Here is a 576716-nt window from a genome sequence, read left to right as displayed (position 1 = left end):
TACAATAGTGTCGCTTCCCCCTCCCTGACCACCTACCCTTTCAACATGCAAATTCTTCTGTGCCTCCATGATCCCCATGCGAACAGCAGGAAGGAACTGTATGCTGGCATCATATAATTGTAGAGTTGGAAGGTACCCTGAGGGTCAACAACTCTAACCTCTGCAATTCAGGAATTGCAACTGAAGCAAGTATACCACCCAAAATTTTGTCACCTTTGTCCTGTGATTTCTGGGGTAAGGGGCCTTCAAACAGATTTTTAATAGAATCAAAACACAGAAAGGAGCACTAAATATGTACTATATGCCATTAGTTTTCCAGAAATGGCTTTTATATTGTGTGAATATAATGCAGAAAATAACAGTTAGGGAAACATGAGGGAAATGATATTAACTGCCATATGAATGCAAGCTTAGTGAATACACTTGTGGGTGGCTCACCTATGAATCCTCTGAAAGAGACCATTCCACATTTAATACGATCAACAAACTAGTTTTCCAATAGCCTCTGTGCCTGATTTGTTTTGCACATTTTCAATTTGTCCCTGCAAATGTATATTGAGCAAGATGGCTTGAATAATACTGCACAGCAAATAAACATGTCATTATTAATGACAGACATGATGTAGCTTTCACAGATCATGTGCTTAATTTAACGTGCAAGCATTTTCTACTGAAATCAATGAACTGGCTATTGTATGAGGTTTGTATGGGCCAGCATTCCATAAACAAACACCCTGGACTGTAAAACATTTTCTCTTGCAACACTCTGATAGTTAAAAACGTTGATTGCTCAGATACACAAGAAAAACAACAACACGTGGGACTTTATTGGGCCAGATCATTCATATGCTTTTCAATATACAAATTAAAGAAATCTTTCTACCTTCAATGCAGGCATCTTTGCAACCAAGAGCCAAGATACTAGCCTCTTACTGCTCACATTAGGCAGATGTTGACCCCACCACAATTCCAAACACTGGATCAGTTATATATGTGCATTTTGAGTTTCACTGTCAGCATAGATGTCATGGGCTTTGAAGACATTCGAACTCAGGACGCAAGGGAGAAACGTGCTAAGAGGAAGGCACGCTTGGCAAATCCACACCGTGATCAACTCCTGCCTGGAAACCAATGTCCCCACTGTGGAAGGATGTATGGATGTATGGATCCAGAACTGGCCTCCACAATCAGGACTCATTGTTAAAACCATGTTTATGGAAGACAATCTTACTTGGCTACGAGTGATTGCTGAAAAGAAGAAAGAAGAAGAAGATGTTAACAATATTGACCATCCCATATGGTAACAAGGCTGTCAGGACTCCAGGGGTGACTCCCTGCCCCAGTCCTGAGCCAGTAAGCCATGAGAGTTTGGTGTGGGTAAGCCATTCCAGTGTCTTGCATTGGTCACAGTCTACTATGCCTTTGCTTTCCAGTCTCAGGCAGTGAGCCTTCAGTTGTGGCCTATTTATGAAACAAAAGGCAGAAACCAAATATTGCTAGCCAAGGGCCCTTACTACCTGAGAGAGCAAAGCAGACAAAGAAGGTCCCAGCCAATTCTGTAAAGAAACCACCTTCTAGAGAGGCACAGAAACTTTTTCCCTGCTGAGAATTAAAACAGGAGTCATCTTAAGTTGGCATCATCACCAATGTCCATGCTTGCAGGTTGCACAAGGTAATTCATCCCCTCTGGGCCGCTGGCACATTCTTCACCCCTCTAAGAGGCAGACTCAAAGCTGATTCACTCACATGTGTGTACAGGGAGCATACAGGGGTTGAGGAGGGTCAGTTGGTGGGGAGTTAGAAATGACCCCCGTTTTCATCTGAGGAACGTTGGAGGGTATGGTATTGCAATTGTTTTTAAGAAATGTTTCATCACTTGTTGTTTGGCTCCCTGGGCTACTTTGGGAGGAAGGGCGGGATATAACGGCATAGGCGCCGACTCCATGGGGCTTGAGGGGGCCCGAGCCCCCTCAAAAATTCGTTTGGGGGGGCTCCGCCCCCCCAATAATCTCCGGCGCCCCTCCAGCAGAGCGCCATCGCCGCCCCTCCCCCAGCCCAAAATGCACAGGGAGGGGCGGGCTGCATGCCTCCTGCCCTCCCTCCCGAGCAAAAGCTCCACCCAATTTCCTTTGGAGCTGATTAATAGGCGCAGCACGCTCTCCCCTATTCGCTCACGAGGAGGCGGCGCCACTTTATTTGCATATTCATGAGCTTATTTATTATTCATGAGCTTTCCCGGGCCCCCCCAATATTTTTTATAAGTCCGCGTCCCTGTATAACGGTAAATGACAGTATTCCTCCCCCAACCCACAATGCATAGCAGCTTCCAGCAGGAATTTAAACTCTGATTCCAAGCATATTTACTTGGAGGTATAATTATTACACTGGAATTTACTTCCTAGTAGATTTGGCTTCATATTAAGCTTCCCAGCTCATGGGACAGTTACACTTCATGGTACAATCCACATGGTATAGCAATTTCTTATAGAATAATAGAATTTTAGATTTGGAAGGGACTTTAGAGACTCCCCGTGTTGGCTAGGCTCATTTGACAGCAACAAGAAAACCAAGCATTTTGTGTCATCGGCCTATTATCATGGAATACTATGCCAACAGAGATTCAGCAGGCACCTTCTGTTTTAACTTTTCAACACCTGCTGAAAACTTTTCTATTCTGTCAGGCTTTTGCAGGCAATTATCTTTCTATCATGGCTGGCCAGTTTCTGATTTTGACATTTTAAAATGCATTTTATTGTATGATTTTACTTATAATTGTAAATCATTCTATTTTTTTTAATGAACAGTGACCTATAAATACGTTTTTATATAAATAAAAGCAAAACAAAATAATATAGACTAGCCCAAGGCCACGATCTCCAGTTACAGCCTTCCTTTCACATGGGGCCATCCAGCCTCTCCTTGAATAGCCACCCTTGGGGGCAATCCGTTCCACAGCCAAAGAACTCTTCCAGACAACACGATTGGGTGAAATCCGCTTCTTTGCCATTTCCACCCATTTGTTCTAGTTGTCTCCTCTAGAGTAACAGAAAACAAGTCTGTTCCATTGTCTTTGTTCCAGCCCTTCAGACATTTGAATTGTGACAGTATGCCCCCTAGAAGTACAATGATGAAAGGAAGAACTGCAGTCCTTTCCACAGCAAATCAAAGAGCCAGCGCTTTTTTGGGGGGGAAAACTTGAAGAAGAAGAGTTTGGATTTGATATCCCGCTTTATCACTACCCGAAGGAGTCTCAAAGCGGCTAACATTCTCCTTTCCCTTCCTCCCCTACAACAAACACTCTGTGAGGTGAGTGGGCCTGAGAGACTTCAGAGAAGTGTGACTAGCCCAGGGTCACCCAGCAGCTGCATGTGGAGGAGCGGAGACGCAAACCCAGTTGACCAGATTACAAGACTACCGCTCTTAACCACTACACCACACTGGCTCTCTTCAAAAGCCATCTTCAAAAATCTACCCAGCACCACACTCAGAGGTCATACCAATCCCAAAGAGTTAACAAAAAGCAAGAGGAATACAGCCAAGGTTCCCAATCATGCTTTCCCTCCTTTCTCTATGAGGACTAGGGATGGTCAAATCTCTCAGTTTCAGTTCACTCACTTTCTCATTTTTCCAAGGTTAAATTTAGTTCTCCACATTACAGCAGCAGTATGTATGTGAAAATCATCGGCATTTTAGTGTGAATTTATCCCAATAAACACATTTTTGTATGCAGATTTGACTGGCACATCCATTTTTGCAAACAGTTTTCCCTAACATAATGCATTTTTGTAAGTTATTTTCAGTAATATGTTCATTTTTATGCACGGTTTTCATAACGTAATTTATTTTTTGTACATTTTACTTGGATGTAAACTGCATCATAAATTTCAGTTAAGTGCAGATTTTAAAGGATCGGTGTGCTTCAGGTCATGTATTGGTGGATTAGGTAGTTTCTCATCAAAATGTGAGCAAAGTTGAATTTATTCCCCATTCCTCATGAGGACCAAGTTACCCTCTGGTAAATTCAGATAAATGCTCATGTACACACATCATCAACATCTGCATGGATATGCATCTTCTCAGAGAATGTGTGCAAAAGTAAACACTCCCCTAAACACCTGCCTGGACTAGGAGGGTCTATTTTAGCCTTCTGGAGTTCTCAGTACCAAAATACATTTCATATCAAGCAAAACAAATCTATTGGTTTTAGCTGATGTGAGAGTTCAACTCTGTCTCTGGGAAAGATGGGTTTTAAATATTTATCCTTTGCTTTCTCCCAAACAATGAAAATGGCTTTACAGGTCACTTCCAGCATGAGTGCCAGCTCTAAGATTCTTCAGGGACTCAGCGAAATCCAGAGGAGAGGTCTAAGCAAGATATGGGTTTATTACAACAACTTTCATACCGATCAAGAACTTAAGTTGAAGTCTACCAAAAGCTTCCGTGGCTGCCTTGACCAGCTCTGAGTACTTGATGTCTTTGGGTTGCATACTTGGTACTGAAGCAATTCCAACCCATGAAGATTCCAGGGTGGGGTACATCTATCCATAAAAATGTTACTATAAGATAATGAGAGCAATAAAATAAACAGCTCATACATAACACTACAGTGGTACCTTGGTTCTCAAACATAATCCGTTCTGGAAGTCCATTCCAAAACCAAGGTAAAGTTTCCCATAGAAAGTAATGCAAAGTGGATTCATCTGTTCCAGACTTAAAAACAACCCCTAAAACAGCAATTTAACAATGAGACCATTGATCCATAAAATGAAAGCAATAAACAATGTACTGCAGTCACGCAATCAATCAATCAATCAATCAATCAGTAGCTGAACTAGGTTTTACAAAAACAAAACAAAATGAGCTGCAAAAACAAAAATGCAAAATAAATAACAAAAACAGACAGACCTCAGCGTAACACTCAAAATGGAAGTGTAACATTCAAAACGGAAGTATGGCACTCAAAACGGAAGTGTGACACTCAAAACGGAGCGCGTTTGGCTTCCAAAAAAAGTTTACAAACTGGAACACTTACTTCCGGGTTTGCAATGTTTGGGTTCCAAGTTGTTTGAGTACCAAGGCGTTTGAGAACCAAGGTGCCACTGTAATTGCATCACAACTAATGGATAGCAAAAGGCTGAGCAGACATGCGAGTTTTCAGTTGGTACCAGAATACAGAACTATGGTGCCAACCAGGCTTCAATGGGAAGAGCATTCAAAAGGCAAGACACATAAGCACATAAAAGGCCCTTCCTTGCATTGCTACATAACAAATATCACCCAGTGGTGCTAAATAGTGCTGTGGAAATGTAAATACATGAATTCAAGATGGGGGGGGGGATTATGCAAGCCCACCCAGAAGATGCCATCTACCTAATTCCTAGGCCAGAGATCCACTTATCCATAGCACCTCCATTTTGCCAGGATGCAGATTGACTTTACTAGCCCTCCTCCAGCCTATTACAGCTGCCAGGCACTGGTTTGGTCCCTGCAGAGCATCACCTGATGAAGATGATGGGGAGAGGTATTATCATTACTATTATTCATTTCATTTCTACAACGCCTTATATTTTTAAGGGGGGGAAATCTCAAAGTGGTTTATAAACTAAATTAAAACATATAAAGCAATCCAGAAAAAAATTACCAAAGAAAGTCAAATATAAAGTATACATTCAAAGCAACATAATTAACAGGAAACTAAAATATTATCTTAAAGATTTCAAAATAAAACAATACAATGGAGGTCAACTACAGAGTGCACACAGCAAAGTTAACAAAAATATTATCTTAAAACATTTCAAAAGAAAACATTATTAACGGAAGTCAAATATAAAATGAACATTTAAAACAGCATAATTAGTAAGAGAATAAAATATTATCATAAGCATAGAACATCTCTGCTGCTGTTGCTGCCACTCCTGCCAATGGTGGTTCATGGTGGGTGGCAGTAGCTGGAGTCAGTCGGGGCCCCACCCTCCCAGGCCTGCAAGACAGGGAGCAGGTCTTCCAGCCAAGAATAAGAAAAACTAGATCCTCTCTTCTTTCTTCTTTCGTGAAGAAACAAACACTTGCTGACCTTGCTTGGGTTAAGCAGCACCATGTAGCTATGTATTGGGTTGTGTGGTCATAACCAGGGGCAGAAGTGGAGCAGAATATCACTTACATATTTCCCATTTGCTGGCAAGCAAGAACAGGAGATAGATAGATAGATAGATAGATAGATAGATAGATAGATAGATAGATAGATAATACTTTATTCGGCTATAAGCACACAAGGTAAAACCAATCAATAAATAAAATAACATTTTACATTCTAAAATATCAACTAAAATATTTCAGCACATAATCTCCTTCACATTACATACAATCTCTAGATGTACCATATTGTGGCCTTGAATATAAAGATGGTGGATAGAGTTTACTAGATTTTTAATAGTCATGCAGCATTCCATGAAGTCTTTTATATGAAAGAACTGAATTCAGGAATCTGGCAACCTGCTTGTGGGCCTCCTGCTTGTGGGCTTCCCATAGACCAGTGGTGACCAAACTTGGCCCCTCAGCTGTTTTTGGACTACAACTCTCATCATCCCTAGCTAACAGGACCAGTGGCCAGGGATGATGGGAACTGTAGTCCAAAAACTGCTGGAGGGCCAAGTTTGGCCACCACCAGGGACGCGGACTTATAAAAAATATTGGGGGGGCCCGGGAAAGCTCATGAATAATAAATAAGCTCATGAATATGCAAATAAAGTGGCGCCGCCTCCTCGTGAGCGAATAGGGGAGAGCGTGCTGCGCCTATTAATCAGCTCCAAAGGAAATTGGGTGGAGCTTTTGCTCGGGAGGGAGGGCAGGAGGCATGCAGCCCGCCCCTCCCTGTGCATTTTGGGCTGGGGGAGGGGCGGCGATGGCGCTCTGCTGGAGGGGCGCCGGAGATTATTGGGGGGGCGGAGCCCCCCCAAACGAATTTTTGAGGGGGCTCGGGCCCCCTCAAGCCCCATGGAGTCGGCGCCTATGGCCACCACTGCCATAGACATCTGGCTGACCACTGATGGAAATAGGAACTGGACTAGCATACCCCTCAACTTTCCTGATTAAATTGGGACATCTCATTTTGGGGAACCATGTTCTCTCATGAGAGCACAGAGCCCAAAAATGTGGGAGAGCAAAACACAAAAAAGTATGACTCACTCAGGACACATACCCCAGTTTTCATCCTAGGCATGTTAGACGGATAAGCTCTTTTTAAGATCTTCTGTTCTTTGTCATGGAAAGTAACTCGTTTTCAGCCCAATGAGTTTTCAGCCTCATGGGAAATTTTCCAGGGGCCTTGCAGTGGCAGTGGGCAGAGCAAAAGTGGGAGAGGCCAGAAGCTACATTCCAGACACACATAAGTCAGAGGTTTCTTCATCTCCAGCCAAGCAAGCAAGAAGCATTTATCACACTTCAAGGACCCCTTCTAGCCTGGCAAATGCAGTTGAGTGAGGCTGTAGCCTCAGGAGAATCCCAAGTGGTTTAATGGAGATACCTTACACACCACATTTGACCAGTGGGCCTGCGTTTCCCCAGCCCATTTCTATGGGAAACCAAAACAATGACTCAGACCTAGCACTCCTAACCACTCCCTCGCTACTCATTCAATAATCCAGTTCTACCTGCTTGGCTAGCCCTTTTCCCTATCCATTGCTGTGAAAGAATGATTCAGGACACCCATGGGAGTTGTGTCCCCTTGCTGCTTAGTGCCAGGAACCATGCACACTGAACACCAATTTGCAAAGGGGTGCTTGAAAAAAACACCAGCATATGGGAAGGAAGGCAGAAAACACATGCAAAGAATAATGAAGCAATCTGGATAAAAGAGGCCTGGTTAAACGATTGCTGCTTCATACACCTGGTCTTTGATGCTACAATAACTGAATGCCTTCAATGCTTTCTGCATGGCTGGAGGATGCACAGAAGCATGCCGAATTAACCTCTAATTTAGCAAAGCAGAGTGATTTGCAGGAGGAAAAAACACAGATGTTTGTTTGTTCTATTCTTCTGCCACATTAAAAAGAAGAAGAAGTAAATCATTGCTACTTTGGCATATCCCTGAACTCACAAACACTGACTGTCCCATGGGATATTATCAATCCTGCATAAGTTTCTTTCACTGTTTACCAGCTTCATCCTGGTTTGCCTTGGCAATTCCATTTGTGAGAGCACTCAAATGTATGTCTCAAAAACATGTTCGCAGATACATAATGATCCTGATCTCTCTGTGAATAAATGAGCCCATTAATGCACAAACAGTCACAGTGTTTGTCTTTTCTGATGAGGTGTACAGCTGTGTGCTAGCCTGGGGTTAAATAAAAGAATACAATATCCGAGCACTGAAACTTGGCATGGTCTCAGTACATTTGGAAGGGATTTGTTTTAATGATCATTTCAGAGGTGGCGGGGTTTCTCCACCACCCTATTCATACGTCATTCAACTGTTATCTATGGATACCATGAATTAAAAAAAGAAAATGATTTCATAGGAGAAGCCATTGCACTGGAATGTACTGAGGGAACACTGAATAACAGCATATGCATAAAGCTTAGAAGCATCAATGATGTTTTGTTCTCATTATCACTCTATTAAAGGCTTCAGGCATAATGAAGGAGAGAATGGATGGAATCCAATCAATATCCTGGCGCTAGGGCTTTTGATCTAGCAGGTGTCTCCACTAATGGAAAAGGAGAGGGAGAGGTTTGGGGGAGATTCCCCCTGCAGCCACTGAAAATCAGCTCCACGGAGTTGGGGGGTTCTTCAGAACGGGTTGAATGGTGGATTGCTAGTGAAGAGGGACTGCAGGGGGAGAGCGGAACTGGCCAAAATGGCCCATTTCCTATTCCATTAGCAGAGGTGAATGCTGGATCAAGAGTCTTTCTGTGAATGAAGGGTAGCAACTGGATTTCACTCAGTGTCAGCAGTCCTTTCCACAATTAGTTTTCATGGATAGATTGGGAACCATTTTGTGACCATCTATGGTCAAAAGTGGTCCATAAATACCAGAAAGAAATAAAATAAATACAAATTAATTTATTGAGCTCTGAGAGGAAGGGATCAGGACCATGTCTGCTGTCCCTGCTTTGAGCCTCCACACATTCAACCAAAATTGTGAAAAGAATCCATGTAAAACAGAGACATCACCTTGCCAACAAAGGTCCATATTGTTAAAGCTATGGTTTCCCCAGTAGTGATGTATGGAAGTGAGAACCAGACCATAAAGAAGGCTGATCACTGAAGAACTGATGCTTTAGAATTATGGTGCTGGAGGAGACTCTTGAGAGTCCCATGGACTGCAAGAAGTTCAAAGATATCCATTCTTAAGGAAATCAGCCCTGAGTGCTCACTGGAAGGACAGATCCTGAAGCTGAGGCTCCAATACTTTGGCCACCTCATGAGAAGAGAAGACTCCTTGGGAAAGACCCTGATGTTGGGAAAGGTTGAGGGCACAAGGAGAAGGGGACGACAGAGGACGAGATGGTTGGACAGTGTTCTTGAAGCTACCAACATGAGTTTGACCAAGCTGAGGGAGGCAGTGGAAGACAGGAATACCTGGCGTGCTCTGGTCCATGGGGTCACGAAGAGTCGGACACGACTAAACGACTAAACAACAACAACAACATATGATTGCGAATAGTAAATCATCATCATCACCATCCTGAAAAACCACAGTCACAATTGCACACAGCTTCTCCCTTAGTTACCATAGGATTCTTACATAGGTGGTATAAGGATTTCAAGATGTAATAGGTTAACTGGATTCCTCAGGTCTAGGTTTCAGGCTGCAATTCTTGCTCTCGGCATGTGTTGTTGCCCGAAACTTTCTGCCTAATGAGCTCATGAAAACAAACAAAACTTTCCCCCCCCACCCCAGCCAGTTTGCTCAGCCCTGATACTCTTTCCGAACATGATTAGTGAGCTGAAGGACAGGGAGATCTCTTTCGCTAAGTTCCAGGGCTATGAGTCTCAGGAGAGTGAATGTCATGTGTTGCATGTGTTTGTATCTGTGGGCCCGCTCTCTCTCTCTCTCTCTCTGTTTTGGGGCCTCCAGCACACTAGTAGCATTAAACTACATCGCTTCAGAGCAGAATGTGGCATACAAGAGGAGGTTGTTGTACCTAATTTTTTCTCCACTGTCATTGCTCATTGAGAAAAGAGGAAGAAGAAAAAAAACAATGCCCGCCACATAAAATTCCTTTGTATCACATTGAGTTTTAAAATGCATTTTACTTATTTCAAAGTATGAGTTTATGCTGCTAGGGGCATTTTATTTTCCCATCAGGAAACTAAAATGTCAGGAAGACCTAACCAGACCCCAGAGCTTTCTTCAAAAGAAGGAAAATTGAGTTTAGGGTTCCCCACAGGACTCCCATAGCATTTGCACATGGCAACTGTCAGAAACAGTATTTTCTTCTCCTGCCACCGCCCCCACCCCTTTCCCAAAGAATTGCTGGCACTGTGCTTTATACTAACTGCTGTGCAGTGAGAGAGCTGAAAGACTCTAGTTAAAACAGCTTCAATGGTGAGTAGTCTGTCCATGTTTACCGATCTGTGAGTAATCAAATTTTGGTACAGGGTCTGTTCCAAATGCTCTGGTTTGCCTTCCTGGGATGCCAAAATGCTATTCTAAGAAACGTAAGAGCTAAAATAAACAAAATAAATAAATTAAAATGTATTGGCTGTAAGCTTCGTCAAGCTTTCAGTGTAATCACTTCCATAGGCATGGAGGATAAATTCAAATTTCTTTGCCTTTTAATGAGAAATTACTTAATTTGCACTTTTCAAACCAATACACAACCTGAAGCTTAGTTATGCTTTCGAAATTCACATTTCTCCAAATTTTGCAATGTAATTCTCCAACCAATGTGTACGGAAATACATGTATTAGGGGAAAGTGTGCATAAATATGCATTGTACCAAGGGAAAATATTGCTGAAATGTTAATCAAAATTGCAAACAAAAATAAGCACATTAGGAGAAATTTTCACTAAAGTGGTGATTAACTTTCACGAGGAACTTTCCCCCAAAAAAATAAATAGCAAATTGCGCTGGAAATGTAAAGACCTGAATTTAAGATGGGAAAAATGAGAAACAGATAGAAAAATCCAAAACTCACAGAATTCTTGAGACACTTCAAGAATCGCTCCTTAAGATTCTAGGCAAGATGTAAACTGAAATAAATCATCTTTTAAAATGCACACATCTCTGAATTTTGCAGTTCAGTTCTTCAGCCAAGTAATTCATACAAAAATGCAATCACTAGTGTGAATGGTACATAAAATGCCTATATTAGTGAGCATGACATGAACAAACAAATGCATTATATAACGAGAAATTCCTTGCAAAAGCTTGAATATTAGTCAAAACTGCATACAGTAATAGGTTTATTAGAAGAAATTCACAATGACCAATGAAGAATTTTCATGGTTGGTTGTTTTTTTAAAAAAGAAATCACATATTGTGGGATGTGCAAAACTGAATTAAATATTGAAAAAATGAAAAACTCAGAGAACCTAAACTGACAGGTTTGCCCATCAGAGTAGACCTGGTTAAGAGTGTGCTATTGGACTCTCTCTTTTTTTGGCTTCTGGTGAATTTTATTTTGTGTTTTTTGGGAGGGAGGGTTGAGCTGCTCCTCTTTTAAATGCTTATGAAAGAGGGTGGTACTACATCTTGTCACAATCTTCTTACAAATACAGTGGTACCTCGGGTTAAGTACTTAATTCGTTCCGGAGGTCTGTTCTTAACCTGATACTGTTCTTAACCTGAAGCACCATTTTAGCTAATGGGGCCTTCTGCTGCCGCCACGCTGCCGGAGCCCGATTTCTGTTCTTATCCTGAAGCAAAGTTCTTAACCTGAAGCACTATTTCTGGGTTAGCGGAGTGTGTAACCTGAAGAGTATGTAACCCGAGGTACCACTGTAGAGCTAGCAGTGCAATCCTATATTCAGAAGTAAGCTTTATTGTTCAGAAGTAAGTACTGCTGAATTCAATGAGATTTACTCTCAGGAAAGTGGGTGTAAGATTGCAGCCTTGTTTATTTGATAAAGCTTAACGGAAGCACACACTTATCAAGACTTCTTTTTTTAAAAAATAACCATTATAATTGTTATAAATAAATAGTTATTGTCCTACACGTATACACCTGACCAGAAATATTTCCATTTTTTCAGGTTTAACATAATAATGCCAAACTGGGAGAGTGAGAAGCTTGCATGCCCTAATTGTGTGAAAACTGGCTGACACAAGTACAGCATGGCAATGCAAAGATGCTGCCCTAAGGAACTGCAAGATAGCAATTTAACTCCTGCCTTTGAAATGGCTTTTATATATATATGGTTCTTTTTGTAAACATTCACATTTGGGATGAAAACCTCACTCCTTTCCCCCCTTCCCACTATTTGTCTTTGCCTGTTCAAGCTTGCCACCCCAAGGCACATTGTTAGCAAAGCTCACAAAACATTTAATTTCATCTGTTTGTGCCAGTCAGGAAGCACAAAGGTTAGAGAGAAGGCAGATCATTTCTTTTATGTGGTATCTTCCCATCAGCACTCTGTAGCATAAAACACAACATGCTAGCAGAATGGGATCTGACCTCCCTGTCTGTTGCTGTAGCTCTTTCTTCCCATTAAAAGTTTGCCTGGAGATTAAATTCAGGACAATTCAAATACTTTGAAGACCAAAAATTCTTGCAGAGAAGCACACAGGACCATGCAGAATCATTTGTGCTAGTTGCAAATTCAGGTGGTGAGGTGCCAACAGGACTGGAGCTGAAACAGGGCCATGGAGAAACAAGAGGAAGGAATTGGTGTATATGGGTAAACCCCAAGCTATGGAGGAATACAACATATTAAAAAGAAGGAAGAACCATCACCCTAAAAACAAACAAATAAAAACAATACAGTGGTACCTCGGGTTACATGCGCTTCAGGTTACATACGCTTCAGGTAACCCAGAAATAGTGCTTCTGGTTAAGAACTTTGCTTCAGGATGAGAACAGAAATCGGACTCCGGCGGCACGGCAGCAGCAGGAGGCCCCATTAGTTAAAGTGGTGCTTCAGGTTAAGAACAGTTTCAGGTTAAGAACGGACCTCCGGAACAAATTAAGTACTTAACCTGAGGTACCACTGTAGTCTAGTGAGGACTGAACTTGCCAATCTTCCAGAAACTATCAAATGTTAAATGTCACTGAAACCTGGGGACGGGGGGGGGGGGGGGAGAGAGAATAAATTGACCATCTTGGACCTTTTGCTAATTGTATCTTTGCTTATATAGGAGAGGGTATAGCTGTCTGGCTCAAAGCCTTGAGCAGGAGTACTAGGATACTAATACTCTTCTGCGTATGGTTGCCTGCTATAAAATAGAAATGAATTGTTGCACATTTCAAACTTAAGGGAATCAGGTATCCAACAACAAAGCATGATTTTTTTAAAAAAACAACAGAGATGGTATATTACATCTCCACCCCCATCATTCAGCCCGGACACTGAGATCCAGTGCCGAGGGCCTTCTGGTGGTTCCCTCATTGCGAGAAGTGAGGTTGCAGGGAACCAGACAGAGGGCCTTCTCAGTAGTGGCGCTCACCCTGGGAAACACCCTTCCATCAGATGTCAAGGAAATAAGCAGCAATCCTATTTTTAAAAGACATCTAAAGGCAGCCCTGTTTAGGGAAGTTTTTAATATTTAATACTGTATTGTTTTTAACACTCGATTGCGAGCCATCCAGAGTGGCTGGGGAAACTCGACCAGATGGGCGGGGTATAAATAAATTGTTGTTGTTGTTGTTGTTATAGCAAAAATGTATAGAACAGGTTCCAATAAGTGTTGGAAATGTAAAGAAAAGGAAGGCACTTATTTCCATATGTGGTGGAATTGCAAATTGATTAAAATTATTGGGATATGATTTATAATGAAATTTAAAAAATGTTTAAGCTGACTTTTATTAAAAGATCAGAAGCTTTCTTATTAGGCATTTCAGGTCAAGAATTACCAAGAGAAAAGAAGAAATTATTTATGTATGCTACGATTGTGACTAGGATGTTATTAGCCCAAAGATGGAAAAGTGAAGAAATACCAACTAAAGAAGAATGGCTACAAAAACTTATGGAATATGCTGAAATGGCGAAACGAACAGAAAGACTCAGAGATAAAGACAATGGAACCATTCATGGTGTATCTACAGAAACAATGTAAAGAACTGAACTCACTAGCAGGGTTTAAGTAAACATAATGAATAAAAAATTATTATAAAAATTAGAAAAATGAGGATAGTAGGATGAGAGATAACAACACTTGATACAAGAATTTAATATGAAGATATAATATAGCAAGCAGGGGAAGTTATTATGTTAAAACCAGAAGAAGAAGTTGAGGGAGGTCATGGGGGGGGGGGCGAATTGGGGAATTGTATTCTTTTTATGTTACAGTAATACCTCCGCAAACATCCACCTTGTCTAGCGTCCCTTCCGGCAAACGTCCTCAGCAAACTCAGAAGTACCGGAACACGCTTCGTGCATGCGCAGAAATCCAAACCACTCTGCGTGCATGCCCAGACATGGCGCTTTGCCCTGCATCCTTTTTGGCTAGCGGCCGGGGCTCCGGAACAGATCCCAGCCGCAAAATGAGGTACGACTGTATATGAAATGTTATTATCATGATTAAAATGTAAAACTTAATAAACATTATTTTTTTAAAAAGATCAGAATTGTTGCCCAGTATTCATGATTTGTACATGCACAGCAGAACTTCCCTACCTGTCTCCTCCACCCATAATCTGTTCTGGTGTTTCTCACCATCCTATGGAGTAGATACCAGGAGTGTGTGTATGAGGAGGTGGGGAATAGTTCCACTCTACATGATTTACATCAATCTCCCCAAATCTGCTACAGGGGGAGTGCACAAGGGGTGGAAAAGGAGATAAAGTTCCATTGTGCACCCACATGTCCTTGAGCTAATGGAACTACTTCTGCCCTTTATATCCTGTCTTTCTTGCAGTATGGATTGCAGGGTATACAGTGGTACCTCGGGTTAAGTACTTAATTCGTTCTGGAGGTCCGTTCTTAACCTGAAACTGTTCTTAACCTGAAGCACCACTTTAGCTAATGGGGCCTCCCACTGCCGCCGCTCTGCGATTTCTGTGCTCATCCTGAAGCAAAGTTCTTAACCCGAGGTACTATTTCTGGGTTAGCGGAGTCTGTAACCTGAAGCGTATGTAACCTGAAGCGTATGTAACCTGAGATACCACTGTATTGTGTTTTTAATATTCAGTTGGAAGCCACCCAGCGTGGCTGGGGAAACCCAGCCAGATGGGCGGGGTATAAATAATATATTATTATTATTATTATTATTATTATTATTATTATTATTATTATTATTACAGTAGTGAATCAAATACAATAGTCACAATGAAACAACTATAATTCAAGAGATCAGACAAAATATAGTAAGTAGCAGAGATTAAAAAAAAAAACTAGCCCGTGTTAGCCTAAATACAACCCAGCAGGGTATAACAGTGATTCTCCAAGCTGTTTTCCAGGGAAGACTGGTCCTTTGGAGAATCTTTGACAACCTTCTAATGAGAAAAACAGCTTACTTAGCACTACTGATCTTTTCGTACCATGTATAACCACAGGAGAACTATGGGTGCTTGGTACGACTCAGTTTTTGATTGCCAATGCTAAGGTCTGGCACTGCTCCTTCTGTGCTAAGTACACACCCTACAAACGTCTCCAAGTCTCCTGCAACCTGTAGGGGGTCTGTGATAGGTATATGCAGAAGGGATGGCATTCCCTGTCAGCAGAAAGTCTGCAAACCACTCTGATGTATTTATGTCAACTATACAGTACTGCATAAGGCTAAATACCACTGTATGCCAACTATCAAATTCTGCAGAATAGCCACTGTCAGGCATCAAGTATTGAAATCTAATATGACTGGATGTCAAATACAGATATTGGATATATAGAGAATATCCAAGCACGTAGAAAACACTGGGAGAAAGTTCAACAGCTAAGGAGGATTTTGAGAATTTGTGGCTGTGCATTTGTTTTGAAGCACATTTGTTTCAACATGAATTTCAGGTTTGTTGTTTTGCAGATCTTCCATCTGCAGGCAGCTAATGGTTTTAGGCACCTGTGAAAGACGTTACACATCCATGGTCCCCAATTCCTCCTGAAGAGCAGCCAATTCCCTTTGAAAGAACACCAGTTTAATTACCGCAGTTTAGTATTCATGTCAGCCCAGAAAAGAAGGCAATTTCCTGGGTATGCGAATACCATATTGTTGGAGATAAGACAGCTGTAAAGAAGAGCCATGTTAATCGCATTAGATGATATTATCGTGGTGGGTTTTTTAAAAAAAACAACAGTTCTAGGATTAGTGCATAGAACTTTTTCAGTTCCGTTTGGCATAATGTGCATACATAAGGCATGCACACTTATGCATAAAACTGCCTCACAGCACATCTGCAACATCCATCTCTTTCCCTACTGTCAAGTTCCTCTCAATTGCCACCTTTCATGAAGCCCTTGGAGTAACATCCTAGTCTCTGCACTTAAGTGTAACTAAGCCTAATTACATGGAACTAAACAAAGCACATATTCTTCTGTTTTCCTGTATCTCTTCCCCTTAACTCTCTCTCTCTCTCTCTCTCTCTCTCTCTCTATCTATCTCTCTGGCACAGCTCTTTTTGTACTCTGCAAAATGTTATATGACTGGATGGTAATAAATAATCATTATTTATACTTCTGTAGCCCTAAACATAAAGGTAAAGGGACCCCTGACCATTAGGTCCAGTTGTGACCGACTCTGGGATTGTGGCGCTCATCTCGCTTTATTAGCCGAGGGAGCCAGCAGACAGCTTCCAGGTCATGTGTCCAGCATGACTAAGCCGCTTCTGGCGAACCAGAGCAGCGCACGGAAACGCCGTTTCCCTTCCCGCCAGAGCGGTACCTATTTATCTATTTGCACTTTGACATGCTTTCAAACTGCTAGGTTGGCAGAAGCAAGGACCAAGCAACGGGAGCTCACCCCGTCACGAGGATTTGAACTGCCGACCTTCTGATCGGCAAGTCCTAGACTCTGTGGTTTAACCCACAGCGCCACCCGCGTCCCTTAGGTAAAGGTAAAGGTACCCCTCCCTGTACGGGCCAGTCTTGACAGACTCTAGGGTTGTGCGCTCATCTCACTCTAGAGGCCGGGAGCCAGCGCTGTCCACAGACACTTCCGGGTCACGTGGTCAGCGTGACGAAGCTGCTCTGGCGAACCGGCACCAGAGCAGCACATGGAAATGCCATTTACCTTCCCGCTATAAAGCGGTACCTATTTATCTACTTGCAATTAAGGGTGCTTTTGAACTGCTTGGTGGGCAGGAGCTGGGCCCGAACGACAGGAGCTCACCCCGCCGTGGGGATTCGAACCGCCGACCATGCGATCGGCAAGTCCTAGGCGCTGAGGTTTTACCCACAGCGCCACCCGTGTCCCTTAGCCCTAAACATATTGGGTCCTAAATACCCGAAGGAATGCCTTTCCCAGTAACTGTGAATCTCGTCTTTGAGAACTACAGAGGAGACCCCTCTCATGACCCCATCTATGGATGTTGCCAATTGTGAGGCAACACAGGATATGGTCTTCTTTGCTATGGCGCCCCACTTGTGGAACTTCCTGCCACTGCAGGTGCATAAAGTGACTTTGGTATTCTCTTTTTGACATCAGTTGCCCACCTTTGAGGACCAATGGGCACCGCTAGAATTATGGTGAAATATTGTGGGGGCAAGCCACAAAATGGCTGCTGTTATGTGTCTGGGGTACCCCAAAATGGTGATTATAGGAGCCATATCTAAATGAGTAGAAAAATAAATAGGAACGTAAAATGGTGTTGGCATGTACTCCCATGGAAAAAAGAAACCTACATCAACAACTGCCATGTTTAATCACAGACAGAAGTTCTTTTCACCTCTCTGTTCAGAAAGGAAAGGGGCACCCAATGAATTGTGGGCATGTTTAATGCAAGCAGGTGCAGACAGAAACAGAGCAGGAAGAGCAAATGTCTCACGGACTGTGGGCCTCTGAGGGGATATTTGCTGAGACCTTTTGTGGGTGCCATAGGAAGTCCTGGTTGGTGACCCGCATTCTAAATAAATTTTGCAAGTGCCCCCAAACTGCATAAAAATGGAAGTCTCCTTCACTGAGGATCAAGCCTTTCAAGAAACTGAAGGGCAGATTTTGTAACAGTAAGAATGACTAGTGTGGCTTCTGTTGCATTTTGATTATGAACTGTAATTTTGATTTTAATGCAAATTGTAGGTTTCATTATATAGCGAAATCTTTGCATTTTTGAATAAGGGACTGTCATTCTCATCATTGACTTTGATGGATGGCTCAGTTAATGTTTGAATAAGGCAGAGTGTGAAGGGCTAAGATCACATTCCAAAGCTCAGTAGGGTTCCAATATGAATACAGATCTCCCAGTGAGCAAGGGCTGCCCCATTTACTTCAAGGCTATAAAAACGTTGAGTGCAGTGCACAGCCCATCTGAGCATGAAGAACATTCTTTGACAGTCAGGTGAATAGGATAGCTCTTGTTTATATGGCAGTGTCCATGCACATCAGAGCTGCAAGCCTTCGCCAGATATACAGAAAATTTATCCATTTTTTCCAGATCATGTAACCCTGAAGACTTTTCACTTCCTGGTGCTCTATTTATATTCACAAACTACAATTAGAGCCACTATCTCCATGTAGGAAAAGGGGCTAGGAATTGTACTCTGGGCATGTCCAGCCTCTCAATTTAGTCAGTGCTCACCACGGGCTTCTATGGAGTCTTTATATTCAACACACACAAAATGTATATTCTTGTCTTCAAGTTCACTTCATAGACTTGTTCCTATCCTACCTTTTGGATCTCACTTCTTTCTGAATCCCTGCCTGAGGCACTTGCGCTTGTCATTCATTTGCCTCAAGGTCTATGTGTTGCCTCTTCGCCTTGCTTCTTATGTCTGTGGTGTCTGACTGAAGTTTCCGTACTTCTCTGCCTTCTCCTTCCATATTACTCCTCAAGCTCACGTCTTCAAATTGTTTATTATTACTTTTAGGGAGGGGGGGAATGTCCCTCTTGCCTTTAATTTGTAATATTGATCAGCTCCATAAGAAAGTTCATGGCATCTAACCAGGGCTGGATTTAGTTTTGATGAGGCCCTCAGCTACTGAAGGCAATGGGGCCCTTTATATGTCCAGCTGTCCTATGTCAATAACAAATTGTTTTTTGTGTGTGTGTTGAATATATGCTGTATGGCAATTTATGGACCTAATAGGTCCATACACAAAACAATGTTGCTGTATGTGGGTTTTATTTTATTTGTTTTTATCTTATATTTTGGACATGTACATCCAGTTATTTTTCCTTTAAATTTTTTTGGGGTCCCCAAAAGAGTGGGGCCCTAAGCTATAGCTTGTTTAGCTTATATGCAAATCTGGCACTGCATCTAACAGTAAGGCCTTCACAAGGATGTAGCATGTTTGTGCTCTGCACTGCTATTGCCTAAGCATGCAGGAAGCAGAATTGGTCTGATACATTTTTCTACCGGAAGTACAGTGGTGCCCCGCAAGACGAATGCCTCGCAAGACGGAAAACCCGCTAGACAAAAGGGTTTTCCATTTTGGAGGCGCTTCGCAAAACGAATTTCCCTATGGGCTTCCTTCGCAAGACGAAAGCCCATAGGGAAATCTCCGGGACAGCGGGGAAGCGCAGTGCGTCTTCCCCACTGTCCTCGGACCTCCTCCAAAGGCTGGCGGCGGGCGGAGAGACCTCCTCCCGCCGCCAGCCTTCGTTTCTCCGCTATCCCAGACGGCTTTTGAAGGCAGGCCGGCGGGGGGCGAAAGTCTTTGCTCCCCCCTGCCTGCCTTCCCGGGAGAGCGGAGAAACGCAGCGTGTTTCTCCGCTGTCCCGGACGGCTTTTGAAGGCAGGCGGGGGGGAGCAAAGACTTTCGCACCCCGCCCGCCTTCAGAAGAGGTCCTGGACCTCTTCTGAAAGCCGGCGGGGGGCAAAAGTCTTTGTCCCCCCTGCCTGCCTTCCCGGGGGCTTTTAAATCGCCCCGGGACAGCGGAGAAGTCCCCCGCTGTCCCGGGGCTTTTTAAAATGCTGGGGGTGGGAAGAAAAGCCCTTGGTCCCCCCCCCCAGCCTTCAGAAGAGGTTGGGGGACAGACTGTCCCCGGACCTGGTCTGAAGTCGGTTTCCATAGGAACGCATTAATTGATTTTCAATGCATTCCTATGGGAAACCGTGCTTCACAAGACGGAAAAATCGCAAGACGACAAAACTTGCGGAATGAATTAATTTCGTCTTGCGAGGCACCACTGTAAAACGCTAGATGGTGCCCCCTCCACTTTCCTCACACTGGCAGAAAAAACAACACTGGCAGATAAAACTTGTTTTAACACTTATTATGGGACAGTACCCTCCATCACACCTGAGGCAGTAAGTCATGGCAACCAAAGTGAATGATGGGCAATGTTGCTTTTGCTCCCAGAATTTGCCAGCTGCCTCACTCTGCCTAATGGTAGTATCAGCCCTCATAGTGAGCAGTTTTGCAAGAATGGCCATTTCTGTTGGAATAGATCAGGCTCACTAAATGCATTAGAAGTTCTTTCTCTTTCTCTTTCTCTTTCTCTTTCTCTTTCTCTTTCTCTTTCTCAGGTTGGTAACTTCTAGGTGCCTTCTTATGCAATGCTCTCCCTAGAGAGATTTGGGTGTACCTGTGCTAGTACCATATAAAGTCATCTTATTTTCCCCATGCCTTTTAATTATCGACCATAAAGTACCTCAGTTTCCCACCAAACTTCTTGCTGCATTTTATGCTATGTGAACAGGTGTGTTTTATACTGGTTTTAGTTGCTTTTTGGCTTCACTTTTTGTGAATTGTATTTTCATGTAAACCACTCAGAGAATTTGGAACTTGGAAGACAGAGAGGGACCAATTAGTCCTCACTCCTACTTATCTTTTGGAATGAATCAGAGAAACTGGACAAAGAGTCGATGGGGAAGATTCACAACACAATTTCCTACATTTAGTCATAAGAAAGTCCTGCTCTGTTTCATAGAACTTACTCCGTAGAAAGCAGTAGCAGTCAGCAAGATGGCAGACTTCCATAATCATGGTTGTTTTGGCTTTCCAGGAGATGGAGGGCCAAGGCTGGCATGGTGCAAATGTTTCATTAGTGGGTTTGCACCATCTTACCTCACAGCTCACTTTACCCCTCCCAGTCAGTTACACCGATGGAAAGTCAGGCTGCAGCCTTTTAAAACTTAGTCAGTCTGACCTGTTTTTTCCAAGATGAAGTTACTGTATTTGTGTCCTCTATTTTTTTTTATCCTTCTTCATGTTTCTATAGAAGGAACCTGTTTCAGTCTGCTAACTTTTTCTCTCTGTGCTTTTATTCAACACAATCTAGTACATATTTACCATTCACAAAAGTTGTTACAGCAACGTTTGTTCCCAGACACAATAGATGCTAGCCATAAAAGCAGTTGAGGATTCTGATTTGTTAAAAAGGAAAGAGGCTCCCACAAGACAGCGCAGAAAATTAGAACAGTCCCTAAAATTGATGAACAATGGCTGATAAAATCTATCTCACAAAAAGAATGACAATGCAGTCTTAACAATGAAGCCGAACATAGAATGCCAAGTACAGTTAAAGAGTCGCTGGTGAAAAAAGGAAAGGAAAGGAAGCACATTAAAACAAAGTCACAAGAAAATGAGAAAAAGGAATGATTCTTCAAAATATTAACTTATTAAATAATTTTAAAATATCCACCAATTGCAGTTCAGCAGTCCAAACATCATAAACTCCATAGTTCCATCATGGGAGCCCAGTAGGGATGGACCAATATGTCAATTTCCATTTCTCTGTTTATAACTGTTCCAATGTTAACTTCAGTTCTTTACTTTTTTGTATGCAATTTTGCCTAATATACATTGAAGAACTGCACAGCAAAATTCAGACATGTGGATTTTGAAGTATGGCTCTGTTTTCTGTTTCAGAAACTATGAATTTGATGTGTTTGCCCTTATTTGAGACATGAATGAGGTTTTACCCCCATTCCTAAAGACTGGTTATCTGTCCATTTCATGAGCTCTTTTTAGATGATGTATTGTATGCATGTATCTGCAAGTTCCTAGTTCTCAAAATCCTAGCTTTTTGGCCTCACATGCTAGATAACGATCATGCAATAAAGTTTGTGTCAGCTATTGCAAGAGGGTCAGATTCCTTGGCAATTGTCATTGTCCAGTGGCCTCTTTTTTTAAGCAACCCATAGTGTCTTAAACAAACAAACAAATGTACTAGGATTGGTTTATCCAAGTCTTCCTCATTTGCATATCAGATTGTACAATGAGATCCCCTGAATTAGTTTTTGCATCTTTCATTTAGGATTAAGGAAGACAATTACACACACACACACACTGCTCAGAATGATTTTCCTGATACCCCCCCAACAGATTTGTAAACTCCAGGCTACAACAATAATTGTCAAACAGTGTCCTGCTCAGATTTTTCAGTTAAGTTTGTCTGTCTGTTAAATCAGACATGGACATCTTCTTGTTTTGCATTGTGCTTTCACATCCTCAAGCAATTCGCCTCAGTCCTGCTTGGCTGTTTTATTACGCATAAATTGATTTTATGTCATCTGTCATTGAACAAAGTACACCCATGTGGTAGGATTTTAAGGACTAGAAACTGTCAATCTAGAGAAATAGATCTATCATACAAGTTGATGATGGACGAGCACATGTTTTAAATCTCTAACTACAGTTAAGTGTATCTAGAATCAGACAGTACATTTCTGTTGTCAGGTTTCATAAGATTTTTTTCTTCTTCTGGTAGCAGCAGTTGTGACATAGAAACACTAAATATGATTACATTGGATAGCTTTTTTTAAAAAAAGAAATAGTAAGCTTAAAAAAACCAGTATTATAAAGGGAAACAGTATTATAAAATACATATGGCTGTGGACTCATTTGTAAAACCTCTTGTGGCATTCGTACAGAGCCCCCGGTCGTCTCGCGGACTATTGACCCGTACACCACTAATTTGCTGCCACCAACCAGGTCTTCCCCGGTAAATCACTTAGTCTCAGTCAGGTTCTTAAGTTAACAATGAAGATTGTAGTTTATTGCAAACACAAATAAACTTTAAATGCATTCAAAATGCTGTTACCCTTTACCCTCTTAGTCTTATTTTATTCTGTCTCTAACTCTTCTACCTCCCCTCACACAAGAACCAACTGCACTAACTGTGTCTCTATTTCCATCTGTCTGCCAACTGCTTTCCCAACTGTCTTTTCCCAACCAACCAACAACTAACCAACTAAACCTTGGGCTAAGCCCTTTTATAAACAGGTAGGCTCTGCCTCTGGCTTTTTTATTGGTCTACCTATTAACTCTTTCTCTCCCCCTGTACAGACATTTTCAAAAGAACGGGCAAACGCCACACCTCTGTTCTTATGTACATATGCAGCTGAATCCACAGAATTGTGGGTGTAACAGTGCCAGTGAAAGTTGAGTTACAGATAGGTAGCCGTGTTGGTCTGCCATAGTCAAAACAAAACAAAATTCCTTCCAGTAGCAGTGTGTATCTGAAGAAGTGTGCATGCACACGAAAGCTCATACCAAGAACTAACTTAGTTGGTCTTTAAGGTGCTACTGGAAGGAATTTTTTTTGTAGTGAAAGTTGAGTTATCCAACTCTTCCCTTTAAAAAGCCCTTCTGAAGTTTGGAGGACCCTGCTGAATGGGCTGGGCTGGGTTGGGTTGGGTGGGAACAGAAAGAAGCCCCATCCCTGAAAATAGGAAGGAGGTGGTAGCATTGGTGAAGAGAGCTCCAACTCACATAGGTTGCCTCAACACAATTTTCTAGGGTCTCCCCTTTTTTTTAGGGGGGAGCCAGGGTTGCTAGTGCTCAGCCCCATTCCTGGTGCTTTTCTCTGGATTCAACCCATGGCTAAAGAGTCTCCCTTCCATAATCATGAGTATTTTGGTAGCCAAACAAGCTTCTGTGATTTTATATCATCTTCCCAAGCCAGAGTTATTTTTTCATCCCTTCAGTTTTGGTTCTGGGGTTATTATTTTCTACTTTCTGTCAAGTGGAGAAAATTGTATTTCTCAAGATATTTATCTAATCTCTCTTGGATTGGATCAGGCATAGGCAAACTCGGCCCTCCAGACATTTTGGTACTACAACTTCCATCATCCCTAGCTAACAGGATCAATGATCAGAGATGATGGGAGTTGTAGTCCCAAAACATCTGGAACGCCGAGTTTGCCTATGCCTGGATTGGATCCTTGGGCTCTATGATAGAAGAAAAGCAGGGTATAAATGTAAAATAATAAATTAATAAAGTGTAACAATATTGTATTCACATTTCCAGTAGTATTATTTTTAGTCCCATATATAGATCCCATTCCACTTATTTCTGCTATCTTTGAATAGTCTCCTCATACTAATAGCTCTTGCTCTATATGTCTATTTAGTGTCATCTGTAGACTTAATTAATGTGTTGTTTACTTCCTTTCCTAGATCATTAATAATCCTGCTAAATAAAAGCAAGCCAAAATAACAATCCCCTTGGTGCATGCCAATGGACACCTTGTCTCAGCCCTGATGCATCGTCCATTATCTCCTGTCTTCATTTAAGCACCTTTAGCCAGTTTTCAGTCAATGTGACAGCTTTTGCACTGGGACCAAGTGTTGATTGATTTCAATTCAAAGCAAACAAAAACATGAAGATTAAAGGAATGCACCTCTCTGAATTTGACTTCCTTCCTATCAAATTTCTAATGCAAACAATACAGTCACAAACATTTAGGAAAGACTCTCCTCCCTGGAAGAGAGGGGAGTGGTTGTGGGTGAGAGACCGAGCTCCGCCCCTGGTAGGGGGCCTTAGCCCCCTCCCCTCCTTACCTGGCTGGTGCCCACGCCCACCGGAGGCAGCCAACCAGGTGCCTCCGGGGGGCGTGTGTAGCAGCTTAATGCTGTGGTGCCAGCTCCGCCTCCTCCTCATTCGTCGTCGTCCCTCAGCGAGTCACCCACCCTCCACTCCCATTTAGCTCAGGGTCTAGGTTTTTGGCCTTGCTATGGACCTTAGGTTGGTCGCCCCGGTTGTCTGGGGGGCCTGGTAGGAATTTTTCCATTTGGCATTAGGCTTTTTGGTTTTTTCGCCTACCTCGTAGCAATCGTCACAACTTTTGTGGTATTGGTGGGTAGGTTAGGCATTGGATTCATGTGTTGTGCTGTGTCAAGGGCTAGGTGTGGCCATCGCCTATGCTATCTACCGTGGGTTATTCCGTTAAAGGAATCTGGCGGTCGTGTATTCCGTCCGATGCCTGCTTGGCGGGAGGCCATGGCACGACCCTCGGTGACATCAGGGGGTGAGCCTATAGTTGGATTAGCATCAACAGGCTCCACCTACTGTTGAATAAACCCACCTCCTATAGTCATCCAATGCCTAAGCCAATACCTTTTCACTGCTGTAATCAATAAAGTTGTGGCCTTTCCTTGCCCATTAACCTTATATCACGTGTCCTTGTGTATTTATTTCACATAGCGGGGGTCGGGCCCTCGATCCACAACTGGGGGTTAATAAAACAACAGCAACAACAACACCACCACCACCACCAATCCCTCAGTATTATTAACATGAATATTCCTCTATTACACACATATTTACAGGCATTAATTTGATTCTCCAGAGTATTGTGATGTATCTGGGGACTTCCTTAAAGGCCCCATTTTTCAAACAAAACAAAACAAAACAAAAGAAGCCAATCCAGCCAGTGTGAGATCTAAATACATCTCTCAGTTTCCTTCAGAATTGTAGATTTCTAGAGTGTATTGCTGTAGAGAGCTACTGCTACCCAGAGCAGACAATACTAGGGCAGAAAAACAGTGTGATCTGATGTACAATAGCTCCCTTTGCTGGAATTATTTCTGCACATCTCCCTAAGCACACACACACACACACACACACACACCCAAATCAAAATGATGTGGAAATGAGAAACATAATGCCTAAGGTTCCCAAGAAATGCTGGGCAAGAGAGGTCTCTTTCTCACCAACACCAATAGTTAAAGCAGTGAAAAGCATCCCATTTTGAATGTTGTAAAACTCACATATAATAGTCACCCAAATTTTTTTAATTTTTTTTTTGTGATGAATAGGAAACATATCTATTGTTAAGGCATGAGCTTACAACAGAAAAGCATTCCAGAACACTATTCCCATAGGCAAGGTTGATACACACTATTGACTGTCATGAAAGACACAGATAGCTAACTTGTATTATCCGGTCCTAAGTGAGCTCTTAAGTTTTGGGATTAATTTATAGGTGTGCCCATTTATTGTTTATTTTTTAAGGGGTGGCATAGGAAGCTGCCATAATGAACAAAGTTGCTAATGGCGAAAAAATGTTTCCTTGTTTCTCATAATTTTACCTCAGGCTACATGCCTCTCAATATCAAATCAGACATATTTCATTCTCACCTATCTTTCCCCTCACCCCAGTAGCAGTGCTATGCTTTTGGCAAACTGTGTTCAAATTAATATGCAATTAGTCAAAATGCACAGCAGTTCAGGCAACAGCATTTGGAATTCAGGGCATTTCCTAGGATTAATAACTGGGGAGGAAGAACTGTTGGCCATTTGTAATCCCTACAGAATGATCAGCATCGAATGCTTTGCTGCTGACAATGGGGCGTGGGGAGGAAACACGAGGTTACCACTATGGATTGTTTTTCCAGTAGTCATTTTTAATTACACAAATACAGCATTGCTATAGGATTAATATCTGACATCAATCAGCTTGATTAAAAAACAGCATATGATAAGAGGGACAAAAGAATTAAGGCATGAGGAATAAGTTATTATTGTAATTTTTAAAGTGGCTTCTCCTGTATATCTAGGCTTCTGTTCCTCTTTGTTATCCACAAATACTTTTATGGAACATATGCATATACAACCGTGCACAAGCTAGTGCATAGCTCAGTTAGGGATCAAGCAAATAGCCGCCCATGTTCCTAAGATTCTAGCTCAATTACCTCACACTTGTATCCACCCTCAAAAAAGGTTTCCAAAGCCTGGCTCCTGGTAAATAATGTCACATCACCAAAGATTACTTGTTTTGTTCCTTAAGTCGTCTTTCTTTCTGCGGTGTACAGCCAAGAAGGAGAAGGAGGAGGATATGGCAGATTTACAATTAAACCTAACAATCCTAGATAGTATTCGTCTTCTTCTTCTTTGGCGATCACTCATAGCCGAGTAAGATTGCCTTCCATAAACATGGTTTTAACAGTGAGTCCGTAAGTAACTATGGAGGCCAATTCTAGATCCACATGTCCTTAGGTTTCTGGGCAGGAGTTGATCATGGTGAGGGTTTGCCAAGTGTGCCTTCCTCTTAGCATGTTTCTCCCTTTTGTCCTGAGTTGGAGCATCTTCAAAACCCATGACCCCTTTGGTAAAGGCTGTTCTCCAATTGGAGCACTCGCAGGCCAGTGTTTCCCAGTTGTCCGTCCGCTCTTCTCCTGAGAGGGAGGAAGTAAGTCTTGTTTTCTGTTTCTGTTCTCTCTCTCCCCCCGTGTTGTATGTATGGAGGCAAACATGCCTTAATGTAGATGCTAGCATCAGACATAGGTCTGAGGCTGCTTTTGCTGAATTTTCAACTAAGGATATTTTACCTGCATTTCTTATTGTTGCTAAGGACAATACATGACTGTAAGTAAGGTATATTTTGAGTATAACAATCATATTCAGTAGAGATTTGTGGTGTGAATGGCGGAATGAGTGTAGGCCTGTTTTTAGGCTGAATAACACCCTTCTAAAATGGAGTCTCATTAAGACTTGTGGGACTGATAAGGTTGGCAAGTGGTGAGGAAGAAGTGCTGAGCTCAAGAGAGGTGGCATACAAACAGGCTGATAACAAAGGATGGGTGTTGAGCAAGATTGACTAGTGAGAATGTGATGAACTATGTGATGAACAACTTTGGCAAGGAACAGATGGCGGTGAATCACCAGAGCTGGAATATCTGATTGAAAGTATATAAAGGGACTTTCCAGTGAAAAGGTATGGCAGGTTCCCAGCGCCACAACACCTGCCACTCGTCCTCTTGTCAATAGCCTGTTCAGCTACTGGTGTAGAGTTGGTGAGTATGATTGAGAATGTGCATGTGTGTGTTAGGGACTGAAGCTTTAATGTATACAATAAAATGTTTTGCTGAGTTGCAACTACCTGGGTCTCCTTGTGTTTCTTTCTCCTAAAGAACCAGCTAAAAATGGATTCAAAAAGAACCATTAATTTGTAATTTGTAATACTTACTTCAGTATGTGGTCTGTTTCTCTGCAGGAGGGGTAAAGGGGGGCAGTTGCCTCAAGTAGCTGGAACCTATTAAAAGGTTTAAAAGCCTATTCCTATACTTCAATAAATCTGCCTAACAATGGAATTTAAACTCCTACAGGGGCTCTTTATGTGCAAGTCCTGCTTTGTTAAAAACTGGTACCAGCCATTTTTCTTCACTTTGCTAGCCCACATACATGGGTCTATAGAGGTTTAACTATAATCAGTGTATCCTCTTACCGATCAGAGGAGACATCCTCATGTACCTTCAAGACAAAATCACAACATTCCAGATTCTGTGCTAAAGGCCATGATGTGTAGATTTCTGCTCTAGGATTGTGATGAATCAGAATCCCAATAAAAACTACACAGCATTTTCTCCAGAGTGAAAGGGAAGTCTTCTTTTGCTCTTACCCACTAAGGTGGTTATAAGCTGCCAATGGAGGAAATCAGTGAGCAGAGGTATTCTACTGGGACAAATTAAGAAAACCTGGAGAAGTAGAGGCGAGGATAATACATTTCCTGACTCTTGCTGGTGGTTTGCCAGTGCTGGATTCGACACAAAATGGAGGGCCCTGAGCACAGAGAACATGGAAGCAGGGAAGAAAAGAACCAGCCAGAACAAGAAATTTTGTGATTCACTCTTGTGTTTTGAAGCTACTCCTTTAATGACCTGGCCATAAATAACCAAAAAATAGCTTTAAAGATTACCTGGAGTTTCCATCACACACTTTCATTTGCCTCATCTAAGCCAAGCAGGGAGAATGTTTTCTGACTCTACTTGATGGCCAGCTGACCAAATGCTCAGAGGGCACTATAGCTTCACTTTGATTCACCCTCTCCTCAGGCTGTTCAGATCTCAATTAGCTTTTAAGTTGCATTATAGATCTGCTAACAGTTGTGCAGTTAAATCATTAATTACTTTCCTAAGTCAGCTGGGAACTCAATTTCACTTTGGTTTGCAGTTTGTGCTTCATACTAGATTACTTAGCTAATCCATATAAAACATCTTCAGACACTATAATTTAAGAGAGTTAATGATGAGGAAGCTTAGATAAGTTTATCACAAAATAATTCTTAGTTAGGGATTTGAAGTACAAAGCACCTCAAAAGTAAAGGCCTATAGTAGATAAACAAATCTCTTGCCATACATACATGCAAACATTATTGAATTCACAGTCAAATTTTTTTAAAAAAAAATTCCTTCCAGTAGCACCTTAGAGACCAACTAAGTTTGTTACTGGTATGAGCTTTTGTGTGCATACACACTTCTTCAGATACACTGAAACAGAAATCACCAGACCCTTATATATAGTGAGAGGGTGGGGAGGGGTATTACTCAGAAGGATGGCGGAAATGGGTGCCAATCTGTTTCAGTGCATCTGAAGAAGTGTGCATGCACACAAAAGCTCATACCAATAACAAACTTAGTTGGTCTCTAAGGTGCTACTGGAAGGAATTTTTTGTTAGCTTTGACTACGGCAGACCAACACGGCTACCTACCTGTAACTTGAATTCACAGATCAGAGAGTAAAACTGTGAACCTCATTTAGGAGGAACTGATGATTTCTTAAACTTTTCAAAAACTAGTTCTACTTTGAAGATGGTTGCTGATTGGTTCAATAAAAAGCAGCATGTCTGAAAGCCAGAACCACTAAGCATTAAAGTAAATTTTCAGTGAGACCTTTGCTGATTCTCTTGTTGCATAGGACAGGCTGTTGTACTGGTTAGAGTGTTAGATTGGGGAGGCCCAGGTTTGAATCTCTGCTCATCCAGAAAGCTAACTGGGTGACCTTGGACTCTCAGTATAGCCTACCTGACAGTGTGATGCTAGGATAAAAGGTGGGTATTGCTGTTGTGACAGAACCAAGCTGCCTGCATTTTGGGTCTCCACACTATCACAAGTCTCCATTTTATCTAGAAATGTTAGCAAGCAAAGGCTAATAGCTTAGGACAGGATTCATTTTGCTAGTCATATCAGTGCCTTCTATTGAGTGGGAAAGAGTGCCCTAGCACTAAATACACTGTCGTGGGAACTCTTGAAAGAATGAAAGCCAAATCTCCTCTGCTTCCCAATTCAATCAACACAACACCGTGCAACTTAGCAATTGACTATTAGACAGGAAGTTCCATCAAACCCAGCCATCGTGGCCAATGGTCAGGGATGGGGAGAGTTGGAGTGCTACAACATATGGTGAGCACCATGTTGGCTACTCTTGTATCAAAGCATCACCATGCACTTGGCTCACTGCCACGTCATCTTTCTTTCTTTGTATCCATCTCTCTCACCCTCCCTCCTGGGAGAAACCTCCATAATTTAATTTGCAACTTGACTTTTATTTTATCAATAAAACATTATTTCCCCCTTTTTGTTCCCCCTCCTTTTTAAGAAAAAGCTTTGACCATTTCTCTGTTCTCCTCAGTACCCTGCAACAGCACGCCACTAATTAGTCTTACTGTGTCTTTTAGTAAATGTGCTGGTTTCTGGGCCAGATGTTATTAAGCTGACAGTAGCCTATCATCCAGCATAATAGAGCCAGGATCACAAATAGGTCTTCTAGCACCACCCAGTCATTTGTGTTCTGTAAGGGCTTATTCCCTGTAAAATGAAAAGCAGGTTTCATAGGTACATAGAGACACATGTCCCCAGCAATCTCAGTAAGAGTATCATGAGCTTCTTTGAGGAAGAATGAGAAAACGAAAATGACAACAATAATAGCGGTAGATTTTAAGAGTGCACATATGTTAATGCTAAATTTGCTATTGAAGTAATGGCACCAGACAAGCTTGCAGCTTCCAGCTAAAATTACTTTATAGGTCAGGTTATTAGTAGTTGGGCAGCACCTCGCATCATAACAACTACCAGTTTCTTTCTTTTTCTTTCTTTCATATTTTCAATCATAAGAAGCCATTGGAAATTAACAAGAAATGCTATTTAAGCTTCCTACAAAGCGAATGAAATATGTGAGCAGGATAGCCATTATATTGTCTTTAAATCTAAACTGATGACATTGCAATGACAGAAGTGGTAGAAAATGTAGAACAGCAACAAATCTTTGGATCTTAAATCAATACTGTAGCCATGCTTAAATGCATCTCTTAAAGATTACACACAGGAAATTTCTACCTCACTGCAAGTTGGACATGAGTTTAGTCCTGGGCATGTCTACTTGGAAATAAATCCCATTGAGTTCACTGGGCTTGTTCCTAGGTAGGTTTGCAGAGGATCCTTGCCTTATTGATTGTCTGGAACACTATACCTACATTTATCTCAATAATCCTTCAAATAACCCTGTAAGGTAGGACACTTATCACCCTTACATTGCACATGAGAGATTGAGGCTGACAAAGGTTGTCGTCAAAGGCAACCTAGTGAGTTCACAGCAGAGAAAACATTCAGCTCTGAACTTCCTGATTTGTAGCTCAGTCTCTTACCTGCTTTATGAGGATTGACTAAAGGAGAAGACCTGATCAATATGCAAGCCTTATAATGTCATTTTAATAGCTATGTGTATTTTGCTTGAGTGCCTATAGTTTTTCCTTGCTGCAGTCAGCCACCTAATCTGTGGCATCTTCTGGTTCTAGCTATGTTTCCTAGGCTGCAATCATATTAGTCATTCCCATGGGTGGATGAATCTGTCAATCTCAGATTCTCTCAGTTTCTCATTTTTCCACTCTTAACCTGATGTAGAAATGTGAGGGATTGATTTTTTTAAAGACACAAAACAAGTCCCCGCGAAATATTTTAGTGTGAATTTCACCTCCTAAAGACCTAAGCACAGCTGTTTTGCAACTGCAGATCGATTTTCCCTTAATGAATTTTCTATGTTATCTACATTAATTTAGGAATTTAAGCACACTTTAATATATGCATTTTTGTACACATTACTTTGCTGGAGAACTGCATTGCAGAATTCGCACAGGTGCGAATTTCAAAGGATGGCTGTGTTTTGGTTTGTGTCTGGTTTCAAGAAGTGTAAATTAGGTAGGTTTGCCTAAATATGCAAACTGAATTGAATTCCCCCATCCTCATTTGCTACTCATTGGGTGACTTTGCCAGTGGGGAATCTTTCTGAGTGCCCATTTTTAACCTTTTCCTCAGGCATTGCTATAATTTTAAGTCCTTTATTGTAAAGCTTTTCTTATCCCCCCCCCCATTAGGTAAAGGTAAAGGGGCCCCTGACTATTAGGTCCAGTCTTGGCCGACTGGGGTTGCGGCGCTCATCTCGCTTTATTGGCTGAAGGAGCCGGTGTACAGCTTCCGGGTCATGTGGCCAGCATGACTAAGCCGCTTCTGGCGAACCAGAGCAGCTCACAGAAACGCTGTTTACCTTCCCACAGGAGTGGTACCTATTTATCTACTTGCACTTTGACATGCTTTTGAACTGCTAGGTTGGCAGGAGCAGGGACCGAGCAACGGGAGCTCACCCCGTTGTGGGGATTCAAACCACGGACCTTCTGATCGGCAAGTCCTAGGCTCTGTGGCTTAACCCATAGCACCACCCGCATCCCCCCCCCCCAATTAAACAGGGTCTAATAAAAGAAATTGCCATTCCATTGATCATCTGTTTGGAAGAGAAGTAGGAGTGGGTGGAGGGTTAATGAATGCAATCCCTTCCCATTTCACCACCTGACCAGGGGATTAGTAGGATTTCGGTTTGGTTTAGCTGTCACATATGAAGCAGCTATACAGCTAGGGCAGCAGTGGGGAATGTTTTTCACTTGGAGGGCCAGTGGTGAGCAGGGCCATAGGCAAAATGTGGGTGGAGCCAGAGGCAAAGATGGGTAGAACAACAGATGTGATAGTTACTTTTGAACAATAGGCTAAATTCCAGGATATAAAATAAAACCCAGTCATGCAAAAGTGAGAAATTTCTATACACATGCACCATACAATTCTTTCCATGTTCCATTCAAGTAAGCAGATTTTATCCTACTTCAAGGGACAATCTAGCAGGAAGACATGGAACAGGTTTGGTGGGGGTTGTGGTCCTGGGAGAGGGATATGGCCCAGATGTCTATGACCTGGGGAGAATCCCAAGGGCTGGACAGAAATAAATGGAGGGCTGCATTTGCCCTGCCCAGGCCTCATGTGCCCCACTCCTGACCTAGGAACAAGGATGCATACTGTTTCTAGTTAGATTAGGTTCAGCAAATCAAAGATGCGCCACTGTTTATGCAGTCTGATCTTCCGCTGTGCCACAAAACTTAACTTGCAGTGTATTTACTAATCTGCAATACAGAACATTGACTAATATTTGACATCTAAACCCATATTTAAAACATTAAAAGTACTAGATAAGTATTTGTGTGATATTGAGTGTACATTGGTGAATCAAAAAGCAAGAAAAACAATTTTAAAACATAGAACTGAAATGATTGTGAACATGACTTCTCCATAATTCATGGATGATTTGCTTCAAAGTATATTTTCTCTTAATGAGCCTCCTCTAAATGCAGTGATTGTAATTTTTCTAAGCATTTTCCTTTGAGAAAGCCATAAAATGTAAGTGATAACATTAAAAAAAAAACCTATTTCAGTGATAGTGCATAGTGCATCTGGTTGTAAGTTAATGGTTTACATATTAATTTGCTCATCTCTCTGATGGGCAGAAAATTGCTTTAATATAAATGCAGTTAAATTTGTCATTTTACATCTACACAGCTTATGCTGTGAAATTTATTATGGGCCCTGACAAATTGTTCCAGAGCAATTTAGCAGACTTTTGCGAATGGGGGGACAAATTTTATATGTCAAGTATGGAGGATGGTATAAATATTCCACCTTCCAGTATAAATCATGTATGGTTTTATCTTGATTGTCTAATTGGTTTTTTTAAAAGACATCTGAGATAATGATGGAAGGGTATGACTTGATCTGTGAGACAACCAATAAAGCATTTATTCACAGAGAATTCACTTCCACAAGGTGTGACAATGGTCACCAACTTAGACAGCTTTGAAAGGGGATTAGACCAACTCTTAAGACTGTCAGTGGCGACTGGATGGTGGTACCCAGAGTACTAGTTGCTGGGTAGCGACAGTAGAAGAGGGCTACTATGTCATCCTGCCTGTAAACTTCTCAGGCGCATCTGGTTGACCATTATGGGAATCGGAATGCTGAACTAGACAGGCCTTTGATCTGACTGAGCAGAGCTCCTCTTATAGCCTTATGTTTGAAGGAGGAAATTTCCACACAGTTTGAAAAGGAGGGGACCCTTAGAATACTTTATTTTTGAAATAGGTAAATGTAACCACAGCACATGCTAAACACAAACAAGCTGAGTGTGTATGGAGCACACCTTGTCCTCACTGCAATTTGCCCTTTCCCTGCTTACAATCATTTTTACAAAATGCTTTTTATTAGTTTTTCATTTAGTTCCAACAAATAAAGTACAATAATATTCAACAGTCATTTACCCACATTCTTTCCCAACACTCTGCCGAGCATTGACTTGCCTCCCTCCCTTCAACAGGTTTTCTTGCTTCAGTCCTCTTTCCACAGTTTCTTATTATATCCAGTCCAGTCTACATTGTATCCCTGCTTACAATCAGAGAAAGCTTCAAGAGGGTCTCATGTAACCTTAAAAAGGTAAAGGTAAAGGACCCCTGACAGGTCCAGTCGCAGACAATTCTGCAGTTGCGGCACTCATCTCACTTTACAGGCCGAGGGAGCCGGCGTTTGTCCACAGACAGTTTTTCCAGGTCATGTGGCTAGCATGACTAAGCCGCTTCTGGTGCAATGGAACACCGAAACCAGAGAAGCATGGAAATGCTATTTATCTACTTGCACTTTTTGGCATGCTTTCGAAGGTTAGCAGGAGCTGGGACCGAGCAACGGGAGCTCACCCCGTCACGGGGATTCAAACCTCCGACTTTCTGATCAGCAAGCCCAAGAGGCTCAGTGGTGTAGATCACAGCGCCACCCGCATCCCATTTCATGTAACTTTATTGAGACCCTGTTTAAGCTTAGCTCAGTTTGACTGAGGGACTTCATTCTAGTTGCTGTGCCCTGTAGGCTAACTCAGTGACTGCACCACTCCCTGTTCTGCTTCAGCTGGGATTGGTGTCGAGGAGTTGTTGTTTTCTTAAAACACCTTGGAGCAACACTTTCAGTTTTCATGACTTGCTTAGCTGTCTCTCACAGAACATGCAAATCTTGATAGGAAAATGGAAACTTGCAAGAATTTGACACCTCAGGTATGATGCATTACTTAACTAAATGACTAAATGCTTTTAACTTGAAAGGCACTTGCATGCCATGAGATCTGAGACAACTAATGATTTCCTCTCTGTCTGTCTAGCACCAGGTGCATTTAGACCCAATGTAGTCTCTTTTCATGACAGCAACATCCTTCTTGAGTGTCTCCTTATCCATCTTCTGTAATCTTCGCCTTCTTAATCATACGCTCAGTGGTTTCTATGTAGAGGTGTTTAAATCACAAGAGATGTTGAGGGTCCTGCATATCCTCCCAGTTTGTCCAATCTAGTCTTTCTGAATTCATTCTCTGTAATATAGTTCTCTGTGTTTATTATAACAGGCTTGTACTAATTGTTCCTTTCCATCACAGAAAACACTTCTGTATACAGAATCCTACTTGAAGGTGGCACAATATCTAAAATATCTCACAATCGTGACATGATTTTTCACTTGTCTATATATAACAATCCAGATGCTTTTGAAGAATGAAATACAGTGGTACCTGTACTTTACCGGAAGTCTGTACTGGAAGTTTGTTCTTAAACCAAAGCATTCTTAAACCAAGACGCGCTTTCGCATAGCAGCGGGGGACTCAATTTACAAATGGAACACACTCAACAGGAAGCAAAACATGTTCAAGGCATGTTCAAGGCAAAGTTCACAAAACAAAACACCTATTTCTGGGTTTGCAGCGTTCTTAATCCAAGTTGTTCATAAACTAAGCTGTTCTTAAACCAAGGTACCACTGTAGCATTCTTTTCTGTAACAGAATTTACTATATTCACTTTCCCATTTTATTCTATTTTATTTACGGGGTAGAAAAGGACAGGCTTAAATATCAGCTGCTCATTTCAAAATTTTCTGTCTTTTGGTAAATAAATATCATTAATATGAACACTCAGTGAATGCTTGAAGATCAGATATGCTCATTTTAATGGAAAATATTAAAATGGAAGTAATGTGGTTTGGTGTGAGAAGGGTGATGTTTTGTGAGAATGTACACATTACAAAGAATGTTCATACAAATATGTGTGACTGGGTGAAATTATGGTGAATTTGGGAATCTCCACCAGAATTTGAATCGGGGACTGAAAACAAATCCATAATATTTAGCCCATTCCCCTCCCCCCCCCAAATATTTTGGGTGAACACTGTCACTCACTTTACAATTGTCTTTTGCCTAATCAAAAGGATCAATGAGATTAGAATTGCAATCTTATAAATATCCATTTAGAAGAAAGCCCCATTCAATTCAATGGAACTTTCTCCCATTTAACTGTGTATAGAATTGCAGCCTAAGAGGCCAAATAATTGGGCTATGACAATTTAATCTTCTACATGTCAGTATGCTAAGCATTCTGAAAAAATAAAAACAAAAACTAAAGACTGCGAGGAGCCTCTTCTTCTGGGCTCTACAAAGCTAACCCAGCAAACAAACATATTTCTACAATTTCTACAAAAAACAATAGAGGTATCCTGAGGCAAAGCCCCCTATAAGGAGCAGTGATTGTAATTCAGCCTAAAGAAAATCAGTAGCTTATCTGACATTTGTATAACAAAAGAAAGGATGGTGAAGGAACCAGTAATATTTTTGAAGAGTGGAGTTAGAGGGCAGCCCAGCTGCATCCCTTTCCATCTCCCTTTGCACCAAAGTTTTTTCTACAGAGAAGCATCCCCCCTCCCATTTGCCTTCCAATAGATGATTTATAAAATATCCATGAAAGACTAAGTGAATTGCAGCTCCTTAAAGAGATGAAGTGATCCAGTCATTAAGTGATTCAGTGAACTGTCTCATCAAACTACTGTTTACAGGTTAGGGAATGAATTCTTCCAGAGCATCCCTTCTCTAGGAGGAATTATATATTAGCCTAACAAGAGCAAAAAAAATCTTGCTCTGCTGCTCAGTGGAGGCAGGCAATCACAAGGAATCAAAGGAAAGGGGATGCCTGTAAGATCTCTCTGCTGATGACATCTTTAATCTCAGCAATTGTTGGGCTACAGGGAAACTATTCATACTCGATGGACTACAGAGTGGCTTTTGAGCGAGCCAATTAGCTTTAGTCTGAGTTAAGGTTGGTTGTTCACTGGAAGGCAAACATGCCTCTCCCTACATAATTACCCATGAATATGTCCCATTAAGTTTATTGGAGGGTGTGTGCATGTGATTTTTTCTGAGTAAACAAGCACTGGGTTGCACGGTTAGTGACCAGCACTGGAGTTGTTTTCCAAGGAGCAGGGCCTATGTCATTTCCATATGGCCACAATTTTCAGAACTGATTTTGCTGCACCCATGCACTAGTCCACACCCATTGGGTCCTTTAATATCTATATATCAAACTTCTTTTGCAAGCCTTCTAAGTTCAGATATGTTTTGCTGTGTGACAGCACAAGACATTGAGGTCCAGTGCCGAGGGCCTTCTGGCAGTTCCCTCGCTGCAAGAAGCCAAGTTACAGGGAACCAGGCAGAGGGCCTTCTCGGTAGTGGCGCCCGCCCTGTGGAACGCCCTCCCACCAGATGTCAAAGAGAAAAATAACTACCAAACTTTTAGAAGACATCTAAAGGCAGCCCTGTTTAGGGAAGCTTTTAATGTTTAATAGGTTATTGTATTTTAGTGTTTTGTTGGAAGCCTCCCAGAGTGGCTGGGGGGACCCAGCCAGATGGGCGGGGTATAAATAATAAATTTATTATTATTATTATTATTATTATTATTATTATTATTATTATTATTGACTCTTCTGTCCAATTTCCAGTGATTCCTTCCTCTCATTGCTGCCTCACCCTACAACACAGTCCAATGGTTGAATTAGTTCCCTTTGGGTATCATGATATAGTGGGCAATATAAGAGAACATGCCCAATGGATTCAATCTCATCAGAATTACATGGACATAATCTCTGTTGGGCTGACACAGTCTAACTGTTCAAGAGGGGTTACAGGGGGCTGCAGCAGCAGGAGGAAACATGAAAAATCCATTCTGTGAATTTACAATCTGCTCATGCAGTGTATCTATATTACCTGACTTTTTTCTTGAAGCATTACACTTAAAGGTCTAAGCGTGCCTTTACACTTACACACACACAAACACAAACACACTCATTCAGCAGATCAGCTGAATAGTAGCAACAACACTCCAAGTAACTAATTAATATAAGGTGCTACTTACATAGCAATCCTAAACATATCTGCTCAAAAGGAAGCATCATTGTTTTCAATGAGTTTTATTTCCAAGTGAGCCTGTATAAGATTGAAGCCTATATTTCTTTTCCCTTCCCCACAAATTCAGTTATATTTTCTGTTTATATAAGTAATGAGGGAGGGGGAAAGGAACTTAAATGTCTGAAACATTCCATTGACAAGGATGTGGCAGAGGGCATTTAAAAAAAATAAAAATGGCACCGTTTTATAATTTAATTTGAAACCAATTAAAATACTTGTATTAACACCCAGAAAAAGGCGAAGTTTTTGTCAGACATGAGACAGTTATTGGAAAAGCAAAAGCCACACATTTTCCTCAACCAGCTGCAACTTCCTCAGAGGTCTTAGAAAGCAAATGCGATCTTTACAGTTTTGTTCTTAACCATCTGTGTGAATTTAAAAGCTTCACCTGTCATCACATCAGATGTGAATGTATTTATAATGAAGAAGACTAGAGCAAGACTAAGGAGTCAGCTTTCGGATGCTTGGAGTGTATCCAATACTACCAACTAAACATCAGGAGGAACTTTCTCACGGTAAGAGCTGTTAGGCAGTGGAACAGACTCCCTTGGGAGGTTGTGGACTCTCCTTCCTTGGAGGTTTTTAAGCAGAGGTTGGATGGCCATCTGTCATGGATGCTTGAGTTGAGATTCCTGCATTGCAGGTGTTTGGCCCCTTCCAACTCTAGAATTCTATGCTATTTTATAAATGGGGTTGTATACTTGAGTACCATAAACTTCATATGACAATCTTCAGCGCTTTGAGCAGTAAAAGGAGATTTTACTCCAGAATTTAACATTATTGCCTCATAAGTCCAAGACAAAGATGGGGTATCTCTGACCCTACACCACAGCTTGTGTGTCTGAGATTGCTGTCTTGGCATTTTTTGGTTAACCCATTCATAGGATAAAAAAAAACAATTCCATCTGGAATTGTTCGTAGTTGTCCTCAACATACTGCTTTCAATCTAGATTGATTCCTAAATCCTCTTGTCCACAAGGGTGTGCGTGGTTAATTGATACACACTTGAAACCCTACCCTTCAGTACAGTGGTACCTCGGGTTACATACGCTTCAGGTTACATACGCTTCAGGTTACACACTCCGCTAACCCAGAAATAATGCTTCAGGTTAAGAACTTTGCTTCAGGATAGGAACAGAAATTGGGGTCCGGTGGCATGGCAGCAGCAGGAGGCCCCATTAGCTAAAGTGGTGCTTCAGGTTAAGAACAGCTTCAGGTTAAGAACGGACCTCCGGAACAAATTAAGTACTTAACCCGAGGTACCACTGTATATTACTTAGGCCTTTTCCTCCCTAGACAAACTGCAGGTATATGAAGAAAGAAGTGGTGATTGTCATTCTGCTATACCCTCGCCCACATCATTGGGCAGGTGTGGATACACTCCCCCCACCCCCATTGTCAGACCCACCTATACCTCTGTTTACCTGTTTTCAAATGGACACACTTCAGGGTAATATAGAATGAGCTTTTATTTTCTGAATAAAACTAGTCTCAAGAAGTGTTTTCAGGAGCCAAAACAAACAAACAAACAAACAAACAAACAAACAAACAAACAAACAGACAAACAAATGCAATAGATCTAGATTGTGTGTAGACCATTTAGGGGAAAAAAACCCCAAGTACCCAAACACCATCGCTTCTAGAATAAAATGCTGTGTGTATATAGTCTCCCGCCGCCGACACATTATTTTGAAATACATCTCTCGACTTACCAAGGAGCCACTATGTTGAATGGCAGCATTGCATGCAACATTTTAAAGGAGAAGCTACAGCAGTAGGTACACTTTGTAGTCAAAATGTGACTCAAGTCTGAAACAGCACAAGGCTAAATAGGCAGTACTTCATCATTCTTCTCTTGACAAAAATAAAATAAAATCTGCCTCCCCTTGCAGAATAGCATATCTATGTTTGGAATATTTTCCATGCCTGACTCTTTGATGAAGGCAGAATGAGATTTGAAAAACAGCTGGAGGACACCAATCTACACATCCCAATTTGTTTATGTATAAAACATGCATACATAGTATTAAATGCTACTTTAACTGGCTGTCTGCTTCTGCATGCCTCTGCCCTACTGTGGCAGCACTCCGTGTCAAGAAGGTGCCCTGAGGATCCTACAAATCATAAATAAGTTATTTTTGGAGAATGCTATTATTCTTTCCAAAAATAATTCTTATAATTGGCATAGGAAATGGCAAACAATATGCCCTTCCTCCCTACTTTATTGGCAGCCATCGAACTGCTTAACGCAAGGTGATAGGATGGAGGCAATCTCTGCCCGGAGCTGGGGGACTGACATCAGTTTAAATTAATTGCTCATGCATTTATGTATCAGAACAAAGAGATGCTAGCACGCTTATAAAAAGTATGAATAATATATCAGGGAGTCATTTAAAAGTCTCACTGTCATACCTGGCAAATACACTGATCAAGCCATTTCACTGATTTCATTTCAACACGTCAATTCATCTGTCATTATGGAGTAGCACTTTAACCATGTTTTTCAAATGCATCAAGATTTTTAATGTATGCTGCTGAACGACAAAGGTTACCTGACCGATGCTGCTTTCAATACTGCCACTTAGGTGTACTTTCAGTATGACTATTTGCCCTGTGAGCATCTTAAGACCTGTCATAAAGCATGCGTAGACATCACTTAGTCAGGAATCTCTTCATGTATAATTGATTGCAAACTTGCAGATTGGGCAATCTCTGGGTAGTCATAAAATAATACACCTATGCTAACCTTTATTAAGTGACATCTGCAAACCAACAGCTTCTTATACACGGAGAGTTAGGAGGAATATAGAATGTTGCTTTAGACAAGTTCAGAGACTGCTGGTTCATCTAGCTCAGTATTGTCTACATAGACTCAGGGTGTAGGAAGGGTGGACCATCCTGAGTGCCATCAGGAGGGGGGTTACAAAATGCCAGCTGAACTTGACGCTGCCTGTGTAGTGGAACTGAGCGGAGTTGAGTTGCATCATGATGCCAACGTGTCCCCTTCCCACCTCTGTGGCCAGGCGCATACACGGTTGGCCAGTCCCTGCTCTCCCTGTCCGTCCATGTCCTGCCCTCACTCAGGAGCTCTGTGTGTGTCTGTACGGCCATGCACGCCATGGTGGAAGTTGTGCTGCTCATTGGGCAAGGCATGCTTTTGCCTTTCATTTAAGGGGCAAGACACTCTGGTTTGGGGGTGGGAGGAGGAGAAGCAGCACCTAAGAGAGCTCCACAGCCCAACTGGTTTGAAGGGGAGAGAGAGAGATCCACATCCCAACTGGTTTGAGGGGAGAGAAGAGGAGGAGGAGTTTGGATTTGATATCCCACTTTATCACTACCCTAAGGAGTCTCAAAGCGGCTAACAATCTCCTTTTCCTTCCTCCCCCACAACAAACACTCTGTGAGGTGAGTGGGGCTGAGAGACTTCAGAGAAGTGTGACTGGCCCAAGGTCACCCAGCAGCTGCATGTGGAGGAGCGGAGACGCGAACCCAGTTCACCAGATTATGAGTCTACTGTTCTTAACTACTACACCACACCAGATCACGTGCTGGTTTAGGGATGGAGAGGGGAGGAGGGAGGCGAGAAGGAGCCATGTCTCTGATGAGGCAAGGCGGGATCAGGACCAGCAACAGTATCGCCTGCACGACTTTTTTTTGACTGGGGGGAGGGGGAGAAGGCGGGATCTGCATAGGGATCTCCTGCATGGCTCTCTTTGACAGATTTCAATTTCAATGGGGGGGGGGTGACAAAAAAAAATCCGCACCAAATACCACCTGACCTTGCTACGCCACTGCATGGACTAGTAGACTTCTCCAGGGGTTTCATATAGGAGTCCTTCCAGCCCTACCTGGAGATGCCAAAGGACTTAAACCATGTGACCTACTGCTCAGCTATAGCATTTCCTCAGAAAGCATTGTGATGTTACATAAGTATGGTTTAACAGTATATATCCCCCTAGCAGTGCAAATGGAAATGAATGTAAAATGTGGCAACTATGCTTGCTGAAAACAATCACATCATCTTGCAATACTTCCTGGGTGTACATGGGTGTACCAGTTATCTACTCAGCACCAAATATCAGAGCCCTAACCCTGTTCAGACATTCAAAGATTGTATGGGGGAATAAAGGGAACAGAGGCACATCCACCTTGCCTCCAAATATCCTATCCCTTTCAGCTCCACACTATAGTTCATGCATTGTGCTGGAAGTTCTGAAGCAATTGTTTGTGTTCAGAACCTTCCCTGCAATCAGAAACCCAACACAAACCAGATCCAGTCAATCACACCAGGAATGTCCCTTTAGACCTTCCCATTCAATGAGTGAAGCTTGGAGTGAAGCTGGCAGGGATAAGGATATTGGCCTCAGGGCTGGCACATGCTTTACTCTCCCCAGGCATTCTTTGAAATACTGGAATAAAACTCTCTTGTGTGCTGTGTAATGATGTGTCCCCCCCCCCCCACATTTTCCTCTTACATATCTGCATTGCAGGCAGTTGGACTAGATGTTCCTTGATGTCCCTTCCAACTCTACAATTCTACTATTCTATGATTCTATATAAAAAGTTTTTTGTTGTTTCATCACTACAGAAATCCTGCTTCATATTCTGAAGGCTGTAGAACTAACTGGTATCCTTAGGAACCTCTTCATAATTTCTCTCGGGAGCTGCTTTGAATGTTACACCTAGTTTGAGTGGGGGAGATAGAAAGTTCAAATGACACAAATTTCCTGTTTGCTTTGAATTCCATTAACAGGTGTGGGAAATCTAGATCAGGGGCGGATTTTGGTAATACGGCACCCTGAGCAAGGATAAAATTTGGTGCCCCTCCTAAATATTTCTTATTTTCACAACAAATCATTATTTATTATTTTGCGCCCCCTCATCTTGGTGCCCTGTGCACCACATCACACTAAAAACAGTGTTGTATAGATGTTGTTGGGTTCTAGCTTCCATCAGCTCCACTAATTTCCATGAGCTCCAACCAGAATGGCCAACATCAGGAACAATGGGAGTTGTTGTTCAACAACATCTTGAGAGCCACAGCTTAGCCACCCCTGCCCTATAACATCTGAAGAACTTGTGCATTTCTACTTCCATTCTCCACCACCACCCACTCAAACTTGTGTGAAAGACTTGTGCCTAAATTTAAATATGTTGATTTCAGTTGTGGTTACTCAGAGGTATAGAAATGGCCTACTCCAAGCGCTCAGGACTCTCCTGTCAGTAATAATTCATACCTCAGGGCCCAGGACTGAGTATTTAGGTTGAAAACAGATTCTGGGGCTAATATCTGGCTCAGATGAAGCTCTAGGAAGCATGGAATCACCCACATTCATCACCAAACTCAGATAAATGTGGCAAATTAGGTAGTGATTCCAATTCTGAAGCCTTTCATTGTAGTGATACTTGAAAATCCATTTTCCACCTCCCTCCAGAGTCATCTTGTTGAGTTGACTTTCATTAGGCAGATGCCTGGTAGGAAAATCTATCAATGGCTAAGAGCTCTGTTGAGCTTAATATGCATGGAGAGGAATAAAAGAAAGCTAGTTTGGAGGGTCAGGAGTGTCAAAGATCATTATTAGGGGATTTAATTCGTGTTATATATTGCATGGGTGAGGAACCTGTGGCTCTCCAGATGTTGGTGGGCTACAACTCCCATCAATCTGGCCAATGCTCAGCAATGATGGGAGTTGCAATATTTGGAGAGCCACAAGTTTTCTGTGGTATATATGACCACACAGTTAAGTTCTTAATGTTTAGGCATCACATTTCTACTCTCATGGATGCTTCAGTTCAGGTAGACAGAAATGTTAATATCTATCCAAAAATTGGTCTTTGAGGAAAGGTGAGTGGTGTAAAGAGTCGCCTTGATGAGATGAGTCTGCCCGAGAGATGGGTGAATCTGCCAGTTTTGTTACTCCAGTTTCTCACTTTTCTGAAGTTCAGTTCTGCACATATCAGTTTGCAATTTTAAAAAACAACCCCTCATGAAAATTCATCAGCATTTTAGTACATATCCCTCCTAAAGTACACATTTTTTTGCAAGCAATTTTCCTCAATTTGATGCATTTTGCAAGTTATTTTCATGAATAATGCAATTTTATGCACACCTTCTATTAATATATGCATTTTTGTACATATTATTTGATTGGAGAAATACTTCTCAAAATTACGAGAAGGGAACAAATTGGAGGATCCCTTTGGCTTCAGTCTGTGAAATATATCGGGAAGTGTACATTAGGGAGATTAACACTGAAATGTGAACCAGACCAAGTGTCTCCTGTGTCCCTGCTCTACACTGGAATTTTCTTGCCTAATGTTGGTGTAGCATATTGTGGCTACACATTGATAAATGAGCACCTGGCTGGAATGTCAAAAAGAGTAATAAAACCTTGAGGGGAGGAACAAAACAAAAAAAATAAAGGAAAGGAAAGGGAAAGAGCACACATTGCAATGTCGTTTGCATTTTGGCTCCTCTATGTAGAATGTATTCTGCTGCCTGGAGAACAAAATTACAGATATAAAAATAAACTCCATTCAAGGCATATTATCTGGAGTTACCCAACAGTTGCCAGAATGAGGTACTTAGTGATCTAAAGAACAAATATTTTGCAATATGCTGCCTGATACAAATGCAAAAACAGGCTTGAAATGGCAGATATATGAAGATAGGAAGCTCAAGAAGAACCTAATTTGCCTATGGAGGAAGAAGGAAAGTTGGAAGTTTTATTAAGAGGTGTGGGCAGAAAGTAGTTCAGTCTCTATGGTCGATCTTTGGGTGGCTTGCAATAGATCAGCAAAGTTCACTGGGTAGAGAGATTGTAGTTTCTGAGGGGAATAGGGGTTCTCTTAACAATCCATATTTGGATTAAGTTCCACTGAACACAGTAAGACAGAGGAAACATACCTGGAATGTGGCTGTTACAGTAGTTTGGGACTGGGCTGTATGAACAGTGAACGGAAAGTATTTTCTGTTCCCCAAACATTTTTGCAATGTATGCATCTCGACTTTATAGTGAGATGTTCACCCTCCTGATCACACTGCCTTATACTGAGCTAGTCCATCTAGACTAGTTTCCTTTATTATTATTGGTAGCAGCTTCTTTAGGTAGCAGTATTTTACAGTTCTTCTGCCTAAGATTATTTAACAGGATTCAGCATGGATTGAACTTAAAACCCTCTTCATGATAACTGTGTGCTGTGCCACTGAGTTCTGTACCTTTTCTTTAGAAATGCAGTGGAATAAGCATGGATCTTGGTCTATTCATTTGCAGTGGTACTTGAACCCAAGTGGGGGAGGATGTGACTGCTTCCCATCACAGCCACACCATCTAAGGCAGCCTTTCTCAACCTGTGGTCCCCAGATGTTGCTGAACTACAACTCCCATCACCCCTAGCTAGCAAGGCCAGAGCTCAGGGATGATGGGAGTTGTAGTCCAACAACATCTGGGGACCCACAGGTTGAGAACCGCAAGGTCTCTCTTACTTACAGTTTCTTCCATGTCTGCTTACTGTCATCAGTGAGTTGGTTTTTGCTTTCTGCATGGTCTCAACAAGGTAAAGCTTTCCCACTCATGTTTTAAGTAGGCAATTTGACTCCCCCATCACTTACTTCCTGTTTTCCCATTTTCTGTCCTAAATGAATCAAAATACTTTTTAAACATTTTGCATATATTTGTAAGCATGGGTGTAAATTTGCATGTTGATTGGTTTTGTTATGTTATTTCATTTTCCTCTTTATTATAAATGAATTGTTATGAAGGAAATAAGTTTCCTTGCCAAGAGTGATAAGCAGTGCTAATTCATTGTAATGCAGCCGTGTTACTGGAACAGAGTTTTGCTCCTTAGCATATGCTGCTGTCACTTTGATCACCAGCATGTGACATCATGACCCACTGAATTTGGAGATTATAGAAATGTGGTGCCATGTGGGAAAAGAGAAGATGTCAATCTTCCAGTGACTGAGCTTTGATCCTTCTATTGGACATCGTTCTATTGAAACACATTATGGAGCTGGTTCAAATTTGCTGAATGGTTGCTTGGAGAACAGTGAGAAAATGTTTGTGTGCAGTGGATGAAACATAAAAGCTGGAAAATATTACACTGCCCATCTGGTTTGGTGGCCATTCTGGTAAATATAGTCCCCTAGATAGGAAACATTTCCCATACCATAAGCATTTCATAGCTGGTTAGCAAGACTGAAATATGCAAGATAGTCTTCTCCAGCCAGGCAACTGCTGTTGGAACTGCTATCCACCTCTATGAGATCTGGTGACAGCTGATGGCACATTTGGGGTTTAACGAGAACTGGACAAATTCATAGAAATTAGGGACATCAGTTGAACTTTGACTGTAACAGACAGCACACCTGCCCTTTTGCTTTCCCACTCATGAAGCAAAAAATAAAATAAAAATGTGATTGACAGGTACAACAGCTGTCAGAGACAGAAGTCTAGGTGGACCATCCATCTGATTTATGGATAACCCAGCAATGGACTGCAGCCATTAGATTTATTTTGGCCCTGATGACCATCTTTTGCCCATTGACCTTCATTGCTTCAAAAAACAATCCAGGTCCTGAAACCTAATCCATATCCCAAAACAACCTAGAGTACCTTCATTTTCAGAGTTCTGAACTCTCTGTTGGAGTTGGAGAACTCAAAACAGACTCAGAGCTTTCTATGGAGGGGAAAAAGCTAAGTCTCAAGCCCTTCTAGAAAGAAAGCTATGAAGCTTAATGTGGAGTCAGCCTTCCAAGTTGGGGTTCACTAACCAAACACAAGCAAAGAAACAAATAGAATGCTTCTTCTGATTCTGCAACACTTGATGGAAACGCAACACCGCTCTAAGATGAGGCAGAGAAATGGAAACTTCATTTGCTGGGGAAGAAAACTTTTGAGAAATGGGAGGGTAGATTGGGGCACAGCACAGGGCACAGGTTGGTGGTTCAAGCCTGCCCAGGGACAGCTGTGGGAAGGACTGAGGTAAATGAACCTTGGGGGTACCTTCCAACTCTACAATTCTATGAGGATCCTACATGCTGATTATCTTTCTGATGTTCATTAAACTGGGTCCACCTAAATATCAGAAGAGAGGAGTGACCTGCTTTGTTTTTTCCTATTCCTTGTGGTGTGATGTATCTCAAGGACAAAATTTAAGAGATTCTATTACACAGTGGTTGGACCCAAAGCGAGGACTGTTACTGATTCCCGCCCCATCCCTGCTGGAATCTGAAGTCTCCATCATCACCAAAAGCTGGTACTTGATGATACCATTGAGAGCAGCTTTTACAAATTGCAGGAGGCTAGAGATGGTGGAAATTGGTCTGCCCCCCCCCCAAGGAAATTGACTTTCTTTTGCCTAGTGAAATCTTTGGCTTTACACCTGTGTTATTTAGATAACACAACCTTATGACAATTATATGTAATAATGGTTGCCTCTTTTAAATATTGTGTGCTTCATCGTGGCACCAACCTTGAAAAATAGGGGGAAAACATATTTTGTACTTTGCAGAAATTCTGGTAGTAAAAATAATATATTAAAACAACATTCTGGCCCTCCAGAGGATGGGGGAAGCAAGCCTAGAAGGCCCCTTTTCATGGTTTCATCACAACTCATAGTGCTCGGGGACCATTTAGAGAAATAATCATCCAGAAACTGGATACATTTGGCATTTCTCTACAAATAAACAAACAGGAGAAATGAGTTTTCTTATTAATGGGCTACGGCTGAGCTGCAATGAAAGAAAACTACTGCTGTTACTGTTGTCTGGGGCTGTGTTCCGAAACAAGAAATTTCCATTCCTGCAATGCATGATGTGATACAAGCATACAGAAAAGAAAAGAAAAGAAAAATGATGTTAGAAATGCCATTACGGTAAAATATCTAACAGCTAATCTCAGATATGCTGTAATGCACATTATAGCTGGTTCCCTTTATCATAGTCCTATATCTGTGCATTTGTGAGTAGGCGCATGTGCAAGATATATTCTTCACTGTATGTATTCAGTGGAGTGATGAATGCTGTTTAAGTCTAAAGGCTTCTTGATGTTTTCCTAATTATTACTATAGTGAAGAGTCCTAGGAAGGCTTGCTGAGGCCACCTCATTAACCTTCTCTCTCATTACCAGGACTTGCTTCTTTTCCCTTGCTGCCAGAATTGTGCCAGAGAGTAAGTGGAGAAGCATAGATGATATCCCATCCTGGAGAGACTGAACTAATAAAATGTAGGAGCTCATGGTCATGGTCCAAAATTACCTGTCAAATCAGGAAACACAACAATCAAACTAGTATTGACTGGTTCTTCATTATGTGGATTCTGTTGTTCTCTTTTCTAGAATCTCCTGAGGAGAAAAATGGTTGCACCTAGATCAATTCAAATGTCCTTATGTTAACAGTGGCGGACTAATGGCTTTGTGTTATTTCGGTCATTCTAGTGTCTTGGTGCAATTCTCACATGTGTGTTTGATATAATTTCCAAAAAAAATGTAATATTAAAATAAATTAGTCTAGAATAGTCTTAAATGTTATTCCATTCCACCCACTTCAGAGACAAAGCTAAGGTTATCCCTCCCTATCTGTGATAAAACTGTGCCAACTGTTTTCCTATTTCAATATTAACATTTAGAATGCAATGCTGCTGTGAAATGCCTCCTGGATGACTGCCATGGGAAGCAGTATGCTAGACTAGATGGATGTCTGGTCTGATCCAGCAGGACTATTGTTAGATTCATTTGATTTGGCTAAGAACTTCCTGTATGAGCTTCTTGGGTGGCATTTTAGACTTCTGAAGCTAGTTAAAGGTGCTGTTGCTTACCTTTAAGGTCCTAAACATACTGGGTCACAACTACCTGAAGGAGCATTTCCTCCAATGTTCTCCAGCCAATGTCATAAGGTCTTCAAAGGAGGTCATTCTCCAAGTGCCATCACTTGCTTGCGTGAAGGCAGTAGTGGCCTATGTGGTAGGATAGAACCATCCTTTCAATAGGAAAGAACCACCCTTCTAAAACAGCAGCTTCAAGGCAAAACCTTTATACGTTGGGGACACAGACATTATCTCCATTTTTGCTATATCTCTGCGTTTTTCTTCTCTTGACATCTTCTCCATCCCACCACCTTCTCCTTGCTTACTTGTATTTCCAAATTGTGATGTGGGCAAGCACAAAGACCCAATTTTTATTCAACGTATCAAACTCAGAATTGTAATCTGTAAATTAATCCCCCATCCTCCAAAAAAAATCCTTTCTGTAGCTTCTTTCCTCGTGAACCATTGCCAATGAGCGTTAATCCTATGGTCTTTTTTGTATTGCCTCTGAGGGCAAAAGAGTAATTTAATTTCCACAGTTGTCCATTTTTTTGTACCTTTCTGCTGAGACAGCTGTCATTCTAGCATTGAATTCAATTTAAATGTTGAAGAGGTCAGACAAGAGGAATCACCTCTTGCCCCCAACCTCAACCCCATTCCACAAAATTCACAAAAATGAAGATTTTGAATTTATTTTATTATTATTTTTTTAAGATGGTGGTGTACCTGCAATGCTAGGAGAATGGACGTTTCTTTTCTGGAGCACTGGGGGAGGGGGCAAAGGATTTCACAACCACTGAAACCGTCATGTGAGGGACATTTCACACAAATGAAGAATGCTCTGTTTGAGGTTCCTAAAGGCTTCATGAATTGGCCCAAGTCAATTCTTCTGCATAGATACATGTGGAAAAGGATGATATGTATAGCCTTCTTCTTCTATTCTTTAGGTCAGGGGTGAGCAACCTTTGTCCTGAGGACTAGATATGGCTGTTAGCCTAGGTTCATGCAGGTGTCAAAGAGAGGAGGAAGTGGGGTAAATGTGTGAAAAGAGAGAGAAAAGAAAAAGCTAAACTCACTTTTAGCTTTGGCCCTACACTTTGGGCTTCAGTCCTTGTCCATATCAAGCCCCCCCCCCCCCCCAAAAAAAAATAGATTGACCCTGAGGGAATGTGGCCCTCAGCAGAAAAATGTTTTCCCACCACTGCTATAGAGAATAGTTAAGCTCTGGCAAGCCTACCTAGTTCTGTAACAACTTGTTGACTTACGTAACTGATAATGTCACAGCTGTTATGATGATGGTCTATGAATATTGTTGCATCCTCCAGATATAGGAACATAGGAAGCTGGCTTATACTGAGTCAACCAGACCTATCTGGAGACACAGGGACACACACACACACACACACACACACACACACACACACACACACTGTATCTCCCTTTTGATTTTCCATTTCATCACCAGCTGTTTAGTATTCCATGGCCACTGAGGTATGGGTTTTCTGAAGTTTCGTTGTACTTTTGCAAATCTTGGGGTTTGCTAAGTATATGGGAAAGACTTCTAGGAGAAGGACACAACCGTGACTTAACTGTAGGTTCTAGACTGCAATACCTCAAAGATACCTCTCTCCGTGTGAACCTACCTGGATCATCTTGGACATCCTTGACCCCACCCATTCTAAAATGTGCATGCTATCACCCTTTCTCAAACAAAATATGTAACAAGTCTGTCAAGAGCAGGGGTATTTCACAGTGGGGAGGGTGTTGATTTGCAGGCATTCTGATTTCAGCTCTTTCTGCCTAGCTATTGAATTGAACCACTTCTCATCTGCCTTATAAGCAAGAACATAGATAAAAGTTGGGAACTCCATCTGCCAATGCATTGCTGCTTTCCCTCCAGAAGGCCTGTCAAGAAAACAGTGGCAATAAGCATGGCTTTTTAGCAGTCTTGGCAGTTGCCAGCTTGGCCTTTGGATAATCATAGGTTTATTGTTGCTTGGAGACAACGTTAACCTGATGGCGCTGCTGTTCTTCCGTCTAGAAAAAAGGTTCACTTTCTTGGCATGCCAAACCCTTCATTAGATTAGAAAACATGCCAACAAAGGAGGTGTTTTGTGAAATGGGATAATCAAATAATATAGGAAGGTCCTGAAATCATGGGCAGGAGGATGATACTGCCAGCAATAAATGCAACGGGGATCTCTGGGGTTCCTACGAAAGAGGAAAGTGCTTTTTAATAACAGGGGTGGGGGTGATGTCAGCTAGAGCAAGGAGAAATGCAACACATCTCACATCTGTCTGCTCCTCTGTTATTTACTGTAATTAATGTCAGTTGGTATTGGTTTTCACCAGAGAATACCCTTGTGTGTATTCCAAATCATTGTCAAAGTCTTTCTCTGAAATCAGCACATGTACCTGATAGCCTTAGGTAGATTATGGGCATTACATCTCATCACTGCAAGTCATAGATGTTGCACTATCCCAGCACTAACATCCCAGTAGTCCACATGGTTGATGGGCAAATGAAACATGACACACATCACATACAAAATGCCATACAACATCCTACCATCGTATCATGCACCAACAGCCTATAAACCTGTGAGAGTTGATCACTTGCTCAAGAATCGCTAGGGAGTTTACAGCTCAGAAGGGCATTGAGCAGAGAGGCCCAAACCCAACGGTTTATATACTCAGTCATTGTTTATTATAAATTAGTAGATAAACTCAAGACAAATTTCTTGTTTTGGAATTTTTTTAATAGTTACCCTACAATCAAGTATATTTTTTAAAAAATGCTTTTGGAACAGCAGTTAAAATAATGCTCAAGGCATCAACAATTAGCCTTATCTTGCTGCTATTTGTATAGATTAGGAATGCATGTTTTTCTTTTTAAAAAAGAAAACCAAAAACCAAAATGTGCTCATATCCCATTACCATTTTGTGCTCTGCAGATAGGGTTCTGCTGTTTCTAGCTGATAACTCAGTGCAGCCGGCATTAATCTAATGCTATATTAATTAAAATGAACTTAATTTGATAGGGCTTGTAAAATTACTGGGTTCTTCTTGAAAAAGATTTAAAGGAACATCATAATTCAATTATAGTGTCAGAAAGATACAAGCTTCTCTCCATGAAATGTCTTTGAAGTGCCAGACCAGGGTGATTGGGGATTGCCAGCACAATACTTTCCACTGAGTTCAGTGGAATTTAAACCTTGATAATTCTATATGGGATTGTGGTCTAGATTGTAGCCAAGATCTATGATCTGGAGCATGGAAGGTTAAAGTATACAGGTAAAAACTGTAGGAGAGGGAAACAACAGTGACCATGCTATGGGTGTCTGCTGTAGACTGACACGCCAGACTAAAAACCTGAATTATGGTATCCTAGAGCAGATTACCAAACATTCAAAAAGGAGAGATCTAGTAGTGACAGGAGACTTCAAGTGCCCCAGTATTTGCTGGGACTGAAACTCTGCGAAGAATGTAAGGTCTAGCAAGTTTCTCAATTGCCTCACTGACCATTTATAATTACCCATAAAATGAAAGAAGCAGCAAGGGGATAATCTAAAATGGGTCTGGTCCTCACCAACAGGGAGGAACGGATTGATGAGGTGGAAGTACTATAAACTTGGGAGGAAGTGACCATGTCCTCCTGGGTTTCATGATACAGAAGCAAGGGAGGGTTGAATGTATTCGGACATGCACTTTGAACTTTAAGAAAGCTGGTTACAAAAAACTTAAGGACCTACCGGGTGAGATCAGAAATGATCAGAAATATGCAAAGAGAAGGGAGTCCAAGATGGATGGGAGTTTCTTAAAGGTGAAATATTGGAGGCATGATTGCAGACAATTCAAACAAATAAATAAAAGTGGGAGACATCTAAAGAACCCAGTGTGGTTGTATAGGGAACTTACAGATGAGCTAGAATTTAAGAAGGAGAATGCCATTGGTTCAGCCTCCACTGTCAGAGATAGTATGCCTCTGAATACTACCTGCTAGAGATAATGAGAAGAACATGATTGCACTCATGTCCTTTTTGCCAACTTCCCATAGACATCTTGTTGCCCACGGTAAGAACTTCATACTCTCTTCATTCTCTCTCCACTGCAGCGATAACATTGGATCAAATGGTCCATATCATGATTCAATATGGAGGGCATTGTTTTCATGGTTGCTAGACAAATGCTATTTTAACTTTTGAATACTGCTTCACACAAAGTCAGCTTTGCTGAGCAGGTAGAAATGCAAACCAGATAGCCTTCTTCCTCAGCAGAAGAAGTGGTTGTAGGTGACTTGCATAGCTACAACTCTATCACAATGTGGGGTAGCGGTCAGAGTGTTGAACCATAACATGGAAGATCAGAGTTCAAATTCCCGCACTGCCATAAACCTAACTGGATAAGCTTGGACTAGTCACTCTTTCTCCATCTAAACTACCTCACAGGGTTGTTGAGAAGAAAAATAATGTAAATAATGGGAAGTCAGCGAAAAGGACAAAGAGAAGGAGCAACTGCTCAACACCTACTTTGCCTCTGTCTTCACCCAAAAGGAGACAATATCCAACATGGTGATAATGACATAAATGATGCAGGGAGAGAGTTGCAGCTCAACATAGGAAAAGAGGTAGTAAGGGAACACCAAGCTACTTTAAATGAATTTGAACATCCAGGGCCTGATGAACTGCATACAAGGGTACTAAACAAATGTGCACATATAATTGCCCTTTGGTTAAGTGACATCTGCTCCTAAGGAACTTAAACTTGAATGGAGTGTTACCTTGACTTTCCCTCGTTTGTAAACCTGACCATCAGCTTAGAAATAAATTACTGTGGATCACAAGACCCACTAAGCTTAACCATTAGGGAAATAAGTCACTGTTAGAGAAGCAAGATTTATTTACAAGTTTTGCCATCTAAAGCAACATCAGCCTCTAATAATCAGGGTGTTTTGGTGAGGGGAGAGAAATACTGGGGTCTAATCAGCCTAAGGAAAAGAAACATAATCAACAGAGTGATTAAACAAGGAAAAGATGGGGACAATCTAAATTTTAATTTGTCAAGTGGCGATAATCCAAAAGCTTGATATTTAAAACTCTCCATGGAGGATGATGAGCTGCTGATAGACCTACTTGTTCTCAGTTATCAAAATGAGTTAATTAGGAATTACAAATTTAGTGCTTAGCATATCAACTTTGTTTTTAGTGCTATGGCTCAGCAGGTTGAGGGTGGGGGGAGAAACACAAGGTGAAATAGAGAGTGTTCTAGGAAGCTTTACACTGAATAGCTTTGGCTTGAGTCCATCTCTCTTGGATCAGTTGTGCAGTCTTTTTTAGCATATACTATAGGACATTTGTGTTAGCTTTCAGGAGCTATCTACCATCCTGGATGTCATCTTCATGTTCAGCTGATGCTGATGCAAAGGGACATTTGGGTATGGATGTGGCTCCACATGATTCCTGCTCTTTTGGGTGCCATTGAATTGGCTGGATGGTGGGGATGTGTTTCCATATTTGGCCTCTATATTTTTCTCTGATCTACCCTGGTCCATGTTTTGTGAGCCAATTCATTGTGGGGAGGATGATGCGCAAGGTAGGAAAGATTCCACATGATACGCTTAAAGATAAATTGGTTTATCGAAATAAATGGATAGAGAGATCTTGGACTCCTTATCTAAGTATTACCTCTCTGTATTTCTTTTCAATCATCCTAAAATGTGGTTTTTCCTGGAATTTGTAACCCTTGTCCTTAGCCTAAACCATGGGGAACTCTGTAGTACAATCAACTTCTTCCCAAACAGTAAGTTCAAGGTCTGCTTAGCTGAGCTCAGATTTTCTTTTGCCACACTACCAAAATAATAATAATTAAAAAAATGGATCATCTGAAATCATAGGGATGTTATATGATAGATAGGTGGAAAAGCTTCCACCTACCTGTTAAAGTGCCACAGCAGTGGTTTGTGAATCTCACCAGCTAGATCCAGTACCCAACTCTTGGTCTAAGATATAACTGATGTGAACTTTTCTCTTGGGCTAAGGACCCTGAGTTAAACATCCTGGAAATGCTGATAACATGTAAAGAGACGTTCAGTCCCTTTCGCCCCTGGACTAACTTCAGCTGGAAGGTTTTATTTCCATTTTCTGTTGTGTATAACTAACGCAATGCATCCCTCCATATATAATGTGCAATACATGGACAGCTGCTTGTTCTAGAAATAATCTAGTCCAGTGCCTGCAACAGATGAGATCTCTGGATGTACATTTTTCATGTCAGAGTATATCATTTGGTATGTGTCACGCTTGATGGGCTCCTTTTTTGTGTGGTTTGTTGTACAATCAGGGTTCTAGAATTTAGGACAAGTATGCACTTCAGACAAATCTATTAAAAATGTACTGCAATCTAGTAAATACATATCTGAAATGGGGTGGGTGAGAAATTCAGAAAGTTTGAACTGAATCAAACAATGCACAAATCAAAAGATAGCCATCCTTCAAAATCTGCGCTTCTCTGAATTTTGCAATATGGTTCTCTAAGATATCTGAGCAAAAATGCATCTTCTAGGGTAAAGTATGCCTCGAAGTCCATACATTAGTGAAAATAACATATAAGAATGCATTGTCTTGCAAAAAAAATGTATATTATGCAAAATTCTATACTAACGTTTATACTAGGAGAAAATCACACTAAAATGCTGGTGAATTTTCATGAGGAGTTTTCACAAAGTAATGTGGAGAACTGAATTTAAGACAAAGGGAAAAATTGAAATTGACAGATTTATCCATCCTTAATCTGAAGCCATCCGATAGTTTATATCTGTCACTTGGAGCATATATTTGCTAAACATCAAATGAGTGTGGTGTGGCAATTTAAATTCCAAGCTTGTATAAGAAAGACTAGGTCCAAATTCCTGCTCATCTCTGAAGCTAAATGCATGCTGCACTCTCTCAACCCATTTTGTCCCACAGAATGGTTATGGGGATAAAAACCCATTTACGGTATGCCCCCTTGTAGGAAGGTTAGGAGGCAAGAGCAGTATGTCAACCATTTAAAGCCATTGCAATTAAGTATGATGGCTTCATAAGAAAGAACCCTAATAGTGGTAAGTTTATGAGACTGAGGCTTGAATCCAATGTAGTGCTATACAAATTATTTCACTGGTGTAAGGATTCAATCTGATGCAACAGAAATTTCCACCTCTTCTCCCCCATGTTCCCCTATCTCTGTTATCAGGTTTCCCCCAACCCTCCAGAGCAGATTCAGGCGGTGTGTGTGTGTGTGTGTGTGTGTGTGTAGGAGGATAGGGGGCAGTTATGTTGCATGAATATTATTTTTTGTGCTAAAAGAATGAATGCATCAGATACCTGTCTAAGTCTGAGAATTGTCTGCTTCCATTTTGTGCATGAAGCATTCCTAGATTTGCATGAAAGAGCATGTTCTTTGCTTCCTGAAGGTCACCAATATGTGCCTGAGTGTGCGTGGCTGGATATTTATGAATGCAAAGTTGGACTTTCAAGTTTCTGCAGCCAATATTCTGTCATGCCTTGCAAAAACTTTTTCTATCTAAATTGGAAAATTATTATAGTGAAACTTAGATTTTATTATTATGATTTTCCTGCTCTCTGGGGTTTTCTTCCTTACTAAGACCTGGACTTTTCTTTTTAGTAATATTTGTTTATGCAAAAGTTGTCACAAAGTACAAGTTATTAAATGCTTGCTGGGTTTAGAAAAGTGTGGATCTCTCAAAATTAAATAGATATGCCACTAGCAAAAAGACATATTGAATAATAAAATACTCAGTGTGCCTTGCACTGCATTGTTGTGTAACTCTACATTTATTTATAGATTCTGAGTTTATAATGGGTTTCGGTGTATCGCTGCTTTATGGTTTGCCAATGCACCCGGAGGGAAAGTTCATTCTAATCAAATTTAGTATCACAGAAATAAGCGCTGAGACAAATCAACAAACCTCTGGCATTGTAAACATTGTAAAAAAAAGGGGGGGGGGGAAGACAGATGATTATGTTGCTAAGTTGTTTCTACCTTGAAACAAATTCTCTATGGTTCTGCTGTTGCTTCCTTAACTATGGATTCCTGCTCTCTGTGTGCAGAGAGTTGTACTTCAAGGAAGGCACAGAGCCAGGCTAATGCTAAAGGAACATAGAATAATCAGTGTCTAGATTGCTGTGTTATGACTATGATTATACTTTGGGGGATGATGGGTTTGGTTAGAACTGTAGTTCTTAAGCTAGTTGGGGACAAGCAGATTTCAGGATTAGAAAGATTATGTATTTTTTTATTAAAAAAAAAAACAAGCAAGCAAGCAAACAAAAACAAAACAAAACAAAACTATCCTGTCTTATTCTTTGAAAAGACTCAAGGTGGAGAACAGATCAATAACCAAAACAGTAAAACCAAATACACATCCAAAACAGATACCACACCATTAAAATAATCAGATAACCAGCATAATAATCCCAGCTGCACAAAATAGATGCCAGGTGCCCCTCAATGTATTTTGTCTGTGGCAGAACTCTGACACTGGGTAGCAACTCGCACAGGAGTCCACAGGGTGTCCCTATTTGATTGAAGTGGAAGAAGTAATGATTGAATCATCATGGCCATGGATACATCCAGCGTTTTCTTTTGAGGGCGGTCCAGGGTACATAGTACTGGCACCTTTCCCCCCAAAATGTTAAAAGTGTGGCACTTACTGTAACAACTTCATTGTGAGTACCAACACCCCTTTTTTCTTTTTCTTTTCTTTTTTAAAAACAGGATGCAGATGTATCCTGGCAATAATTTGCGTGGAAATGGTAGCGCATATTTAGATGCCATAAGTCCAGTGAATTGCCACCAGAAATCCTCTATATGGCTAAATCCCGTGCTCTGGCTACTCTGTGCAAAATGATGTATTAGCACTCGCATTTCCTCACTATTATTCGCACTGCCTTGTGCTACCATGCTTTCGCTTCCACATTCCAAAGTTTAACTACATTTCCTGGGCTGTATTCTCAGCTGGTGTTAGACAGCCACTCTCTAATTGCTCTCCAGAAGGTATGTTGATTTACTCCAGCTGGCAAATTGGCATACATTCTGTAATAATCTCGAAGAATTTCTCATTTGGTTTCATACGCACTCAAGATGTGTGGTTATTATTTGTAACAACTTACTGCATTCCCACTGTGATTCAGTCATTAGTTAAACGGGCAGGTGATTCTGAGTTACCTACACGGAGAAATATTTACAGTATTTCCCCACTGTTAACAATCACCTGATGAAAAAGAAATTGTCAACATCAGAAGCTGAGGGCTGAGGCTGAGATGAAAACCATCTGTGTTATAAAGATAAGGAAGGATGAACACAGGCAGGCGAGATGCCTTCGCCTTTGGGAATCCAATTGAGTTTTATTAACTCTGAAGGACCTACCATTCATTTGCAGATAAATAGTTTAGCCCACCATCTACATAAACTGTGCACAAATAGAGGGGAGGCCCATTTTAAATACCAGCACTGAAGAGAAGAAGTCCAGTGCATTCTACACTGCTCACTCCACAGATCAATGGCTTGATGCAGCCTCCACAAGTTGACCATATTGTGTGAAGAGCCCCTTGAACACATTTCCATTAGGGTTAACCAATAAAATGGAACCTATCCCTGTAACTCTATGCTTTGGTCCATCCCCATGCCTGATTCTCATCTTGCATTGGTGCCTTTAGTATTGCTCCCATCCTCCAACCACCATTCAGCTAGTTCTTAAAAAGAATTCTCAACCTTTACGCATTAAACTTCCAAGGCAGTTAATAGAGACCAAAGCCACACTTCCAATTTATGCCAGGGCTAAGCTATAACTGTGGGTACCCTAAGATTCAGCCTTACGGTTAAGTGTTTTGACAATAGGGGTGGGAGGGAAAGGTGGCAAATTGGGAGGTGGAGGCATTTTGTTGAAGCAAGGCAAGAGCTCAGGATCTGGACAGGGCTGTGTGTAGTTCAGGTTGGTGATGTCATAAAAGCAAGAGTCCAGCGTTTCAGCACTAGTCTCCTTTGGACAGCATCTTAAGTAAGAGCTTCCTGCAGGCATATGGCTGGCCATTATGGGAACAGAATGCTGGACTAGATGAACCTTTTGTTCAATCCAGAAGGGCTCTTCATATGTTCTTATGAGATGTAGCTTCATCTGTGTAGCTTGTTCTGCATTTGGTGAAAGAAGCCTGCTCATTAAAAGTGGCCTTGAAAGCCTCAACTAACAGTTTCAATTTGGGGTAGAGTAGGGAGAGTGACTGTAGTTTTTTTCTATAACTACTGAGCTAGGAATCAGAAGAGGAGAATATTATTTCTGTAGGGTGGAGAAAGTCTACCACAACTAGGGCTAGCTTTGAGGATAATTTCTTCTCCTAATCTTCTGTTCTCATTCCTCACAACCATGGACAAAGAAGCAGGGACAGAGAGTATGGAACTGTCCACCAAACTATGCAAGCAGCCTGGACAGCTTTGAAAACTGTGGCTCCCACACCTGAATTTTGTTGACACCCCCCAAAAAACAGTTGACATCCTGTGGATGGGATGGTGAATTGAGGGAAGGAATTTGGCAAGAGCATGGATGTTTCTCTATGCCAGATGAATTGCAAGGACTGGGTTTCAGCTGGAATTAGGAGATGGAATTGTGGGATGGGGCCCAGCGTGCAGAAGAAAAATGTTACTGCACTGCTGACCAGGCAAGGGCCAATGGTCAGGCTCTGATATCAATAATTATACATGAGGCCATCCTCCTTCAGCTTTGCTCACTGTGGAGAGGTAGCTAGGAAAAGCCCTGACTCAGACACAGACCTGACACAACTGATCTGTAGATCATGAACAGGGCTGCCTTAAGCATATGCAGTGCCAGGGTGCAAAGATCCGCCCAGTCCCCCCCCCCCCAGTTGCCCAGGCCCAGGCGAGCAGGAGGGTGGAGCCGGCTTGCCGCCTCAGCGTCTCACTGGCTCAGTTGCCACCAAACTTGCGGCACAAAGCTGCTTGCAGTAGAAGAGCCCACCGTGGTGCTCTGACCGACAGGCAGGCTCTTCCCCGGACTCAAATCTTGGGCCCCGGACTCTTGGCCTGGTCCCCTGAGAGCCTGGTGCCCAGGTGCCCCACACCCCTAGTGCCTATGGGTAAGACGGCCCTGATCATGAAGCTTGGCTGCCAGAATAGCATGAAGAAGCTAACTCAACCACAGACTGCCTATAAGGCAGGGGCCAGAACAGAGAAAAGGGACCAGAAGAGCTAGCAGCACATGCAGCAGCATTAGATGAAGGAGCTCCAAGCCAGCAGAGAACGACAAGATGGGGTATGCCTGAGGCAGTGGTGGACATCGGTGCTATGGCACCCAGTCCTTGTGCTGCCTTTCCAAAGGTGAGTAAGGAGGTGCCCAGCTTTGGGAAGAAGACATGAGGGCTCTGAAAGGGTCCTAGAGCCTTGGCATCTCCTTCCCAAAGCTGGGACAATGCTAAATAGACTTAATGGACTATGAGAAGGTACGCCTCAGCCACTTGCACCACCTTAAATGTTCCCCTGCCTGAGATGGGGAGTGCCAGCATTGAAGACTGTATGTAATTGAAACTGTGCCATTAAGCCTCACAGGAACCTGTATGATTAAGATAATAGACCCGGAGTTTGTCTAATAAAGAAGTAAGAGTCCCAACAAGCTTTGAAAGTGGATTCAAAAGACTTCTAGCATTTAGCACCATCCAAACTCTTGACCCCAAAAGCAACTACAGTACCTCACACAACTTGGTTGCATTTATCTACAAGGCAACCTAGCAAATCTTCCCTCAAATAGATTTATTGGGTTATGTTATTTCTGTTTTCTTGCAAAGAAATGACACTGTTGTAAATAATGGGCACCCTCTTCCCCAATATAAAATATAGATACAGCCAGTCTGAAATGATTGCTGTCACCAATCTGGAGGATGAACCTTACAACCCTTGGCTGGCTTTATTTTAGCCTCTGCTCCGTATTGATCAAACCATAAAATGGGTATATTAATATCAAAGGAAAACAGTACCTGAATCATTGGGGAGGTGTTTAATAGGGTTGAAAGTCCATAAATTCAAAAGTAGCTCATAACTCATGTGGACAAATTCTACAGGGAAACATCACAATGGGCAGAATAAGGGGCATTCTATCATCATGCTATACAAAATAATCCACTCTGTTGTTTATCAATACATCTCTGGCATTAAAACAAATTATGTCATCTAATGGCGATGGCTGAAGCACAGCCTTAGCATTTATGTAAGACTTCAGATCGTTCAAAGAATTTCACACACACACACACACACACACACACACACACACACACACACACACATTATATGAGTGATCCTTATAACAACCCAGCAGAGTAGATCAATACTATCCATGATTCTGATAAGTTCTCTCCAGGTTTATCCTAGCAACAATGCTGTGAAATAGGTTAGACTGGGAGGCAGTGGCCCAAGATGAACAAGTGAGCCACTCCAGGTAATTTTAAAAGCCCATGCCTTGCCAGATTCAGCTGGGGAAAGAGTTTGCCAGGAATCTGTGCTTACATGCTCATTTGGGGTTGTTTGTTCTTCTTCCCCTACAGGTAACTTTAAAAGTTTGTGCCTTGCTAGTGGTGTGAGGAGAAAGAAAAGAGGTAAAGGGCTTTTGTCTTGGGGCTCTTTGCCTGGGGCTAGTGAGAGCCCAGCACACTCCTCCAAAAGGAAGGTGGAAAGGAGTTATCTTAAATCGGGAAGTTTTTAATGTTTAATGTTTCATTATGTTTTTATATTCTGCTGGAAGCCGTCCAGAGTGGCTGGGGAATTATCATCATCATCTTCATCATCATCATCTCACATGGAGAAAAGCCATCAGGTCCAATTCAACCAGTGGGAGCCAGTGTAAAGGCTCCTGCTAGGGCAACAGGGCTTTCTCCCTCTTCTTCCCTTGCATGCCCCCACAACAAATAAGCTCTTGGGAGGGGAACAACACACAGGAGGAGGGGAGGGGAGGGGATGCTTCTTTTAACATGATGCTGAGCTCTTCTTTTCATAGATATCTGGGTTTCCCATGGAATTTCCCCATCTCCCCATTATTATTGTGAGCTGCTCTTGAGCTCAATGCAATTGTTGGGAAAGTGGAATACTACTACTACTACTACTACTACTACTACTACTACTACTACTAATTTATTACTTATACCCCACCCATCTGACTAGGTTTCCCCAGCCACTCTGGGCAGCTCCCAACAAAATACTAAAAATACATTAAAACACCAGTCATTAAAAACTTCCCTAAACAGGGCTGCCTTCAGATGGCTTTTAAAAATAGGATAGCTGCTTATTTCTTTGACATCTGATGGGAGGGCGTTCCACAGGGCGGGCGCCACTACCGAGAAGGCGCTCTGCCTGGTTCCCTGTAACCTCACTTCTTGCAGTGAGGGAACTGCCAGAAAGCCCTCGGAGGTGGACCTCAGTGTCCAGGCCGAACAATGGGGGTGGAGACGCTCGGAAACGAATCAAAATTCAAAAGGGGAGGGTTACATGGCTGAGTGGAGATTGAACCTGCACCTCCTAGGCCCTACTCTTACCTTGAAGTGGCGCCTTTCAGGAATGTCAACCTGCCAGGGAGGAAACAGGAAAGCAAATAAGTTAAAGAGGATTAGTTAGCAGGTACGATGTTAGACTTGCATGGCTGATTTGCAACATCATCATCAACAGAATAGGATTCTCCTCAAATATTTCATTTAGAACATTCAGAATGATGTAAAATCCTGTTATGAGATGACCACAATGTTTCCAGGAAAAGTGTCTATTTTTTTAAAAAAAGGTTCCAAAGCAGCCTCCAGTCAGAGGATGGGAGCAGGGGACAGGATGTAGGCATGAGTGGGTGGCAATATGTGACCACAGTATGAACACTACAGTGGTACCTGAGGTTACATACGCTTCAGGTTACATATGCTTCAGGTTACATACGCTTCAGGTTACAGACTCTGCTGACCCAGAAATAGTACCTCGGGTTAAGAACTTTGCTTCAGGATGAGAACAGAAATCGTGCTCCGGTGGTGCAGTGGCAGCAGGAGGCCCCATTAGCTAAAGTGATACCTCAGGTTAAGAACAGTTTCAGGTTAAGAACAGACCTCCAGAATGAATTAAGTTCTTAACCCGAGGTACCACTGTATAACCTACTTCCACACATGCAAGATAAACAAAATTAGGACTTGCTTTGTGTGTAATGTAAAAGTTAATGAAACTTCTACCCTCCCCACAATTTGGTGACACGTTAATCAGGATCCTTGCAAGATGACCTGAGAAAGGAAGAACGAATCATTTGGCCTGTGTCCATGAGATTAGCAAAACATCCTGCTTTGCAGATAAACTCATGTAATGAAATGTATAATGTCATCTGCTTTATCGGAGTTGGCGGATTCCCTCATTTGTGTTCTTATTTACAATGGGAGGCTGAGCTTTGGATACAGACATTTTAATCTTTTATTTTTATTATTATGATTATTTGTGCAAAGCAAGAGAAACTTCATTGCTCAAACTGCACCACTAATCTCTTCCCATTCTGTCCTCAAAGAAATAGTAATTTACGAGGGTTCTATCTTATTTTATGGAACCACTAAAGGGAGGGGGGCTGGACATTCGACTGGAGAGAGAAAAATGTGTTATTCTTGTTGTTTGAAAATCCAAGCATGCGACATGATCCCTGCATGGTTTTAAAAACTAGCATGAAGAAAACATTATGAAAATGCAGCGGTAGCTAAGATGGTTCAAATATGCAAAATGTACATACCAATTAAATCCAATTGTGTGTGACTTTTAAAAAAAGAAAGCCATACGCAAACAGAAAGGGCCCATTAATTTCTGCAAGCTGGAAAACACACATCTAATTTCATTTTATTATTTTTATTCCTTCTTTTCAACAATACTCATTTTTGTTGTGTTTGTCTATAAACTGCTCCCTTCAAGGAAAAAGAAAATAAGAGTCCAAACAGCAAAATGAGAAAACACAGTCTACTGTCTTGGATGTAGCCAGCTAAATTATGTTAGCTTAAGCAGACATTTTGGCGTGATTAGTCTTATGTAAATTGATGCGGAAGTAAACCAGGATGGATGAGTGACAGAAATGCTACCTTCGACTTTTTGTGCACTGTCGTCACACTGGAGGATTGGATGGGAGAGTGTTAACAGGTCAGAAGGCCTGCTTAAAGCTGGTTAAGCCTGGCACACGGTTTTGTTAGGTAAAGTGCAGGCAATGTGTTGTCATGGAAACTAAATGGTTAGAGAGTAGCTTCTTGATACTGGCCATGGGGGGGGGGGTGATCAGAGAAGAGGGGTAAGCCTCCCTCCCTCGCAGCTAAGGATGAGGTAATTGAGTTTTTACTGTGTGAAGAGACACAACATTCTGACCCAGAGATCAAGAGAGCTACATGAAACTTAAGCACAGTAGGCTGTTACCTGTCTCCCTGGAGTTCTGATGAGTGCCGTGGAGTTTGGCTGCCTGCTAAATAAGCTCATATGTTATAAAACATTGATCAGCTTCTAGTGCACTCCTTACAAGGCAAACTGAACCTGTGAAATTTCTGCAGTCTTGGAACTTCTCATAACTCAGAGTGGGAGTATGTGCTCTCCGTCAGAAGAGTGCAAAGAATCCAAAGCTGACAGCTCAACAGGAGTGGTCTCAAGCATATGGCAGAATAGTACTTATAGTTTACAGCACAGTTTGGTGTGCATTAAGTATCTGTTTTAATTTCCCCTTTTCACCCTTACTCCCTATAAATGCCTATAAATCCCCATAAATTAAGATGGTTATAAATGTCTCAAACTGACAGTAATTGATTTGTATGAAGGATGCTAAGCCTTAAAAATGGAGGCAATGAAAGTACTTTTGTTACCTATGGAAAATATTTCAATTAAAAGAATGTTATTGATACAAAAAACTTTTATTAATGATCAACAATCTAAGCATACACATAATTATGCATAATGTCATATCCATACTAATTATGCTATATATACTTTAACACAACTTTGTTTATATATTCAGAAATGTTTATCTGAGTATATACTGTTGTTTCATTTTAACTCATTTTATGTAATTGTTGCATGTCATATGTCTAAATATAGCCTAATAACTTAATTTTTTAAAAAGGAGTGCTCTCAGAGATCACTCTAAATCTCGTTGACTAGCTGGAGGAATGTGTGTTATTAGAACATTAGAATTATACACACACACAGTATTCAAGAGTTCTGTTTGAGGTCAACTAAGCTGCACGTACTGGAGAGCAAAGGAGACTGTGGAAGGCATCTTCAGTAAACTGGCATGCAACTGGAACATATTTTTTCTCCTGTGCTTGGTTGTGATAATGGCAAAATGTATTATAGCTGAGGTAACAATGAACAATTGTTTTCTACCTAGAGACCATGATTTCAACTCCATCCATTTCTTAAGCCTGAAAAACTAGTATCAAATATATATTTTGACAAATACCTATTCCCCAATCTACATTATTGTCGCCATCCCTTTTTTACCACTGCAAAATGTAGCTGATTCCAGGGCCCCTCCACATCTCACCAGTTTTACATTCTTTGCAACACCTTCTCATTATATCGCAATCAAAACAACTGCAAAATAATGCTCATTATGAAGAAATAATGAACTAGCAAAAAACAAACATCTGCTTTGTAGAATTTCAAAGGGTAGTCTTTTGACTGTAGATAATGCATTTTCCAGATTGGAATATGTGAACATTGTGAGTTTTGGGAAAGAACAGCTGGCTTTGCTATTTTCTAGACATTCTCCCCCCTCTTTTTATAGGAAAGAAAGAGAGAAAGAGTCCTGCTGAGCCAAGCCAAAGGTCTAGCTCACTATTCTGCTTCTAACAGTGGTCAGCCAGAAGTCTCTGGGAAGTCAAAAGAAGGCATAAAGTGACCCCTGACTCTAATAATCAGACTAACGTGTCTCTGAACATGGAAGCATGCAATACTAGATTTCTATTTCCACTTCACACATTTTGCCTTTCTGTTAAAGTATCCCTGCTCCTTCCCCCCAAGCCGTCCATGGGGAGGTAGCATTACCCTGGCCCCAGAGAGAAGGCAGACACAAAAATAGGCAACTACGCATGTGCCAGCCAAACTTGCACAACAACTGCTCCAGTGCCCCTTGTGGGCTTTGTTAAAAATTATTGACAACTATTGATTATTAGTTTCCCCCTCTCTTTGTACTGCTTGACACAGAGTGGGCTTGGTTGTTAGCAGGGCTGTCTTAAGCATAGATCCGCCTGGTGTCGTCCCCCCAGGTTGCCCAGTCCCATATACTAATAATAATTTTTTATTTATACCCTGCCCATCCCAGTCCCAGGTGCGCAGAAGGGCAGAGCTGACCAGCTGCCTCTGCATCTAACTGACTCAGTCACCCCCCAACTCGCAGCGCAGAGCCCATCGCGGCACTCTGACCGTCTGGCAGGCTCTTCCCCAGACTCAACTCTTGGATCCTGGACTCTTGGCCTGGCGCCCCTGAGAGCCCAGCACCCGGGTGCCCCTCACCCCTAGCGCCTATGGGTAAGATGGCCCTGGTTGTTAGTCTGGTGGCTGGTGCAGAAGCAGTTGGTGCAGCACTTCACTGACCTCCCATCACTCACATTGCTATGGCAGTCCAAGAAGGGGTGGGGTGAAGTGTGACACCCCCCCCTCTCTCTGTGTGTGTGTGTCTCACCTCATATTGCCATTTCATAGCTTCAACACCTGAAGTTATTGAGCTCCATCTTTGCAAACCACCCTTGATGTTTCCCTCTGAAGGTGATGGCAAGCAACCAGAAGACAGCCTTGCCTTCAACGGTACTAATTCACTGGTGTTAATCAAAGAAATAGCAGCTAGGTGTACCCACTGTGGCTAATTTTCTTGCTGAAGTCGCCTGAAAATTATATTCATCGGCTTGTTAAAGAGGTTCACAAGAGGAAACCCTGTAAGCACAAGCAATGCATGTACACGTAGTCAAACTTTTTAAGCTGACTTTCTCTCCACCACCTGCCCTGTCTAGAGGGGAAGCGGCCATTTCATGTAAAGAAATGGAGTCGTGGGACCACTGCTGCTTTTCATGTAGAACGATGGAGTGACATGTGAGTCGCCGCTTTATGATTATGAAATGTATCCATATTATCAAGTAACCCACCTGCCTGTTGTTAAGAGGTGATTACCAGGAAAACGACTCATTGTGTCAGCAAAACGCCTGAGCACAGCTCCCAGCTGAAGTTCCACTGACCTTAAGATGCAGAAAATGGTAAATGCCCTTGAAACAATGCTTTTTGTTCTAGCCTCTTTTGAAGCAGACCCAGTCTTCACTGCTACAAGTCGTGCTGGTTTTTTTGAGTTGCGGAACTCTGCAAAGATTATTTTTTAAAAGGCAAAAATAAAACAAGAGTATCAATAGAGAGGAGAGGAACATTGTCTGCTTTTTGAAATCCCTGTTGCTCCTTTTGAGCATGCAACAGCATGAAACTCGGAGAAGACACATTTTGAACATTTCTAACTGTTCTCAGCTGCTGAGAGAGCAAAATGGTGACACTGGTTAGGCGAGAACATAATGTAAGGGCTTTATTGGAAGTAGCTGGGCCTCTTGAGAGCCTCTTCTTAGTTAAACCCATTTATATATAAAAAAGATGAGTTTGTATTTTTCTCTCCCACACTGGGAACTTTGATGATCAAGGACCATCCATGTTTTGAAAGTTGAGGTCAAGGACATTACAATTGGTTTGAAAGAGGGACGTGTCTGTTGGAAACGCTGAAAGCCACTTGTCCATCAACTTGGTTCCTCTCTTTTCTTCAGAGATCTATCGCAGACAAATTGCATTTCCCCCTTGTTATAACTTTGGGCAATAAGCAGTGGCAAAAATAGAAAGAAAGGAGAGGAAAAAAACCCACTTCTGACAGTGCTGGTTCCTTTTGAACAACAGAGATACAGTGAAATAAACAAACCTTTTAAGTATATGACCAGCTGCAGTAAAAGGGACAGCATGTGTGATTTAGAAGAGGACTTCTGCATGGACGAAAGGGCTTCTGAAGGTCCCCGCCTCCGCCATCATTAGCAGAGCAGGGCCCTATTTGAGAAAGCACCTTTAAATCTCACTAGATTTTAATCAGGAGTGGGTTTCCAGAATCTGTCACTTTTGCATGTTGTTCACCTGGAAGCCCATTTCATCTGCAAACCCACATTTTATCATGATGTATAATGGACCAGAGCCTGGAGTGCTCTGGTCCCTGTGGTCACAAAGAGTTGGACACGACTAAATGACTAAACAACAACAATAATCAAAATGCCTGGTGCCATGAATGAAAGCAGTATATAAAGTTGTGTCTTATCTTGGAAATTCATTTTCTATTAACAAATGCCATTTTTCAATAAACTTGTTTGGTGCATGTCTTTCACTATCTCTTTTGCAATAGGCATGTTTCATTAACAGTGCTCTTGTTCCATAGTTTCTAACCAAAAACCAATCCTGGGAGATATTCAGTCCAGCTCTGTTTACATCCCACTGACTTCAGTGTGGTGTGAGCAGCCTTTATATATGATTTCTTCTTCTCTGAGCATCTTTCACAATAAATTGTATTTTAGAGCTGTTTTCCTTTTACTCTGGCACCCCACACCATGGGGCTGTTGTGAAGTGCATTGAGGCCAATTCTCTTACACATTAGCTTCCCTCTTTCTGCTTCTTGTGGAAATGCTTAATTGTGGGGCCATTTATCAAACCTGTGATTTCCAAAGCTCCTTCTTAAAACTGCCTCCCAGGAGAAGCCTTCAGTTCCTCAGGTCTGACAACCACATAAATTATTTTTAGGTGTTAGAGTCCTCTGTTATTTGTAGGTGAGTTATGCTGTTCACTTAGGGAAGCTCTTGGGCCCCTGAAGAAATCTCCTGTGTGATTGCTTTCCAACACCATGCATTATGAAAAGTAGCCTCAGCTCCTGGCCCTGAATCTTGAGCCTGTCTCATAACAAATGGTCTCAATTAATGAAAACCCTGCAAAGGCTATGGTAATGCCAGCCTGAAAGAACTGCACTGGTCAAAACTGGAGGTAAGAAATTTTGTTGGAATGAATTCTTTGAGGTGAAAGAGATAGGGTGCCACACACCCCTTCTGAATGTCAACTTCACTTGCACCTGATCCAGACAATGTTTCGGGAACAATGTCTCCAGAATGCAGCCCACACAATTATGTTTTTGGGTTAACATGGGTTTATAGAAGCATCTTCATCCCCATCATTCAGCCTGGACACTGAGGTCCAGCTCCCGGGGCCTTGTGGCAGGCCCCTCACTGCAAGAAGTAAATTGACAGGGAACTAGGCAGAGGGCCTTCTTAGCAGTGGCCTCCCTGTAGAATGCCCTCCCATCAGATGTCAAGGAGATCAAGAACTATACAACTTTTAGAAGACATCTGAGGGCAGCCCTGTATTGGGAAGTTTTTAATGTTTTTATATGTGCTGGAAGTCGCAACCAAGGTAGGTGGGATATACAGAATACCATTATTTTTATATTTTTATTATCAACAAAGATATAAGTTTGCTGCTGCCCACAAAAAAGATGATGGCTCCTTCACCTGGGTTCACCCTAGAAAGTATGTGTATTATGGAAGAAGATGGGGAAAGTTGGTCCAGCATGCAGCTGTAGCAATAGTGGCAAGGTGTGCAAAGGTGAATAGCTCTAGCAATGGCAGTGAGGTGTGCAAAGAGGTGTACAATGAAAAGGTGTGTTGTGTTCAGACCAGGGATAGGACAAGTCTGAGAAGGTAAATCCAGATTAAAGAGGGGGATATGGGGTGGCATTTTTGATAAGGATTACATTGTGTAGGCGTGGCAGAAAGAAAAGAAAAAAACACCCTTGCCTGCATGAGGGCCACAGAGTTCCCAATTAGGTGCCCACTGGTAGTGCAAAAGTTACAGCTGCACAAGGAGTCTATGGGTTGCACACATCCTCTTGTGATTCATCTGTTTAGGTATGTCAGTTCAAGGCAGTAAATATTTTGCTTATCTCTCTCACACAAACTGTTTGACTCTGTAACAGTTAGGGGATAATCTTCAAAAAAGAATAATAAATGCAAAGCTGCAGATGAATAATATCACCCAATTAATTCAGGAAACTCTGAGGTCGGGGGAGGCGGGGAACCGTCTCAACATCGCAGGTGACAGAAAAGGTCACAGAACTGCATATGTATTGTTTTGCCCTTTGCTATTTAAGAAGTTAATTAAGTTGCAGTTTCTGTGTTTGTACATTTATTAATGCATGTATTTAATCAGTCTAGTAATTAGTTCCGCAGTTAAGCTAAGAACAGCAGCCTACTACCTGAGGCTCCGAGGATCAGTCTCATTTGTCCATAGCCATGGCAGCAGAGAAACGGAAGGAGCTAGATGATTTCCAGTCCGGGGTGGGGGTGGGGGTGGGAAATGCACAATAGGCTGATCTTTATAGTATTTCTGAAATTGACTACCTCATCTAAACAAAACACCCAGGACCCATACACCAATCTGCATAACCACACGCACACATGGCTAAACTAGACCTCAATAATAGAGCCAAACTTGGTTGGCCGTTTTGCTTCCTGATTCCTTCAGCCCTGTATTGAAACCAGGCAGGCAAATGGCGATCAGCTGATTGGTGCCACTTGCAAACCTCACTTTCATCTGGAAGTGATGTCTTTACCTGCCCTACACCTGATGTTATATATGATGTCAGGTCATGGGCAGCCGGAGGGAAGGAGCAGCACCAGACCTCCCATCAGCTGTGGGGCTGGGCTTACGTGGAAGGATGGAGAGAGATGAAGGGAATTTGAAGCAGTGTGGGCACAGCAGCAGCACTGGCTTGGCTCAATTGCTGCACTTACACTGTGCCTTGCAAGCAGAAGGCCCAATCCCACTGCTCCCTACGCCCCAGAGCCCACCATGTCCATGGAAACAGGGGCCTCTCTGGCTCTGGTGATGGGTCCTGCTGCTCTGGTTCCTGTGCACTGACCCCCATCCTCTCGTCATCCTCCATCACTTTGTGAGTACTTCCTATACCGACCTCTCCTTCCCCATCCCCAGCTTGCCCCAATGTGTCCCTGTTCCAGCTACACCCCCACCAGGATCCTCTTCCCCCTTCCTGTTGTCCTGCCACTTCATGATATATATTTTTTTTAATTAAAATTTTTATTGGGTTTTACACAGTTTATATAGACACACACAATACACAACACAAACATACACTTATGATATCAAGGCTCAGGGAACACCCTCATATAGTGAAAGATTTGACTGCAGGGGCAGGGGCCCACTCACAAACATACAGCTGACATGAAATCATTTAAAGAAGTACTAATTTAAAAAAAATATCCAGGAAAAGAAGACAATAAAAAATATTAAATGATCAGTTTGTGCCGCCCTCCCAAACAATAATGAATAAAAATGGCGGTAGTCATTGTGGTTCTGCCTTGGCTATTTGTTCCCATTTCTGGCCTTCCATAGCAACACAAAACAAGAAAAACCTCTTAAATCAGCCAGGAAGTTCTTTAGATAAAGGTCTTGATCAACCTAACCAAAATGCTTTCACTTGTCTTTTTAAAACAAAAAACAAAAACAAAACAGAAACCATTGACAGCTGGACGTTCAAAATAGCCGAGATCCCAGTTTCACATTATTTTTCTCCTCTGTCCAATTACATCCAGCTATTTCCCCCCCAGCCATTACTAAGGATCTGTGTGCACAAAATTTACAGAAGTGTGTCAAATGAGAAAAGTAAAAGGCTGTGTGAAATCTTCTTTTTTATCTGCTAGATGGGAACAAAAGCGATGGCAGGAGATTACACAGAAAGGAGATTTCAGTCGCCTGAGTACAATCTACATAACAAATCCTAAAATAACACATTGGATGTACAAGGGGAGACAATTGAAACCCTGCTTGAATAATCAGGTGTTCTTTTTAAAGCTGGGAAATTGTTGTCTGATGTATTTTTAAAAGACTTTTTTTTTGGGGGGGGGAGCTCTCTAAGTAGTTTTTCTGCCCGCTGCAAGTGAAGCACCTTCCATTTCTTTGCCTGGCTGAATATGCAGATAAGAAAGGTGCCTTCATTTGCTAATTTTCTCCAAGCATTAGATAAAATTACACAGCAGGGCAAGTCTAGGATTAGATGTAGGTCGGGTAATGTGAGGTCTACTAGAGCTAAAGTGCCATTCCACTCCTATTAAACACAGCATTGTTAACTTCATGTGCCAAATGGAACATTTCAGAAGATAGCACGAAGCCAGCATGAATGGCTTTGTAGCACCCTGCTTGTGGTTAACGCTTAGCTGGAATGAAATATTCAACGCAGCAATAGAGAAATTAAAATAATAATTTATTTGTCAGACAAATAAATGAGAGGCACAGTGGTATATGGTTACCAAGCTCTGGCCTGGCCTCCTGCCATTATGGCCAGCACTTATATTCCCTTAATCCAGCCCCCTTTGCTCCTCCTTGGCTGCATCTGTCCAATCAGCCTGGTTGGATTTCCTATTGGCTGCCTGCTATATCCAATCACAAAAGATACACCCACATCCTCCTGTCCTTATATGGAGCACAAAGAGCTATATATTGTTACATCTATAAATGACAAATAAGTAGTAATATATCTTACATGTGTCTCAACAAGGAATATTAATTACCAGCTCACCTCTTGCCCTCTTCGCCCTATTGCCTTCTAAAACAAATGGTTAATCTTAAATTTTTATCTTAAACATATGTCAAGGATCTTGAGTTTCACATCAACATTGAAAGATCTCCTTCATTTGAGAGTTTCTAAACAAATGTCTGACAGCCATATATCAGGACTGCTTGGATGGCTGCTTGGATGGCGTCTTCTTGTCTGACAGGGGGCTGGGCTCAATGGCCCCTGTGGTCTATTCCAACTCTAGGACTCTATGAAATAAGAATCTAACATCTAAATTTGTTACTTTCTAAATCCTTTGCATAGTTACATTTAAGCCAATATATTTAAGCTAATATATTTCATACATTATCATAGGTAACCTTTTAAAAGAATAAAGCTTCTCAAAATAGAAAGGAAGGAACTCAGTAAAAAACAGGTTTTAAAAGGAACCCCTTCAGTTTACCCCCCCTTCAGCCATCTGCTCTCCTCTTTAGCTGTTCCCAATATTTATTACCCTTAAACTCTCTCAGTTTAAGAAAGAAACTGCCTTTAAAAAGGACTTCCCAAAAATGCTTTCTTTCTGCCAGCCAGATGCTTCTCCATTTGGTCTTTAACCTTGGAAAGAAGATCTAGCTCATTTTACTGGGAGGCACATTGGTATAATTTTACTATTTACTCATTCCTAATTATATTTATCTCTGCTTTTTTTATCTTCTGTAACATGTAGGTCAGTGTCCGTTCTCAGCCTGTAATTTCAGCTTTTACGACTTTGAAAGTTATTTTCCTGCTATAAATCAAGGGGGCCCCTTGTCTAGGAGGAAAACATTGCCAGTGTTTTCTTAAGCAGCTGGTCTGCCTGGCATGAAACTTTTGAAAATCTAAGCCCTCTTTAATATACAAGTCCTGATCAAACATTAATAAAATGCAGGCTTATGCCTGATGCCTCATTCCCCCCTTTCAAGCTCAAGGACCTTCGTCCCAAGTGTCCTTGATAGCTTGACCTTCATCATATTCCTGAGGTAAAGCTCTGTATAGGGCCATGATATGAGGTAGAGTTTCATTTGAAACCATCTTGCTAATTGTACTTCTAAAACATGAAATGATACATGGCATCATACATAAAACCATTACCACTACTGTCAAGAAAAACAAGCAAGACAATAGTATCCCTTTGAGTCCTGTGACATTAGGTAACCAATTGGTGAGCCATCCCATATCCCATCCTTCCCATGTTTGTACTGGGACATGTGCTATATTCTCCATCTTTGTAGCCAACACACGGATTGCCTCACCATTATCAGAAATGTTAAAGCAACAGGCATTCCCTGTCAAGTTCAAGACTCCACATAGGCCTCCCTGCCTGGCAAGTACATAATCCATTCCCATTTTCAGCTGCAAAATGGCGGCTCTACTTTCATCCAACTGTTGTGCAATAAGTCTCAAACTCTGGGCCGTTGCATTGGTTACCAGTTCCACTACTGCTTGCAATCGAATTATTCTGTTTAGATTATAAATAGGATCCCGTGCCCCTTGTATGAGCTCACCAGGATTCCAGGAGGCAGGATCATAATAAGCTATAATGCGCTCTGGTGGCCAATCATCAGTACCGCTCCAACTTTGGGTACTTCCTCCTGCTATACGAGAAATATCAGCATTCCTTCGTGTTCGCTTGGCCGAACTAGTGGGCATAATCCACATTGGTGGTAATACCCATCCCAGGAAACAAGTCCCACTCCATTTGGAAGGGAGTTTCTTGTATGCCCATTCTCCACATATCCACCACAACCATCGGGTCTGAGGTTTTTGGTACGTGGAGTACAGAAGGCGAAATATCAAAAGAGGTAGAGAGTTCACAGTGCAGTATGTTAGATTGCCTTTTTCTGTCACAGTTATGTTCCATACCGCTTTCCATGCATGAATAAAAGGAGGTGCACAGGGCAAGGTATTCCGAGTTCGATAGGTAGTACCGTGTGCCCAGGTATGACTATTCTTAAAATAATCCCAAGTATAGTGACAATGAGAAGAGCCTATCATGGTAGAATCAGCTGCATCTGATGATTTATGTACACAGAATTCCCCTTGTACAGGTATAACTCGTAATGGTTTAGTTGAGTTCCATCCGGGGAAATTCTGTATTTCTGTTTGGTGTGGCATTTCGCTTACCATACCAATGGCATCTAATGGTATCGGTAATAAGGGCATACCTCCCTCTGAATCATCTGGCCCAAGAGAGCAAACAAGGCAATTGGTCCTATTTGCAACATTGGCTACCATTTCAGCTAAACCTACCCACATATTGTGGTCATGGCTGAATCCATATTTAGCAAATTTGGTCAGATTCAAGGACCCTTCCCCTTCCCAAGGGATCAGGATTAATAATAAAATCATGTTGATGTCTAGCATATGCATTCCTTCCACAAAAGATTACCTTATTGTGATAGCATAAAACTATTAGTCCCAATATAATTCCCCCAGTGACAGAAATGGGGAACCACCAAGACCAAAACATATATCCCGAGGATCCCCAGTGAGTAATATCTCTGATAATTGTTCCACAAGGGGGGGCCAGTCAATTAATTGTATAAGAGAATCTTCCCGTTCACAGTCGCTGGTTCAGACGCTCCTCAAGCTTCAGGCGTGCGCAGGTCAGCCAGCTTCCAGGTTGTGGCTGCAGCAGGCCGGTCGTCTAATGTTGCCCGTGACCTAGCCCGTTCCCGGTAGGGCTAGATACAGGGGTTTTTGGAGAGAGTCAGTTTTAAAGGATTAGAGGGGTCACCTTTGCACGTCCAACTGCCTTCGGACTTCTTCAAACGAGAGTGATGAATCCAGGGGGTCACCTCAGCTACCTTCACCGCTGTTGGAGTAGAGAGCAAGACGGTGTAAGGTCCACGCCACTTAGGTGCAAGTGGATCACGTTTCCACTCTTTCACCCATACGCTATCGCCAGCCTGGAACTGATGAATCGGCTCGGCAATGCTGCACGGCGTGCGCTCGAGGACCCACCTGTTAAGAGAAACAAAAACACGGGAGAGAGATTGCACTTGTCCCTGTGTCACATAGTCTCCTATTTGTTTAAGGTCAGCTGGAATATCCTGAACAAAGGAGGGCGGTCTCCCATACAGGAGCTCAAAAGGTGACAACTTAAGTCTTTTTGTGGGTGCACACCGAACACGAAACAGTGTTATGGGTAACACATCTACCCATCCCAATCCCGTTTCCTGGGTTAATTTTGCCAATTGGGTTTTCAGAGTCCGATTCATTCTTTCAGTTTTCCCTGAACTCTGAGGCCTATATGCTGCATGCAGTCTCCATTTCACTTGTAGGACTCGACATACTTCTTGTACTACTTGATCAATGAACGCTGGCCCATTATCACTTCCAATGCATCTAGGTAATCCAAACCTCGGGATCAATTCAGTGAGGAGTCTCTTAGTTACCTCTCGTGCCTTTTCAGTTCGGGTGGGAAAGGCTTCAACCCATCCGGTAAGAGTGTCTACAAACACAAGGAGATACTTGAATCCCTTAGAAGGGACCAGCTCTGTGAAGTCCACAATTAGACTTTCCATGGGGACATATCCCACATGTTGGATTCCAGGAGGTTGTACCGGTCCCTGCCTGGGATTGTTTTTAGCACAAAGAACACATTTCTGTGAAATGCAAGTTGCTAATTGTGATAGGTTAATAATATACAACTTCCGACTGAGACTCTCTCTGGTTGCAGTACCGCCAAGGTGAGTAGATTCATGATAATTTCTTACAATTGTGCCTGCTAGATGATGAGGTACATAAATCCTATTGTCCGGCAGAATCATCCAACCGTCCTTCACAACTGCTCCTTCCTGTTCAGCCCACTTCCTCTCTTCTGGGGTATAGTGAGGTTTAACTTCTTCTGGAGCTACCTCTGGTATGAGGGCTGCTATAAATCCTCCCACAGGCTTTTGGGCTGCCTCTCGGGCTGCTTTGTCAGCCGCATGATTTCCTCTGGTTATTGGATCCCTTCCTCGTCCATGACCTTTGCAATGCATTACAGCAATCTGTTCTGGAGCCCATACTGCTTCTAACAGGATTTCTACTTCAGGTCCATATTTCAAGGCCTTCCCGTGGGCTCCTATTAGACCTCTTTCTTTCCATAGAGCTCCATGTGCATGCAGGGTTAAGAAGGCATATTTAGAATCAGTATAGATGTTTGCCTTACATCCGGCTGCCAATTGCAGAGCTCTAGTTAAACCTATAAGTTCAGCTTTTTGTGCTGAGGTGCCGGCAGGCAAAGCTTCAGCTTCCACAACTTCCTCATTGGTGACCACAGCATATCCTGCTCGTCTGGCACCTTCATGCAGGTAACTGCTACCATCAGTATAATATACAACATCTGGATTTTTCAATGGTTCATCTTTCAGATCGGGTCTACTGGAATAAACTTCATCCATTACTTGGAGACAATCATGTGATTCCTCATCATCTACCTCTGGTAGGGGCAGCAAAGTCGCTGGATTGAGCATATTCACTACTCGTAGATGAATCCTAGGATTTTCACACAATAGGCCTTGGTATCTAGCCATCCTTGGGTTCGTTAGCCAATAACTACCCTTATATTCCATGAGTGTCAGAACAGCATGAGGTACATTCACATACATCGTCTGGCCGAAGGTAAATTTATCAGCTTCTTTGACAAGGCTTGCAGTGGCCGCTACTGCCCTTAGGCATGGAGGCCATCCTTTTGCTACTGAGTCCAATTGTTTTGACAAATAAGCTACTGGACGGTTCCAACTTCCTAATCTCTGGGTCAGGACTGCCGCTGCAATCCCATTCTGTTCATGTACATACAGCTGAAAGGGTTTTTCCGAATTAGGCAGTCCAAGGGCTGGGGCCTCCATAAGTCGTTGTTTGATAACTAAAAAGGCTTGTTGCTGCTCAGGTCCCCATACGAATGGGTCCTTCTCTGCACCTCGAGTGCTTTCATGTAAGGGCTTGGCCAGACTGCTGAAATCAGGTATCCATAGTCTACAAAACCCTGCTGTTCCCAGGAATCCTCTAAGTTGTTTCCTTGTGGTAGGTTCCTTGATAAGGCAAATAGCTTCTTTCCTCTCTGGTCTCAATGCTCGTTGTTGGTGTGAGATGTCAAAGCCCAAATATTTGACCTTTTCTAAACATAACTGTGCCTTTTTCTGGGAAACTCGGTAGCCAGCTTGCCAGAGCAAGTGGAGCAGTTCCTCTGTCCCTTCTTTACAGGTATCAAAATCCTTTGCTGCTAGTATAAGGTCATCTACATATTGCAGAACCACCTTTTCTCCAGGTATTGAAGGGTAACTTGTTAGATCCTTCGCCAAGGCAGTGCCAAATAAAGTTGGGGAATTTTTGAATCCCTGGGGCAATCTTGTCCAGGTTAGCTGGCCTTTTGTTCCTGTTAAAGGGTCTTCCCACTGGAAGGCAAATATAGGTTGGCTCTGTGGTGCCAGCCGGCAACAGAAGAATGCATCTTTCAAGTCCAATACAGTAAAAAATGTTGCTTCTGGTGGGATCAAACTCAGCAAGGTATATGGGTTTGGTACATTTGGGTGCAAGGTCTCGATAGCCTGGTTTACGAGCCTCAAGTCCTGCACTGGCCTGTATTCATCTGTCCCAGGTTTTCGAACAGGCAAAAGGGGTGTGTTCCATTCTGATTGGCAGGGCTTAAGCAGACCATATTTTAATAGGCGGTCCAAATGTTTCTGGATGCCCTCTGCTGCTCGCCGGGGTAAAGGATATTGCTTTACAGATACAGGGGTAGCCATAGGTTTTAAGGTTACTACAATTGGAGCTATATTCTTGGCCATTCCTGGTGGGCTATTTTCGGCCCATACTCCTGGTGGCACCTGTAGGGTTCGGAGGAGCTTGTTTAATTCTGTATCCAATGTGGGTTGGACTTGCAAGGCTGACATTAGGCGCCATGATTGTTCCTTAGGTACTGAGAGGGTAATTATTCCTGCTGCCTTTGATGGCAGTTTCATTTCTGGACCTCGAGGAGTGAAGGTGATTTGGGCCTGCAGTTTGGACAGCATATCTCTACCTAAGAGAGGTATTGGACACTCAGGTATATACAAAAACTGATGGGTTAAACGATGTCCCCCAATCTGGCATTCCAAAGGTTGGAGGAAAGACCTCTTAGCTGACTGACCAGTGGCACTTTTAATGACTACACTTTTGGATGCCTTTTTCTGCAATAGTTCTGGGAGTACTGAGTATTCAGCCCCAGTATCAATCATAAAGTCTATTAAATGGCTCCCTAATTGAATCGTGACCGTGGGCTCCTGGAAGCCTAACTTTATGGAGTCCGGTCGTTCCTAGTCTTGGGTAAAATCCTCCTCTGCCAGTCCAATGAAATTGTCTCTACTCTGTCCTTGTCCAGGTCTCTGATATCTTCCATTTCGGATCATTCCCCGTCCCCGTCCCTGGTTTCTTGGGCCGGAGCCTGGGCCTGGGCCTGGGCCTGGGCGTACTTCTTCCAACCTCAGGGGTTCAGGACACTCCCGCTTCCAATGACCCTCCTTCTTGCAATTCGCACATTGATTCCTTCCCAGTGGTGGATTCCTTCCCCGCCCTCTTCCTCCATTTAAGGGGCGGTAGTCTTGCTTCACTGCTGTGGCTAGCATTACCATCTTTTCCTTCTGCCACTTCTTCTTCTCTTGCTTCTCAGCCTCATCCCTATTCCGATAAACTCGGCGTGCAATGGCCATAATTTGGCTCATCAGCATCCCTTCCCATCCTTCTGATTTCTGAATTTTCTTACGAATGTCAGAAGCGCACTGGGCCACAAATGTAGCAGTAATCATTCTGCTGTTTTCAGGGGCTTCAGGGTCAAAAGGAGTCCATATACGATAGGCTTCTTGCAGCCTCTCTAAAAAGTCTCCCGGACTCTCATTTGGTTTCTGTTCTACTTCTGAGACTTTAGACATATTAGTGGGCTTCTGGCATGCCCTGCGAATACCTTGCACAAGCGTCTGGCGGTAGGTGGTAAGTCTGGCCAGATGAATTGCATTGTTTGGATCCCAATTAGGATCTTCCAAGGGAAAGTTATCTTGGAGATGACGGTCAATATTAAAAATATTTCCCACTCTGGCCTGCTCACGCAAATATATCTGTGCCTTTTCAATTATGTCTCTTCTTTCCTCAGTGGTGAACAGAGTATTCAGAAGCTGGCGACAATCTGTCCAAGTAGGACTATGAGTATTTATTATTGAAGTCACCAAGTCCATCATAGCCTGAGGTTTTTCTGCAAAAGATGGGGTGTGTGTTTTCCAATTCATCAGATCCGTAGTTGTGAATGGAATGTACTGCAGGGTCGAAGTTCGAGGTGGCCTTGGTCCGAGTTGCCCGTTAACCAGCACAGGCTCCTCAAGTGCATCAAATACTCTTCTGAGAGGGGCTACTACGTGATCTTTTTCTTCACTTTGCTCTAGGGGCCTCAAATCATAGGGGATGGTATTTGTCCCAAGGCGTTCTTTTAGCAGCTTAATACGCCTGGCTGTATTGCTTGCTGACCGATTAAGGTCTCCCTGTAACTTCTGTAATAATTCTCTAGGACTTGGATGTACAGGGGTTTGGGGTAGGCAATCAGTTGTTCCACTAAAAGAGACTGTAGATGGAGTTCTACTGGGACTCACAGATGGAATAACCACTTCTGCTTGGGCTTCATTATAGGACTCCAATGCCTCCTGAAGATATTTATCATAATCTATCAAGGAGTCAAGTTCTGTGTCTCTACCCCCATTATTCGTTCCACTTTCTTGCCTTGGGGTTACAACTGGTGGAGGGTTTGGATTATGCTCCCTTCGATGTGGAGCATAGGGTGGAGGTGGAAGCACCTCTTCCTCTGGTCCCTCAAAAATGGGTTTGAGTTTATTTGGCAAGATTCCTTTCCTAGCTTCGGCTTTTACAGCCAATAATTTGCATCGTTGGACTTTGCATTCTCTTATCCATGGAGGATTTTTATTTAATGTGCTCAGCCAGGAATCTATATATGAAAATTGTTCTGGGCACCCTCCAGTTTCTTTGGTGATGTTAGACCAAAGTTTGCTTACTAAATTTATATCAAAAGTTCCCTGAGATGGCCATCCAGTATTTTGTTTTGGCCATTCTAATTCACATAACGTTCTCAAGCGCTCTGGCGTCATTTTGACTCCATATGCCCCTGAGAAGGCTTTCTTAAAATTATTTAACATACATTCAAGAGGTGTATTTCCCCCCTTTGAACCCCCAACTCCCATTGTATGGCCCTGTGAAGTATCCACTCAGTCACTCACACACACGCTTCGTGGGTTTCCTTGCCCAGATGGAGTCGCCTCACTGGGAACCGAAGTACTACCCACTCCACACTCAGGTCAGCTACAGATTGCTCTGTACTTTCTCACACATACAATGCGCAAGATACTTCACCACACTCTACCTCCCATTCTTCCCTTTCCCCCCACCAGACCACCATCTGATATACCCAACCACCTAGCGTACTCAGTTCCCACTTACTGAGACGCAGAAGTTTGATCAAGACTTCTCTTCCTCCCAATTAATTGGAGGGCCAAAAATCCCTTTGTGCACTTACCCCTTGGTTGGTTCCGTTTCCCCCCGGTCCGTCGCCGCCAGTGAGCAGGGTATCAGACAGACGAGACTGCTGCGTTCCCCTGGAAAAAATTTTTCCATGCGCGCTGGGTAGGCAGTTTAGAGATCCTCTCTCTTGTACCCTGCTCAGTAGAGCGAAGGGGCTGCGTTCCAGCAGACCACTTATCCGAGTCACAGGAGCACCATAAAATGTAGCACCCTGCTTGTGGTTAACGCTTAGCTGGAATGAAATATTCAACGCAGCAATAGAGAAATTAAAATAATAATTTATTTGTCAGACAAATAAATGAGAGGCACAGTGGTATATGGTTACCAAGCTCTGGCCTGGCCTCCTGCCATTATGGCCAGCACTTATATTCCCTTAATCCAGCCCCCTTTGCTCCTCCTTGGCTGCATCTGTCCAATCAGCCTGGTTGGATTTCCTATTGGCTGCCTGCTATATCCAATCACAAAAGATACACCCACATCCTCCTGTCCTTATATGGAGCACAAAGAGCTATATATTGTTACATCTATAAATGACAAATAAGTAGTAATATATCTTACATGTGTCTCAACAAGGAATATTAATTACCAGCTCACCTCTTGCCCTCTTCGCCCTATTGCCTTCTAAAACAAATGGTTAATCTTAAATTTTTATCTTAAACATATGTCAAGGATCTTGAGTTTCACATCAACATTGAAAGATCTCCTTCATTTGAGAGTTTCTAAACAAATGTCTGACAGCCATATATCAGGACTGCTTGGATGGCTGCTTGGATGGCGTCTTCTTGTCTGACAGGGGGCTGGGCTCAATGGCCCCTGTGGTCTATTCCAACTCTAGGACTCTATGAAATAAGAATCTAACATCTAAATTTGTTACTTTCTAAATCCTTTGCATAGTTACATTTAAGCCAATATATTTAAGCTAATATATTTCATACATTATCATAGGTAACCTTTTAAAAGAATAAAGCTTCTCAAAATAGAAAGGAAGGAACTCAGTAAAAAACAGGTTTTAAAAGGAACCCCTTCAGTTTACCCCCCCTTCAGCCATCTGCTCTCCTCTTTAGCTGTTCCCAATATTTATTACCCTTAAACTCTCTCAGTTTAAGAAAGAAACTGCCTTTAAAAAGGACTTCCCAAAAATGCTTTCTTTCTGCCAGCCAGATGCTTCTCCATTTGGTCTTTAACCTTGGAAAGAAGATCTAGCTCATTTTACTGGGAGGCACATTGGTATAATTTTACTATTTACTCATTCCTAATTATATTTATCTCTGCTTTTTTTATCTTCTGTAACATGTAGGTCAGTGTCCGTTCTCAGCCTGTAATTTCAGCTTTTACGACTTTGAAAGTTATTTTCCTGCTATAAATCAAGGGGGCCCCTTGTCTAGGAGGAAAACATTGCCAGTGTTTTCTTAAGCAGCTGGTCTGCCTGGCATGAAACTTTTGAAAATCTAAGCCCTCTTTAATATACAAGTCCTGATCAAACATTAATAAAATGCAGGCTTATGCCTGATGCCTCAGCTTCATATTCCTCAATGAAGTCCTTGCATATAAACCAAGGATGAGGATACTGCAGACCCCCAGATGTGGATAGACTCATGCTCCCATCAGCCCCAGCCAGCATGTCCAACATTCATTCATTCGTTTGTTTGTTCATTTAAATTTATATACTGCTTGAGTGTAGTAAAACCTCTAAGCAGTTTGCAGGACACATTAAAATTATCAATAAAAAATGTTAATTTGAGGCTCAGATTGCAAGGGGATGTTGTCAAAAATATATGGTGCACTGGCTGGAAAATTAATTGGCATGCTATTGAGATTGCACTGAATATAGGTCAGTTGGTTGGAACATGGTGCTTATAATACCAAGGTTGCAGGTTCGCTCCCCATATGGGACAGCTGCATGTCTCTACATTGCAGGGGGTGGACTGGATGGCCGTTAGGGTCCCTTCTAACTCTACTATTCTTTGATCTACAGGAGATGGACTTGGCTGAGTAGTACACAACAACCCTGCAGTGCACTGTTCAAGGAGAGCTGTTGCTTTTTTCTCTGTGTATTTTTGACTCAGGGTAAGAGATCTCTTGCAGTCCTCGTTTCCAGTTTGAGTGTTAGAGCTTTGTGGTCTTTTTGGCTCTGACATTGTTAGGATTATTGACAACTTAGGTCCTCATTAGCTGGTGGGTGGTGTACAGCTCCAAATCCTCCAAGTGTCCTTGTTTTCCAGGAACAGTCCTGGATTTACAGAAGCTGTCCCGGTTTCTGATTTGATCCCAGAATGTCCCACTTTTCCTTAAAGGTAAAGGTAAAGGGACCCCTGACAGTTACGTCCAGTCGTGAATGACTCTGGGGTTGCGACACTCATCTCGCTTTACAGGCCGAGAGAGCCGGCGTTTGTCTGCTATTGCAGACAGTTTTTTCCGGGTCATGTGGCCAGCATGACTAAGCTGCTTCTGGTGAAGCCAGAGCAGTGCACAGAAATGCCATTTACCCTCCCGCCAGAGAAGGTATCTATTTTTCTACTTGAACTGCATGCTTTCAAACTGCTAGGTTGGCGGGAGCTCACCCCGTCGCAGGGATTTGAACTGCCAACCTTCCGATCGGCAAGTCCAAGCAGCACAGTGGTTTAAACCATAGTGCCACAATAGGTTGTCCCTATTTTTATCGGAGAAATGTTGGAGGGTATGGAGCTATGCAGTGCTATTTTCCTAGAAAAAAAGGTGCCAGAACTCACCATGAATACCTCCCTTGTTCTCTTATAATGGCAATGGCACCCACCTGAGAGGTGCCAGAACTGTGTTCTGGTAAGTTCCAGCTGAAAAAAGCTGGAAGTGTTTAATGTTTTATTATGTTTTTATATATGTTGGAAGCCACCCAGAGTGGCTGGGGCAACCCAGCCAGATGGGTAGGGTATAATAATAATAATAATAATAATAATAATAATAATAATAATGGAATAGGATGTCCCTATTTTCATCAGAGAAACGCTGGAGGGTATGCAGGTAATGGAGGGTGTGCAGAATAAAAATATTGTCTAAATGGTCACTCCCCTGAGTTGCCAAGGTCTGGTGGGGGGGACTTCCAATGATCAGCTTCCCATGGCTAATTAGATAGATTGCTTTTGGCCAGGGCTGTCTCTCTCACAGCTATTGCTTAACAGCCTGGGGTGGGTGACCAAGACAGACCCTCCCTTGGATGTCTGGAAACATGTGGGAAGTAACAAGGAAAGGTCGGCTTGAGTCAGAGAGTGATGTCATCCTACTAGGGGAGGCAGCAAGAGATTTTGCTCTCCTAAGAGTCTCACTAAGCTTCAGTAACTTACACCGGAGGCAAGTTACTTAGTTTACTGCTCTGATATGTCTTCTTTTTGGCTAAGGTGACATTTCCCATAAAGTTTGTTTATCCTTTTGGATAAATGAGAGTGTAAGTGTTCACTGACTGGGCAGGGATTAGGGGAGGGAGGAATTGCATCCTCACATTGATGAGCCACAGGAAGAGAGGGTGTTCCCTCACCAATTCTCTACTATTGAAGCTCAGCAGAAGCAGATCTCTTTTCTCCCACTCAAGAGAACCCCCCCCCCCAGTTTAAACACTTTCTCGACTCCTTCTCAAATACAAGGGGTGGCATTCAACTAATTTTTATTCAGTGTAGGCCCACTGGAATTAATGAATGTGACTAAGTTAGGCCAACTCATTATAAAAGGTCTACTCTGAGTAAAGTTAAGACCATGAAAGGTTATTGTACGTGTCAGGGGCTCAGGAGCAGAGGCGCAGGAGAGAGAGGAAATGGAGAGTGAAGGGGAAGAATCTGAGGGCAGCGGAGGGCAGAATGACAGTGACCCGAGAGATTCCATAAGCCTCTCCAGTGAATCAGAAGATTCCCAGAAGGGGGCGCTGATGGCCAGGGCAAGGGGGGTCCCAGGGGGGACACACCAGAAACAGGGGGCCAGCGGAGACTCCCAAAGCAGTAGCTGGAAATCAGGGCCAGCTTCCCCACCAAAGAGTAGTGAGGGGGAAAAGCCCCATAGGTCAGAGTCAGCGTCTCCTCCGGCAAGCAGGGAGGCGGAGTTAAGCCCAGCTGGCATCCCCGAAGAGGGAAGCAGCGGCAGGAGCAGTATAACGGTCAGAAGGAAGGTGGCAGGCTGGGCGCGCGCGCCAAGTTCAAATGTACAGGCGCGCGGGACAGCAGAAAGCACGGATTGGGAACCAGGTCCTAAAGCTCGCCGGAGGAAGGGGGAAGACACAGGGGATTCAGCCTCAGAAGAGTCTAGGAAGGGCAAGACCTCGGCGGACAAGCGGACCCAGAGGAAGAGGGAGCAGAGGAAGAGGTGGAGCAAGGCTAGGGTCTTAAACTGGTGTCTGGGGGAAGGAGACTCAGACGGAGCTTCGACGGTCTAGGGTTTCATACGTAGGGCTGCGCGCCACGGCTGTCAAACCAATAATGAACTTCAATAAAGACTTCTGTATATAAAGAGGAACTGGCGTTGGTCCTTTGTGAGCTGGGACCAGGGGCAGCTCTGACAGTACGGTTTGCATACAATGGGTAATGATAAATATTAGCATATTCCTCCTGATCAGTCTTCTTTTTCCTGAATCTAAAATATGAAATTCCACTCTTATAGTCTCAGCCATTTGTCATGTTCCAAAATCAAGTCTAGATTTATGCACAAATGGCCTCTCAAAATTTTCCGCACTACTTGTGAGCAGAGAAATTCAGGTGGACCATTTCGCCATATTTCTCTAGGAGGAGGAGAAAATTTTCCAACAGTAGTAGTGACAGATCCAAGCTTGACCAGAAAATTCTATGAGTTGAACTCAGCCTAGGGATCCTAGACCCAAGGGACTGTGCAAAATATCCAAATTCTTATGACTTGGTGATGATGTTGGTTAGATTTCAAACTTCCTCTCTTTTCTTTTAAATGGAATGTAAACCCCAAGTCCATTTAAGGACTTTACTATTAATGTGTTATGCAACAAGAGAGTCAGCAACACCAAGGAAGAAATTGGGATCTTTCCCCCCTCACAAAAGTGTAAGGCCTAACCTAATTTCACAGGGAAAACATTTCTAAATCTAGAGCTCTGAAAGCTTTAATTTTTCCATTAGAGAAATGAATTAAACGTTTAGAACCGAAACCTATTTAATCAGGCAGAAAAAACTTAATTCATATTAAACAGGAGCACTGCAATGATGCTGTAATTCAGGATTCTTTTTTAAAGAATGAAATGGCAAATGATTCTGTTGGGTATCAAGAATGTTAAATGCTCAACTTATTGATTCTTCGGGTAGCTATAGGCCCACACAAGATTCTGCACAGGTGGATGGCTAATTAGAAAAGAATTCCAGTGAAGAAGTGACATTATCTGTCTGTCGGTACATAATAGGGCTGTGCCTATGTTAATTCAGATGTTTTTCATTTTGACTATTGAGAGTGGTAGCCAAGGCAGTGTTGCTTCTGAAAAAGGTAGGCAGGCAGAACTTCATTTTTTAAGAGAAAAGCTAGCCCTGCTAGCCCTGATGCTAGCAGTCAGCCAGATGGTCCACTGACCTAGATTCATAGAATTGTAGAATTGAAGGGAGCACAAGGGTCATCTAGTCCAATGCCCTGCAATGCAGGAATCTTTTGCCCAATGTGGGGCTCGAAGTCATGAGCCTGAGATTAAAGGGTCTTGTGCTCTGCCAACTGAGTTCCCCCAACCTCTTACTGGCCCTCCCCAGCTGTGCAGCCACTCAACACCCTTCCCACCATGCCACTGGACAATTCTTTTGGTGACGGGCTGCTTTCCAATGACTTTCAAACTCAACTGATATCCACACTCAGCTCCCATCCATAGGGCCCACCTTCATTTAAGCAATGCTCCAGCCTATAGGTCTGGATTCTATAGATGGATTGGTTGGGAGATTGCCTTCTGAGTAAATTAAGTTGGTGGGTGGCCACAGAAGATTGAAACCAAGCTTGGCTCCCATTCAGAAGTGGCTGTGGCACCTGGTCACTGCTATACAGAAAGCAGTAATTCATAGAATTGTAGAGTTGGAAGGGACCTTGAGGGTCATCTAGTTCAACCCCTTGCAATGCAGGAATCACAACTAGATCATACATGACAGATGGCCATCCAACCTCTGCTTAAATACCCACAACGAAGGAGAGTAAACAACCTCCTGAGGAAGACCATCCCACTGTTGAACAACTCTTACTGTCAGAAAGTTCTTCTTCATGTTTGGTCAGAATCTCATTTCTTAGTCAAATGATAGCTCAATTTTTCTTCAACAATTTTGTTCTTCCCATGAAAATAAAACTCAAACAGACGTTTTTAAAGCAAGTCCCAAAGGGCTGTGCAAATCAGCCCTCAGCAGCCAATAAAGTTAAGTGTTCAGACATAACCAGGAACTTCAGATTATGAAACATCAGTGTTTTTTTAAGCTGTACTTTATAAAATCTGAATGTTTAATGATTTGGAGACACTGTTAACAAGTTCTAAAATATAGAAAAGCCAGAAAAGATGCGTAATAATGAAAGCATACATATTTAATCGGAATATTTATCTCTAATTGTTCTCTGCTCTTTTCCCTTCTTATTTGCTTTCAGGGTTTTTTTTTTGTAATGAATCAATGATGAAGTTGTATTGTGATCTAAATGTACATTGCTGAGGCAAATTCCACATTAATTCTAAGTATACCAGTCAGCTAGATGGCTTAATATGCCCTTACATCTCTGCTGAAGCACTCAAGAAATGGCATTCTAGATTTGGAGAGTCAGGGACTACGCCATACTCTGTGGGTGAGGACATACATAATATAAAAGGCACATCATTGAACTGTACTTCTTCCACAACTGAACTAGCAGTAAGCATACAATAGTAGCACTGGATAAAGCCACTGCTATGTCCATTTCTAGCTGGGGAGACAATATATGCCCACATCTGAGTAATTGTGATGGACCATTGCAGCCTTCTTGTATCTTTGTCTGCTGGCTGTGGGGGATATTTGCTAACATTCTCCAGCTGGAAGGGGAGGAGGAAGGAGCATCAGTGGGATGGAGAAGCAAGGGAATTAAAGGACAGGGAGCAGCAAAACTGATTGCTTTGGGCCATTCTTTCAGTTGTGAACATGGCTTCTCAATTGAGATTGCACTGTAAGTTCTCCTCTTACATTGGTCTTCCCCCTTATTTTGAGAATTTTTCCATCAGTTCATCCAGCTGCCATGAGGAAGCACTCAGGCAGCACTCAGGAGGCCCTGAGCTATTCCTTTTCTCACTGTTTTTTATAGGATTGCTGAGCTAGTGGTATGTTTTGAAGTGCTGGTGCTCATCCTGACAACTTCATAGGCACGCTTGCAAGGAGAGTCCCAAAATGCAATTATCAGTGCTGATCAATTATTATTATGCACATAAACACACATACCAAAGAGCAACAGTACACAGTCGAATCCGTTCTGGAAGTCTGTTTGATTCCTGAAACCATTCGAAAACCAAGGTGCAGCTTCTGATTGGCTGCAGGAGCTTCCTGCAATCAATTGGAAGCCGCGGAAGCCCCGTCGGATGTTCGGGTTCCAAAGAACATTCGCAAACCGGAACACTCCTGGGTTTGCGTCGTTCAGAAGCCAAAATGTTTGAGTCGCAAGGCGTTCAACAACCAAGGTACAACTGCATAGCAGGATACACAGTTACAGTGGTACCTCAGGTTAAGTGCTTAATTCGTTCCGGAGGTCCGTTCTTAACCTGAAACTGTTCTTAACCTGAAGCACCACTTTAGCTAATGGGGCCTCCTGCTGCCACCGCGCCGCCAAAGCACAATTTCTGTTCTCATCTTGAAGCAAAGTTCTTAATCTGAGGTACTATTTCTGGGTTAGCGGAGTCTGTAACCTGAAGCGTATTTAACCTGAAGCGTATGTAACCCGAGGTACCACTGTACTTGAACGCCTCATCCCCTCATTCACCTGCCAGAGCAAAGAGAACCAACCAATTACCTTGGTTCTCTCACAGGTGATGTCATTACTCCTGCTGTCAGGCAGTTGGGGGAAGGGACACCATTGGTCAGGACTCATGTATCCTGACCAGTGGATAGGAAAAGGAAAGAAAAAAGTGGGTAAGGGATGAGAACAAGAGTGATGGAAATGAAGAATAAGGCCCAACCTCCTTGACAAAGAGCAAAGGAAGGGCAAGGACACCTCCCTGCAAAGATCAGCTACTCCATCAATAGCTGAAGGTGCCTTCAGATGCAAAGGAATAATTGAGATGAGAAATTGAAAGAAGGCCCAACACAAAAGAACAAGACAAAATGATCCCTTTAGTGGGGGAGAAAGGTTATTACTAATCTGACAATGCAGCGAAGAATTCATGGCACATTGTAGTGGATGACAAAGGAGATAATGGCAATTAGCTGAACAATATCAGAGAAGTGATCCTTAATGCTAAATTACTAGGTGTTCCTGACATGCTACAAATTATTATATGATAAAGAGGAGGGAGTTTGCCCATAATGCATGAGAGTAATATGCATAATTGAGATGATTTTTTTTTTTTAATGTTTAAACATAGCAAAGGCTTTAAATAGGGAAGATCTGGGATGGAAGACACTGATCTGGGTTGATTCAAATTTCAATTTTTGTGAAGGATATGACAACATCCATGAAGAGCAGTGTGCTTTTCTCATGGCTGCAGTTCCATGGGTTAAACAGATCTGGTTGAAATGGCACGTCGAAATGTCATTTCAGAGAACCGCAGCAAGAATACAGTGTACATTGGGATGGATAAAATGTTGTAGTGTATCCTTAGGGTGTGCATGTGTGTTTCCTGAACCCCTTCACCCAAAGAAATAAGAAACTGTGCCATCAGGCTCTATCCCTGAGTCATTCAGATTATCAATAAATTTATGGTACCGCAAAAGATACTATTGTACTAGTTCATGTTCTTATACAGACTGTTATGCAGGTATTGCTATATGGACATTCTGGCCTTGTTTAGAGGGTAACACTGTAAAGGAAAGTAGAAGGATATTAATATTCCTTAACCTGGCAAGTTATGGGGAGGGAGCAGGGAGTATACAATATGGCACATCTGTATTTCAGCTTTGGCTATATGTCAGTAAGAACCTATATTTTAAATAAACAGATTAATTAGTGTTGGCAGTACTGTGGTACCTCAGATTAAGAACTTAATTCATTCTGGAGGTCCATTCTTAACCTGAAATTGTTCTTAACCTGAGGTACCACTTTAGCTAATGGGGCATCCCACCACTGAACAATTTCTGTTCTCATCCTGAAGCAAAGTTCTTAACCCGAGGTACTATTTCTGGGTTAGCGGAGTCTGTAACCTGAAGCGTCTGTAGCCTGAGGTACCACTGTATTAAGAGAGAAATCCTGTGCTCCCTGAGAGGGACTGTAGGATGCTATGGATGTGAACAGACCCCTCCCCAGTACAGCAGGGGAAAACTACTGCCATTAACCTCCTCCTAGCAGTGCTCAGCAGGAGCTGCTCAGAAAAAAGCATGTTGGGGCAGATCAAGGGAAGGTTTGGATGTGCAAGAATCAATAACCTCTCATCTCCCACCCAATACAGTGGTACCTCGGGTTAAGAACTTAATTCGTTCTGGAGGTCCATTCTTAACCTGAAACTGTTCTTAACCTGAAGTACCACTTTAGCTAATGGGGCCTCCTGCTGCCACCGTGCCACTGGAGCACGGTTTCTGTTCTCATCCTGAAGCAAAGTTCTTAACCTCAGGTACTATTTCTGGGTTAGCGGAGTCTGTAACCTGAAGCGTATGTAACCTGAAGCGTATGTAACCCGAAGTACCACTGTACATCCCATTTCCCCAAAGAGTAAAAAAAACAACAACCACGTAGTCCCTGGAGGAATAGTTCTCTCACTGGTGTGTCAGCATGAGGGATTTTTTAAAAGAAAATGGGGGGGGGGGCGAAAAAAGCTGCCCCTCTCCACTCCTGTCTTGGCTGCAGCAAACATCAGGGCTTAGGCACTTTCCAGATCTTCCACCTCAGAATCTGTTCTCCCTGCTGCCTAGGATTGTTGTTTTAGTTACCTCTATTCTTATCCTTCATCCTGTGTTCCCATCAACTCTCCAAAGAGAACAAAAAGAAAATGACAGGGGACTCTGTTGCAAAGCTGGCGTAAAGATAATCCTTTGGAAGCAATGATGAGCATTCTGGTTTTGGACACATTTATAACATTATTCAGGTGTCAATTCTCTTTGCGTCCAAGTCTAATTTTAATCGCATTCAAAACTGCAGGCAGAGATGTTTGCTTTATCTTTATGCAGGATGGGGAATAAATATAAAGCCACCAGAACTAAATGGATCTGGAATAAAAATGCAGCAAGGTAAAGATTCTCAAGGGAATTATTACAGATTATCACAACAGCTATTTAGTCACTGACAGTGGATTTACAGAGATTTTTTCATTCAACAAATATTTTCAGAGTTAAACCTTCCTGTAAAACTGATATGTGTTCCCTCCCCCCTTTGTGGGTTATTATTATGTTTCCTGCTTTTCAGAAAAATTGTGGAAACCAATTCTCCTAGGTTCAGGGGACCCATCAGGCTCGAAGGTGCTCTTAAATCCCACACAACCAAAACCTAGTCGTAAAATTCTTTCTACTTCCCATATGAAGAAGCTATCATGCTTACAGCTTCAAGAACCTTGGTACATGACATTTGAAGAAGGCTAATGCACACACAACATTTATTTGTTGTTTGATCATTAGTTTTATTTGTATTGGCATTCCTCCAGCTTTTCAAGGTGCTGCTGTTTACACAGGCATTCTGAAGATCACTCAACCTGAATCTCCTGTTTTAATCACTGTGTTTCTTGGCATTTTTGTGTGTGTTTATTATGGATGTTTTTATTGTAATGTTTTAATTAGATTGCTTCATTGTGTAACTTGGTATTGCACTTTATAAACCACTTAGAAGCCGCTTTTGGCATTAAGCAATATATTAACAACAACAACAATTTTCCTTCATAATTCAGTAAGTTGGTGCAAATCACAGCAATGTAAAAGCAAGTACATAAAATAATGATAAAATGCCCAGATAAAGCTCCCAGTACTATGCCTTTCTCCATCAATGGCAGCATAATCCAAGCTTCCAGAAACCAGCCCAAATAAGGTGTTGGAGCCTTTTTCCAGAAGACGAAAACATTTATCAGTCCAAAGTGTGATAATTGTGTGGGAGAACTAGCCAATAAGAATTCCTTTGTGTGTATCCTTGGTCATTCAGACCTGAGTACAAGGGAAATAGACTTGAGGGTGTTTTGAGGAGATGTCATCCAAACATTGCACAGAGTTTTAATTATCTCAGGTTGCAATCCTAACAGTGTCTACTCAGAAATAAGTCCCTTTGAATTCTTTAGGACTTACTCCCAGGTAAATATTGGTGGAAGTCTTGAGTGCAGCCCCAATTGCAAATCCAGATTATAAATTCAGTAATCTGGCATTGCCCATTGTCCAAATGTATATGGAACTGAAGAATGAAATTCAGTTCCACTGTCTTTCCCAAAATGAGGGATGGAGAATAATGTGTGTATGTGTGTTGCCATTGCCACATCCTTTTAAAAAAAGAAAAAGAAAGAAAGATCTATGCTACTATCAGTTGTGCTGGCCTGACTCAAATACCATTGGCATTCTAGTTATCTTCTGTCTCATATCACCTGCCTAAGGCCTACCATAAACCAGAGACAACAAAACCATAAGAGAAGATTCCTGAGAACTGCTGCATTGATACCCAAGGTTAATCTGCTGTTCAGCTGCTGTTCATTTGCAACAATAACAGATGCTGTCAAGCTCAGTGTGTATATACTGACCTTTTACAGAATTCTGGAATCCAATTGGTTTCATAAATCTCGGAGGATAGGATGGCCTGATTTGTCTGTTACCCCCAACAGCAATTCATGGGAATTTATGTTTTCAAAAAGTAGTCATTTGAACAACAACAAAGTATTTGAGCAAGACAGAAATGTTATTTTGATCCCTCTCATAACTGAAGCAGCCGAGCCGAGCCTTGTACAAAGCATCCCATTCAGTGTTTGATCCACTACTTAATTTGGCTAGTGAATGTTTTAACCACATATTTGCCAAAGTAATCCAGTAGAAATCACCTCAGAATGTATCTTTAATTTGCCCAAACTGAGACTGGATAGTCTCAGTACCACCAATGGATCTGATTCATCTGCCTTATTCAGTGAGTTCATTTCTGACTGCTTGTTGCTCTTTAGAATTGATATAACAATATTAGGGTTTTCTGTTCAAGGCCAAAGATCCTAGGAAAGTTGCATACGAGTACAGTGGTGCCTTGCAAGACGAAATTAATTCGTTCCGCGAGTTTTTTTGTCTTGCGATTTTTTTCGTCTTGCGAAGCACGGTTTCGGAAAAGTTTTGGAAAAGCTTCAAAAATCACCAGTCTTCAAAAACCTCAAAAAAGGCTACCACACTGCGTGCTATGAGTTGCTCCTCGAAGTCAAGTTGCAACTGTATTAACGGTTTTAAGAAAAAGGAAACAAACTTGCAAGACGTTTCCATCTTGCGAAGCAAGCCCATAGGGAAAATCGTCTTGCGAAGCAACTCAAAAAACCAAAAACCCTTTTGTCTTGCGAGTTTTCCGTCTTGCAAGGCATTCGTCTTGCGAGGTACCACTGTACTGAGATTGGCTACATAATTCATCTCATTACCAGGTAGATTCAGTGATCAACAAGCAGGAAGGCACTATTGGTCATATGTCTAAGACACCACATGAAATATCATGGTCCTGAGGAGAATATTGAGTAGTGCAAGGAAGACTAGGACTGGTCAGCAATACATTGCTCTGAGGGAAAATAACTTGAACTATTGCTTTGGCACTGGCCAGAAGTCTACTGAGTGCTTACATTGGTGTAGAAAACACTATGATCAATGGTCAGGCATGATGGGAGCTATATTCCAATAACATCTGAAGGGTACCATGCTGGCCACCACATTTTATACACTGGTGAAGGTGCGTATGTGTTCCTGAAGGAAGTCCTGTTGCTGAAACATGCATTCTGACAACACTGGCATGCCATATCTTCCTCCAGCTCTAGTACTAGCATTATAGTGAACAGTGGCGTGAAGTGAAATTTTTCATAGGGGGACAGTTAGGGCCCACCTTGTGAGGGTAATTGAGTGGGCAATGTCACATATGATGCCACCGTGTCCTAAGCGTGCTTTGGGAAGGAAGTACCAGGTCTCTGACAAGATGCTGGAGCCCTCCTGCCTCCTTCCCAAAGATGGGCAGGCTTTGGGAAGGTGGTGGTGGGGTTATTGGACCCATCAGAGCATCATGCCTTCTTCCCTAAGCCGTGCAGAAGCTTCCTGGACTTTGGGAAGGAGACACCAGGGAAACATTTAGGGGACTAGCCTTGTCTCCCTAGTCCACTGACCACACAGCACTGATAGTGAAGGATGTTCCACAGCCAGTGAGCATTTCTGAAGAGGAATCATCTGAGGATGTTGGCAGGTGATGGAGGAAGCACTGAACCTGGAGTGTTTCTTCGTTATCTGTTGAGGTCTTTCAAAATGCGACCCTTTGTGGTAACTTCCTGAAATCATCCACAAATAAGGCTTCCAGCTGTAGTACAGCCCTTTGAGTCTCCAGATTCTTCCTTTGCTACAAAGCAACTCAAGTCAAATCCTAGATGCTGGCCTAGGCAAATATTTGAATTGGCCTTTAGTGGTTAAGGTATGTTTTCAGCTTTAAGCACTATATTGTTCCAGCCCTGAACTGAGACATATAAATACCAGTTTTTGAAGTACAGTCTAATCAATGAATTACTATATCCTTGACTTGACTATGCCAAGCTATTTTTAAATATTTGAGCATGAGATATTGGTATTGCTTGGGTACATGAATTACCATGAATACGGAATTTGATATCATAGGATACAAATGTGACTCAATGATATATGCACAGAAAATGGAACTCAACTGCCTCTTAATCAAATCTTGCATTGGGGGGAGCCCTCTTCAATTATTTCTGCCCTCCATCTCCTTATCCTTTCTATATCTGAATGCTACTATTTACCATGCTATTTAAAGGAAAGAAGAGGATCAGATGAGATGCAGGGTTTGGGGTTTTTTTCCCATGTGGCTGTGCAAGAAGATAAGATCTCTTAATAATGTGTTGTTATCAAAGAAGAAAATGAAAAACAGCAGAAACATTGATTTAGGTCTTCTGATCATTCCATTTCTGATTAGTTTTTACATCTATCAAGATCTGCATAGTTTGAAGTTTTTTTCCTTCTCCTCTGAATTCAGCATTATATGGAACAGATTGGAATTAGCTTTTATACATTATGCTATGTTAGGCCTTCATCCTGAAAAGACATGGGTAGGTGCTTAACTTCAAAGTTCTGTTCATAAATATTGGCTGTAACGGTGCTATTAGTGGAGACATCCATTTTTTTGCAAACGAAATATACCGCAAAATGTCTCTTGCCATTTCAGCCTCTTTCAGGCTGTACAGAAGGGTCACTAAACACATGCTGCTGTATGTTGAGTCATATCACTGAGCCATCTAGCCTGCTCTGCACTGGCTGGCAACAGCTTTCCAAGATGTGAGGCAGACATTGCTCAACCCAGCCACCTAAGAAGACAAAGACTGCGTCTGTTGTGTTCTGACTCATTTATTTTCTGTAATGAACCCTTCTTTTCTGCAAGTCCAAATATTGATATGTTGGCCACCACGATACTTGTTCTTGCTTCTATCACTTCTCAAAACTTTGTTGGCATCTGTCTCAAGAGGCAATGGAGTGTGCCTTGGGGGTGAAGTGAACCTGCTGCAGAATCACAGCGCCTGCTGTGGTCGCAGAGACAGGTAACTCGTAACTGTTGCTTCCCACATTGTTTTTGCTGCATTAGCAGCACTGAAGTGACCTCCCTGGGGTGCAGACCTAGACAGTGTATAGGAAGGTCTTGGGCTGCCCAGACAACAAGACCATCCTTCTGGCCTCAGGAATGCAGAGCAACACATTTGGCACAAGCTGGGCTGCAGGAATTGCTGGAAGAAGGCGTACATTGCATTGCAGGTGCCCTTTTCCCTGCCTTCCAATTCATATGAATATATAAAAATGTTTCAGAGGCTCAGGCATGATTTAAGCCTTACTTATGAATGTTGACAATTAGAAGCATGAAAAAAATGTTTCTGTCTTCTGAAACGATAGTGGAATATAGCACAAATTTAGTATCCATATCCATGTTATTTGCTTCCAAGAAAAAAAATAGGTTTGCAAATAATATAGAAATGAGTGCTAAACTGGTGTCATATTCCACTACAGTTCTGGAAGTTGCGTCTGTATCACGTGGAAGCTCAAATATAATGTGGAAATTAACAGTTAGGGAAACGTGAAAATGGAATAAACTGTCATGTGAATGTAGCACAATCATGTAAGCTGTGGGTGTGGATCAATACAATATCAAAGGAAGACTAAGGAGGAGAAGGTCATAGAAGGACCCTTTTGTCTAACTAACATGATCACAGAAAATCTCCTTTATTTCAGTAGCAGTAATAGGCGCCATTGGTATGATAACAGAATAACTGTGCATCTGAGAGGCAGTTGTATGTAGAGCATATTTCAAAAGTATCCTCTGCCTCTAGTGAAATGCCTATAGTGGGAACCCACAGATGTCACCACAATGCTTAGGGGACATCTCAGCAGCACACAGATTTCATTGTAGGCGTGAGGATGGCATGCCTCTGCTTGGAGCATTATATTCTAAGTAGGGAAATTTCATAGCAAACATTATCTTGGAATGGACCCAACAATGTGCAAACAGATCGGCTTCCAAAATAACATAATAATGTGGAAAAGCAAAGCTGAAGAGCTCAAGGGGGGGGGGCATTCCTTTCCTTTCCTACCAACCATGGCAGTTTTCAGTTTAGCTCCCAATTATGGGGGGAAATGACAATGAAAATCAGAGCTGGGTGGGCTTACAAGAAAGAAAGAGAAAGAAAGGGATGTGAAAAAGGGAAAGGAAAGGAAGTAGAAGAGTGTTTTTCTTAAAGAAGAAAGAAAATAACACTCTGCCTGTTATTTCTAAACAGAAAAAAGACTGAACATTTTGCTGTCAAGGCAACATCTCTAGAACCATGTTTCTTTGGAGGTCAATGAGCTTGCTGAGTTACATCTTATAATTACAATTGTGTTTGTGCACCAACAAGCTGGGTGTGTTGCTCTTTAGGTGCCCCAGACTCCAGGCATGCCTCTGAAAAGCCCCATGCTGGCGCCAAAAAATAAAAAATTAACATGAGTCTTAATTAACATTAGAACTTAGTACTGAGATATCTGCTTTCCATCACACCCCCACCCAAGGAAGTTGACTGTGCTCCTCCAAATGAAATTCACCTCGTAAATATTGCAGCAGCTTTTCTAGTTCTAACATCCAAAAGAGTATGTCTATTAACTGATTCATTTAGATTTCATTTTTGGAGGTGGGCGTGCGGAAACTATCGGACTGGCTTTGTTTATTAAAATAGTTACACAGCAGGTCTTTCAGTGATCAGAGCAACAATGATGACAACAAAACCATCCGCTGTTGCCTGAGCACCGGAACAACAGAACAACATTGGAAAGAACACCCCAGTTAAATTGGAGGTGTCAGAAGAAAACCACAAGGGTATACAGAGGTCTATTAAGGCCTAGACTTCTATAAGGTTTTCTAATAACTTGAAAGAGCTTGCCATTTTCCAGTATATAATGGTTGTTCAGACAACAATTTCCCCCCTTTTTCTTCAGAAAGGACTCCCACTGGCATGAGGACCCAAGTCATTTCCCCTTTCTTCAAACGTCAATAAAAAGCTACTTTATTCTTGCATTGTATTTCTCATCCAGACTTATTTTCAATAGGGAACATACAGAAGACTGCCGAAAGCTGCAGTAATATGAAAGTTGTTGTTCCCTGTAAAGAACCTTGTATTTTTTTTATTCCAGGTTCAAGAACTTAAGAAGAAGAGGTTAACTACTGGATGAGACCCAAGGCCCTTCTGGTCCTATATTGTATTATGAAACTTGAGGAAGCCCTGATGTTTCATGCCAAAAGCTTCTCTAGTCCTCTTCTGACAGTGGCCAACCAGATGCAGCTTCTGGGAGCTTGTGACCAGGACTGCTATCGTTGGTTAACATACCCCTAGCTTCCATTTTGTTCTATACTTGTTTAACTAGATACAATGAAAGACTGGGCTCCTGCGGCATTAAGAGTTGTCTGGGAAACAGAATTTCAGTCAGTGCAGGCTTCCATACCCCACACATGACAAGCTACACCCGCAGCAAGCAGCACCTCTGTCCTTGTTTATATCAGGTCCCCCACTTCTTACATACCAATAGTGAATAAACAATTCATGTAAGATTTGTGTTGTTTGGGAAGTGGGTAGCAAGGTATGGACAAGAAATACAACAGCTGATGCTGATAGTCTCCTTATTTTGAATCCTGATATGACTGCTTGTCAGTGGCGTAGCGTGGGGGGTGCAGGGGGGGCGGCCGCACCAGGCGCAACATCTGGGGTTAGGGCAAATCCACAGGTTAGGGGGCGCAAATCCACGGGTTAGGGGGCGCAAATTACTTGCCTTGGCCCGGGTGCTGACAACCCACGCTACGCCACTGCTGCTTGTCATCCACTGCATAGTAGCAGCTACTCAGGCGAGGGAGAAAATGCCTGCTTAGGAAAAACCAGAGGCTGTCTGTCACCAGTCCCCTAGCCAATAACAAGAAGAAGCAATAAAATGGGCTGAAGTTGCTAGCAGGAAGTCTTTCCATTTGCTGAATGGGACTTATTTCTGTGTAAACACAAAAGGATATTGACCACAGGGAAGCACCTCTCTAAATTTCTAGTGTTTGGAAATTATAGGCACCCACCCTACCTCCACTAGGCTAAAGCATTACTGAACTTCTTGGCTCTCGGTGAATCTTACTGCTTGTATCAAACACTTCATTCGGAGTTGACTGGAGTAGCATGAATGAACAGGGCTTTCCAATTTGAAAACCAAATTGGTGTATTCATCTCCCTTCAGGGACACTTGCATTAGTTTTCTCCCAGCATCTCCAGTATGAGCACTGTGTGCTGCATGTTTTGTTTTCCCAAGAGAACAGGAGAAAAAAGATTATTGTTTTTTAAGGAGATGGGAGAGAAGCTCTGTCCCCTAATGAACAGCATGTTGCATCTTGTGCAGCCATCTGCTGTAACGGAACACTGGGAATAGTATGGCTTATTATAAATGAAATGGTGTAGGCAGCACTAACACAGGTGTAGCATGTGTCAATAGTTTCTTTTGTCTACATGCTTGCTTGGGAATAACTCCTATCAGGAGCTATAACCCACATTTCACCCATCCGTTTGAACCTGTCTACCCATTTCTTTGTAATAAGCAGGTCTGAGACTCTGCCTTTAATGGATCCCTCAGCATCACTGCTGCTCTCCTTTGCCTCCCCTCTTTCTACTTTGTTTTGTTTGGGGTCCTTTTGCTAGACTCTCATAGACTTTTCTCTAATCCACTACACTAAAGTCCCTCTTCCTCAGTTCGACCAGCAATCTTGTGCATATAAATATGGGCTTCCTTCCTCACATGTTACTTTGTCATTGTTCTTAATGAATTTAAGGCTTCCTGTCTATGGATTGGCTTTAAAATTAAACAAGGTATGGCAACTGAAACATGATCTAGCTTAGGTCTGGCTGGGTGGACAGACCCAATGGAAACCCACACTCTTAGTTGACCCAAAGGATAGGAAAAGTCTACAGAAGGCAGCACAAAGGGACCAGAGAAGATGCATCTCCTGCACACTGCAACGCTGCACAGTCAGGGGCAGCATCTGACACAGGAGAACCTCCTTGGGCTGATTCACACATGCATGTACATCGCTCAGTTCATTTGTATCGTTTGATATATATATATATGATATCACTCACTGCATGATGAATCATAGTTGAATATGAAAGTTCTCCTTATGATAGGTGCTACCATAGATAGCTATTCAACTGCACATGCAAGTGATCAAATGATGCTATAGTCGTCAGGTTATGAGTATTCATGCGTAAACTAGCCCTCTTTCTTCCTTGATGTCTTACACTGGGTTGGGTTGAAGTGCCAACACATACATGAGGGATGACAGCTGGGATAGCTCAGTTGGTAGAGCATGAGACTCCTATTCTCAAGGTGATTGGTTCAAGACCCACACTGGGCAGAAGATTCCTGCATTGGAAGGGAAGGGTCCATTAGGAGCATGAGACTCCTAATCTCAAGGTGATTGGTTCAAGACCCACACTGGGCAGAAGATTCCTCCATTGGAAGGGTCTAGATGACCCTTGTGGTCCTTTCAAATTCAACAGTTCTATGATTCTATGGTTCTATGAAAATGGCAATCTGGCTCATCATAAGGTCCCTGCTCCTGCCAACCTAGCAGTTTGAAAGCATGTCAAAGTGCAAGTAGATAAATAGGCACCACTCCGGTGGGAAGGAAAATGGTGTTTCCGTGTGCTGCTCAGTTCGCCAGAAACAGTCATGCTGGCTACATGACCCGGAAGCTGTACGCCGACTCCCTTGACCAGTAAAGTGAGATGAGTGCCGCAACCCCAGAGTTGTCCATGACTGGACCTAATGGTCAGGGGTCCCTTTATCTTTAAGGACCTTGTGAACAGTCTTTTGAGACATGGATTAGTCTATTCGGACCTCTCCTCTAGCTATTAAAGCTGCTGCTCCCAATAATAATTGTATTAGTAGTAATATTAACAGTAATAATAATAATAATCCTTTAATGTGTGAGAGTCACTGAGTGTTAGAAATAACAAGACATGAAAATGATATCGAAAATCTCAACCATGGATACTTCCAAAATTGAAATCATTCATCTTGCAGTATATTGCAGGGCTGCCACAGTTAATGAAGCTGTAGGTTTGAAGTTGGGAAAGAATGAAATAGGAGCCAATGTTAATAGTCTTCAAAACAGGAATTGGTAAAATTACAGTATACGTGAATTTCCACAGAAAAGCATTTTTCATTAACTCTAGAATGGGAAAAGCTTAATATCAAGTCTGGTACAAGTAATTTTATGGCATCACTTATGGATCACCTTAATACACAGAAGCAGGAATTGAAATAGAGCACAGCTCATGGGGCTGTAAGAGTTGCACATGCAAACAGGAACAACTTATATAGTGCCTGTCAAAAACAATTCCACAGAAAATGGAAAACAAGGGACAAAAACAGAACCATGGCAAGCCCCCTTCATACATGAGTCTAATAAAGTCAACACTGCATGCTTAACCAGGAATGGGACTACACTGCTGGATCTGTCCCCAGGCATCCATGAATTGATGTGGCCTGTCTGCTCATAGGTTTTCATGCAATTGGGGTGCCTGTGCTGTGTTTGGGAGTCCTGGTCACATTATTTATCGGACTTTCAGATTTTGTTGGCAGCTGCTCATTCATAGGCTTCTTCACTGCAAAGAGTCTTTATCAATGCATAAATACCAATGATACATTAATGGAAGAAGTAATTGAAGATGAAGTTTAAAAAGTACAAAATGGAAAAGGCCAATTTAGGGGAGGGGGGATGCAAAAATACAGAATAATACAAAATAATTATTATGGGATAATGCAGAATTTTTGGCATAAATATTTTTAAAGTACGTATAGACATATAATAATTATTGTTATCAGTTAGTCATTGCTCTAGATTAGATCTCTTGAAGTTAATTCTCCATGTCCTACTCCATCAGTATGGTGATTCCTAATGAAAATAACTATTCTATGTCCATTTAATTCCCTATCCCTTGAGTACTGTCAACACAAGTACAAAGAAACAGAAGAGATGTAAAAAGAGGAACATCTATGCATGCCATTATACTGATGGCTATTTCATGGAATTCAGGAGTACAAAGGAAATCAGTTACATTCTTTTCTTGTTCATTTCTGACCATTTCATTTCTATACCAATATATTAAAAATATCTCTAAGCAGTGTACAAAAAAGAAGCAACAACAGACAACATAAACAAAATATTTAAAAATACACAGTTGCATATAAAAATGTTGCATTATATCAAAATTACACACACACACGTATAATCACTATCAATTCATTTTCCTTCTGACCTGGGCTTCTTTTCTGCTGGAACTTTCTGGCGCCTCTCAGGTGGGTGCCATTGTGTTCATGGCGAATTCTAGCCCCTCTTTTTCTAGAAAAATAGCACTGCTTCTGACAGACCCTACCTCTAAGGCTTCAGGTTCTCACCCACACAAAAAATCACAACAAAAAGAAGCAGCAGACATCACCCTAGTCTTGCTTGCTTTTCATGGGCAAGCCCCAGGTAGATGGTACTTCCTCAGGCATCCCACAATTGTGTCCCACTCAGCTGCACTCTCCACATGCAGTTCCAGGTGCAGCAGGTTTGCTGAGTTTCTTGGGGGTCCCAGGGATAGGAAAAGGGCCCCCTCCACTCATGGCTTCACCCTGTCCTCTCTTCCTTCTCCTCCTCCTTCTCCAGGTGCTTGAACTACTCCACACTGCGGCAAGTCTTGATAGCACAAGGATGGAAGAATGAGGAAACCCCGACAAAAGAACAGTGGCAAGAGAAATTGATGAACTATGCAGAACTGGCGAAACTGACATGCAAATTGTGAGATAAGGACAACTGTGACTTTAAAGAAGAATGGGAGCTTTTTACAAATTATTTAAAAAGACAACAGAATGAACTGGACTCCTTGGCAGGTTTTGAATAAACATACACAAATTTATTGAGGGTTAATATACTAGATACGGGACGCGGGTGGCGCTGTGGGTTAAAGCCTCAGCACCTAGGACTTGCCGATTGAAAGGCCGGCGGTTTGAATCCCCGCGACGGGGTGCGCTCCCGTCGTTCAGTCCCAGCGCCTGCCAACCTAGCAGTTCGAAAAGCACCTTCGAGTGCAAGTAGATAAGTAGGGACCGCTTACCAGCGGGAAGGTAAACGGCGTTCCGTGTGCTGTGCTGGCTCGCCAGATGCAGCTTGTCACGCTGGCCACGTGACCCGGAAGTGTCTGCAGACAGCGCTGGCTCCCGGCCTATAGAGTGAGATGAGCGCACAACCCTAGTTGTGGCCCGTATGGGCAGGGGTACCTTTACCTTTAATATAGTAGATAGATAATACAAGGTTGTATACAATTTTACAATATGCAGAGAATAAGATGAGTTGAGAAATAAGAGAGAGGAGCTGAGGGAAGTCTTGGGGGGTAGGGTTTGCTGGGGAAGTGGGAAGGGAAAAAAGGGGGGAAATAATGAAGATGATTTGTTTTGATAATTTGTTATGTTAAAATTGTTAATAAAAAAATTAAAAAGAACTACTCCACACCAACTTGTCACCCTCCAGATGTTTTGCGCTATAACTCCCATCAGCCCCAGCCAGTATGGCACCAGTTTGGCAAAAGCTGCATTATACAGATAGGATTGTGCAGTGGATGGTGGTGCTTAGAAACCAAAATAGCAGAACGCAAATAAACAAACTGACAGATTTTCCAGTGAGGATGGGGGGGAGAATGTTGTTGAGCCTGGAAAGATAAAAGCAAAGATGTGGAGTGACAGGAACATGTTGTAAACACCCATATGTTACCTATGCTTGATATATACCCAGCAGCCCCTTGGGATCAGCCATGTAGCCTTCCCCACTTTAGAATCCTCTTAACAGCAACTCTATAGACAGAGACTCCTCAAAAGGCTGGAAACTGATCTTACAGCTAAAAGCAATTAGCACTTGGGCAGCCTGGAAACTGACTTATGCCATGAATATAATTAAGTGGTCTAATGCTGATTTGAATGAGCTTGATGGATTAACCTACAAACCCATAAGAATGCATTATCAAATGCTTTGGTGGAAAGGATAGACATCCCGAGACATGAATAAAACAGAGAGCTAATATTCATATGTGCCGTCTGAACAAATCGGGAGGGAAAGCATTATGAAATTTCATACCTCAGAGTAAGTCCTATAGAATTCAGTAGGACTTACTTTTTGTATGCATGCACAAGACTACATGGTAAACCTCAGCAATGAATCACTCCACTTTAGTCACTATCAGGAAGAAATAAGGGTATTCAAACCCATATATGAGAAATATCCTGAAAACAGGAACCAGAGGTTTGGAGTACGTGGTCAGCAATATACTGATGACACAATACTCTACTGATCCTTTACATCTGCAGGTGTGGCAGTGGTAGTGCTGGACTGTTATCTTGCCTTGGTAATGGACTGGATGAGTGCCAATAAAATGATGTTCAATCTAGATAAGACTGGGGGGAGGGCCCCGTAGCCCTCCAAATGTTGGGCTATAGTTCCTTCCATCCTGACCACGGGCCATGCTGGCTGGGCCTGCCAACAACATCTGGAGGGCCACAGGTTCTCTACCCCTATGCTGGTGGAAGAAACTCTGTCAGCCATACTGTTCTGTGAGCAGTTTTGCAAGAGGTAGCATCAGACTTCAGTCACTTTCAGGCAAGCTGGTCATTGAACATTCATCCTGATTTATTGGCACAAAGTTTGCAGGGAGGTTAGACAATGCTGCCTTTTTATGGAGCATTCCTTCTGCGTTGCTTTCCAGTACATTTCTCTATACTCTCTTTATGGAACAGCATCCAGTTTCAGAAGGAAGCAAGTTTGTTGCACAAGCAAATCAACTGTAATTGTGTAATCTGAATTTGCCAGCGTGTTCTTGAACTATTCCTGTTCATAAAATAGGAGTGGAAGTACTCATTGTGTGACAATGACATATATGTGACATATTATATGTGGCATATTATATGTGACATATTATATAACAGCACACTGAAAGTTGTGCAAGACATTCTGCAACTTCAATGTGCAAGCAGAGGCATGGCTCTGAATTTTAATTCACTTTTCTCTCACAAGGATCTTGAGCTAAATCTGGCGCACCACACAGGAGAAGCTCTCCTATACATGGAAGAGACATTTTGAATCCAATCCTTCATGGTTTTGCAAGGGATTTGTTGCTGTTGTTATAATGTATGGTTGAAATATAGGTTATTTGAAGAGTAAAGTATAGCATGAACTGACTGAGAAAAGCAGATCAAAATCACCATAATTTTACTGCACTTTCTATTCCCAGCTAGGATTTTTCAGTTATAGTTTTTTATCTGTACAAGGGATTCATTAACCTTAGCATAATTTGGAGACCAAACACTGTCTACCTTGTCCACCTTTCAAGTTAGTTCTTATCAAAGAATAGAGGCAAACTGAGTAGATTTGGCTGAAGCCTTAATGTGTATCATCAGCCTAACCATAGAATGAAAATCACCAGGCTTCCAAAATAGGGTGGGAAAGCAGGATTTATCCATTAGCATGTAAAAAGACACTATACTCTCAGGTAAGTTGGAAACCAAACTGCGGGAGGCAGTGGAAGACAGGAGTGCCTGGCGTGCTCTGGTCCATGGGGTCACAAAGAGTCAGACACGACTAAATGACTAAACAACAACAACAAAGTTGGAAACTATACTTTGCAAAACCCAGGAGTCTCCTCTAAATACCCCACTCACCATGTGGCACTTTCCTTAAGGGAAGGGCCCAAGCTCAGCTGCAGAGCACATGAGGCCCGCATTCAATCCTCAGAGAGCATCTCCCTGTAGGCTTGGAAAAGACTCCTGTCCAAAACCTTGAATAACTGCTGACAGTCAGTGTAATAGATGGGCCAATAGTCTCTTTCAACATAAGACAGTTTCCTTATGTTCATTTTTTTTTGGGGGGGGGGGGATTGTCATCAGCTCAGGGGGTTGTGGCACTTCAAAAGCCCAGTTCTTCACCTGCCCTATCCATACCTGCGAAGTGCCCCGAGAAAAAAATGGGAAATCCTGTTTTCTTCTGCAAAATCCCAGCGGCCATTTTGGGTGCTATGGGCTCGCACAATCTAGAGCTGCCCTCTCACCTGCCCAAAGTGCTTTGTTCAGGGAGAGAGTGAGGCGTGGGTCATGTGACTCTCTCAGGAATGTGTCCCGGAAGACGTATGTCCAGGTTTGGAGCTTGAAAAGGTTGGTGGTATCCCTATCCAGTGGCAAAAGGAACAGTTAAGCAGGAAATATTTTATTTAAAATATTGAAGAATAGCCTGTTCCCTTTTGAGTATCTCAGGAAGCTTTGCCTAAGGCTGCTCATCAGTTCCTTGTGGGGATGGGGGCAGCTTAAAAGGGGAGAGAAAGGTTACTAAGGACTGAGTATAGTGTACACCAGGCTTCCTCAACCTCGGCCCTCCAGATGTTTTGAAACTACAGTTCCCATCATCCCTGACCACTGGTCCTGCTAGCTAGGATCATGGGAGTTGTCAGCCAAAAACATCTGGAGGGCTGAGGTTGAGGAAGCCTGGTGTACACAGAATGCTGGCTGACTGTTGTGGGGGTGGAAAACTGGGTGGAAGGGGGAGCAGAATGGAGTCTCATTGAAAAGAACATGTCTGATTGGCTGAAACATGGAGCAGGAACATTTTGTTTCAGGCCCCACCTGTATTTTCTACCTGCACATTCCAAAGAATCATCAAAGGTAGACACACGTGGCACAATCCTGCTTTGTTAAGAGCCTAATCTGGTGTTCCCACTGCTGCCCCATCCAGGTAAGCAATTGTCATCTGTGGCACCACCACCCCAGCCACAACGGCTTGCAAGTGGGTAATGGTTTCTTCTTCTTTCTGCCTCCAAGCTATTCCTCCAAAGCTCACCTCTTTGATAACTCATTTGGCCCAACCTCTTAGAGGTTAACTCCTGCCAGCACTAAGTACAGTCATCTCTGCTCAGTGAACATAAAGAGAGGGAAGCAGCATCATGATCTCCTAGGCCCAGCACCATGATGGGATGCCTGCAGAACCCTGCAGAACATGCAACACCAAATATGCACATTCAACTTAAGGTGCGTAAAGAGATTCTTTCACGTGCATAGCTGAACCTCCATAGAGGTCCTTTCCACATGTTCATCTGAATATGCATGGTTTGAGGGTATAGTAAATGGGAATAGCCCCAATTCTGCCCCCTCCACTCATGCATTCAAGGAAATGGATGCCACGAGCTTCTGGATTTATTCTTCCTCTGTTCCTTTTGCCAGCCTTTATCTTCACCAGTGTTCCCTCTGTTGTGTTCCTTTCTGTCAAACTTTTGATTGTGAGGTTGGCAGTTGTTGTTTCCCCCGCTGTCCTTCTCTGTCACTCTGCAAAGTGCCATGACTGTACATTGGTGATACTATATGGGCATAATTAATAATAATAAATGGTATTTATTTTATAAATCATGAGATTTCAAGGAATCCAATGAGATTCATGCTTTGTTGTTGGTTGTTTTCATCACTTTGGGGGTGTTAGCACTTGGCCATGTGCTTATCTTTCCTCTGCAACTGAAAACATTAGAAACTTAACCAATTTTCCCTACCTCATCACAGGACTTTGATTTCTATTGCCTCTCTCCTCTCTTTCATATAAAGTTATCATAAGGAATCCTTGTAGCAGCATTTTGTCCTTTCTTTCTTTCTTTCAAAAAAATCCCATAGAGAAGTGCGATTTAGCTTTTGTTTGATTGTCCATTTAAAGCTCAAAATCCCGTTTGCTGTTGCTTATTAATTCTCCAGGCTATCTAATCACTAAGCAAGCAGTTTCCCACACAAAACAGCCCAAGTGTGTGTTTTCTCTCACCGCCTTCTTTCTTTCAACATGCCAGCAATTTAGAGCTCCATTCTCCATGGGCCCATCATAAGAATATGGGCAAGTGATCTAAAAAACCGCTAATTATTTCTGACCCTTCTCTGGTTTGTTTATTATGGCTGTAGACCAGCAAATTACTTCCAACAAAGACCTTAATGCTCCAAATAAATTCTCTCCTCAAGGATTAAAGTTGGGATCACTAATGTAATTTTTATCCATCTTTGATACAGCCTGCAATTGACGAGATCCAAAGCATTTCCCCCCACCTGGAATCACTGATCCAAAAGAAGAAAAAAAGAAAAGGGGGGGGGGACTCAGTCTGACACTTCCTCCTTTCCTACATAATAGCAAAACGGTTCTGACAGTTGTCAGAAATGAATCAAGCCGTCAAACAGAAACTTGGCTCCAATAACTGCCTCGGTTTCCAGCTCAGGAACTGACTTTCACTGGTGCTGTGGTTTGGTTGCAATGAATGGCTTGATGTGCTTTTCTGTATTTGCACGGGTAGATTATCAACACATGAAAATATATGGTAACCCTGCTTCCAGTCAGTAGATCGGCATTCATTCGTTCCCCTCACTCATTTTCAAATCTCATCTTGTGCTAAAGACGCCCCCTCCCTCTCTCTGTGTGTAGAAAGAGCCTCATCAGCGGTATCCTTCCTCCCCCCACCCCGCTTCCCTCTATGTGTGAGAAAGAGAGAGAAAGCAGAATGATCAACGCTGTCCATTTCACGCAGCCTATGAAATGAGCTACAGAAACTCCTGCCACAATAAATTTCCTAGTTTTCAACTTGCAATAAATAAACAGAATGCAGTGCGGTGTGGAAAAAGAAAGAAATATTAAAATAGATAAATAGAGGGGGGAGAGAGAGGTTTTTCTTTCCTGCACCTTTCATCTTCTAAGATCTCCCTTCTCCTTCCTTTGCAGACAGGGCCACACAGAGATTTGCAAATCGCCCCCCCCCCCGCCTTTCCTCCGTTCCATCCCCACCTTCATTTGGGTGCTATCCTTCTCCCCCACCCCTTGCCGTCGCGGCTGATACACTAGCTAGCCCCCCTAACTAAGAGTGAGTGAGAGAGAAAGATGCTCTGGGCAGCCAAGTTCCCCTGTAACTCCGACGCTTATCATCAGGGCTTGATAATAGTAATGAGAAAGGATCCTCCCTAGCAGGCGGGAGGTGTGACGGGGAGGAGGAGGCTGAGCAGGAGGTGGAGTGAGCGCGCACGGCTCCTCGCGCCTATAAGGAGCTGTTCAGCTCCAGGCTGGCTGAATCCCTATCGCAGCTCCTGGAGGTGGATTTCAGGACCTGCCTTATGAGTGCCTTTTGGCGTTGAGGCGCAGTTGCTTTCTCTCTCTGTGTCTCTTTGGACCTGCTGCTGCTGCTGCTTTCGAGAAGATCTGGGTAAGGAGGGGCAGAGGTGTCTTTCTCATTCTCCCTCTCCGGCGTCTTCCAAAAGGGTGCCTGGATGCCGGATGGAGTAAGGGAGCCAAGGCACAGCAGCCACTCTCTGAAATTGGAGATTACGCAGGCAGAGACGGCACGAGAAAATGGATCCTATCCCCCAACTCTTCAGCGTTTTGACTTTGCTGCTGTTCAGCTTCTGGCATCTTGGATTAGCAGCTACCAACTGTAAGTATCAAAGGAAGCCCTGTATCTCGCAGCCACCCGGTGCCTACACAACATTTGACGGGGAGGTCTGGAGCGGGGGGATGCTCTTTGGAGTAGTAGTGGGAGGGGAGGGAAAGAGAGAGAGGGAGCGAGAGCGCAAGGTGCGTGGCTCCCGCGTCTAAAGTTCGCTTAAGTGCATTCCCTGCAAATCGGCCTCTCTGTATCACTGAGGAACTAAGGTGATGGGGGCCTTCCATCCTGGAATGGCAGGAAATCTGCACATCCTTTCCCCTCTGCGATAGATATATGTGCCTCGGGCTTCTTTCTAAAAAAGTGCCTCCCCTACCTCCCCCTGCTACTTGCATTTAAACTGCCGTTTATTTATACTCCTGCGTTAAGATTTCATTTTTCATGCCGCTGATGATATCAAGGAAATGCCTTTAGTCACCTCGGTTGCCTTCTCCTGCTGAGTGTTTAACGATTCATAACTACACGCCCCTGCTTGCCAAACTAGATTGCGCCCCACTTAATTCTGTGTAACCCTACCTTCATGGAACGACCTCTCCATCCCTTACTGGAATCCTTTTGGGTTTGGTTTGTTTTGGGAGTTTTTTAGGCAGGGCATGGGAAAATATCTGAACCATCCTAACTGCATCTTGCTGCTTCACCTATCAGTCCTGGTGTCTATTTTCCCCACAGCCAGGGCAGATTAACTATATTTTGGAATGTAGAAAGCCAGATCTTGTCACAGCATGGCATTTAGACTTAGGAAGCCCATGTGACTGAACGAGTCCATAACATGAAGGGGTTGGTGTGGATTTTAAAAGAAAGAAAGAAAAACAACAGTGGTGCAAATCTGATGATAGGACTAAGACACTGGTACTTTTTATACATTTTTGCTTTTAAAAGCTGTTTGGCATACCGTTTGGCTCCTTGTGTCCTCCATTTGATAAGAAATCCCCATAACATCTGTCCTCCCCATGCACCCCCCTCAGCTTAAGTGTTGTGGGGGAATTGACCCCCTTTTGATGTTGTACAAGGCATTAGGAGGCAATTATTGTGATAAGATGTTCTGTGAAGTGCAGTGTCACTGCAAAAGGGAGAAACAGGGAGGCAAGCATGGATATATACCTTTCTTCAGATTCAGCCTTGGCGCTTTTGCCATGATGATCGTTTAGCATGACTGTGGATAGCTAACCATGCAATTAGCATGCTGAGTCCCATTGAGCCAAATGGGCATCAATCCCCTGGAAGTCTGCTGAGAATTGTAGCCCAAGAGTGTCATATATGCCAATGTTTTGCTTTAGAAGATGAAGGGAACAGGAGGATACAGTGGCAGTGTTTAAAATTCAGGATTTAAATGGAATTGTTCAGAAAACACTGCTAGGTATGAGTTAGTTTGTGCAAGTGCTTCTATGCCAGGGGAAATGACAGAGGTCATATCTGTCCTTTGAAGTAGCTGAGGATCCAAACTGTACTCCAGGAATTACTCTAGAATATGAAACCTGTTTTTAAAGAGATGCATTTTGCTAGACTTTTTAAAAAAATGTTGCTTGGCTGTGTGTTCCCTGGATGCAATTTATAGGAGTTTAAAATGGTGGGGATATATTTAAAACAAATGACATTCTTCATGCAGTGATGGGAGAGAACTAGCTGTTTCTCAAGTTCTAATGGGCTTGTGAACACTAGAGGTCACTCTTGCCTTTTGATTCCATACCTTAAAAGCTGGTGGGGGGCGGAGGCATTAAAAGAAGGATATTTCACACATCTACACAAGTGAAGAAATAGAAGGCTTTAAATACAGAGGAAAAAGCAAATGCAGTAAGCATTGTGAATTGGTATCAGCCTTCCCAGTGGATGTGCCTTCAGGTTTGATTTTAATAAATAAAAAAATGAAGCAGGAAGTAAAGTTTTTCCTTGTTCCAATCACATTTGGTTAATATGGTTTGATAATGTTCAGGGATGCCAAAAGAAAGTGGATTTAAGCAAGCAGACTTGCTATCACCAAGCTGGTAATAAAGTTAATCCGTAACTTTTAAAAGGATACTCTGCTTTAATGAGTTTTACAATTTCATGGGTGACACTTTTAATTTCCCAGTGCCAATGAACATTCACATTGAACACACAAATTTATCCCTATATATTTGGAATTCAATCTTTATAAAGCACAATAATTGACTATTTTACTACACTGTACAGTTTTTACTTAGTCACTGAGCAATGAATTAGACTGGATGTTCTTTCCCAGGAGCTCAGTTAAAGATTCTTCCATGAAGCACCAAGAGTTGCATGTTTCTTCTGTTTCCTAATGGTTTGAGAGCATGAACAAATGCTGCAGTGAAATTCACTTCAGCCATTAGGAAAAGTTTTCACTGTTCAGTAAGACAGGCCTTGGCATGTTGGTCAAAACCCAGAACTGAAATCAGACAGCTATAGCAAATTTAAATCATTTTTAAAAATTATTTCCTTTAAAATATCTGAATCACCACCCTTTGTAAGTTTTCTTCAGATGTTAACATAATTGGTGATACTTCCTTGCCCCCAGTATTTAGGAATATGTACTGGATTAGATCCAGAACTGCCATTCTGCAAATGGAAAGACTCTTTATTTTTACCAAATAGACTCTGTTCCAATGGAGGTTCCCACTAAATGGAGGTGGGAGCACTGTCTCACTGTTCTTAAAGGTTCCCAACCCTCTGGAGCAGATTTTGGATGGCACTGGAGGCTGAAAGGGCAATGACGGGTTTGTGAAAATTGCCTTTCAATCAACAACAGGGTAATTATTTCAGTGGAACTCTGCTCAGAGGAAATTTGGACTCAACCCAGTAATTATAGTACTGCTAATTTTTCTTGGGGTTTAGCTTAACAGTCATGCACAAAATTAAGTTAGGAGTGGGTGACACTGGCTTGGTGGCTTTACAACAAATGCTATGCCTGTTTGCTTGGCGGTAAGTTTCATTGTGTTCACTGGAGCTTGCCCATGAGTGCAGCCACAAATGATGTGGCTGTAAGTCTAGTTTCAGCAGTGCCACAGGAAGAGGACACAGCCCACAAAGAAAGATGCCAAATTTGATTACCCAGAGCTGAACTTTTAATGCACAAATTACTAGTTGCGGTAAGAGTGTGAATTTGTGCCCTGCAAATCTGAGATGCTTTAAGCTTTGCTTCAGTGATTGATTGAAACACTAGTCAGCTCCAAATGGATAGCAGCAATTTCCATGGAACAAAAAAAACCTCCACTTCCATGAATGCAGTATACGTCCCAATACTATAATAAATGATAACATCCACATCAAAACTGCCATCAATTTATCTGTTCTCTGTCAATCATACTAGTTTATAGTAGCAATCAATTAGAACAGTCCAGTTTCCCAAAGCACAAATTGGAACTGGAAGTCAAGTTCTCTTGCTGGAGAAACTGAACTCTAGTCAGTGTAGAAACAGGGAATCGCAGGATTGAAAGGATCAGAAGGAGGTCACTCAGATCCAGCCTTTGCACTAAGGCAGGATTTACCAGACTCCTACTAGATTAGCCCCATGTCAATCCAAATCATAATGTACCCTAGGCAAGGTGTTTGAAAACAGAGGTTCTTGCAGAATAAGGAATAGCTTTAACAAAATCCCTGGGGATTCCTTCCTTTTCTCTTATGTATTTCTGCATGGCTGACATTCAGCGTAAGATTACTATTTTCTTATTTCTTGTTAGCACATGGCAGTATTCCCACACTCTTTGTATTTTCGTAATTGAATCATGAAAGTGTGCCTGCGGTTATTTTCTTGATGAGGATATACAAGATTGCAAAGAAAACATCTCAAGAAATATTGTAATTCCAGCTACAGGATCTGAGGTCAGGGTCAATGGATATTCTTACAGACATTAAAGTTACTTCATTCTAATATAGTTCCAGAAATACCTCAAGGCTGGTTTCATAACAACACTTTATTAGATTAAATAACTACAGTAGCAGTGAAATTCCTCCCCAGGATACTAATTACTGGGAAATAGATACAACACACACACACGTAATTGCAATATCATATATGCAATGAACAGCATTTTAATCCAAGTGAATATAAAGGTAAGCTTGCAAGAAGAAACCCTGGGAAAGTTCTGAGTTTTTGTCCTCATTCAGTGCTTCTCACAGTTGCCATTATACACACATGCTCCTCTTTTAGTATTTAGTAGTCTATCCTGTGATTATTTGGGGGGAGGGGATTATGGTTGTTTTTTAAATGAACAACGATGTTTGTGTGTGTTGATTTACACATGCACACAATGGGTTGTATCCAACTAAATCAATGGACTTACTTTAGTCATCTCCATTGAATTCAGTGGGTTTACTCAAAGTATGACTTACCTGGATATATTCCATAGTTTATTTTGTACACTCTTAGGTATCTGCTTATTCTGAACAAATTAAAATAACATATGAGAGGAAGAAATCTCAGGCTCCATAGGACAGTAAAATAACAGTGAGTGACCAAACTGCGGGAGGCAGTGGAAGACAGGAGTGCCTGGCGTGCTCTGGTCCATGGGATCAAGAAGAGTCGGACACGACTAAATGACTAAACAACAAAAAAGTGAGCAGAAACCAGGGTGCAACTGAGTTGAATCTTCTTCTGCTATGCCCCCTAAATCTGCTCTGGAGAGTCAGCAGAACTCCCAGAACAGGTTTAGCTGGCATATGGGGGCAAGAGAGGGACTTATATTGTCAAAATGGAGGAGAAGTTGGGAGGGGTTGTGTATTGCAGAAACTACTAGGATTGTATATCAGAGCACATGATGCAGGAGGAGGAAACAATTGGTCCATCCATATAGAACTATAGATTCTCTTCCCCTTACTGTGGCTCTGTTGTTCCCTGGAAATGGCAGACTGAGGAAGATTTCAAACTATTAACTTTTATTGGATCAAAGGGTCATATCTGATACTACAATATATCTGACAGTGAGGAATACTGCTGAAGTGATAACAGACAGATTCAGGACCAGTTCAGCTGGCATTTTTCTGTTTATGAAAATTTGGCCTCATTTTCTTCAAAAGATCTCAACACTGATATTCCATTTTAACTGGAATGATAATCTTGTGACACCTTGTAACATGTTTCCTAAATTGCACAGTTATTATGTATTGATCTCACAGTTTCTGCAATAAATTAAGGAGATATCCAAGTAGGAGGCAAATAGGTTTATTGTATTAAAAACAACCCAGCATTCTCTCTGCCATTAAAGTGATGGCAGCAGTAACTTCTCCACGGAGAAAGTCTTTTACAACCATCTGTGTGCTTAGGAGTTCTCTTTTTGAACAAAATAGTTTTTTTAGCTTTGGTTTAGGTTTATTTTATTTGTACATTGTCTCCAACTAAGGAAGTCCTGAAGTGATTTACAATAAAAATAAAATACAATAATAGAATCATTAGACATGATTAAAAGCAGATTTCACAATGCAGTCGTATCACTGGTGCTGCCAAAATGCCCTGTAAAACAGAAATGTCCTTGCTTGGTGCCAACATGATGACAAGGTTGGTGACAGGCAGGCCTGCCTGGGGAGAGCATTCCATAAATTCTTGGGGGGAGGGGCTACTACTGAAAAGGCCCATTTTCTTATTGCCCCCTTTTGGACCTCTCACAAAGGTGGCATGCAGAGAAGGGCCTCAGATGATGAAATCAGGGTCCAGGAAGGTCTGAAAGGGGAAAGTTTGTCCTTTGGCTATAGGGGTTCTGAGCTGCATAAGGCTTTAAAGGTTAAAACCAGCATTTTGAATTGGGTACAGGAGAAGCCAGTACTGTCAGACCTTAACAGCCTTTTGTTCATGCCTTATTGTTCTAATTAGCAGTCTACGTAAGCTTTCATGATACCTGGATGTCTAATGGACACCAGTTTAGTACTTCAACAAGACATTTTGCTTTCTGAGATAAAGAATGAGATAGCTTCCCTTGTACAAAGCTGACCAGACTTGCATCTTACTTTAATTCTAGCAATGAGATTGCCTAATGGTAAGGCTGGCCTTGCACCATTTGTCTTCCGTTGTGGTCGCATCACATTAAATCTGCCTACACACACACACACACACACACACACACACACCAGACTTCACAAATCCCAATTCAAAATGTATTTCCTTCCTAACCATTGACCAGTTGTGATTCCAAAGTGTGCAAACTGGATCTGATCTAGAGACCAATGTGGGGATCTGGGCAGGGATTCACTCTAGAATCCATGCATTGCTGGATCCCTGCTCTCTTAAGGATTTGCACAAGCTGGTCTCTGGGATGCCTGTCTGTGTTCTTCAACAAGTGATTTGAGCTGACTAAGACTGCCTGTCCAGGATGTTTCTGTCACCACATGGGTTGAAATAGACCTTGCAGTTCCCACTGGGAGCATTGAGACTTGATGACATGCTGTTGCTCTCAAGTGAAATTTTAGATACATTTTACATCTTTTACATTCAATTCCCCCTAAGACTCTAAAGGAGAATTAAGTCTTCAATATGTCACCACTGCCTATTGCTTCCAGTGGAACTTACTTGCTCAGGGCTCTCAATGTGCTCCCTAGCCACTCTTAGGTGACTGAAATTCCATTTTTATAAAGTGGGATGATAGTCTATCACATGCATGAGCATTATAGATGCATTCAGTAGAATATGGCCTAAAGTGACTGTGGCTTGATCGTTATGGTATTTGAGTAATTCATATTTCTATATAACAACCAAATTTGACAAGATCCAGGAGGCTAATGTTTTTTGTCTATATTTAAAAGCAACTGCAGAGAACCACAAATGGGCCACTGCAACAACACTGTGTTTTAACCCCAGAGATGTCCCAAGATTAGACTTGTATCTGTAATTATAGCATTGAGAAGTAGTGCTTCTGTGGATCTTTCCAGTTTGACTTGTTACTCGGGACCAAATGAGATCTGTTAAAGACAAAGGTCTATTGCTTCCCATTTAGTGGTAGTGGCACCCACCCTGTGGAACGCGCTCCCATCAGATGCCAAAGAGATAAACAACTATCTGACGTTTAGAAGACATCTGAAGGCAGCTCTGTTTAGGGAAGGTTTTAATGACTGAGGTTTTAATGTATTTTTAATCTTTGTTGGAAGCCACCCAGAGTGGCTGGGGAAACCCAGCCACCCAGCCAGATGGGTGGGGTACAAATAATAAATTATTATTATTATTATATTTACTAATCTAAAGATAGCTATAATGTCTTCCCCTTTTTCAGGCACGGCATTTGTAGCCATAGCAGCTCCTACAGGGTGGATTAAGACTGCCAAATTGTAGGGAAATACACCCAAAGGTTTTTGTGCAAGGCACCTTCATTTGTTTTTAAGCGAAGGAATTTTCTGCCGTAAGCGAAAACAATTTGCAAGCATGGTGCCCCTTTCTGAGAGGACGAAGCCCACCAAGTTTCAGAATGAGAGCTGTATTAGTTCTTCTACAAGGGCAGGCATTTAACATGTTTGGGTACAGACAGTAGGAATCATTGGGACGGAGTGTTGAAAAAAGAGCATGGATCCTCAGGAAAGAATGGGGTGTGGAAAATCTCACCTCCATCAAGGATCCTGTTACCCCAAGAGTTATTGATCCCCTCATCGGTTATTTGGCCATGCTACTAATTACTGTAAATGTGCCTAAAAATGCAACTCTAGCTTGTGGGTTTACATCCATGGACAACAGCAGGGAGAAAACAATGCCTCTATCATGTTGGCATTGGTGGTCCTCCTCATAATACATTTTTTACTCATTTAATATAAATAGTTTTTGTTTCTCTGATACTTCTCTCAAACTGGAACTTACTTTGAAATGTTATTTTAGGCAAACTCAACACCCCCTTTAGTGGGTACGGATGTACATATGGTGTTATGGAAGTGCGTTATCTGTTCATAGCGTAACACCCCTCAGAGGAAAACAAAATTATCTATTGTGTTTTCCCTTCTATAGATTGTTTTTATTTTTGACACTTTTGACACTTGGTTGTAATCTGAGAAAAGTTCAGCCATCCTTCTTCATAAACAAGGAATCCAGAATGGAAACTTCTGTTTACAAGTAAGCACTGATGTATGTGAAACTTTTTCTTTCTTTCTAACAAGAGCAATCCACCCACACATATCTCAGTTCACTAAGATCTCCATTGTTTAAGGAGCAGTAGTTTGTGATTTGTTATGATTGTTGTCATAAAAATAGAATAGAGAACTTCCCTTCATCTGTGCACACATGTGATGCCCATTTACTTAAACATTGATGCTGTGGGAAGATGTTTTACAGAAGAGGTACCCAGTGTGGTGCTCTCCAACTCCCATTAGACTCAGAAAATATTGGTCAATGGGCAGGGATGATGGGAGTCCAGCAACATCTGGGGAGCAATATGTTGACTACCCCTAGTTTAGATTTGATTTTTTTTAAAAAAAGAGCTGAGCAGAGAACAGAACCTCTGGGGAATCTTAGAAAGCACAATCCTGGGAAGCATTGTTATTATTCATAGTATTCTCTTCATAGGGTAAATTTTATCTGGCCATAGTCCAGTGTACTGTCAAACACACTACAATCTCACTGAAATGAGTGCGGGGTTTAAGCATGCATACCATTGCCCTAGAATGTGACCAATCTGTTCCCACATTTTGGTTCATGGGAGAGCAAATACGATTCCACACACATCAGTGATGAAGCAATGTATATAAGCTTGTTTTATTATCCCATGAATAGCCTGGTGAGATCTCCTTAGTGTAACTGTGTAATGTCTGAAAACAATAAGCATAATTTTTGAAAGTAACACATAATAGGTTTTTTCCCCTTGATGTAGCTCTAGTAATATGTGAAAGTTCCTAAATTATTTATTTAGGAAAACAATGATGGCTTTGTAAAAAGGCCATGCAGTCTGAGTTTGGTAGACTATCCCTCAGATCTCATGGGAGGGCGGACTATATTTTTGGGGGGCGGGAATGAACGAATTCCAATGCCCCACAAATAACCCAGAGATGCATTTTAAATAAAAGGACAAATTCTACTCATGTAAAAACACGCTGATTCCCGGACCGTCCGCGGGCCGGATTTAGAAGGCAATTGGGCCGAATCTGGTCCCTGGGCCTTAGTTTGCCTACCCATGGAGTAGACTTTTTTCAGTGCACACAGAATGACTTCTGATTGTACCTTTTATCCCATTTATTTCACTGCTCTTAATTTGATTGGCTGTGGTAGTTTACTTTTTATTTGGCTGTTTTGGTTCATTTAGTGCAGGCAGTTAAGTGGTTTGGAGCATAGACGGCTCTGAGGACAGGGGGACGCTTCACCAATCACCTCCTATTATTGATCAGCTTGGTGGGCTGCTTAGTTACATTCTCTCAGGACTTATAATGTGCCACCTCCTGGAAGTTGAACATCTGTCGGGTCATACCCTCATGGCTTCCTTTTATAGAAAGGTGGTATCCAGACATGTCAGCTTAGGTGCTGGAATTGATCTTCATTTGCAGAAGGCTGTAGATTTTTTTACCTGTACCACTTGTGTGAGATTGGTACAATTTTTCCCCAATTCTTCAATACACACACACACACACACACACACACACACACACACACAAACACACACAACCATTTACCAATTCCTCTCTTGTCAAGCCTTTCCTCCAGTTGTGGGACAATGAGTATGCACATCTGAATGTGCATCAGCAGCTACTTCTAGGGTTAATCTGGGGGCAATTTTGATTCTGGACCAATTTTGTAATGCACTCTTTTAAAGATGCGTCTTGTTATCTTCTAAGCAAACAAACATTTTCTGAACTCTTCATCTGGCCTTTTCACAACATAAATAAGAAGCCCCAGAGGGGTTTATCCCCATATAATTAAACTCTGCTTTCCCAGTTAAATCTCAGAGGCCCTGGCAGTTAAAGAAGGGAGCATCATTGCAGTGATCAACATGTCTACCTAGTATCTGAGAAACAGGCAGATTTCTGTATATACAGTGCTTGGGAGATGTCACTGATAATTAATTCCCTTGTATTAATTTTATATTTGCATTTTCTAATTGCCCTGTGCAGATTCTTATGGGCCGGTCTTGCCATCTGCTCAGTAGTTCAGTAGAATTGATTGAGTTTTAAATGATGACAACAGTGCAATATAGAACCCAGAGAAAGAAGTGGGTGCCAAAATACTGCTGTATTTTATTTTTAACAATCCTAGCTGTTATGCAGTTTAAAAAGAATAAGCACCAGGATCTGAGGAGCCTGATAACAAAATTGCCATGACAGACAGATGTTCAGTAGGTGTTTCAATATTTACTCTTTAAAACAAAGGCAATTTATTAGAAATGAGTGGAATGCCTGAAATCATTTAGGAGCTGTTTCTTATTTTGCCATCAGGAACTGCTTCTGCCTTTTATTTCTTTTTATTTTCACCAGGAAGGTAGCAATATTCTCTTTCACTCAAGCGCATTATCTGAATAAGATTACAGTGGTACCTCATGTTAAGAACTTAATTCGTTCCGGAGGTCCATTCTTAACCTGAAACTGTTCTTAACCTGAGGTACCACATTTGCCAATGGGGCCTCCTGCTGCTGCTGCACCACTGCCACACAATTTCTGTCCTCATCTTGAAGCAAAGTTCTTAACCCGAGGTACTATTTCTGGGTTAGCGGAGTCTGTAACCTGAAGCGTCTGTAACCTGAAGCATCTGTGACCTGAAGCATCTGTAACCTGAGGTACCACTGTATTATAATTCACATGCCTTATCTAGAAATTACTGTTATAAGAATTCTGTAAATTAAGTTAGCATTATAATTCCCCATGTTGCAGGTGAAAGAAGTTGGTTTGCTTAGAGTTAAACAAAGAAGCAAGATTTGCATTGAGGACTTCCTGATCTGAAGCTCAGTGGCTTTCCAACCACTTGATGTAAATAGAGCTGTATCCGTTAGATTTTCAGGGGAAACAGGGCAGGCAAGAAAGTGGAACCTTCACCCCTTTACCCCCAATAAACTCTCCTCAGGTCCATGTTCTCATGATTGAGAGTTTTTCCATCTCAGAGCCTGATGGGGGAGATGTTCTGGGTGTTGGGATTTTTATTTCTCACCAGCTGCAAAGAGCAGCACAATGGTTGTTGACATCATGTGATGTCTGTGAGCGTGAGACAGGAAGTCTCTGCTTGTTCTCATGTAACTGGAGAGTTACTTCTGAGTAAAGCTAGTGTCGAGTTGTACTTCTGTGCTTGCTGCTCAGGAGAGCACACATGTCGGATGAGAGCTGCATGTACAGTCTGTAAATAAAGTAGTGAGTAGACTACTGACTGTCTCTTTCTTCTGTGATGGGATACCAGAAGACGAGTGTGCTCCTCTCAGCATGGAGGGGTCACATATTACCGGTCTCTCTGGACTGAGGGCAATTTCCAGCCAGAGAGTGACCAGGAGAGAAGCCTCGGTGTCTTGGGAAGTTGGCACCCTTCCCAGGGGTGTTTTTCCAACACTGGGGAGAAGGGTTTGAAATTAGAAATCAGTGGGTAGGAAATGAGTTAAATAGCCTTCTGGCCCAACCATTTCACTTCTACAAATGTCCTTTGATCCTATATACACATTAAATGGCAAATCAAGGCTAGGGATACCATTTTACCATGTATCTCTAGTTCCAGCCTTTAGTTGAATGATCCCACCAACAGTGTGGCCTTGGGAATACTCTGACACAGTGATCCTCGAAAGGGATCCCAGTGGGGATTAGTGAAAGTGCTGAGTAAAAGAGGGATAAAGAAACACCTATGAAACAGAAAGTACTCTCTCACTCAGCCTTGCATTCTCAGTCTTTTTAGGCAAGCTAAGCAGCTCTAATTAGCCCCACACTGAGTGACCCACACCTGGAAATCCTCCATAGGCCTATCAGAGCTCTGCCCATAGAGGTTCCAAAACTTGGGATTGATATAGTTATAACAGCAGAAAACTGGGGCTCATGAATGGATTTTTAGAGGAGTCAGTGATTTATGCTTTTTCCTTCAATGTCCCTTTCCAACAATTTATCACCATCATTGTCACATTGCACAGCAGAACAGAAAGTACCAAGTGACTTAGGCCAGTTATTTTTTTTTTCCAGAATCATGGTTCAAAAAGAAGAAATACATTACAAGTTTTAGATCATTTATTATCTTAGGGATGGAACTTATACTATGTTTGCTGTAGGCCTGCCACCCCAAAGGACATGTTCTGGGGGTGTCTGCCCAACTGTGGTGTTTAGAGGTGTGCCACCATCACATTCTAAATCTCTACTCTTCTGCCAATGTTCTCAAGGAGTGTAGAGCTGGAATGTTGATATTCTTAGAATGGATGGCACTGCTCCTCATTCTCACGTACAGGTGTAACACTGGTGATTTATTCAGAGATGTGACCCCCCCCCAACATTGTTGTGGCACCTCAGAAATAATACTAGCATGATAGGAACATTCTTGTACACACCTTTCCCACCTGCTTCTTCTTTGCAAATTCTTCTCTATCAAATGAAAGAAGTTATAATGGCAATTGAAGACAGGTGGCTATAGCATATCCCAATTTGGAAATGAACTTGCAGAGACAAATTCTGAAGGTGAACCCAAGGCTCCATTTAAGGACATATAAAGAGCCAATATAATTAACTATTTAAAAGCCTTATTCAGCTTTCCTCTGTACCTTTTACCTGCATTCTGCAGATCGGGGAAGAGATAATACAACTTTTAACAATTTGCACAAGGTCATCTCAAAGGTCAATGGTTGGTAAAAAGCCAGCTCCATCTCTAATTTATTTAAAGATCCCTGCATTATCAACAGGAGTGCACTAATTAACTCAATTAGGTTCTGCACCCTGTGGATCTTTTGAGTGGTCTCAGAGACCCAGAGCACTCACATGTTTATCCAAAGTCACTCTCTAACAGAAGCAGTGCTCATTAAATAACTCCACCTCATACACAGTTTCAGATATTGTATCCTGTGTGTGAACATTTTCAGACTTTTCAGAATGGTTTAGGGACAACTCATACAACCACCACAGAACCTTTTCATATCAATTAATCCTCCTGCCACTGCCCAAGCTTGAACTGAAGATGACTGCTTTGCCACCTGTGCACCTGAATAAGAAAATAACCCCAGAAGACCAAATCAGAAATTATGACAAGACAGCATCGCCCTGCAGCCATTTTCTCCAGTTGCCACTGTTGCTCTATTGCCCTGTTTTTGATTCACTGAAAAGCCACTGATGTGACTATTTTTATGGTTATTTTTATTTCATCATAGTTTTTTTCTGGTTTTGCTGTAGCTAGGTGGTTTGTTTTTTTTTAAAAAAGTGAACCGTCTTTGCTTATTCTTTTGGAATATATAGAATATAGAAATACATATTTGCTTAAATGAAGATCTTCAACAAGGTGCAGTGCTCACTGGCATCAACTGTAAATCCTCATAGTTATCAGTCCAAGCCTAAACACTGTAAAGTTGGTCTAAAATGAAGACTTGCTAATAAAAATTATGGCTCTTCTCCAACAGTTGACATTTCAGAGGTTGTGAAAATGGTTAGCACAAGCTGCAATTGGCCAGTCTGTGCTGGCTATATAGAGTTGTTAAGCTGCAACACAAACATACAAAGGGTGCATTAAAGTTATAAAAATATGCTTTGCTACCGCTGGAGTGTGCCATGAGAAAAAGGTAAAAGGTAAAGGACCCCAGGATGGTTAAGTCCAGTCAAAGGCAACTTTGGGGAGTGGTGCTCATCTTGCTTTCAGGCCAAGGGAGTTGGCATTTGTCCACAGACAGTTTTCTGGGTCATGTCGCCAGCATGACTAAACTGTTGGAGATTCATTCCCCATGTCTGCAGTCATGGGATTGTTGTCTATCACATGACGGTGTATATTCCACAATGTGGGAAAAAGGAAGGAACTAAGTCAGAATGCTCTGAGTGTATTATATGTAAATAAACGTAGATTAGCCAAATGCTGAGCTACTGAGTTCTGTTACGTGAACTGCAAAATACTCTGTGGATCCCTGAGTGTGCTGATGTCTGTTGACATCAGTCACTGTGATGTTTGGGCAGAAGAAAGCTTTTGAAGCTCCCAAATGATCGACCAGAAGGGAGAGAACATGCCAGTCGGGCACGTGTCTCTGCCAGGGTCCTACATGAGAGTAGGACAATCCTAACATAAACTGCTTCTGGTGCAACGGAACATCGTGACGGAAACCAGAGTGCATGGAAACACGGTTTACCTTCCTGCCACAGTGGTACCTATTTGTGATGGCCTGGGAATCGGATTCAGAGGCTGAACCTGAGGAATCCCAGCCTGCTGAGCCAGGGCTGGGGCTTGAACCTGAAGGGCCCTCACCTGTGCCGGATCCTCAGAAGCAGACACCAGCTGAATCCGCTCTGGCTCCAGAGGTGATTGAGGACCCATTGCCTGCAGGTGCACCTCTCTCAGCCTGTCAGGGGAAGGTGAGGTTGCCTCTGGGTCCAGTAACCCTCCAGCCTCTCCAGAGCTGCAGAGGCTCAGGGCAGAGAGGCGGAGGGAACTAAGTTCTCGCAGGAGGAGTGCTCGTCTTGAGGCCAGGAGAGGCGAGTCACCTGTGGACCGGGGCCGCTCTATGCCTCAGAGGAGGTAAAGGTCAGCCAGCCCAGTCCCAGGTTGCTCGAGCAACATTGTGGGTAACCTGTTCCTACCGGCACCCTGACCTGCTCTCCTGCCAGAGTTCCTGACCACGCCCGACTCCTCGCTTTGGACCTCGCTTCACCCCTGACGGACAGCCTCCATAACCTCGACCTAGGACCAAACTCAGACCACGCCACACAGTACCCCCCCCCGGGACCAGCACACTATGTATCTACTTGCACTGGCATGCTTTAAAACTGCTAGGTAGGCAGGAGCAGGGACAGAGCAACGGGAGCTCACCCCGTTGTGTGGATTTGAACTGCCAACCTTCTGATCAGCAAGCCCAAGAGGCTCAGTGGTTTAGACCACAGCTCACAGCACCCTGCAAGCCCAGCACTGCTTTTGTGAGTATCTTCCAGGGTGCTGTGAGTGCGCCCCACAAAGCAGCACCGTGTTGGATGGCTGGACTCCTCACTGATCTAACCAAGGAGTGTAGTCCAAGAGACTGGGCTTTGAAAACAAATGGAATTTGAGAATATGTCACATAGCCCCACAACTGACCAATAGGCGCCCCCACCCCAGTGTCTGTGAATACAGCATGAACATCTGTATGGAGATGGCCCTCATGAGTATAGCTGTAACTGTGATGCCTCCCCTGCAGCCTAGAACACTGATTGTATGGGGTTCCAGGCCACATGAAGGCCTCTGTGCACACAGCTGTCCACGCAAAGGCTTCCTCCCTGCAGATATTTGTCCCATACACATTGGCACCTGAGTGAGGGGCTACTCAACTTGTGCAATGCCAGGAGCACAGTCCCACCCCCTGCTCCTGTATTGCTCTATAAGCGAGAAATACTTACTGAAGAGGTCTCTAGAAATGTAGCCTTAGTAACGTGGTTTTTCTGATCATATGGTTTTCAAGACGAGATTTCCAAACTTCCTGTCTAAAAGATTGTCATGTTTTGTTTCATTGTATCCCTGACAGAGGCTCACCTTCACAAAATGGGCATAGAAACCTAAGGAGAGCCTTGCTAGATCAGGCCATCTAGTTGACCAGCATCCTATTTCCAATAGCAGCCAAGCAGATGCCTTCAGAAAGTCCACATCTAGGACTTGAAGTCAGGCCTTTGGTCTGGAGCCAGTCTGACCCCCTTCTTTTTATGGGACCATGTATGTAAGTGGCCTCCTTGGCTCTTTCTATCGGCCCATATGGGACCAGCATGGGTGGCCGGGCCTGGTGAACATTTAATTCCTTACCCGTACAATTATGATTTGTGGGTTCCCATTTAATTTGATTTTGATTTTAAATGTGATTTTGAATTGTATTTTAAACAAATCGTTTTATTTTGTGTTTTTAATGTATTATATATTTGGAGTTAGCTGCCCTGAGCCCGATCTCGGCAGGGGAGGACGGGGTATAAATAAAATTTATTATTATTATTATTATTATTATTATTATTATTATTATTATTATTATTATTATAGTTCTCTCTCCTGCTGTTGCTTCCTAGCAAATGATAATCTCTAGGATATGCCAGAGACGGATATTTCATGTGGCTAATCGTCATAGATAGGATTATCTTCCATGAATATTTCAAATCCCCCATTAAAGCTGCCTAATTGAAATGGGGATGGAGAGGCTCCATTGCCTTTACCTCTTGGTGATGGGCTCCCTTACTTACTGGTTTTAGAAGAGGGCATTCATTGACTAAATGTGAAGAGGGAGAGTCAAGGTTTGGGGACTATGGATTTCATGAAGGTCATGCACACCTCATCTTTCCTGCCATAATCTGAGCAATGCTTCTGGCTCTTGCAGTACAGCATATTTCTGAGAGGAAAAAGAGGTGTGTGTGTGTGGGGGGGAGTAATCCTATATAAAGAGAATCAAATTAAGCTCCACCATTAATAAAAAAAATTCCCTTCATTCTTGATGTAAAAAAAAAATATGACTACATTCCCTTTACTCCAAACTGGTACTATGTGCTCTCTATAAATCGTACAGTTGAGCTACTCCAGCAAAACAAATTCTTCTGTCAAAAAATGAAAGTATTCCTGTGACCAGAAAAAAAGGGGGGTGAATTTGCAATGAGTTTCTTTTATTGTTGTTTTTTGCTTTTGGGAGTCATGAATAATTCATCCTGCTCTACTAGCCTGGAAAACAAACAAACAAACAAACAAAACCTGTGTGCACATAAGAACTCATTAGAAAAGTTAATCCCACAAATGGCTGAATGCAGAGAAAATCGGCTTTTTTCGTTGGTGGCTTCTTTTTTTAAGTCAGATTTGCTCCAATCTGCTCTTAATGTGATTTTGCTAGTGGGGGTACAATTTAAGCCAAACAGCTTGAGGAGGGGCACACAATAAATGAAGCTCTCAATATTTAATAGAGGGCAAGTCACAATCTTTCACACAGGGAGGCAAGCAAAGAATAAATTGCACTTTTACATGTTGTTACCAGAGGGGTTGAGGTAAAAAGTTGAGGCATATGTTCATTGTGGCTTCCAATAACATCCGTGAACTTTTCCAGTGGAACAAGAAGTATTATTTGTATTCGCCTAATTAAGACATGAAGGCGAGATCACGTGTACAAATGTACTCAGATGTCTTTCCAACCTGAGAATTGTCCCAACTCAAACTGGCTGCAGAATTGTTAAAACCTGACACATTCAGTCAGGGAAGGTATAAAAGTACAATTTTCATTGCTAGAAGAAGCTTCAGACATTTAATAAAGCATGGTAGAGGATGTTCAAGAGGTGGCATTTAAAGAAAGAAAGCTCCCACAGCAGCTCTGACCCACCTTGTGAGGTGACTTCATCATAGTTAGGTTGTGATTTTGGTTGTGTATATTGTAGCGAATTTGTTATTTGTTTTAGTTAAGGGACTAGCTTGTTTCAGATGCTTTATCTGGGTCAGTGTTGCTGAACTCTTGACTAATGTAAGTGGAGCTATACAGTGGCACCTCGGGTTAAGAACTTAATTCGTTCTGGAGGTCCGTTCTTCACCTGAAACTGTTCTTAACCTGAGGTACCACTTTAGCTAATGGGGCCTCCTGCTGCCACCGCGCCACCGGAGCACGATTTCTGTTCTTATCCTGAAGCAAAGTTTGTAACCCGAGGTACTATTTCTGGGTTAGCGGAGTCTGTAACCCGAGGTACCACTGTATAAAGATACAGTGCTACCTCTAGTTACAAACTTAATTCATTCTGGAGGTCTGAGGCCTCTTGCTGCCGCTGCGCCGCTGGCACACAATTTCCGTTCTCATCCTGGAGCTAAGTTCTCAACGCGAGGTAAATCTTCCAGGTTAGCGGAGTTTGTAACCTGAAGCGTTTGTAAGCTGAGGCATTTGTAACTTGAGGTACCACTGTAGTTGGAAACTGGTGGTTTTCAGTTAGCTTCTGTTGTCATGTAATTGAGCACAAAGGAGGGGGGAAATGTTAACATAACATATTCCTATGTAGTTTTAAAGTAAATTATATATGATAATACAGGCTATTTGTATAAACTATTCTCAAAGTGAGCAGCTAGTGGATGGTTCTATTTCCCCATGGCTTCCTAGAGGAAAACTGCAGATCAGCAGAAATAATATTTACTGGTTTGGATTGCAATACACCCTTGAACACCCAGACTTATCAGTTCGCATTTGCAGAAGGCCCAGAGACCTTCGTAGACAAGTGACAGAACAGATCCGTTTGCTGTCAATCACAGTCCATCACTTCAAAAAAAGAGCCTGCATTTAAAAATAACAATATGGAGCAGGGAAGAATCCGTTGGTGTTTAAATGGGGAACTCAAGACTGCTGGATTTATTTGAACAGAGGGTGGGGGGAGGCTATAGGCCAGTGAATGGAAAATGGTGGGAGGGGGGAGTTAGCAAAGGAGAGTACCGCTCAATCTTTAAACTTCCTGTCTTTGTTCATCCATTTGAAATATAGGTTTCGAACCATGGTGGTTTTGGGTGTGGCAACCCGTTCATTTATAGGGCCTTTACTTTCAATTTTTATATTTAATCAGACCAAAAAGCAACTGAAAACAACTTCAATGGAAAACAAATGTACTTATGTATGTATGTATTCTGAGATTTGTGTCCCATCCTTCTAGTTCTAATGCACGATGCAGTGTGGCTTATAAAAAGTTAAAGCCACAATGCCATATAAAATGATAAAAAAATAAAGTGAAATGCATTGAGAATACAACAAAGGCGGGTACTACATGTAAAGCACAACCTTTACATAAAACAGCAGATGCTTAGCAGGAAAAAACCTGCTGAGATAAAAAAAAAACCACACGTATTTGCCAATGAGTTCATATAATACTATGTTAACTAGAAGAAATCAGAACCACCTACTGGCTTCTGACACTTTAAGATAAACTGCAAATTGCAAGTGTAAAGATTAAAGCTTCCATCATAACCAGCTCATTTCCCACTGATTTCGATGGGGCTTATTCCCAGGTAAATGGAGTTAGGATTGCAGCCTATGATTTTCAAGAAGATTAAGATGTAAGGAAGGGGGGCATGATTCCCCATATATATATTCCCATATAAGATTAATGTAAGATGTGGAAACAGTTGGCAGAACAAAATGACTGTAAAATGGCAGGCACTTGCAGGGGAAATCCTGAGGAAAGTAGTTTCTAGATAATCCATTTGTTTAGGATTCATCCCGATTTGTTTGCATGAAGCTTGTGTGGAGGTTAGGCTATGCACAGTCTTTACTAAGCATCCATTGTGTTTTTATTGATAAGGAGGTGACATAACAATGAGTACCCATCCTAATTTGCCCGCAGGATGTTTATATGGCTTTCTGATAATAACTAGCTCATCCTAGAATGATGATGATGATGATGATGATGATTTATACCCCGCCCATCTGACTGGGCTTCCCCAGCCACTCTGGGAGGCTTCCCCAAAAAATATTAAAATACTGTAATACATCAAACATTAAAAGCTTCCCTGCATGTCTTGGTGCATTTTCTCATCACTTTCCCAACTGCAGAAGCCTGTTTTTAGTAAAAGTGGATTTGTTGCACTAGTGTGACAGAGCAGAGTAACAGCATTACGCGTAAAGGATTCCCACATCTGTGCAGAGAGCACAAAATACAGGAAGTCATTCCTTTGCCCAAGTATCTGTTATCGCCTCTTACGCTAAACAAACAAACAAACAAAACCCCATAAAGCAAGGTGACACACTGATATGTGAAATATCTTGGATGGGATGTCTGATTTTCTATCGAAAAACGCGCACATAATGGAAGCTGTCAGCTCTTGCTATTATCTTACATAAGATATTCACTGCAAAAAAACATTTCATTAAGGTACTTTGGGTAAAGGACCCACCCCTGTGTTTGTCAAAGGTAGGCACAATGGGGATCTCATACCTCTGGCTGCTTTTGCAGCATGGTTAGTAATAATGAGGCTCCTTTCAGATTCTTTTTAATGGTTCATCTGAGATGGATCTCTGCCTCTTGACTTTCAGTTCTGGAGGATGACTGACTATAGGCAAAAACATCTTGATGAAAGATCCCCTTCGGAGACTGATCTGCCATCAAAAGAGCAAACATCTATGTGCTTGTAATGGGCTTAAGGAAAGACACAGGAAACACTACTCATGCATAATTCTGAAATGAAATAAGCTTATCAGGGGTTATCCTGGAATTCTTCTTTAACTAGACCAGAAGCCACATGCATACATGCAAAGCAAGGTTGAAGCAGAAGAAAATCCCAGGAGGCCTCAAAATTGAAGTGAGGATTGGATCAAATATATTCTTTTGTGGCATTTAATGTTGCCTTTTTTACTGAAGGCACTTGAGGCTATGCACAACATTAAACACCAACAATGCAATTTAATTGAATAGTAACTTGATCAAAATTGAATGCCACCAAATATTAAGGACAAATCAAAAGTGAAGCCCTGCAATAAACCCCAGTGCTAACAGTCCCTTTATCTTCCTGAACAGCACTTTACTGGATGGAGTAGTGTTGGCAGCAGCAGATGGCAGCTTTACCATCAAATTGCTGCTTCTATAACCTCTGTTTCATTCAAACCTATTGAGTACTCATTGATGTGACTTAGGCATTTGAATGGACTGAACTTACAGATATGGTTCTCAGGTTGTGAGTCTCTATATCTGCATTTTACTGCAGCTGAGGAGGAGGGCATGGAAATCTGCAACATAGTCACTTTCAGCCGCATAAATGCTACAATCCCATCCACACTTACTTGGGTATATTGTATGCTCTACTGAAAAGAATGAGACTGACTGGCCTCTGAGTAGACATGTCTAGAAGCTTCTGAAAACGTAAGATAGCTGCATTTATACATGAGAAGTGTTAGATCTGTGAAAGGTTTTTTAAAAAGTGTCAGATAACCATGCCTAATGACCATGACATTTGCACACAGCATATTTTGACTCCAGATCCTCCAGCTATGATTGCTGCCTGAAGGAAGGGCAGAAATGTCCTTCATACTCCCCTTACAGTACTCACGTGACCCTTTCCCTATAGATTTAGAGAGTGTGACTCTCTTGTGTATTTACTCAGTAGTGTCCTGGAGTGATGTATTATGGTTGGTATGACGTCTTGCATCCCCAGGTGCCGTGAACCACCCTCATCAGGGCATCCCAGTAAAATCAAATACCACAGAACGTTTTATGGGGTTAAAATCAGGCCACAACTTTATCGATTACAGATGTCAGTGTGTTTGGCATGGCCCTGGAATAGCTGCTATCACCTCCAGCCTGCCTACTGAGAGCCAGTGTGGTGTAGTGGTTAAGAGCGGTAGTCTCGTAATCTGGGGAACCGGGTTCGCGTCTCCGCTCCTCCACATGCAGCTGCTGGGTGACCTTGGGCTAGTCACACTTTTCTGAAGTCTCTCAGCCCCACTCACCTCACAGAGTGTTTGTTGTGGGGGAGATATCAAATCCAAACTACTACTACTACTACTACTACTACTACTACTACTACTACTATTCTTCTTCTTCTTCTTCTTCTTCTTCTTCTTCTTCTTCTTCTTCTTCTTCTTCTTCTTCTTCTTCTTCTTCTTCTTCTTCTTCTGGAGGGATACCAGGGGTCAGGACCAATTTTGGGATTAACTCATGCCATGTATCGAGTGGGTACAGCCTCCATGGACTTGCTGTGTCAGAGAAGTCCTATGGCCTTCAGCTCCCACCTGACCTCTAGATCAGTTTCTCCCCAAACAACCCAATGAGTTCAGAGCATGTTCAGTGGCCCTGGAATGCTGCCTAACTGTTGAGAGGAGGAACCCGAAAAACCAGCCGGGGGGGGGGGGGCATAATGGAATGGGGTATTGCAGAGAAGGGCACATGGATGCCTGTCTTCAAGCAGTAAACAGGAGCACTCCATTCCATAACTTTTTATTGCAAGCCACATCTATATAATTAATAGGAGGAAAGTGCTTTTAGAAGCAAACAACTTTAGTCACTTTCCTGGTTTCTATTTTGCTCAGCTCTGCGAGCGCTTTATTGTCAAAACCATCAACCTCACTTGCAAGGAAGAAAAATGAGGCAAGTTTGTTTCAACAGTCATATTTCCAGAGCTGTGAGTCCCATTGCTGACGTTCCAGTCTTCCAGCTGTTGTACCAAAGATACCGTGGGAAATCAGTTTGTCCTCTTGAACTTAACATTTGACCATGTGTGGCCCTGATATGGAGACATCAAAGGGGGAGCCTTAAACTAGCATTGCAAGAAAGCTTGCCAAAGAACTTCTTAGCAGAATGCAGCTCTCTGTATTTATGCATGCTGCTTGCAAACATCCTGAGGCTTTCTTTGCTTTTCAGAAATTATTCTTTGCCAATGCACAGTTGTCAGTTAAATGACCCACAGCTACTGCCAGCTCCGTTTCTTTCCCTCCCTCTCTCTTGCATGCTTTTCTCTGCTTCCACAGTGGCTTATTTTTCATCACTAACCTCATTACTCTATTTGCTCTGGGGAGTTATACAAGACTCCTACCTGCCACCAAGACAAATCTGCCTGCATCACTCGGTTTTGATTGTAAGCTTTTCTGCTCATTCCTCCTCCCCCCTTGTTTCATCAAGAAAAATACTGGTATGCGATGAACCAGGATATACTTTCAGTTCAGCATGTGGGGGAAAGGTGCCATCTAACTCTTCTCCTTTGGAGTGTCTGTTGCTTAGCTGTTGTGATTTCTTGCAGTTCAGTCATTCTTGTTTTTGGATGTGATCATTTTCAATATGGCCTCTGTCTGGTCATGCTCAGTGCACTGTACAAAATATACAGAGCCAGTAACCAAATATTTGCTACCCCCAAGGCCTCTGATGGGGATCTCCTCCTTTATTATGTATCCTGCCCAATGCAGAAAGATATATCCAATAAAAAGATGTGGCAGTTCAATGTGTCATGCTTCTTCTTCTTCTTCTTCTTCTTCTTCTTCTTCTTCTTCTTCTTCTTCTTCTTCTTCTTCTTCTTCCTAGTCAAGAAGAAGAGAAGAAGAAGAGTTTGGATTTGATATCCCGCCTTTCACTCCCTTTAAGGAGTCTCAAAGCGGCTAACAATCTCCTTTCCCTTCCTCCCCCACACTCTGTGAGGTGAGTGGGGCTGAGAGACTTCAAAGAAGTGTGACTGGCCCAAGGTCACCCAGCAGCTGCATGTGGAGGAGCGGAGACGCGAACCCGGTTCACCAGATTACGTGACTACCGCTCTTAACCACTACACCACACTGGCTGTCAAGGAGACAGCCCTGACCTGTGCTGCCCATACTGTATAGATGTTTGCACGTTGCTGGTTTGTTTGGGTTTGTGTATGTGTGTGTGTTTTTAGTATATGTGAAAATCTACATCAGTGCTCGTTCCACAAGCAGCATGTATTGGAGTGTTTGTGAGCAGGTCCACGTGTGTAAATTTATGTTCTTTTATTAACAAGGATACATCATGCATACAGAACAAGCATCAAAGTCATGAAATGGCCTACAAATGCAGTAACATATAAGCTGTTCAAATCAAATAATCTTAGTGCCATTTATGAAATTCTGAGAGCGAGTAAACCTCCCCAAAAGTCAACAAAGGAGGGCAACAAAAACCTGAGATGGGGGCCCTCATTGGGCCTGATCCCCTCCTCACAATTATGAGACCTATGTGCATGTGTGCATAGAGCCTTTTGCCATGCTAGGTAAATGCAGGGATGATGAGAAAGGACTTCCAATGTGGGAGCAGAGTGAGGGGGCATGATGTACATCATTGGCAAGGGGCAAGACTAGCCCACACGGCCCTGTGATCTCCTTCATGAATTCTTTCAGTGCTTGGGAAGTGGGTGTCATGAAACCTCTCTAGAACAATGTACTGTAGATCAGGGGAGATAAATCAGGTGATAATATATGTATATGTAGCCATGGCTATGAATGTGTGGACAAGAAAGGGGAGGAGCACAACCACTGGCACAACCATAGTAGAAGTTCTGAACAGAGTGTATGGTTGTACAAGTTGTACATTGATAAAGGTAAAGGTAAAGGTACCCCTGCCCATACGGGCCAGTCTTGCCAGACTCTGGGGTTGTGCGCCCATCTCACTCAAGAGGCCGGGGGCCAGCGCTGTCCGGAGACACTTCTGGGTCACATGGCCAGCGTGACATCGCTGCTCTGGCGAGCCAGAGCCGCACACAGAAACGCTGTTTACCTTCCCGCTAGTAAGCGGTCCCTATTTATCTACTTGCACCCGGGGGTGCTTTCGAACTGCTAGGTTGGCAGGCGCTGGGACTGAACGGCGGGAGCGCACCCCGCCGCGGGGATTCGAACCGCCGACCTTTCGATCGGCAAGCCCTAGGCGCTGAGGCTTTTACCCACAGCGCCACCCGCGTCCCGTCTGTACATTGATAGGCTGCATTTAAACTGTTGAAAGCACATAAGTTGATGAGAATCAGCAGGTGCAAATCCTTCTCCCTCTGAACACATGGTCATTTATACAGACATGTGATACAGTCATACCTTGGTTTTTGAATTTAATCCATTCTGGGAGTCAGTTCGACTCCTGAAATGGTTCGAAAACCAAGGCGTACCTTCTGATTGGCTGCAGGAGCTTCCTGCAGCCAATCAGAAGCCACAGAAACCATGTCGGACGTTCAGCTTCCAAAAAAATGTTTGCAACCCAGAACACTCACTTCCGGGTTTGCGATGTTCAGGAGACAATTTGTTCAACAACTAAGGCATTTGACTACCAAGATGCCACTGTATTATGATTCAGGCCTCAGGAATATTTTACAACTAGTACAAATATACATATTATTTTGTCATGAAAAATAATATTTTGGGGGATTAACTTTTATTTCTGATTTTTGCTGCCCTTAATATATATATATTTAGGCCTTCAGGTTCTCATTTCAGCTCCCTCCTACATGCAATATTACATGTCCTCTAATGCATGCCAGACTATAGTTCCCCTAAGGCATCAGAATATATTAATGGATTCTTGCTTCTTCTTCTTTGCTTCTTCTATGAATGAATAGCTTAAAGGAGGGGAAAAAATACCTGCATATCCAGACTGTCATTTGTTCAATATGCAGCTACATGAATAATTTACTCGGCACATTAACTGCTAGGTAAGACTGATAAATTTGATCAGATGCTTGGCTCTAGAACACTAAGAAAAAAATACAGCACAATTCTGTAAAAAGTCTACCTGTTTGGTCAGCAAATGTTTCAATTCACAGATAATTTTGTCTGAATTGGGAAGGGCAGAACCCCTGCTAACAAGCCCAGCTACAACTCTCTGAAACTTCCCTGCTACAACTGTTTTGGGCTCCAACTCCCTTCAGCCCCAAACAGCATAGGGAATGGTCAGAGAATTGTAGGAATTGTAGTCCCAAACACGAGGAGCAGGTATGATGAATTTCTGGCTCTCTGAATGTTGCAAAACAGTGTGATGTTACACCTGCACAAGTGATGCCTGTATTTCAGATCAGCCTTTCCCAAACTAAAGCTTTTCAGATGAGGTTGACCAGCACTGCCAATGATATGGGATGACTGGAATTATAGTCCTGCCATACCTGAAGACCACCAGTTTGTGAGGAGCCTGTGGCTGTAGGAATTATTTGCTGTCCTTCTTACCATGGATTGTTTCTGGCAGAAGGGGCAGAGTCTTCCTGGAAGCCTGATTGTATATTTCTGTGTGGAAGGGGCTGTAGATAGGGTAGGATGACATCACCCATGTTCAACTTGTGCCTTTGCTATATGGTTAGCATGGGGGGGGGGAAATCAGCAAGCAACATCATGATTGGTGAATGGTTCATGGTTACTTTAGGAGCACTGCAAAACTGGCTTTTTGTGTTGCAACATTGTATTTTGCTTCTTAAACAGTTATTGCCCTACCCAGTGCTTTTTTCTCTCTCATTTTCCTACTCATATTGAAATACTGCCCCTCAATGAGGCCAAACTTAGATTCACAAAATGTTTAGGGGTAGGCGTACCCCTGTGTACCAACAATAAAAAAGCACTGGCCCCGCCAACTTTGTGTATGGGAGTGCAGATCAGAATGCAACTATGTTATTTTAGCATCAGTCATGGTACAGCTGTAAAAAAGGTAAAGGGACCCCTGACCATTAGGTCCAGGCATGGCCGACTCTGGGGTTGCGGCGCTCATCTCACTTTATTGGCCGAGGGAACCGGTGTACAGCTTCCAAGTCATGTGGCCAGGATGACTAAGCTGCTTCTGGCGAACCAGAGCAGCGCACGGAAACGCCGTTTACCTTTCTGCCAGAGCGGTACCTATTTATCTACTTGCACTTTGACGTGCTTTCGAACTGCTAGGTTGGTACAGCTGTAGTAGGACCATAGAACTGGCCTACCTGTCTTTCTTTATCAATACTCTTTGTCTTTTGGACCTGAGAACGATATGCTCAAGCCTGCTTCTGCTTTGTTGTTCCAAAACTTACTGTTTACATTATGGACTACCAAATGGCTCATGCAATCCTTCTTTTGGAAATAATTCCCTCCTGGATCACATGAAAGTTCAGTGGGCAAAGGAGGCAGCAGAAATGGTGGCACTTTGATTGATTGTACCCTTTTTGCTCATCTTACAGAAAAATCGTTGCGAGCCCTCTTTATCCTAGCTGAGTGTCAAGCTATTCTTTGCACGTGAAGCTTGCCTCTAGTTAGTTCTATAAATTTTAAGCTCTGTTGTTTGGAGGATTTGACAGTGTGTGATGGCTTAAATATGGCCCCTCTGCTGATAAATATGTGTCTGTAACAGGACAGATTCTAAAATGCATGGCACATAAAATTATCGATCCCACTGACGGACCCAAATGATTATATTTATTTTTTACCTTCACCTCAGGCTCTATTAGCAATGTGGAAAATTGAAAAGGGTTCTCGGGAAGGAAGTGGCATAAGACTGAAATGACAGCTGAAGGGCTGTCAAGAGCAGAAGTCCTGATGAATGATAATGAGCACAGGCCAAAGATGGAATTACACTTTGGGGGTTTAAGGAAATCAATGCTGACACAGTAGATGCAAGAGCAAACTTCCTAGGGAGAATGTGTGGCGTATATGTGTAAGGGTAAACATACACACAGGAAATGCCCTTTTCTGTGTTTGAGTTGGGTTCTCAGCCCATGAGGTTGGCGATGTCATGCTAGCAGAGATAGCAAGTGCATGGTTGAAATATCTCTTTAGCAAATCTAAAAACAACAAGCCCACATCCTAATGCTGACCATGTTCTTGCCCCATTAGAAATTCCATCCAGGCGAGTTCAATTTCTTCTATGGATTATAGGGCTGTCAACCAATTAGAAGCGTTATATTAAATTAACTCTCTTCCCTTTAACATACTAATCAATGCACCGACTGAGTGCAATAAACACTACAGTATCCCCAGCCAGGAAATATAATGGAAGATCTTCAATAAAGGGAGCATTCTCTTAGCTAAATGCCACAGGCAAATCATTTTTGATTGGAGGATATCATTACTTCAGAGAGAGAAAACAGTATGCTAGATAATAAGAAAGGGGCGAAGTGGTGGAAACAGGAAGGAGCAATTTTTATCTCTTTATTGATTAGTAGGTTCATTCTGACCTGCATTTCATTCTTCCTGAGTTCTGGTTTCAGCAGGAGCATTTTCAGACTTTATTCTGGAATTGGACCAGCTTCAATCTGCTGTAAGCTCAGTTCATTTGTATCTTACTTTTACAGATAAAACACTTCAACAAAGCAATCATGATGTGACCACGTTTACAATTACATAAAGATTATTCTTGTGTGGTGGTCTCCTGGTGTGCATATGTGTTTTGTCCAGTGCATTGGGCAGAACACCAAACAAAATGAACCTTGATGCTATTAAAAGTACAATAACTGAGGTCTTTTCTGTATTGTATTTTGTGTATCCTGCTTAGATTATTGTAGCTAAGTGCTATATAAATTATTTAAATTAAAATAAATAAATACATGTCAGAGGCAAGTTGAGGAAACCTTCTAACCACAAGTGATTGGTCTATAACACTCCTCATGATCATGATCTTTCTTCTGGATTCAACCTGTATCCCATACTTCTTAATTCGTAGTGGTTCTCAAGGTTTAAAAATCTCAAAAATCAGCTAGACTTCCCATATTACAATGAACACTGAAGTCCACTCATTTTATATTTTCACTGTGAGTGTTACAGGTACTAATTATATTGCTTTCTGGATGCTTCACATTTATTTTGCTGGTCTTCTTCAATGCCTTTGAATGGCTGCCATATTACTAAAATTCTACTGCCATTTCAATTTTCAAGATGTAGAGCTTTGAAGTACAGCATGGAATCTGGTGTGGCATTCAACTATTTGAGGATCTAATTTTGAGGAAAATACAAAAGCAACTTCTGTGCTTTGCTCCTTCAGAACATCTAGACAGCTCCAGTCTCAGAGAACAGGCACATAAAGTTTTTCCTTGGTTCCTCTCACTCTAAAACTTGTTTAAATTATTTCTTCTGTTATTCTCATTATGCATTTGATCAAAAGTCTAAATTTAAAACTAGTATCACAAATCTGCTGTGGGAAGAAATCCAGACTTAATTTTATTATACTCTCTGTGGGATAGAAATGTAGATGGATAAGTTGTATACTACTTCAAAATTTGCACGGTCAAATATTTTTAATGTTGGTGTTGGAATTTTGGTAAAAGTAAAAATAGGTGTAAAAATAATTCCTATTTTTATAGGTATAAAAAATAATGCCTAGATCCCATTTGGGGCAAGACTCTTTGGTGAGAGAACCCCAGGAAAGATTTAAAATCAAAAATATGTAGCAAAGTAAAGCACAGAAATATAGACCTTTAAAACATCCCCTTCTAAGTTGATTCCAAAGTTCCCCATTTTACCTTAGCATAGAAAGAGACCACACATCAGTTAACTTTACTTACAAACTCTACAAAGGTCAGATTCATGTGCTTTTCCATACAGCTGTCTGAAAACATAGGAAGTAAAATTTAGGTTCCAAAGTGGTGAATATTCCTAAATTATTTGTACAGAAACACAAAGATGGCTTGCATAAGCCACAGTCTTAGCTTTGAGCAACCAGCTCAGACCTCTTTATTGGTAGGAGGTCACATGGTGGAATGGGAGAACAAAGAGCTTGATAATGTTTCCTCCCAAGGTGAGGGGGAGTAACACAGCTAAGCTTGGCAAGACAGCTTACTCTATGATCTTAACCCCTTCATGCATTAATTAGTCTTAAACATGTTGGTTATGTGAGGTTGGAATTTTCTCACATGATTCTAAAGAAATGGAACAGGATGAAAAAATATGCGAATTATATGTATACTTGATCCTTAGAAGTATGTAATGAAATCCTCTGCATGTTACTCCAAAGCAAATCCTACTGTGCACAATGGGATATATTCGAAGTCCAGTGTTTATAGAATTGCAGCCTAAGGTGGCAATGTTATGGACACTTATTTTTTTATTTTTTTTATACCTGACCTTCCCAGTTTAAAAAACGAGCTCAGGGCGGCTAACAGCAAATATAAAACATTGATTAAAATGTGACTTAAAAACAGCATAAAACAGCATAAAATGCAACATATAATGCAGCATCAATATCAATAAAATTCTAAAATTCAGGGGTCATTTTGGGAAAAAACAAAATAAAAAACCAGTCAGTAGACATCAAATGATCACCAGGGCTAACTGGCCAAGTTGGTCTTACTAGGGCCAGCAAGGAGACCAGGGAAGAATTTAAATGTGGGGTCCCAGAAAGAGTTTCTTCAGAGAAGAGGAAAGGGAAAAGGGAATAGAGGATCAGGCTAATTCAAGTTGGAGGCCAGGTGGAATAGTTCTGTCTTACAGGCCCTGCGAAAGGAGATCAAGTCCTGCAGGGCCCTAGTCTTGTGGGACAGAGCATTCCACCAGGTTGGAGCTGTCACTGAAAAGGCCCTGGTCCTGGTGGAGGATAGTCTGACTTCCTTAGGGCCCGGGACCTTCAAACTATTATTCTTCATGGACCTTAGGGTCCTCTGCGGGACATACCAGGAGAGGCGGTCCCGTAAGTACGAGGGTCCTAGGCCGTATAGGGCTTTAAAGGTCAAAACCAGCACCTTAAACCTGACCCTATACTCCACTGGGAGCCAGTGCAGCTGGTAGAGCACTGGGTGAATATGCTTCCATGGCAGGGACCTCGTGAGGAGCCTCGCTGCAGCATTCTGCATCCGCTGGAGTTTCTGGGACAGTTTCAAGGGCAGCCCCACGTAGAGCAAGTTACAGTAGTCAAGCCTGGAGGTGACCGTCACATGGATCACTGTGGTCCTGGTGGGACTTGCTTCTGAGTAAGCATACATACAGTATTCGGTGTTAGATCCTCTGCCTTGCAAGCAGAAAGTCCCAGGTTCAACATCTCCAGGTAGGGTTTGGAGAGCAGTATCAAGACTTGGGCAGAGCAGGAAAGAAAAGGAACCCATTGCAAAATTGACAAAGGATTTGCTGAGAGAGCATTAAACTATATACTAAAAATGTATGCCTTTAAATACTCGCTTTTCTGCTCAGTTTCGAGGGGCAGTTGAAATTGCTTATTTTCTGAAATCTCCATTCCCTACCAACTTTTTATAGGGAGGCAATAGATTGACTCATCAAAGCATCCATATTTAGACAGCTATAAACTTACGTTAACCGCACCATGATTGATAGCTCTCAGCCTGGGGAAATGATATTACTAATTAAAGTATGAGACATTAGGCACGCTGTAAAAGCACAATTTCATGTAAATGAAGTGGCCAAATCCAAACTTCTACCAGTGATTGCATATGAAGATGCATCTGTACACACACACACACACACACACACACACACACACACACACGAAGCATTGAAATACCTCCAATTTCATGTTAGCGTGGACTGAACTGGATAAAACTTAAAAGGCAGCCAATATAAGTTGAATGGGTTTGTTGATGAAAAAGGAAAATAGAAGTCTCCAGTAGCTGTGTGCTGACTCTAGAGTTTGTAATCTTACATTTTGTTGTTAGCTGACTGCAGCTTTTCCTACCTTATGCCTCATTTTGGTGTGTATAAAATCAGGGCCATGTCATATGAGAGAGAGAGATTATATGGTGTATACACTTTAAAGTGGAAAGTGTAAATGCAACACATGTATGTTGTTTATGCATGGGGAATACTAGTCAGGAAGGTGTAGTCAGAGGCAGCTATCTATCTGTTCATTTCAGATGCTTGCATACTGTCTTTCATTAAATAAATAAAAACACCTGCAATTCAATCCTAGGCAAATATACTAGATTCAGTGGAATTAACTGACCAATATTGTCTAAATACTCCAAAGTATTCTGGGGAAATCCCTAATATGTGATATGAACCAAAATGGAATAAATGCTCAAAGTCATGGAGTACGGCCAGAGGATGAAAATGGGGAGGAGAGAGGAAATTGCACACTGACAGAAGGTTGTGGCCACCCCAAATTTGAGAACCTGCACAGCAAATGAATACAACGAAGGTAGCACATTGCTAAATGATTGCACATATCGTTTTGACTCTCCATGATGCTACTGGGTAATCAAGTACAACTTCCTGTTCTGAATGGGATCCTCCCCAATACCACATGGGGGGGGGGGGAGCAAACATAATTCCAACTATATTGAACCACAAGCACCAAGCAGCGAAGAACAGTGTACCCAATGGCAGAGTAACTTGGGGGAGGAGGCAGTAAAACAAAATGAATGGCTCCAACAAGTGAGCCAAGCCAGGTACTATAGCTAAAAGCACAACACTCCCATGATAGAGATAACAAAGATACCTTCACCAAGGATTCAAAACTCTGTTTGTTATTTGGAACCTCTCCTTCCAGATGTGCAAACTGCATGTGTAGAGAAATTTAGTGGGTGTTTCCTGCCAAATGTTTTGCCTCTTTCTTTTTTTTTTGGCAAGAGTTCATCTGAGTATTGACATAAACTTTGAAAGAATTCATCTGCCAACTTGCAAGTGGAATTTTTTTAAAGTGGTGGAATATCATTCTACTGACTAGCATAAGCAGTGATCTGAATACTGCTAATATACTCCTGAATATTTCTAACTGTCTAATGTACAGTTGGGCATGTATCACATGAATATAAATATCTATACAGCTGAACAAACTAGTGTTTTCGGTTTTGCTTAATTGACAAGTATCTGCAGGCATGAGTGCTAAACGGACTCTGCTGGTAGTATGTAGTTTCTTGTTTCCTTTTGTTTCCCAAAAAGATTACAAGTCCAACAATGTGATTATTATTTTTTTCTTTCTTAAATCCAATGCAAGGTTGTGATCATAACAGCACAGGCAGAACAGAGAGAGAGAGGGAGGGAGATATCTCCTGGTTGGGTGTTATCAGTTCTGAAGCCCTTATCAGGGCCAACCAATATCGTTGTAATTATATTTCTAAAGCCTTTTCCCTGATACAGAATTACTTCCCCCTGATTAAACCCTGGGAGTCCTGATATAGTGTGGCTGAGCAAAACTAATTTCAAACGGGCTGCCATCTTTCATTATCTGCCTGTTTTAAATTGTACCCCCCTCTTCTGATTCTTTTTTTAATATTCATTTTGTATAACTTGTCAAAACAATGGGCTTTAAAATCGGGCATGATCACCACTCCAACAGTGATTAATTGTTGTTTTTTCTTTCTCTCCTGGCTATGCTTAAGTTTGTGCATGCAAATATGTATGTTACACAGTTATTGTGAGCTGAGTTGAATGAAGAATGTGCAAAAGCACGGGCCACAATGCACAGTCATGTGAAGGGAAGCATTACCACAGTTAGATACCTCCCAGCCAGGGGACACAAGGGGTATATGAGAGGGATGGCATGGGGAGGGGTGTGGCCTACCACACCTTAGGTTCCTCCCCAACCTGTCCTGTTCTATGGACTGCATGAATCAAAAGACAATTACAGCTACAATGCTGGAATGGGGTATCTGGTAAATATTCATCAGATTGGGCTGCTGGTTAGATACACAGACACCTCGCTATTTCTGTGAATGTTCAGGTCTTCATTTCATTCCCTTCCTGCCACTGACCTAAGCCATAAATATTAATTATGGGGAGTTTCATCTGGCTTCTCCCTGGGTGAATTTGGCTAATTCATAAAAGCTAAAGCCCATATACTGGTGTGTGTTTCTCCTTGGGATGCCTCAGCAAGTTTATGGGACTCTTCAAATGAAAGACTCATTGGAGACTTAATCCATCTCACACTATGCTACTGAAATGGAAGCTGGAATCGCAAGGACAAGGGGACATTCTCTCGCTTGGGGAAAACCAGAACAAGTATCATGAAGGCACACTCACAATCCTAAATTAAATTGAGGAGAAAATCTAACAAAGCCAGACTGCCATGCATTTCTTAATTGGACTGAGGACATATTAATAACTTTTAAAATTGTAATTTGTGAAAAATTGTTTGTAAATAAGTTTCTGTTATCTGAGATGTCATCTGAATGAGCTTCTTTTCATTTTTTTTGAATAAAGTATGGTTTTCATACTGACAGACTTGGTGTGTGTGTGGAGATAGAGAGATCATTTGTAAGTCCTAGTAGGAAGGCTCTTACTCCATCTGCTGTTATGAGGCCTGTCCATCACAGCCACTACAGCAGATATGGGAAGAGTCAGGACTGAGTTTATATTACTATGGATTTGTCTTGAATTGTATTAACCATTTGATGATTTCTGTTGTTGTTTCCTGTCATATTTATATGATATTGCATTTTTGCTGTTATACTTATTTAATATTTGCTTATTGTTAGTATTATGAACCACCTTGAGCTCAGAACTGTTGTTAGAAAAGCAGAATACAATAAATCAATTATTATTAAATTGAACTGTTGAATTGCAATACTGCAACACAATCAGCATGGTTTCCATATGGTCTCACATCCTGGCATGACTAGACCCAGGCATGCTTAACTTCAGTAAGGGGGTAACCTCATGGGCCTTCAAACCATACCCTGGGAACATTCCCCTTTGACATAAGTTTGGGGGCATGCGGGAAAATGGGGGGGGAGGATAGGAAAATGAGGGAAGGCTAGTGAAGGTGGAAGAGAATGACTTCCATGAGCTTTTTCACAAGATTCTCCAGAAAGGCTCAAAAAGACCAACCATTGTGGATGGAAATGGGCAATTTTAATTAATGATCACTACTCTGAATGTCCTGGGACACGGGTGGCACTGTGGGTAAAACCTCAGTGCCTAGGACTTGCTGATCGCAAGGTCGGCGGTTGGAATCCCTGAGGTGGGGTGAGCTCCCGTCGTTCGGTCCCAGCTCCTGCCCACCTAGCAGTTTGAAAGCACCCCTAAGTGCAAGTAGATAAATAGGTACCGCTTTATAGTGGGAAGGTAAACAGCATTTCCGTGTGCGGTGCTGGTGCTGGCTCGCCAGCTGCAGCTTCATCACGCTGGCCTCGTAACCCGGAAGTGTCTTCGGACGGCGCCGGCTCCCGGCCTCTTGAGCGAGATGAGCGCGCAACCCTAGAGTCGGACACGACTGGCCCGTACGGGCAGGGGTACCTTTACCTTTTTACTCTGAATGCACATAAAGGATCCAGCCTCCAGACTAGCTTTTGGGGATAGCTTCTGTATCTTGGCTAGTGTTTTCCCTGCACCAAACAGCTTGCAGAAGAATTTGTACATCCAGCTATCAATTATTTTTGTTCCCCAGCTGAAAGTAAATGGGATAATAGATTCAGACTTCAGGTTTGGCATAATTGTCTAACACTGGCAGAACTACAATACCTCAGAGAAAAGCAGAATCTGTCCAGTTCTACCAGGTATCCCTAATGCATGTCAAAATTCTCAGATCTTCAGAGGGAGCAGTTTCCCAAGCACAGCCTTCAATCTTTTGCAAAAGGCTTGCATGGGAATCCACATGAATCCTAACAAAAATGAGTGGCTCTTGTGATTAATTAGGATTCAATTGTCAAATTAAGGGGGGAATGACTTGTTTCAGCACTGCTCTTTTGAAGCTCCTGAAAATATTGTTTTCACTCCTTTTTAGCTAAGTGAAAAGACTTGGCTCTCCCATTTAAACTCTTGCTATTCATCTCTGCAAACTGTCCAACTCCAAGTTAAATGGACCACATTTGTCTTCCTTGTCCATGTGTTGTGCTTTCAGGGGCCTATTAATGTGAGTCTAACAGACTTATTCCACTATAGGGATCTCTCTAAGAGTCTGAAGGAGGCAAAGGAATGAGGGATGGAGAGAAGTGTCTTCATGGAACCAGAACAGAAGTCTTTTAAGTACATTGATAGCCATGTGATCGGAGGGGGCAGGGGTTTCTGAGTAAATTCTAATTCTACAAGAATTTTACAAACTCAGTAACCCATGTTTCCTTTCAAAAGAATCGAATTGTCAATTTCCCCCTCCAAATGTCATTTATCCGCAGAGACATGCAAGCCATTTAGCAATTATGTCTTGCAACTCCTAAGGCAAGCAAGTTGTACTTGCTTCACACAATCCATGTCAGCTGAAGCCAAGGGGGACCATTTAAAGATGATCAACTTGTTCAGATCACAAGTTACATCTTGTGGCTGAAAATATGTTTGTGTGTGTTCTATGTTCTTGACAACAATGCCTGCATCTGTCTGAAAGTATCCTCAAAATTATTGTCCTATAAAGAATACACTGTTTATATTTATGATTATCTCCTTAAATAGCAGTGTTGCTTATTCTGACCGTAGAAATATTTATTATTTTGTTTATTCCAAACGTTTTTTTTAAAAAAATCCCACCTTTCCCCAGTTCAAGGCAACTTACATAACAATAGATCAACAATAAAGCAGTTTAACACAACAGAAGTAATGCTGAAAAGCTAGCTAAATAAAAATATGATTATTATGATGGATGCATGTATGTATGTAAAACCAGCAATACCAATCCAGAAGGTATTAAAGGTATTAAATTTAAAATCAGCCACCCTTAACTTGGATTGAAGCTAGCAAGGAATAATAATAAAAATAATGGTCACTATTATTATTATTTATGAAATTTGTCAGTCACCTTATCTTGCTCAGAGCAACTTATAACTAAACAATTGTGCCTTCTTCAACTATACCTTGCCTGTGAGAAAAAGTGAACCCCTCCCTTGTTTTGTATGCAACAAAAAGAAATAAATAACTGTCAAGTACTTGCCTGCTGATTGCAGCATCTGGGCTTGATGAGGCATGTGACCCTCACCTGTTCCAATTCCACTTCAGCTGAGGAACCACACACCTCCTCCCAGAGCTAGCGAGCCCCAGCTGGCCAGCTAGGGAGCTGGGCTGTAGGCCCTTGCCTGCCTTAGCCTCCTGGAGCGTGCGCCCTGCCCACTGCTCCTTACGCCTCTCCTACTTGTGCAGACAGGGGCCCCTCTGGCTCTGGAGATGGGTCCTGCTGGTCTGGTTCCTGTGCACTGACGCCCACCTCTCATCACCCTGCATTATTTGGTGAGTACTTCCTACAACAACCTCTCCTTCTCCACCCCCAGCTTGCCCTGGTGTGTCCCAGTCCTGGCTTTAACCCTTGCCCAGATCCTCTTCCTCCTCCTCGTTGTCCTCCTGCCAGCTCATGACACTAACAAGTGGAGTAAGATAATGGTTAAAGTCTGACTCTGGTACGCTGGTGGATGGCCAAGATTTGTTTTGAGGAACTTGTGCCTTCTCCTGCGCCAACCATCTCTACTGTGTGAGGCCAAACTGATTGGCACCATGGCACTGTGACATCTCGTGTTCACTGTGTCATCCTTCCTCAACTTTGTGCACTTCAGAGGTTTTGGACCAATACTCGCTTCACCCCAAGCAGCATTACTTTATATATTTTAACATATAAATTATAAAATGTACCACAAAACTTATCACTTATACAATCTTTTTTAGACTTCCATCAGCACCTCTGATGATCCACCGTTTTAACCACTTCTTATGCATTTCTTAACTTTATATTGCCTTTACATCTCTTAACAAATCACCCTTCCCCTTCTCCATTTTTGCAATACTTCCAATAATACTCCTCACAAAACTTCTTGCAAACCTACAAACGTCATCTGATTTTCACAAATACTTTTCAAGTAGTCCATAAATTTTCTCCAGTCTTCCGTGAAATTCCGTGAATTTATGGTCCCACCGATTTCAAATCTTTCCTGTTAGTTTATCTAGTTAACCCAAGCAGCACTACAAAGTGTCAGTGATGATGGGAGCTGCAGGGTGGTTGATCATTGAGATCTCTTGTGAAGTGCTTCATGTAAGCTATACAGGCCATGATAATTATTATTTTGAATGTTATTAATTTCCTTCAATAAAGTCCCCATTTCAGTTCTATAGAGCTATCTGCTCAACCCTGTATTGGAATAATTTGACAAAGTGCAGACACCTGTTCTTTCTCTATATAGCATTCTACTCCCCAAAACCAGGTGCTTTATTTGTGTTTAAGGTTAGCCACACACTAAAATGTGTCTTTTTCTCTCTCCAAGTGTTTGACTTGGGCTTATTGGAAGGCTCTTCCACAACCCAATTGCTCACCGATAAGTGTAATTCTCCCCTAATGAGTTTCCAAAACCTCACATTACCTGTAATTAACAGACATATTAGCAGATACAATTATCAAACATTTCAATCCATTTAATGAAGAGGAACAGCTACATGTTGAGCATCTCTTTACAATCGTATTCACCTCCCCCCCCAAAAAAACAAAAACAAAACACACACACACACATTCTAGACAGACACAAGTTACCTGTTTACTTCTGCTGGAGATTATTTTATATGCCAATGAAATCACAGGGCTGAGCCATAACAGCTATTGTAATGATAGGGTCTGCTGCCCAAGTGCCAACCCAGTATAGTAGCTTACCAGCCCCGGATAACTCTTCCTAGTCCTTTCTTCTGCTGCCGCTACCCACCTCAGGCAATGGGTGCAAGATTCCCACTGTTTTACAGTGGCCTCCTCAAGAGTAGGGGAACAGGCAGCTGAATTCACCTGCCTGGCAGCTTCAGCCTGTCTCTCCTCCTGGTCTCCTAGGCATATAAAAACCTAGTAGCATAAGCTCCCAGTTAATCACATTCGGAAGGAGGCAAGAGGACTCCAGCTCTCATTTCCCCTTCCCAATGCCACTGCTGCTGCAGGAGCTGCTTCCGCAGCCCCCATCCACCGGTCACATGAAATCAGGGCATCCTGGGAAGAGCATCCTTCAAAGGAAGCAGGTCCACCTCCACTTAAAACGGGGCAATTGAAAGGTATGATACCTTTCCCTTGGTGTGCTGCTTCTGCTGTCAAAGAATACTCACATGTGGTTTGAAAAGTATAATGGGTGTTTGGAACTAACCCTCCCCCAAATCAGGTCTTTCATTCCTAAATGTCACCTTGATTTCCCTTCACCCCAATCACTTTTGTTTACTTATTACCTACTATACTCTACCAAAGAAACTGTATGTGTAAATGTGTCAGAAAAGGTGTTCAATAACTTAACAGTGTCCTGTTTACTGGGAAAGTGATTTTCAGAAATATAAATAGAATCCATTTCATTTCAGTGCAGACAATGAAAAAATAACATGTAAAGGAAAAGAAACACAGTTAGTGAGTAAATAATACATCTTTACCTGATACTACATTCTTGTGTGTTTTGGGAGCAATTACTGTCTGTTTCATGGATATATATTGAAGTTCTCTTTATATCTGGATGTTTCTCTTTAATGGCTCTTGATCTAAGAGTCACCCAATATAAACCACTGTAAAAACCTCAGTGTAAGAGTCACAAAATGATGCCCCAGTAACCTCCATGTAATACTACATCGCAAATAATTATTACATTACTCAGCGCACACTTTGAATTAGTAAAAGATTAGTGAAGACATTACCCTAATTCAATTCATGCATATGAATAGTTGATGCAATATTAATTGTCTGTTGGCTTGGTTGACATTTCTTATTAAATTTCTTCCCTATCAGAAAATAGATTTTCACATTTTGTTTTTTGTTTTTTTAAAAAAAAATTCCACTATTTCCTCCAGAGACACCATTCAGATTTTAAGAGTTTCTCTTCAATATGTTTGGAAGGAAATTGATATACTTGGGGATGATGTTAAAAACATACTTCATTTCACTGAGACTTGGTTTCCTTGAGTTCTATATTCTTCCTCTGAACAATGAGCAAAACCCAACTCTCACAGGGCTCTTATGAGATCCTTACCTAAGTGCAGAACACACGTCTTTTGAAGTGATGGTGTCTTTTGAAGTTGTCTGAAATGTATTGCATATGCTGCAAACATCAGCCCAAAGAGCAGCCTGTACCTATGTTATATATAAATAATGCTGGGAGCCCCCAGATACATCAAATAGTGACTGATATTCACAGGTATGCCTGTAAGAGTTGATCAACAAGATAGTGTTGATGAGTGAAGTATGCGTTTCATGGAGCAGGTGGCATGACTTCCTAGGACAAATATATTAGCTTCCCCACTGGACTGTGATTCTTCCCATAAAACATCTTGCACCAAAGTCACGTGGAATCTAGTATGCAATCATAGCTAAGTTAAACTTTCATCTCCACACAAGGAATGTAGAGATCCAGACAATTTTTAAGACACTGCTGAGTTAGATCCAAGAGCATCTGGTTTGATTTGGATGAGATCCTAGTATGTAAATTTATATCGGAACTATGCAAGTCTCTAGAGATAGAAGAACAGGCAGGAAAAAACTCTGAGAATTACAGTCATTAATTCTGTCAAAAGATTCATTAGGCGCTCTCTCTCTCTCTCTCTCTCTCTCACACACACACACACACACACACACACACACCGTTTTAGAATGCTGTGCCTTCACTATTTTCGGTCCTTTGTTTTTATTCTGGAACCTACTCTAGCTCTAAGACTCAGGAACACACCACATTTTCTCTTATGTTTTTTTTTTTAAAAAAAATAATTTTTATTAATTTTCCAAACATGTAATAAAAACAAACAACAAAACAAAACAAAACATACACACAAATAAACATGTATAATTTCATAAACTCGTTTTCCTTCACCTTATTTCCCGGACTTCCCCATACCTCCCTTTTTCTGCATCCTTATTTTTCCCTTTTGACAGCAACCCTCCATTCAATTAATTAGCTCATCTTCATTATAATTCCCTTAAATTTATGATATACAGCTGCAATTCTCTGTTTCTTAACACCATAGCATCTCAACACTCCTCAATGTTACAACAATTTTTAAGGTATATTTTAAATTTCTTCCAATCTTCTTCCACTGTCTCACTCCCCTGGTCACGGATTCTGCCGGTCATCTCTGCCATTCCCATGTAGTCAATCACCTTCGCTTGCCATTCTTCCAGAGTGGGTAGCTGCTGCGTCTTCCAATACTTTGCCAAAAGAATTCTTGCTGCTGTGGTAGCATACATAAAGAAAGTTCTGTCCCTCCTTGGCACCAATTGGCCCACCATGCCCAGGAGAAAAGCCTCTGGTTTTTTAGAAAATGTCCATTTAAGGACCTTTTTAATTTCATTATAGATCATTTCCCAGTAGACTTTAATCTTCGGGCAGGTCCACCAAAGGTGATAGAAAGTACCTTCAGTTTCATTACATTTCCAACATTTATTATTGGGCAAATGGTAAATTTTTGCAAGTTTGACTGGGGTCATATACCACCTATAGATCATTTTCATTATGTTTTCTCTCAAAGCATTACAAGCCGTAAATCTAACACCAGTATTCCATAACCTTTCCCAGTCATCAAACATAATGTCATGGCCTATGTCTTGTGCCCATTTAATCATAGCTGATTTTACAGTTTCATCTTGTGTATTCCATTTCAGCAGCAAATTATACATTCTTGACAAGTTCTTAGTATTGGGTTCTAACAATTCTGTTTCCAATTTCGACCTCTCCATCTGAAAACCTATTTTCCTGTCCTGTTTGAATACCTCGTTTATCTGAAGGTAATGCAACCAATCTCGTACTTTAGACTTTAATTTGTCATAACTCTGTAATTTGACCCTTTCACCATCTTGCTCTAAAATTTCACAATATTTTGGCCATTTGGGCTCCATATTAAGTTTTTTTGTCTCTTTAGCTTCCATTGGTGATAGCCACCTGGGAGTTTTACTTTCCAATAGATCTTTATATCTTATCCAAACATTGTATAGTGCTTTCCTGACAATATGGTTTTTAAAACCTTTGTGTATTTTTACCTTGTCATACCATATATATGCATGCCAACCAAATCTATTGTCATACCCTTCCAGATCCAAAATGTCTGTGTTCTCAAGAAGCAGCCATTGTTTCAGCCAGCAGAACGCTGCCGATTCATAATAAAGTCTCAAGTCCGGCAGGGCAAACCCCCCTCTGTCTTTTGCATCAGTTAAGATCTTAAAGTTTATTCTGGGCTTTTTGCCCTGCCAGACAAATTTTGATATGTCTTTTTGCCACCTCTTGAAACAGTCCATTTTGTCCAGGATCTGGAGTGTCTGGAATAAAAACAACATTCTAGGCAATACATTCATCTTGATGACAGCAATTCGGCCTAAGAAGGAAAGTCTCAACCTTGACCATATTTCTAGATCTTTCTTCACCTCTGTCCAACATTTGTCATAGTTGTCTTTAAATAAATTCACATTTTTAGAAGTCAGATTCACACCCAGGTACTTCACTTTTTTTGTTATTACTAAACCTGTTTCCACATTTTCTCTTATGATGCCTTATCACAATATACATTTTGCGCACATTTTATGGATTGGGTAAGTGAGGACGGGGGTGGTTGGGAGGGCAAATACAAGACTGCTGGGTACTCTTGTAGTTGTAGCTATTGAATTCCATTGCATCTGTCTCATGAAAAAGTCTAAAGCTGTAGCCTATGCACAGTAACATGGAAGTGAGCTCTACTGAACTTACTTATTTCTGACAAGATTTGCATAGGATTGCACTGTGATTTTTTTTAATAAAAAAAATCCTTTGAGATGTGCTTTCCCATCTTGGATGATAACAGTGATGATGGGTGAATCTCGCAGCAGTTCCCAGATGTTTTCACACATTTGGTTTCGCTGAAGATGAACAAAGCATGTGAATATTTGCTGCAGCAGAACATATTGTAAGGAATTTCAAAGGAAGCTGAGAATATTGCAGTATGGCCTTTGTTCTAAGAGTCAAGATAGAGAATTTACAATGGCCAAGCCTGGGTTCAGAACAACATTAAAGGTGTGTTGTTCATCCCTGGATGAAATAACTAGGAATGAAGTGTGAAAGAGAACACTTGGCAGTTTCCACCTTGTGACCTAGGACTAAGCTAGACTGGTAAAGAAAAAGCGATATATATGCATTGTTTGTGTGATATAACATTGTGCCACCAGATGGCACTATGGAGCCCCATTTTTCTCTACCTGTTTTCCCTGTTTAAATTTACAACACTTTAAACCAAAACACTTCTTCAATGTGTCTAGATTCTGTATTATGAAAACATATGAAGCTTCTTGGCCATGTATTCTCTGAAGCAGAGTACATAAGACTACCTCTCTGTAGCATGCTTTCACCAACTCTGTGACTGGCTGCACTTCAGGAACAATGTTTTGTTGTGTGTCTTGTGTTCAAGATGTTGCATAAAAAGATCCCATCTGAATTAAGGCAGGTGCCAACACTGGTGGCATTTCATCATTTCCTAAAACTTGTTTTATTCTTGCAGACCTTAACTGGACATTGATACCAGTCAACCATAATGACTTACTATGTTGGGTTTGGCTCAGAGTTGGCTCAGAGTTATTTATTCTGTGGGTTAAAGTAAATTCCATGGGTGGGTTTTCATTTTCTTTTTTCTTTTTTGCTTATTGTAAACTGTCTTGTGATGTTTACATGAAAGGCAGGATTGAAATAGTTTTAACTAATAGAATAAGAATAAGGATGTAATAATGATGCTAATTTTCTATGATGTTGGTGGTGGTGTTGGCAGGTGATGGTGAAGATTTATTTTTCATATTTAATTTCCAAGCATTGCCAGTTTAAAGCACTGGGTGGTCTGTTGAGGGAAAGGGAAACAGCTGGTAGCTAAATGGATTTCAGTTCTCATTCTGTATGGACAGATTGTCCAACAACAAAAAACAAATGTTGTGGGTATAAGATAACCTGCAAAGTAGTGAAAATTCCTTTGGAATGGCTTTACCTATTGCTGTTCAAACAGCAGTTTGCGTCGTGTGGACCTAAAATAGTATCCATTGTTTGACAAATGGGATTCAGAACCATGACTGTATCACACAGAGATGAATAGTGAAAGACAAATACAGGCCAAGCTGAGTCCAAGCAGTCATTTGTCTTCAGGAAAAAATAAGTATGTATATATTCAGCACACTTTCAGTTAGCATCACTAAACACCTTTCTGCAAGTACATAGTGCCTATTTCAATACAAATACTTGTTTTGCTCTGCCCATTGGGATTCCATTTTCTCAGGGAAGCCACACACCCCATGGATTTCTGCAGGGATATTCCATGCGAAGGGGCAACGTAAAACACCGGGAAGCAAGTGGGAAGCAGGCTAGTTTAACATACAAGACGAGAAGAATGGTGCTTATACATTTTGTCTCATATTGCAGGCTCTATAAATGCTGGAAACTTACTTAAAAAGAAAAAAGAAAGCTGGGAATCTGGGGTTTATGGTTCATCTGGTAGGTGGCAACTTCTCCCTTGCATGCTACATTTTCAAGAGCCTTCTTCTGGAGCATCTGGAGTTTAGAAGGCCAAAGATTGGTTAATTCAACAAAGGCCTGGGAGAAGATGAATGTTTTTGCTTAGCTTATATGCGAGCCTCCCTGGGAAGAGCATTCCAGAAGTAGGGAACCACTGCAGAAAAGGCTTGTTTTTGTGTTGCCACCCACCCTCTGGACCTCTTATGGAGGAGGCATGTGAAGGAGGGCCTCAGGTGATGATTGCAGGGCCCAGGTCAGTTCATATGGGGAGAGGGATCCTTGAGTTGCACAAGAATGTTGTGCAACAAGTTCATGAGCAAGTGTACCTCAAACACTTCCTGTAGCTGGAAAATGACAAATGTCACACCCTGTGTGTATGCTGAGTAAAGTGTAGCAGGCAGAGCATGGAAAGCATGGAGAAAGGGAAGGGTATGAACTAAATAGGTGGGTTCAATTCAGTCTTCACTGGTGTGGGTGAGATACCACACTGGCGTGGACACTGCTGCCTTGTCCTGTATTCTATTAAAAGTAGAATGAGAGAGAAAAATAAATCAGCAGAAAGCTTCCATGTGGAGGCAATTCTTCTGTATCAGGTAAGTAAATGTACTTTAATGAAATTTAATTTCTCTTCCCTTCAGCAGCTCTCCTTATCCCCAAACAACAGTGTGAAAACCAGCTACTGAGGAAATATTTCATCCTGTTGCTTATAATCAGACTATTGACTGGCTAAATAAAATTGGAAAGAAAAAAATAAATGTTGGACAACAGTGGCAACAGAATCTACCTTCATTCAGGCTGTAACTTTCTCTGTGGTGTATCTTTTATCCTCTTTTACAATGCCTACATAGAACTGTTTGGAAGGAAGCACATCTATTGTTTACAATCCTTTGGAAGTGGCACAGCCTTCTTTAGTTCCTCCTCTGTGCAAACCCCTTATTAGGCAAGAGTGAAGCTGCTTGTGTTTAGTTCTGCTTTTGTTATCCCAGTTTGACTTTTCAGGTGCCTTTTCACCCTTAAGTATTATTATTATTATTATCATTTTTCCAATCTCCAGTTTCCTCAAGTGCCGATAGTGCTTGAAGCGTCGGAATGCAATTGTTCCTTTTTTTACATCTTGCCCACAAGGCGGTCCTTTTCTTTAGAGAAGTAGAACATAACTTCTATTACGCATTTCCTTCATTGCTTTGAAAATAATCAAGGTGAATTTCAGTTGAGGGGGACTGGTGGAACTAGTATGATCTGCACACAGCTGGTAAATAAAATAAAGCTTATTTGTTGCTTGTCACTGTGTATGCCCAGATGATGGCTTTCTGCAGAAAGCTTGCTTTTTGTTTGCTGACAGGGTGAAGGCCAGTTGATTCATTTCTGTTAGGGTTGTCAACTTCTTTCCTGACACAACTGCATGAGAGAAGTGAAGTGGAGCTGATCTATATGTTATGCATGAACTCTGGTTTGTGTGAACGATACCTCGTGCGCATTGTCTGTTTCCTTATTTATTTTAAAGTGCATGCACTGCTAGACCTTCAAAGCATCTCAGTTTTAAATCCCCAGATAAGCCCTGATAAAATGTCAAAAGCAGCCATTCATATACTGAACATACTTATACTGCATTGCAACATCAAAAGCGCACATAGATTACATCAAGGACTCCGCAAAACAAAAGGACAATAAGGCAAACATTTAAATCGCCAAAATGCAAACACTAAAATCTTGGCCGCTGGTTGATCATTCATAATCTTCCTCACATCCAACACATGCTTTTGTGAAGAAAGATGAGGAGGGGGCTTGAAGTACATACCTTGGAAGAAAGCTCAGTAACCACCAGTAAAGCCTATATAATTTACTGCTTGGTCACTAATATTTTAATGGTGGGGGCATAGAGTGAAAGTACATGATGTTAAGGCAAATGGAAGGACGTATGGTAGGAGGTGCCTATTTGGGTTCCTTGAGCCCAAACTGTTCTTATGAGGATAGTACACAGAAGCTACCATATGTGGGATACTCTGTGGATGTGGAAATTCCTTCTTTCCAACCTTCCTGCTCATCCATGAGCACTCTTCTCTCACACTATGCTTTTCATATAAGCAAGTGATTTGTGTTAGCAATTTCATATACAAGTCAGAGATACTTCATAATATTTAGAATGATTTTGCATAGATCTTTCTCTTCCTGTCAGGGAAAATGCTGAAAAAATCAGGACTTTAGAAAAACATTGTTCCTTTTTATAGCAGGGGTGGTGAACCACCAACCACTGGACCAGGTCTGGACCATAATAATTCCCATCCAGCCCATGGTGTCTCCTGCTTAGCTTTCCCCCCAGCTCCTCAACAGCCCAGCTCATGAGCTGCAAATCTCCAACCCACTGCAGTTCTGTGCAGAATGGGGGGAGAATAGAAGCCTCTTCCTTCCCAGCACAGAAGGTGAGCAAGCTCCTGCAAGAGGAGCAGACCACTCTCTTCCTTCCCTGAGGAGCCCCTTGCAGTGTTGTGTCTCAGCATGGAAGCCCTGTTGGTTTTTGTTGTTCAATTCTCCGAGGAACTTTTGACTATGGAAAGAGGCTCAGCTTATGTGGTTGACAAAATATACACAGAGCGTACACAGGATAAGGAAGGATGCTCAGTGCTTTTCACACTTGAGATTTTAATGCAGGTATGACTACCCAAAGGTGGGAGAGACACTGAGAGACATAGGAGGAGGAAGAGTGGGAGGGGGATATTGCTTTTCAAGGGTTCTGATCCCACCTATTACAACTCTGCCCCTGCAGTGATCCGTATGGAACCTCCTCCTGATTGCTCCTGAATGAATGGCATCTTTCACCATTTTTTTAAAAAAAGAATCTTACGCTTGCTTTATAGAAAGTGTGAATGTATTTTAAAGGTATACACAGGTGCACACAGCCTTAGATTGTAAATCTGTGGGCAGGCACTGTCCTGTTTGCTTCTGATCTTATGTAAGGCACTCTGGGAGCCCTTTTTGTTGGGGGAAGCAAAAATGTTTCAAAGAAATAGATAAATCTCCTTTAAAAGCCAGGATCTGGGTTAAGGTTGTGAGAATGCAGATTACATCTGAGAAATAAAATTTATTCATACCCATTAGTGCTTCCTTTTTCTGCAAAAGATCTAAATGCTGGATCCCTCAGGAAAGGCGCCTCTTCTTATCATTGTCTTTTTTAGGACAGCGCTTCATTTGCATAGCTAAACTCTCCCGGAGCTGGGTAATATCTTTTAATAACACCTTTGTTCAGCTTCCCATGCAAAGATGGCTCACCAAGGACCATTCCCGCCCCTCTCCCCAGAATAGCCCTTGGGGAGATGGATATTGTCAGTGCTGATCCTGCAAATGTGCAGAAACTACAATAATACTTGGATTACAGCAATACAGAAAAGAGGGACAATAGCATATGCATAGCAAAGCTCTTGTGGATGAAAGTACTGAACGCCTTTTGTGCCTCTGTTAACATTCTCTTTTTCAATGTTACAGGACCATACAGGGGGGAGGCACCTGAAGGTCATTTTCAGCCTGTGTTCACTAACTTGGAAGCAGGCTAAAATGAATTCAGTGGCACTTATTTCCAAGTAAGGGTGGGTTGTAGACTCTTTATGTGCTTAGGAGGAATTATTCCTCAAAGATCTCTGATGAGTTAGACTGCAGAAACTAGATGAACACCTCCTGAATACAAAGGTATGGCATTGCACTGCCTGGACCATAAAGAAGGCTGATCGCCGAAGAATTGATGCTTTTGAATTATGGTGCTGGAGGAGACTCTTGAGAGTCCCATGGACTGCAAGAAGATCAAACCTATCCATTCTTAAGGAAATCAGCCCTGAGTGCTCACTGGAAGGACAGATCCTGAAGCTGAGATTCCAATACTTTGGCCACCTCATGAGAAGAGAAGACTCCCTGGAAAAGACCCTGATGTTGGGAAAGATGGAGGGCACAAGGAGAAGGGGATGACAGAGGACAAGATGGTTGGACAGTGTTCTCAAAGCTACCAGCATGAGTTTGACCAAACTGCGGGAGGCAGTGGAAGACAGGAGTGCCTGGCGTGCTCTGGTCCATGGGGTCACGAAGAGTCGGACATGACTAAACAACTAAACAACAACAGCAATGGGATAGGGAATGTCTTCTAAACCCTGGATTTGTTTGTTTGTTGAAGAAGTGAACTTTTAGGGGCAAGGAAATATGTCAAAGCATCCGTCAGTTGATAGAACGTGCACGTGGAACTAGTACCATAACACTAGTTCTTTTTCCGTCTTCACTGTTCTGTCCTATATGGCCTCCTGGAAAGTTCAACACATCAGTTGTAGCTAAAAAGTTCATTGTTCACAGTGTTTCCTTCCCCAGAATCTTGCTGCAACTCCTGAAACTGTAACCCTTTGGCCTATGCAACAAAGAAGCAACATTTATTTGAGATTAATAACTTAACCTAGCAGCAGCCAGAGCATGGAGGCCAAGGCAAGGATTTATTTATTTATTTATTTATTTATTTGCTGTTCGTGGAGTAGCACTCAATTTTGTGGCACCTCTGTCCTATGCAGTCTGAAGGGGTGCAGCTGAGAGTGCAACTAGGCTGCCACCTCATCTGCTATTTGTAGCTACATTGATGCTGGAAGATTCATTGCACCCAAATCCTCAAGAAAATCCATTCATGCTCATTTATTTTGCTGCAGTAACATGTCCCATAGACTAGTAGCCATAGAAAATAACTCTAACTCCCTGTTCCCCTAACTATCAAGAGGAGGAGCAGGAAAACTATCACATTTCTCAGAATTGTGGCACATGGTAGCCGTGGCATAAGGGTGGAGAGGCAGATATATAGCTGAGCCAGCCTAGAATTGGATTGGGACTGAAATGGACTTGATGCCATCACATGGTGGAAGCAAGGGTGGCTTGGGAGACGATGGGCTGGAGAGCTACTTTGCACAATTCATAGAAATGCACATTTCAAATGAAGGGTCCATTTCAGCTCACATATTATTTTGGAAAGTTTTAATTAGGTAGTTTTCCCATTAAATGCAAAGTTAAATTGAATTCATCCTTCATCCTTAACTATTAATACTATTGGTACTAGTAATGATGGCAAGGTAGGGTCATTGGCAATGGGAGAGACAATACCAATGGAACAAATGAACCAAGATTTTACAAAACATTACTTTTTTCTGAGGTTTATAGTAGAGGACTGACAACCTCCCCCTGCGCGCGCACACACCAATTTTACACTTGCTTCGTCTCAGGATCTTGCAGCATGATGCTGCTGCATCTAATCTGGAAGGGAGCAAAGTTGAGTGACAGAGGAAATGATTTGCACACACAAAAAACCCCCACTTTCAATCCCTGGCATCTCTGGTTAAAAAAATCTGGGGAGAGACTAAGACCCTGGAGGGTTACTGTCAGTCAAAGAAGACAAGACTGGGCTAGATGGGCACTTGCAGTAAAACACCATTTTGCCCATGCAGTTCTAACCATTTATTTATCCCTTCTCCAATCTGTTGATGCAGGGTTTTTTTAAAGTACACTTTCAATATTTAATCTCCGCCAGGCCTTCCAGATTTTCAGAGTTGCGGAGTCTTTAGCAGATGGTTGAAAAATGAAATGCTTTCTCCCTCAACAGAGGGAGGAGGCTTGCTGAGTTTGGACCCTGAACACACTTAATCAAGTCACTGAAAGCAAGACAAACAGCGGGAACAGTTGGGAACTGGCTTTATTATTGTTGAGAGCCTTAGGCAGTAAATGACCTCATCAACCTGAGCCTCATGCTAATATACCTAAGCCGGAGTCTGGAAGTGGCGGATACTGCCTCATTCAAATGCAGAACTGATGAACCCCAAGTCCCTTTACAGGTTGCAGGAGGCAGCTGTTCCAGTTTTTTCAAGGTTTAACACCTTGTTTGCTCCTCCTAGCCTTTAAATCCTTTCCACTGCTGATGCCTTTTTGGTGGCTTGTATCGCAAACGGGGAAATGGCCCTAGGTCTGTGGTGAAGCATCTACATTGCATGCAGAAGGTCTCTGTTTCAATCCATGGCATCGTGGTGGAGCTGGGAGTGATGCTTGTCTGAAATCCTGGAGGTCCACAGCCAGCAGTGGTGAAGTTGCATTCTTCACTACCGGGGGTAGAAAGGCGGGGGTGTGGCTGGCACCCCCTCAGGGGCCTGGCACCCGGGGCACGGGGAGGTGCATGGTCTGTGTCCGGAGGCAAGGCACGATGGCACCCTACTGGAATAGTGGTGACGGGGGCGGTCCGCTCCCTCCGTCATCCTTTTCCTCCGCCAGTGACAGCCAGTCAGGGTAGATGGGCCAATCATCTGATCAGGCATAAAGTAGTTTCCAACGTTCCCAAAAGACTTACCCACCAGCACCACTATGTGATTGGAGGCGGGGCTTTGTGGTATAAATAGCAAGAACAAGTCAAGTAGCACTGCTGGCAAACTCTTTGAATGATGGAGTTGGCAGGGAACTCATGGGTCATGCAGTCTAACCCCTGAATCAGCAAGATCCCCCCAGATTTAAGAGTTTGAAGCTTTTCCCTTGAAAAATGCATACTTCTTTTTTAAAAAAAGGAATGAATTCTAATAGCTCCAAGCAAGAACTTATATTGATCCAACCTTAAACAGCTCAGGACTGCAATACCTCAAGGACGGCTTCTTTCCATATTGACCTGCCTGGACCCTGAGATCATCTTCTGAGGCCCTTTTTCATATGCCTCTTCCACTAGAGGTCTGGAGGGTGGCAACACAAGAACAGGCCTTTTATGCTGTTGCTCCCCCTTTGTGGAACACTCTCCTAGTGTATTCATTATACAGTGTGAGGTGTCAGGCAAAAATGTTCCTCTTCAAGCAGGCCTCTTTAACCAGGCCTGAGGGCACGGGATGTCAATCAGCCATTTTAAACATTGCGGGAGTGGGTGGGTTATTGGGTTGTTTTTGTTTTGATTTCTGTTTTTGCAGTGATTCTCAGCCTTGTGTCCCTAGATATGGCTGGACCACAATTCCCATTCCCATGCTGCCTGGGCATGATGAGGGATGTCATCCAAAAGCACCTGTGGGCTCAAGCTTGGGGAAAACAGCTCTACATTGTCATTTCAGTCCCCATTTGACATTCCAGAGGAAGCTCACAGAATCATAGGACCAGAAGATATCCTCTATCTATGAGAGATGCACCTTCAAGTATCTGGATCCTATAGTACATAAACACCTTGAATTTCCTCAAAAGCAAATTGGCAACAGTGCAATGCTTTCTGCATAGATGTCGTATGTTTCCAGTGGACTGTGCCATGCAGGGAGCTTCCCACCATATTTTGCACCAGCTGCAGCTTTGGGACAATGTTCAAGGGCAGCCTAACATAGATTATATTAGTTGTGATCCAATTTTGAGATTACCGGTGCATGGGTTACTGTAGCCAAGCTATCACTGCACAAGAACAGTCACAGCTGGTGAATTGGCCAAAGCTAATCAACACACTCCTAAACATGGCCACCTGTGCCCCAGTGACAATAATGGATCCAGGAGCACTCCTAGATTGTGCACCTGGTCTTTCAGAGGGAGTGTGGCTTTTTTGGAATAGCTAGCCTCCTGCTCACAGGGTCCCCAACTTGTTAGGATTAAGTCTCATCTTATTGGCCCTTGTCCAGTCCACCACCATGTCCAAGCACTAGTCCATGTTCTCCACAGAGAATATAGAGTTGGGTGTCATTGGCACACCTCACTTTAAATTGCTTAATGACTACTTCCAGTGGCTTCATATAGTTGTTCAATAGCATCAGGACAAGAGGTACCCTTGAATCACCTTACAACATAAATACTCTGGGGCTGAGGTGTAGAACCCCAGTGTTAATTTCTGAAAACCGTCCACGAGGTAAGAGTGAACCCAGCATAACACAGTGCCTTCCACTCTCAACCTATAGCCGGATATCATGGTTGAAGGCATGGGAAGTATGGAGTATTAATAGGCCATACTCCTATGGCCTTCTCTTGATGAAGGCCATCCATCACAGCAGCCAAGAGAAATTCACTGCCCAAACCTCCTCTGAACCCAGAATGGAATGGGTTCAGGTGGTCAGTTTTCTCCAAGCGCACATGGTTTTCTTTTTAGTTGTTCCATTGTGGAGTGATCTGTCTAGGCACACCAGTGGCTGACCCATATGTCCCAACTAATAGATATTCATCAATCTCTCCATATGCTATGTACATTGCACAGAAGAAGAAGAAGAAGAAGAAGAAGAAGAAGAAGAAGAAGAAGAAGAAGAAGAAGAAGAAGAAGAAGAAAGTTACTTTCAGCTTACATGAGGGACTTGGCAGGACAGGAGGCTGGGAGATCTGTAGCATGCTACCCCAGGCAGATGACTGTTAGTTTTCTTTTTCCTGTTTGCCAAACACCACAGAGTTCTGGCAATGGATCTCATTAGAACCTTTTCTAGGTTCCTTTGATCAACAGGGCCATCACAGATAGCGACTCTCTTCACCATAAAGGGGTGTCACTTTATCCTTCAGAATGTTGTGCATGGCTTTCAACCATGTGACTCTATTAAAAGTTAATATGCATTTTCTGTGACAAGCCTCAAGGCAAGTGTGGGCTCTTTGATCTTTAAAAGGCTTTGCCAAGCCAGAGAATATGTTTGAATAGTATACTTATTCGTGCAAACATTTGCAGGTAATTAGATTTTGAGTCTCAAGGCTTCAGGAGTTTGCAGGAATGATTCACATTTCAAAGAGCTCAAAATAAATACCAGCTCTAGGTGCATCTCCAGAGATTTGGGAGTGCATGAACCAAAAGATTAATGACTCACACCAGGCTTTGTTAATTGTTTAACTGAGGAAAGGAGTCCTGTATGGGGTCATGTTTTAAAATGGGACACGGGCTAATGGATAAACCTTGGGGAACATGAGAAAACAAGTTCAAAGGGGTTTGAGATTAAACAAAATTATATGCCTCCCATGTTGAGTAGATGTTAACATTGAATTCTGTTCTTTGTTATTTTAACTTAATATGCACTGATAAATATATAGCATTATAATTATGTATGTGACATTTGATTTAGTAACTCACTGTGGAGGGAGGGGGAGAAATCTGTCTATACAATATGTTGACAAGCAATTAGGAAGGAAGGCTAAGCTGTCGGTTTGTCATCTCTCAAAATAAATTAATCAAATTAGTCCCCAAGTTATTCTAAATTTAGCTCCTGTGGTTGGAAATGACATCAGCTCCCACATTAAACTGAACAAATACCATTTTCTATAGCACTGAAAGATGGTGATTATGATTTTCTTGCATGTGTGTGTGTGTGTGTGTGTGTGTGCGCGTGTGCGCAAACACTCCAAAGTTGCCAAAGTGGTTCAAAAGTCAATCCCTCTTCCCTGGGATTTCTGGGAAATTTAGCTTTGTGAGGGGAAAGGGGTGCCCTAATAACTCTCCGTGCCCTTTGCAAACTACAGCTCCCAGGATCCTTTGGGGGAAGCCACGACAGTTGTATGATGTGGTATGATGCAGTTTTAAATGTATAGTGCAGATAGGTCCTATCTGAAGCAAGGAGCCTGCATCAACTTATGTACACTGATATACCATATATCATGCAAGGAACCTGCAAGCGTATAGGATGCTTCCTGCTTCAGACAATTGCCATTCAACTCATAGAGGATGACAAAGTATGATGGATGGAATAGTGCCCCCAAGTGCCTGCCTTACATATGGAATTTCCCAATTAGGAACAGGGTGCCAATCTTGTCCCAAATCTAAATTTTAGGTGGAATTTGATGTCAAGCTTAGCATCTCAGGTGTTTTATTCCATTACATGAACCTGCAATGACAACCTTGTGACAGGAAAAAACCATTCCAAGAATATGTCCTGAAAACATAGCTTTAGTGATAGTCTCCACATAAAAGGCCACTAACATATTCCAGTTTCTTGTTCAATTTAGAGGAAATGTAAGAGATAATAAAAGTCAATGAACTGTGATGATTCATCATGTGCCTGTCTACAGACATGCCAGACATTCAGATGACCAATATATGTCCAATAATTATAGATTAGTGAGAATTCCCTTGCTTCAGGGTTTCTCTAGAACACGGCTATGAAATTGCAAATGGCATTTCAGTGAAATTGAACCCAGAATAAAATAAGTGGTTTGTGGTTTGCAGACTGTCTAATGTTTTATCTCAATTTACTTTGCCCTAGCATAAAGAGATTGTACTTACTGCCGATCACTTTTTTACTTATCGCCTGCTTTGGGGTCAATTTTCCTGCTTCCTGTAGTATGAACAGTATGAATATGGATGAGGAAAGCCCAGAGGTTGCTGTGAACAATTGTTTGCACATGTTCTTCACAGTATTTGCTTAGCACTTGCTGTTGAACAACCTAACATTGGGGGGGGGGGTGTATTTTGTCATAAGGTTGATCAGGCTGTGATCAGCAAGTTAAGAGTAAGTACATAATCTCTCCTATGACATGTATGGTACAGTTCTCTAGCCAACCAAATAACATGCATAAAGTGTGTATCTTTTGAAAAAGATACTACAGCTAAGTCATCAGGAGTTTTTGAGTTTGTTGTCAGCAATAATGCTGATGACACACAGCTTTATTTCTTTATATCTGCAGGTGTGGCAGACTGTTGTCTTGCCTCAGTGATGGGCTGAACAAGAGTCAACAAACAAGCTTAATCCAGATAAGGCTGAGGCACTGTTAGTGGGTGGTTCTCTAGACTGGATGGATGGGAGACGGGGTTACATTGCACGCCCTCTGAAGGAGCAGGTATGTAGCTTGGGGGTCCTTCTGGGTTCTTTGCTGTGGTTTGAGCCTCAGGTGGCCTTAGTGGCCCAGAGTGCCTTCCAACAGCTTTGGCTGGTGGCCCAGCTGAACTCCTTTCTAGACAGGGATAGCCTAACTTCTGTTGTCTGTGCTCTAGCAAGCTCTAGGATAGATTACTGCAAAATATTCTATGTTGCCTTTGAAGATGGTTTGGAAACTTCAGCTGGTCAGAATTCAGCAGCCATGTTGCTCACAAGAGCAAGATGGTTTGAGCATGTTATATACCAAACCTGGCCTGACTACACTGCCATGCCAAGTGCTGGTTTTGACCTATAAAGCCTTAAATGGCTCAGGTCTTAGAGACCTCTTCTATCCATATGAACCAATCCAGACCTTGCATTAGTCATCTAAGGCCCCCCTTTGTGTTCCTCCTCCATGAGATATCCAGAGAGTGGCAACTTTGCTATGGCTCCCCTCTTGTGGAATGCTCTCCCCTGAGAAGCAGCAGAGAGGCTGTACAGTGGGGGATATGAATGCTAAATAGAAAAAAAAAGAGAAGCACACCATCTTCAACCACCTCACAATGACTAGGTAACCCTCAAACTAGAAGGAAAAAGAAAAGGGGCTTTCACAAATGGGAAATTGAAAGGCAGATTTCAGTACAGCTCTTGTAGGAAGTATTCACATCCCACAGCCTCACAACCCTCCAGGTTGTGTCAGTTACATGCCCTAGCTGCAAAGCCTAGAAGCTAAGAATAATACCACATGTCTTTCTTCTTATCACCTACAGAGGAGAACAAGAGCTCCACTGCAATTGAAATCTTGTGCTTCCGTGACAAGATCCAAAGCCCTATTGGGTGCTGTTACAGGTCATTGGATTCTATGTTAAAGTAATCAATACTGTTAGGAGCTTGCTGCCATTACATTGCTGACAAGCACCGGCAATCCTAAAGGAATATATTTGCAAGCGTTTAAAATGTAATCTAAAGGGAGATGTGTCAATAGGCAAGATCACACCAAGCCAACACAAATTAGTCAGCTATAATAACAGACTTCCACAGCAGCTTCTAAAAAGTGACACCATGACAGATAAAAAGAGCACTGCCCCGGGGAAACAACCCACAGGCAATATTCACACACACACACACACACTGCTTTTTTCTTTAAAAATGTTAAGGGGTATTCTCATTTTGACTCAAGAAAATCGCCATTTTATAGTTCAAATTGGGAAAAATAAATATAGTACCGGTAAATGGACAAAAGTACAAAGATTCACAAAATGTTTAAGGGTATCCGTACCCCTGCGTCCCCCCAGAAAATAGCAATGTATGTGTGTGTGTATCCACTCAACATCAAAGCAATGTTACCCTTGCATAACAATGGAAACCTTAACTTCCAGCCTGTCTCCTTATCTAAAGTATTCAGTTGCATACTACAGCCTCCTTTTTTTCAGAGGGGAAAATGGATTTTTCCCTTAAGAAGTGCAATTTTTTGTTTGAGGTTACTGAGACATGAAATGATTACTTATCATCCCATGAAATGACATTACATTTTAAATGCAATGGTACATGGGCACTTACTACTGCCTTCATCTCTGCTAATCCGCACTCACTCAGTCTGCAAACAGCCTCTCTCAGCCCTATGGAAAGCAGTCAAGCTCCATCCGAATTATAATTGCTTTTTAGTGTGCCTTTTCTGCATGTTACTTGGTTTGAAAAGATTCCTTTCCACATATATATATATATATATATATATATATATATATATATATGAAATAGGAAGCACCACTCAGTGTGTGCCTCTTCTATTTTTAATCGTCTGCAGTCATAATTTGAAGGATTGAGTGAAGAAGCAGAGAAAGATGAAAGCGGAGCTCATCTGACCATGATGAATTTGAAAATTCAGCATGCGGTTCAAACTTTATTGATGTTTTAAAATTACTCCTCATAACGCATGGACATGTCTATGGAATACTTATGCCATTTTATGTCTTTATCACGATTTCCAATGCTTGCTTTAGTGTTGAGGGTTGCAGATTTACAGTGTGCAAAAAATAGATTTAGCAAGGAAAGGATGAAAGATTGATACCCAACCAGACAGTTGCCTCCTTGGATTTCAGTCCGTCTAATGATTAGATATATGAATGGAAGAAAATGTCATTACAGCATGGTCTGTGGGGAAACGCAGGAATAATAGAGTGGTCAGGACTAATAGAGTGATCATGGAAGCAAGACATGTTTTGCTTGAGAAGGTTATACTTACAGTCCTTATATTAAACCTAGTTGCAGTGTCTGAGTACACAAGCACTGACCATTAGCTATTTTAATCCCAACCTGGGGACAGATGGTCCTTTTTCTGGTGGAAGGTATGTGTAAGGTTTCATTTAGACATTGCCATAAGAACATAAACATTGGAAGTTGCCTCATACCAGTTCAAACCATGAGCTCTCCAGGCTTTCATACCTAAGTTTTTCCCATCTCACCGTAGAGATGTCACAGATCAAGGCTTGGTCAAATCTTTTGCTTGCAAAATGTGTGTTGTCCTGCTAAGCTATGGCTCTTGCCTTAAAGAGGGTGCACTTGGCACTCACACATCCTATTTATCCCAACTTTTTTCACATCTGACCATGTTTAGATGTGGCTTCCAGCTTGACACCTCAAATGACATGCTAAGCAGAGAGAATTCATCCATTGGCTTGTTTTTGTTTTCTTCACTTTGCTGCCAGGATTCTTCCCTAACTCCCCTAGTATCAGAGCTGGCACTGTACAATTAAATAAAGGGACTAATGTAGCACTGACGGCTTGCTAATGGCATCTGGCGTAAGCATTCCAGTCTCAAAAAATGGCTTAATCTGGACAATATTTGATCCTTGGGCATACCAAATTTTTCCTAAAACCAAGCGGGGCTTCTCTCTCTTTCCCCTACTCATATATGCAAACATTACTTCTCTGATTCTGCTATTTTCCAGTACAACAGATATGCATCAAGTTGTACAGGTTGTGCAGAAGTGGTGTGAGTTAGAGCTAATAGTCTGAAGCTATAGGGTGCCAGGGACGCGGGTGGCGCTGTGGGTTAAACCACAGAGCCTAGGACTTGACAATCAGAAGGTCGGTGGTTTGAATCCCCGCGATGGGGTGAGCTCCCGTTGCTTGGTCCCTGCTCCTGCCAACCTAGCAGTTTGAAAGCACGTCAAAGTGCAGGTAGATAAATAGGTACCACTGCGGCGGGAAGGTAAACGGCGTTTCTGTGCGCTGCTCTGGTTTGCCAGAAGCGGCTTAGTCATGCTGGCCACATGACCTGGAAGCTGTACTCCGGCTCCCTCAGCCAATAAAGCGAGATGAGCGCTACAACCCCAGAGTCGGTCACGACTGGACCTAATGGTCAGGGGTCCCTTTACCCTTTACCTATAGGGTGCCAACCAAAGGCAGTTAGGGCCTGCTTCAGCACTGTGCAAAGGGAGAACATGTGATCTTGTCCTGATGATGGTCCCAATCTTCCTTTCTGGAGTTCTGCCTCTGGTGCTTCCTGTCCAGACCCACAGAAGCTGCCACACAGCACTGCTGGTCATAATTCAAACAATTGCTGAATGCTATGTAGTTCTGCCCAAAGTTACAGGCACAGAGTTTTAATTCACCAAACACTGATGCAGCTGCAACTTTAGCAGAATCATAGGACATATATATATAATGGAAGACAAGTATTGTGTGTGTGCGCGTGCGTGCGTGTGTGTTTCCTTTGACTGGATGTTTTAGGAGAGGCTGAGAGGAGGCTGAGGAGTTTGGATTCATGCTGCCCGAAGGCACTGCTCAGTGTGTAATTTCAGTATTTGGAGAATGTCAGAATCTTTCATAATGCAAAGATCATTGACGGCAGCAAAAAAGATCCTGTTACAGACAGAAGCTAAATCCAAGTTTCCTTTTCTGTCTTGAAAAACCAGGGACGTTTCCTTCCTCTCTGTGACAAGGGCTGTCATGTGTTTCTAAGACTGAGTCACTTAGGTCCCTTGCCAGTTGCAGTCTGCTGCCATTGCTGTTCCATGAGAACTAAATGCTGCCAGGCTGTAATGAAGTCTCTTTCTTATGCAAAGATGGCCTGTGTTCTCTGCAGAGATGATGGCTGGCAAATGAGCTCCTAGATCACAGTCTCATTCAAGAGGGGTGCTGCACAATTGGCAGTGAGGTGTGCACATTCTGGGCCACTTCCATATACCTCTCTTCAATTATTTGAATATGTTCTCCACTTCACTCATTTTGATATATATTCCGACTGAACAGAATGTTGTTACTTTCTGTCAGTATGGATGAACTGTGGGGCATGGGAAGAAATGGAAACTAGTTTCCAGGAGATAAAAAGAGAAGTATTTTATATAGGTGGAGACATAAATTCTGCAGTAAAAGTGTGCAATCCTGAAACCAGAAACCCACTCAAATCTTGCAGTTCTAACAAGCTATAAAAATCAGGAGAATTGGCAAGGATTTAGTAAGTATACATAGACTAAAACTGCAATGCTGTGAGGGCACTTCAGGGCAAGTGAACTCTACTGGGTTTACTCCTAAGTAAAAATTAATAGGATTTTGTTGCAACTTCTTCATATTCTGGTTACTTAGTATGAGTTCTTGATTTCTCCCCTTTCCATTGTTTGTAACTGAAATTAGAATTAAGGAGAAAGACATAAAGCATTGAAGGGAAATAGGAGAACTGAATACACAAAATATGGGATAAAGGTGGCATTGAAAATTAGACTTGGTAAAGATTGTCCTATCTGCAACTACCAAAAGTTCTTCCAAAGACCCTTCTGCTTTGAGGTCATGAAAACTGTGTGTATTTCTCTATTTATGTACCTTTGTGGGGATGCCGTGGGGGTGGGGTGGGGGTGGAGCAACCTTCAACTTTTGCCATTTCAATTTTGTTTGCAAAGTCTACTCAGTTTTCTTCTTCACACCAGTGCAGATTCCTAGATTGCATACACACCACACATTGAAAGCTGATGACTTCCCCCCAACAAGCCAAGGAATTGTAGCTCACCTCTCACAGAACTACAATTTTCAGCACCCTTTCCAGGAAGTCTGGTGGTTTGGTAGTTACAGTGACTTGGATGTGGGAAACCAGGGTTTAAGTCCCTACTCAGCCATGAAGCTCACTGGGTGATGTTGGGCCGGTCATTGCCTCTCAGCTTAACCTGCCCCACAGGGCTGTTGTGTGAATTAATTGAGTAGGGGGAGAAACATGTGTGCAAACTTGAGCTCCTTGGGAGGAAAAGTGGGGCATAAATGTGACAGATAAATAAATAATATTTGCAGCTCTAGAGTTCCCATTTAGTTGAACTATGCAAATACGCTGTGTAAACTATATATGGAATCACTTCAAAGCAAGATCATGTACTAGTCTGAAAATTAGAATTGTAAGTAGTGGGACTGATAACAAAATGTTGCTGTGTGGAATGCTCCTCTTCAGGGTTCCAACCAGCTGTAGCCTCTTCCAGGATTAGGGATGGGGTAGAAATTTGATTCAATACGCATGTAAAGCCAAAGCTATCATAGTGGCATTTTCCCCAAACGGTATGTGAACCAAATCACAGCTATCCTTCAGCACTTAAATTAGTTTTGTAAGTAATGCATGTTTACAGAAATGTATATATTAGGGCAAAGTGTGCATAAAAATTAACAAATTACTGAGAATAACATACAACTTTGCAAAAATTAATCAGAAGTGCAAGTAAAAATGTGCTTATTGAGGGAAATTTGCACTAAATTTCTTAAGAATTTTCACGAGGAGCTTTTCTTTAAAAAAATGGCTGCAGAAATGTGGAAAGCTGAATTTGAGAGTGCAGCTAACTTGTGTTGCTAGTGAAAGCCTGTGCAAAGACTTCCACTAGTGTAATGGGACTTCCCCCTCTCCTCCTTGCACTGTGCTCCTTGTAATTAGCTCTAGTGGGGGGAGGAAGTTGTGAGAACGCCCAGTACAGCAAACGGTGGAAGGGAGGGGAGGTCTTTCCATCTCACAAGCTGACAATCTTGCACTAATGGAGCAAACATCACAGCACTTACACAGATTGGGAAAGTGAGAAACTGTGAGAACTGCAATTGTCAGTCTCCCCATTTCCATCACCCTCCTACCTAGTTTTCTGTTCTTCTCCTCCAACAGGCATCCAGCATACTCTTGCCCAATGAGCCATCCTACTCTCAAGTAGGACCCTAGTAGAGACACATGCCCAACTGGCATGTTCTCTCCCTTCTGGTTCAGGAGCTTCAAAAGCTTTCTTCTGCCTGAACATCACAGCGACTGATACCTTGGAGACACCAGCACACTTAGGGATCCTCAGAGTTTTTCGCGGATCCCTAAGAACTCAGTAGCTCAGTATTTGGTTAATTTTCTATTTACATATAAAACACTCAGAGCACTCTGACTTAGCTCCTTCCTCTTTCTCATCAGACAGCAAAGAGAAAGAACAATAGTCCCACTTCACGGAACACAGTAACACAAACATCCTGTCTCTGTCACTTCCCACTCTGTGGAATGAAAACATACACCGTCATGTGATAGACAACAATCTCATGACTGCAATCATGGAGCAGGAATCTTAAAAGCTCAGTCTTCATTGAGTCTGGTTTTTTTGAGGGGTGTGTGTGTGTGTGTCCAATTTAGGGTTACTAGGTTGTTTTTACTATTTTTGTGCTTCTACAAAGCTTGGGGTGCCTGCTCGTGCCTCCCTCTTGGCACCTTGGCATGGATGGCACCTTGGACTCCACAAGGATCCACACTAAGAAGATGAGTGCACTATTAGTATATATAAAAGATTCCAGGCAGTTGTAACAGCCATGAAATTCATGTTTGTGCTAATCAAATATACTATTGATTTTTGTCTAAAGTGAAATCTGAGGCATGTTTAAAAATCCTGTTTAGACAAAATAAAATGTGTAAGACTTTGGAGGGAAGTTAAAGTGGTTGCAATAAGATTAGTAAAATGTCTCAGAGATGTGTGGAGTCATACATCTCTAGCTGTTATTTAAATATCACTCACAATAAATGAGGACTTAAATGCTCTTCAGTGCATGAGAATTACTTCATACAATCATCCTAGTTTGTATAAAAATGAAGCCTTACTTGGAATATTTATTCCAACTCCCATTTATAATCTGTAGTTCCTACATGCTTCCCCCTTTTTTCTTTCATAAGTTTCAAACCATCATCTCCAGTCTGCAAGTGAATATATCCATCTCCTGATTTATCAATCCCTCATCCTGAGTGGTGATCCATTATCTGACTATTATGCCTGATACGAAGAACACTTCATCAATAAAAATAAGGCAAGCTTTTTAATTAGACTTTTTATTTTATTTTTCAGCTCTGCCAGACTTGCTCATACATATGGATTGCACTATTTGTTCATAATAAGAAAGCACAGACAAAAGAAGAGTATATGAGATGCTGTAGAAATAAGTGGGTCAGCCGAGTTACATTCATACGTCAAAGTCTAAAAGATATGAAGCTAATTCATACCAAGTCAGATTGTTGGTCCATCTAGCTCAATGTTGTTTCAATGTTGTTCAGGACACATAAAGGAAGTACTTTTTAATGTAGTGCATAGATAACTGTGGAACTTGCTCCCATAGGAGGCAGCAATGGTCACCAACTTAGATGGCTTTAAAAGAGCATTAGATAAGTTCATGGAAGAGAGGGCTATCAATGGCTACTGGCCATGATGGCTATGCTCTGCCTCCGCAGCTGGTGGCACAAATGTGTCTGAATACCAGTTGCGCACCAAGACCCCATAACCACACAATTCCCTAGGGAGTGAAATAACCAGGCAAGACAACAGCATATAGATTTATGGGTTCAAATAAGCCACAACTTTGTGTAACCTAGTACCTCAGGTTACACACACCTCAGGTTACAAACACTTTGGGTTACAGAACTCCACTAACCTAGAAGTAGTACCTCGGGTTAAGAACTTTGCCTCAGGATGAGAACAGAAATTGCACACCGGCAGCAGGAGGCCCCATTAGCTAAAGTGGTACCTGTTGATGGATCTCAACCATAACTCCTGCTACTAGCTGCCAAATCAATGAATTCCAGGACGACAAACAGGAACAAAACTTACTAATGAGTAACTTGATTTTAGTTAGCTTTATTATATACGGCAGAGTAAAGCACAGCTTTGTACAAGTTACTGTATACACAGACGAGAGTCACACTCTTACTCCAAACTCAACACTCCAACAACAAAACTGCTGTGTCATACTGCTTATAAGGAAGAATTTAGCCAATCACCACCTGTTGCTAGGCTTCCCTGTCTCCAAGCAGACTTTCTCACGTACTCTGTTTAACTTGGCTTGTTGTCAACCCACTAATTGTCTACTCCAAAAGCTGCACAAACTCAATGTCTCAACAGTACCTCAGGTTAAGAACAGTTTCAGGTTAAGAACGAACCTCTGGAATGAATTAAGTTTGTAACCAGAGGTACCACTGTTGATGAAAAGGCTGGGGAGGAGAGACCAGACAGGCCACAATTTAGTCCCCCTGGGAGCAAGCCCAAGAGGTGCCCATTGGCCAGTTGGGCCTGCCCCACTCCCAGGGGCACCCTCACCCTAAACTTTCCAGCATTGGCCAATCACCAGCAGGCAGGCCATCCGACCCAGCCATTTGCTGGATCATGGGCACAGCTGTGGCCTGGCCACAACACCGTCTACCATTGAAGGTGAGCGGACTTAACAGGAAACCACAGGAGGGAACAGTGCTCTTGTGCTCAAGTGCTGCTTGATGGTTTCCCACAAACATCTGGTCAGCCACAGGATGCTGAACTAGATGGGCTATTGGCCTGATCCAGCAAACTCTTCCTATGTTCTTGCTTACACAGAGGGCTCATCCACACTTACCTTTGCTCTGCATTTCTAGGCAAAGCTTCTTTTCCCAACACTCCCCCCCCCCCACGTTCCCTGCAAAAAACCCACTCTCTACCACTGAATAGGAGCAAATGCAATCTTCAGAAATCCTGAATTGCTGTTTGCTGTAAAGACTGGCTTTTCCTGGAGAAAGCAGTGTGGGGAACCCCAAAACAACTCAAACATGGAGCTTTAAAATTTGGACCTGTGCCTAGATAGCACAGGACAAAAGTTAACTGTGAATGAGCCCTGACTTGCAGAAGTATCTAGGGTTGCAAACAGGAGTGTTTCCCAGCCCTGTCTGGGAATGCCAGAGATTGAATTTTGCACCCTTTGCATGTAAAGCCTGTGCCTTGTCACTAAGCCATGGCCATTCCCATCAGTAGAAGCCACTGCAAAGAAAGTTAACTAGTTAATAACTGAAGGTTTATTGCATTGCAGCAGGAGAAACAGAATGCTGTTTATCAGTAAGTGCCTCCTGTTTGATTGCTCTACAAAGAGTACTAGGTCAGTTTCCAGCTGCAATGTATTATTTCTCTTGCTAGTAAATTCAAATCGCTGGTAGCGAAGGTAGGAAACCATTGATGCTAAAAGTGGGAGTTATCACACTCCTAAGTAATGTCGAAAGCATTGTAGAAAAATGCAACATTTATGTCTTTAAAACAAAGTGGGGCATTAAGCATGCAATGCTAAGAGGGATTTTATCTCACCTAAAATAAAATAAAAATATGAATCTTGCCTACTATATGGAAACAATTTACAGTTTCAATCAAAGCTATGCATGCCGCATGATCACAACATTATGTGCAAAATTTACTAGGATTTTAACAATGAATAAAATGATACGTTGGAAGCCAGAATCCAGAAGAGTCAATAATGAAAGCCAGCTAGCTGCACTGTATGTTTCTTCATCCATAGTGGCATCAATTTCCTTTATTTTTGCAGATTATATGGTGTTTGCTTCTGCTTCTCTTGGTTGTGATTGGTTCAGCACCCCTTTTCATTAGTTAGTTGTCAATATACATCTGACTTAAAAGGGAAATACTTTCTATCTAGGATTTTTAAGATTCTCTCATTAGAAATGAATCAATTTATTATTTGAGCTGTGTGCCATATTTACTTAAGGAATTTGAAGAATAGCCTACACTGTATTAAGAAGTTGAGTCTTAATAAATGACAAAGGATAGGCTTCAAAGTCATGTATAAGTTGCAAAAATCATGACACCAGAATATTACCCGATCCCTTCAGAAGAATCATAGGATGTAAGCTCTTGATTCATGCTGGTGGGAAATTCACATACGTTCCACTGCTGGGTCCTTGACAGTGAAAGATAATTGATTTCCTAGTTCTGACTACTTCATCGTGGAGAAACCGATTGTGACAACTGAGAAGCTGTGGTGGCAACTCACCAAAATATGTATATTCTGAGAGTCAGCAAAGTGTATTAGATGACAGGCTGCACTGTGACCACCTTGGTTTGATTTTTCAATTATTGCTTTATTACATTTCATTTCCCACCTTTCCTCCAATAAGATAAAGGCAACACACATGGTTCACCCCCTCCTCATTTTAGCCTCATAACAACCCTGTGAGGTAGGGTGGGCTAAAAGAAAATGACTGGTCAAAGATAATCCAGTGAATTTCATGGCAATGTTAGGATTTGAATCTGGGTCTTTCAGGTCCTAGCCTAACATTCTAACTGCTACCCATCTCTCTGCTTTGCTATGAATTCCTGAGGAGCACTGAAGCAGGTGTCTCTGTCTCTGACTGAACCCCTCCTTGAAATATAATACTGGCCCACTTTCTAGCATTTTTGTAAAGATTACTGAGAGAATGATTGTATTTAATGAATTTACAAGAACCTGGGATTCTCTTCCATTGCCCAAACAATGGAGTATTGAGGGTAGCTTTTTCAACATCCAGGTGGTGAACATTATAGCTGTGCTATGTCTTTGTAACGTATGTGTTTGGAAGAAAGAGTCGTAGCTTTGATGCTTGTGATTTATTTTTTTCAGTCCCCACAGACTGATGCTCTGTAAAGACACATACACCAGATATCCGCTATAACGTTTTGTTGTGAGGGCCATTCGAAGCTGAATATTTGCATTCTAAGCTGAATATTTCATAACTCATTCCCCTCAGGAATATGCCACTTTCTTTGAGATTAAGGATGTGCAGCACTTACTTCCTTCTGCGGGTGCTTAGGTAATCATAAATTTTAACAATCCCAGCATGTTTCTTTTCCCTAGAATAAACCTTTAAGTGAAACCATTTTGACTATTCACTGGTATTAAGTCCTTTCTTCTCATGCTTGAGTATGCTATTTGTGCAACATATGTATGTAAAGTCATGTAAGACAAATGCATGAACATGGGTATAAAAAAAAACACTTTATGTGGGGATGCCCTATCTTTAACTAGTGTAGAATGCAGTGGCCAGATTGCTTACAGAAGCAGGGTAGTGGCAACATATTACTTCTTTGTTGAGAGAACTGCACTCCTTGCTGATTTGAGGTAGACCATTTTCCAGATTCTTGTGTTGATCCACAAAGCCCAAAGCAACTTGGGCCCAAAGTATTTCAATGACTTTTTGATTTCTTATGCTTCACCTCACCCACTGAGATGGGGCACTTCTGGTTCCCCTCATTTCCCTCAAGTTCAGTCAGCTTTCACCAGGAACTGAACCTTGAGTGTGGCAGGCCCTGCACTGTGGAACTCCTTGCCAATAGAAGTCAGCTAGCAGTCACCCCTGGTTTCTTTGCGGAACTGTACTTTTGAAACAGTCCTTTGGAACTTTTTGCTATCCAGTTTTATTGAGATGGTATTGATGTTCTTGTACTATTAGGGGCTGCACATCATCTCACACCGCTTGCCAACCCTCCCTCCCTCCCTCATCAAATTCTCCCCACCCCCACCCCTTTTCAACTCCCACTCCCCTCATACTAACCCCTTAGAACAGGGGTGGGAGGCAGCAGAAGCAGCAAATCCCTAAGCTGGCCAGGGAGGTGGAATTTGATCACTAGTGGTTCTAACTGGTCTGAGGTTCTGGATCCTGAGGCATGGGCCCCCAAGCTGGCCGGCAGAGGTTGGGGTTTGGTGCAGCCTATTTTGGTTATCCCATGGTTTGTCTGGGCTGCCTATCCACTGCCCCTTAACACACTGTTGTTCACAGCACCACTTGTCTGTGGCTAAGAGAACTGCAGTGTGATGACATAGTTACATTTTTATTATAGATATAGAGGGATGTATTATGCTTTCATGTTGTAGAGCACCTTGTTAAATTTTCTATGAAAATGTGATTTATAAATATTTAAATAAATAAAATCAAAACAAGTATTTATTAGATGCTGGGAGTGTACCAGTTTAGCAAATGAAGTTGAAAGTATTTATTTTTTAAAAAAACAAACCCCAAAAAAACCAAAAGAGGTGGGCTCATATTTTGTTAGCAAGGGGACCAGCACCAGCAGAAGGAGACATTTCCAAAATGTTCAAAGGAGAAGACTTACTAGGCAGTGAAGACTCTATTTATGCTGAGCACCAGTTTTACAGGCTTGTCAGTGTGCAGAGCACCATCTTGGAGGGGGTGAGGACAATGCTGAATAAGTTGTAATAGTAAAAGCTGCTGTATTCCTTGAAACATATGCTGTGGTTATAAATGTTAGAACTGCAAGTGAATTCAAATTCTACAAGTAAGATAAAGCATGCCACTTTTGAGCATCTGACATCTTTGTAAATTCTGGAACTAGCTTCTGGCATAATTGTTGTGAAAACCCATGCAAAGGGCTCATTTTGTAAGAACCACAGTAAGGGAAAGCTACTGTTGATTCACTGCCTTGAACCAACCCCGTTTCTCCTGCTTGAAGTGTCCTGGTTTTGCCAGGTTACTCATAGATGTGTGTGCAAAGGTCCAGCATTTATAATCTATTGATGGATTAATGGTCTTCAGAGAGAAGGATTACCTTTTGGAAGATTGCTCGGCACAACTCAGGAGATCTATCCCTGAAAAAACACACCCAGTTCCTCTATTTTACATTTTAATTTAAAATATGCAGTGAATTAATGTTATTGTGAGAGCCTGAAGCTTTCCATTCCTTGACTCTCCTAACCTTAATGCAGCATTAACACATTTTAAAATGTATTTAGCCATATTTATAAGAGCTGGAAGATGCTTGTGAAGTCTGAGATTTTGCTAACCTGCAGGATTTCCCCACTAATTATATACTCAAGTTTCCCTCCAAGGGAGATTCAGTGAATATCTGTGGGTTTATGCTTGAGTGAAATTCACGGCTGTATATACTAACTAGGACAGTAGGCATGCAGTAGAATAGGAAATGAGCAAAGCATTTTTATATTTTTGTCACTAGCTTCATTTGCATTGTGGGTTCAAAAGTATATGGAAATCTGTGGCTCAGTGATGATGTTTTTAGACCAAATTATCCAATATTCTCATTGATTATCTTATAGGAGCAATAGAAATTTCATGGTTTAAGTCAATCATTAAAAAAAACAACCCACACAACATGACTAACATTCCAAAATCCACACTCTCTACAAAATAAAATTGAATTATTTGGTTCTTGATGCATATTTGGGCCTCATATACTGTGGAGAAGACCTGTACAACTTGTGGCATACACTAATTAAGTCTTAAAGATTTTCTCTTTGCCATCTTAAAACAAGGGCTTAGCACTGGGCTCTTCCTGAGAAAGAGTTTTGCCCGACTCAGAATCTTGATTATGGACTATGAAGATTGGTTGGAGGCCTAATATAAACATTATTTTACTGTGAATTCTGTCCTCTTCTTTACCCATCCTTACTTATGCAGTGAGGCAGCTGTCTGTAGATGCCTCAGCAGATGTGCTTCTGAAGAGGTTGTGAGTGCTGGAACAGGACTTGCAGAAAGCTCCATCCACTTGGAAAGGCATGCCATGCTATTTGGCATGGTATACACATCCTGGTTGCACAAAGTGGTGTCCAGCCTTCCAGACATAGCATTGTGGATACAGTGTTTTGAACTGAAACCACTTGCTAAAATGGATCCTTTCCCCTCCATTCTAACAAGCCACTCCAACAAAAAAACTGCTCTGTGCTGATGGAGTCAGCCTCTTTGAAGGCAGACTCTTATCTCCAATTTGCTGATTTGCACTGGGACTGCACCTTCAAAGAATGCTGCTGTAAGTTCTCTTCAGTTGAACTTCGGCAGATGTCCATCACCCGATGTCATTATGACTGCCAAAGTTAACCTGTCAAAGTTAACCTGTGGAGGGTGGGAGATGGAGGGATCCAGCCCACTGGCTACATCCAATGCCTTACCCCTGATACAACCGTCTGAAATAATTTCAAGCATCCAGGTTTGTACCAAGGGTGTGGGGAGTGTACAGCCCATCACTGGCTTTCATAAGCTACCACAAGAACTCTTGAAAGCTCATGTGAACAGCATAAAATATAAATGCAGCCTGTTTATGCTCTTATTCACAAATGTGTCATCAACAGCATCATCTCTTCTAGGGGCAGCTCATTAATGGTGACCAGACAGCTTTGCAAGGGAAAGAAAGAAAGAGACTGAAAGTGGGAGGGAAACCCTGATAGGCTAAAGGTGCACTACTTTTATATTTGATGCCTGCTATACTTTCTCTTGTTCTGTAGATAATTGTGAGGAGCCACTGGTATTCTCGTTACCTGCGACATCCTTTGACAGCTCCTCTGAGCTCTCCAGCAGTCACAGCCCCATCTTTGCAAAGCTCATCAGACGGGATGGTAAGATCACTGACAGTCGTAATATTGCTGTGATGCATAATTCATTGGAGCTGCTCTGTGTAGAGCCTTCAGTCAGCCTGCGCAGAAGCCTCCCTTAATATCCCACAGGTAGCACGACTTCAAGGCAACTTAGGAAATTATAGTGGGAAGTGGCAGACGCTCCTGCATGGAAGTGATCTGAACTCCTTTGCACTTCTTTGGAGGAAACAATAGCGTTTAGCAATTATAGGAGAAGTCTGCTCCCTTTTAGCATTCAGTTGCATACAAGTGGGAGAAAAGGATAATCTGGGATTCCTAGAGCCTGGCCTAACATTCCCTCGGTGGGTTTCCTTCCCACACTGCCCCAGGTCAGCAACACAGGCACTTCCCTCCTGGGAGCTTAGCTAATGCTAGCAAGGAAGAGCCAAGTCTCAAACTTGTCCCACATGATTTAAGACCTGACATTGGTGAAGGAGTGCTAGACAGAGTAATATGAGAAAGAGATGTATTGCATCAGCTCTGATGTGACCGAAGCAACCTTAAGGATTCAGTCCACATTTCTAGGTGGCTGTGTAAAAGAACATCCTCAAAGCCATAGGGGTATTCCTGTTCATTTTTATTTTGAACTCCTCCAAAGTCATTCCTTTATTGGCCCTTTGCCTGGTGAAACTAAGCACCTTTGGCTTCTATATAACATTGCCATTAAATGCATGCTAAATATTAAAAATAAGAGCCGATTTTCAGGGCTTCAACATACAGCCAAAGATTGCTGTAGGTTGGCTGCAGACTATCTAGAGGCATTATGCCTGGATGAACACAGAGGAACTATTTGATGGAGCCTGGATATTGGAGTGACAACCTAAGCTCTAGGGAAATGAATTGAGTTGTGGTTCTGTGCTTATTTGATGGGAAAAGGGCCATCTTCTCTCAGCCAGTATCAGCTGAGAGTAATCCAACATTGGATTGCTCCAAGTCTGATTTCATGCTCTGCATTCACTTACCAGCTGGCAAACATGTCAAAATAGTGATCCAGAGTATGGAGTGGCCACCCACACCTGCTCGCGCAGTTGCCATCCATGTTTTCTCTGTGCTTAGTGAGTTTGCAAAGCCCATGTTGTGACAAACTACAGCTAATTTTCTGGAACCTTAAGTTGTTTTTATTGATGCCCTAAATTATTTGGTATTTGACTTCACTGGGCCCATTAAGTAGATGCTCCCAGTAATAGGCGCACAATTTCCAGACATCACAAAATTGTTCCAAAGCTGTTGCATATTTAGCTGGAGACAGCAGGCTGTCTTTTTCTTGTACTGGAAAGAGTCTGAGTTGATTCTGAACTGTAGCTGCAATCAGCAAATTGAAAGGTGCTGTAACAAACTGAGGCAACACTGCTATCTACAGGACTGCCTCACCCATGTATACCTCCTAGGCAACTGCACTTCTCAGATGGAACACTGCTGAAGGTACCACATGCCACAGAGGCATGCTTAGTTTGTACTAGAAACCAGGTTTTCAGTTTTGCGGCTCCAGGCCTCTGGAATCAATTACTAACCCAAATTAAACACGTACATGGCATCATTGCATTTAGATGCCCACTGAAGATAAGTTTTGCTTAACAACATTTTCCCTGAGATGTGATCCAATCATTAACAATACATCTGAATATGGTTTTTTTTGGTGGGGGGAGTGTTAAAATAACTTGTACTTAATTGTATATTCTTTCATGTTAATCTTGATATATAGATGGCTTCAGGCTGTGATTTTGAAACTTGTTGATAACAATAACTACAAAGAAGCCAAGTCTAGTAGTACTAACAGATAGTTTTCCATGACTGGCATTTGCCATGTAGCTTTGATCTGCAATGGTCACATGATCAAGGTTCTTACTCTGTTCCTGCTTAGCTCAGATCAAAGTGGCTTTCGATACAGTCCCAAGACATGCATTGTGGCAAAAATTGGAAAAGACAAATGTAGACCTCCGTCTATTATTTCTCATCAAAACATTATATACTGACACATCAATACAAGTAAAGGTGGATTTGGCTGGCCATCTCACCACTAGAATTAAGACCATTACTGAAGTCAAACAGGGATGCATTTGGGCGCCTTTCCTGTTTAATTTTTATATTAATGACAGGGTTAAAGAACTGGAGGGCCTACAGTTTGCCCCTGTCACAATTCTTGACCAAAAACTCTCAGTCCTAATGTATGCTGATGACCTAGTACTTGTATCTAGAACCCAGGTGGGCCTGAGATGGCTGCCTGCGAAATTAAGTTCATAGTGCATGAGGAATGCTTTATCTATAAACTACAATGACCTGCATTCATATGCATGCCTCATCATCAGCTCTTTTGGGTGTCTTCCATATTCAGAGGCAGCATGCCACCAAGTACTAGGAGTGGGCATCGCCTCTGTGTAGGGTCCTCAGTCTGATTAGGTCCCACACTCTTTCTGTGCCAATACAGATCTATGTTTCTTATATAATATCTCTATGGTTCTTTGGATAGGCTTTGCAAGAAGCAAGGCTGTTGAAAATATTACTTGTGGAACTCTGGATTGTGGTGTTTTGTTTTGTTTTTGTTGTTAATGTACAGCAGTGGAGGATTTTTAAAACAGTGTTAAAAGCCTCATTTAAGGTACTGTACTATAAAAATCCCCGCGGCGGGGTGCGCTCCCATCGTTCGGTCCCAGCGCCTGCCAACCTAGCAGTTCGAAAGCGCCCCTGGGCACAAGTAGATAAATAGGGACCGCTGACTAGCGGGAAGGTAAATGGCCTTTCCGTGTGCTGCGCTGGCTCGCCAGATGCAGCTTGTCACGCTGGCCACGTGACCCGGAAGTGTCTTCGGACAGCGCTGGCCCCCAGCCTCTTAAGTGAGATGGGTGCACAACCCTAGAGTCGGACACGACTGGCCCGTACAGGCAGGGGTACCTTTACCTTACTATAAAAATACCCACCTATGTTCCTCCTCTTTAACTAACAAAGCATGGAGCTCTTCAGAACATGACAGGCAGCATTCAAGACAGCGTCATATTGTTAGGCCTTTACAGGTCTCTGACAGGTTGATCAGAAGATGTAAACAATCATTGGGGGGTGGGGGGGAAGGCTGGTGGGAAGTCACAAATATTTTATTTTTAAAAATGCAAGAAAGTAAACAAAGCACTTGACCATCTCTGGAAGGGCATTCCACAACAGTGTCCCTAGTAATTCATAATGGTGTTGTGGAACAGCTGGGTGATCACTGGAAGACAATCTAATGAAGACTGCGGATGTTAAGGAGGGTGAAGGGCTCTGAGACCTCTGGTGCCTCCTCAGTTCTCACACAATCTGTCAGATGTTTAACCAATGGATTCATGATGGAGCTTGCATCATGGGAATAAGGTTGCCTTGCTAAAGCCAGCCAGCAGTGGATTCCTATGACAGCACTTGAAAGCTTGGAGGGCAGAAGACTCACACTGCCCTCCTTTCACCCTTGTCTGTAACTGTTGGGACAGACCAGTTCTATCACTGACTCACCTCCATGGTTGTAGGCAAAGTTGCACAACATAGTGCAATGATTTGGAGTAAAAATGGTCAAGTTCCAAGCGGAAGATTTCATTCTGAGTTGGTCAACTTTCTAGAGACATGTCCTGCTCAGCACTACAAACATGAATTATAATGTCAAATTTCTGGATACCTATAGCCATTTAGCAGCAGCCCAGAGAAAAACAGGAAAGTATTTAAGTAGACTGGTGTGTGGGGGGGGGGGTGGATATTCATAAAGATAAATCAAGTCTGACCTACTTCTGGATTAGCGGAAAGTTTATTAGCCAAATTTGCACTGCCCCACACAATACAATATCAGCTTTTGAATAAATAATGAATGGTTGCATTTTAAGAAGTTTACAGACCTGAGTTGTTCAAGGAAAGAATAATTAATACTCAGGGGAGTCTGCCTAAACAAGCCTCATTATGCTTCTGCAAGGGGTTTTCTTGTGCAGGTGGGCCTTTAATTTTTCTTTTAGAAATGGCATCCTTCCATGCTTATGAGGTGCAACAGGGGAGCTTCTGTGCAAGAAAACAAAAAGAAATAACAAAGTAAGAGAACAACTTAGAAACCCAGCTCTATCTGGAGTTTCTCAGTAAATACCTTTGAATCATCGTCTTAATTTGCAGGTGTCAAATTTGGCTCAGTGCTACTGTGTTTTATTTGACTTTTGAAGATTGGCATTTTAAAAAGTCTCATCATTTTTTAAAAATAAAAAGCATTCATAGCTGTTATTCAGAATGGGGAATTGTTGCTGCGACTTTAAAATTAAAAATTATATGTAAGATGCAAACATTGAATGAAAAAGGAAATGTTTGGCTCAGATTTACTAAATATAATAGATTCAAATGAAAATAATCAGAAAATCAGGCATGTTAAGACCATTAATTTTCCAAACTTAATCATGCTTTTCTCCTCACATGCAATATTTTCATCTTCACTCTTCAGAAGACCCCAACCTTCTCCTAGCACCCTAAATAGATGATGTAATCCTGAGGCAGGTTACCCTTGGCATATGTGGCCCAACACATATTTGTTGAAGCCTAATTTGCTTCAACAAATTTTCTGTGGTGGTTATGTCTCTTCAATCTGACTCTTCCTGTCAAGCCTCATCCCTTTTGGTGGGTGAACATTAGCCACTACACTACACGTCAGTGGAGCCTGGAGGAAGTTTGGGCAAAGGAAGGCTGGACCTTTTAAACAGCCTGGTGTGACAGCTGGGAGAGAGATGGCATGTATCTCAGGAATATGGTTGTGGAGGAATAAGGGAATCACTAAATGGACTGTGGAACTCCATGGAGCAAGGGAAGAAGCCTGGGATGCAGAAAGGAATTCACTGTAACCCCTGTGAAGACCAGGGAGATCCTTGAGCCCAAATGGATGGCTGAGAGCAGAGCCTGGGAGACATGGGGAGGGAGCATTAGGAACAGTGCATGGTGATCTTGAGGTTTCTCCTGCCTTAGCATAGCTGCCAAGTGTCTTGATTTTCTAGGGACCATCCTAGAATTATGAAAGACATCCTGGCTGCTGATTTGATCTTGGAATGTCCCTATTTCCCCTGTCGGTGCCACACTGCTGAGCTTGGAAGGAAGATGAGCCACTGCTTCTCCCCAACAATGACAACTGTGGCTGCAAGGCAGCATCTCGTTGTCTCTCCATGGCTGTGTCTGTCAGCTTCCTCTCTTGGGAAGCTGATAGCAACTGCTGGAGAGTGGGAGAGGAGGAGAACAGGCTGTTGCTGCCAAGGCCCAGGCCTGTATGACTTGCCGACTCTGAGGGGGAAGGCAGAGGGCAGGGCCAGTCGTCCTGGGTGGGAAGAAAGGGAGAGCAAAGTGGTGTACAAGGAGTCTTGATTATTTTTATTTTTATAATGCTTTGTGCATCTGTGCCTAATCTTGCCACTTAATGAAATTGATTTATTTGTGTGTGTTTTACTTTTTTGTAAATCTACCAAAGAATAGAATAGAATAGAATAGAATAGAAGATTAATGGGTTTTCTCAGGACAGTGGAAGGCATGTGTGCTGTGTCCTGTTGGTATAGTGGTGGCAGCAATTGCCCTTCTTCTGACAGGAAATGCTTGGGAGGGGGTGTACAAAAGTGGGGGGTGGAGGAGGGTCAGTTGAAGGGAAGGAGTGAGAAATGTCTCTGTTTTCATCCAAGGAATGGGATAAAATAATCTCTGGCAGAATGACTGCACCCTTGGCTGAGCTCCTATTTCCATGCCACCTGCCAGTCATGGCTCAAGGCTACGTAGAGCTGCTGGTGGATCACTTTCTCTTCTGGTTCAAGTATGGTAGCTACTGGGCTTCGACAAAAGAGATGTGGCTGCTGCCTGGCCAGATATTCCATGGATGCTGGCATTTGGCCTGGTAGCAGCTGGAGCACTAGACGAGGTAGCAGCCACCCACAGACTGAAGGAGTGAGCCCTAGTGTAAGCCTTCAGCAAGTCTTGCCAAGCCAAGACTCATGGCATGAGACTTAGTGATGTTTTATTATATTTCAACCCAAGCTTGGTGAAGCTGCATGAGACTTGGAGCAATTTAGCGGCGGCAGATGCTGTTAAGTAGAGGCTGCCAGCAAGGTGGCCCCTGTCTTAGTCGGCAGAAACAATTGAGTCAACCTTGTATCCATATCTGCTATAGTCTAATCTAATTCTTACTTATTTGTTTGTTTGTTTTTGTTGTGGGGAGGTGTACATATTAATTTCAGAGTTGATTTCAATCTGCTCTATTATTATTTGGCGTTTGGATTAGGGAAGGAGATGGAAGTAAGACTGCCAATATCATAATGCTTTTATAAAAAGATCTATGATGGGGTTACATTTGGAGCAATGTGTGCTCAGTGATCCATGTTAGAAATGGTGTCCAGTGTTGTGGTCCTATGCCAGATACCATAGGGAAAGTGGCAAGGTTGCCGGGTGAGAAACTGGCTCCAGCAAAGGCTGGGAGCAGACTGAAGCCTTTTATGCCTCTTTTATGCATACCTTCTCTAGGCGTCAGCCAGTTGAGAGGACTTTGGAGCCTTATAGGGAAAATCCTCTGGCCTGAAGATAGCCTTTCTCCAATAGCCTCCCCGAGACTGCTGATATGAAAATGGGAGGCATTTCTTTGGGTGCCAAGCAGAAATCCTCATGTTCACCTTGAATTTTGCTTTGGGTAGAATTTGGCAGAATTTGTACTTGAGTCAAAAGAGATGTGTTACACTGCAGTCAGCACAATGGTTTCCAGAATTATCGCTGCTGCATTTGTCAGAGGTGAGAGAATTGCAATAGAAGTTTATTACGTCTATAGAGGAAGAGTGGGTGCTAATTCAACAGAACCTTTAAATAAAGGGGAATTCATTCATGCATATTCATGAATTAAAGCAAACATTGTTCTAGTTCCCGTTTCTCAAATGCAACTGAGACATATGCATTCCCACATGCCCCAGCTAGTTCAATCACACTGAGTTCTTCTTAAATTGTCATACAACAAATTTTATTCATTTTTTGTGTGTGATCTGTACCTTTGTCTTACATAGATTCTTCTTGTTTAAGCTGAAAAAAGTTGAAAAACGTCACTTTCTCTTGGCCTATCTTGTACCACATGTTGTTGCCTTGGAGAATATAAGGTCACACGTAATATCGCATATTTGGCTCACAGCTCAAATAAAAGACATTTTCCTTTCCATCACCTATCCCAGCCTGTAGTGAAAAAGAAGCACACTTGTTGAGCGGAATTTAATTCATCTTTGTGACGATATACCGTACATCTTTCCCAGGAATGTCAGTGGATTATGGGCAAATGGAAGGGTGGACGGACAAGACCCCAAATGGCCTTGTTTTTTAAACTGTTGAATTAGAAAGAAACACCATTCACTACCCTATTCTTTCAATTTTATTATGAATGCTGGGAGAGTGTGGATATTTCTGACAGCAGTGGTGGGAAATCTAAACAGATGCAACAAAACCACATATTTGGCTGAGATGCTATTAATAACAGAGTAATATCATTGAAATATATCCGCAATGCACTTTAGCCCTATGGCTGGGTTTTTAACCTGTTCCTATTTCATCTCTGTGCTACTGCAGATGCTGTAGCAATAAACTTTCATTTTCCTGGCCCTCAACGACTAGCATATGCTCCCTGGAGTATAGATGTCACAAGAGGATGGTAGAACAGATGGCAGGAAAGAAATCATCACATTCTAAACATGCCAAAATATGCACATACATTATTATTATTATTTCAAATGAAGAAGATGAAAGAAAATATGAGAATGAAATAGTGAGGAGAGGTGAAGAGGAGGCTTTATTACAGATACAAACCTGTCTTCAGCTTTCTTTGCATTAATTGTGCAAAATACATGTATTGTGTTCAGCAAAATGAGAAATATCTACTTTGGCACCTTATACAACACCTCACATCCAGGCTGCTTCTGCAGAGCTGAGATTTTCTTGTAGGAGATCTGGATGGATCAAAAAGGCACCTTATGACAAACCTGCACTCCCAATTAATTCTGTCAAACAAAAGCTTTGTGAATTTGTGTTTGTGCCAGCTTATTGTCAGCACCTGCCCAAGGTAGCTTAGAACAAGTAAAAGCTTTGAAATAATTGACAATGCACTCATGCTTGGAAGTAAAACCCACTAAGTGCAATATGGCTTACTAGAAAGTGTATTTGGGATTGCAGCCTGAGACAATGAAACAATCCTGCTCAAAAATAGCAAACAATACTGCTTCAGTAGTCTTCCATTACATATGGATAGTATATGATGAAATTTTAGAATATTATGTTCTCAATGTGTGGTCATATTCCCCCTTCCCCTTAGAATGTAGATGACAGCAAGTAGCCTGATTTCAAAAGAGAGTAAGGAAATCACCATGTGACTGACATCTGTCAAGTCCAAGTGGGAGTGTCAAGGATGCACTGACAAAAATGTCTGCACTGAGGTGCCAGTAGCTAAAGTTGCACCCTCACTTGCCATGGCTGAAACAAGCTCATAGTCTTTGCCTGGTATTTGGTCAGGTGAAATTGATGTCGTTCTGCCAAACCTGTAATATTTGCTTTAAAGATGAGGCCTTGTGCTGTGTGTGGCTAGCAGCAGCTAGCTGGGAGCAGAAGGATGGAGAGTTTAGAGCATGGGTAGGCAAACTAAGGCTCATGGGCCGGATTTGGCCCAATCGCCTTCTCAATCCGGCCCGTGGACAGTCTGGGAATCAGCGTGTTTTTACATGAGTAGAATGTGTCCATTTATTTAAAGTGCATCTCTGGGTTATTTGTGGGGCCTGACTGGTGTTTTTACATTAGGAGAATGTGTGCTTTTATTTAAAATGCATCTCTGGGTTATTTGTGGGGCATAGGAATTGGTTCATTTTCTTTTTTCAAAATATAGTCTGGCCCCCACAAGGTCTGAGGGATGGTGGACTGGCCCCCTGCTGAAAAAGGTTGCTGACCCCTGGCTTAGAGTGTTGCTGTGTTTTAGCAGAGTAGCAGCTCCAATCATATACTCACTGGGCAACCCCCATCTGCCTCTCTTCCTTCACCCTGTGCACTTACATTGGATTTGCTCAGATTAGCAATAGCCCTTTAATTACAGGAGCCTCATTTTCTGGCCTGTGACCAGGGCTGGATCTAAACACATAAAGAAGCATTTCAGTTTAAAGCATTGCAAATTTAAACAGGGAAAACAGGTAGAGAAAAACAGGACTCCACATCGCCATCAGGTGGCACAATGTTATATCGTACATTCAACACATATACAGTGGTACCTCGGGTTACAAACGCTTCAGGTTACAGACTCAGCTAACCCAGAAATAGTACCTCGGGTTAAGAACTTTGCTTCAGGATGAGAACAGAAATCATGCTCCGGTGGCGCAGCAGCAGCAGGAGGCCCCATTAGCTAAAGTGGTGCTTCAGGTTAAGAACAGTTTCAGGTCAAGAACAGAATTCCGGAACGAATTAAGTACTTAACCCGAGGTACCACTGTAAATCACTGTTTCTTTACCATGCTAGGTAAGGAGGGACAGATGAGATTTCTTTTCTTCCTTCTTTTCTATAGCCAACTCTGGCTCTATATCAGCCTAGTAAGCCTCGCTCAAAAGGAAGGAAGAAGTGGCTTTGGGGAGAGCTGAAAGGGCTGGGAAATTGAGTGATATTCTTTGCCTTGAATTTTAATCTGAGCTGGAGAAGATGCCAGGATCCTTGTATTGCCTACCTCTCCTCTGAGAGGTGCCAGCTCCATAAGCATCTCTGTGCAGAGTCAGTGTATTCCCCTGGGAGAGTACTAGCAGTAAACCTCATCCCAGGCTAGAGTGAACAATGAGTGATATTTCAAAATAGAGGACAACTGCAATGCAGCAAGTCTGGGAATGAATGCTGGGCAAAAGGTTACACATTATTAATATGCAAATTGAACATGTTAAAATAGCATTATTAATTAGAGCTATTCCAACAGGTCCTTTAACTCTGTAACACATAGAGTGCATACATATCAGACTGGTAAATGATTGCAGAGACAGAAGTAAGATGGATGGGAAGAGATGAGAGGGAGGGGGGCTAAAATGTGTGAAGAAAAAGGAAGAAGAAGAAGAAGAAAAGGAGGAGGAGGAGGAGGAGGAGGAAGAAGAGGAAGAAAGTGGTAGAGGGAGTGCAGATGAGTAGCATAGCTCTCTTCCTGGATCTTCTGTCAAAGGCCTTGTGTGTCTTTACAGTCCATCCCCCTCTGTGTCTGGAAAATGCGTTTCTTTGTAGGATTCTGTGTGCAGTGATAGAGCAGTTCTGGGACTCAATCTTACCTGTAAATAATGCCATCTGCTCTGTAAACCCTGCTGCCAGGTGTGTGTTTTTTGGGGGGTGCAGGGATGGAAAAGTTATAGCTAGTCTCACAGTCTCACAGTCTTCATCTTGTCTGGACAAAGATGTGGGATAACCAGGATCAATCCTCTTGTGTCCTATCCCTGCACATCTCCTGCATCCTAATTTAATCAGGGCAACAATCCATCACCCATTAATTCACAATGTCAATAGCCTGGCAATCTCATGTACCCTTCCATCCACCAAACATGAAGCACCTACCTTTTCAAAGAGAAATGTTAGCACCTCCGTCCTTTTATTTCCTTGGCAAATCATTTTTGCACAGAATATTCATTTTCTATGACTACTTAGAATCATAGAATTGTAGCATTGGAAGGGACCATTCAGGAATCTTTTGTCTGACATGCAGCTGAAGCCCACGGCCCTGAGATTAAAAGTCTCGTGCTGTACCTGATGAGCTATCAGATACTTATATTTCATGAGTAAAAGGTAAAGGTACCCCTGCCCGTACGGGCTAGTCGTGTCCGACTCTAGGGTTGTACGCCCATCTCACTTAAGAGGCCGGGAGCCAGCGCTGTCCGGAGACACTTCTGGGTCACGTGGCCAGCGTGACGAAGCTGCTCTGGCAAGCCAGCACCAGCGCAGCACACGGAAACACCGTTTACCTTCCCGCTAGAAAGCGGTACCTATTTATCTACTTGCACTTTAGGGGTGCTTTCGAACTGCTAGGTGGGCAGGAGCTGGGACCGAAGACGGGAGCTCACCCCGCTGCGGGGATTCAAACCGCCGACCATGCAATCGGCAAGCCCTAGGCGCTGAGGTTTTACCCACAGCGCCACCCGCGTCATGAGTACCTGACTTCAAATTTTCTTTTCTTTTCTTTCTTTGGAACCTTTCTCATGGACATCATATTTGTACTACTCCTGTTTCTCTCTAGCTTCCTTGCTATATATTTGGTTTCATTTCTTTGCCCCCATTTTGCCTACTAGCCCCTGCTGTGGTTTGGGAACATCAGAGCATCCCTCCTCTGCCTCCTCCCCCTTCCCCATTCTTTTCATCCTTTCTCTATCTCTCCACACATACTCACACTCTCTCTGTCTGACAGAATGCCTTGGCTCACTATGACACTATATGGCTCTCTTGCTCTCTCCTCCACCCTCCTCCTATCTGAGGCAGCCCTCAGTTGAAACTAGCAAATTTCTAGGCCAGCTCTTGCCTTCCTCCCCAGCAGAAATGGGAAAGTAATACCTAGAACCAAAATAAAATTCCCCTCAAGCACCCATTGTTTCTGAAGGGCTGTTCCTTGAACACTGAAGCAGATTTGAAACATGTATATAGATGTGGTCCTCAGATAGCATGGAACCACAAGACATTCTGCAGATGCTTAGACAAGCTTTTATTGTTATGAGTTCACTTGCTCTAAAGCTGAGACCTGCCCTTTAAGATTAGTTCTAGAACTTGATGTGTCTTGATTACAATTAAGCATTGCCTTGTGTGACTTTATTTATAACAGCATTCTGTTACTGTGGATTCAATACAATTTTTTGCCTCAGTGAATATTGCTGCTCCCATTAAGAACCATGGTCTTATTATCCGAGTTCCCTATGCCCTAGCATTATTATCTCTTCCCACCAGTTAGAGCCGTGCGATTGTTGGTAGTTTCAGCCACTTACACAGAGCTGAGCCTTTGGGGAATCCAAAGTCAACATGACAGGCAAAATATGGCATCCTAAAGACTCATGGGATAATATGTTTTTCATAACACATCCTGAATATTTTCTTCCAGTTCCAGTGAGATGTCAGGCCCTCATTCGGGTATAATGCGATCATCATTTATCAAAATGTGTTAATATAAAATTTATTTTGGGAGTTACTCAGGAGAACTCTGATTCTTCTCTTCTAGGAGCTGGTGGCTGGTCCCCATTGGATTCTAGCAGGGAACAATGGCTCCAGATCGATTTAGGGGACAGAGTGGAAATTACAGGTGTTGCTACTCAAGGAAGGTACGGAAGCTCAGACTGGACAACAAGCTACATTCTAATGTTCAGTGACACAGGTCGCAATTGGAAGCAGTACAGAGAAGAAGACATCATCTGGGTAGGTCTGAAGGTTTTGGATTAATGCTATGGTATAATTAGCAACCTGCAGAAAACAGATGTAGCATTCTAAACCAAAATGCATGTTTTCCATCTCCAAAGTTGTTGAGGATGTACTGTTGTATGGAAACAATTGCATCTTTTCGAGTTTCAGTAGGGATACAGTTGGGAGTTTGTGTGGAATTACTGAAATCTTTAAAAAGGCTATTGCTAGTTTTATGGCTATGAAGAAAGGATCAAAGAATTCATGTGGTATTATAGACCCAAAATCTCCAAAAAAACAAGATGGTAAATAAAGAGCGTGTCTCAATGTGCAACTTATTGTTTGGTAAATCTCATGGATTGTTTTTTGGTGAAATAGCAGTTGTGGCATCCTTCATCATTCCACTTCACACTCCTGTTCCTCATCCATATTTTTTGATGTTGGGTATTAGTGATTTCCACAGGCCATTCTTTGTTCACATGAAAAAAAGAACCACCTTCAGCTCTTGTAATTGTATGCAATAATAATATGTGAATTATTTTGTGAATTATTGCTATATGTAGACCAGCCATGCTAAGTTCTTATTTAGTTTGATTCTTTCATTATATATATAGCCTACCATTCTGTGTATCTGAAGAAGTGTGCATGCACACGAAAGCTCATACCAAGAACTAACTTAGTTGGTCTTTAAGGTGCTACTGGAAGGAATTTTTTTTGTTTTGACTATGGCAGACCAACACGGCTACCTATCTGTAACATTTCTAGTGAGATAAGGATGCGAGATTGTGTGGTATTGTGGTTCAGCATATGAGTAGTAGACAGGAATGCATCTCATTCAAATCACAAATCTTGCATAAATTTCCTCAATGGCTTTATGCAAGCCACCAGCATTCTAAGGTGTCAACCTTTAATGTGTTCATAATAATGCAAGCATACATTACAGAGCTGTTGTAAGGATTCCTGGAGGTATGTGAAACACTCAAGAAATTGATGCTAAGTATTGCTATAGTTTCACCCAACACTATCCTCATAGGGCTGACAATTGAAATGTAGTTTGTCAAGCTATCTCTCTCCCAAGAATGAGTTCATCTTTTAATTTAACTCATAATAACATGAAAGATGAATCAGCATGAGTTCCATTGGGATTAATTAATGTTAACTGATGACTGTGGGCTAAGTCAACTCTTTCTGTATTATAGGTTACATACAGAGATGTCCACCCACTTGCACAATGTAAATCTGCTTGTGCAATGGGACGTTTGGTTTTCCTCTGCCCTGTGCTCCAAAATCTGTATGCAGAGCGGATGCAGGGCCATTGGAGCTCGCACTATTCTATTCATTTATTCCAGAGTTGATATGTTCACCATCCTTGTATATATTTAGGTGCCAGTCAAAAACTTTCCTCTTTAATCAGGCCTTTGGCCTTTATCTGTGGCCTTTTAGGATGTTTTCAATGTATTTTTTCCTCTGTTTTAATGTGGGATGGTTTTTTTGTTTGTTTTCGTTGTAAATTGCTTTGAGTTGCCTTGGCAAGAAAAAGTGATGAACAAATTTATTAAATATATAATGATAATACTGCTATTCCTAGGATAGCTGATAAACTAGCAGATATCTGCATGATAATAGAAACACGTACTGTTCAATCAATGAAATAAATATGACTGGCAGGAAAAGCAACAGTGTGGTTGTTAACCTGCAAACCCCACAAAACTCAGATAAAATTAAAAGGCCGTGGGAAGTAAAATGGTTTTAATCTGGTACCAAAAAATACATTATGAGGAGGCACCTGGGAAGGTGGTTCAAATGTAGGCCATCACAACCAACGAAGTCCTCTCCATAGTTATCACCTGTGCATGATGCAAATTATATTGGGTTGTTATTTATTCAGATACCCACAAAGTGCATTTTGAGGGCAAACTAATTTCAAATGAAAATTAAGGATGATCAGATAAGTGGACAGCAAGTTTCCATTCAACATGTTTTATCATTATTAGGTATGCCAATACAGTACCCTGTATTTTTTTTCTTTCCATTTCCTATCAGTTGATGAGAAAATAAATTGCATATGAGGATTATCAAAAGGGAGAGGAAATTTCAATGAAATTCTCATTGGTGGGTGCAAAGATTTCTTTGTGTGTGTGTGTGTGTGTGTGTGTTTGCGCGCGCGCACGTGTGCGCGTGCCCTTATCTTACTTTCAAGGTAGCCAAGGGCTGGTTGTGAGTGTCCTTTATTTCAATAAAATAATAATAATGTTTCTGTACTTTGCAACCTTCCTGGGTGACCAGTTTTCCTGAAAATCCCACAGTATTTTGAGTGGGACTTTCCTCTAAGGCTAGCAAAAGAACGTGGGCAATTGTGATTTTCCCATGGTTTTCATGCCCAGCATACTTTTCTTTCCCACCATATAAAATTCAGCATGAAATGGCAGTATATCAGCTAAAAAGCCACAGTTCCATACAACAACAGGTAAAGCAGTGTTAGTGGAACATTCAAAATTGGAACAGAAGTACTTACTAATCAGGAAAATTATTACAACCAAAATCATCCCCACGTCTGACCTACCCAATGATATATATTTGATTGATGACATATCTGAACATCATTTCTTAGTATGGTTAGCAAACAAAGCAGCAGTTATAAACAATGGACTGGTACCCTCCCACAATCAAGAAGGCTTGTCAGTCAGTGCAGTGAATAAAACACGCCAAAATAAATCATTGTGACCCCTCAGGATAGTTTGAGACTCTGGAGTTTCAAAATGGAGATGGAATTTCATATTATATTCCTCTTCCATGGACAAAGTAGAAGTTTCACATGAACTCTACCTTTCTGCATTCGAATCGTCATCTTGCAGTGCTGCTGCTTTGATGTAACAAGATGAACACAAGAGAAGGGGTTCTAAATGTATTTTTTTGAAAATGATAAGGTTATGACACTGGCTGTCCTTGCATCAAGACGGGATGAGAGAAAGCCTTTCCTGAGGGTTGAGGAAACCTCACAAAAGGCTTAAGAATTAGTGTGGAGCTATAGTGGAAAGGAAAATTGGTCAAAATTGGAGAGAGGTACCTGCATGAACATTTTTTTGAAACTGCTGCAATCTCACAATTCTGTTAATGCCACTTTGAATCCAATCCACTGACACCGGATCATGTGGTATGGTAGCTTCAGTTGCACAATAGCGTCCTTTGAAAATATTCCAGGTGTCTATTCCAGTGGCCCTATAATCAAACAGGTCAGCTGGTTGATCCTAATAAGGTCCAAGGACAAATCTGTGTTTGATTTATGCAATTTCCTGGTAGGTAGAATATGTGTATTTCCACCTTATTAGCAACTGACTGGGCCAGATTCAGCTAACCAGTCTTGCTACCGGAAGCCTGTTCACTGGCCTCTATTATCTCGAGGGTATCCCCCACTTTCTTCTCCCCATACATCCTGCACAGCCCCCAAATTTGTTCAGAGGGTTGGGATAACCCCCAGAACAGTGCACAGGAGGGGAAAGGGAGAGATCATTTCATCAGGCAAATAGAAATGTTTGCCTTGAAGGCGCAATCTGTTCAGTACTATGTTGAATTCTTCCCTTTTTTAAGGTTTAGGTTTTAGGTTTGCTCACAACAAACATATGCGGTCCATTAGACTGAGAAAAAATAAGACAAGAGGATGAATGACTGGCATGTCTTCTATTGTACACCACCCCGGCTCTTCTCAGGCAATGTCTTCAACTCTGTTCCCAGTACTATTGCATAGCCCTTAAGCATTTCTTTCCCTGATCAACATTCCTGAAAGTATCTAGTTACAATTGCAATTGCTGGGAGATGCTGTAATCTGAGCAGTTTAGATGCTATCAGGTGAATAATGAAATCTTATCACAAAAAGGGTCATAAAATACTATACATGGCTTTGTTTTTTGTTTTAAAAAAAGCTGGAAGGAGGTCAGGCAAAGTTACACTTTCAAGTAATTCTGTAACACTGTGTGATTCCTTATTTCTATTACTGTTCACCATGGGAATAGATGGCCTGCAGATAACGGCAGTTTCTGCTAATGCTGACAATGGAAAAATAAGTTTCTTGTGGACAACACAATTATAGAATAGTGAGGCCTTCAAAGAGCTCAAGGTCATCAAGCCTAGCACCCCTATCCCACACATTGACTTCATGTATTCCATATTCTTCCAGTTGGAACAGATTAAACCAATTAAAAAATAGAATACAACTTGTGGTCACCCATATTATAGAACCACACACAACGCAGAAGATAAGAGCAAGAGTTTGTTTGTTTTTAAAAACCCAGTCATGTTGGAATTGCTTAACAAATATAGTTATTACAAGTTTACTCAGGTCATTCCAGAAAGTAATATGTTCCACACGATATCACAGGAGAAGAGGGAGATGGGAAATGAAGTTTTGCCATTCACGACTCTTCTAGAATTATTTCCCTGATGTTAAAGGTTGTGATGCAATAAGATTTTCAGCCATTTTGTATTTGGTTTTTGTTAGAATCAGGGAAGTAAAATGATTGATTTTCCTTTAGAGGGGATCAAAAGTTCACAGGAAGGTGCAAGGGAATTTTGAAGAAGCAGGTATTGGGCACAGGAGAGTCAAAAGTTTGAGACAGTGTGTTTAAGCTTGACCTTAGCTCAACTGCAAATAAAATTAAGAATTTGTCTCATGGCCCTTACACACACTCGAGTGTAATGATTCCTATAAATTTATTGAGGATAGAAGAATTTAATTAAATAATGTTTACTAAGGGAAATTTTTTTAAAAAAAATGCATGAATGGAAGTGCATTCCCATAACGTTGTTGAGGCATATTGCAGGAGGAATCCAGGGACAATGGGAGAACCTGGTTGATAGTCTGCATATGTCAGAAGCAGGGATGTGATCTAAATCAAGATGAGGTCAAGTTCCAGAGCAACAATCAAAGTTTGGGAAGAGATACTTAGGTTGACCCTAAGACGAGTCTCTCAGGCTGTGGAGCAAACTCTGTGGCCAAGCTTTATAAAACCTGATGGATAGGGATTGACTAGAAGTCAGCTGACATGCTCAGGAAGGATAGCACTGCAGCTTAGATACAGCCCAGGGCCTAGCTACATATGTTAAATATGTACAGTACATCATCATCATTAGAAGACTTTTAAAAATAATTCTGAGTGTGAGCAGTCTATTTTTTTATTGGGTTCATAACACATGAGGAGGGAGAGTTTTGTCATTCCCCTCTGCGGCCATGACCCCATATGATCACTCCCTACCATAAAAATTACTCTTAGAGTCAAAAACATCCTATTGCTGCCAATAAGAAATTTTCCCCTAAGGTAATTACTGAGCTGTGGTGAGATCTTTGTGGAGATTGCAGCTGGAAAGAGAAGGATTAAACTCCCATTTCCCATGTGCTGTGGTCCCATTGAATATCAGAAACACATGCAGACACACACAGAGAGACAATGTGACAGAACCATGGGAGCTGGCTTTTGTGTATATCAGTGATGAGCCATATTGTAATGTACACGCCAAACTTTCACCCCACTTAGTAGTAGTGAGAAAACCATGCTGGTCATATGCAAGTTGCATTCAAATAAGCCTTTATATGTATTCATTCAGCTTGCATTTGTAATGTTAGTAAATTCTGCAGCTGGGGTGTAAGATAAAACAGATTAAACATTTAAAACCAATTTTCCAAACCTATTTGTATTTAAGTAATCTGTTACAAAAGAATGTTGTTGTATACAGTACGCCAGGCTTATAATTATATTTTCAATAGGGATGTCGGCTGTGCCTGGACTTGCTGACAATTGATTGGGAGACAGAAAGCTTTGGACTTAGTACTTGAATCAGTAAATGATCTTATTCAGTGTTTTAAGTACTGAATTATTCAACATGTTATTTATGCTATGCAGGAATTCCTCTTTGATGTGCACATTACTGAGACACTTGTGCAAAAGATTGGTTGCCACCTTCTTTTCAAAACTTCTAATGTCCTTGTGTCACATGTCAGACTTTGGCTTTTAAGAGTGTTTTCCAGTATTTAGAATGCTATGTTACATAGAGGAAACCATGTATGATTGCAACTCTTTGCCTATAGACTCGCTCACTCACACACAGAGCTATCTCTGTAGCAGTTACCCCATCATGACTGAGGCTTGTTCACACAGGCAGAGACCACATTCAATCCTAAACATAACCTTGCCAGTTGTTCCGAGAGATACAGATTGCACAGCGAATGTACTGGATGAATCATTCACATGTTTCCAGCTGTAGATTTCTGTGCTTGTGGCAGGCAGCATTTTTGCAATCCCACATACCAGAAGTGTATCTGTGGATCAGTTGCTAATGCAGATTGCCTCATTATAAAGATGACATTTGTCTATGTGTAGTAGCCTTGAAACTGCAGAACTGCTCTCTCCCTATCATCACTGCCTCATGCATCATATGTCTAATGGCAGCTGGATTGCTCATTCCTAGACCATTGACATGTTTTAGGAACCTAGTTGTTTCTTTAAGTACTGTAGCTTCATATTCTCATTAGGACCTACATATGAGGAGGTGATGGTGCAAGTGATTTAAAGTGCTAATGTTTCAGCTTTCAAGACAAGAGCTTAATCTTTAAGTACAGCCTGAAAAGTGCCACGTCCAGCCAATAGCTAAGTTATTTTAACCATATTTTGATAACCAGTGGTCACAGATCCAGCAAATATTGTGTCACTTGTATATCACATACATGTATCTTATGGCTGTATTCAAATAGCACAATAAGCAATGGTTTATCGCAATGAGATTCAGTCTAGCCTCTTCCAAGCTCTCCCCCTCTCTCATGCCCTGGGCTTGTCACGAGAAGGTGTTTAGAAGCCCCCCTTTCCAGTTTTGATTAACCATAGTAAGTTTATCGATACATTTGAATCCCCAACTCATTATGGTTTGTTGAAACAAGCCAGCTCCGTATACCATGGTTTGAATATGGCTTATTTCAAACAAACCACAGTCAAGTTGAACCACAGCTTGTCAGGTTCAGAGAAGAGAATAAGATTCATTTTATCAAGAATGAAAGCATGAGCTGCCATTGCAGTCATGCCAGAGGAGAAATATGTATGTATGTATGTTAAAACAGAGTCTAACCATTAACCAGTGAGACTTGAGTGGAACACATGGAAATCCTATTTTATACTCACAAGTCTTCACTATATGGAAGACAGTGAAGGTTGAAGGCCACCAGTGAGCTTCATAACTGAGTATGGATCTTAGAAAAGCTCAGTATAACACTTGCTGTATGACTATATTTCAAATATAATCATGAGTTACTTTATTTAAGATTGGATTATACGGCAGGAGTTTATACTTGATAAATTTTAAATATATATACAGTGGGGAATATTTCTCTCTAGTCGCATATTATTTTGAGCTCTGTTGAGCAAATGACCATTTACAAATGAATTAAATTGAGGAAATGTTACAAAGCACAGACTGTAAAGTAATTTTTCCAGGGAGAGATGGGGGGGGGGGAAGGAATGCATCATTAATTTGTTCTTAGCAAACAATTTACAATGATTAGACAAATAAATGCATCTATGAGATACACATTCCTTAAATGGGTAAACTTGCTACATGCACCACAAGCAGTCAGTTTGAAATGACAATACAGGGTTTTAGAAATGGGGGTAGATTGCACCCAAATTGCTCCCTCAGCCACTGGAGCTCTGGGCAAAAGTTAGCTAAGCAAATTTAACCTATCCCCACCCCCAACAAACTAGCCAATTAGATTTTGAGTTGTTAAGAGGTACTGCAAGCAGAATCCCTGATCTGTACCATGTGCAAAGCAGAAATAAATTTGCTCTCCAGTCACAAGAATGTGTTTCAAACCTATACTGGAAACAGTTATAATGTGTCACTTGGTATTTTAATTGTAACACATTTTTTTGCTGTTTAAGAGCAATGTGTTACAAATAAACAATGCAAGATATAAAGCAGCTATCGTAAAGGCTCCGCTTGTCCAAGGAGTGATAAAAATTCAGTATTGTCCAACCAAAGAAATGCTTGCAGATATTATGGCAAAAGCATTGCCAGTACATAAATGTATAGAGTTTACATTCAACGTGGCTTTTGTTTGCTAACTACCTAACAGGGTATAAATAATGTAAGCTATATCAGAGACCTTTTTTGTGCTAAATTTAAATAAAGAGTGTTAAAGATATAAATTTAATATGCATAAAACACAGTGCTTGAATTCATTGTATCTAAAATGCCAAGCAGAGAGGTTTGCATTAGGCAAGAGAAGTTTATCTCTAGCTAAATGCGACAAAGAAAAGGGTGGAGGTTTCCATTCAGGTTAATTCATGATTCATCTTGGAAACCCAAGCAGAGATCTCTCTCACATGAGATGAAACCAGAGAACTCAGTGTCTTAGTTGGTCGTTGAAGCTCTGCAATGATGTTTCAAGCAAGTTGCCTGGACAGGATCTCTCTCTGAGATCAGTGAGATGAAAGTTATTGAACTGTATTAAGAACTAAAAAGATTGGACTGCATTGATTGCTTGTTTAAGAGCAATGTGTTATTTTGTATTTTGTAGCATTTACTTGTAACTAGTTTCAGACTGTTTCCAGTAAGGCCGCTCCACTTCTAGGTGGGGCGGTATTGCGGTCAGGCCGCGTGGCCTCTGCACTCAGCGGGGGGCGGGGCTAAGCCCCGCGTCATTGGGGAGATCCTGGCCGCATCACAGTCCCCGGCCACCCAATCCGGTTGTATGGGGGGCATGGCTTACCCCTTTTAAGCAGCTGCACAGCCAGGGGATCTCCCCTTTCTGGTTTGGGGGAGGTCTCGGGGTCTAGACACCAAAGCTTTGACACTCTTTATTGTGGTGGAGAGCACTTTCATTTCTCCTCTGCAATAGGTCTGGATCAGGGATTCCGTTTACAGTGTTGGCAGCTATAACTAGTATTATTCATTTAATTTTTATGCTACCTTATATTTTTAAGGGGGGAAATGCATGCATTAAAATATCAAATAAAACATTCTAGAATAAAATGTTACTGAAGAAAGTCAAATATAAAATATACATTCAAAGCAACATAATTAACAGGAAACCAAAATATTACCTTAAAGATTTCAAAATGAAACATTATAAAGGAGGTCAACTACAGAATGCACATCTAACGCAGAGAAGTTAAAAAAGCATTTCAAAAGAAAACATTACTAAAGGAAGTCAAATATAAAATAAAATGCACATTTAAAACAGGATAATTAGCAAGAGAATAAAATGTTATCATAGGGACACGGATGGCACTGTGGGTTAAACCACAGAGCCTAGGACTTGCCAATCAGAAGGTTGACGGTTCAAATCCCCGTGACGGGGTGAGCTTCTGTTGCTCAGTTCCAGCCCCTGTTAACCTAGCAATTTGAAAGCATGTCAAAGTGCAAGTAGATAAATAGGTACCACTCTGATGGGAAGGTAAACGGTGTTTCCGTGTGCTGCTCTGGTTCGCCAGAAGTGGCTTAGTCATGCTGGCCACATGACCTGGAAGCTGTATGCCGGCTCCCTCGGCCAATAAAGCGAGATGAGCGCCGCAACCCCAGAGTCGGTCACGACTGGACCTAATGGTCAGGGGTCCCTTTACCTAAAATATTATCGTAAGCACAGAACATTGCTGCTGCTGCTGCCAATCCTGCCAGTAGTGGTTTATGGCCAGCAGCAGCTGTGGAAGCTCAGGCTCGCTGACCTGGGTCTGCAGTAAGAGACAGTGAATATGGCCCCTGCCTCTTCAGCAACCTCAGCTTTTGTAGCTGAAATTAGTCAAGGACCTAACCTCCCAGGCCAGGTAGAAAGGCAAGGAGCAGGTCTTCCAGGAATCAAATCCAAGATGGCAATGAGAGAGCCACTGTAACTGCATGTAATACTAGATCATCCTTCCTCAAATACAGCACCCATAATCTTGTTGGCTAGGGGCTGATGTGAGTTGTAGTTCAACAACATCTACAGGCTACTAGGTTTGCAAGACATACCTTGGACTAATGAGCTAATGTCCTTTCTCCTCCTCTGGTGTGGGCAGATGACAAATGTGGTTTCCTCTCATAAATTTTACTTGGTCCAAATAAAAGTTATGCATTTTTATCAAAGTTCATCAAATGTAGGTAAGACTGTTGAGACCTATTTTAATTTCAAACCAGGACTGAAATGAGAGAAAGACATCTCTCCACAAGTAGGATAGAGATTATTATGTGTTCCATAAGTAGAAGGGAGATTATTAAATGTTCTGTAAGTAAATTTACATCTTGAAAGTTTTGCAGAAAGTTACCCTCCAAAGCTACTGCTACAGAATAGCTGAGAATGAAAGTCAGTCCAGCTAGATAAAAGGTATTGTAAATTCTGTGGGTTCAGTTTGGGATATAGTCATATTATTTTCTATCGATGATCTGCCTGGGTAAGCCATCAGAAAAGATAACTAAGCCCTTTTAAGTCTTAGGTGGCAGTCTCATTACCAAGTCCCACTACAAACAGTGAGTGTGTGTGTGGAGGTTTGAACTGCATGTAGGGTTGGGAAATACACTGGCTGTTGCAAAGGTGATGACAATTGCCCAAGCTATTGGTCTTTAGCCAATCCTATCAGGTTTATACCAGCTAATAACATCCATAATGTGCTTATGTTTGAGCACTGCTACCAACAATATTGGCTTTTAGTAACATAGGCTTTTACTATTCACTAACTCCATTTCCAGGGCTGGGTTTTTAATCCGTATTCACACATTGTTATCTAAACTGCATGTGTTTCTTGTAGTTTGTTATAAAATACTACTGTTTAAGGTGTTGTTTCTCAAGCCAGCTTCACACCGATTGGAATCCTTAAGGCAATCCAAATTTATCTCTGAGATATGAATGCCTTTGCATATGGTGAAGAAATTCACACCCCCTGGTGTGTACACAAACAGAAATGAATCTGACACTAATGAAGCCATGCTGATATGAACCACTAGGAAGGAAGATGTGAAGCACTCAGAAAAACATCATCTTTATTGTATACTAAGGCAGTAATGTGAACACTCCCATTAACTGTGTGTGGAATCTGTGTGTTTTGATTCTGGTTGTGTATGCAGGTGACAGTGAAATAGTATACAGTCACAGTGAGGAGTTAAAATAGCAGATCTCCCTAATCCAGTGAGATTTCAGTGTAGTGTATGATATGGTAGCCTGGCTAAAACGCTACAGTCACTGGGCCACTGAAATATCTTGTAAGGTTAGATTTTTTAGCTTCTTGTTGTGACCCAAATCTTTTTTGATAGGGAAAAGCTTCCCTTTGCCTTATCAGAATTACCGGCTTGAGTCAGTGTCAAAAATATAGGTTGACATCAGCTAGCTGGACACTGGCTATGGATTTAAATGTTAGTCTTCAAAATAAAGGCTGCATTTCTCTGTTCTGAAATGTTCACCACAACAAAAAAGAGACCTTTTGCCAGAGGACATAGATACTGTGATTTATTATAAAAATAGATGTTTTTAATAACAGGGGATATGTATATATACACACAGAACACTAAGAAGTTCATTGATTTTTTTTTTACATTTAAAATCTAAAAGCCAGCCACTGAAACCTGCTTATATTAGAAAGGTTATTACAAGTAAGGGGCATAGACATTATACAGATACATGCAAGAATGTAGACTTTATGCACCTGGATAAATAGACCTTTTTATGTATACAGATTGCTGAATCTGACCCTTTGTGCTGATGGAGATAATAAAATTAAATATAAGGCTGATTTTCAATGCCATCATTTGCATTATCCTTGAAAATAATGCATTGACTGGGTATTAATGGAGTGTGTCTGTATATCCTCAATACAACAAGAGTATTTCATGACCTTGTGTCAATAAAGGAGATTAAGCATGAAAACTATAAAGAAGGACTGAGAGCAAGCGACCTTTAAAAGCGATAAGAAAATGAGGAGATGAAACATAACACACACACACAAATTTGTCAGGCTTCACAGCAATCAGATTGTAGAATGCTGCAATGTGTGAAGGTTTTGAGAACAATGGAAACTCTGTGTTGGTAGGTTTTGTTGAAATAAATGTGGAAATGCTCTTGTTTAATTGAAGTGTATTTAGCCTGGTCAATGTAAAATGAAAGTGATTTTTCTTCTTCAGAGTTTCTCATTCATATGCAAGCTACTACAATTAACACTTGCTGTGACTGGCAAAGGTTTCAAGTATGAAGGACAGTGAATCTAGATAGGACCCACATGTGTGTTCCTCTCTACACATGGGAGAAGAATTGGAGTTGTGTCTACTGGCCCTATCCTTCACCCCATCTTTTCAATTCTAGAGTCAAAATGATGTCTGTGCACGTACAAATTGTATGTGAATAGGCTGTCTCCATACATTTTGGGAGACTGCATTTTGTATGGTTCTCAGTTTATGTACACATGGGATAAGATTGATTATTGTGGTGGAAAGACATCTATTATTTTGGTATGCTTGGTTTTACCCATTTTCACTTATCTGCTGAATCCCCACATGGAATCGTTAAGCAGTGTATATCACATGACTTTGACTGTGAGTCATGAAGCTGGGAGGAACTATGACAATCATGAAAGGACATCAGATTTGAAATAATATCTAGGGTATATTATTTCCCAGGGAATAAGTAGTGCAATGGCAGCTAAATGACCCATTGCTATTTCAGAAGAGGGAAATGTTATTTCAAAGGATATTGGCACCTGTGGATTTCAGACATACGAAAACCAATAATCTATACCAAATTAGTCCCATTCAAATAAATATATATCAACTTAAATGTTTCTTCCTGAAACTGTGGACTGGGTTGTAAATGTGTAGAAATGATGTGTTAGAAAGTTTACTATGAAACCTAGAGCTCTTTAGTAATAAATTTTGGATCAGACTAAAGCTAGGCATAGCAAAATGAAAAGAATTTCCTGAGACTTTGTTCCGACAAGGCTAGAAAGAGAATGACAATGATGATTTATAATTACCTTGATGAAAGTAATGATGATTTCACTGCCATGTTTTAACAGTAGCCTCAGGGGTATCACTTCTAAGTGATTATGCTACAGTCAGGTGATTCATAGGTATTCACAGATTTAGCTATTTATCATAATTGGTTTCATCCCTTGGACTTAGTCCAGATCTTTTATTTTGGCTAATTGACTGCAGAATAGGAAAATGCACCCAAGCAATTTTGCTTCACAAAATATGTCATTTTTTTTAGTCAATACATTTTTTGTCCTGTTCAAAGATACCCTTTTACAGCTGAAGTGAAATATAAGCCAACAGGTCACTTGTTGACTCATAAAGTGAGGACTCTGCTGTTACTACAGTGGTACCTCTGGTTATGAACTTAATTCGTTACAGAGGTCCGTTCTTAACCTGAGGTACCACTTTAGCTAATGGGGCCTCCCGCTGCCACGCGATTTCCGTTCTCATCCTGGGGCAAAGTTCTTAACCCAAGGTACTACTTCTAGGTTAGCGGAGTCTGTAACCCAAAGTGTTTGTAACCCGAGGTGTTTGTAACCCGAGGTACCACTGTGCTAGATCAGCTCCTCAGTGACTGACTAGAGGCGGTTATTCAGGGCAGAAGTGTGGGCTGATTGTCTGAATGTAAGGAAAGCCTACTGGATCAGGTCAACGGCCCATCTAGTTGAGCATCAAGTTCTCACAGTGGCCACCCAAATGCCTATGGGAAACCAAAAAACAGGGCCAGCACTCTCCCACTTGTGATTCCCAGCAAGTGGTATGCAGAAGCCTACTGATTCCAGCCATGGAGGCAGAACATGTCCATCAGAGTTAGTAGTCACTGATAACTTCATCATTCATGAATTTGTCCAATCCTCTTTTAAGGCCATCCAAGGTGGTGGCCATCATTACTTCTTGTGGGAGTGAATACGATAGTTTAACTATGCACTGAGTGAAGACGTACTTTAGTTTGCCTGGCTTGTATCTTTCAGTGTTCAACTTAATTGGATATCTCCAAGTTCTAGTGTTATGAAAAAGGAAGAGAAACTTTTCTCTGTCAACTTTCTTCATGCCATGCATAATTTCACACACCTCCATCAAGTCACCTCTTACTTGTCATTTCTCTCAGCTAAAATGCCCCAAACCTTTCGCTCACATGGGAGTTGTTCAGTTCCCTTGATCATTTATGTTTCCCTTTTCCAAACTTCTTCCGAGTGAGAAAGTGCTGTGGGGAGATGGAGAACTGGCAAGGTCGTATTTGGCTTAAGAATAAAGGAATAAGTTTGCTTTAGCTGATCAAACTCCGGGGGATAATGACATTCTTCCTTCAACAATGCAGCCATTGTTGAATATTTTAACCCACTCTATATCCCCAATATGCTTTCAGAACAGCTTATAAAAGCTGTTGTATGCCTAATAGAATCAAGTTTAAAAAATATATTCACATATAATCAGAAATAACATGGTGACAGATGTATTTGGGCAGCATTCCCTCCACATTCTTGGTCTTCCTTGGGTTGTGAGGTGAGAGACCCAATAAGGACCTGTGAGGCAAGTGGGGTGGGGGTGGGGTGGACTCCACTCAGCCCAGGATGAACCCACATCTTCCTTTATTGTTAGTCAGAAGATCCCAGAGACTAGTTCCCACTGAGGGCTTTGGATGGAAGTCCATGGTGGAAGCAAGTCTTCCTTTGAATGCTCTTGGAAGCTGACAAAGGAGAATGTAATGTTCAATCCCTGTTATGTATATCAAACTTCCAGTACTGAGAGCTGTACAGCCTTATACAGTAGCTGCTGCTGCTGCTGCTGCTGCTTCTTCTTCTTCTTCTCCTCCTCCTCCTCCTCCTTCTCCTCCTCCTCCTCCTCCTCCACTAAGGCTTCCCAGGACAGTACTTAAAAATATATTAAAACACATAAATCAGTGCAAAAACTTTAAAACCAACAATATAAAGCAGATGCAAAAACAAAATATCAGTGATAACATATTTTAATATGAGAAAAGAATATCAGGTGAGTGTGTATAAATATGCAAGCATCCCTGTGTTGGATCTTTATGTTTTCGATATGTTTGGAGTTGGTGCACTCAAAACGCATGTGAACACTCCCTCTGCCTGCCTTCTGCTTTTCCTACTGCTCCAAGACCCACCAAAATTCTGTTGGGCAAAGCAAATGGCGGAGTCATGTATTTCAATATTTTGATGGAGTGTCCCTTCCTACTAAGCAGGAAAGTGAGGACACACTTCCCGCCATCTACTGGCAAAACTGTGGTGCTATCCACAATCCGTTTCCACTTGTAGAGAAGGACAGGAATTAGTGGGCTCCAATGAATTGCCTTCTTGTCCAGGAGCAGTCCCTGTACTATAGGTAATCATCAGTATGCTTAGGTATTCAGAGCATCAGCTAATTGCCTGAACCCCAGACATTCCCCCTCCCTCCCTTCCTCCCTCCCTCCCTCCCTTCCCATCTCTTCCCTTCCCTTCCCTTCTGCATGGGTTTTCCAAAGTTATTTGGAAGCCATTTTCAAGTCAGCTTCCAATTGTTTGTATACTAGAGCACCCAACCTCTTTGTTGCACACTGTATGCCTTTCCATGTTGTCATCCAATATATAATAACTGTGTGAATCAAGCAGACCTCAACCTGCTGCCTTTGTGCCTGACATTGGTGCATCAATCAATGTCTGCACATTGAACAGAAGGTATCAAAAAGAGCACAGGCACGAATGCAGTTGCTGTTGTGCCCCTTGATCATGCAGAGCTCTTAACTGTGTGGAGCATCTATGCATTTGTAATTGTAGGCATTGGTCTTCATTCACCCAACTCAATCTTGCAGAGGACCAGTGGGAACTGACCTTACACCCATGCTGAGGGATGTGGGGTCCTACCATTAGATGGGAAACTGAGGGATGACAATCCATAGCCAGTACCAGTATTCCATGTAGCTTCATCTTCCTGGAGGTAGCAGCTTTATTTCTCAGCTTTCATTCCTCTACAGTTAGGTTCTTAAAGTATTTAAAAATAATGACTTATTAAGCTTCCATATCCATTCTGCTGCTATCGTTTGAAGCATTTCTTTATGAATTTACCTGTATATTAAGAAAGTGGGGGAATGTGCTTGAACAAAAATAGAAATGAAAATTTCATCCCAAGTCCCAGTACAGTTTTCATGCGCTGTTTTGTTTTCGTCAGTGTATAACACAGTGCTATAAAATTCAATCAGTTTTAGCTTTTGGATTTAGGTAATACTTGTATATATTACAGACCTCTGGAGACAGAAAGCAAATCAGCAAAGTGATAAGAGGATGAAGCCTTCTAGAATAGATTAATAAAGGGGATGGCTGAATATCCCTTGGGCTGAGAATACAGCCTTAAGAATTTCCAACCAGATTAATCATCTATGTAAAATAACCAGAGCACCAAGAGTTCTTCAAATGTTTCTTCTATAAGGCACAACTTGAATGGGGGCTTGTTTCCAATTTGCAAATTAAAAAGCGACTATTTATTTCTTTTATGTTACATTTAGAATTGGATTCATCTCCTTTGAGAACTTTCTCTCCTTTCATTTGTGATATATTTATCTCTGTGCTTGTTTGAGTCACCTTTGTTTTGTTTGAGAAGATACTATTTGCCATGATTTGGTTTCTGCTCAATATACCATTTCATAGACTTGTATTCCTGGGAGGAAGTTAGTATTTAAGGCATAGGAAACAACAGTGCAGTTCTGTTCCAAATCTGAGTTGAGGCCTGGCAAGTACGGAATCGAGCATAGGGTGCTTCACTTTGGGGTTCAAGAAGTACAGGGATACCTAAGAATGGAATGGCAGTGGCAGTTATGCAGAACTAGGCAGTAAATCATACAATAAAACTATTTGGTTTGGGAGCTGATAGTGTGTCTTCTACAAAAGAATTGTAGTTTTCTGTAGGTGCTAAAACTTATTTAGAGCCAGTGTGGTGTAGTGGTTAAGAGCGGTAGTCTGCTAATCTGGGGAACCTGGTTCGCGTCTCCGCTCCGCCACATGCAGCTGCTGGGTGACCTTGGGTCAGTCACACTTCTTTGAAGTCTCTCAGCCCCACTCACCTCACAGAGTGTTTGTTGTGGGGGAGGAAGGGAAAGGAGAATGTTAGCCGCTTTGAGACTCCTTAAAGGGAGTGAAAGGCGGGATATCAAATCCAAACTCCTCTTCTTCTTCTTCTTCTTCTTCTTCTTCTTCTTCTTCTTCTTCTTCTTCTTCTTCTTCTTATTTGGTAGAAATCTCCTTGCAAGAGTTACAATTCTCAGGATATTTTAGAAGAAACAATGAAAACTGTGGTTAACATTTTAAGTTTAGACATGCCTTTAAAGCAGACATGGGACGCTTCTGACAGGTGTATGGGGCATCAGTCTCTCAGTCACCTGACATTGTATGGCTGCAGTTGATTCAAACATCAAAGAAAGAATCAGTCACACATTCAAAGTGCATCAATAGTTCTTCCTTTTCAACCAAATGTTGAATTCAAGCTACAGCTGCAAAAATTCCAGCAGAAAGCAGCACTAAAATTCATTGTTAAACGAAACCCCTACTCCAATCAGGGATTTGCTTTGCGCAGAAGCTCAGATCCTAGTGAGCTGTGTATTTGGCACTGAATTTAAAACCGTCTTGGCTTGGCATTTGACAGGGATTTGGCCACACTCTGATCAGGAGCTCCTGTGTGAAACTTATTCCAGCAGAATTTGCACTTGCACATTTAAAAGGCGCTGAATGCAAGCCCTGCTTGCAGAGGAACAATCAGGAATACATTCTAAGGTTTAGAGGTGTTCCTCTATTAGCTGTGATTTTACCTGCCTCCACACGCGTACCTTGCCCCCATGATTTAGGGAGTTCAGGGCTGTGTGATGTCAGTGTGCCGTGTATACATGCCCCACAGCATGTGCGCATGATGTCAGCATGCCCTGTGGCATGTGTGCATGGCTGCCATAGAAGCTGGGGGGCCTGGCCCTCTGAATTAGAATTTTGTGGCATCCCCGGCTGCCTCACACTGGTCATCTTATGTCAACACCTGTGGGGCAGGTGGCTGTGGCATCATCATCATCATTTTTTATTTGTATGCTGCCTTTCCACAGTTAAAAAACAATGCTCAAGGCGGTTTACAGCATAACAAGATTTACATAGTTACAAAAGTCATAAACAATAAATAAACCACATAAAAAAAAAACCCAACACCAAATGGGAAACAATTTCCACATAAATCAAATCTAAAACTAAGAATACAGCATTAGTATCAGTTTAAAATGACATAGGTAAAAAATAACAGCAATTTAAACAAAAAACAAAACAAAATGGAGCCCTCTCTGCCCAGCAGCAGCAGTGGCAGCAGTCTTTTATAGATCCCATCAGGCCCTGCCCTGGGCCAGGTGGTGAGTGGCAGGACTGGGGCCCTCAGGCACTGAGCAGGGGAGTCTTCCTGGGTGGTAGCAGCTGCAGCAGTTCTTATAGACCTGTCAGGGAAATATTGCCTCACAGGTCTAATTAGAAAACTTGGTGAGGCTAGTTTGGCTCATGAGCTGGAGGTTCCCCATCCCTGCTTTAAATGAATGAAGTTCAAACAGGGTCTGAAGGCAGCTTTGGTTATTGCTTCCCCATATTCATGCCTTGGAGGTGTAAGGACATAGGACAGAAAAGAGGACTGCAAAATGTATCTTTATGGGACATAAAAGAAGCTGTGTGTTAACAGATGCATTATTTTTGTGGTGTCAAGCATACAAGGAACATCTGCAACGTCTTTATGACAGATATCTTCCAGGGCATTACAATAATGTCTCTCTCTCTCTCTCTCTCTCTCTCTCTCTCTCTCTCTCTCTCACACACACACACACACACACACACACACACACACGGGAGATAGTATTTTTAAAGCATCAAACAGCACTTCAGGCGTGTTTGCTCTAGATCTTGGAAGGATGCTGTTAACCACTAAAACTAAACATTTATTGCATTGACTAATAAAACAGAGATATATTTGAAAAGGAAAACATATATATTCTTAAGGCTTCCACCTTCTTTAGCTGCTCTGATGTGAATCAAATGGTGCAGTGAGGAGGGAATATTTAGATGTGTTGTATTTGCTGTAGTATATATGCAGACTGTTTTGTACTGTTTTAATGATGTTTTATTGTATATATTGTCATACACTGTCATGTTGTATTGTACAAATTAGCAGTATCTAATACTTTTATAACCAGATAAATCAATAAAATAGATGGTTTTTCTTGTTACCAATGTTCTTGGATCAGATTGCATATTTATTGCAATAATTGTTCAATCAGATGGACTGTTATTATCTAAATTAAAGTGTTTTGCAACCAGTAGTTCCACTGATTGATTGATTGATTGATTGTCAATCTTGTGGATTTATGGTCCTTAAAATGTTTGTGCATAGGTCAGTTGTTGTTTTACCCACATGCTGAATGAATGTGGCCCCGTCCATTTGCACTCAATTGGACATTGCATGCTTTGCAGGTGCTGTTTTGTTTGATAAGTTCAGGATTGGCAGACTTTACTGTAACAGCCTCCATGAGCACAACAGAGGCAATTTAGTGATTGGTTCATAGGTATATGATTCAGAGATTGCTGATTGGTGGTCTGGGTACAGTTTTCACTACTAATCTGCATGGATTTGGAGGCTGGGGGAATGTTGCAACAGGAGGGTTGCTGATTACTTTAACGAGTCATCCAGAGTTTTTGTTAACACTAGGTCGCTTCCTCCAATTGCCAGGTGATATTTAGAAAATGCTGGCTGGGATCCATGTGGAAAAGGATTTCTACATGGAAAGGAAACACAAAGCAAGGTCCAAACGTAGGGCAACTTTACCTAGAATTGTAGAGCTGGAAGCCACCCTGAGTTCTATCTAGTCTATCTATCTGTCCTTGCAGTGCAGGAATATGCAGCTGTCCCACACAGGGATCAATCCTGCAAACTTGGCATTATCAGCACCACACTCTAACCAACTGAGCTATCCAAGTTGACATGGGGGCGTTGCTAGATGACCCTTGAGTCCCATAGATTCTACGTTAAGTATTTAAGATGTGTATACAATATATTCCACAACATATAGTCTTAGACATAATGAGCACACACAAGAAAGGTTAGGCTGCTACCCAAGGATTGTCCTAGGTTCCTCTGTGCATGTAAATATGGCTTTTCATATGGGCATTGAATTGGAAGTGGGAAAGTGTTAGAAACTGAGATATGAAAGGTAGGAGCTAAATGGCACCTTAAACCTAGGTTATGGGTGTAACAATGGAATGCCTAGGTGCACTTTTTATAACAAGAATACAATGCTGGAAATGAATGAACTGCAGCTAAAATATTATATTCATTTTTCACATGGTCTAGTCCAGGTATCCCCAGACTTCCTCCAGATGTTTTGGGACTAAAACTCCCATTATCCCTAGTTAACAGGACCAGTGGTCAGGGATGATGGGAACTGTAGTCCCAAAACATCTGGAGAGGTGAGTTTGGGGTTGCCCAGTCTAGTCCTTCTCCTGGCCACCCTCCTAATATTTTTAAGAAGGTCTCTTCTCCTGTCTTCATAGAGTAGCTGGAAGTGGGGAGGCAGAAAAAGGTCATCCTTTCCTTCTACTCTGCAGTTTTAGTCTGAAATCTTAGGCGCAGTACTGTGCCTAGAGCTCAGAAACTGCTTGTGCTAATGAAATTCCCTGTCACAAAATGTGCCTAGAACAGTGGGAGTTTTGAACATTGAAGTGGGATGGAAAGTCACACTCCTGTCCCTTTGCATGCAAGCTGCGTGTATGATCCCTGTGCATGGAAGCTGGCCACACAATGATCATGTGAAGAGTGCTCTAGTGAAGAGCAGCCCTTAATGTCTAAACTGAAAATATCAGATCTCAGAAGCCTCTGCTTTCGAATATGCTAGGCCATTATATGTTCCAGGCCATTATATGTTCCAGTCAACAAAAACATATGGATAGGTGATTAATGAATGGCAACAATTCATTGAAACATCTTGCAGTTTTATATCAGTTTTAAATCAGCGCTGAATTTATGTCCTGTTGTGAAGACCAATGTTACAATGGAAAGACAGAGCATTTCTGACAATATTTAATGTTTTCATATGAAACATTCGGAACCTGGGACTTTGAATGGAATTATTGTCTTGCACGGTGCAGTGATATATCCCTATTGCCCTTCCAAATGATGCACCCAGGGAGTTGAAGGAGTCCTCTGGACCCTTTCACACCATATGCTAACAAGCCTTATTGATTACACTTGTCATAACTCTTCTAAAAGAAGAGCCCAGTGGAGTTGTATTTTATAGCCAGAGCGGTTAAGGTTTTAAAAGTGCTGCACTGCCCCATTCTATTAAACAATCTATGCTGCAGAGGCCAGGATAATCTGAGTGTTCATCTATGGCTTTCTTTACCTCTAGCATCTCTCATAATGTTTCTGCCATCCTACACTGAAATCCTTTAAAATTGCACAGGTAACATGACAGTGTGTAGAACCAGACTGGCAGAGAACCTGGAAGAGGATCAGGAGCTGGTGGGCACATAAGATTGATATCAGTGCCCCCTGGCACACACAACCCGAAAGGGGGATGGCCTCCTTGCAGTCTATAGGAGTGGTGTGGAACCTCTGGTCGGCTGGCATAGGTCCATAAATTTTAGCAGCCCCTCCTTGTACGACTCCCAGGCAGCAGGGTGGCGAGGTAGAGACAGCGAAGTTTGTCCATTTGTTTGCTTGTTTGTTTGTTTGTTTGTTTGTTTGTTTGTTTATGGCGTCCTCTCTGCTGTAGCCAATATAATAGCAGTATATTAATTCTGTTCCAACTAGACTATCCCCTCCCCACACAGGGCCACCAACTGCCCTATGACAAATACAGTGGTACCTTGGTTCTCGAACTTAATCAGTTCTGGGAGTCTGTTTGACTCCCAAAACCATTCAAAAACCAAGGCACAGCTTTCAATTGGCTGCAGCAGCTTCCTGCACTCAAGTGGAAGCCACGTCGGACGTTCACCTTCCAAAAAACGTTTGCAAACCAGAACACTTACTTCCGAGTTTGCGGTGTTCAGGAGCCGATTTGTTTGACAACTAAGCCACTCGAGAACCAAGGTACCACTGTATGTTAGTGTGTAAGGGTTTATGTATGCAGGGGGGGGGGGGAGACAAGAAAGGGTTAAACCAGGTGTGCTGCTTAATTTGGGGTGTGTCTGTCCTGCACCTGCAGCTAGTTAAGCATGAGAGAGTGACTCAGCACAATCTAAAGTATAAATACAATTTGAAGCAAGTTTCAATTTGAAGCCCTTGCCCTGAGCCTAGTATGTGTTCAAACATTGCAAGGAGACTATATGCTCCTAGAAGGTCTGTATATTACAACTGTATGTAATTTACAAGCTGTGCAACTGCATTACAGTGTAAGTAAACCTAGAACTGTCTGGTGTATTTCCGTTCCATTGGCACACTCTGCTGGTGTGTTGAATAGGCACTCTATGTGACTATACCACCTTAAGAACTGTACCTATGTTACTATTTATTTCAGGAGCAAGTAAATTACACCCCCAAGCCTACTATTCCGTATTACGGGAGGACGGGGAGAACCCTGTAAACTAATCTGGCTTCCTTCTAGCGGCTTTCAAGTGAAAAAGAGACAAAGCATATTAAGAAGAGTACACTTCAGATGCTTCCCTTTAGCGCATTCATTACAGAGACCTAGGCTGTGAATTCTGTGTTACCTAATGTCTGCCTGCCAGCTTATAATGTGCCTATTGCCTTCATTGTTAACCGGCAGTGTCACTAGTCTTATTAAAATAGAAACCAAGAACATTTGCATCATAGCCTGGTGTTATATGATGTGTTTGCATTGGTTAGTAGTTATTTAATTGCAGTGCCATTTCTCTGACTGCGTGCATCTGTAACCACAAATGTCAGAGAGAGAGTTAACGATTGCAGCCTGAGGAAGTTTGCTGTCTGTGTCAAATTATTAAGGGGGAAAGCACAATGGTCTGGATGCAAAGTACTGGGCCCAGATCGTTCTTTGTGCTGCTGTGAATGTGGGTGGTGAAGAGAAAAAACTGTATCAAGAACAATTGTTACCATATAATGAGCCACGCTTCAGTTTTAAGGTCATGTCAGTCTGTGTGCCTGAAAAGAATCAATGTGCTTTTCAATTAAATTAGGTGGGTGCCAAGGGAATTGTGATGGGGGAGTGCAAAAATGACTGTATTTTGGGTTGGCATTGATCAGTTTGCAATATTATCATTATTATTTTTAAATGCACTGTTATGAGTATTACTGTTATTATCATTGCGCGGACAGGCAGAGACCCCCCCAACCCAAGGCTGGCTCCCTCATGGAATAAAGACACACGACACTGTGTTATGGGATGAAAATTGGCCACAACTTTATTTAAGATTCAGGTGTAGGGAGACCTTGGATTAGGCCTTGGGCGTTTATCCCTCCCAGTTCCCAGGCGGGGATCTGGGGAACATTAGGGCTATCCAGATTGAGTGGGGATTGGACTGGCTCTGGAGAACGTCTGTTCAAACAGACAGCCCGCCCCCCCCATTCACCGCAACGTGGGGGAGACCAATGACAGCCTCTCGGCGTATGGCCAATGACTCCCCTCAGAACAACCCCTTTAACGGGGAACCCTGGGATTGCCACCACGGGGGGGGGGGGGGCGTGGGTCACCGCTTCATGGTCCCCCTTCCCCATTTTAGGGAAGAAAGACTAAAGGATTCCACCCAAGGCCTGAAACCGCCAAAGTCGTGATGTTTTGCTTAGGGGGAAGGTAAAACCTGCCAATGCAGGAAAATTCCTTTCCGGCCCTTTAACAGTGACCAATACATAGCAGCGCCAGCACACCTGTGAAGAAGATGTTAACCTGCAAAGGAAAGCTTAACTGAGGGAGGGCGGGGTGGGAGAAGCTGTGGAGTCGACTGTGATCCCCCAGGTAAGTTCCACCGTCTATTGTGTGAGTAGGGAAGTCCCACCCCCTACCTGGCCAACTCCCCTGGCAATGCCTCCCCCACTGGGATTGGTCCAAGGTTGGGTGGGAACCTCCAGGTACCCAGCCGGGGGCAGGGTATGCCAGGCAATACTGTTAGGAGCCGTGTAGGATCAGGGGTGCTGTGCACGTCCACACAAAGTATGCCCCCCATTTGATGTGGGGAGTGGCCATAATTAATCAGCACCTAGAAATATCTGTGCTCTGCATATTCATTAAAAGATAAGGTTCACAATCTGATAGACAAGATATAAAAGAAAAACAAAATGGGAAGGGAAGAGGAAAGCAATCGACATCAGAGAGGTCTGGAGGGTGGCAATATGAAAACAGGCCTTTTCTATGGTGGCTCCACCTTTGTGGAATGCTCTCCCCAGGAAGGCTCGCCTGGCACCTTCATTGCATATCTTGAGGTGCCAAGGGAAAATGTTTCTTTTTAACCAGGCTTTGGGCTGATGAACGTTCTATGTCCTTATAAATGTGCTTGTGGGGGGCAGTTATTGGTTTGTTTTTGTTTTTCTTATGTCTTTTGTGTTCACATTTTGGAATTTGTGTTGGAAGCCACCCTATGATCTTCAGATGAAATGCAGTGCACTGGCTAAACCTATAGCTGAGGAAGCCTTTACCTTAATTTTGTGTGGCAGAGTTTTGTTCCTGACTACCTGAGTAACACTATTAGTCTGTGCAAGTGAGATCTATAACAACATGCTGAACTGTGTCCATAATGTGCTGCTGGATCTGATCTTCTACTCTCTCTCCCCCCCCCCCCGTGTTCTGTTGTTTATTCTGCTACTTTTGTCTCCCCCTCTTGTCCTTGCTTAATGATCTCCTCCACCTCCCATCTTGCAACAGATATTGAGAGGGGCTCCATTAAGAACAAATATAATTTTTGATGAAAGAAGTGGTCTCTGTGGCAGGAGCGCCTATGCTTTCCTTTGGTTGGTTCACCAGTTATGGACAGGGAGAGCCAAGCCATGGTCACACACACTCTGGTAATCTCCATGTTCATTCAGGGGGAGGGGGGAGGGGTGCTTGACTGACTCCTCCCTGCAGCTTACTTTCCTCTGCCACATGAGTATATACATGCACAGATTTTTGTGGGCACCTTTTAATTTTTTTGTAGTTCTGTAAACATCTGGGTTCAGCTGAGTATGCAGAGATAGTTTTGCTTCTCAGTGGGGCCACTTTGCCTACAAAGCTGTCAGCCTGGCATTGATGAAAGATCCCCAACTCCTCTATCTATCACTGGCTCACAATTTAACTGCCTTCCAGCAACCCCTTCCAAATTATACCATATGTCACTTCCCACTTCACAAATCTGTATGCGCTCTGTAGAATAGTTCAGCATTGCCATCTTAGGAAGACTCTGTTATGCACCCTTCAGTAGCGGGACAGATAGGCAACTTTAGAGGATCTTGCAGGCTCCATTTTTAGATGGCAAAATGTATTTCTTTGCGTATGTCAAAATGTGGCTAGCTGGCAATCCTGCATTTGGTGTCCCTCCTGATCATTTTAAAACGTTGGTTTCTTTCTCTTCTTTCTGACAGTGTTGCATTCAGTTTGTACAAACACTACACACACACACTCACACACGATATACGTGACGTTTCTGTTATAAATTCATAGTAAATCAACCATACACCGGATTTACACCGGTCCACTTTTATTTTGCTCCAGGAAGGAAGGACTATCAAAGGGGATGGTTTGATACAGGACAGCCATAATCCCTTAACCGTGCCAACAGGTACGCAGGAGCCCTGCCCAGTTGGCATGGCAACCTTGATGGTCCCAGACAGAAGACCATCAAGGGCACAACGGACTTGCATATGGGAGTGGATTCAACACAGACTGGAACAAAGGACAATGATCAGATCTTCCCTCTGGGGGCAGGAAACTGCCAACCCCCATTTGTCTCCTGGAAGTGACTCATAGGGAGGGAGGAAAGGAGGAACCAGCCAGGTGACAAGTTACTTGAGTTACCTCCTCAACTCCCCCGTCCCTCCTTTCTGTGATGTATCAATGATGTAGTTGTGACGTAGTTTGGGGGTGTAGTTTGGGGGATTAGTAGCTAATAAAAGTTGGGGTCTTCTTTTGTTCAGGGCTTCCATTTTGCTTCATCTTGTTGTGGGTGGGAGTCTTGTCACAACAGTTTCCAATAAAGGCCAAGCCTACAGGCTGCTGTTTTGCTCCAAATTGTCCTGGTTGGTGTCTTTGTTTTTTTGCCCAAGGGAGCCCTCAAATTCCTCCATTAACAACAGTAACGGTGGTGGTGACAGGGGGATGGTGAAGGGGGAACAGAAAATCAACCAACCCCATGCCTGCCCTGCAACCTCCCTTTCAGCTTTCCTGTGTTGCAGATTGGAAGGGGTTTTGTGAGCCTCCCCAGTGTCAGAGGAGCAAAGGGAAAGCACAGGGAGGGTAGCAAAAGGTTTTGCAAGCATTCCACAGGCTGTGGGGGGCGGGCTCCATTCTATCTCCTTTGTTGGTGGTAGAAGGGAGACACATGGGGCAGCTTAAAAAATCAGAGGTGGGAGGGAGAAGCAATGGGAGCCATTTCCCCCCTCTTTGAGCAAGGCACACTCCTACTGCCTATCAGCTGATGGGCAGCTAACAGTGTGTGTTGCTACAGCAGATGAATAACCAGGACTCCACTTTCAGCTCCTGGTTGTTCCTTTAAAGCCCTGCCCTTACTTGCTCAGCCCAATATCATGTATGGCATCAGATAAAGGGCAGGAGGATGTGGCTTCCCTGATAATACCTGGCCCACAGATTGGAAGTTCCCCACCCCAGCTTGTCTGCATCATGTTGTTCTTGTTGTAAAGATCCCTAGTGAATCATTCTGCATTCGTAAGGTTTGCTTTGGCTTCCCTTCAAATTGGCGGGGGTGGGGGAAGCTCAAAATAGAAATCTGCATCCTGTTAAAAATCACACTTCCCCACTCTCCCTCCTGAAAGTCAAGCACTATCACTTGTTAGTTTTAAGTACAGGGGAGAGAGATTTGGGAGAGGGGGCAGAGAGAGAACAGAAAACATATTGATTTAAATGCTAAGAGATGGCTGTGGGTGATGGAAGTTTAGGAGTCTTGAGAAAAGCACAGCATCAAATGGATTCTAGGTGCAAATCCTTGTTTGATGCATGACAATTTCATAACATAACAAAATTGTCCCCTTCAGTGACAAAAGCAGCATCCATGTTATCATCAACAACTAGTTGAATAGGAAGAGACTATTAATTGTGATTTTATTTATCAAGTACGGTAACTACAAAAAATAGGTGCTCTGCGTAAAACTGGAATAATGGAGAAGCATAGCTCCATTGCTCAGACTTACAAACCAAGGCTAGCTCCTTGAGTTGCCTGTGCATAGGGGTGCAAAATACCGTATTTTTCGCACCATAGGACGCACTTTTTCCCTCCTAAAAAGCAAGGGAAATGTGTGTGCGTCCTATGGAGCGAATGCAGGCTTTCGCTGAAGCCTGGAGAGTGAGAGGGGTCGGTGCGCACCGACCCCTCTCGCTCTCCAGGCTTCAGGAAGCTATCCGCTAGCCGTGGGAGACCCAGCTCTCCCATGGCTAGCGGAGCGCTGCATTAATCCCGAAGCTTGGGGCGTGCGGAGCTCAGCGCGCCCCAAGCTTCTGGGTGCCGGCAAGGTCTCGCTAGCCCTGGGAGAGCCCCGCGACGTTGCGTGGCTCTCCCAGGGCTAGCGAAGCGCCGCGCTAATCCCGAAGCTTGGGGCGCGCAGAGCTCAGCGCGCCCCAAGCTTCTGGGTGCCGGCAAGGTCTCGCTAGCCCTGGGAGAGCCCTGCGACGTTGCGTGGCTCTCCCAGGGCTAGCGAAGCGCCGCGCTAATCCCGAAGCTTGGGGCGCGCGGAGCTCAGCGTGCCCCAAGCTTCTGGGTGCCGGCAAGGTCTCACTAGCCCTGGGCTAGCGAAGCGCCGCGCTATTCCCGAAGTTTGGGGCTTCGGGATTAGCGCTCCGCTAGCCGTGTCTAGGCTGCGGATAGCAGCCTGCTTCCCGGAGCGCCGGGCGCCCTGAAAGCAGAGCTCCAGGCGCTTCGGGAACACATCCGCAGCGTGGGGAGCCTTGCAGGAATTCCCCACAGGGCTCCCCACACTGCGGATAGCAGCCTGCTGCCTGGCGGGTGGGGCGCCCTGAAGCAGAGCACCCCTCGCGCCAGGCATACATCCGCAGAGTGGGGAGCCTTGCAGGAGTTCCCCACAGGGCTCCCCACGCTGCGGATAGCAGCCTGCTGCCTGGCGGGTGGGGCGCCCTGAAGCAGAGCTCCCCGCCCGCCGGACAGACATCGGCCAGCCCCACAAGCTTGGGGGACAGCAGGGAGGCGCAGCGCCACTATCCCGCTGTTCCTCGACCTGGTTCGGTTTCCCTGACCTGCTTTTGGGGGGGAAATAAAGGGGAATTTTTTTCCCTTTATTTCCCCCCAAAAAAACTAGGTGCGTCCTATGGTCCGGTGCGTCCAATCGTGCGAAAAATACGGTAAACTGAAGTTGAATCCTGATAAGGCAGGCACAGTGAGTGGGAAATTCCTGGGTCTGGGAACAGGGAATTCAGAATGTGGTTGCACTCTCTCTCAAAAGGCAGGTTTGTGTGCTCTTGGGTCTGTCTTTGTCAATGGAAGCTCTAGTGACCTAAGTGACAAGGAGAACTTACTTCCAGCTCTGGCCAAGCTATTGTTGGCAATTTTATAATTGGATGTCTAGAAGCCACTGATAGTGCAGGATGATGCAGCTATGTGGGGCTTCCTACACACCTGCATATTGCTAGTGGTGAGGATCTGCAACGGCTGCTGATTAGTCAAGGTTAAGGTGTTGGTTTTTAGACCTATAAATCTCTAGAGAGTTTGGGATTGGGTTATCTCTGAGACTCCCCATATAATCTGTCCAGGTCAGTGTGATCTACCAGTGACTTGCTCCCAACAGTAGCATGACCTAGTGAGGTTTGATTGGCTGGGGCTCAAAGGAGGGTACAATTTTTTAATATGAAAAGTGGTATATAAATAAATTAATAAAATGGGCACGGTCACTGGTCCTTCTTGATTACCTGGAATAGTGTGCCTTGTCTTTGCAGGTTGTGTGTGCTGCCTTAAGTAGCAGCAGTGGTGCTGAGTTTCATTAGGAGTGTTAGTCTGTGGAGTCCTGTGGTCTCATGCCTATAGGAGATCGTGAGAAAACTCATGTTTGCAATCTACCCTTCTCCTTTATTTTTAGCTTTGCATCAGCGGTTGTCAAGTTGGGGTCATCATTATGGTGGAATCACAGTGCAACAATGGCATAGATCCATTAGTATTAATCTGTAGTGTAATGAGAGATGGAGAAAAACTGTTATTTATCTGCTTTCTTCACACCATGCATAATTTTAACACTTTGAAAAAGACACATAATCTCCCTTTCTACCTTTGTAGCTACACTTGGTTTCATAAAGAGATCAAATTCTAATCTAAATCTTTTTCAGTTATCTACTGGATATTTGAATGCAGCGAAGAGTACTGGAAGACTGAGCTGTCCCAGCTGGTTTCATTTGACAGTATTTTTCCTGCAAACTTTTTTTCCATACCAACTTTCCTTGATACTCCCTCCGTGCAATTACTCTAACCTGTGTTGGACTTACATCAGCTATCCATTTGATAATGCCATGCCATCATATTTTTCTAAGGGCCCAAGATCCTTGGATCTCAGGAACCAAGTTGCCGAAAACAACTTGCCGAAAACAAACATTTGTAACACTCTCATTCTAATAACAAACTTAGAATGGTCTTCAACTAAGTTTCACCTAGATTAGACCTATTAAAATTAATGGATCTTTGGACCTATCTACTCTGAATAACCAGCAGGAACTGAGCCAAAACAAGAGGGCGTTATCAGAATGTCAGGGGATCCCTGACATTTCTAGAAGTTTGAAATATCTTTTAAAAGCTAAAAAGGGCCAGCCACCTCAAAAACAACTATCCAACGAGGACTTAGTATTCCCAGTGGTAACTAGAAGCCACATGATTGGTGATGGTGGGGAATAAAATGAAGGAAAGAGAGTGAATCAGCTTGCTTCAGCCCCAGGAGTCATCGACCTTTTGGGGCCAGTGGGTACATTCGGAATATTGTGAAAGTTATGTGGGCACCAGTCATAAAATGGCCGTCATGGGTATGGGGCATAACACAAAATGGCTACTGTGGGGACAACAAAACAGTGTACATACGTTACCTCATCAGGAACCCTATCTGTGTGCTGAAAAGAACCTATGTCACCCCCCACCACCACACTCACTCAGAGAGGTAAGCTTTTTGCACCTCTTCTCTCTTCCCAGCTGAAGGGGGAGAGTTTCTAATCCTGGCATCCAGAGTAAAGAGGAACTGAGCACAAGGTTTTTGTGTGTGTGTGGGGGGGGGTATACAGCAGCATTTTGTTGGTGGTCCTACTTCTCAATATCTAAAACCTATTTACAATGATTTATAACTATTAAAACAAGTTATAAGTATTGTATGGAAAGAAAGCATGTAAGTGACTGCTTATTCTGTAAACTCAGCTCCAACTGAAAGTCTCTCTTGGTTTACACAGTAAAATACAACCATCTTAAAGAGGTAATATCCACACAGCCATATTTCAGGGGAGCTTTTGCTGAGATTATTACCTGCGGAAATGCTGAAGACAGCTTTTCTAACGCCTCTTGAAAGTGTTGTGTTATACCTGCTTCTCTTTTTTCCGTTAGCCAAATGTCATTTGTAGATCCCACTTCACATGTCTCCCACTCTCACTTACGCTTAGGAGCATAATGAGAAATGGACATTTCTCATTTTAAAAAGATTGTCTGAAAACTTCTACACAGCTTCCTGTTGTTAAAAATTCAGCTATTGACAGGCATCAATAGGCACCTTGCAAGGTTTTGTGTTGATGCCTGGTGGTTACGTAATTAAAACTGTGCAGATGGAAGGAAGCAACAAAGCTTAAAATAATTCAAGAGGGAAAGAGTCTGGAGAAGAAAATGTGCCCACATGCCACCTTAAATAGGAGTACTTCAGTCTTTAATACCATACAATGTACTTAACACAGGATTTTATTGCTTATGGTATTTGTTATAACACAAAGAACTTCCAGCTCAGGCTCATCCATGTGGCAGTTCCCTCCCGTGTAACAGGAAGTCCTCCTGAGTCCCTGAAAGGCTGCATAAGCACTGCCTGGGACTTAGACCTTATTGAGTGGACTCTGTCGCCTCAACACCCAGGGAGGCAGGATGTTTCTGGAAGGGAAGAGCAATATATTTTAAACTCCTGCAAGAAGGTTGACGTAAAGTTGCCAGAATAAACTGCTGGACTATTCATTCTGTACCAAGGTGCTCTTGAGTGGGAGCATGGGCTCACTGTTGTGGGGTATTGTCTGTGAATCCAGGAAGGCTGCCTTAACGCACAGAGAGAGAGGCATCTTTGTCATTCTTGGGGGTGATGAAGAGTGTGCAGTAACACTGACTTAATCGCTAATATAAGATGGGAATTGAACATCCCAGTGGCTGTGGCCACTTGTGCAAAGGAAGAGGAAGGTGGTGGGAATGAACAGAGGGGTCTTTGGATGTACCCCCGCCCATGGAAGTCCAAAACACACCTTCTTATTGCCCCCCCCATGAACATATATAAGGTGAAAATGAGATTTCTTCTGGGGTCAAAATATTTCATAAGCACTTCATTATAATTCACTTTTCTTAAAGAGAATTTGGAATGCCAAGGATTTTAGCTCATTAAGTAGAGATGGATTCTCCTGAGGGAAATTGACCCTTCTACCCCATATTCACTGCTATGGTGTTACTTTAGAGGTCTGACTAGAGGTGCTATCATACTGTTACCTGTGAAATGCAGTAAGATAATGAAATCATATTTTTTTCTCATTTGAATTCACTATAGTGTGGAATAAGAGAGATCTCCCTGGAGTCATCTCATTGGACAAAGCTGGCCAATTAATTTAAAAGTATAGGAATAAGAAATACAGTGGTAGCTGGTTAACCTCTTACTGATGAGACTAATATGCAAAGGCTTTAAGCATTGCTCCCCACTGCTAGACACTAAACATATTCACCACATTCTTAAGAATACAATTGGCTCACACAAGGTTTATGTATAGACAGAGACCTGCCTTGTCTTGTTTACACAATGTAACAATAAGTTGGGGGACACTCAAATAGCCTCTTAGCTCCCAAAAATGTGTTAAGGGGTTCCTGATAGTGTTCCACCACCAGCCCCACTAACATACTAGCTATGCTACTGATATCATGTTTTTTGCAACTGTGTAAGGCACCCTTTGAGAGTATCTATGAATGAACTTAAGAGTCCTTCTGGAAGATCCTGGGCTAACCAGTATCCAAAGAATGTGCTGAGTATCTTTACATGGTCACTGAACCTATGGCTTGATTGAGTGATCCCCCTAAATATTGTGTGTGTGCTCTGACGGTTCTTAAGGCACTGATGGCACAAATGTTGCTGGTAAAGGTGACTGTGGTGTTTAATGTATTATAATAGGCCAGACCTAGATTGAGAATAGCCCGAGTCCAGTCCTTTAATATAGGAAGCTGTTTTAAACCAAGTCAGGCCATTGGTCAATCTATTTAGCTCAGTAGTGTTGACAGTGGCTTTCCGGGGTCTCAGACAGCAGACCTTACCCACTCTACCTGAAGATGTCAGGGATTGAACCTGAACTCTCTGTATTCAAAGCAGATGCTTGACTACTAAGCAAAGGATGAATGTTTGTCTCCAACTAAGCACCTGCCCTGCTAGTTTGTAAACTCAAAGTAAGAGTTGAAGCCAGCTGAGAAGCCTAGCTGTCTGGGGGCCACCAAGTCAAGGTGGAATATTCTGCTTAATCTGAGTTGTGCTCCTATATCACACAAAATGCTCTCAGCCATGATTGCTTGAAACCATGTTCCATTGATTTCAATACAGTTTACTTCCAGCAAAGTACATTCTGGAATTTCAGTCTAAATCTGTGGTCATGCCTGGGTATCATAACAAATAAAAAAAATAATTATTTCATATGAGTATTACAAACTTTGGTGGTGCTAAAGAGAATTTGCTTTGCAGCAAAAACTTATATTGTTAGTATTTTGCTTGGGATTTGAAGCAGAGAAGTTGTGTTATTTAGCAGCTCATAATGGGTGTTTCTGCTTGAGTGAATCATGTAATCAAAACACATTGAGATGGAGGGTAGTATCTTAGTGTAACCTTGTCAACTGGGGAAAATACTCCATTTTCTCTGCTTACGTTTTTAAAATGCCCAGACCTGTATGTATGGCTCCAAATAAACAACCTAATTAACTAATTTAACAGCTACATATATTTGGCAAGCTTTCCAAACAACAAAGTTTTTTTGTGTTTTTTTTAAGATATACTAGGCTTGTTATCCAATGCTATTTAGTGGTGGGTTGTGGTTTTAATTACGTTATCTGTATTGCATGATATTTTTGACAGAATTTGGGTAGGAGGAAGGAGACTATTTTCATTTTAGTGTAGATTAGATAATTTGTCAGGTTCTTTCTCACAGTCTTATAAGAATGTATATAAAATGTCAGGGAGCATTATTCCCAAGGTCCTACTCGAGTGTAGGACAAGCTTCCTGACAGATTCTCCAAAGACCAAGAATTATCCCTAAAGCTGCGAGGAACATAGCTGCAGGAAGATAGAGCATAGCTTTTGGCATACTTAATTTCCATATCTTTTCCCCAGTCCGTACATCTCCTTCTTGCTTCACATACATTTCCTTAGAATGGCCAGAGGCCCAGGATCCTACATCACAGAGAGGGGGACTATTAACAGCATGCAGGACACATTCTCTTCCAAGAAAGATTTCAGAGCCACATGTCAAATGCTGGCAGGGACAGAGCCAAATGTGGGTGGAGCAATGACTATAAATGTTATTGTTGTATAGTAAGCTATTCTACCCACCCACCCACACCACTGTATTCCGTCTAGGAAAGAAAGAGTCTATATCAAAGCTCAAGGACACATTTCAGCCATGGAGAATGGGAAGTGAGGCCAATGAGGTACCGGGCATAGGGAAAAAGAGTGTGGCTGAAGAAGTTGTGTGGCTTGGAGAGTGTCCTAAGGGAAAGGTAGAGATGGGGCAGAGCAAGGTGAGTGCGGTGGGTGCGGGCTGCCCTGAGTGTCACCTCTGAGAGGGGTGACAAAATGCTGTGCGGCAGTCAACGTCTGTGAGAGATGGTGTGGTTTTGGCATCCACAGGCTTCCCACTGCCAAAAGAGTCCGCCTGCCTTGTTGCAAGGCATGCAATATCCGCAAAAAAAGGCTCAACCACTCTGGCTCTCCCCCCCCCCCCCCCCCATGAAAGCAAGTCAAACTATTTTTGCAGGCAATATATTTTAAAAAAAACACCAGTGTGTGTGTGGGGGGGGGGACAAGATTTTTTTTGTCCCAGGTACCACCTGATCTTGCTACGCCACTGGGTAGAGAAGCTTGGATGATTACAATTGGACCCTGGGCCTGAGGTTCCCCACCTCTGTTTTTAGGATTATCCTGTATGATAAAACTAAAGTTTAAAAGCAGGTGTAACTTAAGCAGGAATAGCTTGATTTTAAAAAGGGGAACATCTAGCATGAACATCTGCTAGCATGAAAAATCTTCTACACAAATATGAAAGTTACACGAGTTGTGTCCTCCTTTGCCTCTGTTCATCCTACTTGTTGTCGTCATGGCTGGCTGAAGCACCTTTTCAGGGTCAGATCAAATTAGGAACTCTTCAATCTGGCCCCTACCAGGGCCTGAGTGTCAGAGGGATAGGCCTGTAGCAACCTTAGAGGTGAAGAAAAGGTGAGGCAGCAATGTTCAGAATTAAGCAATGTGACTTGCTTGGATGATAAGAAGTCCCAAGAAATCCCAGACTTTTATACCTAGGTAGATGACAGATCATGACTGTCAGCATTAAGGATTCCTGGTACCCACTCATCATCAATCACAGCTCTGAATTCACTCAATGACTATAAACACAGAGCAGCCAGGCTGGCTCATTTTGCAGAAATTGCAAGAATTGCAAGAAAAAAATGCATTTTTCTTTCTTTCTTTCTAAACCTTGTAGGCACTTAGTTTTTTAAAAAAACAAAAGTTAAGAATTTGAGCTCAGAAATTATTTATCCTTCCTACCTGCCTTTCCATACCCCACCCCACCCAACCCAACCCTGTCCAATACCTATCCTGAAGCTCAGGATATTTATCAGTATCTATCCAGCCTTGCTTGGAAAGTGATTCTGAACTCAGGGTGTCACCATTCTGCCTTTAAAGCCCTGAACTTGTAGCCAGCTTTGTCTTACGAGTTATATAGCTGTAAGATATGAAGTAATAAACCAAATATACTACTTCACAAGGTGCAAAGAGTTTGGTAGGCCTGCTTCTTAAAGTCAATGATCCCAGCATAGTCAAATGGATCGTAGAATTTTGCATATGCACTAAATCTCATTGGAATTAATTACACTTTTCACGTGCAGCATTTCAGCCTCAATTAGTGGGTGTGAAGTGGCCTGTTTGTTCAGTGGAAGGAGGTGGGCAGAGTTATGCCTCTGCACTTTCTTGCATTAGGAATGCAACAGTGCAAATTAAAAGACATCTGTGATGTGGGCATCTGCACCTCCCTAGTCTTTCCTTTTCCTTTGGTTCAGCTCACCTCTGTGACTTTGGCAGGAGAGAAAGCATTAGCAGCCGCTTGAAATAACTCCCTGGGAAAGCAGTTAACCTCCAGTCTGTTGACGCACCATTCGTGTTGGTGTGCCAACTCTCCTTCCTTCCATTTACAGTTCAGACCTGTCCCATTACCTGCCTAATAAAGTGAGAGGGAAGATAATCACCATAGTCATTATGGTAGCCAGCTTGTGCAGATCTGTGAAGATGCCATGACTTTGGCATCCTGGGGCTTGTGCTATCAAGTGAGATAGACACATCAGCCAGTGCCTGATGCTGCCACTTAATTTATTATGCCTTGATGAGTGGACAGTCTTTTTTTCCAAGGGAACCTTTTCTCCCCTCATGTATAGCTGCAATGTTCTTTCTGCTTTTTACAGATGCTTTGCCAAAGGTTGAGGAATTGAGGAGATTGTATATTTCCTATCATCATCATTGCAGACACACATTAATCCCAGTTTAAAGACAAAAAATGTTTCACACAGCAGCACACCCCCTTTTAATGGATTCTGATATTAACAGGTTAAAGCGTAGCTAAATGAACAGCATCCTAATAGCTTTTGACTTGTGATCACAACTATTGTGTGGGGCAAGGCTATATGTTACCTTAAGACTATTGCTATAGGCCTAAGTCTATCTACCTGCCATCTTCAATTTTAGGTAATATGTAGTCTAGCCATATTATGTAACTTCCAAATGAAGCAATCACAGAACTATATAATTGTAGGGTTGGAAGGGATCCTGAGAGTCATCTAATCTAAGCCCCTGCAATGTAAAAATCACAACAAAAGCATCCATGACAGATCCAACCTCTGCTTAAAAACCTCTAAGGAAGAAGAGTTCATCACATTCTGAGTGATTCCATTCCACACAACAGTTCTTACTGTCAGAAAGTTATTCCTGGTGTTTAGTCAGAATCTCCTTTCTTGTAACTTGAAGCCTCACCTTCCTTGTGACCGCCCTTTAGATGTTTGAAGACAGCTGTCATATCTCCTCTCAGTCTCCTCTCTTCCAGGTTACAAATACCCAGCTCCTTCAACAATTCTTCATAAGGCTTGGTTTCTAAACCCTTTATCAGCGCATGTTCCAGCTTGTCAAAATCCTTCTTAAATTGTGGTTCACAGAACTGGAGACAGTACTCCAGGTGACGAAGGCAGACTAGAGTGGTACTATTGCTTCCCTTGATCGGGACACTATACTTCTGTTGATGCAGCCTAGAATAGCATTAGCTTCTTTTGCTGCTATGTCACACTGTAGGCTCATGTTAACCTTGTGGTATACTGAGATCCCTAGATCCTTTTCACATGTATCAGCATGACTTATTTTTTAGAAACCCATGCTGGGTCTTAGTAATCAAAGCATCCTTTTCTGAGGGCTGACAGGCTGACCATTTAGTTATATATCCTAGGACCTTTCCTGATATCGACTGGTCAGTACTTACAAGTAGGGTCTGTATTGTGGAAGACCCTCCATGAATATTCTCCCCTGGCAGCTACATCACAATATTTCTTTTTTACCCAGGAATTTTAATCTGCTGTAATTCTTAGTTTTGTTTTTAATATATTCCATTGGATTTTAAAAAATATATATATAATATGATGTTGGCTTGTACATTATCCTGAAATCCCCCAAAGGCGAAGGATGGTAGATAAATGTTTTAAATAAGGAAAAAATCCATAATTTAACCAATTCTGTTTCTTTGCAGGTCTTCCAAGGGAACAGCAATGCTGACAGTGTCATGCAGCATAAGTTTCTGCACTCAGTGAAAGCTCGTTTTGTGCGCTTCATTCCTTTGAAATGGAGTCAAAGTGGGAATATTGGCCTGCGGGTTGAAGTTTTTGGGTGTACATACAGTAAGTATTTCCTATGATTTGGCAGAAATGCCACATTTCTACTGAACTGCTGGGTACCACATTGTAAACTTCCCTCTGTTTACAACCTCTGTTGCTAGACCATTGCACTCACTGCATAGCTACAAACTGAACCTGTCACCAGATGTCTACTCAGTAGGAAACTGTAGTCACTGCCACTCTCTGACAAACAGTGTAATGCCACCCACGAAACAGCTGCTTGTCTCATTTGCCCTTTTAGCAATGTGCAGAATGGCCTACAATGTTGCGGAATTATAATATATGCAAGCACAACCATTTTTAAAGTTTAATTTCTTCTGCTGCAGATGGGCGAATCAGCCTTAAATTAATTTTTAATAATGGAGAAACATGTGCCTGTGATTGCCTTTTATTATATTCTAGTCATGACTATTTAAAAACACAGCAAAATGCCAGCGTAGCAAGTTGTTACTGAAATAGTTTTATTCTAGAAAGAAATGTTTTCTTAATAAGCAATCAACTGAAGTTTTATTTGCATAAGCGTATTGTAGAAGCTGGAGCTTTAAGATAGATGCCCATTAAAATGCCAGATGAAGATGAAAGTTTCGAGGGTCCCAAAGACTGGGGAAAACAGAAATACCATTTAGTTAGGAGTGCCCTGAGTTGGGGAAAGGTGGGTAAATATGAAAGTCAAATAATATGAAAGTTTTGTTGTTGTTTAGTCGTTTAGTCGTGTCCGACTCTTTGTGACCCCATGGACCAGAGCACGCCAGGCACTTCTGTCTTCCACTGCCTCCCGCAGTTTGGTCAGACTCATGTTTGTAGCTTCAAGAACACCGTCCAACCATCTCGTCCTCTGTCGTCCCCTTCTCCTTGTGCCCTCCATCTTTCCCAACATCAGGGTCTTTTCCAGGGAGTCTTCTCTTCTCATGAGGTGGCCAAAGTATTGGAGTCTCAATATGAAAGTTTAACTCTTATCAAATAATGTGAAAGTTTAACTCTTATCTTGTACAGTGGTACCTCGGGTTACATACGCTTCAGGTTACATATGCTTCAGGTTACAGACTCCGCTAACCCAGAAATAGTACCTCAGGTTAAGAACTTTGCTTCAGGATAAGAACAGAAATCGTGCTCTGGCGGTGCAGCTGCAGCAGGAGGCCCCATTAGCTAAAGTGGTGCTTCATTTTAAGAACAGTTTCAGGTTAAGAACGGACCTCCAGAATGAATTAAGTACTTAACCTGAGGTACCACTGTATAATTAAAAGGTTCCAAATTGCACTGAGGATTCTTAATATGTTAACCTGAATGCACATAAAATCCATTCTGCTGAATGTGAGACGGTTGAAGTGGAGTTGGTACATGCAAGGATATTGTGAGCAAGGCTTGTGGAAGTGTCTGCAACCCTCTCCCTCCTCTAAGATCATACATGTTCAACTTGAACGCCTGAATAGAGCCATTGTCGCCAGTGATGAAATAATGTGTGTTTCCCTCTGAATAGCTCAGCACATAGAGATTGTTTCAGTTACCTTTGCTCTGTACTCAGAAGTGACAGCTGAACAAGGGGAAGTGGTACAAACTGCGGGGGGGGGGGGGGAGTCAGTCACCATCAGCTCTTAAAAACTGGGCCTGGGAGAAAAAACAGCTTCCTGAAGACAATGAAAAATAGGTTATGAAAATGCCTTAGTAGTCTTGAGTTCTTGTCTCCCCCAGGGTCCATTGTTGACAGGCTCTTTGGGAAGGGAAAGACTGCACTGTACCAAGTGTGCATGTGTGGGGTACAGGGAAGCCAACTTGAACAGTTTTAAAAGAGGATTAGACAAATTCACAGAGGCTATGGCCATCATTGACTACTAGCCATGATGGTTATGCCCTGCCTCCATGGTTAGAGGCAGTAATGTTTCTGAAAACCAGTTTCTTGAAAGCCCCAGGAGGGGAGAGGGCTCTCATGCTTAGACTCTCCTTGCAGGTTTCCTGCAGGCATCAGGTTGGCCGCTGTGAGAACAGGATGCTGTACTAGATGTTGATGATTAAGATTAAAATTTGTATACTGCTCTATACCCCCAGGTCTCAGGTCAGTTTACATTGTCCTGATCCAGCTCTTTATATGATCCTTTTATGTCCTGCTTTTTTTGTGAAGAGACTGTGTTGTGCTGAGCAGCAGAGAATAATCTGCTTCAACATACTCCTATTGCCTGTTCCCTTTCCTCTTCGCCTTCTTCAAAGGAAGGATTTTTACAAAAGGTCAGTCAGGCTATGCTAAAGGGATAGGTATTTTTTTTTTTTACTTAGAGGACTAATGATTCTTGATCTCCACATATACTTTATTGTTGCTTTCAGGGCTAAAATAAGAGGAAAGTCTTGTATCTGACAGCCTAATGTTGTCAAAGAAGAGGAAATAGAAGGGGAAACAAGGGCAGAAGGATTGTGGATGAGCAAATAATATTACTGCAGAGTGCAAATATTTGGTAACATTAGCAGGAGGTGAAAGGTTTGAGGCAAGCTTTGCAAAAAAATCCCCCAATAATAACAGAAGTAAGTCCTTTGGCCGGAGGCAAGCTGCAAGTACATCTAGAATCTTTCTGTATTCCAGTGTTTCCTGGTAGAACAGGACTAGTGACATATCTAGTGCATTAAAGTGCCTCTCTCTCTCTTTTTTTAAAGGTGACCCGTGGTGTGCCCACCCAAAAAAGTGTCTGATGTTGTCAGAGACTAACAGGATTCTTAAGTGTGTGGTGGGGGCAGGGGACCAAGAGAGTGACCCAAGAGAAGGGACCAACAATTTATGGGATTTGATGCCGCTCACAAGGCAGGAGCCAGGACAGGGTTGGAGAGAAAGAGTCAGGTCAGTTTGAGGTGGAGGAAGACGCTCTAGATGTGGCAGAAGAAGAAGAGGCTTTTCAGCCTGCAGATGGGTCAGTACACTCCCCACATCCTCCTCCCTACTGTCCCCTAGAACCAGGAGGAGCTTGAAGCAGAAATAGCAGCAGTGACTTCCGAGCAGGAGAAGTCAGGGAAGGGTATATAAAACATCAGGGGGCAGATGTCTCCTGTTGCTGCAACTACTCCTCAGGGTTAGACAGGTGTCATACATAATGTCAGGTTTGGGGCAAGTATGGACATGACTGTCAAGGAACAATCCGAGTCTTAGCACACTCCTGATGCCTTCCTGGCAAGCAGGACTTGCTGTCAACGCAATGAGAAGTCTCTGGAATCATCTCTGCAAATGAGTTCCTCATGGTGAACTGCATAGTGCAGCCACTCACTACCTAAAGTGGGCTTGATCTCAGTACCCATAGCTGATCAGTGCTAACAACAAGCAGACTGGGATTGGTGTTTACAAGCCAACAATACAAAAGTAGTTCTCCTCAAGCAGCATCTACAAAGGGGGGAAAAATTACTTTGGGCACCATTGTGCTGTCAGGTGGCTGATAGCTTTGTTCGCCTATCAAAATAGCCCACGGGGGTAGCGGATAGGGGTAGTTGGAAGATATTCCCCACCCCTGCTCTATAACATGCCCCAAACCTTTTCTATATCTAGATGGCAATTGTGACAAAACTGTACATAACCTTAGTATGGACTGCAGGAACTGTGTGGTCTCTCCCACTAGAGATATTTCAGAGTCTGCTGGCTTTTTCCTTTCTTTAAATCTCAAGTGCACAGAAAATGAAAAGTGATGAGCTGGACAAGGGAATAAAAGGGAACCTGATTGTGAATTAATTAGAAGAGCAGTTGGGTGACTGCCAAGCTGTTACCGTTTGTTTAGGAGCAAAGCCAGGAGAACAGGGCTTTGAGTTAAGTGTCTCATTAGAACACCAAGGGTAAAATCAAAGCATGTGTTTCATTAGATGCACCCTCTCCCCATCATGTCATGTCTTGTTGCTTAAAAAGCCCTATATACTTATGCAGTATATAATATATTATATTATATACAGTATATTATGCAGTATATATATCCTCCTTCATGGATCACTGCCTTGCCGTGGCGAAGGGGCTTGAATAACTCAGAGAAGCTATGAGCTATGCCGTGCAGGGCCACCCAAGATGGACAGGTCATAGTGGAGAGTTTTGACCAAACGTGATCCACCTGGAGCAGGAACTGGCAAGCCACTCCAGTATCCCTGCCAAGAAAACTCCATGGACAAAGACAGCAAGGTTATGCTTAAAATTCTACAAGGCAGGCTTAAGCAGTATGTGGACCGAGAACTCCCAGAAGTGCAAGCTGGATTTAGAAGAGGCAGAGGAACCAGAGACCAAATTGCAAACATGCGCTGGATTATGGAGAAAGCTAGAGAGTTCCAGAAAGACATCTACTTCTGCTTCATTGACTATGCAAAAGCCTTTGACTGTGTTGACCACAGCAAACTATGGCAAGTTCTTAAAGAAATGGGAGTGCCTGATCACCTCATCTGTCTCCTGAGAAATCTCTATGTGGGACAAGAAGCTACAGTTAGAACTGGATATGGAACAACTGATTGGTTCAAAATTGGGAAAGGAGTACGACAAGGCTGTATATTGTCCCCCTGCTTATTTAACTTATATGCAGAATTCATCATGCGAAAGGCTGGGCTGGATGAATCCCAAGCCGGAATTAAGATCGCCGGAAGAAATATCAACAACCTCAGATATGCAGATGACACAACCTTGATGGCAGAAAGTGAGGAGGAATTAAAGAACCTTTTAATGAGGGTGAAAGAGGAGAGCGCAAAATATGGTCTGAAGCTCAACATCAAAAAAACGAAGATCATGGCCACTGGTCCCATCACCTCCTGGCAAATAGAAGGGGAAGAAATGGAGGCAGTGAGAGATTTTATTTTCTTGGGCTCCATGATCACTGCAGATGGTGACAGCAGTCACGAAATTAAAAGACGCCTGCTCCTTGGGAGAAAGGCGATGGCAAATCTAGACAACATCTTAAAAAGTAGAGACATCACCTTACCAACAAAGGTCCGTATAGTTAAAGCCATGGTTTTCCCAGTAGTGATGTATGGAAGTGAGAGCTGGACCATAAAGAAGGCTGATCGCCGAAGAATTGATGCTTTTGAATTATGGTGCTGGAGGAGACTCTTGAGAGTCTCATGGACTGCAAGAAGATCAAACGCATCCATTCTTAAGGAAATCAGACCTGAGTGCTCACTGGAAGGACAGATCGTGAAGTTGAGGCTCCAATACTTTGGCCACCTCATGAGAAGAGAAGACTCCCTGGAAAAGACCCTGATGTTGGGAAAGATGGAGGGCACAAGGAGAAGGGGACGACAGAGGATGAGATGGTTGGATAGTGTTCTCGAAGCTACAAACTTGAGCCTGACCAAACTGCGGGAGGCGGTGGAAGACAGGAGTGCCTGGCGTGCTCTGGTCCATGGGGTCACGAAGAGTCGGACACGACTAAACGACTAAACAACAACAACAACAACTTATGCAGTAGACAACCAATCTTAAATGTATTGAAATGTGTTGATCAAGATGAACAGTGATCGAAACCACAAGTATTGATCTGACATTTTTGCATGGATCTGTCATCGGAATCTCAAGATCAATATGACCAACACCAAAATTATAATCTTTCCTTCCAAGTTTTGATTTTCTTATTCACTCTCTTCAACCATTGGCAACATCACCACCCACTTTGTTAACCAGGCACGAAGCCTTGCTTGTATCCTTTCTCTCCTTTGCTTCCATATTATGACCATTACCGAATCACATTACTTCTATTACAAAAATGTAGCTCACCTCTCTGTACTCTCAGCAAAAACTACCACCAATGTCCTTTTAGCTTTCTGACATTTTTTCTTCCTAGTCTTCCATTATCTCACCTTAATCTGTTCACTCACCTCTTTTCAACAGTTCCATGCAAAAATTGTGGACCTCTCCCATTGTTCTGACCACATGACACCCTTTCTTTAAAAATGTACACAGGTTTCCTTTGTCAAACTCTCTGTGGTCTTGCCCCCCTTTACTCTCTGCACTTAAACCATATCCCCAACATTATTTGCCTATTACTTTCATCCATCCAACTCTATCAGTTCCCCTAGGGTCTCATGAAACAAACTCTGCCCTTATGCATGAAATTGTTTCTCACAAGCCCTCTGTACAATTGTTCCCCTTATTTCCTTCAAATGCTTCTTCAACGCTTCCTTTTTTTCAATGGAGCTTTTGATTACTTGGTTCAAACACTAATCTGCCAGTAAGAGTAAATACATACAGTTGATATCAGTATGTGTCTCCTTTCCCTCCCTTTCCTGTCTTTTCCTATATTCGTTTTTAGGTTGTAGGCTCCTTGCAACATGAACCTTTCAAATCAGTTATTTGTAAAGTGTCATGTACACAGATGGTGCTGTAATAATAATAATAAGTATTATAATAAGTATAATGCAGTAGTAGTAGCAGTAATAGTAGTAGTATTGCACTATAGTTGTCTTAGAATGGAGCATCTCATCCAGAGTTCAGCTGCTTATCTGAGGGACAGTTGCAAAATTTGCTCATGTTGCTTTCCTTCCTTCCTTCCTTCCTTCCTTCCTTCCTTCCTTCCTTCCTTCCTTCCTTCCTTCCTGCAACGCCCTTTGGTGTTATTCCCAACACTCAATTAAGATTAACTAAAGAGAGAGGGGAGCCATATGCACTAGGTCTACCCACTCACCCTGGCCCCAATACTCTCCTTGTTATTTTGGTTCACAGGGGGGAGCCTGCATGCATTCAGGAGGCTTCCCATTCATTGACAGCAGATGGATAATGCGGAAGGAGGGCTGGCAGAACTTTTGGGGTGGGGCCAGCGTGCCTTGCATGCACTCTATTTATTGCTCCATACAATCTTGAATTGCCTGAACAAGGCTATAGATTTTCCAGGGTAACATATCGTTTTGTTTTCTGTGTTAGAGTAAAAAGAAAAGAAAAGAAAACCTGGCCAACAAGACTATATACAGAACAAATGCAGAAACCATTTACTCCCTAATCCCAAACAGCAATCTGATCATGATGACAAGACAAACAACCAGAGTTATATCAGAGGACAAGTGGAGACAAATGGCAAGCTGATTGTTTGGGATGCCTGGAGGGAAAACAGGTTATCATTACATTTCAGAAAGGTCTTGTTAGCTTTATCACTGGCAAATTCTGCTGACCAATGGCAGCATTTTTTTTTAATGGGAAGAGATTGATGGCCACACTTCAAATGCTGATTGTATTCTACAACTTACATAGTAGTCTAAAAGCATCAGCACAATCCAGCATAAATTCTGCTAACTGACTAGGAAGAAGTGTATGTAAGGGAGAGAGAGAAAGAGAAGGGGAGGGGAAGAGCATTACAATTCAATGAGTGCAGGAAACGCTTTGCTTTCAGAAGTTAGGAAGCCTGACTTCACCTTGTGCTTTCATATTATGCTTTTGGAGAAAATGATTGTGCAAACCTCCCTTATCCTACCTCTTCTTTTCCTGCACTGATTGTGTCTTTCATGCCATAAGATAAAATTAATGTACTGGAGAGAAATGCTTATGAACTGAAAGGAGTGATAGCTGAAGTCTTCATAGCAGAGTAAGAGAAAATGGATAAAGTAACTATTGGGATCAGCCTGGCTGAACAAGAAATCTATGGCAATACCTTTAGGGATGCCAGAAATCTGAGTATCCTCTGTGACATTGCAGGGATCCTGGAGTGTGACCTGGAGTGTTCATGAAGTACAGCTACTTTGTGGGGGGAATGACAAAATATCACAGACCATCATTAGTATCAAACTCATGCCTTAGTTGCAGTAGAACTCCTGAGACCTGTGATCATCCCACCATGTTGGCTGCTAATGCTAGGTCTGAAAAGCCTGAGGGGAACTCTCAACTCCACACCCAAAAATCCCCAGCGAGGTCTGAGCATCCTCAGTGGCCACAAAATGTTGAGTTCCAGTTGGAAAATAAAAATTAGGGAAGGGGGACTAGAATGTGCTTATAATATATGTGAGGAAGACACAGTTGGCTGGCTGTCAACCTGAAAAGGAACACTCCTGCTAGGAGGTGAGTATATTCTGACACGCACACATATATCTTGCAGGTCACACTTGTTTCTACTTCTGTACACTTTGCCTAAGTGTTCCAGTGGCCCTCCCTGCTTTGTCACAATAAATTTCTGATTTCGACTCCCTTAATGGGAGTTGATGCCATTTTTTTTCTTTTCAGAAAGTCATCTTTTTAAGCTTTGCTTCATCTCCAAACTGCATGAAGTGTATGGTTTTTGACATGTAAGAAGTTCTTATTATGCTTAAGCAGAAGCCAGTGATTTGTTGTCATGCAAACTGTCACTGATGACTTCTGAATGTCATGAGTGCTAGCTTTGTAGGTGTCATCTGTTTGTTTTGCTTAGGGTTCTTCATTCCCCCACAGATTTCATGTCAACAGTGGAGCAGAAGTCTGACATAATATACTCCCCCACCACATGACAATGCTGCTCTACTGAATCCATGTATACAGAAGGATGAGAACATACACAATATGCCGTTGCCAAGTAACAACAAACCATTAAAACTTGTAGTAGAGTTAACCCCACTCCAACTTTGGTTTATAGGAAGCTCTTCTCTGCCTTGTCATTGGGCAGACATTGCATTCCTGCATTTAATTTCCCACTACCCCTTAGTAGGGATGGGCAAATCGGACAGTTTTGGTTTCTCTTAGGGCTCATCCAGACTGCCTTTTGTGCCACGTTTCTAGGCACAGGTCCAGGATTTAAAGCTGAGTGTCTGAATGTTTTGGTTTTTTTCGTTTTGTCCTGGCACTTTCCCTGGGAAACCCCATATTTTACCACTGAATCAGAGCAAACAGCAATTGGATTTTCTGTGGATTGTCATTTGCTCTGATTCAGCAGTAAAAAATGGGTTTTCCCAGAGAAAGTACTGGGACAAACAACAATGATAACAACAACACTAGGACCCCCATCATGCAGCCTGGACACTGAGGTCCAGCTCCGATGGCCTTCCCTCACTGCGAGAAGTGAAGCTACAGGGAACCAGATAGAGGGCCTTCTCGGTAGTGGTGCCCGCCCTATGGAACACCCTCCCATCAGATGTCAAGGAAATAAACAACTATCTGACTTTTAGAAGACAGCTGAAGGAAGCCTTGTTTAGCCAGCATGGGTAGGTAAGCTAAGGTCCAGGGGCCAGATCTGGCCCAATCGCCTTCTAAATCCGGCCCGCGGACAGTACGGGAATCAGCGTGTTTTTACATGAGTAGAATGTGCCCTTTTATTTAAAATGCATCTCTGGGTTATTTGTGGGGCATAGGAAATCGTTCAATTCCCCCCACAAAATATAGTCCAACCCCCCACAAGGTCTGAGGGACAGTGGACTGGTCCTCTGCTGAAAAAGTTTGCTGACCCCTGCCCTAGTTATATGCAGACATTATTTGGCTGGAGATTTGCAGAAGTGCGAATTTCAATGGGTGGTTGTGTTTTGGTACACATGGTGCAGTTTAGGTAAGCTCACTTTTAAATGTGAATTGATTTTCTCCCGCAGTAAGTCAGGCTGGTGCCATTCACCTTATTTTGAATCAGAATCGGCTCACTAAAACCCTTTTTCTGCCTTAAATGAAAAATGGCAATTCTCACTGGTATGGTGCAGAAAAACCACAACTCATTCCTTGCAAGTATCAGGGGGATTATTTTCATTTCCCCTCTCATTTGGAAATAACCAGTCACCAACTGATGGATTTTATTTTATCTTTTTGCTGGAGTGAGGGGGTGGGTAAGCAGAGCGTTAAGAAAAACAAATAGGGAATAGGCACCAGAAGATTGAATGTGATGCAAAAAGCACAAAGATTGTACTGGTTAATATCATAATTGCATCTTAAAAGAGCAAGAAGGCAGTCTGAAAAAAAGATGTGGATGTATTGTTTCAAAGCAGTAAGAATTTAGATTGTGAGCACCTTTAAAGCACATTCACAGCCCTCATTCCCTCAAAGAATCTGGGACACCGTGGTTTAAGCATTGCTGGGAACTGTAACTACTGATCCAGAACTCATTGAGGGAAATAATATGCTTCAAGTGTGTTTTAAAGGTACAGTATTTACACAGTCATAGGCTGGGTGAGACCTGCCATGCAAGGGGAGGATGCATCCTTTTTCAGGTGCCACCATGAGTGGGAAATAAAAAAAGGCCAGAATTTGTATCTGAATGGTGCAGGATGACTTTTTAAAGAGATGGACCTCTTTGCATAGGTCGAGGGATGGTCACCATTTGGTCTCTGCTTCAGGCAGCAGAATATACTGATTTGACACTGAACTTGAATGCACAAATATTTCCAAAGACTATGGAATCCCTAAAGATTTGTAGGCTTGACCATGTAGTATTGAAATTATTTTATTCTAGATGGCTGCTGTGCCTCAGTTCAACCAAATCAGTTAATAGGATCAAGGTTTTGTATCTTTACAAATTCTGAGAAGTTGATGTCAAATATAGCTGCTAAAGGGAGAAGGCTGGGGCATTATGTGACTTGATGTGGCTGCAGCTTTCATTGCAAAGAAATGCTTTTGTGCAGAAGTTCACACAGTTTTGCACGTGCCACCACAAACATCAGAAGAAAAAGTTGGTGGAGACATGGCCTGTCCAATTTGTGCAGTGAGCCACTGTGCATTAACAATTCACCCATGTGAAGATAATGATTTTTAGCATTGTAGAGTATTCAAGGACCTTTGCCAAACATGAGCTCGTGATCTATACATGAGAAAGGCAGGAGAAGTCCACATACTGCAGATTGGGACTGGGAGTGAGAGGTAGCATGTTGCCTAAGGCTATGTATTAAGTTGGTGGACAGGCAAGATTTTAATTTAGGGATTTCTTACTTAAGAACTACAGTGGAACCTTGATTCTTGAACTTAATCCATTTCCAGAGTCCGTTCAACACTCAAAACCATTTGAAAACCAAGGTGCTGCTTCCGATTGGCTGCAGAAACTTCCTGCACTCAATCAGAAGCTGGGTTCGAAAACCAGAACACTTACTTCTGGGTTTTCGGCTTTCAAAAGCCAAAACATCTTAGTGCCAAGGCGTTCGAGAACCAAGGTACGACAGTAATGAAGATACAAGAGCTGGGCTCAGACCATACACTCATTTAGTTCAGCAGTTCTGTCTCCAATTTCGATTTTTCCACTTGGAAACCGACTTTTTTATCCATCTTAAAAACCTCTTGAATTTGAGCATAATGTAACCAGTCTCGCACCTTATTTTTTAGTTTGTCTTGGCTCTGCAGCTTCCAATTGTCTCCAATTTTTTCAATTATTTCCCAATATTTCGGCCATTGGGCCTCCATACTGGGCCTTTTTCGAGCCTTGGCCTCCATCGGTGATAGCCACCTCGGGGTTTTACTCTCTAATAAGTCTTTGTATTTCATCCAGACTGCAAAAATTGCTTTTCTCACAATATGGTTTTTAAACAATTTATGAACTTTAACCTTGTCGTACCATAGGTATGCATGCCAGCCAAAAGCATTATCAAAACCTTCCAGATCTAGGACATCAGTGTTTTCTAACAGGAACCAATCTTTCAACCAGCAGAAGGCTGCAGATTCATAATATAACCTCAAGTCCGGCAGGGCAAACCCCCCTCTTTCTTTCGAGTCAGTTAATATTTTAAACTTTATTCGGGGCTTTTTGCCCTGCCAGACAAACTTAGATATGTCCTTCTGCCATTTTCCGAAGCATTCCACTCTGTCCACGATCTGTAGGGTTTGGAATAAAAATAACATTTTCGGCAGTACATTCATTTTTATAGCTGCAATTCTACCTAACAAGGAAAGTTTCAATCTTGACCAAATTTCTAAATCCTTTTTAATTTCCAGCCAACATTTTTCATAATTATCTTTAAATAAATTCAAGTTTTTGGAAGACAAATAAATCCCTAGGTATTTCACTTTTTTAACCACACTTAATTCTGTTTCTCTCTGGAACCCCTCTGTTTCTGTAGATGTCAAATTTTTGGTCAAAACCTTAGTTTTTTGTTTGTTCAACTTAAATCCCGCAACCCGACCAAACTCTGCTATAAGTTCTAACACTCTTTTTGTACTGGGTTCTGGCTCCTGTAATGTCAAAACTAAGTCGTCTGCAAAAGCTTTCAATTTATATTGTTTCACTCCGACCTCTATCCCTTGTACCAACCGGTCCTCCCTAATCATGTTCAGCAACACCTCCAGGACTGATATAAATAAGAGAGGGGATAGAGGGCACCCTTGTCGTGTTCCTTTTTCAATTTTAAACTCTTCTGTCACCACATTATTAACTATCAGTTTAGCTTTTTGCTCTGAATAGATTGCCTCTATTCCATTCTCAAACCCCCGTCCCACTCCCATCCCTTCCAAATTTTTTTTCATAAACATCCAAGAAATGTTGTCAAAGGCCTTCTCCGCATCAATAAAAATTAACACTGCTCTTGTATTAAGGTTAGTTTGCAAGAGTTCCAAAATGTCAATAATGTTTCTAGTGTTTTCATATAAATGTCTACCAGGGAGAAAGCCTGCTTGGTCCTTGTGAATTACTTCATTTAGGACCTTTTTAAGTCTACTTGCCAAAATGTCTGCAAATATTTTGTAATCCACATTCAGGAGTGAGATGGGACGGTAGTTCTTGAGCTGGGTCTTTTCAGATTCTGACTTAGGTATCAATGTGATGAAAGCTTCCTTCCACGTTTCTGGTGCCCTCTTCCCATCCATAATCTGGTTACATACCTCCAACAAAGGTTGTATCAAGTAGTCCTTCAGAGTCTTATAATATTTGGAGGTAAGCCCATCCGGGCCTGGAGATTTGCCTAGCTGCATACTTTGAATGGCACCTTCAATTTCCTGTGAAGTTATTTTAGAGTTCAAGATTGATCTTTTGTCTTGAGTTATTTTTGATAATCCATTTGTCTTTAAGAATTGGTCTATCTCAAATTCTTTCTGAGGCCCCTGTGCGTAAAGTTCTTTAAAATATCTGTGGAAACACTTCATAATTTCTTCTGGTTTCTGAACCATTCTCCCTTCAATCTCTAGATTTGTAACTGTGTTTAACTTTTGTCTTTTTTTCAGCTGCCAAGCTAGCAGCTTTCCACATTTATTTGCTGATTCAAACGATCTTTGCTTCATCTGTTTAATTTTCCATTCGATTTCTTGATTTATCAATTTAGAATATTGTGCTTGATGGAATTTGATTTCTCTCAGCACTTATTTTGACTTTGGGTTGGTTCTCAATTTTTTCTCTCCCTGATGAATCTTCTCCATTATTTTGTCCTTCTTTCCATTCCAGAGCTTTTTCTTGATTGAGTTTTGTTGTATAAGAAACCCTCTCATGACAGCTTTGCTAGCGTCCCAGATCATTCTTTTTTCTACTGTAGTGTTCAAATTTATCTCAAAGTAGTCCTTTAACGTTTTTTGGGCCTTTTTCACAATCTTTTGATCTCTTAAAAGGGTGTCATTCATCCTCCATCTGAAGGAACCGGTTTGAGTAAGTCTGAATTCTAATTTCAAAGCGTTGTGGTCGGAGCATGTTTTTGGGCAGATTTCCACCTTTCTGGTCTTGGGTGCCAGCCCTCTAGACGTCCAAATTTGGTCGATCCTTGTCCAGGACAGGTGGGCCTCAGAGAAGAAAGTTCCTTCTTTACCTAGGGGATTCTTTGTCCTCCATATGTCAATCAGATCCAAATTGTCAATCAGTTCAAAAAAGGTTTCCGGCAGTCTGCCATCAGATGTTAGGTTTTGATTTTGAGACTTATCCATATGTGTAGACACCACTCCATTCATATCTCCCATCATTATGATGTTGTTGTAGTCCAAATAGTCCAGCATAGTCTCATGCAGCTTCTTGAAAAATTCTGATTTCCCGTCGTTTGGCGCATATATTCCTAATATCAAAATTTTTTCTCCTTGTGTCTGAATTTCAATCGCCAGAATTCTTCCTTGTTCATCTTTAAATACAAATTTTGGTGCCAGGCTCTCCTTGGCATATATCACCATGCCTCTTTTCTTGACCTTGTCTGATGAGATAAATTCTTGGCCTAGTCTTTTGTTGACTAAGACTTTCCTGTGGAGCCTGGTCACATGAGTTTCTTGTAAACAAATAATGTCCAATTGTTCTTTCTTCAATATGTGAAATATTTTCCTTCTTTTTTCCGGGGAATTTCCGCCGTTTATATTCCAACTGAGTAGCTGCAGAGACATCCTGTACTATTTTGTTGCACCTAGAGTGGTGTATCTTCTTTATCCTCTGATCCCGAGGGTGTTGGGCCTGGTCCGCCTCCAGGCGGTATCCCAGATTGTGGTAGAGGCCAATGTGTTGCTGCTTCTTTTTGGAGATCTTCTCCGTGGTCGTGCAGGAACTTTTGTAAGTCCTCTGGTGTTCTTATTTTTACCTTCTTCTGCTTATAAGTAAATGATAATCCTTGTGGAAACTCCCACCTGTAACGAATTGTGTTGAGTCTCAACAATCTTGCCAGTTCTGAGTAGGTGGCTCTCAAGTCCAATAACTGTTTTGGTATATCTCTGTAAATTTCGACCCTTCTGTCCTGTATCTCCAGTGAATTTGCAAAGTGTAGGCCTAATATTTTGTCTCTCTCTTCCCTTGATCTCAAAATTATCAAACAATCTCTGGATCTGTCCTTCCTTACCAATCTTCCCAGTCGAAAAGCTGAAACTATTTTAAAATCACTTTCTTCCTTTATGTCCCAGAATTTTGAGAATTCTGTTGTCAAGAATCCAATCAAATCTTCTTGTTCAATTTCTGGAACTGCCCTCAATCTGAGGTTATTCTGATGATTTTTCAGTTCCACCATAGAAAGATAGGCTTGCTGTTCACCAATTTGTTTGTGCAGAGGCTTGACTTCTCCTTTAACTTCCTCGACCTCTTTTTTAGCTGCCGTTGCTATTTGAATAGCTTCCCCAGCTAAATTACGGTTTTCTTCTGTTGCTCCTTGCAATTTTTCAATTGCTTGAGTATGCTGGGAAACCTGGTCAGTCAATTTCTGGATCGAAGATGTAGCTTGGTCAATTTTTAGTGATTGGTTGTCAGCCTTTTGATTTAAAGCTGCCAGTTGCTCCAAAATTTGTTTCAGAACTCCCTCAGATCCTCCTGCTGCCATATCTTCCTCTGCAGGATTTTTGGGCTTTTCGGCTTCTGCCTTTTGTTCGCCCAGCACAGCTGGGACCGAAGATCTGCGTCCCTGAATCAAAGTTGTTTGTACAAGCTGTGCCTGCTTTTTTTCTTTTTCCTTCTCCTTAGCTTCCTTTGCTTTGGCTGCTCTTGTCTTTCCTGTACCACTCATCAGTCAATGTTCAAGGTCAAATTATTGTTGTCCCATGGGAAAGACAGATCCAGTTTAAAAACAATCCAATGAGAGAGAATAAACATAAAGCAGTTCCCAGGCCTTTATATTTCCAAAATCCTCTAGGGGGAGTGCCACCAAAGTTCAGAAAGAAGAAGGCAACTATTCCGCCATTAAAGTCCCTGTTATGTTAAAAAGAACACAATAGTCCCAGAACAGTAATAATAATAAAAAAAGTCCTGCAGAGTGTTTTTAACTTTTAACAAAGTTTCAGAAAGGTGCCTGTAACTTGTATCCAATCCAACTTGTTTAAGCTCAAAAGTATCACTTACATCTCTAAAAGTTTGTAACAGTTCCGCAGTTAAACAGTTTCCCCTCCGGCAGTCCGACGATTTGGAATTTAACTTTCAATAGCCCCCAACCGAGGGGAGTCAGTCCAGTTTTTCTTTTAAAAATTTACTCACAAGAAAGTCTGTCTTTCCTCTTTATCAGTCACTTCTGAAAGTGCATGAAAGTCCCTCTTTAGCGCTTCCCTTTTCAGCTGCTTTCCGCTTCTCAGGTCCTTTGCTTTGATCTTAAAAGCAGTACCGGAAGGCGGACTTCCTTTTTATCGTCTCCCGGTTTCAGCCAATTTAAAGTAAAATTTGTTCCCCGCATTTAACGTCCTTACTCACGGGTTTGTTGTTTCAGCCAGATCTTTTAAGGAAGAAAGGTCGACGCTCATCTGTGACAGCCGCGCGGCTTCGCTTCCGCAGAAAGAGCGATGAACTCACAGCACCGCTACCCCTCCTTCACTCCGGAGCCCCTTACGGGGTTCCTTCCGTGATTTCAGGGTCGCTCCAGGTGCCCGCCGAGTCCCACGGCCACGGGCTCACTCTGCCCGTGGTTTTTCTTAGTGGGTCGTCGCTGTGCCGTAGCGAACCGACCCTTTCCTGCGGAGCCCCTCTTCAGAGATCGAAGAGGACCGCCATCACAGTTTCGCGCCGCCTCCGGAAGTCCTCCACATGGCCTAATTCTTTTAAATGACTTTGTTTCAAATTACGTTTTGCTACAAATGCTGTGAGTCTTCCCCCCCCCCAACTGGTTCATTTCATTTGCATTTCAAACATTGATTTAAAGTTTTTAATTATCTTTTGTAAGCTGCCAGGGGAGGGCTTTGCTCTGGACACCTGTACATATATATTGATCCTTCCTGCTTAATGTTTATTTGCTTTCTTTCCCCTGTAGAATCGGATATTGCCGACTTTGATGGGAGGAGCTCCCTCCTTTACAGGTTCAACCAAAAACTGATGAGCACCTTCAAAGATGTTGTTTCCCTGAAGTTCAAGAGCATGCAGGGAGATGGGGTCCTATTTCATGGAGAAGGGCAGCGTGGAGATTATATTACACTGGAGCTGCAGAAAGGGAAGCTCTCTTTGCACATCAACCTGGGTATGTTCAAACATTTCGGCATATTTTTCAGCATGGTGGTGGTTGTTATCTTCTTCATCATCCTTTCCTTAAATCTGCATATTCTAAGGACAGGTTAGTCAAAAAGAGTTGGGAGAAGGAGAGTAATCTATTGACATACATATTATGTTGTTGTTTTTTAAACAATTTGTTAAAATATAGTTCTGAGTTTTGAAGGAGTATGTCCTAAGCACTCTTGCTGTACAGATGGCATATCTATACATAAGCACTGTGGCAGGTAACATGCTAACTGACCCAGCCCCCTGAGCTTCAGCACAGAGCCAGTTCTTTACTAGTTATACATCTATTGGCTCCCTACATGATCTGCACTCTGCAGATGCTATAAAATAATGCTACAGCTGCCATTAATTGAGCTTTTGGGTGTGCAGTGTTAGCCTACTGCATTTTGACATCTGTTTATGCCCAGGAACATAACATGCATGTTAACTACCTAGAACTAACATTTGCAAATTACCTGCAATGTTCTGGCCATCAGTTATTTCTGATATCTTCAAGATGTTCTCATCAATCTATGTGCTATGTTCAAATCAAATTCCTTGGCTGAAGTTCTTTGCCTGATTGTGTAGTTGGTGTCCCATGGAAATCAGTAAGATGAGCAGTATGTTAATGTAATACTCTGAAATAAGTATCCCTATTCACTTAGGGATGGGGGCGGGATTTGAGGGTGGTATGCTATGCAATCTGGAACTAAGCTGCCGAGTCCATACTTCCTGAAGCAATGTGTGGGTTGGCATGCTCCAGAATTTATACCCCTTCAGAATATGAATGATGTGATCTGCTCTTTATTATTTCTGTTAACTTTACAATTTCCCAGCTGCTAGGCGCAACCAAAAAGCACAGTGACTTTAGTGCAGTTCAGTGGTCCAAGAAGCAACTGCATGTCATTCTAATTGATAAGTATGGAAGTATTGCACTGGCTGCCAGAAGTGACCTGACTCAACTCAGTATCTTAGTCCTTGTGTTACAGATAGGTAGCCGTGTTGGTCTGCCATAGTCAAAACAATGTATCTGAAGAAGTGTGCATGCACATGAAAGCTCATACCAATAACTAACTTAGTTGGTCTTTAAGGTGCTACTGGAAGGAATTTTTTTTGTTTAGTCCTTGTGTGTAAAGCTCTAAATAGCTCTAGACACACCAACCTAAGAAACTACTTTTTTTCAATATTAAACATCTTGGGTCTTGTGACACTTGGTGCCACTGCTGCTGTGTAATGTCCATTTGGAGTTGACTCATGATAGAGCCTTCTGGGTGGTGGTAAAACATTAATGTTTACCTAGGCATAAAATGACAGATACGTGCTGTTCCTTGACATTTTCAGCTGTCAGGAGTATGTGATTTTTAAGATGCTTTTAATTGTCTCTGAATATTTTAAATAAGTTTGTGTGGCTTTTTAATTGCATTTTATCATGTTTGTGTTTGCTGCTCCTGGGAGCCTTTGGATACAAAAGTTGGATACAAATTTACTAAATAATGCCTATGGGGGAAAAGATGGCTGTGGCCATCTACTAAGCCAAAGCATGCAAGGATGTATCGTTACTTCCTAGACCATTTTAGGAGCAATTTTCAACCTGCTTTCTAGCTGCTGTAAGCATGGAAACCACAAACCGAAAGATAAATACAAAATAAAAAGCAGCCCTAGGACCACTGTATGGAATTGTAAGCAGTTTTTAAAATGAAATTCTGTATGTGTTTCTTTAAATCACACATTAAGTTGCAAATGGGGAATTAACAGGTTTTCAGAGGGCTGTGTGTGAGATAGACATGAGCAAATTAAGGCAGTTCTACCCCTCGCTAGGCTTTCTCCGAAATAAGTGTGCATAGGACTTCAGCCTTGGAAGAACAGATAACAAGTGCATGATAAGTAGTTTCTGGGAAAATCCAGCACACAGTTGAGGATTGAAAGATCTCTTTTATTCAGTGTGACATGGAGCACAGTCCTAAAACATGTTTATTCAACAGTTCCATGAGATTGAATCCTGCTGCGCAAAGACGGCAACCTTAAATGTGCTTAACTATGTGCTGGATTACCTATTTAGAGGTGTTTTCTTTCAGTCCTGCTGCCTGAATGACGTTAATCTGGAGGCAGACACAGATTTCATTTGACTCCACTTAGCTGTGCCTTCTCCATAGGTACCTGGCTGATTCCTTACCTATCCACTGCTTCTTAACCTACACGTGGTATGCTTTCTCTTTGATGCAGGTTGATTTGCTTAGATTGTATCATTGCAAATCTTCTCAGCTGCTTTTATACATGGTCTGCTTCAGCGTGTGTTCATTACAGAAAATCAATAAAAATTGGCTTGTTGGCCTGTCAGCTTGTTAGGAAATATGATTTCTTTAAGGCTTTGATCATTTGATTCATTTTGAGATTGTTCTGCAAACAGCAGAAGCACAGGGAAACTAGTATTTTAGAAAGGCAATAATGATTTATGTGACATTCTGGAGGCAATAGCAGTATTATTTATTCAATAGGATCAGTTTTCCCTCTCTAAAATTTGCAGTGGAACCTCATTCTAGCCTTGCCTTTAGAAATCCCAAAGATTTCAATAAAAAGTATGCATGCCACAGTCATTTGATTAACAAATCCACCACCTCAGTGTGCTAGATATATATAGAGAATTATGTCTAGGGACTAGGTGGTGCCAAGGATTTAAGGAGGTAATAGTAGGGTTGTCTTTTTTTCTTTTTTCTTTAGTTTTGCTCAAACTTGTTGAGCTTTTTTGCCAAAATCACCAAAAAAAAAAAAAAAAAAAAGGTTTCTGAGCTATTTTGAAGGTAAATCAGCAAGAACGACACTGCTGACTTGGGCTGCCATACATTCAGATATTCCCGGACATTTTGCCGAATTTTGGTAATAGATGACAGGAAGGCATTTCTCCCAAATGATGTCATACTTCCAAGGACATCAAATGCAATATGCCACACCCAAAAGTGGCTCTCCTGGTGTGGCAGAAATGGAATGCTAGCTTTGCAGCAGAAGGGGCACTGTTGCTTACTGGGAAGGACAATGGAGACCAAAAAGCAACCATTTTTGGTGTGTCCAATATGTTCACAACTGTGCATGCTCACATCGTGAAAAACTCGTAAGTGACCCAAAAACATCACCAAAAGGGGCAGAACGGGGAAGTGGATGGAACAGGGTGTTTGCAGGCTTTTTCAAAGATGTTTCAGATATACACAATTTCACTTAAACACACAGTGCCTTGGAACATAACCCCCTGTGTAAATTGGGAGTTGCCTGTATAGAGCATTCCTCCTGCTACAGATGTGGTTACATAGCCATAATTGGTGATTCCTTGTGCTTGGTATTCATCCAGTTCTATTTGTTATATATTCTTAGAGTCAGGTTTGGGCAACTCTTATTTATTCTCATTAATTAGCTATCAGATTAATCTGTTAAGAGGCAAATAGTTAATGAACTAAAGCCACTAACAGCTGGTAAACTTGCTTCTGTTCCCTACTCTTTAAAACAGACAAGTTTGCAAGGATTCAATTGTGTTGCCTACCAAAGCTTTTTCCTTCCCTCCCTCCTTTTGGTTAGAAGATGATTCTTTTCTCAGATGATCATTTCAGGGCTGAGGTTGTGCTCCTGCCCATCTGTCCACTTCAAGGATTCATTTCACAGCTGCTGCAGCTCTTCACTGCGCTGGGTCATCTCTGTCCACGCAGAAAACAGGTCTTTGATTCCCTGTAATTGAAGCCCTGCCTTGGGCGAGGTGCGTTAGCTGTGTGTGCTGCATTCAGCTATCGGTATGCAATCAAGCAAGGAAAATAAGAAAGCCTGGAGTAAATGTCTGGAGTGTATAGAAAAAGAGTTCATGTGAAGCATAAAGACAGCATCAGGTTCCCCAAGGAGAAACAATAACAATAACAACAATAATAATAAACCCGTCCTATTTTCCTATTTCTGGTTCTTGTTTCTTCCTTCCTTTTGAAATGTAAACCTAGTGCAACTGTTCATTATTGTCAGCTAAGAGAGCTGTCTCTTGTGGTTAAATCATAATAATTCAGTATCATGTGATATTTCCTGAGCCACATTCTCCTACTTCAGAAATAGAGGATTTTGTCTTCTGCAATGGTTTCCCTGATCTGTTATACTATATCCCAGGGGCATGGACATTTTTCAGGCTGAGGACCTCATTTGCTTCTCTCTCTCTCTCTCTCTCTCTCTCTCTCTCTCTCTCTCTCACACACACACACACACACACACACACACTCTGTGCCTGTGTGTTTGTGTACAAACCATTGGTGGGTGGGATCAGAGGCAAAAGTTGGCATAATAACAAATGCGAATTTAACATCTTTGAAATAGACTAGTTTCTTCACACTGACACATCCCTATCTATCTTCCATCCGGGCAAGCGAGAAGTGTTATCAGAGCTCAAGGACAGCCTGGCAAAAGAAACCCCCAAAAAGCTAAGGATGCAAAGCAGGGCTAGTGAGGGATATTGCTCAGAGAAGAGGGAGTGTGGCCTGAGGAGAGTCCCAAGGTCCATTAAGGATGCATTTGACCCCCAGGCCTAAAATTCCCTTAATCAGAGACATGGATGGAAATTATTTTAAAACAACATTGCATAGCAATCTCTCTCTCTCTCCCCCCCCTTAGGAAACAGATCAAAATTCTAAAATGACAAAATGAATAAGGGGCATCAGGCAAGTAGGAGGAAGATTGTGGGTGGCAAAAGAGCACCAGACAGATTGTAACAATACATAGCAAGAACCAAGGCAGTATATGTTAGAGAGACATTTGAAAATAACAAAATGAATTTCATCATATTAGTTCTTCTGCACAATAGTGCTTTCTCATAAGAAGTTTCCTTACCGGAAGACACACATCTTGCATAGTGACAAGCTTCCTAAAGTTAAGGCAGCAACTAATAATATTTCTCAATCTGTATTTTTAGATGGGTGAATTTTAGGCATGCCTACATAACTAGTGATTCATACAGCCAAATTCAGCCCACCAACCTTGTCTTGTGACCTGTTGAGTGCTTGATAGCCCCCAATGCCTACTTATCCAATTTGGTAGCTAGACAGCGGAACAAGGCTTTTCCTTTTGCAGTTTTACTTCTGCAGTTTAGCATGGTAGCCTCAAGTTCTGAAGGCCTGCTCTGGGGCCTTTTTTATGTACATTATTTTTTTGCCACTTATAAATTAGTGGTGAATGCTTCACCAACAGCATGGGCACATGTAACCTATCATCCCACCATTAGAAATTTCTTCTCAAAGTTCCAATTATTTCTCATGAAATTTTTCAGATGTTTCGCTTAAGAAAGAGTCTAATAGTTTTCTGTGAAATTTCACGTTAAGCAAAAGAAACAACAGACAAAACAAAAACATTAAAAAACAGGCATTTTCAACTCTCAAACAGTAGTAATAGCAAAACTGCAACAATGCTATGATTTGAGAGAAGATAATCCCTGTACGAATTAGCACCTATTCCATCACAAAGAACCAGGTTAGATCCTCACCCTCATCCTTGCCCTAGTGTGAAGTTTTGCAAAGATGGTAAACCAGGCATCCCCAACCTTTGGCCCTCCAGATGTTTTGGACTACAATTCCCATCATTCCTGACTACTGGTCCCATTAGCTAGGGATCATGGGAGTTGTAGGCCAAAACATCTGCAGGTTGGGGATGCCTGTAGAACACTCTTAAATTCAATAAAAGAAATTCTATTAAAAGAAATAGAATCCCAATCGTTACCAAAGTTTATTAAATTTTTAAAGAGGGGATTAACAGGCCAACTCCATTTAAGTATCCTGAAAATGGTCTCTAGATTGAGAACATTAAGTGTTTTGCCACCTCAACTAGCATTATTTGCAATAAACTCAACAACTACCGTATTTACTCAAATGTAATGCATTCCTTTTTTGGCCAAATTATATCTTGAAAATTAGAGTGTGTATTAGATTGGATGGTGCCAGAAAATACTTTTTTGGCTTCAAGGTTTTGAAAATTGAGGTGTGCATTATATTCAATGGTGCATTGAATTCGTGTAAATATGGTATGTAGTCTACCAGAAATTGGTTAATGGTTCATCAATGGACCACAGTCTACCCTATGCCCACCCTGATCTATACTTGTGTATATTTACTCAGAAGTGAGTCCCACTATGTTCAGTGTGGCTTACTCCAGTTGTGTATATAAGATTTGAACCTTTAGATGCAATCTAACACATCCCATTCAGAGTGACTGACTCACTGTTAGTGTGTGTAGGATTGCAACCCTAGTCTAGGTTAAAATGATTCTATGATCAGTTGATATGTGCTATATTTAAGTAGATTTTATTTTCATCTGAAGAGACTGAGCTAAAAGCATTAAAAAGAGAATTAGTTTTTTTTAAGCCTTTTCTCATCTTCCCTTTTCTGATTAATTATGTTTGTGACAACTTTCGAGAGCTTTCCCCTTGTTACATAAACCCATTAACATGCTTTGTCCTCAGCTAATCTCTTTCTTTCTTATTTTTTCATTGGAAACGATGCCTATTATTCCTATACCTAAAGGAGATTAGTGCATTACAATTGTAAAATATCCATTGTTGAAAGGAAGTTTTAAACAGAGTTCTTTGACACTATTAGTCACTCTGCTTTTCATGAGAGAGTTCAGAATATCCCATTGATTTTACAAGGAGAGGGAGGCCATTTAGGTTGAAGTTCTGTGCATTAGGACTGAAGGAATGGACAAACATTTTGAAGTCAAGAGCCACCAATATTTCCTTGGAAGAAAAGTGCCCAGAGACTGCACATACATACTCCAATCATACAGCTACATTGAATACAACACTAAGTTTTGTAATTTCTCTATCAGCTGTGTGTGTGTGTGTGTGTGTGTGTGTAATGCAAAACATGTTGAACATTTCACAACACATATTGGTTCAGAAAGTGTGAATTAGGGTCTGTTTCCCATTCCTTAGTCCTGTGGCAGCACCAGGTCATTCTGCTTTTTTGCTCTTACGTGTCAGGAATGTGGAAGCAATGTAAAGCATGTAACAGTGATGGTGAGGGAGTACAAAATAGAAATGCTGATTGGCTTGTCACAACTGAACCAATATACATGGTCAATTTATTGATGGGGACTGACCGCAGTAATCATATTTTGCTGGTTCTTCAAGATCTCTACTGGTTGCCAGTATGTTTGTCACCACAATAAAAGCTCTAGATTGGCCTATAAAACTGTACATGATTTGGGGCTGGAATACCCAAAGGACTTATTCCCCTGTGCTAATCTGCTTGTAGGATCCTACCATGTGAGAGAAAATGGCACACTTTTCCAGGAAGTCATGGGGACCCAACCAGTCTATTCATCCATGATTTCTGCACTACATGAACATTTTAATTCTTCTGTAATGGTTCTGTTGATTATTGGCTACTTCTTAAAATGCAGTTTTAGGTTCTCTCTCTGTGTGTGTGTGCATATATTGTAGGCATGAGTGGAATTTTTGTAAGGTGCCCTGAACACTATTTTAGAACAAAGATGGGGTATATCACAAGTGGACTTTTTATTACTGCATTTGCAATTGTTTAAGATAAAACCTATTTTGGAAAGAAACTACTTTTGCCATTTTTATAGATGTTTATTGTTTGCTTACCGATAGTTGCCTTGGTGATATTATCTTGTGCTGTTGATAATGATATTGCTGCTGCTTCTCTGCATGGGGTGGTGGCAAAGTCAAGGCTGCGTACAGGTACCAGTCAAAACGTATTAGCTGCTAATCATTTCGGAAGCATGGTACCGGAAACTTAGAATCAATGGGTCAGTTGCAATTTGTGTCTTTTCACTGCCCCTGCAGGAGATGCCAAGCTGCGTTTCAGCAACAGTCACACGTCCGTCACCTTGGGCAGCCTCCTGGATGACCAGCACTGGCACTCGGTCCTCATCGAGAGATTCAATAAGCAGGTGAACTTCACGGTGGACAAGTATATGCAGCATTTCCGAACCAAGGGAGATTCGGATGACTTGAACATTGATTATGAGGTGCGTCAGACTTTTTTTGTGTAGCGTATGCTGTCCTAAGAGAAATGATGCAGGGAGATGAGCTTTCCAATCCAACCTGGCTTTTTTAGTGATAGCAGGGGTGCTATTTTATCAAACAATGATTGACTTACTCCATTACTGCAGAAGGAGTGCACACATGAAATTAGAGGAAGGGCTGTAGCTCTGTGGTAGAGCAGCTGCTTTCCATGCAGAAGACCCTAGAGTGGGCATCCCCAAACTCGGCCCTCCAGATGTTTTATGACTGCAATTCCCATCATCCCTGACCACTAGTCCTGTTAGCTAGGGATGATGGCAGTTGTAGTCCCAAAACATCTGGAGGGCCGAGTTTGGAGATGCCTGCCCTAGAGTGTCCACTGCCTGTAACCAGAGAAAGCTGATGCCAATCAATGCAAACAGTCAATGCAAACAGAGAGCCAGTGTGGTGTAGTGATTAAGAGCAGTAGACTCGTAATCTGGGGAACCAGGTTCGCGTCTCCACTCCTCCACATGCAGCTGCTGGGTGACCTTGGGCCACTCACACTTCTCTGAAGTCTCTCAGCCCCACTCACCTCACAGAGTGTTTGTTGTGGGGGAAGAAGGGAAAGGGGAATGTTAGCCGCTTTGAGACTCCTTCGGGTAGTGATAAAGCGGGATATCAAATCCAAACTCTTCTTCTTCTTCTTCTACTGAGCTAGATGAACCAATAGAGTGACTCAGTATAAGACAGTTTTCTATTCTCCTATCATGAAAGTTTGTGCCAAGAAAGCTAATCGCACACAAGAATAGCAACTCTTGCACTGTCTCCAAGCCACATTGAAAGGGGGGGGGGGGTTAAACTCTCCTAAACACCACATCTGGTATGATGCAGTTCAGTTATTAATTACTGCTAGAAGAGAGGAACAGCTCCCTTCCTTGCTGCAGTGTTAGGATGCGGGGGTTGCCATCCTCACAATGTGCACAGGATGACAGCCAAGGTCAGCCAAGCACCTGTAATTTGCCACTGGTAAGCCATCTGCTCTTGAATTAAAAGTGAACCGGGAACAAATCCTTTAAAGAGGAAAGGAGCCAAAAGTGTGGATTGAAAGTCCGCCCCCCGCTCTCTCTCTTCACAACATCAAGCAACATCAGCATTTGGCTACAGCATCTAAGCATCCAAGGAACATCATGCTCGCTTAATGTGACTCCTCACAAAACCTACTTAGCAAAAGCACAGCAGAAGGAGCAGCAGACTGATCTAAACTGCTAGGGAAAGGGGCAGAGAAAGAGGAAAGCAAGCAGCCTACAGATACAGAGGAGTCTCATTAGTCCAAGTGGCTTGGCAGACATGAGCAAGCAAATGCAACACAGCAAAGGTGTGAATTGCATCATTCTGCGCCAAGATGGATCCCTGTCTTGGAACAGAAATGTGTACCATTTTAGGAGGATTATACAGCTCTCAAGCTCACACTCTCTTCACCTCTCTCTTTCGCTGCCTCTCCACCCCCTTTAGCTAACTTTTTATTTTATTTTGCCCTTGAGTTAGAACATTTGACAAGTTAGGCTTGAATGCATGACTCTCACTCATGCAACATAAAACCATCATTTGGTATTACATGTGAACTGGGTCATAGTGAAGCTCCACTGATTTGGTGGAACTTGACCATGTGTAACTTTGCAACGGTGATATACTTTGATTTATTCTGTTTCACGGGTGCTTGGAAAAATCTAATTTGAACTGACTTGGCCTGCTATCAATGTACTTTCATGCTTCAAAAATTTTCAAACACAGTTCTTCATTCAAAGAATGTATCACAATATATTTTGCATACACGCTATGGGAGAAATATGTTTAGAAGTGCTTATTTAAATTATGAATTTCCATCATATTATATATTTAAATATTAATGAAGAAATGGGAAAGGATCAGACAAGAGTGAACACATATGGAAGTGACATGGAAATGCACCCATGCTTATTGCAGTCCGTTGAATTCTCCCATGAATTTCTTTGAGTTAAGTTCTAAGCATAATACAAATCAGTTTGATCCCAATATGCATTAGGTCAATTTATACCTAAAGACCAGTTCAGAAAAAGAAACTAGGTTTGTTCCTTAGCTTTAATATCTCCATTGCTTCACCCCAGCAACTACTAGACTAATGAAACTTTATCTTAGCACACTTAAGGGATTAAAGACCTAGCTAAGGGAACTAAAACAATTAGTCTGGTAATTAAAAATATTACTGATCACTAAGGAAACTGTTTTTTTCCAATAAGGTGCAGTGTAATTGATATTGATTGCCCTGGTTTTTTTTGGTTTTTTGTTTTAAAAAAATCCACAGAAAGGGATCCCTGAGCTAGAGACTTTTTAAAAATAATAATAATAAAAAAACCCTCAGGAAGAAAGAGCAGAGGTTGCAAAGTGTCTGAAGTAAGAAATAATGAGCCCCAGCTAAAGAGCTAGTCTTTAAATAGAATTCCTTCTGCCAGTGCTACATTTAATATGGGCCTTAAAATTACACATGACTATCATAGTGCAGAGGTACTTGAAACAAGGTTTTGTTGCCTTCTTCCTCAAATATGACCTTACCATATGCATTTCAAATGAGTTTCAGACTTGGGTTACTTATGGGCGGGTTACTTATTTGTAACCCGCCCATCTGGCTGGGTTTCCCCAGCCACTCTGGGCGGCTTCCAACAAAGATTAAAGATACATTAAAATGTCACACATTAAAAATTTCCCTAAACAGGGCTGTCTTCAGATGTCTTCTAAATGAACTTCACTCCAAACATTCTCCAGTATTGCTTGTCATTGCCAGTCTGGTTCTTAATTTCATTTTAGGATTCATCCTGTCCTATCAGGCATACTGATGATTAGCCAAACTTCTTTCTGAGCATGAAGTTGCTTTACAGCAAAGCTGCAAAATAAATACACCATAAAAGTGTGGCAGGCAATGAAAAGTCTTCATCTACTGAAATTTGTCCTTCTAAATCTTGTCCTCTTTTTGTCATTTAGTATTTGACAATGAAGGACATTGGAATAAAACAACTTCTTTATTCTGTTTTCTATGGTCTGTTTTTCCCTGTGTAACCACAAGCAAGAACTTTCTCTCTCTCCCTCCCTCTCTCTTTCTCCATGTTATGGCTATTAGAGGTTTTTTTTATAAGAGTGTTGAATTTGTTCTTGTCCCAAAGCTCAGTTTTGGAGGAATCCCAGTCCCAGGCAAACCAGGAACTTTTCTGAAGAAAAATTTTCATGGCTGCATTGAGAACCTTTATTACAATGGAGTCAATATCATTGACCTGGCAAAAAGACGAAAGCCACAGATCTACATCGTGGTAAGAACCCAATACATATTTGCTGACTTGTTCTTTTCTTGAAGTTGTCGCTGTTGACAGGTACCAAGCAAAAGGCTCTTATCTTACATCTGGCAAGTCATGCACACAATTTGCTTCTTCAAAAGATGTGCTTGAAGGCTGGGGCAAAGCTAAGAGTTATTGAAAGGCATGTTTGAAAGCTTCAGGGATCCTGATTTAAGTGGACTCAGAATTGTTAGAGGAAGCTACACAAGATGGAGGGAATAGAAGAGGGGGAAGAAGGTTTATAATCATAGGTACTACATGTCATAAAACAGATAAGATTCTGAGAAAAACCTCTTGAAAATGGATTTTCAGGTCCATGGTTAATGCATTGGATTGCCTCCTGAGTTTCAGGTTCTCTCTCATACACAGATTGCCTAATGGTGTATTCCTCTGCATGTCCACTGATAAGTAAGTCCCACTTTCAATGGAGCTCACCAAGTCCCATTGAGTTCAATGGGATTTACTCCTAGGCTAATGCGTATAGGATCATAATTTTCTAAACTTATCCCTTGACTCTGCCCTTTCCTAGTCCAGCATCCCATTCTAACAGTGGCCAACCAAATTCAAAGTTCTAGCAAGAATTCAAACCCAATAGCTTCCTACTATCTTATGGCGGAAATCTCACAATCTGCATATGCAGCTATAAAAAGAATAGGTTCATAGGCTTGGAATGGTTCCAGCTTTTTCTGTGAAAAAACATGCTTCCAATATATATGACAATCTCAGGGAATGCCTCCTCCCATATGAGGCTTTTGTCATCTTGCCACTTAAGATAATCTGACAAGGTCCTGCTACAGATCCTATTTTAGGGGGATGCTAGATGAGCATCCACCAGGAGCAGGAGCCCTCTGCAGGAAAGATTGTGCTGCCTCTTCCCTGCTACCCTTTCAAAGTTGGCTTTAAAAAAGTCCTCTTGAAAACCAACCATTTCTGTGTTGTATGCTTTGCTTTGTTTACTGGCTGTTATTGCATCTCTTTATACCCTAAATCGTTTGAGTTTCTGCCTTGTTGTTGTTGTATCATGTAATTGGTACTCCTGTATGTGTTTTTAATTTGGAAACCACTATGAAATTTCAAAGCAGTGTCTTTCTTTCTTTCTTTCTTTCTTTCTTTCTTTCTTTCTTTCTTTCTTTCTTTCAAAATAAGGCTGGGGTCACCAATCTTTATGGACTAGAGGGTGCATTTCAGATGCAGAAACTGAGAGAGTGTTAGGGGTCACATAAAGGCTGCCATGGAGCGGGTGTGGCATAAACCAAAATGGCTGCCATGGAGAGTATAGTGTAACACAAAAATAGATAACCACTGCTGAGAACTTTATGTTTTACATGGGAAGTCGGCCTTGTCCTGCTGGTCCTAATTATGGATCTCTCTCTCTCTCTCTCTCTCTCTCTCTCTCTCTCTCTCTCTCTCTCACACACACACACACACACACACACTTACAATTGTTGGATAATAACAAAACAGAGCTTCCCCCCAGAAAAAAAGATGCAAGGTAGCTGCACCATTTATTTCACATAAATCACTTAGAATGATTTTGCCACCTAACTTTCTTTCTGGGGGGGGGGGTAGGGACTCTTTATGTATTAAATGAAAGCTGAGAGTGGAGTACCTACCCTGGAGAACCATTGGAAGCCTTCATGGGTGTCATGGTGTCCATGGGCACTAGGCTGGCAACCTCTGAAATCAGGGATGGCCCATCCCATTTCACCACCTGAGGTAAAACAGGAAGGTGTTGTCCCCTTCCACCACCTCTCTGCCAAAGTCTTGCTTACCTGGATCATGCACCAGCTTCTCCTCACTTCTCCAATGGGGACGGTGGCAAGGTCAGGCAGGGTGCCCCCATGGGATTCTACTGCCCAAGGCCTTAGTTCGCCTCATGGGCAGGCTGGCCCTATCTGAAATAAGTTGTTATCCTGATAATATAAGCACAGCAGCATTATGTACACCACTTTAGATATTTTATAGTATGTTGTTATTGTTGTTATCATTTAATCAATAAATAGGCTTTTATGTCGCAATGCAATTTACAAACATACCACCAACATAAAAAGATTCTTGAAACCTTTCAAGGTTTCTCCTCCTCCTCCTCCTCCTCCTCCTTCTTCTTCTATTTCTTCTTCAACCATTTAGCTTGAATCTTGAAATGCCATGGAGAGCTTCAGGTGTTGGTGAGATGTAACAGCAAAATGAAATGACTTTTTGTTTTTCTTTAACAAGCAGGCATGTGTTTTTCCCTCATGCAACGTTGAGGCTTCAGGGTCAGGCACCAGCGCAGACTGTGGGAATGACAATTCTGAATAATGGGTCATTTTGGCAACAAAATGGGCTGTCTGGGGAAATGAATCCAAATGGGTAGTATCAAAAGCGTAAAGAAAAATTCTCAGTGACAGTTGAATATAAGCTAATAATGCATTCTCTTTCTGTGAATTCTAAACACCATCAGTAAAGTGCTTTGAACCACCTTAAATCTCACGTAGATGTTAATCTCACTTTTAAGGAAATATTGAGTACCTTTGATCTCAAAACTCTTATTATTATCAAAGCACATCAGATGGATAGCAGTACACAGAGGACATTTTCAGGTCAGAAGCAAGGAAACAAAAGGTTATATCCAACGGTGCCAGTTTTTTGAACAGGAGGAGCCATTCTGGTTGTGAAAGAGTATTTACTTCAGTGAAGGACTGGAGTGTTGTTGTTGTTTAGTCGTTTAGTCGTGTCCAACTCTTTGTGACCCCATGGACCAGAGCACACCAGGCACTCCTGTCTTCCACTGCCTCCCGCAGTTTGGTCAAACTCATGCTGGTAGCTTCAAAAACACTGTCCAACCATCTCATCCTCTGTCATCCCCTTCTCCTTGTGCCCTCAATCTTTCCCAACATCAGAGTCTTTTCCAGGGAGTCTTCTCTTCTTATGAGGTGGCCAAAGTATTGGAGCCTCAGCTTCACGTTCTGTCCTTCCAGGGAGCACTCAGGGCTGATTTGCTTAAGAATGGATAGGTTTGATCTTCTTGCAGTCCATGGGACTCTCAAGAGTCTCCTCCAGCACCATAATTCAAAAGCATCAATTCTTCGGTGATCAGCCTTCTTTATGGTCCAGCTCTCCCTTCCATACATCACTAGGAGGACTGGAGTACTAAATGCTAAATCTCCCATGCCGTGCAACCCTCTGCAGCAAATATTCAAGGGTGCAGGGGTTATCCTCAGAAATTGCCTACTCTTCCATTAGTGGAATCTTCTCCTAGATCAAATATTCCTCTATGAATGGAAGAAGACTATTCAATTCATCCCCTTTTGCCTGGAGTCAGACAGGCTTAAAATATAACCAGCTATGTTTTGAGGTGGTTGTGGTATGCGTTGCTGAACAGACACTGGCAGAAAACTTTCCTAGTTGTTGGCCACTGATGAAGCTAAGAAATTGACTGAACGTTGATGTTTATTTTTGGATAATGGGACAGAATGCTGATCTGCTAAATTATTGTTCATTTACGATCTGGTGGGGAATCTTTGGTGGGCTGATGACCCATTACCCCATTAGAAAGCTGCCAGGGCCTATTTTTCTATAGCCAGATGCAGAGGTTGGTGAGGTCAAACCAAATCCTATATCTTTATAGCACATTCACAGCTATTTAACATGGCAACAAAAACATTTACTTCTTATTAACTCCAGTCATGTTTCAGCTTTGATTTTCTTCACAAATGCTCCCCCAGTTTTTTAAAAAGCTATTGAACACCTTTTATCTCTCCTAACAGTACAAAAGACAATTAATTCTAACAGAAGAATGCAAATAAAAGTCAATGGACAGTTGAACGGCAAGCCTCACAGCTATTCAAGTCCTCTAACTTAAAAATGTAATTGCATCCCCCAAGTCCAATTTTGTTCAAGTAGAAAAGTAGCACAGGAAGACTGGTGTGCTGGGGTATTGCTTGCAGGGATTATTTAAAAAAAAGGTGTCCTCTACCTGTAAAGGTACCCCTGCCCGTACGGGCCAGTCGTGTCCGACTCTAGGGTTGTGTGCCCATCTCACTTAAGAGGCCGGGGCCCAGCGCTGTCCGGAGACACTTCCGGGTCACGTGGCCAGCGTTTCCGTGTGCTGCTCTGGTGAGCCGGCACCAGCGCAGCACACGGAAACGCCATTTACCTTCCCGCTATAAAGCGGTACCTATTTATCTACTTGCACTTAGGGGTGCTTTCGAACTGCTAGGTGGGCAGGAGCTGGGACCGAAAGACGGGAGCTCACCCCGCCGCGGGGATTCGAACCGCCGACCATGCGATCGGCAAGCCCTAGGCGCTGAGTTTTTTCCCACAGCGCCACCTGCGTCTCTACCTGTAGTCCATAGTAATATAGCCTACTTTACTCTTGCATTCTGTAAACCAGCCATCTGTGGCCATGACCCAATGAGCTATTTCGGATACACCCAATGACTTGGGAATGCCCAGTAGGATGTAAAAAGGCAGATCCCAATCATTTGAAAAGGACTGGTTTTTAGAAATGAACATGGAAGGCAAACAGAATTCAAGGCTGCATACACACCACACATTTAAAGCATATTTAAAACACCCCTCCCAAAGAAACCTGGGAACTGTGGTTTAGCCCACTCCACAGAGCTACAGTTCCCAGCACCCATAACAAACCCTAAGATTCTTTGTGTGGGGAAAATGTGTTTTAAATGTCTGGTATGAATGCAGCCCTAGTGCATTCAATTTTAATGATGTGTTTTAATGAAAGTATTAAAACATTTTAGTCCTAGTGAATAAAACTGGATAGGTTTTAGGTCACTGTACCCCTGACTCGGCACAAAGTGTTAAATCTGCATTTGTGCTATTTCACCACTTTTAGTTCTCCTGTCTGGCAAGGTGAATTTGAAAGACAAGCCTTTGGTTCTGCTTTCTTCTCTACTGAAAAGAGGGAAATATCAAGCTATCTATATTATGTTTGTCTATTATTCCCTTTTCTGTTTTTACCTTTGTTTCTTAGTAGAATGATTTATGATTTTTAAAATTGGCTGCTGCTGTCCTCTGCAGTTGCGTCTCAGCTACTGGACCAGGTAATGAAGTGATAATGCTCGGTTACTGCAAGCGTGAAGGCAGTAAAATCTTTTGTTGCGCTGTTGGCCAGTGACCTAAAAGCTTAGGAGACTCAGATAAAGAAAATTCAGAATTGCTTAGCCAAGCATATGATCCTCAAAGTCTCTCAAAGGGATGAAATATCATTCTGTTGAGCCCTTTCAGTTCTGTTATCTGATACTTTTCTGAGCAGGGACATAAAAGTTTCCCAAGAAAGGAATTCAAGTATATGAGAACCTCTGCTCTTTAATGACAATCAGTGACTTCACCTCTTTCCTCCTGAAAATATTAGCTTAGTTATGTACAGTAGAGCTTCTGTATTAAGAGCATCCCAATAATTGAAGTGTCCTCTCTGCTGACAAAAGACCCCATTATCCTCTTTATATGACCATTAAGTAAGTACAGGCCTTCCTTAAGGAGATTTTTCTTCTTCTCTGACTTCTACTCTCAAAGCAAGGCAAAAATTATCTCTGAAACAATTTCTAATAATCAGCATGAATAGCTACGTTCTTCTTCACTTTTTGCCTGCATAATGAGAGCATCATGATTATTTCTTATGAAATTGTTACATACTCAAGTACTCAGATACTGAATGAAAAATGCATGTGTGTATCACATCACTTATGGAGAGGACTTTTGCATATCAATTGTGGCCTTTCCTATTAAAGTGTGAGTAATTTGAGGCCAAGAAAGAAATGACCATTTCTCCCAAATATATTAAAGAAGGAAATGGTATTTTTACATGTGAACACCCTTCATAACTGCTCCAATATGGACGTATTTTGTAACTCCATGTGCATAACAAAAAGTATTATAATTAAGAAATCCCAACCCTGCTTCAAGTTTATTTGGGTTAACTGGAGGCCTTGTGCTTCACCTTTCACTTTCAGCAAATTTGAAGCACATGGCTTCCCTCAAAGAAATATGGCAGCTGTAGTTTTATGTACCATGGTGCTACAATCCCCATCACCCTTAAACTATAGCTCCCATGATTTTTGGGAGGAAGCAGTGTGCTTTAAATGATTGCTGTGCATGAGACTTTACACAAAGAATTTCTGTGACATCCTAACTGTGGTATTCCAACACAATGCTTGTATTATCCATACACTTTTTATTAATATGTTTAGAAATGCTTCCTTCTGGAAGACCCAAGATGATAAGTTTAAGGAGCTGAAGATCCAGACTAACTGAAAGGCACCCTCAGCACTCACCCAGGTGTTAAATCTAGCAGCATCAGCGTAGGATGGGACACTGAGCTGAGAGATTACTTTTATGTCTCCTGGGTTTGTAACTGCGGGAGTTTAATTATCCTCATCACCCGCACTCACATACTTCAACTTTCTTCTGATAAAATAGTAATCCACGCTTGAGTAATCAGCAAAATAGGCAAGAAATAGAGAATTAAGTTTCACTCATTGATGCTATACACAGAGACAGTCTCAGGATGATTGCTAAGACCTCCTCTTAGTCATATTACATAGCATTTCCTTAGGGTTCTGTTAGGTGATTTCTTTTTAAAGGCGATATTGCATGCCAAGACATGCTCCAAATATGCACTGCCTCTCGCTTAATGCTTTTAACTAAACAATTTGTATCTGCTTTGATAGCTTCTACAATGGCCTGTTTGCAACAAAGAAAATTCCCTTGCTTGCCATGTTACTCCTGAAAATAGATAGTGACAGACCTCTTTCCCAAGTGGATGAGGGTCAAGGCAGTATCTACCAAGGAAATGTTAAATATCTCTGTTTAATTGCCTGAATTTAGGAAGTTCAAATTGTAATAACAGCAGCAGAAGCCCCTTTGGAGTACATTTCAGTACCTGTTAAAGGAATCGTTAATCAGACTGGAAACATTGGACTCGATGGAGTTCGTAAATGCCAGATGAGTGCTAGATGGAGTTTTTAGCAGCTAGACATGTCTGATCTTCTAGTTTCCCTCTGGAGGCTAGAAACTTCTTATTCTATTTCACAGCTAGGGAAAAGTTTGAGGGGGTATTTTATCCTTTTCTTATTCAGTTAAAGTGAGTTCAGCTGTAATAGCAACTGTTCCAGGGAAGGCGCTAGGGACAAGCTAAGATCTAGTGTCATTTTTTCACGTGGTTTTGACCCTCATTCATGCTAATCTCACCAAATCCATCAGTGAGAAGTGCTGAAAAGGAAGCTGGCTAGCTAGCACGGCCCCTACTGTATGTATTCAGTTGTGCAGAAGCAGTGGCTGTACTGTGTTCCATTTATAATATACATTCAGTCACCTCAAAAATTTCATCTGTCTTGGATATGGGTGTGCAAATGTACCAGTAGGGTTGCACAATTAGTTACCAGATGAAAAGGAGGACAAAGTTCCTGTATCTTTACTTTGTTCCTTAGAAAAAGGAAAGTCAACAGTTTTTGGACATTCATTTAGGGAATGTTGGGTAACCTGTAGCAAAGACCAAGGTCACTAAAGTACCCACAGAGATGACAAACTACTTGCCATTCCATCCTGTGCAACCTCCTGAACTGAGAACAGGCCACAATATATCTGCCATCCAGAACCAAAATGGGGCATTAAGTTGACAGGCAAAGTTGTTAAGCCTCAAGACTAGCCCTGGAAACATCTACCCCTGCCATGTTTAGTTGCACACTTTTATTAAGGAAGATTCCTAGGAAACAGGCTGACCAGCTCAGTCCAGATGTGCCTGGTGATGTTCGTTCTAAGAGCTGCATAGACCCTCTGCTGGCACAAATCTGCAATGGCTGCAGGATAACCATCTGCACTCCCAAATTCCAAAGAAAGCAAAATTCAGTTATGAAGAAGGAGGGTGTATAAAGTGTTATCAAACAGTGATATCTGACAAACAATGATATCTTGTAAGTCTGATCTACAAATGAAGGATCTGTCTGCTTACCACAACCATGTTCCTTTAGGATCCAGATCCAGGGAGATTAATGTCTGGGCTAAGGCCATTTAGGGCTTTAAAGGTCAGCACCAACACTTTGAATTGTGCTCGTACTCGTACTGGGAACCATGGCTGCTATCAACTGCCCTATCACTACCCTATTCACTTCAAATTTGTGTTGGCTCCGCATCTTGACATGATACATCAAAATTCCCAAAATAAGAAAAAGTGGGGGGAAGCCCACAGTAGCAATTTGGCCATCTGTTGTACAAACTTTAACAGAGTTCTTGCCGTTCTGACATATGGAATGAATATCATGTTCTGCAAGGCTGGATGTACTGGAACAAAAGACAGTCTTTGCACTAAACAACCATCACATTCAATAAGTGACATCTGGCAATCTTATCTGGACCTCAGCCAGCATTGGATTATGATAAAGTGAAGCACTGCCCATGGCATCTTCTCATCAGATGAAACAATAAGGCAATCATATTTTTAAGGGTCAATTTGAAATTGCCTCACAACCTTCAGAGCCCCATTATTGGGCTGTGAACGTTCTGTGCTTTCTGCACATTCCAGGGAAGACTTAACATGTTTTTATGACTTGTGTGAGCAGGGAACAAATGGAGAACTTAAATCTTTAGCAGCTCAAGAATCACTAGCTTTTTTGGGGGGGGAGCAGGGGGAGGTTCAGCTGACACCTTCATCACACACCTTTAGGCTTCAGATGAAAACATTTCTCTTCACCCAGGCTGTTGGCTGATTAACATCTAATAATACCAGGCTTCAGGGAATCAGCTCCCCGCCTCTCCCACCAACCTGGCAGTAAATAAGTAGAACCAAGGAAAATGTGTCTTCTTACCAGTTAGAAACTTTAATAATCACAGTGAGAGAACAAAGAACATATCTCCTAGCAATGGCGGTGCTCCCAATTAAGAATCACACCCCCTCCTGTCCCTATTAATCTATGTCACTCCTACATTTTTTAATCTGAGCTTGGAGCCACTGTGTTTTCTGTTCTGCCATTTTCTGAGCTCTCCTGGACTTTGGGAGAGAGGAGTGGATACTATCCAGAGACTGTGAATCTGTTAACTCACTCTCTTCTAGTGTTTCTTCTGCTAGCTGTTCCCCATCCAGTATTTCCCAGCTTCTGCCTTCTGAACTATGCCCCTCTGCAAACCACTGTTCCAAATCTATACTGTCCTCTGGCTCCTGGGAAGATTCAGGATCAGGAGGAGGGGGCGGCTCCCATCATTCTTCATCAGTGAAGCCCTTCTCAGCACGGTCCCTGACTAATAACATCCAATATATTGTGGGAATGGGGTTGGGTTATTCTAGGTCTGGAAGGACACACATGGCCAGGATTGCTTCACAGGTTATGCAGAAAGCCTTGTCTCCTCCTCTTGGATCTTCTCCACTAAGAACTAAGACACACACACACACACACACACACACACACACACACACACACACAAGTTTATGAAACTTGTGGCTGTTTTTGGTAAAGACATAGAGGTTTCTGATGGGATGGGGAATGCTACAGACCAAAGCTTCCAATCCTAACTTCAGTTGGCTGGGAGTGAGTAGCACTGAAATCACTTGGGCTTACTTCTGAGTGGACATAATTAGGATTGCACTACAACTAGCCTTTATTCAACTGTGGAAGACGGTATGCATGTGTAGGATGAGCGACTGGGGTGAGGGGAGGAGTGGTGTGGTCAAGAGGGAAAGGAGTAAGCAACTTTCAGATATGTAATCATCAAGCCATGCCCACACCTTGAGGTGTGGTTCTTGTGGACATTGCAATGGAAAATCACAATGGTGTGAATACAACTTTGAAACTCATTCAACAAGAAAGCATGGGAAAGTCGCCCAATAAATATTATGTCTGAATACACTCACTGTAAAGCCCCCACATTTGAAAGTCCCTTAAATGTGTTGAGAATACCCATTCCCCACCAAGGTCGTTCCACCCTTCCCACTCCCTAGAAATGTGGCAGATGTTTTATTGAGAAAATGTTTGGCATAGTTTGGCATTTATATGGTTTTTGATTAGGTTTTCACTCCACCTTCTGGCTGAAATCATTTTGGAGGTGTTAAAGATAAGAAGTCATTCAAACTGGACTTATTGAAATGCATTTATTCCTTGTTCCGGTGTACTTTTGTCTTGTAATCTAGGAAAAGAGAGAAAGATCCCATTGAAGCTTTTGTTTCAGTTAGCAGCAAATTAAACATCTTTCCAGAACTTTGTTTAATTTCCCCTTGTCAACTAAGAATTGTTCAAAGCTATTGAAAGTGATAAGAAGCTATTCCATCATTTTGTCCTAGCTTTTCAATAAGGGAATCCCCAAGCGCCATATAGCTTCCTGCAAATCACTCATCTTTTGTTCATTCTAATAATACTGTTAGAATGAGATATAATTTCTAATGAGAGACCGCACCACACGGAGGGCCTTTTACTTGAATGGGTTTATCAGATTTCAGTTGATATTTCACAACGTGCCTTGGTTCAAAAGCAAGTGAGTTGCAGCTCTCCCCCTGTCCACAAAACCCTGTGTACTATCTTTGAAAGCTGTGAATGCACTTCTCTTCCTTTATTCTTAATTGCTTGATATATTCCTTGCTTGAATTAATTTACAATGGAATTGCCAATAATAAAGGCACTGGGAGTCCAGCTGCCATTCAGGAGAGCGTTTAGATCTGAACCAATGTTGAGATCAAGCTCCGAGAGCTCCGACGCTCACTGGAATAGAACTCATCAGAAAGTTAGTCAGAAAAATAAATGGTAGGATTTGTCCCGCCACACTAAACTTAAAGTCATCTGGAAGCAGTGTGCTCTGGAAGTGAGAGTTTGTTTAGTTTTGGTTTTGAAGTGAAAGTGAGCAAAGATCAGTTCAAGGTGAAGATTAAAGACCTGTCTTTGCTGCCCAATGTCGAAAGAGAGATATCCTTTAGAACATCTAAATTTCTTGTAACAAAACTTGAGGGGGGAACAGAAAATGATTTATCCACTAGGGGTAAGGGAGTAGAAATGTAAACCATTATTAGTAGCAGTATTCCTGTTAGGTTTGCCATACGTCTGGAATTTCCTGGACATAGCCAGCAATCGGCAGTCGTAAATAGTGTCTGGAAGGAAATCACTTAAATGTCCAGAGAAATCCATACATATGGCAACCCATGTTGACGGTGTCTTTTTTGGAGATTTCCTTTAAAAATAGCTCAAAAATGTCTCTTTTTTTGAGATTTTGCAAAAATAGTTTAACAACTTTGGCCAACAACAGCTCAACAATTTTTCTGTCCAGATTTTCACTTTTTGAAATAAGGCAACCCTAATTCATGTTGTTATTATTTTCTGTGTGTAATGGCTGTTTGCTAAACCCAATAAACCAAACTGACTGACCAAGAAGATTCATGTACAAAGTTAACGTGGATACACCTCCACAATGCTGTGATCATCCTGCCCCACTGAGCTTGATGGAGGCACATGCTGTGTAGGGCAGCTTATAGGACTAACATTGGACTCCTATACATCAGGAGGTAGGGAACAGTTGGCTCTTCAGCCCCGGGAAACCTAGCCAATGGTCCCAGCAAGTTTTTCCCCTCCTTCCTCTTAAGTTGTGAAGAGTTTTTCTTCTCATGGTTTACTGGGCTGCATGTCCAACAAGTCCAGTAATGATGCTGATTGTGGTGTCCCAGGGTCTCATGTGGAGATATTTCCCAACCCTGTTGTTAAATGAGCCTGACCCTGGTATCTTCTCTATGCAAAGCATGGAGTCGGCTCCTGTTCTATGGCCACCAACCCAGTCAAGGCATGTAGAAGGATGTCCACCTCACCCCACTGCCAAGTCTAAGCTCTGTTTTCCAGCCAGTGCAACACTATGTATGTGTATTTCCTTGGCCCAGGGCATGAATGTGCAAATGCAGTCCTATTCCTATTTAAAACTGCAGCAAAGCACTCATTCTCTACACAAATAGGATGGAAATCAGCAAGGAAGTGTCTGTATAACTGAGAAACTGTCTGGTTCTATATGTTGCACACACACACACACACACACACACACAATCCTAAAGGTACATTATATTCCTGTCCTCCTTTTGTGATAACTGCAGCATATTCAGAGCCACTGAATGGGAAAACAGCTTGATGGTTGCCTGTCATTGTCTCCTTCCCCTCCCCACCCTCCCCTTGTTTTTATTACTTTCCAGGGTAATGTGACTTTTGCCTGCTCAGAACCACAAATCACTCCCATCACCTTTGACAGCTCCAACAACAGTTACTTGCTGTTACCAGGCACTCCCCAGCTTGATGGCTTGTCAGTTAGCTTCCAGTTTCGGACGTGGAACAAGGATGGTTTGCTGCTATCCACGGAGCTGTCAGAAGATTCCGGTTTACTCTTGTTATACCTCCAGCATGGAAGGATGTCGCTCATCATCCAGAAAGGAGCAGAGAAATATGTAGGCGTTAGTGCAGGTATTGCACATCTAATAGAAACATTTTCTTTCTTTCGGATTCTTTGTTTCTATACTGGCTTTCCAAATTAAGCAGCTCAAAAGAACAGTAAACATATCAATATGTTATTGTACCTACATACAATGAAAACATAGCCATAGATCTATCAAACACATGCCATGATACAAGTGTTTGTCTCCACATTAGGAAGCTAACAAAAAACATCACAATTAAAGTTCCTCTAAGCACATGATTTGCCCTTTGGAATGAGTTCCCAGTGAAAGTCAGCCGGTTCCTACCATGTTGACATTTAGATGCCTGCTTGAAACTCATCTGTTCACCCAGGGTTTCCTTGATACAGTGCTGTTGATGCATTTTTTTAAAATCATAGAATCAGTGCTTTTTTCTGGGGGTACGCAGGGGTACGCATACCCCTAAACATTTTGTGAATCTAAGTTTGGTCTCATTGAGGGGCAGTATTTCAATATGAGTAGGGAAATGAGAGTCCCCCTAAACATTTTTTAAGGGGAAAAAACACTGCATAGAATCATAGAATTGCTGAGCTTGGAAGGACTCCAAGGGTCAACAAGTCCAACACCTTGCAATGCAGGAAGCACAGCTAAAGAATCCACAACAGGTGGCCATCCAACCTCTGTCTAAAAACCTCCCACATTGGTGGTATAGATTTTCTTTTTTTTGGGGGGGGGTGAATGAATGAATAATAAATACAGCCTCCAAAAATACCATTTTATTTAATAAACTCTTCAATAAGGTCAGTAACAGAAAACTACATCAATATCAAACTGTTTGATATTGAAGTATCACAGCAGAAGTTGAACTGAAGTATCACAGCAGAAGTGTTGTAGAATGCTGCAGAAAACAGAGATGTGTTGATCTCCCGTCCATGCCAAATTCTCCCCATTATGCACCAAATGGAGTAGTGCTTTACAAACATCTTTCAGCAGCCTTTATAACTGGAGTCAGACAGGGTGCCACCCACCCAGGTCAGGTGGAAATGAGCCAAAGAGAGAAGCAGGGAACAGATCTTCTAGGCCTCATAGGTGGCCAATCCCTGGCTTTCCAACATGAAACACGACATCAAAACAGTATCCTTTGTTTTAAAGGGAAGTGAACATTGGGCAACTCAAGCTGAGAAGAACCATCTTTTATTCCCTCTGCCAAATCCAGCGAGAGGGAAAATCCCAACAGTATGCTGGCTTGTGGTTGACATGACAGCATGCCCTTGGCTTGATAATAGGCTGAAGGTTATTGCATGCTGATATAGCAACTCAAAAGACAAGAAGTAGTAAAAGCACAGCAACAAATCTAGCCCCTTAAAATCTAGAGCAGTAACTGCTGCAGCAAAAATAGACAAAGTTCTATGAACAAGATAAGCATTTATATGCATGAACTTCCTTGCATCCAATGGAGTAAGTTTACAATACCAAGGAAAATAAGTAGTCTTTAAGATGCCATAGAATTATTTGGCAGCAGTCCTAAGTAGAGCCAAACCAAAATTCTTTTAGCTTTTGCTCTCCTTGTTTTGGTAAGCAACCCCCCCCCAATTTTTTTATCCTTTTATCTTTGTAATAGTTATATTCAAGCTTATAAACCCCAGCCTACTTTATGCAGTCACATAGACTGGTGGAAGGGTGTAAAGAAATTGAGTCGTATCCAACAAAGGACATGATCCGCCTTCTCTAACTTGGCTGGGGCTGATGGGAGCTTCAGTCCAGTTTGGGGAATGCTTCTCCTCAGCATGCATTTAGAACAGTGTTTCTCAAACTTGGGTCCCCAGCTGCTATTGGACTACAACTCCCATCATCCCTGGCTGCTGGTCCTGCTAGCTAGGAATGATGGAAGTTGTAGCCCAACAACAACTAGGAACCCAAAGCAGAAGACAAAAGTCTAAAATTCAACAATTCTTTAGTGGGACAAAGAGGGAACAGAGGATTTACAGTGCCTCTAAATCGAAGGCTTCCTTCTTTAGTTCAGTGGGGTGCAAGGATATACACTGGTATCCATCCCCTTCATTGAAATGAATAGAGATATTTATATATGTAACAGCTTCATGTAGTGTATGAGGACTCTGGCTCTGGGGACAAGTTTCATGAATATTAGCTTGTTTATACCTGGTGTGTGTGTGCTCCCCCTGACATTGCCTGAGTGACAGTTTTGTTATTTCCCTAAAGGACAGTAATTACTCACAAGCTTCCCCTCCTCCTCCACTTCCTTCTTGTCCCCCATGAGTAGTTGATCTCTTTTCCACTCCTTGTTTCCCAGGCAGCAATCTGTATGATGGTCTGTGGCATGCAGTTAACATCAATGCTAGAAGACATCGCATCACCCTAACTCTCGATAATGATGTAGCATCTACAGTTCATGCAACCACTGTTTCACAGATTTATTCAGGGCACAGCTACTATTTTGGAGGTATGTTGCTTTCCAGTGCTGTTGCGGTGACTAAAAATGATGAATCTGTCCATTTTTGTTAGTTGTTATTCTTAAAAGAACCAATGTTGTTATCTATTATGTTTTATGTATGTATGTTTGTATGTGTGTGTTTCCTTATTTTAAAAAGAGGATCTGTTAGTAAACAATTATCACATGTCTCCCAAACCATTGGAAAGCTACATGTTTTGGGGGTTAGCTGTCAAAATAGATAAGTCACAACATACTGAGAAACCAAAATACACAGACGCCTCTGAAATGAAAATGTGTCAGCCCTGTATGCAGCCTGATGAATTTGATATAAGTAAGATGGTAGAAAGTTTTGGGAAGGCAGATAATAATGGTTAGGAGTGGATTGCACCTTTTCACGTCAATGATGGATGTATCTATATAGGGTTTTGTCATGCTGAGTTCCAATTGAAACCCACAGTGGAGAAGTGCAGGGATAAGTGCTTATTTTTTCATTACTTTCAGTCAGAACTAATCATACCTAAACTGCTCTGGATTGCACTTTAAACATTTCCTGTAAATGATATCCAGACCATGTGATAAGTTTTCTTTTGTTTGTTTTGGTGAGTGACCTCCACTTAGTTTTATATTGCTGGAGAAGGAGAAATAGCAGAAGAGAGTATGTCCTCTTCACTTTCTTCAGTCTTCATATCATCTATATAAAAAGGTAAAGGTACCCCTGCCCGTACGGGCCAGTCTTGACAGACTCTGGGGTTGTGCGCCCATCTCACTTAAGAGGCCAGGGGCCAGCGCTGTACGGAGACACTTCCGGGTCACGTGGCCAGCGTGACAAAGCTGCATCTGGCGAGCCAGCGCAGCACACGGAAACGCCGTTTACCTTCCCGCCAGTAAGCGGTCCCTATTTATCTACTTGCACCTGGGGGTGCTTTCGAACTGCTAGGTTGGCAGGCGCTGGGACCGAGCAACGGGAGCGCACCCCGCCGCGGGAATTCGAACCGCCGACCTTTTGATCGGCAAGCCCTAGGCGCTGAGGCTTTTACCCACAGCGCCACCCGCTTCCCTTATCATCTATATATCTGCCACTATTTGAGCTCACATATGGACACAGAAGGTGGTGGTGGTGGGACAATGTGTGCACATGCATGTGCACATTTGAGTGTGTGCACTTTCTTTGGGGAAAAATGTAAGAGCATAAGAACAGCCTGCTGGTCAATGGCCGAGCATCATGTTCTCACAGTGACCAACCAGATGCCTTTGAGAAGCACACAAGCAGGACTCCCCTCACCTGATTCCAAGCAGTTGGTATTCAAAGGCCTACCCAGTGGAAGTGGAACATGGCCATTGTGACTAGTAGCCATGGATAGCCTTCGCCTCCATATATTTGTCTAAACCTCTTTCAAAGCCACCCAATCCTTTGGCCATAACTTAACTACTTGCTGCTGGCCATAACTTAACTACTTGCTACTTTCTTTTATCTGCCCTGAATCTTCTAACATTCAGCTTCAATACTGACTGACTGCTTCAGAAGGAAATATGGTGCCTTCATTATACACCTTTAGGTGCCAGGCAAAAACGTTCCTCTTTAACCAGGCCTTTGGCTGTTTGACACCCAAGGCCCTTTTCAAATGTGTTTTGTGGGAGGGGGTTACTGGGTTGTTTTTGTTTTTATTACGTAGTTTATGTTTTTATACTGTGATTTTATGTTGTAACCACCCCGAGACCTGTGGGTAATAGCGTGGTAGGGACCCGGATGGGGCTGTGGTCTAAACCACTGAGCCTCTTGGGCTTGCTGATTGGAAGGTCAGCAGTGCAAATCCGCCTGACAAGGTGAGCTCCTGTTGCTCTTTCCCAGCTTCTGCCAACCTAGCAGTTCGGAAGCACACCAGTGGAAGTAGATAAATTGGTACCACTGCGGTGGGAAGGTACCGTAAACGGCATTTCTGTGTGCTCTGGCTTCCATCACAGTGTCCCATTGCACCTAAAGCAGTTTAGTCATTTAGGAATTTTGAGCACTATAGTTTTTTAAGGGTTTTCTGGGAAATGCAATCCTATGAGGGGTAAGCTGCACAGTCCAGAATTCTTTGAGGGAATGAATGTGATTGAAATATGCTTTAAAGGTATGATGTGTACACATTGTATATATCATATGGTCTGTTCTAGTCTAGCAGCATATAAGAGGTTTCTGGGAGGTTTGGCTGGTCATTATGTAATTCCCTCATTTTGGCTAGTGATCACTGTGGGCACAAAAACTCTATTTGTGTGACATTAGCTAAGGCTCCAGAATTTTGGCTTGTAGGAGACATTGCTTACTCCCATATTTTCAAATATGTTTGCCTATGAGCCACTCACATATTGCTTGTTCAGACAAGGCAGAATCACAATAAAATAATTGTTCTTCTAGTATACTGCCAAATATAATATTTTAGAATCACCATAAGTGCTACTTGCATTTGAATATACACTTCAAAATGGATTCCTTCCAGTAGTACCTTAAAGACCAACTAAGTTAGTTCTTGGTATGAGCTTTCGTGTGCATGCACATGTATCTGAAGAAGTGTGCATGCACACAAAAGCTCATACCAAGAACTAACTTAGTTGGTCTTTAAGGTGCTACTGGAAGGAATTTTTTTTGTTTTGACTATGGCAGACCAACACGGCTACCTATCTGTAATTGTATTCAAAATTGATGTGTGTTATAAACTCTTTGAAAACATCAACACATAGAGTGCAAAAATTAGCAGTTTTCTTTATAACCAGGGGCGCCGACTTATAAAAAATATTGGGGGGGCCCATACCGACTTATAAAAAATATTGGGGGGCCCAAGACCTCCAAACCGCTGCTGCTGGGGGAACGAAAGGGGCGAGCCCCGGGCTGCCCCGACCTTAAGTGAACCTGTGAGGGCCCGCCCTTTGCGGCAGCCGATTGGCTGCCGCCGTGGGCGGTAAATATTAATGAGCTAGGGGGAATCCCCGCTTCTCGCGGGGCTGACGCCAGCCCCGCGAGATTGTTGATGGGTCGAGAGCCCGCAACCCCACCCCCTCTCTAGATCGGGAGTGGCTTTGTTTTAACTCATTACTGAATGTATTTTAAAAGGTAACTATCGTCAAACAAGGAAAATAAAAAATACCAACATAATTTTGTGATTTTACAAAGCATAATATAACCAATAATTTTCTTAAATTATTGGGGGGGCCGAGCCCCCCCCAAACGAATTTTTGAGGGGGCTTGGGCCCCCTCAGGCCCCATGGAGTCGGCGCCTATGTTTATAACTATGAAGTGTTGCTTTCCAGTTTTTAATTGAAAGGTGTTTTTTTAAAAAAAATTGTTATCAAGCTAGGGGCTTGGTGGGTATTTATGCCATCCAAAGCTCCTGTGATTAAAATCAAGAAAGAGGACAACAGTAACATTGTAAGCAATTTAAATAAGCACCCTCGTGGAGGCACAATTAACAGGCTCTCTGCATTTGGGCTCATCTTAACCCCTATATAAAGTCCTTATAAACTCAAATCTTTCTTTCTGTAGAAGCAAACATAACCAGCAAGGTGGGAAAGATTTTGCACCTCTGTGTATTTCAGAGTTATCTTTGGAGATTTTAAAATTCTTGCTTCCTAAAAGTCCCTTCCTTCCTTCCTTCCTTCCTTCCTTCCTTCCTTCCTTCCTTCCTTCCTTCCATCTGTTTAAAGATGAGCTGCGTGCATCCTTTTAAAATAACAACAGCAACATTGTCTTAACCCCCCTTCACCCACCCACCCACCCACCCACCCACCCACCCACTATGCTGTGAAGGGTAGGACAACATTTGCCTCAGTTTAACCCTGTTTGGCTATGATGACTGCTTTTATATTGTGGCAACGCTTCTGTTGCTAACCTTTGTGCAGGATATGGTGGGATTAAAGACTTCTTTTTGGTTTGACTTTTGCACCTATGATATTTCACAGAGTTTACTCTGTGCTCCTCGATTATATCCGGAGTGCAAACTGCTTTCAGATGACATTTTCATTTCCCCTCTCCGGTTCTCCCTCAGCGTAGCAGTACTCTTAGCCCAGATGCTGACATGACCCTAGCAAGCTGGTGTAAAGCTCAGCGCAATTTAAATGCCATATGGAAAAAGGTGGCATAGGGTTTCTAGGGCATACCTTATCAGCAGGCAGCATGGAGCCAATACTTAGACATCTGCCAACTGTCAATTCATTGCTACTATTACCTAATTGTATTAGCCGATGGTCATTCCATGGCTTAGCCAGGCATATAGAACCTTTAATTCTATTCCTGTGTCAGTTTGCTTGCTCAAGTGCTGTGGAACTGATTCCTGGATGGGCCTGCACAATCTGTGACCCAGCAAGCCCAAATGAGCCACCCGTCATATATTATAATTTGTCACTGGCTTGACAGTCTCCCCATTTTGGCAGGGAAATGTGCGAAATCAGTCTTGGTACATTATAGTGGGCTGCAAGGGCTTAATCAGAACAAGCACAACAAGGGAAATGGAAGCTTATAACGGATTAGGTCTTCCTGTTCTATGATAACACTAAGAAGTCCTGGATTCAGAGAGATGGACTCACTGTGAAAAGTGTGGGAAGCATAACCTGGCAGAATCTCATCATATAAGGCCTGAGATGCTGAGAGATGGGGACAATATTTGTAATCACATAAAGAAGGCTCAAGATGCAAAATGTGTGTGAATTTATTAAATATAACAAACTGGAGGATCTGCAAAAACAAAAAACAAACAAGCCACAATTAACCACATTCAGACATAGGCAAACTCAGCCCTCCAGATGTTTTGGGACTACAGTTCCCATCATCCCTGACCACTGGTCCTGTTAGCTAGGGATGATGGGAGTTGCAGTCCCAAAACATCTGGAGGGCTGAGTTTGCCTATGCCTGGGTCAAATCATAGGAGTCTGAGTAGGTGAGTCCTTGATAAGGAAAGATTGGATCCCTCCCATCTCCTGGGCATGTTTACAGTTACAGTGGTACCTCTGGTTACAAACACTTCTGGTTGCAAACGCTTCAGTGTTACGAGCTCTGCTAACCCAGAAGAAGCTGCTCCTGGTTGCAAACTTTGCCCCAGGATGCAAACGGAAATTGTGCGCTGGAGGGCCCATTAGCAAAAGCACACCTCAGGATAAGAACGGTTTCAGCTTAAGAACGGACCTCCAGAACGAATTAAGTTTGTAACTAGAGATACCACTGTACAATCTATGGCCACACAGCAAAGGATTAGAAAGTCATTCTCCCTCCTTGCAACATGAACCTTGGGTTTTTCAGACTCAACAAGCACACCATGGCTCTGCTATCCAGAATTCAATAAGGTGTTCATGCAATGCCTAAAGCACACCCCCAAAGACCTCCCCTCCCAAGCCAAAGGAACTGGAAGGTGAATAAAGAGTGCCCTTAAGCCATTAACACATCAGATGTTTAACCAACCAGTTCTGCTTGCCTGGACCAAATGCCACATGCGGCTATCAACTCCAGCAAGTTTGCCTCCATCCCCAAACACACAAGATTTCATAGAGAGCTCTTTGCAGATCCTCTAAAAAATGTCACAACCCAGAACAGAGAGGTGGGCACCATCATCTCTGTAGAACTAGGGAGAATCAAACCTCTTTGCGCTATGGGAATGTTAAGGCAGCCCTGTTCAGGGAAGTTTTTAACGTGTGATATTTTAGTGTATTTTTGGTTTCTATGGAAGCCGCCCAGAGTGGCTGGGGAGGCCCAGCCAGATGGGCGGGGTATAAATAAATTATTATTATTATTATTATTATTATTATTCCACCCACTTGGGCCAGAATGAAGTTTTCACTAATCAACTCACTCCCTGCCGTGCCTTGTCAACCTTAAGAGGATGCATGGCTGCCCTCCAAGCTTGGATGAGGCTAGTATTGTCTGGAGCCAAAGTTCAGATTCAACAAAGATCCCCTGATAACCTAATATAGCCAGATCTGTCCTTTGGACAAGGTTCTTTTCTCCTCAGTGGATAACAAGGTTGTGTGACGTAGGGCCAGCTGCATCCAGATGACAGGGTCAGCTGTACCTGCTATACAAGGGTCCTTCCTCATGGAATTTGTACAGATGCTCCTGGTAGGTTCTGCCCTTCAGATCCAATCCTCAGAAATCCAGTTGAAAACAGTGGCAACTCTTTTACTGAATCTTGACTGCACTTTGTAGCTTTAAAAGAAGACAAGCAAAAACTTTGAGCTTCTCCAAGTATCTGTATTCTGTCAGCATTATTGCCTGCTTTCTTTCTTTAATTTTTATTTATTGCCATAGAATTTGTAACCTGCTCACATCGAGCAGGCAATGAGAACACTAGGAATAATTAGACCTTCCATCAGTGAACCCCCAAGGAAATAAATTATCATTTAAGTATTCTTCATCTCACTCTTTTCTCCCCTCTCTGTCCCACAGGGTGCCCTGACAATTTTACCGATTCAAAATGTTTAAATCCCATTACGGCTTTTCAAGGCTGCATGAGACTCATCTTTATTGATAACCAGCCCAAGGACCTCATTTTAGTTCAGCAAGGTTCCCTGGGGAATTTTAGTGATTTGCGCATTGATCTCTGTGGCATCAAAGACAGGTAATTATTCTCTCTTCTTCTTGTGTGTTTTGTTTTCTTTCAGCCAAGTGGCTTATAAGTACAGTTTGCTGTAAGTGAAAATTCTAATCCTCCAACATTAGGTGAAATGGAGTAACTGGAGAAAGTATTGCTGGGAAGAATTTGGAATTGCACGAAGCATCATCTCTTCCACTCACTCTCTCCTTCTCTCTCTCTCTCCTCCCCCCTCCATATTAGTTTGTGGGAGATGGAGTATGCAAATTAAATCAAGCTGCAGATTTGTGCAAAGATTAAATTTTATGCACAAACAGAATTTGATAGCTTTGAAGTTGTAAAGGGATGGTAAAGAAAAGGAGATGTTTGAATGATCAAAACATGTCATTGCCTTATCACACTTTCTGTTTTGCTTAAATGGAATCCTTTACAGGTTGCAGTTAAGTGCATACCGTAGCAGTTTTTAGAAGCATAGTAAAAAATAAAATACCCCCCTCCCAATTCATGTTGTGGAAATTTCAGAATTTTAGGAAGTAACTTGAAAACCAGCCTGCGGTACCAAAGTGTGATTTCACCCTTATCCAGTTTCCAAGTTGCTAGTGATGAGTTCACTTCAGATGACCAGGAAAAGAAGCTCTGCAGACATAGCTACAGTGGTACCTCTGGTTACGTACTTAATTCATTCCGGAGGTCCGTTCTTAACCTGAAACAGTTCTTAACCTGAAGCACCACTTTAGCTAATGGGGCCTCCCGCTGCTGCCGCACCACCACCACGCGATTTTTGTTCTCATCCTAAGCAAAGTTCTTAACCCGAGGTACTATTTCTGGGTTAGCAGAGTCTGTAACCTGAAGCGTATGTAACCTGAGGTACCACTGTATTATTATTAGCATGTCCTCTGGTAATTGATGAACCTTGCTTCTGAATAGGCATGCATTAATTTGCACTATAAAATAGGGATGTAGAAATTATGATGATTGATTTTAATGTTTTTCTTGGAATTACTGTACTGTTTGAATTTGTACTTTAATATATAAACCCACCCTGAGACTGTGTGTGATGAAGAGTGGGTTAAAAAAAGAAGTGAACTGTGTGGCTTAGTAAAAGTGCTTGTGAGCTTGTAATATTTTGTGGTCTTGTTTGCCAGTTTTCACACTAAGTGAGAAAATAATCTATGTTCAAGTTGCAAAAGTCTCTCTGTGGAGGGGGCAGAAGAGGTCATATATGTGAATCTGTGCTTTTCAATCTTACCTCATTATGAATATATACTGAATTTTCAGAATGTATCTTGCTTATTTTTAGTTTGAGCTTTAAGCTCCCAATTAATTTCTTGGTTTGGGGATGGATGTGGGAGGTGTGTGTATGTGTAGAGGCAGTGTTCAGAGCTAGGTGAAAAGACTTTGTTTCTGTAAAGTCCTTGCTCCCATATGCCAGAAGGAATGAAAGAGGCCATAATTAAAATAAATTAGGACACAGTTTTATTAAATATCTAAAATGGATATTAGTTCAGTTAGTCTAACTAAAGATGAGTGAACTTGTCTCTGAAAGCATCCTACTTTTCCAGGCTTTCTTCAAGAAATCAAGGGCAGGGACCTTTCTCTTTTAAAATGAGGAAAAACCAAATGCAAAAGAATCACCTTCCTGCTTACCTTCCTGCTGCTCCAGTGATCTTTTCCCCTGCAAGCTTCCGAGGCTCTTATTTCTGAGTCAGTGATGCAGGCATAACTACCACTTCTGCTGTGGGAGAATGACACAGATTCCCAAGCATTTCATTCACTTAGTCATATCTACAATAGTACTCAGTTACAAAGCCTAGAAAAATTCTACCTATATTGTCCCCATGTTACCTTATAGCTAAGATACAGATAGCACAGAACTTGGAATGCTGATAATCAGGCGAGCCCCCAGATGACAACTCACGCATATGTATTTCACCATACATGCAATCTGACCCACTTTTGACATTACTGTTGAAGCTGGAAGAACAAAAAGTGTATCAACCAAATTACACGAGCCATAGTTCTCTGGGTCACATCATATGTTATGAAAGACAAATGTGGGTTCTTAAATATGTATGCCTGGATGTCAGGGAACCTGACAGACATGACTTCATGCATACTTGAAGGGTGATCAAATAAATGATAAAGAAACTAATACTTTTGTTAAAATAAATGGTATAAACCTGGGTGGGGTTCAGGGGTTCCAGCTAACCCCAGCGTATGTGCCATCATACTAATTTGACCCTTAGGGATGGATGAACCTGTCTGTTTCCTGTTTGCAGCATGTGTTCATTCATAGGTCCATTCGCTTCTATTTCTACACTCACCTGCAATTTATTTTTTAAAAAAAGATCTACATAAAAATTTGCATGCAAATCCATAGTTAAATACTATTTTGGGATATGTTCTATCTTTTTAAAAATTACATGGATTGTGACATGTTTCTTTGAGCCAAGAGCTGTATTGCAATATTGGGAGAAGTGTAAAGTCCCATGGATAGCTATATCCTCCTCCTTCTCCTCTTCCTCCTCCTCCCTCTTTGTGAAGATCTGTACTTAATCCAGGCACAGATCAAGTCAAGAAGACGTTGGCCCTGAAGACATATTTCAGCTTCCATCAGCACAAGTCAGCATGGCCAATGCTCAGAGATTATGGGAGTTGTAGCTCCGCAACATCTGGAGGGCCACATGTTCCACACCCCTGAATTAATATCAGAATTCACAAAGACTGGATACCTGCCCACTCCATTCCTACTCCACTCCGGGGGGGGGGGGGGACTCTCTAAAGCTTATCCGGTCTACACTTACTTTCAGGATCAGCACAGATACTGGCATCTACGCAGTGAAAACAGAAACAAAACCACATTGCAACACTGTACCTGCTTTTTTTGTACTTCAAGTTTTATATTTTGCATTAAAGAAGTATACACTATGATTCCACAAGAATATATCTAGAATACCAGTCACCAAATAATTAATGTAATGAGAGCCCCAGAGTCCATCATTCTGTACTGCAGTGTTCCATATGTGTTATTTCAACCTCTTTGAAAAGCATCCCCAGTGCTTACCACTGAAAACCTCTGTAAAATTACCTTGTTGAAGTTGTGAAATTCTTCTGCAGTAAATCTCAGCTCTGTCGCTGGTTGGCTGATAAAATAGATGAATAGAATGCTCCAGCTTTTCAGTGAAGAGGAATTTTATCTCTCTATTTTCTACCAGAAACCACAATAAGGATAATGAAATTTCTGTCGAGCACACGGATGACTTTGATGAACACGTAACGGATATTTTAAGCACCACAGGTTCTATGGAAAGGCACTAAGTTTACAAAAGCAATTTCAGAAGGTTTCAAAGGGACTTGGTGGATTACTGGGTGATGGACGCTATCATCACAGCCTCTGTGGAAATCTAGGTGAAACCAATTAACAGCAAATAAATGAAAATACAGAAGGACAAATTTTGGGGGAAATGGCTCTGGGAAGTCTCACTACTTTCCTATTAGTTTGTCATCATTGGTTTCAAGTACAAAGATCATAGGTCACAGACAGGCAGCGGGTGGGTGGGTAGTAACATGGTTAATGAAATATAATCCATCTTTTCCTGTAATGGTAAAAATTGAACTTCTGCAATGAATCCCAGAAATCCAAATTGGGATGTTTGTGACCTATTGCTTATCCCCTCAGTCCTCATGTAACTGTAATTTGCCTCATTCCCCCCTTCCTTACCCATGTCTTTTCATACCTTTTATTGTTTTTCCCATTGTTCTTAAACAGCGACCTATTTTTACCCACTCTCAAATAACTCACTCCCTTCTGCTGCTCAGAATTTTTTAGAAACCCAAAGAATTGTGATTTGTATATGTATGGTGTATTTTTTTTTAGTTTGGGCCCACCATAAATTGGGTGAAGTAACACTAAAGTCTTGTCTTAGTCTACCCTCTTGATTCAGAATGGCACCTGGCATTCAAATGTCAATGAAGATGCCCCACCTCCACCCCAGACTCTCATTCTGAGTTTAATATTTTAGTGGCAGCCAAAGCTATGTCAAAAAACAGGCAAAGTCAGGTCAAACTGACATTTCGGACCACCACATTGATTCTAAATGGCTCCCAGTATCCAAACAGTGATGAAGTCTGCCCCCTCCACCTCACAAACCCTTATGTCATATTCGGTGGCAATATATTGAGAAGCAGCTAACCCTATAGAGAACAAATAAATGGACAGACAAAACACTTTCCAATATATACAGATAAAACAATTCAGGTACAGCTATTTGTTGCCCTGATGTTCAATCCAAACAGAACTCCAAGAGAGGAGGTCTTAAATGGGACAAAGCATGAAGACAGGATGTGATAGCTAGACTTGTATGTTGTTAATAGTCCCTACCTTTCCAACATAAATGAGATATATTATATACTTTGGACACAAAGGCTGTAGAGTGCAGATCACTAGTGAGATGATGTGCAGAGTGAAAGAAAGGATACCCATTGGCTACTTCAGAAGTAAGGAAAGCATGACAAAAACTCTGTTCCCACCCATGTTAATGTCACTGAACTTTCTCCCCGGTTTGATAATTTTCAAGTGCATTCTGTTCCTCATTAAATGATGAATAATGCAAAACCAACCAAACAAACAAACAAAACACCAAAAAAGGGAAATTATTTTTGGCACAGCACTCCTCCTAATCAGAGATTGCTTTTAAAATAGATGATTCTCCTTTCTGCCTGCCCTGATGTTCTTAAACCAACCTGAATTTATGCTTGGAAATTTAATTTCAGACTTAGCATTTTCTGCTCAAAATTGTGCGTGTTGTATTATAGAAAGCAGACCAGAGGGAAATTACATCCTATTTCAGGCTAAGAAAAGAGAGAGACAGAAATGAAAAGGAGAGGAGAAAATGAAAACAGAGGGTTGTTTTTGCACATGCAAGCTCTTTAACATTTAATTTGTGGGATACAGCTGATCTCAACTTATTAATTCTTTTTCTTTAAAACTGGCCATGGAAACTGGAGAATCTTCTTTCTAATTATGCCCTGTGTGTTTCAACTTTATTTGTTTTATAGTGAAATCAAATTCCCTTGCTGGGATTGAAGAAGCAAATATTTAATATTGTCTTTGCCCTGGAATAATTAACCTGCAGTGAGCTAGAAAAAGTTGTCGAGAGAAGACATTGCTTTGCACTCCTTCCTTCACTTCCTTTAACACCCTGGCTTTGGGGATCTTGAACTTTCATTGTGCACTTACCTTTCCCTTCCTGACAGTACACAATTTCCAGAGTTTACACTGTTTGCATAACTGCTCCCTCATGATCAGTGGATTGCCTTGGAATTAAATGTAACAGGGTAACCGGCCTTGATGCTAGAAGGGCCTGAATGGCTCCCTTGAGCTATGCATGGGCTGTTCCTGAGTGAAGCACAGGCAAGTAAACAAGCTGCCATGTCCTGCAACTGTCAAGTGAGATGGATGGGATGGACATATGACCATATGGAGCTGCCTTATGTGAAAACTTATGTCTGGCAACTTCACAATTCCATGAACAATGCTACAGTCATATACAGGAATCCCCATTTAATTGTGAGTAGGCATACATAGGATTGCACAGCCATTTTTTAATCCAATACTGTTGCTTGAACTGCTATGTATAGCTGAAGATGTCAGGGACTGAACCATAGACAATAAACCTGAACCAGTTTCTCTGGAAAAGAATTTTCCAAAAACTCGTCCAGTTTCTTATTCTGACTTTCCCCCCAAATTATTGGAGAATTTTGGAGAATGCATTTGTTGTGCAGTGCCCTGTTTATATACAGGCTTGATCATGCAGTTGGAGATGGCTGGGTTTCCCTATCTGATTGTTCCTCAAGTATGCCTGACAGGGAGGCATAATAAAACTGAGAAATGGCATTGCCAGCTCTCAGAGAGCCGAGAACTCCTTCTGTGATAATTATCTGGCAAGAGTTTGTTTATTATTTGTCAGGAGCAAGGACAGTGTGAAATTAGGCAATCAAGCCAGAACAAGCTGGGGAAGGAGCCGCAGCAGGAAGCCACTTTCTCTGAAAACTCCCATGGACAGAAAGAGGGATAATGCCATGGGGCAAGGCCCCATAGTTTTGATTATTCCTTTTATAATTCCCAGCACCCTCTTCCTAGGATACTACTGTAGAAATAGGACTGTTATCCCAAAAGCACAAGCAACCAGAGACATTCCTCATTTATTTGTCCAGATAAACTCTCCGGAAGAATCCAGGACTCTCAAACTACAGTCCAGTATCCACATTTTGTCTCTTTGGACTTGTCCTTGGACATAGCTTAGATGCCTGTGTCCAGGAGGTGACGATGCCTGCAGCAGCTAGTTCCTGCCTGAAAGCAGAATGTATAGAAAGAGAATCTAAGATACAAGTAATTTGAGACAAAGGCAATTTCATCGAGACACTTCTCTATAACACAGTACTGCTGATAATGACTGTGGAGGGGTTGAAAACCCAAGCATGTTTGTGCTGTCACTATCACACACATAAATTGATACAATATGTGTTGTGTGAGATAATTTTTATTAATTTTATTCACAGGGGATATAAATGACCTATACTGAAACAGTACATCCAGATAAATTTCTTATCAGGCAGGGCTAAAAGTTTTGGAATACAAGTTATCTCGTGTGTGTGTGTGTGTGTGTGTGTGTGTGTGTGTGTGTGACAACTTGTATTCCAAACCTATTGGCCCTGCCAGATAAGAAACTTATCTGGATTTACTATTATTCATTTTTTCTAAGGATCAAGCAGTCACAAAACCAATGACTACACACACACACACACACACACACACACACACACACACACACATGTAATATGTATTCTACACAGAGTGAGATACATATCAACTGTGGGTTATGCCTTTCAACAATGCAAATAAATAAATCCTTATTCACCTCACTTATAATCAAAGTTTTCCCTGTCAAGGTGTGGAATTGTACTTTAACTATAGCTTTAAACAAAGCTATATTTCTGGGCAGGGCCAGCACTACCATTCGGTAGCAGCCTCAGGTGGCAGATGATGAGAGGCAGGGATTGGATAGAGCTGTGTATTCCTGACCTGCACCTCCTAAGCTAGTGAGAAGAAAAATTCAGTTGTCAGGCTTTTAGGCTTCTGCACATGAATATTGTGTGGAGTGGATATACACCATCTTGTCCTTCGGCTTAGGCAGAAAAATATGTGGAGTTGGCCCTGTTTCTGCATGAGTAACACACAGTAAAGGTGGTGAAAGCAAATGCACGACAGGATATCAAGCCCTGTTTAGTGTGGATTATATCTCTGCTAGGCTAATTCTGATAAATAATTATGAGGTAATTAGACAAATAATTGTTAGCTAATTAGATACAATAACCTCACAATGCTAACTATAGTACTGCGTCCCTCAGTAGAATCACATAGCACATAATTCCTTTTTTTAAAAAAGAAGTGTTAGTTATCTGACTAAAATCATAAGCAAAGTCAGCTTGTTTCTGAATAAACAAAATAAGTTAAATCCTTAAGGGCATTTAAAAAAAAAGATTTCAACCTACATTGTGAAAATGAATGGGGTGGGGAGAGAAAAGGGACTGCAGGGGGCAGTGAAAAATACTGCAGGACAAATTACAAAGTTGTTTTTCATGGAAACCAAACGTAGCTCCATGTAGCTCAGTACAATCTACTGTGAACAGTAGCACTTCATCCTTGCTACTCTGATAACATTCAATCATCAATCAATCTCCTTTATTGGCATTTTAAAAAGTGCATTGTGTACATGGATCAGAACACAACACAATTAATGAAATATAGTACGAGATACTTTAGGATAAAACTGTCCAGACATCATGAGGTACGAAGATGGCCCTTAGGACCTATGGTGACATAATTTCATAGCATCACTCAAAAATCTTGCCACATTCTCCACAACGCCATTACTACAATTGTTCAACACATGAGACACCCTGGAAGAGTCAGTGCGATTAATCACCACCTTCAATAAGAGGGCCAAATACTTATCATATTATTATTATTATTATTATTGTTGTTGTTGTTGTTGTTGTTGTTGCATAAAATGGGCGATAAAATAGAACGTGTGTGATGGATTCAACCTGTTTTGTGCCACAAGGGCAGTAGCTTTCAGAGTATGGGATTTTTGAGAATATACCTTGCAAAACTGCAGACGGTAAGACGTTAAATCTTGCGAGGGAAAGAGCTCTGTGTAGGTGGGGATCATAAAGCTGGTGTAAATATGGAGTGTCCTGGCCAAACAAGGGTGGAATTCCCAACCTCAGTGGGGAACATTGGGAGCTATCCTATCTGGGCCAGCAGCTTCCCCTTGCTTTAACTGCCCTATTAACATTTTTATTTCATCTGATGAAACTGGAGGCCACTCTGGGGCATCAATTTGCATAGAATGATGACAAGCTGTCCCACTGGAAATATCTTCACGCAAGGCACTTGAAAAGTAGTGGTACCAACCATTAGGCGAAATAGGTGGAGAGGAGATTGATGTTAAATGCCCCAGAAACTAAGGACGAGAATCAACTTTCATTGTTTGAGGTTATGGCATAGTGGAGATGTTTCCATTGTTTGTTGGTATGTTCAGATCTCTTTTTTCAAAATAAGATTCAACCTCTTTTTTCAAAATAAAATGCTGCGGTAAGTTTTTAGACTTGAAATATTCTGGGGGTAGGCCAGTGGCTTTTTCCTTATGGTGTTGTCGGAAGATATTCTGGATGTGTTCTTTGAGATCGCTGCATTCCTTATCAAACCAGATCACAGCAAAGGGCTCCTTGGGTTGTTTTCACACTTTGAATTGTTGTTTTGAAAACTCATTCAGAGATGTTATTAGGATTTCAAATCATTCAATAGCTTCTTGGGGGATTACCAAGTTAATTATAGAAGCTCTATGTTCCAACATGAACTCTGTTTGGAACAGTTTGTGAAGTGAGTCTGTGGTCCAAGGGACTCTAAGCAGGAAATCTTTGCTTGCATCAGGAGTCAGAGGCAGTGCAGATGTGAGCACAGGATTGTTAAATTTGGTGGCCAGAGTCAAAGAGGAATAATCACCAGGGGTGCGGTTGCTCACCATAAAGTTCATGGCTCGAGCTGGATCAGTTCTGTTGGCAGGGGGTTCTTGAAGAGGATGCATGGGGAAGGGGGAGTTAATAGTTAAAATAACAGGAAGGTGATTGCTCTCAATGCGGTCTCCCACCTGAAAGGTTTAAACCTGGTTTGTCAGAGCAGAGGAGCCTAAGATGTAGTCGATCACTCTATTTCCTCTCCTGGAGATGAACGTGAACTCTCCTAGCAGGTCACCTGGTAATGAACCATTCAGGATCACTCTGTCGAAATGCACACACAACTTGGCAAGGCAAACTCCAGCTTCATTTATATGGGTGTCTCTGGAATGTCACATGACAGAGAGAAGCTTGGGCAGGGGATCCTCATTGTTGAAACCCATCTCTCTTGCAAGCTCAAAATTGTCTTTATCCACTCTTGCATTGAAATCACCTGCAATTAGCAGATCAATATTGGGGAATTTGGTCTCCAGATTTTCCAAAAATGATGTGAATTGGTTCCAATAGCCCATCAGTGTCTGTTTGTCAGGACAAGGGGGGATATAAACGTTGATTATAATTAGAACCAAGTTTGAATATCTCAATAAGAACGCCTGGGCAATGTTGTCATGTGGCTGGAGGGAAATGATTTCAAGATTAGGCTGCCGAGTGCAGAGAAGGGTTAGTCCAGCTTTATATCAGCCCATGATGTTGGATTTATGAGCTAGGAGGGAGTACGAATTGAATTCCTCCAAGTTTATTTCATAGTGAGCCCAGGTTTCTTGTGATAAGATGATGTCAAATGACTTGATAAAACAAATGTCTTCAGGGTCATTGGCCTTTTCCCTCCAGCCTGCTATGTTCCAGGAGAGGATCTTAATCACCAGGGCCCTGGAGTCATGTGATATCATTTTAACATGGGAATGATGCCAGGAGTTCAGACTGGATCTTCCTCCCAAGTGAGTGAGCCAGAGTCTGAAAAACTCCAAACAGCCTTTTTCTTTGTCCCAATAAAATTTCATAAATATTTAAAGTGTAGTACCTGGGAGAAATCTGCTTTAAGTTCTATTCTGAGGGGGAACCTAGCCCTCAAGAGTACCAGCAAAGCTGATTCTGCATTTATGTCTGCATAACTAAGGCTTTGAAGTGAGCTCTCAGGTTGGGTCCACCACCCACTGTTCCCACTTCTGTTGACTTCCTGTGCTTTACTGCAGTTCATGTTGCTTTCTTCGTTTCACTAGTACTTGGTATCAGAGCTCTGGAGGGGGAGAGCATAAAGTATATTATTCACAACCCGTTCTCTTTTTATTTTTATTTTTAATAGCTCTCTTTACTCATATATCCTTGAACCTACTATAGCCAGATACTCAGTTTAGCACCCGAAATGTCAATGCAAACAGGAAAACAAGATGAAAGTTTTGCATCTCTGTTCATCTTACATTACTACTCCTTATTGGAGGCCAGAATAAAACATACAATTTATGTTGCCTAGACACAGATGGGACCCGGGTGGCGCTGTGGGTAAAACCTCAGCGCCTAGGACTTGTTGATCATCAGGTCGGCGGTTCAAATCCCCGCGGCGGGGTGCACTCCCGTTGCTCAGTCCCAGCGCTTGCCAACCTAGCAGTTCGAAAGCACCCCCAGGTGCAAGTAGATAAATAGGGACCGCTTACCAGTGGGAAGGTAAACGGTGTTTCCGTGTGCTGCACTGGTGCCGGCTCGCCAGAGCAGCTTCGTCACACTGGCCACGTGACCCAGAAGTGTCTGCGGACAGCGCTGGCCCCCGGCCTCTTAAGTGAGATGGGCGCACAACCCTAGAGTCGGACACGACTGGCCCGTAAGGGCAGGGGTACCTTTACCTTTACCTTTAGACACAGAAAGAACACAAAGTTATCCTCTTTTTGGTGTTAATTTTGACTTGATTTTGAATTCATTCTGTTCAGTGCAAGCTATTCTTTTGAACACCTTTGTTTCAAGCTAAGCAGAAAACCTAGGAATGGTTTCCATCTATGCACCAATGTTTGTAGTCATAGGAAACATAGTGGGTTAGGAAAAGTTATGCAAAGGGCAATATGTTGCACATTTCATTGCATATGTAATCTGGTTAAAAGCAACTAATACCTTTGTTGTTGCTCTTGCTGAACTGTCCTTTCTCACCCTCCTCACCCAGGTGTCTACCAGACTACTGTGAACATGGAGGAGAATGCTCCCAATCCTGGACAACATTCCATTGTGATTGTGGTGAAACTGGCTACACAGGAACAACATGTCATAATTGTAAGTGGACCACATTTCAAATGACTGTAGCGTAAAAGCACAGAGGCGAATTTATCATTTAGCAAAAATGCAAAGTGTTTCTGTTACACAGGTTCAAGAAATGGAAAATTGGGAAGTTAATTCACACCCCAGTCCTATATTAGAAAAGAATTCATCACAAAATTCAATGAGACCTACTTGTAAGTAGGTATACAAAGCTGGGGCCCAGGCACTGAGCTTAGACGTCTATGCCCACAGTAATTTCAAATATTTGTTAAAAGAAGATCACAGACCTTGATCCTTCACCAAGCCTGAAGTCTAGAGGCACGTTAAGCATGTTCCTGGTGTGCACTAGGATATTGCCTGGATGGGGTGAGTAGAGATAATATTGAAAGAGTCTTGCAAGGGGTGCTCAGGGAGAGGAGAGCAAGCAAAGAAGAAACCAAAATAAAATTAAAACCTGATCTTTGAAAGATTGGTACGGAATCCAAAAGTGTGTAAAGGGGAATTGAAAAAAATGACCAATGAGAAGGCATCAGAACAAAAAGGGATTGAGTAAAATCTGGGAAACTTCTAGTGATTGGTAGATTCGAGCAGGTATTCAAACAAAGATATACCGTAGGTAGTTAAACTAGAAGGATGCTGGTAGTCAATCTAGAAGGTTGACCTAGGAGAATGAATGGATGAATGGATTTGCCTTTTGAGAACAAGTTATGTCACTTGAGTTTTTTAGCTTATCCTGGAAGTGTCATTTTTCGTTGTTGTTGTGTTTTGCAATTCTGAACTGGTTGAGGGATCCTATCTCTGGAGTCCTATAGCATAGTGTCGTTTTGTTTATAAATCAATTTTCTCATTATCTCACTTGCCCCTTCTTGGGCAAGGTTCTTGAGCAGGTGGCCGCAAACCAGATTCTCCGGCACTTTGGAAGGAAACTGATTTTCTAGATCCATTTCAGTCGGGGTCCCTCTGGAGTGGCTGTCCAAGTTGGGGATGGGTGGTTGTTTCCATGGGGTGCTGATTGGAGAGTGCTCCAACCATAACAAAAATAACCATTTTTGCAAGCTAGCTTCCTGAGGAGGAAATAACTTATTGGATCCTCATGACCTCCCTAGTCAGAAGGCCAAGCATAGAGAAATTAATTACAAGGTGGGTTATATTATAAAACCAAAGCAGGGCGAGGAGTGTCATTTCCTAAGTTCATCCACTTCAGCCAAACCCATCTTTGGCTGAATTCTGAGGACAAAATGGAGGCCACTATCAAAAGCCACATAACATGAGCAGCTGGGGAAAGAAGGCTACAGGCATGGCCTCATCTCCTCACTGTCTGAATGATTACAGGGAGAGGCAGAAGGTGTTGCATAAAATTAGTGGGCTGCAGGCAATGGCTTTGAGATGGAATCAAATCTCCTTCGTACCTGCTTCATTTCCTGCTGAAAGATACCAAATCAAATTAACCTGATAATCACAGTACCCCATCTGACTATCCTTTCCATGGCCTGCAGTATATAGTAGTGTGAAACACGGCTAACAAATGCAATAATTAGCAACAACATACATCCCAGCTAACTGGCATATATGGAGAACGTTCCTGTTTGGCCACATAGCTGGTATCTAGCTAACCTCACATTGCTACATAGGAAGGGTGGGATAGGAATCAGCATGGTGTGTATCCACATGTCCCATCCCTGAGTTGCCTCCCCCCCCCCCCCAGTGGCTCTAACTGCAATTCATTTGCCCATTGTACTCTGCTAGACGGAGGCACTTTTTCATTTTCTTCTCTTTTGCGGTGGTGTTCCTTTATTGCATTCAGTACAGGTGAACCCCGAGAGCTTGGATGATAGGGTTCTTTTTGGCAGATTTCAACATGAACAATAGCTGAAGGTATTTGTTTCACAGAAATAGATGAAAATGTACTTACCCAACAGAACATTTGTACTAAATTGACATATTTCTAGGCATGGATGTTTGAGTTTTTAAAAATGCTCATTTCCCACTTTACATGCTGCATGAACCATGTAATGATTCTGGAAAGTATTTTTGTTCTGGGTTTTGAAAGCAATCTGTGGTGAGCTGCGCTTGAACGAGACCTGGGTTGCAGTGTTTCAGACTTGAACTTTCACATAGCAATGCAATTTTGTTTTATTAGAAACAGAGGCATGTTTCAGAGTAGCACTTTTGAAATGAAGATCACGGCAATTCAATTTTTGCCAACCCCAAAATATGCTTTCATTTTATGAAACTGTCCTCTTTGTGTGCAGGGAGGAGAATCAGTAGCACTACAAAGACATATGGTAACTGATGCTCTGAATAGTCTCTCAGAAGCCTAAACTGGAGCATTGGCTCTTATTGTCCTCATGGAGTCTGAAGCATTTTTGGGTTTTTTCCTATTTTGTTAATGGTTGCTAGTTCCATTTTCTCAGGAGCTAAAGTTTGGTGAAGCACCTAGAGAGGGACAAAGTAAAATGCACATACGGAATGGCCTAATTTAAAGTCAAGTCTATTTTTCTGCATTTTTTCCTTGCCATTTGTTTTTTTCAAGATCTGTTTGTCAAGTGTGCAGCTTGATCTACAGTTCAACATCCTGATCTGCACACTGATCCAAGACTGGTGAAATGAATATGTGCTCTCCAAAACGTGGACCAAACTGGAATCCTCACCATTATTAAGTGCATAATAATGCATATAATATGAAATAAATGTTGGTATTTGTAATGGAACCAATAAAGCCAGTAGCTCAAGTCTCATCAAGATCAAGGAGTGAAATGGGATTTAGAAGGGGGTGGGGGATACTGTACAGATAAGTCTGACATCATGATTTTCAGAAAATTCAATCCCTAACACTGGCTGATTATAGAAATGTTTTCTTCTGCATTATATTCAACATTGTGAAATCTTCCACTTTCCCACTATAGATCACAGGAGTCTTCGGAGCCTCAGGGTTCTCTTGCTATTAGAAACCACCTTGTAAGCTCTCCACTTGGATGAATTCTGAGCTTTTCTTATTCTCAGAGCCCTCCTGAGATCTGTTTATTTAAACAGTCTTGTTTCCCCATTAATCCTCTATTCCTTCATAGAATCATAGAGTTGGAAGGGACCCTGAGGGTAATCTAGTATAACCCCCTGCAATGCAGGAAACTCAGCTAAAACATCAATGACAGAGGACCATCCAACCTCTGCTTTAAAATCTCCAAAGAAGGAGAGTCCACAACAACCCGTGAGAGTCCATTCCACTGTTGAACAGATCTTCAATTAACCCTTCCCCTCCATGATTTGTCACTGGGTTGGCTAGCTCTGGAATCACCTTTTCCTTCCTCCCATGGCATGTCCTAAGTCAGAGTGGCAAGTCTTGTCTAGAGCCTAGCTTTTTGCCCTTTTCTTTTTAGGCTTTTCCTTCTCCATCCTATCTCCATCTTGCTTCCTGAAACACAAATTCTTGTTTTTCCTTTCTTCCACTGTCACTACTGACATTCATCTCTCCACTCTGGAGTTCATCCTGCCATCCATAGATTATATATTCCCTTGGTGATGTAACAGAAATAACTTCTCCCTTATGTTCTGAAAGATGTCAGCATGTCCAAACATCATGCTATGAGATATTTAACAAAAATTATTACAGTCCCTGATATTTGAATCAGTACATGCTAATCTTATACATACAAAAAAAGGTCTCTTAACAAGTTTCCTTTGCTGCCAGAGGGATGTTCCCTACCAAAAGAAAAAGAAAAGGAAATGTCAGACAATTTCCAATATAACATATGCAGAATATTAACACAGCTCCATAAATGGAAATTTCATCCCATAGGAAATGCCAACATTTCAACATTCATTTTGGCTCTACGTTGAAATGAAATACTCAGATGTACCAATATTCAGGTAGACTGAACGTTCTGCTTTGGTAAGTGTCATTTGATAGATGAATACTTTCCCCCACCCAGCCGCCATGAAAACCTGGCTTATTTTCTCTCACTAAAATGACATTTCTAACTGGAATAAATTTGACTGGGATATCTTGATTATTTCCATGAAACAGGAACCACATTGACCCAAAGAAAGGTGTATGTGTTATCTACATGCGGTATAACTTACATTCCTTATATTTTTGAATGTCCTAGTGGTTAAAATTAAAGCATTTCTCAAGGAGTAGCCAATAACTATTTTATTTAAGAACAATGTGTGCTTACTAAGTAGCTATTACATTGTTTAGCGACATAGTGTCAACAAGTGCCTCTCTTGCTATCATGTCTTGATAATGTCTCATCTTAATGGGGTACTTGACTGTTGTGAGAAGATACCTCCAACAGTAGGCAGACCATAATTCCCTAATGGAACAAACAGTTTTAGTGGCTGTGATGTATAGACTATTAGATATGCCTTTTAGTCACTTGTGATGTACCAATTTAAGAAGGGATGATATGGTTACATGCCACACCCAATCACCGCCACAGTGGTAGAAAGATTCCAGGGGGTTCCAGCCACTCATGTGGGGTCTGTGTTTCCGTCAGAAATTAGGCACAGCAGAGACCGCATTGTCTTTATGAAATATAGATTATTTACACATATTTAAACCTGCATCTAGATGGAGAGGGTTCAGGGAATTCATATCACAGGAGAGTCATTTGTTGGCCTCCAAAGAACCACCAGCTCAGACCCACAAGCAGAAGAATCAGCCATGCTGCCTCTATCTCATGGTTAAGATGTCTTCTTTTTCAGTGCCGCATGGCATTCTGCCCACTTCCTCCTTCTTCCCAGCACCACTTGCAGAAACAACTCCCCCCTTTCACTTTCTGCGTTGGCCACTGTCACCCAGGCAACCTTTGTTTTCCAAGCTTATTGCAAAGCACCCACATTTCCCCCTGCAGCCCACATCATGGCCCACTGTAACCTTGGCAACTCTCGTTTGTGCAATATTTGAGGGGTGAAGTTATCAACTCTGAGGAGATGGAGTAGGGAAGGGTTTTAGCCTCAACATCAACTCTAGGTGACTTCACTCCCACAGATGCCCAAATGTACAGGGAGGCCATCTTCCAAACATCTCCACAACATGATAAGTTTGTGTTCTGTTAGCATAATCTTCAGGTTCCAAGGACTCCAGCTTGGAAGCCATAACAGAGCCACAGTTCCCCTGGTGTCATCGGAGCCAATAGTTAATAGATCTTCCTTCTGTGGCGTTGGATCTAGCCACCCATACTCAGCTGCTGCTTTATTTATGCTTCAGTAAGTTATCTGTGGCTGAAGCAACATTTGAGTCTGCTGTGCTTGTATGCGACTCTCCAACCTGAGCTCCAGTTGGAGCTATCCTAGATCTGGACTCTTGCTACCACTCAAGATTTCTGTGCGACCATCATCTGGAACAGAACAAATTGGGACTCTTAATTCCATAATGGATTTTGAAATAATTCCCATTTGAGACACTTGACCATTAAGTAATTTTGATGCCATCTAAATCCAATATGTTTATCACTACTATTAATTACTTTCCAGGTTTCTCACTGTGACTGTGCATTTCTCTGTGTTTTTGCTTCTCATGTTTCAAACAAGGGATACACCAGAGATGTACTTTTGGCTCTGCAAGGGGCCACCTGATATATGCTGTATAACCCTATTCATTTCTATTCAGTATGTCCCATTGAACATATGTATAGGATTTCAGCCTTTAAGAATCCCCTCACCCAAAGTAAGCTTCCCCCCTCTTTTCCTGATTTTTCTTCTTCTTTTTCTATTGTTCTATTACTTTTGCTCTTGAATAATTTTTGAATCTCTCACACTGACAAGTGCTGCTGAGCCAGCTGTGCTTGGCTAGTTTTGTTTCCCATCACCCTTTATTCCCAATCAATAAAGCATATGTGGATTTTTTGAAACCCAGCTTGAAACATGAAGCCTTGCTTCTACCTGTGTGAATAATACTCCAAATGGCTGCCATCTCACTGGAAGGGGAAATGTCAGAATGAAGTAAACACATTCTATGCCTTGAAAAGAAGACAAGAAAAATGAATTACCTTGGTTTCCCTTCTCTCTCCCTCTCCCCTTCTCTCTCATATGTATGTGTGTGTGTGCGCGCACACTCATGTGGGCACACACACACATGCACAGCCATTAACTCATCTGAATCTGTTCAATGACACCCTAGGTAATTATTAAAACATAACCTGGGTGTCAGCGCCTTAGCTTTGGGTGTGGGTGGGGGGCACTGGGCAGCGTGGGGCTTGCGTCTGCCAGCCACCTCCCCCTGAACAGCTCAACAGCTATGGGGGAGGCAGCGTGTGGACTCCTTGCAGGCTCTGCACTGCTCAAAAAAGCAACACAGGCCTGCAGAGCCCCAGAGTGGAATGGGGCTCAGGCACTGGGATTCTGGCACACCCTGCCCTATCCTGCTCCACAAGCCCCATGCCCCACCCCCTGTACATGGCGCGTACACTCCACCCAGGCACCCAAGTGGCTAGCTATGCCGCTGCTGGGTGTTTCAAATATGTACCATGTGCTAGCAGAATCTGTGCACTGTTAAAAGCTGAAATGACTATGACATCGATACTGAAAACTTTTATCACAAAATTTGATTAGACTAGGAAAAAAAATGGTTGCAAAAAGGGGCCAGAAGTTGTATCAAAGTCTGAAATCTGAAATTCAGGTTTTGAATTTGTGGATTTGTTTTTCAAATGTCAAAAAATCATCACACACACACCAATCACAAACGCGTCCCCTAAAAATAAGATTTGTATATGAGCTCTTTCTCTTTCAGTGCTTATTGTTCCTTCTTTATTAGGTTTTATTACACCAGAGGGAAGGGGATTCAACTCTTTGCCCCAAACTTGACTTTCTCTGCAGCTTTCTTGTGATGAGGAAGAGACAAAAAATGGAAATGGAACTCTAGGATATGACCCCTTTCCCTTATCCACCAGGGCCCAAGATGGCATTCTAAATGCCCATTAAAGCTTTTGCACCAATAATGTTTTTAGGTGCCATAAGACTCTTCCCTGTGTTTTCTTCATCATACTAAAAGAACTGGCCTTCTGGAAAGATAATAATGTAATCAAAACAATCCTTCATGTACAGTCAACTTTAGGCTCTAAATTTCTGGATTATTTTTTTTTAAAGCTATATTTGCACACAAGAAAAAATGTAGTATTCTTTTCTTTTGGTACCATATCAGTAAATATGTATTTTTAACAAGAGGAAAATGAGCCATCTGTCATCCCAGAACACCACAGCAGGGACTTTATTAGTCTGTCAACAGTGGGGCCTGTCAAATTCAGTTCTTCAATAGCACAGATTTCATTTCTTTTTGGCATTTAACATGACAATTGTATTAGGAGGGTGAGCATGACAGTCACTTCTGTTAAGTTCACCGCCTGCCTTTTAACGGTTCTGCTATGAGAGCAACAAGAAGGGAGGGAGAAACCTTCCTTCCACTCCTTATTCCTTTATTTGTTGTTACTGAAAATGGCATTTCATCCAGCACCCATTATTACAAAGATGCCTGATTATGCCTGTCAGAGTAGGCAGATAAACATTGCCAGTGACATTCAGCCACAGGGGAAGGAATCTAACTGGATGTAAGGAACTCCGGGCAGAGAAATAAGGGGACATGGGCATGAAGGGCTTTGAAATAATGGGAAATTTCTGCACTGGATTCACAAGCTAGCATGAATGTCGTGTAAGGACTTAATGAAAGGTATTACATAAACTGAAGAGTGAAGTAAATGATGGAAGTGAGAAGGCTGGGCATGTTTGTCAGTGGAAGGCCATAGAGGAGACAGTTGCAGTAGTCAAGCAGGGGATGACCAAAGTGTTAGAGTTTTCTCAGCAACAGCAGCAGCAAGGTGCAGATGAAGATTTCTAGCTTTGTAATCTTGTTGTGTAGGAAGAAGTAGCATGTGGGACCAAATATAAGGAGAAGCTGAGAGGGAGGAGCCAAACACCTGGCCAGTGCTTTGAGCCTAACCTAGAAGGTGGGTCACGATGTCATTCAGGGAAATTGAGAGCATATGAGGAGAGGCATGCTCAGGGGGGAAATGTGAGAATGTCACAAACTGTGACTTTGCCAATCCCATTCAGCTCTCAGAATACTGTCACTGGTTTATGGTGAAAATGACATTTGAAATGAGCTGTCACTGTTGGGTAGGCATCACTACTGAGCTAATGGTGTTGACAAATTGTCAACCTCTGCTGAGTATTTCTTTCTTGTTCCACACCTTATTGCAATGCTGTCACAGATGTCTCTCTTATTTTTTTCCTTCATCCCTTCCCTAGCACTGATTGGCTTACATGATTGCAACCCAGTATCTTATTAATGGGTTATGCCCAATTAAGTAATACATAGAATATATCAGTTTAAATAAATAGCTTTATATTACTCATGTTTATTATTTTCACTGCATTTACTCTGAATATGACTTAGTTGGATATATCCTGTTGCATTGCTTAACCATCACTGATGGAATGGAGGTTAGTTCTGGAGGCCGCATCTGGGGCAAAATTCAGTGGCTAGCCTGCTTGTGGAGGCAGAATTACTGCCAGCATATAATATCCTGATTCCAGTATTTGCACTGGCTGTCATTCTGCTCCTGGACTCCAAGTCCAAGGTATTGGTACTAACTTATATGTCCCCATACAACTTCGGACCAAGTTAATTAAGCCTTATCCCTTAAACACCCAATAGATCACTGTGTTTTGTGGAAGGGTTTCTCCTGCAAGATTAAAAAAGATCAGAAGCTCCTGTTCTGTGGAATAGTGTTTCCATTGAGATATGAAGGTGCCCACTATCTTCACTTTCCAGAAACAATTGAAGACATTTTTCTTCAATCGGGCTTTCCCAGCTGGATAAAGGGGTCTTTGCCACAAGATTCTGCTTGTTAGGGTTTGAGTTTTGTTTCTGATGCATTTTTTGTGTGTGCTTAAAAAAATAAATATGTGCAAATCAGCACGAAATGATGGTTTAGAAGGTGATTAATAGATCAATAATCATAATCAATATAGTGAAGAAGAGCCAAATTTCAAATTTTAACAACCAGATGCTATCTACACCACTGGAAAAAATAAGTTGTAGCTCAGACAAAAAAAGAAAAAAGAGAGAGAAGAAGATTAAGAGGAAGTTTAGACATTCACAAAGAAAACTGGGTACTGTTCACACATTGTGTTACTACCGCAGGGGTAAAGTCCCTGAATCTCTTGTTTTGTATAACAGGCTTTGATTGGGTGTTGCTTTTAGCATGGCAGCCACCCACATACTGACATGTGTGGGAGGGACCACATGTTATTCCTGAATGGCTCTGAAAAAACATCCTAAACCACACATTCTCATTGCCTCTGGCTATCATAGCCACATGATACTGTATTTCTGGTGCCAGAAAACTAATCAAGGAAATCAAAGAGAAGGAAGTGAAATATGGGCCCACAATGTTATATTTTGAGAGTGTGAATATTAAAAAAAACCACCAACATGAAAAGGGAATCAGTTCCTTCATTTCATCTCTGTTTTTATCTCTGAAAACAATTATGTTTCTCTGGGAGAGTGTTATGCCATTTTAAGCCCAGTGTGTACGTTACACTCTGCTTTGGTTTTCAGGATGTGGATTTCCCCGCCGTTGGTTTGTGTGATAACCTCCAAAGGACTCTTTTGTTGGCAATAAGGCTTCATTATACCATCTGCCTGCATTCCTAATGAGTGACTTCACATCTTTCGTTCATATTTCAAAGAAATCATATGATTTCGCTCCAGCAAGCAAAATTATTAATAGGCCAGTGATGTAGAGCAGGTTCTAGAAACATCCATAACCCACAGCCAACTCAGTATATACATTTCTCTTTAATTATTTTTCTGCCCTGTATCTGTCAGTGCATGATACAAGAGGTATATTTAGCAAGGCCCCTAAGTGGCAACATAAGGTGCCCTTTAGTGAAAACATTCACAGATTCAATAAGTGAACTGTATGAGAATTGCCAATTTTACACACTTCCCACCACTGTCTCTCTGATGTACATCCCCTCTGTGTGTGGGAAAGAGCCATAGATCATTGCCAGAGTACATGCTGTGCATGGAAAAGGCCCTATGATCAAACTTCAGCATCTCTCAGTAGAGGTAGGAAAGAGACATGTCTGAAGACCTGGAGTGCTGCAGCCAGTTGGTATAAACTTGCTACACCAAGATAGAAGGACTAATTGATCTGGCAGCTTCATATGTCCTAACCACAAGTGCCATGAAATGTGAATCTCCCCCATCCCTGTTATTCTTAAATAGAAGGAAGGAGCATTCATGCATGCAAAATGCAGACCTTCCAAGTGTCCCTATTTTCCAGGGACAGTCCCAGATTTACAGAAGCCTTCCCGGTTTCTGATTTAATCCCAGAATGTCCCACATTTCCTTAGGATGTCCTTGTTTTCCTCCGAGAAATTTTGTAGGGTATGGAGTTATGCAACCCCCAAGCCAATGAGATAAGTAACTATACAACCTTTGGAAGGCATCTGAAGGCAGCCCTGTATAGTTTTATTACGTTTTTATATATGTTGGAAGCCGTCTAGACTGGCTGTGGCAAACCAGACAGATAGGTGGGGTATAAATAATAAAATTGTTGTTGCTGCTGCTGTTGATAATTTCCATCAGAGAAATGTTGGAAGGTATGAAAATGCTACTACCAGATTAGTTCTTTCTTTTGCCATGTGAAGCTTCATTAGAGCAAGTGGTGAGACAGAACTAAATGTTGCTATTTTCCTTGAGCCTCAAGTTCCTCCGAACGTACAACTCTTCCTATCTCATTGATGACTCGTTTTATGTCTCCCTCCAATCCCCAAACCGCCACATCTAGCAGTGTAAACAATTCTCCACTGTGTGCTAATTTCCAAATTTGTTTTTAGCATTTCTTGCCTTTCCTCTTGAGAACTCAAGGCTGCTAACCACAACAATAAAGCCATGTATTAACAATTAAACACATTATTTAAAATGTAGCACCTATGCAGAAGGAAATAAAAATACGACTGCAAAAAAAAAAAAAAGATGTTAAAACCCAGAATTACAAATGAAAATGGTTTCCTAAAGACGTAGTCTCGAACCAACTTCTGAAAGGACATGAATGAAGCAGTAAGCTGGTCTTTCCTTCAAAGGGAGGTCCAAAACATAGGAAGGTCTGCTCCATGTTGGAAGGTCTGCTCCATGTTGCCAACTATGCACTTTTCTGGGGAATTTGGGACATCTAGGAAGGACTCCCTAGATAAGCAGGCTCATACCTTAAAGTCTGGGATGCTTAATTCTGAAGAAATCAGTGGTAGCCACAGGGGAAAAACTGACTTGGGACACAGCAGGATGACCCTAACTAAAGGTCATCCTTTGATTCAAAAACATACATGAAGAAAATCGAACCCTGATGCTTACAGTTAATATGCTGACGGTAAATGATTTTGTCCCAACTACTGTGTCAAGCAAAATTGTTCTCTTTGCTGAACCAGTTCCATAAGATCAGGTAACATTCTTTAACCATTTAGCAGTGTTATTTAGATTTGATAATCTATTTGAAAAGACCTGTTTACTTCAGTTACACAGAAAGAAGGCTGCTAGGAAAAGTTGCATAGTATACCTCAAGGGGTTTATGTTTCGTCAGACATGCTACACCAGTAAAATCCTGGGGATTAGTGTGTAAACATATCTTATCATTTTTCCCAGTCAAAATTACTACACAAATGAAAGCCGCCACCACCACAATATTATGAAGCAGCTAATCTATTAACTGCATGATTTTGATAGCTAGGGGAATCACTGCATTTTTGGAGCCAGGAGCAAAATAAATGGGAATCTTACGAGGTCCCCCTAGCCTCTCATAATCTGTGCTAGCATGCAACTTCTACACAAAGTTCTAGTATGACTGTTGGATGTGAAATGTGGAAAATTGCAGAGAAGAAATTTGACATTGAAACATCCAATAATGACCCCCAATGCAAATGTTATATGTTGTAATTAGCATCAATAAGCTCTTATTCTTTTTATTACAAAAGGGCAAGCATCTGTGTTTGCTTTCATTCTTACAAGATGTTTCCAAAATATTTTCATCTCCTATGGAAGGAAAACATCTTGATCAATTCGCTACATGTGGCAGAGTGTGCATTTTAGCACTTAGCTAGGGGGAAATATAGTAAGCATGCTATTATGGCTAATGAACTCAAATTAATATAGTATGGTAACAACTGATTTCATCTTAGTTATGTGGAATCAAGGGACATATGTATATAATATATGTAGGCAGAGTTGGAATTTTGGATTGGTGAAAGGAGACAATGCACAGAATCCATGGATCAGAAAAAGGAAATACATCAATATTCCAGTATATAGCAGTTTACAGTCCATCACTTTTAGCTTTTACTCAAGGACTTTATCCCTTAAACCATTATTTACAATGTAATCTAATTAATGTCTACTCAGGAGTAAGTCCAGAATTTCCCAGACATATCTGGGATTTGCTCATCAGAAATAGCGTCCGGGTGGAATTTCTGAAGATTGGCAAAAATGTTTGAGGGGGAAATTCCTGGAAGTGTTGAGTTTTTGGTGATTTAATTTTGGAGGGAGATCTTGCAAAAAAAGCTCAACGACTTCACATTTTGAAATATGGCAACCCAAATTGAATTAAATTGGTATAGGATTGAAGCCTTAGTTGACTCCTACTTGTTTCCTAACAGTTTCTCCTCATCCCTCTCCCTTTTCAAATTCTAGCACCATCTTCAGGATTATTATATGTGAGAAAAATTGACTGCTCTTGAATGATAGCATCTTGATTTAATGAAAGAAAACAACACAGCCAGTTTCTCTGTGAGGGCTGCATTCCTACTGAAGATCTCCAGCAAACAGAGCCCAATTAAAGACTGTTGAGTTTGCTTCCACTTAAACAGGACAATCTGTGGGTAGTTTAAAATGGCACAGAAATGCTTGGTGGTTGCTTATAATCTCACTGTGCGACAGCCACTTCTGTGTATGAAGACAGATTTGTATACTGAATGGGCATGTAGCTGCCATACCCTTGCTAGCTAATTCACAGTGAATCTGAGTACCGTCAGGTCAGCTTTACTCCTTAGGCTTCCACTACAGATAACCAGCTCCCTGCATAGTTGCAGCCACCATGCAGTGAGATAGGCAGTTGCTACACAGCACTAAATTGTCCCAAACTACCTGAGCTATTATTTTGATGTGTATACTGCAAATATCTATTTCTCTTCCTTTCAGCTATTTATGAGAAGTCATGTGAAGCCTATCGGCACCAAGGGAAAACATCTGGTTTCTTCCACATCGATTCTGATGCAAGTGGTCCACTTCCACCACTTTTAGTCTACTGCAATATAACTGGTAAGAACATCACATCATCTCATCTGCATTTAGCACTGGTCATAATCTTTTCATTATAAAATATGTGGCCTAAAATTTCTTGCATATTTGATTGTTGTTGGTGTAAATGAGCTGGAAGAGGGAAACAGAGGGAAATCTTTGAATCAACAGAGTCTGAAGGAGCTTCAAGTGTGTGTGTGAAAGAGTTGTCATAAGCAAAGTGCAGTTTTAGGTCTTTTCTCTTCTGAAACGAGCTTCAGATGTTGTCTGGATTTGTTGCACCAAACTTCGCACACAGAATTGTAAGCACAACTTACTCAGTCTTACTTGTCTTAAAGGTGTGGTAAAAGCTTTGTTTATAGTTTCACTTGTAAGGAAAATATGTGGTAAGAGATTATCATACCTTCTTTCCCTTGTTTTCTTTCTAGTCTCTTTCCCCCCCTCCCTACTTCCTATGTTTCTTTTTCTTTACCCCTAGATTCAAGGTGCAGTTTAGGGAGAGAGAAAATTGAGACACACAATAAAAACTTTAACCCAATTTTTTTAAGCAGAGGTTAGGGTCACTAGACTTATTTCTTAACCCATGCATACATGCACAACAGCTGGAAGGGATTCTCCTAGGGTAAAGTAGAGCCCTGTTCTCCCTTCCTTTCCCAGCAAATTGTGCACATGGTGCATTTCAGCCCATTATGTGGAGGTGCAGAGTGCTCACATCTCATATTGCTGTCCATTCTTCCCTGTGCTGAGTCAAAGAATGCAGGCCTGCATTCTTTGATGGAGCAGAGGGAAAGGGCAGGACAGGAAATGGGAAGCACACATGACCATTCATATCTTGTAATGGCCTGGTGCTTGAGGACCAAGGGATTGTGGTGAGGTGGAGAATACAGATCTCTGTTATCTTCTCTGAAGGCCCCTTCACATATGGAGTGGGCTGGAATGAGCCATTCACTTGTATCCCAAAAATGTGTAATAGACAATTGAATAGACAGCAAACACTTCCAGTTGCAGCAAGGCAAACAATAATGTTGGTAAGCATTAATACATGAAGCGACCCTTGGGTCAGCCTAATATGATATGGATTGTTCCCTCTTTGTTTAGAACTTCAGGGATGCTACTGATATTTGGCTTAGTACTAAATCTATAGCCCTTCACTCCATATCTTGCACTGGCTTGTTAACTGCTACTATATACTGAAGAATGTTTAAAATGAACCTTCCACGCACCCCAAGGGGACTATGTTTTAACCTCAGTGTCTGAACTATTTGGTTACAATACCCAAAGTCATTCTGCTGCTATGTTTCTCCCAGTGTTGCAGTTTTGTCATACTCTCAGACCCCAGGCCAAAAAATCAATAGCACTTAGAAGTTGGTATGACAAGATCAATGCTTAATTTTAACTTGGCCAGGTATTTATCCATTATTGAAAGCCTTGTTGTTGTTGTTGTCTTTGAGAAAGTTGAGAGCGGGAGCAATGCGGATCCTTTTTTCTTTTGCGACTGCCAGTGATAAAAAAATCTGTTTGGAGAGTACCACCATAAAGAGAATAAGAACTGACTTATGAGGTCTCTTACTTTCACAGCTTGGTGTGAGCTTTCTATTTAGTGGACTGTAGTGCCAATGGTGGTCCTCTTTTCCTTATTTTCCAAGGAAGGAAGAAATAATCCACATAAAATAGTTGTGTGTGAAACATCAAAGCTGGTCTATAAAATGAAAGGGGCCTTGTGAATGCTGTACACAGGTGTGTCCCAGGTGGAATCATGTGTGATCAGAACAGTGCTTAAATTCCCACTGGGTATGAATCCAGTAAAGATTACTGTATCTAGTAAGGCTAAATTGACCATTTAGGGACACAAGAAGAGCACATATTCCAGCAGCCTTCACCCTCCTGTTGCCTTTCAGAAGTCTTGGAAGATAACTCCCATCGGCCTCGGCTGTCACAGCTGTACCATCTGGAGCTGATGGAATTTGCCATCCTAAACAGCTGGAGGGCACTATATTGGTGAAGGCTGATAGACAAAGGGGGGAGGTCTCCATACCTTTTTTATATAAACCACACATCCCAGAATTTGCTTGGATTTCGTTTACCCAAGTGGCCCATTTAAAGGGGCTATCTGTTTAAAGGAGAATGAATGAAGTGGAATGAACAACAGTGAGCGGAAAGGGCAAAAGGAAGAGGCTGAGATGCTATCTTAGTTTATGCAGTACTTGGCTGCTGTTGAGAAAGATGCGATGTGAGTCAGCAATATGTTTCATCAAGGAGTGGATTCTGGCAAATAATAGGGACTCTGCTGTCATTCAGCTTGTTCTTTCTAGGACATTTCTTTGTCTTACCTGGCAATTTGAGCAGCAGACTTATTTAGCAAAAGAAGTTAACAGCAGCACATAATGAATAGTAGACTTATTTGGGCAATTTTTCACCACAGTGTTTTGGGACCAAATAGAGGTGTGGAAACACTCTCTCCAGTGCCAACCCCCAAAAGCTCCTGATCCTGGTAGAGAATGTAACTCTCTATCTGGAGAGTTTCCTACTTGAGGTACTGGTTTGAGAGACATGGTGGACAGCATGGAGGGGCACTGCTGCTCACCTGACCCTTGCCTCACTGCTGCTGTTTACTGAGTGATGCAGGGATGGAAGGAGTGTGGAGGCTGATATAATACAAACACACTGGCAGAAGCACTGGTTTCCATCATGCTGACCTCACTTGCCCCTCACTCCTGTCCCTGTACCTCCCAGAAGGCAGCAGTGATACAACCAACTAGAGGTCATGTGAGTGGCACTGCCCACTACAGTTTGGGAGAAATATATTATAGAAATGACTATTTTTTATTACCCTTCCTCCAGAGACATTCACATCAGGAGTGGTAATAGGTTGCTAGACTTGAACATCATTGGCCATTGGCCATGCATATTTGAATGCTGCCTATCCACAGTTCAAACCATACTAAGGGAGGCTCACAACATGGATATATATATATCAATGCATATGCACAAATAAACAGTAAATAAAAATATGCAAACAAACTGAACAATTTCCGCATAAATCATAACAAAATCTAAAATAAATATACAAAAACAATGGCAGCAACAACACCTTCCCCAATAACACACCCCCAGCCCAAGAGTCTGTTCCAGCTTTTGTAGCTGGAGTCAGTCAGATCTCCGTCCTCCCAGACCAGGTGGGAAAAGGCTTGCAACAATGGCATACATAGTTCTCAACAAACTTGTGAGATAAGAAGTCATGCTGAGAGACAATGACTAGACCAAGGTTGCCCAGTGAGCTACAGGACTGAATGAGGATTTGAACCCAGGTTTTCCTGCTTCTAGTATAACATCTGTCTTACGCAACCACACCTAGGCTACACAGGGGAAGTGAGTAATTTCAGAAAACTGAAGCTGACATGATGAGGTTCTGGTCTCTCCCCCCCCCCCCCCCATCTCTCTGCACTCCCATACTTTCTCCACCGTACCTTGATTTTGTGGCTGGCAGCTCATTATCACATCAGAGTGTTTGCTGTATGCCCAGTCACAAACCTCTTTAAGGAGCAGACCTGGGCAGCATTGCTAGGCAGCATGGAACAAATGCGCTGCATCAGCTCACAGAGCACTTTTTCCTCTTGCTCCTGTAGTACTTACCATATGTTTGGCTTGTTTGAAATTTAATCAGTCTGAATAATCTTGTTCAGTGACAAACATCCTAAATCACAGGAAAATGATTTTGTTTCCAGGAGCAAATCATTCTCCATAGGGATATTTCAAACTAGACAAATAAAAAATGAGAACTAGATGGGAACTTCTGCGGTTGGGTGGGACAAAATCCTCTTATTTTTTGCCTGGTTTAATTTATATGCTGTCAGAGTCAATGCAGGCTATTCAGAACATGATGGAACCGTGGGAAGATTTAAGGTATCTTCCTGTTTTAGAGAATATGTAAGCATTCATATATATAGATATTATTTGGTGTGTTCTTCTATTTCTTTTTCCTCCTCTCATACCTACAGTTTTGGGAGGTTATATCCTCATGAATTTGGTTTTTCTGGGCATAGATTGTCCTGCCAAGAGCAAAGTGGATTCCCTGCTTTACCAATTTTGTCAGCGTAGCATTTGAGCTTTTTCACCCTTCTAGACTCAATCTTCCTTCTAGCACCCCCAGCCACTGGGTCCACTCTGCAATGTGTGCAAAAAGTATTGAATACAGCCATGTGTATGCAACCTACAGCTCTCTGAAAAATTCTGTAAACTGGAGTATTCATTTAACTTGGGCATGGGAAATTAGAATAGAACAAGACATCCTGAACCAACACACATGGAAAACATAATAGAACCAAGTAGCAGTTCATCCCAAAGATGGGGGAAAATGAGAGAGCAGTCACTTCCACAAATCCAGTGGGAATAAATTATAATCCTTTTCTTGATGCGCCCATGTATCTTGCCTGGGCTGTTATTCCATGAGATGTGCCCCTCCCTTTCAGCTTTTTCATGCCACCCAAATGGGGGCCTGCCCTACATTTTAGAGTCTCTGTTCTAGAAATATTGTCACATGTAAAAGAAGCAATCACTTGGCTGCCCAGAGATAAATTACTTTGACTTACACTTTCAAAGTGATTATATTCTAAGAGGTGGGGCATTCATTCTCTAGTCGGCCTTGAGTTTCTTATGTAATCTAATTTATCATAGAATTTCAGAGTCAGAAGTAACCCCAAGGGTTGACTAGTCCAATCCCCTGCAATTCAGGAATTTGTCCCATCACCCTTGTTCCGGCAGGCCAGGAAACACTGGCCCTGTGCAAAGAGGCTCCAACATTTTGTGCCTAACAGTCAGAGTCAGAGCTACAGCTTTTTTTGCCTGGGTGAAGCCTCCAGAGGGGCGCCATTGAGGTTTGCACCCTGTGTGTGTATGTGTGTACACAAATGTGGGGGGCAGGGGTGCCAAACTGGGTCTTTGACCTGGGTGAAATAAAGCCTAGTTTCGCCCCTGGCAGGAGCAGTTTTGTAAGGAATTCTCAATTTCTTCTAGCCCCTGGTAAGGTTGATTCCGGTAGAAGTTTTGGAAAGCATTGTAGGGGATGGGAATTATGTGACCCACACAATGCAACACCAACTACAGCTCTCATCAGTCCCAGCCAGCATAGCCATTGATCAGGAAGTCTATAGGTTCCCCATCCCTTATGTAGATTATTTGCAGGCTTAATTTTGGAACTATGCAACCTATGTCATCTCTAATCTTTGAGATTGTCCTGAACCCAAGACCAGTAGAAACTTGGGCGTTTCAGTTCAAAGCGTTGTAAATTTAAACAGGGAAAACAGGTAGAGAAAAACAGGATTCGCCATCGCCGTCTGGTGGCACGATGTTGTATCACATCTATGTAAATCACTTTTTCTTTACCAGTCTAGCTGAATCTTTGCAAGCTACTCACCAAGATCAATTTGGCGATAATCAGTGTCTTAAGTTCATGAGAAAGAATAATTTTTGGTGTTTTTGTTGTTGTTATTGCTATATCTTGCCATCTAAATAAAACTGTTCAGACTATATTTTTTTAACCTGCTTTATGCTTGAAGAAGCACCTTCTGCTCACTGAACTAAATACAGATTCAAGAATCCAGGCTGGATTCTTAGACTTCTCTGAGTTTTCTGGAAACTTTTGCTTGTTTTTAGGCGACACCCTGGTACTGGCAGCTTGATAGTATTTATTATTTGCTCCCCGATTGTGTCTCTCTGCAGTCTTGGGCTATGCAAATTTATTCATGAGAGCAGTTCTCATGTTTTTAAAAAGACAGCATTTGAGCACACACCATATGTGCCTAGAATGCAGAAAGCAGCTAGCTCCTTGCAAATGCTGGTTATCCTATCCCACGCTGAGTACAGAATGGAGGGGGAAGAGAAGCCTCATCAGCTTGAAGAGTGAAGGAAAAATTAGGAAAGGCACAAAAAAGAGAGGAATTGTTCTGTCCTGTCCCCTGGCAACAAATGATGCAGCAACATGATGCCAGATTTCTTAGGACTACAACTCCTATCATTTCTAACTATTGTCCATTCTGCCTGCTGCTTATGAGAGCTGGTGTCCAGCTGCATCTGAAGAGCATCACCAAAGCATTCAACATTTCTCAGATGAAAAAAGGGATATTCTATTCAAAATCAAGAAGCTTCTCCAGTGTTTGCTCTCCTCTCACACATTTGCACATATACATCTGTCACCTTGAACCAATTAAAATTTGAGTCCCTGCCAGGAAAGAAGGCAGGAAATTATCACAATAATAACAATAACAATAATGTGAGAATGGTCAGGAATATATCAAAAAGTAAATCCTATTGAACTCAGTGGGACTTACTTCTGAGTAAAAATGTTTAGGATTGCAGTGTAAGGCTGCACAGTCTATACCCAATTACCTGGGAGCAAACTATTGAAAACAGTGGGGCTTACTTCTGAGCAGACAGCGTAAGGCTCAATTAACAATAAAGGAATAAACAATCCATGTGTTTCCAAAAAAATAAGATAAAAATGGTTGGCTGCTGAAGCATTGCAATTAAAGAATTTAAAGCGAATTGGTTACATTTTTCTTCAGAATTATAGAAAGGGCCTTGTATGTCAGCTTCACCATTTCTTTCGTTTGGTGAAGTTGTTTTGTTTTCTGTGTAAACAGGACTCCGTTTTTTGCACCTACACACACAGACACAGCAAAGGCTCCTCTTTCCGAAAAGGACAGGATGTGGAGGGTCTGATCTCTCCACCACTTTTAATTGTCCTCCAAGACATGGAGGGGAGGAAACAGGAAAACTGGAAGATTCTGGAATCAAATCAGAAACTGGAATGGTGTGATGGCCTGGGAATCCGATTCAGAGGATGAACTGGAGGAATCCCAGCCTGCACAGGAGTCCCCGCCTCCAGGGCCGGCTGAACTGGGGCAGGGCCTTGATTCTGAGGCGTCTGCACCTGTGCCGGATCCTCAGGAGCAGGCACCAGGTGAACCCATTCTGGCTCCAGAGGTAGTTGAGGACTCAGTGCCTACAGGTGAGCCTCCCCCTGGGCCCAGTAACCCTTCAGCCTCTCCTGAACTGCAGAGGCTCAGGGCAGAGAGGCGAAGGGAACTGGTTTCTCCCAGGAGGAGTGCTCGCCTTAAGGCCAGGAGAGGCGAGTCTCCTGGGGGCCGGGACCGCCCCTGGCCTCAGAGAAGATAAAGGCTAGTCAGCCTGGTCTCAGGTTACGGGAGCAACGTCGTCATTGAAGAGTTGTTTCGGCCAGCACCCAGTTCTGTTCCTCCAGTGTTCCTGTCCTTGCCTGGCTCCTCGCTGTGGACCCCGCTTCACCCGTGGAGGACTGTCTGCCGACCCTCGACTCAGATCCTCGCCCCACGGTAACCTCCCCCGGGACCAGCACAAATGGCTTCTATAATTACAGGACTATCCCTGGAAACTTGGGAATCTTGGAGGGTACACACCACTTTGGCTAACCTTTACATAATGTAAGAAATAGGCTTTTGCATATGAGTTATATATAAAAAAAGCATATTTCAAGTTCTCCTTTTTTCCAACCTTATGTTCAGTTTATGTTTCTATATCAGTTTGTATTTTTTTAAGTCCTAATGAAAAATAATCAGCATTTTAGTGGACATTTTCCCTAATCTATGCATTTTACATGCAGTTCTGCCGAATGTATACATTTTTTGCAAGTTTCCCCTAATGTTCACTTCTATATGTTTATCTTCACTATTATATGCATTTTAAGGCACCCTTCTCCTATGTCTTTTGGTTGCAGAACTGAATTGCAAAATTTGAAGAAGACTGAATTTCAAAGTTTAGCTATTTTAGGTTCAAGTGCTCTTTCTGGATTTGCACATTATGTAAGTTCAAATCCAGAAAGAGCACAATGCGGGTGCCACTGTGGTCTAAACCACTGAGCCTAGGGTTTGCCGATTGGAAGGTCGGCAGTTCGAATCCCTGCAACGGGGTGAGCTCCCGTTGCTCGGTCCCTGCTCCTGCCCACCTAGCAGTTCGAAAGCATGTCAAAGTGCAAGTAGATAAATAGGTACCGCTCTGGTGGGAAGGTAAAAGACGTTTCTGTGCACTGCTCTGGTTTCACCAGAAGCGGCTTAGTCATGCTGGCCACATGACCCGGAAAAACTGTCTGCGGACAAACACCGGCTCCCTCAGCCAGTAAAGCGAGATGAGCGCCACATCCTCAGAGTCATTCACGACTGGACTTAACTGTCAGGGGTCCTTTACTTTACCTTTAAGTTCAAAACATGAATGAAACTGAATTTCTTCCCCATCCCTAACTTCTAAAACTATCCCTCAGAGGTGTCTGCCCACTGCAACTCTTTTATAAATGGAGCCATTAAATGGTTGCTAAGTTATAAGGCTGCAGAATTAGCTTGGAAGTGAAGCATTGTCACTTATACATTGCAAAACAATTTAACAAGCTCTTAGGATATTTGGCTTTTGCTGCCTTAAATTAACTTTTTTCCAGGTTAATGTAATGCAATGAACATTAGTTGTCCTTCAGCTGCTCTACCTCAGCTTGGTCTGAAACTTATCCAAGAGTGTAACGAAATAATAAAGCTGTGTGTGTTGGGAGGGAGATGAAGGGAGAGCTTGTGGGAGAACTGTTTCCTCATTCACTCCACACACATACAATTCCAGGGAGACCTAATTAATTAAAGTCAATGGAGAGAGGTGGAAAATAGGACATGGATGTGTTAATGTTATTCTGTGTTGCAATGAGGAAAGCGAGCAAGGCCTGTTTACATAGTCTACGAATCGCAGCCTGTCCGGCTGGGCCCTTTCCACAATTATTTCTGAAGCAGAGGTACAATGCAAGGAAGCATGCAATTCAACTGAGGCAGCACCTGCAGTCCCATAATAGCCAATTAATTCCTTTGCAAAGAAGTACTCTACCACTGCTGAAATCGGGGATTACATCTCCAAGCAGACAGAGGAGGTTGCAGTCCTTTGAGTTGCTACAATGCTACACTTTCACACACCAACCAAATTTCACATGTTAACAGTGACAACAAATGTTCAAAAGCATCTATATTTTTATCATGCAGTTGTGCTCTCTCTGTGTGTGTTCACATGCTGCATCATAGAATTCCTTAATGCCTTAAATTTTGCAAGGCCCCACAATGTACTCCTCCCCCCTTCTCTGCCCTCACATGGTTCCCCAACCCAGTGCATATTTCATTTTTTTGCTGTGTACTGACTTCCTCACTTCCAGAGCCTTAGCTGTTGTCTTTCCTCCAGAGCTGGTAATGCCTTGCATTTGGAGTGCTGTGCTCTCTTGCTTGATGTCGGAATGATCCACCTTCCTCTCTCTGTACACTGTTCCAGGGGTTCTCCCAATCCCACTCCACCCCAAGCCAATTTCAGGAGGCACAAGGGAGGGGGAGAGGGGAAAAAACCCCAATCCACATGCAGAAGCCTTTGGAGCTTCTGCTGATGAGATTCATTGGTTCAATCCCATCCACTCTGCTTTTAGTGAATGCTCCCTGTCTAGTCCAGCCAGTCCAGCACAGGGTTAACTTTTGTTTTGTGAAAGTTGTAGTCAGTTTCTAGTTGAGACAGTCTGTTGGAAGGAAGGCACATTATGATTACAGAACCCTCCTCAAAAAAACCAAACCAACAAACCAAAACCACCACCCTCTGATACTCCCACTCCATTTCCTCCTTGCTTCTTTTGGTATATTATTCCATGTCTTTTTCTTTGGACTTCTGTGAAACCAGCCCATTTAAAAAGCACTCTTTCCCTTCCTCCCTTTCTGTCTATCTTCTCCTTTTTTTTTTCACAGCAAGATTCTCTTTATATTTTAGACAATTGTATAAAACATAGGCTGCAGTTCCAAACACATTTTTCGTTAAGTGCACACAGCACATGAGCCAGTGGGGGGGGGGAGCATCTCTTTTGGAAGTGAAAGAGAATGATAATTTGTACCCATCAGCAGATCCATTTCATCCAGAGTTAGCATGTTATCCGTGTGATTTACTGTGGGTTGTTTTGTTTTCCCTTTCTTAAACAAAACTTTTTATGAGCAGTTTTAGTGACACGCAGGGTGGCAAATCTCTGTGGCTTAAAGAGGGAAGGCTCAGCAAGAGTCTTTCAAGTGGCACAGCAAGCTACAACTCCCACTGCTAAAATGCAGTGTGTTGTCAGAGGCACTTTAGTGGATTAGCAAACTCCTTTTAAAAGTTATCCTGCATTTGCTTTGCCTCCCCTCCTTCATCCCCTTTCAAAGCACTACAGAACCCAATTATAGAAAAATACTGGCAACCATCAGGCCAGCTTTTTCGTTCTAAACCTGTAATGTGCAACTTGTACTAAATTTGCCACCGCCAAAAAAGACCTAATTGGGTTGGGGGAGGCAGAAGGTTAGAAAGAAGGCTTTCTACATCAGAATTCAGATCTGACGGGGAGTGAGCCTAATGCAGCTGTAATAGTAACAGTAGGAAGCAACCATAACTAGTGAACATTCACAAGGTGCAGATCAAGGAGAGTGGTATCCATGCATCTATGCAGTCAACGGTATGGTAAGTCTTTAAAGGGTGTATAGGATAAAAGTGTCACCGCTGTAAAGTCTTCTATCACTTTTATGATGAGATGATTGAATTGGTGGCTGGCTGCTGCTTGGCCAGAGGCAGCACCAAAGGGAGGGAGAAGGAAGGTAAGCTCTTCCCTGTCACCGCCGCCCTGAGAGCTGCCTCACACCAATATTTTCTTACTGTTTAAAAACAAAAATCTAAACAGTGGGGTGGGCATCTTAGATAGTTTTATAAAGTGTATCTTAGGTGGTTTTTAAGTGGGGATAGACAAATTCATGGAGGATAATGCTATCAATAACTGCTCGTGGTGATGGTGATATGGAACCTCCAGATAGAGACAAGATGGCAGTTGCTGGCAAGCACGAACAGGAAAAGACTATTGAGTTCATCTCTGGTTCCAGACTTCCATAGCCATAATGGTTTGCCATTGTGTGAAACAGGATGCTGCTGTAAATAGCCCTTTGATTTGATCTAGCATGGTTCTTCTTCTGTTCTTATTTCCTCATTTGCATTGAAAAGCATGGTTTATATAGAGGAAGAGGTGTAGTTTCTGCAATGTCTCCATCCCTTCCTGTTTTCTGTCCTCCTCTCAAGATAAGCATGTGTTGGTTTCATTATTTGATAATGTGCTAGCTATTAAAGCACAGGAGTTTGGTGTGTTTGGATGGTGTTTGTGACTAACCTTTGATCTCCATAATAGTTCAAAGCTCAACCCTGTAGCAAATTTAATTGCTGGCCATCTCTGCACAGTTGTTCTTTTCCTTCTCTTTCCTTAGTTGTAAGGAAAGGCACAATACTTTGTTGCAGCGCCCTTTTAAAAAGTTTCCTTTTACCCTATTCAAGAAGCTAGTAGCTAAAAAGTAGCTAAATCAGTTCTGTTTTATGCTTAAAATAAAAGAAAGGGCTATCAGCTTTACACTGCACTAAAATAGAAGGCCAATTTTGCCTCTCCATCAGGCATGTTTCTTCAAGGTCAGCACTTAATAGCAGAGAATCTGCCTTAGTATCTAGCGGTTTTGAGAATTCTGTCGGTCTGGAGGAGTGCAGTGCTGATGCCCAGACAACAGTCCTATCTTTAGTCCAGTGATATCACTTATCTGGATGGATAAACAACTCATGTGCTTTGTTGACCCATGTTGACTCAGAAAGTGTGAAGACTGGGAATTTTGCAAGTAACGCCAGCAAACCAAATTCTAGGGAGGATTGTTGCCATACCTGCTTCTTAGCCATAATTGGAATACATCAGAATTGCATCTGTCTTGCTTATGGTAGCAGTTGAAGCCTACATTGTCCTCAGCACCAGCTTGGTATATGTCTCATTGTTTAAAAGTACCCTTTTTAGAATACACACACACACACACACGTATCTGTAGGGAAATGCATCAGATGCTGTTGACTTTTCCCGCTTTTCTCATCTTTCCCCCATTTTGTTTCACTTAATAGAAGATAAGATCTGGACTGTAGTCCAACACAACAATACTGAGCTGACTCGAGTCCGCGGGGCAGATCCAGAGAAACCATATGCCATGAGCTTCAACTACAACAGCAGCATGGAGCAGCTGGAGGCAATGATAAATAGTGCCGAATACTGTGAACAGGAGACAGCTTACTACTGCAAAAAGTCACGTCTGCTCAACACTCCAAGTAAGTGTCATAAAGTGAAATGTTTCCTCTTTAGCTACTGGTGCTTGCACAGTTAAGATTCGACAGTGCTACACCAGTAAAAAAAAAAAAAGAAGAAAAGAAGAAAATCAAAAGAGAAGTAGAACACAAAGTCAGGTTCCTCTCTGCTTTCTTATGCACACACAGGCTAGTGTTATACTATATATTTCCATTTGAAAGGAAGCAGAGTACCACCATGTATGGCTATACTACAGAAAGAGATGCAGTATATCTGTGGTAGAAAAATATTTGCAGAGACCATGGCATGATGTATCCTTGTTCGCCACATCTGTGGATGTCAGAGAATTCTGACAAAATTGGAGAAGGAAGTTGAAATTGCTGCAGTTTATGTGTTCATCTGTGGTCAGGAACAGAAATCAATTTGTTCACATCATTGTCAAATCCAGAAACAATACATAACTAGTTACTTTATTTTAAATCATTTCCACCTTTTTTTAAACATTGAAATGAATGCAAGTTACATAAATTGTTATGGAAGTTAACCAACCTTCGTTAAATACCAGGCAGTAAGATGAATAGCATAGTATTTGGCAAAAACTGAAGTGCAGCACAACAGAAACAGCTCTGGTGGCAACAAATACAGTTTGGAATTCTTCATTCCTTTCATTTATTATATTTCTTTGCCACTTTTCAGCCACATGAGTCACAAAGCAGCTTACATACAATAAATAATAGCACAGTAGAACATCGCAGTTACAAAATAAATGATAAAATAATTAACAAATCATCAGTAAAACAGACACCTTCTATAAAGCACTATTAACAAAACAAGAAATAGGCTAAACAGCACAGCCACAAGAAAAGTCATATTATAAAATTCACAAAGCATTACAGCATTCATAATCCACAGAACAATATTAGCAACATTAACAAACTAACAACCAAAAACAAACTAAGCACTGTTGAATTTGCTAACGTATTTTACTTCCCTAGGCACTTCATGTTGCAATTAGCACAGATGTTATTGTTGTTAACACCAAATGGTGAGTATATATATATATTGACTGTGGGGTTGAGTGTACATCTCTAAAGTTATGATGCAGATTCAGTTCCAAAAATTACACATTAAAATATGTATTTTATGGGAAAGTGCAAACAAAATGAATATTTTAGGTGGAAATGCATTGGAAAACATACAGAGATATGTTTTCAGGGAAATATTTACAAAATGTGTGCAAAATGCATACAGTTTAAATGCATTTTAGTGCATTTTTTAAAAACCCCACAAAAAGGTAAATGTGCTCTGGGTGTATGTGAAACGGACACAAAACTCAAATAGGCTGCTCATTCTTAGTTTGCTGATGATCTGGAAAGGGTTAGTCTCCTCCAGTAACTCTTGTTTATATGATGAATCAGAGAAGCAGGTGTATTTTGTGAGAACACAACCAACACATTAGTGATGCGACCAATTTCCCCCATCAAATCCATTTTTGTTTATGTCCCCTCCTTGTGTGTTTAATTATGTTTAGCCCAGGGCGGTGGAAGTTAGAAAGATATGGAATATGCACATAAATAAGCCGTGTGAACTGTGGGAAATTGCAAGGTATCTGAGACAGCTTGTCCTCAGTTGTGTGCAAGAGGCCTTTAAATTAAAGAGAAACCCTGGAGCATTGTGCATGTCCATGATTAGAATGCATTGTTGCATTCAGCGGTTAAGTAAAGAGGAAAAAGTCTGTCTTCAAATCCCTAATATTACAGCATTGTAAAATAGTCTTAGTTGTGTATGGTCTTTTTCCTGGCCAACTTCTGTTAGGTTGCGATGTACTTTCTGATAAATATTTGAACTTAATTTTTATTTCTGCTTCCATATATAGATTAGCTTCTCTAAGATCGCTTATCTCCTGCATTGCAGGGGGTTGGACAAAGTGACCTTTGAGGTCACAATTCTATCATTCTATAATCTTTCAAAGGAAACCTGTGCTTATGGAATCCATGCCATAAACTGTTGCAGACCTCTTAGGATTGTTTCCAGTTGCCCTCTGTTGTTGACTTTAGAGATCAGCATGCAGTTTGGTGCTTTCCTCAGAAATGTATTGGTTCCTTCAAGTATTCCATTAGATGAGCCAAAAACTTTCAGAGGCCACAAGAATGCAAGAAGTAGAGATGTGCTAGAAATTTCAAAGAATCCTTTTTGGACTGTTCATTAGCTTGGTTGGGGCAATAAATTTCTCCAAATGTTTTATGAAAAAGTTGCTGCTAAACCTTTTGGGATGGCTAAGGTTCCTTTTCTTTCTCTTGCTTTTTTAACTAACTAACACACACACACACACACACACACACACACACACACACACACACACAACAAACCATTGCTGCCCAGATCTCTAACTTGGGGTCTGTTCAAAGCAGTAGGAGAACCAGGATTCCAGATCTCCACACCCCTAGGAGCTGTCAGATCTGGACATCCCTGCCTTGAGATTTGAGGCCTCCACACCAGTTCCCTGGGTTTCTGTCATTTACAGGGCTATAGGACCAGACGGTGATGGAGAGTCAGGCAGGGTATCTGCGTAACACATGAATTTAAGGGCCAGGCCAATAGCATTGCAGAACCTGAGGGGCAGAGGCTAAGCATTGTTTTTCTTCATGGGATGCACATTGAAGGAGGCTACTTGGCTTCAGTGACCTTTTCTGTCTGTACAGACCAGGCTTTTTGGACCACACAGAAACTTGTACCATTACCCTTTTCCTACCTACTTCTCCAGAAAGGTGAAACCAAATTGGCCATTAGTCATTCATATTCTAGACAACATTACTTGAATCATTTTAATGCCTTCTAGCTTGGAACCATTTGTACTCATGTTCAATGGAGTAACTAATTCGATATTGGATGGACTATTTAGGAACATGAGGGGTCAGGATTTTCCAAGGGCAACGAGAAATATCTCCTGGAGAATACTTATATAAATCTCTGCTATTAGGTTGGGTTGCCATTCACACTAAAAGGGATGGGATGAGATGGTCTTCTGTTTCCTGCAAAGAGTGAGGCCACCATTTTGTTTTCACTTTGTCCTTCTCCTTTTGGAAAGAGATTGGTTCTGATGGATCTCAGGGGGGACTCTTGTGGGTTATTGGTGTGACAAGCTGATCCTGCCCCTATTTGGCCCTTTCCACAATCAGGAAAGCATTTTCTTGCTCATTGTCAGAACCTGCTTCCTCTTTTCCAATATTTTCCACGGGGTTCAAAATGTAAAGCCAGGCCAGTGAGAGGTGTGGCCTGGAGATGGAAGAGGAGGATCCCAAGGCCAGACAGAACAGAGACCTGAACAGTCATATTTGGCCCTGAGTTCTATGGTTCCTCAGTCCTCATCAAGTGATGTATAGAAGAGCTTGCATTATCCACCTCCAGCACAGAAACCATGTTAGTGAGTTGCAAGTCACTCTGCCTATCTCTGACAACCACTGGTGTGGAGGGAGCTTATGCATGTTTGTCAGTATGCAGAGGGTCTGTTTACATGGCTGCCAAATACACAGAGGATCATAGTCATACTGTATGTCCACAGGTCACACAATAAGTAACTTATGGAATGTTACTCTTTGATCCAAGTAGACCATTTTTTCACACCTCTTTTGTTTTCAATGTTGTTAAAAGGTGGGACTCAATGCACTTAAGCTTCCATGTGTGATTACAGTATTTGATCAACTCTTCTGTCCATGGAGATCTGTTCACATGGGTAACTTATGATGGGGGTGAAGGTTTCGGTTAAACCAATAGCAACCTTATCTACTGTACCAAAAAAGGAGACCATGGCTGAGAGTAGTCACCACTGAGTTTGTGGCTCAGCTGGAATTTGAATCAGGGAGTTTCAGCTCATCATTCATTATATTAATATGTAAATTGCTTTTAAGCATCATGCTCAGATATCATTGTTGTAACCTGGTCCTACAAGACTTTTAGAGTGCTGTCAAGTGGACTCATTTTCCCCACACAAGCCAGTGTGTAATTAAGCACCTGGAAGCTGAAAATTGCTTTTTCTGCAATTATCTTACAAACTGGCCATGTGAACCCATGTGAACCCATGTTGAACAGCACATGTTTTTGATTAAATTAATGCCTTCTGTAACCCAAGATTCCAATATATTTATTTAGCGCTAGTGGTCACATTGAAAATACATAATGAATCAAGGGTTCACAAGCAATTAAGTATATAATGGATACAAGATGCCTTTTCTTTTTTCTAGATTAGGTCAGTTTTAAAAAAATAGCTTACATAGTGCACTTAATTTATAATATTTTTGTTCTGAATTTTTCTTAATCCTTTATCAATGTATAATATGAAATATAATGAAGTAAATTCTCATAACTTCTCCCAAAAATTGAAAGTACACTAATATTTGAAAGCATAATGAAAACAGCCCATTGACTAACAAACAACCAGATCCTTGCTTTTCTCTCTGCCTTTACAACATAGTGGCATGATGCTTTCAAACCTGCTCTTGAGATGTGAGGTCTAGCAGTTTACTTTAAAAACTGAAAGCTCAGATACCCTTGATGATAAAGGCCCCAGGTGCTGTAGAAGTACTTCACAATATTCATGTGACAACAGAATCCATTCAATCAGGCCCTGTTCTAAGAACTGTGTAGTCTTCATGTTACTAATGTTGGTAGTGGAGGAAAAAATGAAAGCTCATTCTTACTCATCAACAGTGCAGAACACCTAGTAATTGTGGGTGGCAACAGAACTCCAGTTTAGTAGAGAAATTCCCAGACTACGAACAGTCATCACAGTTTCTACTAATTAGCAGGTAATTAGCAGTTGGGGGAGAATAAAAAGAGGAGGATTATGTCTTCAAGACAAAGCTGGAAATATCTATGAACGGGTGTATATATCCATTTTAAATTACACTGCTTCAAAGTTTGCCTGCTGGAATCAGGCACTGTTTCCTCCCTTCATGTGGCATAGTAGCTTTTCGCCTTCTCTCTCTCTCTCTTTTAAAAAAGCATTTTAAACAACTTCAACAATACATACTAACATAAATTACAAATAACCACATAAGAAAGGGAAGAGCAGGAGGAATGGGACTGGTGTAAAGAATGACAGGAAATATAGTATTCTCTGCAGTATAGAAGGTGACCACAGATGAAGATGGGACATTGCACAGGTGCTTGGGCTGCTATACAGTGGTTCCTCAGGTTACATACACTTCAGTTTACAGACGCTCAGGTTACAGACTCCGCTAAGCCAGAAATAGTACCTCAGGTTAAGAACTCTGCTTCAGGATAAGAACAGAAATCGTGCTCCAGCGGTGCGGCAGCAGCAGGAGGCCCCATTAGCTAAAGTGGTGCTTCAGGTTAAGAACAGTTTCAGGTTAAGAACAGACCTCTGGAACAAATTAAGTTCTTAACCCAAGGTACCACTGTATCTGCTTAAATGCCAACAACTTTGTTCCTCTTCTCTTTTTGCTGGCCTGTGAATTTTTAGAATAACACATTTCACAGGGCAAAATGAAACCATTCTTCCATCCATCTTTTATCATGGATGTGGCATGAAAGCACACACATACAAAACAAAACAAAACAAAACAAAACAAAACAAAACAAAACAAAACAAAACAACAGTAAATAGTAATTTTATCAATTGCTTTAGGGTCTGCTTCTAAATGTAATCTCCACATTATCAATCTAGATGCCTCAGTTGCCACTCTACTATCAAAAGTCATGCCATTGCCATATAAAGCAATAAGGACCTTGGTCTCCTGTCTTCTGATAATGGTTTTTGAATGTCAAGTACCTCTTCTGCACTGTTATTGTTACCTGGCTAATTAGAATCTTCATTTTGAGAATGATTGACTAGGAACCTGTTATCCTATGATGCTGCCTCATTTCTTCCACTAGTCAGAATGGCAATGTTGATGCTTCCTCGGGTTAAAAACCACAGCACCATTCTATATTTAGAACATTCAGGACAAGGATAATTGGAGCACAGGTGTCATTCCATGATGAAAAGCTTCCAGCAGTGGGGTACAAGAAGGAACGTTTGTACCCATATAAGTGGCTCTTCAGAAAATGCAATTGACTGTTTCAAAAATTCTGAGGTTATAGAGATTTAAAATCCATCTAGTCAATGCTGTCTATTCTTGTGTAACACTCCATATCTTGCACTGTGTATCAGATGTATTAGATCATGGGTAGGCAAGCTAAGGCCCGGGGGCCAGATCCAGCCCAATTGCCTTCTAAATCTGGCCTGTGGACGGTCCGGGAATCAGTGTGTTTTTACATGAGTAGAATGTGTGCTTTTATTTAAAATGCACCTCTGGGTTATTTGTGGGGCATAGGAATTCATTCATTCCCCCACCCAAAAAAAAAAAAAAAATCTAGTCCGGCCCCCCACAAGGTCTGAGGGACAGTGGACCGGCCCCTGCTGAAAAAGTTTGCTGACCCCTGTATTAGATAGTGTCTTCCAGAATGAGGTATGGCATGAACAAAGAGTGAGGTGGCAGTGATAATGAGGACAGGGATAGCCAATGCGGTGCCCTCCAGATATTGTTGGACTAGCATGGCTAGTGGTCATAGTTGACCAACAACATCCGATAGGCACCATGTGACTACACTTGTTCTAGGAAGTATATCATTTATTGTAGCCTTCCTTCTAGATGTCCTTTCCATCATCTTTTCCATCTTTAGATCTACAGCTTCCTGTTACATCTTTTCTCTTTGCTCGCCAAGACTGCTGCTTTCGTCTGCTTTTACCTGCCATTCTATATGCATGCATGGCTTAAGTCTTCACTTTGGTTTGCTTTCTGTATTTATTCATTCTTGATATGACTTTGCCCTGCTGCTGCAGGTGCGACACAGAAATGTCTGATTGGCAGACTGTTGGCAGAAAGCTGCTCACCATTCCTCTATTGCTGGATGTAAAATTAATTGATAACTTCAAATTTATATTGCAATTCTATCAATTTGTCAAATAAAGTAGCAACTTCCCAAGACGTACTTCAAGGTTTACTTTATTGATTTTCTCCCCCCCCCCCATTCACATAAAGTACTCACAATTTAATCAAATTGAAACAATATTTGTGGACCAATATATGTCTCTAACCATATATCTCTGTTATTGTTCAAAAAATAGAGCTCATTTTTCCTACAAATTTGTCCAAGGCCTACCTTCCGTCTTGTATCCAAACAGTTTTGCTATTATTCTAGTGTCCCATTTTTTATAATACACTCCTGTTAAAATATTGGATTTTCAGTATACCCCTCTTTAGTTATGCACAGTAGATTGAACTAAACATGCAGTGGAAAAAGACTATTCCCCCCCCCCACCAAATTTGAATGCAAATTGCAGGCATGCTCTACCCCTTTTGAGGGCATGAAAACTGTCAAATTTTAGGCAGATAAGTGAAGCGATTCCCACATGGAAAGATATTACCATTTTGGGGGTACAGAATAAAAATCATGTGGTCCAAATTTTGGAAACACTGAGGAAGCAGAACAACTTAGCAGGTTGGAACCACCTGATTTGCCTTGACATGCCTTGTTAATCTCACATTCCCACTCAGTTACGCAAAAGATAAGGCTCCCCCCCCCCATCCAAAACTCACCAGAACTCAGTTCTGGCACCTCTCAGGTGGGCACCATTGCCATTCTAAGAGAACAAGGGAGGCATTCATAGTGAGTTCCGGCACCTCTGTCATAGCTGTCAACCGTCCCTTATTTGGCAGGAAACTCCCTTATCCCTGCGCCGTTTCCCGCTGCTGTCCCAGATTGATGATGTCCCTTAAATTTCCCGGGTTTCATGCTCACCCAGCTCAGGAAGGAAGCAGCGGCTCGGGGTCCTCCGCCTCAAGAGAGCGTGTGCATGAGCTGCCACGTCTCCATCTCTCCCTTTTCCCCCTCAGGGGCGCGTCGTGAGGAGATGGGTGGTGGCGGGCGGGCAGGCAGCCCCTCTCTTGTGAGACTTCCGCCACGCTGCCAAGGGAAGCCAGAGGCGGTGGCGTCTGAGGAGGCGGCCTGAGGGAGGAGGAAGAGGAGGGGATGGGGAGGGACGCAGAAGGCCAGCGCTTCAGCGGCCGCCGCGGCGCTGCAACTGCCTCATGCTGGGTTCATGGGCAGCGTGGGTGAGAGTCTCTCTCCCTCCCTTCCTCTCTCTTGGGCGGGGAAGGACCAATGGAACTCCTCACGCCAGGACGACGGCAGCCCCGACGTGCTGCTTAGCATACCCTCCAACCAGTGCAGCATTTTAATGTAGTGATTTCCCCCTCTGCATCCCTTTCATAACTCTATTTTTATAAATCATTTGTCCATCCATAGTTCAAATTTTTACTACAAGTTTTCTGTCAATCCTACCAATGTATGTAACTCTTTACAATAGCTTTTCAAATAAATTATAAACTTTCCCCATTCTTTATTAAAGAGGTCCTCTTGCTGGTTTCTAATTCTGCCTGTAAGCTTTGCCCCTTAGGATCATCTAGTCCAACCCCCTGCAAAACACAGTCAGTCGCAGCTAAAGCAGCATGGCTCCATGAGTGCTGGATTTCAGTATAGGCTAAGCAAAATCCCTTATTTTGGCTGCTGATCCCTTATTTTCGAGGCTGCTGGTCCCTTATGTTCAAATCTGTAAGTTGACAGCTATGACCTCTGTTTCTATAAAAGTAACTCTGCAGAAGTCTATCGCAGATCACCCCAATTTGCCTCATTATTTGGGGTCCACACAAAGCCAATGTACATACCTGATATATAATGTAAGATTGTTTTTTTCATAAAAAAGTGAAAAATATATATGTAGTTTTTTAAAAAATAGCAGCTGGAAAACATAGTCCTGGTAATGTATATTAGTGCTGTCCCTTCATGCTAAATATCCAACAACCAGAAATGAGGAGGCAATTCTTCTTCTTTTTTAATGGTCCTATTGGCTGACAGCTACTACTGTTAGAAAAAGGATGCTAGACTGACAGTCCTGAAATCAGTGGACTGAAGTTAGTTACATCAGTTTACTTTTTGTAGGTCTTCTCGGAATAGGGCTTATGTGTAACCACACACACACACACACACACACACACACAGCATGAGCAAAATAAAGGCATATTCTGTCCTGCACTTGTATGCCGTCCTAAAATAAACAGTTGTGATAAAATTGGTTCCTGGGACATGTGAAGCAGATCTTTTTTCAGCATGCATGCTTTGAGAGAAGAATACGTATGGCTTGACTCCAGCTCTGAGTGTCCCTGGTATTTGATCTACCTTGTGGCAATTATTTTGTGAAGTGAGTCATTTGGCGGAAGCTGTGGTGCACATCACAAGTTAGGCCATCTGAAAGAGAGAGACGAGTGAGGCAGGGTGCTTATAGTACCTAAAATATAATAAAAATGTGTTCAAGGCAGGCAGCCCAGCAGTGTTTGTGTTTCTCAGTGTAGAGTGAACCTTTCTGTCCAACAGTGGAGATTCACACATTTTCCCACAAGTGTTTTGCCAAAGAGCTGTTTCTTATGGGGTGCGTGGGAAATGAGCAAATTTAGCACTTAATATAAAAAGGGATGAACAAATCAGTCTCTTTCCAATTCATGCCTCTTTCACATATGCTCATTCATAAGTGGCGATGGAGAATAAATATGGTTCTCTTCACATTTTAAAGAGAACCCACCTAATTTGCATTTCCTGAAACAATATGCAAACTCTGAAATGCACCCTCAAAATTTGGTAAAACAGTTCTCCAACAAAACAAAACAAAATGTGTACATGAATGATTATATTAGGGGAAGTAGCTGTGATGAGCCTTAAAACCATGGAGAGACCTGGTCTGAACAAAGACATTGGATTCTTATCTCATTATACATGACAAAGCCATTTTTCACCTTCTCACCCCTTGCTTTTTCCTGTAAGACCTATTGCAGTCGTTAAGAGTCGTCAACAGGCTCATCACAGCTATCTGCCAATCACCCATTCCCACCACCCTTCTGAGTAATACCCCTCCCCACCTTCTCACTATATAGAAGGATCTGGCAACTTCTGTTTCAGTGTATCTGAAGAAGTGTGCATGCACACGAAAGCTCATACCAAGAACTAACTTAGTTGGTCTTTAAGGTGCTACTGGAAGGAATTTTTTTTGTTTTGACTATGGCAGACCAACACGGCTACCTATCTGTAACTGAATAAACAAGTGTTGCTTGTTCTTCGGTGAAGCAACAATGGGCAAGATATCAATTAGCTTTAAGTGTGTGTAAAATGGGTGAGGTTTTTAAAAAGAGCTCTCACCAACAAGGTGATCCATTGATAGGTACATGTTTTTATCATTTCTCAAGGGAAGGCTCCCTAGGAAAATGCCTTGCATTGGTTAAATGCTCTGCTTCAAGTATCTCATTTGTTTGCTCCCGGGTGATATTTTCATCTGGTCTGAGAAGCCTCCAGAAATTGCAGTCTTTGATATATGGCGTTGCTGGTGACAGAATATACTCAGAAAATAAATGTGGAGGATCCCTTAAGGCAAATAAATCTGGAGAGTTTGACTATACATGGAAAGAATCTTTCGCAATGTGCAACCTGCACACAATCCTGATACCTTACAGGAAAAAAAGAAAGAAATGGAAATGGTGGGGGAAGTCAGTTAAACCTAGAAAGTATCATGACTTGAAATCCCTTGACTTTTACTAAGTGAAGGGGTGGGAAGCTGATGGCCAACCCAGTGTTGCTGAGATACAACTAGGGATGGATGAATTTGTCATTTTTCCCCCCTCTCAATTTCTCATTTTTCCTGTTCTTGATTTTCACATCAGTTTGCATTTTTTTTCAATCAAAAAAATCAAGTCATCCTGAAAATTAAGCAGCATTTTTGTGTGAATTTATCCTAATATGCACAACTTTGTATGGAATTTTGCCTAATATAACACTTTTGCAAAGTGGTTTCCCCTTATGTAATGTATATTACAACTTTAGTAATATATACACTTGTAACACACTTCATCCTACTGTATGCATTTTTGTACACATTACTTGGCCTGAGAACTGCCTGAGAAATTTTGCAGAAGTGTGAATTTTGAGGGATGGTGTCCATTTTGGTTTTTGTGTATAGTTTTGGAATGTGTGAATTAGATAGCTGAACCTTTAAATCAACTGCACCTAAGTGTCAGACAAAAGTCAAGGTCATGTCTATGGCCAATGTGTCCTGTGGAAATAACCCCCTGATGGCAAGGGCCTAGGGGGTTCCAGGGAGAGAAGCTGCCACATTTTACTAAAACCTTCCTAAGCACTAATGGTGGAATGTAGGAAAAGACCTCCTGAATCAGTCCAAATGCCCATAGTCCTGCATCTCTTCCTCCTCAGAGCAGCCAACAAGATGCCTGTTAGAAGCCATTTTGTCTTATGGAGTAAGAGACCTCACAGTATTGTTAGAAAAGTAAGCAGTGAAGGTGCTAATTTCGGCTCCCTGTAGGAAAGGGTTGCAGAATTTAAGAGGGAATAGTTAGGTTGTGCTTAGCGAAACAGTCAGGAGACTCAGAACATTTGATACAAATTTAGGCAAGGAAGGAGGAGCTGCCTTGGTCTGTAACTGAAGGAGCGTCTCCACCACCATCGTTCTGCCTGGACGCTGAGATCCAGCACTGAGGGCTTTCTGGCGGTTCCCTCACTGTGAGAAGCAAAGCTATGGGGAACCAGGCAGAGGGCCTTCTCGGTAGTGGCGCTCGCCCTGTGGAACGCCCTCCTATCAGATGTCAAAGAGATAAACAACTACCTGACATTTACAAGACATCTGAAGGCAGCCCTGTTCAGGGAAGTTTTTAATGTGTGACATTTTAATGTATTTTTAATCTTTGTTGGAAACCACCCAGAATGGCTGGGGAAACCCAGCCAGGAGTACAAATAATAAATTATTATTATTATTATTATTATTATTATTATTATTATTGGGAGAGGTTGCAGGAGCATTCAACCCCTAATAATACCCTCTCATCTTCTTTCTGTCTGCAAGAGCTGTTATGACTTTATGTACAATCAAATGCAGTTTTGTCACAACAATATTCTTGCTCTTCCCCACTGCCAAGCCAACTAATAGAGTGCAGAACTAGACATGGAGATGTGAGATTGCATTTCTCTGTCATCTTTGAACTTCCACAAATAGTAGCCCCAGGAGGGAGGACTGGAGGGAGTTGATTCATTTTTTTGCCAACAGTCTCCACATTTGCCATGATGCTGGGCCATAGTTAAGAGAGCAAGTGCCTGAGTGGACAAAATCAGTCTGTGATGGTGCACTATAGCCCAACATCTACCAGCTTGTAGCCCCAGCTGGCTCACCAGACAAGGCAGAATGATGCAAATCTGAAGGCAAGGAGTTAAAACTCTGACCAATTTAAGATTAGTTTAAAAATCAGAAACATCAGTGTGTCATATTTGAAACATGTCTGGCTCACAAAATCTCTGAACATGCTATGTATGTAAATCAAAGTGTCTGTGTGTGTGTGTGCGCACACACACACACACACACACACACACACACACCTGTGGTTTTTATCTAACCATTTCAGTAAGTGTTTTGAAGTGCACATTTAACATCCTTCCCTGCTAAGTAATATTAATTTCCCATTGCACCAGATGTCCAGTTGCATACTCTCATGCGGTTTTAAGATATCGCAGATATCTACAGAAAAAGTGACTATAAGGTATGCAATTGGACATGATGAGTGGTTCATCCTTGCCCTTTGAATAAGAAAAGAGACAATGGTTACCAATGTGATCAGTCGCTCCCTACAGAATCCAAGGTTTCCTCTCAAGAACTTAACTGTGATTTTGTCAAGTTTATAACTGCAATATGCTTTTAACTGCAATAGTCTGAGAATTTTCTTTTCTCAAGAGAGAAAAAGCAAAATGGACAAACTGCTTTGGCAGATACGGCACTAAATTTATCAGCACTGTTATGACTTGGCCCCCTGTTTGAGTCTGTGTGTCTTGGAGATCTTTTATATGTAATGATATGCAAACTTTATTTAAAAGGCGCTTTTCATCTTTTTTTCCTGTCTTGTTTTAAATATATGTGAAACTAAGGAGAAGACAGTACAACTGCACAGAAAGTGCCTTGCAGCAATTTGTGGAAACTTTATTTGACTTTCATGAAGTATTTTTAAAAATCAATGAAAGAAATTCACTTTTTTCAAATTGATTTTGGAATGATCTGATTGAGTCCTGCCAAAGAAAGTCTTTGGTGATCTGAAACAAAACAGATCATTCATATATATATATATATATATATATATATATATATATATATATCACAAGTCCCTTAGAGATTTTTGTTTAATGTATGCAAGACTGGGCAGATTGAAGGATGAAAACAAGGAACAACTTTGGAGTTTGGGTTTGTTTCAAAACTCTTTGATTCAAGAGGGATTGAAATCTTAATGCAGAATCATTTAGCCATGGGGGCCTTCCATCCTAAGATAAGTAGACCTACATAGCAGTAGCACCAAGGACAGTCACTCTCATTTTATTCTGCCAAGTGAAAAATATTTCTGCAGGAACTATTATATGGGGCATTTACTCCTCTGTTTTGCTTAATTGTGCAAATCATGGGCCCATGGGTTAGCTTCCAAAGTGACCCAGTCTGCAGTGGTCTGGGGTGATTCAGGTTGGTCCCAAGACTTTGGAAATAAGTGGGGAGAGTTCTGTTGCACTCAGAGCTTGCTTTGATGACTTTGACCAGATGTCAAAGAGAAAATAACTACCAAACTTTTAGAAGACATCTGAAGGCAGCCCTGTTTAGGGAAGCTTTTAATGTTTAATAGGTTATTGTATTTTAGTGTTTTGTTGGAAGCTGCCAAGAGTGGCGGCGGAAACCCAGGCAGATGGGCGGGGTATAAATAATAAATTATTATTAATAATGATAATTATTCTCATAGTTGGCTACTATGAGAACAGGATACTGAACTAGGTGGACTCCTGAGTCGAGTGGACTTATACTTAAGGGGGTTGATTTGAACACTACTTCTGCCTAGTTCCATTAGACCAGAGCAGAGGTATAATGTATCTTCTGTTACATCCTTATAGTCTGTTACCACTAAAGTATTTTAACATTATCCTCTACCAAAATATATTCTATAAACGTGATATGGTCTTGAAGAAATGTATATACCAGATGATTTTTACTTTGTTGAGGCTTGACAATACCCTGCCATGAATTATTTGTGAAAAGTGGCCAAGAAATAGCATTTCTTCAGAAAATGCTATGTCTTCCGATAGAGCCTGACCCCGCACAAACCACAGAAAGCAATGGAGAGAGTTTTTTCTCTCCATTTACTTCAGTCTCTATAGCATGTGATACTTAAAACTAAAGACTGGTTTAAGGAAACAGCTAGATAGATTTTGGAGAAGCCTATGTCTCAAATAGGGAGTGATACTTTCTTTTAGCAGCAGAATCAAATGACATATGCTTATCCCCAGTCATGCGGTGCATCGTATTTGGAGGGTACTAGGTTGGGGCGGGTTGGTATATTTGAACATTTCATTAATTGCCAGTTTTGAATATTACACACAATATCCAAATACCTGTCAGGCCCCAAGACTGAGCTATCCTTCCTGAAACTGAACCATGTATTGAAAGGCCACCAGATCACATCATGCATTACCTGTCTCCTTATCACGGCTGAGGCATTTACTTTCTCATCCTCACTTCTCCGAAAGTGACAGTTTACCTGAAGGTTAGAAATTACGCATTCAATTAACAAGCTCCAGCGCTTCCTCCACATTCACATTAATACTTCATGAAAAGGGTTCTTGGTGGTTTTGTCTGCAGTAGGCAAGTGTTCCCAACACACCCCAATTTTTCTTTCTATTCAGCCTATGTCAGTTAATTGAGGCCATAATGTTAGCTGTGGCAGTTTGCTGATGGAATAGGAAAGACGATAATGGTTCCTGGGTTGTACACTATTTCTCCTCCCTTCTACTATCATCTGTTCCTTCAGCTGAAAGCAGCTCTGACAAGTTTTGCTTACCGATGAAATCAGGTCTTCAGAGGGACACCCAGACTGAAAAAGTAACCTTCAGAAAAATCAGCATAATGGATGCGAAAGGAAATATCCAATGTATTTTCTTACATATGAAGCTGTCTTGTACTGTCAGAACTCTTTTCCCCCTTGGTGATATTCATCTTGGCATCTTAATTTTTGACTATAAAAGTGAACTTGTGACAAAGCCTGAGTTTAATTAGTCACAAGTAGAGGGAAGATATTTTATCCCGCTTTGTTGGGCTGCAGCAATATGTTCTAGCCAGTAACACCAAGGTTCAACATTCTGGTTTGTTTGTTGCTTTCCAGTAGTTACTAGTCCCAAAGTTAACCCTTTTTTGCATGCAAGCGTGAATCAATAACTGTATGTGACAACAGTGTCTTGGGAGGCTGTTAGGAGAATCAGAAGTTTGCACTGGATTGTAGCCCCTTCTGTCGGTGAGCTTCACCATTTATAGAGGAGTTAAAGTCCATGGCTACAATTATTTTTGAATGAGGAAAGCTTTCCTCAGCGGGGTAGCAAAAGCAGCATATTTGAATATTAGCTGCTTACCATCTTTGCTTGCTTTACTATAAATGGTGAAGGCTGCTGCTCCTGCTGCTGCTTCCCCAGAGTGTGTCAATATTATTTCTGGTAAGCCATCAGCTCTAAAGCAGAGCATAAAATGTCCGGCTTACTTGATTCCTGCTTGGTTATATACATTTTGATTTCAGAAATCAGAAAATTGCTTCTTCGATGTAGACTGATTAGGCAGGATTCCAATCAGTCTTCAGAACATAAGCAGTCTCTAAGTAGGTCAGAATTTAATAGGCAAAGTAATCACACCTCTCAGTGTCAGAAAAAAAATCACCTTATCTGCAACTGATGTTTCCAAAGGGAGAGACTGTCTTCTGCCCCCAAAAATTGACCCCTGGCAATTTGTCTTTCTACAAGACAGGGAGGTCCCCAGCCATATTGTTCAGAAGACTGCCATGATTCCTATGGATGAAATTTATGGTCTATGTAACATACACCTTTGCAAAGATTAATGGCTAAAAGAACACCAGGGAACAGGCCATTTTAAATGCATTGTAACAGCCCTGCAATGGCGTGAAGTATGACTATTTTGTCCCTATCTATGTTTCCTCAAGCAAAGCTAGTAAATGTTCTAAAACTGGAGTTCATAAGTTAAATTAATTTCTGCACAGGGACTTGAAATCAATACACACTATATAGCCCCAGTAAAAGTTACTTTTTCTAGGATATCCACTAAAATGTCAAGGAAACAAAAAGGATATAATAAATAGGGGGAGGTGGGGCACATTGATGCAAGGGGCACATTGATACACCAACAATATTTCAATTTTGAGAAAAGTTATTTGTGTCGTGACTTCACTAAAACATGTCTATACATGTGTGAGTACAACAGTTGCGACTGCATCACCCGCCAGTTAGCCATTGGCATTTGACGAGAGTAGGTGTGTTTTTAGTGAGGCCAACTAAAAAAATTACATAAAATGTATAAGTTTTCCAACGCTGTTTTACATCATTTAGTTAAGATTTAAAAATACCGAAGGTAAGTTATTCCACTCAGTAATCAGGATTACACGTGATTGTTAAATAAGTTCAGTGGTTTTATTAATAAGTGTTAGTTTTTTGAAAATGTCCGTTGGGGCACTTTGATACACCAAGACACATTGATATGACAAAGATTTTGTAGTTGCATCTGATCCAGAAGATGAGGATATACATTTTGATGTTCCCAATCCTGAGAATATAAATGTTGGAGATTTCCTACTCATTAAATTTGAAAAGAAAAAACTGTTGTTTACTACGTGGCCTAAGTCATTTCTAAATATAATACGACTGATTATCAAGTGCCATATCTCAGGGGGAAAAGCAGGATCTTGTGTGTTTCTCTTTCCAGGATTGTGTTCCCCAGGACTGGGAACATAAGGCAAGTGTTGATTTCAAGGATGTTGTTTTGCAGTTACCAAAACCAAATTTCTCAAAGGGCACATCTTGAACATCATCTCTTTATACTTTTTCTATTGACTTCAGTGGCTATAATGTGCAATAGAAGCTAAACGTTAAGTAATTGTTTTATTTCTTCTAAGCATTTTGTTTAAATTACTATTTTTAACTACCTAATGGGGGTTCTTATACTTTTTAAAGTTTTTCCAAAGTTTTTCCTTAAATGGATATGCGTTTGAGGAAAGATTAATATGTTTTGATGTTTTGTTAAGAAAACCTGCCATAAAGTCTATGATATGTGTGGAATACTGTTAGTTTTGATACGTTATTTAGATTTTAAGTAACAAATTGTAAGGCTGTTTATGATCTCTCACATTAAAAACTGTTTTTTTCCATTAATTTTTTGTAAATAGTTACCATTCTCATAAAATTTACACTTTGTATCAAAGTGCCCCATCCAATGTATCAAAGTGTCTTGTAGGTGGGGCAGAGTGATACAAAACCCATTTTTTACTCAAGTCATTATATTCTCATTATCTTCTAACCACAATGGTTCTTTTGATTGCTATTATAATATTGATTAGTTATGCCATGTGTAAAGCAATATTTTTTTACTCTTTTTTGTTACATAAAATATGAGATTGAATTTTTCTGCATCAATCTGTCCCACTTCCCCCTACTATTAGCATGTTCATAAATAATATATAAACAATATAAATATATAATTGCCAAGTATATGAATGCTAAGTATAACAGTTTTAAGTCCAAAGTCTAAAAGAAACAAACACTATTAAGTGTAATAAAGATAGATCAAGTGGAAGAATGTTTTTGTCCCAAGTAGTGGCAGTGGCATAGCGTGGGGGGTGCAGGGGGGGCCGGCCGCACCGGGCGCAACATCTGGGGGTTAGGGTTAGGGGGCGCAAATCCACGGGTTAGGGGGTGCAAACAACCCACGCTACGCCACTGAGTAGTGGTCTTATCCAGGGGGTGGGGATTCTTTTAGCCTGAGTGGGGACTTATGCTAGAGTCCAGGTATAGCAGGCTGCATAAGTCTAGCACCTGTTACAAAACTGGGAAGAAAAGACACGAGTGATGTGCTGAGAACTTACATTATAATGCAATAGGCAAATGCAAATAAATAAGAGTCAGCTATAGGACTAAGCACAAATTATTTCCCTTGGGTGGTTTGTCTACTGGGAAAGCTGGCATCCTTACTCCTTTGTTGGACATTTTAGCATATACACTGATTGGATAAGACTTAAAAAGATATCTGCATTTTTATATGATTCTGTGTGTTTCTAAATTGCTGTTCAACTCGTTTTGTTTTCATGTTTTATCAATATATTTTGTTTATTTTTTTTACTTAGAGATTCTTGAAATATATAGCAGAAAATAAATGCCTTTGGCTAGTTCCATAAAACTTTACTGAACTGGGAAATAAATGTTTTAAAATAAATAAAACAGAAGAATCTGGATTCCAGGTACCCCAAGGGTCTTCTGTGTCCAACCCCCTGCAATGCAGAAGATAGCTATATAGTTCTAAGCTGTTATTGCATTGCAGTTTAATTTGGCTGCAGACTTTTGGTGTTTATACTGTACAGAAGGTCTTTCACAAGCTGCTTAGCACAAAGTTGTTGCTGAACTGAATGTACATAGCTCTTTGCAAAATTGTGAGAATGTGCAGGTCCTAATTGCAGAGTTAGGTGACCAGCTTAAGCAATAATATATCACCTAAGCTAATGAAAAGACATTTTCATTAAATAATGGACCACATCACAGATTTAATTATCCCAGAGCAAGGCACTTGGTGCTTCATACAGACAAGGTCAATTACGTTATCCAAGAGAGCCAGTTTGAAATGTATTATGAATAATTCACAGACCCAGAAATTAGCTATAAAAAATGTCCCGGATATAATGTGGTGAAAACATTCAAATTCATTCCTCATGTATTTAAGATAATAGCCAAAGGACAATTATGGCCCCTTAACTGCAACACTAGTTAGGTGACAAAAATGACATTTGTACATTCAAAGCCATATTAAAATGTTTTACACTCTTTTCTACCAGTTTAATACAAAAGGACAACATGCTGGTTTTATCCTCCTTCCAGCCATTGTCTTGCTCTCCATTAAAGCAACCATGAAACCATAGTTTTATGCTCTTCGTTCAAAGGAAACAAAAGATAAATTCCCATTTGAGCAATGCCATTGAATGCATTCTTCCCAAGACATCAGAAATAATTGCTTTACTTTTTTTAAATCATCATCATACTCATAACGCATTTAGACATTACCTGCCTCCCAGCTGGACAAACATAAGTCACTTGGATTTGACTTTCAAAAATTTGAGAAACTGGAATTCATTCAGAAACATATAACAACATTCTGAATAATGTTTGATGTTTTGGTGTGTGTGTGTGTGTGTGTGTGTTATTCTGCTGGAAGCCACCCAGAGTGGCTGGGATACAAATCATCATCATCATCTTCATCATCAATCATCATCATTAAATATGTTAAACTGAGAGTGGGCTGAAAATGACCAGGTGGTTTATTGTTCAATAGCCAATTTTCCAATTCTCATGCACATGTTTATTTGTAAGTAAAACACATTTAGATTAATAGGACTTACTCCCAGGAGAGTAAGTATATCCTGCCATCTTAGCGGACAATCTTAAGTGGCGCTAGGCTGAAGTAGGCCAGTTGATTCATATAAAATAATAATAATTTATTATTTATACCCTGCCCATCTGGCTGGGTTTCCCCAGCCAGTTTGGGCGGCTTCCAACAAAAGATTAAAAATACATTAAAACATCAGTTATTAAAAACTTCCCTAAACAGGACTGCCTTCAGATGTCTTCTAAACGTCAGATAGTTGTTTATTTCCTTGACATCTGATGGGAGGGCGGGTGCCACTACCAAGAAGGCCCTCTGCCTGGTTCCCTGTAACCTCACTTCTCTCAGTGAGGGAACCACCAGAAGGCCCTCGGAGGTGCACCTCAGTGTCTGGGCTGAAATATGGGGTTGAGACGCTCCTTCAGGTATACTGGGCTGAGGCTCCCTGGCTCAGTCAGTTTTGGGGGACAACACAGTTGTTCTTTGTTTTACTGAGGGACCCAATGATACACATTTTTAAAACCACTTTGATATGGATTTTGAACTGAAAACTGCATTAGAACAATTGGGAACTCTGAAAGCCAGCAGATAACAAAGTTTTGAACTGCATATTAATTTTGGAGCTGTGCATCAGGTCAATTCACACTGGCATTTGCAAAGATAAAATGCATTCTTAGATTTAGCTTTTGCTTTGTTTTTACATTGCCTTACTAGCATTCAGATTAAGTAAAGCAAAAGAAAGTGATATTTTCTCTGGAAGCAAGGAAAGAAAGCAAAGATAGTCTGATTAAAAGTGTGGACAATGTTAGGCTGGTGAGGAATTAGGTATTGCTAAGGTATTATCTATCACCCATTAGTCATTAAATTGGTAGTTGTGAATATTTGGAAATATTTAGGTGTTTGATCCCTAGGGAAATGTTGCTTGACTGTCTGAAGAATGGTCGCAAACCATTGCCATAAATCCTTCCTTATGACTGACCTATAAAACCTCTATGAAAGAAAGGAAGAGGTAGCAAACAGATGGTATGTTGATATCACTGTCAGTGAAGCCTCTGCAAGCTTGCAAGCTGCATGTATTCCCCCCCCCCCACCAAAAAGTGAGGCTATATAAAGTTCAAATAAGATCTATGTGTGTTTTTAAAGAACAGCCTAGAACATAGCACATGTTTGTTTTGTTTTGGCAGACAGCTTTTTGCCTGGACTGACATGCTACCTTTTAAAAAAGAAATAAACAAATCTTTGGGCTATATTGGTTAGAAAAAGGAGCCTAAGGCTGTTTCAAATGAAAGGTAAAAAATTGCTACAAAAGGCCAAGCTGGCTTGACATGTGATGACCTTAACTGTGTATTAAAACTAGAGTAAAGCTGCAAGTCTAGGGAATAACAAGCTTTTTCAGCATATTGCATCTTCAGAGAGACAACAGTAACCTTAGCTTTCTTCCTTTGACTTTGTAATAAGGTGTGACGGCCAAAGGAAATCTCTCTGGGCAGCATTTTTTTAGATGTCTTACGAGACAGTGGCTAATCCATCAGATGCCTTTATTTAAGTGTCTGTATTTAAGGAGCTGACATTTTGTGGAGTTTGAGCTTACCTGTTCTATTGGCTGTAAAAGGAAAGTTCAGCTGAATTTGAGAAGGTGTGGGTGAATTGTGTATCTAACAGGGCACAGGGCAACCCAAGTCTTTCTTCTACTGGTGTCACTATCAGAGCACATAGTAAAAACTTGAAGGTAACCATGGGGACCCAGGTTGTAGGAGAGAATTGGATGAAGTCAACACAATTTCCCAGTACAAGATGAGCGGCAGAAGTCACAGCTTTGTACCCACTGAAATGTAATTCTGTTTGTGTAAACAAGTTTTGAGTACAAAAATGTACTGTCCGAAGCAGTCCACAGAGGCTTTCCAGCTGACAGTCTCATTTGTATGCATGAATATAAGCAGATGTTTTACATGGGACTGTTAAGTGGACCAGCTGTTTGAGAGTCATTGATGTATTCTGCCTAAATGCAAAGCTGTGTACTTAAGGCCTCTTGGCCCTCTTATCAGGGAAGCCTTGAAGATGCAGAAACTGCCTGTATAGTGCTGACTCCTTGTTTTTACCACATCCTTGCACCCTACCTGTACTTAGCAATATGCACGTTGATACTTTTGACAGTTTTTGGTTTTTGCTGAAAACTGTATTGCAAAATTCGGAGAAGTGCAAAACCCAAGGAATGATTATGTTCTTATCCATGTATTAGCTTGAGGCATGCAAATTTGGTTTGTTTACTTTAAAAAGGAAGATCCTCCATCGTCACTTCTGAGTAAATATACATGGGGGATTGCTTTCTTAATTGAATATCCAACCAAATCATTAGCTCTTCCTCCTATTTTTAATCCAAAAATGCTTCTTTTTTGGTGGATAATGGTGAATGCCACATGAAGTGGAGCTGAATTTGCTATGTGGGGGAATGAGGTTTTGGAAGAAAATGAGTTAAAAAACCCCACATGTTGGATGATTTATGCAGAGCCAAAAGCTGGAATTAATAATTGTGCAAACATTGAAAATGTGATAACCCTTTTACATAGAATGTGTCAAAAAAGAAGAAAAGAAGTGAAACTGGATTCTCTCTAGTACTGAGCAGGCACATATGAACTCCAATTTCTTTCCATGTATTGGGATGGATCCATACGGCACATGGTTATGGCCTCTTTTAAAGCTGGGATGCGAAGACCAGTAACATATATTAAGTAGAAGAGATGAGTGCTAGAAAATTCATTATTCACTAGGTAAGAAAAACATTTCAAAACTGATTAAGATGCTCCATAAAGAAGATGGGTTATTGTCATGTTGACCTTTAAAATTGGTCAGGATGTATTGCCAAGAGTCTGCTGGGTATAGTATTCTATGAATTTTCTCATTTCTATTCTCTTGGCATTTTTTTTTACCCTAGCATGCTGGCTTATAGCCAGTTCATTTCATGGTGCTGCCTATACATATGTTCTGCTACAGCTGCATTTTTCCAAACTGCACAATCTTGCAGCCCTTGAGCACACCCTGGGATGACAAATGACATCCCCGCTGCTTTGACCAACAGAGACATAATTGCAGGTTGTGAGTAGGACAGCTGAGTCGTGATGGTGCAGTGGTTTGTATATGCCCTTAAGTTGTAATTGACTGCATTTGTTTATTGCAGCATGATTCCCCTTTCCACCACTTAGAACATTAACTACTGACATTAATTGTAACTTTTCCAGCGCTGGAATTACTCAGAGGCTGACAGCTGTGTTGAATCAGCAATTATTTATTTACAGTTGCTCTTTAATGTATTTTAACACATTAGACTATAAAGAAGTTTAATGAGAGGTATTAACACTTTTGGTGACTCACCAAGTGTGGGACACAATTCCTTTGTTGGGACGAAAACAAGGGTAAATAAGTCCCTTCTCCATTGTTGATGCTGGCATTTCATTTGGGGTGGTTTATTGTTCTGAGCAAGATCGGTCGGTACAAAATTTAGGGAATACTGGTGGATTTATTTATAAAGAACGGAGGAAAAAGGTTCCCCAGAATGTTCCATGCTATCAGAATGCATAGGTGGAGCAAAGTTATATATAACTTTGAAGGTCAAGTAAGTGGGTGGGAAGAGTTCGTGTTCCTTAAGTAGATATCAAACAGGAAACAAAGTAGCCTTGCTTTCTTCTCCTACCCTTATGATATATAACGGCCAAGATAGAAATAATGGTCAGCTCATATCAACACAAGGTGAGCGAAAAGGGGAAGGACCTGAAGAACATGAGTACAGAAGAGTGGTTCTTTCTCTAATGCACCTATTTGCTACTGTGTGGGAGAACAGACATTTTAACTCCAGCCCTCACAACATGGATTGCAGGGATATATTTTTATAGTCAGTGGAGCTCCCTCTAGCAATGGTTGTTTAGGGGGATGGAATCATTGTTTTGAATCACTGCTTGGTCTCAATCCCATGGACAAAGGGTATTTATTAAATTCAACCAGCATACTACAAGGAAATGCACAACGGTAATGTACATTTAGACCAATTTTCCAAATGGATTGCACATTAGAAAATGGATTTGACTCCTAGCTCTTTTTCCAGGAATGGCAATGAAATAATGTACCTCTCTTTTCTTTGTGCATTAGAGCACTGCTGGCTCCATAGTACAAAGATTGCTAGCCTAGCAAGAAAACATTTCAGCAAAAGGCTAAATATCTGCATGCGTGTTGACTTAATCCACATTTATTCTTTTGGGTAACTGAGGCCTATGAAGCAGAGTCTTCAGATAGACCTAGTAGAAGCATAATAAGCCTGTTTCTGCACTTCAGGGGGTATTGAGCAAATTGTGATCGCTCATCCACTGCCAATTGTATATATCCTTTGTTTAAATGTGATTATCTATCCCATTTGTAGTGTAAACCAGTCATTACTCCTAGCACAGAGTAAATATACAGCTCAGGACAAGGTTACTTGAGATACTTCCTTATACACAGTAGACCACTGTGGTTTGTGGTAGAGTTTCGCCTTAAGATTCCAAAGAGGTTGGACCATTCAAGAGATATTGGTATTATGAAATGAAGTCACTAGGTTGCAGGTGAAGGAATTAAGTTACAGTGGGGTCCAATCATCATCTGGGTAAATTGAAGAGTGGGGAGCAATAGTGTGGGCAGGGAAGAAGTCTGTCTAACTTTAAATATTTAATGTTAGACAGTGGCATTCCCATAGGAGGCATGATATGTGAAAAGATAGATGGTTTGGGGCAGAGGGATGTGCAGTTTGGACTGTAAATATCAACAATGTGAAAAATATCCTAAGGAGAACCTCAGTGTAGCTAGTATGGATGTTATTGGAAGATAGCGCTTTCCCATCATTTCTGATCACTGGCCATGCAGGTTGGGGCAGATGGGAGCTGGAACCCAACAACCCCTGGAGGCATTGGCTATCCCTCCAAAAGTCATGTCTAAGTCAATATGTTGCAGGACACAAATAATATGAAAGAGAAGGGGTTTTTTTGTTTTTGTTTTAAAGGTAAGTCAGTCTCCATCTGTGGGACCAGGTTTATGTCCATCTTGGTCACCAAAATGTACAAAATGGAACAAAATGGAAGATACTCATTGAGGAGTCAATATACACTTTTGTATAGTTGCAAAGAGCTCTTTAAAAGAATCCAGAAAGTAGATATTTAGTAGCCACTTACCTTAACACAGCTTTTGAGGGCTTGACAGTTCTAAGCATAGCCAATGCTTTAGATATTCCAATCCATGTTGGAGCAGTTATGTTTGTTTTGAGTAGGGAATAAATGCCCTCTCATTCTTCAGTCACAGCAAACCACTGCATGTTGAATTTCACTGTGGTTTTTATCTTAATGGAGCCTGCAGAAAAGAATCAGTGACCCTTCTATTCTTCATGCAGTTCAAAGTGTTCTGTTATTTTTCAGTGCTAAGGTGTCTGACAGTTTCTTAAAACAGTGCCAACAGCTTACTGATGTTGATGAGGGGTTGTTTTTCCAACTCCTGAAAACTTTGTATAGCACAGCAAATCTATCGGGGGGGGGGGGAATTGTGTTGCATTCCAATTCCAGTTCCACTACACCACTGCTTGAGTTTTCTGGGGCACCATCTCTCCAAGCATCCATCCTTTCCCGTATGACCTGTTACTGCTTACTGTGAGAAGCAGCTGTGTTAAAACATGCAGGGGGTGCCTAGTGATCTGCTAATATTGCCTTATACTGAATCAGACCATTTGTTCATTTAGTCAATGAACAGCAGCCTCAGCAACCTTCCTAGCCTTGCCATTAAGACTATTCATGTCAAAAGAAGCTCATTTTTACATGTCCCTTATATACTGTAGCAGGGGATTCACAATGTGTTAATTTTCTGCATCAGTGAAAAACACCTTTAATTTACTTGTACCAATTGATTGAGAGTTCTTAGGTTTCTGCCTGTGTTATGGTGCCCAATTATCAAAGAGCCAGGGAACTTAATGCTAGATTCAGTTTCTCTCAAATTTCCTTCACTGGGCTGCTGGCTGAATCTCTGGAGAATCTTTCAAAGCAACCTTGACAAATATTCTGAATATAGCTACTAAAATATAGAGTTCTGCTAAAAATATAGAGTTCCTGTTTATTTCTAACTGTATAACATTGAAAGCTAGCTACAAAATTATGTTCTTGCTACCTAAATTCAAAGTAATTCCATGTGAGCTATGCCAGATTTATATTCATACTATAAATGGTAGTGAGCATTGGCTCAGTGTGTAGGTTGAATAGCAAGGCGAATTGATCATGGTACCCTCCTTTGTCAAAGTGTGATGTCAATATCCCACCCACAAAGTCATGTGTAACTCTGTTGACCTGTTGTCTATATATGTTTCTGAATGGAATAGCTCTCTGTTTTCTTGTGATCTAAGTCCATTGGCTTAAATTAGGCTGCTTCAAATGTTGCTGGCAAAGCAGTGAAAAGCTCTGGATTTTTGTTTTTGTTAAACACAGCAGTGGAGGATAGTTTTTAAACTTAAAAGCTTTGTTTGTGTGTGGTTTTTTTTTTACAAAAAATCCTGCATTTCTCTGCGTTAACAAAATGAAACACCAGAGATCTTCAGAACTCAGCAGGCAGCATTCTAGACAGCTTCATGATGTTAGACCTATTGGGAACCTGCTGGATTCTTATAAGGCCTATCAGAGGATGAAAACAAGCTCAGTAGAAGAAAAGATGATGGGAAGCTGCAAAGTTTTTTATTTTATTTTTTAAAAAAACAAAATCTTACAAACAAAAATATATACCAACTGGCCACCTCTTCATTATTTTAAGGTAAGTCATTTTTGCAGAGATGCTGGTAAAATGTGGGCTGGGTGAGGTTACTGTTAGGTGGATTTGTACCTGGTTGACTAACTGAAACCAAAGAGGGTGCTCACTAATGGTTCCTCATCATCCTGGGGGAAAAAAGTTGCAAGTGGAATGCTGCAGGTTTCTTTCCTGGGCCCCTTCCTGTTGAAGATCTTTGTAAACAACTTGGATGAAAGAATTGAGAGGATGCTCCTCAAATTTGCAGATGACGCTAAATTGGAAGGGGTAGCTAACGCCGCTGAAGACAGCATCTGAAGACAGATTGGAGAACTGGGCCCAAACTAACAAAATGAAATTCAAGTTCTACATTCAAGAAAATGGAACCAGCTGCACAAATATGAGATGGGGGACACTTGGCTGGCAAGTAGTACATGGGAAAAGGATCCAGGGGTCTTCGTTTAACACGAGTCAACAGTGATACGGCAATAAAAAAAAAAGCTAGTGCTATTCTAAGCTGCATCAGCAGAACTATAGTGTCCCGATCAAGGGAAGTAATAGTACTGCTCTAGTCTGCCTTGGTCAGACCCCACCAGGAGTACTGTGTCCACGGGGAGGCTGACTAAGTGGCATTAGGAGATTCTGCACCAACAAATGTAGCCTCCTCCTTGTTCGCCAGCATAGCAGAAATACTTCTGAAAGTGCCATGAGGAAAAAGAGTAGCAAAGTGCAGGTCAAAGTAATTTTTCCTTTCATTTTTTGGTCCTGTGCTCTGGTGTGAGCCAACGGACTCACACCCACAGCGCAGAACCAAAAAAGTGCAGCTTTTGGTCCTGCGCTTTGGCGTGACCAGACCACAGAAGCCAAAATGGGACATCTGGTATTGGGATCAAAAGCTGGGGTGGCTCATGTCAATCCAGGGTGCCCCACTTAAAGTGGGACACTTGGAAGGTATGAGGGCCCAGAACAGCCTTATGAGAAACATCTGAGGGAGTTGGGTATGTTTAGCCTGGAAAAGAGGAACCAATAGACATCTTCAACTATCTAAAGGGCTGTCGCATGGAAGATGGAGCTCGTTTGCTTTCTCCTGCTCTGAAGGATAAGACCCAAACCTATATATTCAAGTTACAAGAAAGGAGATTCTGACTAAACATCAAGCAGAACTTTATGATGGTAATTGCTGTTTGATAGTAGAACGGACTCCCTTGAAAGGTAGAGGGCTCTCCTTCCTTGGAGGTTTCTAAGCCGAGGTTGGAGGGCCATCTGTCATGGATGCTTTAGTTGGGATTCCTGCATTGCAGGGGGTTGGACTAGATGACCCTCAGGGTCTGATCCAGCTCTACAGTTCTATGAGTTTATGAAAGCAGGGGACACATCTGCTCCCTCAAGAGATTATGGAGGAAAGTGAATCTCTTTTACTTCCCTGACAAAAAGCTACTGGCCCCATTTTCTTGCAATTTGGTAGATTTACCGGTAATACAATCAGGGAGACTCTTGTGCTCTGAAAATTTCACCTACTTTGTTGATTAGATTTCCCATTATAGAGAATGGGGACAGCAGAGCTGGTTTTCTACTCTGTTGGTTGGAATACTAGTTGCAGTTCAAAGCAGAAAGAGCACAAACCAACTCAAGAATGTGTGGGGTAGGATTCAGCTAAGTTGTTGCATGCACAGAACAAGGTCTGCTCATGCAATGGGGCTTTCTCACCTCTTCTCCCCCTATACCTTGCTATACCCTATAAATTTGCTCTGGAGGGCTGGATGAGCCTCCTGAGCAGGTTTTGGGGTGCACAAAGGGAGGAGAAAGGGAAAGTCTTATTGTAGGAGAGGACCTCAGTCCTTACATGCATACCCCATTAACACTGCATTGAATTCCATCCATATCATCCCCCCCCCAAAAAAAAAGCACAGGTACAAACACAAGGCAAATTTTGGGTTCTATGCCCAATAATTATAAATTGTGACATCAAGAGGTTAATCAAAAATGCATATAGCCTAATTATATATACTAAATATAAGATGGCATTATCACAGTACTAGTTAAGGTAACACACCATTCTTAAATATTGTCATTATGCAGCCAAGCTATACAGCTCAACAATATTTTCTCAAAATATGTTTTCTATAGCTGTTGGTATACCAACAATCCCAAGGACTTCAGTGCTAGCACACCAAATTTCAAAGTTTGGCTGGAAAGATGACACTTGGCTAGCTATCCATCATTGACAACAGGCAAGATGAACTGGACTACCTTAGTCAATGATAGGAGGATTGCATGTCATTCCTTCCACAGCTGTTGCTTTTCTGGAAATGTAAATCTTTGGTCTTTGAGGCTGCAGTCCCACTATACCATTTACTTGAGAATAATCTCCATTGAACTCAATGGATTTTACCCCTGAGAGGATATGTACAAGATTGCCATGTTAGGGATTCTGTTAGTCTAATAGATGAATGCAGAATGTGACTTTGCAAGCTGGCTTGCAATTTTCTTATTTTTCTGTACTCTTCTATTTTGTCAGGTAGGGTATACATAAATGAAAAATAAATGCTTATCAAAAATGTGTCAGGAATAGTGACAAAAATAGCATCTCCCCCCCCCCCATTCTCCCGCACACCATCTAGCAAGTAAAAACATGACAGTGTCATTGCAATCCAAATTTCCGGCTTCTTACACCACTTCAGTGACTAGTATTTATAGAAATAGGAAAACTCAGAAGTCTGACAATATCACATACAGCTTTTCAGTTACTAAATGTTACAGAGAAGAAAGATAGATCTAGGGCAGCTTTATTCTTGCTGCAGCAGCCATACATCTTTCCTCATGTGCAGGAATTAAATAAAGAGGTCAGGGGTTGACAGTTATGTATCTTCTATCAAACTGTATTGGATGAGGTGGGGTTGATGACTACAGAGCTTGTGTGGAACAGCATTTGTTGAAACAAATTCTCCATAGCTGTTCTGCTTTTTGTATCAGCTTTCTTTTCTTCCCATCCCCTTCACTTTCTTTTTTCTGAGCCCAGTTCTCTCTTTGCTGCGCCTGATATAAAAACCCTAATGTGTCTATTATGAGTGAATTCTCTGTCTTATAGAATGGGAATTGGGGGGGGGGGAGAGAGAGATACAACTCTTAATGTGCTTATCGGTGCAATCGGTTTCCATCTGCTATTTTGGACAAAATAAATATGTTATAGAAAATAACATGAACATTGAATCAAGCTGCAGTGCTTTGCCACAAGTGGTTTTTTATTCATAGACACGTAAAGTTAAATTCCTGCTGTGCGAGACCATGGGTGGCTTGCAGAACTTAATATGCTCTTCGTGAAGAAAGAAATATCTTAGAACTTTCAGTGAAGAGAAGGAGATTTGTTTCTTTCAAATTCAACCCTGTGCTTTAAAATTGAGAATGAGGGAGTAAGACAAATACGAGTATTATTTATGGTTGTGCTGCATCTCCTTCTCCCCCACTCCTGACCAAGAGCAGGCAGGTCTGATCCTGCAGAGTGCTTCTTCCTTCTGAATAGCAACTGATGCTGTGCAGGACTGAATCCTTTCATGTACCAAAAGGGGTTATATCCTGGGTGATGCTGCTCCTTCACAAGTGGCCTCCCTGTGTGGTTGTGGTTCAGGTGGAGGAGACAAGGAGAGGCTTGACAGGAAGAAGTAGAGGTTGAGCAGGAAAGGTATCCACTCATCCTCACCCTTGCCTTGTTCCATGAAGGCATGGTAGCCTTGGAGGTCCCTCTTTTTCATGGTTTCTCCTTATTTTTGCCCATTCTGGCCTCTGCTTCCTATGCCCTGACAGCCCTGCATCACTTTGTGCCATCCTGTGATGAACTGGGGCTATCTTAACCCAAGTCAACTGATGCCCAGGTTCCCCCAAATCAGCTGACTTTGGTGCAAAACTCAGGCTTTGGCTGAATCCAGCACACAACCCTACTGCATGGGCCTGAGGGTGTGGTGCAGAGGTTGTCGTGTGTGCGCGCGCACGTGTGCGTATGCTGCAGAGTCCATCATCCCTGACCATTAATTATGCTGGATGAGGCTGATGGGAATTGGAATGCAACAACATTTGGAGCAGGCATAGGCAAACTTGGCCCAATTTTTTGGGGACTACAACTCCCATCACCCCTGACCACTGGTCCTGTTAGCTAGGGATGATGGGAGTTGTAGTCCCAAAACATCTGGAGGGCCAAGTTTGCCTATGCCTGATCTGGAGCATATTGGGCTACCCCAGCAATAATGTATAAAGCATAAGTAATACACTTTTAAAATGAGTCAGCTAGGAAAATTATTTATTCTTCTCTTGACTAAAGGAAATTTCCCTAATATCTCAAAGGTTTATACCTTTTTCCTATGAGTTCACATGCCACTTTTTTTTTTTGTTTAACAATGAAGGGATTGTGGATCCTTGAAAATGCCATCTTTGAGGAGAAATCTTCAAGATGTTAATTGTGTTATAACTGTTCTAAGAATTTGAATTTGAAACTTGTTAGGTCTACACACAGCATTGGCAAATTCCAAGCATGTAAAAGTAAATACATATATGTTGGGTAGCCATCTTGTGCAAAATAAATTGAATCATGCTTTACTAAGGTCTACACAAAAGGTAGGTGGCACGTGTGTTGTATCTTTTGCCATTGAGAGCCAGTGCCTTAGAACAGACCCTTTTTGCTGGAAGTTTTGTTTTTATTTTGGTCCACTTAAGGTGTCTGTGGTAAGCATATATGAGGGCACACTGTGGAGCAACAAAAACACAACAGTATAATTATATTGCTTCTGAACAGCATGTTAAGCAAATACACTCAAGGAATAGCATAATTAAATCCTTCTAAAGCATGTGTTAAAGTTCTTTGTTGAACCTATATGAGGGTCTCTATGACCCTCATTCCTCTCTTTATTGCAGTTCAAGTGAGTTACTATTTCATTTCTTAGTGGCAGAATCAGATGCTACAAGAGATACTTAAAAAGATACATTAGACCATAGAAGTCTATTCCCTATCCTTTGTCAGATAGTTCCCTCCAGTGTATTAGCAAGTTCTCTGTTTAGCCTGGTTTTAAATGACTCAAGCTTTGGCAAGTCTACTACTATCAAAGACTTTCATATATCTTTTGGTTGGTTTAGTACAATAAAATAGATATAGTCAAACACAGAGAAGACGTTATAAAACTGTTCATTCTTAATACCCCAGCGATGGCTGTTTATCATATGATTATGCTCTAGTTTAATGATCCTATCCAAGAGGCAATAATATGCAGCTTGACTTTGATTAATGTTCACCATTATTTCCTAATAGCCACACAAAGTTGTATTTTAAAGCTAAATATTGTCTTCCCCCGAATTAGCACATTTTTAATTAGGCAGATAACTTCTGTCGTGTCTGTTTAAATTGTCAGTTAAATTAGATTGCTAATCCTAAATACACTTGGATGTTCCTGCAATTTCTATAAAAGGCATAGCAAACAGTTGATTGGGCAGGATCTGGTGCACTCCCCCCCCCCCATTAGCCCTTCAAGGAAAAGAAAGACTCATCTTGTAGAATATCAATTGGTTCCAAGACTAGGTAGCACTAGTAGGTATAAATTAGGAGTGTGCCCCAACCACAATGTTTGGCTTAAACCCTAATACAGGGTTTGTCTCAAGGGTCTGAGTCCTCTTTCTTCCCTCCACCCTTTTCCTACTGGGAAATTTAAACATGGCTATAGCTATTTGGGGATTTTTTGACAGAAGTGGATGGAATTTGCAGGTATAGAAGCCTTTTCAAAGTGAATAAAACTTGCCAAATAGGTCCAGAGGCTTTTGTGCTGGCTGTCGTTAAAGTTGGTTTGCTTTAAAAAAGAACAGAATCTATAACTTTTTAATATGGGGCAGGATTGGTTAAAATTTGTCCCTTCTGAGGCATGGCTCCTCCAATTTCCAGAAGAATATTTGCAGTACTTGTCCCACAGGGGCAGCCATCACAGTTTTAGGATGGAAATTCCTTCATCTCCCCAAGTGTTCTGTAAGCAATATGCCTGAGAAAAGTGTCCTTGAGTAAGAAACCTGCCAGACTGCAGATGAATTGGTCCTGGGTCATTTGTGCGGGCGTCTCCACCCCCATTGTTCAGCCCGGACACTGAGGTCCAGCTCCGAGGACCTTCTGGTAAGTAAGTAAGGTTACAGGGAACCAGGCAGAGGGCCTTCTTGGTAGTGGCCCTGCCCAGTGGTACGCCCTCCCATCAGATGTCAAGGAAATAAGCAACTATCTGACTTTTAGAAGACATCTGAAGGCAGCCCTGTTTAGGGAAGTTTTTAATGTTTGATGTTTTATCGTGTTTTTAATATTCTGTTGGGAGCTGCACAGAGTGGCTGGGGAAAAATAATTTTATTATTATTATTATTAATATTATTATTATTATTTTCATTTAAAGATGATTTTGTGGTGAGAAGAAGTAATGGGTTTGTTTTTTTGAGTAAAACAATTCCTTCTGATTAGTCACAGAGGAACTCTTCCTCTCAACCTTCTTCATTCTCATCCTGACATCATCCATAAACTTAGAGACATAAAATTTGCTCTTGCAAAGCTATTCCCTTCCTGAAAGCACTGGGATTGGAGAGCACTAGTCAGTAAAATTGTCTTTGGTTTCACAATGTACTGATCTGTCACAAAGGACCTCTCCCTCTATACCTTTTCCCCACACTGGCGTCTTCTCTCCCTTCCCTCATTATTCTATTCTGGTGTTATAGTAAGTTTAAACACAATACATTCACTTTCAGCAACTGCTTTTCTGCAGCATTTTGTATGTGTGCATGTGCCTGTGTATGTCTGGATTGATGAGGTGCCATGGAACACTTCAGGGTTCCTCCCTTTGAATTTTACCATCTCATAGAGATTCCACTTTGCCTCTGGCAAGCCCAAAATACCTCTGAGGTTTCCCATTTTGCTCCAGGATTCTTCTTACTCTGATGCGCACCCCTGCTAGCTGGATGATTGGTTTCCAGCATAGAAAGGGATAGGAAGGTATCATAGTTTGCCATCCACTTGCATACCATCATCTCTCTCTCTCTCTGCTGTAATTGTATGCAACAATAATTTTAAAAGAATGTGTTGACAGTAATACACATTAATATTCCAACTTGTATTCACAAGTTCGAAAAATGCAAAACTGAAAGATATATGCTAGGGGAATTCATACTGTCGTCTTTTCTGTTTTTATAATGAGTACCATTGGGCATTAGGCAAAGCCCTTGTTTCCTAATTTGTGATGACCTGATAATCATTCTTCTCTCTTTGTTTCACTGTTTGCAATACTGAAATTTGAAAGCAATAGGATCTGTGGGAAAGCAGTGGGCATTGCAAACCTGACTGAGCGGTTTGCTGAAGCTTCTCTTAATTAGTCCACTGCAATTAGTAATTAACCTCGTTTCATGTTTCATGTTTTTTATTATTATTTTAAAAATGTTGTTATGAATACATATAATGCAATTAGCTCTTGCTAACATTTTCAATAGACAAGAAGCTAGCCTGCATAAAATTCAAACCATTTTTGCATGTCAGTTCTTTTATTTGTCATGTATCAATACCTAGCTGCATTTATAGCTGATAAATGAGTTAAGGAGTAGAGATCAGAAAGTTCTATTTCGAAATGTTAATCTTTGGAAAATTTTCATTCAACGGCTTTGGGTTTCTTTCTGCCTTTTTTATTTCATGGATCTTACTCACCTACAGTCCCCCAAGGCCCAAACTCCAGCTATTTACATATGAACTTTCCTGATTTATTTAGTCTTATTTTCATTCTGCAAAGTTTGTCTCAAAACTCTGTATAAGGTATATCTCTGCCTATGTCTATATCTCTTCTAGGAACTGTGCATACTCAAGGCAACATGGGGCTGTGTAATGTACAACTAATAATTGTATTCAGTGATATTTTTTTTCTGGGGGGACACAGGGGTACGCATACCCCTAAGCATTTTGTAAATCTAAGTTTGGCCTCATCAAGGGACCATATTTCAATATGAGTAGGAAAATGAGAGTACCCCTAAACATTTTTTTAGGGGAAAAAGCACTGATTGTATTATTTTATATTCATGTGTTGGCAGCGTAAGCTGTAGAAGCCATTTTTTATTCTATGGTAGTCAAGTTAAAATCAAGCAAGTTTATATTGGTATTTATTGGCCATTGCTAAATGTCTCCAAAATGTAATACAGGTGTTTCAAGAAAGGAGATCCCTGTATTGCATGGGGTTGGACTAAATGACCCTTGGGGTCCTTTCCAACTTTACAGTTCTATTATTCTAATAGTATTCATGACCATTGCAATAGTGTCTGGTGTGCAAAATATTTCAGATAAAGATCCACAAATTAGGAGCTCTGTGAACATGTGTTTAACACAACACATTGTATAGATGTGTGCATAGATACACAAGTAGATCTGGTAATATTTATACTGCTCACTCAATGAGGGACGGAGCCTCTAGCTCTGATCTGTTTGTCATATCACTGTCCATGGCAGCCCCACACATTGGAGAGCAAACATCTGAGGCAGGGAGCCAGTTGTACTAACATAGGCTCCCTACACAATTTAGAATTGGCCATAGTCAACACTGAAACTTAGCCTTACCAAAATACTTGGCTCAAATGAAGTCCTGCAGTTACTTTCATACTTTCCTTCTACCCACTTCCATCAGTTGTCAGCATAGTTAAGGAAGTCTGGCGGAACTTTACACTACTACTACTAATAACAACAACTTTATTTTTTTAGATGCCACCCATGGCTGGCTGTAAATGTGCATAATGAATGTGCAGTTATTCTTTTTTCATATAGGATTCTAAAAATGCAGTGTTTGATTAGAAACTCTACCCTTACAAATATTTGCATCTCCTGTAGACCAGAGTTTAGCCAACATGGTACCTCCAACCTGGCCATTGGACATGTTGGCTGGGGCTGATGGGAGTTGGAGTCCGACCACACCTGTAGAGCACCACGTTTGCCATGCCTGTTTTTGGCACTTCCTCAAATTGTTCTGGGAACTAAATGGTTTTATACACCTCTGCGATACAACAAGTAACTTTCCCATTTTAGAGAATACATTGGTACCTCCAGTTACGAACTTAATTCGTTCCAGAGGTCCGTTCTTAAGCCGAAACCATTCTTAACATGAGGTGCACTTTTGCAAATGGGGCCTCCCGCTGCTGCCGCGCCGCCGGTGCACAACTTCCGCTTGCATCCCGGGGCAAAGGTCGCAACAAAGGGGCATTTACTTCCGGGTTAGCGGATCTCGTTACCCGAAGCATTCGTAAGGATGACAGTACATAACCCAAGGTTCCACTGTAGTTTGTGATATCATTCATTTAAATATATTTTAAAACATGGGATGCTTTGAAATCACCACTCTCTTAGTTAAGATCAGGATATACAAAAACATGTTAGGTATGGCTGAATATGTAAATTTGAAACATTGGATTCAATATGCTGACCTTCAGATTTCCAATGTTTATTTTAAATCAGATGCAGAATGATATTCCATCCCAGCTGTAGCAAGAACAAGAACTTCTTACATCTTTTCTCGATTCAGATTTCTCTGACTACAGATTTCTTATGGCAGTTCTGCTCTTTTTGTTTCCCCAGATGGAATGCCATTTGTTTGGTGGGTTGGTCGAGCCAATGAGAAACACCCTTACTGGGGAGGGTCTCCTCCTGGAGCCCAGCGCTGTGCATGTGGACTGGAGGAAAGCTGCCTGGATCTGAGATACTTCTGTAACTGTGATGCAGATAAGGACGAATGGTAACTATGGAGATTTGCCCTACACCAATAAAACAGAAGTGAATAAATTAATGCGTAGACTTATGAAAAGGGTTGTGCAAGTTTAGTAGCAATAAAAAAGGGTGGATTCTGAGCTTCCCATTTTTGGGTCTCCATTGTGATTGCTTTGAAATTGCAGTGCTGGTACTAACCCAGAAGACCTTCAGAGAGAGTTGTATGGCCTAAGGTTTCAGTACAGTATTTTTTTAGTCTGCATCCAGCTCTATATCAGTTAATTTCCAGAAGGTTGACCAAGAGCACTTTTTTTTTTTTTTTTTTACCACTCTTGCATCAAACTAGGACTACAAAGGCATATACAGCATTCTTGCATTGATGGGCATTTCCAAACTATGTAGAATTTCTACCCCCAGAGGCAAGCCAAGACCTGAACACCAACATCTTCTTGGGAAAGTATATACCTTTGGGTTTGCCAGCTCTTCTGCCTGAAATGCAGATTGGTCTCCTTCACTGAAATGAATGAAAAGCTCCATGCGTGGGAATGACCCTTGTGTATATACTGTATGAATGCATTCTCATTTCTGGTTTCGTGCACCTGTCTGCAGTAAATATATAATTCTCTTGAGCAAAGCAGTTCCACAAAGTATAAGTTTCTGCACATTACCTTCAGTTAAATAATTTATACAGTATTTGGTTTGGAATTTTTGGAAGGGAAGAAAGCTGAAAAACAGCACATAACATGTAGGAACTCTCCCATCTTCAAATTGTTACACTTTGAAGAATAAAAATTCTTCAGTTTTGACACCTGACCTATATTACAGAAAAATTATAATGCAGTAAGAAAATGGTAAAGTTGGGGGGAAATAGATTTTGTAGAACTGGAAAATGAATAAAAAAACAACCCACAGTTAAAATTATTTGTGATATATAGAATAGCTACATCTATCCCTTTCTTCTACTATAGAAGCCATTCTATATCACAGATAATTTTGACTGTGGTGCTTTGTTCATTGTCTATTTCTGCAATATCCCTCCCTTTTTAGTTCACCACAGATTTATGCTGCACTGGTATAATTTGCCATCTATATCAATCAGTGTCAGTTTTGCATATGTCTATTCTATCTGGCTTTCACATTAGCCTGAAATATTTTATTAAAAAATCTGCACAAGAATATATCCCCATGTATGCGTTTTTAAATATATTTTATTCCAATGTACACATTTGCTTACAAAATCCAAGAGATAATTACAGTTTGAACTGCACATTAGTCTGGGAGGTGTTTATCAGGTCAATATGCATCAGAATGCACAGAAACTGAATTCCTCAAGCCACCCTGGCAGGATTCCTTCCTTTATAAGGGAATGAGCTCAGTGTTGCAGTGGTGGAAAGCATGGTTAAAAGTTTAATTAACAAGTCTTCCTGAAGCAGAATGACTTGTACAAAGGCATATCTTCTCTCACTACCCTATTAGACTCTTTTGAGAGTGTCAACCAGCATACTGATAGAGGTGATCCAATTGACATTGTGTACTTAAACTTTCAAAAAGCTTTTGACAATGTACCTCACCAAAGGCTCCTGAGTAAACTTAGCATACATGGATTAAGAGGAGAGGTCCTCTTATGGATCAGTGACTGGTTTAGAAACAGGAAACAGAGAGTAATCATAAATGGATATCCAAAGATGAGCAGTGAACAAGACTGGTTCACCTTTTCCCTTTCTTTAACATTGCTTGAGACAGAAATCAGCAAGAGTTCTCCTAGATGGAAAGTGCATCACAGGAATCCCTGTGGTGTCTCAGAGATTTTGAGGCATGCATATACATGTGAAGCCAGCCTTGTAAGACAGCAGACTCTCAAAGCATACCCACTGTTGGCACCAATACAAGCTTCTCTCCTGTGCAGATAAGCAGCAGTAGGTGCACAGGGGAGAGAGATCTAGATCAGAAATGTAGTGGAGGCAAAATGTTAAAGCTCCCTCCCCTACAACATGGTTCTGGTCTAGGAAGAGATGTACACAGGAAGTGGTGTTATACAGAGGGATCATCCAGATGGGTGCGTGTTCTGTGCCTAGAAAGCACGGGTCTGAGTGAATTTCCACTTGTCCCATCCTTTCTAGGCATGGGTCTGAGCGGCTTTTCATTTCCCCCTGCCACTTCCCTCCAGAAAACCCACCATGTAGCGCTAAATCAGAGCAGACACCAATCCGGAGAAAAGCTGGTTGAGGTTTGCTCTGATTCAGTGGTAAAGATTGAGTTTTCCCGGGGAAGAGTGGTGCGACAAATGGAAGTATGGCCAAGCCCTGATTCCGACCATTCATTGGTTCATCTAACTCAGTATGGTCTACAATGACAATTTCTCTCTGGAGTCTCAGATAGGCTCACTTCTAGTCCTATCTGGAGGGATGCCAGGGATGGAACATGGGACCTTCTGCATGCAAGGCAGATGCCCTCCCACTCAGCTACTTCAGGAGCTCCAGCATCTGAAATTTAATTGCACAAAACAATCACTCAGTTACTAACATATCTTGTTTGGCCATATGTTTGCAAAGGACCCCTTGTCACTCTGGAAATCAAGTGAGAGCCCAGGCTCATGTGTCCTTTGAATTGTGCTTCCCTAGTATGATAGAATTGATGTTCAGAATTACTATTATTTTATTAGAATGCATTCCACTACTGGTAGGGATGTTTCTGATCAGGACACTAAGGTGGGTAACAAAGTAAATAAGCAGCAATTGCATTGTTATACCAACCTGCACTGATAGACCTTTTAGTGTTTTTGTGTTCCCTTCTGTCAGATACAAGAGGGTCTTGAGCTAGAATACGAATGGGCAACCTGTGAATCACCAATGTGACTGAACTCCAACTCTGATAATCTGTGCTGGCCAGGGCTGATGGGAGTTTAAGTCAACCAACATATGGAGGATAACATGCTAGCCACCATTTGGGATTATTGAGCTTTCTAGATAAGCCTGACCTTAATGTTATTAACCTTCTAACACCACAGTTATTCCATTATTAACTATAGCATCCTGTTTACTATAATGCTTGTTGAACTTTCAGAAGCTTGCATGGCTACAGGGTGCATGGAAGAATCTCATTAAGCTATCTTCCATTGCATTTTTAATCATCTATAGTGTGCTAGTCTCAAACTTTCAGGATTTGTTTTATTGGCTTCTTTCCCATTTACATAGCTGCAGACATCTGCTGATAGTACATATTTTCCAAGTGTACTGTATCTATCACAAATTTCATTAAATATCTATGCCACTGAGCCTAGCTACCCACTAGAGGTTTCATTAATGCAAAAGAAGAAGATATACCAATAGGGGTACCATAAGGGATGAAATTATATTTAATGACACCACTACCCTACCATCTGTTGGGCAGGAGGGGAGAGACTGTGAATATCACATCTAGAGACATGACCAGTTTATAATACTGCAGGAACCTGGAATACAGAGAACGAGCTTTTCTGAATATCAACATAGAAGGAAAAAAATAGTTCTGTAAGGATGCTGCCCAACTTCTTACTTGTCATTTAATAACTCTGTTGTTGCTTATTCAGCTGCTTAATGCAAATCTGAAATAGTAGGTCGCATTTGAAAAATGTAATGAGTTCAGCCCAGTAGACTAGTTAATTTCCTTACCATTTGGATGTCTTCTGGGTGTGCATGGACAAGGTGCTGTCTGAAAGCACATGATACATTAACCTTGCTGAAACAAAGCAGGTCTATGGCAGTAAGCGACAGGAGACTGGAACAGCAGGTATGCTACCTTGAGTTATAAAGACTTTGATACACACGCAAATATCATAGAATATAGCAGAAAGGTTTCTGCTTTCTAAAACTATCTGCTTGCATTGCTGTCATTTTGGCTCTTTCCCCTCCACCGCTCCTTAGTCTGTCCCAAACCTAGCAGGGGGGACTTCCATCTGATTAATTCATACACAAATTTCATGTGCACTGTAACAACCTACTTTGTTTTCTTCTGACTTCCCAGGTGCTTAAAATAGTTGAATGGGTGTTGAACTCTCATTAGAGTGCCATGTGCAGTTTAAAACTTTGTAGATCTTATCTAAATGCCAGATGAGAAACATGCTGACATCAAATTATATGGGATAGCATTAAGGAGTATAATGTCCTCTAAGGGCCTTTTCACATAAATATTTTATTGCATAATAAATTCCAGTTTGTTTCTCATTTCCTCACCATGATCTTCACATGTTAACTCAAGGTTGCACCTCTGTTTCAGGTATATGTGTTCTTCATACTTGGTAAAGTGTGATACATATACCAGATTGAGTGTTCATTGCTATGGAGTGTGTGTGTGTGTGTGTGTGTGTGTGTGTGTGTGTGTGTATCCTGCCACTCATATCATAGGCCATGATGGTGATGGCATTTTGGATGTTTTGTTGTTTTAAAAAATAAAATTCTTGAAAGTTTTCTTTTCCACCATTTTTTAAATTGTAGATAACCCCAGCTTGTTCCCCCCAAATGTAGCAAACTCAAACAGAAGCTCCACTCTCCCTCCTTCTGAGTTGTGGTCAAATATTTAGCAATTCATTTGTTGAAGCTTTATTTTATGTTGTGTCATTAAAAAAACAACAACAGAAGGATGTGCATTTTCCTTTTCCCGATCTGGAGTGCACAGCACAGGTTCACTGATGCTTTCCAGCATACAAATATTTAGCTCGATGCTGGAACCAAGTAATTCTGAGCACCAGTTCTACCATACAGCACGGGGAAGCACAATTCAAAGGCCAGAATTGTGGGACATGAGTTGGCCATCTACCCTACAACAAGGGTTGCCATTTACTATATGTGGATATGTTATCACACAGAATCATCACTGAAAGGCATCGCACATAATTATGATTGAAATGGATCCTCTTTGGCAATGTTTGACAGTGGCGTAGTGTGGGGGGTGCAGGGGGGCCGGGCGCACCGGGCGCAACACCTGGGGGTTAGGGTTAGGGGGCGCAAATCCACGGGTTAGGGGGTGCAAATTACTTGCCTTGCTCCGGGTGCTGACAACCCACGCTACGCCACTGATGTTTGAAAACCATTTGTGAGTTTCAGCTGGTGCAGGTGTTTGAAATTTACATTAAATTGGTTTCAACAGTTCAAGGTGTGGAGTTACAGAGCAATTGTGTAACACCACTGAACTACAAGCGGCGACCATTCTGCACGAAAGTTCCATTCCTGATCCCTGAGCGTATTGGTGGAGTGTGCATAAGCCTTGCCCCATTCCACCCCATTTTCGGGCCACTTCCAGGCTGACAGCAATGAACTTGTGTGTGACTGTGCATCAATCAGACATGCATTAAATGATTGCTGCCTGCAGCATCAATTACTTGTGCCATCGTTGCTGAAATAGCACCCTGTTCCAGGCAAATGGGGAAGAGCTACTTGGTTCTCTTTTGTGATAAGGAATAGCCTTATGTATTGACCCCTTATTATATTGCATGCTGCAAATTGGTTACTGCAGATTCAGCTACCTGTTTGGAATTCTAACCCTGCCAATGGTTGTTTCAGGTTATGTGTTGCTTATTACTTCATGGTGGAATACCATGAGAGCTGGCACTGCATTTGCTTTATGATTTCTATTCCTCTATGCTGTTGCAGAGACACCATGGCTAATAGGAGCAAGCCACTAAAGAGTACTTCTACCCTTACATTTACACAGGCTAGAGTCATCTACAGTGGTTTTGCTTGGGATCCTGAAACATCTCCAGGGAACCAAAAATGGGGCATTTATACAGAATTCCCATATCCAATTTCTACTCTGGTTCATCAGACTGTTTGCAAAAATAAAAATAAAAATGGAGGTGGAGGGAGAAGTGAGTAGATGTCAGATGTCAGACATTTTAACTGCTTATCCATGTGTTAATTAGCTATTACATGCATTTTATCTACATACACTTCAAATCCACTGGACATGCTTTTAGAAATCAAAGTAATAATTAAACAACTATTTCAGTTTTTATTCATATGCCTTTTTATATATACATATATATATCCAGGACCAATGATACTGGCTTCCTTTCCTTCAAAGAACACTTGCCTGTGAACCAGATTGTTGTCACCGACACAAATAGACCTAATTCTGAAGCTGTGTGGAGAATTGGCCCTTTGCGTTGCTATGGAGATAGTGAGTACGAGCCCTTTTCAGTATCCATTTCCTGGCTGCACAAGACCTATGTGTGATTCCTTTGAATATAAATTCCACTTTAAAAAACCAGACTCTTAAAAATAATACCACTGTCCGGCTTGTTTAAAGGCACGTGTTGGACCATTTTAAAAGAAACTTCTTGTTAGTACTTTTTTTAAAAAAAAGTTGGGGTTTGTGTAGAAGTTTGTGTGTGGCATATACAGTATATTACTTGTGCATCCGTTGGATGATATCCAACATAACATTAAGACAAGAACTTGGAGAGCTGACATTGTGGCAGGTGATTGCGTGCCAAGTTATACCTGTCACTGTGTATAATGATAACAGTAGTCATGTAGCATCTTCAGCAAAATGAAAGAGACCCAATGCCTTCAGCTGTTGTGCTCCACTAAGAACAGGCTCCTGCCAGCACAATGGCTGTTATATAAGTAGACCCCCAAAACTGGGTATCATCCATGGCTTTTCATTTTTCTGTGTATTTTGTGTTTTTTTCCCCTTTAGTACAGCTGGCTTCATTTCTGTAGGCTATGCCTTTTTATGATGAGCTAAAAGGATGCGCCTTCGGGTTGTTGTTGTTGTTGCATTTTTGTCCACTATCTGCTTACGGTTAACTATAGAGAAGGTTGTTGCTATTTGCAGGACAGTTCTGGAATGCAGCCTCTTTCAACACTGAGGCATCCTACCTTCTGTTCCCCACCTTCCACGCAGAATTCAGTGCAGACATTTCCTTCTTCTTCAAGACGACAGCTGTGTCCGGGGTCTTCTTGGAAAATCTTGGGATGAAAGACTTTATCCGAGTTGAAATAAGCTGTGAGTGTGTACTCTGATATCATGATACAATATTCATACTAACCATCAGAGAATGGGTGTGTGCAATTGCCCATTTGTTTAATATTTCTAGTGAGTTATTTTCTTGGCTTGGGAACTGATGTCTGATATTGCGGGTTTACATCCTTTTATATATTGAATTATATTTTAATTTGCAATTGAATACATTGCATTCTTTTTTTTAAAAAAATGTAGGAAATACAGTAAGGTGTGTTTAACAACAACAACAAATATGGTGGTGGTGGTATTTTAGAGATTGGAATTAGGTTTTCAAAACTGCAGAGGTCCAGACTCTAGGAGAAATGTTCTAAGGACTGGGTGGGATAAGCAAGAATTGAGAATGATTTCAGTTTTACAGCTGGCAGCACCTTGAGAACTGATCATTCTTCTGGCTGGCTGTCAAATATTATTTATTTGTTATTTCATTGTTGCATATGTACCCCTTCTTTCCAGCAAATGGTGCTCAAGGTAACTAACAGCGGTAAAGAAAAAGCAATAAAATGATAGTAAAATACAACAAAATAGCAATGCAAAATGAAGTATAATAATTGCAGGCAGTTAAAAATCTCATTAATGGGAGCAGGGGGCAAGCAGCTGCATGTAAAGTTCTCGGTGTTACAAAATGGATTTTGTTTGTTTGTTACATTTGCTTATAATTTCACCATTAGACAAAGAAGCAGAATGAACACACACTAGTATGAATATGCATAATCTTATTCATGTGTACTAAAGCATCACTAGAGAATAGGTAAAAACTGGTCACATATGAACACGTTTCATGGTGGACTATGGGACAATCGCTTGAACAAGGCCTCCTTTTGGACACAGTTACCCTTAACTGCCTCTCTGCACACAATACAGTGGTGCCCCGCAAGACGAATGCCTCGCAAGACGAAAAACTCGCTAGACGAGTTGCAGGATTTAAGCTGAACAAACAAAAAACTAAAGTTTTGGAAAAAAACCTAACAAATGAAGAAAAAGAGACATTCCAGAATGAAACAGGTTTGGAGATAGCAAAAAAAGTGAAGTACCTGGGGGTGAATTTGACATCGAAAAATGTGAATCTTTTTAAAGACAATTATGATAAATGTTGGACAGAAGTTAAGAAAGATTTAGACATATGGTCAAGGCTGAAACTTTCCTTGTTAGGCAGAATTGCTGTTATCAAAATGAATGTATTGCCTAGAATGTTATTTCTGTTTCAGACATTACAAATAATAGACAAGATGGACTGTTTCAAGAGGTGGCAGAAAGACATATCGAAATTTGTTTGGCAGGGCAAAAAGCCAAGAATAAAATTTAAGACATTAACAGATGCGAAAGATAGAGGGGGTTTTGCCCTGCCGGACTTAAGACTCTACTATGAATCAGCAGCGTTTTGCTGGTTGAAAGATTGGCTGCTCCTCGAGAATACAGACATTTTGGACCTTGAAGGATTTGATAACAGATTTGGTTGGCATGCATATATATGGTATGACAAGGTAAAATTGCATAAAGGTTTTAAGAACCATATGGTGAGGAAAGCTCTGTATAATGTTTGGATTAAGTATAAAGACCTGTTTGAAAGTAAAACCCCCAGGTGGTTGTCACCAATGGAAGCAAAAGAGGTGAAAAAATTGAATATGGGTTCTAATTGGCCTAAATATTGTGAAATTATAGAACAAGATGGTGAAAATGTAAAATTGCAGAGTTTTGAGAAACTGAAATTTAAGGTGAGAGATTGGTTACATTATCGACAGATAAATGAAGTATTTAAACAGGACAGAAAGAAAGGCTTCCAGGTGGAGAAGTCAAAATTAGAAACAGAACTGTTAGAACCCAATACTAAAAATGTGTCAAGAATGTACAACTTGCTGTTGAAATGGAATACTCAAGATGAAATGGTGAAATCTAATATGATTAAATGGGCACAGGACATTGGGCATGACATTGAATTTGCAGACTGGGAGCAGTTATGGACCACTGGTGTTAAATTTACGGCATGCAATGCCTTAAAAGAAAACATTATGAAAATGATCTACAGGTGGTACATGACTCCTGCTAAGTTAGCAAAGATCTATCATTTGCCCAATAACAAGTGTTGGAAGTGTAGTGAAACGGAGGGAACCTTCTATCACCTTTGGTGGACCTGCCCGAAGATTAAGGCTTTCTGGGAAATGATCTATAATGAAATAAAAAAAGTTCTGAAGAGAACGTTTGTTAAAAAACCAGAGGCCTTTCTCTTGGGTATGGTGGGCCAAATGGTGCCAAAGAAGGATAGGACATTTTTTATGTACGCCACCACAGCAGCAAGAATTCTTCTAGCAAAGTATTGGAAGACGCAGGATTTACCCACGCTGGAAGAATGGCAGACGAAGGTGATTGACTATATGGGACTGGCAGAGATGACTGGCAGAATTCGAGACCGGGGGAAAGAGGCGGTGGATGAAGACTGGAACAAATTCAAAGTTTATCTTAAAAACTGTTGTAATTTGGAAAATTAGGGGCTCAGAGTTATAAGAGATAAAGAACTACAGTGGTATTAATAATTAACTGAAGTTAAATACATGAAATATACTTAAGTTATGATCAGAGGGTTGCTAAAAAATCTTGAAACAAGAATGCAGGAAAGGGGTGGTATGGGGAAGTCATGTTTTTGTTTGTTTATGTCTATGTTTTTGTTTTGTTTATTCTTTATTTATGGAAAACTAATAAAAATTTATTATAAAAAAAAAAAGAAAAACTCGCTAGACGAAAGGGTTTTCCGTTTTTTGAGTCGTTCCGCAAGACAAATTTCCCTATGGGCTTGCTTCGCAAGACGAAACGTCTTGCGAGTTCTTGCGAGTTTGTTTCCTTTTTCTTAAAGCCGCTAAGCCGCTAAGCCATTAATAGCCGCTAAGCCGCTAATAGCCGCTAAGCTGCTAATTGCCGTGCTTCGCAAGACGAAAAAACCGCAAGACGAAGAGACTCGTGGAACGGATTAATTTCATCTTGCGAGGCACCACTGTAACTGGGGCATTTGGACCAGATGGGCCACTGGTCCAGCAAATGAATTTTATGTTGTCGTGGCATTATTAGTAAAATACCGGGAGGAAAGTATGTCATATATGATGTACTGGCAAAGTAGCTCTTTGGTTGGTGAGCACATACGAGATCAAGGCATCAGTTATAGCAGTAGCAGGAGGGGGCTTCTCCGAAACTTCCTTATGTAGTCATTTTAAAAGTGTGTAGATGCTCTTTCACTCTCTCTGTATGTGTGTGTGCAATGCTTCAATTCTCCATAGTCAAGGGAAGAAAAAAATCCTCAGCTCAGTTATCAGTTGCTTGTCTCTCTTGGTATTGGATGGTTTTGGCCAATGACAAACAGTACTTATGCAAGATGCCTTTGGAAAGTAGTTGGCATGCAAATGAACATGAAGTGAGAGGGATCCAAAACACACAGAAGGTCATAATGGTTCTTTTTGTCACTTGTCAATCAAAAAGCCTCACTCAGGGACTGACTTGCAATTACTGCCCAGCGCGTTAAAAAGAGAAAAATACCTTATTGGTAGTTTTACCTTATCTTATATTCTGCTGGTTTAGCTTATTAATGGAAATGGATGTGGGGAGAACAGTGTTGTGACTTTGGAGTGCAATAAGGCCATTCTGTTCCAAATTCCATCAGGCTGAACAAACGTGGAATGAAGTGCCATCATTCCATAATATGGTTATAATAACTTCAACATAAAATTTAATAAAATAAGGCCCCCAAGGCCTTTTGATTCATTAAACCCATGGTAAATGCCGAGGTGCATTATCACTAGGTAATGAGGTATGCTTTAGTGTTAATTGCACATCAAAGTCCTATTTGGTTGATACTTCATTGTGCTATATTTCATTCTCAGGGGCCTTTTTTTTTTACAAAAAATGCAAGGCTTTGACATAAAACGATGTCAAAATAATGTAATCCATCAATATTATAGTTTAGCATGCACTTCGATGAAAGAATAACGAATCAGCTGGTGTAAAATGTGGGCAAATATGGAACCAGTGATTTCATTAGAAGATAGACTGCCAGCATCTTTGAGCTAATAAATATTGCAGCTGAATAGCCATATTTGGTGTGTAGTCCCCAGATCAACTGCTGAGGGTTCAAGTATACACCCTGAACCAATTCAGAGTTAGACATGCCTCTGCTTATTAAAATCCATGGCTTAAATCCTAGCTGTTCACATTAATGGTCTGGAGTTTTCCTGCCTCCCTCTTCCTTCTTCAATCTCTTTTCTGTCCATCTCCCCATCTGCTGCTAGGGAGACTCTTGGAAATTAGGTGGGATATGGTGTGTGGAGCTGCACCAGGAGGGCAAGTTGATGGAAGGCCTCTCCCATTTATATGAACAGAGGAGCCAATTACTGCAGAGACGGTGCTTTAACAGAGGTAGCCATGCCAGGACTCATGGCTCAGTCTTATCCCAATAACTGATAATGAGGCCATGCTGAGACTAATTTGGGTACCCTGACCGAACTCACTCCAGGCTCTCCCATAAAGGAAGTATGTCAGAGGGAGGTTATTGTTTCTGGGAGGGGGTAGTAGGCTTGGCTCAGCTTTGCTTTCTGAGCCTGCTGTGCCTATCCATTTTTGGACAGGGTTACAGCTGACTTCTGCTGCCACGCTGCTGTTCAACCCCTATTCACTCAGCACTGGATTTGATTGTACCCCCAAATCTGATGCTGATGAGACCTACATCCCAGGCCCTGATCCTGCAGACATGGTTCACACACCAGATGACTCACTGCAGACAACCCAGAAAAGATGTGAGTGGTGCTAACAAGTGTTCCCAAATGGGAGCAGACCTAGTTTAATAAGAATACAAAAGAAATCCTGAGGCACTTCAAGCAAGTTTATGTTTTATCAAGAGATGTGTGAGAAGAGCATTGTTGTCATTCTCAGTTCTTTTAGTTTCTTTTATTTCTGTAGCTAAGTTTTTTTCTATGAGCCATATGTTCCAGCTTTATTTTGTGGAATAAATCTTTTGAGGAGCACATCTTCTCTTAACTAACTTGTAAGATTCTCTGCTTTGGCTTGGAATACAAAGTTTCTATAACCTCCTTTCATTCTGTTCAGTTTTTACAAAGTTGGGTTGTGCAGGTTCAAGCATCCACCAGTGATTTAATAAGCAGAATAATTCATGTATTGATTATACCTCTTTAAAAAAAAATCCCTAAATTTATTTCACTTCTTTTTAAGGGTGAGAACCCACTGAGTTTATTTTAAAAAGGATGTATATTTTTAAAGAGGTATATTTTAAAGAGGAAAATTTAAGTGTGACATTTTAAGTGGTTAGTGTTTTAGCAGATTTGAATGCATCTTAGACCTTCACACTGTTTGAAAGATTGCAAATATTCAATAATTTATTTTTCCACATCCCTAGCTAATATATATTAGCACACTATTAATAATTCTAAAAATATAAATTTTAGTTTGACATTAATATGAAATGACAATCAATTGCAAAAATCTAGGGCATCTAAAATGCTTGCTTTTATTGCTGCAAAAACTTCCTCCCTTTCAATATTTTTTTGTGGGAAGATAGGAAGCACAACATCACTCTGAACTGACTGTATGATGTCATTGCATAGAGAAGGCAAAATAGCTATGTTGCTGTTCTTGCAAAAGTCAATTCAGAGTGAGGCCAATGTCTCCTGCCCTTGTTCTGAATTGCTTGCATCATATCTCATAACTGAGTTTGAACAGCTGCATACCACAGTGACATCATCAAATACTGAATATATTGAGTCAGAGTCATAATGCCATCTAGCCAATTATTGTCTACCATGATTGGAGGTGAATCTCTAGGACCGCAGAGAATGGCACTTCCTACTCCTGTTTCCAGAGCTCATTTAGCCAGAGAGGTCAGTGATTGAACTTGGGGCTTTCTACATTCAGACCATGTGCTCTGCTACTAAGCTATCAACCCATTCCATTTATTACTCAGGGAAGAAGGACCATGCTGGAAAGAAAAGTGGGTGGTAACAAAATGCCCCAAATTAGCTCTAGAGAAGGGAAGTAAGTACTTTAGACACTGGGGAAAATGCAAGAGTAGACTCTGTGCAATGAGTTTCAGGAAATAATTTGGACCCCTGAAAACCAACTGCTTTTTATTGATATTGCATTAATATACATTAAATGATGATTGAGTGGCCATTAAATAAATAAATAAAGATATTATTATTTATTTATTTATTATTATTATTATTATTATTATTATTATTATTATTATTATTAAGATATTATTATTATTATTATTATTATTATTATTATTATTATTATTATTATTATGACTAGCCTCCTTCACATTCTTTCTGCTCCCACTCTATAGCTATGCTTATTCATGATATCACCTGATTTTCATCTTGCTTTTTTTTCAAACCTAGAACAATCTGGAAGCAGTAGCATCTATGCTAGATTTAATTGTGGGCCTCCAAATCTTTGTGAGGCTTCACCCTCCCTCCCTCCCTCCCTCTCATAGCCCTTATGGTTACTCTTCCATCCAATATTTGTTCCTACAGTAGTGACTGTGCACCATGTGCACCAATTTATAACACAGAGAGATGAGCAGCAACACAGTACATTAAAATTCATGAAATGCAAATAGTTTACCAGTGATCTGATTTATAAGCAAGACTTCTATAATGGAGAGTGGAAGCGAACCATATCATGTGGTTGTTTATTTGCAAACAACCACCACCACCACCAACCAGACAACCAAAATCAATTAATGGTCCTGTGATTCATATTATTCCACACAGCAGAAAGTCACATCGTTCACCTTATTATTTCCAGCTCCTAAGGAGATTACCTTCACAGTAGATGTTGGAAATGGTCCAGTAGATGTCACCGTCCAGTCTCCTGCAGCCCTGAATGACAACCAGTGGCATTATGTACATGCTGAACGGAATCTCAAGGAAACGTCTCTTCGGGTGGATGACTTTCCAAAGAAAATTCTGGAGGCCCCAGCTGAAGGACATTTCCGATTGCAGCTCAATAGTCAGCTATTTGTAGGTAGGGACAGTAAAGTGATGTTTATAGATGCTTTCTTCCCTTTTCTATACCCGCAAAAAAACTAACTCATATCACACCATCCAAAAGGAAGTTCCTAATCCCCAAAATGCCCTGTAACACTCACTACAGTTTCCTCACATTTTCTGCCCTGCGCAAGCACCTGGTTTACCCTTCCATAAATACATCTCTGAGGACAGGATGCTCCTTCCAACTCTGTTTGGATTTTTCAGGAGCAGAGTGAATCATAGAATCATAGAGTTGGAAGAGACCACAAGGGCCATCGAGTCCAACCCCCTGCCAAGCAGGAAACACCATCAGAGCACTCCTGACATATGGTTGTCAAGCCTCTGCTTAAAGACCTCCAAAGAAGGAGACTCCACCACACTCCTTGGCAGCAAATTCCACTGTCGAACAGCTCTTACTGTCAGGAAGTTCTTCCTAATGTTTAGGTGGAATCTTCTTTCTTGTAGTTTGCATCCATTGCTCCGTGTCCGCTTCTCTGGAGCAGCAGAAAACAACCTTTCTCCCTCCTCTATATGACATCCTTTTATATATTTGAACATGGCTATCATATCACCCCTTAACCTCCTCTTCTCCAGGCTAAACATGCCCAGCTCCCTTAGCCGTTCCTCATAAGGCAACGTTTCCAGGCCTTTGACCATTTTGGTTGCCCTCCTCTGGACACGTTCCAGTTTGTCAGTGTCCTTCTTGAACTGTGGTGCCCAGAACTGGACACAGTACTCCAGGTGGTTGGATACGATGTGTGTCCATAATTTTCAAATAGTTCTAAATAGATTAGATGGATGATTTGCTTCTGCTACCATGATTTGCTTCTGACAAACATTCTTTGCAATTGTCTAAGCTTCTTATCAGAACCGGAAATGGGATAAGTTACAGATATCACTTGACCAGTGAGTAGCCTTTCACACCCTTTCACAATTATCGGAATAGAAGCATTTTCAGTGCTGGGCAGAAATGTATCTATGCTTACAAAATGAACATTGCCTTGACTATTAGGGCTATACAGAGCTCTGCAAGGGAAGTCTTTGCTCATCTGCTACCTTAGATCACCTATGGTAAAGATTAAGCTAAGGGCTTTAAAATAGCAAAGCATACATTGATTTATGATGGCAACGTGAGCTGGACTACCCCCCACCCCGCCAGTCACCACCCAGTGTTACGACTTAATGAAACAGAGATCATAAGAAAGTCACTTCAATATCTCAAAATTTAGCATGCAAAGGAGACTGTAATTAGCTCTGGGTATAACACGAGTACTATAAAATCCTTATTACAGGTATTTTAGGCTTCCCAGGTCACATTTTTCAGACACTGTAGAGACTTGCAAGAATACTTGCTTTTAACTTGGAATGTATGAAACAGTTCTAAGATTTCATGAACAAATATATTCAGCCCCCAGAGCTATTGTCCACGTTAGGTTTAGCAAGTCTCCACTTTTGCTGTCCCTGCAGCTTGGACTCTCACCAGACTGCTGAAAGGGAAGCCCATTAGATATATGAGGCCAAGACTGCATGTGTCCTTCACCCTCCATAAGGCTGAGTGTTCATGCACATCAATATGGCATCACTGGACACCATATTTTACAGTCTTTGGCTTCTCACAGCACCTTTTTAGAAAACATTTAATAAGGGCTTTGCTTTAGTAAAGGGTTGGTGTTTGAAATAAAAGCATGGTGTGTTTTATGTCTCCTTTGTACTAGGAGCAACTGCTTCCAGACAGAAGGGCTTTGTGGGGTGTATTCGTTCTCTTCACCTAAATGGGCAGAAACTTGATCTTGAAGAGAGGGCCAAAGTCACCCCTGGTGTGAAACCTGGATGCCCTGGGCATTGCAGCAGTTATGGTAACCTTTGCCAAAATGGAGGTAAATGTGTGGAGAAGTTAAATGGCTACCTGTGTGACTGCACCAGCTCTCCATACGAAGGACCATTCTGCAGAGAAGGTATGGCTGTGTAGCAGGTTCTTATATTTCCCCCCATGAAGTGAAAGTTGATCAGAATTCATTATACAAAGGAATTGGATGGGAACTATTGCTGCACTGTGGGGAGATGCTGGTTTTTAATGTCACCTTTCCGCTGATTAAAACCTCTTGGCAAATTTTGTATAATTAAGTTTTTCCCCATTTAATTTTTAGTTTTGGAATAGTTAAATAGAACTCACTTGGAATCAAGAAGATCAAAATGCAGAGGCATCCATTTTAAGGTGGTGTCTTTGGAATTTAGAACCAATATTGGGGGGAAAGGAGGAGTGTTAATTGTCTCCTGCTCCAGAATGTAACTGTTATTTTTATTCCAATACTATGTCAACAGGTAATCTGAGAATGGTCAAGACCAGGGCTGACATGGCAATCTGAATTTCTAGGTGTTGTGGGGTCATAGAGAGTGGGGTGGAGACCCCCCCAAAAAAAATATTGGATAGGAAGATAGTCATTTAGCTGGTGGGTGACAAATATGAGGCAGAAGAATGCTTACAGTTTGATTGGCCTTGTGGTCGTTCCATCTCTCCCCACTGCCTTTATTTTAGCATAAAAAGAATGTTGCTGAAATGAGCAGTCTAATGTTTCTTACAAATAGTACTCAGAACTTTATGATGGCATAGCATGCTTCCCAGTAGCACTGTGTTGGGGGGGGGGGGGGAAGATGGCTGCTCCATGGCTATTTGTTGATCATTTGCTCCCATCTCTATGTACTCATATACTGAGATAGCCATCTGACACTCTACCTTATACTATAATGTTGTATTATGACTATTGTTGCTTTTTTGGGGTGGAGGTTTTGGTCTGAGTTCATTGAATTGCACTTTACCATGAGATTGTAAGCCGTCCTTGGAATGCCACTGTGGTGCTGAATTTATGGAGGTTCTAGATCTAAATAAATGCATACACTTGCCCCATGACATTTAAAGGGGAAGTTTTGCCCCTTGCCTCCTTCCTCAGATGCATAGTAGGTTGCAGGACAACAGTATATAATTAAATTCCAGAGTCCCAAAGTGGATTAGAGGAAGCTGCACAGGCTGTTGCAATCAGCCTAGAATTTCAGACCTGGGTCACACATGAATTATTTGGGACGTGCAAAATCCCATATTTCATTGAAGTCGCAGCTTCGGCAGAACATTCCATCAAGCTCTAATTATTTGCCAAGCTCAAATAGGACAACTCTGTGAGTCAGAGATTCATCTTATCATTCACCTTGGGAGCAGCCTAGGAAATCAATATTCAGCAGTCAGGCAATTGTGAGTAAAATGAGATAGGAAAGACATGGAATGGTTTTCATGGGACTGAACACAATGGCCTCTTAGCCATTTCTCAACAGATGTTTCCTATACAAAAGGAGAGAAAAGAACACATATTTTAGATGAAAAGCTCTTTGGGGAATGTCCTGATAATCCCCCGTAATCTTATTCTATCTTAAAATCACAGCCGGGATCCGTTTGAACATTTCCGTATTAGTTGCTACTCTTGCATTACAAATGCCTGGCCAATAGGCAGGGGAACAGAACCTACCTGCTGTAAAACTGGCAGCGTCCCAATGAAGTCAGTGGAGCTTGGGCTGATTAAAATTCCTGGAAGTGCATCAAATAAAATACTCAGGATGTGCCTGAAGAAGGGACAATGAAAACAACATGTTTGTGTTAGCAGAAATTTGTTTCATAGATTTGTACACTGAAATTTAAAGAAGCCTGTAATCAGAAGTCAACAAAGAACCATTTATTGGAATTACTCACATTAATACATATTTTCTTAACTTTCCAGATATTGCTGGAATTTGAAATGCATGACTCAGGATAGGTAGGGACTCGGATGGTAAAAGGCACACAAAGATAACTTACGTTGCTGCTTTCACTGTTGGTAGTGAATATATCATGCAGCCCTTTAACTATTTGAAATTTTGCTGCTCATTCTTAGCCATATGAAAAATGATGCACTGGAGGTAATCTTTCCATAAGCTTTTACTGCAAAGCACTGCCATCTGGGATTTTGTCCTAGTTCAAGAACCTACTGGTCCACTTGACTCTTTCTTCTTCTTCTTCTTCTTCTTCTTCTTCTTCTTCTTCTTCTTCTTCTTCTTCTTCTTCTTCTTCTTATCTCATCCATGCATGCCCTCCACCATCCTCCCCATTCTTTACTCCAGACTGGTCCCTGACCATCTATGCAGCCCATGATGCAACAGCAGATCAGTGAAGATGCCCTGCATGTTCACTATAATGCTTCATTTTGGCCCAGTTGCCTGGTGTCATACTGTATCTTCCTTAGGGAGAGACATATTTTAAGCATCTTGTTTGACATTTAAATACCAAAGGACAAAAATCCACCAACAGCATACAAATCAATATGACTAACCTGATCCAAAACACCCACCCGCCCCACTCACATATGAAAACAAAGACCACCACAGCCAACCACAAATGAACAGCCACACCCTAGGCCAACTCCAACCTCTCTCACCACCAAAGGAACACAAGTGAACAGCAGAGAACCTGCACAAGCAATGCTGACACAAAACCCCACATATATTAAGTAAAATAGAAACATTGCCACCCAACCCCACCCCTACTCATCTTCCCCCCTCCACCTCTTTCCCCCTTTTCTTCCTAATGTCTCGACAAATGAAACCGATTTGTTAAAAAAAAATGTTACATGGGGAAAAAATCCGAGGGAGACATTGCACATACCTTTGTAAATCAAGAAAATCTTTAATAGAAATACATTAAATCATTAAAAAGAAATACCAACTATAAAATGAAGAAAGCTTCCATAAAGACTCCTCTATAGGCTGACTCCAGGAATGACCTGTAGTTGGCTCTTACAGTTCTGCCTATATTGTGTTCTCGTCTTACTGTAGATAAGCAAAAATGTACAGTGTGCGCACACATGCAAACAGGCTTGAGACAGCAAGCAGATATTTATGGCTGAATGTTCCACATTTCCAGCGATTTCCAATCTAGTATTCTGAGTCAGACTCTTTCCTGATGCTTTCCTTTTAAATATCTGTTGCATATCCTGCTTATGGGGTCCCCTTAGCTATCTGGTTGATTACTGTTGGAATCAGAAGGTGGACCAACTTGTGTCTGATCTCTTGCTTTTTCTTTGTATTTTTAGAGGTCTCTGCACTTTTTGAAGCTGGCACTTCCATTACCTACATTTTCCAGGAGCCTTATCCTGTGACCAAAAATGCAAGTACAACATCCTCAGCCATATATGCAGATACTTCGACATCGAAAGAAAACATTGCCTTTACGTTCCTGACAACACATGCTCCAAGCCTCCTGTTCTACATCAATGCTTCCTCTCATGACTATTTGGCTGTTATTCTTTCCAAGAATGGTAAGTGAGAGTGCAAAAGCTAAAGGTCCCTTGACAGTTCAGCTGCATAAGAAGTTTCTAAGGCTACAGTAGTGAAATGGTGGGTGTGGGTGTGCATGTGCTTAGTTTGTAGGGCTACTGCCATCTGCTGTCAAAAATGTTCATTCTTTGACTGATCAGTTTTACTTTTCACCTCTTCAGTACCACACAAGATGCTCAGACATGGAGCTTTAAGGTCATGCGTGGAAAGCAGGGAGGAAAGTTAAATGTGGATAAGCCCCATGTGTAACAAGGGCTAAAATTAAATGCCCTATTTGCATGAGTATTAGCATAGATCTTGGGTCTCTCCCCCCCCCCCCAGTGCTTAGAAACCACCACTGCCATGTTTGAATATTTCATTTTTAGATGGGAGAATATGCAGCCTTGAAAAGGGCATTTAAATTATTGTTATTTTTAATGATGGCTGTGAAGTAGCATTGAATGGAAAAAATTGTCATCATAACAAAGTAGCAGTGGTGCCCTCTCCCCATGTGAGCAATGTAGAGCAGAAGGGAGAGAAAATCTGAATGCTCACATGTGACATGAACTAATTAGAATAGGAAATGTTTTGTTTGAAGAGATGGCAGCCTATTACTTCCTTTTGGGCTCTTCGGGTAATTTTGCCGTGTAAACGTTCACTAGAATTTTATTTGTGAAGCCTGCAAAACGTCAGGCAAGACTTTGTATCAGTAATTGGGTCCTTTGAATCAGTAAAATTCAACATATTCAGCCTATCCAGCAAATAAGCACTTCCACTTGTCTTAAAACACACACTCTCACACTCACAACTATTTCAGAGTCACTTTTAGAGGATGTATCATGGAGTAGGTTGCATTTGTTGGCATAGGAAGGGGTGTGTGGGGTGTGTGGACCGCCCTGGCTGTCATCACTGAGGAGGGTGATCGCGGGGCCTCGCCTGCAGTGTGCCTCAGCCACACATCTCTCCTGGGGAGTGACGCGGTGGCTCGGGCTCCTGCAGGCTCCGCACTGCCCAAAACAGCAACGTGGGGCTCACGGACTCTGTGGAGATTCTGCGCAGCATGCTCTGCCCTGGTTTGCCCCACCCCATGGGTGGCTTGCCCTGCCCCTGAGTGCAGGGCTTTTGCACCACCCCGGGTGCTCAAGCAGCTAGCTACACCACTGGTTGCATTGCCAACATTTCTTTCCCAAGTGTCTGTAATTTCCTCATGGCTTTGTCAGTTCTAACTTTGCTCCATTTCCCCCCTCTTAGTCTCATTGAAAGGGAATTTATTTAAATTTAAAGCAGCCTTCCGGTGTGCTGCTTTCCCTTATGCTGCCAGTTTATGCTTGCTGTTATAACACAAAGCAGACTATGAATAGTAATGCATATACACTAGTGGTAAAGGTGATAATGAAAGGTATTACTAGTTCCTTTGGGATGTTTTCAGAAGATTGCAATGTTCCATGGAAACAACATGTTTTGCCCTCATTGGAAATTGCCTTGTTTCTTTGCCAGAGTGGTAAATGGAGGTGCATAGTTAAAAGTAGGTAGCTTTTGTTGGTTGGCAATTAAGAACCTTACAAAGTCCTTTCCCTGTGAAAGCTGTATATTACAGCTGCACTGGTTTCCCTTATATACATCCAGCAGTAGCCCATTCTCATGTTATAGAATTGTTGGAGGGATAATATGGAATGGTCTTGGTGCATTGTATAGTATAGTATGCCATGGTGAGTGTGTGTGAAAGAGATGGAAGGGGGGAATGAGAGAATAAGCAGTGGAGAGAGTGAGCACAGAGTATTTGGAGAGAAAAAGAAATGGGAGAAGGAGGTTAAAGCTGAGATTTCCCAGTGTAGCCCTGCAAACTATAGCCCCTCTGTCAGACTAAGCATCCTGCGTCATCTCATTAGGTTGTCAGCAGTGTTTGCAGTCCAAACATGAAACTCCCATTTTCACAAGCACAACCAAAATGTGACCCATCCAGTAAAAATACTGCATAGATAGCATTAAGATTGCAGGTTTGATCCCTGTATGGGACAGCTGCATATTCTGGCATTGCAAGGGATCCTCAGGGTCCCTTTCAATTCTACGATTCTATGAAAACTTGAACTTAAGCAAGTACTGGAGGCATTTGGATAAATGTTATTCCAATGAACATAGCCAAAGCCCCAAATGAGAAAATAATCTCTATTAATTTGAAAAGGATGTTGGGGGGGGGGGGAGGCAACTTAAAATAAATATTGGCGAACTCACATAAACACACACACACACAAACATGCATACATTAAAATGTGTGCACTGCATCACCTTCCTGCTTGCCATTTTAATTAGATCTCCACAATTTTATTTACTTGTTCAAATATATTTCACCTCTTTCTGAAAGCTCCAGTTGCGTAACTACCTATATTTAAATTCAATAAAAATATTGAATAGAGAAGTTAAAAGATCACATTCCCAGCCCCATCCGTCTTTGGATAGGAATGTATATCCTTATTTGTTCTCTGAGCGCACTGTAGTACACACATACACTTGCTGCTAATAAGTCTTTGGATGAGGGCCAATTCATTGAGACAACTGCTTATTAGCTAAAGCCAAGTCTCTTTAAAGAATAAGGTCTGCACTGGCCATGGGAAATATTGCTGAATCTTAGTCATGATCTGGTTCTGTTCATGTGCTATATGCTGTGCATAACAACCAGACATCACCTTGCCAACAAAGGTCCGAATAGTTAAAGCTATGGTTTTCCCAGTAGTGAGGTATGGAAGTGAGAGCTGGACCATAACGAAGGCTGATCGCCAAAGAATTGATGCTTTTGAATTACGGTGCTGGAGGAGACTCTTGAGAGTCCCATGGACTGCAAGAAGATCAAACATATCCATTCTTAAGGAAATCAGTCCTGAGTGCTCACTGGAAGGACAGATCATGAAGCTGAGGCTCCAATACTTTGGCCACCTCATGAGAAGAGAAGACTCCCTGGAAAAGACCCTGATGCTGGGAAAGATGGAGGGCACAAGGAGAAGGGGACGACAGAGGACGAGATGGTTGGACAGTGTTGTTGAAGCTACCAACATGAGTTTGACCAAACTGTGGGAGGCAGTGGAAGACAGGAGTGCCTGGCGTGCTCTGATCCATGGGGTCACGAAGAGTCGGACACGACTAAACGACTAAACAACAACAACCAGAGATCTGGATGGATCCTTCTGAGCACTGCTGTGACTGGAGCAATGAGAATGTGTTTCTTCACCCTCCAAAACAGTGATTAAAAATTATTTACAGCTAACCAGAGTCCCCGCTTAATCGGAGTTTTCAGTTAGCTACAACTTCTGATTTCAAAAGCTGATTGAGGATTTCTCATTCCTATATCGTAGATAATATAAAACACATGCAGTGCAAACATATACCTGTCTACTCAAAAAAGTATTGAGATTTGTTGTGATTACAGGACTATGATCATAAACATTGTTAGGGTACTATAAAAGGGAAAGAGCAGGAGCAGAGGGGCCAGATGAAAAGAGAACAGGGCTGCTGGATGTATAACAGAATCACAGAGCTGGAAGGGACCCTGAGACCAACCCCGTACAATGAAGGAATATGTGACCTTGGCATTCTCAGCACCATGCTGTAACCAGTTGAGCTAACTGGTAGTTGCATGACCATTTACACTAAATTGCATGTCAATCGACAACTATTAAAAGGTGCAAGAGAAGTGTTTCTGCTTTTTCACAGGTTCACCCCAGGTGGGAAAAGAAAGTTTACGGTTTCTGCAGTATGCTCCTGATTATAATCAGGGACATTATGCCGGCCTTGCACTGGCCCAGAGTGCATGATGAAATTACTGTTTATTTTCTGACTCTCATTAGGAACCTGGTATTTATTGTAATGTTCAACTGCTGCTACCTAATATTAAAAACCTCTAAGGATTAAAGTGGGAACCTGTGAAAAATGTGTAAAATACAAAGCTAAGAAGAGTGTGCCTAAATCTTTTGGAGCATCTCTAATTTTAGTAGCTTGCAGCCTGAATCCCTGAGTATGCAAGTTGGAGGCGAAGCAGGCCAAGCCTCAGTCAAGGATGCTGCTTGGCAGATATCTGTATCTGCTGCTGTACAGATGATGGGAAAGAGATGAAAGGTGCTGTTAAGTTGTGGGTGAACATATCAGACGACACAGCAATTCTTCAAACAGCTCTTGTTTATTCACAGGCCAGGGCAGAACTGAACTGAAGGGTTCATTCAGCCTGCTTATATAGAGCTCCAGTACAATGTAACTATAACAATTTTCTAAAACTATCCAATCACTGAAAGTCACTTTCGATACCTTATTTGCATAACTATCTACAGTATCCCCCTGCTGGCCCAGGGTGAGAACTTCAGTACATAACAGGTGCCTTTTTCATTAGCTGAATTCCTAGAGCCGCCCATATATATATATGTATAACCATTTAGGGCACTGCAGGCTGGTGAAAGGCCAATAGATGCTAAAGAGAACCAAACTCAGCAGCCACGAGACTCTGCCTGGATTAGAGAGAGAAAGGAGAAAACAATTCTAGTGTTTTGTGACTACTGAATCCTGGTAGCCCAGCCAGGACACTGATTTTCGTGACACATAATGTGTTACTTTTAAAGTGTGGGTAAAGAGAAGAGTCCACTCTGATAGTTTTTGCGGTGGTCCTGATTGTGTGCTTAACAAAAGTAATTAAGGCATATGGGGGGTAACTCATCCATATTAATTGATCTTGGTTGTGCATGTTCAGAGACTATTAAAAGCTGTTTCCGAAGCATGTTTGTGGCAAGATTTGTAAAAGTTTGGTGTGCAGATCCAGGATGACAAGCAAGCCTTGCACTTAAATAAAACTTATTATTCTTCTTTTAAGTTTTTTAAAGTAATAATTACTTCTAAATATCATACACAACAAAATCATATCCTTGTGCTCCAGATTAATTCTTCCTCTTCCTCTTCTTTCCAGTCACAGCAACTAAGCATGGTTTAGCATTCCTGCTTTCATTCATACAAATGAGCTTGACTATGAACCTGAATGGAGAGTATTAACACAAGTCTTTAAAATGTAAAAGAGAGGTAGAAGGAATACACAGACAAACAGGAACAGAATAAACAGAAACACAGAGAAGAATTTTGACAACAAGACCAAAAGACTAAAATTGGAACTACAACATTTGGGAAGTGGTATGTGCATCTAGGTTGAGAACCATAGCAGACCATCACATCATTCAAGGCTGATTAGCACGATGCATTCTAATGGAGGTGACAAATTGGACCCCCACCTGCTCAAAATCAAAACCCAAAGCAATGGCATTAGGCCTTACCAGTGGCCAAACCATGTGGTTCAGAGTTAATTTTATATAGTGTATCACATACACCCTCCCAGACATCTGGGATCATAACCACTTATCATTGTCCCTCTTCTCAAGCTTTCAAAGACTTTTGCTCCAGTAAGACAATAGACTTACTGCTAGCTAGTGACAGGTGACATCTAAAACAAACCATTCCCTTTCTCACTGCACACCCCCAATAAATAAAATTTATTACAGTGGTACCTTGGGTTAAGTACTTAATTCGTTCCGGAGGTCCGTTCTTAACCTGAAGCACCACTTTAGCTAATGGGGCCTCCCACTGCCGGAGCACGATTTCTGTTCTCATCCTGAAGCAAAGTTCTTAACCTCAGAACAGCATCTTGGACACTAACATCTTTGGAAAATGAAGCTTCCCAAGATTACAGAGTCCTTAATAACCAGTGCTAAGTTTGAGTGAGTAAGGGAAGGACTGCAGCAGGGAGAGCTAATGCAAGAGCTGGCACAAAGCCTATGACAAACCAAACCTAAACTTGGGCTTGGGCTTGGCTGGTTATAAACGTGTGTGAAATACATGTGCCCAGGTAAGCATTCAGAAGTACAGTTCTCCTATCCATAATTTCAAATTGCACTGGGTTTTCTGAAACTGCCCTGAGCTTCAAAAAAACAAAACAAAACTCTCACTACAACAAACTATCATCCTAATTTGCTTTGAGTATAGTTCTGCAAAAATAAAACAGAAGATTGGTTCCATTATTCCACAGTAGTAGCTGCTACACTCTCTGAAGAGTAAATTTACAGATCATGAGACCCCAGGGAATGGGCGGCTAATTAAGGAGCAGATTTTTCAACCAGCTGTTCTCACAGAAAGAGGCAGACCTTTTTAAAATATCCAAGCTATAAAGGAACGATGCTGTAGTACGAGACCTCAGTGGTCACCCAGGAACATAATGCATGCTGAATGACACTGGTAATAACTGGTTGTGTCCATCAGGACATGATCTAGAGTTAACACAGCAAATATTCTCTCTCTCTCTGTATTCCTGTCCACAATAAATCATCACAAAAGACTTGCCATGCATATTTTTAATGGCACATATGGAGTATGCAGTGTTAATAATTACTTTACTAATGTTATCTTTCCTCCTTCAATCAACACCTCCACTAATTATTTTCTCCTCTTTAATGATCACTCACACATGTGTGATGATGTGATGAGAAAGTGTGGTCACTCTTTTAATAAGCTGCTAAAGTATCTGATGGTTGTGCACTGGAGTGCTGAGATGGCATATAAAGTATTTCCACCCCCGACCAGCAGGTAATTTGGCCCTCTAAAACTTAGGTATGTAACATCTTTCACTCTCCTATGCTTTATCAGGCCCAGTTTCTACATGACCAAAACAGAGAGACAAACAAATTTCCTGCATGTGTTTCTCCAGCTCAGTTCACTGGAGGGACTTGATCCAAGCTGATCTTGCTTTCTGTATGCATCAGGTCTACTGCTCACTTCTAAGCTCCCCACATATTTTTGTATTCGCTGTTAGTGGCATTTTATTGTGATTTTCATGTATTTGGTATAATCCAACACCAACAAGGCCTCACCTGCTGATTGTAGGCCCAAGGTGGTTGATACTGGGAAAGACACTTTTAGGCAGTTGGGTTACAAGCTGTTTTGGCTTCTATACACTAGCACCTTGAATTTGGCCCAGTAGCTCACTGGCAACCAGTGCAGTGCTTTCTGGACAGGTGGCACATGGTCCTATTAGGCTGCCCCACTTACCAGACGAGCACCTGCATTCAGCACTCCAGCAGCCTCCAAACCATCTTCAAGGGCAGCCCCACATGCAGCATATTACAGTAGTCCAGATGGGAGGTCACCACAGCATGGACAACCCAGCCCAGGCCATGCCAATCTTAGGAAGAGTTCTAGCTGTCTAATCAGCCTAAACTGGCCCTAAGTACTCCTGGCCATAAGTTGGAATCCATGAGTACTTCCAGACTATACGCCTGTTCACCCCCTCCCAGTAAAGGTTGCACATTTACTTCCCAGACATGGGAACTGCCCACCCACAGCACTTCCATCTTATCGGGATTCAGCCTCAGCTTACTAGCCTCCATCCAGCTCTTCCCTGCCTTCAGACCCCAGGCCAGCACCTTCATATAGCTGAAGCAAGAGAGTAGAACATCCCCATAGTCGGATTAAAAAGCTGTGCAGGTCAGAATCAGCCCCTAGGCAGCTACTTGCCCAGCCCTGCTTTGATGATCTTGAAATACACTTCTTGATTTCATATTTAATTAGTAGAGCTACAAAATAAGCTGGTAGCGATTTTCTGAAATTGGCTTGGTAATAACTTGGCAGCAAGACATAGCTTAAGCAATATCCCGTGTCTTGCATGTGTGCTGATATACAAAGCCAAAGACAGGATGACAAAGCAACCCATGACTGTAATAAAGCTCCCAGAACCATAATTTGGTGATTGCTTTAATTACAATTATGAGACAGAAATTATACAGAAATTAAAATAAAATAGATTGCGCACATACACTTATTGGAGGCATAATGTGGCATAGAACTCAAATCAACTAGAAAATCTAAATCCAAGAATACACAAAAGAGTCGTTGTGTATGCATTTCTCTTTCTGTCTCGTATTTAAATGAAACAATTAAATTCTGCAAGTTTCCCCCCTCTAAGTGCATACTGAATTGTTCTAAGATAGCTAAAAGGATCATATTTATCATGATGGTTTAAATGGGATTGTAACTTTGTACAACATAATGAACCAAAGGTATAAATTTGGCCAAGGCAAGCTGACTTGGTTTATTGCAACACTGAAAGTCACAGGATTCCAGGAGCTGCAGGATTTATTTGGTTTCATTCATAGTTTAACACCACAACTCTATATGTGTTTACTCACAAGTCTAGCCCACTGTTTTCTGAGGGGTGGAACTGGATCCAGGAGATGGGTAAGATCTGGAAGATTGAGGGACCTTTCAAAGCAGATCAGAGGTGCTGCAAAGGAAATGTCAGATAGGGTAATCTGTGCCTGCTGGTGTGGTTTTGATCTTGTCCATTGATCATTTGCAAACCTTCTCAAAGTAGGTGAAGTGATGCCATGGTTTACATGGCCTGACCTCTGAGTTTGGCTTGCAGTGAAAGCATCTCATGAGTACCATGTTCATGCAGATAAATTCAACTCACACCCTTGCCAGGGCATTCCTTGTAGTACACCATTATGCAGATGCTTGAACTGCTTAGAATCTGTGAGGATTCTTGATTTAAAGGTTTTATTTGAGACTTCCAACTCTTCGGTTCTATTGAAGGGAGTGTTTGGTAGAAGTTCCATCAAAAGCCTTCAAGACCTGCAGCTCTATGACTGGTGCACAAACTACCTTATTTCTTCTTGCCCAATGTCCTTTTTTCTCCACAGGAGCTTACTGTGGTCTGCATTTATTCTGTGCTTCCTCATAGCAATTTGTTAAATGGTTTTAGTTATGGATGCTTTTTAAGATCAAAATCTTTCTCTCCCTGCCTTTTTTCTTCTTCTTCTTTAAGGAAGCTTGCAAGTCCGATACAGACTGAGTAAGGACAGATCCCTTATATTCACTATTGATTCTGGAAACTTTGCTAACCGAGAGCTACACCATGTGAAGCTAAATAGAGATGGAAGAGAGCTGACTATTCAGGTATCCAAATTTGCCCACCATATTTTACAACACACCATCTCCCTGCAGTTTCACTGTCTTCAGTGGGGAAAGGAGGAGCATAATTGATGGCAATCTGTCCGTGTTTCTAAAAAGCAAATTCTCAACATTAAGTCTCATCATTCTGTCACACTATAGCATGAACAGGGGAGATTTTGTTGTTGTTTCTCTGTTTGTTTGTTTGTTTGTTTGTTTGTTTGTTTCATTCATTCATACCCCAACTTTCTTCTGTGGGAACCAAGACAGTGTAGATAGGGTCCTAGGAGGTTTCCCACACAGACTCTGACTTAAAAGATTCAGCAAAGTTGCTTCAGCATGTGTAGGGTGGTCACCTGGACTACAGGACAGGTGGCAGTGACATGAGAGAGGGGTTAGGAGCCCCCGTGCAGGGTGGGGTGGGGTGGGGAACTTGAAGAGGGCTACTGTCAATCATTCCAACATTTGTAAGGGCAAATCCTGTCCCTCCCTAAGATAATGGGTGACCTGGTCACCACCAACATGTATCCTGTGGAAGAGAGGCTAACAGCACCTCCTCCCTCTCCTAATGAGAGCTCCAGTACATTCCCTCACCTTCTAAAATAAAAAGGTTGAGAGCAGATGGCAAGGACCTCTTTGAAGAAGGCCAAGCCTCTCTCTTGCTGTGTATGAGGCAATAGCATCGGTGATGGAATGGAGGTTGAAGATGGAGAGAAAGGAAAGTGGAGTTGGGGGAAGGATTGCAACTTTCTTTCTTTCTCTTTTCCTCCCTCACCTGTCAAACTTGATACATTAAACGTGTTTTCCAGCTTCTTCATAAGAAGAAATGGACATGATTTGAAGTCTAACTAAGGCGAGGACTACTGAGCTCTTGCCCAAGTTTGAGCAGGACTACATTGTGCATGACTTCATTACAGATACAGGAGAGACCCAAAAGAAGGTCAAACAAAACATTCAGGAAGAAACAAACACCCCATATCATGGATCAGTGTAGATAGATGCGCCCAAATATAGGAAAGGTAGGAACAATTAGCTTCATGGCTCATTTAAATCCTACAGAGGTTGTGGGCAGAGTAGGGAAATCAGAAACAAGTTTACCCCTCTGATGAGCCATTCCTACCTCTGTAAGAGGGTTCACATTGCATTTGAAGAATCCTGGGCTCAGAGAATAAGCACAATTCAATAGATATGGGTTCTGTTCAGATTTGTGCTAAGAACTTTTGAACACACTTCCTCAAAATACAATGCTTGTGCTTTAGTTCCCTTAATTGCAAATTAGAGAATTTGTAATTAGCAAAACTAATTGTGAGCTGTTGTTATAATGATTCCTTGTTTGGATATAAACAAAAGGGAAGACTGATGAACTGTAATTAAGATCTGAATTCTGACACAATATGTATTGTGTATTTCTTTATTTTCTTGTATATATGGGCTGCTGTTCCATGAAACATTCATTGTGGTGTATGGTGTAGAAATACCATACTATAAAATAACCATTTTTTAAAAAAACATCAAGTAGTTTAGCACTCCAGATTAAATCCAGCCACGAGACAGCTGATCTGCAGCTTCTCAAAGCCACCTGGCAAATGAATTATAAAAATGCCAGGTAGAGGGAAGTCCTATAAGCCAGTGAGCTGCCCTTAAAGTCTTGTTGTTGTCAAAATTTTGGAACGTTTGCTTCAGAGGAACCCGTGTTGGGTTGATCCAGCTTTGCTGTTTATAAAATTATATCATAGGCACTAGAAAGAAACCCTTTTGAAGATTTTTGAGTCAAGCTCCACATTCTCATCCATCTCACCACTGGGCTCATACCAGTGTAAACAAAGTTAATGTTATACACTAGATGGGCCAGCTTTTTTTTCTGAACTTACAGACAAAGCTTCATGTCACATTTCAATCTTATATCCACCGTTATACCTTTTCCCCAATGGGGCTAAACCTGGATGAGAAACATCTACCCAAAATGCTTTTTGTTGTTCTCGTTGCAATCAGAGATTAATCATTCTGAGTTCTCTGCGGGGGTCAAACCACTTGTCAGATATTATACACAGATTCCCACAGGGAAGTTCTCTTGAGAACCCTGCTGTAACGACACCTTGTCATGCCTTTTAGCTTTTCCTGTAGAATTAAGGTGCATTTATTTTGCTGTCCATGGAAACTGATGCCCAGCAGAGACAGATATTACTTGTGTTCCGGCAGCAGAGCTAGTGCTATAGATTCATCAGAGGTCTCTCTGTGTGCTGTAATAATGGAATCACTTTTATTGATCCCCTCCCTTTCAGATTGACCAGGTTCTCAAAGTCAAGCACAACTTTTCCTCGGAGGCTGATTTCACAGCCATCAAATCTCTGACCTTGGGGAAAGTCACAGGTAGGTACCGCAGAAGGCTTTCTGATTTGTCCGTGGCAACACTGTGCATGCAAATTGTATTGTTTGGGGTAACACGTGGCCTTGCCCTATTTTCAGCCTGTCTCTTGTAGCTGAGCTGTGCTTAGCAGAGATGCTACTTACATCTCAGAGATGTCTAGCAATGAGAGCTAAATACAGGACCCCTTGCTGAGCGATGAGACACTGTTTTGTCTGAGCCAAGTATTAGCAAAAATAACACAGGCTCAGAGATGTTGCTGTGAAAGAGGAAAAAACAACCTCATAAAAAGGTGTTGGGTGGTGATTAGGGATGATAGCATACAAGGAAGCTGCTTGGGGAAGGGCTAGGGAAACATGAGGGGTCTTTTGGGCAGCAGAGCTGTGTCTATATTGGGGGAAGTCACTCACTGGCATACAAACTGGGAACCAGGGACTCAGCTATACAGCTGCAAACAAAATGTTTAAAGCGCAATATATACAATGTGACACTAGATGGTGATGGTGAGCCTAATAGAAAATTCAATGTATTTTTTTAAAAAAAACGCTTTAAAAAAAAGCATTTTCAGAATGTTTTTTATATGGATGTAGATTCCACCCAGGTTGCAAGACAAACTGTGTGTGTGTGTGTGTGTGTGTGTGTGTGTGTTTTAGGAGTCTTCCCCCGTGCTTGCAGTCATGGGATTGTTTTTTATCACATGACGCTGTATGTTTTTATTCCACATAGTGGGAAGTGACAGAGACAGGATGTTTGTATGACTGTGCTTCCGTGATGTAGGGCGTTTGTCCCTTTGTTCTTTCTCTTTGCTGTTTGATGCTGAAGAGGAAGGAGCTGAGTCAAGATGCTCTGAGTGTATTATATGTAAATAAACGTAGCTTTAGTGATGTATGGAAGTGAGCCATCAAGAAGGCTGATTGCCGAAGAATTGATGCTTTTGAATTATGGTGCTGGAGGAGACTCTTGAGAGTCCCATGGACTGCAAGAAGATCAAACCTATCCATTCTTAAGGAAATCAGCCCTGAGTGCTCACTGGAAGGACAGATCGTGAAGCTGAGGCTCCAATACTTTGGCCACCTCATGAGAAGAGACGACTCCCCGGAAAAGACCCTGATGCTGGGAAAGATGGAGGGCACAAGGAGAAGGGGACGACAGAGGACGAGATGGTTGGACAGTGTTGTTGAAGCTACCAACATGAGTCTGACCAAACTGCGGGAGGCAGTGGAAGACAGGAGTTCCTGGTGTGCTCCGGTCCATGGGGTCACGAAGAGTCGGACACGACTAAATGACTAAGCAACAACAAAACGTAGTTTAGCCAAAAAGTTGTGCTACTGAGTCTGTCACATGAACTGTCAATACTCTGCAGAATCCTTAAGTGTGCTGATGCCTCTTGGTATTAGTCGCTGTGATGTTTGGACTGAAGAAAGCTTTTGAAGCTTCTGAACAACCGTCCAGGAGGGAAAGAACATGCCAGCCGGGCATGTGTCTCTGCCAGGTTCCTACTCGTGTGTAGGACGTTCCAGACGATTTATGGCTATATATATATATATATATATATATATATATATTTGCTTTCGTAGATTTTCACGGGTACAGGAATGCAGGTTTTGGTGTCCTCGGGTATCTTCCCGTGTAAAAGTTGGGGTGTCTAGGCGACGAATAAATGCACGTATCGCAGAACACAAGAATGCCGTCAAAAAAGAAGAAAAAACTTCCTCTCTCTTCCAACACATGAAAGAAACAGGACACGAAATTAATTTTGCAGATTCCAAATTGCTCTCTAACATGGAACATCACCACAAGAGAATAATCATGGAAGCCATCGAGATAGAGAAACACCCTCACAACATGAACAAGCGTGACGACACATCCCGCTTGCCAGACATCTGGAAATTAGCCCTCCCCACAAAAACTGACACCAGATCCAGAGGCACACAGAACGCCATCACCAATCAACCACACCAGACCCAAACCCAGACCCTCTCCACAGATAAATTACAGACACCATCCAGTAGCCAAACCATGGTGGCACCTCCGGATGCTGCACCCCCCTGCAATCCCTACACAGATCTGGCTGGCACAGGCCACAAAACCACAGCTCGCCCCTATACACGAAGCCAAGCCAGAGCACAACTAAATGTAGTACACCCATCTTCTCAGAAAAACTCTTCACAAAGTTCAAGAGGTCAAGACACAAAGGCTTTAGCAACTAATCCACACCTAATGACCCACCTAAGTGGTACTCAGGATATCACTCAAGAAATCACTCAAGATATCCCTCAAGCAATTAAGGAACAAAAGAAGAAAAGGCACACTAGCCTGGGAACTTCCTCTCTGCCCAGAACATAGGAGGCCACACCTCCTCAACAGTATTTATAGGAACTCAAACACTGAGATCCTGCTCTGTTCCAGTAACAAGAAGCCGAAAGCACCAGCCTGAAGATGACGAGTGAGACCTCGTCGAAACGTCGCCTAGACACCCCAACTTTTACACGGGAAGATACCCGAGGACACCAAAACCTGCATATATATATATATATATATATGCAGGTTTTGGTGCCAAGACTCTCATCTCCAGAACCAAACGCCTGGCTGACAAAGACCACTTGACAACTGAGTTACAGAATCTCTCAAATGTGTTAATTGCCAATGGATACCAGCAAAACAGGGTTACGAAGCTAATCCAAAAAGAAACACCCCCCAAAAACCAAGACACAGAAGAAAACAATGGCATGGCCCTCCTTCCTTATATCATGGGCACTACAGATAAAATTAGCAAAATCCTCCATAAACACAATATCAAAACAGCCTTTTGCGCCAACCAAAAGATAGCCAATATCCTCAGAAACCCCAAGGATAAAATCCAGTTGGAAAACCAAGGGGTCTATGAAATACCCTGCAAAGTCTGCCCAGCCACGTACATTGGACAAACAAACAGACGAATAAATGCACGGATCGCAGAACACAAGAATGCCGTCAAAAAAGAAGAAAAAACTTCCTCTCTTTTCCAACACATGAAAGAAACAGGACACGAAATTAATTTTGCAGATTCCAAATTGCTCTCTAACATGGAACATCACCACAAGAGAATAATCATGGAAGCCATCGAGATAGAGAAACACCCTCACAACATGAACAAGCGTGACGACACATCCCGCTTGCCAGACATCTGGAAATTAGCCCTCCCCACAAAAACTGACACCAGATCCAGAGGCACACAGAACGCCATCACCAATCAACCACACCAGACCCAAACCCAGACCCTCTCCACAGATAAATTACAGACACCATCCAGTAGCCAAACCATGATGGCACCTCCGGATGCTGCACCCCCCTGCAATCCCTACACAGATCTGGCTGGCACAGGCCACAAAACCACAGCTCGCCCCTATACACGAAGCCAAGCCAGAGCACAACTACAGCCATCTTCTCAGAAAAACTCTTCACAAAGTTCAAGAGGTCAAGACACAAAGGCTTTAGCAACTAATCCACACCTAATGACCCACCTAAGTGGTACTCAGGATATCACTCAAGAAATCACTCAAGATATCCCTCAAGCAACTAAGGAACAAAAGAAGAAAAGGCACACTAGCCTGGGAACTTCCTCTCGGCCCAGAACATTGGAGGCTATACACCACACCCCTCAACAGTATTTATAGGAACTCAAACACTGAGATCCTGCTCTGTTCCAGTAACAAGAAGCCGAAAGCACCAGCCTGAAGATGACGAGTGAGACCTCGTCGAAACGTCGCCTAGACACCCCAACTTTTACACGGGAAGACACCCGAGGACACCAAAACCTGCATACCTATACCCGTGAAAATCTACGAAAGCAAATATATATATATATATATATATATATATATATATATATATATATATATGCAAAAACAACAAGATTAGAGCAATCCTTTAGAGAACTGCAGCCTAACAGATGTATTTAGGCATGCGCTTATGTGGGCTAGCCCATACTTTGGCATGTTACAAATGTGAACCTGGACTCACATGTGTGCAGCCAGCAGTCATGTATGTTCATATACACACTGCTAAGAGATTTAGGATATTTTGCTGGAACTATGATGTGCACTTCTTATGCATACATCAAGTTTATCTTTCAGAGAAAGGTGTTAGGTTTCCTTGAGGCTAGACTGAGGAAAACTGTGAAATACTATATAGAACTACAGTGATAAAGTCACTCCCACCCCTTCCCGTGTTTTCAACATTCTGTGCTATAAATTGTCGAATTAGTTCGTGGAACTGCCTTGAAAGTGAACTGGTCCAACAGCTGTGGCACATCCTTGTTTCAGTGAAGCTGCACAGGATGTGTATCGTGTTCAGTAATGCCCTTAATCCATTGCTATGTGTCCTGTGACCTTTAAAGAAGTGCAAGAATTAAATCCATAGTTTGCCAATCTTCTTGGGCTTACAGATCCTCTTGGGAAGTTGTGATTATTGCTAATTTTAGAACAGACAAATAATGATTGCAAAAACACTCTTTTAAAATGCCGACAGAATTGCAGGTTACATTGCTGCATCAGAAGGGCTCCAGTTCTATTTTTGTATTTGATTCTATCCATTTTTATTCTTTAGGACGCAAGAATGTTTTGTGCAAATTATCTATCTGTCTCTCTATAACCATTCATCTCTACCCTTGGAGCCACCTTTGCACATCTCCTCTTGCATTTCTGTTAGCCATTCATTCATTTTATTAATGATTGCATTCATAAAACGCCTTTCTTCTCATGGAATTCAAGGTGGCATATGTTGTACTCCACCTCCACCCTACACATAACAACCATTTGAGGTAGGTAAGGCTGAGAGATGGGACTGGTCCAAGGCCATCCAGTCAGCCTTGTGGTTTGGAACCATTGTAGTCTGACACTTAGTCCTCTGCAGCATGCTGGCTCAAATTAAGATGCTTCTGAAATTCCTTTTCCTCTAAATTCCACCTTGGATCTGGGGGTCTCTAAATTATCTGAGCCTGGTCACAGATCCACAGTGATGGCTTCCATTTTCACCATTCCTTCAGTCTGGATTTCCAAGAATACAGCTTGATCTCTTCTGTCATTAATTTATGTCCATTTCCTCCTGATTTTGCAGGCAAGCCAAGCACATAAGCCATTGTGCACATTAAAATGCACTCTCTTTCACTTCGTGCGTTAAAGGTTAATTCATGTAAGGTAAAATAGATCACATGGACAGTGAAGAAGTTAATGCTAGAAAAGGATGGCTGGTTTCATATTTTGACCCTGACCAGGGCCATCTTACCCATAGGCGCTAGGGGAGCGGGGCACCCGGGTGCTGGGCTCTCAGGGGTGCCAGGCTGAGAGTCTGGGGCCGAGATTTGGAGTTTGGGGAGAACTGACAGCCGCTGCCGGGCAGAGCAGAGCAGAGCCCATTGGAGCACCTCAGCTCTTCTGCTGTGGGTGATCGAGGTGCTGAGGCAGCCGGCCGGCTCCGCCCTCTTGCGCGCCTGGGATTGGTGGGCTGTCGAGAGGCCCAGTGAGTGCATGCTGCTCACACGAGGCACCCGGCTTTGCTCAGTCACCGCCAGCACCGCCTTGGGCTCAGCTGTTGTTGTGCTGGGCTCTGCTTGCCCCCTCCCCAGGTGCCTGGTTCCAGCCTTTCTCTGCTTCTGCTGCCGCCACCTCAGACTCCTCCACTGTGGGGCTGAGGTGGCCAGCTAGGCCAGCTCTGCTATGCATGCCTTTGCTGGCCCGCCCTTAAAAAAGGTCAACAACTTTGGGCAACCTCGGGGGGGGGGGGTGTCGGTCGGATCTTTGGAACCCGGCACTGCATATGCTTAAGAGGCCCCTGACCCTGACTGCAGAAAGCTAGCTATTCTGTTCCAGTAAGGAACACAAGGCCATCCCATGTGATTTCCATATCTTTAAACATGTAAAAGAATGATAAAATTTCCACACAGTTTCCCACACTTCTGTTTAATCATGCAATTATGTGCACGATGCAGCACCATTTCTTTTAGTTAAAGCACTTGATAGATTAGCTGGAGGCTCCATTAAGCTGAAGTTAACAGGCAGGCATTGTTCAGTGCTTTAAAATCTATAGCCACTCTTGGATGCACATTCAAGATGTGGCTCTACTTATCTGGATTGGGGTGAAACTTATGAAACCGGCCTGGCTTTTTCCTCAAACTAATTACATTCCTTCTGGGCAATCTGTTTTCCCTTCGTTTGCATTTCTCATCTGGGAATTTTTAAGGACGGTAAAAGAGCTTAGTTTTAAACTACTGTGCTTTCCATTCAATAATAAAGGGGTGGTTTTTAATGTGCACAGTTAGTCATGTGCATAGCTTACCTGCGAGGGAAAGGTTCACTGAATGAATAGAAGCTTATTTTGAAATCAATTACAGAAATTCTCATGAAGAAAATCAGAGAATGGGTGGAATGGAACACAAGCCACTGCCAAACTGTGAAAGACTTAAGAAAATAAGCTAGGGAAAAATCTGTCCACCCTAGCTAGAATAAAATAAAACAACCCTAATCACAGATATTTCTCCAGTAGCTGTTTAAGCATGACCTAAAATCTCCAAAATAACAGTATTGATGAAATAACAGATTTTGAAATTACAGAGCTGAGTTCCTACAGAAGCACTTTCCTTATTCAAAAGACCATGTGTTGATTTCTGAATTGCTGTCATTGCAATTCAGCGACTGCCCTTGGTTGTGATCCCACATCCCTACACTCTCATTAAATGGATGAAGGTTTGAAGTACACCTGTGATCCCAAGAAGAGCTAAAGAACACATCATGTTTATTTCCTATAATATTCCTTATTAACATTTTTTTCTGTTTCCCATTGCATATTCTAATGGTACAGTTTGTGGTTTTGGCTTTTCAGAGTTTGGGTGGCTGACTTTAGTGAAGAAATTGAAAGGAGCTGTAAAGTTTTCTAAATTCATGGAACATTTTACATTCTATCCCCTGACCCCCAATAATCTTAACCTCATCCCAAGCACTGAAGCACATGATCAGCAAATTTGCACGATGTACCGTATCTGCTACTGTACTATACCACTTCAGACCTCAGATGGAGTGTTACATATCAAATGTTTACACACATATATACAAACGTAACCCATGCAGTTCCAACATAGTCTTCCTAATATCCTTTTTTGCTTGGAAGCATGTCATTGTACAGGTATCAATTTTCTAATCTTACCTAATCTTGACCTTATAAATTCAAAAGTAGTTCTGTTTTCTCTAAAGATCTCTTTCCCTTTTCTATCTATGTATGACCTCAAGTATGCTCTGTCTTTAAAAATCTGAGCTGTTAAATGCTTGTTAGTGCTTAAAGCATTCTGGCTTCTTGTTTTCAAACTATCTCATGCCCATGTTTGCAGGGCTCTCTAAGCTGTGGATTCAAGGAATTGTTTTGTTATGTTTGAACATTCTTGGCAGTTTTTCATCATTCATGGCCCTATGAAAGACGAATCCATGTGCTTACATGGCAGCAGCACAGTCTCTGTCTTTTTAAGAATTCCACTTCAAAGAAGTACTTGGTAGGTTCACCAGCGGGCCCAACCACTTTTTCTTCTTTTCCCACCTGTCCTCCCATATTCTGCAGAAAGGCAGCGGAGGAAGGCAGATAGTTGTAGCACATTTGTGTGACATTTGCCCTGATATTTCATCATGTTGAACTGGCCAGGGCTCAGTTTGCTTGCTTATACATAGATTATTTATTTTTCTGTAAAGCAAAGGAAACCATAACTTTCTTTCCTTTCAACTCTTTGTCTCTCACCTTGAGGAACTATTACTTCCTTCACTCTTCAAAATCAGTAACATGTCAAGGAAGATAGGCTGCTTTTTATCACAAACACGTAAAGATGCAGATTGTTTTTAATTGATTCCCTACTCTTGACACACTTTCCTTGTCCACCCAGAAACAAAGAATTACTCATGGTGCCCTTTGTTTTTTGAGTTCCAGCTTGTGGTTTGCGCATCACATTAAACCATAGTTTATATTGGTACATGTTGTTCAAAAGTTCCTGTGGCATCCTTCCTCCTGCTGATGTGGTGCTAGGGCTTGCTTGTCATCCAGTCTCTGGCTTTTGGTTTGCTTCTCTCCAAACAAACCACAAGCAGAAGCCAAGGTTTGTTCCTGGCTTATCAGTCCTGGTTTGCTCAGAGAACGTGACAAGCTAGACCATAGCCAGCTTCCGGGCAAAGTTCATTCTCCATAGCACAAACCTACATGGATCTCGGCATGAGCTGAGTGGGGGGAAAGTCACTTAACGTTGAGAGAAAAACATTCTACATCCACCTCTGGAGAGTGCTACTATTTTCAGAAATAGAGTTTGCACAGTAATATTACTTAATTGCTGTGTCTTGTGTTACTCTCCAGAGAGCATCTATAGGATCTCTTTAGGGAACATTGTCGAAATGGAAGGTTGCAAAGTCTCCGCCCTCTTCCCCCTTGAGATTCTCTCTTGCCGCTTTATTTTTAGCCTGAAAAGTTGCTCTCTCAATTGACTGCAGCTGTCTGCTATCAAAAGAATCTTGTATTCCTTTGTTTGGCATCTACAGCTCCCCATTATGTTGCATCCATCAAGTCTTTTCTTATTACAGTATTCCACATGGTGATTAAAAAAACAAAATGAAAATAAAATGGGAGCGGTCATGTTGTGACACTTTGCTTTGCAAGGGTCGCACAGATGACTTTTGAGTGTGAACAAAAATTTTCAAGTTCCCTCTTCATAGCACTGTCTTCTTTAGACTTTAAAACACCCATTCTCCCAGGATGTTCAATAAATGTGTGGGCAAAAATCGCATGTGCGCATTATACTCAGCAGAAACTTGTCAAGAGTTTTTGTGAAGTGATGGTGATGTGTGATAAAAGCCCAAATACTATACTTGGAGCATGATACTTTACTGTTCAAAGGGCTGCTAATTTCAGTTAATTTCAGTAAGTTTGGTGTAGCCTGATCTTCATCAACGACTTATAAAGCTAACTGTCAGCTATATCTGGAATGTGACTCACACCTTCTTTTGGGGCAGACAAGTGATTATGCCTGAGAGCGGAAGACCATTTTGATTTTGCCCAGAGAAATATGGTTTCTTAGTGAGGGCAGGAAAGACAACGAACTGCTTTCGCTTCGGAGGCACCAGGCGGATATGATGCTAGCACCAACTTATTGTATGCCTATTCTCTCCTCCCTCCCCAAACACACATCAACTTGCATTTTTAAGGGTGCAGAAACACCCTAACATTGAAATCTTATGCTGGTTTCATAGAATCATTGAACTGTAGAGTTGAAAGGGATTGACTTGAGAGTGATTTGTTTAATTTTATTTATTTATTAAATTTCTATATCACCCTTAATCTGAGGGTCACAGGGTGGTTTACAGTATAAAAGCTCAAAAATACATAACATAGTAACAAATAAAAACAGTACCCCCACCCACAGTTTAAAAGGCCACAGGGAATGTGTTGCTTTTGTGTACAGTTTAACAAGAAACCCGGCATCTTGAAACCTAAGTACATTCAGAGGTATACGATTTCACACTAAAAAGGGGAAGTGCTAAAACTAGATAGGCAAAGCAAATCTCCTCATGAGCTGTCAGTTTTGTGATTCTTAGATGGTCATTTTGTAGCTGTGGCTCCATTGCAGCACTTTCCAGGAAAGCCAATGACTCTGAGTCTTTTCCCCTCTTCTGAGAAGCATCTTATCTCTGTGTGGGTTTAATGCACACATGTGTACATAATTGTGCCTCATTCACATATGACCGGAATCAGTTTGCATAGAAAGATGCTGCACTGACTTAGTGATGTGGGAGAAATTTTGTTCACATTTAAAGGTGAACTTTAATTAACATATTCTGAAATATAGCCATCCTTCAAAATTTGCACTTCTCCAGATTTCGCAGTGCTGTCCTCTAACCATGTAGTGTGTACAAAACTGCACTTGCTATAGTAAAATGTGCATAAAGATATTGGTGAAAATAACAAAGAGAAAAAAATTAACTGGGGAAAATTACTTGCAAAAAATATGTGTATTGGGATAAATTTTCATGAGGACTTTTTGTTTTTAAATTGCATGCTAATGCGGCAATGTGGAAGTCTGAAGTTAAGACTGAAACAATGAGAAATGGAGAGAAACCAAAAGTGACCAATTTGCCCAGCCCTAGTCTGCACCCACCTTTAAAGAATGAGGAACAAACTCAGAACCATTTGTATTTTTGCTCCCCACAGCGGTGCTGAGGATATGGCCAGTGTGCCTTCTAATTGCAGACTCACTTCCCACAGAGCCCCAAGGACCCAATTTTATGTTTAGTGGCTGTGCTCGGAAACAAGTATGCCTGAGGCTGATTGTCTGCCTGGCTTGTGTGCTCCAGTGCAGAAATTCATTGTTAATTACTATGCCTCTCTCTTCTAATTTGTGAGTGAGCCAGGCAGGGATCTGCAGTCACAAGTTGGAAAGGGCAGTATGAAGTCTAGCTATTATATTATTAATTTGTATTGGGTGGGCATACTAAACCTACTATTTGCACTGGAACTTCATTCTGGTAGGCATACAGCTTTCCCAATAAGGAACTATGGAAAGTGCTTCTAGTCTGATTTCAGTCAATGCTCAAACTTTCTACAAAAGGCTTGGGAAGAATGTGAAGTGACTAGATGGTTAAGGCTCCTGGCAGTGCTCCTGAGTGTGGGTCATGTTCAGGCAAGGGTATGCAAGTGGTGCTGTGGTCTAAACCACTGAGCCTCTTGGGCTTGCTGATCAGAAGGTTGGCGGTTTGAATCTGCACAAAGGGGTGAGCTCCCATTGCTCTGTCCCAGCTCCTGCCTACCTAGCAGTGCGAAAGCATGCCAGTGCAAGTAGATAAATAGGTACCACTGTGGTGGGAAGGTAAATTGTATTTCTGTGCAGTCTGGTTTCCATCACAGTGTTCTGTTGTGCCAGAAGCAGCTTAGTCATGCTGGCCACATGACCCAGAAAGCTGTTTGGGGATAAACGCCGGCTCCCTCGGCCTGAAAGGGAGATGAGTGTCGTAACCCCATAGTCACCTTTGACTGGACTTAACCATCCTTTACCTTTACCTTTACCTTTAGCTATGTGTTGCCATGCCCTTTATCAGTCTAAACAACACACACATTTCTTGTATTCATGATCCTGAGCTTTAATGTTTGCCTATGATGTGGTAAGTAGCCCTTAGTATACTTTTTAAAATGGCTTATCTAAAGAAACATCCTGTTTAAATCTGTTTAGAGGCATATGTAGCAACATTCTGATAAGGAAGGGCCACCAAAAGAGATGAAATCCTTCAAAAACTTCAGCAATGCTAGCTTGTTGCAACAAACCTTCGAAGAGTCGTGTGCCACATTAAAAACAAACAGATTTATAGTAACATAACATTATAAAAAATAAGCACAATAAAAAACTGGTGCCACAATAAATCTGTTGGTCTTTAAGATACTTTGTGTGTGTGTCTTTAGAAAGCGGATTCTTCCTGGGCTTTCTCCCTCCAGTGGTCCAGCCTACAGCTGCAATGTTCTGTGATTGCATAAGGGCAGTGAGGTCAGTGAGTTTGTGAGTGATTAATAAGAATGGGGTGTGAATGATTAATGCTTCGCACACCCCCAGGCTGTAGTAGCAAATGAACATGACATCTTAGGCAGTGGCATTTTCACCTCTTTGCCATTGGTATTCTCTTATAGGGCACCATGCAGCCAGAGGTGCTGAATTTGAATTAATATGTAAAACTTTAGCCCCCTGAAAACTTATGGTTATTAAATACCCTGGAATGGGTTATTGCAAAAGGAAAGGTCAGTGGCTTTGGAGTCCCAGTGATAATAACATCATCTTCATCCAAGGTGGCACCTTCATTATTGGAGCACTGCACTTTGCAAGTGTCAATGCTCTCTTGCACCTATTAGTCATCTTACACAGTCACCACCTCCAAGAGATTTCTTTGATTTTGTGTTTCAGAGTAAACATGCATAGGATAGTGCTGTAAGAGTGGTGAACAAGAGATAGGATCCCCAAGAGAAATGAGAGAGAAAAATAGTCTAGAGGTGCTGCAGAAGACTAGTTTTATTTTGAAAAATAGCATGGCCCATTTTGAGCTTTACAGCTTGGTTTTTAAAGTGTATTTCCCTTTTCCAGATCTTTCAAGAGTGAAGGTTTCCTTTTTCACTTACATCCTGTCTTAAATAATGGGGACAGCCATAATAGTACAAGCAGGAGCATAGCCGTGAATCAGCAGCGGGAAAGTATAGCCGTTATTAGACATATCAAGGATGGGTTATGTAAAAACTTTACTCCAGACTCAGCACCTGCCACGGAAAACACATCTAGAGCAGGCATCATTCCTGATCACTGACCGTGGGGGCTGATAGCCCCACAACATCTGGAGGGCCCTTCATTGGCTATCCCAGACCGCTGACGTTTGGTCATATGAAACTTAACTTCAGGATTCTCCAACTGATTATGTTCATATCGTCCTAATTTGGGGAACTAAAGCATTATTCCAGGTTATACATTATGCATTTATGTTGATTGTTTTGCACATCCCACCCCCACCAAGGAGAAAGGCTAGCTGTGCTATTTCTCTAAGCAGAAGTGGTGACTATCAAACAGTAGAACTCCTTATGATAGCAGATGTGGTCAGTGCTTTTTTTCAGCTGGAACTCGCCAGCTCAGTTCTGGCACCTCTCAGGTGGGTACCATTGGCATTATCAGAGAACAAGGGAGGTGTTGATGCTGAACTCACGCACCTCTTTTTCCAGAAAAATAGCACTGGATGTGATTAAACTCACTTATCTCAAATCCTTTTTCATTTCTTTTATATACGAAAAGCAAGCAAAATAACCTCAGTTTTCTTTGCATTTTACAGATAGTCAGGGACTAGATCCAGAAGTCTCCAAAGCAAACTCCTTTGGGTTCATAGGATGCATGTCATCTGTCCAGTACAACAACATAGCTCCCCTGAAAGCTGCTTTACGGCATCCCAGCATAGCACCTGTGACAGTCGTTGGTTCCTTGTCTGAATCAAACTGTAGATCTTTGGTTGAAGTCGATGTAAATACAGCAACTACGATATACTCTTCATCAGGTATGTTCAACAAACTGTTCAGGATGTTTGTTCAATAGCATGTCTGTTTGATGGTTCTACTTTTAATTAGAAAATGTTGAGCTGTGTAACAAAAAGAAAGAAAGGGGTATTGGTTTCCCTTGGTTGAGACTAGGGGACCCCAGTATCATCCAGCTCAGTAAATCTGAAGCATGCAACTAGATTTATACTAGTTGAAGTCCTTCATATCTTACCAATGGATTCATGCAGGGTAACTATTGTAAGTGACTGGCTGAGATCAGGAAATGGAAATGAAATTTCTGCAGGTTTCATGAACATGTGCAAGAGTAATCAGAAACATTTCATTGAATTCCCAGTTGGTTTGTCCATGAACCAATTTACTAGAGCTGAGATAGGAGGGTTACTGTCTGGAAGGTCAGAAGAAGAGGAAATTAATAGCCTTGGGCTTTCTTTACCTATGAGAAATTGCACCCAACTTCTCTTCTCCCAATGAAATAGGGAGGAAATGATATCACTGCTGCCTCCATATGCAGATCCAGTACTTATGTGATATTAGCAGCTCTGATAGCAAAGACCTCTTCTCACTATTTGTATGGCTGTAGCCCGGAGGACCAATCAGTAAGCCATTCCCTTGTGCTCCTGGTCCTTGTGGCAGAGAAATAAATACATGTGTGCTGTGTTCTTTGGACACTTCTGCAGAACACATGAATATCATCTCTCATGCTGCAAAAGTTCAGAACAGGAGTTTAATTACAAGCATAAAAATAAAATTTAACAATAAGAAATGACTGCTAATATATACACTGAGAAATGGAGGAGAATGAAATTGATGGGGCGTATTCATACTGGAAAGGGCCTGGATTACAGTGCAGAGATTGCCATGAGAGCTAAAATAGAATTGAATATGCAGCAGGTTTTTTTAACTATTTATTTCTATGAGATTAACCACACACACACCTTCTCAAATTAGGCATTCAAGGTGACTTAACAAAGTAACAGTACAATATTGGATCAATGATCAAAACCAAAAAACACCCATCCATAAAACAACGGTCACCAAAGCTGGTCAAAAGCCTTAGGGAGGGGCTTTCAAAGCCTTTGTACAGCCACTGAAAAAGCCAAATGCATTTAAGGCAGTGTTTCCCAACCTTGGGCCTCCAGCTGTTTTTGGACTACAACTCCCATCATCCCTAGCTAGCAAGACCAGTGGTCAGGGATGATGGGGATTGTAGTTCAAAAACAGCTGGAGGCCCAAGGTTGGGAAACACTGATTTAAGGTATAGTCAGGTCCTAGCAAAATAATGGTGAGAAGGAGTGGAAAGATTGTAGACTAGTGGCCACATTGATTCAAGACATTGCGTTATGTGTGGGTGTGCATTTTGTTCTCTGCTTGTCTCTTATCCTCTCTGGTTTTAAAGAGAGTCATATTACTTGTTGATGATGATCCCAGCAGTTCATTTCTTGCCTGCAGTCATTAAATAGCCCCCTGGGAATCTTAAGTGTTTTGTATGTTGGGAAGGAAAACACATTGTGAAGCTAGTATTTGTATCACCATAGATGGAGGAATGAAAATGACTGCTCCTAGATCACTGTCATTCAGGAAATATTGCAAATATTAATGTCATGGTTGGCAATTTTTCAAATGATCTAAAAACAACAACCAAGATTTGAAATTATATATGAGAAAACCAGTTGAACAGAATACAGCTAAACACCACAATTCATCTAGCAATTGGTTGTTATTTGGCTCTCTGCATAATAAATTGCATGCAAATTGTCCACACTTTGGAAATAGCAATTTAATAATATTTCCTAGATTATTTTATTTCAACACTATTTGCATTTGCACCAGATCCCCATTTTATCATGTCTTGTACCTGAGACATTCAGCAGGAAACAAGCAATGCTATTCACACTCCGCAAAGTGAAAACAAATTATGAATCACTTCCCCTTTGGTGAATATGTTCCTCTTTATGTGCTCTTTTAATGTCCATATTGCCTTGTTTCAGCTGTGACTTACTGGGGAAGCATATCTTGCGTGGACGCACTGGCAGCTTCACTGAGTGCTTTTCTGGGCTTGTGTAAAAAAAACATTCATTCTCTCTCTTCTTCTATGTCTCTCACACAGCACCCAAGTCTGCTCTTGCTTGCTTACATCATAGATGATAAAGAAAATGCTAAGATTATATGGTCATAACATATCAGCTGACATGACAGCTGAGAGAGAAAGCGCATTGGCCGCAACATTTGACTTGTAAACACAGAACTGGGCAGCAGCCCAGTCTATTTCAGAACCACTCTTATGTCTTCCAATTTGATTCATTATTTGGGACTGAAGTAGATTTTTTCAAAACAAAATGCTGGCTTCCAAATCACTATAATAGGGGTTTCTGTGTAAAGGCTTGATATATATCAATTATAAAAATAAAAGGTTTCTTATTTTTTATTTTTTGCCAAATTGGATGCAGTTTGTAGGCATGGGCCCCTTCTTTGGGGATGAAGCCTACCAAATGTCAGAACCATAGCTACAGTAGTTCTCCAAGGACACACTCTGCTCTTTTGTGATGAGTACAATAGTAATCAGGGGGGTCCCTAGGAAAGACTAGGTTGGGGAAAATTTCATACTTCCCAGTGTGCACCCTGTTACCCCAAGGGTCACTGCTGTGGGTGGGCTTCTCCTCACCATCACAGATTTTTTGGGGGGTGCAGCCTCTTCTCCCTGGGAGAGAAAGAGATCTCTCAATTGACTTGTATAGAGGAATGGAATGTGGGAAAAGAGCACAAATGCCCAGGAAATATTAGGGTGGTGAATGCCACCTTTCCAACAAGGAGTCTGTTACCACAAGGGTCATTAGTGGACGTGACCTTCTGTCCACCACCACAGCCTATTGGGGGTACATATCCTTCTCACTGAGAGAGAGGGGGAGATCTCTATTGCCTTGCATAGGAGAAGGGGTGATAGTGGTGGATACTCAGCAATCAGCATAGATTCACTGCATTGTATTGTTTTATTAATGACAATTTTCGCACCCTGGGCTTCTTTGAGAGGAACGGCAGGATTGCATTGACACACACAGGTTGAATGAAGCTGACTAACATATACTCAGAGGGGGACCCACTGAAAGCAGTGGACAAGTTAATTCTGGTTTCTATGGCTTACTCTGAGTCAGCTGGTGACAACCCTTTGTCAATAGCATACCCCATTCAGCCAGCCTGTCCATCATTAAAGTCAAGTACCTACTACTTGTGTTAGAGCAGTCTTTGGAATATAGAATACAGTCCCTTATGGTGACCTTTGGTAAAATCATCTTGGGAAGTAATATCTATTTTAAGAAGAGCATTCTACTAAAGTCTTATGTGAAACTGTTCATTTCCTTGACTTCAGAATTTCCCTGGGCTCTACTGCCTTTTGTTACTTACCATCTGCTTCTCAGCAGCAAACACCTCTTTGTGCTTCCCTAATCTCATTTTTAACTGAGTGAATCATAACCCCAAGAAATGTTAAAGCTTGTCAGCCGAAATTCTAAACACGGGCATCTCAACTGCTTTTTTAAACAAGCTACATAAAAATGATTCAAAGTTACATATATTTCAATACATATAGATAACTGCATTAAAAATTCAAAGGAATAAATGTTTAAAGCACCTCAAAATATAGTCAGACCTTGGTTTTCACACGTCTCGGCTGCCAAACGCTGAAAACCTGGAAGTGAATGCTTCTGTTTTCAAATGCGCCTTGGAAGTCGAATGGCTTCCGAGCCACATTTCTCATTTTTCCCCCCATGGAACTAGCTGACAGCCCTTTGACCCTCAGTTCTTGAACGTTTTGGAAGTCGAACAGACTTCTGGAATGGATTACGTATTAAAACAGAGGTTCCACTGTATCCAGTGAAGTTATCCTATTAGTGCAAGGGCTAACATTTGAAGGACACATGATGAGGAGAGAGTAAGGGGAAGCTCTGTTGTGCAACAGTCCTTGGATGAAGGGGACAACTTCATGTACAACCCATAGTCTCTATGTTTTAACTTCTTTAACTCGGGTAATTTCATCTTGCACAACAATGTATTTAATGCCCTTTCTGGAGGAAGAACCTGTGCCATTGGCTCACCCCGTCTCTCACACTATTTGAAGTTAGCTATTCATTAAGACTTAATAGTTGGTGTTGTGTGCTGAACCCTCTCAAGAGACAAAGAACATATGTGTCGTGATACCAATAAAGAACAGATGGAGCTGGGGTTGAAACTAGTTGATCCTTTCCCATCCTCAAGTCCCTTTGCAACTGGGCTCATCTCATGCCCAGATGATCAGTGAATGGCGCGGTGAATGACAGTAACCCAGCTTGAAGAAGTGTCAAAACACAGCTTGTCTCAATTTGCAAGACTTCTCAGTTGCTCATTGTTGGTGTAGCAAAAAGTTCACAGGTAGAAAATAGAAAGCTAATGTTGTTTGCAGTAAGAAGACAACATATTGTTATGCAGAGGAAAAGAAATGACCAGGGGTTGCATCTAGTGTAGCACTAAGTAACTTGTTCCATCTGTGCAAGCATTTACACTTGCCCAATGGAACTTCCTCCCACTGTGCACACCCAAATCTGTTATACTGTTTCCTCATATCCTCTGGAGAAGATTTGGGGTGGATGGGGGTGCACACAAAAAAGTTACGTTGATGGGACACACCCCAGAATTTTTCTTTCTTTGACCCTCACTATACTTTCCGCCTATGGACAGTTTTTCTTCTGGTCACTAAGTGGTCAAATTAAGACTATTCCCCCTAGAAATCTATCATTCTCTGCCTCCGCTCCCATTTTGTGTCACCACTCCATAACTTCTAATACAATAATACTGAAGAGGATACACATCCAACATTTTATAACCAAATAATTCCACCCCCACAAGTAAAGAATCAAACTGTCATAATCCTAGCTAAGCCAACAGAATTCATTATATTACAAGGCAACACACAGTTGCAACTATCTGTTATTCAGCCTTCAGTTTTATGAAACTGGTATGTATCCAAATACATGTCACTAAAAACTGGCAGGAACATTTTTATAAACACCATATTGTCTAAAAGTGTAATCCTTTGCGTGACTCAGAAGTCAATCTCACTGTGTTAAATGGGGGTTTGTCCCAAGAACTGTAATGTGTTCTAATCAATTTGCAGCATAATTGCATGTATTTTGCTGACACTAGGGTATTTTTTTTAATGGCACCTCTTTCAGTATTTCCTTTCTCTCCTTCCAGCAAGTTGCACATTTGTCTTTGTTACCTTCACATATTAAAACTCAGGAGCAGGAAATTATGGTGTTGCTGGTCTAGTCATTTGCTGTGTCACCAGAAATTCTGGATATTTTTAGCCCATTGGACCAGGAGAAGTCCTTGCTTGGGCTTCTGCTATTGGGACCTATTAGCGGAATCCAGCCCGTTGCATATAAAAAATGATTCTTGTATCCTTAATGAATTTCAGATCCATTTGGGAAGGCAGATGAGAGAGAGCCACTCACCAATGCAGTCAGGAGTGATTCAGCTGTCATTGGAGGTAACCTATTTTTTTCTTTAAAAAAAACAAACTGAGCAAGAAACTCTTAAGAAAAAAATGTTAAGGGAAATATATGTGAATAAAATACAAAGTTCTTTATTAAAATTATCACTGGGTTGTATACAACATAGCACTAAGCTGAATGTTTCATTGTGCAAGGAGAAATCCTTGCACAATGAAATGTCCTCCCCCATTGACCTCCTAAATCCGTTCTGGGGACTCTCCCAACCTCTAGAACAGATTTGGGGACAAATTTTTTGTTTAATGCTACCCATTGTAATAAACTCTCTACTAATAAATCCTCAATAATCCAGTCCTAATAAGTCATGTAACAATATCGGCCAAATAAGCTTTGACAAAGTCTTCATCGGGGAGTTATCAAAAACAGAACAATTTGATGGGCTTTGACTTCTATAGTCACTTAAAGGAGGATTACAAAACACACAAAGAAGTTGGTTGTATATGACATGAGAGAATTTTTCAGGTCTCCTTATCTCAAGCTGAATGGGGCTTTATACACCAAAACAAAAACCTTGAACTTAGCCCGGTAGCTAATACTTACAGACGAATCCAGTGGAAAAACAAAATTGGATTAATTTATGTAGATTATTTTTCCAGAGTAGCTGCATGGAGTCCTAGATTTGCCTGCACCTATATTTAAAGCTGCTAGAAAGCCCTGAGATTGGTGCTGGCTGACTAGAAGTCAAATGGAGATCTTGTTCAGGGGAATCAATCCCACTCTCTTCTGACATGGCAAGAGAAGAAGCAACAGAAGCCCCAAAATTATATGAAGAAGCCTAGTATTGGAAATAGGAAAGACTCCAAAATGATTCTGATATATGGGTGGGATGGGCCTGAGCTGTCCAGGAAAGCGAGCTTGAGAAAGCTCAGTGACATCTTCAGTGTGCTGTGTCAGTGAAAAAGACAAAATTTTCAAAAATTATCAGGAAAGGGATTGGTCCTAACAGGAGAAAGGCAATTACAGTGCAACATTATCAAGCTACCATCTCAGTCTTAGAATACTGCTCCATTTCTTTATTGTCTTCTATAGGGTAAAACCAAGGAGGTAGCTATACAGGTCTGGCCATTTCAATAGTTTCATGGGTTTCTTGAGAAATCATCAGCCCTATCTCAACACCATGTTAAAAGTCATCAAACTTTATGACCCGATGGTCTTCGTAATTAAGAAACAAGAATTACAATACCCATGAAAGAATAATTAAATTAGAACCGTATCCATTAAATGTGACAGTCCCAATCCAGTGGATTAAGCACCCACTTGCAGCTAGAAAAACATGGAAGCATGAAAGTCTTAATTCCTTCCTTTCATAGAGATTTTGCTGAATTTGTCTCAGTTGAGCCTTTTCTTGGGGTTTCCCCTATATTTTGGCTCAAAAGCTGTTCCACAACTTAGAGAGATCTGCTGACAAGTGCCTATTTTGGTAAAATAGAGGGGAGACTTCCCATTTGGACTGTGGTGGCTTCTCGTAATGTTGCTATGTTGTGAACCACCCTGAGATCTATGGATTAGCTAAATCAACCAAAACCAAAACCATTGCAGTGCTTGACAGCCCAAACCATGTGGCAGCTACCACTTGCTACTCTAGGAACACAAAAGCAGTAAAAGGTAAACAGGTAAAGGACCCCTGTAAGGTTAAGTCCAGTCAAAGGTGACTATGGGGTGTGGCGCTCATCTCACTTCAGGCTGAGGGAGCCCGCGTTTGTCCACAGATAGCTTTCCGGGTCATGTGGCCAGCATGACTAAACCTCTTCTGGTGCAATGGAACACTGTGACAGAAGCCAGAGCGCAAGGAAACGCCATTTACCTTCCTGCCACAGCAGTGCCTCTCTATCTACTTGCACAGGTATGCTTTTGAACTGCTAGGTTGGCAGAAGCTGGGACAGAGCAATGGGAGATCACCCCGCCGCATGGATTCAAACTGCAGACCTTCCGACCAGCAAGCCCAAGAGGCTCAGTGGTTTAGACCACAGCGCCACCTGCGTCCTTAAAACAAAAGCATTAATGATTTGTGTTCAAGTGTCATAATGGACACAGGACAGTTTACCCTCAACAGAAGGAAAAGGGCTATAGAGATTCAATAATTTATCTGGTGAAACAGCAGTGAAATCTTCCCCAATGATGTGTTGATATACCACTATTTGCTGATATGGCCATAATACCAGGTGCAGTGGAATGAGATCAGGCACCATGAATTTCAAGTGCTGCAGAACTGTGCAGTTATAAGCAAAATCTGGAGTTTGAAAACCTCCATGAGCTGTGCTGTGTGCTGTGACTTGCTCCTGACTGATCTCTGTGTTGTTGAACAACTACAGCACTCTGCTTTTCCTGAGTGGAGGCTGGTTCCTTTGATTTCAGTCTGTCACCACCCATCCCTCACCTGCCTGCCTTCTTACCAGTCAAAGGGTGGCCCTGACAGTCAGCTTCCTTCTACTCCATCTCAATTTTGCTCTTGTCCTTGTTCAGCTCAATAGGGAAGAGGATGAACCTGGAATTAGTTGGCTCTGCCTGCCATTAGCTCTCGTTCCACTTACTGTTGGCCTGCTTGTTTTCTGCAGTGCCAGCCCCAAGAAGCACTAGCCGCTGCTGCTTCTCCCTTTATGATTGTGCTTCTTTCCTCTCTTCCTCAGGTGTTATAGCAGTTGTGATCTTCATCATCTTTTGCATTGTGGCTATAATGAGCAGATTCCTTTACCAGCACAAACAGACACATCGGAGCAGCCAGACAAAGGAAAAGGAATATCCAGAGCACCTTGACAGTTCTTTTAAGACTGATGTTGACTTGCAGAACACAGTGAGCGAGTGCAAACGAGAATATTTCATCTGACAGACTCTCCAGCTCCATGTTACACTTTGGCATTTCTTTGATTATGATGGTTATTAATATTATTATTATTTTCTTACCCATCCATTTCTTTTGAATTTCCCCACCCTTTTGGAAAGAACCCACTTTGCACAGAGGAGATTGGCAGCAATGGCAATGCCTCACTCTCTTTGTGAAACCCACCACAGTTAACGCCTAACAGTTCAAGCAACTATACATTCTACCTAAGTTCCACATAACATGCATGGTTGACTGTTTGTTTCCTGGATTTCTGAAATGTTGTTTTCTGGACCCATTTAACTTGCCATTTCATGTCGGACCTGAGCGATATATACTAGAGGTAAAGTGTACAAGCTAACTATGTAGCATCACGGCTATTGCAACAAGGTAGTGGGAAAGACTAAGACCAAATTATCTCATATCTTTAATTGTGTGTTTAAAGGGGGACAAATCCTCCTGTCTTTGGCAAATTGGCATAATAATTCTGTTTCATGTTGGTGGTGCTGTGTTGATTTTGCAAGCTGAGGATCTGGAATGATTTTGCCCCTCCTCCATATCTTTTAACCCTACCTTTGCATCCCTGTTATTATTTTATTGTAACTTTTTGACTTCAATATTCTCATTTTTAAGGTACCAACCTTGATTAAACAACAGCAATGAACAATTACAAAAATGATTCCTGGGCCAAGTATTATGCCCAGTGAATTTTGTCACTGTCAGGGGAAAGAATGAAAATGGCCTCTGCAGATTTTTGCCATCTTTGGGCAGTAGAAAAAAACTAATATTTGTAGTTGTGGAGTGTCTTACCATGATAGTGACTAGATGCCAGAGGGTTCCAGACTTTCTTTTTTACAGAAATAATATATAAAACTGCCTCAAGGCAGTTGGCCATTTTCTCTCCCTCCCCCTAATTCCCCCCCCCCCTCATAGTACTAGGACCTGGGGTCAACCAATGAAGCTGAATGGTGGGAGATTCAGGACATACAATAAGTAGTACTATTTTATCTGTACATAGTTAAACTATGGAAGTGACAAACGTAAGTTGTAGTGATGGCTGCCCACTTGGCTGGCTTTAAAAGTGGGTTAGACATATTCATAGAGCATCATGCTATCAATGGGGCATCATGCTCTGAATACCAGTTGTTGGGGATGGCAAGCTAGAGAAGACTATTGCGTTTATAACTAGCTCATGGGCTTCCCATGGGCATCTGGTTGGCCACTATGGGAGACAAGATGCTGAATTATATAGTCCTTTGTTCTGGTCCAACAGGGCTCTTCATATGCACTTTATGACATATTTATACCTAATGTACTTTTTTGTTTGCAATGAGGAATGGTGCCAGGCTGCTGCTTATTGCAGATACCTTTCCACTTGAAGTGGTGGCAAAACTTTCATAGAAGACGGAAACCCTCTAAATCCTTGTTTCTATCATAGCAGCCCCCCTCACCTCCTGAAAAACATTACAATTACATTTTATTTTTTTGGCACAACTTACTCCAAAGCTTATGCTTCAACTGCAACTCCCATCACATAGGGTTGACTAAAATCAGTACCTTCTATGGGAATATAACACTAGGTGAAGCATGAAAATGAGCAGTTTTTAGGTTTCAATGGTTTAGGTGCCTGCTACATGTTAGGGTGCCCCATAAACCCTGACTGGAACAAAAATCTTAGTGATGCTGTTTAGAATTGATACTTAGTCATAGTCTAGTGGCAAAGCATTAAAAGTAGTGGGATCAACCATTACTTTGTATCTACTCAATTAAAGCCAATTCTGTATGAAATTAGGCAAATGACTGGGCTTGAAACAAAAAAGTAGATGATGCAGGAAACTGGTGCTGCATTTTTTCCTACTAATTAATCTAGAATTTCAGGTTGGCATATTAAGACTGTTCCTTTCTACCACAGGAAAAACTGTAGGGCTGTGTCGTTTTGCTCCCAATTCACTCTTACATCCACTGACATCTCAAGAATGACAACCAAGAAACAGTGATAGGATAGAAACAATCATTAATGAGATTTCCAATAGAGAGCAGGCAGGCATTTTGTATTCCACCTGAAGGTTTTGGGAAAGTTTGGGTTTTATTTGGGGTAAGTGATATATATTATAGCCCAGGAGGATCTGCAGTATCCTGTGATATAGTAAATCTCTGAAGGTGGGTTTGCTCATTGGGTCTGCTCTAATGAGAACCAAGCTACACAGTCCAAGTCTGACCAAATTACTCTACACAGGATGGGCAAGAAAGACTCTAATTTGATGTTTTAATTTGATTGATAATTTCTCTCCCTCCCTGCTGTCATCTTCAGCAGCACTGTACCCCTCCCTGAACAACAGAACTGAATTTCAGCTCTTTATTCCATTAATGTCTCCTTATAGCGATGATTGTGGTGTTGTTACTGCATGCATTTCCCTTTCTGTTCTGCTGTCATTCTTTAGGTAATCAGATCTTTCAAATCAGGCAGGTTCCCTCACATTACGTGCTTCAGTTCCCCATTATTCCTCCTATGGTTTAATCAGCAAAGATTGTTCTTCCCAAAAGTGGAAGAACCCACTGACTTAGGACTCTTATCACACCCTAGGTCAATGGTCATATGAAATTTCCAATAATTTGTTGCAGATGGCAGTGATCAAATAGGACTTCTAAGTATGCCTTACTTATACTGAGAGGTGGAATTCACAATAGATGCACTGAACTCATAGATTCATGCTAGGAGGAGAACTGAAAGGCAGTTTGGGCATGATGCTCAGAGTTCTGAAAAATCACCCTTTTGTCCTTGACCATAATTAGAAAGGAAGTTTTCCGGCCTTAATCCTGCTGAATGATCTGTGCACCAACCACTCAACTTTACAAAGCACATTCAATTGAACCTAATGATTAGCTCCTTACAAGCAGCAACCTTTATCCTTTTTGTTTCTCTGATCTTTGATTATTAGAAGTTTCTTTAGCATGACAAGAGTGGTTCTGATGACACTCAACAGAGGCACTTATGCCTTTTTAAAGTGTCCCTCTTGCCAGTGAGATTTTCCATCAACAGTTTCCTCCCCCTCCCAAATAAAACTTCTCTGTATTGCATTCTGAGTAATTTTTTGAAGGCAAGGAGAAGGAGAGCGACCCAAACAAATCCAGGAATTAATGAGTCCTTTTCTCTGTCTAAGGACTCCACATTTTTCCTCATTATTTTGGCTGTTCTTTGGCCGAGTCATCTTATTTTATATGATTTTGCTAACAGGGAGCCATTCATTCGTAACCTGTTTAATTGCATTCTGAAAAGGGGAAAGGCAAGGCAGTGGAATTCACATTTTTATTTCAATAACTTTGCTCCCTATAAATTATTGTGCCATATTTTCCCGTTACTCAACACAGCTGTTATAAATCACCACTTTGCTCTACTACATATTCTTTTCTTCATCTTGATATAAAAGTCAGCCTAAAGTGTAGCAAATTTAGCCCCAAGCAGATACACTAATGGGATGAAAAGAGAGGGTTTGGGGAATAAAGCAGAGCTCAATCATTATGCAGGGTATGGGCTGTTTTTCGCTATATAGGAAATCAGGGGTCTCATTTTTGCCAAAAATATTAAGCTTTATCAGTTAAAAACAAAAACTTTAAGGAAAGAAAGAAAGGGGGGTGAAGTGTCATTAGAAAGCATGTAAAGCTTTTTTTATATAAAAAAAGACAAGGGGACAATTTTTGCTGGGACTGCAGCACATGAGGAGGGGAGCTTTAACCCCTTCCATCCCCAACCATGATAGCAGTGAAAACTGCCCCCCCTCTCCTGTTAGCCTTAGGAAAACAGCACCCACTGGTGCCCTAGTTATGAACAGCTATCATGGTTAGAGCACACATTCCCACACAATAGCAAAAGACACATCCCCCAGTGTCAATAGGACTGTTGACATCCACACCAGATATGTGAATGGAAGGCTGCTTCACGTATGCTGATCTCCATTGCTGGATTGAGACATGAGTACATGAATACTACCATTTCTGTCCATTTCAGTCACAGAGTTTGTGGTTTCTAATTGACAAATTTGAAAGTTTTTTGTTTGCTTGCTTTGTGAATGGGTAGAAAGATATTGCCATCCCATTCTATGTATACTTGACTTGGGGAGCAATTCAATCTTCCTGCCAAGTCTGACTGGACTCTTGAAGCTCCAGGGCTACTACATCCACAGTTTTGCCACACCAGCTGTCAGGGTGGAAGTGGGGTGGGGGCAGCCTAAGGACAGCAGCTGGACCACCTTGAGATCCAATGGATCCTGGGCCTGCACAGCCCTGCCCCTTTTCTGGCCCCTGGAAACACCATTTCAAGGCTTTCCACTGGCTTCTACCAGCAGGGATTCCACCAGTGGTGCTTCCATCCCCCTGGACATTCAGTGAAAAGAAGGGGATGCTCAGTACCATCAAAGAGACACTAGTGTAACTCCTCAGGCAGCAGCTGATAGGTCAACAGGGCTGATGGAGGGACACTTCTACCCAGTTAAGCCATCCACCCCCAGTCAGGTGCAAAACAGGGTTGTATTGTTCTGTCTGAAGATTAAAGAACCCTTGAAATTACCAAGAGTTCCAGAACAAATGAACAACCTGGGCTCAAATTACTAGGAAGCCATATTGAACACAGTGTCTTCCTTCCAAATAAGCATTCAAGCAGTCTGTTAAATCAGCTTTTAGGGTCCTTAACTGCCTATTTGACTGCATTTCCTTTACAAACAGAACTGAATCCTGGCTTCTAAGGGAACAAGATTATATGCACATATATTTAAATTTGATGGGCTTTCCCCCTCATACCTGCTTATCTTAATTTGCTCACTATAAAATTGTGTTTTTTGTGTTGTTAATTGCAGGTTTTCTTGTATAGGAAAGCAACTTACAGCCCAATACACAACTCAGTTAAGCAGAAGCACTTGGATTCAAGTTTAATTAGCCCTATTGAAATCAATAGAATTAAATCAGTATAAATCTTAGTAACCCTGGTTTCACTTAGCTGGGCTATAGATCAGCTGCCCATTTCACTGAAGGGTGGTATACCTCCTGTTTGTTCATTGGTATCACTAGACAGACAAATGATCCTAATGTTACTAGAGACAGCTTGAAATCTGCTTCCACCGTATGCCTGCAGGCTTGCTAGTTCATATGTTTGACACGAAAGAGACTTGGGCCCTCATTCATATGTGAAGCAAATCAACATTTACATCAGGAATGGGGATATTCAACCATTTTAGTTTAGTTGAACAATTTTAGCACGTTTAACTGTATGGCAGGAATGAAGAACCTGTGACTTTCCAGATTATGTTCTCATCTTGCCTCTCTAGTCTCATCTCTGCTGTTAAAAGATACCTGGGCCACAACCCCTTTACGTATTTAAGTTCAAATGCTTTTTGAATCAAGCTGTCCACCCAAAACAAGCAAACCTCTCCAGGAGAATCCTTTGGTTCACAAGAGAGCTCTTGAAGCTTGCAAACTGATGCCTTAAAATGTTAAGTGCTGTTCCTTCAGGCCTGTGGTGTAGATGAATAGTCACACATTGGCGATCCTCTTGCTTAGTTGCCTGCAAAAATGGGTGTGTGTAGGAACTAAGCACATCAAGCATCTATCACACCACAACACAGGAGTTGTGAACTGCATTAAGTCCTTGTGCACCAAAGGTTCTGCCCTGTAGTGGACAGCAGGGTGGAACAGTGATGCTCACCTGACCTCCAGTTGCCTGCATCACTGCAACATACCAAGGAGGAGGATATAAGGAGCAGTGAACTTTGCTCCAACCTGGCCCTCTCCCTCCCCATTGTGGTATGCATGAGCAACCAGTAGGAAGGTCAGGTGAGCGCTGCCACCCCACCCCAACCCCTCATCCATTACTAGTTGGATGCCTTGTAGAAACTCCATTCAGTTCTCATGAATCTCCTTGGTGCATACCAGTCTTCATGTCATTTTGGGGTGCTTTCCTTAACGTAAATGATTTGAAGAACCTAGCCAGTTAGTATATAACTTTGTTTTGAGCTTGCTCGAGGCGAAAAGAGTTTTCAACGTCACCATCATAAACTCACCCTTTAGTTTTGTGAATTTAACTCATATTTTGGAAACCGTTCAGTGACATTCCTTGTCACAATGTGGGTGCGTAGTCAAGCTCTAGATACTTGTTCTAATATATCGCTTTTTGCTTTTATACTCAGCTTTCCAGGGTAAACCTTCATAAGGCAGCTAACAACATCTCATGTGATACAATATGTCAGATTTTAAAAAGTAATTAAAACAGCCTCCCTAGAGAATCTATAACAATTTTTAAAAAGTTAAAAAGCAGTTAAAAAGTCAAGCCAGCATGAAAACACCATAGTTCAATGAAAAGCCGAGCTAAGCGTAAGTTTTAAGGTCTGCATAACAATTGCTAATGGAAGAGCCATAGACAGTTCTCAGGAGAGGAATCTGAAAGATGTGAGGCTACAATTGAAAATGCCCCTTCTAACATCACAGCTCCTAACTGCCAACCAGAGAAAAGGGCCTCTGCAACTGATCTCTCAGAGTTCAGGCACATTCACATGGGTATAAGTCACAATACAAATTGATGACCCCGCTGCAATTTAGACTAAAAAATTAAGTGGCCAGCCATGTATTCTGCAATAATGTAAACCGTACAGTAAGACTGAATTTCCTTCCCACTTTCTCAAAAATCAGGTCTGTTTTCCGCTGTTTTCATTGATGAGGGGGGGAGTTCTCTGAAGTTTTTGAAAGGGGATTGCCACTTATCTCACTGAGTCTTTCCAAGAATTGAGGCCAGTGAGAAGCCTCAGAGAGAGAGCTTAACACCACTCCCCACCAGCCACACTTCCCAGCATGCCTTGGAAGCAACATGGCACACCCTGATGCGGTGTCACTCTCAAAGCATTCCAATATGTTCATACAGCAGGAAGTTTAAGTTTAAAAAGAAAACTTTATGCTCACTTCATAAAGTTAAGGTAAGGCACAATCTTCTTTCAAAATATTCGGATAAATTTTTCTCAACACACAAAATTTTTTGGCAGGGATATTTCTCACCCACACAGCAAATGGTCAAAAAAATGAAATTTGAGTATAGCTCTGGTAAAATTGGCCCTTATATATATGTTCACTGAACTACATCTATTCAGTTTAACAAGAGCCTGGTTCATAAATGAATATTGATGCTGAAGACATCAAGTGACGGGCTACAGATGGGGATTGTGATTTACAACCAATGGCAGAAGTTAAATCACTTGATGTCACCTCCAATGCAGTCCTTTTCAATAGAACCAATTTGCAGACCTTGCTGCCAGTTAACAAGTAATAAGAAATCTATGAAAGTACTTGGATGTGTACATCTTCTTCATGCTGCAGGTCATGCAGGAAGCATTAGGAAAAGGGATCAAAAATAGGACTTCCAAAACCATGATGTCATAATAAAAATGTATTGCGATACTTAGAAAGCTATGCATAATTCTGGCTGTGATACCTCAAAATGGACCAGGAACAGGTGCAGCAGCAGAGCAAAAACCCCTGGAGAAAAGGTGTTAGTCTGGAAAAAAGAGCCAATTTGGGGGAATATGATAGAGATGCATAAAATTATGCATAGTGTGGAGAAAGAGGCTAGTGAGTTTTTCTTCCCATCTCATAATAATAATACAACTTAGTGTTACCCCATGAAGCTGAATGTTGGAAGATTTAAAAAAATATGAAAGAGAGATACTTATTTACACAGTGCATCGTTAAACTATGGAATTTGCTGTCACAGGTTGTAACCACTGCCTACCAACATAGATGCTTTAAAGAGCAGTTAGACAAATTCAGAGAGGATAAGGCTATGCAGCGTTTGTCATCATGGTGCCTGTAAGTTGACAGGATCTAACTACCAGTCACTAGGGAACAACAGTGGGGAAATGCTATTGTTTGTGAGCATCTAGTTGACCACTGTGAAAAACAGGATGCTGGATGCAATGCTAGTTCAGATGTGGTCTTGGGTCTAATACAGCAGGACTTTTCTTTTGTTCCCTGTAAAGTATCCTGTTCCTTTGAGACTTTAGGTTGCTTGATCCAGTTCCCATTAATGTACTTATACAAAAATTTATGGAAATTATTGTCAGCTGGGTCACTTCTATTGTTCTTGCTTTCTTTTAAAATTCCCATTAGTTTTGCAGCTATAAGATTTATTTTCAAAGCTTGCTATCTCAGTAAAATGGTTTGCTATTCACCTCAAACAGCAGGGACAGAAGGGTTAAATTATTTCCTTTCCTCTTGATCACTGTGAAGAAGGGATTGCAAGACAAGATTATTTTAGCATTTGGCTAAATAGATTCTTTGTGAATTCTGCCCCAAAGCAGTGAGAATTAAACAAAAAGGAGCACACTGCCTGAAAAACAGCTGTAATTTGTAAATTACATTGACTCTGCAGTGTGATCATTTTACAGGGCTTCTCTCTTGAAGTTCCCTGCAGACTAATCTTTATTCAGGTCCTCTTCTATAATGGAGAGCTTCCCCAGACCCCAAACAATTATTTATTATAGCAAACACACTGTCAAAATCAAAAACCAAACAGTTTAAGTTAACTTTTTGTCATAAAAGAAAAACAACCCAATATTGCATAGCAGAGTATTTTCCCAGTGAACTACGGTTAATGATGCAGATACACTATTAATTTGACTAGCAAGGTCCTCGCCCAAAGGCACAGAAGTGTCTTCAGCAAGGGAAAGTGGGCTGAGCCACTTGCAACTGTCAAGTGGGATCCAGGAACCATGCCAGAGGTCAGCGTTTAGAGGGGATGTCATGGGGGTTGGCAGAGTCAGGAAAGGAAGCCTTTATATCCCTTCCTGCTAAGGAGAACCAATAACCAGTCTCGATGGGTGAAGCCACTCTCAGCTGGACCCTTTCATGCAAAGGGAGCTGTGTAAACCCATTTCCCTGGTGACTCACCACACAAGTCAGCTGCCCACAGAGACACAGATTCCCAGTTATCATCCTAGCAACTCTTTGCAGGTCAGGAAATAAAACTACAAGCTGGTCCAGCATTCTAGATATAAAGCTCCTATCAATAACTGTTGGGCTTCACTGAGGAATCAGTGAGGGGGGAGGGGAAGAGCTTTATAAATCCAACATGGAAATAACCTAGCTCTTTGTGCCACATACAGTGGTACCTCGGTTTAAGAACAGCCCTGTTTACGAACGATTTGGTTTATGAACTCCGCAAAACTGGAAGTAGTGTCCTGGTTTGAGAACTTTACCTCAGTCTAAGAATGGAATCCGAAGGGTGGAAGGGCAACGGTGGCAGGAGGCTTCATTAGGGAAAGCTGAAACGGTTTCAGTTTAAGAATGGACTTCCAGAATGGATTAAGTTCGTAAACCGAGGTGCCACTGTATTATATAGAGGCTGCGAGTTCCATTTCAAAATATTTGACATAATCACGGTGCTGGTCATGTGGGTGTGCTGATCCCTTAACCTTGAATAAGTTAAGAGGTTGCATGTAAATTCAGAATTCTCACACGTTCCCTCTGATCTTCTTGGGTACTCAGTGCGCAGTAAGAATGGTGGTACTGTTGTGGCAAAGTGTTTGTTACTGTCTTGGGGCTGATGTTGTAACTCTCTATAGCTGGGGTGTGTATGAGACAGAGCTAGAGATCCATGAATCCAAACACATCTGTGTGATTTTTATTGACAGTAATGTTTGGATACATCTCTTCATGCTACAGTTTAAAGGTATTTTTCCTAAAATCTCACAGGCATCAAACCAGAGAAAGCAGCTTGAGGATTTGAAACCAATACAGGTTTCCATGACTCATTCCTAAAAGGACATTGATATAGGTTATCCTTATAAGCACTTGAGAGTCCTAGGGCCATTTTTATAATAAGATAATAAGAACATAAAAGTCCACCTAGTCTAGCATTTTGTATCTAAGAGTGGCCACTCTGATGCCTCTTAGAAACTTACAAGCAGAGAATGATGTTTGATCTCAATATCTGGTAGCCAGAGATATGCTGACATGGAAAATTTCCTAGTGCTAACATAGATTGCATCCATGAGTTATTAGCAATTCCACAGGATATGTAACAAAATCCCAAAAAGTTCTGCTCAGTTCAGTGGTACTTAGTTCCCAGTAAACATGTGCAAGACTTGCAGCCCAGGTCATTTCTTTTTATTTATATCCCATGATACACCGAAAGGAATCTACAGCAAACTAACAAATCAAGGAATCCAGCCATTACCAGAGACACATGGGATCCAGCTAGAGGGGAAACTACAGTCATGCTATTCCGTTGCTCCATTTGAATCAGAATGCAAAAATTACTGAAAGCAAAATATTTCAGGTGTCACATTATGTGGGAAGTACAGTGGTGTATATTCAGACTTTCCCAGGTAAGGACCCCAGAGACTGGCTGCTTAAATGGCCCAGGCACGGACCTAAGGGAAGCCCTCCTGCTCTGCCAGCTCTGCCCCCTTGACCAGCCCACATCCAAACCTGCACTCCCATTTGTCAATGCTGGGTGCAGGGTTGGTCCAGCTCCTGATAGTTGATGTGGGCTTATGCCCCCCCACCCATCCAGACTGGGCATCGATCCTGAGCCACCTTCGTTGGGGACTTTGGAGGTGCCTCCGCTGTCTTGCAATGCCTCCGCACCAAGAGGGTGAGCAGACTTGTCAGACTCATCAGTTCATGAAACTTTATGCCATCAACAGTGCTGTTGAGATAAATGGAGTTCTCAAACCAGTCGTGCGACTGGAGAGCTAGTGAAGATTTTGTAATCTTGTAGTCACATCTATGAATGAATTTGCGTGTGTATTTTCTCAGTCCCAACTGAGAACCCAACCTGAACCGCAGTCTACTGTTGCTGGACTACAGCTCCCATCATTTCTTACTACTGGCCATGCTGGCTGTGGCAGATGGGAGTTAGAGTCTAAAGACATATGGAAGGACCACAGGTTCCCCCATTCCTGTTATAGGTTTGCATTAATAAGAACAGAAATGAATCCATATATTGCAGAATCTGCTACCACAGAAACAAAGCAATTGGATGCTGAAAATCAACTGCTTGTCTCAGTTTAGGTGTTGTTTTTTAAAATCTGTATCTGGCTCTCACATGCCTGAGCTACGCCTAGTAAGGAAGGATACCCAGTTTTCTTTTCTGGCTCAATTTTTTCTAGCATAGCTAAAAAAATTACAAGCTTAGTCAAGTGCTTATCCTAGACCTTAAACCTATTGAATTGTTGACACATCTATCTAACACAGATTGGTGGTTGCAAATCTTCCATATCATTACATTTTGCTATTATCTGCTGCGCTGGGGCCATCAGGAGTGTCTTCTTTGTCTAGATTACTTTTTTTTTTTTTTTTTGGTAAAACTGATGTTGAATTCTGAACCTATTCCCAAATTCTGAAATTTTGTTTTTAGTTTTCCAAGTATCTGATTTCAACGAAGGAACAACAAACATCATCTGAGACAACAACAAAAGAAGAGTCACTTTGGGCATTAGGTGAAGCCAACAAAGCAGGGAGCACAAACACCTAATGCTTTCTGTCCTGTGCTTTCCTTCATATATTTTCCAACACCTAACTTCATATTCCAGATTGCAAGATGTGCAAATTCCCAAGAAAATGACAGTTTGCCTATCTTGTGGCAGGATGAGATATGAAGGTTGAATCTTGCATGGTACAGAAGTGCCCAGAGAACAGGAAGCTTGAGGAGGCTGTGCTTCCCATTTCCTCTGAATTGCCGAATGTCCAAAGCCACACTAAAAAGCACATTAAAAACACACAGCACATGCAAAATAGTCTTTCAGTTACACTAAAATATATGAAACCAAAATGCAACTAACTCTTTTCCCACTGTCTGCTTTTCAAGGTAGAAATCCCCTAGGATGTTGCCTCAGTCCAAGTCAGTTTTGTAGACCATGTACCATGTCTTAATACACTGTATGGGGATTAAAAAAATAGCCTTAGCTTTTTTGTTTTCTATGGTTCTTGTTGTATAGAAGAAAGACTTAAACTGTAAATAATGTATATTTAATAAAGAGAGCCTTTTGTATGATTTTGTGTGGAAGACCAGCGCCTCATGCCATGATTCTTTTTCATATATAAAGCAGGGGGGAGGGGGGGCTAATCCTGAAAAGTGGTTTCATTCTGTTCTTGCAGGCAATTAATTATTGCAGTAGGAGCAATGTTGTGGACAGTAATAAAATGTGATGCTCCCACAACTCAGATTTATTGATTTCAAACACTGCTAAAAGTGCTGTCACAGGACATTTGATCACTGCACAGCATTCCTGACTCCAGTAACTAATCATGGTTTGCAGCACCTGCCTCTGAAGTGCATGAGGGCAAATGTGTCGACTTGATAAAAGTCAAGTCGGGAGATCTGTTTGGGGTCTGATTGCAAGGCACCTCCTGGAGCACAAAGCAAGAGCTGCTCTCCAGACTGGTGTCTCTCTGTGTGACACTTCCACTTGCTTTCACTTGCCACACTCTTGTGTGAAGAATGTTCAGTATCACACATAGAAAGCTGCCTTATAACCAAGTCAGACCATTGATCCATCAAGCTATGTACAGGCTAGGCTGATTGGCAGTGGTTCTCCCAGATTTCAAATAGGGTTCTTTCCCAGCCCTACCAGGAGATACCAGATATTGAACCTGGGACTTTCTGTATTGTTGAGCAACAACCTTCACTATCCTATGATTTCTATCTCATAGGCACATATTTTCATTATACAGTGGTACCTTGGTAGTCGAACGGCTTGGCTCCCAAACAAATCGACTCCGGAACGCCACAAACCCAGAAGTAAGTCTTCCAGTTTGCGAACGTTTTTCGGAAGCCAAACATCCCACACGGCTTTCGCAGCCTCCAAATGAGTGCAGGAATCTCCTGCAGCCAATTGGAGGCCTCACTTTGGTTTTTGAATGGACTCTTGGAATGGATTAAATTTGAGAACCAAAGTACCACTGTACTACAAATTAATAAACTATGATCAGGGAATGGGTAATGGCTTAGGGCCACAACCCTACTAAGGACAATTCCCAAGGGTTAAGCAAGACGCGGCATTAATTTTTTTACCCAACTGCCAGCTACCATACACAGGAAGAAATCTGCACAGCAGGGTAAGCAAAGGCACTTGACATTCAGTATGTCCTCCAGAAGCAAGTTGCACTGCAGCACAGGATTTGGTGTCTCAGTTTCGAATGGAAGAATCAGCCCTACTTCTTGATAATTATAAAGGGTCATTTCCCCACCCTCAGCCTTCCACTGTTGGCCAAAACACAAATAGGCGTTCACATCAGAACCTAAAATATGGTGCAATATTAGAAAAGGACCAGGGGAAATTTTAAGGCAACAAGAACTGTGAAGCTGCTCAGACCTCTCTTCTCATTTGAAGCTCTAGCTACTCACTCCTGATTACACCTGACTCACTTAACTTTGATTGGTCACTGCTGTTACCTTCATGGCCTGTGTTTGACACTTTAGCATCTTCTCCCCTCTAATTGTGACTTCTTCAGCAGACCATTATATATGTACCTGCCTTTCATCTCCCTCACTGTTCCTGTAGCTTTTCTGACTAATCCCAGGTATCCTTTCTTGATTATCCATTCTAGGGTGTTGTTTCTGTCCTGCTTCTTCTCAGACATGCTCCTCTCCTCTTCCCACATTACTGGTTTTCTGGGGTTTTTATTTAACCTGGAAAAGTTGGATATATTAAGTATTATGGAGAGGGGTCTCAATGAGAAATGCATAGGCAGTGTGATGCCAAATGTCTCTGACTCTGTATCCCAGATGTGGGGACAGTGGTCAGGAGAGGGGTTCAAAAGAAAAGTAGGGAGAGGGGAAGAATTAAGTAGTGCTCAATCCAACCAATATCCTTGTCAAACATTTCCCCTGGGATGAAGCATTACCTGTGCACTTCATAGTCACTGGATGGCACTAGAGTAGGTAAGGCCTTTCTAGGAATGGCTATTCAATTTTGATATTAGTGCCTGAGGTTCAGAAGCATTCCCAGGACAACACCAAACAAACAGGACACTGGACACACTAGGCTTTGTTTTATGGACAAAATAAAGAAATTCTGCCACGAGGACCAATGCAACACACTCTGCAGTGTGTATGAATCACACCAAATTCTTCTTTAGCATGGAAACTTGAATGGATTTCTATACAACCTGCCACAATTTACAAGCACTTCAATCTTGCCCGATTACAGTATCACAACACTTTGTTTCACCTTCACACTAGCTTCCAGGAAGAGGAATTAAATGCAGGATGTTTATGATCCGGGCTCAGGGAGACTGCAAGTGTCATCTTTTAACTGCCAGGCAATATTAAACCTTCACTAATAACACTGAGCAGTAATAAAGCTTCAGTCAATCAGATGCAAGATTCATTTTGTTGAACCCACAAGCCTTGACTTTTAAGAACAACCTTATTTCTCCATTGATCAAAACCATGTCCTTCTAACAAGACTATGACTCCTGACTTGAATTTGCTGCCCATTGTTTATTATTATGGAGATGTGATAGTATCTGTATATATAAAGGCACTGGTTAGCATCAGTAAATTTATCTGGAGAAGAAAACCTGTCATCTCTACCTCCTTTATGGCATTTCCCAATTATCTACCATTCATTGTGCTGTCTTTATGGTTCCATGTCAGAGTAATTCTAATAACAACAACAACAATGATTGTACCTAAATTCATTGGACAGATTTGAGTACAAACAAACATTATAGCTAATTCCCCTCAATAAGCAATCACAATAAACCAGCCTATAGCAGTCAGGAGGCTGGAATTGCCGTTTAGAGCAATCAGGCCCAAATCCCTCCACTGCAGCACTATAATATAAAATAGAACTATATGTTCACAGTATTCCCAATCCAGACTATGCTTTCAATATACAGAACTGTGAGATACAGGACAGACATAGGCAGAATGGAGGAATGCTGAATCCTGCCTTACCCTCCACTTTTCAGAATTCTACAACTCCCCTCTCTGGCTGCTTATTCCATAGATGTGGTTCTGAGACATTGTTCTTGGATGAGTATGGAAAAGTATCCACATCCCAGTGGAGCAATGGCAGGACATGACAAAGCACCAGAGTCACCACCACATCCAAGTCCCCAAGAGCCAGTGTGGTGTTAAGAGCGGTAGACTCATAATCTGGTGGACCAGGTTGCTTCCCTGCTCCTCCACATGCAGCTGCTGGGTGACCTTGGGCCAGTCACACTTCTCTGAAGTCTCTCAGCCTCACTCACCTCACAGAGTGTTTGTTGTGGGGGAGGAAGGGAAAGGAGATTGTTAGCCACTTTGAGACTCCTTAGGGTAGTGATAAAGTGGGATATCAAATCCAAACTCCTCCTCTTCTTCTTGCTCACACCACTCTGGGTGGAAATCATGGGAGCTGGCAAAAGCTTGCTCTGGACTACACCAACCTGGAGTTGACATAGCCCCTGAGCCCAGTGCCATCAAGTGATAGAAGAGTGGTAGAAAGCTCCACCACCTTTCTCCATTCATGAGTTGAAGGAATAACCTCTGAAGTTAGAAGCCTCCCTCATGTGATTCTAATTGTGTTGGGTATTAAATAGAGCCAACACTTATAGAAGAAACCGTTTACATACTCAGCTGCTAGCGAATCAAGAAATCAAGTCAGATAATGCATATATGAATGTGGACTACCCCTTAGAAAGAAACTTCCTGTCCTCTAACGTCATCTCAAATTTAATGCATTTCAGCACTGGTAATTCACATGCTCAGTAGCAAGTATGGCTGCAATGTCATTTAGTGACCAGGCACTGAATCATGCATATGCATTTCTGAATGAGCTTTGGCTCTAACCTACAAAAGGAATGTCAATATATTTTTCACAAAAACTACTCCACTACCAAACTGTTCTTACAGACTTTCCCTACCTGGTACGATATTAAACCCTAAATCTGTGTAGCTGCTGTTTAAATCAGTTGCCAACAAGGAGATATATCATGTCACAATCTATTAAGTTCTCTTCTAGCCCTTCAGTTGTATAATTCTAAAATGAATTCCTGGGGAGATAGAAAGTTGTTAAGAACCACATTTTCCTGTACCTTGCAGAAAGGGATCAGTGAGAAGAACTGAAAAGTTTCATCCACAAGCTTTCAACAGATACTGCAGTAGAAGTAGATAGGTTGAAGAAAGCACCCTATTTATTGTGCTTTAGTCTTTTAAAGTTACAGCTCTCTTAGGACACAAAAATAAAACATCTCCCCGTAGTCTGTTTTGGGGCTATTGTTTTCCGATAGGAAGCTTGGAAGGAACAAACAGGATGGACTCAGCAGGCAAGCAGAGCAGGTCTGTAGCATTTTAATAGAGATCCCTTGAACAGAATATGTTTAGTGACCTCTTAGAAAAACAAGGGGAAGCAGCCATGTGCAATCTATTAAAATATATTTGCGCCTGGCTCTTCAGAGTACTTGTTTGAAAATAACACCAACCAACCAATTGGTAGCCTACGTTTGTATGATAGTCAGGGTAGTGGATTGTGTTGGGAAACTGTGTACGTGCAGCTACTCACACAGAGTCAATTAAGCTTTGGCAGACAGCCAGAAGGTCATGTGAAGGAGTTTGGCAGCCAGCCAGAAGGTCATGTGAAGGAGTAAGTCTGCCTGGTGATAACAGAGGCATGGAGACAGCTCCCTGATTGGTCAAGCTTTCTCAAGGGAGTGATAATTAATGGCCTACTAACTGGAATGTGTTAGTTCAGTGTTTGGAGTTCAGGTGTTCAGTGGTTCAGTGTGTCAGTGAGTGTAGGAGTTGTGAGTCGTGTCAGAGAGAGCTAGCTAAAAATCTGTGTTCTGTTCCTGTAAATAGTCCACTGTATATAATAAACACCTAACTACAAGTTCCTGGTTCCTGGTTCCTGCTTCGTCTATCCTGTCTGCAGCCAAGTCGCCAATTGCTTCCGTAGATTCTGCGTTTACTCTGCTAGGTCTAGCTAAGGTCCTACAACTAGTCCGAAAGTTGCGAAACACCAATAGGTTTTGCCAAGGGGAAGCAGCCATGTGCAATCTATTAAAATATATTTGTGCCTGGCTCTTCAGAGTACTTGTTTGAAAATAACAGCAACCAACCAATTGGTAGCCTACATTTGTATGATATTCAGGGTAGTGGATTGAGCCTGCAACATAAAGCATTTTGGTGAAAGGTGCCATTCAGAAATCCACTAAAGTCTTCTCCATTAGGACAAATGGGGCATTGCTCCACCAACCTCAATTTGCCTTCAGCCAGTTCTCTCCTGCCTGCTTGCCTTCTTATTGACAGCTAGTCTAGGGGGTGGCACTAGCTCTCACCTTCCTCCTCCTAGGTCTCAGCTGTGCTCTTGTAGAACTCAGTAAGGAGGATGGGAACAAAACTAAAAAGCATTCACGTTGCCAATTCTTGGTTCTGGCTCCAACTACTGCTGGCCTCCCTCCCTTCCACTCTATCAGACCCAATGTGCCCTAGCTACTACTGTAGAAATCTCAGCTCAAAAGTCCATGTCTCTCTTGATGAAAGTGAAAAGGCAAGAGGGGAAATGAGAAGGTGCAGCAGAGGTAAAACCCAGTTCCAGGGCTCCCCCCCCCCCGCCCCACCGAGTTTAATTGACAGATTCACCAGGCTCTGTAAGCAAATGAGGCTTTGTTCAGGTTTGTTGGTAACAGATTCACATAGGAGATGTGAGAATGGGGAGAATTATCAAGTGGAGTCTCGATACTTCTTTCATTTCCTTTGATGGAATTCCTATGTCATCTAGCAACCAAAGTTGGTACTATTTCTTAGCATGCATTTCTAAATAAAAGCTGGAGGTTGCATTTCAACTGTATAAAGATCTTATGTGCTTTTCAAGTCGAACCTATGCAGACAGAAGCAAGCACCACTGGTTCAGTGGAGCACCCCAATGACTTCAACAGAAGCAGCCCTTCTTTCTTCAAAAGATAATAAACACCAACTCATGAAATACTATGAGGCACACCTGAGAGAACAAACACATTGCCTCAGTTTTAATAGGCACCCTCAGCTTCAAGGCCTGCACTAAGGCCTCAAAGAAGAGAGAGGTTAATCCTTGCATGCTGCCTCATCCTGTGAAATGGTAGAGCCATACCTGGCTATTTAGTTGAGATTCCTGTATTACAGCAGGTAACCCTTGGGATCTCTTCCAAATCTAGAATTCTATGATTCTATTTCCCCTGCTCCAGTCACAAAGACCCTCTAAGACTGAGCCTTACTCCCAAACTTGCCTGCAACAAAGACTTGTGAGGAGCAAAGTTAAAAAAGCAGTGATATTCATTTATCTATGCAAATGGACTACTCATGGTTCTTCATCTCTCTAAATCAGGAATGTGGGACTTGTGGCCTACCTGGTGTGGCTGGACTACAATTCCTATCATACCTGACCATTGGCCAATGCTGGTTGTGGCTATTGGGCTTGGAGTCCAACAACATGGGGAGGTCTACAGGTTCCCCATCCCTGTTGTAAATCCCAATGTCACTTGCTCTCACTTTTGCTGCTTACCAGAGTATGTTTGAGACATCCAGATACAATTGTTTATTTCAGTTCTGCTAAAAACCAAGCTGTGTTTTGTGTCTCAAACATTTCAAATCAAATAAAGATTCTTTCTCCCTCACGAGTGTCATTTTCCACTACATGGAGAAGCCTACCTGTTCCTCCATCCATATCCCACCAAATCCCAAAAGAATTAATTAGCTGCTTATATTTTTATCAACCAAATAATAAAAGTGATGCAGGTTGCCATGCCAATTAGGGAGTTTACTCCAAAACAAGTCTCTGTTGACATTAACATTGTTCACCCAGGGGATCAAGATCTAAACCTCATTGCTGCTGCTATCTAATTCACTTATCAGAGATCCTCAGAATAACAAACTGCCTTGTTTCCCACAAGTTTCCTTATTTGGGGTTCAGATCTGTGATAGTTTTGATCCAAGTTGCTTATTTGCTGATAGTGGGGAGAGCTAAAGACTTCTGAAACAGCTCTTCTGTCTCTGGAACTTGCTCTAGCTATCATTTGGCTACAGAGAACCTGAGAAAACTACAATATTTAGTGGGTCTTCCATGAGAACATGTGCAGCACTGTCCAGTATGATGGCACATCTTCAGATGCTTTTCCTATAAAGAGCAGTGTGAAACAGGGCTGTGTTATCTGACTCTGTTTAGTATATTCTTCTTTCTCTCTGGTGCTCTCATATGCCTTCAGTTCGACCAAAGACTGATGAAGTGTTGACTCAGGATGTTTTCAGCACTCCACACATCAGCATCTACCACTGAGGTGGTAGGCAATTTTGTCTACCTGGGTTCCACCATAACTAACAAGCTCTCCATCAATGCTGAGCTGGACAAGCATTTTGGCAAGGCAACTACGGCAATGGCTTGCCTCTCCAAATGGGTATGGGAGAATGTGATGCTAACAATCAATACCAATATGAAGGTCCACCAATCTTGCATGCTGAACATGCTGCTTTATGAAAGTGAGTTATGGGCAATTTATACCCAATGACCCCTTAACACCTTCTGCATATCCTGCATCAGGAAGATTTGGGGGCATCACTGTTGGAAACTGGCCCCCTCGGGAAAGGCCGATTCCTCTTCCCAGGCACTCGGGGCCTGTTGCTGATGATCTACCCTGGCTGGTTTCCAGACATACGAGGAAGGTCTTGAATAAGCGACATCTCCCTCATGAGAGGTGCACACTCCCTTCCCCCTTGCATAGCAGCAGGAGAAAGAAAACAGTCTGAAAAAGTAGTCTATTTCATTCTACTTTATTCCTGGACTGTACACTGTACAAAAACATGACTTCTCTCTCAGAAGCCTCCAAGCAACTGACTAACTCCTCCTGTACAGGAACAACAGGAAGGTCTCATGTTATACTGAGAACACAACTCTGAGAAGAGCTTGGAACTTCCTGTCCCACGCTCAGACACATCATGTGATGTAAACATCGAGCTGCTTGTTCGTAGCTGCTGGACACTCATATTACAACAATCACATGGCAGGACATGGCAGGCTCATGTCCACATAATGGAAGATGGCAGGATCCCCAAGGACATGCTCTATGGGGAGCTGGCTTCAGGTACCAAGCCTGTTGGCAGACCATTTCTGTGTTACAAAGATGTCTGCAAACCAGACATGAAGGCTGCCAACAGCAACCCCACCATGTGGGAATCCCTTGCAGACAATCACAGTGCCTGGAGTCAGGTTGTGTATCCATAGCAGTGATCAGAGGAGGAATGGTGACTGGAAGGAGCACAGGGAGAAGAAACACCATGGTGCATCTGCAGTAGCACAACTGCCTTCATCTGTCCCAGCTGCAACAAAACATGTCTCTCCTGTATCTATCGCTACAACCACAGAAGGTGCTGCAACCTTCCAACAGTTCAATTTCATCCCCAAAGGCGCACTCCTCCATTGTGTCCCAAGACAGACAGATGCCAACAACAATAGTGGACTCATAGGAAGAACTAGGTAACCTTTTAGAAAGAAGCTATTGGCAAAAAAATGACATAGCTGTGATGGGTGTGAGTGTGTACTAGAGAAAGTATTTGTAAGATGTAGAAACTTAATGAAAGATATTTGATGTTGATGTCAGTTGGATAATGATCTATTTTTCACATCTAGGGGTGTGTGTGTGTGTGTGTGTGTGTGTGTGTGTGTGTGTGTGTAATCTGTTGGTCAGTCCATCTGCACAGTAGGTATCTAGAAAATTTCAGATACTCTAAATACTCTCTCCAGAAAGAGCTGGAGATGCTAGGAAGTTTTTCTGTTTTGCTTTAAGTGATTGATGCTTTTGTTGACCACAATATTGAGATCATTGGTCTATTTAGTGCAGCACTGCCAACACTGATTGGCAGTCACTCTTCACAGTTTTAGATAGTAGATATTCCCACTCCTACCTGGAGATTGAATTGGGACATTTTGGATGCAAACCATGTGCTCTACCACTGAGCTGTGGCCCACCCATTCCAACTATGGCACTCCATGATCCTAAGATCTCTTTCCTGGTTCCGTCACCATCAGTTAACATATAAGCAAGGTGAGTATATTTTGCCTCAGTGTGCTTAATTTTCACTTGCTTACACTGAAGTGCATTTTTGAGATATCCTTTTGGAACTGCGTTTCTTGTTTTGTGGCCCTAAGTAATTTGATTTGGTGTCATCAGCAAAAATGACCTCCTTAATGACCATTATAAGTGAAAAAGCAGTTGGGACACCACACTTCATATGCTCCTCGAATGGGAGAACAAACTCTTTGTGCTTGTTTTTTTTATTGTTAAGTAACACCTTCCTTTCAGCGGTCTTTGCTTAGAATCTCACTACAATAAAATTATTAATGTGTATTTACATAATTAGCTTGTTTTGTTTGACTTAATTATTTTTACTTAACATTTCCCCCTGGCTCCAGAGACAGCAAAGTGATTCATTCTCTTGTACCACTCTCAGAATTCTCTCTTTAAAAGTTTTTCCTCTTTCCTAATTTCACCCAGGAGGACAGTAAACACACAGGTACATGCGAATAATGACTTCTTCCTGCTCAGCAAGAAATGCCGTTTTTGGCTGGTAACAGGGAACCATGATAGTTTGCCTAAGAGTTTTGCGCCTGCAGCAGGTAGACAGGAGAAAGCAAGGATGTGAAGGAAGCACATGGAGATTTGAATGGGAAACAGCTGAAAACATTATAACAAAGAAAACATTGATCAGGTCCAGTGGTGGAGGAAGGGGGTGTGGTGGGTACAGTCTGCCCCGGGTATCATCCCTGAGGGAGTGACATCACTGCACCACCCCCGGGGACACTCGCCATGGGCGGCACACACCACGGGATGCTTGCTGATTGCCATGGGATGCTCGCTGCTTGCTACAGGTGGCTAGACCCACCCCCGGGTGCACAGCATGTGCGACACTCCAGGTGCCAGAGCAGCTAGCTCCACCTCTGATCAGGTCATTGCTGCCTGATTGTCGAGAAACCTTGTGGAAGTGGCTCATACAGTCAGTTCCATGGTCCATAGTGCCTCCAACTCTTCAGTGTGCTTATTGTCTCAGTACCCAACAGCTTCCAGTGATACTGAGAGAAAATCTCATCAAGGAGGAGGAGGAGGAGAATGTCTCAGCAGCCAGAGATGAGATGTAAGAAAAGGCAGGGGAAGGTTGTATCTGGGCAGGATGATGATGGAGATTGGGACAAGATGGCAAGCAGATGATTAGACTAATCAGAATCAGAGACAGGGGAACCTGTAAAGAAGAGATTGGACAAGAGAGAAGTAGAAGCAGTAAGCTTCGGTCCATTGTAAGCAATGGAATGCAACAGGAACCCTGATCCCTTGCATGTACACTCTGAAGCAAGTTTACATGAATTCAGCAAGACACTGGTGGGGAGCCTGTGACCTTCCAGATAATGACTACAGTTCACAACATTGACCATTGGCCATGCTGGGTGGCGCTGATGGGAGTCCAGCACCATCTGGATGGTCCCAGCTTTAACTTCCCTGCAGTAAGACCCGCTGCCAAATCAAGTAGGCAACAAATAAATTTTAATATCACCAATCATTGCCGCCCGCCGTATTAAAGAGCACAAAACACTCATCTGGTGCAGAAAGAGAACGTGGTAAACCTCAGCAATAGATAAAGGGTCAAACGGCATTTGAATACCTTAGCTAGTATGTTATTGCAATAGTAAACATTAATGCATTCCCTTCCCCAAAAATATGGTGTTGCAAAAGGAGCAATCAAATTCAAGAACAGTGTTGTGGTTCTGGTACATCTCCTGCTGCTTCCCAGAGGCAAATCCAATTTAGCACAGCTGTCTTTTAAAGCCTCTAAAATGGAGGGCTTTCTCTCTCCCAGTGCATTAAGTGATAATGTAAATGACTTTTTAATGCTCTAAGCCTTAAATGTGCTCACTCCACTATTTCCTTTTCAGCAGTGGTCAGTGAGATGCACACTGGAGCCATAAATGCAGACTCATTCACTGCCACTGCTCTACAGTGCTAAAACTGGACATCCTGGAGTTGGGAAGACACAGCACCAAATCCTACAGTGTTACTGAGAGTTCTTTGAGCATCTTTTGATTAACCTCCCCAGGAGAATGTATTGTACACAAAGATATTATTTATTGCAGTTACTACAGAGTGGCAGAAAGGGCAAGTGTACAAAGTAGGTCTAAGATGCTTTACCTTCACATAATCTCCTGTAGTAGTTATTTCACACATTCTTTGCCAAAGGAAGTGTACCATAGCTTATGCACACATTCCATTTGACTTTATCTTTTGGTCGTCATATCAAGCCCATGTTTAGTTCTAAGCAGCTATAGTTCAACCTCTTCTAGACTTTAAGCCCTGGCTCAAAGCAATGCATAAAGAAGTGTGTACAAGACAAGACCCTCGGTAAGTACTGCACATCACACAATATGGTGCATGGCAAATGTTCTGGAGAAAGGCTGGCAACTTGATTTCTCACTGTAACACTTTCCAGGTGAACAGGAAATCAGCCATTAAGACAAAGGACGCACACAACAAAGTCCACCCATTATTTTTACATGGATAATTTAATCTCCCTACAGACGCTTCAGGTTACAGACTCTAACCCAGAAATAGTACCTCAGGTTAAGAACTTTACCTCAGAATGAGAACAGAAATCGCATGCCAGTGGTGCGGCAGCAGCGGGAGGCCTCATTAGCTAAAGTGGCACCTCAGGTTAAGAACGGACCTCCGCAACAAATTAAGTTCTTAACCCGAGGTACCAGTGTAGATGCAATTAAAGAAACAGTTCAGAAAATTATTTTGACTTAAACTCAGTCTATTCCTCAACAACAGATCACCACCACCACCACCATCATCATAGCATTTGAAGGGACCCCCCTGAGGGTCATCTAGCCCAACCCCGTACAATGCAGGAAAATTAAATTAAATTAAATTAATAAATAAATTATATCCCACCCATCTCAACCAAAGCATCCATGACTGATGGCCATCCAACCTCTGCTTAAAAACCTCCAATAAAGGAGAGTCCACAACCTTCTGGGGGAGTCTGCCCCACTGTTGAACAGCTTCTACAGTTAGAATGTTCTTCCTGATATTTAGTCAGAATCTCCAACTTAAGACTAGTTCCCATCTCCAGCTCGTGAGTGTTAACACTTCTGTAGCTTTCCATGCACAAAAGGTGTCCTGAACCCCTGGCCTACCTGGTAGCAAGTCAGTATGTCGAGTCCAAAGTCCAAGGGTCAGGAAACGAGGTTCAGGACCAGGCCAAGTCCAAAGTCCAGCAGTGAGGATACATCCCAGAAGCACAATCCCATGGAGGTCCAGGAGTGTTAAAGTCCATTTACATGGGCAGTTGAGGAGACACAGCACCTCAGCCCTGCTGCCCTGCAATACTTTGTCTGTTGATTACAGCATCTGGGCTTGATAAGGCTTGATGAAGCATGTGACCCTCACCTGCCCTGAGTCTACTCCAGCTGAGAAATCACACACCTCCTCCCAGAGCTAGCGAGCCCCACCTGGCCAGCTAGTGAAGTGAGCTGTGGGCCTTTGCCTGCCTCAGCCTCCTGCAGCACCACGCCTGCTGCTTCTATGCCTCAGAACCTGCCATGTTTGTGGAGACAGGGGTCTCTCTGGCTCTGGTGATGGGTCCTGCTGCTCTGGTTCCTGTGCACTGACCCCCAGCCGCTCATCATCTTCTGTCACCCTGTGAGTACTTCCTACATCAGGATCCCTTTCCTCCTCCCTGTTGTCCTGCCAGTTCATGACAAAAGAGAAGTATCAGGAAATCCCTGAGGTTTGCAGAAGGAGGTTTTTTGTTTTTTTAAGGGGTATTCAAATAGGAGCATACAAATGTTGTAGCCATCATTCCAGAGGCAAAGAGGCTGCTCAGGATTGGGAAAGTTACAGAAAAGGGCATCTAAAAGGTTCTGGGACTGAGATATCTGCCATCTGAGACAAACCTAAATGAATCTGGCTCTTTTGCGTTTAAGGGATGGGAATAATTTGCCCTTGGTTGATTATCTTTACTCCATAGTGAAAAGGGAAGGAACTCCTTCCCAATTCTTGTGACTAGTTTAATTCTCACTCTCATTAACTCTCTTCAACCTTAATGAACTTACCTTTTATTTGTCCTTATCCCTGGACCATTATCACTTTCACAACAGTCCAGGAATGTTACCTTTTTTAATTAGCTGCTGCTAATTAACCTCTGAATGCCAGATGAGAAAGCACAAAAGCGAGCATGAATTACACAGGACCATGCTTTTTTTTAGCTGAGCAATGGGAAACCAACCTGCATTGCGAACAATGGCTTTGAACGAAGAGCTTTTGAATGCTTCTGAAAGATATCTCTTAATAATAATAATAATAAAGAACCATTCAAGCATTCATTGTATTATGTACAGGATGAGAACACATTCCAGTCTTAAAAGCATGCAGAAAAATAGTCAGAGCTTCAATGTGAAAACCATGGGCTCCTTGCTTCCCCAATGACTAATGTATCATTATTTTCCCATTGCTCACCCTGATGCTTGCATAGCAAAAGAGTTCATGGTAAAGTGCATTTCTTGAAAGCATAATACAAATGGGAAGGGGGGAGACAAATGTCACTTCGGATGTTCTCTGAAGGAAAAAACAAGCAAGTAGCAATATGATTGGAAAGGCTTCTCGTAAATTCTCATGTGGATACAGATTCACAGGGGGTGGGTGGGGAATAGAATTGGATGTAAGGTTCACAGGACTTAATGGAGCTGGCCTCCAACTAACATAACTTGGATGCAAATTACGTTAAATAGTGAAAGGTATTTGCAGCTTTGAATTTGATGTCAACAACTGCCACTGACATTTGCATGAAGTTGATCAGGTCCTGACAAAGCGTGTTCTCCAATAAATGAGAGCACGTGTTGCGGTGTGGGCCACCAGGCCAGGCCTCTTGTTGCCAGGCAGGTTAATAGTTGTTGCCTGGCATCATGATTGGTTAACCGGGTTGCTGGGGCAAATTGTATGTTGCAAATTGGGTGGGTGGGACCATAGTCTTTAAATATTGGTGCACTCTGGTTTCTCTTTCTCTTTGCAGAGTGCATCGGATCAGGAACAATCTTCTCATTGTCTGGTTACATTTCTTTAATTCCCCCCTTCTATTTAATCCTCTCTAGTCCCTAAATTAATTTAATTCCCCCTTTTTTCCTGTTTGATTCCTTTTTTCCTGTTTGATTTCCCACCCCACCCCTTTCCCTGCCCTTTGGGAAGATTCTCCCTGTATCTGTGAGCCCTGCCTGTGCGTAATCCTCCTGGGCTTGCCTTTCCCAATAGGGAGAGAGCCCCCATTAGGGGCTTTCTTTTGCAAAGAGGTTTCCCCCATTTTTTGCCTGTTTAATTTTGGGGCCAGTTAGGGCTGTTCCCAGCTTAGCTGGAACCACTTTGTTTATAGTATCCCCAAAGGTGGCTTTATTTTGGGTGCATGCAGTGCTGCTGGCTGAGTTTTAATTTAGCCTTGGGCGGGAGCACTATATTGAGTTCCTTTAATATTGCAATGAGACAATAAAAGGCAGAGAGCAGAAGCAGGGAGGCCTTCACGGCCTGCTCGGCCTGCACATATCATTCGAGCCTAAGCCTGCTACAGTTAGCAGTACAGTAATTGTTAAGTCACTGTGACATGTGACTCACTTTCTCTATAAGAATTTATCTGTTTGTTTGCAGGTTCTCTTGTTGCTAATGTATATCTTAGGCAGACAGAGTGGAGCCAGAGGCTCTCTTTGCCTCCAGTGAGCACTCTTTGCATGCTCTTTAACTATGCTGTTTCAGAACAAGTTTATTTTCTTCAAGTTTGTTTTGCCCTGATAGTGGCAATTGCCATTTTAGAGACGAGCCATTGTGGCTTAGTGGCTAGAGTACAGGACTAGGACCAGGGAGACAGGGTTCATATCCCCACTTAGCCATTGTTATCACAAAACAAAACAAGCTGCTCCTTTTGGACTATTCTGTTGCTGGGTAGTTCGGCCCACTTGTGATATTGCTCCCAAAAAGAACTTTGGGTTTTCTTGAGGAGGTGCTTCCCTCTAAAGGGCAAACAGGGGTACCTGGACAGGTGGTGGGCTGCCTCGAGTTTGTTATCTCATTGGAAACATTTATGTCTGGCCTAACAGGTGATCTTAGGGCTTGGCCCTAGAATTTGATGGCCTCTGGCAGTGTTTCCAGCCTGAATAGCTTCCCCATGTAGTGCACAAAGCATTGGTTTCTCCAGTTCCTCACATTTAGTTTTGCAGACTATGACAGGGCCTTTGCAGATGCCTCCAGAGCTTGCCTCTCCTGCAGAGGTTGACTTGCTGATGCCCTAGGTGCCTTCTTCCAGAAGGAAGCGTCTTCGGAGGCGGCAATCCAGGAGCAGGGAGAAGGGGAGTGGGGATGATGCTTACACCTCCTTGCAGGTACGTCAAACCTGGGTCTTTAGGGATCATCCTGGATAGCTCAGCTGGTCAGTGTATGGTGCCGGTAATACCTAGGTTGCAGTATTGGTCCCTGTATGGGACAGCTGCATGTTCCCCCATCACTCTACGCGGTCACTGAGGTCCAGCACCGTGGGCCTTCTGGTGGTTCCCTCACTGTGAGAGGCCAAGTTACAGGGCACCATGTGGAGGACCTTCTCGGTAGTGGCACCCGCCATGTGGTACGCCCTCCCATCAGATGTCTACTACCAGACTTTTAGAAGACATCTAAGGCAGCCCTGTTTAGGGAAGCCTTTAATGTTTGCTGCATTACTGTATTTCAATATTTTGTTGGAAGCCACCCAGAGTGGCTGGGGAACAAATAGATGGTGAGGATGATGATGATGATATTGTGGGAGAGTGGACCAGATGATCCTCAGGGTCCCTTCCACCCCACTATTCTTTAAGTTGCAATTCACTATGGGAATGTTAGATGCAGGGCTGCCATCATCCCCTCAGCTTGCTAGGATCGCAGGGACGGGGGCATGTGTACCACTTGTGCAGCTCCACATTTCTAATAGAAATTCCCTGAGCTATAGAACTTTAAGATTGTATGCAGGAAGCTGGCCCGGCAGCAGCTTTGTTGAGACTTTTTAGGGTTTCTGGCCGGTGTTGGCCCTGCAAATTTACTCTTAATGGTGGCAATACAAGGCAGGGCATTTTGCCCAATGTGGGGGCTGGGGGCTAGCAAGTAATAACTCAGTACTTCTCGCCCATATTTCCATAAAAATATCTTCCTTGAAAGCCTGGCCTAATGGTTATTTAGATAGGCCAGTGGTTTTGTGCTTGTGGGAAGGGTTTTCCCTAGGTTTGGGATTCCTCTGGCTCTTCAGCCAGTGGCTCAGAATACAGCAACTCAAAGCCAGCCAGAGAGCTACCTGTGGTAGCTAGTAAGAAGGTTAGGAAGCAGCTTTCATTGGGATGTATGGTGGTATCCCCTTGATTCTCCTGCTATTCCTATTTTCATTTATCCCCTTCGGGGATCGTCCCTAGAAAGCCCCATATAATCCCCCATATAATTTATCGCATCTCAAAGGCACCTCAGTGAATGACTCTCTGGAATTGTTCCGCAAAATATGCATCTTTGGATCAGGCAGTTGAGCTTACCAACAAATTAGAAGAGGGCCTTGTTGGCATTATGCGATTTTGGATTGGCTGCTAGGCTGCTGCCGGTTCACCCTCAAGATTATAAGTAGTTGGGCTTAATTGTATGGTCCTTACACTTATAAGGCGATGCCAATGGGTTGCGCTACAGGCTGTGCAGCCACTCGAGTCCTTTAGCGCCTTTCTGTATTGAACATTGCGAGTCAAGACTCGTTTAACTGGGGGTACCATTATTTGGATTATCTTACCAGCTGGTTCATGTGACACCAGCCTCTGCTAAGGCTTACTGTACGCCCCTTTTATTCCCTGAGGAGCTGGGTGTTCCAAGTGGATAGGACAGTGGCTCCTACTGCCCCTTTTAACGTATTTGGGGGCTAGCTGGATACCATTGCTCATACCTCTGCTTGCTGTGGAAAAGCTGTTTGCCGTGAAGGACGTTATTCTTGTAATACTTCCTCTGATAGCAAATGTTGCTTTGTCAGATCCTATCATTGCTAGGTCAGTTTAAAAAATAATTAAAATAAAAATAAAATGGCATGCAGGGTGGTTGTTCCAGGCTGCCCCTTCCATTCCTGCTTGGCCAGGTGGGGTCTCATGGCCCAGGGTCCCTTCGTCATCCTGTACAGTGGCCTTGAGCCTGGCAGGGCAAGGCAATCACATGTGACCTAACTTTTCTTGAGTTTTCCCCATTGTAGTCTCAGCGCACATCTGGACTGAGGAGTACAGGGACCATCGGGTCTGTCTTGGTCTGATAACCAGGCAGTGTGGGTCCTGGCAAAATGGTCCTCATGCTTCAGCAGAGTCTCCGCCCCCCTTTTATGTGCTTTACAGCTGCACTGCTTAAGGTTTAATATTGCGTTTCTGCTCGCTTTATTACGGGTTCATCTAATGTTTTCACTGTCACTCCATCCCGTTTTCAGTTGGAGAGCTTCAGATCCTGGCCTCTGGATGCCCAGCTATAGCCGGATTTTCTGAAGCTCCTGTGGCGCTTTGGCAACAATTGATAATTAAGAGGAGTATTAGCTTACATTTCCCCTTCTGCTTTCAGGCCTGGACTGATTTCTTAGCATTTAGCTGGCAGTCCTCGGCCATTCAGAGGAACTTGCCTCCTTCCTCTGAGCAGGACCTGCAGTAATTGGACTACTTGCTGCAGATTGGATGCACTGTTAAAACTATCAGAATTCAGTGCACTGCAATGTCTGCTAGAGTGAAGCTTTAATTTTTCAGAGACCCTTCTAAAAGTGTGTCGTGCGCAGGGTCTCGGAAGGTTGTAAAAGGCTCCAGCCTTCACAGGACTGCAGGCAGGAAGCCGGTCAATCTTGACCTATGCAGTATCCGCAACAAGTTAAGACTTGTCTCCTGGTTCTAGATCTAGACGAGACTTCTTTCAGTATTCCATTGTAATTTTGGTGTACTGAGGGTTGGGGAAATTGTGTTGGAGCCAGCACAGGGTTGAGAGTTTGGAGGCTTATTGCCTCTGTATTTTTCCCTATCTGCTTTAGAGCTTGTCATAAGTGTCTGGAGTTCTAAGTCAAACCTAGTGGGCTGGGTTGCCATCATCGGGCTTCCAGTCACAGGTAGGTGGGCTCTTGCCCTGTTATTGGATACCAGAAATATTTGGCTTTTCGTTCCCCTGGGGGCTGGCTCGATCCTAGAAGTTGCTGGTTCTCGTGGGTTGCTCCTTCGGGATATATGCGTTCCGCTTTTGGAGTTGAGACTTGTAGTGCGCAACTCCAAAACTGACCAGCTGGGTCGGGGGGAGGTTGTCCGCCTCCCAGCGACTGGGGAGGTGGGCCCGTGCCTGGTCAAGGATGTAAGGAAGTACTCGGCCTTGAGACCTCCTGGGGACGGCCCCCTACTCATGCATGTAAATGGTCACGCTTTGGCGCGACACCAGTTCACAAAAGTCATGCGTAAGGCCATTTCTGCTTGTGGGATCTCGGCCTCTGGTTTCACCCCTCATTCCTTTTGCATAGATGCAGCGACTATGGCGGCCCATTGGGGCTTCTCAGCTGCCAGGATCAAGGATTTGGGGAGATGGAAATCGTATGCTTTCAAGGGTTAAGTGTGAAACAAAATGCTGAGTTTGGTACTTACTAACGCTTGTTTGTTTCAACCCTTGCAGATCCCACGCTGGTCCGCGTCTGGATAGTGGGACACAGCATCGTTCATTGGGCTGGCAGCGGAGCGAGGCAGTCTGCAAGGGGAGCGTGTCTCGGCCTCCCACAGCACATGCAAGTGTCATGGTTTTCCAGACGTGGAATGTCATGGGGAGAGCTTATGCCGCTGATTGGTCGCCGGCTGCTCTCAGACCTGCCCACCCTATGGCCATAGTGGCACAGCTGGGGAAAAAATGATGTGGCAACTATTATTGCCTTGCTTTGCGCACCTCAGTCCAAAAGGGATTTGGAGGCATTGGCAGCCTTATTACCTTCAGTGAGAATAATTTTGTCTCACCTGTTGCAGAGGCAAACCTGGCGCGGTGTTTCCCGCCCGGAGGCCGCTGAAAGGGCCAGGAAGCGCATTAACTCTGCTGTTTGCGTGAAGGTATTGGAGCTGGGTGGTTTGGTGATTTCGCACCCAGACATTAATTTTAAGGCTGAGGCCCTTTGCCGGGCAGATGGAGTGCACCCCTCCGATTTGGGGAATGATGTTTGGCTGGATGCGGTGGCTACAAAATTGGGTTCATGGTTGGGTTTGTGAGTGGTTGGCGGCGAGCGTTAGAGCTCGTGTGGCGGTTAGGCATTGGTTATAATATGCTGGTGGTGGAGGGGTCAGCTGGGTCTGCCCCTCCTATTGCGCTGAAGGGAATTCCGTTAAAGGAATCCTGGGGCTTGCCATGATTTCGTCCAATCCCTGTTATGGGACCAGGGCCGCCCAATCCCTGTTATGGGAATCCTTGTTATAGGACCGGGCAGGCAAGCTTGCGGGGAGCAGCTGGGGTGAGCGGCGTGGGTCCGACGCTTAGCTCAAATGACCCCCAGGTCTGACTTTCTCTTCTACTGGCTACCGATCGGACCTCGGGATGTCAGTTCTGTCCCAGGCGGGGGGACAGATAGTCATAACCAATGTCTAAACAACCACTCACTGATTTTGTATTTTAATAAAGTTGTGGCCAAAATAGTGCCCAAAAACCAAAACTAAAATTACGTGTTATGTGTGAAGTTATTTGAGGGGTGGCCTGGGGACCTACACACGCAATGAGTGAATGTTTGAGCAATGGCAATTTCCACACTTTATTCTGAATTATACAACGTCTCTAGAAATGGTGTCCTTATTGCCCCAAATAAGGAAGAACCTGAACATAAGGTTGAATGCACTTTCCCGTAGCCTCATAGATATTAGAGGGTGGAAATGGAGCCATTTTAGTGTCAGGGAGCAACTACATACCTACCTTGCCCATAGTGCCCAGGGATTGTCTGCACACAGTCCACAATTTGTACTCAGCCACCACATCACACCCCTTGCTCTGAGGGTCTGAGCCTATGTACACGGAGGTGGTGAGTTCCCATCAGCCTGTGGCATTATTCCTCTGAACATCAGTTTCTGGGAACCACAGGAGAGCAGACTGTTGCTGCACTCAGATCTTGCTCGCAGGCACCTGATTGGCCACTGTGAGAACAGGATGCTGGACTAGACAGTCTTTGGCCTGACCCAGCAGGCTCATTTTATGTTCTTATGACATCGCCACCCTCCTTGTGTTTGAGCACAAAGAGCCTTTGGGGGAGATAGTTTGTGGCTCATGAACTAAGCAACTCCTGCAAGGCTATAATTGCCTGATGCCTTTTGAAGCTGATGGAAGAGTTTTCCAGCTGTTTCAGAGGAGGCAGTATTTTTGCCTGCTCTGCTCTGCTCAGCATTTGTGTTAGCAAGCATGTTAAAAGAAGAGATTCATCTCTAATGAAGCCGACACATAATCTGCTGCACCTGAAAGGCCTCTTTTTTATTATTATTCAAGTGCACCATCACAACACACAAGGCCAAGTCCTCTCTCATGGGGCTATTCAACAGAGCAGCAGGGCAAAAGGATGCCTCCAGGACATTCTAAACAGGAGCCATTCTCCGTGGTGTATTTCATGTCTGCAGGCTGGGCAGTTAAGAGCAACCTTGGGCCCAGCAACAGATCTTTGGTGAGATTGCTTGCTGTTTGCTTTTGGTTAAGGGTGAGAAAATCCGCAATTTTCCCCAGCAGCTGCTGGTTCGCTTTCATTTTTGCAATAACAAGCATAGCTGTTTGTCAGGTGTTATTTTACTTTACAAAAGCTGTGGCTTTAATGTTGGGAGAACTGCACGATTGATGGGTCCCATTGGAAGTACACAGCACATTAGGCCAGGTTCTTCTGGAATTGCAGAAGCACCACAAAGCCTTAATACTGATGAGCTACCCCTACCTATTTGTCAAGAAAGCAAAAGAGAAGTTTGAAGCCTGTACCTGCCCAAAGGATTAGGAGACAGTATATGTCATTTCACTTTAGGAAACACTTTGTGGGTTAATTCCAATTCCCTTTCTTGTTACTGCATCAGAATAACACTACAGCTGCTTTGGTAAGGTATTTTACACCTTTTGGGCATCTTGCACATCTTATTATTTGATGTCTGCTCTTAGCTAGTTGTGTGTGTGTCTGTCCATGCCAGTCATTCTTTCTCAGCCATAGGTCTGATCCTAGGTTTAAGACAGCCCTACACAACATGCTTTCTGGTGGAACTTCTGCAACTATGATCCCCCTCCAGGGTGATGGCTTTCAGACAAAAATGTTTGAACTAAAAGGGCAGCAGCACCACTATCTCAGGTTGGGAAAGTGGTCTCTCAATCATTTCCTGGAGCAGAGGGGTAACTTGGAAGTGAAGGCAACAGGAGTCAGCACTGGGGGCCATTCTATGTCCCCCCCAGCAATGACCCAATTACCCCCAAAGGTGATTAGTGGGAAGTGGGTTTCCTTCCCCACTTCCACATTTTTTTTAATAGGTGGGAATGTAATGGAGACTTCTCCATTCACTTTCATAGAAGCAGGCATAAAATTGTGAAAAAATGAACACAATTGTTAATCCCTCCCCCCCCCCCAATTCCTCTGATCAGATTGTGGTTGGAAAATGATTTGCTGTTGTTATTAGCTAGACCTATCAGTCATAAATCCCCTCAGTTCCCCCTCCCCTCACAAACTCTTGGCATTCCCTCAGTCAGCTTGGTGTTGTTTCTTAGGAAAATAAACAAATAAATTGTCATCCTTTCTGGGGAGAGTCAAAGGCGTAAAGTCACTTGGAAGTTTAGCAAACCCCTGAACTTGAGACATACTTTGCTGACAGTGTGATGTGATTTGGAAATGCCAAAACCTTCCCCAAATCACAACAGAGCCAATGCACATCCCTAATAAACACAAAACTGAAAAAAGAGATTAGTCTCTGTACAGTATTGCTAATATGAGACATCACCCATGCAACCTGTGGATAAGTTCTGTCTAAATTAATATTATGTTCATGTTTTGCCACACTGCATGTAGTGATAACGTTTTGTGAGAATCATCCCTTAGAGCCATAGTAGCACACATTAAAATGGCAACATGTCTTTAAATATGAGGTGTGATTATCTATAACTATTTATCTATTTCCCTATCTGTTATTCATATACCACTCACTCTTAGGTGCTGAGGAAAGGTTTATCGGGGAATCTTGCTACGGAAAAAGGGATTTATTATAACTGTCCGGGGTGGGTATAGAGAATAAAAAAAATGATCAATTCCTAAAGGGGTTTTAAAGCAACAGTGTTTGTCCTTCTTCAGCTTTATGAAGGTTATAAGTCTCTCCAGAATGATCTTCAGAGCACTATTTTAAAAAAGGTTGTTTTAGACTGCCTTGTTCCCTGAAAATAGAACCTCATCTGTACACTCAGATAGCAGAAATTTCTTTAGAGAAATATCCAGTCAACATATCTCTCCAGAACCCTCTGTTTTGAGGGAAAGCAGGATTAAGCACCACTGATGATTCAACTTCTACAATCACCTTCCTTTTTATTTAGAGGAGGGATGTCTGCGGAATACAACCAGTTTGAATTCAGATACAAACTGACCTGATCCATACCTCCAAGGCAGATAAATATTTAGGTGGCAATCCCATATCCATTTTCCTGGGATTAATGAGTAGGACTGAACTGTTTTGCCAGGGTTTTTTTTTTTTTTTTTTTTTTGGCAGGGGGGGTCAGGAAGCTCCCTGAACCTTTCTCTTCTTTGACCAATGCATGGGGCCATGCTAGAGCCCTTAATCGTTACAGATGTCTAACTTCGTACAGAATTGTGGCTTATAGAAGTCAATATGATCTGTATTTTTATCTGTTTTCTGTGGCCCAACCCACAAACGTTAGCTATGGTTAAGACCCAATGAAATCAAGTACTCTCTCATTCCTTAAGTCCCCTTTCACTGGAACTCAGTCCTAGGCTAGCCTTTATCTAAGATCACGGCCACTGAATTTAGAATCAGGGCTTTAAAAACCAGCAGACTCTCATTTATAGTCCTTCTGGTCATGTGTAATAAAATACTGTTTACTCAGTCATGAATAATTATATGGACTTGACCTTTCTCCAAATAATGAAAAACAGTCCTTTTTATCACCCATCTTTTTTATGCCAGTAGTCGAGTTTGGGAGCTTGGGAAGAGCATTATTGCAGACCCAAGAGAATCTTGACAATTAACCTTTCAAGGGAACTATGTAAGAACAAGGACCAGAGATGTGGAAACATGGCTAGTTTAGTATGATTTATTCCATCTGGAATATAGAAAGCATTCAAGGTAGGCGCTTGTGCCTATGAAAATGTTGTTATGACTCAACTTTGGCTTGTTCCAAACCTACAGTGTTTTGACTGTAGGTTTGAACTTCTTGGAGCTTGAATGTTTGTCTCACAGTGACAAATGCTTTCAGATGTATGACTGGTATGATGTAATCTACGGCTTCCAGATATGCATCCTGATATGAGCTCTTTGTATTTATATTTTGCCTCTTTTCCAAACAGATAAAACACAAGGACATTAAGTACGTAACTGTTTCCACTCAAGGTTTCTTCCTTTATTAATCACCATCACTTGGCAATCACCATTTCCCCATAAAACTTGTTATTTCCCCCCACTTAATTCATGGTAAAAATAGAGAACTAGAATATGTTAATTTTCTTTCTCAAACTCTTGAGACTTTCGTTTTGTGTGTGACTGCCCCTTGTGGTGAAAAAGCAAAGTGCATGCTGTAGCCCTAGGTTGTTTCATATCCTCCTGAAGCACTGGACTGACCCCAGACTGGCTATTGGGTCCTCCTGAACACAAAGGACTATAAGAGATTTCCTTGTCCTAGTAAACCTTCAATTGGTCTCCCCAAGCTCTGGCATGTTCCTGTATCCCTCGGCATGTCCTTCAATCCTGAGTTGCTCTTTAGTCTTGATTACTAGCTTTTATAGGGATGCGGGTGGCGCTGTGGGTTAAACCACAGAGCCTAGGACTTGCTGATCAGAAGGTCGCGGTTCGAATCCCCGCAACGGGGTGAGCTCCCGTTGCTCGGTCCCTGCTCCTGCCAACCTAGCAGTTCGAAAGCACGCCAAAGTGCAAGTAGATAAATAGGTACCGCTCCAGCGGGAAGGTAAACAGCGTTTCCGTGCGCTGCTCTGGTTTGCCAGAAGCGGCTTAGTCATGCTGGTCACATGACCTGGAAGCTGTACTCCAGCTCCCTCGGCCAATAAAGCAAGATGAGCTCTGCAACCCCAGAGTCGGCCACGACTGGACCTAATGGTCAGGGGTCCCTTTACCTTTACCTTACTAGCTTTTATATTGCTCCTGGCTCTCCGCAAACTGCTGCCAATGCCTCATGGCTGATTCTTTCTTTCTTTCTTTCTTTCTTTCTTTCTTTCTTTCTTAGATCTTTCTGACAATATATATATGGAAAACCAATTCTGAAAGATATTAACATGCACAGTTAGTTGAGAGGGAAGGAGAAAAAACAAGATCACACTTTTGTTGACAAGTATGCATTCACAAATTAATGTCTCGGGGGGCGGTATTGTATTTGTGCCAGGATGTTATAGTATAATTTGAGATAAATAAAACTAGCTTGTTGTACCAAGTTGCTTTGAGGACACAAATTAGGCATTAGAAAAGTGGCTAGCCCCGCTTTTTGGGCAGAGAATATGCTCTAGTACAGCATATCTATGGCACCTGAGTCCTTTTCAGATTACATTACTAATCATTAAATCTCCTGTTATTAGTCTAGCCTCTACACTATACAGGTTATTTAAGTTATCTGAATTAGCCACCAGAATTCAAATTTCCAAGCTGTTATAGACCCGTATAACTTATGGTAGCCCAAGATATTGGTAGGCTCCAATTTCCATTTGCAACAGCCCAAATGGCCAATGGCAAGAGATGAAGGAGGATGTAGTTCACCAACATCTGAAGGTCACCACATTGACTTACACTGTGCTTTTCATTTGAATCAAGGGCCTGCAAGAGTTCCCCCCCAAAAGACAGTGGTCTGTTCCTGGAAAATGTTGTCGCGTGATGCATTCAAAGTCCCACACCCGACTTTTTATTATTATAGAATTCAGTATGACTTTTTATAAGACAATAAGCAAAGTGCCAGGTATCTTGAGGCATATGTGAATTCACTTGGAGGGTGGTGGAATTATCTATCCAATGCAACCACAGGAGAATATATGAACACCTGGCATAAATAACTGTTCTGAGCCATGAATTATATTTGGAGGAGAATAGTAAACACACTTAAAGTTTAAGGTTTATAGCTTGGGCATAGCTAGGCATTAATACAACAACCTAAATAGCGTACTGCATTTCTTTGGAAACACAAGCGTCATAAAATTAATGGTCTTAGCAAAATAGTCCCCCATTCCTCATAGAGATAAACAAATCTGCCGTAAAAGGAATGGGCAAAGTTGTATTTCACTTTATTGAGGGAGGGGGATTTAATATACAGAGAATGGCAATTTAAACACCCTGAAAGAAACTTTATGAGGATGATGCTAAAATAAAGTGTTGCCTAAATTATATCTGTCACAGCCTGAAATGTATTTGTTGTTTTTTGATTGAGTAATTTGGAGCAGTGAGGATAAGAAGATAGATTGATTATGTGCATTGTTGCTTGGGCAAGGTCTCCTTTTCACTAGTCTTTTAATGTCTAAGCTTCTCCCCCATGCGAGAGAGGTGACCACTTGATCTGAGGACAGAGGTGCTGTGTACCACTCTGCAGTCATCTCTGAAAAAACTGCATGCAGAGCTGTGGGGAAGCTGTTTGATCAGCCGAGCAGTAATTTGAAGGTTAGCATACAAACCAAAGCATTGTGGTGGGGCCAGAAAGAAAGGATCCTATTGTGCAAGTGAATATTACAGAGGGCTGCACTGGATCAGTTTCAAGTTGACAAAGGAAGAAAGCAGCAAGGGAGGCAATGAAGAAAAGGGATGATTTCTTGGACAAGCTAGAGAGGCTGGAATTCCTTTTTGTTGTGTACAGCCTTTGCCATTACCATATACCTTTGCCCCATGACTTACACTTGAAGAATGGAACTTCACCACCCTTTCCTCTCCCTGTGTGCCTCGTAGACATCCTACAAATCTGATCCAGAGGGTTGGGGGAAACCCAAAAACAGATTGTGGGGAGGGGACGTTTCATTGTATAGGTGGAAGTCATTGCATGGACAGAACATTGTAGGATACAACCCATATTCTCCAAGGCAGCCTGAAATTCTCCAGCGGTTTTTCCAAAAGAAAATTCTCAGCTAATTCTTCAGAACTGTAGTTTCTGGGAAATTCTGGCTTAGTCCCACTTGATATACACAAGGTGTGTGTGTGTGTGTGTGTGTGTGAGAGAGAGAGAGAGAGAGAGAGAGAGAGAGAGAGAGAGAGATGGGTGTGTGTTTCTTGACAAATACTATGTTTGTCTATTTCTCTACTCAGTGCTTGTCACCTGCTCCTACCACACCATGTGCCTCAGTAATAAGTATAAATTAGCATTCATTCTCAGATGAGCCTGTATTAATGCTTTTGACATTTCAAACTGTGTGGCTCATTACTTTTCCACCACAAACCCATTGTTTAAGTGTAGATTAGAAGAATGACATTCTTTTCATGACCATGGTGTGGGAGGCACACACAGGTACAGCAATTTTGATGTCATGTTAAGTCAGATGTTTTCCACAGGTCAGGAATTTAAGAAGACAATATAATTTGACCAAGGGGGTGGGCATGTCTTGAGACAAATTCTTTAAAGAGGCTATAGCACAGTCTGAATTGGCACTGATTTTGCATGGATTATTGGATAAGAGGCTACAGTTGTGATGTTGTTGTGCCAAACTATCAGAATAAGATTTGGAGCATTCGTAAAATCATAGAGTTCAAATGGACGAAGGAAGGACTGTGCAAATTCACAGTACATGTGGAGAGTAGATGACCTTCAAAAAAAGGTGGGGAAACCAATAGCTTTGGTGGTCTCAGTGGAAATGCAGATATTCTTCATTCATGCTGTCAACCAAGCTTTGTGATGTATGTTACAGAAATAAGGAGCTATGTTGCTGGAAGGAGAAAGCAAAGATCCCAGAGCTGGGAGGGGCTACTTACCTTCTGTGAGTGATAAGGGTTAAGAACAACATATTTCATATTCTCCATATTCTCCCTTTACTTTTTGTAGCTTTTTTTTTTTACATTAGTTTTCTATATCTTATTATATCATGAAAAAACTTCAATAAAATCTTAACTGAAAAGGAAATAAGGAAGTAGTCAGTCTGCTGTCCTGCTCCAGCCATTGTGCATTAGGAAGGGTGTCTATGGTTTTTATTATCCGAAGTGAGTTTATGGTTCTACACAATCATTTTTCACCATAAAACCCCTAACCCTGTTGAAGTTTTGTCTGTCACACAGCTGGGAGTGAGCTTTATTTCTGAGTAGACATATATGCCATTGCACTGCAAAGCTTATTTGCAAAGGTTTCACATCTGCCTTTAGGGTGGATTCTTCAACATCCACCCACCCACATTATGTCACAGAATTAGCAGAAGATGATCACCTGATCTTAGATGAACCCACCACAGGAAGGATGTATCCTCATTCCTAGGGGGAAAGGAAACTGGTGAAAACTATTGGGGCTCTGCTGGGGCCCCCAATACCTTTGTCGGTGCCCTGTTACCCATGTGGCACAGAATTGGTGACACACACACCCAGTCTAAGGGAAGCATGTCTCTCTGTGGCCCAGGTTCTATTCCAAAGGAGAAGCTGCTGCCTATATGGTGAAACTGGCTCAGAACCTTTAACCAAAAAACCCAGAGAGCCAAGGGTAACACACATACTTTATCAAGACGGTAACAGTGCCCTGCCCTCAAAAGTGAGCAATGGAAGCCAGGTTGAAGTTTGTGATTGACAAAATGTATCAAAGTAACAAATATTTGACTAACTAGTGCAGGTTCCCAGAAAGAGCGGCAGGAAGATAAGAGGGAGCAAAAATGTTTTCATAGTGTGGTCATGCAATGTGACTTTGGCTTCAGAGGGAAGATTGCACTTTAAAAAACAGCCAGTGAGAATAAAAAAATAAGATGATTCCATGCTAACTGAATAGTAGGCAGGTATCCTCCTTTATTCATGTCAATTAATTGTTGCAGGGCGAAATGTACCACTCAATTTGCCCTAGTTATCTACCATCTAATATCTATCTATCTATCTATCTATCTATCATCTATCTATCTATCTATCTATCTATCTATCATCTATCTATCATCTATCTATCTATCATCTATCTATCATCTATCTATCATCTATCTATCTATCTATCTATCATCTATCTATCTATCATCTATCATCTATCTATCATCTATCTATCATCTATCTATCCATCATCTCTATCATCTATCTATCTATCTATCATCATCTATCATCTATCATCTATCTATCATCTATCTGCTAATTCAGTCCCCTTGTGAAATGGCACCTGATTTGAGCCTTATGAGACACATCAAATGGTGGTGAAATCTTGTTCTCCAATAAAATGCATCTGTCTTCTTTCTTAAGTCAGCCAAGCTATGCAAACAGCAATATCCCAATATCCTGCCCGTATCAGAAACAATTGCCAGTCTGATCTGATGAGAAATTTAAAAGATTAGTTGGACTTGGAGTAGGAAAAATATTTATGCACAGAGGTTTTCTGAGCAAATCTTGGCTCATGCTGCTCAACCTGTTGCCTTTAGTTGTTCTGCCCCCAAAGGCTATGCCCATAGAACTGGTTCAGAACAAAATTTACCCCTTTCTGGTGCCCATCTGCCTCTGTCTTGTTGTGAACATCCAACATACATAACTCTGCTCTGTGTAGGCACAGAGCAACATTCCTTCTTTCATGGCTAGAGTTTTGGACACATACAGATTTCTGGGTTCATAGCTCCACTCAGTGGCCTTGGAGCCATCATGGAGCTGGGAGGGCAGAATGAGTAGCTGTATCGAGGTCTTTGGGGGAAGCAGCGGCATATAAATGTGATGGACAACAATGAAGCCCTGAAAAATTTCTGTGGTTGACAAAGGGCAAGTGTAGAAATGCATGTAGACAGCAACTGGACATCATAGTCGTGGTCTACTGTCTAATCCTCTTGGATCAGAGAGTAATGTTTGTGTGGGTGATTCTTGACATTGCACTTTGGCAGATGTACAAATAAAGTCCCGGGAGCATCCATTATGAGGAAAAACAAAATGCAAAATAGGCTTGTGTGATTGCTATCCACAAGAGAGCAATCATTCACTTCTCCCAGGAGATAAAGAGGGGAGGAAGGGAAGTTACAAGCCAAACAATGCCCATGTACTCTAGGGATCACATGGTTCATCCCAGATACACAGGATGCAATAGGAAAAGAAAACCAATAGGCTGTAATGGCATTAATAAGTGCCAGCACTTATTAAATAAATTGTTATTTGTTGCTTACAACTTGAAAAAGCATTTCACTGTACACAGGAGCTCATTGGTGTACATAGGGATGTCTTAGTGATAACTTCATTGCTTTATATTTTTTTGTATACCACTTTGAGGTTTTTTCTACAATCAAGCTGTATATAAATTGTATGTAATAAATAAAAGAAACAAATAAAAACTTAAAGGTGAACTTACCAAATGTGCATTTTCTGAAATGACATGCAAACCGAAACAGAGCTATCCTTCAAAGTTCACACTCAACTGAATTTTCCAGTGCAGTTCTCGAGCTAAGAAATGTGTACGTCACTATGGTGAAGTATGCATATCAATGCCTGAATTAGTGGAAATAGCATACATTATATTGAATAACATTGCATTGCCAAAAAAAAAAAAAAGTGTTTATCAGGGAAAACTGCATATACAATTGTGTATAGTGGGAGACATTCACTCAAAAATACTGGTGAATTTTCAGAAATATTTCAATGTGATGTAGGAATGTGGAGAACTGAACTAAGGATTAGAAAAAATGGATGTGTTTTAGGTTGTGTATTGATCCAGGAAGTACAAGATATAATTATATTTATGTCTGTCGAATATGAGTGATCCAACAGGGTCTGTTTTGGAAGGAAAATATTCCAAATTACAAGAAAAACAAGACAAACCTGAAATACTAGCGTATGTCCCCTGGTCCTCCTTCCATCCTTTGCAGCCATGACTCAAATTCCCCTTTCTTTTGTAACCCAGCTTCCTTTTCCATTTGTGGCTTGAATTGAAGATTGCAGGTGTGGCTTGTACAACCCTGTTTACAAAGGAAGACCAAAGATTTCAATCATGTAATGTCCCACTCACCTGTAAAAATGGCCCACGATGGGAGCAGAAGCTTTGAATTCTGCCAGACTGATTCAGTTCCCACACCTGCTTTATGGACTATATTCAGTTTGGTAATTCACGAATGCTGGATTACAGACTGTTAGAATTCCTGCTCCGTGCCTGCAGTCATGGGATTTTTGTCTATCACATGACGTTATATGTTTTGACTCCACAGAGCGGGAAGTGACAGAGACAGGATGTTTGTGTTACTGTGTTCCGTGAAGTGGGACTATTGTCCTTTGTTCTTTTTTCTCTTTGTTGTCTGATGCTAGAGAGAGAGGGAGCCATGTTGCAGTGCTCTGTGTGTGTTTATATGTAAATAAAGTAGATTAGCCAAAATGCTAAGTTGCTGAGGTCTGTTATGCATGATGCATAAACTCTGCAGATCCCTAAGTGTGCCAGTGTCGGCAGTGTGGCATCGGTCGCTGTGATGTTCGGGCTGAAGAAAGCTTATGAAGCTCTCGAACGATTGACCAGGAGGGAGAGAACATGCCAGTCGGGCATGTGTCTCTTCCAGGGTCCTACTCAAGTGTAGGCTGAGCTCCTGACACAGACATCCCTCTCCAACATCCTGGCAAATCTTCTGGTTATGACCAAGAATATCTAGTTCTTTCCCTTTCACCAGTTCACTTCACCTTTGGCTAAGAGCCAAGCATGCAAGGCTCCTAAACCAAGTTGAACAGAGCTATGCAATTCCTTCAGTGAAAGAAATAAAAACATTATTGAACTCTCTGAGATTTAAACAACTGCCACAAATGAGGTGGTGAGATGAGAAGCCTATTTATCCAGCCTTTCCCAATTTCTGCTGAAAGGAAAATTCCAAAAGGAATTAATTTTGCTTCTGTGTTAGTATTCCCCTGCCCTACAACACATCACTTCAATTTAGACATATAAATTGTTCTCCAGGATGCTTCAAGTGGAAAGGGCAAAAGAAATATGCCTTATTAGTTTGAGTAGCTGGGTCACCCCCAGGGCAGTAATACAAACAACTTGGCTAATTTAGCCCCAGAACATCTCGGACAACTGCAACTTAGGTTGTAGGCACAAGAGGAAAGATATTTCACCACTGTAATGAAGATAGGCAGAAAGCGAAGGCCAGGGTGAGAGGAGGCATGTATACAGAGCAGGTGTGTCAGGAAAGATAACTGCAAGCAGTATCTGAAAGATAAGATGAGCACTCCAGCTCCAAGCTCAATTTCTTTCTCTTTGTCTTTTGTTGTTCTTTCTTGCTTACAGTGACACTCTGGAAGGGGAAGAGCGTGTGCTAATGATTGCAATCTTGTTGCTCTTTTCGAAAACTCTACTCTTCGTTCTTTGCTTTCTCTGGAGACCACCTGCCGAGAAAGGCAAAGCAATCAGTTGCTGCCATTCCAAATGCAACACGAAACACACACACACACACATACAGTATATATATATATAGAGAGAGAGAGAGGTGTAATGCAGAGCAGAGTTGCTTTTCTCTTCTCACCCATTTGCTTTGCCTCTCTTTCTAATGAATGCATCTCTCGGAAGAACGTGACACATATCGGAGAGCTTTCGAAGGTCTGGGTTATGTTTTCAAGATGTTACAGATTTATTATGTGGTGCAGAGCTTCTCTGCTGCACTGAAAAGTATTGAAGCACAAGACATTTTCTCTCTCTTGCAAAATCAGAATTCAGTCTGTGAACTCTGAGCAACCAGCACATTTTTAAGGTCTCATGTGAAAGGTTACCTCCTAAAGTAGTATAATAATTGCATAGAAAGGTCCTCATTTAATCACCATTCCTTCCATTCCATATGGAAAAGTAGTCAGTGGGTAATATGCACGATCATCATCTTCCATTAGTACATTCCCATTAGGAAATAGTTTTTAACTGTTTTTGGTGAAACACAGACTATACTTTCCCCACATCTTCCTCTTGAAATGTATGTTACCTAGTTATGCACAGTGGTACTTCGGGTTACAGATGCTTCAGGTTACAGACTCCCCTAACCCAGATTGTGCTTCAGGTAAGGAACTTTGCTTCAGGATGAGAACAGAAATCGTGCTCCGGCAGCAGGAGGCCCCATTAGCTAAAGTGGTGCTTCAGGTTAAGAACAGTTTCAAGTTAAGAGCAGACCTCTTGAATGAATTATGTTCTTAACCCGAGGTACCACTGTACCCTGTGCAATGTGTGCATTGGAGCTTACATTTGTTTCCTGTCAAGAGTGTGTGTTGCACATTGGGCTGGTTCACATATTATGCTAACACATGGTTTAGCTTAATGTGGTGAACAAAGCATTAAGCACACACAACCCTCTCCTCCTGTGCAGCCTAGACGAGTTCTCCTGAGTTTCGTTTTAAGCAGCTTTCCTTATTGGCACATAGATCCCCTTCACTCTGATGTTTAATGTGCAGTCAGTGGGAGATGCTATTGGCAGATATGTTGGCATGCAGGGAGAATGGCTAGCAGGCACAATCCCACTTCCACCTCATGAGTCTCTTGAATGCTTGAGGTGAGTGGTGTATGTGTTAAAGGGAATGGAAGTTGAGTAGTTGATGTGCATAATAACTGGCCGTTGTATACATTCACCAGGCCTCATGGAGAATGTCCACATAATCCATCCACAGGACACATTTTGTGGTCAATATACATAATCCCCAACATATCTTGGGGAATGTGTTTATTTCAACTCTATTTTGTACATTCTGTGGGCAATGTGCACATTTTTCAGCCAGTATGCAAAGAAATATACGTTTTCATATTACCTGTTAAGAAGTGCTCAGGCTGCTTCTGGCTCACTGTTTAATCTTCTTCAGCCAAGCAGCAGGAAGAAAGGGCACTCCAGATAAATATTACTTATTAATTATTTATTGAATTTATACCCCATCCTTCCTCCAAATGATCCTTTTTAAAAGACAGTTCAGCTGCCTTTCCATCACTCTCAGCTGTTGCCCAGTCATCAGAGCAGCACAAGGGGGATTTTAGGGAGAAGAAAAAATAAAGACGCCTTCCCTCCCCATCCCACAATTTTGATGGCAATTTTTGATGGCAGTATGAAACAGCCTAAAGCATCATAGGGCCAATCATCATGGGAATCGCAGGGGCGGAAGATTTAACCAACCAAGGCATACCCAGCCGAGCAAATTGGGCTTGGAGAGAAAGAGTGTGAAGTGTCTCTGATCCCTGATCTTAATGGCTAGAGAATGTAGAAAAAGCAGCTGAGAGAGGCACGCTAGGGCTGTTGGGGATTCTGTATATTGACCTGGGATTTATAAATTGGAGTTTCAGTGTTTGAAATCCAGGCTCATATTCTCCTGCTCTGTGCGTAAAACAAAACAAAGCAGCTAATGAACATCTTCAGATGGATAAACCTGTGTCTCTTTCTCCATGGTACTTTAATGTATTATGAAGTGCTGGAGATCATTTAGCTTTTGCCTTCCACTGCCTCTTTCCCTTTATCTCTCTCTCTCATTTTCTCTTTTCACTAAACAAGACCCCAAAAGAGATCTGAACGGACATATGATTTTTGTATTCCATGCCTGCCAGGGAGTGCTAACCTTACATGGGAACAGTTACATTTACAGCTTTGACGGAAAAGGCTGAGCAGCCCAATACAGCTTGTCATGTACAGATATGCAGATAAACCTTTCCTGCTAAGAAAGTGGTGTCTTACTAAGATTCATGAGCGCCAGGGATTAATAGTGACAGGTGAGCAGGTTCAGTTAAAACAAGACATCCACATGTAAAAACCTTGTTCCAAAAACGCAAATGTGAGATGAAATCAACCTCCTTCTGAAGGTCAGGCACTTTCCCCGTAAGTTATTTTTAATGTTCATAGTGCAGCTTGTTGGGCTTTTTTAAAAAAAGCCTGCAAGAGGCAGGAAACCAGAAGAAGCAGGCACAAAATGACAAGGCTGCCAGAACTGCTCAGCCCTCTGCTTAGTCTAACCTAGGAACATAGGAAGCTGCCATGTATTGAGTCAGATCATTGGGTCCATGTAGCTCAGTATTGTCTACACTGACTGTCAGTGACTTTCCAAGATTTCAGACAAGAAATATCTTCCAGTCCTACTGGGAGATGCTGGATAATGAATCTGGAACCTTCTGTATACAAAGCAGATGTTCTCCCAATGAGCTATAGCTCTCTCCCATAATTCTTTGACTGATTATATCACACGCATTATACAGAAAAACAGAGATTCCCCCACTTTCTCCCTGCCCCTGTTCATAAGTCTTCCCGCTATCATTTGAGTCCTGTTCATATTACCAGTCTGCCTTGGGCAGGCCATTTGTTGTTGTTGTTGTTGTTTAGTTGTTTAGTCATGTCCGACTCTTCGTGACCCCATGGGCCAGAGCACGCCAGGCGCTTCTGTCTTCCACTGCCTCCCGCAGTTTGGTCAAACTCATGCTGGTAGCTTCGAGAACACTATCCAACCATCTCGTCCACTGTCATCCCCTTCTCTTTGTGCCTTCCATCTTTCCCAACATCAGGGTCTTTTCCAGGGAGTCTTCTCTTCTCATGAGGTGGCCAAAGTATTGGAGCCTCAGCTTCACGATCTGTCCTTCCAGGGAGCACTCAGGGCTGATTTCCTTAAGAATGGATAGGTTTGATCTTCTTGCAGTCCATGGGACTCTCAAGAGTCTCCTCCAGCAGCATAATTCAAAAGCATCAATTCTTCAGCGATCAGCCTTCTTTATGGCTGGTCATTAAACAATAACAAACTAACTGAATTGTACTGTGCACATGACAAAACACATTGTTTGATTAGCCGGATGGTAAGCACAGACTGTCTTCTGGCATGCCTTTGCTCAACCCACCCTAGAAAGATTTGGAGCAGTGCACCATTTTAGGAATCTGATTTTATCACAAATGGTTCAGACAAACCATTTGCCCACATGTGCAATGAATTCTGGTCTGAAAGTTGAAGAAAGCAGCTGCTCACTGAATGACCCATGAGAGTCATTTTGGTACCCCAATGTCATCAATGCAACCTGTCTCATCTGTCTGCTTGCGTAAAATGCTGTACCTTTCAGATTCCTAGCCAACTTTCTCTACACATCAGTAGCTCTGCATAAACACCAGACCATTTAACCTATGTGGTGGCAACAGTCATTGTGCATGAAACTTTTTAAAGTGATCCCCTTAAGTGAAATCAACTTTTCCTTTGTTTCTGTGGGTTCATAAACATGATTACAAAAGCACAGCAGCAAATGAGCAAGCAGAGAAAAATCCATGAAAACTTCCGAATTCTGTTGTGAATATTCCAAGGCTGCAGTGAGGGAGCACAGTTTATTCTGTTATGGTCTGAACGGGTGTGTGGTGGTCTGAATGAATGGGCTGATGACTCATTTTTGCTGAATACTTGTTTTTGTTTTTTCACTTTGTTTTGGCTGAATTCTTGTTCTCTGATGCTCCTACAGAATTTAGAAGGAATCGCAAGCACTAAATCATCACTTCCAGAAAAGCCATTTCTTAGAGGGGAACATAAAAGAATAAATAAAATCCAGCAGCCTGCTGTGCCTCTCCTGCTGAGAACCAAATGCCAAAAAATCCAAAGTACTATAGTTTGCTATATTTCAATAACATAAGGAGGTGGAGGACTTGAAGGGATTACTCAATGAGATCTACTGAACTCTCAGATACTTGGGTAAGCAAAAGATATTTCACAAGGAATCTCTGGCTTGCTGCAACTACTGTTGAGTGTCAGTTCACCTTTTTATACATGTTCATCAGATGTGACTAGAGAACAATTGCAGAGGGCTTAATGCTCACTTTTTAGGAAAGAACCCAGGTGTTGCTTGTGTTGCCTTTTAATTTCATTTTATTTGAGTCCACAAGCAGCCCCATTTATTTTGCACATTTACTTAGAAGTAAATCATTCTGAATTCAGTGGTACTTCTCCAATATAAAAATTGAATGAATTTATTATTTTGGTCACAGACTAGTTCCAGCTCACATACAATATCAAGGAAGTCATAAAACATGATAGGGATACATTTGAATTTGCAATTAGGTATCAGGGACAATACAGATATAGCAACAGTTAAAAAATATATAAATTAAAACTTAGTCACTAACATATAACCTAAAATTATCATTTAAGGCCTTAATCATTACGATAGCACAGCTTGTTCCCTAAGTTTTATGGCAATCACACAGAATTTGGCTACCCTTAATGTGATCTCAGGCTCCCTGTCCTCAACCAGGGATTTTAGACACTGAAGTCTGGATACATTTGGAGATTTTTGCATAGCAGAGGTAATAAATACTGAGTGTATATTCCCGTAGAAACAGCAGTGTAACAAGGCATGAGAGACAGTTTCTACCTCCATCAAGCCGCAGGGGCAGACTCGTTCCATGTATGGTTTAGCCTCGAATCTGCCCTGCAATATGGCAGATTGTATTTAGGTATTTGCAATTTTAGGTATTTGTAATTTTGACAATTCTGAATTCTGAATTCAGTGGTACTTCTCCAATATAAAAATTGAACCCTGAGTCACCAGCTTCAAGATGGATACTGATGCGAGTGCTGACCTGAGCAGAGGCAAGGCAGTGAGTACCCTGGACAGCTCCATGCAGGGCTCAGTCTGAAAACTGCATGAGGGCAGCACTCAGAAGCGGATTCAGACCAGCTCCACTCAGGCAAGTCTTACATAGGTACTTCATCTCTGTCTCAGCAGCTAGATCTGCCTTCACTGTGATCTCCATTTAAAGGATCACAGCATTCTCCAACAGTTATTTGCTCCATCAGAACAGCAGAGAGCCTGGTTGCACTGCACCTTCTGAGTCAGAGGAGGGCAATGTGATGCCCAATGGGGTAGAGAGGTACTGACTACATGGGCTTTTCTAGAGGACTAGGTGCTTCTAGGGCAGGCCCTAACAGCTGCTGCTGCTTTGAATTCCTGTCCTTATCCCCTGAAGAACAGGAGTCATAACAAATATATATGGCACCATGATGAGCTGGGGTAGCTGAGAATAACCTTGAGAAACCAAGAACACTGAGGAAGTACCAAAAAGTCAGTAACTAGATATTGGTTCTATTTTTATTTTTAGTTTCATGTTCTAATGGACTTGGGACCTCACAGTGCAGGGCACTGCAGGCAAATAATAATAATAATAATAATAATAATAATAGGTTGTTTTGAGGAGACACTCACTGCTAATGTGACATAGCAGCCTCCTTTTTGCAGTGGCCTTCCAAACAGTTGCCCATATTGCTGCAATAGATGCTCATTATTACCATAAAAAAACTACAGCACCATCATTAAGAAAAATGCACAGCATAAAATTAACAATAACATTTCATTCATAAAACCAGTGCAAAATCTGTAATAAATCATTAGATAGCTGAATGAATCAACATATCTGGAACACGCCACAAGGAAAGACTGGGTCAATTTCATGTAAGTCAGTCCCCCCACCTTCTCTTCTATGTCTCCCAAATTCCAACCTAGTTGCCACTAAATATTGCCTAAAGCAAAATTCAACATGCATTTAGAAAATGCAGGTTACAGTGTAAGTCTACTCGCAAGTAAGTTCACTTAGATATCTGCAAGAATTTTGAAGGAAACAAAAAGAATCCTGATTACAGTAGTACAATCTCTCTGGAGGGTTCTACACATTTATCAATTTATGTAGATAGCTAATCGGCAGTGTGTTGTTATATCTGCACGGAGGAAACTAAAAGCACCCTGGTTCTGTGAAGAAAGGAGGAAGAGAAAAGTGAAAAGTTTTCCCTCTTCACTCAATAGGTCAATAACTGCTGAGAAGCAAGTGAGCTTTTTGACATTTCATCGAACACACTTTCATAGATAACTTGCATTTTACTTCTTCTAGCAAGTTTCTAGGGATCAGCAGAGAGGTTAGAGGGTTTCTCCTGCGGGTGCTGACTTTAAAACACAAACAAAAGGAAAGAACAAGGGCTTGAAGCACCTGTTTAAAGGAGAACTATCAGATTTTCTATGTCAGAAATAAGATGGACAGATCTATAGCTTGGGAAGCAAAGCATTAGGGGGGAGAGAAAGCATTCGACAAATGGAACTCTCTAACAGGATATACTGTCTACCAAAGCTGAATGGCCCATCCACCAACCTCCATGGAAAATTGGCACTGCATCCTGATTACATTGCTTGCAGATTTCCCAAAGGCATCTGGTTGGCCACCAAAACAGTGGAATGCAGAACTAGATTAGCCTTCGTTCTGATCATTGAAGTCATTTTGCTTGTCCTGAACTTTAGGGTACACTAATAACATAAGGTTACCAGATTTTTTCCCCAATGAATCCGGGGACATTTCATTGAAATGAGTCGGAATGATAGGATTTTGTCAGGGGACTGATTTGTAAATCTGGGGATTGTCCCAGATATTCTAAGACAGTATCATTTCCCTGTGCTCTAATCAATATCTCAATAGGGAGTTGACTTTTAACATCAGGCATGAAACAGTCTAAGGCTGGTCATACCCATCAACTGTATGTTACTTCGTGGGACATTAAACATTTCCAATGGAGGAGCTGAATCTTTAAAGTTTGAAGAAATGCAGTTATTATTTCTTTTCCTGGAGGGGGTGGGGTGGATAGTTCAATGCCAAAGCTAATTTCTGTAACACACATCTGTATCTCAGTCCAAACCACTGAAATCGTGGTTGCATTTGCATCTAGGTTGAAAACATTTCAATTTGTTGTTCAATTTGTTTTCATTTATTTATTTATTTTGGCATACAACCCTCTCTCACACAAAAAGTTGTTGCCGAATTGCAATCTCTCGATCTCATTTGTTCCTTAAAAAGCAAGTTTTGATGCAAAATTCAAAAGCCAGAAGAATGATGTATAATTAAAGAAGTACATCATGAAAATTAGTACACTGGATAATGGAAATAGAAATGAATGACAACTGTTTAATGGATGTATTGTTCAGAGAAAATTATAGCAGGGTGGTCCAACCTCGAGGCCTTTTGTAGTAGCCCTCAAAAACAAGTGAGGCACTGGGCTTTGGGAAGGAGGTGTGTGGGCTCTGAAAGGCTCCTGGAGTCTTCTCACCTCATTCCCAAAGCATGCTTAGCACTTTCCCAGCTTTGGTAAGAAGGTGGGAAGGCTCTTGGAGTCTGCCAGAGCCTTTACCTCCTCATCAAAGCCCAGTGCTTCACTTAGCTGGCTTTGGGAAGGCAGTGTGAGGGCTGCGGGGAAACACATTTTGGCTTCACTACCCACCTCCATGAGACAAGGCAGCCCATGGGTTCCGTATCAAAGCACTCTTATGGCCCAACTGGTATGAAAAAGGTGGGCTGCCCTGAGTTAGAGAGAAGAATGGGCATATAGAAATTCAGAGAGTTTGCATCCTTCTTGGGATGGTGGTGAGGAATAGGAAACTTTCCTCTTAGAGTGAAACTCTCAATTCTTTCTTTAGGGGAATGCAATGTAGTTCCTGTGATGTTCCCCTTCTCACTCAAAAATAGATGGCCAAATGTAATTTTGTTGTGAAATGTAAATTGTTTTTGTTCATTTGCAGCGGTGAGCTGGGTATAGGGATCTGGTGGGAAGACTCGTGTGGTTTATTGCTTCTGTGAAACATCCTGAAAACTCAGTGTGCCTAATAAGCTTAGCTACATTACTCTGTGTTTGGTTGTTTATTCATTCATTCATTTCTATACCGCAAACCACATAAAAGTATATCTCTGTGGTGTACAGAATCTTTATATGATATGCAGTGTGTCTATGAGAATTGGGGAGATGATAACAGCTGAAAACATGTAAAAGTAGCTGGATTTCAGAATTATTGTTTTATTTTTCTCAGATCAGATAGCTAAGACTACATCAAGGGAATAATAGACAATGGGAAGAATTGCATTTGGGGGGGATGGATTTATATAAATAAAACCTTTTGAGATGAGCAGATATCAACTGCAAATCAAAGGATTGGCTTGGGTCATTTTTTAAAAAACAAAACAAAACAAAACCTGCACAGCTGTAAAAAGATGTACACACAGGCAACCTATCAGCCAGCTAAGGTGCCCTTAAGGTGTGACTGGGATCTTGAACATTGAAGCTCATGCAGTCTATGCAGCTAATATCCAATGGTAGACATATTCAGCCTAGCCTATTGATTCTAGTGGGCCTTCTTTGAGTATGACTTAGCTGGATATCACTGCACGTTTGGCAGGTTTCCTCAGAGCAGATACACCCTCAACCCATGAACAATCTTGGGAAGGGTTCAATGCATGACAGTAGGGGCAGGTTGAGAGTGAGCTTGACCTTGCTTACTTTGGAACACCAAACTTGCTTTTTTAAGGTAACCAAATTATATGTCAAAAAATACTGCTAGGAAGGGCCAAAGAGTGTCCTATATAGGACTGTATGTCCCAGTTGTGGCATGAGACTGTAAAAAAAGAAAGGGTGGAGGCAGAGGGAGATGAAAGTGTGAAGAAAACACCAAATATATCTTTTTTAGATGGAATAATAAAATTTATTCCAATGTTTTCTATAAATCATGAAATTGTTATTTTATGTGCCTCCTCTCTCCTCCTTTTCTTCCCTGGGGGTCTCTGCCCTCATATCCAACATTTGGCCAACCACAATGCCTTTGGAATTTCTCCCTTTTTTCTATGCATCATTTCTCTCTCTCTTTTTGGTCCAAATGTTCTACTCAGAGGGCAGAGGGTGATGGTACCTGTACAGAAATGCAACTGTGGATCCAGGTGGTAGTTTAATAAGCTCTGTAAGGAGAACCAGATGTGCTAATAACAGAGAAGGTTAAGAAGGCAAGGCAAGAAGCCTCACACTTGAAAACTAACAAGTCACAAAGGAAGACAGACTGCAATATAACAGGGATACAAGGAAAGCTCACTGTACACACACACACACATACACACACAATTGCATCCCTCCACCTCTCTCCTCCTTTTCTTCCCTGGGGGTCTCTGCCCTCATATCCAACATTTGGCCAACCACAATGCCTGTAATGTCCACCATACTTATACTAGACTTAATTTCATTTCAAGTTAGAAATGGAAGTCAGAAAAAGGGAAGGAATCTCATTTTCTTTAGCCAAACTGTGTATCTCGTATTGCTTTTATCTTCTGTTTATACTACCGGTTTTATCCAAAAGAGTTTCATGGGAAAACATGAATGGAGGTTGCAAAGAATCCTCCAATTGATCCCATATAACAACTTCACACAGTGCCAGGGACATTTTTATACTGCTATCCTTCCTCTCCTGTCCTCCATAGATCTTCCCTTATTCTTAAATAAACTACATTTACATGGCAAGCCATGCTTTGCCCAACAAATCAGTCTTCCTTTTTCTTGTTTTAAAATTATAGAGTATGCTCTCTTCCCTTCTGATGGTATTCAAGTGCTTATTCCAAATTGAAAGCATATTAGTCCAATCACGACAGCATTATTGTATGTAGAAGGCTGACCTTTTTAATATAATTTCACGGTGGGGAGGAAGGATTTACATCCTTCCGATTCTATAGAATGTGGCTTCTTCATTCTCATCCTTTCAATTCACTGTGGCATTTGAGCTTAATGCAAAAATGTCATTTGCACTACCAGGAGATCCAGCCACCCCAACTTCTTCAAACCATCAGGCTCCCCCCCCCCCTCTCCTCTCTCCCTTATTGTTCATTCAATTTAGCTTCCTTTGGCTCCCCTATTAAATATGCAGGATCTTCATTATGCAGCTGGGAGGCAAATAATGTAAGATTAACGCAAAGCCTTGCAAGGGTTTTTTGGTATTATTATTATTAATATTAATAGCACAAGCTTCACACGTATTTTTATGCTTTGCTAACCTGAATGTCAATAGAATGTGTAATTCAATTTCTCCCTTTTCTTCTTCGGATCAGTGATACTCAGCTTAGAGAACAGCAGGGGTGGAGGGATTTTAAGACCAAATCCTGCCCAATTGCTGAGGCTAAGGCTACAATCCTAACCCCACTTCATGGATACTAAGCCTGCTTAGATTCAATAAGACTTACTTGTGAGTAGACATAGTTAAGACTGCAGCAGTTTCAGCTTGCTCTAAGAAGACGAAAGTTCTGTGGCATCTTAGAAGAGGACTTATTTGATGCAAGGACACCCCTTGCATCAAATTTGAGTCTAAAGGGGTAAAGTTTTTGTATGTTCCCAAGTTTAGTTCCCCCTTCTCAAGGTAAAGAACTGAGCCCTTGGGACAAAGAGAAGCAGACTCAGTTCTGTTCATGAGCATTCAAATGAGAGCATTTGAGTGCCCCTACAATTTGGATGTGTCTAACCTTATGACCCTCTAAATAGCGACAGAGGGCTTGCTTAGCTGGGTCTCTTGTTTCTGGGAAAGATGGCAGTGCTTTACGCCACCTCAAAATTATGTGAAGTCAAAGGATAAAGCTTTACTTCTCAGAGCCTACCCATTCCTTAAATGGTGAGAAGTTAAATGCCAATTTTGCAGGGCCGATTTTGTTTGAAGGCAAAAGTAATAAAGACATTAACAGTAGTGTCTTTGTAAAAAATCTGTGTCTCTACAAAGGCAGATGCCAGGAAGGATTACTAGGATGAAGTAGGCATCACAAAGAGTGCTAGTCCCAAAGCAACAGCTGTCCAACCTTCCCAATGCAACTGACTTTCCGGAACAAAAGCCTAAACTGTTTTTCAAGTCTCCTCTTTAAACACCAGCTCAGCTAGAACCAGACAAAATGAGCTTTCGTATATACACTTCTCAGCCAGCTCTGTCTTTATTTTTTATGGAATAGGGAAGGAGATACAGTTCAGGAGAGTCCAGAATCAATGATCTTCCCTTCTAGGTTGTAGTATTTATTCCGCTTGGATTTTCCCATGTTGTGTGACCAAAGCTTCATAGAGGACATGGCTTTCTAATGATATTTTGCTTTTGTCTTGGTTTTGCTCAGCCATTCTAATGCTTTCAACCTTATTATGATCGTTTATTAAATTTGTATAACCCCTTCATCTGAAGATCATGATCAAAAACAAGAACAAGACAAGAGCCCCCCTCCCACAAACACATTTAAAAGGCCGTAAAATGTTTGATTGGCTCAAGGTTATAGAGAAAGGTTTTTGCCTCGTGCCGAAAAATATGTAATGAAGGTTCCAGATGAACCTTCCTAGGGAGGGCATTCCACAAGTGGGGAGCCACCTCAGATAAGACCCACAGAAAGAAGGGGCTCAGATGATGACCACAGGGTCTGGGTCAGTTCATTTTGGGAGAGGTGGTCCATGAGGTATTGCACCCTAACCCATTTAAGGCTTTATAGGTCAAAACCAGCACTTTGAATTGGGCCCAGAAACTAATTGGCAGCTAGCCCAGTTGGGACAGGTTTGGCATGATATGATCAAACGGTCTTGCTCCGGTGAGCAGCTTTGCCTCTGAATTCTGCAGCAGCTGCAGATTCCAAACCGTCTTCAGAGGCAGCCCCATGTACTGTATATTGTGGTAGCTTTTTCCTCCTTCAATTTATCCAATCTTATTAAAAATCCCATAGTAGTCCCAAAGCTGATGGCTTTAGTGCCTAGCAATTCTGAGCCCCCCCCCCCCAAATCATTTCATATGAAGATCCAACAAGGCAGAAAACAGTTCTTTTTGTAACAGCTCCATGATGATGGCTCCTAGGGCCAGGGGAGGTCATTAGCGTTATTTATATATTTGGACTAATCTGAGCTACAGCTTTAAGATCATCTCAATAAAGAACAAAATTAAATCTCATTTTACAAGCATCTCATACCCTTTCCTCTACACACACACACACACACACACACACACACACCAGCCTTCCTGGAAAAGAAGAAGACAATTGTAACTTTAGTTTTCATGTTGTTACCCTGGGTGTTTGATAGAAAGTCGGGGTGTTTGATAGGAATCTGACTAGAAAACAATACTGACGGGAAGATAACAAGAAAACCCATTTATCAGTTTGACAGGCACTGGATTTTATATGAGTATAAATTCTTTGTGATGGAGTAGGGTTGTCTTCTATTTACCTTAACCTCATATAACCAATGTTTAGGCTGAACTGAAGTCCCCGTTTCAGAGTAATCATGTTATACTCAAGTCAAATCGTTCTTAATGAACTCAAGGAAGGATAAGCCCCAGGATTTATTAATGTGATCTTGTCATCAAACATCAAGCAGCTCCATGACTACAGCTATTTCACTATCAGTAAATACTCAGTGATGGGTGCTTCATGGCTGTTTATTAGCACCTAATACATTCTGGGTTATTCTGATTTACAAGTTTTGCCATGAGGTGCTTCCAGTAAGGCAAAAACACAAGAGCCGTTGATCTGATTTGCAAGTTTGCTAAGACAAAATATGTGCAAATGATGATCTTGCTTTTCTGGATTGAAAAATGTTGATTTTAAAAAATATTTCCCCAAATATGCACAGATAATAATAATAATAATAATAATAATAATAATAATAATAATAATAATAATTGTATGCCACCCATCTGACTGGGTTGCCCCAGACACTCTGGGCTGCTCCCAAAAGAATATTAAAAACACAATAAATCTTCAAACATTAAAAACTTCCCTGTACAAGACTTCCATAACAAATGATGCTACTCCTGAACTTACATATTCTATATAATAAGTGTACACAATACACATGTTGACCACACCCAGTGGTCCAAAAAGTGGTGCTAAAACTCAAGATTGTCTGTGAGTCTTGTTCAGTCCTTCCAGATGTGTGTATATTAACTTTGCTAACAGCTCACAGGGAAGGCTCTTCTCCTGTAAGCAGGATGCCATGCATGTTCAGGTGTGCTCTCCTTTCAGATGCCATTTCAGTAGTTCCTATCTAAATTGGATTGCAAAATCCATTTCAGATTCCACAATCTACCCTGGTGATTCGAGTGAAGAGGTTCTGCCAAAAAAATGGAAGTTTGACCATTTGACCATTGTAAATCAAATATGCATTCTAGCCAATGTTGGGTTTTGATGTCAATGTCAGATGCAAACAAAGAAACAAACAAACAAATATTTGTCAATGAAATATTGGGCAGGATTGAGTTAATTTGTTGAGCTAGTGGGATGAGATCCACTCATGGAATAGGACTTCCCCCTCCTCTCCTCTCCTCTCCTTAAAACTTTGCTAGGGAACCCACAGAACTGGTTTAGGGGAGCCCAGGAAAAGAAGTGGGGGAGTCCTGTTGAACAAGTGGACCTCATTCTGCTCACACATGCCCCACTCAGTGACACATTGGATTACACCCATTGCCCTTTATCACACATTAGTTAACTCACTTATCCTCCCAGGAGTTTAGGTCCTTTTTTATTATAACGACTATATCCAAAGAGTATATCTCAAAACTCATCAGGAAAAGGTAACTTCTTGCTATTGTTTCCCCCCTCTAGAATTATTGTTCCTCATTTTTTAAAAAAATCTTTTTCATTGAGTTTGACCTTACAAATTTAAATTCAAACAATAATCATCATCATCATTTAGGATTCCCTGAATCCTTTGATTCCCTTCCACCCTTCCATGGTTACCATTTTCAATCTTTTTTTCCACTGCTTCACTTATTTTCTCTATTTTTCTTATATAATCTTCTCTATTTTTCTTATATAATCCAATTTTACCTTAGTTTTTAGTACATCACAAATGTTACTCGAATCCTTTTAGTTGTTTACAGTGTTCTCTTAAGTACAATGTAAATTTTACCCATTCCTTCTTAAAGTGCCTCTCTTAATGGTTTTTGATTTTCCTAGTCAATTTTGCCATTTCAAAATAATCCATCGTCTTCATCAGACAGTCGACTCTGGTTGGGACTTTACGTTCTTTCCCTCTCTGGACCAGTAGTATCTGTGCTGCTGTCACTGCATACATAAATAATCGTCTCTGCTCCTTTTGTATCTCTTGTCGTTCAGATTTTGACCTAGATCAGGCTTCCTCAACCTCAGCCCTCCAGATGTTTTGGGCCTACAACTCCCATGATCCCTAGCTAGCAGGACCAGTGGTCAGGGATGATGGGAATTGTAATCTCAAAACATCTGGAGGGCCGAGGTTGAGGAAGCCTGATTTAGATCTCCCCAGTCCAATTCTAGATGAGACTAATGCCCCCCTCTCTCCATTTCAGTGGGGTCTTTTTTTTGGGAGGGGGGATACTGCAAAGAAAGAGGCATTGTTGCCCATTGAGTGGGTATAGGAAGCACTGTCATCCCTTTCCTTTTGTTTTCATCATCATTGGGGAAAGACGTAGCTATGTTGACAGCACATGTGTGCGCGCGTGCAGGGGGGGGGTGTGTTAAGCAAGGGGAGAGTCACAAACATTTTCACACAAAAACTCCACCCCACCTCCCACTTTCAAGCAGCACATTTTTGGGGGATGAAAATCCATTGCAGTCTTATGCCCCTCATTCTCACCATTGCACCACATAGGCTAAGGAACCCTCAGGTGCTATCTAGCCCTAAGGTAACAGTTAACTTTCTGGCTTTGTCTCTTCTTCTGATCTCAAAACACAACTATATCTATATGGCACATTGAGGCTTCTTCATTCTCTCTGCTCCAGTTTTACATGCTCCTCTTCCTTTTGCTTGCATAAGACATATAATTAGCCCAAACAAAGCAAGAGATTTGAGTGTTCGTGCTGCAAAAACTGAAGTGTGCCACATCAAGTGGGATGTGACAAGGGCAGCGTGCATACAAATTAAATTTCACAGTCAGGATTGCCCTTTCGGAATATGAACTTAGCACATATATACACACACAAGCACACAAAGACACCACTGAGATTTGATTGAATATATCTGTATCTATATGGAGAGAGAGAGAGACTGTGCACCATCAAAAAAGCAGCATGAGCAGAGATTCCCCATTCCAAACTTGATCGGTTTCACATAGTGAGGCAGTGCCATGCATATTAATAGCTATAATGAAACCTATCCTAAATAATTCACACATAGCATAAACAGCTTTGTAAATGTGATGCATTTAATTTTTTCTGGCAAGAACACATTGATCTGATCTGAAGCAATTAGAGCTAAATTGTGCCTTTGTGCCACATTTTTCTCGATATGAATAATCTTTCCTTATAATCCAAATAATGGGTTGAAGAGGAAGAGAACTTACTTTGAAAAAATCAGTTACTCATCCAGGGGCGGGGGAGTTCATATCCACCTAAAGAAGGTTGTTGGAGATGAAACAGCTTCCAATATTTTATTATCAGCCACATACTTTCTTTCCACAGTAGCAACAGTGGTTTATTATAAGTTCTGTGTGGGTACAAATAGAACATGAAAGATAACAGTACCAATTCTAAATAATCTCTCATTATAATGGCAGAATGTGATGCAGCCAACTCACCCTCATTAACATAGGGCCATGATTCTGGCCCCATAATTATGTGGCCTGTAGCCTTCTAATTATCAAGGGTGTAGTGGACACAGAAGGGTATCTGTTAAATGGATTTAATATTAAAGCAAGGACAGACTTCACAAGAACATAAATGTGCCATCTCTAAAAGCAATTCCCCTAGAAGGAAAGGTCACTATGTTTGGGTTTTAGAAAATGGTGAGCAAGTGCTAGAGGTTTCTAAAATCATGCATGGTGAGGTGAGACTGGAGAATAAAGGAGGGTTTTCTCCCTCTTTCATAATACAAGAAACCAGGGCAGAAAACAAGTGGTGGGAGTTCAGGGCAGATAAAAAGAAATGTTTCTTCACACAGTATGTTGCCAACTATGGTATTCACTGCCACTGGATATGTTGATGGCCACTAACCTGGATGGATTTAAAAAGGAATTAGGCAAAGACATGAAGAATAAAGCTATCAATGGGTATATACTTAGTATATATTTTCCCTGGAGAATAACCATCCCAGCAGCAGAAGGGGGTATTATACTCTTTTCCCTGCTGTTGGACTTCCAATAGGCATCTGGTTGGAAAATGGGATGCTGGATTAGATAGGCCTTTGATATGCTCTAGCAGAATTATTACTGACAGATCACAAAAGGAATGTATTTCAGCTTTTTGTGAACACTGGTCCTCTCAACAGGCCACCATTTTCCCCAGAAAGATCATGAGAAGAACACTATGTGATGACATAAAGTAGTGTCATTCCAAGGCAAAAATAGGTGGCCTGCACTAGCAAGGTGCCAGGGGGACTACCAGAGTGAGTACTTCCTTCACTCACAATTCACCCCACTCTCCAAAAGAGGGGAGACTGTTTCACCCACTTCTTTGCCAATGACAAAAACAAATTCAAGCTGTGAAAGTCTTTTGTTTATAAGGAAAGGGGTGGCTGTTTGACTTTTTCTGATTATAGTTTAAAATAAGAAAATAAGACCAACTACAGGACCAAATATGGAGACTGGGAGTGGGGGGACATGCTAGGGCCGGCATACTCCTCCCCATCTGGGATTATGTCAGGAAACAAGAGGGCATCAGATCCTAAACCTTCCCTGATACATTCCCAGACCAGTCTCCTTTAACCTTCTCCACCAGCAGAGCACCAGCAGTGTAGGGACAAGTTTGGTGGTACTTAACGAAGTGGCTGGAAGCAGGCATTGAGGGTGGGCCTCCCTCTCTTCCAGCAGAAAGGAAGATCCACAAAGTCCTATAGTCCCTTGCATGCTTCCCCAGAGACCAGGGACTACACTTTAGTGTTAACTGTAACCAAGAGAGGACTTTTGATGTCTCCAACATCTGAAATTGCACCTCTAATGGATACAAGTGCGACCCTACAAATAACCTCACCCTAAAGTGACAGTAGAGTTACGTATTGTAGGTCTTTCCTACACCATCCTCCCGTCAATTCTTCCTCAGCATTGAACGCAAGTCAAAGTGTGTATCAGAAAGAAAGAAAATCACATCAGTTCAAGAAGAGAAATTGGCAAAGCAAAAGAGAAGCCTGATACATATCAAGAGAATTTAGTCCAGGCTGATTACAGTCTTTCTTTGAGTCCCCCTGACCCTGCAATGTTTTTTGAAGAACTGTCCAATTTCAGCTTCATTCACCTGCTACCCAAAGTGTACAACATAAAATTCCAAGCACAGCAGCACAAACGGAAATTCCATCCTGGTATAGAACAACAGTAAATAACCTCAAGAGATCAATATTATTTTTTTGGCAGGATGATGGATGAGCCAATGAAATAATTTGGGAAGAGCCATATTGATGCATGTCTGGCTGCCAATAGTTTCATTTAATTCCTGTGTAATTTGAAGGGATTTGATTGTGATCGATATACTGCAGTCTATTATATAAAACACACACAGAGACACACACACACACAGAGAGAGAGAGAGAGATTATTGTAAAAAGAGATTAAATCCTAGTGATGTATGGGAGCATTTCACCCATACCCGCCGGTGCCTTCAATCCAAGTGCTGACCTACCATTTCCAATCAACATTTCCAATTGGATTATAGAGGCCTATACATAATAAGTAGTCTCAATTGCTCAGTGCGGGACATACTAAAGCAGGGAGTCACCGCCTCCGTCATTGTGGGCCCATAACTCAACTGTAGAGCAACATACTCTCCAAGTGTCCCATTTTAAGCGAGACATCCCGGATTGACAGAAACCGCCCGGCATCTGATCCCAATCCTGGATATACCATTTTTGATCCTGTGCTCTGGCCGTGCCAGAGCGTGGGACCAAAAGATGCATTTTGTTGTTGTTGTTCTGCACTGTGGTGTGAGTCAGTTGCCTCACACCAGAGCGTGGGACCAGAAAACGGAGGGAGAACTTGCCTTTGACCCGTGTGTTGCCACATTTCTTTTTCCTTCCATTGCGGTGCTTCCAGAAGCTGGCTTCCAGAAGCATGTCTGAGGAACTGGCAGGAGAGGAGGAGGAAACTATGCTGGCTGGTGCAGCATCTCCCAAGACGGTGGTGGAGGAGGAGGAGGCCAGCAGGCAAAGATAGGAAGGGGAGGGGGCAAGTGGGCAGGCGAAGAAGGGGGTGGCGGCAGAGAGGGGGCGAGTGGATGAGTGCTGGCATTGGCAGGATGATTGGGGTGTGCGCGCCCTGATTTGCCCTCCCAAAATGTTGGGGGGCATGGAGCAGGTGCTTTATAGAGAACCACATGTTAAATTTCCCACATCTCCAGTTAACAGGATATCATGTAGTATAGCAGGGATGGGGAACCTGTGGCCATCCAGATGCTGCTAGACTACTCCCAATACCCTTATCACCTCTGAGCAAGCTGGCTGGGACCGATGGGAAGTCATTCTCCATCACTTATAACATGTTGCAAGAAAACACAGGAGTAGAGAGTGCTCTAGTGCTTAATTCCTGCTTGTGGGTTTCTCACAGGTAACTGTTTGGCCACTGTGAGAACAGAATGCTGGACTAGATGGGCCATAAGATGGATCCATCAGGCTCTTCTTATATGCAGGGGTGTAGGAAGGGGGGTGGAGGGGGCGGCATGCCCCGGGTGCCACTCTGGGAGGGGTGCCAAGATGGCCCCTGCCTCCCTCCAGCTGTAGAGTGGCCGAGAGTGCCCGCAGTCCGTATGGGCACCGCTCACGTGACGGCCGTATGGGCTGCCACTCACTCACACCATCTATTTGGGTTGCCTCTCACACGGCGACCGTACAGGATGCCGCGCATGCACAGTCTGTATGGGATGCCGCTTGTGTGGCAGCCTGTACAGTCGCCATGCAAGCGGCAGCCCGTATGGCCGCCGCACATGAGTGTCAGCCCATACAGACTGTGCATGTGCGGCATCCCGTACGGTCATCACACATGCACCGTCCATACAGGCTGCACTGCCCCGGGTGCCGGAAAGGGTTCTTCTGCCAATGCTTATATGCTTTGGTTCTAAGCTAGATGGACCAATGGTCAGTCCTTTCTGCCACATCCCACATCAATCCAGCTTTGCATTTCAGATTTTGACAGACATTTTGCATACATCTTTGTAGATTTGAGGGCTAGATTTGGCCTTTGTGTACACTGAATGACCTTCATGTATTAACTGTGTCAGGGCTTTTTTTCAGCCAGAACTCACCAGAACTTAGTTCTGGCACCTCTCAGTTGGGTACCATTGCCATTATAAGAGAATAAGGGAAGTGTTCATGGTGAGCTCCAGCACCTCTTTTTCTATAAAAATAGCACTGGACAGTGCAATCCTCTAAATATTTATTCAGAAGCAAGCCATACTGAGTTCAACAGGGCTTTATTCCAGGTAAGTGAGTATAGATTGCAGCCTTAATTAAGCTCTGTGCAAGCTAACTTCAAATATGCAAAGATAATATGCTATTGAGGGGAGGTGGGGAGCCAAGTGGATTTAATTTTCTGGCAAATGAATGAACCTAATACCTGCATTTAAAATATGCACTCAAAGAAAAAGGCACACTGTGGTACTCTATTAGCTTGTAAGAGATAAAGTTTTGGGGTAAACATGTATGTCTGCAGATAATGGCTTTAAAAGCAAAATTCTCTTACCATTCTTTTTCACTGTTATTTTAGCACATGAATCTAAGTGATAACATGCACGAAAATGGTTAGGAATCCTTCTTGGAAATTAAAAGAAAACCCAGGCTTTGAAACACAACTTGCAGGCATACTGTAGAGAAGAGGCACTGAATATCCCCTCCCCTCTCAGGTTGTTATTATCCACAGTATAAGCAATCAAAGGAGGTTTCAATTTACGTTATATATCAGCAGCCTTATAAAGGAGTTGCAGTGTGTGGGAAAGCTTTTTCAATAATTAGTGGGAGGAAGACACACTGTCAAAAAACTAAAAACTGCATACCGCTAGAAAACTAATTCATAAGCAGAATCTCAGGAAAAGTGTGATATGCAACAGTACCTAATATTAGATATTGTCAAAATCAAAAGAACTTCACATGCCCTTAAGGCTTCACTATGAACCTGGATTTTTTTAGATGAATACAGCTGGGATTGGGGCAAAATCCATCAGGTTTGCTCCATTAAAATAGTAAAATAGGACTGAAATAACTTTATTGTTCTAGAATGAATGTCCAGTGGATTTTGAATCATGAGGTATCAAGGGAAATGTAATTGCCAGGTCATTGAGACCCCGAATGTCATGAGTTTTGTGGAAGCATAGAAGGCTTACTTGCATGACATAGTTTATATGGGCTGGATTTGGACCTCTATGTCCATCTGTTCATTCCTTGAAAAGGCTTCATGCATGCATCATAAAGGCCACAACCAATGTAGAATATATGTTAACATCTAGACAGGTTTAGTAAGTCCTGTAAGCAATGAGGTGAGAAAAGGCCAACAAGTTCCAGTAGGAACCATTTTGAATAAGGTGACAAGAGTCCTGAGGTGATTGAATAGATTGCATTGCTTCAGTTCAGGAATTGCAATTCTGAATGCTCCCCTGTGCACACACAAAACCACAACACCCCTTTAAACAGAAAACTAGCATGGACGGCATCCTCCCAGCTCCACCTGTTTATTTTTGGTAGATGTGTTGCATGATGGGGGTGTTTTTAAAAAGGGATCCTCACCTGCAGTCTGAAATGGTTCAGCCCATTCTACCTGCTCCAGATTCTAGCATCCCATTCTATTGCAAACCAGGCCTGCGAGTTACAGAATGGAGATTTTCAAGCACAACCTGTCTGAAAATACATTTTGCCATTAGACTCACAGGCAGACATACTGTATTATGATAAGAGAAAAGCGGGGCTCATTTTTCTATCTTGGCCGGAGGCACTTGAAGGTTCCTTACATCTCTGTTGGTCATTTGACACTACCAAAATGAGAGAGAGAGAGAAGGAATAATTTATCCAAGTCTCCTTTAAATCATTATTTTGTGTGCACTTTTATTCCAGTAAACACTATGGGGAAGGAGGATCCGGTACAATAGGAGATGCATTTGCATAAAGGAAGCCTAAAACACCTTCATTTTTCTTTCAGATCTTTTGTGGGTTTCAAAATGGAGAGATAAAGCCCAATTGAAAACGCATTTCTGTGTGAGTTACTGTAATTGCCAGTGAAATGCAAGAGGCACATGTGTTAGGCGAGGAAGAAAGGGAGGCAAAGGAAGGTGTGGGAAGCATTTATGACTTGCTACTCAGGTGTCTTCCAGGCAAAGCAAAGGGAAATAAATTATTCATTCTGAAAGGCCCTGTAGCTTGGGTGATCTGTATCAATGGCAATCAATTCTTCTGCTTTGGAAAATGCCAAATCTAATCCTGTGATGCAGGCTGTAATACTAATTATAAAATATTTTTCCCCAAATTGCAGAGTGGTGCTCAATTTTCCCTTGATTCCCCCCACCCCCTCCAGCATAGGGTGTTCCTCATGTGCTATATCAATGGGGAAAAAAATAATTTCTAATCCATTTGGATTACTGCTTTATGATTTGTGAGCAATACTTGTTCTTCATTGATCAGCTGCCAGCTTTTTGAAAATCCTGCAGAGGAAAGTTTAGAGCTCAGTCCTGCTCCTTTGACACAAGGAGTACAGAGTGATGAGCAGCTTCTCATAGAATTGACCTTGCAGATGGAGAATCCCTTTGTGAGAAGGATGACCTGGGGAATTCAGTAGGCTGCCCTATAGATTGGAGGTCCCAGCAGGATTGTGTGGTGGTGATGTATGCTGGATTCTGAGAGGAGCAGCTCATCTGCTCATTTAACAAAGAATGGAATAAAGAGACCCCAGGTAGAACTTCCATCACTCTGTCTGGAGGCAAGGTGGCATTTACAGTCAATCCATAGGGATAATGGTGACTTCAGTTAGCTGGACATTCCTGCCACATGTTGAAGAGTTGGAGTATGGGCACTTCTTCTCCCTACTAGGGCTGCTTTGGGCCTAGTTGGGACCCAGTTACTTCTATGGATCTTGCTACCTTACCTGCTACATAATGGTGGGGAGGGATGGGTGCTCATTACTTGCTACCTCTCTGGCCTGACTGTGGTCTCTTCTGCTCACCACCTCTCACCTTGAATGAGGAAGGGGGAAGCTGGCTCTACTGCCCTACAGAATTGAGGATGGGAGCTGATGCCACCACCATGAGAAGTGTCTCCAGTGGTCCAGTAAGGGGCAGTGATGAGACCAGGTATTCTAGGATGCAGAGCCTGAAGGCATCAGTCCACATACCTGACCCCTGGAAGTCCTTTGAAAAAGAGAGTTTTGTGCTCAATGTAATATTTCTGTTGCTTACTCTTACACTAATCATAAGGATCCTATCAGCAGATCAATAAATAAAACTTTCCAGTTTAATATAGAAATTTCCATACATATTAGATGTTCTTTTCCTCCTTTCATGTACTAAGTACAGGAGTCATGATTTGACTTTTTATTACCATATTCTGTCTAAATTTTCTATGTATATTTATATCCTGCAGTCCTGGGGAAGAGAGACATAGGATCCTGAACCTTACAGGGATTTTTTTATTTTTTTTTTAAAGCCAGTTGTATATGCCATAAATTACAAAGCTTCTGTGGAGGTTTGACTGTTTGTGAAGGGTAGCAACTTTCAGAAGCGAACTTCAAAATAATCAAACAACCTAAAAAATGCCTGGGCCTTTAAAGTATAAAACGTGCCACATTCTGTTGTTGTTCTCTTCTTAAAAGAAAAACAGAGTCAAGGTTATCGGATCAGGCAAGCTTCTAAAAAATGGTTTCAGATGACAGAGAGGATATTATTCAAGCACTGGATTCCTGAGTGAGCCAAATGTTTGGAAAGAGCACACAGTACAATTCCCACAAGCCACTACTTTGTACTCCAGGTTACAAACCCTGTGGTTCTCCATATGTTGTTGGGAATCCAACTCCCATTAGCCCCAGCCAGCATGGCCAATGGTCAGAGATCATGAGAGTTGTAGTCCAGTAACACCTGGAGGGCTGCAGGGTTTCCAGCACTGGAGTACTTCAACTGCCCCTGTTTACCAAGGATAGTTCCATTTACTGGTACCATTATGTCCTGCTTTTATTTTTCCCAGAGGTTGGCCATTGTGTGGGAAACAGGATGCTGACCTGGATGGTCTGATCCCACAGGGCTCCTCTGATGTCCTTGTTAGCCATACTACTTTGGAATGGTACAGAAGCAGTCTACCTGAAACTAGGGTCAAACAACAAATGAGAGAGCAAGGAAGTGTTTTTTTCTGGTACCTGTCCCTGCCAAATCACTGTTTCTAATTTGCTTTCCACACACATGTACACAATTAACCACTGATCCAGAGTCAGTTCAAATGTCCAAAGGGACATGTGGCAAGCTGTTCATGAATCAGACAGCACCCACTTCACATTGTATGTAGGAGGATGAATGTTTGGAAGTTCCCCTAAAATCTCTCTGTGCATGGAAAAATTTATTTCTGACTTGTTAGCTTTCTCCCTATTTTGTTATGGGATATGTTCAGACAAGCAACCCCCTCATATACAGTGGTACCTCTGGGTGCGAACAGGATCTGTTCCAGATCTCCGGTCAGATCCCAAGGTTTCCGCAACCAAAGGGACATGGTGGTAGAGTGCTTCTGCGCATGCACAGAAGTTGTCTACTGCTTCTGCACATGCACGCAGGGCAAAAACCCAGAAATATACTTCCGGGTTTGCCGCTTACGTATCTCACAAGTTTACGTAACCAAAGGGATACATAAGCGGAGGTACATAAGCGGAGGTATGACTGTACATTCTAAGGTGATCTGGTCCCCAGAGGAGTATAGCCAGTGTTTTTCTTCTAGAAAAAAAAGGTGCCAGTACTATGTACCCTTGAGAACCCCCAGAAAAACGCACTGACTACAGTACATGTCCTTCCTGAACAACTAGACTGGTGTTTGTTCATTTTTTGGTGTGTGTGTCCATAGTTGTTGTTGTTTTTTTCTCTCTCTCTCTCCCTCTCCCCGCATGCGTGTGTGTGTGTGTAACCTACCTGTGAGAAACTCCAGAACTTGTCCAACTTCTTAATAACTTAAAAGAGACCTGACATTGCCTAAGTGGACTTGAGATGGCAAGGTGCCTTACCATCTAATTCTTTCTTCTTTTCTTTCAGTCTTGCATCTAGAGAATTGCATAATCTGATTTCTCCAATAAGGCCAGATGGTTCATAATCCAATTAACATAGTCCCCATTTAAATCGTTCTGTTGCTTAATAATAAAAAAAGGGGGGGACCCAAACACTAAACTTTCTGGAGTGAACATCAGTACGAAATGCAGCATATCTTATTTTTTAGTTTATTCCTGCATGGAACAACTGTTCCCAAGAAGAGTTTGGTATAGGTCAAAAGCATTCTGAAAATCACTGATACTAGAACACCCTTTGTTTTTTCAGTAGGATTGTTTTAAATTGTTGAGTGATGCCTGAGGCATATTGCTTCCTAACTAATGTCCAGTTCACACAACAATTCATACCTGAAGATTGGATGGGCATCCTGTGTGTAGAAGGAAAATACTACCTTATCCAAAAGCAAGACATTCATGTTTTAATAAGATGTTCTATTTTATGCATTTGAACTTCAGTGGCATGATGTAACAGAGCCCTATACCACTGGGTTATTAATATTATTTAGGTTGCCAAATAACAGCGGTTTTCTTGGTGGCTTGGAATGTAGGGGGAAATTAAAAATCAGCATCACAAGAGAAACAAAATAAAGGGCAACAAATAAAACACAGCAATGCACCACTGGAAAATGAAGAACAGAAAACAGCATATATAATACTGTAGTAAACCAATTTAAAAGATAAAGCAGGAATGTAAAAACCAAAAATAACATCAGAAACACAAAGCAGTCTAAAAGATCTAATTTGAGGGAGGTCTTTTCTGGCATGGACTAAAATTTCCATCATCCCTGACCACTGGACCTGCTAGCTAGGGATGATGGGAGTTGTAGTCCAAAAGCAGCTGGAGACCCATTTGGGAAACACTGCTATATACACTCATCTGAGAGTAGGTCCCATTGAACTTAGGAGAACTAAGTTCAGAGTAGACATACACAGGACTGCACTGTAAGGTATAGACCAAGTAGGCCCAGGACCACAACTGGAAGGGTCAGGACTGAGAAGGACCTTTGATCACTTGCATAGAAGGGTCTGGGATTATGACCTCAGAAAGAAACTCCTGATATATAGGAGGAAAGACTTCATACAACTGGAATGGTGTTTTAGCTGAGCAGTCAGTGTATTATATATGGTAGGCCATGAAATATGATAAGAATGCAGTGCACTGAAGAAGGGGGAAAGCATTTGTTTGTTCTGCCTTAAGTGCCAAACTTACTGAAAGTAACGAAAACTGTCCTTGATCCCCAAACCCAAAGAAAAGTCCTATTGATATTATGCTACAGAATTAAAAAGTCAAAGGTGGGATGTCTTTCTGGTTATGGAGTCCTGTGCTGCATGGATTTGCAGGAGAGACTTTGACAGCATTCATTTCTTCCCCTTTACTCTTGAACATCCCTCTGAGGTCATTGACTCACTCTTCCATTTACCTGATACCTTTGTCTGATTGTCCTTGTGTATCGTATGGCCTATTTCAAATGCTAGACTTTAATTTATTTTCCTCACCTTTGGCCATATCATTGATATATGTATACAGAAAATATCTTTTGCAGCAAATATGTTTCTTCAGTACAAATATAAATTCATATATCAAGGACACCCACATCTTTCACTGAGAAACATGAATTCAATTCATTTCCACACAAACCCAAGAAAGAATTTAGTGAAGAATGAGTTAGGACAAAGTAGAGTGGTTCCACCACAGTCTTTCCAGCAGAGAGGGACTGAGCAGGCTGCAGGATGGAGAGACTAAGTACCCATGAGGGACTTATTCAGATTCCAACATTTTAAAAAGGCAACTGACTGTACTGTAGTAGCACAGTATTGGAACCGGTCTGTTAATTGACAGGACTGAAGGCATCTTAAAACATGAAAATAAGAAAAGCTCTGCTGGATCAGAGCAAACAGTCCAACAACTTGTTCCCACAGTGGCCAATCAGAAGTCTTTGGGAAACCTGCAAGCAGGAAATGAGTACAACAGCAATCTTCTCACTGACGATTCCCAGCAAATGTTATTGGAGCCATTCAAGTTATTGGCATTACTACATCATAGAGCAGGGACACGGGTGGTGCTGTGGGTTAAACCACAGGGCCTAGGGCTTGCTGATCAGAAGGTCGGTGGTTCGAATCCCCGCAACGGGGTGAACTCCCGTCGTTCGGTCCCTGCTCCTGCCAACCTAGCAGTTCAAAAGCACACACTGCAAGTAGATAAATAGCTACCGCTCCAGCAGGAAGGTAAACGGGGTTTCCGTGCGCTGCTCTGGTTCGCCAGAAGCGGCTTAGTCATGCTGGCCACATGACCCGGAAGCTGTACATGATCCGTGCACTGCTCTGGTTCACCAGAAGCGGCTTAGTCATGCTGGCCACATGACCCGGAAGCCTTCAGCCAATAAAGCGAGATGAGTGCCGCAACCCCAGAGTCGGTCACGACTGGACCTAATGGTCAGGGGCCTCTTTACCTTTACATCCTAGAGTAGCGAATTCTAGAGTTTAATTATGCACTGTGTGAAGTACTTTCCTTTGTCTGTCCTAAAGCAAGCTTCATTAGATAGCTCCAGATGATAATAATAATAATAATAATAATAATAATAATAATAATAATAATAATTTATTCATACCTTGCCCATCTGGCTGGGTTTCCCCAGCCACTCTTGGGCGGCCTCCAACAGAATATTAAAATACAGTAGTCTATTAAACATTAAAAGCTTCCCTAAACAGGGCTGCCTTCAGATGTCTTCTAAAAGTCTGGTAGTTGTTTTTGTCTTTGACATCTGGTGGGAGGGCATTCCACAGGGCGGGTGCCACTACCAAGAAGGCCCTCTGCCTGGTTCCCTGTAACTTGGCTTCTCACAGTGAGGGAACTGCCAGAAGGCCCTCGGCACTGGACCTCAGTGTCCAGGCAGAACAATGGGGGTGGAGACGCTCCTTCAGGTATACTGGACCGAGGCTGTTTAGGGTTTTAAAGGTCAGCACCAACACTTTGAATTGTGCTTGGAAACATACTGGGAGCCAATGTAGGTCTTTCAAGACCAGTGTTATGTGATCTCGGTGGCCTCTCCCAGTCACCAGTCTAGCTGCGGCATTCTGGATTAGTTGTAGTTTCCCAGTCACCTTCAAAGGTAGCCCCACATAGAGCACATTGCAGTAGTCCAAGCGAGAGATAACTAGAGCATGCACCACTCTGAAGAGACAGTCTGCAGGCAGGTAGGGTCTCAGCCTGCGTACCAGATGGAGCTAATAAACAGCTGCCCTGGACACAGAATTGACCTGTACATCCATGGACAACTGTGAGTCCAACATGATTCCCAGGCTGTGCACCTGGTCCTTCAGGGGCACAGTTACCCCAGGGAGTCCTCCACACCTGCCCGCTTCCTGTTCCCCCAAAACAGTACTTCTGTCTTGTCAGGATTCAACCTCAGTTAGCCACCATCTATCCTCCAACCACCTCCAGACACTCACACAGGACCTTCACCACCTTCACCGGTTCTGATTTGAAAGAGAGGTAGAGCTGGGTATCATCCACATACTGATGAACACTCAGCCCAACCCCCCCCCCCCCGATTATCTCTTCCAGCGGCTGTATTTAGATGCTGAAAAGCATGGGGGAGAGGACAGAACCCTGAGGTACCCCACAAGTGAGAGTCCAGGGGTCTGAACACTCATCCCCCACCACCACTTTCTGAACACGGCCCAGGAGGAAGGAGCGGAACCACTGTATGACAGTGCCCGCAGCTCCCAATCCCTCTAGATGGTCCAGAAGGATGTTATGGTCGATGGTGTCAAAAGCTGCTGAGAGATCCAGCAGAACTAGGAAACAGCTCTCACCTTTGTCCCTAGCCCGCTGCAGATCATCAACCAAGGCAGCTTCAAACCCATGGTGAGGCCTCAATCCCGACTGGAAGGGATCAAAATGTTCTGCTTCTTCCAGGCATGGCTGGAGTTGTTCAGCAACCACTCACTCAATCACCTTGCCCAAGAATGGAAGATTTGAGACTGGGCAATAGTTGGCCATATTGGCCGCATCTAAAGATGTTTTTTTAAGAAGCAGTTTAATACCGCCTCTTTCAGCGGGTCTGGGAAGGCTGCCTCACAGAGAGAAGCAATCACCACCCCACGAAGCCCATCGCCCAGCCCTTCCCAGCTAGCTTTTATAAGCCAGGATGGGCAAGGATCAAGGAGGCAGGTGGTTGGTTTCACTCCTCCAAGCAGCCTGTCTACATCCTCAGGGGTAACAGATTGGAATAAATCCCACGCAACTTGACTAGACAGGACTCTAGCACTCTCCTGCCCCGGCCCTGCTCCCATGGTGAGGTCTACCTCTTCCTGAATCTGACTTTATCTGCAAAAAAACTTTGCAAACTCATTGCAGGAGATCATGTGGCCCGTACTGGGACCCGGTGGAGCAGGTGGTTCTGCTAAATTGTGAACCATCTGAAAGAGGGAGAGGGAGAAAAAATATCTCCTGCCTCTCTCTCTCTCTCTCTCTCTCTCTCTCTCCTCTCTCTCTCTCTCTCTCTCTCTCTCTCTCTCTCTCTCTCTCTCTCTCTCCCCTAAGCGGTTTATCATGTCCCCCATTATTTTTCTGCTTTCCTAAAGTAAATTGCACAAAATGATGTCTTCTTTCCTCATAGGGAGTTGCTGCAGCCCCTTGGGTCATGGTTTCCATAGTGTTTCATCTGTAGAAGAAAGTTGTACTTATGCCCAAAATGCATGGAATGTGCTTTCACAGTAGGTTTACCGCTAAAATTTTATACATTTCTACACAACCTTAGCAGTAGATGTCATTCTGGTGCTGGGCCAAAGCCTGCCCTTCCATTTCTTAAAAGTTTTCTTCCCCTTTGTTGTCATTGTTTCTGTATCACTCTCAGGGTTCTTTATACAGTGGTACCCCGGGTTAAGAACTTAATTCGTTCCGGAGGTCCGTTCTTAACCTGAAACTGTTCTTAACCTGAAGCACCACTTTAGCTAATGGGGCCTCCTGCTGCTGCTGCGCCACCAGAGCACGATTTCTGTTCTCATCCTGAAGCAAAGTTCTTAACCCGAAGCACTATTTCTGGGTTAGCAGAGTCTGTAACCTGAAGCGTATGTAACCCGAGGTACCACTGTATACAGTGGTGCCTCGCAAGACGAAATTAATTCGTTCCGCAAGTCTCTTCGTCTTGCGGTTTTTTCGTCTTGCGATGCACGGTTTCCCATAGGAATGCATTGAAAATCAATTAATGCGTTCCTAGGGAAACCGCCTTCAGACCAGGTCCGGGGACAGACTGTCCCCGGACCTCTTCTGAAGGCTGGGGGGGGGACAAGGGCTTTTCTTCCCACCCCCAGCATTTTAAAAAACCCTGGGACAGCGGAGGACTTCTCCGCTGTCCGGGCGATCTTAAAATGCTGGCGGGCGGCATTTTAAAATCGCCCCGGGACAGCGGAGGACTTCTCCGCTGTCCGGGGCGATTTAAAAGCCCCTGGGAAGGCAGGCAGGGGGGACAAAGACTTTCGCCCCCCGCCCGCCTTCAGAAGGTGTTCCCGCCCCCCCACCCCGCTTCGGAGCAGCGTTCCGAAGCGGGGTGGCTGGGGCAGGTGTTCCCGCCCCCCGCCCGGCTTCGCAGCAGCGCTACGAAGCCCGGGGCGGGGGCAGGTGTTCCCGCCCCCCCACCCCGCTTCGGAGCAGCATTCCGAAGCGGGGTGGCTGGGGCAGGTGTTCCCGCCCCCCGCCCGGCTTCGCAGCAGCGCTACGAAGCCCGGCGGCTGGGGCAGGTGTTCCCGCCCCCCCACCCCGCTTCGGAGCAGCGTTCCGAAGCGGGGTGGCTGGGGCAGGTGTTCCCGCCCCCCGCCCGGCTTCGCAGCAGCGCTACGAAGCCCGGGGGCGGGGGCAGGTGTTCCCGCCCCCCCACCCCGCTTCGGAGCAGCGTTCCGAAGCGGGGTGGCTGGGGCAGGTGTTCCCGCCCCCCCGCCCAGCTTCGCAGCAGCGCTACGAAGCCCGGCGGCTGGGGCAGGTGTTCCCGCCCCCCCCACCCCGCTTCGGAGCACCGGGAGAAGCGATCTCCCCGCAGCCCCTTGCTTCAAAAGAGGTCCGGGGGCAGACCTCTTTTGAAGCAAGGGGCGGTGGGGAGAAGCGATCTCCCCGCCGCCCCTTGCTTCAAAAGAGAAGACCCGCTGTCCCCGGGGCAAGCTTCGTTTTGCGAAGCAAGCCCATAGGGAAATTCGTCTTGCGAGGCAACTCGAAAACGAAAAAACCTTTCGTTTTGCGAGTTTTTCGTCTCGCGAGGCGTTCGTCTTGCGGGGTACCACTGTACTATATTTATTTTGTGCCATTCATTAATTGCTTTCCATAAAATATATATTTCAGCAGTTTTGCAGGAACAACAGCAACAATAAGAAACAAATAAAAGCCATTCCATATATAACAACAATTTCAAATCCAATACAGAGACAAATTGGGATAAACATAACCATATAAAAGTCTCATTTGGCCTTCAATAGAACCAAAAAACTAAGAGAGACAATAATGGGTATAGGGTTGAGCTTACCTTACCATTACAAGGTGGCTAATGTTGGCAGTTTCCCCCATTTAAATTTACTATAAATTATCCAGCACTCTGCAACCCACACTTCCTGATCTGACAAAAAAACAAAACAAAAACATGGCAACAAGTTACATCATAAAGTTTTCAGCCTTGTTTTAACCGTGGTTAGCTGGGGACTGAGGAGGCTGGCTCCCAAGCACCTGAGATCATGTATGATCACTGATTTTGTTTTTAAGGAAGTTTCTCCTTCAAAAAACAAAACCTTTTAACCCTGATATCTATCTATCTGACTTTGCTTGTTTTTTCCAATGCAAACTCTTCTCATTAACTGAAGGAGAATAGTCAGAAATGGAATGCAAAATAAATGTTTGGCACAGCATTTCAGCTTTTGTAGGATGACCTATCCTGGGAATAAACTCTATTAGGGGTTAATATGTCTCTACAACTTCAGTAGAATATACTCTTCTCTGCTGTGTGCCACCTCACACTCCTATCAGTATGATGTTTGAGACATGTTCAGATGAAAGCACCATTTCCAAACCAGAGCCATGTTCTCATCCTATAGCAGCAATTCTGGTGGCTTTTAGGAATGGATTGCACAGACATGATGATAAATGCCTTGCTATCTTACCTAATTACAGTGTAAAATATAGAACGGGAAACAAGCTTTTACCCAGGATTTGCTTTAATTTAATCACATATTTACTCAGATCCACTTAAGGCTAATTGAAGTGATGAATGTCAGAGGCTGAAATGCCATTTGTTATGAGTTAATGCAGCCCTCTTTGGGGGAAAGCAAAAACTAATGCAGCAACCAGACTGATTAGACAGAATTCGTTAGAATGTAAATAAATGAAGCTTGAGGAATAAATTGTCCCACAAATATATGCATGAATTTTTCCTAGGAAATCAGGGAGAAGACAAGAAGAGATAAATGGAGGATTTGGAAATCACAGTTCCTTCTCCTGCTGCCTCCCAATGCACACAATTAGCATATTGGCTATATTTACAAATGCCATGCTCTTACGTATTGCAGCATTCCAGAGCTAAAATGTAATGATATAGATAAATAGTCATGCTCTTCCTTATGCCTGGGACAATCTCATAGTCCTCAACATAGTAGTACCTTTATCTCTTCCTCATCCAAGCCCAAGTTTTCTTTTTACAGTGCGATCCTGTGTTCCACTTATAATGACTGGAATGATCCATGATATTGACTCAGTCTGCAATTCTATACCCACTTGCCCAGGAGTAAGAGGGTGTAGGACTTATTTCCAAGTAGGCATGATTCCTACTGATTGCACCACAGTTCCGCTTACACTGGTGCAACTCTGGTGCTCCTAGAATCTTCCAAATTCCAAGGGTGCTACAGTTATGTTGCAAAGTCAAATATTATTAACCTGATCTTGTCTGTGGATGTTACAATGTTACCCAAGGTGGATCTGGTGGTAGCAAGCCGTCTCCAGACAATGCACAGCTACACTGACATAAAGAGTGACTTGCACTGATGTAGCCACCATGTTACCTTATGCTTGGTAACACAGGGTAACACAGAGGCTACCCTGCTCAGCGGCGTAGCTAGCCGCTCGGGTGCCAGGTGTGATGTATGTGTCCTGCAACTGGGGGCAGAGCAAACCCCCCATGGGGACAGGCGTGCTGCATGGAGCCTCTCCGCTGCCTCCCCCTCAGCTGTAGGGCAGCTGAGGGAGAGGCAGAGGGCAGATGCAAGTCCCATGCTGCCATTTCAGAGAGCGCAGAGCCTGCAGTCGCCCAAGCCACTACATCACTCCCAGGAGAGATGCGTGGCTCAGGCATGCTGCAGGCCCCACGGTAAGTGCCAGCCCCTGCACTGTGGCACCCAGTGCCAGCCACGTTTTGTTACGTTTGTTGACTAAATTAAAAAGTTTCATGAGCCCAATTTTTAAAAAAAATATTTTTAAAACTCATATTTTTGTCATTTTGTCACCCCCCTCAGTGATGACACCCGGGGTGACCCACACACCCCGCACCCCCTTCCTCCGCCACTGAACCTGCTGTGCAATTTGGTAAACTGAAGTCCTACCACAAGGTTTGGTGAGCAAATAGAGTGGTACCTCGGGTTAAGAACTTAATTCGTTCTGGAGGTCTGTTTTTAACCTGAAACTGTTCTTAACCTGAAGCACCACTTTAGCTAGTGGGGCTTCCCGCTGCTGCTGTGCCACCGCTGCACGATTTCTGTCTCATCCTGAAGCAAAGTTCTTAACCCAAGGTAATATTTCTGGGTTAGTGGAGTCTGTAACCTGAAGCATATGTAACCCAAGGTACCACTGTATAAGATTTGGAGAGTACAGCATCATAGAACATGCTGTGGTACCTAAAGTGCCTTGAAGGGAAGACTCACAGAAGAAAACTATTTTCATTTGGGACTTAAAAGAAGGTCAGTGGTAGTCACACGAATGCCTTTGGTAAAGATGGAGAGAATCTAATATGGACAATTTGCCCATTTCTCATTCATCAGCACGTCTCCTTGTATGCACATTTTGTATGCATTTTTTGTTTAATAAGCACATTCTTTGCAAACAATTTTCCCAACTGTTACTGTATTTTTGCATGCTATTTTCACTAATATAAATGTTAATATCAACATTTTCATCCACACTTTCCCCTAATAGACACAGTCGTACATTACCAATTTAAAAGATTCAAATCACTGATATAAGCATTTTAACCCACTCTTCCCCTTAATACATTCAGTTTTGCATACACTTTTAGGTTGGAGAATTGCATTTAAAAATTCAGTAAAGTAAAGTTTTAGGAGGATAGCTGTGTTTCTGGTTTGTACATTGTTTTGGGAAGTATGGACAAGATTGGTTCATATTAAAATGCTAATTGAACTGAATTCCTCCACTAACCCGCCCCCCCTGCCCATTCTGAGTCATTGAGGGAGGTATATTGCAAAAAGAACATCACCACAAAATCTCCTTATCCCCATAGACTCAGGTACTGAGGAACTTAGGATATACCTTAATACCTTTCAGGAGACTAGGCTGGAATCAGACTTATACCAAGGTCACCAGGAGGTTCAAGATTGGGTATCTCTTGACATATCAACTCATGTCAATCTTCTTACTTATACCATGATCTACAGAGATAAACCATATCATAAGTTCAGATTCACACACTTGTTCACAGCAAGTGCAGTCTCTTGTCTTCTCTTCATCTTTGAGAGGCCATAAAATACTGACTCACATTTGGCTGGATTTCTTTCCAGGCAAAGCAGCCTCTATTTCACTCACAATAAGTCAAGCCTCACCACCCGAAGGCACAGATTTCAGCACTCTCATTCTCCCTTTCAAATGGCTTTAAACATCTCACGCCTGATGGAAAAATGCACTCTGCGGGAGTGCATAACCTCAAATCTAACTCAAAGACTCAGAATGCAGACTCAAAAGCATCCACCACCAGCCCTTCTTAAAAGAACTCACAGTTCTGCATGATGTGAATTCCCCCTCTCCTTAAAATGCTTCATATGATTCTCATTGTTTACGAGCTACCTAAACAGTGGAACCATAAGAGGAATTAAAGTTCTGCAAAGTCTGACTTAGAGCTTAGATTGAAAAACAACAGTATCTTTCCCTTTCTCCAGTGGGATCTCGGCAGCATGGTGGTTATGGAAAGACCAGGGCCACTGAGAACTGAAGATGTCTGACTGGATGGATGGAGATGATAGATAGATAGATAGATAGATAGATAGATAGATAGATAGATGATAGATAGATAGATAGATAGATAGATAGATAGATAGATAGATGGATGATAGATGGATGATAGATGGATGATAGATAGATAGATGGATGATAGATAGATAGATAGATAGATAGATAGATAGATAGATAGATAGATAGATAGATGATAGATAGATAGATAGATAGATAGATAGATAGATGATAGATAGATAGATGAATGATAGATAGATAGATGCTTTCATAGTAAGAAGAAAAATTTCTGAATAATGGGCACAAGGCACCTAGTGCCTATTTTAATACAGTATAAAATTCTGTAGCAGAAAGGCTTTAGACAGGACAAATACTGGTAGACAGGTTCAAATTAAAGGGGGGAATCAAGGAATAACAAGTGGGACATACAACGAAATGTTGCAGTGTGGAGTGCTTTTCGAAAGGGTTCAATGCAGCCAGCCATTACCTCTCACATGATGCTTCATTCTGTACCACCTCTTTTTCTGCCTTCTAATGCTCTGTCAGCATTCCATGCACACTGAGTACACTCATGTCCTCACTGAGCTGTTGATGGTGTGTCGTCACCCCCCCCCCCATGTTTTTTATACTCTGCCATCCTTGGGGATTCTCAGACCTCCTTTGATGGCAACTCCCATGTCATCCAGGAATCAGGTGGTTTGAGGAGCCAGTTCCTTCTGGGCTGATGAAATTGGTGGTTCTAATAGGGCTTCAGAATCTAAAGCAATTAGTTACTTAGCTGCTACCTGCCATCTTGACTCCAGAGACGATAATGCACCAGATCAGATGCTGCTTTAGATATCACACCAGAAACAGGGAAATGAAGATGTACATCATTCTAAAGTATGTGCTGCAGTGGAAATAGATGTATGAGACTTGAGCTCAAGCCGCCACAATCAGCCATGAAGCTCAGAGCCATAGTCCCCTCAGGGCCAAACCAGACATAACTTTAAAAATGTCACTAGCAAGCACATCTCTGTAGATGTTTTTTTGTTGATAGCAAGCACGTGAGGACAGCATGGTTCTTGTCAGGACCACAGAACATGACAAATTATTTCCTCCTCTACCGTAGCCCCAACAAATATTGGCCCACTCCCAAGCTATCTGCCTTGGAAGGAAAGTTCACTGTTCCAATCCATCAGTTAAGCTTCCTCCACAATATTCTTTCCCATTCCCCCTTCCCAACTGGCTTTTTGGCCTCTCTCTCTCTCTTCCTCCAGTCTGTCAGCATTCTTTAGCTATTGAGCATGCCCAGAGCTCTTTAGGTGGTTTTGGGAGGTGGCCTCCACTTCAAGGTTATTTGCAGAAGTTTTGGGGATTACTTCTGCAAACCATTGGGTCCCTCAAAGCCTGCTGATAGCTCCTCCATCTTCAGTATGGATGGGTGGCTACATAAGCAATGACACACACATCTGTGCACTGGAAACAGAGGTACTGATATGACTTTTAAAAGGGCCATAATTCAGGAAGAGCAACTGCTTTGTATGCAAAAGATCCTAGGTTCAATCCCTAGCATCTTCAGGTAGGGCTGGGAAGGAGCCCTACCTGAAGCCCTGAAGAGCCACTGTCAGGCAGTGTAGAAAATCCTGAATTAGATGGGCTTGTGGCCTGTCTGGGAATAAGACAGCTCCCTATGCCCCTAATTTGCAGAGTGCCTCATAATGTCTGTCGATTGCCCTCAAAATCATTTTGCAAGGGAGGCAGCTATTATTCCCAAATTTAAAAGCTTGGTAGTGACAATGAGAAAAAATAGTTACATTTCCAAAGCAACAAAGGAGTCTGTGGGCAGCATACCCATTCAAACATAGCCAGCTTTCAGATCTGAAAGAGAACCCAATTTGAATGAGGATACTTGAACCCAAATGTAAAGAAACTATTTTATTTTTAAAAAACTTGGTCTCAAGTGATGGCTTTTATATAACGATGGCAAATCAAGAGAACATTTATGCCAGCTTGACTCTGCATTCAAGACGCAAACCTATATTCCTCATCTGTCCTGATGAGGTGAATCTGTCTCTGAGGCTGAATGCTTTCATTTGATTAGTTTTCCTTAACAAGAAAGCAACCAGCAGTTTGTTAGGATTTGAGTCCACCTGTTTGCGGGTGTAATCCTCCCTTCAAAATTAGTTGTGTTTGTGTTCAGAGTTCAGTCAAACTCCAGTAAATAATGGGATTCTGTTCACTGGAACTGTACATTTCGGACATATGCGCTTCAAGAAACAAGCTGTCTAGCTCCCTTATTCAGCTCACTTGTGGGGCAAGATGGATCCAGACAGATAAAGAAGGATCCTGTTTATGTGGGACAGTGATGGGGGGAAAGCATTTAAGCAAAGACAGTGGGGAAATAGTTTTAAAAGGAGACGCCTTTCACTGCTCTTTTATCTTATTATATAATAATAATAATTTATTATTTATACCCCGCCCACTCTGGGCGGCTTCCAACAAAACACTAAAATACAATAACCTATTAAACATTAAAAGCTTCCCTAAACAGGGCTGCCTTCAGATGTCTTCTAAAAATTTGGTAGTTATTTTTCTCTTTGACATCTGGTGGGAGGGTGTTCCACAGGGCGGATGCCACTACTGAGAAGGCCCTCTGCCTGGTTCCCTGTAACTTGGCTTCTTGCAGCGAGGGAACCGCCAGAAGGCCCTCGGCGCTGGACCTCATTCCCTTATTGCAAAAAAAAATTAAGAGAGTGAATCCTCTGGCAGCAAAATGTTCCAGTAGGCCTTGGAATCTTTTCCACACCTCTCAGCTTCCCCATAGCTCCTATGAATGTTCTAGAAAAGGTCTTCTGAGGATGTACAGCACACGCCTACTTTTTATAACCCAGTGTGCATAAAATGTTAGTTACATTTCTATATCATCTAGGATGATCATGGGTATAGTTGCTCCAATTTTATCTAGTGTTTATTTTTGGTTGGTTGGTTAAAAAAAAATAGGACACAGTCATATTCACGCACGCAGATAGATACTATGGATCAGAAGCTACTGGGTCACAGTGTGCCCCAATTATTCATTTTGCAAATGAGCTTTTCAGTGATTCATTTGGGGGTAAGTGCAAATGGACACACTGAGATTATGTCTGTGTAAACATGCATATGATATGGCTATGAGGGCCACACTAGAGGGAGCTTTAAATGTGCCTTTGTATTTCCCATTATCAGTTCTTCATTATATATGTTTAAATGTGATTTTTTTGGTACAGTTTTTTTAAAAATAAAAAGGATCGGCAGATTGATGCAGAAATGGCACATGAGTGAACACATGCAAAAGTGACATGGGCCACAAACAAACTGTTAATGCCTATCACCATTTGCTGCATGGGAAGATAGGAGTAAAGGAAACTGCCTTATACAGTGGTACCTCGGGTTAAGTACTTAATTCATTCCGCAGGTCTGTACTTAACCTGAAACTGTTCTTAACCTGAAGCACCACTTTAGCTAATGGGGCCTCCCGCTGCTGCTGTGCCTCCAGAGCACAATTTCTGTTCTCATCCTGAAGCAAAGTTCTTAACCTGAAGCACTATTTCTGGGTTAGCGGAGCCTGTAACCTGAAGCGTATGTAACCCAAGGTGCCACTGTACTGAGTCAGAGCATTAGTCCATCAAGCTTAGTATTGTCTGTGCTCCTGACTTCCCTGGGGATGCTGGGGCTTGAACTTGGGAACTTCTACATGCCAGGCAGATGCCCTTCTTCTGAGCTACTGTACAAATTGATCAATTTGAATGGGAAGATAGCCGTAAAGGAAGCTTCCTGCACATGCCATTTGAAACATACATGTGTGTTGCACTCTCACCTGCCACAGATTCTTTACCTGCAGCATACCAAGTTGCTGCATCTGAGCCCTCATAAAAAGATTCCCCTAGAAAGAGGAAAAAATGTCCTTGTTTTGTGCTGCTGAGCAGCAAGAGGATATGGCCCCTAAACTTCCTAATATATGCTTGGAGAGAAGAGAGCTTTTCTCCCTAGCAGCAATACCCTGCCTCCATTTGCATGGAAGATTAATATAAGTCACAAATCCTCTGCAAGCAGCTTTACTTACAGCAATACAGTCTGCTTAAAGTCTGCAGAGAAGCTGCAATTTTCCCATAAAAAAGAAAAGAAGAGCATTTCTTAGGACATTTGTCAAAAATCATTGCCACAAAAAACAAAAACAACCCTATTGTGTTACACTGCATTCCAAAGAAATTTAGGTTTTGTTTCTTGTTTAAAATCCACCTATTTATATGTGGTACGGAACTGTACAAATGGGTTTAATTTTAAAAAATTGTCAAAATCCCAGCAGCAATCCTAAACCTTGTAAGGAATGGCAACAATCCGGCTATTGCCAAATAGCTCCTGAAAAATAGCAAAGCACAAATGAAATCTCCTAATTTGGGAGTGCTTAACGAAATACAAATCTACTTGCTAAGACTTTCTGATAATTGCTGGTGGTAAAGAAGGATTTTTTTAAGAGAAAGTGCTCTTATTTGGGGTACAACCTGTCATTATTTCTTTCAATAACTATGAAATGAGCACTGGGGATTTATAGCTGTACCTACTTGTTGTTTGCCATCCTGTGCTCCTTTGGGAAGGAGGGAAATGTAATAAAATAAGTAGATTTCTGCTTCCCCAGCTCCATGTGATCTTTGCATCTTACTGACACATAACTAAAACAGAGTTGGCCCTGGCATGGTATAAGTGTCATTAAAAAAACAACAACTGGGGTGCCAGGCATATATTATCCAAATCTTCCAATCTTTCCATCTGCACAAGCATTTCAGCTTGCCAGACAGAATCATTTCCTTCTCTTCCCTTTGTCTGCTGTTCTGGGGGTTCTCCTGATACCTCCCACCCCATGCCAATTTGAGGGGCAGGAGGGAAAGGGGGAAGAAAAGCCCCATTGCACCACCGGAAGTCCTTGCACAGGACTTCCACTGACAGGCCTAGTTAACTTCACAGCCCATTTGAAACACATTATTTCCCTCAAAGAATTATGGGCACTGAAATTTACCCCTCACAGAGTTGCAATTCCCAGCAATGCTTAACAAAACTACATTGCCCAGAATTCTTTGGGGGAGTAATGTGTTTGGAATGTGTTTTAACTGTAGAAAATGCACATAGCCTGGGGATCTTCGATGGCACAAAGGTGGAGACTGACCGGACAGCATCTTCAGCACATTTGAGCATTTGAGTGCACACATTCCACTTGGGCTCACCTGCTCTTTATTGTGACCCACCGAGCTGCAAAATGCCGATTTGCATTTGCTTTCCCTCGGGGCCACCTCCATGTTAATCTATAGCGCTGCAGGCTGTGGGAATCTAATCATCACACCTTGACCGAAAGATCTTTCGGCTTCTGCTTCCCTGCTCTGCTTCTGCATGGCCTATCTCTGGCATTGATGGGCGGTGGGGGGAGTTTCTGCAGTGCAAAGATAAGCAAGGTGGCTGGATCCATTTATTATTGCATTCCTAGCCTGCAGACAGCAATGAATACCAGTGCCTAAAATGAGAGGCACAAGGAGTTTCAGGCACAGCAGCTGGCAAAACAAGCACCAGGGAGGAGAGAGAAAAACCAATTAAACAATAGAAGAACAAAGCTAGGAGGCTGGACTCCTGGAAATGAGACTGGTGCAATGGGACTCCAGGAGCCAACACTGCAGGCAAATGAGACATCACAGTCCAGGCTTATTCATCTGAGTGGGGCAGGCACATTCTGAATGTCCAAGGTTACCTAATGTGTGGACCAGGGCTTCAGCACATCCAAGGGCAGACAATCATGAATGCTCTACCTTTCAAAACCTTGCAGGAACCTCTTAGTCAACTGGCTATTCAAAAAGATTGCCCCTGTCTTCTGCCATTGTACAAGAAAGGCATTGGTTTATCACTTTATATTGGTTCCATTTATATTCTGTAAGTGCTATTTGTTAACTATGAGACATTTGTACAGCAACTGGTAAATGAAAGGAGGGTGACTGAATGTGAAGTTGTCTGCCAGAGCAAGAGAGCTTAAGCAACCTTGAGCACATTTTAATTAGTGATGAGTAAAATCCAGTCTTGCGTGGACATATGTTCTAAGAACTGTTCCCACACGACTGTGCCCAAGTATTCGAACAGCCTTGGGTGCTTTTATATCCCACCAGCCTCTGATGTAAAGTGGGTAATGACTGGTGACAGAGCCTTCTACATTGTGGCACCCTGTCATTGTAATTCCTCCAGAGAAGTTTGCCTCGTGCCCAATTCATTTTCCTTTCAGCAGCAGGACTTATCCTGCTCAAGGCTTTTAAGTGTTTTCTCTAACGTTTTCTATATGTGCATTTTATTTACGTGTGTTTCTGTTTTATGCCTCTGTGTTATGCTATGTCATAGCTGTCAACTTTTCCCTTTTCTTGCGAGGAATCCTATTCGGAATAAGGGAATTTCCCTTTAAAAAGGGAAACATTGACAGCTATGCAATGTGATGCCTTATTGTGAGTTTTGCAATTTGTTGCCTAAGAAATGCCTTGCTGGATCAGAGCAAAGTCCGGCATTTTTTTTTGCAAGGATTTCAGTAACCAGCAGCTGGAACGCTATAAACTGGCCAATGGTCCAGCAGGAAAACATAGCCTGAATTCTGATCTGAATGAACATAGGAAGCTGCCTTATACTGAATCCGACTAGTTTGGCTTGTTTCTGGATGCTGCTAGTACATACCCATCCTCTTAAAGGATACTGCATGCACCTTTACTTTCCCCTGAGAACATATTTAACACTGAAGTAATCCTCTTGATTCCCCCCCTCCTCTCTCCATTTGCAAACTGCTTCCAGAACTATGACTTTTTGCATCAGAAGTGCAGCTTTCAGCCCTCCTGAACAGCTACAGATAAGAGAACAGGAGTGCATCTGTAGGGGAGAACTTTAATGCAAAACACTCTGAGTTGCTTTGATTCTGGTTTGGTGCTTCGCCAAGGAAATAATTATCATTTAAGGATTAATTAAAGAATCTGCAATTGCAGGTTGTGCTGAAGGTGCTTAACAGGAACTAGGATTTGTCAAGTTATTGCATAATAAACAGTGTTTGAGGCAATTAAATGCATACATTCTCATTTCCATTCCTTCAGTGGAAAACGTAAGGGGACATGTCATTGAGTTCAGGAGAAATGCTGCAAATATTCATGGCTATAATTGATCAGAAGCAATCCCTGAACAGAGTTTTCTAGGTTTTATTTTTGTTTTAGTTGTGTTTTGTTGTTTTGCATTAGGGCTAACTACAGATATGGCATTTCCATATTGCAACAACCCACCATGCTGCCAATAGTAGTTTGACAGTGGTATGAATCTGTATCTCTTTCTCTCTCTGTCCTACATAATAAGAGAATAAAAAGAACCTTGCTAGATCAGATCAATGGTCCATCCAGTCCAAGGGTACAAACCTGTGGCCCATCACGAGCTTGTCCTTCTATCGTCCCTACTTATTGGCCATGCTGACTGAGACTGATGGGAGCTAAGTCCAAGAACATCTCAAGGGCCATCTCTGTGATTTAGTCTAGAATGTTATTTCCAGCAATGGATAACCAGGAAGCTCCACAGAACACACAAAAAGAGCACAGAAGCAATGGTCCTCCGCTGTTGTCATTTCCCCCAGCACCTGCTACTCAAAAAATGGCACCTGAGCATGGAGTTTCTAGTAATAGTTAACAGGTCATGGTCAGCCCTACCATTAGGCAGAGGGAGGCAACTGCCTTGGGAGGTAGATGCTAATAGCAGCAGCATCTGCCAGCTGTTCCTCATGAGCCCCTTAGCCATTCTCCTGTGTTGCCACATGGCCTGTCCTGAGCCTCCTGATTTGCAGAAGCACCTCAAGTGCAGTAGAGGCTGCCATCTTATCACCGGTGTTGAAGTAAGATTCACCTGTCAGTTCAGTTGACTTGTGTGTATGGAATGGAGAGGAAGCACCATGTTCTCCTTTGCCTCAGGAAGTAAAATGTCTTGGACTGACCCTCCATGCATTTACCCAATCCCAACACTAAAACAATAATATTCCTACTTAGATGCATCTTGAGGCATCTTGATAAATCAGGCTATTTTGGGTCCCACTTTATTCTGCAATTGTGCAAATTAAAATCCCCATAAGATAAATACCCTTTAAAAAACCACCAGCACTGTCAAGCTGAATTTACCATTCAGAACTTTGCACCTTTTGCTATGTAATACAAACTAATACTGCTAAGATAACGGCTCCCTCGTGAGACAGGAGGCTAGTGCAGAATAGAACTGAAGGATTTATGATAGGAAAGCTAAACATGGGGTGGCAAAATCACAAAATAGAGCTCTAGTTAAACTGAAACAAATGTTAAGTACTAGTCTGCATTCGTTAGTACAAATTCTGGGGAAGTCTTCATTTTGCAGGCAGATAGATCCAATGGTAGTCTTGGGTTGCAATCCAGAGCACCCATAAAACCAAGCTGGGGGGGGGGAGTTTAGGATTGAGTGGAAATCCCACTCTGTGCCTGCCTCTGCCTTCCATCTGCCAAACATGCATGTGGGTGACTTGCTAGTGGAGCCTGGAAGACAGCCCTGAAATGGAATGTTCTGAGAGCAGGGAGAGGGCATGGTAGTAATGTGATGTCTTCCAGGCAGCAGTGTTTGGCATCCAGCCCAATCTGCCTGCTCTCCATTTTGCCTTGAGCAGCCAAACTCCAGTTGCAGTGGTGTCTCTGCCACTCACAAGTCCCAATGAGTGATGGTGGGTTAGATTGCTATTAGTGAAGTACATTATCATTGGGTAATTAGAATATTTCAAAACACAGTAAATTTGTTCTTCTGATTTATAGTCCTGATTCCTACTGGGACGCAACTCCCCAATATTAGCAGTAAGCTAATTTTTTTTTTACTCTTAACTTATTCTTCTACAGGGAGCTCTCATCAGAACTTTGCTGCCCTTACATTTAGCAAACATTTAAGCAATAAATGTTTAATCATTCCAGAAGAAGCACTGTAAATAAAATGCTTTGTGAATTAGGATCATTGGAGAGTAATTAGGACCCTTAATGCCTAAAGGATAAATAACATCTTCCTATTTGGGAATCATTTACAGGCTTTCCCACAGAGCAACAGTATATAGGAAGCAATTAAGCAAAAATAGATGTAGGGGAGAAATGCCTTTGAAGTACCTTGTAATAATTTCTAGATGCTCTGGGACTCTGATACCCCAGTGAGTGCTAAAACTTTTACTATAATTGTTTCAATTTCAGGTAAAAATATTCCCATATTTTTCCCTGCAGAGACCATAATCTATTTCAACTTTGTATCACAAAAGCTGTATAAACTGGAGTACAAATAAAATGCAAAGAGAAACATTTGACAATTTTGGAATGAAATTGTTCCCCACTTGAGGTCCCTGAATGGCTCCTGGGAATACCACATATCCAAAATCTTGATTTACCACATCCTAAGGATTTTCAAACCTGGAGCATGGTTTATGTAGAGCATTGGCCAACTAGACTCTGAACACATATTCAGACTTCATGACATGTCAAAATCCACTGAAAAATAGAGGGAAATGCTGATTTTGCTATTGAGAAAATTTGTTGGTTGTGTGAGTCAGCATTTTGGCATCTGAAGAAACACAGATTTGTTTCACTGGAGATGAAACATTTGGTTGTGAATACCAGATTTTAGAAGTATTTATGTAGTTGAGACTTGGCCCTAGTCTAAACTTTAAATGCAAAAACCAATTATTATTAAAATTAAGTATAAAAGTAATTAATTTATATATCGCTTAATGGGAAAATTGGCTTTAAAGCAGTTTACAAAGTTGCACAAAGATTAATTTAAGATATGAACAGCTGCAATTAAACTATACAATAAAACAAACCCATTAACATGAAACAATTATAGCAATTATAGCAATTGTTATAGCAATTATAGCAAGAGAGCCAGTGTGGTGTAGTGGTTAAGAGCGGTGGACTCGTAATCTGGTGAACCGGGTTCGCGTCTCCGCTCCTCCACATGCAGCTGCTGGGTGACCTTGGGCCAGTCACACTTCTCTGAAGTCTCTCAGCCCCACTCACCTCACAGTGTGTTTGTTGTGGGGGAGGAAGGGAAAGGAGATTGTTAGCCGCTTTGAGACTCCTGAAGGGGAGTGAAAGGCGGGATATCAAATCCAAACTCTTCTTCTTCTTCTTCTTCAATTAAACCAGGAGACTCGGGACTAATGATCAAAGGTATGCCTGTATAAACAGCTGCATCTTCAAAAGATGGCAGAATGCCAATATAGATAAGTAAAGTAACAATACGTGATTATTTCAGGGGAATGATAGTATGAACAAGGTCAGGGGGATCCCTGTGGGAATGTATCACCCCTGCATCAGATAATGTGGGGTTCCAGTTCATTACAAATGAGACTCACACACATTTTTTTCCAATATCAATATGCATATCATATTTCATCCTTTCCTTTCTCCCATGCATTCTTACCAAACTTGATCCCCCCACAGCTACAAAAATGTGGCATTTGATTTGGAGAACTGCATCTAAGGTTACATTCCAAACTCCCATTACCTGGGAGTAAGCCCCATTCAATTAACTTGAGTAAATTGTGAGTAAATTATGGTTAGGAACAAGCTGTAATTTGGCTGGTGTCATATACAAGGGGCGGGGAGCTCATTTCTGATTTATCAGTCTTAATGGGGACAGGGAGAAAATGCCTCCAAGGAGATGTTGAAATGTGTAAAAGAAAAGGGAGCATCCATCTGGATGTCAAAACCTTCTACAGAATTCCTCTTCTTTATCTTGTCAAAGAACCTGGAAGCTGAACTGTGATCACTGTAAGAAAGTCTCACCCCTCCCCATTCCCCACCTTTTGTTATTTCTCATTCACATCTCAAGTAATGCAGAACTTTGTATTCTTCTCACAAGGAGGGTTAAGGGCTTTGCTGCTGTTTCATGAAACAGGAATTGGGATAAAAAGAGTTCTTTTTGTTTCATGTTGGAATAGATCTCTTTTGTCTCTACTGCCTTAGGGAATTATCTCTTGATCTTGGAAAGAGAAACCTGTAACTGTAAATGTGGTTTCTAGGATTGTTAAGAAGAGAGAGAAAAGAACTTCTGGCGCCATGTCTACTTTTTTAAAAAAGTGCTCGGCTTGGTTTCTTAGTATTACACATTTTGCTTTAACAGAGACACCAACATTACAAATTTCAGCTTGTGGTCATGAAGGCAGTCACCAACCTTTTTGGACGAGTGGGCACATTTTGAATTTTGACAGACTGCTGAGGGCACTGGTCACAAAATATCTGCCGTGGGGGGGGGCAGAATGGCATAACACAAAATGGCTGCAATGTGGAGTGTGGCGTAACATATAATTAGAAAGACAGCCACCTCTGGCAGCCCTATGCTCACCATGGGAAGTCAGCTATATCCTGCTGGTTCTGAATGCAGAGATCACACAATATTGATTTCACACACACACACACACACACACACAGAGAGAGAGAGAGAGAGAGAGAGAGAGAGAGAGAGAGAGAGAGAGAGATGTTGTTGCTGTCTAACAGCAACAGGGAACATTCCTCAGTACCAGGAAAAAATTGCAAGATGGCCACTCCACACTCAAATCTTATTTCACAGGAATCATGTAGAGATTATCTGCACCTTTTGCCCCATAACTTTCTTTTTAGAAAGGTTAGAGATTTCATTTTCTTGAAGGAAAGAACGAAATCTCAAAGCCTGGTGCACTTGCCTAATGAAAACCTTTGTGGGCACCATAGCACCCATTTGGTGACCGCTGCATTGGAGCCACTAACGTATTCGTTATTTGGAGAGGTTGTGTTAAAATTACTAAAAACAATCAATGGGAAATTTATTTTGGGCAGTATTATAATAATGAGTCCCATCAGCACAAGAATTTTCACTATCACAATGGGACTCTCCCCCCCCCCTTCTCCCACCCCACATGCCCCAGCCCCTCCCCAACTTTCATTCTATGCGGCCTACCACTTGCAGTCTCTTTACCTAACCAGTGTTCTCCAAATTCAAGTGTAAAAAAAATATAGAATTTTTGGGAGAGGAGCAGAGACACATTTTATCTACACAACTAACTGTGTAATGATTGGCACTGGGATGGTATTAAGAGCTTTGTGAAGGGTTATGCTATTGCAGGGGGGGGATTCAGCTTGGTTTGCATTTAAATGCTAGCCACATTTAATGTAGATTTTGCCAGAACAATACCCAACTGAAACACAATTTTTCAATTTTTTTCAAAATTTGCACCTCTCTGGTTGTTGTGATATGAGTCTTCAACCAAAAAACATGTACAAAACTGCACATTTTCGGGGCATAAATGTCCATAAAATTTCACAGTGGTACCTCAGGTTACATACACTTCAGGTTACATACGCTTCAGGTTACAGACTCCGCTAACCCAGAAATATTACCTCAGGTTAAGAACTTTGCTTCAGGATGAGAACAGAAATCAGGCTCCGGCGGTGCGGTGACAGCAGGAGGCCCCATTAGCTAAAGTGGTGCTTCAGGTTAAGAACAGTTTCAGGTTAAGAACGAACCTCTGGAACGAATTAAGTACTTACCCCGAGGTACCGCTGTATTTGTGGAAATAATGTACAAAAATGTACAAAAATGAAATGAAAATGAAATTGACAGATTTGTCTCTCCCTGCACTGAAGCGACCTCCTTCCCAGCACATAAAAGCAGCATTGATTTGCATAGCCTCTAGAAAGTCTACAAACAAAAAAACTATGTACTCTTGAGCTGCCATCTACTGACACATTTTCTACCAGCACTAGCAAATGTAGAAATGTCATTCCTTTCTTAAATAAATACAGTTTCCTTTCAAGTGAGAAACATGTGGCAACCCATTTCAGCAGCTGATTTCAGGGGGTGGGGAGGGATCAAGTTTCAGCCAGTGCTCAGAATACTGGAAGTCCAGGGAGGGAGAGAGGCTTGATAAGAATCTGATGCACCATTCTCTGACTCTTCACACTTGGAGCAGAATCCCTGTAGCTTTCTACATAAAAAATAGCTTAGGGAGTTATAAATAAATAAATAAATAAATAAATAAATAAATAAAATATATATAATAATTATATCCCACCCATCTGGCTGGGTTTCCCCAGCCACTCTGGGAGCCTTACAATGTGTATAAAAACACAACGAAACATCAAACATTTTTAAAAAAACCAAAATATCCTATACAAGCAAGAAACAAACCAATGAATCAATAGAAATCAATAACAATAACAACAATAGTACTGTTATACCCAATTTAAAATACCCACCAACCCCAACTAAACATTTAACCAACACCAACCCGACAAAAAACAAAACTGAGGAACTAAAATTAGAACAGTTTAAAACATTTTAGCTAGTTGTCCCAACCCAAGCAGTGTCTCAGCGGCCTCCCAGGAGCCTCTTTTAGTTGTTGAGGGTGAGTCTGGGCTCTGCATCCTAGGTCAGATGGAAACCCTTGCAGCAGGTAATTATGGGGGAAAGGGAATAGAGTTCCCTGAATGAAATCCGTATGATCCATGATCTGATTCCTCCCCACAATTATAGCTAAATCATACCTCGCCTGTAGCTTTCTAAAGCAGCAAGAGCTAATGGGGTTTCCCCCTATGGTCTCCCCCTCATAATTCAAGCACCGGTTTCATCCCAAATGTTTGGTGCTAAAGGTTCCTCCAACCACAAGTCCCTGATCTCTTGTCATCCTGAGCTACCTTCCCCTCATTTCTTGACTATCTCCTGTCCTGCTCTTTTTTCTAGTTTGCTTCCTGTGTCTGTGTGCAGCATCCCATCATCCCTGACCATTGGCCAACAACATCTGGAGGGATACAGATTCCCCATCCTTGCCTTAAGGTACTCTTATTTAAGAAATGCTTGAGGACAGAGGCAAAAAGAGAAGGTGTTTTTGGAGACGGGAAGCTCAAACATTTGAATATAATTTAAATATTCATGTCTCTTAACATGAAGGCAAATCTTTCTGCAGGGAAATGTTAACAGTGGAATTGTAAAAGCTCCCTCATTTTACAAAAATTAATCTTTCAGCTTCACTTGATAAGAACATTTTTGACACCATGCTGGCATATGCATGCAAAAACCAGTCCATACAAATAAGATCAAAGACTTGGGACTTTGTAAACTATTTCCACTCTAAAATATTTATGTATAAAAGGCACTGAAATTTGCATTTGAGGACCATTTCTAGGGGAGGAAAGACTTTAAGTTACTTTGGCAAGTCTAATGCTAGCACACTTTTGCAAATCAATGTAAAATAAATCAATAACAGAGACTTCGCGCTGTGACATCCACGACCAATGAATCTAACCAGCAATATCAAATGAGTGGGCACAAGTTATGCATTCCCAGGCACAAGATTGACAATGCAGTTGTTCTCTCCTAGTGCACCATTCCTCAACATGGTGCCCTCCATAAATTTGGAGCTAAAACTCTCATCAACCCCAGCCAGCATGGCCAATAGAGAGGAATGATAGGTGATATAGTGCAAAACACCTGGAAGGCATCCTAGTGTGAAAATGATCCAGCAGCAATTTGTAACCATGAACACTGAGAATGGTGTGAGAGGGAGAGGGTGAGAGAGAGAGAAAGAGAGAGAGAGAATCCATATGTACAGATCCACATGGCATCCTGCTGCTTAGAGAAAAAAGGACAGATTGAGCAATGTCTGCATAACCCGAGACTCTGCTATACATGGAAAACCAGATCATGCCATGCCAATGGGAAAAACAACTCTTCTGTTCTCTCTGAAAGTGCAGGACCATCCATTTGTGGAAACAACTCAGCAGCCTATGGACATTATCCATTGAGACATGAATGACTTCTTGTGCTAGTTCTGGTGGAATGAATGTTTCTTACCTGCATGCATGCTTCTGCAACTTCTAGATTAATTTAGCACTTTTTGGAACTTCTCTAACTAGGTGCCTTGATTCATCATCTTGCTGCAGAAATGTAGGAGGCTACCTTAAACCAAGAAAGACAATGAGTCTATCTAGCTCACTGACTGCCAGGGACTTTCCAGGATTTACCTGAGGATTCTGAGGACTGAACCTAGGATCTTCTGTGCACAGTATGTGACTTACTTTTTAATGAATGCCAGAGACTGCAGTAGATGGACAATAATACTGTATTGTCTAAATGACTGCACAACAGACCTAGCAAACTACTGTGGAGCTTTCTTGTGCTTCAGTTCTTCAGTTCTATTTCAGTTCCCATGTTATACCAAATATAAGGCTTTGCCTGTCTATTCAGCCTCACATTTCACCATGCTTACCTATGAGCTTCTTTTTAGATATGAGAGATCTAACATGTGCATGCAACATTCTCCTATCCCTATTTAAGTAGAAGGAGCAGTTCCATCAACAAAAAAAGGATGTGTTTGCTGAACAAGGCTGCCCATTGACCTTAGTGAGCCTGTACTTACTTTAGCTTTGGGTATTATAGGTATTGTGGTGTTGTTGTTTAGTCGTGTCCGACTCTTTGTGACCCCATGGACCAGACACGCCAGGCACTCCTGTCTTCCACTGCCTCCCGCAGTTTGGTCTAACTCATGCTGGTAGCTTCGAGAACACTGCCCAACCATCTCGTCCTCTGTCGTCCCCTTCTCCTTGTGCCCTCCATCTTTCCCAGGGAGTCTTCTCTTCTCATGAGGTGGCCAAAGTTTTGGAGTCTCAGCTTCAGGATCTGTCCTTCCAGTGAGCACTCAGGACTGATTTCCTTAAGAATGGATAGGTTTGATCTTCTTGCAGTCCATGGGACTCTCAAGAGTCTCCTCCAGCACCATAATTCGAAAGCATCAATTCTTCGTCGATCAGACTTCTTCATGGTCCAGCTTTCACTTCCATACATCACTACTCGGAAAACCATAACTTTACTATACAGACATTTGTTGGCAAGGTGGTGTCTCTGCTTTTTAAGATACTGTCTAGGTTTGTCATTACTTTTCTCCCAAGAAGCAGGCGTCTTTTAATTTCGTGACTGCTGTCACCATCTGCATTGATCATTATAGGTATTACAGTGCCTATAAGGAAGTTCGTAGGACTTGACCTGCTGCAGAGCTTCCTTGCTTATGTGTTCCATTTGACGCCTCACTCCCTTTCCCTATTGATAATACAGATGGCAGGAGAGGCAAGGCAGCAAGCCACTTGCATGGATGAAGATCTTGCCTATTCAGCTCCATCAGCTGAGCTTGCTGATTAGGAGACTTCACAATTTAACAGCTGATTTGATAATTAGGCACAATCAGTCATGGCACAACTTTCTTTTCTTTCTTTCTTTTTTTGCATGGCAACTTAAGCATATTAATGTTTGCACACATTTCACAGGGGGGAAATGATACTAAAAGACCAGCTAACTTGTTTTGTTAAAAAATTGAGAGGGGGGTATAAGCAACTTTGTTTTCTCACAGGCATTGTCACTCTTGTTATTTCTGGATGGAATTTAAAATGCTTGGGCATGAGTACAAGCATGCACCACCTACGAATTCTTGGCTATTTTGAGACTCAGATATATGCATGTGCATTGTAACTGCAGGTTATGTGAGCCCTCTGCCGAACCAATACCTTCATGGTAGAAAAAGGGTCAGAGCTGGTCTAGGATCCTGCAAAAAATTCAACTCAATTTTTTTAAGTTGAAGAATATATGAACAATTCATTCACAATCCTTTAGCATTATTGTCATGGATCCAAAGTCTATGTCAGCAGGAACTTTACATGCACATTGAGGCTTTTGAAGACCCCTTCCTATTGCATTCATTGTATAATCCAAGGAATCACACCAAAAGTTGGTACAAGAGCCTGTGAACATAAGTATGTTTTTAATGAGCACCAAACTACCAATAATATTGATGCTTGTCTAAGTTCAGAGGGGAGGTGGTTCTGCAGAGAGAGTGCTAGTACAGAAAAGGTCCTCCACCAGTTTGCTGCTAAACAAACCTCCCTAGGTTCTGGCGCCACCAGGAGTGCCTCATCAACCAATCATAGTAACTACATAGTTCAGCAAGGATGGAGGTCCTCTGGCAGGCAGTCTGGTCCCAAGTTGTTTAAGCCTTTCTAGGTCAAAAATAAACCCTTAATCCTAACCAGATTGCTTATTGGGCAGCAGTATAGTACCTCTAAGAGTGGACACCAATAAGTAGTACTGCTAGTGCTGAATTTTGCACTAGCCACAGCTTTCAGACCAGCTATAAGGACATTACATTAGTCCAAAATTGAGGTAAGCAATGCAGAGCAAGACCATTCCTGTTCAATTGGCAGCAGACTGGCCAATGCTGATAGAAGGTGTGTCTAGCTTCCAGTGACAATCATTGGTCAAGGAGTGACCAAACAATGGATTTGCTCCTTTGGGTGGAGAGAGAGAAAAGGCATATCACAGTGGAGCTGGAAGTACATGTTTAAATGGTAGGATAAATACTGCTGCTACTACTAGTACTACTACTAGAATGATTGTATTGTTATTTAGCTTAAAGAGAAGGGGAAATGTGCCACTCTTATATGGTAGGAAAATTCCACCGAGTCTGAACATGTTAGAAGCTTCTTGGTTACTAGAGAACAAATTGGAATTTCAATAGCTCTCATAGGTTCTTACAGCACGGGATTATTATTTTGTCTGTAGCATTTATGCTTACAAACATTATAGTAATTGAATATTCATCTGCTGCTGGCTGCCAGGGATTCTAATATATTCAAATTATCACACTAGCATATTTGCATAGTAGAAATAAGTCTTACTTACTCCAGAGAGGTGATTCCAGTGTATGGGGAAGATAAAAGACAACCTAGAGCCCATCAGAGTTGAGGGGGACAGAGAAAAATTGTTAGACTTTGCTGGACATTGGGTGTGAAGTATATGTGTTTTAGGTGCTCATCTCCTTACTACGGTCAACATTTAAAAAACTCTTGCTGCACCATTCAGACACCAGTTCCTTCATGGTGATGTAGAACTAAATACGGTGGGGTGGGACAATGTTTTCCCAGAAGTCTGGAAATTTTGGGGGTCCCTTGTCCTGCATGGTACAGTAGTACCTCTGGTTAAGAACTTAATTCATTCTGGAGGTCCGTTCTTAACCAGAAACTGTTCTTAACCTGAGGTACCACTTTAGCTAATGGGGCCTTTCATCACCGCCCCGTGATTTCTGTTCTCATCCTGAGGTAAAGTTCTTAACCCGAGGTAATACTTCCAGGTTAGTGGAGTCTGTAACCTGAAGTGTCTGTAACCTGAGGTGTCTGTAACCTGAGGTACCACTGTACTTTTAAGATTAATCAATTCATGCTTCAATCTTGAACATATTTATCAGAGACCAACCTGTGTGGAATTTAACGGGGCTTACTTCTTAGTAATGTACAATTATTGTGGCATGAATCCACATTAGAAACTGTGACAGCAGGGACCCCTTCAGAACCAAGATAAGGCACTTAGGTACAAAGTCTTAGTAAGACCGAAGTGTTTAGTATCCACTGTTTCTTTGCTAAGTTGGAACAGACACATAAGGACCACACAACTTTTCTCCCAGCAGAGAAACAGTTAGAATCATTGCATCTTAGAATTGTAGAGTTGGAAGGATTGTGACAGCAGAGAACCCTTCTTAACCTAAGTAAGACATTTTTCAGTTTAGTTGTTGTTGCTGTCTGTCTGCATAGACAATGTATTGACAATGAAGTGTGCCTCCTGGGGTGAAGACAAACCACAGTGTTCCTCCTGGGGTGAAGACAAACCACAGTGTTATCAGCACCAGAATGTCCTTCCTGGGATGCAAGCCTTGGCAGTGTGTGTTGAGGTCCTGGGCTACCAAGAAAATAACCCCACCCCCTTTTTCGTCTCACTGACGTGGTACAAAGGAAAGCAGAGCAATACATCTGGCACCAGCTTGGCTTCAAGAGCTGCTGGAAAACAGTGTACAATGTACCACCCAACCATCTTAGAGACTCCACTCAGGATATCTGTAGGGTTTACTTCTTAGCCTTTTCTACTCCTGAAGGTATCCCACAAGGCAGCAGAGGTTTAGGATCAGACTTTACCTTCTTCTAGATGAGCTACCTTCCCAGGTTGATGAGCCCCATCTGCCCTGCACTTCCCTCTACAGCATGTGCAAAAACCGTCTTCTTGACCATTGGACCCAATATTGGTTTCATCTGCTCAATCAACCAGAGCCTGTCTTCATGTGCAAAAGAAGTCCCTAACTCAGCAAGGGTTTGAGACCCATTGGCTAACCTCACCTGGTTTAATCAGCCAGTTGAATCCATTTTCCAGGGTGTGACCTCTGTTACATGCTGACAACTTCTAGAAGCCACGGGTGAGAACTGAGCGCAGAGTGGGGACCAAAGATGGACAGTCTACCCCACAAAGCACACAGCTTATCACCCATCAGAAGTACTACCCCTCCCCTAACAGGTGCTAAATATTTGTAAAATGGAATGCTTAAATGTCCATGATATCTTTACAAGGGAGAAGGATGGGGAGAAAACTTGAACTTGATCACACCCCCATAAGTTTTTAGTAGTCCCACCAGGTCTAGTGGGCACCAGCAACCATGGCTTACAGGTGTGTTCATGCAAATACAACTTTGGGCATCTTTAAATTTGGAGGCAGCGGCCTGCCACAGTAGTTATACAATTACATTAGTACCAATTTAGAAATGCCAATACCTTCTTGCTTACTGAGGGAGATTAGAAAGAGTTGACAAACGGAGGTAAAATGTTTATTTACACAAAGCGGTGGGAAATGAGTAGAATACTTTTGCATTGTGATGCACTAAATCAGAAATTTAAAATAGTAAGATGAACAGTTGCCAGAAAGTACACAGCCTGTCCAAATCAATATAATCAGTTCCTATTCACAAGACACAGAAACGCAGAGGGTGGATAGGTTGCCTTATATGGAGTGTTTGCTAAATAATTGGCAGAGTTGAAATGAAGGCCTGAATGCATGGTGGGGGGTGCAGGTGGTGTGTGGAGACTGAGTTTGGAAACACAAAAAACTGAAAGACACTGAGATTAGGGAAATCAGAAAGGTAGAGCTAGGAGGGAGAAACAAAATGCTAATGATTACATTTTCAGAGGAAGGGAGCATAAAGAGAAGTGGTTCTCTGTGACCTGTAGTGGCACACTCTTGGCTGTGTCCAGGCTTCCAGTATAAGAGGAAACGGATTGCTAGTTAATTCATGTTCTGAGTTATTAGCAGATAACATCAATGCAAGTGTCCTGTCTCAAAGTGGAAGGGAGAACATGAAGAGTATCTGGCCAATCAGAACTCTCAGCCAGGTGACTGAGGTGTCATGAAAAAGGCAGTATCAGTCACCCAGGAAATGCAAATGTAGGTTCATTCTAATTACTAGTAGAAGGTGTTTTCTGGAGAAATCTTACACACATACACACTTGGAAGACAATTTGGCTTATTTGAACCCAATTGGATCCTATCACACTTACAGTGACCATGACATCACAGCACTGTGCTACATAATAGTATCATCCATAACAGTAGAGCCAAAGATGGTAAAATAACTATAGTGACAATGTATTTTTAAAATCCAGTTAAAAGGTAGGGGAAATTTTTACACTTTCTACTTGATAAATAATAAATCGAGAAAGTTTGCCCAGGCTTTCCAGTAGAAAGTCTTTCCTTAGCACAACCACCAAGCCAATGTCAAGAGATCATAAGCAAAGTTTACTCAGCAGCAACAAAAAACCAAAATTGCTTTTAATACTTCACAGAAAACTAATTATGAAATACATTGCCCATATTTTTGTTGCAATGAGTTATTATTGCTCAAATGAAATGAAAGTCCAATGGACAACAGTATATTAGACAGAAATGACAAATCACAGATGTTATTTACTACTTTGGCAGATTGCATGAATCAATATGCCATTTGTCAACTAAGTGAGGACTACATTGCTGTTGACCTCATGTCACTTAGAAGCAGTATTGCCAGGAAGGCAAACTTCTCCTCTCACAAGAAAATTTGAGCACAAATGCGGAGAAAGCTTAGAGGGTGGTGGGGAATTTTTTGGTGGGCAGGAGAGAGATGGAAATCAACCTGTCTTTGAATTAGATTTAGCCCAGTATTATCTACTCTGATTGACAGCAGCTCTTTAGGGGAGTCTTCCCTAATCTGGTGCCCTCCAGGCATTTTGTACCACAATTCCCATTGCCCTTGACCAAGGGTCACAGTGGTTTGGATTGGAAGAAGCTGGATTCTAAATAATTGTGGATTTCCCCAGCTTGATAAAGGTTACTGGAAAGGTTGAGAAAGGTTCCTACTCTAGGCCAGGAGTAGGGGAATTGTGCCCCTTCCAGAATAACTACAACTTCAATCATCCCTGAAAGTTGTCTGTGCTGGCTAGGGCTGATGGGAATTGGCATCCAGTGATAAATGGAAGGGCATGGATTAGGCATCCCTGGTCTAGGCCGAGGTCTTTCACAGCCTAGGAAAACTACCTGAGATTCATATAACTGAGGATGACTAGGAGCTGTGGGACAGTGCTGCCAGGAGGCCCTTCATTTTTGGGGGTTGATGCTGTTTACCTAGATGGGACAGAGATGAGGCAGGGTGTCAATGACAGAGCCAGTCTGGCTAACCTATCTCTGGTGTTCTCATAGGCCATTTTTTAACTCACCAGTAGCTTTTTCAATGCTCTCCTGTTGTGTGCCTCCAGTGGTCTTCAAATCTCCTTGTGGTAGACAGCCTGAAAGTCTTATGATCATTGTAGATAAAGGAACACCTGTGTTTTGCATTCAAAGCAGCCTCAAACTACAATGACAACCCAACAAAGGAAAACAAACAAGGCTGTTAATTGTCTGCAGAAGCAAGCACACTCAATTATCACACACACACAAAAGATGGAGAGAACCATTTGAAGGGAAGCTATTTAAGGTGACAGCTAAGTGAGCAAAAAGAGAGGAGGGAAAGCAGGACTTAAGAAACTGGCTGCTGACACTTCTCCTTTTGTTTTCTTTTACCCATTTGTGTTTTTCAGCTCAGTCTCCTGCTAAGGGTTTTTAATAGTGACAGAGGCTGCAGTGTTAATACAGATAACTATTCGGTGCCTTGCCTATTTATCAGTTTAATGATTATATAGACGAGAAAAATTGCTGTCTTCCTTCCAAAGCTGATGAGCTCTTCAGCACTTTATTGCCAGAATAAATGTGGAAAAGTAAAGTAAGAATTTTCAATGCAACCAATGATTAAAAGGATTCACCACTAAATTTTAATTAGTGGCACAAGGGTTATTTGATTGTTCAACTTAAAAATGTGCTTCTGATGAGATAGTAATATCCAAAAATGCCTTTCAGAATGTTTCCTTTGGAGTCATGAAGCATGCAGGCTGAATGGGATGTGAGGCTATGCCTATAAGGTCCTGACCAACATCAGTTCTATCAAATTACATGGACGCCCAAGTGTGATTCACATAGATATTCAGTGCTGTATCCCCTATAGTTATAATCCGTGGGTTGCCATCTGATTTTATTCTGCTCCAAATTTGATTTTAAGCTGTATTTTAATTGATTATTTGATTTATGTTTTTAATGTATCATACTTTGATATTAGCCACCCTGAGCCCGGTCCTGGCCAGGGAGGGCGGGGTATAAATAAAATTTGTTGTTGTTGTTATAAAACAAGGAAGTCCCAGATTGCCCTGGACTTCATGTCAACCTTTACAGTTGTTGTTTTCCCCCATGTTCCACTAACTGGCAAGCCTGGTTACGTCTGTGCCATAATCCACACTGAACCCAGTGGGTTTTGAAAGCAGTGCTGGAGTGAAATTCAGCTTATTTCACACTGGTCCTGTTTTCCCTTCAAACTGAGAAGCATGTAAAGCCAAGAGGTTCAAGCTAAGCCAGGCACATTAAATAAAGTCATGAGATTCCCCCATAACACTTGGAACCACCATTTTCCCCCACTACACCCACCAAAAGATATATAGCTACTGCTGTCCACCTACTACAAAACTCATCACCCACCCTTTTCTCAATTGAAACTCATTTGTGTTCCTTTGTTTTTAAAGAGGGCGTAGGAGGTATTAGGTGGGTAGTACTTCTGGTAGGGGACTCATTGTGCTCCTTCTGGGGTAGTTTGTCCACCTTTGGTCCCCACCCTGCACTCAGCTCTGGTGCCTCGTTTATAGCAGGAATGGGACACCTTTTCCATTCCCTCATGTTCAACCTTCTGAGGGACACATGGCTGTGATGGGCAGAGTGAGAGGCAGAAATCAGGCATAGTAATGGATGTGACTATCACTTTTTGTACACTAAGCTACATTCCAGCCATGGGAAAATCAGAAGTTTCTACCCACAAATCCTTCTGCCTCCCTCCCCCACAAAAACTCTGAGCAAGCAAGAAGCATTTGCAATTCAACGGCACATTTCAACCAGGCAAATGTGCTGAGGAAGGGTATGGCAAGCCCTGGGAAGCCCTGGGAAGAGGGAATGTGAAGAGTGGGCCTGGGGTGGGTCCTAAGGGGGAGGCCTAGAGGGCCACATTCAGCCCCCATTCTCCATTCCTGCATCATGGTAAAGCTTGTTATATAACAAAAAGCCATTTCACATGAAACGTAACAATTGAAGCAGCAGCGCACGGCAATGAAGCAGCTTAGAGACTGAATTGCTCTATGATGCATGAGCACATAGAGCTCTGCCCCACCCCCTGCTGCCACCTAAGTGCTAATAAATTAATGCAATAAGGCAGAGCATTCGGCAGTGAGTATAAATTTGTTGCCCCTTAAATTATGCCCATTCATTACTGCATTGAAACAGGGGTTGCTGCTTTCCCATGGATTCTTTCCAGACTGTTGTTGGAAAGGTTGCTGTCATGTGGGCGTAGTCAATCACATTCATAAATCCTTTCTTCCCACCATTGTGGCCTGTCTGGGATAGTCCGGGCCAGTTCAAGTTTTCAGGGGGACCCTAAGCAAAGCACACTCAGTTTGGTGGTCCCTGGCAGGCTTAACTAGCAGCAGTTGCTTCCAGCAGCAAGAGCATCAGGTGGCTGAGGGCCGCCATTTTAATTTCCCACAAGACTCTGGAGAGACACTATGTCACAAGCATTATGGGTAATTAAAATTTCAGCTAAGTTCATGTCTCCGTTGCTGTTCCAAGATCTGTGCTGCAGATAAAAATAAAGTGCCACCTAGCAGTGAACAATACCAGCTTAAAGCGAACCCCAACAGCTGCTGAAGGAGGCAGCAACCAGACGGGAATGTCTCACATGGTTGGTGCCGCTGCTGTGGCTGCACCATTCAAATACGTAGTGGCATGAAGTGAAGGCACAGAAAAGCACCATGTGCATCATCATGGTAACACAGGAGCGTGTAACTCTTTTGAGTCCAAGGGCTGAATTCCTTTCCGGACAGCCTTATGAGGCCTATGTATGTGTGATAGATAGGCCAGGGACAAAAGTGGGCAGAACGATGAACATAACTTTTACCTCAGTACAGTGGGCTAGTTTTGATTGTAACCAGGAGGCAACCAGGCAACCAGGAGGCATTATTAGAGTTGAAGATCACATTTCAACCAGGCAAAAACATTCAAGGAGGGTATGTAGTACGGTTGAGGGGCTGTGATGTGGGGAAAGGGTGGCTGGCTGAGGCTGGAGCATGGATTAGGGAGGCTAACTAGAGTGTCCTGGAGGTTCACCCTCCAACGGTAACATGGCAAATGACCAAAACTGGTGGCTGAAGTAAAGTTTTCGGACATTGCTTTGGAGTAAACCCAGTACTGACACCACAGATGCCAGATTCCCTCTCTAGTCTCCCCAAAATAGGGCATTTACTAAAGCATTATGTAGGAGATTAACATTGCAACTACAGTGACTAATTGTCTCTGCTATTGTTGCTTATTTATGTAACTCTTGCAAGGGCATAGTTATTATACAAAGATTAATCCAGATCAGAGCCTCGCATGGTGAGAGGGGGAGCCGGAGAGAAAATGACTGATTGTTTAAATAAATGTGCAATTAATTCTACTTCTATTCCAGCAAAACAAAAGCAAGCATAATTTTTCCTCACTGCTCTCCTCCATTCTTTACACATTTAAATTCATTACAGGGAATGAACACATGCACACACTCTTACACACAAACCCAAAATTAGGAAAGAAAAACCTGATAGTTACATTTTTGATCAAACACCTTTTCCAATTAGTCCTGGCATCTCACTATAATCACAATTAGCATTATTAATTCTGTATTTTACATCATTTTAATGGTTTCATTGTAGCACAATTTGCAGGAGTGTTAGAACACTTGCATATAAATGTTATGATCATATTTTATTTTATTTTTAATAGGGCTGTTGTAACTGGACTTTCAAAAGTAGAGTCAGTGTGGTCTTGTGGTTAGTGATGGACTGGTTAGAGACTTCGGACACCAGGGTTCCAGTCCTAAGCTCAGCTACAAAACTCACTTGGTGACCTTGGGCCAGAAGGTCTCAACTACCTCAATCTGCTGTAGTAAGGATAAAATGGGGAGGGGGAGAGAACACTGTATGCCACCTTAAGCTCTTTGGAGGAAAGGCATGATATAAATGTAATAAATAAATGAATAGGTGGAAGTTCAAATGGCCTACTCTTTCTCTTCCTTCTGTCTTTATCCCATTTCACCTGTATATCTGTCATCACACTTTTTGGGGGGAGAGACAGGTTTTAAGACTCACAAATTCCTTTTTGGATTCACTGTGATTCTGGGTGGTATTTTAGGCAGGGCAATCCCATGGCCTGGCTTAGAAGGTGTGTTGATTTCCTATGCTCTCTCAACAGCAGAAACACACTAATAGTGTAGAAAAAGAGACATAGCAGCCGCAGCCAGTCACTCCCAGAGCCACTAACCACATAGGAAAAGTGAACCATTCAGCATGCAGCCATATAACAGGGATGCCCATGACAACACTTTCCATATCATCTCCAATTCACAAGGCACAAATAGGCTGCTAGGAAGAGCTGACACCTCCTTCTTCACTATGGTTTCCTTACTGAAATGCCTTGCATTTGGGTCAGCCCCTTCTCACCTAGCCCAAACTTCCCTGTGTCCACTTGGTTGATGGCCAATAGCTGCTGTCCACGCAGACTTCATTATCCACTCCCCACCCAACATCATGGTCCATTTCAGGCTTCTTCAACTAGCTGCCCTCCAGATGTTGTTGACAACAACTTCCATTTGCCTCATGGGCAATGGGCCAGGGATTGTGGAAGCTGAGGTTCAAAACTTCTGGAAACCTTGAGGCTGGACAAGGCCGATCTATTTCATACAACCCAACTGCCTGGTTTATTGCACCAGCAATAACTAGAAGGTTTGAAAGCTGATGGGAGCATGCATCATACCCTTACATGAGATGCAGATGATCCAGCGGGGTGGGGAGAACACCCTAGGTCCCTCTCATTGAAAGGCCTTGACCCGAAGTCAACTGAGATGTGTAACAAGTGGGATAGAAAATGATCCCTATCTGCAAACCCTCAGAGACATCCTTAAAAGAGGCATAACGTCTACTTAAAAGCATCAGTGATGAAGTGATTGCTTTGGAAAGCAACTCAGAAACCAGGGTTGAGGTTAGTTCCTGCAGGGCCTTGAGCAACATGTTGGGTACCACTGCCTACTCCTATTAGGTGTCAAGCAGCTTTTTAAAGACACAGAAATGCTTCAGGAACACACACACAAATTTGGTTTCCCACCTTTATTTTAGCAGGTGCTTCAATGCAAACTGCTTCCTGATCCTGGAGCAAGACATGCTCTCACCAATAAACACCTGATCACAATAACCTATGAAGTTAGCTGTGGTGTAAGGGGGGGGGGTGTTTTTCCAGCGTAGTTCCCTCCATTGAATGGTTCACACAAAAGACAGAACAGGCCTAGTTCAGCTTAGATTATGAGACATGACAAGACCACAATTCAGGGTTGTATAGCTGCAGGCAACATCTCAGATGCCTGGAAAGGATAAAACTGCATTAACTTCAGTTTAATAGTCAAAGCCATCTCCTGTTTCGCACAAGCAGCTTTGTAAAATTTTAACACTGCTCCCACCTTTGTTTTTGTTTTAAAGATTTCCCCCAAAAAAATGCTTCTGAGAAAAACGTGAGGGGTGTTGAATGCCTATGGTTAAACACACACACACACACACACACACACAATCACAATCCCTCCAGTTTAATGTGATAAAATGCTGCATAGAAAAGAGTCTAATGGTAGTGAGAAAAGATTGCATTTGCATGTAAAAGCACATATGCCGAGGTGATTATATTTTGAGATATTTAATGCATACCATGGAAAACTGAACTTTCAAGCCTTGTTTGGAAAATTGAGTAATTCTCTAAATTGTGAATTCACACGTTTCTTCAGTGCACTTCCATTGATTGGATTGTAATGTTTAGTCCCAGGCAAAACACCACCAACTTTCACTCCAGAGGTTCTCTCAGTTCATAGAGTCATCAGGAGCTGGTGCTTCTATAGTATGGTAAGGAAGAGCATGCCTAGCTCCTCCCATCTAATACACAGATAATTTTCCATGTGAGCCAGAGTTTCCACACAAACAGCCAATCACAAGGACATTCCATCCCCATGAGGATGGATTAAATGATGGCAGTGGTGGGGGTGATGCACTGAGTGGCTTGAGAAGACACAGGCACTCTCCTTGCCTTCTGTATGATCTACCAGATTGACAAGTCTTGACCAGTAGGGCTTACTATGAAGTAGTAAGCATTTCTAAGGACTTTAAAAGAGAAAAATGTATTTCAGGCAAGTTCCCCTTACGTAAGCACACTCAAGTGTTCATACTATAATAGAGGACATGCTAGAGCCCAAGTTTATTATTATTATTATTATTTACATTTATATCACGCCTTATAATACATTGTATTACAGTTGTCATAGCTGCAATGCACTTTTAGGAAAATTCTCCAATCTTAAGAAAATCACCACCTAGCTACTAAGAACCAGAACTGTATTTATATGTTGAAATATAAATATGAAGCATGTGTTTCCTAGAAATATGCATTGTTGTGTATGCTAATAGTGCCTTTTCACATGACTAGGCTCCTCTCGTTCTCTTCCAGTTCTAGCTGCTGGGCGATGTTTTTCCCCTCAGTCTAGTTATCTTTTGAGCTTATTTTTGAAGGCTTTGCTATGTATTGATTTCTCCCTGAACCCTGAACACAACACACATCACAAACACTGAGCATAGTGCTATTAAATTAAACTTACATGTAAGCAAGCATGGCCAAGTTGGGATTTAAAATAGAGCATTTCTTAAAAATAATCAAAGGAGATAGAAAGGAAGAATTAGGAGTGGGGCCCTGGTTAAACAGTAAAGCGTATAGCTGCATGCAGCGTGTCTTGCGTTCAACTCACATTATATTCAGCTTTTTTAAAAGGCAAAATGGCCTTAAAAGATGCTGCCAATCAGAAGACAATGCTGACCAGTGGTCACACTCTGTAGTAAGCGTGCTTCATATGCCCTTATAAATGAAGTGGATAGACAGTCATTGTTTCATGGTAGCAGTGAGCATGGGGCTTCATTTCAACTAGTTCTGCAACGTTTGATCCTTGTCTTAGTATATATGCAGACAAAACCCACTCTCTCCCCACCCCCATTGTATTTTCATACATTTCATTTCTTTGGAAGCAAGTGCTATTGATTTCAGAGAGACTTAATTCTAAGTAAGGATGCTGAGGAGTTCAATCTCCAGCAATTCTTCACATTCGGTGCTTTACTCTGAAATCTCTCATATGACAACAAGAAGTTAGCCAAAGCAGCACCTGATACACACGAGTCCTCAAAGTCAGAAAACCTGTCTTTCCATGCAGGAGATCATTGTGGTTTATTTAAAGACAAGGTATTTCCTTTCCTCTGCTCATTTCATCGCAGCAAGCTACCCTTTCCCTACCTACCCGCAAAGATTCAGTATAATAATGCTGAGGACAAACTTAAACAAAACAAAGCCCAGTAGGCAAAAGCAAATCTCTCCAATTTTGAGGTCTATGAATCTGCACCGTGTTCCTGCTGTGAATGTGCACAGCACTCCTATTTTAGAATTTATGTCAGCTCCATGTGAAACTCTGAAGTCTCTATTTATAAGCATTTAGTGTCCTGTAGTTTTACCCTTCCCCTCATTTGTTTCCCAGTTCAGCAGGGTTGGTGGGGTTTTTTTCTTTTCTTTAACCATTCCATAATTCTTTTTTGCTAAGTATGTGCACAAGAAACAGGAATTTAATGAACTCTTGAGAGTACTTGGTCCTGTGCTGTTTCCTTTCTTGCCTGCATCTAAGCATAATCCTCTCGCTTGCAATGCCACAGCCAGTGCCGATGCATGAGAAAGATTCATTTGTCAGGAAAGGAGGGGATTATGATTTTCAACATGGATGGAGATGTGGGAAGAAGGAAGGCCAGTGGGAAATGGGAGAGGGGGGGGAACTAGGGGAAAGGGGGACAGAGAGCTGATTGTATGCTTATTATGTAAGAACATTTGCTCTTTCTGCTTCTCCTTACGTGATGAGGATCTCAAGACCACAGAGAGCTTAATGTGCTGATTTACAGGCAACAAAGCACTGTCAACCCCAAACATTATACAGATCAAGTATTCCCTCTTCTGTAGCTGCTGCTCTTTTCATTCATCAAGCCGCATCCACATCTTCTACATATCATATCTATAAGGCTAAAGTCTAAGCCACAACTTTGAAAGCAGGTAGCATCAAGTTAAGTCCTAGGGGTGCACATCCTACACATCAGCTCCTAGGAGTCCAGGTCCTTTTGCCTCACCCCCAATAAAATATTTGAGGGGGCCACCCCCCCAAAAAAAATTGATAGGCTTTGCTGCGTTTCTTTCTTTTCTACATTTGGACTTCCATTTCCCAACAAGCTTTGTAAGGTAAAGGTAAAAGGGAGCTGGGACTAGGCAAAAACTTCTGATATCATTTCTTACTGACTTTGTGATGGGAGATAGAAGGAGTATGTGCACAAAAGCAGGGGAATGAGTAGGGGAAACCCCGGCACCTCCACTTTCAAGCAATAAGAGGAATCTGAGAATTTGCATTCTCTGGCTACTTCTGCAAAGCGCATATGTTCCACAATCAGTCTGCCACAGGTACTTCCAACAGCAAGAAATGCTCCCATTGACAGTCCCAGCCGCTCCTCTCAATGTAATTCCACCCATATCACCATACTTGTCTGCCCCCCCCCCAATTATTTTCTTCAAGTTGGTGCCTCTGGTGTATATCAACTCTGTTTGAGGACTAAATAACAAGGTGAATCAGTGTGGATTCTGCCGCCACACTACCACTGCCCCATCTAGCATCAAAGGCCAAGGCTAACTCCCCTGAGTTAGATCAGGCCTCCCACAAAGTCACACACCATTCTCTGGTTTCTGATTTTTGTGTGAAGAATATCTCCAAGTTTTCATATGTTTCCTTATGCCCACAGGCTTTGCAACAAGCAAGACTGAGAAAGGTTTTTGTTTTTGTTTCTCCAGAAAATGCTACCTCCTTACACAAAAATCCTGAGCAGGAGATAGAGAAAAGTTGGGAGGAGGAACATCTTTGTCCAGATGATGGGGGCAAGGGGAGGGGATGGAACATGAAAAATGCTGTCAAAATGTCATCAAAAGTAAAAACTGGAACAAATCTATTTATTTAATTTATAGAAGTATTTCTACGCTGCCATATCATAGAATATCAAGGCAGTGTTCACTATAATGCATAAAACATCATTTATTTTTTTCTTGAAAAAGATACAGAATCATTATGGTGATTAGCTAATCAAAAATTAAACAGCTGCAAGGCTTGTCGGCACAGAATCTAGGTGTTTCTTCTCCTGGGAAACATCTGAGAAATCATGAGGAAAGTCACAATAATTTGTTTCAGCGCTGACACTGAAATAAGGAGTGCATGTTTGACAAACGTTTTTGCCATCTGTGAAAAGCAATCCTGTTTTGGCAGTTGTTTGAGGGGGGGGGCTCTGAAAGGAGGCAAAAATGTTTGTGGGTGTCAGGGAGGAGATCATGTGCTCCCCTGCCAAGACAGCCAGGTCAAGGTTTTAAGACTTTCCATGTTTCAGCCAAGCTAAGGCATCAGTAGCAAGGTTGGGAGTTCAAACAAAGAGAATCAGCCCAGTTGCCCCCCATCAAGGAAGTATTCCCTTCACCCTAGAGCCATCTGCAGTATGGGCTAAAGCCGTTGGCTTTTCCTTCAGTAACATCACATATGCAACCTGTGCAGCTTCATCACAGTGATTCCTAGTTGTCTAGGATTACTCAAGGAAGCAGCAGTATTTAAAATTTCTATTGTTTTTAACACTTGATTGGGAGCCGCCCAGAGTGGCTGGGGAAACTCAGCCAGATGGGCGGGGTATAAATAATAATAATAATAATAATAATAATAATAATAATTATTATTATTATTATTATTATTATTATTATTATTATTAGGGGGAGCGGTGCCAAAGCTGCAGCACATTAGAACAGTAAACAAGGAGGGGGGTGGATGCACAACACACACTTTGGCCTTCAACATTTCATAGGTATATATATATATAGAGAGAGAGAGAGTTAGCAAGATTTATGGTGGGCTTTCTACACAAGCCTAGGTTGTCATAGGATTCCTCACCCGCCCACCCCTTAGTGAAATTCAAAAACTGCAAAATCATCTAGTCCAACCCCCTGCAGTGAAGGAATCTTTTTGCCTTATGTGGGGCTCAAACCCATGACCTTGAGATCAAAAGTCTCATACTCTACTGACTGAGCTATCCCTTGTTTGGTCATTTAGTCGTGTCCGACTCTTCGTGACCCCATGGACCAGAGCACGCCAGGCACTCCTGCCTTCCACTGCCTCCCGCAGCTTGGTCAAACTCATGTTGGCAGCTTGGTCAAACTCATGTTGGTAGCTTCGAGAACACTGTCCAACCATCTCGTCCTCTGTCGTCCCCTTCTCCTTGTGCCCTCAATCTTTCCCAACATCAAGGTCTTTTCCAGGGAGTCTTCTCTTCTCATGAGGCAGCCAAAGTATTGGATCCTCAGCTTCACAATCTGTCCTTCCAGTGAGCACTCAAGGCTGATTTCAGGGCCTTATTTGGAGGTTTGTCTTCAGGTGACATGTGAGAAGCCCTAAGTGTTTCAGTGAAACTAGCAATATTTGGGGGGGGGGAGGGGAGTAATTTTTCACAGCATCCACCTTTCCCCCAACAACTTAGCCTGGCCCTTGTTACCTGGGTTGACTGTCACGTCAACCATATGTCTAAGCATGTGATTAAATATTCTGCTCACTTGTTCAACAGTTGATTTGTTGAACCCGGCTAAAACTATAGGAGCAGGCATATTAACAACCATGAATGACATCTTACACCAGCTGTCTTCTTCGCCCTGCAGCTTACCAACCTACAAGTTAGCTCAGGGATTAATTTACTGTTGCTGGCATCACTCGCTGCCTTAAATATTACATGCATTTACTTTTCAAATACTCCCTGAGTAAATATATGTCTAGAGGGACATATTTTATCGGATGGACATGCCAGTGAAATATTTTATTCCTAAGGTGGAATGTAGCAAACGAAATATGGTGGCAATAAAACACACAGCCATTGAAAGCTTTCTGATAGCAGCAGCCATTGACTGGCCAATTCGGAGGAACAAGAATAAATTGTGTTTATAAATAAGCACCACCAGGAGAGCATTAGCAGATTTCCTTAATTGAGAACTGTAAAACTGTAAGATTTTACTGCTTACATTTTGGTGTGTTTGTTCAAGTAGTGCAGGAGAGAGAGAAAAATCTGAAAGGCGTGTAGTACTAATTGATTTAATAGACAGAACTGCTTATGTTGAACTACTTTGGTGTTCGTATACAGAGATGGCCATACAAACTTAAGAAGAGGCCTGATAGATCAGACCTGTGGCCCATCTAGTCCACAACCCTGTTCTCACTGTGGCCAACTAGATGCTTATAGGAAGCCCACAAGGAGGACCTGCGTACAAGAACATTCTCCCATCCCATGGTCTCCAGCAACTGATATTCAGAAGCATTGCTGCCTCCATCAGTTGAAGTAGGGCACAGCCACTAGCATTGGTAGCCACTGATGGCCTCATCCTCCATGAATCTGTCTAATCCCTTTTAAAGCTTTCCAAACTGGTAGCCATCGCTGCCTCTTGGGGGAGCAAGTGCTATAGTGAAACCATGTGCTGCAAGAAGGAATACTTTCTTCCAACTGTCCTGAATCTTCCAACAGTCAGCTTTATTGGACACCCACAAGTTCTGATGTTATGAGAGAGGGAGAAAAACTTACTTCACTTTCTCCAAACCATGAATAATTTTATACACTTCTGTCATGTTGATTCAAATGTAAGAATCATGCATTTGTACGGGCACCATGAAAAGGCTGACTATTTTCCCTCACAAGTGGTATGAGGGGAAAAATATCTTATTTTTGCTCATCCAAGTCTGCTTTTCTCCAGCAGCTTCAGCCTATGTCCACAGCTCCAATAATGGCATGGAGTACTGAGATCACTCGTATTTGGTATCCATCTGCGTAACCCAATGGACTCCAGCATTACCGAAGGCAATATTTCTTCTTCAGCATTCTTTACAATAAATCTCAAGATTCATTAACTTTGTAGTGGTCAAAAGTGAACGTGTGTTTAGAAGTTACTGAGAGGAAAATGAAAATGTGCTGGTTGAAAGGGTCAGTTCCTGATCACAGGAGCATCCAAAATGGGAATATGCTTAGCCTTAGAAGCTTCTTCATGATCAGGGACTCTGCCTTGCCAAGATTTGCCTTTCTGGCTTCATGAGCCTTGTTTTTAAGGACCCACGTGATTTGTTCCACCCATGTGGTTCTGCAATTCTCACACGCATTTGAGTCGCATAGGACTGTACCATAAGGAAGCAGCTCCCTGCCAAAGAGGATATACGTGTACATGGGACCCAAGAGAGCTGGGGCATAGAAATCTGTCTCAGCCTAGTTGTTCATTGAGCTCAGTATTGTCTGTTCTGACTGGCAGCAGCTTTCCAATGTCTGAGGCACACAGGTCTTTCACAGCCAGTCTTTTAACTGGTGATAGCAGGGGTTGAACCTGAGAGCTCCTGCTTTTCAGACGTAAGTTCTACTATTGAGCTATGCTTTATCCCCTAACTACATCTTTGAAACCAAACATTACAGAATTTGGACCCCATTTGCTCCCTTCCATTTATGAGCTTAGCTTGATCATCAGTTTGGCACGTATAGAACAAATTAGCCCTATATTGAATTAATCCACGGGCTGATTGTGACTGTAAATCATAGAATGGCGTAGGCCCTTTACTCAGTCGAAGCATAAATCTGCATTGCCTATAAAAGGTGAGGCATTGATTAGAAACCTTTTATGCCTTTGCTTCCTCCCGTTCCCTTTTAGCAAATATATGTCAAATGCAGCACAAGCCATTTTTATCAGATGGTCATCCCAATAAAATATTCCACTTCTAAAATGGGATGAACAGCAGCAGCCCTAAAGAAATACAACCTCCATAAAAGGCAGAGGCAGTGAAAAGGCTGTGAGGATAATCAGCATAAATGTCACCCCAAACAGAATAAATTATCTTTATAAATAAACACTGCAAGAATCACATTAATGCATAGGAGTAAGGGAAGGAAGTGCAAGAATAGTGAGGAGGGGGAATCACATTTCTCTTTCAGTGTATATTTGTTTCTGAAGAGTAGAGAAAGTGACAGGAGGAGACCAAGGTGGAGATACTTGAGCTCAACGTTCTCAAGGGAAGTGGCAAAGGTCCCAAGGATAAAGGCAGGGCTGGGTCTTGGCCCATCAGAGGTGGACTCCTGTTGCATTCAGGAATGATGGGATCTGTAGTCCAGCAACATCTGGTTTCCTCCTTTAGACCCACCACCCTGTCCCAGACCATTTCTATTCATGCACAGTACAGTATCAGGTAAGGAAGGTGGGAAAAATTTGATTCAGTTCTCATTCATGTAATTACATAATGACAATGTCACTTATGTCATTTACATAATGAACCCACCTAATCTGCACTTTGTGAATCAAGATGCAAACTGAAACAGAGCCATCCTTCAGAATTTGCACTGCTTTGAATTTTGCAATGTAGTTCTCCAGCCTAGCAATGTGCACAAATCTGTGCAAACTGTGCTAAAGGGTGCATTAAAATGTATATATTAGTGAAAATAACATCCCAAAATGCATTATTAGTATAATTGCTTTATAAAGAAATGTCTATATTAGGAAAAATGCACACAAAAATACTGATGAATTTTCATAAGGACTTCTTTAAAAACCAAATTTCACAAACTGGCGTGGGAAACGAAACAATCCTCTTTTAAAGTCATCAGTGTCTCCTGCAGGAGGGATTTCCATAATTTAACTATGTTCTATGTGAAGAAGTACTTTCTTTTTTCTGTCCTGCATCTGCCAACATTCAGCTCTAGTAGATGCCCATGAGTGTTATCAGAGAGGGATAAAACCTTTTTCTGTCCACTTTCTCCATGCCATGCATTATGTTATAAATTTCTATCATGCCACCTCTTATGTGCCTTTCCTCTAATGATCTTTCATTCGATTGAGTAGTGCTTGTGCAGGGTTTTGGTGTCAGCATTATGTGGGTAGGTCATTCATTCATTCATTGTTGGCATTGTGAGAGATTGGACGGTCCAGAGCTTGGTTGGTTTGGTTCAGTTGTTTGCAGTGTGGTTTGTTTGTTTGTATGTGTGTGTGTGTGGGGGGGTGTTGAGTCAGATTAGCCATATTGATCCGTATGCTGCCCGGGGGCGGGGGATAGGTCATTGTCTTGTTGTGCTATATATGTGATAAAGGGGAGCCACACCAGGGTGAAGGCATCCTCCTCTGCTTGTCTCTGGGCTAGACTGAGTTTGTTGATGAACTTTTCTAGTAGGGTGGTTTCCCATACATTTTGGTACCAGTGGTCTGTATTCACTCCTGATAGGTCTTTCCAGTGTCTAGTTATGTTGAACCAAGAGTGGTCACTAGTGGGTATGGGTTGTTTGAATCAGAGAAAGACATGCCAGGGACATATTAAAGGTACCCCTGCCCGTACGGGCTAGTCGTGACCGACTCTAGGGTTGTGCGCTCATCTCGCTCAAGAGGCCAGGAGCTGGCGCCAGGTCACGTGGCCAGTGTGATGAAGCTGCAGCTGGCGAGCCAGCACCAGCGCCGCACACGGAAACCCCGTTTACCTTCCCGCTATAAAGCGGTACCTATTTATCTACTTGCACTTAAGGGTGGGCAGGAGCTGGGACTGAACAACGGGAGCTCACCCCGCCGCGGGGATTCGAACCGCCAACCTTACGATCAGCAAGTCCTAGGCACTGAGGTTTTACCCACAGTGCCACCCGCATCCCCTGCCTGGGACATATTACTCAGTAGCAAAAGGGACCTCTTGAAGTCAGGATTGAAGAACCACTGGGGTATGATCAGATAGGATTGTTCACATGTTGATGTTATGTCACAGGTGGAACAGTTATCTTCAGACAGGCAAAAGTTAATTTTACTTGTTTCGGTAAAAAATAAAACCCTCCTGCACCAGCAGCATGATATTCATTAACTTGACTTCTCATGAAATGAGATCGTGATTTTCAGTGACCTCCTTTGATATTCATATTTTTGCAGAATATTTTCACCTTCTTGTCTAGTTGAATCACCATCCTACTTTTTTCTCCTATATTCAGGTCATCAGCCCAGGGACTGGAGGGGGGAGGGATTGCCAACCATACACTTATAGTCAAATCCCTGGGTGATTAAACCTCATCATTTTGTGTTTTTCAGCCAATCTTTGAAATTCAATCCCAAAGGTTATTTGTGAACAGCAAAATCCCAAGTGGTTTTTATAAGGTCAAAACATAAGATTTATCTTTTACACATTTTCATTTTATTTGCCAAGCTTTCACTTTGATACCTAGTTATCTCCAGAGCTATTATTTGTGCAACAAAATCCAGTTATATTACACACACAGAGAGAGATCAGAGGTGGGGGCCAGGTAATTTAAACTCCAGACTTAATTGTCTTTAGATAGTGATGTATACTATCTTGCTTCAGAATGTGGTGAGCCTTCCTGCTCATTCTGCAGAGTTGGGGCCTGCAGTTCTGCCTCAGTCAAAGGTCACTTCTAGATGACCTGTTTATTGAACATTCATCCTGACTTGCACAAAGTTTGCAACACTGGCACTTTATTGAACACTCATTCTGATTTGTCTGTAGGCAGGTTAGATGATACTGCATCAAGCAATTGTTGTCCCATATTTTCTAGGGCATTTTCTTGTCCTTTGTCTTAGGGTTTAGCATTGCCACTTTTTTCTACTGCCAGAGCTCCTGTGCAGAAACTTCTAGCAGACCATAAATTGAAAATATCAAGCCATCAAGTGAAAGCAAATGTCACAAAGGAGAGATAGAATATTAGTTAAAGGATGGGTAGGATTGGGGGCTGATAGGTGATTTAAATTTTTTTAAAAACTGTGACGTGCTTTGCAGATGGTTCTAGGTGAAGCTTTTCCCAGCATGAATATGCACTGATGGCAGCAAGGAAAAGTTACCCACTAACGTTCAGGATCGCTGTTTAAAATTAAAATGCTGGTAACTGGGGGAAAGGAACCAAATCAACTACATTATAGAATAGTTCTTATTTAGCATAAGCAAAATATATCAAAACAAAAGGATTTTATTTAATGACTGCAGAACTGTAGCTCCTTTTATCAGGCGCATGACAGAACTGAATTAATTTGGATTGATTCAGGGTCTTCCAGGAGCATGCCCACTATTAATTAAAGATATATGTGCAAGAGTGACTGTCAGCTGCACTTTTAAGGTTTGCTGTCAGAAGCTCCAGTGTTTCACTGGTGTACATCCTGCACAGATGTCTGCCACCTAAAGTGCAGAGCAGCCTTGATTTAAATAGGAAATTTTTCATGCCTGCACTATCACATACTTTCTTTTTATCTATTGTGCCACACTGGCCCCTAGAGGCAGGATCTCAATCCATTGGGGCTTTTGGGAGCTGCTGCAGTATGCTTACTAAGAAAGTCAGATAGTCCCTGGTTCAAATTCTCCTTAGCCATGAACATTCCAGATCAGTGCTTAGAAGACTGCAGGCTTGAGGGATCTGCGAAATTATTGTTACTGAAACCGCAAGTGCCACAAAATGGAACCAGGTATAAAACAGCGGTTAGGAAATGGGCCACCTTCAGGACACATGCTCAGCCCAGGTATTCGTTCTCAGTACTAGAAGTGAGTTCATAATTCTGCTGCAGTTTCCCCCCTCTCCCTGCCTCCTCTCTGTCAGCCTCAGTGCCCCACCTGCAATGTAAAAACAACAGTAATACTGACCTCTTGCAGGGATATTTTAGGACTGCAAAAGTGGTGTGATTAGTCATATGTTATAGTCACTTTATTATCCTAATTGTGTTGAAAGTTTTCATTATTTTGGACGTGCAAGGTGATGGGATGGCCACCTCTTCCTTATCCCTCCCCTGCCCATAAAACAGCTGTTGTCTGCATTTGAATGTCCCCCCACAAAATCAAATTCCAGTCATACAGTGAAATACCACATCTGGGAGAAGGATATGCTAAGGATATGTTTAGGGAAGTTTTTAATGTTTGATGTTTTAACACTTATTATTATTATTATTATTATTATTATTATTATTATTCTGTTGGGAGCCTCCCAGAGTGGCTAGGGAAACCCAGCCAGATGGGTGGGGTATAAATAAATTATTATTATTATTATTATTATTATTATTATTATTATTATTATTCCCCTTCATCATTAAAACATGCAACCCCTCCCCCTTCCACATCCTCAACCTCAAGGGGCAAAGTCCAAGGAAAAGTTTAACACATGCATTGCTATATGTACACACTGTTCCTCACCTTATACCTATAGCAGAAATGCCACACGTTCTTCATGAGTTTACAACTTGTGACCATCACCCATCAAGTGAAAACAGAGATCACCACCCTTGCACAGTGGCTCACCCCAGGGGCTTTAGACCTCCTCTTTTCACTTTCTCGCTGAGATGGCAAACAGTCCCAGAGCTGGTAGAAAGGGTGTAAAACCCTTGGCAGGTGGGCATAGGGGATCACAACTTGTTCAGCCTTGCTGTAAACATAGCATCATATTAAGGACAAATTAAAATTATTCTTTTATTGTGTAATGTCCGTGTCTCCCCCCCCTTTTTTTTTTAAAAAAAGGGTAAGTCAGTAGGAACTTTTTGCTTATGCTAATTGCAGCATGAGGTGCCTTTTTGTTGGAATTGTGGCTGGTCAGGGAAGGGGCTAGGCCTCCTCACCCTGCTCCTTAAAGTCTCACTCCTAATATTCACAATTTTTCAAGGGTGCTTCCAGGGAGAAGTTTGCTTTACAAACTGGTCACTGATAGATCAGTCATGAGTAGTTGGCTGCAGGGGTGTGGTTTTATTTTTGCTTTTCTGGTTAATAGATTTCCCCCAGAAAGGACAAATCTAGAGTTGGTCAGGGGGGAGACAGGCCAGCATTTTTATGCTGACGTTGTTGTATGGTTGAGTTAAAAAACAAACGAATACATGAGGGGCACTGATTCCAGAATAAACACCCATCTAGATGCAACCTGCTATACACAGGTGTGTTTTTTAACCAGACATTGGAAGCATTATCTAATTTGACCCTTTACGAAAGAGTAAAGTCATGTGGAGGAAGGAGCTAAAAACCAAAATCCTTGCTGTTCAGCAGAAGCATAAAATACTCCCCCAACTGGTAAAGAGATTGCCAATCCAACAAACCGCTAGAAAGCCACCATCTCTGATTTGCCAGGGGTGAAGATACACACCTAGGGCTGCCACCTGTCACACCTATTTTGGAGATTGGATGGGGATTTCAAGCTCTTTCAGTTAAAGAACATGCCTTATATTTCCTTGCACATAGTCTCATTTGTTTGTGCTTTAAAAACAAAATTTCAAAAAAACCACACAAAACACCAACCCACACAAATATTCTCCATCATGTGGTTTCAGACTTTTAATATGATTTATTTCCACACAAACACTACGATGGCAGGTTGCTCTCGAGTGCACACATGATGGAAATTAGTCATTAATCAAGTGAATCCCCCACAGAAGCACTTTAACTTAATGCACTAAAACAAACGATAGGAAGAAAAATATGCCCATGAATTAAACAAAGCAGGAAGATTACCAATCCAACAAGCACTAAAAAAAGGAGAAAGTTACACATATCACACAGTGTCAGAGCTGGGGCTTTTTTTGGTTCATTAGCCAGGCTATTAATATTCATAGATATCCAGAAGAGGCAGTTAGGAAGGAGCCCATCTTCCGTCTTCTTGTGCGGAAACTGGAAATGTTCTTGTTTCCAAAATAAATGGGCTGTTGCGGGTGCCATTTTGCCTCCGCAATAAGTTGAAGACCAATGGCAAGAGCCTATGTAGGTTTCCTCAGAAACAAATCCTATGAAACTTAATAATATTTACCCTGAAGAAAGTGCACCTTTATACCACCCTGAAGCTTTTTTCAAAATAGAAACAGATTTCAAAGAAATAAAGGAAATCAGTCCTAGAAGGGTTCTGCGTTTGAGTATCTGAAAAACTCTGAATCAAGGAACAAGAATTCAGTAGAGTGTTTTTTGTTTGTTTCTTTTTGTTGCTATTTTGATAAATTATTCCCCTCTCCAGATGATCGTATTAGCACTAATAGGAACTAGGCACTCACATGATGGCTTAGCCACCAATAGGAACCAGGGAAAGAAGTGTGGACAGGAGGACAACAAAAACAATGTCTGGAAACCAAGCCTTATGAGGAATGTTTGAGGGAGTTGGGTATGCTTAGCCTGAAAAAAAGGAGGCTGAAACGACATATGATAGCCCTTTAGATATTTGAAGATGCTTATCATATTGATGATGGAGCAAGCTTGTTTCCCCCCTGCTCCGGAGGGTAGGACCAGAACCAATGGATTCAAAGAGATTACAACTAAACATCAGGAAAAACTTTCTGACAGTAAGAGCTGTTCAACAATGGGATGGACTTCCTTGGAAGGCGATGGACTCCTCTTCCTTGAATGTTTTTAAGCAGAGTTTGGGTGGTGATCTGTCGTGCATGGATGCTTATTTGAAATTCCTGCATTGTAGGGGGTTGGACTAGATGACCCTCAATGTCCCTTCCAAATCTAAAACTGCACAATTCTATGATGCTTAATAGCCCACTCTTCTCTTATATTGAGTGTGATTTAGTTTGGGCTTCTGAAACCCAAACTGCATGTAGAACCTGAGAGAAGGGTCAGAACCTGTGGTTGCCTTGCCTAAAAACTTGGTGCAATGATATATCATTTCTAAGACACCAAAAGAAGCTGAATTCTTAAGAGGCAAATAAAATAAAATAATAAATCATGGAATACATGAAATGAAATTGCAGAATTTCAGAGGACTTGTGAATTGATCAAACATATTTTATGATCGTCGTAGTAAATGTCGCTTGCATTGTACAGGCATAAATATATTCCTGACTGACACTAGAACAACTTCTGTCTCCAAATAAAAGTTCTGTAAAAGAGAACTTTGGAAGTTGCAGTCGCTTTCTGCATTCTTACATGAAAAACTCTTCCCACAAGTATTAAAGGTTCACCATCTTAGCTGCAGCTTTGGGGCTTATAGTATTTGCCTCCTCATGGGAATATAGGTAACTAGATCAGACAGTTGGTCCACCTAGCTTGGGGGGTTGCTATCCTGGTGCTTTCATTGCTGCCTGCACATAGGGGGACTATGAGCTTCTTCTTTTTCAAAGTAATCTCTAGCCCTATTAGAAAGAAAGTTATGATGCAAAATGTGTAAGCAACTTTCTAACTGATTTCATTGAAATGAGCCAGCCTAACAGCTCCTGCCTGTCAGCATTTTTAGTCAATTAGTGAGATCTGAACAATGATTGATAAGTGAGTTGTTTGGACACCAGGGAACAAGAATCCCTGGGAACCTAAAGAGTGTGGTGTCCCCCTTCCCTTTAGTGTACTCGTCCTCACTGCCAGAGGAAGAGGAGTGTAGGGGGAGCACACTGGCCCTGGCAGCACAATCCCGGTGGGGTGCCATCGCGGCTGCCTCCCCGCCCGCGCTGGGCGCCACACCCCTGCAGGTGGCATTCCACACCCCCAGGACATGTGCCACGCCCCTGATCAGGTGCTCTTCTCATGATTCACAGTTGTGACTCTGATTGCCTTATGGAAGGCATGAGAAAGAGGTCTAGGAGGGAGCTGGTCCTGATATAAGAAATAACATGCTCAAAGGCTTGGCTTACCATCCTAGTCCACTTAACCTTTTAGGCACCCAATCCTGACAGTGCCCTCCAGATGTTGCCAGAGTACAACTCCCATAATCTCTGACAATTTGCCAGGGCTGGCTGACACTGATGGAGTCCAACAACATCTGGAGGGCCACAGGTTCCCCATCCCTAATCTTTGTACACAGAGTTAGGGCCTGTTGTAATGATCTTACCACAGTGGAACCTCGGGTTACGTACCGTCCTCCTTACGAACCCTTCGGGTAATGAGCTGCACTAACCTGGAAGTAGACACTCCTGGTTGGGAACTTTGGTCTGGGATGTGAGTGGAAGTCACACGCCGGTAGTGCGGTGGCAGCGAGAGGCCCAATTAGCGAAAGCGTGCCTCATGTTAAGAACGGTTCCGGGTTAAGAACGGACCTCTGGAATGAATTAAGTTCGTAACCAGAGGTACCGCTGTGCTGTCTTTGAGTGTTCCTTTTTGTAAGTCGTTTGAACCATGCTAGTGCACAATAGAAGAAAAAATACTACTAGTATTAGCAGTGATAGTGCCACCATTTCTAGCAATGCCTTTTCATTTTCTCATTTCAAATACTGCTGTTGTGCTCATTATGGCATGACATATACTAAAAAAAAACCTGCTGCTACTTGGGTTCCATCTATTAGAATAATAAACCACCAATGGGATCCAAATGCAAGTTGGGAAATTTCCAGTTTCTTTTGAGAATCAGAACTCATTTTGCCAAACAGAGCACATTTCAAGATGCTTTTTGAAATAATACAAGAAAAGCAATCAGATAACTTGCCAGCGTAATCTCCAATATTGCTACAAACTGCAGCTGTGTACATTTAATCAAAACACGGATAATTTTCTGGAACTGATTAGGAAGCTGTGTTTGTGTGTGGTGGACAAGGGGTATTTTGCATGTGTGATTGCTGGGGGGTCATACTTTAAGCACCTTATTTGGCTGCCTGTGGATTTACATTGATAAAACAGTAAGCTCAAGGAAGAACTAAAATCTTTTACTGGTGAAAATGGCATTAATAAGAAAGAATGCACCAGGTGGTCTGTAGAATTGTCTGAAGATTTTGTGAGACCACTAGGTGGCGATCCAAAAAAAAAAGTTTGCATTTATAGTTGGGCTGTGATCTATAAACATGTTAAGCCGGGTCTTGGATTGAAGACAGTCTAGGCCTGTCAAGCTCTATGTCTTCCAGTGCTTTTTGTAAGAAGAAGAATATAAATAAATAAAAAGGAGAGTTCATTAAGTGGAATGCGGTATAGGACAGCATCCAAGTATTGAGTTCCATCATCAGAAGCTGTGCTCAAGGACTTCTGCTTAACACAATGAAACCTCCCCCCTCCCCCCCTCAATTGGCTATTTTGTCGGGGGAGGTCAAGCAAACCCCTGGAACAGTATGTGGCGTGAGGAGACGGAAGTCGTTCAATCTGGCAACCCGAAATGCTTGTGCTCATGGAACAAACAGAAGCTGCCTCATAATAACCTAGACTATAAATTCAGCTAGACTAATATTTCTGCTCTAGAGCCTCTGGCAGAGGTCTTTGGCATCACTCTACTGGAGATGACAGTAGAAAATGAACATGTATTGCCAATGAAAAAGGCTCAGGTGCCAAAACTTGGCTAGCCAACAGCCTTTCTCCTCAACCACTTCTGCTGCTGGTGTGCCACTGTCCAGCACTTGTGTGACTACACTCTACTCCCTCCTGCTTGACCAAATGGCTGGCCAACCACTCTGGGCAAGGTGACACAGTGACACAGATGCTCTCCAGAACACCTACCTCATGTCTTGCCCTGCGTCATCGCCGTGATGGTGTTAACTACAATTCTAAAGTAACTGTAAAATTCTTCAGTTTCTTTACTATCCATGGACTCCTTATGTGATAGAGGTTGGGCATCTGTGGATCCCTGAATGTTTGTTTTTTTGAGGCTTCCATTGGTCCCAGCTAGCATGGCTTTGGTCAGGGATGATGCGAGTTGTAGTCCAACAACACATGGAGGGCCAAAGGTTATCCATTCCTACTCTGCTAGTATCTTTAAAGTACCCATTCTCCTACAGAAGGATTTGAAAGGGAGACTCCAGGATGAAATTGCTGAATTAGAACGTAACAAGTATTTTGGCTTTATTTAGGCTCCAGGATGAAATTGCTGAATTAGAACGTAACAAGTATTTTGGCTTTATTTAGGCTTCAGTCAATCCAGTGGTTTCCTGTCCCACAACAAGATAAATATGGTTGTTTGATTTTATTTTATTTATTTTATTATTTTAATAACTCCTGCATGACATCTCCTGCATTAACTCATTCTAGCACCAGCCAAATATTTTTGGTACAGGAGTGATGCTGTTGCTTAGCAACTACTGGATACTTTGACTCACTCCTGACTAACCTAGAATTGTTAGAAGTTGCTTTGCAGTTGCTAAGCAGTTACCGTATATTTGATTCCTGCAGGGCAGAGGTGTCGGGGGTAGCACTTCTAGTCTAAGGGCTGGATTCAAACCTGGCCCACCTTCCAAAGGCAAAATGGGCCAGAAGCAAAAAGAGCAAGGCAAATAGAAGCTCATACCCTTTGATACAAATAATGGGAGTGTTTGTGTCATGTGGCCTCCACCACCCCTTCCAGCCACGCCTAACCTAATGTTGGAGTCTGAAATTTTGCCACATCTCAGTATTTTAGTGTGGGGAATGGAAAGAGCTATGAAAGAACCAGTGGCAAAGGGGGAGAACATGTTACTCCTAGTGGGGGAGGGAGACAGTGCACCTGAAGGTAGGAGTCTATCAATTGATGAAGATGATCATCCAAATGTCATAGACCGAATGGAGCAAACAGCATGCAGACCTAGTGGTGGGAGGAAAAAATCCTTAAATAAGAGACACGGGGGAATGATTAATGGACTTCAATGTCTGTACACTAATGCGCAAAGCATGGGAAATAAACAAGATGAGCTTGAGCTCTTGGTACAGCAAACTAAATATGACATAATAGGCATCACTGAAACCTGGTGGGATAAGTCCCACGATTGGAATGTAATAATGGAGGGATACAATCTATTTCAGAGAAACAGACCAGACAAGAAAGGAGGAGGAGTGGCGTTATATGTCAGGGATGTGTATACCTGTGAAGAGATCCAAGATTTAGAACCTCAAAGCCAAAGTGAGAGCATTTGGATCAAAATTAAGGGAGAGAAGAATAACAGAGACCTCATTGTGGGAGTTTACTATAGATCCCCAAGCCAAACGGAGGACATAGATGATGCCTTCCTGGAACAGATGGCCAAGCATGCAAAAGGAAGGGAGATAGTAGTAATGGGGGACTTCAATTACCCGGATATTTGTTGGATGTCAAACTCAGCCAAGAGCATAAGGTCAAACAGATTCCTCACTGGCCTTGCAGACAACTTCATTGTCCAGAAAGTGGGAGAAGCAACAAGAGGAACAGCCATTTTAGATCTGGTCCTAACTAATGTTGAGGACCTGGTTAGTGGGGTAGAAGTGGAAGGATCATTAGGCGCGAGTGATCATGCTCTTCTGAAGTTTACTATACAGCGGAAAGGAGCAGCCAAGCATACTAGGACTCAATTTCTTGACTTTAAGAAAGCCGACTTCATAAAACTTAGGGAAGTGCTGGGTGAGATCCCATGGACAGTAATACTAAAAGAAAAGGGAGTTCATGATGGCTGGGAGTTTGTTAAGAGGGAGATAGTAAAAGCACAACTTCAGGCAATACCAATGAGACGGAAACATGGAAGGTGCCTAAAGAAGCCAGGGTGGCTATCTAAAGAACTTTTAACTGAGTTAAGATTAAAAAAGGAGGTGTACAAAAAATGGAAAAGGGGGGAAACCACCAAAGAGGAATTCAAACAAATAGCCAGCACGTGTAGACACAAAGTCAGAAAAGCTAAAGCACAGAATGAACTCAGGCTTGCTAGAGAGGTTAAAAGCAACAAAAAAAGGCTTTTATGGGTATGTTCGTAGCAAAAGGAAGAACAAAGAAACAGTGGGGTCACTCAGAGGACAAGATGGTGAAATGCAAACAGGGGACACAGAAAGGGCTGAACTCCTCAATGCCTTCTTTGCCTCAGTCTTCTCCGATAAAGAAAACAATGCCCGACCTGAAGAATTTGGAACAAATGTTTCAGCAGAGGAAACACAGCCTAGAATAACTAAGGAGATAGTACAAGAATACTTGGCTAGTCTAGATGTATTCAAGTCTCCAGGGCCAGATGAACTGCATCCAAGAGTATTAAAAGAACTGGCAGATGTGATTTCAGAACCACTGGCAGTCATCTTTGAGAATTCCTGGAGAACAGGCGAAGTCCCGGCAGACTGGAGGAGGGCAAATGTGTCCCTATTTTCAAAAAGGGGAAAAGAGAGGACCCAAATAATTATCGCCCAGTCAGTCTGACATCAATACCAGGGAAGATTCTGGAGCAGATCATTAAGCAAACAGTCTGTGAGCACCTAGAAAGGAATGCTGTGATCACCAATAGTCAGCATGGATTTCTGAAAAATAAGTCATGTCAGACTAACCTGATCTCGTTTTTTGACAAAATTACAAGCCTGGTAGATGAAGGGAACGCAGTGGATGTAGCCTACCTTGATTTCAGCAAGGCATTTGACAAGGTGCCCCTTGATATTCTTGTAAAGAAGCTGGTAAAATGCGGTCTTGACTATGCTACCACTCAGTGGATTTGTAACTGGCTGACTGGTACTAAAAGGATCGATTTGCCCATTTGGTCCTATTTTACAAGCATCTTGGTGCAGATGAAGGAAAAGAAGTATCTTGCTTTACAATGTAAATAACACGGCAGACATCCATTTCAATGATATTCTTTTCCTGTCACTTTTTTTTAAAAAAGTTCCTCCTTCCACCTAGTGCATGAATTAGCAAACATTTGTCTCACTCTATCAAATAGATTAAAGACCCAATCTACCTACTAATCCAATTACCCCGCATGAGAAAAGCAAATGTATCTCTGGCCAGTACCCACCAAGTTGTGGAATCCATCACAGCAGAAAATTAAATCTAATTAATTGTGGGCACCCATGGACATCATTACTCCATTCATTTTTAATGCATCTGTTTACTACTTTTAAAGGAGATTTGGGGGATTTAAGAAGATTTGCTGTATTGTACACACGTTAATTTCTCTTCACACACACACAAAACATGGATCCAATTAAATTAGGATTGATCTGCATGGGAAGGTCAAAAAAGAATAAATATATGCTATTTAGAACAAACAATTATGGAGGGGATGTGTTTGGGCAATGGCAATTTCCTATAAATGGTGTATGTATCCCAGAGGCGAGGGTTTAAGGACCTCTTCCACTTCTACAGCAATCCAAAGGTTCAGTTGTCTGAATGATTTGGTTATCTGCCAGGCCCCATTTTTAAAATCAGTCTGTAACTATAAGTATATTTGAGGCTATTTTAAAAGCTATGAATAAGGCTATTCAATAAGCCTAACCACGTTTTAGTTTCCCCAAGTATCCCATTTTACAATCCATTTAAACTGATATCTATTTGGATTAAATCTGAGGGTCACTCTAGACCATGGGTAGGCAACTAAGGCTCAGGGACCAGATCCGGCCCAATCACCTTCTAAATCCAGCCAGTGGACAGTCAGGGAATCAGTGTGTTTTTACATGAGTAGAATGTGTCCTTTTATTTAAAATGCATCTCTGGGTTATTTGTGGGGCACAGAAATTTGTTCATATTTCCCCCCAAAAAAGATAGTCCAGCCCCCCATAAGGTCTGAGGGACAGTGGACTGGCCCCCTGCTGGAAACGTTTGCTGACCCCTGCTTTAGATTCTACATCTCCCCTGTGGAAGCTGCCAGTAAGTTCTTACCCATGTTGGTGGCACCCTACTCAAAGAGTGTAACATTTTGTAAACGTCACATAACAAAGTATACAGACAAGATACAAACCAGTTGCCTTCTCTCTTTGATGAGAGAGAGAGCAAGAGAGAGAGAGAGAGAGAGAGATCCCTCCAGAAAAACAAGGGTTTGTTTTTTTTTTTAAATAAACCCTAAATTGATTGGCCATCTTCATTATATGGAGATATCGCTAAAAGATACTTTGGACTGAAAATACGGAACCACAGCACTGCTCTGTTCAGCGGGTGTAACTTTTAAAAACACTTTAAGTAATTATCATGTCAGTGTAAACATCAACCTCACATTAAGTATGAGAATAATAATAATGAGAATAATAATAATACAAATGCATCACCATTAGCAGGACAATCTCAGTCTTTCCTCTTTCACCTTAGTAATGCAGCTCAGATGTGAGGTGTCTCTAAAGTCAGACAAGCAGTGATTAGTAAAGTGCATCTTTGAGACCCCTCGGATGAATTAGCTCCACAAAACCTATCCTAAAAGCAACTCCTCTATGAATTTTTTGCGATGCATATGTGATAAGTTATTTGTGGAGAATGCCAAATGTGCTGTTAGTATTTGACAAACAACAATATTTGTTCTTGATATTTTCCAATTTCATTTCATAGCTGGATATTTGACATTTTTTTGATATGTAGCACTGCAATAGCGTTCAGTATGGAGTAGCGGTAAGAGTGTCAGACTAGGAACTGGGATACTGGGAGTCAAGTCGGCATTAACTGAGTGAAGTTGGGCTAGTCACTATATAAAGCCTGGATAGCTCAAGTGGTTAGAGTCTGGTGCTGATAATGCCTAGGCTCCAGGTTCAATCCCCACATGGGGCAGCTATGGAGGTCGGACTAGATCAGGGGTCAGCAAACTTTTTCAGCAGGAGGCCGGTCCACTGTCCCTCAGACCTTGTGGGGGGGCCAGACTATATTTTGAAAAATATATATGAACGAATTTCTATGCCCCACAAATCACCCAGAGATGCATTTTAAATAAAAGGACACATGGTACTCATGTAAAAACACGCTGATTCCCAGACCATCCGCGGGCCGGATTTAGTAGGCAATTGGGCCAGATACAGCCCCCAGGCCTTAGTTTGCCTAGCCATGGGCTAGATGATCCTCAGCGTCCAAACTATGATTTCTTAGTCTAGTCTATACCACAGTGTCATTTGAGGATAAAACGGAAAGGTTAAGTTAGATAATATGTGTCAGTGTTGCCAGCTTGTTCGGCATTTAGAATATTTAATTCAAAGCAGCTTTTGCTTGCATGGAGAATGGAAACTTTATCTTAGAATACGTTGCCTTGGGTAGCTTTTCAAAATCCTGCTTTTCTTACTATCTTTCCCCTCTATTTCTTACTGAAGTGGTACACATGTGTGAGACTCTGGGCTGAACCACTTCATGTTGCAGGTGACGACTCATGTGATTGAATGTTTTAGCACACACACACACACACCCCACGTATTTTTGGCTCAGGGTCTGCATTCACCCCTGGCTAATCTTCTTGGGGTTGCATTCCAGCAGGGGATGTGACCAGAAGTCACTTTGGACATACCCACACTATTGTATGTGCACACACAGGCACACAACCACCCCCCAGTTTATGTGTGTAGAACAGATAAGCTGAGAAAGGGGGTTATCGCCCCCTCTCTTCTCATCAACTGGTCCCTCTGATGACTAATTTGCCTCTCTATTTGAGCCTTTGGCATCTACTTAAATGCTATATGCTACTGATAAACAGGTGTTTGGGACATGGAGAAGAATGCTAAATAAACCCAAAGGGGGGAAAGCGGCACCTCCAAATGCTTAAAGGGCAGAAGGAAAAGTATTGGTTTTATTATGAGAATGTTTGGAATGATGGCATGTGATTGCTACCTTTTTGTGATTTCCCCCCACAATCCCCTTCCTGTAAACATTGGGGGGGGGGAACAAAGCTGGGAGGTCTGTGTAAACCTCTGCTTGCTCCCAGATTCTCCACAGTTGTTGCTATTCTTTTTAATCTGATGAAAGCATTGTTTGGTTGTTTCAGTAAAAGAATATGGAAAGCCAAAATGAATTTATCAGCATTATTCTCCTGTTAATTTCACCCAAAACACTCCCAAGAAGCAGCCCATTGTCAAAGAATAACAAAGAGGGAATAGTTATTCCAGTTGATAGTACATGCATCAGATTAAGTTCACAGGTGGATCTGAAAAACAAAAGAATTTTCCCCCCTTTTCCCGTAACAGTATGAAACAAAGAGGTGCTTGTTTATATTAGCATTCTAATTCCTGTTGGTGATGAAATTGTGTGGCTATGTCCCAAACATTATCTTTGAAAGCAGATGATTGCAAAAGGTTAGATAAAGAATGGAAAAGAGGGACGGGGCAAGGACAGGGAAGGTTATGTCAAGGAGTATATTAATGCCAAGGCAAATCCAATATTAACTATGTAAAATTTTGTGGTGGGTTTTAAAAGATTTAAAAGATTTCATATTATAAAATGATTTTTTATTACTAGAAGATAATTCTGTCCAAATGATTCATAAAAGCCCATGGTATTCATAAATCAATAATTAAAGCAGCATCCTCTTTCAGCGCCGAATTGAATAGAGCTTATAGCAGAACTATCAACATGGCAAAAGTTAAGGCAATGTGTTGTACTCTACTACAAGGAGGAATGAAACTGTACAGCAAAAAATAGGACCAAATAGGACCAAACGTAATTTAGTGCTTCAAATTTGTCTCCATATAAAGGTAAAGGTACCCCTGCCCGTACGGGCCAGTCTTGCCAGACTCTAGGGTTGTGCGCTCATCTCACTCTATAGGCCGGGAGCCAGCGCTGTCCGCAGACACTTCCGGGTCACGTGGCCAGCGTGACAAGCTGCATCTGGCGAGCCAGCGCAGCAAACGGAACGCCGTTTACCTTCCCGCTGGTAAGCGGTCCCTATTTATCTACTTGGACCCGGAGGTGCTTTCGAACTGCTAGGTTGGCAGGCGCTGGGACCGAGCGACGGGAGCGCACCCCGCTGCGGGGATTCGAACCGCCGACCTTTCGATCGGCAAGTCCTAGGCACTGAGGCTTTTACCCACAGCGCCACCCGCGTCCCTCTTTGTCTCCATATAAGCAGAGCTAAATTCATAGGTCAGATATATTATTCAGATAGGGTTCCCCCCCCCTCTTTCAAATATCAGGGTCAAAGCTGATGTCTGACCCTTGAAATTGGCATTTGATTCCAAAATCAGTATTCAAATGTTGGCATTAAAGCAGCCAAGTGGCAGATTTGCAATTTGACCAGAACTACTTTGTAGAACCAATGTTGTTGGGGTTGTGTGTGTGTGTGTGTGTGTGTATCCAATTTCAATGCATATCTGAAAGATCAAAGGGCTAGAAATTATGAATTTTAATAATTCTTTTTAGAAGGTCAAGAAGTGTTACCTTTTACTAATAGGAAAGTGGGCCCACAATTGGTGCTGATGAAGATTCCCTCAAAACCACCAAAACGGAAGCCTAAGCTGCTTTAATAATCACCAGTGACATGTAGAAATCACCATTGTTGTATACACACATATATACACATACACACTTTAGGCCATTAGTTTTCAGATTGGGGGGGGCACTGGACAATACCCAACTAAACAGTGCAAATACTTCTGATGTGCAACAGAATTTCACCTCCTACTCCTCTCCATGTGCCCCCTAAATCTGTTCCAGGGGGTTATAGGAATCCTTATGTAGCCTAAAGTGCTGGTGCTAGTAGAAATGCCATCCATAGAAAAATGCTGTGCAATGGTTATCTTGAAGGACAATCCATTTTATACACCGATAGATGACAGATAGATAGATAGATGATAGATAGATGATATAGATATAGATGATATAGATATAGATATAGATATAGATATAGATATAGATATAGATATAGATATAGATATAGATATAGATATATAGATATAGATATGTTGTTGTTCTTGTTTAGTCGTTTAGTCATGTCTGACTCTTTGTGACCCCATGGACCAGAGCACGCCAGGCACTCCTATCTCCCACTGCCTCCTGCAGTTTGGTCAAACTCATGCTGGTAGCTTTGAGAACACTGTCCAACCATCTCATCCTCTGTCGTCCCCTTCTCCTTGTGCCCTCCAGCTTTCCCAACATCAGGGTCTTTTCCAGGGAGTCTTCTCTTCTCATGAGGTGGCCAAAGATATAGATATAGATATAGATATAGATATAGATATAGATATAGATGATATAGATATAGATAAAAGCAAACATTACGTACTGCTTAATACACAAAAAACTAAGCGGTTTATATTCTGAAAATAACTCATGTCCTTCTTCCCTTCCAGTGCTTAAAATAAATAAAAATGCATCACAAGCATTCTAATTTAGTTGTGGATAAAGCTCAGCACACTCTGAAAATGAGCTGCAAGGTAAAAATAGAGAAATTCTGCAGCATGCAGATGCTGGTCTTTATCTGCCGGTGAAAATATTCTCTCCACAACCAGTCAGATCTCTGTGGCATATTTTTACTCCCTTTAGCGGGTTGTTGAGTGAGGTCTATGAATCTTTCTTCTTCTGACTGATTTGCAGAAGAGCAGCGTTTTTCGGTATGTCTTTTGCAGCTAAGTGTAATGCTACTCCAGAAGGCCCACAAACTGTACATGACTAAGCAGGCAATTGCAAGATGTAGTGACAGATGTTATTCTGACCTTCACTCATTCTGTGAAACTGGATTATGTGAACAGAATGCCTTTGCCCATTTATGTGGGTCATCGGGGAAATTAAGAATGACAATAGATCTGTTGCTTCAGGACCTGGCTCTGGGCCAACATGCTAGGCACCCTTAAAACTGGCATCTGACCAACTTGATAGGTAATTTTCTGCTCACAGACCTGTAAAATAGCCTTGTTTTTCATCTCAAAGCCTCCTTCCAAGTTAAGTCCTCCCTCTGATTTTCAGCCCTTTTCTCTTGCCTCTGAATAGAAGAACAAGAGTTTCAACCTGGAAGGTGATCAAGATGATTAAGGGTCTGAAAACCAAGCCTTATGAGGACCAGTTGAGGGAGTTGGGTATGCTTAGCCTGGAGAGGTGGAGAGTGAGAGGAGATATGATAGCCATCTTCAAATATCTAAAGGGCTGTCACACAGAAGTTGCAACAAGCTTCTTTTCTCCTGCTCCGGAGCATAGGACCCAAACTGATGGATTCAAATTACAAGAAGGGAGATTCTGACTAAACAACAGGAAGAACTTTCTGGTGGTAAAAGCTGTTTGACAGTGGAACAGACTCCCTCAGAAGGTAGTAGACGCTCCTTCCTTGGAGGTTTTTAAGCAGAGGTTGGATGACCATCTGTCATGGATGTTTTATCTGAGATTCCTGAACTAGATGACCCTCAGAATCCCTTCTAACTCTACAATTCTATGGTTATATGATTCTATAAGTGCAGAGAAGAGAACAAGGATCCTCATTATGCCAGAAATGGGATCACCACACCCAAAATGGAAGACTGCCAGAAACCCTAACTCAATTTGCCGTGTCACTGAGTTTCGCATGAGGGAATGAAATCTGTCAACAACAAATTACACTCCCCTCTTTACTTTTGAAAGAGAAAACTGAATTGTGTGGCTGCAAGTTTTAATCACAGGGAAGCATATTTCCAAGCAATTACATCACCAACAAAAAATAAGGCAATGCTTTTGTTGGGACCAATTGAAATATCACAAAGGAATGAGCACATTTTTGAGTTCCCCTGAAATTTTCTTCAGTCTGGATGCTAAGCAGTGAGACAGGATGTAGGTAGGCAGAATGAGGTGGGGGGGACAGCCTTCCATTTGTAACAATTTTAAGACAGGATTCTGTACAGACATGCAACACAATCCTATGTATGTTTACTCAGAAGTAGGGATGGATATACCTGTTCATTATGGTTTCTCTAAGTTCCTTGTTTTTCTAGTCCTGAGTTAAGTTCTCTATATTTCTGCCTTAATCTCTGTGGGGTTTTTTAAATCCACATGAGAATTCATCAGCATTTTAGTACAATTTTCTCCTAAAATACACATTTTTGCAACCGATTTCCCTTCATGTAATGCATTTTTATTTGTTATTTTCACTAAACGAAGAATTTTTATGCTTATTATAGCCTAACATACACATTTTGTACACATTATTTGGTTAGAAAACTGAGGCCCAAGAAATGTAATATAGGTAGAAATGTCAGGCTACATTCTGTTTGCTGAAAAGTAACAATTGGTATATCCTGCAACATTTTACCTTGCACAGAATGTGAAATATGCCAGGTACTAAAATACCACACCCCAACCTCTATCAGTTACTTTTCAGCCATTATTTTGAATTCTAATATCAGACTGGAGTAAGGGACAATTGGTACTGTAAATAATTTTTCCTCTTAAGTTCACAGAATTGGAGCATTCTGTGCTGTGCTTACATACAAAGCTCTCAATTCAGCTAAAGTCAGTTGCTCCCAGTAAGACTTAATAATAGCTATTGTCAGCTGGATATTGTAAAAGTATGGAGTAAAAGTTTTGTTCCCATTTGCATTTATGGCTCTCTTTAAGAGGCATTGAACCTACTGTTTTTCTTGCCCCCCACATCCTTTGTTGGGATGACACTTTCAGCTCTTTCTTTCAACATTTACTTTGGTATCTGATCACGTAATTTCTTATTAATCCAGAGAATGCTTTCATGTTAAGGTTTAGCCCTCTCCAGACATTATGGCCTCACAAGCTGAGGGGAAGAGTAGCGATGAACCTCTTGGTTGGATACATCCCTATCTGAGATAGGTTCCTCATTGCAGACCTTATTGATGACCTGCAATGGCAGGAGAGAATGGGGCTTCCTTCTATACTTAGGAGTATACTTATTTTATTCTTCAGGGAATCAGGGAGAATTCTGTTCATCAGAGAAAGAAAGTGTGCATCCCCCCCCCTTTTTTTACCTTGTAGAAGCAGCTTTCTACGTCTGAGCGTGAAAGCACTAACAGACTGTCCATAACTATTAGTATAATTATCACACTTAGGCTTTTAAAATTATTTATCCAAGGTTTCTTTGACCCCAGAGTAATCTAATCCACTCGGAGGAAAGCTGATTCTTATGGCAGCACTAGCTAGAGCAATTGTGAAATACAAAAAAAGCTTTGCCAAACTGAATAAGAGCAAGCGAGCAAGAGAACCTTTAGTAAGATGATTGATCCTACAGCTGTCAGACTGCATTATTACCAATAAAAGTAGACACTTCTTAGGGCTCAGATGCTGATCTCATACATTTTGATGTTGATTTAATTTAATTTAATACGTTGGCTTTTTGCTTGGTAGACACTAAGTCTTCCCAGAGTTGCGCAGGCAAGAAGACCACCAGCAATTCAAGAGTGTACAGTTGAGACAGAGAGGCACCACTTTGTGCAAACTACAGTTTGCAAACAATGGATTTACTAAGTCAGGGGTAGCCAATGTGGCTCCTTCCAGATGTTGTTGGACTACAACTCCCGTTACTTCCAGCCAACATGGTCAATGGTGAGGGATGTCAGAAATTGTGGGGCAAAACCTGCCATTGCAGCCCTTGTACTGGACAAGTCTAGGACTCGAGGACACAACTGCATTTATTACACTTCTAGGGAACCCTCTTGTGTCAAATATAATTCTATTATTTGTGTTTGTTAAACAGGCACCCTTTTCTGGAAGCAAAGAAACTTATGTTTGTCTGTGACATGCATAATGCACATAGACCCATTTAATTGTTTATAGCAATCATCACTCACTGACTCCTCTCCCTCTCTAAATGGCGTCACTATGTCAAGGAGGAAGGTGTCCCAGATAGAGCAGGCAGGCTGGCTAAGTTGATAAAGGAGAGAAACCACAATCTTGTCAGTAACAATCTGTGGCTTGTTTTCCGGGTGTCAATTGGTGTCACAGGAGCAGTTTCACCTTAAGTTTCTCATTTGTATAGAAATGAAGTCTTTAAATAAGTTTGCTTCCCCTTGAGAATGTCAGTCTTGAATATTCACAATTATTTCCCTCATTTCCTGACAGGAACATTATCTGAAACGTGCTCCCTGAAAGTCCCATCACATAGCTCTTTCCCCACATGCCCATTATTCACTTCTGTCTGAATAGTTCCCCTCATTTCCTTTCGCCTTTTCATATGCTAAACTTCATCTTCAATTATGAAATCCTCTGGCTGATTTCCCCATGCCAGTGTGGAACTATTCAAGTGCCTTGTGAGAGGTTACGCTCACGCCAGAACATCAAGAACAGAAATGTTCGAAACTGCACGCACCTAAGGACACTCAAGCAGGCGACAAGTGCCGCTTCGTGCTGGAAGAGCTATTGTGCTGCAGAAAGCCCAATTGTGATGGAAAAAACAGCACTTTTCAGGCATTAACTCGGGGCACAGAGGTCCATTGATGGAGCTGGCTATGTGAGGTGCTGAGACTACATCCTGCCTTTGGTGGAGTCATTAAGAGTCCCACAAAGATGAGAAACAAAGTGAGCACCTAAGGTGAAGGAATGGGTGCTTAGCTGCAAAATCAGTTCATTTCTTCCTTTGATCATGCCTGCTCTGTATTCATTTAGAGGCATCATTGATACAAGAGAATCACTTCTGTAGCATGAAATGGTACTGTGCCCACTGGTTCTGTTGTAATAGTGATCTTCAAGTGGAAGCCTGGCAACGTAGATATTTAATTGGGAAAGTGCCATCTCAAGTGGATAATGAATTGGATGTTAGACAATGCAGAGTACCCTACTCACCATGGCAAGCACATTATACTTCTTATGCAACAAGGGTCATTTCCGGTCCTACCATAAAACCTTGCATCTCACCAATCTTGCATCTAACATGATCTAGGCTTTTCCTTCCTTGGACAATTATGAAGGGGTTTTCTTTCATAGTTTTGTCTACACGTGTACACTAATCATGTGTTGGAGGACCACACCTACTGACCCTAGCCCAGCATGGTATACCCCACCAGCCATACCTCAATCTCTGCAAGCTCAGCAAAGTATCTCGGAAGGGGAGCTTGAATGCATATAGCTGTCTGTGTATAGACTTTTCAAATAATCAGGATTGCTAATTGCATGGAGGAATGAGAACGTGCCTGCTGACTCCATCTCTGGCATACTACCCCTTTCCCTGTCATCTTCATCTTTGATACAATGCCTTTTTTTGCTTGGATGCACACAGGCTTCTGTTTCCAAGGTGTTGCACTGGATGTGTAAAAGTTGGGATGGAACTTGGTGGGACATGCTCAGTCAGGGTTGAGGCCAGCAAGCACTGTCCTGCTCCCACACCACATGTTTATTGGGTGCATAGAAGTGACTTTGTGAAAAGAAGTTATATTGTGCTAGTTTACCTTCTTTATTTGAATCCAGGAAGGAAGGAAGTTTTATGGCAGAGTTCATGAGACGCCTCCACTCACCCATCAACCCATGCATCTTCCAGTTACAAGCCTGCCTGCTTGCCTTGCTATTTATGTTGTTGCTGCTGAGCCGTCCCACATTTTGTGGGACGTTTCAGAAGCGGAGCCTCGATAGCCCCTTGGATGAGGGGGTGGGTGGCATGAAATGTATCAAAAGAGGCTTTTCAGTGCTAAGGGATCTTGCCACTGATCCTGATGAGTCCTCTTCCAAGGTCATCCCAGTTCCTTCGCACCATTTTTCGTTGAGCTACAATAAAGTCTCTTTGCTCATTTCTTATTAAAATCTAATATATTTCCAGGATGGATGGAGGTCATTTTTAAAAGAGGGCAGAGGAGCTGTAAAGCCTGTTTGTAGATAGATCTTTGAGAAGTTTTTGTCAAGGAACAGAAGACAGGAAAGATTAAAGAGCCACGCTTCAGTGTTATGAATCCTGGAACTAGGGCTGGACAATGGGAACTCCTAGTGAAAAATGATTGAAGTGACAGTATACAATACTTGTAGGTCAGGGGCGGGCTATATTTACTCACGGACAATCTTCTGAGGGCCACATGACGAAGTGGGCAGGACCAGAAGCAAAAAGTTGATGGGACAAAAGAGACAAATGTGGGCAGAGCAATGGATGTGACATTTACCTTTGTGCCTACATTCCAGCCATGCAAAAGCCAGAGGTTTCTAGTATCACTTGCACCCACCCACCTCTCCATCATGCAATCAGGCTAGCAAGAGGAATTATTGCAGGTCAACACCTCATTACTGCTGGGGCAAAAGCAGTTGAGGGAAACACAGAGAAGGGCTGGTGAGAGCGTTGCTTGGGGAGAAGGTTTGTGGATTGAGGTATAGGCAGGACCTGAGAGAAGCCAGCCCAGAAAACATGACCTACTCTTTTTCCCAGATGTGGTCCATTAAACCTTGTTGCTGGGAGGTCAGTTGAGAGGAGAGAGGTGGCTGAAGGAACAGTGCTCCTATCCAGTGAACACCATGCTTTGAAAATGCCCAAATCGTCATCTCCAGATGTCCCCTATGTAACAAATTAGCTGCATGTGAATGTATGACATGGCATAATATGGAGCTTTGGGGTGGGGTTATTTTATTTGCTTGACTGCACCATGTTATTTTTTTCTAGATATAACCCATCCTGACCCTTTACAGAGAGCCCTTCTCTACCTGTTCCTCTCCCTCTGTACTCACTTTAGGAAAGAGTTTCTGGGTGCCCATCCCAGTAAGCTGGCGTTTAGTGATTTCATATTCACTTTTTTTCAAGGGTTTGAAAGCATTGATTGTGTCTGAATTTTATTAATACCATATACTCTGAGAGCTTTCAAGTGGGAGCATCTTAAATAAGCACTAAAGTAATAAATATGCAAGCCGTTTTTTTACCTACAGGTAATGCTCTCATTTACTTCAATCGATAATCATTGATTTATGGCTGATGTTTTTGTCTTTAGATAGTATGTTGCCTTGGAGTGATCTCTCTGCTTTAATCCTGAAATTTAGTCATCTTGCTCTAGGTGTGGGGGGCGGAGGAATAACCTCCTTTCACATATGTGCTGAAGAAATGCAACACAAAAGCTGATAGAAACCTGCAGCAATGGCTGCTTTTCACACTCAGTATTTAACAGTGTCTGTGTTTTAGATAAATGAGTGGTTCATGACAGCAAAATACACGCGCAAGTGTGTTATGCCAAGAAATTATATTGTGGGACTCATGTGAAGAAAACAAAGTTTGAAACTCTGTGTACATTTGGGGCCCAGAGTTTTAGGCTATTCTGCTTCTTTGATTTGCTCTTCACAGATCATAGCAATGCTGATCTAGATTTAGGTTTCTGGAGGCCCTTAACGAAGTGCTCTCTGGTTAGTTGGTCCCTTCTGACATCAGTGGGCCCTGGTGGATTTATGTTACCATAGCAACAACAGCACTCCGAGCAGTGGTGAATAGTCAGATCTTACTTCCCTAAGCCATCTACATCTAAAGCCTCCCCAGAACAGCTCTCAGACAGCACAGGTTATCAGATGAGGATGGGGAACTGAAGGTGCAAAGGACAAATCCACTCCTCCAAGTCTTTCTGCCTGGCCCTTAGGACTCTCATGCCACCGCTCCCTAGTCACACCCATTTTCTGCAGGCAGCTCCCCTCACAGGCGATGCTTCACACAACCTTGAATATTTCTGCTTGGTTGAAATATGGCTTTGGACTTAGAGAATGCCTCTTGCTTTCTTTGATGGAGGATTGGGAGTAGGCTATAGAAACTAGCCTACTGTACAGAGGTAGAATTTACACTCATTGCTTCCCCCTCCGCTTGCCACTGGTAAGTGGTCCCTGGGAGGTCACTAGAAGAAAATGCATCTCTTGAGCAGAGAAAGCTTTACTACTCCCAGGTTAGTGGCCAGAGTCTTTGACATATAGCAGCGGGGAAGTCAGGTTCAAATCTCTATTGTGCCGTGAAGCTCCCTAGATGATGATGATGGTCTAGTAACTGTCTCTCAGCATAATCAACCTCCAGGTTGATTACAATTGTTGTTGCAATTTAATGGAATGAGGCCATGTATGCTGCCCTAAGCTCCCTGGAAGGAAAACAACCTGGAGGGGTGTTATTCCAGAAGCAGCAACAGATCATTGGAGTTCTCCATACTGAAATGGCTCTTACACAGATAGATTACCGACTGCCAAACCCATTCCATTCAGACCTGGAAATCCCTGGTATGAAGGGATTTTCTTTTCTGAAGGCAGTGAGCATCTTTCAAAAATTAGGAGGATGAGGAAGAGAAGGAAAAGAAATAGAAATAATAAGGGCACACTGTGGGGCTCTGTGGTTGAAGTGGTAATGAAATTGCATTCATTATATAATTACATTTTCTGGAAGCAAGGCTAACTCCCCACCCCTGCCTTCTTCCCCATCCAACAACAGACAGCAATAGCCACTTAGCCAAAGGCTTAGGTGGCACACATTTCCTAAGCTCCCACCTCTGCCACTCTTATGGGCCTCTCTTCTGGCCCACAATCTGTAGCTCCCACTCCTTGGAGACCATATGCTGGGGGGAGGAAAGAGGATGCAGCAGGGGAATAAGACTAACTTCCAGCACTAGGCCACACATGGGGCAAGGAGAAGCAGTTGCCTCAGGATGACAGGCTCAGGACTTTTAGAAGGAGTGGCAGATCTGGCCCTTCAGGAAGTGTGCTACTCACTGCCTGCCTCTTACTCTGCCATCGATTCTGCCTCCTTCTCCATGCTGCTGCTGACTCCTCCACCTTTCTTGCCACTTCCAACTCCTCCATGGAGGAATGGCAAAACGTGCTGGGCCAGCCCTGTCAACTGCATACACTATGTAGGTCCACTCCCGTCTGTGCATCCTAGGGGGACAATAGGATGGGATGCATGAATGAAATAGTGTGGATGTAGTAGCATGCAGGCTCCTTATTATGGACAGACACGGAAATGTCCCAGAAAGATTTTAGGCATCTGCATGTGAAGCACAGATCCTGTCTTGCATTGATGCAATACGGCAATGGAAATTTACATCCCCTGAAGATGGAATCTCTTGTTTAGAAACTATCAGCTGCCTGTAATGACAGCCTGGCTCTGTGGGTCCTTTTTTATCTGCCTCATTCCTTCCTAATGCCATAGCTGCCCTTGGCTCCTGTGAAACAGCAGGGGTGGGTGGGGGGTGGGGGAATCTCCTGCAATAACTTTCACTAACTTGACTCTAATTGAACTGTCATGTGTGTAACCGTTCCAGAGAAATTGTGATTTCTGTGATCTGTGGAGAGAGAAGAGGCTGGGGGAAGAAATAAGCCACAGACACAGATAAGGAGATTTTATTCAGCTTTATTTGACAAGTTTTATTACACTGAGGAAAGCGTAACATATCTAATCTCCTTGCAGTTGATGCACCCCTTCAGCCTTTATTACTTAAATCCCATTAGGTATAAAATTGTTTCTATTTGTCAGTGGCATGATATCTTTGTATATTATTCTTATTAGTGTTATTATTATTATTGCCATCATTACACGGCTCTGTGAAGTGGGGGAGAATTTCTGATCAATATTCCTACCAAAGGTAAATATGTCTTTCCTATTTGGCCTGCTTTGTGCCTTTTATTTCTTTTAAAGAAATGTCAAGAGTGTGTGGGTGTGTTTGTATGTGGGTGTGAAAAAGAGTTAGCAAAATTATTGTTTTTAAAAATGAACTTATAGAAAGGCAACTTCAGAACTCATATTGGAGACAGATCTTAATCCGCAGTGGGAGACATTGTTTTTCTGGTATAGAGTAGGAATTTATTTTTATTAACTAGAAAAGCACTGCTGCTGAAGTTGTTGACATCACATTTTACAATAACTGTTGAATAGTTTTAATACTCTCATGGGGTGGAGTCCAAAAAAAAGGGGAGGGAGTAAAACAATGGATTTGAGTCCCTACATGTCTGATCCGATCTGAAATGGATAGTCCACTCTTCTCCCAGCAAGCATTTTCCTTTTCCCTTTCCTTTCTACATGTCTAATCAGAATTCCTTCTTCACCTCTCTCAGGTGAAGACCTGTGACCTGTGTGCTTGTTCAGGTTGCTGTCCAGGGGCTAACTGCTAAAGCTGTGCACCAGATTCAGCCAGAGCCTGAGTTCTGAACTGGGGAGATTTGGGGCTTATGGACTTCAGAAGAGTTGGGTGGAGGCACAGATCACTGCAGGCCAGATTGCATGCTCCAGGGCTGGACATCAAGCAGAAAGGGGAATCAGGCATTGGACAAGGAAAAAGAGAGTCCAGAAAGGAGAACCAGAAAAAGAAAAGACTTGGAGATTATGTAGGACCTACCAAGCCAGGTGCATCTTCCTAGGAGATGGTTGGGGTGATAGTGCTGGATGCCTTAAGATGTGGGACACATGGGTCCTCCTTTCCCACCTGACCTCTTCTTTTATCCACCTGCTACCACTGACTCTTCTTCCTCCCAGATGCCCCACCTCCTGAAGCAACACCCCACAGGTGGAAGATTTGATACTGTGAGGTGCAGGGCACTCCTTCACAAGTGTGAGGTCCCCACAGGGAAGCTGCTTGTGAAGAAGCACCCTAATTTGGGACCAGGTCTGGGTCAACTAGTCCTCATGCTGGCCTGTTCCTGGGATGCTGGATTGGGGCTTCTGGGTGGGGTGTGTGCGCATAGTTTTACTAACTATACATGGGCATCCTCAGTGCTCTTGTTCTCCCTTCTTAGGGATCTTTATCTTTAATCTGAACTTGGATAGGACAGCCCTTTAAACAGAAGAAACCTTTGAATAGAGCAGTGGTCCCCAAGTTTTGTTGGTATGACAGCCCACAAGTCCAAATTTTGGGCCTTGGGTTCTCAGCAGCCATCAGCTTTATGCATTTCAACGGCAATTTTACCTATTTTATTGCAGTGGTACCTCGGGTTACATACGCTTCAGGTTACATACGCTTCAGGTTACATACGCTTCAGGTTACAGACTCCGCTAACCTAGAAATAGTGCTTCAGGTTAAGAACTTTGCTTCAGGATGAGAACAGAAATCGTGCTCCAGTGGCATGGCGGCAGCAGGAGGCCCCATTAGCTAAAGTAGTGCTTCAGGTTAAGAACAGTTTCAGGTTAAGAACGGACCTCCAGAACGAATTATGTACTTAACCTGAGGTACCACTGTACTATTACTTGTGGCATCCAAGGAAAACATACCTTATGCCCCTATTTTTGTGGAAATATTTATAGTACATGCCACATTATTCACAGATTTGTTTATGGGAATACAAGAACACCAACCATTTGATTGCAGAATACTGCTTTGTAAGCTTTTAAAAATTTACTCTAAAAGCATATGCTTACACAAACAGTGTTAGACATAACAAACCTATTTTAAATAGCATTATAAAGTCCATTTTGGCAAATATCAGTGGGATGGTTGAGCTTGAATTTTGCAAATGAGTAGAATCAATAAGATGTTTGAAGGTTGTGAGACATAATCTCAGCTCATTGTTGGTACACAGACTGTTTCTATATTTTGTCTTCATAGAACAAGGTCATTGAGGAGTGTGGCCTGGAGAGAATTCTGAGGGCCAAACAAAGATACACAGAGGGCTGCATTTGGCCCCTAGGCCTGATGTTCCCCACTCCTGGCCTAAGAATACTTCCCATTCCCATTTCCCCTAACTATATATACAAGTGAAATTTAATATATTAGGAGACAGGGACAAATAACAATAAAGGCCAAGGTCTTTATTTTTCTTCTTCCTGCTATTCTGTTTATTGACAATGTAATCTCTAGGCTTCTCTTGTTTATTAGTTTAATTTTCTATGTGCAATATTGCTTTTATGGAACAGATTTATCTGTGCTGTATCCTGACTACCAGTGCTTCAAAGACTCTGCACACGGAGGCACCACTGAACTGTTTGTGAGACACCTGTTGCCAAACACCTTTATCAAGCATTCAGCCTGAACACCGAAGGGTCAGAAAAGGTGGGGGGGTGGAGAGATTGAGATGTATACACCAGCCCAGTTCCCAGTGGTTCCAGGTGTGCTGGCCCTGCCCTCTCCACACCCAGCATTAGCATGCTTAGCATGGAGGTCTGAAGGGAGTTTCTAAGGATGTTCATCCAAACACACTTTGAAGACCTCCCCCCTCCCCATTATTGGGAATCCAGCATTATCAGGGTTCCCAATCATGATAAGCCTTCTGTGCTGGCTCATGTAAGTCCTTAGAAGCCTGCCCTAGTCCTTGAGCTGGAAGGCCAACCAGCTGTTCCCAGAGCACACGGTGATTTGGGGGGGCAAGACCAGTGTATATGCCCTTGCTCATCCCCTCCCTTTTACCCTTGCATGTTCAGGCTGAATGCTGGGAGAGGGCTTGCATTATCCATCATGTCGATTCCATGAATGTAATACTATCCAAGTGTACAAGTATTAGAAGCACAAGATCGACACTTTTCCAAAACAACAGATACATATCGTTGTATATATCTTTTGAGGGGATCTGCATTGATTGCAATTATGTGAATATGCTAAACATGAACTGAGGCAAAGAAGCCTATACATACCAAGTAAAAATAATTTTCATGGAAGTAACCCTCTCACCACTGAATGAAGGTTATGTATGAATCTCTTCAGGCTTTATAACAAGAGCTTATTTAACTTGTGAGGGGGCCAGGCAGATGAAGGCAATAGCTCTCTCATATCACCATCTACCTCTCACTTATGGATGACAATTTTCGGGAGTGAGGGACCTTCTGAACTTACAAAGGCTAGGTGTGTTTTGGACCCCTGTATTTCCCAAGGTTCTAAATCACGGAGTACAGAAGGCTCTCACTTCAGAACTTCAACCTCCATGAGTTGGAAGGTGATGAGCATGGTGTCAGGGGATGGACCTCAATTCATTTTGGAATTTTGTACAAATTGATGAAATAAATTCAAATTATATTTTATTTCTCTAATTTGCCTATGCCTTGAACTTCTGCTTTAGGGTACATTTGAATATACTTTCTGTTTTTGAATATACTTTCTGTTCCAGTCTGAAGCTTCTATATGGGGTTTGCTCCTATATTTAGCATAGAAACAGAAGGCTGAAGCCATGCAATTCTTCAATAATGTAGACAAAGTGTTCACATGGAGTTATTAAGCTTTGTTCTAGTGCTCACATAATAATTTAAAAATTAGCTGTTTCCTGTTTCCTCCCAGCTCTGGAACACCTTATTTTAGCATCCTTAGCACTTGGACAAAAACTCAAACTAAGATAGACTGCAATCCTAATGTACAAATGTACCTGAAAGCAGGGGCGAAACTAGGCTTTATTTCACCCGGGTCAAAGACCCATTTTGGCACCTCCCCACACGAGGCTCAATGGTGCCCCTCTGGGGGCTTCACCCAGGGCAAAAAAAACCTGGCTAATGCCCCCCCCCCAGTAGCTAAGGCTCTGCCTGAAAGTCGTTTCCATGGGCCCAGCAGGTCTTACTTCTGATGAAACCTCCACAAGGCTTGTTTTGTAGGAATGTGATGATCTCTCATTTTTAACTTTATTAATTCCTTGTCATGTAGAACAGCTTTGGAATAAATGTAGAGATGGAGCATTTGCTAAAATTAGAATGCTCATATTGTTAACTACTGTAGTGAACACAATTTTTCTTGATTTTTTGGTAATTAATTACACTCAGAACTCATTCAATGGCTCCAGGGCTTCCTAGGTACAATTCTGTTCTGCTTCTTGTTTCTCACTCTTCACAGCAATCTCTGTACTTTCACACAAATATTGGTTAACGATGATAAGTGTCTGTCATATATGATTTGTTTTCTTTTCAATATCTCTCAAGGGGGAGACGGTGTGGTTAAGGATATGTAGGCCAAATTGTGAGGACTGTTTTGGAAACTTGGTGGTTTCTTTTAGATTTTATATGTACCCAGTCATGAGTTACACAAAGGACACACAATTAAATGTGTACTGAACACATAGCATAAAGTGATGAAGTATTGCAGTGTTGCAATCCTGTTAAAGACCATGTGACAGATTCAGCAAATAAGCTGAAACATGCACTGCAATTAAGAGACTGCACACTTTCATCTTGATTAGGCAAAATGGAGTTCCAATGGAGCTGCATTTTATGCATTTATTGTTACAATTATATCCAGCTCTTCTTCCCAAATGAGTCCAGGGCAGCAAATAACAAGCAACAAAACAATAAAAACACCTTTAAAACATCTTGAAAATAGTACCAATAAAGATGCAGACTAGGAAAGAGTTCAACTTGAAAGGGCTTTTGAAAGAGGAAGGTTTTCTGTAGGCACTTGAAAAGACAACTAAGACAATGTGTGCCTAATATTTAGAGGGGGAGAGAGTTGCAAAAGGTAGGCACTGCAACAGCCCAGTTCCTGCACTGTGTGGAAAATACAATGAATTGTCTGTTCCGCACAATACATCATTGGATTGCAGCTATTATATAGAACATTTTTATATCTATGTAGTATTGGCTTCATCGTTAAAACCCTGGAAAAAGCAAATTGCTTTACCAAAATATCTGCAGTTGATGACAACTTGTTTTGCATATTTTAAAACAAAAATCAACTACTCAAGGGCAAACTATGTGACAAATGACCCTTTGATGTTGTTGTTCATGGAATAAAATTACTGTGCATGCAAGTTCTAAATAGCCACCTTACCCAGAACATTTTTTCTCTCTCCTGAATTTCTTGATCATTTAGTGGTTCATTTCTATCAGGATTCAATCATTCCAGGGGAACCTAGCTTCTTATTTGGAAGGCTATTTCTCCTGATTTTCCAACACAGTGGGTTGCTGGTGCCAGGGGTGCCAACTATGGGGGGCTCTGGGTTCCTGAGCACCCACAAAAATGTTGTGGGTGCTCAGCACCCACACTGCAGGGCCCCCATGTAACTTCTGAGGTCTTGCAAGGCCCCGGAACCTGACTTCCACCAGAAGCCAGGTTTCAACTCCAGGGAGCGTGTGTGATGCCATTATCTCATGTCATAACATGACGCTATGACATCATGCATGCTGGGCACCCATAATCTAGGGCCCAAGTTGGCTCCCCTGGCTGGCGCTTACCAAGAGGGAAAAGGTAGGGGTGTGGGGAGGTTGGTGCAGAGCCAGTCTGGCACTCCTGCCATGACATGATGCACAGCACCAAGCTTTCTGCAGCTCACACCTCCCCTCTCAGTAAGCACCAACAACCCACTGTGCTGAGAAACTAGGAGAGCAATGGTGCCCCACTTGGGATCCTGTTGCTAGCCACTAAATAGCAATTAAATGTGAAGTGCAGGGGTGGCTCCTAACCAAGCTATGTATTGGGCTTTTATAGTTAATTGCATCAACTGAGTGCATTTATTTACTGCAGCTTGTTACAGTTCCTCAGACATCACAGTCACTTAAAGATGTGGCTCAGCAAGTTTACTTTAGTTCCCCTCTGAGATCTTTCCTCATGGTTTCCAAGCAGCATGCTGATTAGCAGGGTGGGATAGAGCCCTTTTCTTCCTATTATCAAAATATAATGGGACCATCATTTACTGAGTGCAGTAGGGTTTTTTTATTGGCACAGTTGGCTGTGAAGAGGTGTTCCGTCCTGGTGGCCTTGCTGTAAACAATTTTAGTCATTCTCCTGATTCAGGAAATGCATTTTAAAATGCTTTCCCAATCTATAAAGGATGCGGCTGGGTTTATGTGGTTGAAAATGATATCTCCATCACATATAACTCACAAATATAAACTCATTAAATACATTCACTCTAACCCAGGGCCCATCTTGTCCATTAAAGGAACCGGAGATGAAGCAGACATCCAACTATCAATCAAGAGAAAAACACTGCTGAAGTGCAAATATATTGGGGAGAGGTTACATGTTAATCTTTGCTAATAAGCCTGGGTTGGGCTACTCTTGTTTGGCCCAGAGAGCCAGTTTAGGCAGAGGAAGCAATGGAAGGAGAGAAAGAAAGAAACATACAAGCATTTGTTGTCTGTGAAGACAGCACAAACAGCACCATTTCCTACATTGCTATATTGTGGCGGTGAGTGACTGTTTCCATTGGTTCTCACACTTCCTCCCCCCTTTTTTGAATAGCACTTGAAAATTGCTGGGGGTAGACCACTTAATAAACAAAGCACACACATAACTCATATTTAAATTACCACAGTCTTGACTTTCTGGTGCATTATATGTACCTGTTTATTTCAGCAAAATTCTATAAAGTTGATTACCACATTTTGCAGGGCCAAGTGCAGGTATCCCCAACTGGTTCTGCAATCTTTTTGTGGGCTGCCTGACTGGAGGTTGGTAAACATACTAATATTCCATGACCCACAGCTTGAGAACATCGGCTGTAGTCTCTATTGATCTGGGCTAAGTGAGCCTTGGTGAGAGCAGGAGAGCAGGACCCTGGTCAGCACCCTATGAAGCATATATCAGAGGCTGGTTGCAAGGCAACTCAGAGCAGTGAGCTAGGAATTATGCTCCAGCATTTGTCTTAAGGCAGTCATGACTGTTACCAATAACCAAAGGGTTGTTGCTAGCTTGCCTGATCTAGCAAGCTCTTATTATGGTTCTTGCCACAGTCTTCTCCATCCTTTCCATCCCATGACACAGCCTCACTTCAGGTAGGGTGACTATGAAGGTTCCATACTGGAAATGATGAAGGTACATCCTTCTCAACTGGGAATTGTGGGTCACATGTCTGTGTGTGTGTGTTGGGAGAAGGGGAAGACCAAGTCTTCTTGATGTTTGTTGTTTGTTTTTAAAAGGTAGGTGAGTATTCCTGCTGCAGCGGTACATATGGAATATCAAGTCACAAGCATCAAGAAGAAATGTTTCTGTTCCTGCATTTTAGAAAACTTTATATCTTTCCTTTTTTGCAAACACCCTTTCCTATGCTAGCAATGCACACATTAATAAACCAAACATAACAATAGCATACAAATGTTAAAATAGCAGAGCTAAAAGTTTTTAACACACACAAATAAAAACCAGTCCCCAACAACCTTCCTGAATAAAGGCAAGTTTGGGGCACATTTAAAAGCTTCATAGAATTTTCGAGTTGGGAGATGCAGTATGTTGGAATTCTTCTAGTACAACCTCCTGCTCAGTACAGGATCTTGCCACTACAGAATCCCTGACAGATGGATATCCAGCCTCTCCTTTGATATCTCCAGAGATGGAGAGCTCATCACCTCACCAGCCACAAGGCAATCTCTTCCACCTTTCCCCCTTCCTTCCTTCCTTCCTTCCTTCCTTCCTTCCTTCCTTCCTTTTGCATAAACTTGTCAGTTTGGTTTCTATAATAACTTCTAGGAATATACATCAGTTCAGTTAAGAACTCATTGCTCCAGATTTTTATGATCCATTCTGAAATGGATGGTGCAACAGGTATTTTTGAATAAGTAGCAGCATATACTTTGGCAGCCAATAATAAATTCAAGGCCAAATACAGACCATCTAAATCAATACCATCACAATAATATTTTGAGGGAAGGGGGAGGGAATCAAGCATCATAAAAGCCTTGTAAATAAAACATTACAGTCAGTAGCCTCAGAACACACACACACACACACACACACACACACACACACACACAAACACACACAAAGACACACACGAGTGCCTATCTGGAGATGACCAATGAGGGATGAAAGCAGCCTATCACATTTCTGTGCTGAATGTTTAGATACTAGGCTACAACCAGTGGTCTTGTAAATCATCTGGGTAAGTCCACATCTATTTTCAAGTTTTGGTTATAGGGCATGATCAGTGAATATGTATACAACCTGCATCAGGTGCATTGTATCTCCAACAATTTTTTAGGAAATAGCATTTGAACTTTGTGGTGTAAGCTACCACTGATACATCGTCTGATGGAAATTTTCTGTAGAATTCACATTGATTAGGCTTGAAGGGATATTGATTTTTAAAAAGACTATTCTTTCTCTATAATGATATGATTTAAATCTCTGTTCCAAAAGCTTTACAAGTTGTTTGTATGTGATTAAGAATAATTTCACAAGCTTAATAAACCAGCACAGTTGAACTTTAACCAAATACAAGTAACTTAACAAAACTGCACACACTTCCTAAGGTAATTGTGACACATTTCTGTCCACTAATAGTATTTACTTATTCTCTGCATAATTTATTTCTCCTTTGGCAGAAAATCCATGTTTGCTCGCCAAAGGGGAATGTTCTCCTTTGCCAGCTCTTCAAAACACCATCAGAAGCAAAAACAAATTCCACGAGGTTTTGCCAGCACCTTCTATGGTGTCAAGGATAGATAATTGGATTTTGCTACATTAAAGGTAATACAATGTGGCAAATGCAGCCCATAAAATATGTCACTGCTCAATACATTAACATCAAAAATTAATGTAAACTAAAAAGGAAATTAATGCTGTCAAGATTTGTTATGGAAACCTAAATAATACAAGATGCTACCTATGCAATAAAAATGGTTAACTTTTCTGCCAAAGGAGAAATAAATTCTGGAGGCAAAAATTTAGACCAATGGATCAATTAAACAATGCTTTTTCATAATTCAAGGGGACATTTTAAAAAAAACCCAAGCAAACTCTTAACTCTGGGTTTGTTCAGATTATAGTTTGCACCATGAGTAGTTTAGCCTTGTAGCATGAAAGCAGACTAGGTGGTGGTTTGAAATACTCCAAGGAAGAGGTAACAAACAGGGAAAGGAGCTTTGGACACCAATTAGTCTTTTGGATGACATCACCCATACAGACCTTCACGGCAGAGCTCAGCTATAGAGCACATGTTTTGTATGTGTCATGACTCCCTCTGAGTACATGATTTTCTCTGCACTCTGATTTGGACCATGGGAGGCAGGCACTTGAAGATGATGAATGGGAGTGGGGGAATGAGACAATGGGGCAGAGGTTGTTTGATGGAAACCCACCCCCCCATCTCTGAAAGTGTCCAGCTTTGCTGCTGAAGCAGGCATCTCAGAGGCTTCCTTTTTGCTTGCCCATGGAAGAGAGGGGACTGCCAGAGATTATGGAGGCCACTTCTCCATCAAGGGATGGGGAGCCCTCCAGGGCACAGCCTGGTAGGAGCATTCAGAGGTGGCAGTAGGTCTGCTGTTGTCTTCCAGGGAGAAGCAGCCCTTCAAGGGAAAAGAAGAGACACATCCCTTTAGATGTAGCGCCAATCTTCATGCCATGAACGTCTGTAGGGATAGGGATTCTCAGGAGTAGTCAGGCAATCTCTGCCTTTGTTTAAAAGCTTGGTGAGTAGTCAGATTCTGACAATCAATGTGAGCATGCTAAGCTAGATGGACCAATAGTCCCACTTGGTCCAAGGGAGCTTCCTATGTATCCATGCAGAATTGATGGGTATAACAATAAAACAAATAAAGCCTCCATCTGGAAACATCATCTGTTACAGTTTCCCATTCCTCCAGTGGGAATACCAATGATCTGTCTCATAAGGTTGCTGTGATGATAAACAATAAAAGCATCATAAACACTTTGCACGTTGAATGTGTTATATCACAGTAGCCGATGTGGTGCCCTCCAGGTGGTGTGGACTACAACTCCCACCGTCCCTGACAATTGGCTAAGTTAGCTGAGGCTAATGGCAATTGTAGTCCAAAACATTGAGGGTGCCACCTTGGCTATCCGTATGTCAAGTGCAACTTATTTATTTATTTGAGATATACAGCCTACCTTTTGCAATATAAGCTCAGAGTTGGTTGCAATACAATACAACAGTAAAATAATGCCACAATAAAACCATTTCAGTGCCACTTATAATAACAAATGGAAGGGCACAACCTGGGCATACCGCTTTCAGCAATTACAAAATTCCTAGTAAGCCACCAAAAAGTTTTGACAAACCAATTTTCACCCAGTGCTGAAATAGTGGGAGAGTGCAGGGTGCCACTATGGAGAGTTATAAACAGCATAAAAACCAGAGCTGTCTAGCTTTTATATCAAGTGGGAAACCTTTTTGACTCCACGGGCCAGATTTTTATCAGGATCAGCCTTTTCAGTCAAATTTGACATGTGGGCACAGCTGCAATCCTACACAGTGGGATTTGCATCCAGTGAACACATAGGATTGCACTGCACAGAAGGTTCACTGGACAGTGCGAGAGAGAAAACAACAAAAAGTTTGTTGGCCAAATCCAGTTGTCCATCCTCAGCATAATCCATGGCACCTCTTAATATTATTATTATTATTATTATTATTATTATTATTATTATTATTATTATTATCAATAATAATAACAACAACAACCAAAATAATTATACTTCTTAATGCCAAATAGGCTTTAAGTGATTTACAAAGTATAAAAATCAGTTAAACAACCATTAAAATAGAAATAGCCATGATTAAAATACATAATAAAGCAACCCACAGAATAAAAAATAAACAATCCATTATTAAAATATGCAATAAAAACAATCCTGTCAAAAAACCGATGCTGCATTTGCAACGGTTTAAATGAATGAATGAATGACCAACGACCAACCAAGCAGTTGAACAGCAGACTGTAATTCCGGTACATTTCCAGCTCCAGACACTATCCAAAGGACAAAGCCATTCACTGCAATACACACACACACACACACACACACACACACACACACAAAACACAGTACGATCTGCTTCATTATGGTTGCTCATCATTGCCCAACACAACCCCTAATGTAGTACAGTTTCTAAAATCTCTGTGGAAATCTTGGGCGAAAATGTGCTGAGGGAAGGCTAGGTTGCCTTCAGATTATAGAATAACAGACTTGTGGGTCACCAAAGGAGGGCATGGAGGCAAAAATGTTGCCTCTCAAACTGCTCAGCAGCTGTTCAGCCAATGCGCCCTGCATACCAATGTTTCCCTGACAGCCGCAAATGACAGCCGCAGCATCCCCATCTCCAGCTGTGATAATTAATGCTCTGTCAAGACCAGGAATCTCGTTGCTCTGGGAAGTTTTGTGTGTGGCCAGAGGTGTTCAAATCTCGCTGTTGAGTTTCAGCAGAAGCACGACGAAAATGTATGTTTAAATAGGCAAAATCAAGTTATTTGGGGTTTCTCAGACATGCGTGACATGTCATTTGGACAACATTCAGTCGCAGTTTGAAGCCTACATTTGCAGAGCACAGTGAAAAAGAAGGAGGAAATATCTTCTTCTTTGCAGCTTTTTTTTTTTTTTTTACCATTGTATGCAAGGGCTAATAGAAGCTAATGTCATTGCGGTGAATCAGATAATGCCTCAAGGGACATCTTCGGCTCAGAGGACTCACTATCATGCTTTCCTGCCTAAGGCAAACTGCATCTGAAGGGCAAGGGGAGAGGCAAAGAGCAAGCAAGAGCAAGAGCAAATTAACCCTTCCCCCTAGTTCTCATTTCAGCTCAAAAAGTATCCTCACCTGCTTTTTCACCCACAGGGTGAAAAACATCCAGTCCCTGATATCTCTGGAAAGGACCCCATCTGAGACCCTAGGGGAACGCTTGATGGTCAGTATAGACAACACAGAGCTAAGTGAATCAATGATTGGATGGGATATAAGGCAGTTTCTTCTCTCTCCTTAAAGGTACCCCTGCCCATACGGGCCAGTCTTGACAGACTCTAGGGTTGTGCGCCCATCTCATTCAAGAGGCCGGGGGCCAGCGCTGTCTGAAGACACTTCCGGGTCACATGGCCAGCATGACATCACTGCTCTGGCGAGCCAGAGCCGCACACGGAAACGCCGTTTACCTTCCCGCTAGTAAGCGGTCCCTATTTATCTACTTGCACCCGGGAGTGCTTTCGAACTGCTAGGTTGGCAGGCGCTGGGACCAAACAACGGGAGCGCACCCCGCCGCGGGGATTCGAACCACCGACCTTTCGATCGGCAAGCCCTAGGCGCTGAGGCTTTTACCCACAGCGCCACCCGCGTCCTCTCTCTCCTTAGGTTCTCCATATCTTGTGATTGGAACTCCAAAAAGGCAAATCTTAAGCATTCTCAGAGACCATAAGATTTTGGGGGTCACCTTCTGCATGGGCAGAAAAGGAAAAGGAAGTCAGCCCATGGAAGCTTCCTTGTTGCAATTGGAAACCTCTGTGGCAGTTCCTTCTCTGCCACCTGTACTCCAGAGAGAGCAAGAAAGAGGATTTCCAGGGGCATTTCAGGGCAGAATAAAGAGAATTTCCAGCCTGGCAGAGCTACAAATTTGACAGTTAATCTGCCTCATCAACTGCTCTGACTTGATAGGATTCTCAAAAATTGCTAATTTGTATCTTTGTAATTTGAATATAAATAATTTGTATACAATTTGTATACAAACAAATTTGTAATTTGTATATAAAAATTGTATTTTTATTAAAATAAAAATTGGAGAATATTCCAGCCAGAGGTTCCAATTCCTGCTCTAACCACTACATTTTACTGGCCCTTTCCTCCACCCCAGTAATTACATTCTCTTAAAAGATTTTGGATATTGGCAAAAGGTGGAAGGATTTGTGTGTTTTTTGTTTTTGCTTGCTTATTTTTCACTTTCCAGAACACATGTGGGTGGGTGGAATTTCCACCTAACTCTCAGACAGAACTTGGAGGTGAACACAACATTTTTAATGTCTTCCCTAAAGATCTGCTGATAAATGGCCACAGGAGAAGGTCCTGCCAGTTTCCAGCCAGAGCTGTGCCCGGTTCCGTTTCACCGTAATTGCGAATGAAGAGCACCTGTTAATCAACCGTGGGCTAATTTACAAGGAAATTTTCCAATCTGACTCTGCTACATTTTCCTCAATGAGAGACTATGACAAGCTTTAATTAACATCTTAATTAGATGTCATCACTCATGCTGCCATTCCATCAGCTCAGCACAGTGCTTTGTTGTAGCATTTTTAAGCACAATATATTTCAGCCTTTGAGGATGCCTTCAGTGCATGAAGATTAATGCAGCCTTGCCGCATGCTCTTTATGATGAGGCTGTAAAGCCAACATGGACCAGGAATACTCATGGACATAAAGTTAGGCACTACAGTACTGTGGTTGCATATGGCTGCCCCTTGTGGTGAACCACTAAACTGTAGATGACAGCCACCTCAAGGAAGTACTCTCAGGCCCTGAACTGATTTCATCCACCCTTAAGTCATGCTTAAGGAGCAAGATTTGTGTATACTTAGTTTTTCTTTGGTGATGGCTTCTGGTTTCTTTCTTAGGCCCATCTCATTGTTTCTCCTAATTCCCGTTTCCAATCAGCAAACTGAAGGACAACTCCCCTCTGAAATTTGCCTGTCTCTGACTTTTGTGGCACAGTTCTTCAGCCAAAAATAATTAATTTAAATAACATGTATTAATTAAAATAACATACAAAACTGCACTACATTAGGGGAGATTACTTTCAAATATGTATATATTTTTTGAAAAATGTACACAAAAATGCAAATGAATTTCCATGCATATTTTCTCTAGCTGTGTAAAACTAACTGTCTCCCACTCTAAAATACAGTAGTTCATTTGATACACTATACTTCTTTAGAGCAGGGCTTACTTGTAATTCTCAGAGGATCCAGGTTACTTTTATTGCCATAAAAAGCAATTCTCCTGGCAGAATTTAGTAACTCTTGATTTCACTGTGTGCCACTCTCCTAAAAGCGTATGCTCTAAACCTCAGATCCTGTAGTTTGAAATTGCTAGCTTGGGTCTTTTATCCCCTTTCTCCACCCCATCACTATAACAATACAAGGAGAACAAACAATTGATACATTTCAAAAGCCATTTCAGATGCATTGCAAAAAAGAGGGGGGAAAAGAAAGCCCAATTTCCTGGACAGTTTTGTAGCATCATGTGAATATTATATTACATGCACATGAAACTTCCACCACCTTCTCCCTTGGTGCGCTATTGCAATAAACAAAGTCAGAAAGATTCTGGAATGTTCTGTGGTGCATAGAGTGGCAGCATTGGGGGGGGGGGTCATTGACCACCCCAAGATCCAGTTCAGCAAATTGGCCCTCTACCGAGAGGATGGCGTGCATCTTTCCGATGCGGGAAATGATGTTTGGTTGGCTGACATATCTGCTGGGATTAGGGATTGGTTGCAGGTCTGAGGGTATTGGCGACAAGCTTTTGCTCGAGTGGCGGTTAGGCATTGGTAGGGGTATTGTCATGTAGATGAAGGGGGGGAGGGAGCACCCTCACCTCCCCCAAATATCGAAGGGTAGTCTGGTAAAGGATTCCGGGGGGCCTGGCCCTGTCTGAAGCCTATGGAGGTGAGTGCCTAAGGCACGCCCCCGAGCGGTGACCCCGGGGGAGTTCCTAGTTGATGTGCATCAGCAGGACTCCCTCTACTGGTGGTTAACCCTTCCTGGTCTTCAAGCAGTCGGGCTGAAGCCGGATAGTCACTTAGGACCAATGCCTAAGCCAATACCGCTCATTCCTGTAACCAATAAAGTTGTGGCCATTTTTTGCCCATTAACCTAAATATTTGTGTCATGTGTCTTTATTTCCACCGGGGGGAGGCAGGAACTCGCCACACAACAATACATTGCAAAAAAAGAGGGGGGAAAAGAAAGCCCAATTTCCTGGACAGTTTTGTAGCATCATGTGAATATTATATTACATGCACATGAAACTTCCACCACCTTCTCCCTTGCTACATGCCCAATACTTTCCTTTTTTTTTCTTCTGGAGGGTTGGCCAAAACCCTAGGACAGATTTAGGGAATGCGCTGGGGAAGAATACATAACCAGAAGATGAATCAAGTCTGTGGAGTCTGGTCTTGGATTGTTCAAGGACAGACATGGCCAATTTCTGACATCTCCTGTTGACTATGTATTATTCAGAGAACAAAGTTGGCAATTTAGGTTACAGGTGTGTGTGTGTGTGTGTTGTTGTTGTTTGTTTGTTTGTTTGTGTGTGTGTGTGTGTGTGTACATCTCCCTTTCTCACTATGACCTCAAAGCAAAAATAACTAATGGTCAGGTAAAGTACCTGATACCTGACAACATCCGTAATGATCTCCACTGATGGGACCCTTCCACTTGAAGCAACAGCTTTCCACTTAGAGTACAAAATATATAGACCAAAGAACTTGAATGAAAAGCTTATTATGGGCAGGAACCCATGAGGTTTATTCTGCCTGTTCAATATTAACACCCCCACCCTTCATCTCATACTGATGTAAAAATAATAAGCAATAAAGGAAAGAATTGATTTCTTTCACTGCAGCCTTTGAGAGCCATCAACCCAATACTGCTAGGCTGACATCCAAGGCGGGGAAAGCTGAGCTCTGAAGTTTGCAAGCCTCCTTGCCCTGTTGCCTGTCACTCTTCCAGCTTTGTTCACACAAATAGGGCTGCCAGTCACAACACAGGCAGAAAATCCTCTGCAGAATTAAGCCAGCCGGTGTGAGTTTTTCTGACCTCACTCTGAGGGAATGGAGACAACGTGCATATTCCCCACGGGAAGTACATGTAAGCTGGTATTTGGCTTCACTCCAGAAGCTTAATGTTATAGAACGAAGAGCTTTTAAAGCATTTGGGAGCAGACGGAATAATTAGAGACTGTAATATTTCCAAGAAGATCAAGTCAAAAGGGGGGGGGGGGAGTCCCATAGCACAGCAACTACAAACTGTTTCCAGTCATTGAACACTAAGCCATAATTCAGTACATTGCAGGTAAACAGCAAACATTGTTTTTTGGAATAGCGGATCACAAGGGGAGCCCATTTTTCAAGCAAAGGAAACAACTGCTCAAGGTTAGAAGCAACAACATAAAAATGAGAGCCAGCATGGCATGCTGGTTAGAGAGATGGACTGGGATCTGGGAGACCAGGGTTCAAAACCCCACCTGACCAGGAAGCTCACTGGGTGACCTTGGGTCAGTCACCAACCCTCACCCTAACCCCTACCACACAGGGTTTTTGTGAAGATAATATGGTGAGATAGAGAAGTTGGGCTCCTTTCAAGACAGGAGGAGGAGGGGCTTTGGGGGCGGAGAGGCTTGGAAGCAGTCTCCCTCATCATAGAGGCTAGTGGTGGCTGGGTGGGCAGTAGCACAGCAGCCCATTATCCTTTGATTTCCAAATTTCTGATCTCCAAGAGACACTTCTTGAGGTTGGAGGGAAGAGAGCATAGCATCTGATTGCACTGGAGCTGGGTTGGGTGAGACTGGCAACTGCTTTTCTGTTTGGTTATCATGCTTGATAACTACCTATGGGCTTCTATAGCTAGAGCCTTATGTTGACACAGGTGCTTTTGAGCAGGTAGACCGTGGGAAAGTATAGGAGTTGTTGCTTGGTACTACTCCTGCTGCCTAAAGATATCAATGCAGTGTCCTGAAAATCTTCAAGACAATTCCCAATGCCTAAATGTGAGTCAGAGCACTAGTCCAGTATTGTCTACTCTGATGGGCAGAGACTTTCCGTGGTCTTCAGACCTTTTTCATCTCTGCTATGAGATATCCAACTGGGGGCCATGAGGTGCATTGAGATTTCCTCAAAGATGGGTGGGCTCTCAGTGTCATCATATTGACACATTAGTGTCAGCCTCCACCATCACCTGCTAGGTCTGAAAGCTTCTACTTGGCATGAAAAGATTGCCAGTGAGGTTCTGCATCTACTGCAGTTCAGTACCCATGCCTTGTTACAGGTGGGACCTCCACATGGGGGTGGATTTCAGTAGCCCCATATTTCCATATTTGTGTTCTATTGGAAATAAGGCCCAGAAATCATTTAAGAATGAAACTTTGTCCTAAGTCTGAAGAATCGATAGAGGTTTGTTCCTATGGAAATATGTCATATCTTCAATTTCACTTTCCTTGAGCTGTCCCTCATTCCCTGTGTCAGTTTGCATGCTGTTTCTGTGAAATTGTCTCTCGTATTGTTCCTCAGATTTTGGCACAGACCTCACTTACATCATTAGCCAACTTCTGAGGGTGTTATATTCTTTTATCCGCTGGAGAAAGGATAAGAGGAATCAAACAGCAATCTCCAAAGATGTGCCTATGGATTTCTTAGCTCAATTACTTAGCAACAACAACCTGATAGAGCAGAAGTAACTCCTTCATCACTGATATTTTTTTATCTCTTACCCAAAAAATGAGAGTAGGAAAGTATGGTCTGATTCTGTAGTTCTCTAATCTTGGGGGAAATCTTCATCTAAGTGCTGATTTTGACCAAAGATGCCCTAAATGCTGTAGGGTCTGCAATTTGAAGAGAAGTCTAGGAATTTGCAGGGTGTAGTTTCCACTTCTTCCCACTAACTCCCAGCCACATTAGGTTGTGGGTGTGTAACGGTTTGCTGAGCTCTTAGTATCACTAGTCTTTTCTTAAGCCGGGGTCACTACTCTGCCTACCTCCTATGGCACCTGGAAAATGTCTCAGTAAACATATCTTCAAACATCCACAGTGCACACTCGCTCACTCACTCACTTACTTATTTACTTAGCAACATTTATATATCACTTTATTGTAGTAAAACCTTATATGTGGTTTACAAGAAATGTTAAAATTATCATTAAAAATAATTAAAAACATATAATTAAAATTAACAGCAAAAACAGTTTAAAACACATCAACATCTGCATGGCTGGATAGGTTGCCTGTTTGCACTGATTTGGTCTGTCCTACCTTGAGCACATCACTTTAATCATACTCACATTTTGATGGGTGCCAGGATTCAACACCCATCCTGTGTTCTGGTGAGAGGTGCAGCATGTTTGTGGCTGATGTAGGTGCCCATTTTCTATTGATAAGGGGTCTGATAGGCAACAAGCCTGCACAATGTTATGGTTCTAGCTCTTATTCTGCTCCTTTAGTTGTGGAAGCCATTTTGTGCTATGCGAACCCCCACAGCAGCCATTTTGTGATTGACATCTCCTCAAAATCCCAGATGTGTCCACTTGCCCAGAAAAGTTGGTGACCTCAACATATTACACCCTTATTTTCAAACCTGAGCTGGGAGATTCTGAACTAAGACATAGCTACAAGTGGCAGGATAAATCTAATATGAAGGAGAGAACTGTATAATGGGAGGAAACTGTTGGAGGATTTCTCTCCCCCTCCCCCCGATTTTTTTTTTTTAAATTATGAAATGGTTTCCCAGTTTCTCTGCCCAGAAACAGGATGGCAGATTTGGAGAGGCCATTTGTGCAGAACTGTAGCCAAAGGGAAGTAGGTTGCAAATAGGCAATAGTCAAAAGAGGGAGGATTCTTCCTGCCAAAATGAATATTCTGATCTGAAGTACTAATGGGTACAACATAATTTCCCTCCACTATGTATATTGGTTGATCCATCCTTCTAGCCTGCCTGCCAGTACATATTATGAAAATTGTGAATATGTAGTCAAATATATAGATCTGAACCATCTAAATCTAATAAGTGTTCTCCCAGTGACAGAAAATAGATGATGTTGCATGAACATCTGATATTTCCAGGAAGTCCTGCCAAAATGGGATATTGCCTGCAGAGAGCCCCACGACACTGGGTGCAAGCAAGGGATTTCTAAAATGTTTGAATAAAATAAGATCTCAACCATCTAGAAGAGTTTCCAAGGTCAAGACAACCCCACAATCCCCTCCATTTTGTTCCCCACTTCAGGTTTCCAACACTCCCTTCTAAGGAGGTAGAAAACATAATACCACTTTCAAAGGCAGTGAAGATCGTTATGAATAAATGAAGTGGGGTTCAGTGCAGTGCTAACACATACATGCTTACCATGCTAGATGCATAGCTGAAGACTTGTATTATGTAACCCAGGCAAGGCCAAACTTGGTCCTCCAGCTGTTTTGGGACTACAACTCCCATCATCCCTAGCTAACAGGACCAGTGGTCAGGGATGATGGGAACTGTAGTCCCAAAACAGCTGGAGGGCCAAGTTTGGCCATGCCTGAATTGTAACCCATGAAAGTGAACCAACAAGCTGTTTGAGACAAGTCCATGTATGTAATAAAGAATGATATTGCTGCAGCAGAAGTGACTCACCAGGGGATGCAAAGCTGCTATGGTGGGTCACTGCTGCTTGCCAGGAGGTAGAAGGGGAGGAATGAGGCAGCAGGGATGTCAACACAGTGTAAGCAGGAGGCAATATTGTAGAATAACTGCAGTTTAGGTCTATTTCTGTGTGCATTTTGGAATTAAAAGTGCATCCAGAGTAGGATCTCACCTCTTCACTGTGTTAATCATAGGAGACAAAATATGCCATGTCCTAAAATCAGAGTGATAGAAGAGTTCTTTCTATCCAGTCTATGACAGAGACAGCAAGTACAGGAAGTGTTTACTGTTATAAATGAATACTGAACATTTACATATTACTTTCACATATTCTTTTCCATAAATATATATTTTCACAGCATTGGATTGATGTCATAAAAATTGTGAAGCCTGTGACTACTATGACAAGAAAAAACAAACATAAAAATGGCATTATATGATTTGCATACTATGTCTTACAATAAGGCAATATATTATCCAGTAAGTTACTCTCTATGGCATCTGGGTACATCTGATTAAAGATTGAACTCGTAATTTTTTAAAAAAGCAAACCATCTTATTTTTATTACTATTACTTCTTATTATTCAGTATTTATATCCCACCTTTCTCCTCGATTAAGATTGATCAGCATCATCTGCACCTTAGTTTTCCAAGACCTGTCTGAATAGGAATGTCTTGACCTCCTGGAAGATGGGTAACAAAGAAGGAGCCAATCTAACCTCTCCGTTATTGTAGAATATTGTAGATTCTACAATATGGGAGCAGCCACAGAAAAGGCTCTCTATCCTGTTCCCATCTGCTGTGCTTCTGATGTTGATGGGACCAAGAGAAGGGACTTAGCACCCAGGCAGGTTTGTATAGGGAAATACCATATTTCAGGTAGCCTGTGGCCTAGACATATAGCAGTTTCAATTGTGTCCAGAAATTGACCAGTAGCCAGTAAATGGGATGAAACAGTCCCATGGAATCAATTTTCCGCCATCAGGGCACTGTCACTTAATGAGATGGTGAAGGTTTAGGGAAGGTGAGGTTCGGGTGGCATAGGTTAATTTTAAGTTGGTTTATTTGGATGTGAGTTAAACTCCTGTTGACGGTACTTCACATTACTTTGATTCTTTTCAAGCTTAGTTTTCTAATGGTCCAGTCACTAGATACAAATGAATAGACCTGAATCGTAGAACCCAGGGAAGCCTGCAGAGGGTTCTTAAGAGAGCCACCCACTGAACAGACCCATACCAGCTTTTATTCAGCAAGATTGATGCATCATGTGCATTCAGGCCATAGTTGTGGCACCAAAAATAGATTTTTCACATTTATTCCTGTCCATAGAGCTCACCTTAGGCAAGGCTCTTGAACTAAGCTGACAAACACCAGAGAGAAGTGTCGCCAGCATGCTGGCTGCGAAACCTATTTGTATTCAATTTCTGATAACCTTGTAACAAATCACCATCAAAGGGAATTGGCTGCCTCTCAAGAGAGCAGTTTCATCCCTGATTTGTATAGGAAACATGAATGTAGCATAACGGAAACAGACTGCCTTAAGACAGCTGCACTCTTGTATCGCTTCTTACTCCTTGCTGTTTTTTTACTTTGTGATACAATGGTGAATTACGATCTGGCTCCCTCTTTTCCCTCCATTTGTAATTAGAAGCAAGAACAGATGGCAATGCCTTAGTTCAAAATGCCTTTGTTGAAATAACTCTTCAGCAAGCTGCCAAATGGTCATGTCCTCCAACTATGGATTTGTCCTAGTGATGGATAAACTACACAAGGTTTTTCAATCTTTTTGGATGTGTCAGATGCTCTCCCAGGTCAAGTCAATCCTCAGAGGCCTAGACATTAGATTGAATAAGAATCTGCAGAACTTGATGTCTAAAGCATTGAAGTGATGGCAAATTGTGCTAATTCAAGCTCTTTAAGTACAGATGGGAAGTGTGTTGACTAGATGTGCGGTTGAGGACTTCAGAGCACCATGTTTCTATGGGTTTACTGGCAAGTAATTAAGCTAGGATCTGCATATGCAGCAACTACAAGATTTACCTTGTATTTGTAGGATTTGGAAGCAGCCCTATTTTGGATACACTACAATTTTATTTATTATGCAGCTCTAAATCTGATCTGCTAAATCTGAAGCTCTCTTTCACCAGCTACCCATTTATTATAGTGGGAAATCTAAAAATGGCTATAACTTTTCCCCTTGACACATAAGTAGGTGAAATTTGAAGGCAAATGACCCACCCCCACCAGTTCACGAAGCTCCCAAAATTTCAGGAATGTCCATCCAGGGATTTTCATGCAAGTTTTTTTTAAAAAAAAATAGTTAGTTAGTTACTACTTTCCTATCCTGTCATGACTGGAGGTAAACTGTAGGCATGGACTCCCTTTTTTGAAGTGATGCACCCTACCAAATTTCATAAAGATAAGTGCATCTGTTAACAGTGTTTAACTTTTTGGAACAATTGAGGCAGCACCATTGGTGGAAATAAGGCCCCCCACACTCATTCTCTCACAATGGCATGTGTAGACAATCAGCAAGAAATTCATTCCTTAAAATGTTGAATCAAACAGCAACTATACCATTATAAACATTACATGTGGAAAGGCCCATAGATAGATAGATAATCACACACAAAAAACTTGTTGAAAGTGGTAGGATGTATTTCAGATGCCAGAATTCCAGCAATAGTGAATAATTTTATGTGAATGATTAATTCAGAGCCCCCCCCCCTTTAAATTTACAGCTTCTGTGATTATCACATGTAATTTTTTTTTATTGCAGAGCAGGCTTATTATTGTATAGTTTCATGGGGGGGGGGGGGAGAAGACACAAATTAAAATGTGAATGATGAGTACCAATTGAGGGATACACAAAGCATTCCAGATAGATGCATAATAATGAGGGCCCAAAATTGCTTCTGTGCACATGCAGCCAAATTAAATTACGTACTTGTCATTTGAATTGCCAGAATACTGGGACTTTAAAATGCCCAAAACAAAATCCTTCCAATTGATATTTCACTTTAAAAAGCGTACTTAGGAGTAAAAAAAATGACATAAATAAGTCAAAAGGGTTGAATCCAAGGTGTATTGTTTTCTGTGATCTTATCCTATTACCTTGCTTTAAGGACCAGAGTTGTGCTTTAAGGACCAGAGTTGTGCTTTAAGGACCAGAGTTGTGTCCTCGCATGAGTTCTAGAATAGGGCTTCCAGTGGCACAAGGCCTTGTACAGTCACTTTCCTATAACGTTTTAAACAAGAGGTGTACATCAACTTTTGACTGTTCCAGAACTCACCACTCTTCAGAGATGCATCAGAGATTCAGAAGAATGCAGGGAGCAGACAGCTGAAATGAGATACCTTTTCCCCACAGGATTTCCATAAATTGAAGGTGCCCTCCACAATCACAGCACTCTTGGGAAAGCTATTGAAATAACACACCAATAAATTATTCAGTTGTTTTCAGTGTTCTTTTGCAAAATAGTTCTCCTAGGAGCAGCAGCTCTAAAAGAGTTGCAGAGACCGTGGTGGTTGTGTTTTGCTTGGGTAACCTCCTTGTTCTGATCCAGGCCAATCCTTTCCTAAAGTCCAGTGCCACACACCCTAATTTTTATTTACTACATTTGTTGTTGGTGCCTGTCCTCAGTTTTAGTTGTTAAGTAATGTTGTGAGGGGTGTGGGGGTGTTTTTTTTGGGGGGGAGGGATGTGTGTGTAAGGCTGTATGATGTCTGAGTCCCTTCTAATTTCTAGATCCATCAAGGATTACAGTATGATCTAATGGAGGATTCCATTGTTGAAGTAGCCAGGCCAGCTTCTTTGTAAAGGCCCTAAGTATGGGTTATTTTAGCCCCCATCTGAGCAGAAAGCAGAAAACAGCTTTGATCAGAGCATCTGAGGTTATTCCTGTGATCACTCCTTTGGTAGCCAGACCTTTGGTCTGAAATTATCTTCTGTCAGCAGAGAACTGACAGAAAGATAGTCGATCCATCATTTCCTCTCCCGAAAGTCCTTCCTAGTTAACTTTAAATGCACTTTACACCCAAAATTCTGAGCTTGTCAGTCTTAAATTTAGTGATCTTCATCCTATAAGCAGGGACTAGTAAAGGTAAAGGGACCCCTGGCCATTAGGTCCATTCGTGACCGACTTTGGGGTTGCGGCACTCATCTCTCTTTATTGGCCGAGGGAGCCAGTGTACAGCTTCTGGGTCATGTGGCCAGCATGACTAAGCCGCTTCTCGCGAACAAGAGCAGCACACAGAAATGCCGTTTACCTTCCCACCGAAGCGGCACCTATTTATCTACTTGCACTTTGACGTGCTTTTGAACTGTTAGGTTGGCAGGAGCAGGGACCGAGCAATGGGAGCTCACCCCGTCGCGGGGATTCGAACCGCCGACCTTCTGATCGGCAAGCCCTAGGCTCTGTGGTTTAACCTACAGTGCCATGACAGTAAATGTTATCCACTTCTACCAAAACAATTTTTTTTAGTTAGTTTTTTGTTTATTTCTCCATGATAGCCAATGGTAAAAAAAAAAAGTTTCAAATGTTCTGATGCAGGGTTCTCCTTCAGATCCAAGCTGGAGTTGGCCTTACCTGAAATGGTATGAGATGAAATGTCCAACTGTCCAAAGCACTGGCACAAGTTCACATAACTGAGTTCCTATGTGTGCACATCTTTATCTTAAGAAGTATCCTAAGACAAAGCTTTACACAACCTCTTACACTAGTTCTTTTGTAGCAGTTCATAGAAGTTCTAGAATTTCTTCTTCTAGCACATCTCTACCTTTAAGCCTGTACATTGAACACTGTAGATGTTTCCTCAAATATAAATTCCATTAAATTCAGTGAGGCTAAACCTCAGTGGGACCATAGCATGCTCAGGTATGTGCTCTTTTTTCCATTTAGAAAAAAACAACTTTTATGCTACAAGGACTTCATTGGTTAGGAATGTGGTCCAAACTACTCCAGAAATGTTTATCTTGTTAATGAGAATCACAAATCCTTTACTGATCTTCCAGATGATGACAGAAGCCTAGACACTTGCCCACAAGAAATTTTCAGCCAGCTTTTCCAATTAGCATTCTAAAAAGTTTGGTAGCAGCTGACAATGCCAAGCAGATATGTGAGCATAGGGGAAAAAACAGAATAGGTGAGCTGTGAACCTCAATCAAGTTGAGACAGAGGGTGGTTTTGCACTGCCTTTGTTTCTTCCCCAACAGTTCTTGGGGAAATGTCATTGCTTATGTCCTGTGCTGTAACAGAGAGATTAGGCAATCAATACCTCCATCACGATATGTCATTGGAAAATAATCTATCCTCCAAAAAGTGTAGGGCTGTGCTGTGCTGTGAAGAGAATGAGTAGGAGATAAATAACTGGTTTCCATGCTCATAAATAACCTTTTAAAACATAAAGCAAGACCCGCTGCTTTTGTATCGATCCAGGTGCTCCTCTGCTCCTTCCTGCTGTTTGGCTTTTTCATTTAGGGCAGAGAACTATGTTGTGAAACAATTAATAGCTAAGTAAAATTTAACATGGATCTTCATTAACCTGGAAAGAAGGGGCAAGGGGGTGCCACAGGGTTCTGTTATGGTCCAGTGTGGTTTAACATAATTATACATGTAAATGGCTTGAGTGAAGGAGTGGGGGAGATGCTAATCAAATTTGCAGGTGCATCAAACTGAATGAGTCGCTTAAATGTTAGAAGACAGCAGCAGGTTCCAATAGGATCTAAACATAGTGCAGAACTGGACCAAAAGCTAACAAAAATACTTTTACTAGAGATAGTAGGTAGCTAATAGAGCTAGTTAGACAGGAAGTCTTGGGTAGCCAAATATAGGATGACAGAAGCACATGTGAAAAGGATCTAAGCACTGCAATGTGGCAACTAAGGAAGCTAATGTAATTCTAGTGTGCATCAACAGAAGTTTAGTAACCAGAACTGATGAGGATACCTGAGAGCTTGTGGAACATTGGCAGATGATCACTCATAGTGACATCTTTTCTGCCTTGGTGGTTAACATCAGGCGTACTTACTAGCAGAGCCTTAAGAGTCTGAGGACTTCAGGGCCAAGGTTCATCTTCCACCTTTATGGTCCATACCAGTTTCCCATTTAATGCATTTTTTTTTTTTTTGTAACTTTGAAACAGAAAGGGAGAGCAGTAAGTACTATGGCTGGGTACTTGTCAGCACTGTCCCAGACCCACATCCAATTTTAGGTTTGTACAAAATAAAGCCATCTCATTAAAACATATTTTAAAATAAAAACTGAGATGCTAGTCTTAGAGTTTTGAGTTAATTTAATTGTTTATGATTATATTCTGTTCTGATGTTGTATCTTGCTAAGCGGCGTTAGGGTGAAGGGCCAGATAAACATGAAAGGAAGAAAGGAAGGAAGGAAGGAAGGAAGGAAGGAAGGAAGGAAGAAACTAAACAAAATAAAAACAATTAATAAGGCTGGTCAGGTAATAAAGATGGCAGGATAACAAAAACATCAAAATTACTTCATGCAGGCTCAGCCCTACAAGTTTCTTAGGTTCTTCTCTACATCTGAACATTTCTTTGGGTGAGAACGTCCTAACAAAAAATCCATAGACTCTCAAAAGATAACGCTGCAAGAGACTGGGATTGTAGAATAACTTGCTGATAAGCCCAGGATGTGGATGCCAGCAGTGTGTTCCTCTGTCACTAAGATCTCTATTTCATGGGATCTGTATTTACCTCAAATCCTTACAACATGATAGTTTCAGAGGGAATTTGCACTGACATCTCTGTGATGCTCAGAATTCTCAGGAGATGGAAGCAGAGGCATGAAGGAAATGTCAGTCTTTGGTGAAATATCAGATATGTTCACAATTAGATGTGCAATGATAAAGTCTGATCAGGTGCCAGCAATAACTTTGGAAAAGAAAATGAAAGGAAAACTCTGCAAACTAACTTTGGCTTAGATTTGAAAAATCCTTTTTGTTCTGTTACTTTCCTCCTGTTAACTTACTTGGAAACCAGAGAATTTCAAAATAAATCAGTAAAGGCTTTCAAGTCATCTCTATTGTCTAACTGACTCCCATTACAAAATCCTGATGGCCAATATACTTACTCATTCTGTTCCTCCATGACAATACAGTAAAATTACAAAGGTTAGCAACTAAAAGGTAATAGACAAGCATCTTGTGAAAGGCAAGACATGATCTACATGCTTCAAGCTTCAGCTCCCTTTGCTACCTCAAGCTAATGCATAAAGTTTCTGTTAATTTGTTGACTGGAAGAAAAAAAAGATTAAGAGTGCTGAGTCTGTAATAAGTAAAGCCAGTGATTTGTGACTGCTACGCAGACTGCTGAGTGGCTTGAAAACACTTTTGCTTGCAGATAGATCACAAGTGAGTTAGGTCGAGGCACCATTTGTTATCTTTCTGATTCATATAAAGTCTACAATAAAAGAGGCTGTATCCCAGCAGAAATGAGGGGCTTGATTTTGACTAGGGTGGAACAAACACTATACATAATTTCTCACAACAATTTTCAACAGTGTCAAAAATGCCTCCTTTTCTTGATAGTTTTTCAGTGCTCCTTATGAAAACATTTAACGATTCCTTTAAACTGCCCTTTCTTGCTCTGCATCACAATTATTTCATTGAATGATGTCATCGCACAGCAGTTGTGACTCACTGCATAGCATTCTGATGTAGTCATGTTCACTATGTGATCCTGGACACTGAGGTCCAGCGCCGAAGGCCTTCTGGCGGTTCCCTCACTGCGAGAAGCCAAGTTACAGGGAACCAGGCAGAGGGCCTTCTCGGTAGTGGTGCCCGCCCTGTGGGACGCCCTCCCATCAGATGTCAAAGAGAAGAACAACTACCAGAGTTTTAGAAGACAGCTGAAGGCAGCCCTATTTAGGGAAGCTTTTAATGTTTATCAGACCACTGTATTTTAATACTTTGTTGGAAGCCGCCCAGAGTGGCTGAGGAAACCATCCAGATGGGTGGGGTATAAATAATAAATTATTATTATTATATTATATTATTATATTATATTATATTATATTATATTATATTATATTATATTATATTATAATTGTGCCACTCAGGAATCTCTCTCTCTCTCTCTCTCTCTCTCTCTCTCTCTCTCTCTCTCACACACACACACACACACACACACACACATCTTTTCTCCTGCAGGAAGAAAGGCATATGGAAGAGCAACTTTGAGAAGAAAAATGGAAAGTTGCACTGAATTCCATATACTGTGTAGTTTGCCCCTTAGTGTAGTTGCATATAAATGAATTAGGTTCTGTGCAAGAACTGTTGTAAATTTCTTGTTGCCTATTAATTGGTGATAGAAAAACCATACCCTTATTCCAATTTTCCCATTTCATCATTAGCCCCTTAAGCTTGTTACACTCTTTTCAAGTGCTTTTGGAGAGATCCGTTTATATATTATTCAAATAAATATCTCTTGGGTACTATCGGTTTGCCTGTAATGCCAACAGTTAATTTTTTAAAATCAAATGCCCAACATTAATTATGGCATCGACATAGATGTTTATCACTCATTCATGGGGACAAATCAATTATAACCCATGGGCAAAGTCTCTAGTAATTACAGATTTTCATCGGTGGTAAAGTAGGTGTGCTGCAGGAGTGCATTAGCAGAGTGTCAGTGGGAGTTTTATAAATCCTAGTAGAAGAAAACACAGGGGCACAAAAAAAGGCAGCCAGAACTGTTGAACTTTGCAAGAACATCTTATCCAAGGTCCTGAAATTAGCTGCTCTTCTCCATCAGTCCTGCTTTTTGGCTACATTTGCCACTGACTGAACTTTTAATCTCTGGTCATTTGCTTTGGCTCTGTGTCATTCATCAGCTTCTGACATGGCTGGAACTAATGAGGAGTTTATCTATAATCCTAATCTCTTATGGCTTTTTTGAAGGATGGTCATCATCTACTATCTCCAAATTATAAAACTAAACATGTTTTTTGAGTAGGCGCCAGCCAGCATGCCCTGTGCACATTAATCACTGCTCAAATCCCCAGCATGCAGATGGCAAGAGTTCAGTGACTGGCACCAATCATTGATTTTCCTAAAGATTGCGTTTTAACATTCTGTTTAAAAAAATGAAGTGAATCAGAACCCCAATCTGTTTTTTCCTCCCCCAGCTTCTTAATCAGTAATGTGCCAGCTACAAAGTTTCCCACTTGTTCAAAGTCTCCAAATGCACATGATCGCAGCACAGCTTTTGGGATATCCCTGAAGTACACAGACTAGTGCCATGCTGAAATCTGCCCTTCAATTTACCCAAGGTTTACTTCCCATGCAAAAGAAGCCTCCATTTTTTTCTGTATCATTCTCAGGGCTCTTTAGAATTCCAGTGGTTACTTTATCATTGTGAAGGCCGTCAAGAGTGGGGTATATGACTTCCTTTCTTCAGTGTTCTGAAACCTCTCCAAGCTTTTTGTGCTTCCTGATCTCTAAAAGCACCGTTGAAGGGGTTGCATCCCCTTGACTTTAGGAACCTCGGGAGGCTGCAGAGTGCAGAATGCTGGAGCAATAGTTATAGGCTGAAAGAAAGGATACATATGAACGCTGTTCGGCCATCCCAAATGTTATGTACTGAAGTTCTCACCCTGGGCCAGCAGGGCGATACTGTAGATAGTTTTCACTCAGGTCCACATATGCAAATAAGGGACTGAAAGTGACGTTCAGTGATTGGATAGTTACAGAAAATGGTTATGCGTTCTAGTGGAGCTCTATATAAGCAGGCTGGCTGAACCCTTCAGTTCAGTTCTGTTCTGGCCTGTGAATAAACAAGAGCTTTTTGAAGAATCGCTGTGTCATCTGATATGTTCACCCACAACTTAACACCAAAAGTAAAAGAACAATAGCAACAATCCTGCAGCGCATTCATGGGAATTTCACTGAAAAGTTCTCTCCCCTTCGATAATTTCCCAGTGTAATTTCTTTTTTCGTCAATTGATGGGGGAATGTTGGGGGGAAACACACATAAAATCTTTTAATCACAGAAGAGAAACCAGTGCACTCACCCTCCATGTAAATGGAAACAAAAGCTATATAGAATCCTGTTTTCTGGTGCGGGCAACAACATTACTAATAATGATCCCTTCCCCTTTTATACAAGATGGATCAGGTTTAGTTTGGAGAAGTTTTTTAAGCTTGAGGGAACATCATGAGTTTTGTGGCTGAGTGAGGATTTTGGGTCTCCCAAGACCTAATCACAACACTATAGCCACTACACCATGCTGGGGCACAGGTGGCCAGTTAAAGCTTCCACCCAAATATTCAGCTTTCTTTATGACATTAGTTCCTGAAAAATGAGCATATACTACCACCATTCATACCTGTCCCCCAACCCACTTTTGCAGGGTGGGAGGAAATAGATCCCCCCCCCTATACTGTGGCATTGAATGCACAGGAAGCTCTCCATGTGAAGAGTTTTACTTAATTCAGGAGGCTGTAACTTTTTTCTTAAATTCAGCTTTATTAATCTTGCAGTCAGAGGTAACACCAGGTTTATCTCTAGTGTGTTTTACATTAGATGAGAATTTTTAGCCCTAATATTGGAGGGGAAAATATATATGGGATGTTAGGAGCAGTATTCACATTTCAATCAAGCAGCTATTTGCCTCAGAGGAGGAAATATCTCTGGTTTCTTTGAACTATACAGGCAGTAAATGGTTGCTCCAAGTTATGGTACTTTGTCTTCTTTCTCAAACCTGAAAAATCTGTTTGGCCAGAGGAGACAGTAGCTTAAAAGAAATGTATGTTCTAACCACTTTTACAACTCTGTTAAAAAAACAACAGCCTATTGTCTTGTCTCCAGTCAAATGCATCAACACCCGTAATTTTTCACTACCCCTATGATTTTTTTTATCTCATGGAAGTGTTCACGAGAGCTGTGATCCCCAATTTGATACCTGTGGGGAGCAGAATAGTCCAACCACCCCCTCTTATGTCAGGCTTTTTCGGGTGGGGTGCTAGAATGTGTGAAGATGTTTTCTGTCCAGCTCTCCTGGCTAGGCTGGTTTCCCACTGGCTGTCAAATGGGTAGGCAGGCAGGCAAGAGGCCTGAAACAGGCAATTATGTATGTATGTATGTATGTAATTGGGTTTTATAAACAGGAATAATGTTATACAAATTAGTATACCAAGTTTTTTCATGTCATTTGTATATCACAAAAATAGCATAATAAATGTGGAAAAATATCTACAAGGTAGGCTTCATTATTAGTAGTCAATGTATAAGTTATTGGTTTATGAATTGGTTCAAACAATTAGGAAGAAGAAGAAGGAGGAGGAGGAGGAGGAGGAGGAGGAGGAGGAGGAGGAGGTGGAGGAGGAGGAGGGGGGAAGAGGGGAGTGGCGAGTGGGGTTGGGTTGGGTGGTTATGCTTCTATTATTCTACTTAGTGTGTGAGGGGTTGTGTCAGCGTTACTCGTATGGGTTCTCTTACTATTCACTTGTTGTATTTCCTTGGTGATGAGAGAGGTTGGGTGTGGCTTAGGGTGTGGTTGGTGTCTTTGGTTGGCTGTAGTGAGAACTGATTTTTTTTTGTGTGAGAGCGGGGTGTAAATGAGGGCAGGAAGGAGTGAGACTGAACTGGCTCAGAATCCATCATGCAAGAGCATTGGGCCCAGTCTGGGCCTGATCATCCTGCCCCACCTTTCTGTTGCTGCAGGGATGTTGACGCAGCAGGAGGGATTGCATCCGTATTCTGTTACAGGAAAACCAACAATTTTGTGGCACCTTTATGTTTAGCTGAGTCCTTTGATCAAGGCGCAGTCCCTGTGTTGGAAGGACGGTGTGCACTCCATGTGACAAGCCTGTTGAATGTTATGGCGACGTTGCATTGGGAACACTTGGTTAACTTTGTTAACCAAGTGATTCTGCCAGGTGTGAATGAAGCAAGAAATATATTGGTGAATTTCTCCCACTTTACATGTTCTCAGCTGGGGAAGACTGTCAAGATGTGAGCAAAGGCTCCCCATGTGCTGATCTGGACGATCATGTAAGGCAATTAATGATAAGCTCGTTAATTACAGCTAATGCTGTAGCAGGTGGCTGCATGACTCCAGCTGCTCTAAGCACCTGCTAATACCTTGGTTGTTACCTTTGAACCCCTTTGCATCCTGTAGCTTGCCAACTGGGTTTCAATAGCCCCCCCCCCCAAAAAAAAGTAGGTGATAATGTTCAGAAGGAGACATGAAGCTACTCATCCCCTGGATTTTCTTGCTATAGATAGAATATGTTACATCGACAGAGAGATGATCCTCCAGCTATTGTTGGATTCCAACTCCCATCACCACTGACAATTGGCTGTGCTGGCTAAGGCTGATGGGAGAAACTGGAAGGCCAAAGGTTCATCATACCTAATTTAAAGCCTTAATAATAAAAGAATGGGCAACTTTGTACTGGGACAGAGTAGACAAAATTGATCCAAATGGTTAAACAGTCTGACCTGGTAAAAGGTATCTTATGTTCCAATGACTTACTTATAGGTGAGTTGATCCTCTTGCTTTTTGTGGTTATTGAACTAAAAGGCTGCAGGAGAGACATGATTTGGCTAAAATTTGGGAGTGGATTTCACATCAAATCAACAACAGATGTATTTATTTTTTAATGGAGAAAAATAGGGTTGTATGAGTTATGGCTGTTTTGGCTTCTTGATGCACGTCAATAGGAGGACCAGAGCATTTGTTTTCCTAATAGTGCTTCAGATTCACACAGGTGACGCTGTGGTCTAAACCACTGAGCCTCTGGGCTTGCTGATCAGAAGGTTGGCGGTTCAAATCCCCGTGACAGGGTGAGCTCCTGTTGCTCTGTCCCTGCTCCTAACAACCTAACAGTTTGAAAGCACACCAGTGCAAGTAAATAAATAGGCACTGCTGTGGTGGGAAGGTGAACAGTGTTTCTGTATGCTCTGGTTTCTGTCACGGTGTTCTGTTGCACCAGAAGTGGTTTAGTCACATGACCTGGAAGCTGTCTGTGGACAAATGCCAGCTTCCTCCACCTGAAAGCAAGATGAGCGCCGCAACCCCATAGTCACCTTTGAGTGGACTTAACCATCCAGGGGTCCTTTACCTTACCTTACAAGGCAAGGACTCGCTGAAGTTGCACTTGTTTTGGAACCATGGTATGATAAAGTTCCATGTGTACCACTTAACCAATTTGCCTTTATGTCTGCATAATGCATGAAATGGTATTGTTTATATTTGTCAGCATGGTGTGTGAATGCAAGGGATGGTGTAAGTATGGTATATGGGAGTAATTCCTGTAGATAGCATGCATGGGTGTTTTCAATGAAGAAGTATGTAAGAATGAAAGGGGACTAGAAGGTATTAAACACACATTATATAGCTGTTCACTTTTTTAGCATAATGTTCTTAAATAGTCATGCATGTGCACACGCGCACAGGCACATTTTTAATGCGCACAGGCACATTTTAAATGCACATTATTTGGTAGCCATTTGGAATCCTTTGTAACAAAAGCTGCTATGTACTTCACTCTTAATTGTGGATCATAATAAGTGAGAATGTGCTAATGCTTATTTTGTGTGTCTAGGCTCCTCTCCTAAAATATACACAAGGGAGATATTAGCATGACTGGGCTCTGTTTACACTTTAGTGTGAGAAGAGCTTTGTTTAACTACATCTTCACAGCTGCTCAAGAGGTGCTGCAGTAAAAATGTGAATGGCAAACAAATGCTTAAGAGCTGCCTTTCCCCTCCTCCTCTTCACATAATTCACAGAATGTTGGGCTTATCTTAGGGAGCAAACCAGTCATTGAAATGACCTGGCGTTAGGGATGGGTGAATCTGTCAATTTCTGTTTCACCCAGTTTTTCATTTCTCCAATCTTCAGTGCAGGTTGCCACATGTATGTGTACGTTTTCAATTTTTTA

General features: G+C 41.9%; 1 protein-coding gene across 2 annotated transcripts; it reads left to right on the top strand.

Annotated features, from left to right (window-relative positions):
* Nucleotides 1–109768: 109768 nt before the first annotated feature.
* CNTNAP5 (contactin associated protein family member 5) lies at nucleotides 109769–404284 on the top strand. 2 transcript variants are annotated; one of them, XM_028742734.2, is made up of 24 exons: nucleotides 109769–110162; nucleotides 179082–179192; nucleotides 191392–191585; nucleotides 228895–229042; nucleotides 245498–245701; nucleotides 253532–253716; nucleotides 256888–257031; nucleotides 269204–269468; nucleotides 271731–271880; nucleotides 278281–278452; nucleotides 289656–289762; nucleotides 302940–303059; nucleotides 315009–315209; nucleotides 351123–351279; nucleotides 357277–357404; nucleotides 358065–358235; nucleotides 365055–365273; nucleotides 366994–367233; nucleotides 370390–370614; nucleotides 379452–379582; nucleotides 381859–381946; nucleotides 394793–395011; nucleotides 400459–400530; nucleotides 403180–404284. In XM_028742734.2, exons 1-24 carry the CDS (start codon nucleotides 110081–110083, stop codon nucleotides 403374–403376), a joined length of 3930 nt encoding a protein of 1309 aa, XP_028598567.2. In that variant the 5' UTR covers nucleotides 109769–110080; the 3' UTR covers nucleotides 403377–404284. The 2 variants fall into 2 exon arrangements, with proteins under 2 accessions (XP_028598567.2, XP_028598577.2); XM_028742744.2 differs by lacking the exon at nucleotides 179082–179192.
* The last annotated feature ends 172432 nt before the right edge of the window (nucleotides 404285–576716 follow it).

The sequence above is a fragment of the Podarcis muralis genome, chromosome 1 (genome assembly GCF_964188315.1).
Source record: "Podarcis muralis chromosome 1, rPodMur119.hap1.1, whole genome shotgun sequence".
Classification (NCBI taxonomy): Eukaryota; Metazoa; Chordata; class Lepidosauria; order Squamata; family Lacertidae; genus Podarcis; species Podarcis muralis.
This window is presented reverse-complemented; position numbering and strand designations above follow the sequence as displayed.

Bases quoted from the DNA above. Each gene is read 5' to 3' on its own strand.
- CNTNAP5 (XM_028742734.2), top strand. From the start codon at position 110,081: ATGGATCCTATCCCCCAACTCTTCAGCGTTTTGACTTTGCTGCTGTTC. The intron at 289,763-302,939 runs GTAAGTGGACCA...TCTTCCTTTCAG, and splicing joins AGGAACAACATGTCATAATT to CTATTTATGAGAAGTCATGT. The intron at 315,210-351,122 runs GTAAGTGTCATA...TTGTTTCCCCAG, and splicing joins ACGTCTGCTCAACACTCCAA to ATGGAATGCCATTTGTTTGG.